The sequence below is a fragment of the Aythya marila genome (genome assembly GCF_965140915.1).
Source record: "Aythya marila genome assembly, chromosome: 23".
NCBI classification, from domain to species: domain Eukaryota; kingdom Metazoa; phylum Chordata; class Aves; order Anseriformes; family Anatidae; genus Aythya; species Aythya marila.
The window spans coordinates 5,783,295-6,332,819 of record NC_139064.1 but is presented as its reverse complement, the minus strand read 5'-3'; the positions used below and the strand labels follow the sequence as shown (position 1 = coordinate 6,332,819).

Here is a 549,525-nt window from a genome sequence, read left to right as displayed (position 1 = left end):
GGTGGGGCACTTCCCAGGCACGTTTTAGCATTTTCATAAGATCTTAATAGTTTGCATTCCTCAGGTGAAGAACAAGTGATAGATAACGCATAAAGTGGAGCAGCCCATCGGTATCCCCAGAAGCAGGCTAACTTTGCAATGCTGGAAGCCCTAGGGATGATAATGGGGGATGTCCCCTCCCAACACAAGTTTCTGGGACAAACCGAGAGAAAATAAACAAGGAATGTGATGGTACTAAAGCTACTTTTTGCTTTTCCCAGGAGGACAAGGCAGATGGAATTCAAGTATTTCAAGCTTAAATCAGAAAGTTTACAAAACAGATGGTTGGAATCATGTGATTGTGAGCCATGAGGCAACTGGAATAGCAGAAAATCATCTCTGCATTGAAGTTCAGAACTCAGACCTCACCAGGAAGCCCTGCTCCCATTGAAATGAGTGGTAATTTAGCTATTATTTTCTAGCGGTGTAGTGTTCACCCAGTACTTCTGTTCTGCTCCCCAAGTTCAAACATTTAATGGGATGTAGATTAAATATGCAAAACTAGAATTAGCTTTATATGTCACCGTCTCTAAGTGTTGCAGCTTATAGAGTAAGTAGAAGCTGTGATGGCCTCACAGTCTCAGAGCTCCTTTGGCTGGGTTCTATCCCACAGGTTTTTATATTTGAGATGTACCTGCCTCAGTGTCTGCATATCAGAGGAACCTGGAATGGGAGAACAAAAAGTTATTCTTACTGCTTAATTACAGATATCAGGTTTAGAACCTGCTTTCAGTTATATTTTGGAGAAGCCTTTTTATTCCCACTCAGTCACTCCTTAGTCCAGAGGATGAAGGCCCTTCCTTAAGCACTTGTTAGATGCTTTAAGTTAGGAGACGCCAAATTCTTCCTGTGTCAAGCATCTGAGATGCTATCTACAATGCTCATAGGCCAGCTGTGAATGAGAATAAAGGCCCACAGAAGCCATCGTCTATACACATACGTGGCAGACTTTCCTTGAAAGCACCTGGCATTATCTGAAACTGCTTACTGATTTCCTACACCTAAGAATTATATTTGAACCCTGAAGGTCAATTTCTAAACAACCATGGGTTTCTAACAGGCATCTTTGCAATGGAGAGGGATTTCCCCATTCTAAGACGTTCCCTTTAGTAAAGAGGAAGTGTTTATATAAATTATTTATATGTATGTATTATTCATATATATATTACAGTATGAAAATTGTTGTCATTAGGAAAGGAAGGATTTGTCATTCTTCTGCCCAGCAAGCGTCTCTGATTTCCAGTCTTAATGAGACATTAACTACATGGGAAATCTGCTATAACTTCTGTTGGTGCAAATATTTAATAGGAAGCTGGATTTATCTGATAATATTTCATACACGTTCTTAATGTTCACAGTGACAGTAAATGACTATGCCTGAAGCTTTGTATTAAAAGCACTGATGAACCCAGCTGCTGTTTTCCACCCCTACTATCCCAAGCAAAGGGCCATTGGTCTGCAGATTCTGGGTTAAATGAGCCAGCTTCACTTTATTATACTATTACAATAACAGATTTTTACAAGCTGCCTTGTTATGCTGATATAGTATTTTTAATGACATCTGTGAAATTAGTTTGTTAGACTTCAGCCCGCTTCCTAACAATGTAGGTTCTCCCACATCAAACTGAGTGTTGCTGCATTTGGTGCTAATTAGAGCTGTAGTCTAGAGGCACATCTGAGACTGTGGTTTATAAATTCACTTCAAAGACCTTATTTGTATACTTTTGCACAATACCTAGCATAACATATATTATGATTTTCATCTGTAAAAGCAGAACTTGCAAATAAAGCTCACGCTTTTCTAACATATTAGAAAAGAAATGAGACTAAGGTCACACAAAGAACTAATTTAACCTACATATTAATATTTTCATCTGTAGAAGTAGAAATCCATGCACATAAAATTCACACTTTTCTGTCAGATAAGGAACATCTCAGAGATCTTTGACAAAATTCTACTCTTCAGGCTCCTAGATTAGCAAACAGACCCCAATATTAAACCTACTATAAAGAATCTCAGGTAAGAAGGAAAGGCAACTTTCTGAGGCCATCGTAACATCCCTCATCAGCTCTTCACCTCACATTCATCAGCAGCAGGGAAGGAGCTGCCCCCACCAAGGCCTCGGGTGAGCAGGTGTGTCAGTGAGGGCCAGGTGTGCTTGCAGCTGAGCAGCCACTTCAACCAGTATGAATGGCCACAGCAAACACACCGAAAGGTCTGCTGGGCAGGGCAAGTGTTCTTGGTGAGGGGACTTACCTGCTCCTTATCCCCATAGCTAGGGAGCAGGCCAAAAAGGAGCTGTGTTTCTTACATTCGGTTGTAACTGCTAAAGGAGAAGGAGCACAGGGACTCTGGCAGTTCAATGCACAGCTACTTCAACACAAGAGGTTTCTTCTTCCTTTCCAGGAACTGCTGCAAACTTGTTATTTGCTTTGGCTTTTTGTTAGCTTTCTGTCTCCTGGAGCTGGACCTACTTTACCACCCTCCCTGCTGCTGCAAAGCCCTGTGCGCCAGAGCCAAGGAGCCCACCCAGCAGCCCTGGGTGCTGAGCCCCACGGGGAGGGCGGTGCTGCCCAGCCCTGGAGTGCCAGCTCTGGGGTCCTGGTGCCCCCACACAGAGGTAGCAGCTGGTGCTGGAAATAACCCAGCCCCTGCTTGGGTTCTGGGGGCCAAAATACCACAGCCATGAGCTAAAACAGACTGGAGGGTGTTTCTGTTTCAGGCAGCTGTTCCTCGTGGAGGGGTTGAACCTTAAAGCTCTTGTGCCTCAAGTCTGGGGCCACCACAAAACCCACAGGCTGGGGGTACCCCAAACACTGGGGTATCAGCACCACGACCCTGGTGAGGATAATCTGGGGTGCTGGGACCTGCCTTAAACCACCCCAAACCCTGGCAGAGTGTAGGGGGCACTGAGGGACCAGTCAATGGATGCTCATCTTCCAAGTGAAGGGGAGATGAGCCCCAAACTGCCCAGTGTGGTGGTTGGTAGCTACCCCATTCCAATGAGCCTCTCCTTGCCTGTCCCACAGCCCCAGCTGCTTGTGCCTGCTCCCCTCCGGGCAAGGGGCATGTGGTGGTCAGCAGGGGGCACTGGGCAGTGACCTCCCCTCTGGGTGCTGGTGAGGAGTTTTCGGTTGTGTTGGTAAAGCTCCCAGCACAGGAGCACGAAAGTTCATAATTCGGACTTCTGGAGACACCATCCAGTAACATAATGGTTTATGAACATTGCTATGGTGGCAGCAAGTCCTCTGTGCAAGTTTCTGTAGGCTCTGCAGCGCACCAGAAACACTCCCAAATCAGAGGGTGGCTGCAGCTGAGCAGGCACTTGTGGGCACTGTTGCAAAACTAACACAGACCTAGAACTCAAGGCTTTCCCAAGGTGGCCTGTTTTGCTGCCTTTTTTTTTCTTCTTCTTCTTCTTCTCTTTTTTCTCTCCAGCTGGGGAAACTGAGGCTCTAAGCAGGGAATGCAACTTGCTTGGAGTTGCAGAACAGTCACAAAAGGAATATAAGTCTCCCCAGACCCAGCCTCGCCATTACTAACCTGCCTCACCTACCGTAAGATCTGCTAAGGGTGCTTTAGGTGCCACTGCGGACGTGATGTTTACAGCCCCCAGCCCTCCACTTACACATCACCTCTGAATTCATTGCAGTGAATTAAGTCTCCCAACACTTCTGTGAAGTGGCTAAATATATCCAGCGAGCAGAGCTCATGCCAAAAATAAGTCACTAAATGCATTAAACTTTGTGTAATAAAATAAGGAACAGTTCCAATAAATTCTTGCTTTGCTCTTTCAAGATTGCCACGGTTCACACTGTTAACTTAGCTGCGCTGCCAACGTGAAGCTCAGGACTGCCTCCTGCTCAGTCTCCCGGTCGGCTGCGGAGCTGATCCGGAGGGAAGGGGTGCCATCCAGCGGCCGAAGGACAGAAGACAGATCCTCGTGGATCGCTCAGCTCGGTCTGACAGCTCCCCTGCGTGGGCTTTAGCATCCTAGCCTGGCCCGGGGGCTGGTTTTCTTACCAGTAACTTTTCTGCAGTAACTTCGTCTCTGAGCTGCAGACCTTACGTGGGATGTGGCCACCCGGGAGAGCGAGGGCTTTAATGCTTTCTGTGCTTAAAGCTGGCTAGCAGTTTGCAGATGGGAAGTGGAAAAAGGTTGTCTCATTTGTAGCCTTCCCTTGCCTGTCCAGCTCCCTGGAATGGGGAGAATTTGTCTTTCTCGTGCAGCAGAGAGTTTATTCAAGTCATGAGCTTTACCAGGCAGATGTTTCCACCACAGGAATGTCAGCTTGGCCTCGGGAAACATGTTGTGTATTCTCACAGCTGCAGAGAGAGGGCTTTAGCCTTCCTCATTCTTGTCGCAGTGAAATCGTCACAGGGTTATACTTGATTTAGGACCAGTGACAGTGCTGTCACTGAGAGGTTCCCCAGGCTGCAGCAGCAAGCTGTGGGCACAGATTCACTGGAGGGTTTAGGATCTTTCTCTGTTTCCCACATCCCTGCTACAGCAGGGGCTCTGCTCACATTCCTTCCATTGTGCTGTGGTTTCCCTCTGCTTGTGTGGGGAACAAGCATTGGGCCTACACCATGACAGTTCAAGGCAGGGGTGAATTGAAGGGGGCAAAATAAAAGGGAGAGGGAAATAAAGGCTCTCCCCAGCTGAATTCACTTGTGTCTAACCACATCAGTTTGGTGCCTGGGGAGAGGAAGGAGGCTGTGACACCTCAGCTGCTCTCATTTGTGTTGGGGCTTTGCACACTGCTGACTCGTTTATGGGTGAGTAGTTGAGTTTACAAGAAGCACATACATGCAGAAGTCATCTAGGCAGTTGCTGTGAGCTGGTTAGCACTGGTGTGCCACATTCCCACGATGCAAGTCAGTATGAGTATCTAAACAGTTTGTCAGGGTTTGTTTTATTGTTATTATTTAGGGGGTCTCTTCACCCATTACTACCAAAGGGTGTGTGGAGACAGCTAACTAGCACATGTCAGTTTACTAAAAGCAGTTATTTTAATTCATGGCCCTTTCTCCAGCAGTCAGCGGGATGCCATATTCATTTGCCAGCAGGAGGGTAAATCTATTTCAAAATGATTGAAATATTATGCACAGCTTGAATGAATGTTTAAAATAAATACAGTAGAAGAAACATGTTGTTTGTGAAATGAGAAGATAAATTAAGTTTAGTGTAGACACATTATTCCCAAGCTTAGCTGCTTGGCTAGCACTTTCACAGCTAAACCCTTTAGGCCTTAATCCAGCAGTAAGTACATGGTCTGGTTTCCTCTCCTGAAGAGAAAGAGACTTTCTTTGCTTTATACCAACCCAGCTGTTAGCCCCTGCATCATACTCCACTGTGTGGAAAGGACTAGTTGTGGAAAGGGCTAATTGTTTCTGCTACAGTATGGACAGATTGCAGACTGGATGGACAGGCAAGGAGGGAGAAGAGAACCATAAGGCTTTAGAAAAGAGTGCTGTGGAGAGGCAAAATGAAACGCTGTCATGGGTAAAGAAACCAGTCTTTGTTTTCCAGTATCGGATCTGTGGTTCCCTCCAGCCACTTCTGCTTAGCAAGATTAAATTTATTTTCATCCTCTTAACTGAACTTTCTTTTAATGGCAGTACGGGTGACAGCCCCCAAAATAGATTTCCTATGGAGTCTGTCCTGAGTGGCACTGTGTGCGGTATGTCTCCCGATAACCTTTTTTCCCTGCCCTGGGACGTTATCTCTCTGGTGACAAACAGCCCTCTCTGGACAGAAAGAGGAAATTCCACTCATTGTTCGCTTGCTGCTGGGCTCTGGCTGCAGGGCTCTATCTCCTACTGTGGGCAGGAGGCAGTGGCAGGCGTTTCCTGAGGTGACAGCAAGAGGGTTTCACTCCTAGATTCCCAGTTCAGTCCCAGTATGATTCCTCTCCAAGTAAGCTTGATAGCTCAGCCATGGTCCTGTCAACCTGGAGTCTGTCCCCATGGTGCTGTCCCTGTTCATGCAGCAGCCAGTTCCACCTTTGTGGTGCTAAAAAGTGAAAGAACACAATCGCCTTTTGGATACTGTAGGCAGCAAGGCAGTTGTTGAGCAAGGCACAACCAAACCGTCAGAAGGTGTGAACATCAGAACATCAGATGGCATTAAGACTAATCAATTGCTAACAGCAATCAGCTGCGATTCAGACTGAACAATCCTTGCAGTGAGATCAACTGTCTTCTGTTTAAGTTGTGGTAGCTCTACATATTTCTAGGCACAGAATAACATCTCACACGCGTCGTATAGAGGCCTAGGGGAAAAGGCTAGGAAAGCTGTCTCAAGAAGAACTTAGAGACTTAGGATTGTGAGATAGCTTTCCAAGGGAGGTGCCCAAGTGCATTGCTTAGAGATCCTTTAAGATTTAGAGGATGTGCACTGCCCTTGGACAGGCACTAGAGTAGTCTATGATTACTTTTTTTTCCCTAGCACTAGCATTGCAGACCGTCTTTCATTAAAGAAAACAGGATTCATCCCTGTCACCTCACTGTCAAAGTGGATTGGACCATTTAAATGGATTTATGATAGACTTGCTTTTTCTGTGCAGTAAAGACAAGCTCCTTCAGTTAGGGGCATGTTGGTGTGTCTCTTCCCCCAGGGGTGAGGGGTGTGACTTGTAAGCCTTGAGTGCTGACAGTACTGCTTTCCAGGGAAGTTACACACAGGCAACTATGCAGGAAGTCTGCAAAGGAAATGTAGCAGCAGTTATGGAAGGGCTGAGAAGCACTGAAGTAGCCTTTTGGTTCAGACAAGCCTGGCACTCCTGAGACTTCATTCCACTTCCCTGTTCCCTCCTAGATTTCTGTGGATAGCCACTAATCACTCCCTGCTTGTGCTTTGCCGTGCCACTCCATGTGGGGGATAATTACTGGCCTTCCAAACAGACGGTCTGCGAGGCACTACTGGTTGGGGGGCTCAGATGCTGTGGTGATTGGGGCTGTAAAAGTAGTTTTACAGTTGGCAGTGCTTGAAAGACTGCAAAATCAGTACACTTGAGATATTGGGCAATGTCTGTGAATTACCTCAAAGATTTCTGCTGGCAGTCGCAGCATGCCCTGCAGCCAGCCGTCAGGCAGCCGTATTTAGTGGTTGTGACCCATGCTGGTAACAGAGCTTTGTGCTGGCCTTTCCACCTAGAAGTGAATATGGGTGTAACAGCCGTGCCTTGAAGAGAGGAAAGACTGAGACAGTTGAGAATTGGCTTTTAAAGTGCTTTAGTGACATACTTGTTCTTAACATTGTTCTTTGTACAGCCAAAGTACTTTGTCCCACGTTACAGATGGCAAATAGGAAACACAGTGATTTGTTCTGAACCAACAAAGGGGTTGATGCTACACGGGGGCTGAGACCTGAACAGTCTTGGTTTCCAGATGTTTATATTTCTACTCTCACAGTCCATTTATTTACAGAATTGTCTTATCATTTGACTGCTTAATTCTCCCTTTCTTTAAAAAACACTCAGTCCAACAGCATTTAAAAAGGCCTTTCTATTTTACCACAGTGGTGAAAACAGATGAGATGAATTACATCACTGGAAGAGTTCCCATAAAAACTCCCTCTTTGGTCTGCCACTTGGACTCTCAGCAAAAGAATTAGTTGGGAAAACAAAAGCTGTGAGGATGTGGAAATTCACCAAAAAGCTATTGAAGCATCTTGTTGTATATGAAACTTAAATGTCAAAGATTGTACCAGGAAAATGTTCACCACAACTTAGCTACCACTGAGCAGGACTCATTTGCTACAGAGGTGCACATTTTTCTGCAGTGAGATGAACCATGTGGAACTGAACCTGAAGGTGGGGGACGGGGATGGGATGGGACCTGTGAATCTTTCCTGTGTTCTTGTTTTAAGAAGACTCATTCTTCAAAGAAAGAGATCATTGGTATTTGTTTTATGTTGTTGTTATTGTTGTTGTTGTTGTTTGTTTGTTTGTTTGTTGTTGTTTGTTTGTGTTTTTTGTTTGTTTGTTTGTTTTGAAGGATACATCTATTGCTGGGAGTTTCCTGTCTTTTCCCAGAGAATTGCTTTTCTGCCAGATATGAAGTAATCAATGTATTCATCTCCCCACTGTGGCTCACCTTCTTTCTGGACAGTTGTCTTCAGACATTTCCAATATATCACAAGTAGTCACCTCCTGGGGGAAATGGAGAGAAGAGTATCTGAAGGATGATGCATGAATAAGCTTCAAGATTCCTCTTCTCTCGTTGTGGTTGTCTCTGCTTCTGCTTGTTTTTCACCTTTTACTTCTTCTACATTTAGTTATTTTCCTGAAAGGAATCAGAGGCTTTCACAGAAGAGAAGCTTTTTTTTTTTTTTAACTAAGTTGTAGATGCAACAGGATGGTCCAAGCCAAGCTTTGTTGTTTCAACTACCTTCCCAAGCATGCCCCATCCCTTAGTGCTCCATTTCTGTAGATGTACCAGCCTCAAAGAAAGCAGGGATTGTTTGAAAATATTTGAAAGTGCTCAAGTAGTTTGGAGCCAAAGAGTCTGCTTTTACAGAGGACTTTGGCAACCAGAAACATACCTTTTTTTTGGAGATTTTGGCTCCTAAGTCCCTTTGTATTTTTTTCGTATTTACCTTCTGTCTCTCCTTTTCATGTTCTCATTCTGACTTCTGTGCATCTTTAGCATTATTTAAAGTTTCTCTCCATCTTTTCAGGCTTTTTAAGACTTGCATGCCTCTGAGAACTTAGGTGAGTTAGACACTCCAACTTAGCAGCTTCATAAAATGTCCCATAGGTATAAAAATAAAATTAAAAATTCTATTAAATATATAGCATAGTTAAATAGTGTTCTGGAGATCACTGTGTGCTGGTCCTCTTTGATTTGAGGCTTATGAGAAGATAAATGCTGTTTTAGAGTTAAAACAAATCTGTGTTTCTTTTTTGTTTTACTAAGTTATTAATCTTCTCAAGATTGAATTCATTATGAAAAGAGGTGCAATCTGGTAAATATTTGGAGCTACATTTTTGTGTCACTGGTTTCACTGCTTTCTGACAAGACAAAACCAGGATTGTCATAACCTTTCTTCTCTTTGGCTTTAGCTTCTTTCTCATTGTAGAGACAGAAGGCACAGTGTGGAGTCTCCACAGCCACAGTCTTGCTGAAGTTCTGGAAGTCTACTCTGTATTTCCCTTCTTTGGTCTTGGACACAATGGGAGCAAAGCGATAACCCCAGAGCACCTCTTCTGGGATGTAAGACGTCCTTACTTGACAGGTAGCACTGGTGGCTTCAACAGTGCCATCTAAAAACACCACCAATTCAAAATCTTGCTGCAGAATGGTTTCTGCTGCCGTGTGGAAGAATGGACTGTTCTTGTCTATGATATGATAAATAGTTAATGGGGAAATGAAGAAGAGATTCTCATTGCCGGCATCAACTATAAATTCTATGTTGACCTGGTCCAAAATGATTGTCTCACCTTCTGGGGTGATGGTGGTCTTCAGGAGTTTTCCATAGATGTGGCTCCCAATTAGCAGACTCTTCCTGAGGTTTGCTACCCTTATTAGCAGGCAGAGCTTCCCACCACGTTTGCTGATTACAGCATTCTTACTGAAGGTGATGGTCTTAGCCCGGTTTTTGGACCTTGATATCTTGGCCAAGATGGCACCACACATAAAGGAATTGATGATTACCCCCAGGATAGACTGGAAGATGAGCAGGAAAATGGCGGTGACACATTGTTCTGTGACACATCTGAAGCCATAGCCAATGGTTACCTGGGTCTCCAAGGAAAACAGGAAGGCTGAAGTCAGACCATTGATATTCTCAACACAGGGGGTGTGATTTATGGAAGGGTTGAATTCTGGAAGATCTTTGTGTATGTAGGCCACAACATACCAGAGGAGACCAAAAAGAAACCAGCTGCCTAAGAATGCTGAAATGAAGATAGTCATTTTGTATCTCCACCTCAGATCCAGAATAGTTGTCCATATATCAACCAAAAAGACAAACCTTGACTGCTCTACATTGCCAAACTCTATGTTGCACCTTCCATCTTTAGAAACAAGCCTTGCTCTTCGCCGGCTTCGCTCTGTGATGTGACTGGTAAAGCGTTTCCGGAGGTAGTTGAACATTCCCTCTGCTGATAGGGCTCTGGAGAATAAGAAGTAATAAACATTATGGGTAATGCAGGTCTCATTTACCTGCGGGCAAGAAGTAAAGCCTGCCGAAGTCTCAAGACACTTGCTTAGGAAAAAGTTACATCATTTGCATATTTTCCCTTTGCTACTGGGGAAAAGTTCCAGTAAGTATATGAGGAAACTAACAGATTCTTGCCTAAGGAGCATTCCAGAAAAAAAAAAAAAAATAAGAATCATTTTGGCTTGCTCAGTAAACTCGCAAAACTTTGAATCAGTCAACTGTTAACATACTCCACTGCTCAGCTGAATAAGCGGAGGCATAGAGAAGCAGCTGACTTCATTGTGGACATGAATTGGGAGAGCAGGTGGGAAGTGGCTGAGTTTTGAGGTTTTTCTGCCTTCTAGAAGATGAAGTGGGGACTAAGAAGTACTTGTGTGCATACATCGGCATTAGGAGACCCTGAATGTGACACAGACAGTGAATTTAGGAAGAAATAATAGAGGGTGCAGAAGGTGTAATCAAGACAGGCAGATGCAGTTATTTTTAGCATATTTACAGACTGGGTTTGAGGGCATGAATTTCAAATTCTGGAAACACAAAAGCTGGGACTATTAGGTCAGAATAAAGTAAATAATTATATTCCAGCAACAGAAGTGTTGGATGTTTCCTCACCACAAAGGTAATGCTAAGACTAAAAGGGTCAGATTCTGAAATCCACCCTTAAAGGAAAATGTAGCTCTGTGTCCCTCTTAATTTTGTCCTTTGACTGACCATGTTAACAAGAGACCCAGACAATATGAGTCATTGATGGGGAAAATAATACAGATGTGTTCAGACTGGAATTTGGATCAGCCTACATTTGGGAAGTTCCCAGATTTGGAGTTATTCAGACATGCAGGTGTGGGGTGAGGTTGATCCACTGTAGAGTTAGCGATTGCTGTGTTCGGAGGCTGATCTAGGGTCAGATTTTGACCCATATCTTAGGAATGTTCTTAGAAGAAATAATTCATTTCAGAGTTGATCACCCTTCAAGCATAAAATGTGTTCCTTTGCCAGAGAAGATGTGTTAGATTAGCTAAGCCACCCTGGAAATGTACCCTGTATGCCTATTTATTTAGCCTTTTGTTAAACAAAATTCTTCTTGTGTAGCTGAATTTCACTATGTACAGTAATCACATTTCTTGGGGGCAAAATGCTTCAGCTTAAACAAAAATCAAATTAAAAACGTGAGGGGAAACTATTCTTCTTGGTGACTCACACAAAGGATGCCTTGAGTTTACCGCATCTCTAAGGGCATAAAGTCCCCAGCCATGCAGAGACTTGAACGTTTCAGGGACCTGCAGCTACTGCTTGCTTCAGAATGAGGTGGCAATTAGTAGTGCATCTCAGATAAGGTGGTGCTGGGGACTTTGTAACTGTTTGCTATTGTTTTGTTGTTGTTTTGCTGCCATTTTACCCTTCCCAATAAAAGGTGGCATTGAACACTTACCAATAATTTTTGAGATGCAAGCTAAAGATGCTACATTACTAACCCTGTCCTACCCTGGCTTCCATTTTTGCTAGGTGCAAAATACTTGAACACAAACCATAGTAAAACCGATTGCCCAATTTTCACTTGGTTTCAGTGGGAAATATGTGCTTAAATACCTGCGGGAAGAGCTGCTGAGCTGCCTCAAGCCTTGATATCCTCTATCCAGAATGGGAGTAATCCATAGAAATATGCAGTTGATTACATATATTGACATGAGTTGTTTACTGTGAAATTTGTCTTATTTAGATTAAGCAATTTAAATGTTAGGTAATTGCCTATGCCAGTTGTACAGCTGACTCCTAATTGCCAGTAAAGGAAGAGTATGAACCCTCTGAGGAGCCACTTGTCTTGTCTCCACACTTACGAAGTAATAAGCTGTTCTTTGGCAAATCTTTCTTTCATTTACTCTGGAGGCATCTAGATTGACTTGGAGAAGCTGCCTATTGTTTTAGCTGGCTAAAACAAGTCTTTCCATTCGACGTTATGCTTATGGGGACCACAGATTACCTTTTGATACAGTAATCAGTAGCAAAGGGAAAATATCAGTAAGTAAAAATTAATTACATTTTGTAAAGCCAGAAGTAAATTCTGTGATTTGATGTCCTTGCTTGTATTTGTTTCTCTCCTATATAGCTACCTTTTTCTGCACTTACAGTGAAACCACCTTTCTCTGCTTATTAAACTTAGGATGACAAAAATGAAGGTCATTTGTAATGTAGCTTTTCACTGTTTAAAACTTTTGCTGTTAATTTATTGGTTGTGACTGTAGCTGACAAAGGTTAAACTTTAAGCAGGTACATGAGGAAGGGGGAGAATGAGGTCAGTTTCTAAACAATCCTCAAGTTTTATTTTCTTGACGCACTATTAATGTGTTCATGTTAATGCATACTTTGGGGAGGGGGGGGGGGAAACACCATTAATGTGCAACACACCATTACCAGAAACGTTCCAGTGTTTAACTCCCCTGTGTATGGAAATGTGCAGCTTCAGCTGTCATTGCTATTAATTTCATCCTTTTTGGCAGCAATGTGGACACTGTCAGTATCTGAACAGAGGCGGTGCAAAATGCCCAGATGCCACACCCTGTGCATCTTACGCTGCATGTGTGTGCTTTTGGCATAGGTCAGCTCCTAATCCTACTGAACAAGTGTGGAGGAGAGAAATCTGAGGGAAAAAATGGGTTTCTAATCTAGCCATCTTTCCATGTAGGGTTGTGACAAATCGTTACCACAATTCTGGTAGGTCTGATTCATCCCTCACTAGAAATCTTTCAAAATTTGACAAGGATCTGGACATACAAATCAACAGATAATAATCACAGAAGAGATGATGACAGCAAGCTAATCAGCATGGTCCAGACTGCAACCTTGAAAACAGATCCCCAACTATACCATTCTTTTCCTGCCTCTTTAAATCTTACACTGTCCTCAGACTGTTCTACAAGCCCTGATTTAGCTATCCTCAAGAAGATCAAAGTCTGAAGAATTACACACTTCTTCAGGCAGGATGACAAAGGGATTGTCCCTTCATCAGATCTTTCTTGCTCCCCCACACAACTGAAGTGTGTTGATTCTCTTCAGCAAGACAAAAATTCCCCCCTGTATAAGCATGCTGCAAGTGTATCACAGACTGTCTAGAGGAGATTATATAAAGCACGTTATATAATATAGCACTTGGTCCTTTCAGTTAAAATCAGCAAAGGTAACCCAACTATGTCTTAGCTAATATTTACCAGAATATGTTTCCTGCTGGGCCCAAATAAATGTGGTATTGCAGTCTGTCTGCATGTGAAATGTCTTGCTGCAGGAGTCAGCAACATTGCTGCTGTCCCCCGGCATATTATGTTCATAGAAGGTGCACTGCACCGCTTCTATTAAGTGATAGGACTTTTACCAGTAGAACCACTCTGACTACAGATTACAGGTCAAGGTTAGCTACAAAAACAAGGAGTCTCTACTTTCCTGTTCCAGTCTCATATTTCACAGCGATCACTGGTATAAGCAGAAACTTTTAGATTTCCATGCTCAAATTCCTGATCTTTCCTAACTAACCTATTCCCTCTACCCAGAATAATTTATAAATGCTAAGAAAGGTAGTTCTTTAGAGATGCATTTCTATTTTTCCTCCCTCTATATTCCTGCAAGTAGGTAACCAGAACCATAGAGTTCCTGATTGTTACATACCAACTGGAGTTCCTCCGCTCACCCAGAAATGTAACTGAATGGTCCTCTTCAATCCTACTTGTTTTCAATTGTTTTGTTTTGAAAAATTTTGAATGCTGGGGATAATGACCAGGAGCTTTAACTGATCTTTGGGTAAGTCCTGAGTGCAATGCTGGAAATCCGGGGAAATGGCTTTAATCTCAGTCACGTGCAGCACTGGTGGAGATCAGTGAGTGAAGGAAAGGGAAGGTTTTTGAGGCTTGATGGAGGTCGGACAAGAACAATGCTTTGTCACTTATTATTTCACTGAAGTTTTGATACCCATAGCTTCAAACATATTTCTTCCCTCAGCAATGGATGTATGAGCAAAGTTGACAGAGACTAATCATTAGCGGGAGACAGCATAAATGAAAAGCAGCCCACAGAACTTGCAACTTTTGACAGAAATACATTTTTATTAGGGATTCAGATGAAGTTCTATTGAGCTTCAGCAGAAGAAAGGGGGATACAGAGTTAAAGGGTTGTTTTTTCAGTCCCATTTTAGTCTTTTCAAAAATCAGGTCTTCTTTCAGTCCTTTCCATAGTTTCTTTATGTTGAACTTTCTCTGAACAAAGTATGTGAAATATCCAATTCCTAATACATCATAAAATCCCTTTCTTTTACTAGAAAAGCCAACTACAACACTTAGTCTCATTGTGTATGTTCTGCTGGCTGCTTTACTACTGAGAATTTTAGAGATTACAGCTCATTTGCTTTTCAGTAGATGCCCTGGCCAGAGCAGGAATTTGCCTGCTGGGATGGGAAGGCAGTAGCAGTATCCCAACTCCCTGTCTCACTGCTTTTATCAAAATTATATCAGAATCAAGGACTGCCAAAGACAGCTGGCCTTGAATTAAATCGATTGTAAGTATAACAAGAATATAACCTTGCCTACAGCAGCCAGTTACAGTTAGCCCTAGGGATTTTTCTAAAAAGAATCTGATTTACACCATCCTCTATGCCCACTTGATCTATGACAGACATGTTAACATAGGGAACAGAAATGCTGGTACTGTCAAAATGACACAGGCAAGCTTTCTTCTTGGACTTGGCAATGTCATTGTTAGGTATTTATTCCTGATATCAGATCTGAACGCTGAACACTGTGGCTGTACTTCCAAAGCATTGACTGAAATCCCAGTTACACCTGGGAGATGTGATCCTTCAGTCTGGTGCGGCATGCTAGCTGGGAGTCTTGGAACAGCCTCACTCCAAGTGACTATATTTTGCTAACCTAAAGTCCAACTGGAATTTCTAGTGGGTACACCAAAGGATTTTATCCACTGCTTTGTCCCCTCTCCTGCAAAGTAGAATTACTACAACATTCCCATTCCCATTCCAGTGATGGCTGTTTTCAAGCAAGAGAGGCAAGGTGGTACCTTCCTCTTCCTACCTGTGGGCTTTGCATTTTCTGTAATCATTGTGAATATGAAATATCTTTAGAACATGACCTTTTGTCTCAGATTGCTGTAAACACATAGGTATGATCTATCCAGCTTTATGTGAGTCCAATTTACGTGAGTGCCCAACTTATCCTCTGTAGTAAGAGGGGAAGAAGGTTTCATCCTTCTGTCATTCAAACTGTGTGAATCAGGAGTGTTCCAGCCACCCCTGGCAGTGATAGCACAAGTACATGTAACGTCTCCTGCCTTGCTTGCCCCATGCCCTGGTTTTTAAAGGAAGGAAACCCGTATGCTCTGATGTATGGGGTGTATGGACTCTCCAGGAACCATCATTATGTAAGAGACTAAGACTTCAGGAAGATGTCTGTAATGCCTTGTCATCCAGTTACTGTAGGGGTTTCTAACCCACTACCTTAATTGGATCTTCCTTCTCATTGTACTTTGTGCGTGCTTTATGGAGTTTGCTCTCTGCTTTGTTCTGCTGAGCACCCCTAGTGCCACTCACTTGAATGTGCCTTGGAGCCGTACCTTTCACAGAGGTGTCTGATAACTCACAGTAGCTGCTTGCATCCAGAAATGTTGCTCACACTATGCCTGCTGCACATAGCTTGAAAAGATAGGCTGCAGTTTCCTCTCACAAAGCTGACTTGAAAGAATAATTCACAGATGAGAACACAGGCAAATGAGTAAATGAAAGAACGTGCACCACAACAACGGGCACTTGAGAAATCATATTTCCTTGGAGGCTGGGACTCTTTGGGGTCCTCAAAGGTTAAAACACTTCAGGTGTACAAAGGTTTACAGCAGTAAAGCCAGTGCTGTCATTGTTAGCAATTAATATTATGGCACTTAGTGCTGCACACAAAGTTAATCCATGGCTGCATTTACTGAGGGAGAAGAGGTCAGCTGCGTAGAGAGCATATGTCTCATATGCAAACACGATCAAGGCTTTGGTAAACATACAAAAGCAGCATTTCTTCCTGCCTTAGGAGCCACGGAGGCAAGAGGCCAGCCCAGATACTCCCTTTCTGCCACTTACTGGAAACGTGGCACTTGTAAAACAGCTGTCTAGACAAAAACATTTGCCAGCACTCTCTAGCAATGATCACTTCATAGGGACTAAAGGAAACTTCATTATTTGATTATATATTTTTGCAGTGCCAGACTAATTTCTCAGCTAGACTGCATCTCCCATAGCACCTTCTACTATGACAGAGAATTCCCATGTTGCAGATGATCCACTTCACCCTCAGGATATGTCATGAGATATGCACTCATGCTGGGTATCTTGCCTCTGGAGAAGAGAGAACTGGGAGCTAAGCTGTCTTTACCATGTAGCGGGATTTCCCAGCAGAACTATTTCTATTTTCAGACAATTAGGTTTTCACTGAAAACATTAATTTTTCAGTAGGAAGTGGCTCTCTGGGAGAAATTATTTCTCGAGCAAATTATATCTTTTGGGATTTCTCTTTGGTCAAAAGAAAAAGATTCTCCTTGCAGTGTTTTTGTGTGTGATGTGTCATTGCAGTTGCAAAAGAAAAATCTGGGGCTTTAATATACCCAAAGTGTTATGCTAGTTGAGTATTCCACTTACTGATTTACTGAGAAATCTTGAAAATAAAATAATCTGCTTTCTGTTAAATTTTTCAAAGGAGAAAGGCAAGTTTTGTCAAGTCACTTTTCTTTTTGGTTGCCAGAAAAAGGCATTACACTCCAAAGCTGTGGGGATGGAGGCTGTAATAAGTCTCACCTGTGTGACTGAGCAGAAGCAATGTGTAACCACAGAGCTTATTGCAGTAATGTGTGTGCTGGGAAGGCTGTACAGCATAAACACCACCTATAAAAGTCACGGTGAAAATGGACACAGTCATGTGAGCCAATTCTGCACACACTCTCATTTTGTTATTCTTTGCTGAATTATTAAAGGGGATGAATCATTAACTTACAATTTGTTTCTGCAGATTGGCAATGTCAAGTCTCAGTCATCAGCTCGGTGCACTGAAAGGGCTTTCTGCAAACGCCCTGAAGGCTGAGAGGCAGCTGACTCAGGCATCAGCCACAAAGCTAGAAGACAGCCGCTACCCAAGGCGAGACCACCTTTGAACACTGTGACAGTTCTGACACCGATTTGGCATCTAATCTCAAGGTGTCTCAGCTTTACCCTGTCATTTCAGAGCTTCCATTCACGTACGCTCTTTCTGTCCAACCTGTTGGTGAGTTTAAATTGATAGTGGCTCTGTACCACCCCAAAAAAATACCTAGCAATGGGTATGACAGAAAATAATGACAGAAGGACCTAGAACCAACAGAAAATATTTGGCATGGTTACAACAGCTCCCAGCATGGTTGGAAGAAGGCTCAATGCACAAGAAAAGCATGAAGTTGCTCTCTTTGCACTCTGCACAGCACTAAAGAAAAGGAAGAAATTAAATGTTGCCATGATACCAAGTTTTCTCACAGTAGTTCACATCACAGGGTATAGCTAATTTGAGTAGAGCTGCAGTAAGAGAATACTCAGAACAGGCTGCAACAGCCTTGCATGCCCTGCTGTGTGGTCACACATGGCATGCTCAGTCAGCCTTAAAGACAGGATTGGATTTACTATTTGACAGACCTGTAACACTCCTTCTGTGTGAAGCTGAGGAACATAAGAGAAAGGCAAATGAGCACCTAACCTGGATTATACTGCAGTAGGAAGAGTTGAATTCTGCCACTGTGTTTTGATGACAAAGACTGCACACAGCTTAGCAGTACTTCAAACAAATGTTTGCAACTCATGGTATGAACTGCGTGCTGCAGTGTTATTGCTCTGCTGCAATCTTTCAGCTGCTTATAGAAACGGGGTAAACAGTGCAGTGGGTGGCTGTCCCAGTCAGCAACTGGGAATAGTTTCATGTAGCGTTAAGAATGCTGTCCTACTGCAGTCCTTACCTTAGCTAGGCTGTAAACTTAGCTTCCCAATCGTTTGTGGTTAGCAAGGTGACTTTAACATTGCTAAACCATCAAGTCAACCACATCAGAAAAGCTGGAACCTTGATCTTGATAAACCAAATTCAAATCCCTGCTTTGCAAGGTTGCCATTGGGAGCCTCAGCCTCAGGCATTTCTCAGATAGCGAGATTGTGAGGAAAAAAAGAAATTGGAGATGTACCAGATGATCTGATATATGGTAGCTGCATTCTGCAGCAGTAGCCTGCAGTTCCACCTAAACGGTTAAGGATGTGAAGAGAATAAAGTTGGATTCACTGGTCTGGAAATAAGCAGTTTTTAATCTGTAGTCCTGAATGTGTGGTCTCAGACTGTTTCCATTGCTTTCTAACTCATTTTCCTTGGCTGCAAAGGAAATAACAGTAATTCCACTACTTTATATGCAACTGCAAGGCTATTTTAGTACCGATACTGTTGTGGGTTTTTTTTTTTTTTTTTTTTTTTTTTTCATGCTGTAGAATGTTATGTTATTACAAAGCAACTTTCGGATTTCCTGCACTGAGTAGCATGTTGCTTTAGTAGTAACTGAAATGATCCCTGAACACAGCTGTCATTTATAAAGTTTTTTTGGATCTTTCAGGAGCAATGGTGCACTATGAATACAAATTATTGCTATTTTTTCCATAGAGAGGGCAGCTCTTTCATATTTATTTCTATTGCTTTCTTAAGATAAAGAACAAAGTGAGGAAGGTCTTTTCTCAAGATGAAAGTGTGTGTTCATGTGTATCTTTCTCCTTGGAAAATTTATATCACTGAACCGTGTGTATAGTAGTTTCCAGTCTGCACAAATCAGTTGCCAGACATTAAAGACTTGCTACATTGCAGCACAAATTCTATAAGGCTTAATACTTAGAACCTCTCATTTCCCTTCCTTTGGTAACTAGTACTCTCATAAGTGAAACCCATGTATATTTTATGAGAGTTTTTTTCTACTATTAGTTCTTTTACTACTTTTCCATCTATTTGTTGCTTTTCTCTGCTAATTGCTTTTATTTGGCTTTGTTTTGTAATCCAGTTCTCCTGGTTTCTTGAGTCTCTGTACCAAGGATTATAGTTTCTCTTTGTAAGAAATATTAGCAGACTACTTCCTTCATGAGCATGTGTTAGGATCCTCTGAAGGACTGTGGCCTGTCTGACATTCAGAAGTGATGTTCAGAAGTTTTCCAGTAGATTTATCAAAGGAGTATCATTCCAGATTTGCTCTCCATTAATAGGAATTCTGGCCTTATTTCCTTGAACTTCCTGTTTTACTCCAGAAGGATAAAGAGAGACCCTGATTCCTGTAATCAGTGAGGTGGGCTACAGCTGGTAAAAGGGAATGGGAGCATCTAGGAGGGACAATGTAGCATCTCATTTCTTACTGTGTGTCTAAAAAGCAAAGAAGCAAACAGTGAGATCATAAAATTGTTAAAAATTGAAATGGCTCTTTGCATTTCTGAAGAGATGCACATTCAGTTGTACCTGTTTGGATAGTTTAGACTCTCTCATAAAGGAGGTAATCAGTCATGCATTTGACTACAACCCTCAAATATTCTGTGGGACACCTGTTGTTTTTGTTGTTGTTGTTGTTGTTTTGTTTTTTTTTTCCCCTTATCTACCAGAATGTGTCCCTCAAGCAGTCAAAAAAAAAAAAAAAAAAAAAAAAAAGGCATAGGGTACTGAAGTTCATGGCAAAGTCATAAAGTAATCTGCCCATCTGACATTCTGCGCTTACTGAAACACATGATCACCTACCTGCTGATCTGCCATACTCCTTTTTCTGCTTTTTCTGCTCACTGCGCCTGCAAGTCTGTCACACAGCAGCTGCAAGGTAGATTGGCATTTGCTGGCTGATGCTGCATGCTTAATCAGTTGAGGTTCAACAGTAAGAGTATCAGACATCAGTAGTTTGAAAGATTTCTTTCTGTCATTCAGTGCTCTGATCACAAGCGCTGACAGCACTGCAAACTTTGAATGACAGATTATGTCCTACCTCTGGTTCCTGATGTCTGATTTCTATGATGTTCAACCAAGCTGTCTAGATGCATTTTGTCCCCTTACAGTCTCATCTCAATAGTTTTTCCCTCATCTCTACTTGGCTGCTGCATCTTGAGGTGGGTGTCAGCAGTTATTCCAGTGCCTTTTGAAGGGACGTATAGCATGTCCTGCAGCCAATACCACGGCTTTTAAAATGAGTTTGTGGTCACAAGTTCTGGACTGTGAAAAAGTCTGACTTATGAGGTTTTCAGCTGAAGTCAAAGGTATCAAAGACATTTTGTGCTCTTTAATATGAGGTTTGCTGAAGCAACTTTTGTCTGTCTGAATTAGAGAGACAGAGCCCACCTGTGCCTAACAGATTGGTTAAAATGTTCTTGTGACTTACTACAATTGAATGCCATTAAAGCTAAACATTTCAGGAGCAAGTTTTGAGAATCAAATCTCAGATGTCAGCTATTTGTCTAATATTCTCCTTTTTCTTTTTTTTTTTCTTTCCCACGTCTCCTGCAGAAAGAAACCTGATTATTCTCTGAAATACTAAAACCCCGAACTGCCCCTTTCAAGGTAATTTCTGCTTTCAGGGGTATGCACAGTGCCTTTTGTAGGTATTGGGGTACACCAGCTGCAAATCTAAAGACAGTCTTCTGTCCCTGCGGTATGCAGTGTTTCACCAGTACAGCTTTTTCTGTTCCAATCCTTCAGTTACTTTTGTGTTCCTAATTATTTATATAAGTGTAATTGACTTGCAAGACATTTCTGGCTTTCAGTGCACACTGAGTGAATTATTGACCCATCACATGGGTCATTGATGTGAAGAGACATATGAACAAACTGGATACAAAATAGCTACTTCGCATTCTTTATAGCAAATGTAAGCCATTAATAACTTTGCTTGATGCACTCAGAGTCTGCACAATTTTAGTTTAACATGCATATGGCTGAGTTCATCCTCAATGTAATTTGAAATTCATTGGGCATGGACTTCATCTCCTTATGCTACTTTAAAATCTCTCCTGTGTTGAGATGTGATATGCTAATTCCAGAGTTTATGGCTGACTTAAGATGCTACATTTGAAAAATCAAATCCAATTAAATCAACTTATTACCAAGGTCAGAGACTAGTATTCAGCACATTCTATTCTTTGTTATTTCACAGTAAAGAGTAAACTTAGCGAATATATTGTGTTTCAACCCATAAAGCAAGCTGATCTGTCCTAATAAGAAGGCTTCTGGCTGCAGCACCTAGGAAGCATAATCAAGTGTTAAAATATTCCCTAGAGAGTCCAAATATTTGAACCTAGTTCCCAGTTTTTCCCTTCTTTTTGTGTACTATGGGACAAGTGCTCTCTCCTCTTAGTGTTTGTTTCCCCATCTACTCATAATATGGAAGTAAAACTAGGATGTCATGTGGATGAATTCAGTGACTGCAAAGAGCATCAGTTTACTGTAGACAGTATTTTAATGGAGCTCTGGTTTTAGGAGAATACATAGATAGAAGATGCCCAACTGCCATATTGGTAGAAATTTATTTATTATCATCTAAGAAGAAGAAAAGCTTCTGTGTGCCTAATATCTTAATATTCTCAGTAAGGAGTGAAAAGAGGGGCATATACAATGTTTTTCTGAGATGGACAAATATTAAGCTGATTAGTAGGTACTAAGCAGATCAAAGTCTTTAGTTTGAGTGCTCACACTGGGCAAGTCTTGTATTTAAATTATCCTATCAACAAAGTGCCCGGTGGCTCTTTGTGCCTCATAATGTTCAACACCTATTGCATTTCCAGCAGAAGGTCACTGTATTCCAGACAAGGCCATACAGACATGAGATTACTGTTGCATTCTTAGATACCCTTTAAAAATAACCCACTGCCTCTTTTCCAGTGAAAAGCATAGCTTAATTTGCATAGACATCTTGCATCAGTCCTGCTTGCGTTTAGGAGCTTAAATCTCACTGAAAATCTTTTCTACAGTGTGGATTCATTCCACCAACCTGAGGGAATTCATCGAAGAGCCTACATTAGTAGCTCAGGTTCTTCAGAGTTCCTCTCCAGTCATCAAAAACTGGCACCTCAAGGTAAATTTCTTTCATCTGATCACTCCTGTCAAACTTAGATAGCTGACTCTCCAGCTACACAAGCTTTAGGTACCAAGATTCCTATTTTAAGTATTTCTGTTAAGTGCCTAATTTGAACACAAGTCTAAGTTACTTCCAAAAGCAAGGCTCTTATTTCAGTTACTAACAATCATTAAGAAATCTTGTGTCAGTTGTCCTAGTTCATACAGAATTCAAAGCAGACTTTGGGATGTGATTTGAGATTTCCATAGTCCTAGCAAAGTGGTATAAATCTGATGAAGGATTCATTTCTCCTCACTTTACCCCTCAGAGTTTTAGGAAAGCCCAGGCAGCTGATCTGGGATACCAGAGCTAGAGTGTAAGAGGACTGGAAGAGCTGTTCTATACAGCATCTCATCTCACCTGCCCACCACCAGGTTGTGTGGACATCCTGAGTGACAAGTTTAGATATAATATCCAAATTTCAGGTGAATGAAGTCAGATCAACTCCCTTATCTCTTGACCTTACACACACAGTAGCTGTTCAGATTGTAGTAGCTGTATCTATGTTGTGAACGTTGCTTCTATAATTCCCTGTTTTTCTCTTTGGGACAGAAAGCTCTAGGGCTTCAAACAGGAAATATTTTGCTGTTTGTTATCTGCTTCATGGTTACTCTGTGAACACTTCTCCCTACACAGAAGCACAGAAGGCAGTTGAGAGAGTTTATTAAAGTATGAGCCAATTTAAGTTATCTTGTATTTATTGTGGGATACTGCAGAGAAGGCATGTTTGCATATCAAAACTCTGTGTTGTGAAATCAAGAAACAAATAAAATCTTATCTCTGTGAGCACTCAGTATGGCATGTGCAAACTTATCAGCCACCCACAGGCTGAATGTGGTCCAAGTTACCTGTTCTGTAGAAAAGGCTTGTGAAGATATTCAGGGTGAGCTAACAAAAGAGTGTGAATCTCAGCTGCTAAGCTCCTTCTCCAATATGCCCACCAAACCACAAGTCTGTTTTGCAGACAAGAAATAGAGCCTCAGACTACACAGTGTTAGTGCATCTTTTGTTGGGCTGTGCTGCTGAAGGAAGAGATGCCTGGCACTTCTGTAGCACCTTTGCTTTGTCTTGTGATTGTATGTAAAGGAGGGTAAAGCTGCATCCTTCTGCCAAACTCCCTCATTCCCACTGTAGTCCAGAGATGTAAGGATGTACCTTAGTGTTACGGTGAGCTGCTGATTACATTTGAAGCACAAGAGGACATTAGTAGCTTTCAGGTACAGGATGCTCAAACTGCATGGCTGGAAAGTGCTTCCCACTATCACGCTCCTTCAAGGACCACCCATTTACCCCAGAATATCACTGCTTACCAGCCATCGAGGGGGGGAGGGGGAGGTGTCCACAGAACTTCTGCCAAGAAATGTGAATTCCCAGAGCTGTTCTCTGTTACATTTCTCCTGGAACAGTCAAGGGCAGACAGATCTGGATGGAGCTGGAAACCAGCAAGAAACTTGGTGAAAGGAAATGAGGCATGTGAGCCTCTTTCTACTACCTGTCTCCTTCCCCCCTGCCAAAGGGTGGCTGAAGGTTGAGGGGGGGGGTGTCCCTGCTGCTCCTGCACATGTTAAAACTCACTTAAATGCCTTGGAAGTTCTGAAATCAAAAGTAGCCTGTGGTTGGTAGCAATGCAATTTGCCTGTTGTTACTAGGGCTGGTGGTTAAGCCAGATGAACGGATGCCAACATAAACGTCACTGGGGCGTAAGACATCAAGCGTGAGTGTGATAATGGAAAGCAATCTAGAGAAACCTGTAGCATCAACAAGTGCTTTTCAGGAAAGGTCAAAGAAGGTTCTTAGGAACTTTTATTGCAAGCCACCTCCTGCATTTATGGTGCACTGTCTGCAGGGTGAGCATGGGGTGGAAGCTTCTGGTTTCTGAAAATAGTATATTGACACAGAAGGTCTTGGGGTAGACAGGTCTGAGAGGCAAGAGAGTAGGAGCCAATACAGGAAATCCCACCCATTGCTTCTACCATACTGGTAGAGAGCTTGGAGAGCTTGGGGAGATCAAAAACAAAATCTGGCTGGTTGCTTCCCCTTTGAAGAGGAAAGTAATAAGCAGGAAGCTTTAGTGTCCCTTGAGGGGATCTGGATTTGACACCAGTGGGAATTTTAGGCTGCTGAATTGGTTTAAGGTAAGCACTACTTTAAAAGTCACATTAGTGATCTGAACCAAAAGAAACTGAATTGTAGGTGTTTTGAAGCAGGCTAAAAGATTAGTGGCACAAAGAACACTGGCACGACATCACCAGAACAAAAAGAAAGGCCTAAAAAATGAGAAGGGAAAGAATTAAGTGCTTCATTGGTCCTGATTCACAGCTTTGAGCCAATTTTACACTGGACTGATTCTGTTGAAATTAGATGAATTATACCTGTATTCACTTTTAGTAATTGTCCCTTTTGTTCATATTTAGCTAGCCTAGTGGGTAAGTGTTTAGGAAAAGCTTTGAAGAACCTAATCTCACATGACAAGTCAGGTACTGGAGCCTGTCTTCTCTGTCCCAGATACTCTGAAAGATTCCTGGGAAAAACAGGGAAGGTGAGAATACATATTTTGAAGGTGAATAGAGTATTAAAAGAAATGCTTAAGATAACAAAAGTAATTAAGGCCAGAGAGTCTCTCATCTTGGCTCTCATCTTGAGACCAACCCAAGAGGGGAAGAGATGCCCGCTGTTGGTCCATTTCAAGCGCACCCCTCCTCACCCGTATGTTCTGTGCCTTGTTCAGCTCCCCTGTCCTCAATCAGGAGCACTGCAAAGCAGGGTCAGGATCCAGCAGCTTGAACTCTGCTGGTATGCACAACAGCAAATTATGGTTAATCAGACATATTGGCATGCGCTGAGGCTCTTATGCAAAATCACCTATAAGACTCTGTATGCAAGGAGAGAGAACTTGCTGCCACTGTCCAGCACAAGTGGGCTATTTTGACATTTGTGTAATGCACGTATCGCTGTTTGGAAGCCTCTGCTGTGCCTGGGTATTAGATGAAAAGGACCAGTCCCTGGGCATTGCTGTATTTGTGTTAAAACTGAGCTGGTTAGTCACTATGGTACCTATGTATAGTGCTTATTAACAGTTAGCAGCTGATGACCTAAACTTCTGCTGCACTTTAATAAGTTTTTTAACAGAATTTAAGGAAACAGTGGTAAATATTAGATAAGCACCTATCGAAAAAGTTTGTGGTGGAGGACATAGTGGCGATCAGAACAGAAGGGGCACCTGTTACTTCCTGATCATTCAAACCATTACTGGGTTATTTTCTAGTTTGATTCTGTAATGGAGATTTTTCCCCTCTTGTGCAGTAAAATTGCATCATGCAGAAAATTGGTTTGTCTAAGTAAGAACTTTGGTGTCTTTCATCAAATGTTCTCAGAGAACATAACTAATAATTCATTAAAGGGGCACTGTCAGCTGGAACACTTTAATTACCATTTTCTGACAAGTCAACCCTTAAGTGGTATGTCCTGATTTTTAAATTTATTACTAACACATATGCAGATTTTTCTTTTTCCCTGTTGATGTTTATATGAGTTGAGAAAAGTAATTGACTAAGAGGCTGGGGAAGTCAACCATGCACTACATGTTGTCATGCACCAAATGGGAGAGAATTTAAGGGTGGTTACTTTTTTTTTAACAGTACTTTTGAGAAACTCATTACTGTAGCATCTGAGCATCTCACAGTGCATCTGAATGCACTTCTGGTATGCGTAAGTTACTGCTTGAAACTGAAACACAGTGAAGTTACGGTCTAGCTGTAAAGATCGTTAGCTATTTCTTGTTAACTGTTCTGGTGCACATACTTAGCCTTTCAGTAACTATGAGGTCAAGACAGACTGTCTGGTACTAATACAGGGTTAAAACAACAATACTGGCAATAACCACAATAGCTAATTTGCTGCTAACTCGTATCAGCTTATCCCACTGTATTCTGTTGCATAGCCATATTTCAAGGCCCTTCCAGCCTGGTGTCACTGGCAGCCTCCAAGAAAATACTGTGGCACTGAGCCTCTTACCTTGGGTGTTGGGCAGTAAAGGTGACTGCAGAAGGGAGGTGGGAGAAAAAGCTGCCCAGCTTCCTGTATCCCCTAGACCATGTAATTCCCACAGGACTTTGGTCCAACAGCTTCTGTACCAACGGAAGCCAGCCCAAGGCCCTCCTTGGCTTTTATGTGCGGCCGTGTCAGCTCAGACTGGTTGCCAGCTCATCTATATGCAATGGCTCATTAACATTGTGGCTCAGTTTATGTATTCTGTGTGAAAGGCAGAGGAGTGGCTGCTAGGGGGATTCAAAAAATACAGCAGAAGGGTTAAGCTGCTGAATTTAGGGAAAGCAGTGTAATATTACCCAAAGAAGCTGATGTTACTATCAGCAACATCTCCCAGTCTCTTGCCCCATCCCAGCAGTATAAGGCCAACAGAAGTGCCTTGACTACTTGAGGATCATGCCTTTGTTTTATATGGGCTTTGTGGTCTTGGAACCACACTGGAGGAGGTCTTTCATACCTTCTTTATTCTGCAGAACCCTTTGCAATTTGATTTATTTGGTCTGAATTGTATTAGATGTATGTACCCTTGTTTAGGGTTTCCTTCCTAGATCTGAGCTGGAACCAGGAGTCCATCTGAAATCTTTGCAGAGGGACTGCAGGAGTTAACTATTTGCAGTAAAGATGCTGCTACTCTCTCTGCATTGCTGTGATCTAGGAGCTTGAAAAAATGTGTATCTCTAGTATTTCTCAGTCCTTTGGTAGAGCCTTTATATCTTATTGTTAAGGGATTAAGTGATTTAAGCCCAGAATCATCCAATTTACCTATATGCACATAAAAAATGGCATATCTAAGTTAATTCTTCTGGTTCCCTCAAGTTAGAAAGGCATTTCTTCTCAATCTAATACAGGTATCTAAGAATGTCTTTTCTTCTAGAGGTGCACATTCTTCTCCATCAATAGAGAGAGAACTTAGGTGGATAAAGCAGTTTATATCTTTTCATGCCTGCCATAAATAATTGAGTTCTACCCTCAACATTAAAAACCTCAGATAGGAGGTTGGTCTTCCCTGGTTTATACAGCAATAGGAACCCAGTGCTTCCAGCTACCCACCAAAGGTGGGTGGAGGACATCCTGTAGGCAGGACCTCCTCAGTTTCTCAGAGGCTTAGAAGAGGCTGGAAATAGGATTTGTACATTAAAAAGTTATTTAACACTCGGGCAGAAACAGAGTTGTTCAAACAATTAAAAAACAGGAGCTTTGTGACTCAGTGACAGAGCATTTGCCCCAGAGTGTTCTGAAGACAAAAAGCACTGATACAAGGAGTTGAGTTTGGTTATTAGCCATTGCATTGTTTCAATAGCTCAGTCATTAATAATAAAACTGATAATTTAATTTTAATTTAATTTTAATTAAACAGCACTTTTCATCTCCCAAGTATTTTAATCCATCTATCTCTTAACACTCCTGTGAGGCAGGTATGCTGTTAGTAATACTAACATATACAGGCTATTATAGCACCAGAAACACTGATGATGGAATTGCTGCAGATAACTTTACATTTTAAGTAATTGATGTGGTATACTCAGAAATAATAAATCTGGTTATTATTATACTATACCAGTACCTGCAGGAATCCTGTCCTGGTCACTTTATTGGCAGCTCATAACGGCACAAATTAAATTTCTTGCCTCAAATAACATATTACAGATTGTTTAACACATTTTTTTTGAAGAAAGAAGCTAATTCTTCTGCAATGAAATTCAATGGTGTTTTTTTTTTTTTTACCCCACTAGCTTCAAAGAGCACGTTGAGCCCTTCAAGGGTTTTACTTCTGTTAAATATTATCCTCAAAACTGAGAAATTAAAAGTGAATGGGCTTTCTTCTTTCTTCCACTAAGACATGTCAAAAGAGTATTATAAAAAAGAATAGCTTTCCCTAGCTTTCAGAAGCTCATGGAATGAATTTCAATTGCAGGTTTTTAGGAAAGAGTGTAATTAACAACTTTATTCAGTCTGAGGCCAGAAAATTATTCCTATATTTGGCATGAAAAAGGCAGAGCAGGAGGGGAGTAAAGGACCTAGATTTTCACAAGTGACAAATGAGATCCCCTAAATGGCAGTAATCCCCATGAAGTGCTGAGAACTTAAACTCCAAAATGATTCCTCTGTATTGTTTCTCATGTTGGACCTTCGAACTTATCCAAGACACTCTTGGAAATTTAGGATATTATGTGTGTTCAGCTGATTTATTTTCCTAGGATAGCACTTCCAAAGATGTGTCCATAACCAAGGAATTAAATCGCATTTTCAGAAGTGACCTTGGTATGCCAGTAGCCAAGAGCTCTCCTCATTCATAACCATCTCCCCTTTTCTGAGCTTGCTTTATTGTTTTATCCAAAATGTATTCTCAGGGAGACTGTCCTATAAAGAATAAATAGGAAACAAGGTGTGACTGAGCTAATGTTCTCAGAATGTCCCCTGCTATATTTGCAAGTCATTTTTTGTTTGTTTTCTAGCATTCTGTTTTTCACAGTAAGTCAAAATTTTCTGTTAAAAGCAAGTATTCTGCGAAAAGTCAGCTCACCTAGTAGCAGTTTTTCTATATAAATATTGATAATCTCTATGTGTTTTGTCAATGAAAAACACACAGATTTAATGCCTTTATCTTCAGAAATGATTATTTATGGAAGAAGCAGTCTCCCTAAGATGTAATCAAAGATGCATATTTTAAGTGTGGTGGGGAAGTCAGTACTGCAGGCAGATGTTTATTCATTAACCTCAGTGTAACTAGGCTGGCAGCCTCCCAGTACTGGTTTACTTTGTGCTTACCATGGGGAGGGATTTGAAATCCATTACAGTTTCATTCTGGGTCCCTGGAGAGGTGATTCCATCCTTCCAATTACGTCTCATTTTCTATCTGTAAAATGCTGAGCATATTCTAGATAGTAGTGTAGCAGCACATATAGAAATAACAAGAGACTGAATGTTCATTCTGATGTATGTACTGTTGTGATTCATTCCTAAAACTTTCTTTTCTGTGAACCAGCACCATCATACACTGAGAGAAATATGAGAACTGGCTTTTTGTTTCTCTTAGCAGGGTGTGTGTCACTGACACCCTTCCTTAAATAAATAGCCATGCATGCCAGCACACAGATAAGCTTGAAGAAAGTGTAAATCTCTAGGAGGGCAAGTGTCTGAAATGGAAGAATGGTATAACGGCTGAAAATGATTGTACCCATCGTCCCTTCCAGCTGCTTCTGGCATTGCTACTAATGAAAGGAAAAGGTTCATAATCACTTCAGCCTTCCTTATTCTTAGACAGCAGGTAGCTGAAGCCCTTGGCCTGCTTTGCTAACTGTAACGACAGAATATAAATGCATAGGCTCTTTAACTTCAAGAACAAAGCTAGCTGCAGTGCTGGCTGTGCCAGTGCACATGGAAATCCAGAAAGGCGGAGACCTGTGTTATTTAACTCCTTCAAGTCATTAGAGTCGCACAGCAACAGAGGCCTCATTTGTGGGAAGGTGTTACCTGACCTGTTCATTACAGAGCAGTGCAGGGGAGCTTGGGAGAGGGGAAAAAAGTAGTCATGAATTCGTAGGCTGAGAGAGAGACTTGGCTGCCCACTGATTGTTTTGTGCATGTTAGAGACACGCTCACATACTTAATTTTTCTGTGACTTGTCACAATTTCTCTGTGCTTTCTGAAAAGAATTTAGCACTCTCTTTAAGCTGTTATGCTAGAAGAACATAGCTGCAAGAAAGATTTTGTGGAACAATGCGGCCTAAAATCCCCCCCAGACCCCTGTCAAGCCTGCAAGGTAGAACACCTCTGCTGATAAGGTTGCATGGGGAAAGCAGTTTTTATGCAACATGGTTCATAGAGGAAATTATGCCAGCTTCTCGCTGGAAGTACTAAAGCTCATTACCTGCATTTACTTGTAATTCAGCTTCTTGGCAGAGGTTAGTGCCAGAGAGGTCCTTACTTCCCCTGAAAATGTAGGCCATGGGTGGACTGCAACAAAGGCACTTCTTTCCTTCCTGCTCATGCTAAGCTGGGTGTTCGGCAGAAGCTGTTCAGCTGCTGGACAGCCTGCCAGGACAGCAGCTGAACACCCAGCAGTTCAGCACCCAGCAGTTCAGCAGCTCAGCACCCAGCAGTGCATCTGGATCAGCACCTCAGCCTCAGCTGGGTAAGGGTTTGTAATAGCCATGCAGAATAGTGACAGATGTTAGCAGTTATGTGTTGCTTCTACCTTCTAGTCACTGAATGCTTCATTTAAAAAGTTAAACTAAGCATACAGAGGAGAAAACCAGACTTTTATTGATAGGGAGCACCATATTCTTATACTGGCAGCTGTGTCCTTGTCGGCTTTCCCCTTCTCTTCTGCACTCTTAAACAGGACAGTTTGAGATGAAAATATGAGTGCACAGTTTTAGCAATCTAGTGGTGGCTCTGAACAGTGACTTTGGGATCTGACTCAGGGTTGTCTGAAATCTTTTTTCAAGATGCCAGGAAAACAAAAGGCTAAAATGCTATGTAGGAAAGTGTACATCTCATGTTGCTGAACAGCTGGTGTCACCAGTTAACACCGGTTGAAGTTTTGTTTCTACATTTTCGTTTCGGGTTGCCTGCTAGTATCAGGCTTCTGCATTAGACATTAGAGCTCTCATGCCTGTTATTTATGATAGTATTAAAATTAGTAAATAGTTGCAATTCAGTGACAATGCTTATTAATTTTGTAGAACAAGCACAGATGTCTCAGGTACACACTGTGCTCTAGCAAGTTTTTTTGAACTAAGGTTGATCAAATGCTATGAAGCCTTGAAATGGGAGCACGCTTCGTTTCATCCTCTGTGTGCTTTTTCTCTCATTTTTCCAAATAGATATGCTTCTGTAAGTTACAGAAACGTATTCATGGAAGTCTAAGTTCTCAAGGGCATGAGATGTTTCTAAAATGCTGGTCTCGAGGGGTTGTCCCTACATCAACCTTTGAGAGCCCCTGAGGCTGTCAGGTCCAGGTCTGCTGTGAGCACAGCTAGCCAAAGGCGTTATATGAAACATGTCAGACCCTGCTTGCCTGAGCAAACGTGATAGCTTGATAAGGAGGGGGGTGGCACAGTGCACAGCCAGGCATACCTACATGGACATCTGCCTGAAAGCAGGTACATGAACAGGAATAAGCAGATTAAGATATATTATCCTTGCCTGCAAGTTGCCTTTCTTGGCTGTGTATCACCAGCAAAATTCATTTTCTGGAGAACAGAATATGAACTTTAGATATGGAGAACAGGGTTCTGGAGAACAGAGCATAAACTGTAGGTAAGGCTGTGGTCTGTGCCTCAGTTTTTTTACCCACTGTACTTTGCAAATGAAGAAATGAAGAGTTCTGTGTAGACATAACACTACCTTATTCTTTGTGCAACAGTGACCATTCCTTGTACTGCCACAGTATAAAATCTCTTTGAAAATCCAGTAAGTTGATCTTGCTGCTGCTCAGCAGTTCCAAAATTTTACCATGGTAAAAGGACCTGGTGTCCTCTGTGGCAGGACCTTCTGGATGGTGGTTGTGTCCCTCTTAGAATGCATCTATAACTTTACTCTTTGGGCAACCCACAACTGATCATTTTGACCTTCACTTTCTTCCAACTTTAGGAATTAATTCCATCCATTGTCTATTTTCCTGACAGACCTCAGCTGCATTGTATAGACTGTTAGAGTCAGAATTTGTTCGTTTCTTTCCTTATTATAGCTGTTTTTATTTTGGACAATGTCCCAGTTGCCTAGCAATGTCAGTAGGTGCTTTGAAAATAAATAGTAAAGCATAAGCTTCCTGCAAGATAGAACATTATATTCTGCTGCAAACTGAGTCTTTTATCTACAAGTCTCAGTGTACTCTATCAGCATTAATAAATGAAATTTACCCTCTTTTTTGGAATGCAGGGAAGGGAGAGAGAAGTAAAGGAAGTAGTCATCATCCTATTTTTCACTGATGGCAACCAAGGCAGAGAAAGGCAAAACAAGGTAGAAAGCCTGGTCTGATATTCTGACATACTCAAGTCAGGTACTGATCTCTCATGGGAGTCATGAAGAAAGCTGAGAGCATATCACTTGAAAGAATTAGGACTCTGTTGAATTCCCTTTGCAAAAAATAGGTTGGATGGAACCACAGTGTCAGGCAGAGTAAAGATGCAAACAAGTTGTGTGGAGTAATTTCTTGTTTAGTTATTTCCCAAGAGTAAGAATGTGGTCCCAGAGGCAACACAGACATAGGACAGGGTGGTGAAGAAATCAGCACGTTCTCTTTACATGTATTATGCTTTTTGTTCTTCCACTGGGAAAAAGGTTATTCCTGATTATTGTTTGAGTTTGGTTCACAGTCCCATGGAACCTGGCCTTGTGAGATCTGGGCAATGCCTCTACAAGGAGAGCTGGATTCAGGATGCAAGTTTGTACATCTGAGCAGCTGCAAGCATGGCTGAGGAGTACCTAATGCCATGCGGGCAGTGCTAGTGGGAACTATAGCCCCTGTAGCACCTGCTCTCCTTCTGGTAGACCTACCTCAGACTGTTTAATGACTAGTAATAACAGAACTGGGTGGTAACTTTGTCTTGGTTTCTAAGAGCAGCAGAAAGGGCTGATAGTCTTGCATTGTACCCATAAAAGTTGTGTGTGGTTACTATTATCAAAAGGAAAAAAAAAATATGGAGCATCCTATTTTTCCCAAGCAAAGAACTGCAGGTACTTCTCCTCCACACTGTCTTTTCAGAAGTACATTTGCTGGGTGATTATTCAAAACCCTGGGCCTTGCTTTTGAAGGTCAGGACTTTAGAAATAGCCATGTAAAGAATGACTGTTTTACAAATGAGTGAACCCATCAAAACGAGTCACTTGGGAGAGCTGTAAGAACAGGCTGGATAGCAGAGAGCTGTAACCACGTTTGGTAATAGAGGCTGACGCATCAGCTGTGGCCTGCTGGTTTTGCATGAGTGATGAAAATGGTCAGCGATGTGTCTTTGTGTATGCAAGGCTTAAAATGCAGGCTGGAACAAACATGGTCTATGAGGGGCAGTGACACATAGCACAGCTCTGCTTGGACTGTGCCTAGTTAGGTTTTGGACAAGTTGCTGGAGGTGATACCCAGCTGCTTCAAGAGGCAGCTGGCATTAGAGCCTCTACCTTTGTGCAGGACTTGGTTAGGTAACTGGAGACAGTCGTCTGCCCTTTGTCTCACAGTGTGTTCATAGATCGAAATCTCTCTGTGCTGAAGTTTCCCTTTTGCAGTGAGTGTGTGCCATGTCTAGCTCCACAGAGCTATGAGGTGCTTTCTGAAGAGGAGCTTGATTTATGCCCAGGCAGGCACCTTCATCCGTTGTAGCAAGATTTTCTCTAGGTCTCCATCACCCACACTCAGATAAACCTCAGAGAGTGTGGCTTTACCCCGGGAAATGGTCAGGGTAGTAAAAGCAACGTGGTTGTCCATCACCCTCTACTGGCCTCTGCAGGGACTGCTTGAATTAACAGCTGGCTCTGTAGGTGATTGGAAAATCTCTTTAAAAAATGGAAGAAAAAAATAATTCGTGGTACTCATGACATATATATATATATATATATGTCATGAGTACTACGAATTTCAATCTTCCATTTTTGGATTAGGGCCAGAGTCTTCACTTAAAAAAAGAAAAAAAAAATATTGTTCAAGCTTTTCTTAAATGCCAAAATCTTTTTGCACAGCAACCAGGTGGAATCGGAGGTTGAACTTTTGTCCAGCAGTGGTTTTTTGGCTGATTTGGGATGTGCCTGTGGAGGCACAGAAGGGAGAGTAGTTCTGAGTTGAAACAAGGGTTATAGTAGCACCACAAGTCTGTTGGCTTTAGTTTTGTTTCAGATTTAACATAGTTCAGATGAGAACATCTGGTCTAGGTACATGAGGGAATTTTCTTGGCATTGGCTCAGTGCTGAATAAGTCCCTGATAAATCACCTGAAGCAATGATCATAGCGCTTCTAGCAATTCAGTTTCAATAACTTTATCGTATGACAAGGTGTATGCAAGCTGTCAGCACAAATGAATCAATTCCTGTGAATGGGATAGTACTGAGTCTGCAACTTCTGATGGTATTGTTAGTGTGAAAACACCACAGCCCAAGGCAATTTAAGTGCTGAGATGACATAACCCAGTCATCTTTCTAGAAAATGTTATGATATTGCAAAGCCTGGGGAACTGAAAGAAACTTCACCAGAACAAAGCTTTAGGATTTACCATGTCCATATGGCATCATATTTTCCTGGGAAAACTTCCTTATACTTCTTTTGACATGTCTACAATTCTGGTGTTATGCCTCATTTACACTGGTACATTCTGGGAAATCTAGTCAATAATTCCTTACGTCTGCTCTTACAACAGAGCACAGCATGACTTGTAGAGTCATCTGAGCTATTTCTGTGGTTGTTCTGCACTCTGAAATAGTTTTATAATGGCCTAAGATTCCGCTGATCTCCTTAATCTTGGTCTCAGATGTATCAAACAGTGGATGAATTTCATGACTAAAAGAAAAATAAAGTAAATTTCATCCATTTGGATGAAGCATCATTTCTTGTACAATTTTAGCACTAGTCAGATCTGAAATTTAGAGTTGGTACACTGTGTGGAAAAGCAATAAGCCCCAGGCAAATCTGACCTGAAAGGAGACCTTCACTGAATAACTTCAGGGTAAATCCAACAGATTTGCCACAACTTTAGTGAGCTGTTGCTGCACAAATTACAGTGAATAAGGGAGCAATCTAGTGAGTATGATAACATAACTGTAGTCAGCACGCTTCCAGAGCAATTTGGCTCTGAAGACTCTGGAGGACCCAGTTTGTTTCTCAGCATCCCAGTCTCTTTCTCAGGACTTGCCAGGAAGGTTGACACTGACCTGTGTGGTGGTTTCATACAGTCAGGAAGCAGGTCGCAGCAAAACTCATTGAGTGACTCTTCAGGAGGAGGGAAAATGCTTTAAGGAAGAAGGGTCCCCAGATTAAGGATCCGCCAGAAGTCATTGTGCAGTCTGTGCTCCAGGCACAGCAGCCGGCATGCAGTCCGTGTAAGGGGGCAGAGTCTGGCTCAGTTTTCTTGAGCCTTCAGACCCCAGGGGCTGTAGCACCATCAGGACGAGGCGCACAAGGATGCTCCCTATGTGTGTCCCATCAGGCGCTGAACCACTGCCTGAGGGAAAGAAGTGGCTCTCAGAGCACTCTGGAAGAGGTGTATTTTTAGAGATGCCTGCAAAGCCTTTCTGTCACAGAAGCAGTGTACTATGGCAAGTTAGTCCCACAGCAAATGCATCATCCTCTCTCTGTTTTATGTGAATATGCAGTGATAATGAGTGGTAGGGAACATCTTTCCCTATCTCCTTGTGGAACAGGGAGCATGGGGGAGACAAGAACAGAGGGACCCAAGTCAAAGTGTTTTAGCACATTTTGTCCTTAGTGTCTTAGCCAGTCACTGCCTGCAGTTTTATATTTATGAACCTGTATCAGGGGATTGCTTGATAGGTCTTTAATTTCCTTTGGTTTTACTCTGAACAGGCCTCTCTAGGGACAGTAAGAACATTTTCAGTGTTATTGAGTATCATCTCTGTGCAAACCAAACAGAGGAAAAATACTCTGATAATAACAATGAAATATGTGTGGGGTGGTAGGCTTTCTGTCTGCTGCTATTTTTTTTTTTTTTTTTTTTTTCTGTGGTGAGAGTTTCAAGGTCAGCTGGCTCCATAGATACAAATATGCCAAGAACAAAATGTACAGATGCGCCAGGAGTCAGGGACACAGACATGCTGGCACTGTAAACAGACCTGGATCATGTCCAGTACTGTCAGGCAGTCAGCACACGGGAATGTTCATAAAAAAGGCACTTTATTGCAGTGATACCAAGATTTATCTTTTCTCTCCCTTGCATCATTAAACATGAGTTATTTGTATTTTTGTGGAAAAGCCTAGATTCAGCACAATCTCAAAATTTTATTTGGAAGATGGAAGGGTTTTATTCATGTACTACAGAATCCTACAGCAATATCTGAGCACATAACAGACAGTGTGGTTCCATGAATAAGTGGCTGGAGTAGAAACCAGAAGACTGGTTTGATTTTTATTTTTTTTTCTTTCCTTGATTCTGCTGCTGATTTATTGTGTAAATATAGAAAAACTTTTTACTGTAGCTGTTGCAAGTTCCCATACACCCCCTCATTTTCCTCCCGTATATGTTTTCTTTTGTCAGTTATTTGCTTGAACTAAATATCAACCAGTCAGGCAAAAGCTGGAAATATCTTTGTCTAGCAGTCTTTGGCAGATTTAAAATATTAATGCATTTTATAGTGTACTTATTTTTCGTAACTGTCAGTTGGTGCTACCAAGGCAGGGAATTCCTTATAAATATTGAATGCTGCTGCAAGGCCTGGGGAAAAAAAAAAAAAAAAAAAAAAAAAAAAGTTCTAGAAATGTTTCTCTTAAGCTCCAAAATGACTGAAAAACTGCTGAAAATCTTCCTAATGTTAGCAAATTATGTGTAAATCCAAGAGCTCAGAAGTTACCTGATTCTACTGGCATTTTCTAATAAACACAGTTCTTGAATTTAACAGGTCCATGCAGATTGCTTCCTGGATGTAGATGCTTTAGGGAAGGATTGAACAAATGGTTTGATTTTAAAGGCTCCCTAGTAGTTGTCATAGTAAGATGCATCTCAGAAATTGGCTCGACAATCTGTTGTATGTAAAAGAATAAAACTTACTTGCAGAGTTGCTCTACAGCCCAGCTTAGCTGCTGGAATTTGACCAAGCAATAAAATCCCCTGGCAGAGCACTTGCAGTCCTCTCAGGGGAAGAGAGTGTGCAGACGGTCCGCGGTACTCGCGTATGGTCAGCAACTGCTATGCTACTTGATTGTGACAGCAGGAATTTATGCTTTGCTTCTTTTATGGACCCTTCCACTACTTTTCTGTCTCCAAAAAATCCTACTGTAAGAAGCAGTTTAGTGTCTCAGTAAAATTCAGAGCCACGTATATTGTAAATTTAAAATGGAGTTAGAAGATTTTTACCTATATGTTTCTAGTTCAAGTCTTGCCCAGGTTAACCACGACTGAAAATGTAAATGCTGGGTGACCTCAGCCAGGTCCTAAGGGACAAGTCTCTGAGCTCTAGCATGACTGACAGTACTTGAAACAAAACAAAACAAAATAAAACAAAACAAAACAAAACAAAACAAAACAAAAAAAGCCAGGAATTAATAGCCCAGCTTATCTGTCTACCACGGTGGTTAGCCTAACAGACCACTTCTGGCTCCAGAGCTGCTCTGTCCAGTCACCTGAATATGTTTGGAGAATGATGAAAGGGCAACACTGGGGACATGCTGTCCATACAGAACCTGTTTTGTGGCTAAATAGAGGCCTTTTGTCCCCTGGGCTGCTAGGCTCTTGATTTTTCTGGTGCCAGGCACACACACATGAGATTAAACAGTAATAAAAAGACCTCACTAGAGTCAGTGGGGGTCACGGTTTCTGCAGACAGAAAAGAGATGAAAAGAATCCCGAAATGAACTCAGAGCAATGCTGTGTGGGACCTGCTGTAACAAATGCTGAGTCGCTTTTAATTACGGAGTAGATTGTAAATAGCATTAAAACACACCAGCTAAATAAACTAGACATGCTGATATTCCATGCCTTAAATCTCTCTTTGGGATGTTATTTTTGCACCCTAGATTTTGCCTCCTGGAACATAACCATGAGATATGCTGGCAATGACTTTGTTGCACCGATCTCTGATGTTCAGTGTATGGTTGTTTCATAGAAGGTGACAATCCTGGACATCAAGGGTGCACGGTGGGCCTTGTTTGTGCTCCCAGTGGTGCCCCAAAGCACAATTTAGTCTATTATAGTTTCATGCAAAAATGTTTGTGGACTTCCCTGGAATCAACTAAATACCCTGTTATATTCCTTATGGTTAAATGAAGGAGCTGCTGGCTCTGTCTCTTATCATTGCCAGGCAAAGCACAAGCTAGAGTTGATATTCATTGTAAATGAAGGGGCTGGTTACTGGCTGAGATTGAGAAATTGAGTGTACCTTGCTTGTTACATCCTGTACGTGCCCATCCTTCTCTGCAAAGCAAAGGCTGTACAGTTCGAGAAAGGAAGTTAATGCAACAAGATTCCCATTTGAATGAACCAAGACTTTTGCTTTTGTCAGAAATCTTTTTGAATTCTGGAAAGAGAAATTCTGGAATTCTGTTGGTTTTTTGTTTGTTTGTTTGTTTGTTTTCCTAAATTTGGCACTATTGGCAGTGTGTTGCAGCTACTGCATTTTTTCGTTTGTTTGAGCTCTCAGTGAACAGCCCTGCAGGCTGGCACAGTGGCTCATTCACAGAATAGATGTGTCCCAAGGGCGCGAGTTCATGAGCTCAAGCAGTGCCCTCGCTGGTCTTCCCTTGCCCCACGGCTGCAATGGGAAGTTTGGTCTCTGGGTGCTCCTCAGCCTTAGGTTCTGCTGCTGTGCCTGCAAAATAAGGGCTTAATTACTGTTAATTATAATGGCTGTTCACTAAGAATTGGCCTAACACACTTGCGGGTGATCCAGAAGTTAAAAGATAGCAACAATTTGGGATGTGATCAGTGCTAGGCAATAGCCCCACGTAACTGTAAGAAGAGCTGTCTCTTTCCCCAGGTTAGCATTAGCTCCTCATTATCATATCAAAGGAAATGGCAAGCAGACTCCTCCACACATGCTTAGCAGAGGCGGGGGAGTTTGGGTTTATTGCAGAAACTTTTCCTTCCCCTTGTCTGCCTCTGTTCCTATTTCCCAAGTTTCGTTTTGAGCTTGGGGTTTGAATAAGCCCCAAAACACAAAAGGAACTCAAGACAGAGTGGGTGAGCATCACTTAATTTTGATCTGGATTCTCAAAGCCTTACTTGAAAGTCTTGCTCTTGTTCAGTACACCAGGGAAGAGTGGAGGAGGATGAGATGATCTTAGAAGCTGTTTTCTAGCACTGGCTCCTACAACTGTTTTCTTCTAGTGGGATAGTAGGCTAATGGTTGACAAACAGGAGGAGACATCTCTTGTTGCAGAGATCAAATTGCACAGCAAATTAAAATGCTCCCTGAAGGTCCTGTTGCTCCCTCTTCTTTCAATGCATGTAAAGCCATAAACAGACACCACTCATTTTAGAGCAAGCTTTAGATTCTGTCACTGGTGTTCAGAATGAAGACAGTCCCTTTGGGTGATAAATGTCATGGCCCAGTCTGTGCTCATCAGTGTGAATGGCTCATTTATGTGCAGCGAAACCTCAAGGAAATGGAGCTTACTCCTCATTTGGTTCGTGAAAGCTCAAAAAATTGGACTGCCCTGCTGAATTCTACAGGAACAAGAAAAAATCCAAACTGATGTTTGCTTTATGAAAGCTTTTTATATACATAATGTCCTTGGAGAGCTATTTTGTTATACCAAAATGAGATTAAAGTTTGCTCTTCCACATCCTGTTCTGTTTGCAAATCCAGGAATTGAGCATTCCAGTTGCCATCATTTCATCCCCTTGAATAGCCCTAGAGGTCCTGTGGAGCACAGCTGTTAGAGCTTGTGAGCACCCCCAGATTAATCAAGATGTTGCACTGAAGTGAAATTTGCGTCCATGCACTCCAGGAATTAGAGCGCTCATCCCATTCTAAACTAGGGGTCTAATTCAGATGCATCCTGGTACTACCCGTCCCCTGCATTGGTTAGAAAAGAAAGAGCATGACTATTTAGACTTGGACCTGTGTATCCTAAATGGCATTAGCTGAGATGAATCCCATCCCAAACATGGAGAGAACTTTGCCTTGTTGATTCAGAAGCATTCCCTCTGCATTTCCTTGTTTACATTCTAGCCTGAGAATAATTCCAAACTGTACTGCCATTTTGTGTTAAATCCTCCTCTTCTGCAGTGAGCTGATACCCAGAATTCTTTAATATATTTCAAACTTGTGAGGCCATTAACAACTTTTAAACGACATTAGCAAGGGCACATTGATGTCACCGACTCAATGAAGCGTAGCTTCCAGCTGAAAAACTGTTCTCAGATGTGTCTGGTCTTTAATCAGTGCAAACTGGAAGACGTCGGTTGAAATCATAGGTACAACAGTGCTGTAATTTAGAGTGTAAGAATAAGGAAGCAAAAGTCAAGTAATGAAACTTGTCAAGCTGCGTGCACTTACATGGGCCCACGCAAAAAGCACCGTGTCTCCAGAGACAGCTCCCAAAAGTCCTTTTTTATGTCGGTGGAAGTACAAACCTCTTGAGCATCTGCTGTTCTGTGATCTTTGCTGTGCTTTGCAACGTGCCTGGTGTATCATGTCCTGTGACAGGCGGCCTCCTCAGCACACAAATGCACTTAGGGTATGCACTGGGCAGCATCCACAGATCAGTGCGGCCATCCCACCTCTTGTCAGGAGAGAGGTCTCTGTTCCAGCTGGTTAATGCATGTGGAGATGTTGGGGAAACATGGCTTTCTGCAACCTAATCACAGGTTAGCGGGAGCTGCACTTTTAAGACCTTTTTCCCTTTTGTAGGGATATCGGTGAAGGGATATCTATGCCAGCAGATGGCAGTGCCTGTTAGCAGAGTTTCAAATCCTGGCAGGAAAAAACGGGAATCAGTTCAAAATGTGAGAGTTTTTATTTACATTGGATAAAACAGTGCAATTTCTTACCTGTAAATGAAACAATGCTGTAGCTCAAGGTGGGAAAATTGTCACTGCAGAAATGATCATGCTGTGAGCCCACCCTTCTGCATGTCTGGGAGACCCCTGTCCTCTTAGAGGCTACTGGGTTTGTAGATGAGATGCACTGGATGAGTGTGTGCATGGGATGTGGGAAGAAAGGCTCTTCCTGACGTAGCCCATGTCATATTAGCTTTGCAGACTTGCAGAGGCTCTCTTCCTCTAGGGCTGCTGGCTGGGCTGCTTTTCCTAGCACAAAAATTCATTCTAAATCTTATTACAAGAGATTAAATAAAAGAAGAAGCGGAGCTGATGCCTATATGAAGGTGACACTGTCCTTAGTGCTGGCATGGAAGCCTCATCGAGCAACTTAACCTGTCCTGAAAGCTAATGTTATAATTCTAGTTGGGACTGACTCTTCTGCTGTATGAGTTGCTGTTTAGTACTTTTGGGGTAAGTTTAACTGTGTATTTAAAAAAAAAAAAAAAGCAGACAAAACCCATAACTGTTATTGTACTCTCCAAGCCATAATTTTAAAAGGATATTTCATATATTGTAGACGTAGTCCTAAAAAAAAATATATATATATATATATATATTGCTGGAAAAACAAGGAGCATTCCTAATGGTTGTGAGCAGGCAGAAGATCTAACATAACAGGATTTCATCAACAGTATATTATACCATGTCTTACTTCATTGGAAATAGTTCCAGTGCTGAGCTGAGCCCTCTGTGCTGTTTGCATCCTAGCCAGGGTAGCACCATTCAAATTCATGAGAAGCAGAAGCCAAACTGGCTAGTCAGATTTAATTGTCCAAACTGTGCAGTGGGAAATATAAACTGACAACAAGTGGAAAAGTGATATTACATCCACAAAACTTGTGTTTAGTAGCCAAAGTCCTTGGTCTGGCTCCAGATTCATATCCCATCTGTTTAGATCCAAATTGCATATACAGATCAAAGAACAAGAACACTGGTAAAAAGTACATCTATAGAGATGTATTTTCCTAACCCAGTCCTCTGCATAACAGGACTATTAATGAATAGTCAAAGGTGAGTTTATTTCTTTAGTGCATGTCTTTTTCAAATTCTCAACAGCTATTTTTCTGCTTTAGCTCTCCTAACAAGGTGTTATGTATCCTAGATTTAAAATGGTAAGAAATCAAAATTTCTATCACATTTCTTTTCTTTCTTTTCAAATGCTACAAGTTCTCTGGTTCATTTTTTCCCTTTGTTCCAAAACAAGAATGCAAATAAAAAGATGCAAAATACCCATACAGTAATATAAAAGTAAAAATGTCATTCCAATGCTGATTTATTTCATTAGTGATAGTGTAACTTTAAAAGAAAAAAAAAATCAATTGAAAATAATTTTGCAGTAGAAAATGGAACAAATTGCTGTCAGATTCCAGCGCTACTGACATGTTCCTATATCATGTTTTGATTTTGACAAGTTCTCTCTTCCTGCCCAGAAAATCTCCTGTGAAAGCATTTCTGATGGGCTGTAATGTGTGGGGCTCCTGGAACAGAAAACTGGGGAGGAGTGGGGGTGTCAAGTTTAGGGAACAGGGCAACAAAGCCTGAAGGTAACCTGCAGTCACCAGGCAGCTCTATCTCATATCTGCTGCTGGCCTGACATTTGCTTTTCAGAAAAGGAAATATTTTATGAAGCTAGGGAGACAGTGTGGTATTATCAATGACTTTTTTTTTTTTTTTTTTTTTAAAGGGGGGGGGGGGGGGGCAGGGAAGCAAACCACCAAAGAGCTTTTTCCTGGGACTAGCTGGATCACAGGCAAACAATGCACCTGAACAAACATCATTTCAGCAGTTTGGTGGTTGACAGGCAAAGGAGCGTCAGAGGAATCACGCTCTCCCTCCTTCCCCCCACTTTTCCCAAATTCCTTGGTTCAGCCTGGATAAAAGGATTTCCACAGTGCTGATGAATGCATACACATGTGCCTCCTGATAAATGTACAGCTTCTGCATTCTCCCTGTTCTCCGTTTTTAGGCACTGTTTTCAGTTTGTGTGATTTCAAGCAAGAATGCAGTCCCCACCCCTTAACACACACACACACACACACACACACACACACACACAAAAAAAAAAAAAAAAAAAAAGCGCCTCTCCAGGAAAGGAGAACCCAGGAACCCAGTCAAGAGGAGAGCTGAGAAGCAGCCCTGGGAGGAAAAGTAAGCACACAGAGCTCGTGGAGGTGGCACAGACCCTGTGGTGGCAGGGAGCACCGTCCCCTGCCTCTCCTCTCCCCCCTCCCCAGCCAGCCCTTGCTGTGCAAAGCAGCGCCTTAAACCCCTCCCCTCTGCTTTCACTCTGCCACCTTTCCCTTTCCTGCTCATTCAGAACAGATGATGCTCCCTCTCACATACAGACCTCTCCTCTCCCTTCCCTCTTCCCCAGCCCTTTAACAAGCTGCACACCAGATATTCATCGGGATGGGAGAGAGCAGGGGCAAGGGACGGCTGGCATCTGACAGGCAGAAGTAGTGCTGCAGTGGTTTGGGGAACCCCTCCTCAGCCCTGACAGAGTGAAAAAAATCAGGAATACCTAGGGACAGGGGTGTGTGCGTTTAAATTACTGTGCTACGTAAATGTTTTGTAATAACAGGCAGAAGGAAGAAAGGAGGAGACAACCCAAGAAGCAGAAGACGACCCCAGCTTTCTGGTGATGGCATGGACCGGACACTTTTCCAGCAGCTGTTCTACCTACCTCTCAGTCCTGTCATCGTCCAGCATCCCCAAAGTGCCAAGGCACAAGACTGATGCAGAGTCACTCTTAGCAAGTAAGTTACCTGATTTTGTTTGCTTTTCCAGCGTACTTGCTTTTGTCTCTGGCTGCTAACAATCGATAACCAGGAGGAGGAGAAGTAGCTGAGGCATCAGATCAGCTGAACACCGTGTTTCTGTGCCTGGCCCTGCCAGGGTGACAGCTAGAGATGTGCGGTTGTCTAACTTGCTAGCTGCTAGGAAACTCTTTGGGAAGCCAGGGATTAGATGTTGATCTTATACAAAGGCACTGTCAAATCTAGTAAAGGTGCTATGTAGGAAAAAACGTTAAAAATAATGAAATTCTCAGATACCAGATTAGTGGAGGTCTCTGAAATACAATGGATAGGAAGAGGCTGATCGGTGAGCAATGCTGAGATGCATGGAGTGATTGTGTGATCCTCACCTGGAGTCAAAGATTAAATTATTTTATAATTAGGATGCTTACTTGTCAGCTTAGGTTCAAGGAGCCGTTGTATTGTAGTCTTCAGACAGTGAATGTTCAGCCTTTGAGGGGGACAGATGAATAAATGCATTGGGAGCCCCAGGGGTGTTTATGGCCCGTGAAGTAAAAACGTGACTCATTTTTGTACCGAGTCCTGCTGCATTGGGCAAATAGCGCTCAGACTCCTTTTTGTGGTAGTGGCTGCTGGTTGAGAGTAACAGGCTAACTTTTACACAGCATCTCTGCCATTTGGTTTTGTCCTGAGAGTTTCAGGAAATCAATCAAGAATTGGCAGAAACTGTCCCAAAAAGCTTACCACCTGACTTTCTGGGGTTCTTTAATCAAGCAGTCAAGCAGGTTCTTCCTCCTGTTCTTTTCCTTTGGAGTAGGCTCGTTACCTTATACCTCAACTACCTTATAGTTGGGTGGCATGGGAGGAAACAAAACTGACTTCTCTTACCAGTTCTCTAACCAGTCCAAGCAAACCTTATCTTCTATAGCAGGTGTCTGGCTGTGTTTGTGCTGCGGGAGTTGTTTGACTTCTGGGGTCTGATTCGTTCCCCCACTGTTTCTCCTCAGATGGAGATAAAGGATTAGGATCATTTTTGGTTTCTATTAGAGAAAACCCTCCATCTCTGGAAGGTTCCAGCCTGATTAGTTACGGACTCTGAAAAAGGCAAGCAGAGCTTTAGCATCATGTTCTGAGACAAATCTCTGGACTTTTGTCACACTCTATTCAGTTAGCAGGAGGGAGAGGCACTCAGACATCAGGTGAGCACTGGCACTTTACCAGCAGTATGGTCCTGGTAGGTCTCTTTGTCTCACTGTGACTTGTCTTTTCCTGCCTGCACAGTGGGTTCAATAGCACTGTTACACTTCTTGGGCAGAAAGAGCCTGTATTTGGTCAGTTCATATTTGAGCTGTTTGGATGCAAGGTGCTGCAGAAGTGTGAAGTGGTATTAACATAGTTCAATTTTATTTTATTTTTCAAGCCAGCTCCAGGATTATATAGAAACTCTCAGTTGCAATAAAGGTGCAACATTTGAACAATTGACGAACCAGAACATAAGTACCTTTGGGGCCAAATTTTCTCATAGAATTGAGGTTCTGCTTATCCCAATATTCCATGTGCCATGTGTAAACAGCCAGTAGCAGGAGAAACAGGAGTGTCTTATCAGGACAAGAGTGGCTGTCTTTCTTTGTTCAGTTGTGTTTGTTGAAAGATAACAGTCACTTTTTCAATGACGCCATAAGGTCTCCCTAAAAATAGAGTCTGGGATGAAAGGACAGAGAGGCTGCAGAGTGCCTCAGGCAGAGTCACTTCCTTGGAGAAGGAGAGATCAAATTGGTTTATTTTCAGGATTTATTTGTTGGTAAAGAAAATATTGCTTGACTATACAAAAATGATTAAGAGCACCAAAGAGCATAATGTGATTGCATCCTTTGCACATGGACTTCTCATGCTCAACTTCTATAACTCAAGGAAGTATAAAGTAATTGACTGCAGGTTACGCTGATTATATTCCATCCACACACTATCTCAAGTAGTACGTACCCCTTAGGTTGTGAAAACTCTGCTCTCTGGTCTTTGTTCTGTAACAAATTGTTGCAGCCTGTACACCGGGGTCATTATGATGTCTCATGAGGCATTTCCTAGTCTTCATCTTTTGTCTGAAAAAACAATAACCAGCCTTCCATTCTCATGGCAATTTTATTTTTTCACTCTTTTCTGCATCAGTCTGAAGTTGAAATATTTAATGAATCTGCAAACTTGCTTTATGTGGGGGATTTTTTTATACTTTAATCAATACTGTGGGAAAAATCTATTTAAAATCTGTAGCTACTCAAGAGAACATTGTAAGAATATTTTTTTTTATGGAACTCACTCTTCTGGTTTTGAAAAAAAAATCACAGTAATGGCAGCAGTATTATTTCTTGGCATTAGAAATAATCTGGCTAGGTTATTCATGCCAAAAGATTAGACTGTATAGGATTTTCAGGGTAATATCTAGGCACACTGAAACACAGGGCCTGCTGTTGGATTGGTGGAAGGGAAGAAGAGCAGTGCAGTGAATCCAGGCTCTTGTTTAGGATTTTGGAAACTCTCACTTTAATTCTCTGCCCTGCCACAGATTTTCTATGTGAGTGTGGGACAAGCAAGTGTCTGTGATTCGCTTCCTCATCTTGAAAAATGGGAACTAGAGCACTTCTGTATTGCACAGATCTTAAAAAATAAATAAATAAATTTAAAGCATGTTACTTGTCTTGAGCACTGTGAAACATGATACTCTGGAAATGGGGGAGCACCGCTCAACTGGCAATGAAAGGGCTGAGGAATATTAGAACTGTGATTATCCAGCATTACATGGGAAGATAGACTGGGAAATAATGAGCAGCTAAAAGTAAATCACAAATGTCCACACGCACTGTCTGTCTCTGTGTCATATTGACTTCCTACCCAGAGAGATTTTCTTAGAAAGAATGTTGTTTTGAAAGGCTGAACACCTTCTGTTTCAGTACTTCTGAGCCTAATGAACTCTAAGCAGACAGGCCGTCATTAGCTCAGCTCTGTAACAAGCACAAAGTCATCTTGCTTCCTTTGGTAGCTGCCTAGTTAATCATCACTCACCCATTTTTGTGTACTGGTGGGTGGGTGTCTCCTCAAGCCCCAGAGGAGCTCCATTGTGATACCGTGCCTGTCACCACATTCGGAAAGCAGTGCTGCAACTTAATGAAAACTCGGAGGAAATGAAAGGCATCTCCCTACTTCAGTGCCGAATGAGATTACACTTTAAAAAGCAATTACTTGGATGAGGGAGCTTTTGAACCACCAATCTCATCTTGTGCAGTCTCCTGAAGTGTTTTGCCTTGTTTTTAAATAGCAAACTCTTATATCATTCCCCTCACCTGTGGATCCCCAAGCACTTTCCAAACAGTCAGCCTTCCTAGTCTCTGTAAATCAGAAAGCTGAAAGGTGACATGGTTTGCACAAAATCTACCTGCCTTTCTTTTTCTCATGTATACCTTGAAAGGTAATCTTGTGTTTGCACTGTTTACTGTGGAGTCTGTTGTATACACACAGTAAATAAAAGGATAGCAGGAAAGATGCCGTTCTCAGGGAAATCAGAGCCCATCTGTCAGTCAGCAGCTACCTATAGCCGTCTATCTTCATCTGTGGAAGGCCATCCTTCCCTAGCATGTCCTGTTCCTCTGCCTTTCCATGGCACTCACTGTTCAGCAGTCATTGTTTTTATTTGTATTTGTATTTTATTTTGGACTCAATGATCTTGAGGTCTCTTCCAACCTCGAAATTCTGTGATTCTGTGATTCTCCTTGGGTGCTATTGCTTTAATATGCTGCTTTCCTCTACTGGCTTTCCCATGGTGCTAGTGTCTGCCAGTCATGCATTTCACTCCTGTTTTACAGTGTGACCCAAAGAGGTTGTGTGCTGCAGAGGAATCTGGGGACAGTGAGCTAGGCTCCCTTTTATATGGCGTGTGCAAACAGGCAGCAAAAGAACCAGGTCGAGTTTTTCAGTAATGATCTGTTTAGCATTTACTGCTATATTGATTGCTTGTTTAGTAGTACAGGACTCTTCATTTGGAAAGCAGATGATACAGTCAAGTAAAATCCCGACTTGAGGAGATGTTGCTCATTTATTCTCATAATGCGAGAAAGCATGAGCTTCAGGTTTGAAACAGAAGGAAATAATTTTTTGCACAAACTTAATGGCAAATTCATGCCTCTGAACTCCTCTTGCCTACAGTTTAGACACCTCCAGAAGTAAATCCTACCCACACTGAAACCTACATTTACCTAAGTGAGACCAGCAGTTACCTAAATGGAAAAAGTCACCATGGTAAGCAGGGGAAAAAGGCTTCTCTTGTTGTACCTTCTGCAACATCTTCAGCAAATTTCTATCTTGAACACTTGGAGCTATCAGGAGGTACATCAGCACTGCCAGGCAGGGCTTGTAGACAGCTCTGCAAAACAATGCCTTCAGAAGATATTTAGCCAACCCCAGCTTGACTCTGCGTTAGCAAAGCTAAGAGCCCTAAATGTCAATGACTGCCCCTGAGTCTGTCGTCTGGGCAAAAGCAGAGCCACAGCAAGTCTGATAAAAAGCCTCTTTGCAAGGTTGATAATGCAGTGACTCACATTTCGTTTTGCAGCTGCCTGTCCAAAAGGAAAGCAGCTCTATACAAAAGTGACATTTTTATTATCCTGGCACCATTTAACCAAAGATGGTAAATGCCAATGAAACAGGATGGTATGTGTGACTCTAAGAGGCAATTTCATGTCACAGAGCTTTGTTGGATGGAGCAGTGGTTTACAAACTGAAGTCTAAGTCTCTGTGAGATGCTTGCACATAATTACTATTATCCAGAAAAGATGTGTATGCTTGGTAGTGGTGGCAGTATATTATACAGTAAAGGAGTAAACCAGATCTTTACATAGGTACAGTGCTTTTCTTTTGGTATCTTGCCATTTGTGATAAAGTTTTTCAGAGCAGTTAAACCAATAAGGGCAAATTTCCTAGAAGATTCTTGTGCCTAGGATCTCACAGACTGTTTGTATCTGTATCACAGATTTTACAGCTGGGGAATTAAGGAAGAAGGAGAGGCACTGATTTACCCAGAATTAGAGAAAAAAAAAATAAAAAAAAATAATTGAAAGCACTTGGAACAGAAAGCTGGATAGTCTGTGCTCTAGCCTGTGCTCAAACTCCTAACCAGTATTTCTCCTTTAAAAAAAAAAAATAATAATGCAAAGTTTAATTATTTTCAATAACCACATACTGAGGTCATGTTCTCGCTGTGATGGAAGAGTTTAAGATTAAATATTGGCAGAAGTTGTAATGCTACTGAAGCTATCAGTAAAGTTCATTTAAAGCAGGAATTTTGAAGGAGCACTTGTAAGATGTTCCTAAAGATTTCCAGAAAGATTTCACTTGACCTATTGCTAAAGATCAGTAGCATTAGAAAGGTGGTGTTGCCAGTCCCTTGAGTGTTTTAGTTAAAGCAGGTTTCCCTGCATTTTCATTAATGGACAGTCCCTCTAGCCTGCTTCACCAGAGTGATATTTCTAGAGATTTAGTCTTTTTGATTATTTTTATTCTATTCTGATCTTTTTAATATGTTTCAAGATCCTTTTGGTCTCTTTGGTATGAATGTAAAATGTGGAACCTTATGCTATAGATGAATGTCTTGAAATTGATTGTTCTCTCTTACATACTGTTAGTGTAAGTGAAATTCAGTTTCATGTATAACTTCTATAAAAAATATTAACAAAATTATTTTTTTTAATTGAAAACATGCAACATTTGCCTGTTTTTACATTTGTGGACACACATAGATAGATCAAAAGCCTGAGTCCAAACAGAGTAATATTAGATTCATCAAACAATGCAAACAAAGATCAAAAGTAATACTGATAAGAAGCAAGCAAAGAGGTTCTCCTTTGTACCTTATTCTCTTGTAGTCAGTAGATGGGATGTTTTTTTCCCTATTAAAGAAAAAAAAACACAGTGTGATTGTTCTGACTTGCACTTGGCATATGCTTTCACGTGTTGTGAAGTGAGAGTATAATTTGACATCAAGCAGCCACTTTGCATGCATGTAAATAGACACACTATAAGGCGGCGGAGGGCCACACCAATGGTCAAGGAGATTTGAATTTTCGACAAATGGTAGAAAACGGCTGAAGATACATCTAAATATACTATCAGCCATCTCTCAGGAGTCTTGTGTGAGAAAAAGAAGACAAAGACGTAGAGGTAGGGATTAATAATTCTGCCAAAATCCTTGATGATGCTGTTGGAGGAAGGGACCAGCATAGTCCCGGGGTTACCTATCCCATATCCAGGATCATAGGCATTGGGAGAAGCAGCCCTGATTCCCCCTGGCTGACCATCCCAGAAACATTAATCCCTGCTACTTCCTGTGACTGCACTGCCTCAGCCCTGGCCCAAACCCTTAAACCAGGCAAATTTGCCAGCACAAAGAAGCTTTGGGACTGCGCTGTGGACAGATGGCTGGGCTCCCTAGTGAATGGAGCCAGCGGGTATGGTTCCAGCAACAGGCTTTGGCTGCTTCATTGGAGTAATGATTGATGGTGACTTATACAAGGGCTACGAGTAATTCTTTGCTGTTAACCAGACTTGGCTACAGCAAAATGGAAGTGGAAATTTGTTGCTTCATTTATTCATCCTGCCTCTGCTTCCTTCCCGCCCACCCCTTGTGCTTTTTAATACTGAAAAGATGAAGCTACTTTGCTTGATCTTAAAATTGCCTTTCCCAAGATACTCTTAATTGTATCTCTACACCTTTTCTCATTCACAGGCACACAAGAAGATTAAAGATAGAGGGAGCAGTAATAGATTTAGTTGGATTTTAATAGGATTTGCAGAGGACAATGCAGAGAATGAACGCCATAGAGAATATTGCTGCTCTATCTTTGATATCCCTAAGGCTTCCTAGGTAGTCTTTCACTGAGATTTTGTCTGCGTCCTGCATTCAGAGTGAAGACTCTAATTTTTCTGTAGAGCATGTGTGTTTTTTTTCAGTAGTATCAAATCATCTCAATAAACAGGTTGCTACATTATTACCTGCAAAAATCATTACAGCCATCATTTTGTATTATTTATTTGTACCTTGTTGAGCATAGTGCTGCATGTGGACAGTGGGTTCTTAATAACTGTTGGGTTTCTGAAAGTGTCCAGTGCTTTTGTTTAGTGTCAGATGAAGTAGAAGGGTTCTGATATATATGATTACCAGTAGGCTTGAAATCATCAAGCCTGCAGAAATGTAGTTATAGATGCTAAATTAAAAGGTTATTTTACCTTTGGAACTCAGGCTTCCAGAATAATTTGTGGAGAGGGGTGAGTATATCCAGAAGGTGATTCAGCACACGTGAAATTTGAATTATCACTGGGAGTGCTTTTCTATGCTGACTGTAAGGGAAACCTTCATGAATAATTTAGACTTGTCTGAGATTCAGGTAGGCAGTAGTGTTCAGCATTTTATATTCACTTCTAAGGTTTCTCTTGGTATGCACCCAAAAGGTAAGGCACCAAAAAGCTCCAGTCCCTTTTGAAAATATACATTGATGCACCTTTACTTTGCTTCTAGTTGTGATCTCAGGTAAATTTCAGGTCTAAAAAAAAAATCTGAGCACCACTGAAAAAAAAAAAAAAAAGAAAAAAGAAAAACAAGGTTTACCTACTTTACCCAGACCATCCTCATAACCATATTTTCTGATGTTCCAGTAGTGCATTAAGCAAAGTGACTGGCAGGTGGTTCATGTTTAAAGAGACTGTACTATGAATCAGTATTTAACATCCAGACATCCAGTTCAATGCAGCATTATATTTAGCAAGTGGCTGTTGTGAGAAAAGTGCTGAAGCCTTTCAAAGTATTTCCCAGAACAATACTAGGAAGAATGACATGGCTCTAGCAAAAAGCTTTCCTAATGTAAAATCAGCCTGTAACCTGCCTTGTACCAACATGGGGCAAAGTTTATCAGTGTAGCATTAATATTTGCAGTGTTTGTGGACCTGCTCTGTCATGTAATGGTTCACACAGAGTACAGTAGTGAAATGGCTTTTGTCTCAGCTCTTTTTCTCCTGTCTTAAACTTTACTTCTCTGTTCTCCCTCAGCCCAGCCATGGCCGGAGATTCTCGAATCTTCATGAACCAGGACATGGACATCGGAGTTGTATCCAGAGAACCTAAGAAGATTCCCAAACAGGCTCGAGATGACGTCCCCATTGCCACTGACCGAACCCGCCTCATATCAGCAGAAGGTAAGAAGCCACGCCAGCGTTACATGGAGAAAAGTGGCAAGTGCAATGTACACCATGGAAATGTCCAAGAAACCTATCGATACCTTAGTGACCTCTTCACTACTCTGGTGGACCTCAAATGGCGTTTTAATCTTCTTGTCTTCACTATGGTCTATACCATCACTTGGTTGTTTTTTGGGTTCATATGGTGGCTCATTGCCTATATCCGGGGAGACCTGGACCATCTTGAAGATGAAAACTGGATCCCCTGTGTTGAAAATCTCAGTGGATTTGTTTCTGCATTTCTGTTTTCTATTGAGACTGAGACAACAATAGGGTATGGCTATAGGGTCATAACGGAGAAGTGCCCAGAGGGCATTGTACTGCTCCTGATCCAGGCTATTCTGGGCTCCATTGTCAATGCGTTCATGGTGGGATGCATGTTTGTCAAGATCAGTCAACCAAAGAAGAGAGCTGAAACCCTCATGTTTTCTAACAATGCGGTGATTTCCATGAGGGATGAGAAGCTCTGTCTCATGTTCCGTGTTGGAGACCTCCGCAATTCCCACATTGTTGAGGCTTCCATTAGAGCCAAACTGATTAAGTCCAAACAGACCAAAGAGGGAGAGTTCATCCCCTTGAATCAAACAGACATCAATGTGGGATTTGACACTGGAGACGACAGGTTGTTCCTGGTGTCACCTCTTATCATCTCACATGAAATCAACGAGAAAAGCCCCTTCTGGGAGATGTCTCGCACCCAACTGGAGAAGGAAGAATTTGAAATTGTGGTCATCCTGGAAGGAATGGTGGAAGCAACAGGTAAGCACTTGTCTAAATCAGTCACAATTTTGAGGGAGAAAAGGGAAAAAAAGAGTGCAGTTTGGCATTAAGATGTCACTGTCAGTGTCACCTGAGAAGATGTTGGGATTTATCCTGTTGTGACTCATTCAGGTGGGATATAAGTCCTGGATTCATACAAAGGGATTACATGAAGATCTGTCCATAATCACTTAGGACTGATCCATGGGAAAAAAGGAATGGACTGAAGCAACTTATGAGTTCTCTTATTTTCTGTGATCAAAATGCACGGTGCAAATCCTTTTCCATTTCTCCTCAGTATTAAAAATTGGCTGTAACTCTGATATTTTAGGTACTGCTGTGGTGTTGCTATTTAAATGGAGACTATGAAGGAAGTGCCCAAGTATTACTATATCCCATAAAACAGCATGTGCTGAAACGGAATGACTTGCACATGATGTAAGACATAGATTTTCAAAAAGAGCTCGAAGAAGAAAAACACAGAAAATGCTTTTGTGACTCTAGGAACGCGGCAGCTGTTTAACAGCATAAAACAATCCTGTGTAATGGGTAGATAAGGAGATATACTCAGCTGGTTCCCACTTTCCTCCTATGGGTGTATTTGTGGCAGGCAGTGAAAGGAGTTTGCATCTGTATATAATAAATCTGGAAAAGTTTTGTGCCTCAGCTTTTCAAGGTACGTAAAAGGGAGGTGACAGTGTGCTTCTCAAGATGAGTGAACGGGTGACCACAAAGGTCCCCAGGCTCCTTTCCACAGCTGGGATGCTGTGTATCTGCTGGGTGTCTGGCTGGTGAGGAAGATGCTTTTACTCTGGAACCTAAAAGATATGGCACCATGGGGTCATTTTAGGGGTCATTTTACCACTTGCAGCTAATTCATTTATGCTATGCGCTGAGGAGGAGTGCAAGTGCATTTAAGCAGCCTGAGATGCTGGTGCTCCCTTCAGGCGAGTTTTCTCAGCCTGGGGTTAGCAGCATGCCTCTGTCAAATCAGGGTCTTCGAGGGAAATGGGACTACAGGCAGCAGGAGGAAAGAATTACTATCTAGAGATGTAGGAACCTAGAAAGACTCAGAAATGCGAAAATGCGATAAATAATTTTTCCCTTTGGTGTTTAAGGACTCTAGTTATGAGGCAGTGCTGTGAACCCAAGGTTTTTTTCTGGTGGGGTTGGGACGTGTCCATCTTGTTGAAGCACGAGCGCTCTCTGAAACACTTGCAAGGGGTTTGTGCTTGGTATGAGTCCTTGGTGGTAGCAGCATCCTGACTTACAGATTCTGGGCCTTTGCTTACTGTTAATATTGTCCCTTTCTTCTGGTTTGTCCTTGTTAGTCTCCTAACAGTCAAACATAAGGGGAAATAGTCTCAAATCCCTGCACTCCAGACCTTCACACTTGAAGACAGCTCTCTAGAGACCTAATTCAGTTTCCCAGTATTTCCCTCTAGTCATTAGGTGAATAGCAATAGCTGAGTTTTTCAAACAGCTAATGGGTGGTTATGTATAGATTACACTGCACTTAAGTTGGAGTACTGTATTGTACGAGTGGAATTCATGTGGCATTGCTAGGCAAATATTCTTTCCCAGCAGAATATTGTAGAAATGTGGCAAAAGAAGGGGTGGGTGGAAAAGAATATCGAAGGGGAGGATTTGTAATGGAAGCTTATTTTGTAGCCTAAACAATTACCAGAAACTAGAACCTCTTAATCTGAGCGTGGAATGCAGTTCATTGCACGTCCAAAGCTTCTTTCCTCTCTGCACTGTGACACTATCAAATTCTGTTTGAAAAGCTACTGCACTGCCATCCTCTTATGAAAGCTCAGCCCCTGCTAGATATGTGTGAGAGGAAGTCATTATCAATAACAACCTCAAAATTAAAAGCATGGCATAGGAATAATATTGCTTTACAAATGGGCTCCTCTCCCAGACGGATTGTACAGGCCAGTGTGTAATGATATTAAGGAGCATACATCTGTGGAAATGATTTGTTCTGGTCTCAGAAGGCAGGCTGTGAAACTTCAAAAACAGAGCTAGAAGAGCCAGTTTGCATTGAACTTAGAGCACAGCGGACCTCAGATGCTGCTGTTATCAGACTCAGAGGCTGAGATGATTTTCTGAATGACACATGGTAGCCAGGCGAGTGATATTTTGCCACAACAAAAGTGGCTTGCAGAACTTTCTGATTTCCTGCTTTGTCCTTGCACTTCATAATATTGATAAGCCCATTCATGGGTCTTTAATCCATACCTCCATACTTTAACCTTTGCTCCCAGCAAATTCTCTTGGTTCTTTCCTCCCTATCACACTGTTCAAGCTTTATCTGCTTTCAGGAATGGTATAATTTACTTGCAGTGTGACTTCTATTAAATCATGACGCTGTGACAACCTGGTCAGGTTCAGGACAGTATGAAAATACAACAGGCCATTTGTTCCCTTAGAAACTCCTATGAAAAAATCAGCAGCCATGCAGGGGTATAACTGCATGTATATGCAGTCAGCATATATAGCACTGCTCATGGCACACAAGAGGGAAGCAAGTCCCATGTGCTCTCCCAGAGGCAGCTCAGCTCTGTAGTTGGCAGGAGGAAAAATTAATGGAAAGTTACCCGGTCTTTGCAGACAGCAACAAATCATACCCTGAATAGATCCTGCACTGGTGGGGAAAATAGCTATATTTTTCATAAGGTTTTTGGAAAGCAGGTCAGACCTGACTACGCTTTGGTAATTGTCAACATATAAATAACTGAAGAAATTTTAAGCATAATTTCTGAGTAGAAGTGTGAATACTATTCACTGAAACATTTGGGACAGCAATTTTATAACCATTTCCAGTAGTTCTAACCAACGACATACATTACAAATGAAATGCATTGTCCTCCTCTCAAACAAGTAACTCTTCTCATTGATATTTAAGTTTAATTCCTATCCAGTGGAAGGCAAAGATAGTAAATAGTTTCAAATAAGAAGTGTAGAAGAAATTCTAATGAGTTCAAACACTGTGAGTCACTGTGTTGTTTTTTTTTTGTGTGTTTTGTTTTTGTGTTGTTGTTGGTTTGTTGCTTTTTTTTTTTTTTTTTTTTTTTTACAAAATGAAACGTTATTTAAAACAATCTTTTTGTTTCAAGTTGACTCGAATTTCTAAAATGCTTCAAGTTGTTTGTTTGTTTTAACAAAGACAAACATTGTGGTTTAAGACAATATTTTTGTTTTTCAGCAGATTTGAATTTTTTGAAAGGGTAAATAACAACAAACTGAAGAACACCAACACACAAGAAACACATCAACCAGCCTAAAATGCAGTGGTTCTATTTTCCTGAAGAAGAAAATAAACATTTTATTACTCAAGTGAGAGCTCTCCAGGGACCCACAACTATTTTACGTCCTAACCCATGAAGCCAGCTGCAGCAGAAAGCCCACTGGCAGGGGTGTTTCCAATCAATATTTTAGTACAGTTGTGGCACTGTGACTTGACAACAGGTTAAAAACACCAAAGGGAGACTGGGTTTCTGGACAGATCCGTGGTGATCATTGCTGAGTGAAATAACCGCTGTAAAGGCAAAATCAATATAGATGACAAGTGTTCTGACTTCCAGTGCTGCTTTGTGGGCATCTTGAAAGCACCAGCATCACTCACAGTGCTTACTTAATGAATTGGTCACAGAGATTAGTTTAGGGAATTAATTCTCTTGTGCCATATCTTAAAGGGACACTTGTCGAGATCAGCTGGCCCAAATTTGATCTACAATAAAAGGAAAGAAACTGAAGGTGAAAAATCTGTTTGCTAAGTGAATACATTTTTTCTTGCCACTGTGAAAAAGCAGAAATGCAGTGAAAACAAAAATCAGAGCCAACCTGTCGACAGAGCAGGGCTAGGCTGTTGTTGGGCCAAGCCTCTTGCCTTTATCCTCCTGTTGCCTAATTCAACTTACTATATCAAGCAAGGCAGCCAGAATGCAGAAAAGCAGTGGAGATTTGCACACCTCCTCCATGTGCTTGCAGAGTAAACTGGGTTATGTGGTGAAGAAATGGCTGACTCAATTAAAGAACATTGGAGGCTCCTTTTTTTTTTTTTTTTGCCCTCACTGTCATTCCATGTGATGAAGCAGTCTACATAGACTTTCTGGAAAATAATTTGAAGACACTCTCTTCCCTTCCAACTTTCCCCTTTTGCTGCTATTTACTGACAATTAAACAAAACTTAATCTATCAGTAGCTGTCCTGTTATCCTCATTCTGAATCTACACTGTCCAGTGTTGCAATTGTCTGGGCAGAGATACTGGTGCTTTTTACTTCATCCTTGGTCCTCACTGGCTCTCTCTGCCTCTTTTTCCAACCTATATTAAATAACCCATAGGAGACAGTCCAAAGGCCTGATTAGTCCCACGGCTAAACAAAGTTTCAATAAACTCTTAAGAAAGCATAGGGATATACACTTCTGGCTTACCATGGTTTCATGATTGCAAGCAGTTTACTCAGTCAGGATCCCGCATCTCCATTCCTCATGCTGTCCCTAAGAGAATGTAACAATGTAACCTTTTTGCACCTCAAATTATCCATCTTTACAGAAGATACAATAAAATTTTGTGGCTGAAAAAAAAAAAAAAAAAAAGAAAAAAAAAAAAGGTCATAGTCATAACATAAGAAATCCTGAAATTAGTCATGATTTTCTTGGGAGAACAAAGGAAGTTAATTAATGAGTGGATTTTTCATGCATTCATCATCTGGTTTGGGTTGTCTTGTTTTGCTTTGCATTTTGCATATAAATAAGTTTTCTTTTCTGCACGAAGGACCTTGCAGAACTGTCACAGAAACTGCCTATATAATTAAAGGGAAGAGCTAGACACCTCCAGTCATTCTTTTCACAAACTGAGTTGTCTTCCAGAGGTGGATAGTAGCAGGCTAGTCATCTTAGGTGCCTCTGCAGTCCCTATAAATACCTTTGTGAGGGGCCTAAACTTATACAGTGTGAGCCTCAGGTTCTGCCTGGTAGAGACAGGGGAATTGAACCCAAGATTTTTAAATCTTAAGGTCCTTACTTTTTTTTTTTTTTTTTTCAGTGCCTGGAAGCTTTTACATTCCTGAAGAGCATTTAGAAAAGTTAAAATCCTATTACTCTCCTCTGGCATAAAAATAAAAGTGAATCAAGGGCAGACTCTTCTTGTAAAAGAGACAAGCATAAATAATTGGAGGACCACGCTCCTACCTTCTGAAATTCCTTCTGAAGTTGGAGGAATTTTGACTTTTTGGAGGTTACAGTGTTCTTTTGTCTGATTAATGTAAAGGGACTAATAAATGTTATGACTATCCAAACGCTGGTGCTAATCTAAAGGCATGTATTGCTTAATTAGAGTCATAGAATTAAATTTTTTATAACTACTGCTTGCCATCAGTCTGTTACTATACCTCTGAGTCCATCAGTTCTCCTCTACTTTTGCAGTGTAGGTGGAGCTCAGCTCAAGAAGCAGAGTATACTTTATGCAGCTTTAGTGTACCTGGTACAGAGGAAAACGTCACCCTGCATACAATAGTGTATAAAAACAAGGACACAGAAGTGAAATCACTTCCAGCAATATCTATGTCTAAACTGCAGGGAGAGCCCAGCAAATATGGCAAACATACAGTCAGCATCCATATGACGTGCTGCCAGCAGATAATCACTGAGCTCTGTGGCATTTAAATGAGGAGAGTTAATTTTAGGCTGATGAAAAATGTTGTCTTGACAGCCCCAGGGGTTGGGATATCTCTACCCACTGAGAAAGTCCAGGCTGTAACAGTACTGAAAGATTCAGCTATGCTGCTGATGTGATCAGATTGAAGCCTGTGGCAATTTCTTGAGTCTTGGTCATGCTTTGTGGCCCTCTTGCCCTTGCCCCCTCCTGTAAAACTGCCAAGAAGGGTACTGGCTGTGCTGGTACATTAAAAAAATGTGCATCCTCCAACAGTCAGAGGGAGACTGCTGGCTCCTCTACAGATAACCAAACAGCTGCAAGATGCAGTTAGATCTGGCCTACGATGATGAAGTTTGATTTAACGGGTAACCTAAGGGTACACAAGGCCTGGAAATCAGGAGCAATCTCCTGCAGAATTTCCCCTTTTCTTAGCAGTGTGGCAGAGCCAGAAGCGTCTGCTCCAGTTGCATAATCAGCGGCACTGCAAGCAGAGAAACATTCTGAAATCTGCAACTCCCATTGAGTACATTGCAGAAAAAAAATAGGCTCCTTACTGAGTGAGCCATCAAATAACTGCTTTTTATCAGCATGTATTAACATTCTTTTGTCTTTGATAAAATGTAAGCTGCTTGATCCCAACTGATTTTGATGACAGAAAAGTGCCTTTTGGTAGAGTTCCCTGACACCTATTTTACCCACTAATCTTTCCTCACTGACTCTCTCTGTTCTTGAATGTAATGAAACACCTGGTTTAATACACGTAGCAATATATTTTGCATCTTTTCATCTTCTGGAAACCCAAAACAAGCAGTTTAAGAAGGCATCTACAGCTGCCTTAAACAGGAACATGCACAAGCTCTATTATTGAGTCTGTGATGTAGTGACTCCAGCCAACAGACCAAAAATCCGCTTCTTAGGGTTCTGCTGTAATGAAATTATCATTAAAACTCTATGAATTGTTTATTGCAGAACCTGAAACCAGGGGACAGTCTCCAGCTTTCTAAAAAGCTTGGAACTGGTTCTAGCTTTATTGAAAATTTGGTGCATCTGCTTATAACTTTTTTTTTTTTTTTCTGGTTTCAATTAAAATTGATTTTTTTTTTCAACTGAAAGCAAAGCTATGAATTTATGAGATGAAAAAGCTGTAGCTAAAAGTTGAAAGTTGAAGATTTTACATATTTTACATGTTATACAATTGACAATTTGTACAAATTTATATTAAGAATACTTTTTCATTTTTAAACCAGATCGTTAAGGAGAAAATTAAACTTTTAATGGTCTCTCTGTCTGGAAAAATCAATATGCTTGACAAATAAAAATCTTGGTGACTTTTATTTGGAAATAAGGTTTGAAACACATCTGCTTGTACTGACAAAGGGGAAATGAGGATATTCTTTTGGTGTGAAGCATATTTAAATGAAAAGCCCAAGTCACCAAATGCCACTTACTTCCTTTTCTGTAACTATACCAAATAACCACGCTGCTTAAACCCCAAATATGTAGTTATATCTATTTTAAGAAAGGATTAGCAATATTTGTCAAGACCAAAAAAGTTACGATTATTTTTGCAAGAAATCTCCCCCAGCTTCTTGCACATGCATTCTGAGATGTCAGTGCTTGGGGCAGGGCTGGGCAGGACAGTGCTCCTGCACTGCAGGAAAACAGCAGTGGCAAGGTTGGTGTGGCTCTTGATGGATGTCAGCATATGACATGACAATTCACTACACCTAAGATGTCCCCTGGACTTGGATAGGCAAGGCTTGTGAAATGAAACCACTTATTTGTGTGGAGACCCCAGAGCAATGTCTGAAAGATGAGAGTTTGGTGAATTACTCAGCCTCAGTGCAAGCCAAAACTTTGATGTTCAGCGCACGTTGTATGCAAGTTGAAAGTGGCTGCATCCATGTGCTGTTAATAAAAGTAAGGTTTATTGTTTCCACACCTCCTCTGTCATCTTTTTGCAGTTATAGAGGCAATAATTAGCCAGGGACATTACAGATGCATTAATTAACCAGGCTGGAGAGCACAGGGCAGCCTGCAAAGCAGGCACTTAATGGAATTTGAAGCAGAGACAATGCTGTTGTTTACTGGGTAATGTAGGAGTTGCCAAGCAGTATGTCCCCACGCAATTAAAATACCACTGCACATGTGCTAAAAAGGAATATTTGAATGGGATTATGAAGCAATTACAAGTTGTCTTATTGTGCTGGCTCTGTGTACCCCTGGGGTTACAGAAAGCAGCTCCTGCAGGAAGCTGGCAGTGTGCAGTATTTGGTTGATGAAAGCTTTCTATTGTTCCTTCCTTAATTGAATACTTACAGCAGGAGATAACTGTGATTGTGTCTCTGGAGTTCAGGTTCACTGTCAGGTACTGCCCCCAGCGAAGGAGCTATTTCAGGCCCTTGTAACAAGGCAGGAGTTCCCCTTGAGTGCCTCAGGCCCCCACATTTATCAGGGACACCCCATCTCGGCCCTGGGGTCCACAGCACAACACCTTCAGGCAGCACCTGGAAAGCCACAGTACGAATCAACCTGTTTGTTTACAGGACCTAATCCCATGAGTATGAGCAGCCTCCTCTCCTGCTCTCATCTCTGGGCTTTGAAATTGCTCAGAGCTTGGAGGAAGCACCTGAAGGCCTTTGTGAATTTTGGTACAAAACCAGCTGTTCTAAAGGAAAAAAGGGGTAGTTTATTTTAACTGTCTCCCTACCATATGTGCACATGTTACTGGTTATCCACCATGAGATTAGCCCTGCAACCCTGTATTATTGACCCTTTAAACAGTCTGTGACAAAAGCTTTTGCACTTGGGGATGAATGGTATGATAAACATCAGTGACACGGGTCTGAGAAAAAACATAAAGTTGACAGGACTCCACAAGCTGCCTGCATGTTGAGCTGCTCTTTACAAGCTGATAGAAAGGAGTGAAGATTAAAATGTCTTCACCTCAAGGACTGAGGAACCCAGGGCAGGCGATGCTGCATGTAGTAGCGTCACCTGAAGCATATAGTCAGGAGTGATCTCCACACAGATTTTTACTAATAAAGCAAAGTCTGAGTTTTCTGAAAAGGTTCTGAAAAGTTGAGTTTCTGCATAAGGTAAAAACACTTGGGGTAATTTTCCTCTTCCATTATTGTATTTTTCATGCAGCCTCTGCATTTCCTGGTTCCTGCTGGTCCAGGAAGCAGACACGCTACAACACTATGACTAACTCTGTACTTGTTGTTCCTGCCCAGAAGCAAGTACTCCTGCAGCTCTCTTTGGGGGAAAAAAATTGGCTTTTCTGTCTGAGAAGTTTCCAGTTCTGTTTTGCTAAGTGTCAGGTGTGTCATTGTCCCTCTTTTCCCCTTTCAAGAACCAAAAGGAGCTATACATTCCCATCCTGGTAGTTTTAAGCTAAGGAAAGCAATAAAAGACAGGTAAAACCATCAGGGTAACTTGCTTGTGTGGGTGTCTTTTAATGAACTATAGCAATTATGACAGGGAAAAAAAGAAAAAAAAACTTTTCAAGGGTGCCCTTTTTCAAAGGAAAAGTTTTCTGATTATTCTGAGTTTTCAGACACTTAGTTAAGCTCACATGGTGACAATACATATGATCTTTCCTGAAGCACCTAATGCTGATATTTTTCCCCTGTGCATTGTTTTAGATTTTTATTTGTGTACTTCGGGCTATGGGAGGTGGACTTGGAAGTGTTGGTTGGGAACTGGATTAAGTGCATATTTTGAATGTATTCCAAGCAGGCCTATCTCTCACCCTCCAAAAGAGAGCAGTGGGATAATTTTGTGAAGTCAGGTTTTCTACATTTCACCAAAATTAAGTCCATAAATCTAACATATTTAGGACAAGCAGAAGACAAATATTCAGAAGAGAAGTCAACCTTGACTTGTCAATCAGCAGGTGACTCCAAAGGAAGTTGTTATTTGCAGTTTTGCCAAAGCCAAATGCTTACACCTGCTCTGCAAACCTTCTCTTCAAAATTTATCAAAGTACATAAAAAAACCTGATCCTTGTGAGAAGAAGCTGGACAAAATTGGTTTCATATTGCCCACTGTTCATTCAATATCAAATCCATGAATATTTTGATTTCAATATGCTTATGAGCTTGACTGTGTAATGTGGATTTTGGGTCAGCAAAACTGTTGGATACAGTTGGATGGAACCCTCCAAAGGTATTTATAAGCCAGTGTGCCATATAAATCACTAGGAGCTGGGGCCTTCTTCACCTTTCAGGCTATATCACTTGCCTTAACCTGAGTGCAGAAGGGAATAGGGGAATAGTTGGTAGGGCTGTAGCTCAAGTGGGACAGCATCAGACCCAGCAGGAGTGCAGGCAGCTAGGTGTTTTGGCAGGGCAGTGCTTCACTCTACTGTGTGAGTTAGGATTTGAGGTGCATTGGCAGGGTCGCATGTCATTTTAGCACATGGTTCACCAGAAGTGCTGCTAGTAGCAGCCGCACAAGCAAGCAGCATCTCAGCACAGCAATGTGAGGACAGAGAGAAGCTGCTTAGAGATACCAGACTTCAAACCCTTCAGTGCGGGGTTTAGGATACAATCTGAAGATGTGGTGACAAATCCACCCCTTTTTCCTCTGAGGGCTCTTTTTCATGATAGAGCCTTCTGTGAGACTTAATAAGCAAAGGTTTTTTCTACGTCCCAGATCAATCCGGTATGGAGATAACATGAAAGTGCTTTTAAATGAAAGAAGTGGTTGGGTAAGCATGTAAGGAAGCTTTGCATTTAACATCCCTCTCTTTCCATCCAGGGATGACTTGCCAGGCTCGCAGCTCCTACATGGACACTGAGGTGCTGTGGGGACATCGCTTCACTCCTGTCCTCACCCTGGAGAAGGATTTTTACGAAGTTGACTACAACAGCTTCCATAGTACTTACGAGACCAACACTCCTGTGTGCTGTGCCAAAGAGCTGGCTGAGTCTCGCCGGGAAGGCCAGCTCCTCAGCCACCTCTCCAGTGCCACCCTCCTGAGCGGGGGCAGAGAAGCAGAGACAGCAAGAGGGGAAGAAGAGGAAGAGGAAGAAGACAGGGAGCCTGCAGGAATGAATGGAGCCAATGGGACAGCAGGAGAGGTGAAAGAAAATCTGCCTGTATAACACAAGAACTGCTGGACAGTAGATAACCACGTACACTTACTGGGAGACTGTGGCCCAGCAAGTCAGGAACCGGCTGAGAGTCAGGGACCTGAGATTTGTGTCCAGATCTCTACTGCCTGTCTGTTCCTGGCGAGTCACTGCACAGCACTGTGCCTCAGTTTCACTTCTCTTTTACCTGTACAGTGAGGTTCTGAGCTTTGCACTCTTTCGCAAAGTATTTTGATCTCTATGGACAAGGCTCACTAAATACAATCATGATTAAAATTGAAATTCCCACCACTGACTGTTACAAAAGACATTCATTGGACATTCAAAACTTATTCTCCCTCACAAGGGTATTTAAAAAGTAAAACTCTAGAATCTCCCATCTCAGTATGAAGAATGTGATTTCATACCTTCACTTAACTTGTGAGTCAATGTGTTGTAGACATTGTTACTGCTTAATTAAAAGAAGATGAAAAAAACTCTCTGGTATGTAGTGGAGTGTTTTGTTTTCAGCATTTTTGCAAACAGAGTTTAGTTTAGTTAGTTTAGTGTTTAGTTTGTTTAGTGTTTTCCTCCAAAATCACAGTCATTGTCATTTATTTCCCACAAAAATGTGTGACATTAACAGGATAGTTTTCACTGTAAACCTATAACATGTTTATCCAATGTTTTTGACTATCCTCTCAAACTGAAATACCATCTTTGTGCACTCTTTTCATGGAAACTCTGATAAGTTTCATAGGCTGCCCATGATCAGAGAAAGGTTAGATCTTCCTCCAGTAAAGATTTTGTTTCGTTTCATTTTGTTTTGTTTTTCCCCTGTCTTGGGTGTCCCATTTCCAATTGATTTAGAACATAACTTGTAGCCATCTGGGAGCTTGAAATGATCTGGAATTTCACAGTGAGTCCCTGGAGTAGGTAGACTGGGTAAGTGACAGTTTGCTAAATTGTCTGCTCTTCCATAAAATACATACTTAAAATAAGGGTTTAGATGACGATGTTCTTATAGCTAATGGGAACATGCACTGACATAACTGAAGCCATCTGGCCACACTAGTGCAAGCATGCTGGTTGGCATTTGGCCCTGCAACATTCACTTTTTTGAGCTGGAAGACACAATAGTGCAGAACAGGATTAACATGATTGAAGTTTTGTTCTGTAAATTGTACTAAATGAGCTGATGCAGTGTATCTGCTTTGGGTGGCTTTTCTAATGCATCTGCATCAGATTATTTGCATAAGTTTCCTTCCTATAAATAAGTCCGAAACAGGATCAGCTCTCCATGTCCTGTCAATGGCAAGCAATAACATCTCAGTGGGTCTAATGCTAACCTGCCAGTAACTTCTGCAAGTGTTTCAGACACGTTTTGTCCTGCAGGTCAATTAAGATTGCTATTCCTGTGAAGAACCAAATTAAGTTAGCAATTTTGGTCTTTACAAGAGATAGGAATAAAACCATAGCTCCACAAAGAAGAATTTACATACAGAAAAGGGATTTTGCCTGTAAAGTGGGAAAAATTGCTGGAAATGTGAACAGCATGGGAAAAAAATAGACTTATTAGAGAAAATCTTTTGTTACCCACCCAAAATCTATTGGAAAACTAAGATTCCTGCAAGATTACTTCTTTATCAAAATGGAGTTTTATTTCTTGAAGAAAATATACTATGCAAGCATTACATTGCATATAAGTAGTGTATGTATATTCATGAAATAAATATACATCTTAGTAGGGATGGACTGAACAGCATGCTAGGATTTTTTTCTCTTGATATTTGAAGATGATAAAAAAAGGCAATAGAAAGCTATTCAGGATTAATAGAATGGTGCTACTGACATGTAAACAAAGAGGAAAATAATATATATAGGGGTCAGTGGTAGTATTTTTAAGAGACCTAGTGTTATAATGCAAATAAAAGGGAAATGTGTATTTCTTTCTAAGGGGGTTGGAAAATAAGCATGACATGGCTGTGTTGTACTTAAAACTGTGTTGAGTCAACATTCAGCTTGGCCTCCAGGATATAGGAATTACCATCATCTTATGCAGTAAGTTTGGAAATGCATTTGAAGTGCTCATCAGTTCTAGAAAGCATCCTGTAGACATGAAGAGTGTAGTATTTTTCAAATAAATTCATTTTAGTTTTTCTGCTTAGCTTCCTTGTTTTCCATACTAAGCCTCAGAAGAATAGAAGGGAAAGAAAGATGAAAAGATGGAGAAAAATGGGAGCGGTATCCTAGAAAAGTATTCTTTTTCTCAGCCTCTCATTCCTCACCCTGCCTCTACAAAATAATTATGTGTCAGAGCTTTTTTTTTTTTTTTTCTTTTTTTTTTTTTTTCCCAGAATGTTTCATTCTGTAGCTGAAGTGAACTCCTAATGTAGGGGAGAGTACTGGAAAGTAAAACTGTAACTGATCCAGGCACCACAGAGGCAGTTCCAGCCCCTCCGAGAGAGGCTTTGTACGCTGTACCCAACAAGCCAACTTGCCCAGTTCAATTGAACAGAAGAGGGCCTGCTGGGCCCCTTGTGTCACTGCAGACAGAGAGAGCTTGCAAAATGCCACTAGACTGCAGTCGTATCTTTCTTCTCCTACCTGATTTTTACCCTTCAGAGAGAAACTAGACATCTTCAAATAGCCAAAAAGTTATTTTGCCTGCTTATTGCCCTTGAAATTTCATCACATAAAATTGCTCTTTCCTAATACTGTCAAGTCTGTGACATCATATAGCCTACATGTTAGGAACGCTTGTTGTTGCATGTCGAGTATTAGGAGCGGAATAATTGCTGAATAGTGTGGAGTTGGGGAGGAGGTGTGCACATCTATTACACTGCATGGGATTAAGGCAAGAAGTGTACTGCTCTCCTTTTGAGCAAAGCTCTTATGCAGCTGTGTACTCTGTTGGCTTCCATGGACTACTTACGTGTTCAAAATTTGCACATATTCCTAAGTGCCTTGCTGAATACATGCTTCAAATGGTGTCAGTGTGAGCAATAGCAAATAACTTCCCTGAGTGCTGGAGAACAGGCAAAACATCCTCCTGTGGTTTTTTAATAAGCTGAGCAGATCTGGAGGAGGATCACCTCCGGAGCTGAATGAACCTTGTATTTGATACATGAAAGGTGGGGAACTGTACTTTCAGGTTGCGTGGCAGTCAGTTACATGGGTTTTGGTGATACAGTCAAGTCGTACCCTTCACAAAGCATTTCAGGCAGGCCTCAGGATTGTCCTATCTTCTCCTTCTCCTGAAATGCATCCCAAAGAGAGATTTACTTCATTCAGCATGTAGAACCATTCTGAAGGTAAAAGGGTGCCCCTTTTCCTCTTCCAGGAATGTCATCTCTGAAATGTGTATCAGTTCCCCTGCTGTTCCCTGAGCATGTGTAGGACAGTAAACCATGGGAATAAAGCATGGCAAACCTACTCATTGGTGTGAAGGTTTCAGTACAGGTCTGTATCTCTTATGTGAGTCGAAATAGCTCACATGGATGTATCCACCCACATAAATAACCAATATATACTGTACACTCATCAGCCTCTGTACTTTCAGAAATATTAATAACTAATACTCCACAAGAAATATTTATAGCCTGTACACACGCTATTCATCCACAAATAACCATTCACATTTATATAATGCACCCAGTAAACAAGCTAAAAATACATATCCAAAACGTTGAATAATTATATCTGTGATAAGCAGAATTTACAACAGTAGCCATCTACAATAGCATACACTTTCAGAAGTCTGTGTACATAACACAGCTAGCACTCCTGCCACACACACGACAGGAGCTATCCCTATTGTGTGTGTACACAAAGCGTACACAGTTATTCACAAACACCCACCCACACACAAATGTGCATACCTGAATCCTGCATATTAGAACACCACCTGAGGACTCTATTATTCATCCTGAGTACAGGTGCCTTCATACAGACGGAAACGTACACGCCGTCTCTCCAGCAGGCAAACCTACATGTTCAAACGCTTTTCCATCGTACAGCTAAATACTGCACTGCACAGCACAAACACACCACGCAGCCCTCAGCAGCATGAAAGTAATTTGATTTCAGGTATACATTTCTGTCCTGCGATCATTAATGAGAGTTTTTGAGCACACAAAAGCTGTATTTTTTTTTTCTTTTGTTCTTTTTTTTGTTCTTTTTTTTTTTTCTTTTGGCAGAATAGTTGGGGAACACCTTTCTAATGCAGGAGAGTTAATGAGCTGTGAATGGAGGCAGAAAAGGAGAATTGCTTGCAGTAAAGGCTTTGTCATTCAGCTTGATTTTGTTTGAGGGTTTGGGGACTGGAGTGGGAGGGAGGCCTGCAATACAAGACATTTTATTTTATCAGCTCCTCTCTTGGGCCCGGTTTTTTAACTGTTGTGTTCTTGTGCGTTGTTAGCAGTGCTTATATACAGCCCGGCTGACCTGTGTTGCTCATACACTTTTTTCCCCTGTATGATTTTCCATACTTATGCTCATTAAGACTATTAGTTTTGACTAAACTACATTTCTTAGATTGATCTGAAGGTATCTAGAGACCAAAAATACAGCTCTTTCCTTGGCATGTGATTCCAGGGGATAATCAACACAACTGTTAGAAATGTACCTTTATTTTTCATTAGAGCTTGCCTGGCTTTAATTTTCAGTCATTGCAAGAACTGTCACTCATTTTTAGGCTTAGATTTACCCCTTTTATTGTTTTTTTTTTTTCTAATTTGTAGTTATGGATATATTACCATTAGAAGTAGCGGATCTTGAAGTGGAGATAAGAGGGAATGTTATTTATGCTCAAGTAATTAATGCCCCGTCATAAGCTCCACACATTGCCAGCCATATCCGCTGCGATACAGGAGGGCGTGTTGCCAGAACGTGTTAAGCAGCAGTTAGGGGGATGATGGAGAGGAAACTTAATGAAGTTGCAGGGAAACTAGGCAAGCTTTAAGGCCATGCATTAAAGTGCCAGTATTTCAGGGCCAGGGAAACAGCAATAACTACTGAAAGTCTGATTCTGATATTTTCGCTGACACTGGGCAGGACTTCATTTCCAGAGATGCCCGGTCACTTAGATAGGTGTTAGAAAGAGGAGAATCTAGCTCTTGGCATTTTGTTACATGAAGAAGTCAAGGCCAAATTCTGATCTAATTTATGCTAGGGAAATGAGAAGACGCTCCAGTGGAGCCCAGTGGGTCCCTCTGCTTTGCCAACATCTAGCAGACCAGAACCCAGCCTTTGAGTACTACTGATTGTGCTTTCAGGGAACGGAGGGGAGGGTTGCATTTTCAGACTTTATTGTGCATAAGAAAATGCATATGGAAGTGGTTTGTGTTGAACAGCTGGTGCTGGTGGAATCGCTTTTGCTGAAAAGCAAAGCCTAATTCTGCAGTTTTGCTGGAAGAGGTTTGTTATCTGCATTACAGGACTGTCAAGGCATCCTGTTTAAGCTAGAATGAGATAGCACAAACATGCAACTACTTTCCCAAGGAACATGAAATCTAACTAAAGTCACAATGAAGTCTGAGTTTCACGTGTTGATAGGAATGCAATTCGAGAGCAACTTCAGTGATGTACCCAGTTTGCAAGCACTGGAGGTCACTTGTGTGGGCAAATACAGAATTTAGCTCAGTGGGGTGAGCTGAATGAGTGAAAAATAACCTGGTTTAATTAACATCAGTAAAATCAGGAATAACTCCTCAGAATTAATGCTAAATTTTGGTTGCTTCGATGAGATCAGAACCAGGACATGAAGTGGTAAAAAAGGCTCTGCTTTTATTTACAAGGTATTTGAATCATAGTCCATTGAAGTCTGTGCAGGGACAGAGAAGAAAATCAATGACCTTTCCTATCCTGGGAGTAGAAATGAGCTGATCAGTGCAGCACAGTATTATTTGCTGCTCTCTAACTCTCTCTTTAGTCCTGCAGAAACAAGACTGGCTTTGTGCATGTCAGATGTAGAGTCGCTGTTATTTCTTCTGTACAGAGAGGGGGCAGGTGTAGCACTGCACAGCGCAAAGCTGAGCCTTTAAATTAACATTAAACAAATATTGTAAATATCAGTGGGCAAGGAGGAGGGGAAGGATGTTGGCCGAGCCATCTAAATACATTTCTTCTTGCCAAAGGAGATGGCAAGAGCTCAATGTCTCCTGAATCAAACTGCCCTAGGTCTATTCAAAGCAAGAGCAGGAGGGACAGGGAGGTGGTTCTATCTGCAGAGACCCCGTCACCCCCGGTACACATGGCGGGGATGTGGGATTTAATTCAGTTTCATTTAATACCAAATAGGACAAGTTATGTGAGGAAGGGTGATTCAAAATTGAAACTACTCTGTTCTTTCAAGCCTCATCTTGTAATTGAAATATTCATAAAGATCCTCATTCAGCATAAGACTATTGTAGGAATATTTAAAGAATTTAATGATTTTGCTGTTACAGCGTGCAAATTCAGCAACACTAGCCTGCATTTTCTGAGTGCAAATAAATCTTATTTTTGATCCATCGCTCTTTCAATATACCTTTGCTTAAGGGAATTTTTTTCAGATTGAACAAAATGGTGTTTCTGTAGCATACACAAACAGCAGCTGTGGGCTAGGCTGAGGAAGCACCAAACTAATCATTCTGGTTGATGAAGGTTGCTGGGGTTCATGTCACAAAAAACTAATCTTCAAAATTTTTAAATTGAGCTTTGGTCCCCAAATCCTGCACGGATTTACAATTCAGAAAGCTAAATGTGGTTAAAGCCAAAGGTTAATAAAAAATTCTATGAACCTGTGTTTCTATTCCATAGAGGAAGCAAATGCCTTCCCCCTTCCACTCCTGTTACCCAGACTTCCAGTACTGCTCATGGATGCCTGTGTGGAGCTAACTAAGCAGTGAAACTGAACTGTCTATTCCCATTGCTCGAAAGTGAAAGAAATGCACCATAGGAAATCGTAGAAATAGGACAGCCTGTCAGATAAAATACCTGACGAGAATCAGGATGGCAACTCTAGCCCTCCGTGTTTATGCAGATTTATCACTGAACGAGAAGAAAAACTCACAGTAACAGGAAAAGTAATGACAGTAAATGCTGTTCAGTATTCATACCCCCCCACCCCCCATGTTTGTTCCGGGTTGTTCTATCATGTGTCCGTCATTTTCATGCCAAACAAATGAGCAGTACAATCACTACTGAATTCACGCCCCATCTGCCTCCCTCGCATACGGTAGCAGAGCTCAGCTGTTTCTCTTCCTCCCAGAATAGAAAGAGGAGAGACAGATGCCAGGTGCAGGCAGAGAGAGTCATTGCCTGATGGACCCTTGAAGGAAGGCCATGAGGGGCTTGTCCTTCCCCGAGTGAAACTTCTCTTGGCTGCCAAGCTGCATAAAGAGACAGACCACATGGCTGAAACAGCAATCAGGAGAGGAGAGGGAGTAGGACCCCAGATCCTGCGGGGCAGTTGGAACAACGCTCCAAGTAGCTTTCAATAGCAGAGGAAAGACATTTTTTTCACATTTAATTTCACAATGTCAGGTTTTATTGAATCATAGTTGTCTCACAGCCTTGTGCTTCCCCTGCCTGTTTTCTCTGCCCATCTGCTTTCAGCCTTCTTGCAACGAGCTTGGAGCTCCTGGGTGCGGGCCTGCCTCTGTTGTGTCTGCAGAGCAGCCAGCGCAGCAGGGCTGAGCCTTGCAGTTATTCCTGCAATACACATGATAGACAGTCATAATAATGAACTGAGTGAATATCTGGTCCTAGCTGGTATAAATGAACAGCTAGCCTAGAACAAAGTGCTGTGCTTCATTACATACAATATTGAAGAACACAGCATAATTGATGGCTGAGGCAATGGGCTGGGACTCAGAACTTGTGCTTTATCCCTGACTTCCACTGACCCCCGGTACAATTCTGAGCGAGTCGGTGCTTACACATGGTGCTTTGTTTGTCATATCTCTTTAGGCTCCAGTTTAGGAAGACCCACGAGCATGTTCTGAATATTAAGCTGGCTGATTTTCTGAGTTGGGATTGATGACTGCAATTTCACTGAGGCAGGAGTAATTTTTTATTCTGGGTTCATACAGCAGAGAAGTGGGATACTGTCACAGGGCATCAGGGAGCCCTTTAGAGAAGGGTAGGTCATCTTGCAGGTGATTTCTTTCTGATCAGCATGGTCACTGATGTGGGTAGGAACCAGGCTTGTCTGGGAAAACCTTTGGGGGGACCAGATTGGGTGGCAGACTCGGACACAGGCAAGTGAAGTAGTGACCAGGTCTGTGTCCCACCAGGCAGCCAGACAACCCTTAGGATGGGGCTGTTTGATGGTTGCACAGATGGGAATGCAGCGCCTTGCTGGGGGCTGCTCACTGAGCCCTCTGGCCCTGCTGGTTCTCACCATCCTGAGCACTAATTTGTGTCTTTGTCAGCCAAAATCAGTTGATGCTTTTCACTTTTTTTTTTTTTTTTTTTTTATTGCACTATGCCCATAGCCAGAGAGCCCTAAGGAGAATTCACTCTGATGTACAACCCTTGAACTAACGTTGTTTTTCCATTGCATTTTGGATAGTAATGCACCTTTTCCGTCATGTCTGTCCTGTATGCACCTCCTATTCCACATCTGACCTACAGACTCTGCAGGCTGATATGCTTTTACATGGAGAAGGTGGGGGCTACAAGCCAAATCCCCAAGAAAACCAGGAATTCCCTTGGGTTACCCTGACAGAATGAGAATTGCTCTTCTTCTCCATTTCTGAGCTATGTCCCTGCACTGTGCAGTCCCTCCAAGGCATGTGATCAGTTTGTGCCTTGTTTTGATTATTAACAGGTGGTTATGTACTGTTCAGAATAAAGACAGTTTCTGTACCTGGAATGGTAGTTGTTCCATTTACATAAAACATGTTCATTAAATTGCCTGAGCTGTTACACTCTTCAGATGAGCTTTCTCCCTCCCTAGATCTTGGCCGTTTCAGGCTTTATTTATGGCTCTCCTGACCTTTTCATTACTCAGTCTCTCATGGATCCTGTCCTCTGTATGTTACCACATCAGTTTTTCTTGTCCTGCTTGACATTTAATTTTTATTAACTGTAGATAAAGCTGTTTTTCTTTGTTTTCCACACACTCTTCTTTCACTGCTGTTTAGGTGGTAGAAGCTGTCATTCCACAAACACATGGGAGAATTTCCTTTCTTCAAATTCTGAGATTTCCCAGCAGGAAACAGAAAATTAAAGCTGGGTATAAGGTTAATAATGTTATTCCCTGCTGGGAATTACAGAGTGGGTACACGAAAATGAGCCTCACTGGTGACCTGCAGGGTCTAAGTGTATTCCTCGGTACCTTGTGACACACAGAAACTATCCACTGGTCACTGGAAAACCCTTCTGTGCCTCCTGTAGTGCGGCTGGCACTCCTTCCTATTTGGGCAAAAAGTGGGATCACATGATTATCCTTTGGGTATTCTGAAGAGACACATGTTGAGGTTTCCATGCCTTGGTCAACGTATTTGCCATGCCTTTAGACAAGGAATCCCTTATTGTTACTCATTTAACTGAAAAATCACAGTCAGTCAAAGTATATTAAACAGAAAACAAGTAAAGGCACTTACTGGTAAAAACATCCCGAACAGGAGTACTCGTGAGAGACCTAGGTGGAGAAACACTTCCATTAGTTCCTCTTTATCTGGGACCTATGTTGACCATTCCTAGTACGTAACAGAAGCCTCCCTTTGTTCGAAGATCACATGTTGTCTTATGTACTTTACTGGCTAATTAGCAAATCCTTGCCTCAAAAAGACAAAATTCTCTCAATTTTTTGGTGACTTTTGGATGTTTCACTGTGAAGTGTCCTCCATTGAATATATAATCTATTTTAATCTGCATACAAGCTTATTTATACAAACATGTAATTGAAATAGATGTATAGCTCATTTCTGACACTAATGGATGGTACAAAAGCATAAGCTAATGCCAGATCTCACTAAAATTAAATACTTGAGTTCTGCTCAACAGAGCAACTCTAATTTGCAAATGCCACCTCAACTAAAAAGTTCTCTGTCTGAATATGAATATTATGTTCTATATTCCAAAATAGTTGAACATTTCACCTTGCTGTGAGGTGAAAAGTCAAAAATGGATCTCCAGATTTCCCACTGGGCATTGGTATTGTTTACTGACCAATAGTATTTGCTACGCTGTGTACAAGGGAATATCAGATGTCTGGAAGAATTAATGAATATTCAAGAATCTCCAGCTGATGGCAGCGCTCATTCATACGCATTTAAGTAAAGCTTAGATCTGATCATTTGTCATAGGACTTCTTTAGCACGGGGAAAAACAATCAGGCTGTACTTTTATAGAGTGAATTTGAAATTAAAATTAGACATTTAGGTGTCATTTCAGTTGTAAGTAGCCCATAGTTCTGATGGGGGGTAGGGCAGGAATTCCAGTTGTGTTTAATTTGCATGCAAAAGGCTTGGTTAGACAAGAGTATGAAGAATTCTTAGATGCACATCATATTTCTGTAGTGTGCAGGGCTTTTCAACACCATCATCAGATTAGTTCTTGGAAGCAGTTGTTCTCTATATTAACATAATATGTTCCACACACAGTAAAACAAACTGTTTGGCCTTTCAAATGAGAGGACCCCCAATCTTCATAAATATTGAATTGTAAAATCCCTGTATTGGGAATACAGCTAATTCTTTTCTTTTTTCACCAGCTGTGAACTGCTATGTGTGATGTATGGTACAAACTCGCCAGGAAAGAGGAGCAAATTGAAAACACTACCCCTGTGGGTTCCCTTATTAGACTTGAAGTGACTGTGAAATTCACAGGACACAGCTCATTAAAACAAGGCTGGCAATCTGTGACCTCTTGAGTAGGAAGATAAGATCCATGCTGAAAAACAGTCTGTTGCCTTGATTGTGGGGTAACTAAGCTACAGAGGAGAAAAATGTGAAAAGCTGCTTATTAACCCACTTGTTACCAAAGCACACAGGTGCATCTTCCAGAGGATGGGTAAGCAGAGGCCAGGTCACTCCGTCCCAGCTCCAAATGAAGTGGTGGGACCCCTGGGCACTCGCCATTTCCCAGCACAGCTCCCACTCTCTCGTACACAGTGCATAACACAACGAAAATTTCCGTGCCTGTGTATTTCATCCAATAAAACAGAAATTCAGCACACTGCAGGGCCATGAGGTAGTTGCTTTATTCGTGTTACCAAAACTTTTAAGCTGTATTTGAGAATAGGGTCTAATGCTTGCAGTGGACTCCCTGAGCCAGGGGAAGTGTATCAGCAGGAGGAAAGTTTCAGGGATGCCCAGAGCCCCCCCACGGAACAGCAGTCTCCTTGGGGAGCGTGGAGCTGAACTCCAGCTGTTCAGTAACTGGTATTTAGCAGCACCACGCTTTGGATGTAGAAAATGTAACTTACAGGAAGAAATGTCCTGACTATTGTAAATCAACATAGCTTTATAGAACTGTCTGAAGCCAGACAAGACTGCAGTCTGCTGCAGACAATCTCACTTGCCCTCAGGCATAAGTCCTTTAAATTCCTGTGTGAGTACACACTATCTAGGGTGCTTTATGTTAGTACCAAGTCTGGTATAGTACAGTTTGGTACTGAGTATTCAGCTACGGGTTGTTTTCACTGAAGAAGAGAGCAGGATGATTTTTCCATGAACTTACTACAGGTTCTAATAAATCCCGTTCTCATACCACTTCTCATTGCCACCAGGTGAAAAAAAAAAATGTTTAAAAAAAAACGTTAACATTTGCTGCTTGAAAAAGCAGCTATCCTAGTAGTTAGGTTCAATCCATAAAGTGATCATCCAATTCTAGTCTGACATTTTCTGTAAGTGAATAAACCTGCATCTTAATTCTATGCCTGTCAAAGCTTAAATAATGCAACATCAGCTTTTAACATGATTGATCCAAATAAAGGCCATGAAAAATGTAGCCTGGTTGGAAACATTCAATGAAATAATACATCTCAAAGAGGGTTCCCCCCATCCCTGCTAATATGAAAGAATTGAATTGTGGGAAAAGAAAAAATGAGATGAGAACACTTAAGCTGCTGTCGCTCTGCATGAGGGAGAGTAGAAGCTGAATACAAAATGGGCTCAATAATTATGAGCGAGATTCATGCTCTAGTGAACTAGGAAAGACTGCTCTGATGCCTTATGAAAATCGGGTTCTCTTGAGGCGTGCCAAATTAGATTTCCAAAATGACCAGTCAGTCACATCTGAAAATCTTGGCTCCATTCGCCACGGAAGAGGAAAGAATTAGCAACCCTTATTTTCGACATGTGGAGGATTGGTACCCTATTTGTAACATTCCCTTAGGAAGAATGAGAAGTGGGAGTTCAAGAAACAGTAGTCTTATAAATTTCTCATGCCTTTTTTGCCAATCTTACCGCTCTTTTCAGGGAGATTGAGTGATGTAAAAGTGTCTGATGCAGTAACAGTAAGGAAAGCACTTTATGCTGTTATGGTAGTTGTCCATCATGCATGTGAAAGTATCTGTAGTCTCTGGGCCATAGTTTTTTATTATTATTATTTTTTGTTTATTTGGTTTTCAACTTAAAATAAGTACTAAATTCATCCTGCGGTAATTCTGACATAAAGAACAACCCTTTTTCTTATTCAAGTCAATTCAATAATTCACTTCTTACATAGTCTACTGATTGTCTCAAGATTGAAATTATTGTCTTAGTAAAATGATTATGAAACAGAGGGCTGGCTCCTAAATGTTTTATTCTTGTATCAGTAGTTTTAGTGAGTGAACTTAACTTTACTGCAGGTAATCATGTGTGCAGGGAAGCCTCTAGCTCGATAATGCTGAAATGGAGAAGTCTTTTCAAATGTCCAGACTGCACAAAGCACAGAAAAAAAGATAGCTAGGTAGTAATGTAGAAGGAAAGATAGAAAAAAGCAACCAGAGAAAGAAAACAAAGAAAGGAAGAAAATTAGGAAATTACAGGTTTATTTTTAGGAAGTATTTATTCTTAGACATAGTAAGTTGCAGCCAGGCTGGGACAGTAAGGCATTTGTACGCAATGTTCCAATACACAGGCATCCAAATACCCTTCAAGAGCCCAACACAGAGGGTGCAGGTTGGCCAACCCTCCTTTAGCATGGTTCATCCCAGGAAAAGTGTTTGATTTCTTTTGCACCTATGTTATTAATAACCAATGTGGAAGAGAAAAACCAATAGGTTTTAAACACTAGGATCATTCTTTAAAGTCATATTATATCTGGCACACACATTTATTTCCATCCTAATTAAATATATGACCTCTTTCTTTAAATAGTGTACATTCCAAAGATGAAGTAGGAAGTTACTGGAAAGACACTAAACTGATATCAAGAGGATTCATATTTCATGTCTAATTGTCACTGAGATGGATGCTCTGGGGATATTTCCAAGACTACGTTTGGGTTAGTAGCCACTCTGAACACATCTGACTAAAGTCATAGCAGCTGGTGAAGGATGGGATTGACAATGTGTCCTGCAAGGCAGTCCTAAAGCCTGTAGGATAAGCTGGCACAGCCTGACCTTGTGATTATACAAGGAATCTTTAGCACTCCTGGCAATGTGGGAAAAGATGTTCAGCGATTAAATTACAGGTGTAGGGCTGTTTGTCTTAAATTTGGTTCCTCAGATGGGTTGGTCATGATTCCATGTCTAACCACTTTGCCCCCTTGCTGGATGTTTGTGCTCCCAATATTGCTGGACACAGAAAATTGCAGGAAATTTTCAGCTTGGGTGAAATATACACAAAAAATCGAGGCCCTTGCTGAGAGGATGCTCTTCTTACGTAGCTTCAATTCCAAAGTGTTTGCAAAGAGAGAAGGAATAAACTGGGTAGCAATTGTGAAGGGCTGGAGTGAATATACACTCCCTTGCTGTTTGTAAGTCAGGCCAGAACAAACGGGGCCTCTCCTCTCCACCCTTGATAGCCCTAAGTGCTGACAGCAACTCTGGTTCGTATTTGTTTTCCCTCTTCCTATCAGAGCACATGGCTGTCCAAAGGAGGAATCCTTTCACGCCTATCTGCAAGGTCCTTGAGAGGTGTTAAGAGTAAACTAGGTGTGAACAATGGATGAAGTGGGCACACACATGGAAGCTGAGGTGTGAAAGCATTTGCTCAGTAAAAATAGAACTAGGTTGTTGGCAGAAAGAGGTGTCTCTAACAGATAAACCTGGCAGTGATTGACAGGAAGTGGGTTTGGGTTTTATTAATGCTTCCTCTTGACCTTATGAGGATGAACAGAGAGTGTAGCAGGACAGGTGAGTTGGTAATTTGTTCCTTAACACTGATGGAAAGGAACCTCTCCTGATTCTGTACAGAACAGAACCACAGAATGGCTGAGCTTGGAAAAGACCTCTGAAGATCATCTAGTCCAACTGCCCTGCCGAGCAAGATCAAACAACCTATAACAGAACAATCAGAACAATCAGTACATGCTTGTAACCCGTGCCTATCACATAATGTGCTTAAATGGAATAGAGAATAAATGAGGGATCACCAGCTATTACTGATCCAAAGAAAAATCACGGGCTCTACTCCTATTTGATTTTGGTGGGCTTTATTGTGGAGAAGCTGCAGCCTTTACGTCCTTAGCCTGCATCTTGATGATCCTCTTTGATCATCCTTTGGCACTGGAAAGCTTGTCTGTGTGCATAGTTTTAAAGAGTGAAGGTGAAATATTTATAAATCAAGCTGGTTGAATAAGCAATAAATTGCAGTGTGGTTTTGATATGAACATCCCTCATGTATAACCATCATACTACGGATTGCAATACTGCCTTCAATCCACAGATCTCATACATCCACATCCCACAGAGATCAGCATATTACAAGCAGAAAGCAATTTACCAGGCAAGTCACAGTTCCTGTCTGTATTACTATATGATATATGGCACATCTGATGTAAATGTAGCTGGAGTGCCATAGAGAAACCTGTTTTGCAACACAAACAAAGAGCATTAGACTAACAGATGTGCTATTCAAGAGATAGATATCTCCTTTGGATTTACACTCTTTGGCCTGCTGTTTATTTTGCTGCCTCACTCAACAAGCTACTGTGCAAGGTTTAACCTCTCTTCTTTGCTGCCAAAAAGGCTACAGCATAACATGGAATTACAAATATCAACAACTGTGGACTGTCCTGTGTAGGCATACAGAACAATCTCCCAAATGGGCAACCAAATAGGGGCAGGGAGAGGAAATGTGAGCCAAGCGGTGGATCTATTAAAATCGATGGGATTTTTGCCACCGGCTTCAGTGGGTTTCAGATGGGCTTGATGGGAGCAAACACTGTGAATGAAATTTCAGACACCCCATGGCTATAGATGCACTTACTTTTAAAAGCATTAATAGTGCATCTAAATTTAGAGTGCTGCACTTTTGTTTCATTAAGAATTCTGCTTTGGTTCCAGATAGACTGCATTGAATCTGTCCCCAAAATGGCCCACGCTCCATTCTGCCTGATGCACAGTATAGCAGGATCCTTTATTTTTAAAATGGCCTCATCTAACCTGCAGCTGCTAGGAACTTGGTGTCTTTTCTGCATTCATTCTCATTCTTGGAATTTGAAACTCTGCTATACTCGGCATGTAATGGGGCAAGTGTTGCTCAGCTGAAATCACTAAAAAGAGCTGATTTCAGCCTAAAGCAGAATAATGAAGCCTCCTATGGATGCCTACATAGAAAAAAACAAAAACAAAAACATAAAAAAAAAAAACATACTAGTTTGCAAACATTACTCATGTTTGAATTTCCCTTCTCTATCATCTGTGAGCAAGCAGTTAGATGCATTCACATGTTTCTCCTACATGGGCAAGCTGATAGACAGAGTTGCTGAAAATCACAGTCTTCAAATAAACAGCACTGCTGCAAATGCAAATCAAGCATCCTAATTCTCAGCTACCTCACCCCTTCTTTAGGCACTGAGCATCCAACTTCCAGGACTTCAGATGATCTCAAGAGTCATTCTGATGGGCCATACGCTGTATGAAAGCCAGCAGAAGCCTCTGGAAGAAGCAAGAGTAGACATTACAGAAGTCAGGGACCCTGGCCCAAACCTTGGAAATCATGGACAATGATGCATAGAATTATCGACAGTACATGCAAGGAAACACTGCAGTGTTCAAGTGGAACCCATGATTTCTGGTACCAAAAAGGCAAGGTACCTGTTCAGAGGAAGAAGGTGTACTTCCTTTAACTGTAGAGGAGTTTTAGGACTTGTCATTCTAGGATTTGCACCAGAGAGAAAAAAGATCAAATGCTTTAAATCACAATATATTATACTTCCTCAACGCATTCTGGTAATGCCTCTTTTTGCCCTTTTTGTGAAAGTATACCTCAGTGTGGACCTATTTGTATATCTCGGAAATTGTATTATTTTAAAAAGCTGAGAGCTTGTGTCACTTCAGCAGATGGACTTGAAATCCCTATTTTGCATTTTGATCATTTTCCTTGCTGGCCTCATTTGTTAAGGGCCAGTAGGACTGTTAGACCAAAGGCACTTTTTATGATCTCATTGGATTCAGTAAATCTGACTTTCTGTTTTCCATGGAAACCAGAGTAGGAAATAGTTAATGAAAAGCTCTCCAGCTCTACAGTGCAAGGGATTAGGTGAAGAGATTTTATTCGTTTGTTCGTTTGTTTTTAAAGAAAGGTAAATAAGAGCACCATGCTCATAAGCAGACCAGGACAGTGTTCTCCAGATCTTCAGGCAGACTGTGTTCCTGGATTTCACTGTCTACTCTCCAAACCTTTCTGCTTTGTGACAGGATCCACCAAGCTGCTGGTGCTTGAGCTTGAAAAGTAGCAGAGAGGCCACAGACCTAGGCTGCAGCCAGAAGGATGAATTAATGTGGAGCTGTGTCCCGGCAGATGGGTGTCCACTTGGGGTGTCTGAGGGGAAAGGTTTTCATGTGTACTGACCTTCATCCTCTCATGCCTCAGTTTCTCCTTTCCTATGAAACGTGATATCTCCCTCTCGACTGTTCTGGGGCTTTACTGATTAAATGTTAATGCATGTAAGGGAGGCATTAACGGAGTTTTGTTGTTGGTTAAGCTTTCTCCTGTGTATCTGGACTGTGGAGAAAAATCTCCCTGCTGCTCTCCCTTGGTATTTTTTCACAGCCAGTCACGTCCCCGACAGCTCGACAGCTTTTCCTTGGGGAACCACCGTCTCCTGCTTTTTCCCTGGGAGGCCATGCAGGAAAGAAGAGCTATGATTTAACAGCAGAGCAAAATGCTCAAAGCCCCACAAACACGTAGAGATTAAATGCCTCCCCCCACCTGGATTCCCCAGTAACTTGCAGAGTCTCAGTATGCTGTTTCTGGAACACAATTGTGTCTGGAAAGAACCTATCTGGGTATTATATAGCACAGGGTATATTCTTAAGTCCTTTCTTCTTCCTATTATCCCCCTTTTCGAGGTCTTTCTCTCTTTGATTTATGGATTTGGAGACCATCTTTAATTATGTCCCTTGAACAGCTGCCTGAAGCTATGCTCACCAGGAGTTAGATGCAGTGTGCAGCCCCCCCGGGTCTGCACAGCAACATGCTGTGTGGATGACCATTAATACACAGTGTGAAGGGCATAGTTGCCTGTAGCTGTGCTATTTGGCATATGAACATGTTCAGATCTGCTTGTGCATGCACACAGACCCCGTCATGCACACACACTTGCACTCATTTTCTCTCTGCTCCATAGCCAGTACACCAGAGTGATTCCTGCAAGGTGCATATTAGGCACAAAATCTTCCAGTGAGGGAAATCATCCTGGATGTAATGCCTAAAGGCACTTTCAGTGCTGGGAAATAAAGCCTCACTTATTTCCTTTAACATTTATGCTCAAAGATGAACGACAATGATAAAAACCTATCACAGTACAGAGAGGTCTGCACACATTCTCGCTTGGCACTGTGCTGTAAGCACCAAGTCCAGTTTGGGTCTGGACACTCAGCTTTCTCTCCATAAGCTGCTTTGTAAGGCTCTGTCAAAATTGCAGCCAAAGGTGGGACATCCGAGTGTGAGGCCAGGAGGGCATACCCAGCAGCCTATAGGAACATCTTCTGGGAGCCAGGTCCTGAGGCTTAAAGTGCTGACTCGTGCAGGCCTTCTCTTCCCCATTGACTGAGGGATTGTCTTCTACTGTGCATGGGAGGGTGCAAAATTGGAGCTTCTACCTTTTTCCATCTATGAGGAAATCCTATTTCAGCTCCCATAAATAATTTCATACAAAAAAGCTTGCAACAGCTTTCCCTTGGAAGTAGGGAGATTGTTGTCAAAGCCTCAGGAAACCCCTTTGATGTGGGGCAGGCAACTGGGAGAGACGGTAATGAGATGCTGGGACAACTTCAATCACTAGTGAGGAAGATCAGCATTTCTGAAGCTGACAGAGCAGCACATTACAAGGACTATCATGCTGTCAGCTCTACACTGACAGACCAAAGGGGTAAGGAAATGGCTGATAAAAAGCTTACAGATGCCCCAGACTTTACTGCTTTAGAGATGTGGCTCTGAAGGAAGTTCTGAGCTTGCAGATTTCTGGAAAGGCTTTTTCTGGTTAGCAACTGAGGGAACAAACATTCATTCAGGTAGCAGATCATATTGTTATGTCCACTTGACTGATGCAGGACTCCGCAGAGTCCCTTTCTTCCCATGCTGTAGCCTGTTTAAGTTGTAAATCATTTGGGACAGGAAATCTGTCCTTCTCTTCTTACACAGCTCAAAATAGAAAGGGATTTCAGTCCTGTGTGGAGCATATTGATATCACAGTTATAAATACAATGCTAGTGACAGAACTCTCTGGTAAAATGGCTTTGTGCCCAACCACATTAAGGCCTTTAATTTAAGCAAAAGAAGTAATGAAGTAGACCTGAAGTCTGCAGATAGAGATAGTTTCTAGGTCCTGCTTATTAACATTCAGCTTCACCTCCCTTGTGTTGCCAATCTCAGGCCACTTTTGTGGCTATTATTGCAAGAACGTACATGGAAATGCTGTTTTAGGGACCTGTTCTAAGCCATTTCCCAGCTGGAGACAAGCAGGGGCAGCCCACACTTGCCCCCCGGATACATCACCCACTGCAGCTCCAGAACAGATGTATTAGCCACTTCCTGATATTTAACCTGACCTTTCCCATCCTTCATCTCTTGCATAAATACTCCTACTGATATTTTTTTCCGGGGCCAATGGGTACAGTAAAATATCCTGCCACTTGCAAATCCTGCAGTCTGGAGGCAATTTGACCTAGCTGTAATGGCATGAGCTTGTCTCAGGAATTCTGCTAACGTTACGTGATGGTAAATGGGTTGCTTACCTTCCCTTAGCATCTGTCTAGACAAGAAACTTTCCCAGATAGTGGCTGCCTTCTGCACAGCTCCCATAAAAATAGCAAAGATGCTAAATAAAGTCCCCAAGCCAAATTCCTTGTGGCATAGTTCTGCTGGAATCACGAGAGGCAGGATCACAGTTCAGCATCCTTTGCTAAATAAGGCAGAAAGGTGCAGCGGAGTTTTGAGCTGGACTAAATCTTGAAAGTCCGACTGTAAATTGGAAATACAGATTATATGCCAGGCTTTTTTTTTTTTTTTTCTTAACAAATGTACTACTGGTAACTTGAAAGTACCATTGAGAATCTTGCCTGTTGCAAGCACGGCACTGGTGAGAATAACAAAGAAATTACATTTCTGTGCCTGGGATTGTTACTCAAAATTTTAGAAGAGACTATCTTCTCGCTAGAATGCACCATTTTTGCTTTTTTATTTTTTTGTAATGAAATTATTTCTTCAGGAAAGAGAAGGGAATTGCTTTTTTCCTAAGTGGACATTTTCATGAAAAAATAATTTCCAAGTTTTCATTATGTTTTTGAACAAGGACTCAAAAGTGAAACATTTGTTTCCTCCCCTGGCATCCTGCAAAAGGGAAAAAATAGGAGAAAAATAGAGAACAAAAAATAGAGAAAAATAAATTCCCAACACATTTTTGTGGACAAACAGAAAATACATTAAAGCTTGCTTACTTTGAGGCACCAGGAATTAGACTGGTGTTTTAATAGCTCCTCAAAAAAAAAAAAAAAAACACAAACCAAAAAACAAAACCAATTAATTATTTTTCGTGGATTTCAGCTGTAACTCCCCAGCAACACAGACTGACCAGGAAGAGGCAAGAAGGAGCAATGGGGCTTTGCTGACAGGCAGACCTTGTTACCCCTCCCAAGCACTCAGGGGGACTCTATTAAGTTGCTGATTGCTGCTGAGGGAGTAGGGTTTGGAGAGGAAGGTGTAGGGTTTGTTGTTATTTTGTTTATTTTCTTTCTCTCTCTCTCTCTTTTTTTTTTTTTTTTTTTCCTTTTCTTTTCCTGTGATGAACAATATGGGTGGAATTTGGTTTTGCTCAGGGAGAAAAAAATAAAAAAAAAGTAGCTTTAGTTTTGCTGGAGCTCTGTGGCAGTGAAATGTGCGGTTGCACATGGTATGCTCCTGCTCCTTGACCTCTCTGCTGCTCAGTTTGCTGCTTTGAGCTTTCTGTGCACTCATGAAGTGTGTTCAGTGCCTTCTGCCTTGCTTCCTCAAGGAAAAGAGCAACAGTCATGGAGGAGAAGGGAGGTAAGGAAAACCAGACATAAATTGCTGGTTGCCCTTGTAGTGTTGTGCAGGAAGACAGCTTTTTCCCGATGTCTCAAGCCTTTGAGGCAAGGTTATTTGGTCCTCAGTGTACTGAGCGATGGTGCCCTTCTCGGGGCAGGATTTTTCCATGCCCTCTTCTGTGGGACAGGTAACCATCAGGTCACAAACCTGTTGTGGTTGCTTAAAATCGCTTGCTGTGTTTTAGAATCTAGTTGTGCTACCTGTTGTTTGGGCGATTGATGTTTGCATTAGCATCAGGCAGTGATCAAACACACACTGCATCTCTGCTAATACATGTAGCTGCTTTGCCAAGTGGTACCAGTTCTTTACACTAACAGAGGTAGTGCATGGGAGTCTGGACATTATGCTGCTCCACATGCCTGGCTCTTGCTAACAGTACCGACTTGCTTGCCCCAAAGCCCCTTTCACTCCTGCCTCTCCTTTGGTAGGCTGTACGTTCTTCAAAGCGTGCCTCGGCCACAGCACGCGGCAGTCCCACAACCCACGTCAAGTGTAGCACATCGTATGGTTCTGTGTTTCAAAATATTTCACGTGGCTGATGTCACTCTCCCCTTTTGTAAAGATGGTGAAACTGAAGCACAGAGCAGAAAAATAGTTTAATGGTCTTAATGTAAGATCTCAAAACAATTCTGTATGGAAACTTATAGTGTAATATCCCTGCTCTGCATCCTGTGCCCACTCTAATAATAACCTCACTGACCTCCTCCTCAACTCCTGACCAGGACTGTACCTTTCACAGTCCCTGTCTGTACCTTTCACAGGCCCTGTCTCTGCAGTATATTTCCTGTGTCCATCTGTCCCATTGTCCTTCTCTAGGTGCTCAGAAGCACTCATCTTTTTCTTCTCAAATTCAGTATGAAGCTGTCTTTCATGCTGCTGAAATCCCTGACACAGGACAATTTCCATCCCGCTGAGATAATTAACCTTTCTGCTTTTCCAGTATTTGTAGTTAGTAGGTAGGGTTGTTCTTTTTTTTTTTTTTTTAATTAAGGCTCTGATTGTCACCTGACTGTCCTGGTCCACAGGTACCCCTTTCATTGCAGCCTCAGCAGGGGTCTAATGATAGTTTCAGACATCAGCACAACAGTGATGCTGAATGCTCCTGGTTAGTAACCTCACATTAGTAACACACAGTTCATGATGGCCTAGAGGAGAGCAGGGAATGAAGAGGTTGCCCACTCACCTTTGTTCCAGCCAAAGGTCCTGGGGGGCTCGTAGGTGCTGCCGTAGTCAGATGCTTCTTCAGCTTAGGTGTAAGGGAGCTCAGGATTTAGGAGGATTGACCCAGGCTCTGCCCCTGGCTGGTCACTTACACAGTATCACAAAGTGATTTCTAAGTAGGTCAAACACCCACTTCTTGAGAATGTCATAAATATATCTGTGCCAGAAAGAGGAAGAGCCGCTTTACTGGGTTGATATATGCTTTCTTTTTATGATTCAGTGGGATAAGTGCCTTTTCTTCTGTCCCCAGCGTGTGGTCCTTCCTGTATGTTCAGGAAGCACCAACCACCTCTTCTGAAAACAGCAACGCTCAAAATCACCAAGAACAGGCAATCTAACCTGCCCTTTTCAGTCCCTTGATCTTTAGCAAGGAGTTAATAGTGGAGTCAGCTCTGCCGTGAGGTTTGATTTTATGAAATTATTTCAGGTTGATCACAGCGCATTATGAAGGGTTCCTAGTCATTAATAGGAACTGAGTTACTACTGTATGAAGATTAATTTGCTGTATCAGCCATCTATTGGGTGAATAAGCCATGTGAAGATGCAGGCAGTCCAGCTATTAGCATGTTTATCAGGACAAATAGCATGCTGGAAGAACGCCTGCACAGAGCAGCGGCTTCTATTTCTTTCCAGATGGTACCAGCAGGATCTAAGAATACAAAGTGTTTGGCCAGGAGCTAGACCAAGCAACAGGGTCTCTAAACCCATGTCTTGGGATTGCTCAACATGATGTGGGTTTCTGCTGTGTAAATACATGATTTTACAAGGCCGAGCTGCTGGGTGGTGCTGTGAGGCACTGAGCTCCTCTTGTCCTATGCTCAGTCCTGCCTCTGCCTTGCCTCTGGCTCCTTACCTATTTTTAGTTTTCAATTTTCTCATTGCTGTCCAAGTTTCTACCTCTAAACTTATATTTCCCTTTCCAGAGGGAGATGGATATGTCTGTCTTCCAGTTTCCTTTGCTTATCCTGCCTACCTTCACCCTAGTCTGACTGTCTCTTTGGGGAGCATACTCCATGCTCCCATTTCCTTCTCCTTGACTCTTTGCTCAGTTATTTCACATTTTCTCCTTTTCTCTACACATTCTGCAGGTTCCCATCAGGTCTCATTATTCCTGGGCCCACCCCCAGTGCTTCTCCTGCCTTCCCTTTGGTGCATCTCTTTGCCTTTGTCTGGACAGATCTATGCTGAGGGGCCCAGCCAGGAGACTGCAGACATGGGGATGCTCTGGTGTCTTCTCAAGGATTTTGTTCTGATGGAGACGGGTGTGCTCACACTGCTGTTCTGAAGGGGAAGAAACTGATGCTATTTTGGAAGCTAATGAAAGCTTAAAGACAAATCCTACTTCAGGATGCACTGCTTTGTATGGGCACGGCAGACAAGCTGGCGTGTCTGGGTGCAGATCAGAAGCCAGTGGACATTGCTTCAGCGCCTAACAGCCATGATCGATCTCTGGCTGATGGTCAAGGCTTTGTTAGGGAACCCTGTTGTACTTTTTGGGTGAGTTAGGCAATATTTTCTGTGCATCACCACAGTTAAGGTTTTATGGAAGCCTTGTTCTGTTTAATGTAGCTGTAGTTGAGTTATAAATTAATAATCCCTGCTGCTGGGACTGCTGTGTAGCAAGATGGCTTTCTTGAATGTATGTGTAAATAATTCATGCTATTAAATTAGTTGCGTTCCCTGTCCACAGCTCGTTTACCTGCTGTGACTACAAATATTCCTCTATACAGTTGGAATAGGTGTCAGAATATGCCAAGCGTGAGAGTTTCATGCCTGTCAGAAAGAGCCTTTACCCCTTGTTAAATGGATTGGGAAACTCTTTTGACGGAGTGCACCAGAAAAGTTTGGCTTGTTAAACGTGACGCTCTTTACAGAAATATACCATAGGAAGATTCAAGTTTCATGAGATGGGTTTTCCTTGTAAACCGCAGTTTTGTGGTTTTTTTTTGTTGTTGTTTTTTTTTTTTTTTTCAAGCTCTCTTTTTAAGAGCTGTACTGGAATGATTTCACTAGTCTGTGCCTCATTTTCCCTTCTTGTAAAATCTTTTTCTGCTTCACATGCAAATTCTGTAGGTTTTCCAGCTTACCATTTTTATTAAAATTCCCCCTATGTTTCTTTGGGAAGCAGCTACCACAGAAATAGAAAATAGTTCTCTTCAATCTCAGGTTTGAGTCAGCTGCACAGGCATCAGCCATTCTGTGCTGCAGCAAACAGAGCATGCTTATAACACAAATCCTACACAGATAAAATAACGGGTACAAAGAAAAGTAAAGGGAGAAAAATAACCTTCAGCCCAAAAGCTGTTGTTTGAAGTTTTACTGCATAGCCTCTAAAGTGTTTGCATCTTTTTGGCACTACCTGATGTTGTTCCTAAGAGCTTTGATGCTGTATTGCTTCTGTGTTAGCAAATGGTCTTAGACTACGCTAGCATTGCCTTTGTTGGTTGAATGTTGTCAATTCTTATTTGTTTTTTCCTCAGAATTGCTGCTCTTGTCTATATGTGATGATCCAGAGCAAGACTTGAGGGAATCTGGGGAAGACTGTATTGCAGTATCTTCCATCTTCTCCTGACATACCAGAAACTTGATCATCTGACTGTAAGTAAGATAAATATGCTTTTATATGGCATACATAGCCTGTAAATTTGTTTTATTGCCAGGTTACCATCATATAGGATCTGGAAGCAATTGAAGAATTTTATTTTAACTGTATTTTATAAGTATTGATGAGATCTCTGAAACCAGTTTTTCTGTAGAAAATACCCACATTTATGTTGGACACAAATACATGTGAAGAAGGTGATATTACTTAAACTCCTGCTGAAGTCTGTTTAGAAGACATTTGAAGCCAGGACACCTCTGTGTATAAATAACAAGTACTATTAGTCTGGGACCAATTATTCACTGGGAAAGCTTCTGAAGAAACATATCAGCATATTGGAAATCACTAATGGGAGATGTAAAGGTTTTTGCTGTAATGTTTAATGGGACTCTAGATAAATGTTTGCAGTGGTAGGAAAACAAGAAAGAAGTAATCATATAGTTGCCTGAGCTGAAGAAATGAGAAGTGCTCTGAAAGAACTTAGAGCTCTTAAGCTTTGTTTTTAGGGAAGTTTGATGGCTGATTTTTTTTTTTTTTTTTTTTTTTTTTTCTAAAGAGAGGTTTCTGTTAGTCTTAAGAAAAAAAAAAAATCCTAAATATTGAAGGAACTGATTATGTTGTGGTTCTAAATTAGGCACCTTTCTAGCCCCAGTTTTCCTAGCAATTAATCTGTTTGTTCTGGTTGAGCTTTATTCCGGGATTTGCAATTGGTGTCTAGGAAATGCCCATTCTGCCTAAAAATGTTACTGGAAACAGAGAGGAGTGGCCACTCCAGATTGCAGGGGCTGCGCTGGTAAAACATGTTTTGTCCCAGTCGGTCAATTGGATGCAGAGACAGAAGGAGGCAAATGGACAGAGCGGTTGCTCACAAGCAAGAAAATGGCTTTTAATTTCTCCTTTTAAAGGTGTTGCAAACAAGCTCGGGAATGGTTTGTTCAGACCCCACAGACAGACACAAGGAATTTCTCAAATATCCAGTCCCTCCCTCCTTGCTCTGAATGGCAGATTGTTGTGTTGCTTTGGTTTCGGTGCTGCATTTTAGGGGACTTCCTCTAGCTGTATTTCTAGCAGTTGTGTAATGCTGTTTCCACAAAACATGCAGTATAATGAAACATGAAATATTATCTTTTCCCCTAACCTATTTAAATGACTTGATTAACATTGAATTTTACTGAGCATGTCAGGATTGGAGATGCACCATAAGAGAGAAATATAATTTAATAGGGAGGAATACACCGCTCTGGAGTAGTCCAGCTAAGCTGTTAAGCTGTGGTTTAAAACAGACGAATGGATGCGCTGGAAAAAGAAGTTATTGCACCCTTCTCTGTCACCCACCTTGCCCCCCAAAATAGGAAAATAGAAAATTCTTCTCACAACTTGAAATGTTATGTCAGTATTCAAATGTCATAGCCAGTGTGCATCTTTTGCATAGATTAAAAGGAATAATAAAGTTAAAGGTGATGGTAACAGATGGATGATGCTGTGGGGCAGTGTGGAAGGGGAGCGTCAGTTGAGATTAAGATGCACGTAACCCTAAAACATATTTTGATCAAATGTATGAATGTGTCGTGGTATCCTCTGGGCTGTGGGAGTTCCCAGACTGTTTGACTTGAAATGGAAGCAATTTAATCTTTAAAAATAATAATGAAAGAGCAAACTGTAAATGAGACCTTCTGGCAGACTGGCGGGGCTGCAGTCCCAGAGGTAGACACACATGCTAAGATGACAAATGAGGTCATTAAAGTAAATAGTGTAAATTGAGTTTTGGCAGTGGGTAGGAATCCTTATTATGATGGAGGGCATTAATATGGAAAAAAAAGGGGGGGTGGGGGTGGAAGAATTCGCTGGTGACAAGCTTATCTGGGGCAGAGAAGCAGTGTAATTTTGTAGCAGTTCCAGCTATCTACTTTATTGCACAGTGAGCCCATTTAATTTAGCAGGGACTTCAGCAGGGCTTGTTTTAGAAATGTATTAAAGATTATAAAGTGTCACCTCACTAAATAGCATCTGGGATGCTACTTAGCTTAGTCTGAGATGTTCCTTACTCCTTTATTTTTTTCTGTGACTTTGTGGCAAAGCATTGCTTTGCATACATATTTTTTTTCCCAAAAAAGTTTTTTATGTATGTTTCAAACCTGATCTCTTGATGTCATTCTTTTGCTATGGGAAGTAAAAACACTGTTAAAGGCTGTGCTAGTCATGGAGTGACCATGTAGGGACCTCTGGATCCGTACATTTAGTTTTCTGACCTGCTCTGTTGGGTGCTGGTGACAGACAGTGACATCTTGCTCAGCACAAGAGCTTCTAACAGGTAGCTGTCATGGGTGCTTAAGGTCATCATGACTTTTAAAAGTTACTGGGCTTTTCTTACACCTATAATGAGAATTACTGAGTAATTTATAATCCTCTGTAGACAATAGTTTCTCCCCTTTCCTTTCCTCCCCTTTCCTTTCCTCCCCATCAATTGATACTGGAATAAAGCATTATTCTGGTAAGATCAGATGTAGCTCACAGGTTAGGGCATTGCCTGGGGAATCTTGAGCCCTGAGTAGTAGTATTTCCCTGTGCTACCAGCCTTTTCGTGGCCTTGGGAACATCTGTGTCCCAGTTTCCCCACCTGTATAATGGAACTAGTAGTACTTCATTTTGTAAGGTGCCTTTACATAAATGTTACTAATTATGTGGAAGTTCATATGTTCCTTTTAATACACTAGTTCTATATTTCCAGTTTTCTGAAGTTCCGTTTCTGTGCTCATCCTAATGCAAGAATAAATTATTTGTGAAATGCAATTGGGACTTGTGCAATACAAATTTCAGTGTCATGCTATCTATCTCAAAGCCTGTATGCTTAGAGAAAGGCTTTTCTACATACTCGTAAAACATCCAGCGTAGATAAGAGCCTTTTGGGGCTGGGTTAGCTATGAACATACTTGTAAGTGATGATGTATCCACCCTGATAGTAAGCAAAGGCACAAAGCATTAACGACTCAGCCAAGGGCAAGCAGCAGGTAGTGAGAGAGGCATGCAAGAAAGGCCAGAGCTGTGCCGTGACTGCTGGTTAGCAAACACACAGCCTGGGGGCTGTTGTGCCCTAACACTGAGCCAAGTGTGAGTGCTGCTGGTGACCAACTGGCAAGCAGATTCCCTTATGGTTAGCATTGTAAGGCAAGGCCAGAACTGAAGGAACAAATCCCACAGTGTTAATCTGGATAGTAATGAGGATGGAAGCTAATAGTGTTAACTAATAATACAGGATGGGATTAATAGAGATGGCTGTTGTGCATTGAAAATACTTTTTCTACTGGGCTTGCAGAGGAAGATGTTCCTTTAAAGCCATATTTACATGTATCTCTTACCTCTCCAAAAGCAGCCGCTTTTATTATATTTTACAACATGCCTTTTAAAAAAAAAAAAAAAAGACAGAACTTTACTTCCTTTGCCCAGGAAATGCAGATTCCTTTTGAACCCACCATCGCATGATAATACTGATTTGCATGGAGTGTTAGAAGGAATAAGCACCAAAGCTGCTTGATGCTGAGAATGGCACTGCTGATGTGGGAAGGAGGGAAGTTGAAGGCTTAAGGACAGTTCAAGGCATTTGCATTAACAAGCACTAGTGGTTTTGGATTTGGTAATCCCCCAAAATGCATTTCACACTAGCATCTCTCATGAGTGCAGGGGGATGAAGTAATACTTCTAGAGGTTTTTGTTGCATACAATTTGAAGAAATTCTGTAGGAGAGGTGGGGGATGAGCAGGGAAATTGGATGTGAAGGAGCTCAAGTAGCACTTAAATCATGAGAGTCCAGGCAGTCAGGAGCGAGCTGTACCAGGTAGCAATATGTGGTCTCTAAAATCAGTATTCACTTAAGCACTGGAAGGACTGGCAGCATGGCCACACTGGTCTGTCTGCTGCTGCTTGTAGGACACACATCCAGAGGCTTTTTACATTGCATATGCAGTGTGGAAAGCTTTGCAACACCATTATCACAGAGAGTATGGGGCAGGCTGTGGTCTGGCTTTCATGTCTCTTGTCACAGAGCTCATTGCTGTTAAAATGTCACACAGAGCAAGGTGCTTGTCCCCTGCCAGCCTGGGTTTCTTGCCTTTATCAGATCAGGGTGGGACTGCTGCACAGTGTTAACCCCTTGTGCAGCTGATGGTTGATGCAAAGCACAGAAAGCTGCAAAATTGTTTTGTTCCTTGTACAAGCAAAAAGCCCTCGGAACAATAAATGTTTGCAGCAGGTGCAGAGCTCTAGTTTTCCCCCCTTTTTACCCACTGCAGGCCCAGCACGGATGCTTGCAGGGCAACAGGAGGATGCTAAGAGCCTGCTTGGGATTTTTCCTTTTTTTTTTTTTTTTTTTCAACGTCAGGAGAGACCTGCCCACTGGCCTTGTGTTGGGCTGCGTGTGCTCCCGTGCCAGTGTGGTGCTGAGGGTCTCAGAGGGCAGGGCGTAATGTTTCCTGACTTCTAGTATCAGCAGCTCTGTCAGTCCTGGTTGGTTTCCCTGGTTACTCCTTGCAACCCTTCACTGGTGTGTGCTTAGCCAGTGTGCACATGCAAGCACAAGCTTGCTCCATGTGTGCACACAGATGTGGAGCAGCCTCAGTGAGGCAGCCGTCAGGTCTGCCTCCTCCCCATACACACTTCCTTCCATAAACCCTCCAGTATCAGGCACCAGCAGCCTGTTTCAGCAAAACTCCAGTTGAACACCAACCGTAGCCTCTGAAGTTTGACAGATAATTTTATGTAGTTCTTCCTTTTTAATTACTGCAGAGGGAATGTCTGCTTTGCTTTGCTGGGAGTGGCTACATACAACCTGAACTAAAATCAGAGGGCAGTAAATGCTCTGGAAAATGGGAAAAATACTGACTTTGGGAGACTTGGCTGGCCTCCTGTTCGACTTGTGGCAAAAATCCCCACACAAAGTGTGGGAGGCCCTCATGCTGGGGGAAGATGTTATTGCATGATTGCATGAGATTTGTGTGGCTTTGTAGCAAAAGTGTGATGGGTGGGTGTTTTTGGTGATCAGAGCTTTGTCTGTCATGATGAGAAGTGGGAAACTGAGCTGAAATTGAAGATCAGCCCCCAGCTGTGAGCATCTGAAGCTGTCTCCACACTCTGTGGGTTCATGAGGAATTCAAAGTCTGTCTTCATGCCATTGTTATTAGCTAGAGACAACTCAGTGCTGGGAAAATGTTTCTAGAATATTGATAAAATAGCTATATTTTCTTTTGCTAAGAAATGTTCAAAACCTTTTATACTGGAGAAAAACAGTCATTGGAAGAAAAAAATGTTTGACTCTTCTGTAAGTGGACCTTGAGCCACCTCCCCCCCCCTGCAGAAGCCTGCGGTTGTGTTCAGTCAGTAGTAGACCAAAAAAGTGTTTCCAGCGACACGAATCCCCAAACAGCAAATGTCGCTTGAATAATAGATTGATTTGCTTATGAGTGCTTTTCCCTAAGTACTATACATCAATAACTAATTATTTGCAGGAATAATTTTGCAGATTTCCCATCCTAAATAAATTAAAGAAAATTGCAAGGTGCTCCAACCCATTTATGAATAGAAAGAGGTAAAACTAATTATTCTCTTAGCTCAGATACTAATAGGCACATTACTTTTTTTTTTTTTTTTTTTTCTCCTCCCTGCTTGTACTTTATAGAATAGCTGTTCTTAACGCATGGCCTTGCTTATGCTGGGGGAGGGGGGGGGGGGGAGGGGCTGGGGTGGAGGATCATTTAACTAAATTGGTCCAGAAGTTGAACTAGTTCATTAACTGTAAGTTTGTGGTGTAGTTTCAAACTTAATCACTGTTTATAAACCAATTGCATCTGTAATAAGGATTTGTACATGATGAATGACAGTAACTTCTAAACAAGCCGTTCTGTGAGTAGAAGAGCAGTGAAGCCTGGTTTCTTGTGGTTTTCTGCTTCAAGGCATTTTCTCCAAAGCCTAATGAAACTTGCCTCCTGTAAAAGCCTATCATGCCACAAGGATGCTACTAGGGATTCTTTCCTTATGCCCAGCTGCTATTTTCACGAAACTGATCAGAACCTAATTATCTTCATGGCTTCTGCCCTCCAAAATCATGCCCTCCAACTAACTTTTAGATCTGGCTTTCTCACTAAATGTATCCTTTTTTTTCCACTCTGTTCTTTTTTTTTTTTTTTTTCCCCCCTAACAGTGCATGGTGGAATACATCAAAACTTAAAACTTGTTAGCTTCTAAGGAGTTACTTTCCAGGAGGTGTGTGTTGCCTTTTAGAGGAAAGGACAACATCTGTCTTGGATATTTATGTGTTTGTATTTGGTGACAAGACAAATACAAGTTTTCTCAGAGGGGCATAACAAGTAATACATTTGGATCAGTTTCTGTCTCTGCAGCTAAGTCGCTGCTTATCTTATCTTGATAAAATCCTCTCCATAACGTCTCTTTCCAGCTCGATGAATTGCTTCCTAATATGTTCAATATTTGCTATTGTTGCTGCAATAGCCTGGTACTGAAAACAGACCTGGTGAAACAACCTTCAGTGTGAAACAACATGGATGTTTTGCCTATGCGAGGGGAAAGTTTGGTGGCTTTGCATATCAAAAAACACCCTCTGCTTGAGAGGTTCCCTCTGATCAGTCATAGTGCTGGAGGGGATCTGTATCCAGCCGCGAGCTGCCGCTGCCTGTCCAGTCATGCATGAAGTCTTCCCTTCTACCTGCTCGTGTCCCTTTGCTCTCCCATTCATCGTTTCACCAGCACAGCAGTGTCTGTTCAGCTCTTTCATTTTTCAAATGTCAGCCCGTAACTCCATCCAGGTTTGCTCCTGCGATGCTGATAACACAATTCCTATGGCTTAGTCTCTCGTCAAGCACTTTCTCTCCAGGGTATTCTGTTTTGCTCGTTGTCAGCAGCTTTCTCTGGAGAAGCTAAATCCATCCTTCCCTCCCCATTTTCTCCTGTCCTTCTGTTAAATAATCTGTCTGCACAGCTCAGCCAAAAATGTCTCTTGTAGAAAACTGGGCTGAAATCCCAAGTGTTGCCTGGTCACTAACCTGGAGTAGCAAATCCAGGGCAATTGTTTTTGCCAGCTCGGCTCTGCCATGGCTCCAGTTCACCTCAAAGGACTGAGGCAGATCATTGACACTTCATCACAGGAGGAGCTAAAATCATTCCCCACTCTCCTGATCCTGCTGCTTGGTGAGGTTGGGTCTGTGTTGGCTGTCTTCAAGTCACCTGGCTGAGCTGTTCCTCCAGCTTTCCTTCAAGCTTCTTTAAATGGGGACACTTGGATAAAAATTAGTCCAAGTAAGCCAGCAGCATGAATTTTAAGTGGATTCCTTAAACTACATTGGCCAGTAGCATGTCTGCTCTTCTTCAGATTTAAAATAGCTTTGAAGTGAATGACCAAATTAGGCTAAATTCAGTGAAGCCTGCTTTTGATTCTGGGTGAAAGTGCCCACACATGGGTTTAGTCCAGTTTCCCTGTGCAAATCTTACTCAGGTTAGCTGCCTTGGTCCTCCACTTGCCAATAAATCCCCAGGGCAGGATATTCCAGGGAATATGCAAACTTTGTCCGTGCATCACTGCTGGTGGTGGGGCATTTACGCTGCCTTTGCACCAAGGCTTGTTCCCTGACCTTGCAGTTTGTGACAAGCTTGTGGCTGTGGCAGGACGAAAAGGAGTCCTGTTGAAGAACACCCTCCATCCCCTTGAGACCAAGCAGTGACCCTCAACTGTCCTCTCCTTTGCTGGTATCTTTGCCAAGTCCTCACAGGGGCTGGATAAGCACCAATGTCCTTGTCTAGAAAAGCTGGAGGAGGAAAGGAAATAAACCTCATTTGTGTAAGTATAGGGAAAACATGAGAACACTGCTAGTGTTAGTGTTGCTTTTGTATTAATAAGTCTCTAATAAGTTCCAATTTTTTTTTTCTCCAGTCTAAAAATATCCCTCCAACTTGGCAGCCTCTTGTAGCTGTGATAATGAATGTGTAGCAGCATGTGCATGCCATAGCTCCTGCCCTTTCCTCCTTGGACTGGCTGCAGCTCTGCTCTTCTCTTAGGAGAGACCAGAGGGCACACAGCTGAGCTGTAGGAAAGCTAGTTCTGACTCCCACCTCCTGAAAGGCCACAGCCTGGAAAACATCTCGATTTCAGTGGGACTAAGTATATTATGGAAATGCCACATCCCCGAGCCAGAGAGAGCAGTAGAAAACAAAACAAGAATGGCACAAAATTTAAAAACAAAAAGCTAATTTTAAAATGATCAAACTAATATATACTTGTATGTCTGTATTTATGTTTTCTTTACCCCCGGAAGTCTGTGGAACTCCCTGCTGAAAGGCAGTTATGGAGCTTGGAGCGAAGAAGGCACTCTGCGCACATTTGGGTTTATGAATTTGCCACACGATGGTTCTTTGGGGTCTTAGCTGTGAGAGGGCCTTGTTACTGGTGCTGTGTAAATGTGCCCTTGTGTTGTGAAAACTTTTAGTCTAGCCTGATAATAAACGCCAAACTGTAGCACAGGCTTAGCCATGGACCAGCTTCCTGGCAGGTGACACTGGGGAAGGCTGCAAGGCAGCAAGGCCAGTGCTTAAACAGTATTTTTTGGGGGTAGCTCTGAAAGGTATGAGGCCAGATTGGAGATAGGAGGTTTTGGGAAAGTGGCATGCTCTATCGGAGCTCTTTGCTGCGAACTTGAGCTGGTAGAAAGAAGAAATTTTTCTGAATTTCGATGTTAGTGCTGTTCATTTCATCACTGTACACATTTTGTGTTCTTTGTGGTGCTTGTTTTGGTGATGTTTGTACCCGTGTGGTGGGCTGATTGTGCCAGCGTTGTTCTTCTCTATTAGCACCTGTGAAGGGATTTTAATTATTGATTGTATATGTGATGAGGAAATAACCCAATGTGCTGAAGGAAAGGAATCCGCTTGTTTTCTGTGACAAGGGAGGAAGAACTTTTTAGCTTGATAGGGCCATCCCAACCAGAAATTACAAATCCCTTCTGAAGATTTTATTTCTGCATTCTTTCCTTTGTCTCAGATGAAAAAAAGTTCTCCAGATAATTTTCATGTTGTCATCATTCAGGCTTCTCTTTTTGGCATTCAGTTTAGTCTTAGACTTCCCTCTGCCTCTATGAGTAGCCAGAAATAGATGTGAAGAGCAAGGAAACTGGTGTCAAGCTGCAGACACTCTTGGCCCATGTGTTTAGCAAGTACGTGAAGGCTTCCTCAGTGGGTAGTGAAGGGATATCTCATTGATTGTGTCCAACAGGATGATCCTGCAGAGAGCCTAGGGAGAGAAGGGCTTGGAGGGAGAAATTAAACACTTAGCTTGTGTCATTTATTATTTAAATTATTTTCTGTATCACTTGGCGGGAAAATGCCTGCTGTGATGAGCCCTGTTATTTCTGCTTGGTTTTCTCCCTTTTCCTCTTTATTTTCTTCCTTGACTCTGCTGCTCTTCTTCTGCAGCAATTCTCAGCCCTCTGCAACGAGCCTCCATGTTGAGCTACGGAGACAGTGGTGTTATTCGTGGTGGTGTCCACATGCATTGAAAGGTGAATGAAAGCAGTGATCACAGCTCGACTGTTCTTTGTCTGCAGACTTTGGACACACGTTCCTACAGCTGACCTGCTGATTTCCCATTGCAATTGAACACACAGTTCTCAGCAAGCCCTAGCGATACACTGACAGCTGAATTTGGCCAAGCATACGCCCCTCCTGTTGACATACATTGCAAGTTTAATCTGTGTTTTCCCATCTTATGCAGCTGGAAGATTTATTGCTGCTAGAGGAGCCTCTGAAAAAGTGTCGTTTTCATGCAGTTTTACCTTGAAGTTTCAGTAGTGGAATAACACGTGCAATGCACAGTGCACTTATTTCTTCCTAACTCCGTTTTGGAAGGCTGTTCATAACTTGCAACGAGGCAGTGAGGCTCAGCAGAAAAAAGAAGAGCTACAGCAGTGCTCAGATGTGGCCAGAACAGCTGAGGCAAAGGAAAGTGAAAAGGCTGCAGAAAGGCAGAGTCTGCCATTGCCTTGCACAGTCTCTTTCCTGTTCCTTTTCATGAGGACGGTGAGCTGGTTTGCACTGCTTGTATCCTGGGAAATGCTCATAATGGATTTCCTTTGGCAGAAAACATTTACCACTGACTTTGTCTCTGAAAGAACAGAGCAGAAAATGTAATTGAACCAGCAAATCATCAATAGCTTGGTCTACAGGGTAGAGCAGAAGACTTGAGAGGCAGGACTCGACTCCTGAGCTGTTTTCCAGCATGGTTGCTGACTGGGTGGTGGCGGGGGGCCAAATGACTCTGGTTTGATGTTTGCTTGCTTGCTTGCTCACCCAAGCCTTGGTGCTCAGTAATTTGACTTCTTGCTACTTGTTTTAGGCCATACATGAAAGGTATGCACAGCAGCAGGCAGGTGGTTTCCAGGCACCTTGCAGAAGTTCATTTGCAAAAGGGAAGAGCGTTACCTCATCTGTTGATTATGGTTCAGAGAAAAAGCCTTAATGATTGTTTAAATGGAAAATGTTTTGTGTACACAGGAGACAATTCACAGCTGTCACGTGAAGCCTGTTGCTGAACAGCGAACAGGCTGCTGCATAGTCCTTGTCATTTTGAAGTGCTTGGCAGGTCTGTGCCATTATCTCTGTCTTACAGCTGGCAAAACTGGGGCGCAAGCAGGTAAAGGGATTGGCAGAAGTAACTCGGCAGCTGTTTTTACAATGCTTTTTCATTCTTTTTTTTTTTTTTTTTTTTTAATAAAACTTCTGTCACTCCAATAGAAAATGCCAGAAGAAACAAGACTGCCTACTACAAAGAAAGGCAACATTTCAATTTGGAGTGGAAAATTTGGCAGTTTGGATGGAGGCTCTTCTGTCCCATATCTCTGATTTCTTGCTTTCAGTTTTCCCTTTCCCTGTTCTTTAGAAGAAAACAAGACTTTTATACTGACAGTTTACTACAGAAAAGCCTAAGTTGGGAAATGTTCTACAGGATTTTAATGGATAGAGAATAAAAGAACCTCTTCAAAATTAATTACTTTGACATTTCTCTTCCTCAAGTGCTGATGCAATTGTGGAATATCAAAGCCTATGTTCAGGATGCTTTAGTGCACATGCCCTAGGAGTGTACAAAAGCAGACCCTCAAAGTAAGAAAGGCTGGGCATGCATCCATCACAGGTCATTACAGCTCTCTGTCCTACTCTTCTGCCTGCTAAAGTGAAGAAGAAGTAAGTCTGCTTTGTATTTCTGAGTAGCGATTGGAGGCTCAGCTTCTCAAAACTGATTAGCTGCTGAAGATCCTGCCTTAGTTGTTGATGCCTGAGCTAAGCTAATGTTCAGCCCCCTGAAACGGGCTTTGCTGAGTGCTGAGGAACTTGTGAAGGGTCTGTGGATTTGACCGTTTCACATAAGCATGCAAAAATGAAATATGAGACTACTTTGAAGTCAGGAATATAAAGTCACTCATGGCATATCCATGGAGACACCACCGTCTTGTGGAGTCCTGTTGTCATGGCTGGCTTGCCATTTGACCCCTGGCAAGTTCAGCAGGCTTGGTCCCCTCTTTTTCCCTTCAGTGAAGTGGGGATGATGCCAGCTTCCCAAGAAGGCCTGGTTAATTACAAACTGAAGTATGCCCTCAAAGAGACTGCTTATTGTGTTATTGATGCTTAACCTTGGCAGACATTTGTCTGACTCCCAGTTAGGGTAGGCTTTGGGAGGAAGGCTAAATGTAAGCATTGCCAGCAGCAGGGTGAGGGTGGGAAGAAGGGATGCTGCAGATACCAAGGATCCCCTGCTGCTCACTGTCTTGGTGTAGGCTCAGTAGTGCTGCAGAGCTGCTTAATCAGGGAGCAGTCTCAAGAAAAATTGCAAGGTGAGGTGCCCCGCTGTCGTATGATGTATGCCACAAGAACAGATCGAGCAGATGTTGTGCACAAGAGTGCTAATCTAATACGCATTAACGGAACTGGGGAGTATTGGTTTATTCAGCTCAAGATGGCGAGCAATAAATCGTTCCTTGATGGAGCCAATTAGTTTATTCTGAAACCTCCAACATCTATACCATGATATGCAGCTCTGTGGCTCCCATAGTCTGAACATGATGTAGGAGGGGAAGCAGGCTGATCGGGAGCGTTCAGCTCCTGATGGTGATGGCACATCTGCTGTTCGGGCTGCCTTACCCTGGGCACTGTCCTCTGATCCCTGCTCACGGCTCTGGCAGAGTGGGCATGATGTGGTGACAGGACCTGACTGCTCCTGTGTACCAGACCTAAGGTGGTGCTGCTCCCATCGGCGTGCGGTCTGAAAGGGATAAGGAGGCAGAAGGAGGCCTGTGGGATGTGTAGGAGGCAGTGCTGGACCCCCTTGTTTATAAACGATAAATGTTGTGAGCATGGTTTGCTGTTTGTAAGTAATCAGTGTGTGGTAAGGCACGTCCTGATGGGGGCAGTCATGATACGCTCCTGAGGCTCCCAGGGGTGAGTGAGGATCATCTCCAGAGAGCTCTGCCTGCCCTGGGGATCCCACGGGGCTGCTGCAGCCGGTGCAGCTGCGGAGACTTGGCTGAGTGCTTGGCTCTGTGCAAAGCAACCATCCAGCTCGCCCAGAGGTGTGTGCTGGGCTGAAAGCACTGCCCTGCCTCTCTCCTGGCACTAACACCTCACCTGCACTTTGCCTGTCTCCAGCCGTGTGTGTAAATGTGTGCAGCTCGAGTCTGCCCTTTGTGAAATGGGCAGGCCTTCATCCCGAGCTCTGGATCTGAGTGTCTCTGTGATACAACCAGGAAACCACAAGATCAGTAGGGAAAAAAACAGAATGGGATCCTAATTCCTTGTTTTTTTTTTTTGTTTTTTTTTTTTTTTGTTGTTGTTGTTTGTTTTTTTTTTTTGTTTTGTTTTGTTTTTTTTTTGTTTTCTCTTCCCTTTCATGATGCCTTTAAATTAGCCTCTGACCGAGCCTCTTTCCCAGTGGTGTTCTTTGTGGCAGATGCAAATCAACAGAGCTTCCTCCCAATTTGGCCAGTTCAGGGTTTAAGCTTTCCTCTGTCTGGTCTGAAGCTCCAAACAGGCATGTCTGCTGCCTTCTCTTCCTTACCACTACTCCATTATTCATCCTGCAGGAGATGAGATGAAAGAAAGCCGGAACAAGGACACTTAGGCTGCTCTATTTGAGGGTGGGAGCTGAGCCATGCTCTGTGGAAAAATGCTAATGTGTGTGCAGGAGCAGAGAGCAGAGGTTGCATCTATAATAAAAACCCACAAAAAGCACAGTCCTAAGGTTAAAAAATGATGTCCTAAAAAGCCAGGAACTGCCAGAAAAGAGGTTTCTGGTGAATCTCAATTTGCACCTTTGCGTGTAGGCATTATGATGGTCTGTAGCTACCCTGCTCCAAAGCTCCCACCCTGTGTGCAGGAAGGATGGTGCTCACTTGCTCAGCCCCTGCTCAGTAATTTGTTTTCTGTGGTGTACTGTCTGCCCCTGTACTACTTACTCAAATTCTGCTCTGGAAAACAGACTGGTGAATTCAAAGCCTTATTTATGTGATGGTATGGCTACAATTGCTCTTATATCAATACGCTTCACAAGCAATAAATAACCCCTTTGGCCCTTAAGAAGGGACATTTCCTGTTTGGGAATGTGGTGTGCCTGTGCCTCAAAACCTGATGTGAAAATAAGTTACCTTTTGTATGACAAGGATCTGAGATGACCAAGCACCCAGCCACGGCCCTTCAGGGGCTCAGGGCATGGCTCTTGCAGCATTGGGTTGCAACTGGGAGCACTTGGCTGTTCTGCAGACCACTGAATCTCCTGTCTGGTGTCCATCTGAGCAAATGCCTGCTCGGTGCATTGCTGGGCTGAGGGATGCCCAGTTCTTGTGGAAGCTGGCTCGGAGCTGGGGGCAGCCTCAAAGGGGATGCCTGGCTCCCCTGTGGGTGGCAGAGCTCAGAGCTGAGTGGGGATCCCAGCCACTGTGCCCATCCTGCAGCTTAAACCAGTCCCAGAGGTTGAAGGGAAAGGCTGGGAGTCTGGGGGTTGTTAAAGGGTTTGGGTTTTGCCTTTGATGTTGTGTCGCTGATTGAGGAAAAAGAGTTTTCCATTTTAAAAAGTGCTCCTTCTTGAATGGTGTTTTCTTTTCCAAAATAGTCTTTTGTGTAGGGGAAATATGAGAAAGTTTAGACCAGTTTCTTTCTCTTGCTGTATTACAGATGTCAGTGACTGCTCTGTAGCACGTTAACATACCTCCTGTACCCGACTGCACACCTCAGCACGTGTGCATTATGTGCTGTTATCAACAAACCTCCCCTTTTTCTGTCTGGGGACATGCGGATGCCTGACACACTGCCACGTTCATGTCTGTGGGGGGGCATTCCCATCCCTCACCTGCATCCCATCTCCTGCAGAAGACAAGAGGGATCCTGCTCCAGTTCCCCTCCTTTCAGGGCTAGGTGAAGGCAGAAAGGCATGCAGAGGTTGAAGTGGATTCAGAGGAAAGAAATCAAAGGTGCAAACCAAAGAAAAAATCCTTTACATGAGGTGACTTGGTAAGATCCCAATCAGGAAAGAAAATAAGGGAAGCCTGAAGAAAACACAAGGATCTTAATGAAATAAATGAAACCCGTGAAAAGCGAGCATGTGTTAGAAGGGAGAGGGGCAAGGCAGATGTCCTCCCATCCTCGGGAGCAAGCCTGGGTCTGTGGATGCATTTCTGCTGGCTGCCTGCCTGCCTGTCTGAGAACCTGGCCCTGTCTGGTGCCTTTTTTTTTTTTTTTTTTTTAATTTTTTTTCCAAATCTTCTTGTGTTTGAATTTACAACTCAAAATGCAGCAGAGAGAGGTTCTCCTGGAATATTGCTGCTGATGAGATTGTCTGCCCACAAGGGTGAGTGCTGATTCGGAGGAGGGAGAGACTTGATTTTTACTTGCATGCCTTTTGTGAACGTGTTGTATTGCCCTGGTTATTGCTCTTAGTTCCTCTGAATTTCTGTGTGTTGGTTAGTTTTTAGATATATTTGACACTTGTGGGTCAGGAAGAGTTTCTCCCTGGATAGATCCCAGTGGATCTCATTGGGATTTTCTGCGTAACCAGGGAATGGAGGGGAGGTGGCTGCTGTGTGGTGCTGAGGTGCAGAGTGTAAATAGAAGCCATGAAACCCATCGCAGCCGTCTCCTTGGTCCGATGACACAGCTCACCCATACTTCCTACCTGGGAATGTGCCAGGTGACTTGTTCTCTTCGAGGCTTCTCAGGTCTCCAGTCTTCAAATGTTCAAACAGATTGAATAATGCGTAAAGTTCCAGCACTTGCTAGAGTCAAAAATTCTTCTCCAGCCCCTTAGATCTTTAAAAAATGAATATCTTTTTGCTTTAAAACCTTCCCCTTGCCCTCTGTGCAACCTGTTTCCCTTTCTAAACTGTCACACTTTCTGCAAACCTTGCATCTTTCTAAATACACAATTGCCACTAGGGTTAACAGCCCTTTTGTACAAGAATCTCGTTCTTTCCTGTTGCCTTTGATAGTTAGGGTGACCTTTTTGATAGAAGGGTGACTTTTCTTTGTTCGGAAGTGCAGCAGCCTCAGTGATTACATTCTATCAAGCCGTAACGGGATGCTGTGCATCTGGGGAGATTCACCTTTCTCTTCCCTTTGCCCCCCATTAATGAGACTGGATTTTTTTTTTTTTTTTCTCTGTAGTGCTGGGGAGGCAGTGGGTGGTGTAACAGGGAAGATATTGGGTCACTATGAGCAGAGCAATCACATACACAGGGCTGAGACCACTCAGGAACTTCTCCCCTCTTTCCTGAGTGCAGGTGGCCTCTCTCTGCTCTGCGGCCTGCAAAAGGGAACTGGGGTGCTGGGCCGTGTGTGTCTGAGACAAGCACTGAGGTGTTATGTGGTAAAGCAGGAGCTGCTGGCATGATTCTGCTGCTCGATGGGCATCTCTTGGCACAGACTGGGGAGAACTCTGGTCCCTTTGTAGCAAAACAACCTCCCCAGACCAGGAGTCACAGTCACTGTATTGCTGGCAGAGGCCTTGAGCCAGCAGGGAGGGAAATCCACAGCGAGATGTAAGGACAGGACAGATCAGACACAAGCTCTGCCACGAGGCTGGAGGAGGCCTGTGCTGGCAGAGAGGGGTTTCCAGCCAGGTGATAAGGCAGATACTGTAAGTGAAGCCAAATCTTGGCTGCCAGTTAGGATCAAGAAGTGCAGACGGGATGTCTGAAGTGAAGGGTGTCTGCCTGGGGGCCGAGGGCTGGCTTCCATCCCCTGGGACAAGGAGGGATCAGTGGCTCTGGTCTTTGAGGGTCAAGATGCTTGTGACAGAGTTAAGTAAATTTTAACTGAACTGTGCATTGCAGCAAGTCTCCCCCTACTTGCCACGGGATGGCTTGCTCCCTACTTACTGGATGCTGTTTGCAGGTCACACAGCAAACAACCCTTTCGTGCTCTGGAGCTTGGTGGTTTGAGGGTGGAGTGGGAAGGACGAGAGGCCAAAGCTGCCTCCCTGCAGTGCTGCTGTGTGCTGGAGCTTGCAGCGCCCCAGGTTTGTGTGGGGACTCTGTGACGAGGCTCCCTCAGGACACCCCAGCCCTGCAGCATTAAGCCAGGACAGGTTTCATTTCTGGTTCCCGTTCCTCCCGGCTTTTGGGATCTGGGGGCTGCCCACACAGCAGATATCTATCAGCAGGGTGCATCGCTGTGTTGTGTCTGTGCCAGAGATCTGCAGCGCAAAAAGCCTGAGGGGTCCCCTGCTGCAGCTGGGCTGGGAGCTACATGTATAACCTGTGTCTGGGTGGGCAGACAGGGCTGGTGGGTAGCAGGGGAAGCTGAAATATTTGGGGTGGTTGCGAGGCTTCAAAAGCCAAAGTCACAGCTTGGATCGAGAGCCCTGCTGCAGGCTGAAGAACTTTGTTTTAAGAGGTAGCCGTGGTGCCAGCTGTGTCCCTGCACTGACCTGAGGGCTTTGTTCCACTGTGTGTGTGCACCCAACTGCACAGAGAGGACAAATACACGTGTGTGTGTATGTATTTATATATATATTTAAAATGTATTTTTGGGGGGGAAAGGAGAGTGATTGTGGAGGGGTAGGCTGGAGATCTCTGGGGCAGGGAGCGTGCTCCTGCTGTCCCTAGGCAGATGGGAGCAGCATAGGACAGCTTTTCCCCATCCCTTTTGGTTGGTGCCATTTTCCCCATCCCTTTTGTTGTTGCTGTTGGCCCCCACAGCTGGGTGCTCCCTCAGATCTGGCCTCTCTGGGCTGAGACCCAGGCATTGCACAGGGTGCGTTGCCATCCCTGAGGCAGTGGTAGGCTGTTCTCACACCAACCCTGCCTTTTGCAGCAGGAATGTTATTCCTGGGGGACTTGTGTGTCCCTCCCTCATCAAGCCCTGCTGGCGAGGGGCAGGAGCAGCCTCCCTGTTTGGAGGCTTCCTGCCTCCTGAGCTCATGTTTTGGGGTTTTCCTGCCACTCTGTGTGGACCCAGTGGATTGATGTTGTCTGCAGCAGGTGCTCAGCCCTCATTAATGTGGGATGAGAGGCCGAGGCCTGGCTTGTGCCCAGTCTGGTGCTGGGAAGTGAAGCTCAACAAGCGGCATCCTGTGTGCTGCCATCTGCACATGTGGCTGCAGAGCCTCTTGCAGCCGTACAAGCGCTGCTCTGGCAGCTGCTGGACTTGGTGCTTGTGGCTGGGGGTCTTCTGGGTGCATAATCTGAATTGTAACAGGGCATCCTTGCCAGATGGAGGATGATGAGGGAGGAACTAAGCAGCACTGCATCTTCCCTGCCTCTCCAGCCTCAGCTGCTGCTTCTGGATGTCTCTTCGAGCATTGAATTCCTCTTTTAACCAGCACATCTGATGATAAGCAAATGCACTGCAGTGTTCCTCTGGGGACAGAGTCCTTGAACAGCTGATGGCTTCTCTGAAAAGCAGCAGTGAACTGCCTAGGTCTGCAGTTTGCCTTTCAGCTTGGCAAGCGGGCTCTAAGCACAGCTCCTGAGCAGCAACAGCTCAGCCCTCCCGGCTGGGCGCTGGGTCTGCAGCGAGCATGGTGCTGGGGAGCTGGGCGGTCAGAGCAGCTATGGTGGGGAAACAAACAAAAAAAAATCCAGCCCAGGTACCAGGAATTGGGGACCCGGACAGAAACTACTAGAACGGAACCCAATCCTTTCAAACGGTCTAAAAAGTTGGCTTTTAGCGGTAAATGCGGTTTCACAGTGCCGCCTGGTGGAAGCACCTGGGGAAAATCAGCCTGGTGCCCTCTTCCCCCCCACCTGCGTGTGCATCTCAGCCACGGGGCTGCTGCTCGAGAGCGGCTCTGAAGAGCCGAGAGCCTCCAGCTTTTGTTTTGTTCTTGTGGTGGTGCCAAGAGGGCGGCGGGTGTGCAGCTGGGAAATGCTCCTACACACCGAGTGCTTGTACACACCGAGTCCTCCCTGGACGTGAGCTGAAACACCCAGCTCATGACTACTTTCCTCGCTGTGCTGGTGGGAGGATTGCTCCAGGCAATGTCCTTGTTGGCTGGGCAAGCACAGCCTTGTTTTTCATGCGCTTCAGGCCAAAACAAGGAGGGAGGCCGTGCTCCTGGGGTATTGGGGTCAGACCTGCTGTGCCCTTACTCACCAAACTGAGATCTTCTGGCATGGATTTGATGCTCGACCTGATCTTTTTGATCATCGGTGTAGCGTGCAGCAGAGCTGTTGTGCTGCCACAAACACCTTAGCTGAAAATGAGAATTTGTGTAGTGGCCTTCAGAAGCCTTGAGGTGTTTGTTTGCTAGCTCCCCCGGTTTTGTGTTCTGCCTTCGCTGACCTGAAGGACAACATCAGAGTTAGGGGCATTAACCAACAGCTGGCCCTTCACCAGGCATCTATGGGGTTGCTGGAAATCAAGCCTGCGGTTGCATGGTGGTGTGTGAAAACAGCCTGGCTCTGTAACCCCGAGGCTGGATGTGGCAGCAGTGGCTCTGATGGAGCCTAGCACAGGAAAAGCTCGATGCCTGCTGCTTTCAGCGCGGCTGTGCAGTGTAGGTATGGCTCGCACTGAAGCACAGCATGGTACTGCTTTGGGTGGCCACCTTTCCAAGACTCCCTAGGCCAGATGTTAAAAACCAGAGGTGGTGGCTTGCCCGTGGGACCTTTCCTGCAAGGACACCGGTGGTCAGCTGAAGGATGGGGCTGAGTGCGCTATGTGTAAACCTGGGCTGTGAGGCGAGGCTTCAGGTGTGGATGAGGCTAAAAGAGGGGGCTCAGCAGACAGCTCACAGGAGCCGTAATACCCCTCTGTGCTCCCACAGAACAATTCTGGGCCTGCTGCTCCCAAATCACTGCCTGTGCACCAGGACAGGCACACACAGCAGCTCCCGGTGATGGTGTCCCACCGGCTCCAGCCTGCGGCAGGGGGTTCGGCCTGCTGCCCCCAGAGAGGACGGTTAGGTTGGGTTTTATTGCCTGCAGCACTTCTAAATTACATAGCATGTACTGGCTGAAAATACTCCTAAAAGTCCTTTCCTCAATGTTAAAAGCATAGCTCCCTCTAATCATCTTTTGCTGCTAATTAACTGTGCACAAAATTAGTGTGGCACCTCACATCCCCCAGCGGGCTCTGAAGGCTACTGTGGCCAGTGCCATCTGTCAGTGCCAGCTCCACCAGCCCTGCTGGGCAAGGGCCGAGCTATTTCTGCCTGCTCTGGCAGGTAGGGTGAGAAGAAAGGGAGACAAAAAAAGCCCAGGCTGGTTTATTTTTTGTTAGGAGCAGTCATGGCCACAGGTGGAGATGGGGCAGATAAGCAGTGGCAGGACCTACAGTGAGCAATTTCTGGGATAGACTTTGCAAATGAATACAAATCACCTTGTCCTTTGTCTTCAGAGATCCTTGCCCTGTCCCTCCAAAGCATGGCTCTTCATTTTTTTTCATGCTTTTCCATTATTAATAATTAACAATATAGTATAAAAATAATAATGAGGCAGAGGTACAAATACACAAACACAAAGCAATAGTTTTTAACCTGGCTTGATTAATGCTGTCAAGTTGTACATCTGAGTGTGAGCTCAGTGGGACTGTTGCTTTTGTTTAATACCACAAGACACTTCAGTCTGGATTGTTGCATTACAGTACAAATAAAAAACAGAAACAAAACCACATCTGCATCATACAAGGTGAGAAGAATATGAGAATTATAAATATTTACAGAGGAGGGCAGTGGGGAAACCACAAAAAATATTTACATAAAAATACATGAGCTCGTCGGCATATACATTTTACACCAGTTCACAAAAAAAAAGACACTATATAAATTAAACTGGAGGGATCTCCAAAGGTAACCCAAGACTTTCTGGGACGTTTCTCTCATGCGGCTCAGGGAAAGAAAAACCAAGTCTTCTACAGCAGGAAAATGAACTGCAAAACAACCCTTTTCTCCCCCCACCCCCCCCACCCTCCCAACAAACTGGACGAGGCAAGACTGCACACACAGGTATTCTGGCGTACATTTGTTTAAACCAGACCATGCCTGCCTTTCAACATCGGGTTTCCGTAGCACGAGGTTCTGGGAAAAGAGGTGCATGCCTAAGCCGCCTTTAACAAAAGAAAGTAAAACTACTTCTCATCCAGATTTCCTAACACGTAACACATCACTTCGGTCAATGCCCTGTCGACATACTGAGGAATGGCATAGTACACGTGAGGTTCTGTCCCTTTCTGGGGTTAAAGAGGAACAGCATGTTTTCTGGTTGGTTTTGGTTTTGTGTAGCATCTTACTACCACTGTGCAATCCTTGCTGACCCCTTTCAAATGATGAGCATAAAATGAGGATCTCTGGAAAGACAGGCACAACATTGTGGGTCTTTTGTCATATCTGCATATAGATTTCACCTGATAAGTTTTGTTAAAAAATTAGAAATTAATGCTTTACTTAAGACTTTATAGGGGCTAGGTCCTCATTACTCACCTAACGTCTGCACTCTCCCTTCACCAAGAAAGGTCTCCTGTGGGTCACACGTTCTGCTCTGAGGTGGAGGTGGAAAACCAGAGCTGGAGTACATTATTGGACCCTAACTCTTTCATGCACTAGGCAGAAATTCAGCTGAAAACTTAGGAAGTGGCAAGTTAAGATGTAGCTAGCTTGTGGCAAGTGTAAGGGAAATATTTAAAAGCATAGCTGCTTGTCATCTTGCTGAAGATAAAGCTAGGCAATAAATTAATCTGAGAAGAACTGGCCTTGCAATTAGTTTTATTTATTTGCCTTGCCATCCCCTTGCTCTCTCCCTTTTCTCTGCTAGGATGCCAAGAACTGAGCTACCAACTCACCTCCAGATCATCCACCTTATTTAGACATGTGGTGTAACCTCCCATCCTTGCACTGAAGCAAAGTGCCCTTTTGTATAGTTCAGCTGTGATTTTGGAAAGATGTAGCTGTTTTGACTTATCATCAATCAATTAATGGGGATGGAAAAACTCCTTCTAAGGACCATCCGATTAACCACGGTGCAAGAGCAGAACTGCATAGTTCGCTATATGGCTTCGTGTGGGATGGGCGCAGGCTGACTGCTGCATTGCTGCAGATGTTGGAGCTGTGATGTTTGGTGGTGACACCAAAAGAAAGGCGCTCATCTGTCGGACTGTCTGGGAAAAGCTGGTACCTGAACCTTGCCTTGTACCTGTGGCCTACTCCTGGCATAGAGAGGTTGGCTTGGGTTCTCTGAGAGCTTGCAGCCCTGGAAATACGCCCCGATGTGGCTGTGCACAGGGCGGGGAGGACGCTGGGTTAAGTTTTCTGCTGTGTGCCTTTTTAAAATGCTTTTTGCTCTTGAGGGAAGGCTGCGTGGAGCACCCCTCTAGGAGTACAGATGTGTACTTCCAGGAGCTCTTTCTGAAAGGTGCTGAAAGCTTTTGTTCCCATGGGGGAGAAAGGGTGCTTAGCACCCAGCACTTTGCACAATGCTGTGCCTGGAAGAGCCCAGGCTCGGGCAGGTTTCTGGGGAGCAGAAAGTGTCCAGGGATGGCACTTGGTATCTAAAGGGAGATGGTGGCTTTCAGCAGGAACATCCAGAGAGGCATTTACAATAGTGGGGGCCGAGTTCAGCCCCCTGGTAGCAGAAGGACAGTCCTGACTAACATAAGGCCAAAACGGAAGTTAGGAGAGTTGCTGGGGGGCAGGAGCGGGGGTTAAGGCTTTCATGGAGAGAGAGGTTTGACCTACAGCTCTCGGTACCTGAATCCCAAATAGCCTGAACCAAACGCGTTGTCCCTGCTTCAACTGGAGACCTCGGCAGGTACCTGGCAGCTGGGGGGGGGCTGTGCTGCAGCGCTTGAGGACTGGTACCAGTCCTGGTGAAGTACGCACCTCGCTGGAGAGCGCACATCCTGAACATCCTGAACTCAGCCTCCCTTAGCTCACTTGTGGCAAGGAAGCGGGATGGGTCAGCCTCTGCTGGGGAGCTAACACTGGAGCGGGATGGCCCACAGCTTGGCTCACCTAAGGGCCCCTTTCTGTGCATCTTTTTTTTCCCTCATAAAAGAAAACATTACAAAAAGCATTCCCCCACCAAGAAACAAGCCCCTCTACCTGGTAATTACTCACAAGGAGGTGACGGTAACCTGAATCACAGTGCATTTTTTTTCTTTTTTTCTGACTGCCAGATTTATTTCTGTAACATGTAACAACTCTGCTGAACAAAACGCTTAAAACAACAACATTGCACAATAAAATAGGACCATAAGGTACTGTTACTGAAACAGCCCTGGACAAGGCTACAAGAGTAAAAGAAGCAAACAGCTAAAGACTGGTTAGCTACTAGCAGCACATTTCCTTTAAGATTTAAAAAACCCCGAAATAGCTATGAAACTTTTGTTCAAAAAACAAACAAACAAAACAACAACCAACCATCTTATAAATCTAATAAAATTTCCCTTTAACTTTCACAGCTGTGTGCTAACTGCAGGACCTCCAGATTTTTAATAAAAACATCAGAGATTTGAAATGGGTAGAAAAGTTCTTCAACCACATGGAACAGGAATGGCCTTGGTATTTCTCAGTGAGCATTTAAAAAGTCCTAAACCTCAAGTATTTTGTGCAAGCCCTGCCTAATATGAAATGGATGTGCTTTGTAAGGTGGGGCTGTAGTTAGGCCTGGGAAGTCTAGGAGGCTGCACACCAGTGGGTGCCTGGCTTCTTTCACAATATGGAAAGCTTTTAAATACCTAGGACAATGTTATTAGTGTATTATAGAGTGCACTGGCCTTCTGTCCCTACTGCTAACTGAATACTGGTGTGCTCTACGCTTGCAATACGGGAGGCAAAACTATTTCACAGCGCACAGCCAGCATGTAACTACTCTGCATGTGCCACGACTTCACAGGGATTCCCTTGCCAACGCAGAACTGAAAGGTTACAGAAAGCTGTGTCCTGCAGGGCCTTCAGTTTGGGGTCACTAGGAGCATTCCCTGATCTAAGAGCTGCAGGGTCTTGTGGAGGAATGGTTAAGTGAAGTAGGACATGTTGATGTTGGGCAGTTAGGAGGCAATGGGCTAGTAAAGTACTGTACTCAACTCACATGAGTCTGGCACGTACGCAGCTGGCTGAGAGCCGATCAGGCTCAAGGACACGATGCCCTTGGGCGACTGGGAAGGCCCCTAAGGCGGGACGGTGGCTAAAAGAAGGAGGAACAAACTGAAAAGAGCGGGAAATGTTAGCCAATCCTGAACTTAGTTTTTGCAATATGTATGAGTTGATTATGTTCGAACTAGATAAAAGGCGACTGAGCTATCCTTTAAGTTCACTGATCACTCATACTGAGCCCCTGTGTCTTCCGGCCGTTGGCAACAAATGGCGCCCGAACAGGGACCGATCTGAACGGGAACAGGGACTCCGCTGGAGTTGAATCTGCGAGCCACGGTTGGACGGAATACGGGAACCGGTCCTGCAACGCAGCTCAGGTGAAAAGGATTAAAAATTGCTGAATCCCCGCACCCGAGGCCTGAAAGGTGAAAGGGACGAAAACTTGGAATCCCTGCACCCGCAGCTCGGAAAGGGAGTCCTCGCACCCGGGATGAGCCTATAGAGGGTCCCGCCGGAAAGCGCCGCCGAGGTCTTTGCAAAGGCTGCAACGGTACCGACGCACATAAAGGTATGGAGAGACAAGCGGCGTATGATTTGCTCAAATGCTTTTTAGAAAAGCGGAGCATTTTAGATATAGATTGTAAAAAAGATTTGCCAGGGTTATTAGCATATGGAGTAGCGCAGGGTTGTTTTATCAATCCTGATACAGTTTTTGAACAAACAGAGTGGCGTAAATTTGGGGACAAATTGTTTGATGAAGTTATTAATGAAAATAAGGCTGCTAAAAAGTTATTGAAGCCTTGGAGAACAGTCACTAACGCTTTTTAAACGCAGTTATACATCAGGCTGAGCAGAGAGTCGCTGCTGCCGCTACAGAGCGACTGGGATTGCCGGGAAGTGCTGGAGCTGGGGATTGCCCACTGCTGCCTTCAGTGAGAACGATAACGCTGCCTCAGGGGGCTACGGGGCAATGGGAGCCTCCCCCCCCCCTCAGTCCGCGGAATCGAACGGCAGCCGACCCTCACCGTGTGGCGAGTCGGCACAGAGAGAGGGACGGACATCAGGGCCCTGCAGCCTGTCTGACATAACCATGGAAGCAGCGGCGGCTGTGCTGTTTCTCTCTGGCATTCTTTGTATAAGAGGTTTACCTTGCAATGCAAAAGGGATACTAACTGGAGTGTTAATAATTGTATGTGTTATTCTTAAACGTCCAGGTATTTTGTGTTGAAAGTATTTGTGTAAGGGTAAGGTTTTAAAACAAAGTGTTACAATTAACTTCACGAGGAACACAATGAGACAATACTTGTTTGTTTGCTTATCATTCTAAATTATATTCTTGTGGTATGATTGAGGTTGTGGTATGATTGAGAGTGAGATGTGTCAGAGGCCTCTGGGTGTGCAAGTGTGGTGTGTACTGTGTTAGTGAGAGCACGTTTATTGTCATAGTGCAGGCTGAAATCATAGGAAATTAGTGCTGGTCGAGCAAAATCATGTTTCACAAGTATGGGGTCATTGTGTGAAGTAGCCTCTTGGAGAAACTTAAGGGAATGTACCGTTTAAACCTTTTTGATCATAATGAGTCAATTCACAAATTCATTGCTTTCTTGAAGGAGTGCATGAGAAGGAGTCAATATGGTATCAATCCTTTCAGTCAATGGTTCACTGATTTGTTTGAACCAATGCATAGATGGTTACTGAGATTAGTCAAAGAGGGATTAAGGATTCTGTTCACTGTGGTGTCAATCATTGCATGTAGTATTGTGATGGATGTGGTTAAGGGGTTACTTGCAAAAATATTATAAAATGTTATAGAGATTTTGAAGTGGTGCCGGAAGCGGGTACCCAGTGGATCACTGCAAAGCAGACTGGGGCAGCTTTAGAATCTGCACACGCCGAAGACGACCAGGAAGAGGTTCCTGATAATTATTCTGACAATGACGTGGGCTGTGACACCTCGACGACTATCAAGAACAGCCTTCGATCACCATCGAGTGATTAGGTTTAAGTGTGTTACTATTAAGTTGTGTTACTTACTATTAATTGTGTTACCATTAAGTGCTTACAGTAATTGTAGTGTTATTAGGGTTAAGTTGTATGGTTGTGTTATGTTATGTATTTGACATCTGATGTAAAAGATTTTTCTTCTTTTTTTGAAGAAAAGTCACCAAAAAAGGGTAACAGCAACCATGGCTGAATTAACGAAGCAAGGGTCTTTGATTATGTTGATTATGTTGTCAATGATAATGATGGTTGGACATGGTAATGCCATCGTAGGGAAGATTGACCCTCAGATGAATATATGGGTCACCTGGGCTGTTAAACAGTCAAATGTTACCATACAAGTTATTTCTGAAATGTCACAAGATATGGAGAGTCTAAGACATGCTGTACTACAAAATAGAGCCGCAATTGATTTCTTGTTGTTGGCTCAGGGACATGGGTGTGAAGATGTGGGAGGAAGTGTTGCTTTAACCTTTCCGACCGTGGTCAGTCAATTCACGACCAGTTGAAATGGTTAAGGGATCATACGCAAAAAATTGTAGTACAAATGGGCTAGTAAAGTACCGTACTCAATTCACATGAGTCTGGCACGTACGCAGCTGGCTGAGAGCCAATCAGGCTCAAGGACACGATGCCCTTGGGCGACTGGGAAGGCCCCTAAGGTGGGACAGTGGCTAAAAGAAGGAGGAACTAACTGAAAAGAGCGGGAAATGTTAGCCAAACATGAGCTTAGTTTTGGAATATGTATGAGTTGATTATGTTCGAACTAGATAAAAGGCGACTGAGCTATCCCTTAAAGTTGAAGTTCACTGATCACTCATACTGAGCGCCTGTGTCTTCCAGCCATCGACAACAGGGTCTGGCCCTGGGCAAATAGCTGGGCATGCAGGTAACTCAGCACTTACACAGTCATTCCCAGCTAGAAACTTGTGCTCCAATTTACAAGCTGGACACAACGCTACTAGAAGTGGTTTTCTTAGTATGGTTTTTTTTTTTTTTTTTTTTTTTTTTTTTGGAATGAGAGGATACTGTCTGGCCAGCCTCAACATGGTATTAAATCATCTGGACTGTAGATAGCCTAGCAGTATAGGGGGAATTGGCATGAAATGGGTGTGCTGCTCCCTTTTTGCATGTGTTTTTGTGTTTTTTGTATTGTTTTTTTCTTTTGCTGTGAGAAATGTAGACCTGTGCCCTACTTGGCTTCTATAGCTCGCCTCCACTTATACTAGAGAAACTTTGACTTCTTGTAGCCAGAAGCAACTTGTGAAGCAAGCAATTTAAGAAGTGTGCTGTATCGTGAGCTTGCTTCAGAGCCTCTTCCACAGGCTGAAGTCAAAACAGGCTCCCACCCACTTCCAAACAGTTAAAGCAGTGAAGATCCACTATACCTAAGCACTAATTTTCAAGGGAGAGGCACACCTTGGCATTTATCAAGAAGAAAATACTTCGGAAGCCGCCCCCCACCCCCTCGTGCTGCATAACCTCAGCGGGAGTAGAAGAGTGGCTCCTCCGAGGCGTGTCACGGAGACCCTTTCTTGGAAGCTAACAGTGGGAAGGGCGACACACGGGGCTCACAAGAACAGCAGCATGCACAGTCCATCATGCACAGGACTACGGAGGCATGGTGAGGAAGCGGTGGTAACTGCCAACATCAAATCCAGCGAAGGAAAAACTTCTTTTCCCTTCCTCCTACAGCATCTCTTTCAGCTCTGCCTGTCCTCTCTGGCAACATCTGGGCGCCAACAGCCTGCCTAACCATTCCAGTTATCTCAAACAACATGAAAAAGCTGTATCTCTACTACATAAAAACAGTGAGTGGTGGGCTGGTGGGAGAGGAGGGGGGGTTGAAGGAGTTTTGCTTTGCTCATTGGGGCAACATTTATTTATTTTTTTTTCTATCACTGAAAAAATAAAACAGTCCACTGTCCAGCAGAGGCTGCTTACACTCTATTCCTTCTTCGCCTCATATCAGCTCACTCGACATGGACTTCTGTTTCGGGCCTCTGCAAACACAGCTCCGTTGGGAGGAAGGCCCCCTGGCCAAGGGCGGTGGCGTATGTCCTGCTGTGCATGTGGGTAAAAGTGGGGGGCATGAACCCCCCTCCTCCAACGTAGCTCCCTCTTTGGTGCTGAGGCATGGTATGGTAATCCTCCAAATTGTCGTAGTGGGACATCACAGTCATAGTGCTTTGGCGTTTTCCGAGGGTTTGGTACGGGTAGAGGAAGGCAGAATCCTTCTCCATGGATTCAGGGTGCTGCATCCTGAGGCTGTGGCTCCGTTCAGGCTTGGGTGGTGGTGCAATGGGTGAGGCAGCGTGCTCCTCTTCCTTATAGTTGTCTCTGGTCTGTTTCTCCATGGACATGGTCGGTTTGGCTCGAGGTCTTTCTAAATCTTGTCTGTCATCCGCTAACTTCACTTCCTTGTGGTTCAGTCTCAGGGTATCGTGGTTCATCGTCATGTACTTCCCGCCAGAGTGCTGGTAACCGACGGGCTCGGAAGGCTCTGGGCCGCCTTTAGGCCTGTAGTCACAATAAGGGGGTCCATTTTTGGATTCGGAAGGCTGCCTATGGCTTCCCTCCTGCTGGAAGTGCGTCCCGTGTTCGTTTGTGCTGCATCCAGGCTCGTGCAGCTTCCTGCTCCGGATGCTGCTCTGCTTCTGGGGCAGGGATGGCTTCTCCAAAGGGCCGTTCCCATAGGCCCCGTGGTAGTGGGCTCTGTCCAGTTCTGGTTCAGGGTGCTGCATGTAGTAGCGTTCATCTCCCTCGGGTGTAGCTGCTTTGGCTGGGTACCTCCCCTCCTTACCTTCTGCCACGGTGAGGAGCCCAGTTTTCCCAGGATCAGATTTACTGCGCAGATGAATGACATCCAGTTCTCCCAGATCATCCGGCAGCAGCGGGGTCACGTTGTCATACTGGGACATCACCGGCCCTTTCATTTTTTGGCGTGTGCGGCTCTCTCGGCGAATTGACTGCATGCGGTACTTCTCCATGTCCTCGAGGTCCCACGACATGTACGTGTGCTTGATGTCTGGGGCAGGAGGCACGTCTCTGCTAATAAAGCTGTGCTCTTTGCCAGCCAGGTGGCCAATGAGGCCACCCTGCGGGTAGGCGGACAAACCAGGGTTGCGGTACAGACCTTTGCTTTGCAGCCGCGAGGCGCAGGAGGCAAACTCTCGGCTGGGCATGGGGTGGAAGGGCTTGGCCCGTACGGTATTGTAGGGGTCCAGGTCGTAGAAGTTCCCATCGTCAGTAGTGTAATAAGAAGATCCGGAAGAGCTGGAATAAGGACTGTAGCGGTAATGGACTCGTCCGTTCTCAAAGTAAGGCTGCAGCTGAGTTACGTGGTAGTCAGAGTGGGGTTGATATGGCTTGTACTGGTAGAGAGGCCGTGTGCAATACACGGGCTCGTCGTCTGGAGGCACCTCGGTGCGCGAAATGGGAACGGAGCGGATAGCAGCGGCAGCCGGGGTGGGGACATGCAGCGACTGAACCCGACGGATGGTGGGGTAGGGTGGGGCGTCCTCACCGTAGCTGGTGTTACGCAGACCCATTGGGCTCACAGAGGACACAAACTCCATCCGGCTGCGAGGCTTGGAGTGGACAGTTGAGGTGCTTTTTCCTTGGTTTGTGTAGGTGTTGTAGCGAGTGCTTGCAGAAGTTGGTGTCTCAGAGCGAGGAGGATAGGCTTGGTGCTGGTCAGGTTTGGTGTGGTAGGAGATGTGAGGAGGAACACTCTCAGGCCTGTACGTGTGGCTGGAGGTCAGCTTGTGGTGCAGGTAGTTGTCTGGTCCAGAGGGCTCTGGGATGCTCTCCGGCTTGGGATGCGGCACGTAGATGGACTGCAGAGAAGCGTGCTTGGGGGGCGGTGGCGGTGGCGGCGCTGGCGGCGGCAGCAGGGCTTCCTCCACAAAGGAGGCCAGCATGGAGGAAGCCAGGAAGGCATGATAGTTGGAGTTGTTGATAGCATCCGTATTGTTTGAGTGCATGGCAGCAGCAATTTTGCTCTCCAGTGTTCTCACAGGTGGGACAGGAGGTGTAAAGCTGTAGGATGAATGAGTAGGGACGGATTCGGAACGCAGGTGCAGCGGGGGAGCCCTTGTACTCTCCCGAGGCTTTTCCACATGGCTCTGGTGCCCTGCGGGCACAGAAGATGAGCAGCGTGTAGTAGAACTATTTTCTGAGGCAAAAACAGGAGCAGGATCAGGTAGCTTTTCTGGTGCAGTTGCACCCCAAACCTATAAGGAAGAGACCAGTAGAAGTTAGAGGCAAGCATCCTTCCCCCATTCTGTACTTACGCTATCACAGATGCTTGTATGGATTAGTACAGTGTCAGTTATTTTGTGCCTGACTGTGGAGGAATGGTTAAGTGAAATAGGACACGTGGATGTTGGGCAGTTAGGAGGCAATGGGCTAGTAAAGTACTGTACTCAACTCACATGAGTCTGGGCACTGTACGCAGCTGGCTGAGAGCCAATCAGGCTCAAGGACACGATGCCCTTGGGCCACGGGGAAAGTCCCTAAGGCGGGACGGTGGCTAAAAGAAGGAGGAACTACCTGAAAAGAGTGGGAAATGTTAGCCAATCCTGAACTTAGTTTTTGCAATATGTATGAGTTGATTATGTTCGAACTAGATAAAAGGCGACTGAGCTATCCATTAAAGTTGAAGTTCACTGTACACTCATATTGAGCGTCTGTGTCTTAGAATCATAGAATATCCTGAGTTGGAAGGGACCCTCAAGGATCATCAAGTCCAACTCTTGACACCTCACAGGTCTACCCAAAAGTTCAGACCCTGTGACTAAGTGCACAGTCCAATCGCTTCTTAAATTCAGACAGGCTTGGTGCAGTGACCACTTCCCTGGGGAGCCTGTTCCAGTGTGCAACCACCCTCTCTGTGAAGAACTCCCTCCTGACATCAAGCCTAAATTTCCCCTGCCTCAGCTTAACCCCGTTCCCGCGGGTCCTGTCACTGGTGTTAATGGAGAAAAGGTCTCCTGCCTCTCGACACCCCCTTACGAGGAAGTTGTAGACTGTGATGAGGTCTCCCCTCAGCCTCCTCTTCTCCAGGCTGAACAGGCCCAGTGACCTCAGCCGTTCTTCATACGTCTTCCCCTCCAGGCCTTTCACCATCTTCGTAGCCCTCCTCTGGACACTCTCCAACAGTTTCATGTCCTTTTTATACTGTGGTGCCCAGAACTGCACACAGTACTCGAGGTGAGGCCGCACCAGCGCAGAGTAGAGCGGGACAATCACCTCCCTTGACCTACTAGCGATGCCGTGCTTGATGCACCCCAGGACACGGTTGTGCTCCTGGCTGCCAGGGCACACTGCTGGCTCATATTCAACTTGCTGTCAACCACGACCCCCAGATCCCTCTCTTCTAGGCTGCTCTCCAGCGTCTCATCGCCCAGTCTGTACGTGCAGCCAGGGTTTCCCCGTCCCAGGTGCAGGACCCGGCACTTGCTCTTATTGAACTTCATGTGGTTGGTGATCGCCCAGCTCTCCAACCTATCCAGATCCCTCTGCAAGGCCTTTACGCCCTCATTCGAGTCCACAACTCCTCCAAGTTTGGTGTCATCAGCAAACTTGCTCAAAATACCCTCTATTCCTACATCCAGATCATTTATAAAAATATTGAAAAGTACCGGCCCTAAAATGGAGCCTTGAGGGACCCCACTGGTGACCGCCCGCCAGCCTGACGCAGCCCCATTTACCATAACCCTTTGGGCCCTGCCCGTTAGCCAATTGCTCACCCATCGTATGATGTTTTTATTTAGCTGTATGGTGGACATTTTGTCCAGTAGGATCCTATGGGAAACCGTGTCAAAAGCCTTGCTGAAGTCCAAAAAAATCACATCAGCTGGTTTCCCTTGGTCCACCATACGGGTGATCTTATCATAAAAGGAAATCAGGTTAGTTAGGCAGGACCTACCCTTCACAAACCCATGCTGGCTGGGACCAATGACTGCTTTGTCCCTCAGGTGCGCCTCAATAAGTTTGAGAACCATCTTCTCCATGATTTTACCAGGCACTGACGTGAGACTGACAGGCCTGTAATTGCTAGGGTCTTCTTTCTGACCCTTCTTGAAAATCGGCACAACATTTGCCAGCTTCCAGTCTACCGGGACCTCTCCAAATTCCCAGGATCGTTGAAAAATAATTGAGAGAGGTTCCGCGATGACGTCCGCCAGCTCTTTCAACACCCGGGGATGAATCCCATCCGGACCCATGGACTTGTAGGGATCCAGGTGGAGTAGCAAATCCCACACACGTTCAGGGTCGGTCGGGAGTTTGTCGTCCCCACCGTCCCGGTCCTCCAGCTCAGGGCACCCTGGGTCCCGAAGCCCATCATCGGCATTGAAGACAGAGGCAAAGAAGGCGTTAAGCGTCTCTGCTTTGCCTATGTCATTGTCTGTGAGGAGACCTTCCCTGTCAAGGAGCGGCCCTATGTATTCTTTAGTTCTCCTTTTTCCATTCACATATCTAAAAAAACCCTTTTTATTTTCTCTCACAGACACAGCCAGCTTCAACTCTAGGTGTGCTTTGGCCACACGAATTTTCTCCCTACAAACACGAACAGCATCCCTGTATTCTTTCCATGACGCCTGGCCCTCCTTCCAGTAGCGAAACACCCTCTGTTTCCGCCTAATCTCCATTAGAACGTTCCTGGTCAGCCACGCCGGCCTCGTGCCCCGCCTACCTGACTTGCGATATTTTGGAATTGCCTGATCTTGTGCTTCTAGGAGGCATCGCTTAAAGAATGACCAGCACTGGTGGACATCGAGGCCTTCAAGAGCAGTTTCCCAGGGGACCTTGCTGACTAGTTCCCTGAGCAGCCTGAAGTCCGCTTTCCCCATATCTAGGGGTGAGGTTTTGGTCTTCCTTCCGTCAACAACAAATTGGCACCCGAACAGGGACCGGTCTGAACGAGATTTGGACGATGCTGGCAGTGATCCTGGGCCACGGTTGGGCGGACTAAGGGAAAGCCGGTCCTGCAATGCAGCCCAGGAGGTGGAAGGGACAAGAATCCCCGCACCCGTGTCGGGAAGGTGAAAGGGACGTGGAGTCCCCGCACCCGGGAGAGGATCCCGCAGGTCACGCGTCACCGAGGTCTGAAAGGTGAAAGGGACAGGAATCCCCGCACCCGCAGCTCAGAAGGTGGAAGGGAGTCCCCGCACCCAGGATGAGCCTATAAAGGGTCCCGCCAGAAAAGCGCCGCCGAGGTCTTTGCAAAGGCTGCAACTGTATATATAAAGGTATGAGAGACAAGCAGCGTATTATTTGCTCAGATGCTTTTTATAAAAGCGGAGCATTTTAAATATAGATTGTAGAAAAAGATTTGCCAGGGTTGTTAGCATATGGGGTAGCTAAGGGTTGTTTTACAAATCCTGATACAGTTTTTTTGAACAAACAGAGTGGTGTAAATTTGGAGATAAATTGTTTGATGATGTTATTAGTGATGTTGGGTCTGCTGAAGAAAATTTAATGAAGCCATGGAGAGCAGTGTCTAATGCATTGGCCATGCATGGAGCTGAACAAAGAGTTGCAGCTGCTGCAACAGAGCGGTTAGGACCATCAGGGTTAATAATGTTAATCCACAGCAAATAAATATGGAAGGAACAGATTGCCCGTTGCCACCTTCCGTTAGAACTTTTACTATTACACAGGGGGTCTCGGGAAATTCGGAGGTGCCTGTGACAATGTCCTCTGTAGCAGAGGAGGAGCTTTCACTATAGTATGAAAGAACAGGCACAGGTATTAAGAGAGACTGCGCAGCAAACGCAGAATCAAGCACTCGCTGCCCTTGCTCCTTTGCAAACGCCCGGAGGCCGTCCTACTGGCCGAGGGTCTTCACCGCGACCGCATTGTTTTCGCTGTGGGATCACGGGACATATGAGACAAGGGTGCAAAACGAAATCAGTGTGGTGTCAGAACTGCCAATCCAATACGCATAACACAGCGACCTGTCGACATGGTGCATCGGGAAACGGCCGGAGCAGCGGGAAGGACCGCCCCGCGCCCTTTACCTCCGACCAGCCACCAGAGAGAGCCTCGGCTTGGACTTGGCAACAGCAGTAGATGTAATGCTATTGCACTCCAAACCCACCAGGGTAAAGACAGGAGTTATGGGACCAGTTACTATTAATGGTGATCCTGTGGGAGCTTTATTGATCGGAAGATCGTCTGCTACCTTGAATGGATTACAAATATTGGTTGGACTTCTAAAGACTATTTTGGGGAAATACAGATTATGGTTTCTGCAATGTTTCCTCCAATGCATGTACCACCGATGGTCAATAAGGACCAAGGACTCGGAGCATTTGGCTCCACAGGAAAAGTAGCGTTATTAACGCTTGGCATGCAGCAGAGACCATGACAGAAAATCACAGTATGTTTAAAGGATGAGAAACTGCAAATTGAGGCATTGTTGGACACTGTCGTGGTTCCGCTCGAGTGGGCAGTCGAGCTCCACCACAGCCGCTCTCTCACTCCCCCTCCTCAAAGAGGAATGGGGAGAAAATATGTGAAAAGGGGCTCAAGGGTTGAGATAAGGATGAGAAAATCACGCAATAATTATTGTAACGTGCAAAACAGACTCGGCAGAAGGAGATAGTAAGATTTATTGCCTATTACTAGCAAGCGAGAGAAATGAGAAACAAAGGAAAAAAAAAAAAAACAAAAGCACCTTCCCCCCCATCCACCCTTTTCCACCTCCTCCCCCCGAGTGGCGCAGGGGAACGGGGGAATGGGGGTTATGGTCAGTCTACAGCACTTCTTCTCTGCCTCTCCTTCTCGGTCACTCTCGTCCCCTGTGCTGTGGGGTCCCACCCACAGGATGCAGTCCTTGATGGACTGATCCGGCGTGGGCTTCCCACAGGCAGCAGCTCTTCCAGAACTGCTCCAGATATGGGTCTGTACCACGGGGTCCATCCCTCAGGAGAAAACTGCTCCAACCTGGCTCCCCTACGGGCAGCAGCTCCTGCCAGATCACCTGCTCCTGCGTGGGCTCCTCTCCGCGGGCTACAGGTCTGGCCTGAAATCTGCTCTGGCAGGGGTCTTCCACAGGCGGCAGCCTCCGTCGGTGCAGGGCCACCTGCTCCACCGTGGGCTCCTCCACGGGCTGCAGCGTGGAACCCTGCTCCACCGTGGTACTCCATGGGCTGCAGGAGGACATCCTGCTTCACCATGGTCCTCACCACAGGCCGCAGGGGACTTCTGCTCCGGCGCCTCTCCCCCTCCTTCTAAACTGACCTTGGCACCTGCAGGCTGTTTCTCACTCACTCCCGTGACTCTCCCGGCTGCTGTGTGGCGCAGCGTTTTTTTCCGTCTTAAATATGCTCTCACAGAGGCGCAAAACAACATCGCTTATTGGCTCAGCTCTGGAAAACAATGGGGCCCTTCCCAAACATGGGGCAGCTTCTAGATCTTTCTCACAGAAACCACCCCTATGGCCCCCTGCTACCAAAACCTTGCCACGTAAACCCACTACAGACACTGGCGCAGATGTGACAATAATCAGTGCGCAAACTTGGCCACCGCATTGGCATACATTCGAATCCAGTGCCACTGTAGCAGCAGTAGGAGGTATGACTATTGCTCATCGATCACCAGTACTGCAATGGACAATAGGTGACAAAGTTGTAAAATGCAGTGTATCTGTCTCACCGTTGCCAGATGGAGTACAAGCACTGACAGGGAGAGACATTCTTGCTCAGATGGGAATGGTTCTTACGTCAGATCACCATTTATAGGTATGGCCATTGATTGGACTTTCCCAATCCCACTAAAATGGAAAACTGATGAACCTATGTGGGTTGAGCAGTGGCCGCTAAAACGGGAAAGTCCTAGTACAAGAGCAGTGTCAACAAGGGCACCTAAGACTGTCAAAATGTGTGCCATGGGAGCACTGCAACCTGGTCTACCTAATCCTGCTATGATCCATAAAAATGACAGAGGTTTGCCTTTACTCTCCCGGCAATAAATCGTGAAGGTCCGGATCAAAGATTTGAATGGACTGTATTCCATAACACATGTCTTGGTTTCAGTTAGAACAGAATTAATTTTCTTCCTAGTAGCTGGTGGAATGCTGTGTTTTGGCTTAGGATGATGATAACACCCCGATGTTTTAATTGTTGCAGAGCAGTGCTTATACCAAGCCAAGGACATCTCAGCCTTTTGCTCTGTCCTGCCAACAGGCAGGCTGGGGGTGCAGTAAGAGCTGGGAGGGGACAGACCCAGGACAGGTGACCCGAACTAGCCAAAGGGGTATTCCATACCATCTGACGGCATGCTAAACAATATATAGGGGTGGCTAGCCAGGGGGAGGCTGCCGGACTGCTCGGGGTTAAGCTGGGCATCGGTCAGCGGGTGGTGAGCAATTGCATTGTGCATCACTTGTTTGTACATATTATTAGTAGTAGTACTATTATCATCATTGTATTATTATTATTATTATTTTCCTGTCTTATTAAACTGTCTTTATCTCAACTCACGGGCTTCACTTTCCATTTCTCTCCCCCGTCCCAGAGAGGGAGGGGGGAGGGTGAGCGAACGGCTGCGTGGTGTTTAGCTGCCAGCCGGGTTAAACCACGACAACACAGCAACAAATAAAAACGGGGGAGAAGGGAGGAGAAACTGTGGTATTAGAATGGATAGCTCCTCCATTACAACCTCGACAAACAATTCAAGAAAAAATTGCAACATTAGCAGAATTAGTAAAGAAGGGGAGGAATCGAACATTGCAGGTGGATGGGGTTCCTCCAAATATGATCTGGTTACCCATGAAGCCAGGCGATTTGGAATGGTATACACAAAACTCTGAAGAGTTACAAGCTGCACTACTCTGGGCTACACCGCAGCCTGGGGAAAAAGTTTGGGATGTACGACGTCATCTTGCCAGTTGTTTTGCAGTAATGGGAGTACCACAAACTATAAAGACTGATAATGGTCCAGCCTATGGTAGTGGGCCACTTAAGCGATTTATGGAACTGTGGGACATTAAGCATATAACTGGTATTCCACATTCACCAACTGGTCAAGCTATAGTAGAAAGGGCTAATGGAACAGTTAAGCAGTACTTGGAAAAGTTTAAAGACATTACAGATGTTAGAGAGAGAGTGAATAAAACTTTATTTGTTCTTAACAATTTGTGTATATTTGAAGATCATGAGGAACCATCCGCTGCAGGTCATTACATTAAGTCTGAAAATGAAAATAAATGCATTATGAGAGTACTGTACTGAGATATGAAAACGGGACAATGGTTGGGGCCTGCTGACGTGATTTATATGGGGCGAGGTTATGTGTGTATCCCTTCCCCTACAGGTCCAACCTGGGTACCTAGTCGATGTGTTAAACCAGCCATTGAAGAAAAGTCATCAAGTACGAATAACAGCAACCATGGCTGATCTAACGGTGCAAGGGATTCTGGTTGCGTTATCTTTGACAATGACGGTTGGACGTAATAGTGCCATCCTAAGCAAAATCGATCCTAAAACCAATATGTGGATCACTTGGGCAATTCACGACCAGTTGAAATGGTTAAGGGATCATACGCAAAAAATTGTAGTACAAGATAGTTGGTTTGAAAGTTGGCTTAAATCTGTTTTTGGGAACATGGGTGGATGGGTTTTGTTAGTTCTTTCTACTTACATTGATTATAGTTGCTGCACGTATAATCTTTAACTGCCTAACTAAGCAAAATAAAAACGGGGGAATTGTGGAGGAATGGTTAAGTGAAATAGGACACATGGATGTTGGGCAGTTAAGAGGCAATGGGCTAGTAAAGTACCGTACTCAACTCACATGAGTCTGGGCACATACGCAGCTGGCTGAGAGCCAATCAGGCTCAAGGACACGATGCCCTTGAGCCATGGGGAAAGTCCCTAAGGCGGGACGGTGGCTAAAAGAAGGAGGAACTACCTGAAAAGAGCGGGAAATGTTAGCCAATCCTGAACTTAGTTTTTGCAATATGTATGAGTTGATTATGTTCGAACTAGATAAAAGGTGACTGAGCTATCCATTAAAGTTGAAGTTCACTGATCACTCATATTGAGCGTCTGTGTCTTCCTTCTGTCGACAACACCTGACTTTCGTTTGCTGTGGAGAGCCAGCATTGCTCACTGTCAAAGGAAAAGATGTGTATGTTCCCTTTCACAGCAAGGGCAGCATGCTGCCTCTGGGGGATGGCAGGTGGCTTCCAGGACCTGCCACAAATGGCAGCCGAGGAGCCTGTAAGTGCTCTTATTGCAAAAGTCATACTGCTGAAGGGGGAGGAAGTAGCTGTCTCTACTTTATGGCCTTTATACAGTGGCCAAAGCATTTTCTTAGGTGGTCTACTTGTTAATGTACTTATGTTAACGGAAATACACCTGTGTGTAGGACTTAGCAGCTCAAGTAGTGTCATACAGCTGAAATCCCTTCCATATTACAGTGGAGTGGCTAAGACAGCCAGCAAGCTGCAGGTGTTCGTATTTCATGGGCAGCAGATAGCTTGGATTTCTGAATGCACACTTCTATGACTAACCCCCTCACCAGGAATCTGACCTGCTTTATTAAAGGCTGCCGGAAGAGGACATTGTCAGTTACTTGCATCTGAGCACTTCTGAGCCACCATTCCCTGGATCAGTCACCCCACAAAATACTCTTTTTTTCCTTAAACTTATGAGTAGATACACTGCTATGTTCCCATGTATTCACTTAAGAAATACTGCGCTGCATTCCTGTAAGGCTGTGCCTCTGTCCTACACATTCAATTCCCAGTAAGTAACCCGTGAGGAACCCCCTGCCTCTTGCCACTCAGATTTGGACCAATTCTCCCTGAGCTCAGTCCCCTACAAACACAGAGCAGCTGTGCACACACACGGCACTTGCAGATACGTGCACGTACCTGGCTGGAACCAGTGGTTGCTTTTGCAGAGGCGGCTGGCACTTGTCCCATTGCTGATTGGTGATCTTGTCTCTGCGACATAGCGGGCTGGATGGCTGCGAGCATGCGCTGAGTCGCTGTAACAATGCTGTCTGTCTGAGTTGAGGCTGGGCCAGTGGCATGTTGGCTCGCTGGTCCGTGGCTAGGCTCGGTTGCAGTTGTCTGGATGGTTGTCAGATACGGCACTGAAGCCAGGGTGCTTTTCTCCCCGGCTGTCACAACAGGAGGTGTCTGAAGTTTGTCGTCGGCTGTGCAGGCGGGCGCGAGGTGCTTGTCCCCGGGCATGCATGCACGGAGTTGGGGCTTATCTACTGGCATGTCAGGTGTGGGAGGCTCCAGGTCAGGCAGTGCACCCAGGGTGTGGTGCTCCTTGTCCCCAGCGTGGGACGGGAAGTGATCTTTGTCTCCAGATTTACGAGGATGGAAGCTGGACTGCTCTTGTTCTTCATCTCGGCTAGCGGGCGTGTCCCCAGGCATGCCACTGCGGACAGGCGGGGGGTCTCGGGCTCCAGGTGCGCCAGACAGGTGGTTCTGCTTCCCGGCTGTGCTGCTACCTTGAAAATCCTTCTCTACTGGAGCACCAGGCTGGAAGTGAAGGCGGTTCTCAGGCAGACTGGTATACAGGTGGAGCTTGTCTGGAGCACCAGCAGAGACATGGAGCTTTTCTAGAGCTGTACCAGCTTCGGTCTCGCCATAATTTGTGCTTTCAGAATGAGTATCTCCTGGCTTTTTCTGAGACTGAGCAGACGCTTGCTGTGCGGACTCAGCTAACACTAGGGCTAGCATGCGCGCTGCATTTTTTGGAGGAGGAGGAGGGATAAGAGACACGGAACTGACAGGAACAGGATCCTGGGGGGAGTCGAGGGCAACGGCTCCTAATTGGGGGAAAATTGAGAGAGAGAGTGATTTTATGTTACCCAATAAGGAGAGTGACCTAACCTTAATGACTACTATAAAAAAATAGATGCTTTCCACACTTTCACAGTGGCAATTCCTTCTGGTGCGAAATACTGTATCTTCAGTCTTACATGCAAACGCTGCTCAATAGCACAGCAGTTCATCACAAAAAGGAAAAAAAACACAAGAAATTGTCTAAAGGCTCCTCTTGCATTTCTAGAGAGGTAGGAAGTAGGTAGCAGAGAATGAGACACCCTTACACAATTTTGATCATAAGGTTTTGGGCAAGAAGGTCCCTTCTTCAAGTGTTGGCAGATTTAAAAATTTAAAAAAGAAGTTTAGATGGTCTATCGGCTGAAATGATTTGAAGTACATGCTATAGATTTTCATGTATGGCATGATGGGAAAAAAAAGTGGTATACAAAGTCTTATGAAAAAATATCCGAGATTTGTGTGATGTAGGGAGAAGACAGAGGTTAAGACCTTACTGATTTGCACAGCCCTGCAAGAACACTTGTGATCAGAACTGATGGGCAATCCCCTCTCCTAAAAGGCACGCAGAGAAGGACTTTTTTGAGAGCAGGTCCCCTTTGGAACTTAAAGAAAGAATGGAGGAAAATGCACTGTACCTGGCTGTGTGTTTCCAGTGGGTACACTCTTATTCTGACTGCTTGACATTGGTCTCTCCCCTTCTTCTGGGGACTCTGGTTTGCCAGCAGCCGCTGGCTGGGCATGCTGAAGCTCTTGTTGGGCTCCTTCCCCTGCTCCTGTTTCATTGCTCTCCAGGGGCAAGGACATCTCGGTTGGGGACTTGTTTGTCATTTCAGTGAGGTCGATCTCTTTGCTCCAGTTGGAAGCAGAAGAGCTTCTGGTCATGATGGTCACTCCTCCAGTTGGTTCTGACATGCGGCTGGGCAGTGCAGAGGAGACAGGTTCTGATGTAGTCGGTGGTGGAGATTTGATGGGCTTTTGCTCCGTCTTGGGTGAGAAGACATGGGGTTTGCAGGCCTTCTCTTCAGTTGGGCTTTGATCCATAGTAAAGGTTGGATTCATCTTCTCTTGGAAAGGAGAGACTGGCTCAGAGCTTGTGGCGCTGCCTGGTGTGTGGGACTGGCTGCCTGATTCTACATCCTTCTTCAATAGGCTCGGCTTCTCCTTATTTATGTCGACTGACTCAATCAGGGAGGTACTGGTCTCCAGGCACTCAGACTCTGCCTGGGGTGGGCTGCACTGAAAAGACATCGGGTCGAAATCCAGGCTGGCAACTCCAATATCTGGTGGGCTCAGGTCAACGTCTTCAGAAGAGCGAGGAGAAATAAGGGCAGGAACACGGATGATCCCCTCATTCCCATCGCTGTTTTGATGTGGAAGGTTGTCATAAGAATTGCAGCGATTCATGTTTCCTAAGAGCTCGCCATTGAAAGAAGCAGACAATGCATCACTACTGGATCTAGGTCTTCTGGGTCGAAGTAGTTTAGTTTCACCTAGGAATGAGTAGATACACAGGAGTTAGTGTAAAAAAAAAAAAATACTGTCCAGGAGACAATGGCTTGGTGTTGTTTTTAACGTTGTTTTAAAGCAATGTGCAAGATGCTCGTGTGGCAAACCCTAAACAGAAAAATAATGTAGTTAGTGGTAATTGTTAATTAAATGTGCTCAAACTCTTTTAAAGCAGTTGTCAGGTCCGATTTGGTATGAAACTACGCTGTTTGCAAAAGCAAAACTAGGTTAAGTGTGCTGTAGGCCTCCCTCAGAAAGCATTTTCCTTCCTGATGGTGTCTTTTCCACCTTAGAATAGAAAGGAGATGGTGAGGAATGAAAGGTAAGTAATGCCAGCTATACAATAGCAAGAGCTTTGCTTTTTTACCTTCGAAGGAAAAAGATTTGAAGAGCATTTCTCAGATGATAATACTGCCCAACACAGAGCGATAAGCTGCTCCATTAATTAGTAAGTCCAGCTTTTGCTGGAGAGGGGGAGGGAGGGGAGGAGGAGGATCTGCCCTATTGAATATCTGCAGTCAGTAATATCCTATTGCCTTTTTTTTTTTTTTTTTTTTAATCCACACACATTGAAAGTGAAGGTACAGTTTTGTCTTACCATCAACAGCATGCAGAGAGGTAAGTGATTCTTCGCTTTTAGCTGAGCGAAGAGTTCCGCTGTCTCCTCGTCCACCTATGAAAATGCAACCAAGACAGGGAAAAGTTGAATTACAAACATGGCTTACATTTGGTTACGTAGTGTTGGCAGGAAGAAGCTGAATGGGCTTCTAGCATCAGTACCGCTGTTTTTAAAGTAACAGTTGTGCTTTTATTTTTTTTCTGTTTTCTTTTTATTCCGAAGTCCTTAAAGAAAGCCTTTACCCTGGTTGAGTGTTAATACGTTTTACTGTCTAAGATAGAAGTAGTCCTGTTTTGTGTGGGAGATTGGCCTGGATGACCTACAGAGGTTCCTTTCAGCCAATGATTGCATACTACTGGGCAAGAAGCGATTACAAAGACTGGGTTGATTTTTGACACTCATTTTACAGACTGGTGAAGAGTAACCTATGCAAATTAACCTACTGCAGGTGACAGGTTGGAAAACTGCTGCCTCCCATGCATGTCATGCCACTACAGACTGTCTGGATGTACCTGTGGTAGCTGGTTGGTTCCTGACAGCAAATCCCTTAGAATGGGGAAGAAAGTAACATTTACACAGCTGGTTTTACAAGCACTAAGCAAGTACAACTAAAATGCTCCAGGAAGACAGTCATATAATGTGTTTATTATCCTTAAGACTGAAGGTTATAATTTGAAAATGGTACCAGAGAAAAGATGGGACAGAAGTCCTCACTGGTCCATATTTAGGAATTTGTGGTATGTTTCACTGCAAAAATATATAGTTGCTATTTTTAAAGAGACAGAAAATTATATATATAAGGGTTGAGAAGTCAGAGACTACACAGAGGAGGGTACGAAAAGTTGTTGGATGTCTTCTTTCGCTTTCTGGGAGAATACATCTGTGGTAACGTGCCTTTAAGCCTAGTTTAAATGTATCATCCGAGAATAGCAAATGGAGACAGAAATGTATTCTTATTTCATGATATGAGTGTCAGAAGGAAATATTCTGAGACTTTTTATAGTGGTGCCCATATAATGTCCTTCAAAAGCTATTCTGATAAACACATTTAAGGGGTGTGCTCTAGTGTGTCAAATTCATGAGCTAATGCGAGATCCCTTTAGGAAAGACAGCAGTTAACTCAGGATGTTATGCATGGCTTGAACACTAGAAGGAGATAAAAGCACACTGTAAACATGAATTCTGCATTGCCGAAAAATCTTGTTTTCTGAAGAATGGATTTACAACCTTACCTGCACGGGCTGTGGCTTTCATTTCTGAGGGCTCACTGGGATTGCGCTGTAGTTTGCGTTTGGACACGGAGGACGATTTTCCCAAGTTGAAGAAAGAACGCCAACTGCCAACTGGCGATTTCTTCATCTTATTGGGTGGTCTTTTTCTGAAGTGAGAACAGAGCAAATCGTGTATGTCAGGGTGATGGGGAATTGCATTTGGCTCTTGCTAACAGTTGTTTGTTATTAACAATACCTTGTTTCTGCTGAAAGACAGCTTAGAAACGTGGTCTCTTTTAAATGGTTGAGGATGTTTTCATTTTTATAGCTCAGCCCTAAAGTTTGGGTGCTGGGTAAATTCCACCAAACTATGCAAAGCAGATGCAATGCAGGTGAGCAAAGGCTCCATACTTGTACAACATGGCATCTAAGGAATGTTTTTTATTTAGCTGGTTGGTATAGCTGTTCTCTGAGGAACTGTGTAGTCACAAAAGGTATTAAAGAGCCTCTTTTATGCTGTAAAATCATGCTTGCCTCCTCCCACTGCCATGTTTAATTTCTAGCACCATCAAGTCTGTCCAACAACTCCACTTTGAGGACAACCAAAGTTTGTTTCAGGCATGTGGTCCTGAAATATGGAAAACCCCGGTGTTTCTAGGTATTCACCCTGTTCACATTTCTGTGTCTGTGGCGAGTACGGGCATGGATATGCATCAGTATGGCTCTTACATTTAGTGATAGCCCTGTGAAAAGTAAGAAATGGCACAGAAGTTGCAGGGCTAACCTAAGCCCATCAGACATTTGTATGTTAGTTGAATCCTCATGAAGTCCAAAGCGGGTGGAAAATTGGCTACAATACTTTATGCGTGATTACTATAAGTCAGTTTCAACAAGTTTTTGATGTAATCAAAATAAATCAGTTATGACACATGCTGGAAAGGAAACTCCTCTTTACCTTTCAGATGGAAAGTCTATGACCGTGTGGAATTTCCCCTGTAGAGCTGCTGGGCCTTCTTCCACTTCAACGTATCTGCTGTTTGCCACGACGGGAGAGTTGGTCTGGGTTTGTGTCCGTGCCTGTGCCTCCTTCAGTGTGAGCAGCTTTGTGGAAGGAGAGGACACCAGCAGAGACTTGGGCCGTGATAAAGAACTGTGCCCTGAAAGGGAAAACCAGGGACAAGAGGGGGAATCAGAAAACAGCAGTACAGACATCAAAGTTCTGGGGGAACTGTTGTGTTTTTCTAAGATCTTGTTGTTCTAGCCCCTGAAAGATGTGGTCAAAATAACCATTTTGTCAGAGGTATGTTTATGAGAAAGGAAATACTTTTAATTGAGAGCAGCTTACCGTATTTAAGCAAACAAAAAACAAAACAAGAATGGGGATGGGCAGGGAAGCAAGCAGGTTAGAAACCTTCAGTGTTGACATACTTTAATGAAGCTTCATCTGCATGCTGAACTCCATAACGATAGTGACAGCTTTCTTCTTACAAAGTTTGTTTTTAGTTATTCCCAGATATTTTTTTTATTTTTTTATTATTTTTATTTATTTATTTATTTATTTTTATTCCCAGATATTTTCTTTTTTTTTTTTTAGTTACTCCCTTGCTGTGGCACAGTATTCCTGAGCATAGCTGGTACGCTGTGAAACAGCCTGACCCTTTCCCCCCCTAGTTTTGTGGCAAAGTACACAATGTGAATGCCCAAGTCATTAAACAATTAGCCGAATTTATATGCTCTGTTCTAAGCCTGGATAATCATTTGGCTCGGATTCTTAGCATGTTCATCTTCCCCTGGCAGAGCTCAGCCTGCTATGGGCTGTTAGCCAAGCTAAGCTCTGGATCCTACTGACGTAACAATTGTCTTCCAGTAGGAATAAAAGCTGGACTTACAAAAACTGTGTTGTCCTAAGTAGAATCACAGAATCATAGAACGGTTTGGGTTGGAAGGGACCTTAAAGTTCCTCTAATTCCAACCCCCTGCCATGGGCAGGGACACCTTCCACCAGATCAGGTTGACTTTCTGGGCTGCCAAGTAGAGGTAGGGCTTGTACAAAAATGGGGAGCAGCAACCATTCTGGAACAGCAGCTACCTGTACTGGTGGTAAAGTAACTGCACTGACTGTACAAATTTAATTGGAAGGGCAGGTTATCAAAGCAGATGGAACAGACCTAATGCTGCTTTGGAATAGTAATAGGTTGTGCTCTCATTTATTCTTCTAACACACAGAATGGTACAACTCAATTTGTTTCCAATGGAACAGGTACACTTAAGGTCTTAGCAGTTACTTGAGCAAATTTGTACACTCCAGGGATAAATGACGCTTCAGATGCTCCAGGGTTGGGCACAAACATGTCACAGTTCATTCCTCATCCTAAAGCCACAAATCTGCAATGTAATTAGGAAACTGGGCAACAGTTGTAGGGCCAATGCAGTCTTTGCCATGTAGCTGGACAGCCCTACTAATTAACCTATATAGACTATACTAATTAACCTATAGAGACTATGCAGAAGAAATAACCAGGATAGCAGGTGTCAAAATATTTCACATTAAGAACAAGACTTTTGTTTCTTAATGTCAATGCTAATGAATACCAAGAACTTTCTTTAAATCTGCTGATTGATCCTTTAAATCAGCTGATTGAAGAGCATCCTTGGCTTCTAGGAAAGGTACTGATAGCAATTTCAAAAACTAGGCCATATTTGCCAGGTTCTAATATCATAACCCTGTAAATCTGTCCTCTCACTGATAGTAAAAACATATTTCAAAAGTCCTGGAGGAGGCTCAGATTTTCATTAAGCGTCTATTACTGTTTTTGATCAAGGTAAAGCTAACAGAGGAAGTCACGCACCTGCTCCATCTCGTATGATTGAGCTGAATTTGGAACTGAAGAGGATGTCCACATTATTCAAGATGAATTCCACAACTATTGACTGGATTCGCACCTCCATGAAAGCAGCTGTTCCATTGAAGCAGGAAGACTCGACCTGCTTTGATCTGAAGAAAAGGAAGATTAAATAAAATGCAAACAGCCAAAAGACTGTGAAAGATATGATCCCCTTGGTAAGGCTTCGTCACATGTTGAACTACTGTGCCACACTGCTTGGGCAGACAGGACTTTAGGGGCAGTTACGAGATAAATCTCATCAAAGCATTATATGAATGGTCATATTGACTGCAGTCATTTACATCCAGCTTTTGGTTTCAGGCTGGAGTCCTACTGAAACAGGCAAGAGGAACAATGGGTCAAGAAGGAAAGTAAGCACGTGGCAGGTCCAGATTGAGGTAAACACTGCATATACGAAGTGGGGAACTTTCCTTTAACTTCTTTCTAGAAACAGTGTATGGCAGCAGTTTAATGCTGTGACACTGTAGAAAGCTCAGCATGGTCTTCTGCATCATTTTTCCTCTAGCAGGGAATGTCTCCAACTCGTCCTGCCCAGCAAGTACCCCAATATTCACAACAGCAAACTCAAACAAGAAATCTTTTGACTGCTTGTGGGTGAATTGCCATAAAGGAGAAAATAGCTTTCCCTCATTAACTGCACACAGGGGAATCTCTGACTCGGATTTCTCAGGTTGGTAGCAAAGCAGTCCAGAAATCAATACAATAGAAGCCAGGGTGATTTTTTTGTCTTTGTTTTAAAGCACAATTTTTAAATTACACCATTAATTTTAAAATACCCTATTAGGCACATTCAAAACAAGTTTTAGGAGACATTTATCCAAGATCATTTCCGTAAGTCTGAATTTTTGCAGCCAAAAGCTGTCAAATTAGACTCCGGTGATTTCTGCAGTGGGAAATCAGTGATGCCACTAAACACATTTTCCTGGATGACCAAGGACACACTAGTCTCATCTAACCAGGAGAGGAGAAATTATCATCTAGAAAGAGTTCTGGGGGTGAGAACACACTAGGCTCATTCCTTGCCACTGCTGAACTGTGGTCAGTGGAGCTGCAGTGCAGAGAGAGAGAGCAATACTGGGGTATTCTCTCACAGTGTGTCAACGCAGTTCCACTGACAACAGCAGAGCTATTAACATCACTTTCAGAAGCTTGCCAGCTGGTCTCAACCCCCTGCTCAGAATAATTTCCTATTAGAAATTTTACAGGAGAAGAACACATTGGATGGAAAAAAAGGAAAATCTTTTTCTAGGCTGCTGAAAGTTATGATTTTCTGGGCAACTGATATCTATCTTTTATTTTTGTAAATACAAAAACTTACATAAGCCTTGTATTTGAATGGGAAAAAAAAAAAAGTTACCTTAAGAGGTTTGGAGCCCAGACAATTGCCAAGTTCTTAGCGTGCATATTTGTAACAGAGCAGTAATCAGCTAGACGAGCTAAGTGTCTCATTAAGAACTCCAGTGTCCTGGAAAACAAGAGATAGGCAAATGTTCAGCACCAATGAGCAAGCCATGCTGCAAGTTACAAAACAAACCCCAGTTCATTATCTTCTTTCGCTTTGGGTGCTCACAAAAAAAAAAAAGTTGAAGTGTATGGCAAGAAGGATGGTAAAGTTGTCTTTAGCAAATAATTACATAGGGGTGGGGTAAGAAGGAGTCACTCCTGATTTGTTCTGAGTAAAGGAAAAGACTGCCCAAGCACCTGTTCTCAGCCAAGTGACTGGACCCAGCAAAGACCGACATGGATGGGAATATGCTAAATGCCACCAGCACAGCAGGATCTAGAAGCAGAGCACCCTAGAGCTTCATAGCTCTTGGTGGTTTTATTATAGCATTGTCAAACAGAAATACAGCCCTTACGCTGTATTTGGGTCATAGCACAATGCTCATCTGAGAGTTAGAAGAAAGGACTTTGAATATAAACCTCCTGGTAAACAGAAGACTACTTATTTACACAGCCCAGGATTTTGAAAACCAGCAAATTTTATCTGAATTCTACTTAGGAATTGAGTGCCTCCAGCATTGTTATACACATATAAGAGGTACACAGCAGATACAAGGTTAAGCTTCACAGGACTTCTGATCAGGTAAAAATAAAAGATTGTGTTTTAGATTAAACGCTGCTGCTACCATGACATGGGGAAGAGGAGGAAGGGCCCAGCTCCACTCCTTTTAGCCAGTGCAGGGGGCGGCAATGTGAACGCTGCTGCCACCTCCTCGATGCTGGCGCTCAGCGGCAGCCTGGCTGGCACCCGTCTCTCTGTGCCCCCTTCACCATATGGCAGCAGGGGCCCAAAACTTCTCAGGCAAGAAGGGCGTGAAGCTCAGATGGGTGTTTCTGGGTGGACACAAAGCAGGCATCTCCACCAACCTGCACAGCCCTGCTGCACCTCAAACACTGCCTACCCGCATGGAAATTCTCACGGAACGGAGCAGAACAACAAGGTGTCTTTCTGTCCTTCTTCAAGCAACCCTGAGGAACTGAGGTGAGCCAAGGCAGAGCCCAGCAGTGCAGCAGCAGTGGGGGAGTGAGAGCCACACAGCTGCTGGCTGGGTTGCTGTGCTGCTGCCTGTCCCGGGCACAGGCATCCCTAAGGGATGTGCACTGGGATCCCCTGAGAGCCGTTTCAGGGAAAAGGTGGAATGCACCACAGAAAACTTGACAAAGGAGTTTTTGTTTTTGATACAGTCTTCTTCAAGGCCCTGCTCCCTTATTATTATAATTAGTTTTAAATGCTAATTAATTACCAGACCTCATACTTAGTATTAAGTCCCATAAGTTAGTCAATGCTGTTTAATTACCTATGACCGTACATTATAATCAAAGCTAAGTACAATATTTATATTTATTAATGGATATTGATTAATGGTTATTGATATTTAATAATGGATAGCATAAATTATATAGTCCCATTATAATCAAATGATAATCACCATACACAATAATAATTCTTTTAATATTGGTTGATATGCATTATAATTAGTTGTCAATACCAATCACCATATACTGTTATATTTATTTAAGAATGCCATACAAAAGTTATTAATATTTAAATAGTAATGTATTATTTTATTTATACCAATCAATACATTGTCATTGGTCCAGGCTAATTGCAGTCATTATTAATATCATTTAAATAGTCATTAATATTATTTCTGGTATTAATACCAATCACCATACTTTGTAGTATGAAGACATTTACCATACACTGCAATAGTTACTAATACTGGTTAAATGAACATTAATATATATAATATGATGATTAAAGACTAACTGTTGTGCACAACAAAATAGTTATGAATACTAATTAGTGTGTCTTAATATAATGCATATCATTTAGCATGTACTATTCTAATAAGCTTGTATTGTTTAAATAATCAACACAGTATAGTTATTATTTCCCAAAGATCACTGTTAGCATTTGCTAGTTACTATTATTGCTATTATAGTTAAATATTAAATAGATAAAACGTTACTAAGCATTGCCTTGCAATAATGCAAGCAACCACTCCAGAATACAACACGATGCCATCCATCATCCAAGCTGCCCCACCACGCTCGTATGTCTTGCTGCTGCTCCTTATGTATTGACATATTCAGCACTGGCCTGCAGCTAAAAGCTATTTGGGGCAGGGGGAGGATGCTTACAGCCAAAATACATTTGAACAACTTAAACCACAGTCCTGAAGCAATTTTTTGGTGTTCACATTTCACTGTCTTTACTGCTATTCCTAGAGAGGGTATTGTGCCCCCTCAGTAAGAACATTTCCTTAATGATATCAGCCACTTGTGCCATAACGAGCTTGTATTTGCTTCCTATACATACTTTCCAGAGGAAGTCAAATAAGACGATATAAAGTATATGGTGTTTGTCTGGTAATGATCTAATTATAATATAAATCAACTTTATGTAGCCATAAACCATTTTAATATATACAGGCACAATGCAGCTATCTTAAGAGGAATCACACCATTACACTCTTGAAATGCCAGCAATGCCAAGCTATAAACAGACTGAAGGCTGTACTAACCTGTAGTGAGGTGGGGGGAGCTGCTGGATGACATCATGGATTTTAACCAACCGTTCGTCATCTGTAGCAGCGGAGACAGCATCCTGGAATAGCACAGTAAATGACTGAGATACGAACAAGGCCAGATACCTGACACAGGGTCTTGAACTAAGTGGACAGTGCACTGTTCTCTAGTGCTGATACAGAATTTGTTGAGCCTCTCAATCTTCCAAGAGGCATCCGTCTCTGGGGACAGACTGACACACAGCTCAATGCAACAAAGGGCAAGTAATTCAAGCTCTGGGCCAGTTCATAGCTTGATTGTACAGCGCGATTCCTTGCAGTGGGCATTCAGTTCCAAGTAGCATTTGCTTCTAATCCCATTCCTGTTAGATAAGTCACCAGGGAATGGCAGAAGATAGGGGAATTCTTGCAAGCACTGTTAATACCCTAATAACCTTCACTGGGGCCCCCGGAGTGGCATCAATAGGGCGCAGGAGGTGACACAAAGGCACAAGTGAGTAAACCTAATGGGGCAACAAGAAAAAGGCTCCCAAACCTGGGGCCTTGTTGCACCCACCTTTTGAAGGGGCAGGATGTTAACAGCAGGTGGGCATTTGGTGTGCAGCATGAGCTGTATTGGTGTTAGGCTGGTGGTTTTACAGACACACACTTTGGGCCTCTATAAAAACACCAGCCTAAAACAGAATTAAGGCAAAGGAAGGTGTGTACATGTGCAGATAACAGGTCATGCTGTGAGGTAAGTGGAAGACGTTGCTTTGTACTCACAGAGAACTTGTCGTAGAGGTGGTATGTCAGCAGGGGGTTCGGGAGCTCCCGGAAGTACAGTTTGCAGAGAGAACTCACAGAGTGAATGTCATGGACGTATGTTTCCTTAGTTAGGTCAGGAATCTGTTCAGAGTCAAACTCATGGCTGGAGATGAATACACAAAAGTGGGTAGAGGGAGGTTGGCAAAGAAGAAAGAAAATAAAAAACAACACAAATTACAGTTAAGCAAAGCAAGGGTTTCCTGATTTACGGGATAAAACAATTACTTAGTCACCAAAGCCCCCCGAGCCATGCTGGTGCTGCTACTAGATTGTTTTTTTTTCTAAAATGAGACTTTTTTTTGGTATGGCCTTTTTCAGTTAGTTTATAATCTAAGCCTACAATTTAATCTACAATCACTTTTCCTGTAACAGAGCCCTTCACAAAATCTCCAGAGCATGTTTTCAAAGACCACGGAGGCAATCTGACTGTTCAACTCCCGAGGACTGTGACAGGGAGCTGCCTGGAGGAAGAGTCCCCACAGGTCAGAATGAAAGCTGCTGTCCCTTTGCATTTCAGAGGCCTGGAAACTGAAATGATAAAGCAATGCTGAACGGCAGCACCGCTGGCACTGCTGCACATGGAAACTACTGTGTGCAGAAATTCCTTGGGTCCAAGCTGGTGAGCTGAGCACGCCTCTGCTATGGGGTGAAGAGAGCCAGCAACCACATAAAGACAAACCCTGAGCATTCCCTTGGTTTTCAGAGAGAGGAAAACCAAAAGCACAAACATCTATGAAATAAAAGCTGAGCTTAGAAGGCCAAGAGCTGGCTCGCTGCTCGGATATGCGCATGGAGATTGCTGTTTCAAATTAGCAGGCCAGATCTGCAGGGGCTGGCATGGCCACAGGGAGCTGCGAGAACATGGCTGCTTTAGCTGGAGCTCAGTTTCCCTGCCATCGTCGTTAAGCTGTAAACCCAGCAACTTATCATCAATGCGGGGAGTCACCCTGTCTGCACTACAACCACAGCAATGGCAGGGACTTAGTGGCAACAGCTCCGGCCTCCCTCCAGTCCAAGCCAGACAATTTGTAACACAGAAGATAAAACACGACTTAGGCACAGGTCAAACGCCAAGCTTGCCCCTCTCTGCTACAGGATGGAACCAGTCTGAATCCATGTCCAAGGAACCAGGCATATTTGTAACCTCAGTGATCAAGTGTTCGTCCCTTACGATACAAGGAAGGAGCTCCTTTCACCTAGACATGAAGCTGTGTGAGGGAAGCCAGTTCACTGTGCCAGTGAGAAGGGGAAGAGGGGTTGACTTCTTCAGACAAGAAGGTGAACATCTGCCCCAGCTCCTCATCCCAAAGGCAGCACAGAGGAGGAAATAAAGGTTTCTGTTTTCCCCAACCGATGGATTCCCTGTAGCCACACTCCTCAGCGCTCAGTGTACGCAGCTCCCACAGGCACGTTCTGACTCATCCCTTACTCACATTTGGAAGACAAACTTGTTTCCTGCACTTGGCTCCGCAGAAGAAGAGAGCTCAGAAGAACAATCACGGAAAGACACCAACCCGCCCAAACAAACAAACCGAGCCTTGGTGGACACTCTCTGACCATCTCCTGCCCTACCCCAGCACTCCTGCTGCTCCAGCACACCTTCCCAAGGAAGAAATCCCATGCCATGTTAGAGACCTACCCCTGCAGAAGCAGAATATGGAGTGAAGAAAGGGAAACCTTACAGGCAGTCTTCTTTCTCTGACTATATAGAGAACAACTTATTTCTTTTGACCCCCAAAGGTAGATTTTTTAGCGGAAGAACACAACTTCACAGCATCTCAAAAAAAGCCAGAGCCAAGTACAGGGATGCCCATGCCAACCTGACACTCACTCCAGTTCATCTACCGTCCAAATAAAGGCAGCTACTGTGCTACTAAAGAGCCAGCCTCTGTCCTGGAGTGAATCTCTCACGTGGAATAAAATTCTCTTAACTTTCTGTCCAACCAAAAGAAAAAAAACAACCACCTTTAAAAACGGGAAATTCAATTCTTCTATTAGAAACTTAACAACAATTGCTCATTTATAAGGGCACTGCAGAGCTAATTTTGAAATAAGCTTAATGATCTGTTTATATAGCTGGAAACTCCAGCAATGCAACATGTCCTACATTAATCAAACACTTATGAAAAATCTGTCATGAAATTTGACAGGGATAGTGTCTACAAGTTATACCATGTACTTTCAGAAAATTGAAAAGTAGGCTATCGTTTTGTTCTCTGTACTGTACCAGGGTATTATGCAACTGAAGTTTTAGAAAAACATTTTAAAGCACCTTTGGAATACATCAAAAGACAATATGGTTATAAAAGATGAACTAGGGCAGTGATTAGAAACATGGTCCAGCACATGTCAGAATGGGGAATTAAAGGGATATAACTGAAGTAAGGGCAAACATTTTATTCAGCCGACTCTGCTCTGGACAGCAGCTACAATCAGAGTCTTTGGAGCCTGCATATCAAAGGCTCAGGAAGTAGATTTTTGAAATTGAACTTGCTGTGATGAAAAACAGGATTAAGCTGAACCAGAATAAGCCCATCCATACAAGGGTTTGTGCAGTAACTGTACTGGCTCAAACCCGTCCATTTAACTTGGGAATAGCTGGTACAAAAAGGATATCCTTCATATGGAAAATACCCCTTTGCTGCCTCTGTGAAGCAGCGGGCCTACGATCAAAACTGGAATTAGTGACATCCCAGTAGGTTCTCTCAGACCCTTCACAAGAGAAGAATGCATACCAAATGATGGGAGGAAGAAACGGGGCCTCACAAAAGGATAAAGGGCACTCAGAGTGATTTGAACAGCTCTTGAGTGGGGACAACACACACCTAGCCTTCCTTCTCACAGCCACGCAGCAGGGCCATGCCACCCACCATGAATTATGCAAGTACTTATTCACATGTCGCTAATTAATTGCTAATATGCCAGAACTCCAAAGCAGCAAGGAGAAGTATCAGCTGCTCCAAAGGGCTCCAGGAACAAGAGGAAACAGGAATGAAATTTGACAGCAGTGACACCACAATCCCCGAGCCTTCCAATACCCATCCTGAAGGAAAACTTCCTACAGAACGAAGTCTACTGAACAACCCTGCACACCTGTGAAAGAGAACTCCAAGGCAGTGGCAATCCCAGCACACCATCCTTGGAGTGCACACTGCACACACAGAGCTGCTGAGCAGCCAGCCCCATAGCTGGCACGGGGCAGGCTCCTGAAAACACAGCCCTTGAATCTGGCACACACCTCATTCCGCCTCTACAAGCAGGTTTGTCAGACACGGTGCTCTTACCGTAGTTTCTGGATGTTGGACGCAACTCCAGACACACGATATATTCCATCCACAATGCCATATTTCTCAATGAATTCAGTGCAGCTCTTGAGAACCTGGGGAACTAAAGAACAAGTGTCATTGGTTAGTTGAGCATGTTATTAAAGTCCTCGTTCAGGCTGTGGTCTTGTCAGATCCCATAAACTAAACCCAGCTGGGCTAGTGCTTTACATCTTCCTTAGAGGAGAAAGCCTGTAAGAGTTTTAAGTGCAGGATTTGGGAAAGAAGCTCGACAGAAGTGCATTCTTTGCTTTAAAGAATGCCAGGATATATGAATCACGTTGGAAAAAGTCAATTCTGGTCAAGCAGAGACAGTGCAGGTCCCATCACAGTTCCCACAAGAGCTGTGGTGTTAAATCTCATGTTCAGAAGAGTTATAAAACTGAGTCGATACGCTCTCTTTGGCCAAAAGGCTTTGTTGCTTTCAGATCTATATGGGAATCGCCTGCATAGCTTGGTTTAAGCAAACACAAATGTTAAAGAGATGCTACTTTCTGCACCAGGGACAGCAGAGTTTTTACAGCTGATAATTTCCTCCCCAAAGCCTACCAGAGCGTGACTGGATTTAGATAGCTACACAACATACCACACTCACAGAGATGGCAGATAGACCAGGTTATGACAGAATGGAAAAATAAGCCCAGAAGATATAATTAGGTGTCAAGTTAATATTCAAGCCACTTCACCAACCAATTCTTTCCAGTTGACTTCTCAGCCCCATGCAGCATCCACTGCCTGAGCTATCTGTCCATCCTTGTAGGCTTAAGGAACAGCAAATCATTGTATTTATCGTAGGGAGATAAAACTGCTCTGAGCACAGAAAGAAAATCAGGACTGAGCTCTTGTGAACATCAGCAAATCAGCATGGAAAAGCTCACATCCTTGTGCACTCCTCTGCAAACCACCTTTTTTCCACAGCTCCTTTGATGATCGAGATTTAGTCTTACATTAGATGCCATGTCTGATCAATTTGCCACGTGGCACAGATTCTGAATAGGTCATGTGGCAAATCCCCTTACATCAAGCAGCAGATGCCATCTGCCAGTCAGTTTGATTAAGTGCTACCCAACTTGGATGCTCTGTGCTCTCCCCTCCCAGTCACTTCACTGCTTTTCTTTGGGCTTGCAGCACACAGCCAAACACACAGCTAGAGAAGAGACTAATTTCAAATGGTTCCTGGGAGTCGGCATCATCCTGGGTTAAGCACGCATCTGCTCCACACTCGAGCACAGGCCAGAACAGGCCAGAAGCTGCATGGCACATCAGTTGAGCAAGAGCAGCTATACTAGATGAGACCCTGCAGCTGGGATGCCCAAATATACCAAGAGGCAGTCAATACTCAGCCAGTCAGACTCCAGTTTCTCTAGCACTAGGCATTTACAGCATCTCACACGGTTTTCCAAAGCACGGTGCAGACTCTGGGGCACACAAAACCCTTGTACACCAAGCAATGGCATAGAAAAAGTGTTGGAAACCAAGCGCTGCTTTTTGGGGGAAGGAAATCCATCAGAGGTGATTACCTTCTTTTGCTCTCCCCTGTAGATGGAATGGAAATTTTAACTTCCACTAATGCAGCCAAAGGCTTTTACAGAAGGAAACCTCAGCATCTGCTCTGAAGAAAGGCACCTCTCGCAGCCTTGGGAGCTCGGAGCCGCAGCATACTGCTGGCATTAGGAATCGGCCAGACAGCATGCACAGCTAGGCATCTGAGCCAGGATAAGCAACAACTTCTTGCTGCTGAGTGAATACACATTTGGAGAGCATGTTGGTAAAATGTGCATCAGTCATCCACAACACCGTAAGCTAAATGTCTTGAGAACAGAGCAGGCGGAACAGATGGCCCTAAATCCTAATATGGTTTCAAAAAACATTTTTAGAGGACAACACTTACCCCTTTACGCAAAAAGATTCAACACCTCTTCAAGAAGAAAGTTTTAATGCTTGAATTGGATAGGGTGGAAATTACATCATACTCAAGCAGTTGCCAAAAGGGGCTGCCTACGTATTGCACCGCTCCACCGTGTTAGGAGCAAGTGCGACCCAGGTATAAATGGATGCAGACAACCGGAGGTGAGAACAGCACCACCCCTTGCAGTGAACACAAAGGACAGCCTTCAGGTGCAGACACAGTTGGTGCTTTCTTTTCTTGCATGAGGAAAGAGAGCACCCTAGATGGCAAGACACACTACAGCAATGCACCTTTTGGTTTCTCTGAGAAATGGGCAGGACTACATGAGATGCCCACGTGTATCTCTCTTCCCACCACCACCCATTAAGAAAGGTGAGAGGTCACAAATCTGTGATCAAAGAGCTAAGTGAGGATGCTGGGCTCAGCACCGAATCAGCTCGACTGCCAGGGTCACAAAGGACTAGGCAAGGAGGTAAGGTTTTAAAGTGTCGTGGCGAGACCTGCTGATGTGTGACTGCAAAGCCCAAAGATTTCAGTGGTCGATACTGGAGTCTGAATGGGCACCCCATGAAATCAGCTGCACCTGCTGAAATAAATAAATAAATAAGCAAGTAATAGCACATTCCCTGCCCACCTAATTCCTACCAGGGAGGCTGCTAATGTCTGAGAGGGATGATGCACATGTGGCATGGGGGAACCCCCCCGTTTCTCTGCACACCCTGAGCACGGCCAGGACACCTGCCTGCGTGCCCTAATTGAAGGCTGTGCCACAGGGAACAAACCTGCGTGTTTCCAAGGCCTTATCCTGCTGGGGTTTATCTAGCTGTGTCAACAAACAGCACGGTAAGAATGGTATTTGTGCACCAGTTCTTCTGAGCAGCAACCTGTTGTGACAACGTGAATCAGGTCAAGGGAGCACGGAGGGGAGCAGTGGGCTGCAGCAACAGCAGCGTGCTTCCTAAACCATTCCTCTGTCATGGACGGGCCCGGGCACAGTTAGAAAAATTAATATACATTGAAAAAAAAATCTAGCAGGCTTGTTCTATGCATTTCCTAATCTGGTTGCCAGGACGATCTGTTCTTTAAGCTAAATATATCATGCCAGCGCCACAGATATTTTTGGGGGAATGCTGCATGGTTGGAGAAGTGACTGAAATACAAGAAGGGCCATAATTACCCTTGAAGGCCCTTTGCTGGAACGGTGATTTGATTTTACTCATTTTTGAACAAAGATGACGCCTGACAAATGTGTTTAATCTCCCTCGCCCCTTTGAATCCTAAGCCCCTTAGCTACACATCCATTAGCACACATTTCCATGTACGCATGCAGGGCACAGCGCCTGTTAGCACCAGCGCGGAACAGCAGGGTGACAGCACAGGCTAAAGCTTGGGATCGTGATTGTGAAGTGCACCAAGACCACCACCTACGGTTGTGACTTTTCCAGGTACCTACAGCTACCTTTACATAAACCTGTGTCCCCTGCCATGGAGGTGAACTTACTGGTGTTCAGGTCCTGACTTTGGCTTCTGGATCCCAAACCAGTCACCAGATTTGAATCAGAAAGCTATGTCACAGCCGCATCCCAGGGGGAAACCAGCAGGGATTTCTTCTCATACGCTGTAGCATCTACACTATAATCCTATTAATATTAGTCAATTTCTAGATTTTCCTGCAATTCTAACGACCAGAGTTGGTGACCCAGGTGGTTTGTAGTAACAGCTGTGAAGGTCCACTATGCTCAGCACCCCATTTCTGACAACTGCTACAAGCAGGCCACTTGAGGAAAGACCAGCACAAGGGCAGGGCACCTTGCATGTTATTATATTCCTCCAGTCACCAATAACCCACTGCTCAGAAAACTTGTGGGCCCAGAACTGGTGTCTGTCGTTATTAAACCCAGCACAGCCCCTTCCAGATCCACATTCCCAGGCAAATAACAGAAGTACTAACACTGGATGTTGGGTTTATTCCTGTTCTGAGCAACACCATGTTCATCCACTGGCACCAGGTAACTTCTCTGCAGTAAAGTCACAGACTCAGCTGCAGCCTGCTAAAATCCACTGGCAGCTGCCACTTTTGAACACCTACCTCTTCATGAGAATCCGAGCACCGTACACATCTCCCATTCCAAAATCCATCACCTCCTTCCCATCTCTCACCCCCTCCCCTTCCCCATCTCAGACAGCAGGTAGTGCCAGGCTGGAGATGTGGATGCGTCAACAAAGTGGACCCTGGCACATCTGATCACCATTGCAGCTAAAGCAATTTTTTCAACTTGCTCCTGAGTATCTCTCAGCTGGTTTGAAAGGTTTATTGCATCTCCTAGGGCTCGTTAACTGGTTAATTCTTTCCCATTAAGAGGAAGCAGAAGTTTTATGGTTTTCATTCTGAAGACCATTTTGCTTCATCTTGAAATCAGTCACATTTCCTCTCCTATCATCTTGCTTTTATTTTTTTTCCCTTTTAATCTTTTGTAATGGTCCCTCCCTGGGTTTTGGGAGGCTTTTTTTATTTTTTTTTTTTATTTTTTAATTTTTTTAAAGTACGTTACTGGAATCAGCACTATTTGTTCAGGCTGGGGAATGAGGCCTCCCATCAAGCTCCCCTCTAGCAGCATCGTTTTCACAATATTACAGTAATAAGGTGAACTGCCACATAAGCCAGGCCTTTCGACTGGTTAATGGACCACAGCATGCTGAAATGCAGCTGCTCAGCTGAATTCCACACATAGCAAACAAATGCGGAAAGCTGAACCTGCTGCCCAACAGGAGTACAAAATAAACTGTCCTGAGCGCCACACCAAACCACCTAAGCAAAAGAAATAGCCATGAATATCAAGTACCCGTAATGATAATTAGGAAGAATATGAGAAAGAATAGAACCGAGAGCAGAAATGCAACAGTAGGTTACAGGCTACATTTCGAGCCACACGAATATAAATTTAAAGAATCAGCTACAAAGATGAAGCTGAGGTGGGAGACAGCTTACGTCCAGGCTGCCTCTATAAACAGTGAGGAAAATCAGGTACCTAAAGAAGACAGCGTGCCCCAGGAACGTGTGGTGCAATAACAGGATGGTGTGGATTGTTTTAGGGATGTGCCCATTTCTTAGAACTTTGTGACTAGCTGAGACTTGGACAACTTCTAGACACCTGGAATTAGCCAAACAAATCCTGTCTCCCTTACCATATAAACACAGTTACGTAAGAACCTAACAATGAATATCCTCATCCAAGGAAGTACTGTTGCTTTTACCCCAATCATTCTTCCTCCTATTCTTAGCTCAATTTTTCAAAGAAACTTCCAAGAATTTCCTTAAAAAAATACAGTAAAAAAACTCTTCAGACTGTAACTTTTCTCAGAACCTCACTTCAAACTGCTCCGTTCTGGAACTCCTCCCTCCGCCTTACAGTGAAAGCTACGCAGGAAATTCTTGTAAAACAGCACGAGACAGAGAGGTTACGGACTTTGTTTTCTTGCCCTGTCCTGTAAGGAACACCCTCTGCAGGAAGGCTCTCTGCCACCCAGGGAATCACCTGCACGTGCCATTTTATAAGCACGCGGACCCCACCATGCCCTGCATGTTCAGAAAAACAACAACTGGCTTGGAAAGATTCTCTTCTCAGGACTTTTGGCTCCTTCCTAAATCTGTGTCCTTAAATTTGAATCAGCAGGATTAAGAGAGAAGAACAAGACCAAAGAGTGAACTTCCTGTGAGATGCTCTCTTCCTGATTTTCAAGAAGTGTGACCCACATTAAAATGATTTATACTGTTGAAGAGCTGGGTAAAGTCCAAACCAGCTACCACAAGCTGCACTATTTCCTGATAATGTGCAGTGCTCTTATTTGAAATTATGACTTTTGTACTGTAACTCATGATAACAGAAGAGGCAGCCATAAAGCATGAGTCAGTTTCCATGCAGGTACCGTGCAGCGCCCAACTGTGTAATCAGCCTCCAGTGCTGGACTCTGCTTTATAAGACTGGACTCTTTTTATTTATGGTAGCTTAGCCAGGAACTGTGTACAAACAAAGTGCAAGGTTCAAGCCTAAGAAAATAAATCCCGTGGTGCTGCATCAGGCTAGGAAGGCAGTTCACCACGCTTTTTAAGTCCTGTAACATCAGCAACACTCTCAGTGCTGCGGGTATGTCTGTGCCAGGGCATTTTTGCACTTGAGCACTGCAGTGGCATAAACCATGCTTACTCTTAGTGCTTTTGTATCAAAGAGAAGAACCTTTATATTGTACGTCCATCTCCCAGGTTGTATCCACCCAAGTGGGGATAACAACTGGGGTTGTATTTTTGTTTTTAATACAGAAATGCATCACATCCATTAAATGGAATAAATATACTACTAATACATTCATATGTAGGCTGTGCTAGTGCTTTCCGTATAGCTCAATTACATGTACCACAGTAAGTTAAGACTGAAAAAGGTATCCACCTTGGTAAGAGCAGAGAGGGCTAAGAGCACAAGCAATTCCTGCATGTAGTGCAACATTTTTTCTCATGTTTGTTCTCCCTACAGCTGTAGTGTTTCGAAATGCAAATTAATTTTCAACTCCCTGCTGTCCTCTGGGTCACTCAGGCATAAAGAATTTCTCCTCTCACAGCTGCGGGCAGGGTAAAAAGGGAGGGGACTGAGAGATTGTCTCTTTTCTTTACTGCAAAAGCTTGTATTGCCTTCTCAGTTCTCCCTTTTTGCAACTACTTCCCCCCAAACAAGTCATTCTCCATGGGGACCCCACATACCTCTTTGTAATGCTAACCCCATACCCAATAATCTTCAGTTCCAGCAATTCAGAGGGCAGATGGTGAAGCAATAACACTGCCTGTTATGTTTGGACATTTGCCCAAAATATCTTAGAACTACTGGCACTCATCCGCAGTTTGGGATAATTATTGCTGTTTGTCCAGGCTGCTGGACCCGTCCTTTACGTTACAGGGGTTTCTCGCAGAGGCACAGCCTGCAAGGTCTGAAGAAATGCTGAGGCACCTGAACCACACAGGCTTTTCGTGATTTACAGAAGGGCTCGAGTCACTTCGGCACCTTTTGGTTTCCAAAACACCTAACATGTTTAGATCTGAGAAATTATGCAAACCCAACTAAGGAACAAAATAAATCTAGGAGATACCTGGAGAACAATGGAGTTATTTCCTCCAGGCACTCACCAGGCTGTGGGTCTCACGTGCTGACCTGTGGTAACACCTGAATAACCACTGTTTAATGTTTATATGCCCTTAACCTTCCAAGTACCTCACAAACATTACAAGTTTACCCTTGTGGCACCTCGGGGCAGATCCGGACTGTTAAGTTTAATTTCACAACATGGAGATGGAAGCAGACACCCAGCAAGATCGCCAAGGCCATGAACTGTGCATGAGAGATAGGGTTTGAGCTCAGGAGCACCCTGCTCCCATCACAGAATCATAAGGTTGGAAAAGCCCTCCAAGACCATCTGGTCCAACCATCCCCCTATGATCAATATCACCCACTAGACCATGTCCCTAAGCTCTCACAGCTCTGACTACAGCTTAGCTCTTCAAGTTGAATGCCCAAGGCCTTTGGAGATGGATTTTGATTTAAAAAAAAAAAAAAAACAAAAAAAAACAAAACACTATAAATTGTGAAACACTGAAAGGAAACTGGTTTTGGCATGTCTGAGGCTAACAGGTTTCAATATATAGCTAATCACCTGAAAACAGGGTAGCAAAACGAAGTAGTCGCCAGCAGGATAAATTGAAGGGTATGGCTGATATTACCAGTAAGCTCGAAGGGGCTGTCAAGTCACAACAGCCCCACTGAATTACTGCCCCAGAATGCAATTTCACAACCATTTTTTTCAAGTTCATACATCGACTGTGTGCAGAGCTGAAACAAACATGGGCTCAGATGCAAGAGACAGGACAGTATTTTGGTATGTCACTGCATAACATAAAACAAGCAGAAAACAAAAAAGGTTCATAAGAAACAGATATGGCCAGTTTGGGATCTAACATACAAGTCAAATCACTAAGAGTATGCATCTAATGATTCCTCAAGCACAAAAGGAATCATCTGGGGAGGAGAAAAAGTTTACTATATCCCTACGGCATGAAGCATATAACCAATTTTTAAAGTTTCAAGTACTGAAAAAAGTTCACTGATGGAAACTCACGGCCTCCCTATCTATGAATTGCTGTCTTCTGAGTTCATTCACAGCCACTGGCAGAGCTGCTACAATTTCATGTTAACTAAAGACATATCTTCAAGAATCTGCTCTTTTCTGAGCAGCTGTGTACTCTACAATTACCTTCAGTTTTCTCAATAGGATTGTACTGTACAAATACTATTTAACTAGGTAGAACAGGAAGATTTCCAGATTCATCAATACTTGCATTATTAGGTAGGTTTGTCAGGAAACACAAGATGCAACCAACTGCATGGTTGGACTAGTTGATCTTGGAGGTCTTTTCCAACATTAATGATTCTATTTCTGAGCTGTAGCTCTGGATAGCAATTCTGCATATGGCACGTGCTTTACTTATGGCTCTTTTCTCCCCCAGATATCTGAGGGCATTACAAAATGTATCAGGTAAGTAAGCATGCATTATTTTTCCTGCTGTGCCAACAAGGAACTCAGGATCCGCTATTTTCTTCTTACACGTATTTTAGGGTAAAGGAAGGAGATGGATCCTATTTGAAGGAACTTGCCCAAAGTCACACAAGAACTATCTTGGCAGAAAAGGACATGAATACAAATCCTTCAAATCAGATTTATGTCCTAAGCATGAAAACTCCTTCGGACATGTAAATGCTTAAAAACTGAGAGAGTAAAAAGGTGTAACTGAGGAGTAAAAGCATGATGCCATAGAACCTACCTGGAGGTCTGAAACTTTTAGTTCACATTCAAACTTTTCAGCTTGGATACTCTACCTATTAAGAGTACAAAAATGCCCAAGGGTTCATTCACAGAATTTATGTATCTAATATAAACCTTCAGCCTCAGTCACAGCCAACATTCTCCTCAGCCTGTTGTAATGACTGTGGCCAATTTAATAATTCTGATCTAAATGTTATGTTTAACACACACAACCTACCTTTTTTGTGCAGCACTTCAATTAATCTTTGTGTAAGAACAAGAAGTTATTGCTTAAACAAACCTATTGATGTGGTTGCCAGCATTCAAGTCCTAACAGTTCCAAGCAGCCCTGGGGAACTGCACTCCAAGATCTCTCTGCTGCCCCACGACTATTTGCTATTTGAATTGCAGCGAGCCCACGTCAAGCTTGAGTATCTATTTCTGATGGGAACCCGACAAATGCTAAGAAGGCTTTGTGAAGCTAAAATCTTGAAGGAAAACAATTCTCTACAAATGACATCATGAGCAGACATTCATCTGAGCCTTGCGAGCATAAACTGGAAGTTCCTGGATTTCAGGGGCTGTCTTGTGTTTATGTTTAAAAACAGTACTTCGAGAGAGGAAGGAAAAAGAATAATACATTTATAAATATTTATAGCTTTCTACCTTTTAGCAAAGTTTTACTTCTTGTTGTTAATATTCAATTTCATCCTCAAACAGCAAGAGAGTGGGCACCAGCTAATTTACCCCCAAAGAGTTAAAACATCAAGAAAAAATTAATAAATATGTAAGACTCAGCTGTCCTGAATTCCAAATCAAGACTTCCTTCACAGATGGCAAAGATCCAAATCCATCCAGCCAGACTTTTATTATAATTAAGATTATTAGCTAGTAAAAGGGACTCCTCACATTAATATGAGGAACCAAAAGAGATGACATATAGATTACAAAGCTTATCCTGGAGCTAAGGGGAACCAGACTTTTACAGATCCCTGCCAAGATGCTGCCCAAGATCTCATTCCTTGGGTTACTCTGTTCTGGTAACACTGTTCTTCCTATACTCAAATCTGCAATAAATTAGTATCAAAGGCAAATGTATCACCCAGTGGCAGCCAGGGGATTACTTGAAGGTAAGACCAGAGGACCCAGAACAAACTGTGATGTCACCTCAAGTCCCAAGGTGCTCTTAAGAAGCTTATCTGAGGAGCGCAATGACCAGCATAAGGGAATAAAGCCATCCCCTCTATGCAGTTGTTGCCAGTGCTCAGTACATAACAGGACTGTGTCTCTGCTTTAATTTGATCTTGCATACTATTTTGAAAAGTCTTGGTTTTCATTGTATTCTTCCTTTAATCCTACCCAACTTGTCATACATAACTGATAACAATTTTGGAGAATTGGGGAGTAATAGGAGGAATAGAAAGCAAGAATCAGCTATGTTAGGAAACCTTGTCTTTTGAAGACATTCACTTTTTCAGCAAGAACAGCAGTACTGTATCTCCCCGTTGATCACCAGTCAGTATTTTCCAGAAGAGTTCTGACTAACTCAAAGGGGAGCTACAGATCCTTTGATATGGGGAACTCATTGAATAAAAATTACTGCCATTTCTAAATCCACCTTTTCCAGTTATGGAAACTGATGAAGTATCAAGACAACAAATGCATAAAGATGTATCAACACAACACATACATGAAGAGGTACAAAAAATACCATTTGCTTTTAGTCTACAAAACCCTCTGTTAATACAGCTGGCCATGTTATATGACTTATGCCATGAGGAACACCTCTACGCTGTTTTAGGGCACACCAGGGTTAGCCTGTACTCCACTCTAACCACCAAGAGAGAAACACTCATATTTTATCAAGTGCCAGGTACAGGTACATTTTCAGCACAGAATAGCTGCCAGTATTTGCACCTCATCTCCTGCAGTCCAAGCAATTCCAGCACTTATCCCCAGCAGCATTTGGATATAAAGCACACTGGAAAGTAATTCCTCAGCTACTGCAACTCATGGCTCACATAGCCAAAAGAGCAATGAAACTCTCCTCTGGTTCACTGACCTCGACTCACCATCCCCTACCTCTCTGCAATCTCCCGAAGGCAGAGGAACCGACACCACCGCAGTGCCAGATCTGCACAGCTTCCCTGCTCCCAGCACTGCTGAATCCAGCCCAATCCCTCGCGTGAAACAATCCATCACTCCAACGAACCTAAGGGGCTTGCAGAGGACTGGCACCGAAAGATGGATTTATCAACTGTACATTGTGGGCAACCTCCAGGCAGGTTTCCTGCCCCCTTTTGTCTGTGCAAGAGGCTAAAGCACAGGAGACAGAAGGCTGAAAGGGAACAGTCTGGGTGAAACACGTGGCTTTAGCACCAATCTACTATAAAATGATGTAACAAGACAGCACTTGACTTGATTCTAATCAGACATTTACACAAGGACTTCCTAGCCATGTATTTCAAAATGCTGGGTGTTATTTTTACTTTTCACCTGGATAAAAACGAGGGAAGGAGCTGAATGCCATAACCTTGGTGACATGCTGTCAGTGACAGCCAGGAACCCGCACAGCCTCCTAATCCACCGGCCTCTCCGGGCAGCTGTGCACAAAGTTTGTGCTAACCACCTTGCTGCCGACTCCTACGTTGGTCTTAAATTCAGGAGTTGTGGAGAGCCACGTTTTGAAACGTTCTGAGGCACAAATGAGGACATGGTACAGATGCTGCAATGCAGCATTTAACCAGCTCCCACACTAAACAAACACATCCTCTGCATGCACAATTCTGTCTAATTGGGGTCAGGCTAAATTCAAGTTCTATTTGGTTTCCTTTAAGAGAAAACATTAGGGGGAAAAAAGTCTACCTACCGACAAAGGGAACAGGGCCTCTCTACTCGTCAGGGATTATGTTGAACTGGCTGCATCTTGCAGCTCCGCAAAGCCAACCAGCATGGCAGGTGTCAGCGGCACCAACCCACCTGGGAACTTCGCAGGATCATGAAGAAACAGCTACTCCCTGTTGAGCTTGGTTCACTTCCAAACTACGCTTCATTGGCAGATGAGTATTCATAACCCAGAAGGAGCCAACAAATGAATAACGCACTAAAATTAAATGGAGACAGGCCTCTGAAGGCAGGCTGCGTTGGGCGACTGCTAGGTGTTGTGCAAACCAACATGCCTGACGGCTGTATCACCACAGCCTTTGCTAGATTTAGACCCAACGGAGAAGTCAGAAATCCCTCACATCAAAACTGGTTTTACTCCTCCACGTACCAGCCCCAAATGTGTTACTTACACGTGGCAGGAAGAGGGCAGCTGGCTGTTACGCTCGGTGAGAACAACGCACCGACACACAGCCGGGCCGGTGACCAGAGCACGGGGCTGTGTGCGCCCAGCCCGGATTCCAGCTCTGAACACTTTGTCCACTCTCTATAAAACCTGAGACTGCTTGATTCCCTGACTTGGTGAAGGCTGGGGTTATCCAATCTCCAGCAACCAGAACAACAGTCTTAAGTCAGAGAGGTCTGGTACGTGCACTGCTCGGGGTGCCCTGAGTAATCACATCCAACGACAACGAGCCAACCTTCCTCCTTCACTCTTGGCAAAGTAGGGCCCCAAATCCCATCACCTTCCAGTGTGACTTACTGGGGCTCCTAATGGCCATTCTCAAAAGCAGCTTAGAACACAAATGATTTTGAAAGATCATCCTGTGATGTGCCCATGACTCAAATCCTCATCTAAGAAACAGGACAATGATTCTTCCTTCCCATCACTGCTGTCGGGTCTACAAGGGCCTCTGGAAAAGGCCTGTTCCACACCATATGGAGGTGCAACTCCTACAGAAGGGCCCCGTCATTGTGCGGAGGGCTCAAAGTGTCGGCACACTACAAACTGCCATTGAAAAAAGCAACCAAACCCCAAACCCAGGACACTGCCTGTCGACAGCTGCCAGCTCAATAATCACTGCAATCCCCACCATGAATCACCCATCATACAGAAAGATCTTCAGGTGCAGTACTCATCCCTACTGTTGTTATTGTAAACACTTGTTAAAATCCTTTCCTCCCTCCCTATACCTGTTTATAGCGTTACTTCTCAGGTCTGTATACCACAATTAAAAAATGACAAATTGCACCCTCATCAAAAATGAAGAGGCAGTAGCAGCAACAGCCTGCTTGCTCCACTCATCCCATCATACCTAGACACCCTCCCCTAAGGAGAAACTCCAGTAAACAGAGGTATTATGTCCTGAAGTTCAGCAGACGCAAGTTCTGTCACGCCAGCCTGACAGGCATCTTGCAGAAAAGACAGCGCTCGGCCCCAGTGCAAGACTGATCTCAAAAAATCAGGTAAACGAAGATAAATGCTTTGCTGGTTTGGATCCAAGAGCATGCTGAATGTACAGCATGCATATGGAGCTCTGCAAGATGGCATCACCTGGGCTCTTGGTCTCATTTCTACATCTCTTTCCTCCTGTACATCTCACACCTTGGTACTCCCCTTCTGACGGGAGCACAACTGGTGCAGAATGAGAGTGATACTTGCTGAGCTCACAGAAAGACAATGTGCTGCAGGAGGTAAAACCTTTCCTTGTGTTTGTACATTCCCTTCTGGGTACACAGACATGCGACCAACTCTATGCTCTCCTAGCTAAGCCATCTGAGCCCGCTGCCTCAGCTCAGTGTTTATTAAAAAATGTTAAACCCACTTCAGTTTTCATGCTTCCATATTCCTTTTATTTTCTGTCTTTTCCTCTCTCATCATTGCCTACCTGAAGGACAAGCCCAGTTCAGCAAAGTTTCAGATGGTCATGATTTCAAAACGGGGATGGCTCCTGTTGTTTCACAGGGAATTCTTGGGAAGTTAGGTTTTGTCAACTTCCCAACAATGATAACTAATAAAATAATTAACATAACTCCAGTTTGGCTCAGTGGTGCATTAATGCAGAGCACACAAATGCCTAGCCACCCATTTCAAACACTGTGGACAGTGTTATTTTCTCCTTCAGTCCTGCTAAATCTTTTGGATGCTGGGCAGCAACACACCAAAACTACCATTAATCTAAATCCATCTATAAATGCCTTGGGTTCTTTCTGTATTTCTGAACTGAGATCTTTTATAGTTGTAATCCCAAAGCATTACCAGTAGGTATCACGCACAGACTTCAGCAAAAGTACTATGTGCTCCTATAAAAATACTTGTTTATGAGGTGAAGAAACAGGACTGCATCGCTGCTCTCTCTCACTTAACGTGCAGCATTGCACTTGGCTCCGTGACTGAGGAACCTTAATGCTACAGAATGAGGGAATCTTAAAGTGCTGTGCATGCACAGAGCTTGGTTCACAGGAACCCAGAAACGTCTCCACAAAACCAATCCCGGGGATTACATCACTTGGAATACAGGTCAGAGAGCTGAATCACACAGAAAAAAACAATCCTGCTGTGTGAAATGGAGACATGCCCCTGTTAGCAACATTCAAATTGGATCTGCTTCACTCCGGGGAGTTAGGAAAGAGTTATTAAATCGAGGTTGAAAGCAACTGCTAACTTCTCAGATGAAGAGACCTCATTAGCACAGCTCAGTCACAATCACTCAGCTGCACGTGATGGCAGAGGAGGGACCAGGACAAGGAATGACCTCCTAGAGACTGCCACACAGGAGCCTCTAGTGTCATTAGGACAGTTTAGTTCAGCTCAGGGTGAGTCTTTTACTGCTAAATAAAATGCATACCCCTTAAAACCAGGCAAAAAAGTCAGTGCAGAGAGCAAAGAAGAGCTTTAATTATTGCTGACTTATGTCTAACTAAAATGGACAGGAGGAGGGCTAAGGATCAAAAAGAACTCTCTCCTTCCCATTAATGAGCTCACTGCTGGCATGTCTCGTGCCCTCCAAGATTGCTCCCACAGCATGAATATAAAACCAGCTCTATTGCTACCCAGTGGTGTAAATTACCCACTCCTGATGCAGTTCTTACATGGTTTACTGTACGTTTCTGCCTTCAAACCATGCAGTTTCTGGCTCTCTGATGCTTTTCAAGCCCCAGCAATAAAGATCTCTACTGGTTCCAATTAACAAGCCAATGAGCCTTGCCACAGTCGTGATTTCTTAAGAACAAGCTCATATTATTCACCAACCGGTAGTAAAATACTTCATGTCAGGCAAGGGAGTACACATTGCTGTTACCAATTGAATCCATTGGAAAGAAGTGCACAGAACAGCTCCTCACCCTTTACCATCCCTTTTCCGAAAGGCACTCATATGAACAAGGAACCTAAAGTACCTCTGGTAACAAATTTAACAGAGAAATTTCTTTCCTACCCTACATGTCACTTTACTTCTCCTTGAGCTCCACACAAAAGCTGGGAGACATCAGGTTCAGAATGCTGGCAGATGAGGTCTATGCAGATATGAGAAATGGCCCAATATCTACTGCATTAGGCAAGAAGCAAAAATATGAAACAGATCAACAAACTGACATAGCCAGACAGTGATGCTATACCCATCACTGATTTCCTGATGGCTCTAACTCCTGGGCAAACTGGCTGTGGCCCGTTGCTGCTCCACGCTGCCTTCCTAAAAAACCCTCAGCACGAGCCATCTGTGGGAACGACCTCAGCGAGTGAACTGTGGAAGAATTTGTGTCCTCTGTTTGATACTCAACAGTGCAGGTACCTCCCTGATTTCACAGCCTAGATTGGAGATGTCCCAGTGAGATGGTAGGAAAGAACACATGAAACAAGTTCATCAAAGGAAGAGTAGTAAAAATTGTGTAATTTTTTCTTGGAATGGAGAGCTCATCTTTGCTGCATCCCTAAAGTGCTGATGGGAAGGTGGAAGTGGCAGAGAAGACCTGTAGGGAAGTCACCGTAAAAGACAGAGAAAATACAGCTATGACAAATAATATCCAGTTAACTCCTGTACATTTTCTGAAACCAAGAGGAAGGGTAGGTAAACAATCTACACTGTGGACTGTGATAGAATCAAACAAAAACAGTGAGCTGGAGAGAAATGTATGGATTTAACATAGCAGTTACTTATTTACTGACACAATAATGAAGTTTATTTCCCTGTCAACAAATATTTAGTATTTATTTGAAGACTCCAAGAGGTTTAGAACTCACCTTCAGTGCTCCCATGTCAAACCCTGATGCTTGCTTCTTTTTAGCATCAGTCTCAGTTCATCTTTCAGCCACAGATTCTCATTACACATTTCTCTGCTGGCATCAACTACTCTTTTGCTAGATATGATCCCTCTTTAGTAAGATTCCCAACAGAGGAAGAACTCAAAAATGGGTTGTTCCTTACCATCATGTCCAGAGTTGAGAAGATGCTCTCCCAAGTCACATCCAAACACCCTTTCCTTCAGGATCCCGCGCTGCCTCAGTTTATGCTTGGTTGGTCGTGACTTCATGAAGGAACGAAGGAAGGTGATGAGCTTGCCGTGTTTTTTTGACACTGCACAACAAAATAAAGAAACCACTTCAGGCCAAGCAGAACGCATTTTACAGAGCATGTAAAAAACAGTAGCAACATTAATATAAATTATTTACAGAAACAGATTTTCCAAGGTCTGATACTAAATTGAGAGTTTGCTTTTGTTCTAATACCTGTCCAGTGCAGAAATGACACAACAGCTGAAATGGAAGAATTTAGCACAAAGATACATTTACCAAAAATGCAGCTTCAGGTGGCACTTCACTAAAGCACTGTCACTGTACACAGGCTGCTGGGCAGCACCTGTAATGTGCATCTGTGCAAAAGGAACGAGGCTAAGCTAGCAAAACCTGTCATCTCTTCCACGTTGACAAACACGGTCTGTAGTCTCTAAGCAGAAAGAAGTGCTTTGTTACTGGCTTCCATTCTAGTAGCCTCAGGCTCCTCCGGAGCAAATGAGTGACTGACAGTATCTGAACTTAGAGGATGCCCAGCTCCGGGTGCCGCAGCCTGCCCTTCCAGCACACCTTCCATCACTCCTGCCCTTCCTGCAGCCCTGCTGCACGTGGGGCAGCCCAGCCCAGAGCAGCGTTACCTCCCTCGGTCTTTCCAAGTTATTGCAAGATAACCGAATTGCTGTCTTGGTTTTATTTCATAGAAAAACAAGGTGGCTGATCTGAAGAGCTGCAGTTTCCCTCCTGCAGAAAGAATACATGAAGTCTACAAAGGGACAAGAACGCAGCTCTGCAGCCGCCCCTCTACACCTTCAGCTCCGTTTCCCACTCAACGTTGCGTGGTCTCAGCTCTGCTGGTGAAACAAGTCACCGTGTCCAAGCCAGCTGATGCCACTAAGGAGTGAAAACCAGAGCAGCCCAGGCAGCTGCCCCTCTGCTAAGGGCAGGAGGGGTGGCACGGCTGGGCTGCAGGCACCTGGGAGCAGAGGCTGAGCAGGGGCTGGGTTGGGAAGGAAAGCGAAGCCCGACAGACAGCTCTTCTTGAGGCCCACTGAAAGCACAAGGGTGAAACAAAAAAGCTCCAGCCTCCCCAACAGAAGTGCCGTTGTTGTAGACGTGATTTCAGAGCAGTTTAACTAACACAGAGGAGCTCTGCTGGTAAGAGCACACTGCTCGGCTCATAGGGCCACGCTCTGCGAGGCAGCCTGGGCCGCTCCAGGCAGAGGGGAAGGTTCCTGCAGCCCTGAGAGGCTGCACTGATCACTCCCCAGGGCTGCTGTCTTGGAAAACAGGGAGGAAAGCCCACCACCCAGCCCATCTGCATGAAACTGTGACTACTGGAAGCAAATTCCAGCTGAGCAACGCTGCGTCCAGCGAGCAGCAGAACCAGCCCCTGCTGACAAAAATGCGTTTCTTCTGGGTCACCGCTGCTCAGGCGCACATACAACTTGAAATTTCGTGAGCAGCTTTGGGTCTTGGGGCTCAGCAAAAGAGAGATTCATGCAGCAATGCTTCATATGGGCAGACAGGATATTCTTCAGCCAGACAATATGGGAAACCTTGTCCAAGGACAAGGTTGTATCACGCTGTACTTTGCGATGTTTGAATCCCTTTATACAGCTGTATTGTGCCCTCTATTTCGCCAGGTATGGACAGAATCCCTCTGTTTACAATAAGCCTAATATAAAAGACCTTAAAATATTTCTATCTGTTTGAACAGAGCAGGGTTCTGCTCTTGGGTGAAGTCCCTTTTAGCAGCATGGCACTACATTGATCTGCAGCAGCCAAACACATCTGAATATCTGAAATCCTAAAATCTCAAACAAAACCCAGGTCTGCATTTGCACCAATCAAACCCAAATCATTTAAGAGAATGCAGAAGCATTGAGGAGGACAAACTGCCTACAGGGTTTTAATTAAAGGAATTTTGTCAGTTTGCTGTGGCTTTTTAATTACATACCACAAATGAACAGATTGTGCCGACACGCCAAACGAAGTTAGAACGGATTTTGGTTGTATCCATCCTCATAGTAAAGTAATGGCTCATTTCTCATCTCCTACCAACCCTGCTCAAAACCAAATGGAGGCAGAGTCTCTGCCTGACTTTTGTGGAGTTTCAGAGGGTTAACAACCCCCGGGCTCCTGTGATGGTGTCACTGGAGCTGATGGACCCCAGACAGACACTTTAACCAGTCTGACAAATAAAGCAATTACTAACACCCATGGATTCATCTGAATCACTTCACAGATTGCACACAGCTCTTCGTGAAGTGTCTTGCTTGACTGAATGAAAAATGAATCCATCAGGTAACGGATGTGAAAACGTAGGGAAATGCAGCCAGTGCCAGCATTGCAGGTCCCCCAAAGCTGGGGACCAGGTCAGCTGGTGACCTCTGGTGTGAAAAACAAGGGTGCAGTGGATGCGCTGCCCTGCTCCAAGGACGTGCTTGGCTTGGTGCTGAAACACGCTTGCATCTCTAACCAGAATGGAGACCTGAGTTTTTAAAACAGAATAAATCTGTCCTGCCTTTAAGGTGCTCAGTACAGTTTAAAATAATTGTCTTGTTTTCTGTATCATTAAGCAGGCTCCTCCAAACGCACTCCCCTAGAGTACCTGCGCAACAGTCCGTGACACTGTCAGGGCGATGCCTGAGCAGATTAGGGAACCAGAAAATCACTTATCGATAGCCTGTTGAGACACCTGCATAGTTCCTTGGTTAAGCAGAGTTTCCTGCCCAGTCTGCTCTGAATCACTGCCTACTCCGTGCGAGTGTTTCCCAGGCTAAGCTGGCTGCAGGGGCTTCTACCTGCGTGAGAATGATTCACTGATAAGGTGAGTTGGGCTTCTTGGGGCAGGGGGTGGGAAAGTGAGGAAACTCGAGCAGTCATCTCTCTGCTGACAGGTTATAAAAAAGAACAAAAAAAGCACATAGGTGTCTGATACGGATAAGCTATCACGAGAACACAGGAGGCTGTCAGGTTCGCTGTCTGTGTGCCGAAAGCAATAAAGGGGGAAATGCTTTCAGTCCTGCTTCCAAGTCCCCTGGCATCAACTGACCGTCAAACCAGCAATGCATATCCTTAGAGATTTCATTTCTGATTCATTTCTGCTCAGATCAAGCTAGCGCAGCAGTCACAGTTTCTGCATAAACACTGACGCTAAGGTTGCTCCCAGGACTCATGCAGAATAAATGTTTTCTGCTCCGAAACCGTTGCAGCCCCGCTGGTGATGGTATCAGCAACAGCAAGTGGTGCTCTCCTGCTGCAGCCCAAGTGCTTGTCCTGGGCTCCTGTACCCACCTGCCTGCGCTGAAAAACCCAGAATTTGCAAGTAGAAGGAAGTCAGGGAACCCAGGGAGAGGGTTTATACCAGAAACGAATCTTAAATTGTTACAGGCTGTGGAAATCTGGACAAACTAGTTAGCCCTTTTCTACCCTGCTTTATTGTCCCATCAGTAAAGTGGGGACATGACAGATTTGCAGTTGGTGTCTCCCTGTGGGGTGTTCAGGTGACGGGCGACACAGAAGTAAACCCAAAGGCTAAAGCAGGGTTACTGCCAGGCAATTCTGTATGTCGGGATATGCTACAGACAGAGATGCTGCTGAATTACCCATGCAGCTGAATTGCCAACACAAAGGCAAATAAAACTAAACAAAAATCCTAGTATTTAGGCATATCACTTTCCATCTTAGATTTTAGCACTGTAAAACAAATTGTTCAAAAAACTGTGTTCCTAGAAGGAGCCGGGGCTGATTTTCCTCATAGAGGTTTGGCCAAGCATCCTGGCCCGAGCAAGCATCTCCATCTGCCATAGTGAGACTGGCTGCAGAAATAATAATAATAAAAAAATATCCTGAGGTTGCACTACTTTTGAAGTTTTGTTGGCACAAATATGTCAATTAGGAGTGCGAAAAAATATCACACCCTTAGCTGACATAACTGCGCTGGCCAAAGCCTTTGTACAGTGGGAGGGGAGGGAGATAAAAGGGCTCCTTGTGCCAGGTAGCTTATTGTGGTTTTGGGAGACTGCCACGCACTGTGCTCCCCGAGGAACGTTTATCAATCAATCTGTGCCATTGTTGCTATTCCACCAAGCTTTTGTAGTGTCAGTGAGGCCCCAAATTCCCCCGACATTGATGCAAACTATTAAATAACAATTACTTCATTAAAAGCAGGGCCTGTTTGCCCGAATGCCGCAGACTAAAAAGGCACTTCAGGATATGCTTCACGCAGCGTGTTCGCTGGAGAAACGTGTCAGCCCTCAGCTGATTCCAAGCAGTTCCACGGCTGCTGCTCAGCACAAGGCGCTCTTCCTGGGTTACTTTGGGAACCATTGGAAGCTCACGGGGACGTGCCTCATCCGTCTTCCTCTGACCTCTGCCCCGGGGGACCTCCTGTCGTGCTCCTGCATCTTTCTGTGGGGCTTCACCATCAGCTGAGCCACCGAGTTACCCGGATTACAGTAATCTGCAGGGCGGTGGGGGTGGCGAAGCAGAGCACACAGGCCGGGCCTTCTTACGCTGATCTGCCAAGGCCACCGCGCTGCACAGCCGAGCCTTCAGCCTGCTGGCCCATGTGCCGGGCTGGCTGCAGCTCAGCAGCTCAGGTCTCGTTTTGCCCACGCAGGTTGGACAGGGATGCAATGACTCTGGATTTCCCCCCGTAAGAAGCAGTGATACCGAGAGTCTCAGCCCGAAGTGCAGCAGCATCACATCTGGGCACAAAACCCTTTGTGACACCACTGCTAAAATGTATTTCACTACAACAATTGCCCAAACTGCTGGCAAGAAAAGCACAAGTAGAATGGAAAAGAGCAGTGGCTCCTGACTCCTCACCTTTGAATCACAGGGACCAAACAGAAATCTTTTCATAAACGCGGCTTGACTGTGCACCCAATTTTTTGTGCACACATTTTCCTTCCCTTTTCAGTAAGAAACCCCCATGCAATGGCTCTGAGAACAAAATAAAACACAGCCAACAGCACACCATGAGACACTGGCATCCTGGGATGGCATCTCCCACCTTACACACCCTGCCTCTCCTCAGGCACCAGGGAAACCCAGAAAGAGAAGCAAAAATTAGTGGGTTTCAAGACCTACACATCTACATACACAAAAGAGGTAGGTGCTTGCTCAGTGCGTGCCCAGGTATATGGTTACCCAGCGCTGTGTTTTGAGCAGGATACTGGCAGCTCCCTATAGGACATCTTCATAACTCTACTCCCTGTCCTCTTCCAACCCCATTACACTTTGGCTGGGGAAAACAAGACCACGCTAAACAAATAAAAACCACCTGCTTTATCTCCTGTGCTATCGCTAATATTTTGGTTTTGAACCCATGCCTAGAAAAAATCCTTTCCGTGGGATTGTTGACAGCAGCATGTTTTCCAATGCAGCATTAGTAAACTTGGACTCTGAGGGAAAATCTTGGAGCGTGTTTGCTGACCCACATTGCCAGCACACGGCCAGTGTGTTTGTTTCTCTTCTTCTCCCCAGCGACTTTCCACGCTACAGAGCCCAGCTGGCCCCTGCTGTGACAAGACCGCGGTGCTAAGGTCGAAAGCAAGAACACGTGTGGCTGTGGAGTTTATAATACATAAACAAACTGCAATATCCAGTCGCAAAATCAAAGATGGAAAGAGGTGTGGGAATGTCATAAAAAAGCCCAGCTAGGCATTACGAAACAGAAGTGAAATCCATCCTCTCTGAAGAGAGATTTACAGTAAGTCAAACTAAAATTGTTCCAGGCTATTAGCCCCTGAAGACCTATTCTCCTCTAAAATTAAACTCTACTGTGGGGAGAGAAAGAGCAGCACCAGCAATCAGGAGATGAGAAGCTGGCTTTGGCTTTGCCACGTATTTTATAAGTTCCTGATTCTGCATACTCCTTGTGAATACATTTACCTGTGCAACCACTGTTCTGCAGAGTCAGTTCCGCTGGCTGCCTACAGAGCAGCAGTTCCTTCGACCTCTTAAAACCTCAGTATTTTAATACTCATCCCTTCACACTTAGCAAGACGTGCTCTGCGGACCCACATCGTACTGGAGAGAAATTATACAAAGCCAAGAATTGAGTCACATCTCCCAGTTCTCTGTCATGTTCCTTAGCAACAAGACATTTTACCACTTTCCTCCTGCCACAACAGATTCTATTTTGGAAGCTAATTTATACAGCCCTAAAAACCCAACCAGAATCTGGAACCACGCACCACCAAACACCCTCCTTTAGTTCCTGAATAGGCCACCGGTTCTGAAGAAGGACAAGCCAACATGAATCAGTAATTTCAGTGATCTCTACACAGGGCTCCCTCATTGGCCATAAAGATTTTTAGAAAGATTTTAGAATTACAGGGATTTGAGAGTTTAAAAATATCCTTTTGTCTTCAATAACCTTCATAAATGTGTTCTCGCTCATTTGTTCAGTAAAAGCGAACAGCACCAACAAACTGCTGCGTGCTCTCAGATGCTGCTGCACCTACCTTGTGCCATGCTGCCATCAGTTACGGCTGGCCTCTGTTTTGTAAGAGGTCATGAAACGTGTTAAAGGTGATTCATTTCAGTGTCAGCAGATAAAAATCATCAAAATTAACTATGATGACCACGAACAAGCATGTATTTCCAGCTATTATTGGAGCACAATACCCATGGAGAGTAACACAGTAAAGGTATGGAGAATAACAGTAAAACCAACAAGCAGCGTTGCTCTTATTTACAGAGCCCAATAACACAGAAGCTGCTCCTATTCTTGCACCTGCCCAAGATTCTGGAGCTGTCCTTTGGGCAGTGTCCGTAAACAACAACCTCAACAAAACTGCAGCTCTTTGTGCTTGCCTTTGGCTCAAATTTAAGTGCCGGCTTATTTTGGTTAGCACAGGAACAGCCGGCATCAGAGATCCTGGTAACTAACTCGGTGCATTTTCATTCCCAGATTATACAACAACCTCCGTCATCTTCTGCTGCATTTAGGTCTAATTTGTTTCCTTACAGAAGAGAAGACTGCAAAAGCTAATGGCACACCTGAGCAGCAGCACCGTTTGTAGCTTTATTTATTTAATATGACACACGCAGGCACACGTCTGTAATAATGCACACAGGGAGAAGGTTTCTGTACCTCAGTGAGAAAATGCATACAAGAACCACAATCTCTATTATTTACAATGACAAAAACTGCCAAATTTGTTGAGTATTTATAAGGGGATAGGAACACAAAGCGCAAGGACAGCTAGATGAGGATGTCACCTGCCCACAGATAGGGAAGTTTGGTACGAAGAAATTTGTAGTACCTTCCAGGCTAAAGATATGTCTGATCTTCTCAGAAACTCCAAGGGAGCATTAAGATAACAGGACCTGACCTCCTGAACAAACAGATCAGGGGACAGCTCTGAATTCCTTGAAGCAGAGCGTACCTACCCTGAGGGAAGCAGTGTATGGTTAGGAGATACAAATCACAGCTGAAGGCTAACTGAGAAAGGAGAGCGGTTTCAAAGGTACAGGGCTGACAAGGTCAATCTATTAATTCTATTAGCATGTTTCAATTGTGTTTGGAAAAAAAGCAGCGCTGACTAATAGCATAGTGACAAAGCCGCAGGAACGGGCTTCAGTTAAGTAACACAAGGTCCTCAAGGCTTTCAATGGGAGGTGAGGAAATAATAGCAGATGGGGCTGTAGTTCAAAGGAAACAAGTTATCAGAGGCCCAAACTGGAAAACATTTGAGAACTGAAAGCAAAACTATAAAAATGAGACCATTTAGCATGCAAGGCAATAGCATCAGCAGCTCAGGTGATGGGAAAGAGGTCACAAGGCCAGCAGTGGGACCAGGAGACAAGGGGAGCAAAGTGGAAAATGCAGAGCTAGAAGAAAGACAGCAAGAGAGACACCTGCAATAGCTTTTTGCTGTCTTCTTGGTTCATACTACATTTTTGCTAAATCTCTATGTATCCTAGCAGAGCTTAATGCGGTCCTCTCGCTTATCTTGCTCACCTTGGAGATTAACAAACCTCTTGAAAAGTAACGTTCAGCCTCAGGTAAGTGTATTACTAGCACAACTAAACCTCTGATCTGTCCATCAGGGAGACGGGTTGTCCTCAAACCTTACTTACCTGAAGGCAAATTGCCTTTGCCCTCCCTTACATGTATTCTCACTGTCTGTAAGACACCAGTCGTATGCTCCACGCAGCTCATCAAAAATGCTCCATCCCTCATCAAAAGGCTTCAAAAACACCCTAAATGAAGTTACTGCTTGAGCCCACGCTATTTCCACTTCTGATACAAATAGCAACAGTGCTGCAGGAGATTTTCCAAAAACTCGACAGCAACTAAAGCCGACCCTGAATAACATCGAGTTCTTTGGACACATGCACGCAGCCCAGAGTTTTCGCTACTCACTCAAACACAAATCTTTCTTCAGCCCAGCTCTGACAGCAGCTAAACCAGGACAAACCGGAGTGACTGCAGTCAAGTTCCTCCAGTTCTGCATGGCAGCACGCTTCAGCTTGGGTGGTGGGCGGAGGCGGGCAATGAAAAAAGATCTGACGTGAACCAACAAACTGCACAAGTTGAACAATGAGGAGTTTGGCAGATGAAGCCCAATCCTGGACTCAGAGAGCATCTGCCCTTATGCAAGGCACTGGGAAGACACTGGGAAAGGAGGTATTATTCCTTCAGGAAGGGATATGTGCAATCCATCCGGAATAAGGAGGAGACTTGGGTCAGGGCACAAACCTCCCCTTTCCGCAACCACTTGGCGTAGCCGTTACTCGAGCCCTGCAAACCTCAGCACACAGGCTCCTCTGAGGTATGTGGTACTCCCAGTATGACAAGTGCCATTATTGCAGCTCTCCCAATCCCGTCACAAGAGATTCCTATCTCCGTTTTCACTAGCCAGAGGGCAGCTGTTTACAACCCACACTAGCTACTTTCAAACTACAGGGTCCTGCTCTTCCAAGATTGATATCGTTATGGTTCTTTGCCTATTCATAACCCTGACTTTTTAAATTGTTTATACTTGAGCTGTTAACACCAGCACCAAGCCCTGAGATAAGTCTGGCATCGGAAACAAAATTCGCACTCACCTGGAGTGGAAACGACATTGAATACAAGGGACATGAGCCTCGTTCATGTCACACTCACTATATACAGCACTGGCAGGGCAGAACGGCTTTGAAAATGAAAATTACATCTTCACATCCTCCCTATAAAGTTGAAGAAGCGCACAACAGCTTTAACAAAAATGAAAATCGGGCCCAATACATTTGGGGATTTGCAGCAAACTAAACCGACTTTTGAAGACTTAGGAATGCAGATATTGTATTGTTTTGCGTGCTTTGTTCTTTTCCTTTATCTTACCAGTCCTGAGCTTTGACTTCAAAAGAGCCTCTTTTATTGCGCCTGTGTGGTGCCCAGAACAAAAGAGGTCAGGGAAGAGTGAAAAGAGGAGGCCTGCTGTCTTCTCTGCCATAAATAATAAGATCCCGCAGGGCATTTAGTCCTTAAAACGGCCAATAGCTTCTGGGAGACTTTCTGAACAAATACGAACAGACGAGCCACGGCTACTTGCAAAGTGCCTCCTGTGATCACAGTAACTGCTCTCCCTGGGAATTTTATTTTCCAGAGTGTGCATTCGCTGCCCTGGGGCTTCAGCGAACAATGAAGTAGCATTTTAAACAGGAAGCCCCCTTTCCTGAACAACAGCATCAACAACACTTAGGAACGCATCCTATGTCCTCCGAGTGCCAGTCTGGGGAGGGAGGGATAAGGAAAGCATAAAGCGATATGCCAAACCCTCCTGACATTCAAAGCTCGGCATTCCCGTCCCTCAGCTGCTGCTTCCCAGCTCGCTCCGGACCCGCACGGGGCTCTCATCCCTGCAGCCCCGGGACCGCTGCGGGCACAGCACCGGCCTGGGAGCTCCGGCTGCTGGGACCCCTTCTCCATGGGGCCCGGGGGCCTCCTCACGCCCACCCTGCCCGCCACGAAAGCTCCACCAGCTCCGGCCTCGCACGACGCATGGGTGCAGCGCAGCAGCGCAGGACCGGGGAGCTCCGGGGCAGAAAGGCGCAGGAGAAGCCGGCAGGAGAGGCCGGCAGGTGCCCGGCTGTTAAAAAATAAACACCTTGCAGCGAGGACACCGGTCCTGAACGGCAGAGCCAAGACAGAGCAACAAGTGGGCGGGGGTAGGGGGGGGGGGGGGGGTGAGGAGCAGAGCGCTGCCTTACCTCCCTGTCGCTTGTCGCCGGCCGGGGGTGGCCCTGGCAGCCTCCCGGGGCTCTGGCAGCTCCCGGCCCCGCACCGCCGCGCTCGCCGCCCCTGCAGCCGCCGCCGCCGCCAGGCCCCTCCCCGGCTCCCGCAGCCCCGCCGGCCCGGCCCGGCCCCACCTCCCGCAGGTGCCTCCCTCCTCCTCCTCCTCCTCCTCCTCCTCCTCCTCCTCCTCCTCCCCGGCCTCCCCCGGGCCCTGGGGGCGGAGGTCAGGCGGCAAGGCTGGGGCAGGCAGCTCGGGGTGCCCCGCGGCAGCAGGCCCGGCCCCTGGCTGGGCCTCGCAGCCCGGACACTCGGCCCCGGGGTTGTGTTGGTGGAGCTGCGGGTACGATCGTGAAAAACAAGCGATCCGGGGCCCGCTGGCAAAAGCCAAGCGACACGGGGCGTTTCACAATGACCCAGGTCACAGCCCAGCCCCAAAACCTTCTCAGCATCCCCCTGCCAGAGCACAAAGCGCACCTCGCTGTGACTTGGCCACAGCAGGGCACGGCAGGGACAAAACCAGCACGCAGTGACCTGAGCCCAGCAGCCCGGCCTTTTGCAAGTGCCAGGGGACCTGGTGGGGTCCCTGCATTGATCTGGTGCTTGAGGACTACATATTGCTGCTGTTCTCTTTCACCACGCTGACCCCAAGCTCCTCAGTCCGTACAGGGCTGCAATGCACTTCATCAATCTCACTAATTGCTGTCACACACGTTAAAATGTGGGATCACTAGGTAAGTTGGGCAACCTCAGGGTCAGAAGGATTAAAGAGGAATCTGCCTGTATTCATGCAGGCATCCTGGTCATCAGGAGGGTAAAACATTTCTTTTGGTGTTCGTAGTTTCTCCTCAAGCAAACGTGTTGTTTTCAAAATTGTTTGCTGACTTGTATCTCCAAATAATGCTTGTTCTCCAGCTACTTATTATACTTGTATTTACGACAGGAGCTGCTTTGCTTGGACAATGATCACAGCACCACATTACTTTTTTCCTTAGCAGCTGAGAGTGACTCCTAGAATCTAGATCTATACATGTGTATGTACAATTTGCATACAAAATCTGCTTCCTGGTACCAGCTGAATATTTCAGGAACTTTCTCCCTGTCAAGCCCATTAATAAAAATTGGTACAATCCCAACACAAATAGGGAACAAACACAACAGAAGCAATGCTATCCGAAATTCACATGCAGAATGCACACACAATAATTCAGAACAGAAAAACAAGCTATACAGGATTGCAAAGTAGTACTGCTTGCAGCTACTCAAAACTGCCACGATCATGATCAGGTTCTTCTTTTTTTTTTTTTTTTTTGTAAAATTCTACAAAGCCGACTGACTGTGCTGTGACAAACTGTTCCAGTTTGCACAAGTTTGCTCGCACACCATTTCAAGCTGAGGCCAGAGGTCACAATCCTGTTTTTGCTAATCAGAGCAGGAGTATAACAGCCACATTGCAAATAACAGAGCTCTGTAGATGTGCATATTACCTTTGGAGATCACCATCAACAGTACTTGAGATATTTTATTATGTGGTCCATAATGTCTGTTTTAAAGGGACAACTATCTGCTCTGAGGAAACAAGCCATCAAGAGGTAGGAAGCTGTACATATGTCACACACAACACCAAAAAGAATCGTACAACAGAGCTCATAGTTGCAGAGATCTTTGTAAATCTGACTTAGCCATCCTGATACTTCATATTTTTATGATGATATTTAAACATCCACAGGGTAATGCTGTTTTCCTAATGGTACACTTCCCCACACACACACCTGCAGTTTGTTGTTTGTGAAGAGAATTACTTAATGCTTGCTACAAAATGCCCTTCTTTCAGGAATGAAACCTGAGCAATGTGGGATGTGGCTTTTCTGAACCCGGAAACAAAAGTTTGCTTTTGGCACAGCACTCACTGCATGAGAGCGAAAGGACTCGGTCCCACCACCACAGACACGACTTCTCTGCCTCTGCCACTTATGGGTTCTGCCCTAGACTGGGAATCTTTGACCTCGACAGTCCTGAATGGCACTGGGATGCCCTCTTTCTTCTGAATCTCTTGATTGAAAGAAAAATATATATCTTCACATGAATCTCGTTTTCTGTTCTTAACTTATTTTGCTGGACTATTTTAAGCAACAAAAACAAGTGGAAGAGAGGAATTCTCCACTGCTTATGTGTTCATCAGCTTGCAGTGGAGCAGAAGAGGCAGGTAATAAACATCTCTCTCTTAAACACAGCTAACAAGAACAAGCATTTGAAACCACAGATGAAAAGGCTCCATCCACACACTTGTCACAAATTCAATCCTTAAAGCGTTCTTAAATTTAACCTATCTTCCAAAAGTTATTTCAGACATAAGTACTGGGGAGGCAGAATAACCTAGAAAACATTATTAATATACTCTGTAGTTTTTTCCACTTTCTGGTTTTGCAGATCTGACCACTGAAGGAAGCTTCAAGCCATTATTAGAAGTTAGGCAGCCAGTATTTTTCAATGCTGTTTCTTACTCAGCTACACTTATCCTGCAATCAAATACTCTCAAAACATGCAAAAAAGAACCCCCAAACAACCAACCTTCCTTTTCTGGGGAGAAACTAAGATTGAAGATGGGAGATCAAAAAGCAAAAACCAAACCGAACAGCAAACCATTCAATGGGCATGGGATAACCTCAAAACTTGGCTTCACAGAGCTCACAGAAGTCAGTTTTGACATAGAGGCATTTTCCAACTATTTCCTTCACAAAGGTAAAAAAAAAAAAAAAAAAAAAAAAAAAAAAGCAGTTAAAATGATATCACACACAGCCAAGTGGGTAACAGATGACTTTCCCTTGCCCTTCCTTCCCTTTAGCAAAAGCAAGTTCCCATGAGAACAAATCAAAGAATTTGATGCAAGCTTTCTGATGCAGTCACAGGATTAAATGCTGAAGGAGAATGAGCACGACACCAACACAAGTTCTTAAATGAAATCCTGTAGATGAAACTTCAGATCAGCCAAGTCTCCTGAATTAATCAGACGCAAGCTGATTCGTGAGCTAGAGAAGCAAACCATAAAGGCCTGAGCAATGTTAGGATCTGAACTTTGCAGCAGTTTAAATTCACTGCTGGCGGAGGAATAGCAAAGAAGCAAAAGCAGGATGGCAAGACAGAGAGGGACAGAGTAGTATTCTTGCCTTGGCTGCTAGCACAGGATTTCTGATGCAAACATTCTGCAGATCTTCTCCAAGCAGTGGACAATACATCCTTTTATGTGTTCGCTTCAGGATTGCCCCGCACATACACCATGGCCATGCCCAAACCAATTCGTTCTTATAAAGCGAAACAAATGGTATGGATTTGCCAGCAAATACTCTCCAGGTCCACTCATATCTAACAGTAGAGTTTCACACAGATACACATCTCTAAAGGCATCAGGGCAAAAGCCAGATGGAGCCAGAGCCCAAGCTCCACTCCTGTGCATGCAGAGAGGTGATGGTGGAGCTGCTCAGCCTGCGTGAATGACCATCAGGCTTTCAGCAGAGATCTGATCTATGCTCCAGCATGACCCTTGATAAACCCATTTGCCAATGCAAGAAGGGGTCAGCGCTATGGGCTGTCATCTAAGGTTAAAGTTGCCTGGAAATATTTGTGAGCCACAACTTGGCTCCCACAGTAATTGACAGAATTATTCAGGAAAAAGAAGAAGAAAAGCAGAGCGGAACAAACTACCTTTTTTCCATGATTTCAAAGCTCTTACCACAATTGTGGAATTTTGCTCAAGCCAACTATTATTAGAGTTAAGTCCCACTTTGACAGAGCTTGTGAGAAAGAAAAAAATATCTAGTTTAAAAATAACAACAACAAAACAAAACAAAACTAAGTGGAGAGCAGTGAGAAACAAGCACAGAAGAAGTGAAAAGAAAGCTGGCCTTATTATTACCATGGTGGTGCCTCCAACACCCCTGTGCTCAGCCAAGTTTTACCGCTGTACTTCACAAGCAGCCATCCTATTTTGGTGGATTCTGCCTCTCAAAAGAGGTTAAGCATGCCTGCCACAAACGCCACGATTATTTCCATAACAAAACCACTAATACATTTCTTTCTTACCTACACAATACACAGATCTACATAATTATTTCTGAACTGATGCATACAGATTGTGCACAGATACACACACCACCATTATTCCTTTTCTTTTCCAGTTAAAATTCCCTAAGAAACACACAAGTCTTGCCACAAAATCGCTCATCAGACTCTGGGGAGCCTGAAGCTGCTGTCTCTGGGTTCAGCTTCTTCAGAAAGCCCCAGAGGCTATGGGTGACCACAGACATGGAAGAAATTGCCCAGGAGGGATTGCAGAAATGAATCTGCCTCTTCCTTCCACCTGTGTTTCATGCATGTCCCCGAGGACTTGAGGGGACTCGAGGTCGGTTCCCAGTGCTGTGCCTACACCAGGAGTGCCTCCCAGTGGAGATGCAGAATATGCTGACCCAAAACATTTCTCAGCTGGCAGAGCTGCTGCTTCCTTGACATAACCCCAGCCGACAACAGGGCTCTTCTGCCAGGACAGCTGTGCCCACACCCGACTGGGTGTGCAGGGCTTTTTGTGGTGGTGTGTTCTTTTTTTGGCAGATAAGCTGTGTCAGCTCTGGCTGCTATCTCTTCCTTACTTACAGCAGGATCAGCTGTGCCAGGAAAAACATGAGTGCAAATCTGGCCTGAGGTTGGACACAGAGGCCTCATTCAGTGATGCCCTGCACCTGTGCTGTTACTGATATTGTGCAAGGCAGCCAAGTTGCCAGAGCAATCACCTTTTTCGCTCATTTTGCACTTGTGCACGTGATTGCACAGGGTACAAGGCAATGCTCATGTGAAATGGCTTATCCCTGTAAATTGCTTACTTTGCACACATGGCAGTTGTTTCTGCAGGCACAACGCTACCTTCTTCTGGGCTATGGGGAGAGAGACAGGCAGGTCTTGTAGCTGACTTGAAAACACCCTTTTTATTTCAGGTAAAGAAAAAACAAACTATTAAACGGCAAAACCAAACTCTATCCATCTCCTCATCTCAGGTCCCCAGAGCCTATAGATGCCCTTTTGGTTTAGTCCAGACTTCTCCTCTTCTCCATGCAGCTCTTTTCCCAAACCACAGAGCCTCCTGCCCAGCCTCCTTCCTCTGCTTCTGACCCCGCCTGCCAGGGGTTGTTCAGCCAGGGCAGCGATGCCTAGCTCTCTTCTTCTAAAGGGAAAGCTCCATTCTTTCAAAGCCAGACCTCCTGAAGAAAAAAACTTCAACCAATTTACCCACAAATAACTGATAACCATCAAAGTACGTTTCCATAGCACCTACAACATGCTACAAAAATATCTGTTTTTCCCGACTGCAAATACTGCATCAACTGCGAACATTACCTAAGACTCCACAGTCTGTGGGTATGAAACAGTCATGGGTGCTTAAAAAACCCTGCCAAAATGCATGCTTTCTTCTTACTGCCAGAAAACATCTGCACTGTTAAAGGATTAAAGGATTAAGAAGAAAAAATACACTGCCTTCCTAATGCTATGTATCCCTAGGAATTTATTTGAAACTCTTAAAATTCTTGCTCATCCCTCACTTATGAGGGAGCCAGAATTCATGGATTTTATTTATGTGGTCAGAAAAAGTATTTCAGATTTGCCACTGAAGGCTGTATTCAAAAACAAGTTATAGACAGAAGTATGTTCTCATAGTCAGAAGCACAATGCAGTCTGCAGAAAAAAAAAAAATTACAGTTTTTAACTTTTAGGACTTCTTTTTTTTTTTTTTTTTCCTTGAGTTCCATGAAAATCTATCATTTGTCCCAGTTTGGAAGAGGACCCCCAGAACTGCTATTCACTGGCATCTACATCCTTATGTGCCTGCAACCCACTGGATACCCCCGGCTTCCTGAAATGCTGAACAACCTCAGAAATCTTCAGGTATCTTTTCATGGAGCTCTATAGGAAAACGTATCAAAAACTTGCCCTACTGCAAAGGGAAAGGGGGCATTTTGAAGATAGCTCTCAGTTTCAGCTGTGCAAATCGTACTGGAAATCCTCTGCCTCGGTGGCTGGCTCTGGGGAAAGCTGGGGGGGTTGCTGTGCTCCTACACACTGGGATGGAAAAAGGGAAGAAGACCCCAGAGCCCTGGAGCTCATACAGAGGCCTCCCTGGCGCCTTCTCCCAAACTAACACTGAGAAAGCAAAACTAAACACACAGCTCAGTGCTGCTTGACTTGCTGAAGCAAAATGCAACTATTGCAAAATTCGCTCCCTAAAATGGGGTTGAAGAGAGACGCTTTAGTAGCTGGGGCAGGACATCATCAGGCTGCTGCTCTTGGGATGCACCAGCTGGGGAGGGAGGGAAATGGAGCTTGGGGCTGGTGGAGGCTGGATTAAGCCCACAGGTGCTTTGCTCCTGTAGTTCCTCTGCTAAACACCACATCTAGCAGAATTTGGACACCGAACTGCTACACGTTCCTTGCAGCAGCCTTCTAAAGGGAAAAAACTGTCAGAATGTGCGTGCTACAAAAACAGCCTAAAAGCTGTATCCAGGCCCAAGTGGAAGAGTTTTTCATTCTAGGCCAAGATCAACTTCAGATTACTTACTGACGCTTACTTTTCCAATGAACACAGAATATGTAATTTAGAGTTTCTGTCAGTATCTGTTCCTAGAATACAGGCTCTAGGAAGCTGTTCTCTCTAACTCATACTTTCCGGCAGAATCACAGATTTTATGGTGCGACTTGCATAGGAGGCCAGATGAATCCTGTATATAGCAGCATTTCCACAGATCAGCCCACAGTTCTGATTCCTTTCTATTTCTGCCAAAAAAATGAGAAGGGAAAAAAAAAAAGGGGGGGAAGTAGCGGGAGGAGGAGAATCACTTTGAACAAGGGAGGGAGAGCAAAGAGAAAGGGAGACTGCGGAAATGAAAAACTAACAGGAAAACACTGCTGCAGTTCTGATCCGTACTTCAATTCTGCACACGAATTTAAAGAACTAAAAAGACTGACAACTGCAATAGCATGTCTTATAGCTATGTGCAGTCCTGAGCAGTAATGGCGATAAATCCCCTTCTCTTAAAAACAGGTAATTACTGGCACAATTCAGAAAAATGAGCACTGAAAGCAAGCAATTCAACATAATAATGGAAGCCCAAGTTTGGCATTCCTGACATATCCAAGATGCAAACTACCAGTAAAATAACACTGCTAAGAAAAATTCTTTGTTTTTAATGCAAGCATCCAACAAACCACTTATTACTGGAGTAAAATGAAGTCTTAAAGCCTAGTTAAAAAATAAATCCTCCTTTGGTGACTTTAGAAGGCAGCCATGGAAGGAGAGACAAGGACTTCAGCACTGGGAGAGCCGAGGGAGCTTTACACATAGGGAACCACAAGAAGATTCGCAATCGTTTGAAATACAATTAGGAAAAATGCCTGGCACTTACCAGGCACTTAAAATCACCATGTTGCAGAAACATTAGCCTCCTTAATAAACTTAAATACAATACCAGCATTGTGGAGAGCTGAACCCAAGAGAGCTCTGACTGGCTGTACTTATTAGTATCATTTCAATATCAAATACCCATTAACCAATTCATTATACTCTATACACTGGGACCATCTACATGAGATTACAGTTACCACATGAATTCATTTCAACCTCAAAACAAAGGGATGTAAGAGGACAACATGTTGCCTTAATGCTTTGCAAGAAATATGTCTTATCGCCAACCTTACTGTAAAGCCCCGATCTAACCTGCTGGAAACAAAAAGTTTGCTACTCAGTCTATCCTAAAATGCCATTTCCATTTTCTTCTGATGCACTTGGGAAATCCAGGAAAACAAAAGTCCAAATACAATTTATTGAAACAACAAAGAAGGAATGTCTGCTATCAAGTACCTCTACAAAATCAGCGATCAAATTGTTTAAATACATACAATCTACCAGAGAGGCATCTCAATTCCTTAGTTTCACTTGAACACTTCAATTTTACCTAATGTTAGTTCTGAAAAATCTGTAGCGACGTTGTCATGACAATGCCAACACAACACAGTTGTTTTCTGCTATCACCGCGCAAGTGGGCAGACATTAGGGTCATTTACATTGCCATAAAACTACAGCATGTAACCACATTTCTTTTCTCTCTTATTCGAGCAAGTTCTTTCCTCCGGAACATCGTCAAAGAGGGTTTGGCACACTCTTTGGATATAGCATTCTGAGGCCCAAATTTAAAGCCTAGGAAAAAAAGAACACTTTACATTTAAAAAATCATCAGTCACGAAAAAAATAAGCTAATTTATGATACAGACTCACAGCCACTGATACTACAGAGCATCCACATGGCAAGACCCAGACCTGTTAAGCAGTACTCTTAAGATTTGGACTCACCGACCTGAACGAAATCACTTGCAGAAAATCAGTTTGTGAGTCACACATTGGCTTTTTCAGCCATCAGATAGTAAAATAATCACAAAATCTTAATAATAAACTATTTCAGCTACATCTACCTTCTGTAAGCAAAGCTAGGGTGTTAGCAAATAGTTACTGCTATCACATACAGGGTTAGACTTGGTTAGGACACCAAGAGACTAATTGTACTTAACGGGCTCTACCTGAGCTCAGCTGGGACTGGTTCAGAGCCTCTGTAACACATGCAGAACCTGGCTTTACACTATCCATCTCCAAATCTGCACATAATTAAGGTTGCGTGGGAAGGGGGCAGAGGGACAGACAGAAGGCAAGAGAAAGGACAAAGTTAAATTAAAATATCTCCTGGAACAAACTGCAGGAGAGTAGCAGTTTGATTTGTAGAGACAGCAGTTAGAGAAACAGTGCTACAGAAACGCAGACTTCAGTGTCCTGCATTCTAAGGTGTTGCTTTTCTGGCATGTTCTAGACCTGAACTACTCCTAACTAGCAATGGCTCTGTGCAAAAGTGAAGTGATATACCAAGCTCACAGGATGAACAGCAAAAAAACATGAGGTGAGCTGAAATAAGCTGACCGAGCACCCAAATTCCAAGGAAACTTGAGCTGCTGAGGATGCAGGTGGACCCTACTGGTACCCGAGCATCTGGCTTAAGGCTGGCTCAGGTCTGAGCACAGCAGATGCAGTCTAATTCTCAATTCCAGTGCTAACAAACACACAGTATGTAAACACATCACTGCAAACACTTTTCACTTTAAAAAAGTTTTGAAAAATTCTGTAAAATAGATCCCAATTTAGTTTGGCAAATGCTTGTTGAAGAATCACAGATGTTTAAACTTAGCCGCAACTTGCACAATAGTGGGCTTTGCTAGGGCTGGGAGACTGCCGATTTTGAGCTCATTTTCAGAGGCACTCTGTCCCAGTTTCAAAACCATACTTTGCCCCAAGCCTCCCTATTTAGATCTCAGTTTGTTTTATATGGGGAAGCCAAGGGCCAAAAAAGAACCTCAGGGTCTAAAAACTGCTTCCTGAACACAGAAAGTAACTTCCCCCAACACCAGCAGAGCCTGAACAGGACCCAGAAGCTTTCATACTTAAAAAAAATAATACATCAAGTATCTTCCTAAATTGCTAGTAACAGAAGACATGCAACCATGATCTTTGGAACACAGAAACATCATAAACAAGAGCTGCCGGTGCAGACCACAGAGCAGAACTTAGGCAAAGGGGGAAGTGGCACACGATCTCTGGTGGCGCTCTGTGCAGAGCGATAGCCAAGTCTCTAATCTCTGTTGCAATTCCATGACTCACAAAGGGACACGGCTGTCAAAGGAAATTAATTTCACATGAAAAACAAGCAGAACCACTAACAAGCCCTATAGCTTTGAGTAGAAGTATTATAGCTGTTCTAGTGGTGAACTCCTCCTTCTCACAAACTGCTTAAAAAAGGGTGGCTGAATGCTAACCTTTCAGGTTCAGTAAGCTGAAATGTGGCTGCTCTTTGTTTTCAAAATAAAAAGGGGGAAAAAAAGGCCACCAAAAACAACAACAACAAAAAACACCCTACTTTTATTATCTGAAGTTAACTATTACTGAACCCTAGTGGGAATGGCATCTCTGAAGGACCCATACGTTCAAGGAGCTGCACCAGTCCCTAATGCATGTTTCAAGGGAACTCCTCAGTCCTTACCAGTGCCCACTATTCTAACCTCCCAAACTTTTTGGCAGGCTATACACCACTGGATATAGTCAGTCATAGCAATTTTGCCCTCAATCTTAAAAACCCAACCCCAGATTAAATACCCCTGTCTCTTGTTGTTTGGCATACTTGCAGTGGAAGAAGCCACACACAGGCTCCGTGACCCCATCTGAAACACAAACCCTGCTCTCCCTTTCCTCTTTGAAGTCTCCTCCTTTCTGTTTGGAGAGCATCTGATGATCTGGGCTCATGCTCTGCAAGGTGCTCGGGACGTGAAGTCTGCACCCCAGAAACACGGTGCTTGCTGTCAAACCACACTCCTCTCTGGAGGAGCCTGTTTCCATGTCACTGGGCTATCACAGCTCCTCCTCGGGGCCAACAGGCTGCAGGTGTGCATGGGCGTGGGGCAAGTATGTGTACATCTATACACGTACACACATATTTCATATTTATATAAAAATATATACACAATATTTGCATAGCCAATATTAAGACTGATGTATGAAATCCAAACAACATCCCTTTGGGAGCTGATATGTGTAAATGAGACCTTTATCATAAAACATACTAAGTCTATGCTTTCAAATTTACTGGCAATAGCCTATTGTTATGAGGTTTAGGTTAGCACTAGCTGGACCTAAATACAAGACCACAGCAGCATGAAGCTCTGCTTCTGAATATTTTCAAGTTGTAATGTACTTTCAGACCCATGTCAAAAATGGGTGATGGAGAGAAATTAAACTTCTCTTTCTTTCAAATTGGCATTCTCACTTGATTGCCCAGCACTTTAGAGGGCAATTTCTTGCCGTTATGGTATTATTGACTCAGAATGATTCTATCAGCTCTCACAGAAAAAAGTTAGAATCGTTTTTTTTGTTTCCCTGCTGTATTATGTTTTTTGTCCGAAGAGCTTTTACAAAGGCACAATGTTAGACTAAAGTTTTGGTTTTGGATCCCTGAATATCCTTCAAAGCAACAGTGCTACTGAATGGCAGGTACAGAAGGAAAAAAGAGAGAGAGACAGAGAGAAAGAAGAAACAAGGAATAAATGAAAACGTACAAGGGGGGAAGTAGCTCCAGGACGCTGGACGGGCTCCGTGGGCAGGGGAGACTGGGAAGGTATCATTAAAAAAAGAAAAAACAAACAAAACAGTTGGTTAAAACATGCACCCATTCCAAATGGGTTAATTTCACACAAAGCTCAGCTAGGCTGTACACAGTGCAACACATAACCAACGACTCAATCCTTCATGTTGGTGCTTTATTCCCTGAACACTTTGGAAATACATTAGGATCCAAGAATTCCCCAACCAGTGTGTCCCAGCTCAAAAAAAAAAAAAAAAAAAAAAAAGGCATTTAGTACGTTTGAACTTTTAGCATAAGGCCCAACCCTCCTCAGCAACAGAGAACCGTAGGATTTGTTTGCATTACTCCCAATGCCTGTTAAGCATGTGTCTACAGTTAAGCCTATGTGTAAGTACTTTGTTGAGTCAGGAAGATGCAGTATGTCTTTATATAAACGGACAATGCCAACCTCTTAAAAACAAACAAACAAAAAAAACCTCCCAAATTTGTAAATTTACATTTTGTGAAAATGGGTTCCTAGCACATTCGGCTTTCCTCCATTTCTAGTGGTGCTAAAGCAGACAGCTGCTTTATCTTACATTTTATTCTGTACAAAAAGGAAAACAAAATTGTCTAAGATATATATTTTCCTCTTGACAAAAGGTTTTCTCCCTGAAAATCACCAATTGCAGACACAGCAGAGACTTTGTTCTTAATGCCTCAGCCCCAAGTGTTAGTTTTTTGTTTGGATGAAATTAAGAAAAACTCCAGAAATGACTTCTCCACAGATTAGACCAGTTCTAACCTGGAGTTTAAGCAACTTGGCATTGTCCTGCTTAAAGCAGCAGCTTCTTCCCAAAGAAGCAGCTTTTACACTCACATCGATGGCCTTCATACCCAAATCTTTGTCCCCTCACTTGACAGGAGCTGAGAGAACGTGATTTCTTGAAGGAGAGGCCCTTAGTCCTGTCAATACTGAAGGCACATCTTCTGTCTTCCCTATCAAGAACTCCTGGCTGCCCTGAGCGTGTTAGTACATCTGCTCCCACACTGAAAACAGTACCTGTCTTGGCTCAGTGAAAGTCTCATTTAATTTAGCTTTGCTGAAACAGTTGCATGCTAAGTGCCAAAAAACTGGTTTGTTTACTTAAGATTAATGAGAATGGTACTAATTACATACATTGTATCTTTCCATATTTTCCTTATAAAAGCACTAATTAAGACATTACGCACTCAGTGTCAAACAACTGCTCAGCCCAGGCATCTGTGGGATGTAAATGCTATTTGCACTTTATCCTTCCTGATTTAAAAAGCAAATCAAACCCAACCAACAACAAAAAAACACAAAACCACGCCGTCTTCTTCATCCAGGGATTAGCAACTAGCCTGTTTCAAACCAGGCATTACCTCGTTAAGAGTCTGTTATGACTGTAATAGCTCTAACATAATCAATGTAACTCAATTTGCATTTTTTTCCTGTGAAAATTAATTCATTCTGTACCATTCTGCATTCAGGACTGTACTAGAGTCTTCAGGAGGTCAGAACAGATAGCCACATGGGTCCCTGGAGAGTCTGTTGCCTGATCCAGACCTAAATTTTAATCCTTCTGAAGTTCAGTGGATTGTACTTGAGTGTTGCCCCATATTAATCTGTTATTTTTGTTTAAAATGTATTTATTTATAATAGCTTGTAATACTAACAAGTACCCTGTAATGTATCCTGGATTTCATGCAAGATTACATTTACCCATTAAGTCCAAATTGCATGAATGGATGAGACAAGAATTTGAAAAACCCCTCCATAAATTTGGGCTCAGCTGCTGAACCCACTCATTCTTTTGTCCCGAGCAAGACTGAAGAATGGGTGAGAAAGACCCCTGAAGTTTTGAAAATGTTTGTTTGGAAAAAAAAGAAAACATTACCTTCCTATACCCCATTTCTTCACCCAGGTTCACTGTCACACTGTAAATTGCATCTGTGTTCTTTGTTTCCCCACTGACACAAGATGCTCCCGAAACCTTCAGACCAATCACCACGCCAAGGCACAGGGCAGCGAAGATTTGGTACGCAGTAAGAACTACTTGTTAGCAGTAGACACGAAACAAATAGCGTGTATGAAGTGAAGCATGGTATGTGATTTTAAATACTGTTAAACTACAAATATCCAGAATCATGAGAATGGACGGAAACAGATAGCTGAGACATGCTGCCTGTGACTTAATTACACCAAAGCAATGAGCACGGACTGTACGAGCACACAGACATAAACACTGTTTCCAGAAAAGACCAACCAGAGATGGAAGAAGTGGATGAGAAAAGTAAACACAGCCACAGTCTATGGGCAATTCCCAAACGTTCACTTACAAGGAAAAAAACACAACAGCTATTCACTTTTTTTCTTCTAAGCACCACAATGAATATTTAAAAGCTTACCTTCTCACCAACTATCTGAAATTCAAATGCAACCTTTCATCCCATCTATTTAAAAATTGTAATAAATACAAGCTGATTCAATCTATTGCAGTACTGAAATTTGGCTAAATTGTCACCAAATGATATGAACTGCAACATATTAGATATCAACTCAGTATAATAGTTTAGGACAAGAAGTAAACCTTAGAATCCTATATGTGAATAAGAATTCAGGAAGAATTCAGACAGGAGAAGTCAAGTACTCAAGAAAACAGATTTGTTGAGCCTGCTTCCCTTCCCGGACCTTTATGGTGTTTTTTACACACATTGAAACAAGCAGGATATTGGTTTACATCTTACCTGAAAGAATGGGGGCACAGGCTTAGCACAACCCTGAAGGGAAATCACCACTCAACAGGTAACTTCCTGAGCACTCCATCTTCTTCTCATATGGCTTTCTCATGTGTCCAAAGTTTGAAAAACTCCAAACCACTTTCTTAAGCAATAATGAAACCTACCTTAATTGTATGTACCTATATAGGTATCTGCAAGTATACCTACCGTTGCAGCATTCTGGGAGATAATTTTGACAATCCAAACTTCATTTTCAAATGAATTTCAGAGGTGATTGAAGCAAAACCAATATTCTTTCTTACTACCTTGAATTTTCAAAATTGAATAAAATGGACAGCTTTCCCCCGTGGTCCATTTTCCTTCTCTTTATCTCAGGCACTGGCTGCATTATCACTGCTGTGAGCCTTCTACTTCCACAGTCAATGAAAATGTTGTTTCTAAAAGCAGAGTTTGAACTCAGCTCCGCTCCCACTGCCTGCCTTTCATTTCTATTTGAGCTTCAGTCATTATTTGTACTGTATTTAAGGCTGTTGCAATATTTTATGGTTCTATTAAAATGTTGTCCTCATCACTTCAGCAAATCAAAACCTCTAATTATAAATACTAATAAAAACAGAGGGCAGGAAGTTCTTCGCTTTCCATCTGCTTTTCATTAGATTACTCAATGCAGCCAAATCTATGGACAATTAAACAACACAACCAGTTTTACGTTTGTGAATTCCTTCATGGCAAAGAGCTTTATGCTGCAGGTACACAATGTCCTAGATGCTCTACACACCACATTTTGATTAAATAAAATAAAGCTTGCATGTTGATAAGTATTTGTTATCCATGCCAAATCTAAAACTTCACATTAGTTCTGGATGAAATACTCTGATAATATTGAATAAGGACAAAATCTCCAAGAGGTTCCTTAAAGGAAAGTCTCTATTCCTTGGAAAAAGCCAATCTAATGTTTAAAATATAGCTACCAGGGGGAAATTAGTTTATGTAGTTAGTTTACAGGGAAATACCCCACATGTGTCAGCAACAGGTCAAAATGCATTAAATGCACAGAATATGGGTGAGCAAAAAGCAAGTTCTTCTGCATGACCCCAGCAGTGCAATTCCTGGCAAGGCTTTGAAGGAACTGCTTGGAAGAATCCAATTTCACATTTTGCAGCAGTGCTTCTTAAGGCACTCCGAGTGCTCTAGCAACTCATTTCTGCTCCATGCCACCTGCCTGAGCTGTATTAACAAGGCAAGGCAGCTTGGGCACCTGTGTGGTAACCCAGACTAGGAAACTGGAACTCCTTCCTCGCCCTTTATTTTCTCACCCCTCCTGTATTTCACACATCATTTTTTTTTCCTCCAGGCAGATGAGTGCCTTGAGTTCTCCACCATAGCATTTGACATGCCTTAACCATGGGAGTCTCCTCCTAGTCCTTTCAGCTGCCTCCATGCCCCAACTTCTGTACCAACCAAGGAAATCTCCGGACATCGGCCTCCAGCATGCAAGTGCTGTAGCCTCCAAAGGTGGAAAAAATAGAAGCAGAATGCCGCAGTGAAATGGTATAAATTCTGTGTGCACAGGAAGGGCAGGGAAGGATTACACAAACAGCTGCAACTGTTGTAGCAGTCCTTGCATCTGAGCCCTTATTAGTGTTCTTCTAGAGCAGTCTTTTGCCTTTAATTGTTCGCCTGAACAACTATCAGGGAAGGTCAACAGGGACAGCCTCATGACTTGGCAATATCTTTCAACACATTAGTTTTAATAGGACTTGGGCTTTTGGTATCAACTTTATAACAAACATTTCCCAGGACTGAAAGGGGAAATCCACCCCCTAGTGTGTTGTTAAAGACAAATAGAATCTATTAATCTATGCTGCTTCATTATCTCTCATTAAAGCATAGCAAGAAACTACTCACTAGCAGTTCATGACATTTAATTGCCTGAGCCATATTTAATAGTAAACACTTGCTTATGATTGCATCTAGCAGCCCAGCCTGTATTTAGATTTAAAGTTCCCTTGTCTACATGCTTCAGCTGATAGAGTACAGAGCAGTGAGTGATCACGGTATTTAGAGATCAACTTCAAACAACAAAAGGCAGATACTGGATTTATGGAATGACCACCTGCTGCAGGGCTTTGAATTGCTAGTGATCTCTGTGACACTAATTCTAACAAATACATTTGCATGTTCCCAAGAATAACAAGGGCTAGAGATACCAATAGCTGCGAAAACTATTTCCCTGAATTGTCAGCTCTTTGAAGCACGCAGATTAATGCAGTACACTGATAGCTTAGGGTGTTTGTGACTTTTTACCACTAAACCAAAAGTCCCAAGCCCTAACATAAGATCGATAAAATTGATTTCCCTTAGTAAAAATCAGACTTTGGAAATGCATCTTTTTGTTTTTGATGGATCAAATCAGTAATCTTGTGAAGATAAGGATCATCATTAAAACAGAGAAAACAGATGAAAAGAACACCAGTTAACCAGCTATCCAACTCACCTTGTCTGCTGCCTAGTGTTTTAAGAAAGATCAGCAATTTTAGATTGTTTCTCTTGATACACAAGATACACACATATAAACATGAATGAATAAACATGAATGTATAAACATGAATGTATAAAAAATATGAAGAATAAAACAAAACCTTAAGTACCAGTAAATTCTATAGAGATCTTAGTTTTACCAGCACATATACCTGAAATTACGTCCAATATATACTAGGATGACAACAGGATGAGATCCAAGATCTTATCTCCTGTTTATTTTTCCTTTCATCAGCAGAGCCTGGCAGTAATTTGCCTGTATTTCATACAACACTGAACTGGCCAGAAGGGCTGTAGGAAGTGGGTAGAGTTATACGCCCAGCACAGAGGCAATTAGGATTCCAAGTTCTGCTATAATCTGACTTTCTTCATCAATCCCCAAACAGAAAGCAGCTTGCAGTACCTTATTAATCTATTCCATCTATGTCAGCAAAAACATTTTTTGGACCACCTGTGTGTTCTTTATAAAAAACAAAACACTAATGTGAAACATTCTCTGGACACCATGAACTGGGATATTGCATGGAATTGCTAGTTACAGATTACTGAAGGAATCTTAAATTCTTACATGCCTGAAATCTTTCAAGTCATGCAGGAGATGAACATTGATACTGGCTACACCACTGATATACCATAGATGAAAGACATTTAACAGTGGCGAATATTCAGAGAGGTAATGTGTAGATGATCAACACATAGAAAATAACATGGTACACATAAAGGATGATCAACACAGAGTATAACATAGTGTATAAAGGAGGTATTAAACAAACATGGAACTTGAAAAAAACAACCCTCTGCATTTAATTTCACCACACTATAAAATCTAACAAACATACCTGGCTTTGGCACTGAATTACCAAAATTGGGACTGGTCACAGACTGAGGGACTTTGTCGTTAATTAGTTCAACACATTCGCTAGGGAAAAATCCAACCTATAGGAAGGAAAAAAAAGAAAGGAATACTATTGAATGCAGTGTTTTTAAGATTTGAACAGTTAAACCAGCAACCGCAAGCATATTTCAAGGAAAATGTTATGCCTGATGCTCCATAACATTATCCAACATAAAATGACCTGCATAAAAGTAGTAATTTTTCAAAATGTTGCAGCCAAAAAGTCTACAAACCGAGTGATTAGTTCTGTAAAATACAGTTCTGTTTCCTAAGCTTAGTGCACAGGACAGAGAGAGTCAACTTGCAACCATGTGCATGGAGCAGGGAGAGGACAAGTATGTTACACACCCCTGAATCTCAAAGATGGCCTGGAACTTGAGAAAGACTTTAGCTGGGTTTCCTTTTAGCTGTTTTTGGACTGAGCCCGTCCAAAACCAAGGCAATGCAAGGCTTCAATCTGCCCCTTGCTACCTGAGCGTGCCAGCTTTGCAAGGAAATGACGCAGCACAGCAGAGATCTGTGTGCAGGGTACAGACAGAAACACGCTGATTAACACAAGGCAACCAGCACGAATGCTAGCAGGGCACGCAGGGACCCCTCATCGGGCAGCTCAAAGCACAAGGGTGCTTCTCTGCTAGGTGCTGGGAAACATGCTGATTGTACATACACAGCAAGTATTGGTATTCAAACAAAATACATTATGTATATTTCTAAATACTTTGCTAGAGCTAAAAGTCTTCTTTGGACATTTTCCATGCAAGAGATGCAGGAGACAATTTTTAAGTTAGGAAGAAAGCACACATCTGGTGAAAGTCTCAGTCCCATCACAAAAAACGATAGATTTGGGACACTCTATAGCTGCAGTGAATTAGTTTCTTGCATTCTCAGTGCTTTAAGAACTTTTTTTTTTTTTTTTTCAAATTGCCCACAAGTCTATGCCTGCGAAGAAACAAAATATTTGGACACCAAGCTTCCATTAATTGTAATGAAAAATGGTGGATCTAAACTCAACCCCAAATCCCATACTGTAATTAAAAGCTTATTTGCCTTTGATTCTTAATATGGTGTTTTTCCTTTTTCTCGATGCAATATACAATGCTAACCATGAATTTGGAAATGAAACAAGGTGCCAAATGGTTATGTCACTGCTTCTGGGTACCTCAAAACCTTTCCCAAATAAAACATGGCACCTGCTCTCAACATGTCAGTTTTGCCATGTTTAGAATGAATAATTGTAATGAACTGTTAAGGGAAAGGGAATTTTTACTTTATTAGTGTTTACAAACTCTCTGACGTTAACTTACCGGTAGCAGTTCTGTTGGCTTACATTTTTTGACATATTTATTCTGACTTTTCTTGCAAGATCCTCAGGAGATCATCTTCAGGGTCATAACCTATGACTTGTGCCTCATTCCCACCCACTTAAAAGATGCCGCTTTTACTTCCACAGAAAGTTTTCCACGATTTTGTATAAATACATGAGTTTAGTCCAAGAGTTAATCTCAACAGATGTAGCAAGGCACTGTTAGTGCTTGAGCCAGGATTAAAGGATTTGGTAACATACAAAAATTAATAGCACAGATAATATACATTTAGATAAATATAAGGTCACCTGAAGGTTAAAAAATCACTACACACCTCAATGGAAGGAGGAGAGCACACACTACTATAACATACAAACATTCCTGAAACAGCTACTGTGTCTTTTTTTCCCCACAGAGACTGCTAAAGCCTGGAGCATCTTCTAGTTTTATGGAAAGTCAAAATAACAGTAATCATTTTCTGTGGGAGGAGGGAATTCAAAGAAGTGAGAATGTATCAGTAACACAAATGGCAAATGAAACATTGCTTGAGACATTTGGATTGCTTTTTGGTCTTGACATCAGCTACAGTATGGCTTAAATTTCTTTCTTTTTTTTTCTTTTTTTCCCCTCTTTTAGTTTTAAATTGTGACAGGCTAGCAAGACCTAACACCAAAACATCTTTTTATGGCTTATTTGGCTTTCATGAGCAGAATTTTCACTGTACTGTTTTCCAGGAAACAATACTAGTGGCTGGGGCAGAAATAAAACAGATGCACCCTGTGCAGGTAGAGCAAGGAAGAATTTAATTCCTGCTTCGATCCAGCCTCCACCTCACACACATTGTGTTCGTTTCTCACTGCTGGATGGGAGCATGAGCACTCGTCTCCCATCTTGCTCTCTCTCTCTCCTTCTCTTCTCCATCATACCTTCCCCCTAGATCCACTTTCTTACATTTAAGCCACACCAAACAAACAAACAAACAAACAACACATTAATAAATCCTTGGCTACAGAGGAGAATTAGAGTAAAATTTAGGAGAAGCCTTTATATCTAACATGATAAGGCCTACAATTTTCTTGAAAGAATCAACACGAAGATAAATCCGTGTACTAATGACCTACAGCAGTTATTCCCTTGCTTCTCTATGTACCAAAGGCCTGTATTTCTTTGGGAACCTGCTTTATATCATGGAATGGAGGAATAATATATAATGTCCTACAGGGAAATCCTTTCTGCGAATAAAAGGAATTAAAAGAGTTTTGTGGCCGAGGTATTCAGCTCTCCTTTACCAGACTTGAGGATGTTCCCCCTCCACTGGCACACCCCCACACCAGGTGAGGCCGTCAAAGGCTGCCACCCTTCAGCATCCCCACCTGCCGGGGTGGCAGAGCTGGCAGGCAGCTCAATGCTGCAACCAAAGGTCACACACGCCCCAACAGTGAGGTGTGAGAAATCCCTGCTGCTCCTGATGAGAAGTGCATCCACTCCGGCCATGCTCGCTGGCTGGGGGTGCCAAGGGGGACGCCAGCTCCTGTCCGAGTGCCCCTTCAAACTCCTGCTGCGCGCCTCCAGGAATAGCACAGTGGATGCATGTGGAGGAGGAAACGTTTTGTCGTGGCAAATCAGTTCAGGCATTGTTTTGCCCGACCTGTCGCTGCAGTTGGCATCCTTCTATGAATGGTGGGGGCCATCTGGCTGGGAAGGGACGTCACTGGTGACATGGCCACGGGGCTCTCGCACGCCGCCTGTTCCGCAGGTGATATCATCCCCCAACCAGATGGCTGCTGCTAGCACCGAGCTCCCAGACCAAAGCACGTGAGCCAGAAATCCAACTTTGCCTTTGCATGTCTTAATTTAAGGACTGGTCCTTCCAAAGTGACACTTGCCACAAAAATGTGCTCTGCTTTCCCAGGCCATTTTTACTAATTGGTACCCTATGTTCCCATCACGTACATGGTATTTATTATAAAATTATGCACAAGGAAAAGAAAAAAAAGCTCTCGATTAACAGCCTCTCTCACTCCTGACCAGTCCAAGACAAAAAGTGTTCCTTTTTGGGAAACCTATTCAGTCCTAAATCCCATGGTGAGGTCCAGCATGGAATATGCTTGGAAGGATGGGCCTGCAGATTCACAACCAGTTCCAGCTCTTGTAAGAGGCTGATTCCAAAGAAGTCCAGCCCACCCCTGGTTGCACACACTTGTGCATTGCTTTGTGCCAACTCCAGCAGCTGTGCAGCTCGCTGTTGTGCAGCGGTGCAATTAATGAAGCCGTTCCCAAAAGACAGAATTATTAAGAACATCAAAAGGCAGTTGTGCATCAGAAAAGGGCCTGTCCCTAGTGATTCAGCTGTCTGACACAGAGTTACTGATTTTAAAGACAAAGCATGAAGGAAAAGAAGAAGAGAACAAAGAAGGCTGGGAGGCTGTTAACATGGAGGTGGCTGTAATTTAGGTAACAATCTTACACTGAAAGCAGTGACTCACTGAGGACATTTGAAAAGAAAAAAAAAAAAAAAAAGCTTGAGGAAGAACATCTTAAAAATCATTTTACTTTAACCAGAGAAAACGATAAGAAGCCTAATGGGTTGTTTTGTTCTGCCCAGGATTAAACGTTTTGCAATGCCGCCATTAGGCCAGGTATTGGGAGAAAGCCGCCTGCAACTGCAACCCAGAACCCAAAGGATGAAGCTGCTGATGGACAGCAGATCCTCAAAGACCACTGCACTCTCAGGCAGCTGCGTGCTCGGTGGGTGTCCTGCATTCCCAGTCCTGCAGCATGAATTTACCATGCACAGGCAATCAGCTGAAAGACTTCCCAAAGGCTTCCGCCATAAAGGCCAGACTATTAAAGGATATTTCAAAAAATGAAGCCCACCCAGTATATCTTGTTCTACATCTCACCCTTGGGACACCACTGCCAGAAGCACAGGTGTCTATCCTAACGGTGATTTGCTTTGAGGTAAGAGACGAGGCTCAAAGCCCTGTCTGAAGCTTTGTATACTATCAGCAACACACTACTATGGATTTCACAGACTGTGTAATGTTACAAGCAAGTCTTTGCTCCCTGCAGGACAGCTGATCTCAGAATCCCAACAATCTGGCAAGACAGTCTTCATTGATTTATTAATTAAAACAACTGGCTCAGCAGATTGCTATCACTTTTACAATGGCTGTTGTTCCCAAATGGGAACAGAATTGTTTCCCTATAATTAACTGAAAAGGCTGCACAGTTCTCGCATGTATTACTAGAACAACGTCCTTCACCTGTACGCTCTTTTTAAGTATTAATTGATGACACTAAGCTGCAACACATCTCTAGGTCTGGTGTATTAATATCAAAGAAAAATTTCCTTTTTCCAAATTCTCCTTTTGCTGCAGTAGTTAGTGTGACCGAAAAACCACATTACATCAGGAAATGGACTTTTTGTATACACTCACAGCTTTCGGGCCTTAAACTTGAAACAGGGGTTAAAAAACCCTCTCCCTCTTTGTACAACCCTAGAATTTGCATCTCCTGATAGCTGATGATGTTTCATGAAAATAAAAAGCTCTGATAAGTGCATTTCAAAGAAATGACAAAAACTGTCGACTCAGAGGAAAAATGCACTCCTCTGCAAATCAGATCCATGGTTGTGTGAAGAGATATGTTTATGCAGTTATAACTGAGTTAGCATAGCTTATGAAATTACTGCCTGTCGACTGAGATACAGCTGTTGAACCCCACCTCTGAGCTAACCAGCTTTACTCCGCAGTCAGCAGGAGCAAAAAGCGTACAGATGGTCTGTCACCCTATCTCAGCTGACAGGCAGTACCTTCTTAAAGGACGCTAACTTCATTTTCTGCATTTGTGCAAACACAAATACGGAAATACTGAAACACACGTTATAGCTGCAGTATTTTCAGTCTTTCAGTTCAGTGGCCATGACCTGATTCGCATTGTGAAGACTCCTGCTTACAAGTTAACATGCAGGATTATTCCACCCCAAATTTTCTGTTAAATAAAAATACAGCACCTTATTTCTGCAGCTGTTCAGAACTGTTGTGTCAGGATACTGACTGCACGGATACAGACAACTGCTTTTCAAGTGCTTTGCTCATCAACAAATCTTTATGCTGGGAAAGCACAACAGCATTGCTCTGATCTGAGACAGACGGCAGCAACAAACTGCAAAATAGCTCCCTTGCCTCTTGTGTCTTTAATCACTGGTGGTGCTCTTCACATCTAGTCACAATTGCAACCAGCCTGATGGCGAGCAGGGAGGCTGCACTGAGTAACAGAACCCATGTCCTACAGGGGACACAATCAGCTTTGTACAAAGTGTCTGCACTCACACACACATCACCACATATTTTTGTTTGGTTTTACTGATTCCCTTGAGAGCTGCACACAGTCTGATCATTCTGAGTAGTACCAAAGCACTGCACTCATTTTTCGTAGTACAGAAAGTACAGCTTTAGGGATTCTAAGTTCAGAACAAAAGTCCTGCAAAGATATAACACAGTTCAAAGCTAGAAGAACAGTCAAGTCTATTTAAGAAATACTGGTGTGCTAACACCAGAAACCAGATTAATTTCAGAGCCCATACCGTATGTCCACGCTGCTCTCATTTTACAAATGAGACATTATCAGAACTCCCACACCTGATATAAAACCAACAAAAGCTGTATCTCATGCTCTGGCTCATCGGACAGAAATGCAATCATATAACTAACACTCCATTCAGATGGGATTTGTACTGTACACAGCCCTGGTATTAATGACAGCAGAACCATACCCTGGATCTGGCACAGGAAGGTCTGTCAGGGAAAATCTGAGATACTTTGAGAAGACTTTCTAGGCCAAAACATACAACTGTTTGGTCAGTTCTGACCCCCTCCAGAGCAAACTCAAAATTCCACCTACTTACAGAGAACAAAAGCAGTATGAAAATTCCTCCTGCTTGAAAGGAGCTGAAACAGCACGATACTGCAGTGTGAGGAGGTAGAAAGACAGTTACCCCACCCATCAGTAGCTCTGGGGCTTTGTTTTGTAAACACTTTTAGTTTAATTTTAATTTCCTAATGAGAAGATCCAAGGGACAGAATAACAACTGTTTTGGAAGGAAAGTGCACTCAACTCAAAGGTTTTGGTACTTAAGTCAAACATCAGTTTAGGATCTTTTGCAAATTCAGTCTAAATTTCTCTGCTGTAACATTTACAGTACTAGTAATGTTAACACATTCTAATAAATGTAGACATGAAAGCACAGATTAGTTGAGTGGTTTGTCCAAGTCAGTGGCAGAGTCTTACCAACTTTCTGTGAATCCTCCATGTTCTGCTTGACTTAGTAGTGGAAAGAACAGCATGTCAGCTGTCTCACGGGGGTGGAGTATAAGCTTCTGCTAGCATCAGTCCAGTTGTTGATCAACATCAAAGGGTACCAGCTATCCTTACCCCGCACAGTTAAGTAAGGAGATAACTGCCTATGAAGACCACACTTCTGCTCTAGCCCAAGGTCCAGAGCAAAAGGGAAAGTCCTCTTACACCAGTGCAGGTTCACTGGTTATATCCATAAGCAATCCTGCACAGGCATAGCAGTTCTAAACTGAGTATCCTGACTTTATTTGAGTTGCATTATCAAGTCTGAAACTTGTGCCTACCTGAAATCCATGCTTGCCTCTCCACCAGGTGGTCAACTCCTTTGGGGGCATATCAATAACAGACACAATGTCTCCCACCTGTAAGAGAACAGCAACATCAGTCACAGCTTGCAGTGCAGCTGGGAGGCGAACACAGTTCAAATGACTGCATTCTGCAGCACTGCAAAAAATCATAACGCTTGTGAGCAATTGCACCAGTGCAAATCTTGAGAGAGCTGCCTTTGTAAAATTGAACTGTAAGGTAGAGGAGTTACTGCATTATACAACATACAGGATAAGCTGTTCATAAGGAAACAATTCTCAAAAGCCACAGGCTCTCTGCCAAAAGGTACAGAAGTGTTCTGATTAAACTGCACACGTAAGTTTGCAGGAATAGCATAAAACACTTTGGAAAATATTCTCAAGTAGCTGAACTAATTTTTAGTACAAGCCTTACATTATGCATACGTAGGCATCAACATGTATCTGCTTGTTTCTGTTCATGGCAAAAACTTAAACGCTCCCTTTAGTATTCACAAACTGACCAAGACATATTTTACATATTTTTCTTAATTAGAAAATGAACAGAGAAGAAGATGGTACTGCAACCATCACTAACGACCATTATTAACAAAACGAGCATTATTAAGGGAGACAAAACAGGTTATCTGAAGTTTTACTAAACCCCATAAAAATGTAATACTGCAAGAGCTGAAATGAAAATCAGTATAATCAGTACTAAAATCAGCTTGGTGAGAATCTGCGGGGCCTCTATACCAAAAAATGAGACAGGCCAGAGCAGACAAGGCAGAACCTAAGCAAACACTGTAGCTGGGTATAGCAAACTGTTAACACTAATGCCCATTTTTCACCTGATATTTTGCATTGATGGATCCCCATTTTTTTCAGATAGGGCTAGCAGGGACACAGGGAGGCGAAGTGATTTGCTCAAGGAATAGCAAACCAACAACAGAGCAGACTCCCTTCAAGGAAACTATGCTGTCACCACAATGAGCAGGGAAACCAGACATTTTCCTTACTACTGAGGAGCAAATACCAGTCAGCTACTTTCACAACTGCTTATTAGAAATTAACAATAGCTTAAATATAAAACTGTAGTGTGGGTTAGAGAACAGAGCACAACATTGTGAAACTACTGAACCCGTTCCATTTCTGTTCTGCCAAGGTTTCTCACTGCACAAACTTGGAAAGAAACACATGCCTTGGGTTCCCTGCTTGCTTACTACGCCTCATAACAACTTGCCCAACTGCATGACAGTTGTTAGGCCAACATAGCCTGCTGGCTCTGAGTTGCAAGATTTACAAGCAGGGACTGCCATCCTAATGCTTTTATTAATACTGAGAGACTGACAAACAGCCTGTACCCTGTTCTGCATGCATTTTAACTTGGAAGATGACATACCCATATGTCTTTCTGATTAGCTCAGTTCTTTGGTGTACACTAATAATTGCCTCGATTTTGAATATGAGCAAAGCCCTGGCAGCAACAGACTATCACTATTAGTTTTACTTCCTGTGTTGCATGTTAAGAATGTGATCACGGAAACTGCTTTGGGCACTAACTGTTTTCCTTTACACTTTCTTTATATAACACTACGCACATTCCATTGATATTGCCACTGCACACTATCAGAGCATAAAATGTTGCTTTCTGGATAGAAAGGACAAGGAGAACCAGATACCCAAAGGATACCAGGGCCTGATCTGCAAGAACTTTGCCTCACAGCAACTCCTGCTCTGCATCAAGTAAGATTTTCAGAACAGATTTGGATTATCACTTGCCCCTTAAGTACTACATTCTTTAACGATCTGGTTCTTTACACTCCATAGGAACAGAAGTTCTTAAAAATGGTTTTAGACATGGACTTGCTATTAGTAACACAGGTTGTACAGAACTGGCCAATGAATAATTAAATTGGCACGTGTCCACAAACACACATATGTGGACAGCCTTCCTGAACAGATTTAACATACTTTTAATACACTGTGCAGGACAAGCTATGCAGGATCTGCTGCTGCTCTGAGACCAGGCTAGAATACTTGGCAGTATCTGTTTAATCAGAAGACTCTAATGCCAAGTAAAGCTATATTTTATAGATGACTGAACTCCTCCCTGTAGCCAACCAAGTGCAAGTCTAATATTTCACTGAATCTTCTAAGCTTCACCTCAAAAAACATTCTGAAGGTGCCTGAGTGTATTCCTGATGTACACACACGTAACACTCTCCTGTATATGACAACAAAGAACGCAAGCTTCTTTAATTACTCACCTCAAAGGAGAGCTCATCTCCTGCCTGGGCAATATACCTTTTGATAACATGGGCAGCGGCAATAGCAGGAATATTGATGGGTGACTCTTCATGGATTAGCAGGTGATTTCCCTTATTATCAAGCTGAAACAAAGAGCACAGGGGACTGTGAGGCAGCTGAGGACAAGTGAGCAGGCATTTTATTGGTGTTCATACACGGCAGAGATTTCAAGCTGATTCACAGAGACAGCACAGCTTGGGGGCCCCCTGAGGAGAGCAGCACGAAGAGACATTGTAGGGCACAACACACACAGAAATGAAGAGGAAGAACAATTCATAAAGCATATTTCAGAAGGTCGTATGTCCCCTGACATCCATTTAATGGCAAAAATGTTGTATTTAAACATCTCTACATACAAACAACAGCATGATAGTGAGCATTGGCACCTCCCTTTATCACTGAATTGTATTGGTTTTCCTGAAGTATTTAAAAGGACAACACAAAGACGACAACAATAATTCTCTCAAAATAACTCTGTGAAGTGGAACTAATGTTCAAGGAGAGGTATTGAGGTACGGGGGAAATGCTGTTAAATTGTAAACTTGTGGCACTTTCAGCTTTCTCCTGCCTTTGTATTTCTTTTTATTTTAAGAAAACATGGCTGCACCCCTTTGGGGCAATCATCGGCCTGCTTTCAAAATTTCTAGATTTTTGTGCCCATGTAAAATTTTGCAAGGATCTCAGTTAATTGAAAAGGTTATTCTAGAGAATTCAAATTGCATTGCAGCAAGTGCAGTATGTAAAGTAGACTTGCTGCAATCTGTATTTCACTGTGTTGCTATAAAGACGGTAGTTTCATTTTTCTCTCTAACTTCCTTTCTCCCTTCATTCTGAGGTTTCCAGGATTTGTCTCATCCCAAGGGATTTCCGGGTGAGGAGCATATCCACAGGGAAACCTGCAGGAAATGCATTCAGTCCTTATCACAAGCATTTATGAAAAAGAATTGCAAGTCTAGTTGTTTGTGCTCCTGGTGTGCAGCATCATCATCAGGCAATGCAAAGACACACACATCTCCTCCCAGACTAATCAGCAATGGCATCGCTGACACAGACAGGTGGCCTCAATCATTTAGCCCCATTCTTTTCTGCGCTCTTTGCCCAAGAAGGTCTATTGTTTCAGATGGTAGAAGACCATTAACAGAGAAACCAAAGCTACAGCTGCACTCCACAATACACAAACCGTGCCACTGCAAGCACAAAGCAGGCTCTGTTGAGCCATTCAGCCAACAGTGATGGCAAACAGGAGCAGATAATATTTATTGTTTCTGCAGCTATTACAGGGGAAAAGGGGGAGGGGGGAGAGGACAGACAAACAGCATAACTTAGACAGCTCCAACAGTTTTAAATTTAGTGTGCTTGCACTATTGTCTTGCCAAAAAAAATGCTAAGAATGCATTCGCTTCCTGCAACCTATCACTTGGAGACTCCAGCCACGGGCTGGACTTGCCTAGGTGGTCTGCTGGCTTAATCCCTGCTGCACTAGAATTGCCACTTTATGCTACTTTGTGATATCAGAAGAATGACACGTCTTTGAGAGACAAAATCCAAGCGGAAGGCAAAAAAAGCTCCTGTATTTCTGTAACACAGGATCCGATTCTGTTTGTACTATACCTTTCTTGTGGCCACCTACATGCCTATAGCAAGGAAATCAAGCTTTTAGGATATTTCTTCAGTGACACCAATAGATCTGGAAGGATTATACCTCTCTGGAAAGGCAGAAGAGCATATCTGTGTCTTGCTCTGCTCGTTAATGTCACAAAACAAAGAACTTCATACTATACCTCCATCCATGTTAGAGCCGGCCCGCAGTTGATCTTATTGCCTGCGATGGCCGATAATCGGGTCACGTAAGCCATCAGAATATGGCTGACAAGCTGGAAGAGAAAAGGAATACGCATACTGGTTTTCTGTTCATGCAGTTTAGTTTTGAGAGACCTCTTCAGAACTACCAGAATTTATTCCCTGGAACAGGCAAGTATTACAGAAACATAGGAGATCTGTCATTTGGAGAGGGGCAAGCTATACATGGTGTATAGCAATGATTGCACAGAAAAAAACTATCTAAAGAAGCAGCTCCCTGTGAAAGTAATAATGTGTTTTTGTTTGTTTGTTTGTTTGTTTGTTTTTAGGATAGTAGATTTTTAGTAATTTCCCCTGTCAGGATATTTAAATTTAAAGCCCTCCTCTTATTGTGAATTTCATACACAATCAAATCATTTGTATTATGGTCATCAAACACATCTGAGAACCATTTAGAAAAAACAAACAAACAAAAAACACCACGGGCTGCCATTTCCACCCACTTGCAAACCCTTAAGAATGTGGCAACTCAGACTGACCCCTTGGTGAGAGTAATATTTCAAATAGAACAAGAGGGTTTTAAAAATACACTTAGCAAGGTCCCTTATGTAGCAATAAATTTGCTTTCATAAAAGAGAAGCTGGTGAAGTCTTTCCGCAGCTTCACCAACAGTGTTATAAAGCAATACTGTAGCCCAGAGTTTGTAAGACTGTTTAAAACAGTTCCTCAAACATCTGTTCAAATGTAGCCAATTCAAAATAAAATTACAGCACGAGACACACAGCTGCAGAATTCCATTCCACAGAGCAGTAGAGCTGCTCGACATCTTTACATCTTCTGTGCTTACGGACACAATGCAGATCTTCAGCCTCCAGATATAAAGTACGTATTAAATGTATTTGATCAGCTGTACAAATGAAGATTTAAGAAATAGGAATGTTTAAAATATATTTTCAAAAAATGAATGCAGGAATTTATTATCCTGGATATTGCTTCTTATGTTGAATTTAAGAGACTAATGACCTCAAATTCTCTTTAGAAATAACCTGCATGAAATCAAAGCAACTAATAAATCACATTCTCTGATGAGAAATGGAAAAGCATTATCAATCTTCCATATCCAATGGCGAAAGCCCTGTAGACTTCAGTGGGGTACTGATTTCAGCCATTGTGTGTAGCTCTAAAGCAATCAATCCTCACCCAGTTGGCACTGAGAGCACAGACTCTGATTTATACATCCTGGATAGATTCTGCTTTGAATGCTTGGAATGGCTTCAATTTTCTGATCTCCCTTTTCAGTTACACATCTTGTGGGCAGGCAACATTAGCCTTCCAACACAGCACGTCAGGATTTTTTCATACTTGTGCTTGATGGCAGGGGGCAAACACACAAGCACAGGTCCCCGAGACCAGTGACCTGTGAAACGCAGCAATGGGCACTGTCTGTGGCTGTGATGCACACTCTTCCCACAGACAGACTGAGGCCCAACAGAGGCTGTTTTGTCATGCTCTGCTGGCTCAAATAACCTTCTGTGGCCACACATTGCATTGTCTCCCTGTCCCCATCTTTCTAAATGATGCAGTCAAGATGCACCTGCTACTTCCCAGAAAATTATTTTGGACATGAATAAATCCCCAGGTTATCAACAGCAAAGACTCATCGTTTTCTGAGCAAAGGTGGTAAGACAAGAAATGAAAGATACCTCTTACGTAGGAAAAAGCACTCTATAATATTTTTAAATACAATTTAAATATTACACTAATGTCAATGCTCTTAAAAGCCAACTTCAGTAATTTGCAGTTTATAAATACAATCTAGCATTCCAAGTGGTATTACTCTTGCAGTGCTGTAGTCCCAGAACAGCATGATTTCCAAGGAATGTTGATAGTGTTAAGTCAGTAAATATCTGCATGACTGAAAAAATTCCCAAAGGCATACCAAAACTCTTATCTAAGGTGCTAATGGTGCAGCCTCCTTCCTGATTCTCTTCACAATCACCCCACACTTAGAGGCACAGTAATTCCTATGAACTTGCAGGCCATTTCCCTTTAAACCACGGAAATCAAAGTGTAGAAAACACACACTGGTCATATTACTTCAATTAATTTCCAAATCTAACTCAGGCCACATTAAAACCACTGTGTCCTTACTCATAAATATCTGTCATCCCCTTGCTGGTGACTTTAAATATCTGCAGAGCTGATAACTTACTTCGGGATTGTCTTTGACGACATCGGAGCGAGGTAGCTCTGAGAGCTGGGAGAAGCGACGGTCGTAAATACACAGATGAAGATGTTTATCGAGGACTCTGAAGTCTTCGTAACTCCGCTTCACAATCCAGCTCCTTCCCTGCGCAAACAGAGGACAGTAGCACAGCGTTACACACTCACCCATGCTGGTTAGATGAGGAAAAGGACAACTCTTCCACAAGTAACCAACAGATCCAGCAATCCCATTCTGCAAATCATTTGGAAGTGATGAAAACGTCTTAGCAATATCTTTGTGTTTTGATTTGTAGACAGCCACTCATGCTCAACGCTGCTGTTTGTGCTCCTGTTTTAATCCCATACCAGTGGGTCTGGATGTGGCCCAGCAGTTATGGGACCCATCCAAAGCTTTTAACTTGCACCTGTCTAACGAGGACTTTGTAGCATTTTTGTAAACCAGATGTCTTTGCACAAATGTAAATCACAAAATGACTGTATAAAGAGCTTGAAATTACATTCTACATAGGTAGAACACCACGCAAACAAGGATCTGAAGGCAGCATTGGAGCTTGCAATATTTCTGCCAGATACCCCAGTCAAATCTTCTGTTGAATTAGAAAAAAAAAATCTATAATGAATAACAACACTAGCTGAAGATTTACTCCTAAGTGCAGATCATTTCCCCAATTAAAAACATGGACAAGATACATATATATTCCTTGGGGGGACGAGGAAGAGACCACAGCAGCACAGCATAATTTACTTTGTGAAGCTTTTAATACCTAATGACTACTTCTAAATGCTTCAATGGCCTATTATGATCAATAAAAAAATCTTGTAGTAATGCAGCAGTTTACAGGTCAAAGCATTTTATGCACAGTCATTTATCCTCTCAGCACTCCCATACAGCCCTGGAGAAGACATGTTGCTGTTCTACAGCTGTGGATGCTGAACCAGTGACCACAGACCTCCACAAAGCCTCCCCACCCTCTGTTTTGGTGGGGAACATGACTGCACGGCATGTACCCAGACCTGCTGCTGTGACGGAGACATGGACACGGGGCCTCTTCCCCTGCGTGACCACAAAGCACAGCCAGCTTCCCCACCACAACCTGCTACACTCTGAAATTACTTACATATATGGAAGTGTCGCTCTTCTGCTAATATCCAAAGCTTGTAACAATTGTAAAAGTAAATCCGATAATCCAAAATACTAGCTATTTTCTTACAAATTAATGTACTATACCAAGAAACTTCGCTATCACACACAACCTCGTCTGGGGTTCAGAACCCTAGTGAGGTATCTACGTGACATAAGCGCTGTACCATTGTGACGTGTTTTGTCATTTGAATACTGGTCGCTAGGAGAAAAACAAAAGCAGGACTGCAAGTCCAAGCATCTCCCCAAAGATGACAGCTTTTCCAATTTTCTCAGTTTTTTGCTCTAAAGCAGCTCTTGCTCTCTTGGTAAGCTGCCAGTATGGCCTTCAGCTGAGCCAGGTTTAGTCACCAGTGTCAGAAATAACAGACTGAGAAATCGCCACAATCCCTTATTTGCTTCTGCATGCTGTACTTCAGAGGACATTTCACAGAATCACAGAATTTCTAGGTTGGAAGAGACCTCAAGATCATCGAGTCCAACCTCTGACCTAACGCTAACAGTCCCCACTAAACCATATCCCTAAGCTCTACATCTAAACGTCTTTTGAAGACTTCCAGGGATGGTGACTCCACCACTTCCCTGGGCAGCCTGTTCCAGTGCCTCACAACCCTTTTGGTAAAGAAGTTCTTCCTAACATTCAACCTAAAACTCCCCTGGCACAACTTAAGCCCATTCCCCCTCGTCCTGTCACCAAGCACGTGGGAGAACAGACCAACCCCCACCTCTCTACAGCCTCCTTTAAGGTATCTGTAGAGAGCGATAAGGTGGCCCCTGAACCTCCTCTTCTCCAGGCTGAACAAGCCCAGCTCCCTCAGCCGCTCCTCGTAGGACTTGTTCTCCAGGCCCCTCACCAGCTTCGTCGCCCTTCTCTGGACTCGCTCAAGCACCTCCATGTCCTTCTTGTAGCGAGGGGCCCAAAACTGAACACAGTACTCGAGGTGCGGCCTCACCAGAGCCGAGTACAGGGGGACGATCACCTCCCTAGCCCTGCTGGTCACACTGTTTCTGATACAAGCCAGGATGCTGTTGGCCTTCTTGGCCACCTGAGCACACTGCTGGCTCATATTCAGCCAACTGTCCACCAATACTCCTAGGTCCTCCACCAGGCAGCTCTCCAACCACTCCTCTCCCAGCCTGTAGCTCTGCTTGGGGTTATTGCGCCCCAGGTGCAGGACCCGGCACTTGGCCTTGCTGAACTTCATGCAGTTGACCTCAGCCCATCGGTGCAGCCTATCCAGATCCTCCTGCAGAGCCTTCCTACCCTCAAGCAGATCGACACACGCACCTAACTTGGTGTCATCTGCAAACTTACTGAGGGTGCACTCGATGCCCTCGTCCAGATCATCGATGAAGATATTAAAGAGGACCGGCCCCAGCACCGAGCCCTGGGGGACGCCACTAGTGACTGGCCTCCAACTGGACTTGGCTCCATTTACCACGACTCTTTGGGCCCGGCTATCCAGCCAGTTTCTAACCCAACGAAGCGTGCGCCAGTCCAAGCCAAGAGCAGCCAGTTTCTTGAGGAGAATGCTGTGGGAGACGGTGTCAAAAGCCTTGCTGAAGTCAAGGTAGACCACATCCACAGCCTTTCCCTCATCCCCCCAGCGCGTCACTTGGTCATAGAAGGAGATCAGGTTCGTCAGGCATGACCTGCCTTTCATAAAGCCATGCTGACTGGGCCTGATCGCCTGCTTGCCCTGCAAGTGCCATGTGATGACTCTCAGGAGGATCTGCTCCATGAGCTTTCCTGGCACTGAGGTCAAACTGACAGGCCTGTAGTTTCCCGGGTCTGCCCTCCGGCCCTTCTTGTAGATGGGCGTCACGTTTGCTAGCCGCCAGTCAACTGGGACCTCCCCCGATAGCCAGGACTGCTGATAAATGATGGACAGTGGCTTGGCCAGCTCCTCTGCCAGTTCTCTCAGTACCCTCGGGTGGATCCCATCCGGCCCCATCGACTTGTGCACATCCAAGTGCCGTAGCAGGTCACCAACCAGTTCTTCATGGATAATGAGGGCCACATCCTGCTCCCCATCCCCTTCCACCAGCTCAGGGTACTGGGTATCCAGAGAACATCCGGTATTGCCGCTAAAGACTGAGGCAAAGAAGGCATTGAGCACCTCCGCCTTTTCCTCATCTCTTGTAACTAAGTTTCCCCCCGCATCCAGTAAAGGATGGAGATTCTCCTTAGTCCTCCTTTTTGTGTTGATGTATTTATAGAAACGTTTTTTGTTATCTTTAACGGCAGTAGCCAGATTGAGCTCCAGATGAGCTTTGGCCTTTCTAATTTTGTCCCTAAATTCAATGCGATCTCGCGTGCTGCCCATGCAAAGAACAAACCTATTTGCCAAATGACCGCAACCCTGCCCTTAGGAACACTTCCTCCCCACTATTTTAACATTAGATGTTCTACCATAGATGTGCAGTCTTTCTGTCATAAATGAAGACAGCAAGAGTTAAATTTCCTGGGGTCAGCCTGCTCCTGCTCCTGCAGCAGGGTGTGTAGGGAGGAATCAGACCAAGCAGACCACGCCAGCACCATTCCCCCCGCAGAGCCGCATCCTGCACAGCACAGAGTGGAACTGCCGGCAGCTAGCAGGGGGCCGAGCACCGAGCAGGGGCAGCTTACCTGGCCGTGGCAGTGGTCCTGGCCCCGCCATCCCTCCCGGAGGTCCCTCGTGAGGCCGGCACTGCCCCGGCCCAGCCCCAGGCTGGTGCAGAAGGGGCAGCCCCGGCCCACAGAAGCTTTACCTTGGCACTGCAGCAGCTCTGCAGCTGCTAAGCAACCAGCCGAGCTCGCCTGCGAAGCAGCAGCCTCCAGCCCGGGGTGCTGCATGAGATGCAGGCCGAGGCAGCAGCACCAGACACAGGCTGTGGCCGTCGCTGTCCCTGGGCGAGAGAGCCCCATGTCCCGGGCTCTCTGCAAATGAGGTGCGAGGTCCTGCAAGGAACAGGGCTGCCCCTTCTCGAACCACATATGTGTGGCAGTGTGCATGGTGTGCTAGCAGAGGGCATGGTTTCAGGAGCCAAAATACAAATTTCTATCCAGCAGAAAGTTATTCCGGTATTTCCCAGTGCCCTACAATTTAAAGCCTGGCATAAATAAATAAAAAAGCTCTAGACCATTCCAACAGTTCTGTGAAACAAAGTTTTTGCAGATTTGGAGCCCCAGCAATAAAATTTTTAAGCAAAACTAAGACAGCCACATTTCAAAGGTGCAGAGGAAGGAATCGGTGCAGGTAGTGGGGAGGAACTGGGCACCCCAACCTACCAGTGCAAAGCCCAGGCGAAAGAAACACCTCTCAGCAAGGCTTCCTGAGCTCTGTAGCCAAAGCAGCACAAACAACACAGACCTTGTGTGATATCAAAACTACCGCGATGTTTCTGTGTATCAATACAAAAATTGTACATCTTGCTCCCATTTCCTGAAAACTCTCAAGTGTCAGAAGGGTTTCTTTTTTAATTTAGAGAGTTAATAAAATAGCAGAAACAAGAAAGTAACTGCTAAGTCAGCCTCGTGTTGTCAGCATCGTGTTTGCAGCAGTGTTTTATAGCAAAGCTAAACATTATGGATGCCCCAGGCACAGAATACCCATAAAACAAAAATGCCTTCTTCATACTGTTAATGATTTCCACAAAGAGTTACCCAAACTAATTTTTGATTGCCATTTGATTTCCAATCGCCAGTTTCAATAATTATTTTTTGGAGTATTTTAAATTATTGATGGCCCAGATGTAGGCAAGCACATTAGATCCCATTGATTTCCATGGGACATAAAAATAGTTGTGAAGTTAAGCACACAGTGAAGTGAATTCCTGGGTTCGGGCCTTCAATTACAAACCTGGGCAGGACAAATTTCATAAAGACAAAAAGTCAAATCCTGGATGAAGATTTCAACAATGCCAGAAAAAAAATAGAGTATCAGTATGTTTAAAAGGACAAATTGACCACTGATTTAAAAAACAAAACCTCTTGAACAAAATCAAAGCATATTTTGGAATTTCATTTTACAGAAATGTTTACAACAAAAAACATCATGACAATTATGGATTTTCCCAGAAAACTGAAAGTTTAGGCTCTTTCCCTCTCTTATTACAGTCTGATCTTCCCTTCTCTCTTACTCTTGCATGCTGTGTAGGATTAAATGCATCATGAAAGACTGGTGAGACTTCAGAACATTACACAGAGCTTCTTATTTTTTCCCATTATCAAAGCAAGAAGAAGTGTCATGCTAAAAAAATATTAGAGTTTATTGAACTGATGATTTAATTTCCACTGAGCCAAAGACTGGAACCTCCCATTAGTGAAATGATTATACTGAGATCACAGATCATAAAAAGCTACACTGCCTGCGCATCAGATGAGACAGATTCAGAGGGACAAGGACTCAGAGCCACGGCTCCTCGAGCAGTATTTTTAGCTCTACTGCTCAAACATCCTAAGGAGGACAATGTACAGCCATAGTAAAGAGAAGCTCGCATATTCCCTTCAATGAAGCTCATTTGGTGATGCTTCAAGAGAGCAGCGGTATCACTCCCTGTTCCCCTTCTCCCAAAGCCCAGCACATGGCTTTTGGATTGCAGCTGAGCAATGGTTTCTCTCCTAACAGAGAGACATTCCTTACTTCAGTGCTGTTTGCTTACTGCTGGATTGGGAAAAGCAAACTGAAGAGGAGGGTATTTTAAAACATCCTCTGTACTTTCCTTCCCATAGCTGAAAACAAGCAACTTTGCTCCACTATCTCTTCTACCATTCAACTGACCACTACAAAAACCTTACTCATTTCCAAGGGGGAGTCCCATAAGCTCAAGACCACTTCCATGTAGCAATATTCTTCTGCAGACTTCATTCTTTTCACTCAGGATCTGGCAAGAAGCAATTGCCCCCTGGTAGCATACTGAATGGCTTACTCGGAGGCACCCAGCTAACACAGAGAAGTGATTAGGTTTGTCTCTTGTCAATATTTGTGATACGGTTCATTTAGCAAACAGATATGCCCAAGTTTTATAATAAGGATTTACAAAACTCCTCTCTCCACTATGTAAGAAAAAGGCTGTTTCCAGCTGAATCTACCTAAATCTGCCCAGATAGGGCTTCTTTTTGTCCATCAATGCATCTTCAAGCCCGAGTGCTACTGACCTCCAGCATGCACAACTTTCCTGTCCCACGCTCTGAGTATGTTTTCTTTGTTGCACCTATGATTTATTTACTTTAAGACAGGGATAGACCTTTCTTTTCTGGTTCAAATGCTCAGTTCCTGAGAGAAATCACATGGACGCTCTCACGAACCTTACCAGTCCACATGGAGATCGAGACCAGAAAATGAGATGAAAGTATATGGCAAAAGTCACTTCAGTTTGACCCTGCAGTAAGAAAACACCACGTATTAAACAGCTGGAAGCATGCCAGCATCCACCCGCGGAGTTCAACTCTGCCATGTGGGTGACTTTTACAACTGTCTGGGTCTTGGGTTCTGTATGTTATTTCAGCCTGACCCTTAAGCCCCCTTTTTATTTTTTAAATACAAGTCACACTGGAAAACGGCTTAGAAATTTAGTCAAAACAGAAAACAAGACTGATAAAATCCACCACTTGGAGCTTACACAGGAAGGGTGTTTAGCTGGTGCTGTAGGTGGCTTTATCTAAGCTTAAGTCTGTTTACCAAAATGCCTTGGATGATTTCACACCTTCTAGTGTTATTATTACAACTTTAGGGAAATTGTAGAACTTTAAAACTTAAAGCAGGTTTGCACTACGGCAGCATAAAGCTACTTTACTTCTGAATGAAAGTACTCACACAGCAGTTTAAGGCTTTTTGGCTACCACACTTCCAGGTCTCACCTTGAGGCTGTGGATGGATTCTCACTCTCGCTTCTGGGGGGACCTGGGCTGTTCAGGTAGCATGGACAGTTTGCAGCATGACAGCCATTCTGCTGTCAGGCAGCTGCACATACTTATGTTTAGAAGAAAATAAAATGTGGAGAGGAGGGAGCTTTAAATAAGGTGAGGATGATAGCAAGAGGAAAACCTCTAGGCTCCACCTGGAGTCATGGACACAAGAGACCAAAGCTATCACAAGATGAAGGGAGGGACCGTCAGACTGCAAGCAGAAAGTCTGGTATATTTATGTCATGAATCCTGAAAAAAACTTATTCCACAAAATAAATTAATCTCTTTCAGCACTAATTATCAGTTTGTTATCAATTAATTGCAATCAGTAGAGAAAAAGACATTTTGGTGGAAATCACTGCCGCTGAATGCTGTCCTCCCTTGTGCTCCCTGATTCCAATTACAGATAGGAACACTACAACCATGGGGAACACGAGGCTGCCCAGGAGCTGGTCTGAATGACAGCAGTATTATTCCTGCTTGCTCTGACCAGTTTTGGAAACTCACCATGATCAGACCTGTGCATGTTTCTGGGTGCAGATGGAGTGAGCCCTGACCTTCCAGCGGTTTCTCCATCACTCTGGAGGAAGCTTTGCCCAAAGCATCCAGACAGCCCGCAAGCACCTGGCTCAGGCTTTGGTGGCAGCTGCTTTTGTACAGGTACAGGGGAGTAAGGGCATGCTGAGACGACCTAACACAAACACACTGTGTGTACAGCATTTGAAATCTTAACAACCTGCTTCCTCTATAGCAAGCCCATTTCTAAATGGCAGCCTAGCAGAGACCTAATGAACTTGAAACAGGATTTACAGCTCTCAGCATCTCAGTGAAACTCCCTGCTCTCCTGACATGTTATAATTCAAACAATTCAGTATCAATCATCTCTTTAGTTAAATTACACTGCAGGAGTAAAGGGTCACAGAGGGACACAGGGGTGAAAGGGAGGGCGCCCACGGTGTGGGGGACGGCGCTTCTGCACTCCAGAAAATTAAAGTACTAACCCAACATGAGCTTACAGCCACAAAGGAAATACTTCAAAGCTGCTAACAAGAACAACTGCTAAGTAACAGGAACAAAACTTCTGCTGTCTTACAGGTAGCAAGGCAAGGAATGAATGCATCTGAATTATAGGGACACCAAGCATACTGCCAGCACTGACTTCTCCCTGTCCCAGACGTGTTATTAGCTACTGGGCACTTAACCACAGAGGAGAAACAACTTTTCATCAAAGCAAGCAAGCACTGCACAAAGCAAAACAAAACAAAAAACCCTTTGAAAATGACTTGCCTGAGGTTAGTAAACCAAACTGAACCAGAGGAAAACCTTTCAGAATGACTTGCCTGAGGTTAGCTGCAGTGACAGCAGCTCAGGTGGATACAGAGCTCGATTTTCTTACGTCTCGTTTCTTGGGCACATTGCTGAAGCGAAGGGCAGATTTGTTTTTTAAGTGATCAAAAGACAGAAGCATGTTTCCGTTAAAACTAATTGCCAGAGAAAAGATTTTGTAGGTCCAAAACCAACAAACTTTTTTTTGGGAAAAAAACAAACCAAAAGCAAACAAGAAAAACCAAGGCAAGGCAGCCCAGTTGCGGTTGCCATGCAACAGAACGCACATCCATCACATCTCTTACAAAACAGCAGCAACTCCGAAGCAAGAAAATAATTAAAACCATGCTGTATCTGACACGGCTTCCCTTAGAAACCCGTTTACCTTAACACCACAGAAGGAGGCAGCCACTGCTAGCAGGATCTGCCCGCAGGCACGGTGGGAGCAGCAGCAGAGGCTCTCTGGGGGCATGTGGCAGCTCCTGCCCCCCGCTGCCCTCTGCTCCCCAGGATTTGGCAGAGGATCCAGAGGGAACCTCTCTGCCTACCCCTGCTGCTTTGGGTAGGGCTATAGGAATAACACACATTAACATTTTAAGGAGAAAGGTAGGCAAATATGCCATGTGGCTGAACTACGCTTTTCGGAAGACAGTCTGTAAGCATATACAACACCAAAAATTAGGTAGGAGCAAACAGCAACATGTTGTAGGCACAAGTGAGATCACGTATCTGCCTGGAGAGCTGAGGATCAGCAGAACGGACAGCCTGCTACCCGGCACAGCTGTGGGACCGGCACTTTCTTCTCTCTGCCTAAGCCTGCGCCTCCTGGTCTCATCGCTGCAGTTTGTGCCTGAGCCCAGGGCCTGCTTCCAGCCGACCTCCCTGGGGGCTGTTCCAGAGGAGGGCAGTGGGCTCATGAGGAGCAGGAGGCTCCTGGCAGGGCACAGAAGGAGCGCTGAAATCCTACAATTAAAAGGGAAGCTCCTCAGGATGAAAACTGGCTATATCCTGTGCCCTGAACTGCACCCAACATGCTTGGAGGTAAAACAAACAAACAAAAACCAGTGCAGCAACGCATCCAGCTGCCTCTGATACAAATGCTGTGAAGAATTGGAAGCTGGAGTTATTGCACAGGCCAGAAAGCCCCAAGCCCCCCCAGCAAGCAGGTGGGTTAAAGATGCAGCTGACCAAAACTTGAGGAAAGCAGGTAGGAAGGAGAAACATTATTTAGAAATTTAGAAACTTCTCTTTCACAAGAAAGAGGAGCAGCTTTGGAGAAGTTTTCTTAACAGAACTGGAGCTGAAGCCAAATTGGAAACAGAGCTGCTTTTTTGGCAGCTGCCTGTACCAGCCTCAAGAAGAAACACTGAAGATCGGTGCCAAGACCTAGGAGACAAAATGTTTAAGACAGGCCATCTTTAATTCTCTAATATCTATGATGTGGTCTTTTAAAAAGGTAGACCACAAAGTTCAAGGTAAACACAGGACTTTTAAAAACCACAGATCAGTTAAAAAGGCATCATTAGACAAAAAGGAAGTCCGTCCCCTCATCTTCATCTGTCAAAGCCTGAGCTCTTGATTGCAAACTTGCTCCACAGCACCTAACAATATCAGCTGGCAACTGTGCTTAATGCCACATCCCCCAGCCTGTCTGCACATTCGCAGCTTTTGAAGCCTGGAGGCTCTCAGCCCTGCCAAGGAAGTGGAGAACTCAGGAATCTGCAGCAGGCCTGCGATGAACTGAGAGTTGGTTCACGCTGCAAGTGGTCGCTCAACTAGGTCAATAAACTGCACAGCCCAGCGACAAGGAGCACCTGTCCGGACTGTAGCTGAGGGAAAGCCCCAGTGGGTGCAAAGATTTAAGGACTGACCTTGATCACGTTCCCTCTGAGAATTCTGATGCTGATTCCTGGACAAGTTTTCTCCAGAACAAAAACCTGCCTATTTTGTGGCACCGCACTGGGAGACCTAACCACTGGGGCAGAGGTCCTGCCTCAAAAGCCAGTTGGCATGTGTGATGAAGCCGTTTCCCCTGACAAGCACATCTGCATAAAAGAGCAGGCAAGCATCTGGGTTATTTGATAGCACTGTACCTGCTGTAATCAGAAGATAAGCATTTATTAACTTAATATTAATTTTATGTTCCATCAAACTAGAACAAAAGAGATGCAATTATGAAGGATTTACTTCATTCAAAGGAAAACCCTTTTTCTTTCTTTTTTTTTTTTAAACAAATCTTACTGCACCTCTAGTTATTGAAGAAGACAATATCGGGGTTTTATTACCAAGCCAACTCAATTATAGATTTTCTCTACGCCATCAGGCTTCAGCTCATCAAGGTGCAGTCAGAGTGACTGGTAGGACAGAGCTTTTCCAAACATCCCAGACTGAGAATTTTGCCCCTTTGTTCAGTGATGTCAAAGACCCGCTACAAACAATGAAAACGCTGCACCCCCTCCACCTTATGTCCAAGGAAGCTGCTGCCTGGAAGTTAAGGGAGGCTCTTCCAAGGCATATGAAGTCTATCAACATGCAAGTCCTTTGGGTCTGAGGCGTTGTAACCAGGCTCACCTCGCCTTTTTTCTATGCTCGCTCAGCTGTTATTAGAGCTAAGAGCTCACATCTCTGTCCCTGCTCAGAAAGGACACAGCACGAAGCTCTCGGGAGCCCCAGCCCCGCTATGGCAGCAGCCCGGTGCCTCCGGCTGGGAGCTCTGCAGACCTGCCGGGGCTGGCGGTGAGCAGGACCGAGGGACACCCCTTGCTTGCACCAACCTCGGGTTATTCTGCTTCTACGCTCCCTTTGCCAGCTCATCTACTGCAGCCCAGCCACACTGCTAAGACATGCACGTGTCCTCAGTCTCTCCAGGGCTTTCTTTAAAGGATTATCACCAACAAAATAAAACAAAACACCATGGAGGTGTCTTCTCTGTCCTTTTTCAATGTCTCTCTCCCAGACAGGCTGATCAGCTTTGGAAAGCTGTAAAATGCATAATAATTTTATTGTCAAGTCTCAAAATTTAAGCTGTGACATCCAAAGGGATTTTCTTCATTTCCTGCATATACAGTCTTCACAGTAACACCTTCAAGGCTAGCTACAAAACTTCCTTAAAGTGCAGATATTGACATTTCCTTGAGAGAAAACCAGTTACAGTGTTAAAGGCTCTTGCTGACCTTACAGCCAGAAAACAAGGACCAAGCTGCCAAGTACAGCATCTCCTCTTTATAATGCTGAAATAGGTCTCGGTTGGCCCAGCTGCTAATGAAGTCCTCCTTCATTTTCAAATGCAACGAGTCAAAGCACTCTGTAAAGTCAGAGGGAGCACGGGGTTGAACTGGCTGTGCTCAGCCCATTTCACTGCTCTGCTGGCTGATCAAAGGATTCAACTGCACAAACGGCTTTGTTACCTGTCCCAAATGGCTGTTGACTCTCCCAAAGACACAGACACTGTCATATTGCTGTTACAAGTGCACGTGTTCAACCTCCACAAGGAATAAACATCAGCGCAGCTAAGAAAACCAGGGGCATCCACCACAGTCCTCCTCTCAGTTTGGATCTGAACCAAATGTGGCTCTTGGAGAAGTTGTAAAAGAAGTCAAATCGCAGACATGCTGCTCCTCGGCCACGCATTTCCACGTGCCTAGCTATGGGGCAGGAATCGACGTCTCTGCAGAGCACTTTGAGCCAAGTGCTCTCTGCAATCTGCGGCCGGGCCCTGCCTCGTCCACAAAGCGCCCCGTGACAGCAGAGCCTGCCAAAAGGCAGCGCTGGCAGAAAGAAACCATAATCGCTACCCTGTCCTCTTAAATTTCAACACTGATTTTCACTCTTGTTTCAGAGCTAAATAGAATGCAATTTAGATACAACAAGATGGATCTTTCTAATTCAGAGCTTTCTCTCTAAAGGCAAAACGCCCAAAGGACATGCCGTTAACAAACCACCACATCATCCTAAAAGCCTCTCCTGCTTCAGAAACCTTCATGGCAGCACATTCATGCCATTTGGTGTTTCATTCCAAGAAGTAATTCTCCCTCTTGCTCTGCTTCCCTTTCTAGAGCAGGACTACACTGAAGCCTCACTCCGCTGGGTTTCCATCGCAGAGAAGCACCTGAAGCACACACGGGGCTGCTGCTGCCCTGCAGCACCCACCGGCTCCTTCACAGATACCAGACAGCAGCTCAGTCCGATGCAAGCCTGAGGAACTGCCAGGCTGTTATCTTACAGTGACCATTTTTAGATATCCTCCTTCCCCAGTAAAAAACACCATCAAATAAATTCACCAGACCTCTTCTCTGCTAGAGCTGGAAGCTGAAGCCGTTAACAGAGCAGAGCAAGCCTCTGCCTTTGGCATACCGAAGGGACAGCTTGAAATGCATCTACACGTGCACCTGCTGAAGGGATTTGCCATAGCATAAGCAGTTCCATGATAATATTTATCTCTGCACTGTCACGCAAGAAATAAATCATTCAATCCAAAACCCATGCACAGCTAGAACCCTGTTACTGCATCTGAAGCATAGAGAGTCAAGAACAAGAAAGGCCCACACTGACCTCGCTTCCTTCAAAACACACATTTAAATAGGGAAAAATCCAAGTGCCAGAATGGAGAAATGAAATACCGACCCCCAGCTGTCTTTCACCTCCTGTTATCAGTGGACAGACTCACACACACAGGAGCACTGACTGCTCTGTGGCTGGGACAGGAGCGACCCTGCGGTGGGACAACGAGACCCCAGAGCTGCGGTGCTGCCACAGGTCAGTGCTGTGCTGCTCCCGGACCCATCACAGCCCACCCAGCACTGCACACAGCGGCTGGCTTCCACGTGTCCACTCCAGAGTCCTGAGGAGCACAAATACACTGCAACTGATGAAAGCGAGCAAGCAGTGTGAGCCTTGGAAGCCGTCCTGCCAGCACCCCTCGGTCCCCACACAGCCATCCCGCCAAGTGCCTCCTGTAAGCTTCAGACTAAAAGGCAGTGCCACACGGTGCAGAGAGCTCCTCTTCGCCTCAGAACTGCTACCTCTGTTGTCACACATGTCCAAACCACTCTGGTTAATGGGAGCTGTATATAAATGCCATGGCGAGCAGAGCAAGAACAGTGCAGGGTGTGTTTTTACAAAAGGGAAGGAGGCAGCACAGCACAGCGTTAATCCTGGCTGATGGGAGTGCTGCCCTACCCAAATCAGTGTCGGGTGGCAAAACTCCAAAGAACAGTCAGTCAGATCCTTGTCCTTAATGATTATTATCCTAATTATTGAATGAATTTATCCTTTAGTATTATACTAACAGCTACACAGTAATAGATGTTAATTATGCAGTTTTAAAGGCTTCCGATGCAATTCAGTACTTTCTCTCTCTTCCCTACAGATGCTACTTCACTTTCAAAAAGCCTGGAACAGACCCAAGTTTCTCAAAAATGCTACCTTGCCAGTGTTTTGGCATTTCCCAAGCTTTGAACATAGCCCAGCAGCTCTTTTCAGTCTGCTTGCCAGCCTCATACATTCCTTATTAACCCCAGCTACTATTGTCCTTCACTTTTATTTAGTGCTATTGAGAGCAGAAGGCATATACAGCCTACGAGCAAGCACTCAAGCACAGCACATCAAGTGATGGATTAGCACTGTGGGAACAAGGATTTTAGTTGCTTTATTTTGACTAGCATAAACCCTTCTCCCCCTAGAAATGCTTAAGGCAGAGGTTTCCATGTCTGAGAGCATCTGGAGGGACAGCCTAGAAATACTTGATCCATAAAGGCCTGTGGTCAGGATTTTAAAAGTTTTGGGGGACTTAGAAGTAAATACTTGGTATCACAACAGGGCTTTTCAAACACATGCAAGCACGTGAGGTACCCATAGGCAAACTTGGTGGTGGAAGTTAGATTTGTTCAGGCATTTTGTTGCTGTTATCTTTAGGCAAGTGGTAGCAGCATCAGAAAAGAAGCACAGAAAACAAGCCAGGGGGAAAGGCCACGACTGTGACCTGTGTTTTAAACCAGCGTACCTTTCCTGAACCCTCCTGAACAGACGAAGCTTTAGCACATATTGTGGGTCCCTATGCACTGCCTGTACAAAGCAGCTAATAAATACACTATGAAACCAGGGCACACCCTCGTAGTTCAGTGCATGTCCGTTTTGCACCTACTTCAGTTTGGTTGTACCACCACTGCCACGAGCCACAGGGGGGAATTTGGTTTTCACCCCTGGCAGGACTCATCCAGCAGCTCTATCATCACTGGAAGGAGTGAGGATACACCGCTGGGGGCAGCAAGCTGCAGCCTGACTGCAACAGGCATGGTGTGAAGCATCACCTGAATTTAATACACAATAAAACGACAGGGGAACTGCTTTTGTTTAGCAAAATCTTCCTGAAACAACAAAGGCAGCATATTCTACGTTAAGAAAGCAGAAGCAGGTAACACGTACTCTGAGGAACAGACTCTGCACTGAGTAGGACACAGTTGGGATGCTCCAACATAGATCTATCCCATTAACACAGATGAGACTAGCTTTTCTCTTTGTATATATATATATATGTGTATATATATATATATATACACACACACACAAAATCATGTATATGTGTGTTAGAATTTGGCCCTTAGAGCCCCATCTGTTTAAAGAATTGTAGCTTTTCACAGGAGCAAATTTTGCAGTACTTACTCAGTGACTCTTCTCTAGGTGTTTGAGCCTCAGTCGCACAAAACAAACCTATTATATATTGAAGAATAAGCCCTTCAGAGAAAAAACAATCACACAAAAAGTTTTTGAATGCTAGATTCAAAAATCCTACTGCAAGCAGTTTGTGGTTTTTAGCACGGACTATCACAGGCAGATGGAATCAGCAAACCATACTTTAGACATTAGTAGTCTGAGTAAGACATTTGCTTCTGTGAAACTATATTCCACTCTTCTCTCCCCACAAACCACCCAGGATGGGGAGTCCTGACTGTTCTTCCTACTTGGATCCCATTTCTTCCTGGCATTCTCCCTGCTGCCCCTGAAACACTTATTATTGCGACCATGCTTCCAGCCATGGAACGCTGGATGGGGTTGCCTTCAGGGTTTTGCAAATACAGTGCTTCAGAGAGAAGATACCGAGCTTGTATCTCCTGCAAGGCAGAGCTGGGAGATACAAGGGGCGTAGATTTGCGTAAATGCCTTCACCCAGTACATCAGAGACCTTATTCTATCAATCAAATTGAATGCAGCACAGACAGCAATGGCTGCCCCGAACAAATAACAGGAACAGCGCAAAGCACTGTGCATCCTATACAACAAAGCTGTGTGGCTCAACTTACTGCCAGCGCGAGGTCTGCAAATGAGAGCAGAAAAATGGAAAAAAAACCCGCTTGGACCATGAGAGCTTCCTGCCTTCAGAACAGCCTTAGAAATCCACCTAGGTTGCAGCAAAAAGTCTGCCTTTGCAGGAAGTTGGCATTATCCCATGAAAAGTACCCAGGAAACAGAGGATGTAGTGTGGCTTTGTTCTGGGATCACAGCAGTCAAGCTGTGTTTCAGGGACTATCATGAGATCTAGGCCTAAGATTTTTTAAACATCACCCAGGCCTGCACGGTCTGTCTTCTCTGGTTTCTAGTGCCTGTCATTTCTGTTTCAACAATGATAATCAGTGATAAGGAAAATGAAGGATAAAAAGCATAAGTGATATCTAGAATTTAAGGTCTACCTTAGAATATTTTCACAATTTCTCTCTTGTTCTCTCCTTGCCATTCCAAATTTCACAAAAATGGTGTTTGTGGCATTGAAACACCACAGACCTCACACTGCAATGAGTAGCACATGCTTTTTATGTTTCTGTTGTTCTTCAGAATAACAGCTTAGACTAGCCATTCTTACGTTATAATACTTAAGCGTGTATGCAGGGAGTTGCTGCTGTAATGTCACACAGGCAAATCTAAAAACATTAAAAAGGCAGATTTTCAGCCTGCTTTACAACTCAACAAAACATGTTGGATGGATTAGCCTATTTCAACCTTTTTGCAGGCTCTTACTCTTGTTGATTTATTCTCAACACACATAGTAACCCCTTTTAAATGTGTTGCAGACCTTGTAAATTCTTTGCTTATCCCTGTGGAACTCAGCAAGAATTGCAGATGCTGTCAGTGGACCTTCACAGTCTACAGGTACAGCACAAACTCAGCAAGGCCTCAGACATCCTCTGTGGTCCTTTAATGTCCGTGGTTAAAGCTCACAGTTACTGCCTGCAGAGTTCTGAAGGTTCACAGGTACAGTCCTCACATCCTCCATCCCAGCATTTTATGCTTCTCCATTTCCTACACAAAAAAAAAATCTCTACCATTCCTAAAAGGCGTTTTCCTTCCTAGCCAAAATGCACGTGGCATACTGTCTGTGCTCTGGGAAAGAGCAACCTCAAAACACGATTCCTTTTCCCAGAAACCTTTCCTCAGATTTCAAGCATTTGTAGATTGCTTACGAGTCTTTTTTTTTTTTTTTTTCCCAACCACCCTTCTTTCATCATAGAAAGGGATTTTATTCATATTCACTTCAGTAATAGCAATCTGTCAACAGCAGGAACTGTGCATGTCCTGAAAGCAATCTCCTGGAAACGAGTGAAAGTTAAACAGTGAAATCTTCCTTGGAAAAAAAAGCTAAATCCACCTTCATTGCTCTAAGAAACAAAACAAAAATTGGATCTTTCAAACAAAATTTAAAAACCTACCTTAGTCATCTGTTAGTCTTCATGAGTGAATTTGTTCCAAGCAATCAAAAGAAGAATCCCGTCTTTCCACTTTTAAAAACCCTTGGAACAGCTTTCTATATATTCCCACTTCTTCTTAAGAGCTAATAACCTGGATTAATTTTTTGAGATCTCTAAGTAGAAGAAAAGCTCAATAGAGACTTTAAAAAACCCCTCTGAACCTCACACAAAGCTTGTATTTCACAAGCTGACTTGCAGCAGAAATGTGTCACAAACACATCTCAACATTTTTTTTAAACTTTATTTGGGAAGGTTTTGCAAAAGAGTCATCAAACAATAATTCTCTTTACACCACTAAAATTATACTTACAGATGGGAAAGAGTGGGATAGAATTTCCTTAGTGTAAATGCCGAATTGTAGTCTGCCAAACACAGCTAAAGCTGAGCTGGATACTTTAAAAGTCTAATGTTCAAAAGCTTTGGGTTTGTTGTCTGCTACAGAGCAAAATAACAAAATAAATGTCTTTTTATGGACCACACAGCACACAGATTGTATCTGCATACAGTCCAAATTGGGCAAGGCACAGTAGTACAACGTGATCGATCCCAGAGCCAGGCTTTTCAGCTTATTTCTCTAAAGTTTGTAATCTAAAGTTGCCAGGATGGCCACATGCCATTGCTCTTCACCACACTCTTGTTTTTGCAACAAATCATAACTATCTTAAAGCTTTGAAATTTATACAGATTTAGCCCTAATTAACAGAATCACTTTTCTCTGTGCCCATGAGAGAAATCAAGGAGACTTGCAAGCTGTTGCAGTAGGCTGAACACCAATGCTAGTAGCATATCCGAAGGGCAAGCAAAGTAAAATTTGTTTTATAGGCTTTTTTTTTCTCCCTCCTTCAGTATTTTTGGCCTGATACAAACGCGTCTTGCCAAAATTTCTCCCCACTGCACTATCATTCCATGAGCTATTTCACACCTCCCATTTGATTCGAATGTGGAGCCAAATCCATCCAGACACCACTGGTATCCAGTGTGTGACAGCATGGAATCTTTCCCTGGACATTAGGAGAGGCCACGAGATGTCAGGGGTGAAGTATCTTCACGGTAGAAATGATACTCAGCTGTGCAGCTCCTTCCATGCCTTTCCTTTCATTGAATCCAGATGCCACAAGTTTCTCAGCTTTGTAAGCATCTGAGAGGCAGGGACAGACTAACACCAGAGATGTTAGTCTGACTAACACCAGAGATGTTAGCCTCCACACCACTTGGGGTGTGGAGAAACCCTAGATAGTTGGATTACTAAATGAAAAGGTGGCTGGTTCTGTGCCCATCCTTTAAAGTGAAAAGGCCAACTCCCAGTGCTTTCATTTTAGTTTAGTAAAACACTGAAAAAGAAAGTAACAACTCAGCAGCTGGGCATGATTCGCAGCCTCTGGATCTACTGGGCAGCAGCTCAGTTAAGTCTGCCTGCAAAGTAGCACCTGCCTTGGGCAAGGCACAAAACTCACCACACTGTCCCCGGAGAAATCAGATCTCCTCTGTAGTCTCAGAAACATCCCTGAGAAGCACCTGAGGGTCTGCCAGAAGTGTCAGCCCAACTGCTGGACAGCTGGGCTCACTTCCATCACGGCACCATCTGTGCCTCACGCTGGCTCTCTGCAACTCCGGGGGCTTGCTCCTGTGCTTACGCGTTCTGCAAGATTTAAAAACATAACTATACCTGAGGGTGTCCTGGTAATCTTTAAAGAGATCAGTAAGGTAGGCAGGAAGATCAGAAGTGCTGTGCTCCAAGGCTAGAGTACAACTGCTCTAAAGCAACGGACGGTTTTGAAGTGCCAGTACATTCTAGAGGCCCACCTGAAACGGTCAGTCAGAAACGAATTTGAAGTTTAACTCTAAACAGCACTTTGAATGAAGTCCCAAACATGTGAGGACCCAAAATATATGGAAATTTCAATTTCCTTAAGTCCCTAGAAAAATCCCATTGTATGTCACCACGCTGCTCTTGGCTGGGACACAGACACGTGTCCACCGTTACACTTTGCAGTGCTGCCTGTTGGCCTGGACTCCTTTTCTAAAAAAAAACAATTATTTTTTTTATTAAACTGGCTACAGCTCGGTCAGAGCAGTACTAGCAAATTGGCCAACCACAGGCAATTTTAGGAGATGTTCACTCTCAGCCTCTCTTTCCTCTCTGAAAAGCAGCACTTGTATATGCACGTATAGACACACGTGTCTGCGAGTGCTCTTGCACTGTAAGCCCTGCCAACAGAGAAGAATTATTCCGCGTGTTTCTATCACGTTACCTACACACTGCTGCAGCTGTCAAGCTCCACCTTCAAACCAGAGCAAGATGCTTTGCTCCTCAGCTGTCTTTGAACACACCACAGCAGTATGCACCCAGAGTAATGCAGAGGAGCAATTTCGCTGCAAATTCGCAGCCTGTCTGTGCAGTAATGGCACTGTGGTGGCACGGTGTGGCAGCAAGCAATCCCTTACCTCACGCACCTCAGTGCAGACAACGCAGGCATGCCTGCTCTGTCCACTTCATTTTAGTACCTGAGAAGTGTCTGTCTCTGTCATTGAAGCTATTGCTATGGTTTGGATAACATCACTGTGATGAAAAGGACTTGCTATGCTGAGACCAGGAAAACAGCCTCACAGGCATTAACTCCCAATTGAGTTTACCAGTGCAATAGGTCTCCTACAAACAACAATTTTCTTTGGTATATTAAAACATGATAACCCGGTATGTAGCATTTTACAACGTCACTATCCCTGCACTAGCAGATGGGATCTGAGGTACAAGGCAGCAGAATATTTGCTCACAACGTTTTGGTACCACAGTAGCAAAAGCAGCGAAAGAATTTCATATCAGCCGTCTGGAGACATTTCTGGGAACGGATCCGGAGTCCCCAGTTCCTGGCTCCCAGCAGCATGCCTTAATCGACAGGAATAGTGGCGGGCAGTCTTGCTCACTTATTTCATCTGTTTACATCCCTGGTGTGTCGGCGTGTGCTCCCCCACGACTGGCAGGCACACACACACTGCCTGAGCACGCCTGCTTGTGTCCCTGGGTTAATCGTGTGGCTCTGCACAAACTGTAGCCGGGATTATTTGCTTAACTGATTCATTTTCTCCTCTTGATGCTCCCTTTGTTTCCTTAAAATTAGCTGGTCACAGTACCACAGACAGCACCCTTCTGAGGACTGAGCTAGTGAAGAAGTGGGAAAAAATCCACACACGCTGCAGAGAAGTGCCATATCAAAATATTATGAGGCTGTCACTAAACATACTGCAACACAGGCTGCAAAACGAGGTGGGGGGAGAAAAAGTGGCGTTTACCTGGCACGAGATCTGTACAAGGTAGACCAGCTCCTTGGATTCGCAGCCATTCCTCATCACTTCATTCTGTTCCTCTGGGAGCGAGAGCTACACCAAGGCAGGGGGTGGGGAGAAGAGGGAGAGAGAAAGACCAGGTCAGTGAGCAGGGATAAGCCAGCCATGTAATAATGCACGAAGCACAACAGTCACATCAACTTGCTGCAAGACATGCTGAGTATCAGGGAACCAGGGAAATGCTCGTCTGTCTGGAGTCGTCAGGTAGAAACCATTCAGCATTCATGCCTTGCACAGACCCTCTAATGTCATTGGGTTTTGGCATCTCCCCTGATAGTTTAAAAATAAAAAATATGGTACAAAAATAAAACAATCAGAGGAAGGCAAACTGTTCAAGGCAGGGATTAAACATCTTGCTTAGAAGTCTGCAAATTAATTGTTCACTGAAAATATCTCCATAAATATTCATGCATCAGATAACAGTGATCCCCTTCAATTTTACTCATTTTTTATTTTGTATGTTCAGGCAGACGTTAGATAATAAAACATACATCCTAATTCCAGTGCTGTCAAGCAATTTACCACAATAGCGAGTTTTATGGTGCCATTCATCAGATGCAAAGAGTCATTAAATACAACACCAAGACGTGCTCTTCTTAGAGAGGTGAGAGAAGATTTAACCGTGTCCTTCCTGCACGCAGAGCCACAACAAGTCCTCGGCTGGCCCTGCTGCTCCCAGGGGTCTTCATTTCCTGCACTTCCAGGGGCTTAAGTTCACCCAAAACTGAAGTTACAAATTGATCCTATGCAAATTAAGAGCATTTGCAAAAGAAATCAACAAAACAAATGTCTTCCGAAAAGGTGTTTTAGGGAGAGAAGATCCTTCAGCAGGGCAGAAAGAGCAGAGGCACACGAGCAGGATGAGGCCTCAGCCCCTCAGCACCCAGCTGTCGCTGCTCTCCTGACTCCCACCGGGATGGGCATTTCTGGAAGTGTTTTTTGGTGAGCAAATAAAAACTTTCCATCAAAGGATTTGTAACAGAAGCACAGTTTGCACTTTTAGTCTAAACTGGACCTAACTGCTGTCCTTTAGGAACGTTTAAGCTCACTGAAGCTGCTCTTTACGCAGTAGGATATAGGAAGTTTTAAAACACTGTGCAAGTTCTTCAAGACGAATCCACTCAGTGTCACCTCCGTTAGGACACTAATTTGCTCTGTCACAAATCACCTCTCCAGAACACACATGAAGCATCTCCCTCAACCACTCTTGCAGTTCTTCTTGTACCACTTCCTTAGCACACTCTTTTGTTTTCAGCTTCTGGGCAGCCTTTTGGTTCCACCCAAGGAGAATTTATTTCCCCCTTTGAAGAGAACTTTCTTCTCTAAAGCCTTTCAATGAGAACTTTGAGATTTTTACACACGCTCACATCCCCATGAGCAGGTGTGCAGCACAGCCCTGGATATAAACCTTTCAAACTGCTTCAGAGGATCTGTGACACGGTGAGCGAGCTTACCCTAAAAAATCGCATTCCAGAAGGAGACAATTTTAAAGATTTGTAAGACTGACTTTTCTATGTGTGTAGCAGTACGTGGCCCACTGCCATAAATGTGATTAAATACAATTATTTATTTCTGCATTGCACGTTCCCCACCACTTCATCACCATTCTTTGCTATCAAATTTCATATTTCAAGTGCTACTATATTTTCAAACTAACAGTCAAAGAAAAACAAAAAAACAAAGCATGCAGTTAAAGGAAAGCTAATACATGGCTGGAAATATTTTCCACGTGTGTCAGGTTCCAGGGAGCTCCAGTTCAATTAAAAGCGGGTTTCCTACTCAAGGAGAAAAGTTTCCATCCTTTAATCTCCTCACTGCTTATTTAGGGTACATACACCTACTCTGTCCGCCCACAATGAAATTTCAGGCCTTGCCTTCCTTAAAGTTCACCAGTGCTAAAGCGCATCCCAAGGGCTGCACATCACTTCTCGGCCTCTGCCTACCTGCACAGCCAGGCCATGAAATCGGCCACACACAACTGCAGCAGCTCCCTGGGCACACACAAGGCACACATAAGGCCTGATTTTGTGCAACAAGAGACGGGGTAGAAAAAGGTACAGGTCGAGTTAAGACAAAGGTTGAATTGCATCACCTTTCCTCTCGCATCTTGCTGCCATTCACACCAGTTTGGACTCATGTCAAGCCAAGTCCACACACGATCTCTCCAGAAATAGAAAGTGAATCATCCGTAGGCGTGAGGTCCCTGTGTGTAGGAGGACTAGGTTACAGCAAACTCAGATCATTTTCCATTTGAAAGAGCATACCTACCTGAGGATTAACCGGCTGATTTATATTCATTGACTTTACACCCACGCAGTTAGCTTTCATGTTAATGCTTCTGAAAGTCCCCATTTAGACAGACTCCCGGCCTAAGGTGTGCTGCTTGTGCTACGGCACAGAATGGCTCCACTCACTTGGAGGCCTCAGCAGCTCGGCAGCTCTCCTCTGAACTTCTCTGGTCTATTGGGATTGTGCTGCTTCCTGTGGCAGTAAAATGCCAGGGAAGGAGCCAGGCACCGTGGTAAACTGCCACTGATTCCTACTGCCCCAAGGGTCCCCTGCTAGCATGCAGCTTCATCTTGGGCCGCTTGTCAAGGGCCCTCCCCTGCAGCATCGCACCCACCTGCAGACACCTCCCCGGGGTGTCTGGCTGTAGGGAGGATGCTCTGACACTGGGCAGGTGCCAGCCCAAAAGCACAGCTCCCTGGATTCCAAGGAGAGGGAGCAAGTTATTACCTCAAGCCATTTACGTGACATCCCGGCACACGTCTCGCAAAACCAACTCCTAAGCTGTTTTACATGTCCTGTAAAACAAACAAAAAACGCCCACACAGGGGCTGCAGTAATCTGCATAACATTATCAACCAGTACAGTATTTTTGTTCCAAGTCCTAGTGTGACACGATGGGTCAATTCCTTAGTAATTTCTCTCTCTAATCTGCCAGTGGTGAGAAGTGGTATTTTAAACCCATTGTACTGCCCTACATATATGGAAGTGTCTTATTTCAGAGAAAAGCTGTAGAAGCTCAGTGACTGCCCCTCTTCCTGCAGCCAGTCTCATGACTGCTGAGGGACAGTGAGCAGAATTGTGTACACAGGGAAATCTGTTGGGTTTGTCTTGTAACGTAACTATCCTTGCAGCAAAACACCCTGGAAGATTCACTTATGCTCCCTGCTCCGATGTGGCCTAATCTTTATTTTGATAGACATTAATGCTGTTCAAAAATCATTGCTTCCACAATATTTAAAAGCCTTTCCTCCTGATGTGTACCTTACAAACAAGACATCCTACAAAGGACAGGTGCATCTGGTGCAGTAAAATTTATGTCAAAGTATCATTGAAATTTTCCTTTATATGGCTAAAGACAACCTGTGAGTCTCCACTCTGCCTTTCGGCACAGACCACCAAAGAACTGATGTGCTAAACCCTGGAGCAGGTGAGGGATTCTTCCTGCAAAAGCACACGGTGTCGCTTTGTGCTGCTGACCAGTAGAGCTGTAGTGATGCCTGATGCAATGAACAACGGGTAACTGCCCAACAATGGGAACGATAATAAACCAAAGAGCAGCAAAGATTTACAAGAGCAGGACACAGCTGAAGAAGTGATCACAACCTCACTGTACCCACTCTGAAATAGCAAGCTTCACCTTCTTAAGTTGGAAGACAAAATTAAGTTACATACCTTGTTCATATATAATTTTGCCAAAAATAAAAAAAAAAGAGCAGTGCTTGCTAACCAAGACTTTACTGATAGTATTTACAGGCAGGACTAACTTCAAAATGCTTCTAGTTCATGCTGTCTTCCCACTGTCTGAGAAAAAGCAGCTCATCTCCAGTAAGCCAGCAGATAAAGACAGCGATTACAGGAGTCTCCTGCAGGGATGATTTATTGGTCACTCCTCTCACAGAGATAAACAACACCACAGCAACCAGGAGGGAAAGCTAGTTATGACATGGCACATGCAGACATCTCACTGAAAAGCTTGGTAGTTTTACCGAGCACAGCACTGTGCTCGTGTGTTTACCTCCCAGAGCAGGGGCTAGCAGGAGCAAAACAAACACTCTCATCCGTCCTCTCCAAAGTGGCTTTGGAGCTCCCTTCTGCTCTCCCTCCAAGAATAATCCTCGCATCAAACTCCGGCAGATCTGTGCTCGGAGCAAAGCAGCAAAGTTTTAAAGTCTCATTTGTTTGTCTGCAGCTCCACAACTTCAAACCTGCTGTGAACCTGTGCGGGACCTGCCATGCTCCCCACACAGGGACTGAAAAAGGAAGGACTAGTGACTGCGGTCAGGACGTCAATTAGAACAGAGGCAGCTTTTGAGCAGCCCTGTTTCATGAGCATGTGTTACCACAGACAGAAAAGTAGTGAAAATACAGCTTTGAGATTCATGCAATCATTTTTATGCTTTGTACCACAATTGTGGGCTCTTCTCAGACTACAAAAACTTTAAAAAATGATATTAAGGAAGAGCACTACATAAATCTGCTGCTGAGGCTAGGGTTATTGGTAGTAAATTCAAGTGCCAAATCCTGCCCAGGTAAGAGCTGGCTTTGCTTTGCAAGGTGAATGGGGCTGTGTCTGTTCCTCCCAGCCACCCCCTGACCCCCAGATGTCACAGGAAGCTCATTGAGGTAGCTTTAGCTTTAATTTCCCTGTTTTCCAAGGGATGCTAACTCCATCCAGCTCTCCCGATGAAAGGATAATTTGTGCAAGGCTTGGGAAACAGACCTGGTTCATCTATGAAGCTTATTTATTTCAGCTTCTACTTCTTAACGCCACGAACACTTGCTCTTGATCTCCCTCACACACATCTCAACAAGTGAACAGCGCGCGGCTGCTGGCAGAGTGCCCGTGTGCAGAACAGCACATACTTACAGAAAAGGTTACAAGGGCTCTGGCAAAGCTGTCCACGCCTGTGGTAACTAACACCATGAACTTGCCTCGCTTCCAGTCCCATAAATCATTTTGCACAGTGCTGTTGTCTGAAGCTTAAAATCTTACTTGAAGCTAAGGCAAAACTTAAAAACTAAGCAGAAAGAGAGTTACAGTTAGCATTCAATGTTGGAGGCATTAAATACTTAACAATTAATTACTGAATTAAGATCATAGGCTGGGAAAATATGGTTCCTCCTCCCTTCACGTCTTCTCCCTCCTTGCAAATAGAAGGAGCAGGGCCTTCCCTGCCATGCTCCAGCCCTGCCACCCCACCACGCTTTGGGCAGGGCAGCCCTCTGGGGCCGGCCACGTGTCAGAGGTGTGAGCCCACTGACCCTCGGAAGGCCACTACAGCGAGCAGCAAAGGCCTGTGGATAACTCTCACATCCTCTTGGAGTCGACCTCAGTACTCCACACAGCATCTTGCAAGTTCTTGTCTAAATTCCTGAGAAAATGCTGTGCTGACTGGGAGCCAGCAGGCAGCCCCAAACCCTCCAGCTCCTGCCTTGCCCTATTTGCACACCAGTGACTGGCTCCTGCAAAAACTTTTAGTGACACTGCTGGTACAGAATGAATGCACTATCACGCCTCATGGAGCAAGTACCAGGTTTTCGAGCAAAATGTAAGCACTACCATGCATATCCATTACCAGGCCTGAGACAGCAGATACATTTCTGGCATCTCAGAGCGAGATGCTGACAGAAACATGCCTGTCCCTGACCCCAAGCAGCAGGTGCAGCTCCTGACACATTCCTGAACGTGCAGTGCTGCCTCTCTTCTGCTTGGATCTGCATGCACGAAGTGCACTACATCCTTTATTGCCATACAACCTGCAGTGAAGCCACGGACAAAGCATACCTACCTGCACACAACATACTGCAAATAAATGCATGTTCTCATCATGTGAAAAATGCATTTCATGGCCAATCAAAGTAACTCCATACATAAACTGAATACAACTGCTCTCTCCAAACGCAGGAAAATCTGCACAACTTCGTAACATTAAAGTTACTAGAAGTTTGCAAACCTCCTTAGCAGACCCAGCCCTCACACTGCCTGCAGTACGCGACCTGCCCGGCTGTGCTCCCTGAGCAGCGCCCAGTGCAGCGGTCCAAGGGCGAGGGAGAGGTCCCAGCGAGCTGAGCTGCCTGGCACGGGGTGCTGTGATGGGGCGGATGGCCATGAATCAGCCTCACAGGCAAGAGAAACTTCAGCAGGTTTCATCTCAAACACGGCGCACATCTGTAGGAATGTCGAGGAGAGATGGCAAGGATGATGAGGAGCTGTCTGTCGCCAGGAGCTTGAAGTCAGTGGAAAGGCTGATGCTTTTCCTGGCAGAGGATGTGTCATTGTTCCAAGGAAACCCGGTAATCTTTTCACGTTTTTCCAAGATGGAATTTAAGGTTAACTCCCTGGCAAAAGCAGCCAGACACATGCAACTGAAATTGCTGCTGCTCAAACTCAGCCATAGCAAAAGCTCATTACATTTGCAAACTCCTGTTACATCTGATGACTTTTTATGACAATATTAGCAATGGATTTTTTTTTCTTTCTAAACCACCACACTTTTAATGTCTCCTTGATGCCTGTCCTCTTGTTAATTTACAATGTTTGTGCAATTAAGCAAATCAGACGAGGGAAAAACCACAGGTCATCTTGCCACCTTTATGCATCGCTTTGGAATGTATGTACTGGGTGAAAAGTATGTCTGATGGCCAAGAGCAAGAAATATGAGGCTGATTTTCCTGTGAAATATTTCTCCATTTTATTTAAAATAAAAATAAAAATAAAAAATCTAAGACCCAAATATCCTTGGGGCAAATTCTTGGGAAGCTGAATGCCTTAACACTGTTCAAACCTCGAGCTGCAGACTCATCACAGGAAAAGCCTTTTACTATCTGCCTCAGCTCTAGTCTCTTACCAGACAATACTTTCACTACCTTTCAAATTGCCCTAGCGATTCAAACACCACTTAATTTTCATTTAGCAGAACCCATTACTTACATCAGTTTATCTTGCAATGGGGCACTTTCAAAACCTATTTTTGATATATTTGAAGGTATTGTTTTACCGTATTTGAAAATGTAGGTTGGCGAATCTTTTTGCACAGGGAAACATTCTCTAATTTCTCTGACAGCAAAAATGTAGTTATCTGGCCATTTTCCTCCCGCTCTCCAGAATTTATCTTGATAAATGTACTAATTTTACCCCCACACGGTTCCCTATCTTCTCCTGCTTTATCTTTTTCACACCAAATTGCGGCTTCAGAGCAGCAAAGAACATTTCCAACAGAGCAGCTTCTCAAAACTAATGATGAAAGTAAAGACAAAGAAGAAATGCTTAAAGAATATCTCTGTATCTGAAACTCCATTTATTTACTGCTCTTTGAAATCATCCCTTTGAAATCTTAGAAGAGGCAACCGAGAGCAACAAAAATCAAACAGAGCTCAACAAGACAAAAACAAGAGGCATCTCCTGTAATGCCACAGGTTACTACTCCGAGCTAAGAGCAGTGTGACAAAAACACCCACAGCATGTCTGATGTGCACGGAGCACGGCGTATTGCACACCTCCTCCAGACAATCCCCAAATTGCTGCAGGCCTGCCAGAACTGTGATGTGTGCCCAGGTGAAAGGCATGCAGCCAAGCTCTGCCAGGGTGGCTGAATTTCCACATCACGTTCAAAAAGCACGTATGATCAAACTGTGTATAACCATTGCACAGATTAATTCTGGCCACCTAAATGTGCTAATATTGGCATTGAGGTTCACTGACTAATTCAGCTTGGTGTTTGTATGCAGAATTAAACTCAAATGCTTCTCTGCAATAAAAAGGCAAAACGTTCCCATGAACATATCCTATTTTTTCCCCATGGATCGAGCAGAGTACAAGAGAAAACATCATTGGAACGTGTCAGGAGGACTCTAGCAATAAAAGTGGTATTAAATGCTGGCTTAAATTCTCCTAGCAGACAAGTTCCCATCAACTCACAGGTGTACTCAGAAGGACTAATTTTACATAAATACAAGCACCAAGTAAATTAAAAAGGTTATGGGAAGTGTATTTTGCCCGTAGTTACTTTGAGAACTATTTTAAGCTTGCAAATTACATGAGACAATTTTTCCTTTGGAAGCATGATTATTCAACAGTCAGCACCCCTTCAACTGAGCCTCACCTTCAAGACTAATAAATCCTACTGTCGCTTATAAATATGCACAGCTAGAGAAAAGGGCAGCTACTTACCCCACAGCAGGATCTCTGAGGTGCTTTAATCATGCTGGATGTCATAACAGCTCCATATGTGCCATGCATGCACCAGATCCAGTCTCTTTTGGGGTTATTTTGTTATTTCATTTTCAATATCAGCTTCCAGTGAGGTCATGCGTGAGCACTGTGTATCTCGCTGTGTTTCGGAGAGAGGCTGTGACGCCCCTTGAGTTGCTTTGCAAATCAAAGACTATTGTGGAGGATAACTTTAAAGATAGAGGGGAGCACGCAGGGGATGCCTGCTGTCTAGGACATGTGAAAAACAGAGCTCCTTTGGCGTTTTTAGCTGCTGCAACTTTTTAAATACGCTCTCACCTGAACTCTCTTGCAAGTGGCTGGCAAGTGGCAGCATCTTAACATGGCAGAGAAGACGAGCATCTCATGAAAACTAATTGTTCTCAGATTTGGCATCTTAGAGGCTGACTCCAGAATGTAATGCTGGTAAAGGTTATTAAGGCCCTTCAAACACTGCAGCTTGCAGATTTTTGCTAGTGCCATGTCTTTGGAGAAGGAAAGTGCACTTAATCAGGCAAAGCAGAGGAATAGCCCCAGTAGATGTTGGATAGAAAAACACAGGGTGCCTATGTGCAAGCAGTAGCCAGCTTCAGACTGAAATTTAACTGCTTTTAGCACTGACTAAAGTTACCAGCATCAGTCTGACAGGTGTTGATTTCCATTATGTTACTCGAGCTGAGAAGGAAGAATTTGTTTTCTTGGTGATGAGAACCTCCTTGGGTTACAGCACGCTGCTCACTAGGTGCATGTCCAGAAGCAGCCCCTTGTCAGGAAGAATTTGCAGAGCTGCAACAATGTACAGTACAGGGGATGTAGTGCTCTTGTAACTTCATGCCACGAAAGACAGCGCTGCAAATACAGCAGCTTCAGACCTGATATTTTTAAGTTTACCACAGCAACCAGTGCAAGACAGTTCGACCCTGAGAACTAAAGGCAGACAATTAGACGGAAAGTAAAAGATAAAGCAGATTAAGAACTACTAATGAACTAAGCCAGCAACATAAAATAAAAATGAAACCAGACAAAAAACTTGCCCTGAGCCTCATTTCTGTTACACGCAGCAAGAGGAGATGGTAGGCAGTTCCTGGCTACTTCCACGCTCCCCAGTCCTGTGTGCAGTTTTGGGGAGGGGGGCTTCTCCGTTCCGTGCTAGAGTGCTACTGTAGTGCTGCTCTCAGACACCAAGCACAGTGGGATCCAGTTTGTGCTTCTGTGAAGAACTCAAGACTAACCTTGACAGAATTCCACTCCTACTGCAATTAGAAACGTGTGACTTGGAAAGAGTTTCCTTTCAGTTCCTGATCGCAGGTTGAGCCGCCAGTGCAGGCAGCTTAGGTGTATGCTGCTGGAGTTTGTTGTTTTAATTCTCACACCAAATATATCTGATGCCTGAGCTTCTTGAGACAAACAATCTCATAGAATTGTATCAGAGATACTTTTCCCAGATTTTCCTGTATTAAGTTGCAAATGCTTTCTCCTGTGGTCTCACCCGTTTATTTCTTCCAAGTGTGTAAGAAGGTCAATCTTCATAAGCAATGAAATATTCATAAAAACTTCAGAGATGCAACCATTAGGGAGTCCATTAGGCAAAAAACAACTTCTTAGGGTCTGAAAACAGAATGTTTTCATGAAGTTAAAATATCAGACACTATTAAAAACAAACCAACAAACATCCTCCTCGATGCAGCTGCATGCAGAGAAGTGCTTCAGGAACTCAGTGATTGGCAAAGAGGCACAACATCCTGCAATGCTATATAAGTTGGATTTGCCACCTGTGGGTTTTCTGGCTGCAATTTGGTAGGTTTGGGTTTTGTCTTTAATGCTTTATAGGAACTGACCATTAAGAATTTTCTTTACTCCATGTATTCTAAGTAATAGCGATAATGGTCATCGGAGAAACTAGACCCAAAACATGGTTAGAGAGAGAACTTTCTACATTACAGTCACCAGACTGAAAACTGCTTTTCACCTTACTTGGTTGAAATCTGGATATTCTGGCTCCTTAGTATGAAGCAGAATCTCACTGGTAATACAATTTGGGAAGAGATGGGAGAAAAACAGAGCTACTACCAGATTTGTTTCACAGTTGTTTTTTTTCCCTGTGTGAGTATTTGGTTTTTCACTTCCATGCTAACCTCATTTTCTCCGCGTTTCTTGTGGGGGCACTACTCCAAGTGCCTGGGGTTCCAGAAAACACAACAAAAATGCCACTAAAGCAGTGGCTCTCAAACAAACATTTGCATGGGCGCAGGGTTCCTGTACTCTGCCAGACTTATAACAGGGTAATAAGCTACACGTGGCAGCCACATGCAAAGTCCCTCAGTAACTGTGGCCACAGCTGGGGAATCACTGCCAGAATGTATCAGAGGACGGAAGGGCACAGGCAATCATGTTCCTTCTGCAAACTCATCCTCAAGAGAGCTTATTAGGTGCTACTCAATACTCCAAACACTGTGGTGAGAGCAGCCGAGGAGCACAGGAATAAACACACAGGTAACTCTTCTGCACAGCCGCGTGCTTCAGGGATCAGGCACTAGAAGATAAATGAGCAGAATCTGTCACTGACCCCATCTACTCCTTCTGACCACCAACAGATACACCATAGGATAAGACACAAGGGAAGAAGAAGTTTGCTAAGTGCACCTACGATGGAAACCAAAACCATTGCTACTCCAAGGACAGCTTGCCAGGCAAGCCCAGCCTCAGAAACACGAGCGCATCTGGTTCCAGTAAATACAGAGCCTCCATTATAGCATGTTGTTGATTAAACGGTTGTTTTGTTGCTCGGAGAAAGCAGCACACGCCACTTTGACAGGAACAGGAGGAGGGAGTGATGTCTTGCGGCACGGCCTGAGCTGAGCATTTTCATTGAGCGGCTGAAGCACTGAGCTCTCCAGGCACCCCTGCTCCAGCCAGGTGGAGAAAAGGCATTATCAGGATAATGCCTACGGGCCCTGCACAACTTCCTGCACAGACGTCAGGGCTTACAAGGAAAGGAGAGAGAGCAACAAGTGCAGTGTGGCCAAAAGGAAATTAAAATAATCTGGAGGTACACGAGTCATCTCTTTCAATTTTCCATAAAACAATGTATCGTGTAAGTGAAGCGTTTCCTTAGCAAAAGCAATCGCAAGGGCGTGTTAAATGGCTAAGGGTACAGGTTCCTGTTAATATTACGCTGCTGACAAAATGTAATTCCAAACATTGCAGCAATTCCTGGCACAGATACCTCCAGGTATGATAAACCAGGGCCAAGCAGAGGGGGTTGGTTTGGTTTTGGTGTAAGAAGAGTTTGAACACATCTTTGAGCATCTTTATGGAAAGGCCTTTTCAGAGTGCATCGTGCAAACATTTCTGGTCCAGGCAGAGGACTGTGAATTCCTCATCAATTTCAGACTTCTGAGGTTTGATGAGCTGCATGATATTTGTTAGGAGTTCGTCTCCTAGAGCTCCAGAGCATATCAGGTTGTTCCCTGTCAATTCACAGTTTTTAAAATGTGAAACATTAGAAAGAAGGAGAGAAAGGAAGGGAAGGGATGGAAAGAAGGGAAGGAGGAAGGAAAAAAACACAGCTACTCACAGAATTGTGTTGTAAGGGATCAGCAGGAGTAAAAAAACCTGCACAAGTCAAATAGATAGACTCCAAATAATGAATTTAAATCTCACAGTTACTGCATTTTGCATACAGGAAGCACTGCCATGCAAACAGTCCAGCATTTTGAAAGCAGCTAGTCCAAATATCTCTCTACCCTACTCTGACTGCCCCATACACATAAATAAAACACAGAAAAGCTCTCAATTTCTTTGACTTATGGCAGCTACGAAGCTCACATTTTTTGGAACATAAATGCTTCATCACCAGCTCTTACTTGTCACACTAACCACAAGCTCAAGTGAAAGGTGTCAGTCAGCCTGACAGCTAACGGAGATGCCCTTAGTCACGTATGCAAATTGGGAAGCAAGCAATGAAAGGCTCATTGGGCCATGTGAAAAGCAACGAGCAAAGATAGGCAGGAAATAGGAAGAGGGTTAAGTCCAACTCTCCCACACAAGGCAGGAGAACTGAGCCAGCACAAAGGGAGAAGTTACGACACATCCCAAGGGCTCACAGCCACTTGCCTTTTCCAAGGGGAGGCGTGAGGGTAACTCAGAGTTATTTTGCAGGGGTCTTGAAGATGCTTTGCACTGATGTACACCGCCTGTCTAGAGCCTGGAGTAGCACTGAGCCGCCTGTGGCAGGAATTGTAGAGGTAGGCATGTGGACAAAGTCATTCCTAGAGAGTCTGGATAGCAAATAGTGATTTTGTCTATTTAATAATTTACTGGCTATGAATGAAAAATAATGCATGTATTCTTCTAAAAAGTTACCCGTCTACTGTACACTTCACTATGGCTCCTGTCAGCACAGCTCTAAGATGAGTATTAAGTGTCCCTGCACCTGATTTAAGATTCATCCAAATCTATGTTTCATATAGGTACATATCAGTGTCAGGAAGAAACACCTAAATAAAGGGTTATAAAATTCCTTGTGCAGATAAACATTCGGGGCAGATATGCATCCTCTTTACCAGTAAACATTACTTGATATTCCAAAGATTATCTTTCAAGGACACATGAAAGATAAAAAGCAAACATATTATAAAATATTTTCATTTTAAAAAGAAATCTTTGGTGAACCTAGCCCCATAAAAAAGGAAGTGTTCTAGGTGTTATTAGCAATACATCTAGCACCATAAAATGCAACTTTTTTTTTTTTTTTCACTGGCTCTTCATTTCTCTAATTGGTATAAGATTCACTAGAAATAATAAATAAATAAATAAAGGATCTGAACAGCCATTCACTTCGACTGAGGTCGGAAACCACTACTGGGATGTTTCCCAGCCCCATTCCCAGTTAATTCCTTGTCTCTCATTAATACATCTTTCAGACTGACTTGCTCAGCACAAAAATCTTCCAAAAGGCCACAGGTTAATCTCTGGAGGGAGGGCCACAGGTTACATTTTCCTCATCTTTAAAATCAGTAATGCAAGACAGTCTACACAAAAATGCAAGAAATGCCCCCTTTAAGTGACATCTGATAATTCTGCAAAGCAAACACTGCCTGTGAAGTTGTAATCTGACTCACTCTTTATTGCCACATTAGCATTTGGTGTCATCCTTGAGGCTTTCTTTCAGCTGGTTTTATTTTAGCATTGCTATTACATTGTGCCAGTAAACAAAAAGGATCTTATATCAAGCACAGAGGATCTCTGAAAGGCTGTGTACTACTTACCCCTGCTACAATGATCTATTCTTTCCATGGATGGGATCCCTAGCCAAGGCCTAACAGTTCCAGGTCTCTCCTTCGTTTCCCAGCAGTTAATTGAAAAAACCTTCCAGGCATCGGCTCCGAAATGCAGGAACTCCAGGCTAGCAAAATCAAATTAAACTCCCCACATTCGGTTCACTCGCTCTCCTCTCTTCCTGGTGCCGCTGCTTCTTCATCTGAATGTGCCTATGAATAGTATTCGAGAGCTGCCTCCATAGCCCCGTTAGCCGCTTCCACACTGCCCATTTCATGCTCAATTTGCACTGTAGAGAAATCGGCGCTGCTCCTTTCTCTCCCGCTCGCTCTCTCATTGGAAAGGTCCCACAAGACAAGCCGTGGAGTTTAACAAGAGCCAAGAGAAACAGAGAGGGAGGGAATGCATGCAGGGATTGTGTTCAGGCGCAGCGCACAAGTCTGCTGCTACGGCTCGGAAGAAAAAAAAATGACAGCAAACTGCCATCACATGCCTGAAACACGGCACAGTTCAGGGCAAGCCGATTCCTCATCCTCCTTTCGTTTCCACTGGTATCAAACTGCTCAGAGCTAAAGCTCCATGAAATTCCTCTCAAGTCCCTGGTGCTGTGCAAGCTGCAGATCAATGCAGGATGTGTGCCCTAGTGCCTAGGTACAACAGCTCTCTGTTCGCTGCACATATTCCCTACAGAAAACAAGTATTCAAACGATGAAAAGTTTGCTATCAAAATCTTCCCAGTTCAGTTAACAGCCTAAATACGTTAGCTTGTCCAATAGGTCTATACTACGACCGTCGGATGAATGACACTGAAGCATTTGCCAATCAAATTTTGCAGATCATTATCCACTGGCAGGATTTTAGCACTCAGCAACTGAGCACTGATAACCCCAGCATGGAGATCACCCCCTCTGCTCAGCCCCAGCGCCGGGCGTGATGCTAAGTGTGCGTGGCAATTTCAGCACTCCAGTTCAGCCACCAGTTCTGCTGAATACCACACCACGTAACACTGCTCCTGCCACTTCACAGCACTTTGGCTAGCCCAGGATATTGAGGTCTAGTCCCTTCTGCTCAGAAAGAGGCGTTTGCAACTTACTGACCACGTCAGGGGTTCTTATTTTAGCCAGCCTGCCCTTGCCTGGCATTTATCTCCCCACTGAAGGGAGGGAACACAACCAGCTCTCTCACATCTGTATTTTTGAACTCCCTTATTAAAACAGAAGTGTTAATATCTGATAATTTCTTAGCACAACCTCATGCCTTTATTACTGTGTTTGGCCAAATTCTCGTTTACCTTTGCAGCCCAGCTCAGGGAAGTTGCACCACTTCCACGACAGGGCTAAGTCGGTCCTTGGAAGCTGGTGGGGTACTGCGAGTGCCTTCATCTTCCAGGAGGCAGCAGCAGGTCTTACCCTGAATAGCCAGAAGTCTATTTCAGTGCTGTATTGCAGTACTTGATTTTTTTACTCTAGATGGTGCTGTGTTTGAAAGAGCTACTTTGATGGGACGTTATAGCCAGTCTCAGGGTTGGGCTGGCCGGCACAAAAATGACAGAAAATCGTCACGTAAGCATCTAGCGGTGTTGACACAGCGATGTTCCGTTACCTTCATGCATTAGGAATTTCCAAAAGTTCATATTTTAAGTGTAACACCACAGAGTGCAGATTTTAAACAAACTCTCTTCTTGCACACTTTTCGTATTTATTTCTCCAACAAGTAGAGTCTATGATGCAGGAAGATGACAGAATTGCCTCACTCCAGTGCTGATACCTGTCCTGCTGCCTGTGTGAAGTTCTCCCATTTTTTCTTGTTTGTTGCCCGTGGTGGCAACAAACGTTAATCCATTTTCCATGCTTGCTTGCCCACATGGAAATATAACCATTACACTGGAAAACTTAGCGGAAGGTGCTGCTGGTGGCTGTATTTTTAAGTATGACAAGTTGGCAGAATTGACAAGATTGCTTCTCATACACCTAAATACATGACACCATGGTGTATTTTAATGGCACCAAGAAAACACATTAGGGAATGAGGGAAGTCAGTGCCTTTAAATTCTAAAGCCTAAGTCACCTCACAGAAGCCCTGTTTTGTGCAAAACTGGGTAGTAGTAACCAGCAAGCAGCAGCCTTCCAGTTTTGTACTCTCTTCATTGCCCCTCAGCCCATCTGAAAGCTGAGACCCAATTCCCTCTTGCATCTAGTCTTCTCTGATAAAATCAGACAGCAATTCTTGATACAGAATCGGTGGCTCCAATGATGTGCAGACTTGTCTGCCACTGGCACAAAGAGGTTATAGAAAGTGACAATGAAGAAAATCTCTTCTGAGGTGAGAAGTGTATTTGCTAAGGCAAAGAGCATCCTGAAATGACCTTTAAAATGCAACAGAGGAATGTGTGAACTGTTGTCTGTACTGCTCATTTGCTTGTATTTCCCTAACTAGTAGCATATATCATTCATAAGTACAAGGAGCTGAAAAGGATGCTACTAGTATAATACAAGGCCAATTACAAACTTTGTTTCCCTTTTAAAACCATCTAAGTTCCTTGTTTGCAAGTACCAGATAGCAGGAAAAAGAAACACCAGTAAATAACCAAAATGTTCTTTTTTCCCCTCAACTGACAAAGCCTATTTCATCCAGCTGTAAGTTCAACTGTTCCCTAAACTGACTTTGTTAAATGAGATCACTGCTCACATCCTTACAAACAACATGCAGTTCTCAACTGTGCAAGACGAGTATGTAGGTTACAAGCCCAACTGTATCTCAGATGCTGAAATATAGATACTGTTTTGTAAGAAACAACAGCATGATTTCACATGCTGTTGTGCAGTAAATCTGTGTTTTTGACTGAGAGTGCTGATGCTAAAAGGAACCCAACTATGCACTAGGTCTACACCCATCTCTGTACAGCAACTCCCACGTGGATGTCCTGCGGTACCGAGGCATGTGCACCCAGGTGTATGCACACAGCCCTACACCATGTAGCCAGAACTCTCCTTGTCCCGTCTTCTGCTCCTTCTGACAGGTTGTGGGTTATGAGTGAGGGAAACTGTAAAGGAAAGATGGGGTAAATCTCATGAACTGAAGCTAAGGAGGCTGTTTCTTCCTCTCCAGATGAATAATGAAAAAGTTTCTTTGAACCTGCCTCAGCTCTTTCCTGCAGAAATCGCCTTCCTCATTCCAACAAAACCAGTCCCCAAGCAACACCATCAAAACCGCTAAGTTTCCCAGGAACCCAAATCAAATTGCCATCGAACAACAGAGGGAATTAGCCAGAAGTGACATAATGGATTTTGCCAAGACATCTCCTACTACCAACTACAGCACAACCCAAATCTGTATTTGCTCTCCCCACTGCCCTAAAGCTGCACTAAAGAGTTAACTGAGAATCTCCCTGGTTGCAGACCGAGCTCTGCTTCCGACACAAATTCCCATAAAATTGTGGTGCCCACCATTTACGAACTAGGAGCCAAAAAGAAAAACCCAGTCTGTCTCCAAAGGAAACCACCTTTAGTCACTGGTTAATTGACCCTGGTGACTGTAATAGCAGACATTTGGAAATAGGCACTTTGATACACAAAGCACACATGCCCGCTCTTGTGTTATTCGTTACACCGCAGGCTATACGCAAAAAGGGAAAAGTAAATATTTTCCACATTACTGTTCAAAGCAAAACTAATTCAATGTAATGATGGGTTTCCATAGCCACTTTTGGTATTTCTGAAATACAGTAACTTCAGGGTTCGGATAGGATGCTGGCATGTTTGGGATGTTTTTTTAAAAACGCCACTGACCTTCCACCTATCTGCAAAGGAGCATTTTTCCAAGTTCACAGCCAAACTGAAGCATTTCAAACACTATGAATGGCGCCAGTTTTGTTGTTGTTGTTTGGCTCTATGCTGATTAACACATGTAAATAAAGGCAGCTGGTGTTACCTCTCTCTATTTCCATTTCACACCCTATTAAAGTCTGATTTCACAATTAATTGAAACCAAAATGAGATTATTCAGAAATTAATCCTCTCTGGCAGCCTTTACCGTGCTGAGGTTTAGTCATTCATTACCTGGGGAGGCACAGACCCCCTCCCGGCAGTATTTAGAATTAAACATTTTGGATATCACACAGCGATACCAAAACTGGTGCTGGAACAGGACGCGTCTGCAAGCGCATTGCTGCTGTTACACACTTGTTGGAACAAGAGAGGGAAGGATTGCTCCATCTCGCTGACAGAAAAGCCACGTTTTAATACGAGCAGAATTTAAAAGAGCCAACTAAGGGATCAAAATGTAAAGGAAGAACAACAGCACAAGGGATGAAGTCACATCAACAACAGGCCCAAAGACCAGAGAAGTCAGATCCAAACGGCTTCCAGGTGGGTAGGGTTTGGGGTTCGAACTCAAGCACGGATTCGTAATGACATTTCTTGAGTAATGAAGGTGCAACGGTAAAACACGCTGGATATACACACCTACCGACCACTGGACATGTTCTAAATGACAAAAAATAATTCCTGATGTGATTTAAGAAACACACACAAACGATACAAAATCAGCTTATGACCACAGAATGAGCTGACGGATGAACAGATGATGAGGATCAAAGAATCACAGAATCATCTAGGTTGGAAGAGACCTCCAAGATCACCGAGTCCAACCTCTAACCTAACACTAACCAGTCCTCCACTAAACCATATCACTAAGCTCTACATCTAAACATCTTTTAAACACCTCCAGGGATGGTGGATGTGCAAATTACCACCGTTTCTCCTGCCCTTTCGCACTCCTCAGCCTCACCTCACTCCAAAAATGACCAACAATTGTAAAGATGAGACTTTTGAAAAGCAGCAGCTCATGGCACACAAGTACTGCTCCAGGCATCTCTCTGCACACACAGCTGCAGCTGTTTGGAGCCGCCTGGAGCTGGAAGTGAGGAGAAGACGACCACTGCCACCGGCCTGCGGAGCAGGAGAAGCCTGAACGCCCTCTGCACGCTAGGTGGCACCGCACTACAAATTATGGTGGGATTCGGCAATGATTCGGGTTCCTAAGAAAAATGAGTAAAATCATCTCCCGGCTCACGAGCCCCGTCCTTTGGAAGGCCGGCTCGGCACGGCCGCTGCGTTTCCAGGGCCAAGACAATGGGGACGGCTCCGTGTGAGGAACCAGCCGCTTGGCGGGGCCAGGCAAAAACAAGGAGACCCTTCAATTGAAGGGGCTCACTTATTTCTTTATTTATTCCAAAGAGAAGTGGCTTTACCACAGAACAAAGCCTCCTTTACGTTCGCTGGCTACTGCTGGACAGAACGGGGCCCTTACTTTGGCCGCTGCCCGTCGCTGTGCCCAAACCCAGCGCTGCCTCAGCGCCCGGGGCTGCCAGCACGGAAAAGCCTCTGGAAGGGGCCAGGAGTGGGATTGCTTCACACTCTTCGCCCATCATTTTTAAGCAGGCTCATTTTATATGCTGGCAACACATGTTAAGGGTAGAAACCATGTAGAACCTCTAACGTGGGCTTGTTAAAGTTATTGAGAAACGCCTTCATCCGTGGTCAAAAAAAGAGTAAGCCAATGAATATAATTTTTTTTTACAGCTCTGTAAGATACATGTACGTTTTATCTTCCTGCATATGGCATTTCATAAAACTGCTGACTTTCAAGGAAAGTGCATTAAAATCCCGGAGTTAGTTATGACTGCCTCTTCTGCTCGGAGCTCCAGAATCCATTAAATGCTGTGGGAGGTCAGTGACAGTTTTAGTCAGAATCTACTTTTCCATTTGCTGGAAACAAGCATATTATTCCTCTGAGAGAACTGAAAATTGATACAGTCCTGTCATTGCAGGCTATTAGTCTCTTGCTCAGTTGCTTTTTTTTTTCTCCCCCACTAAATCAATATTCACTTTTTTTTCCCACACTGATAATAATCAGTCACTGGAAAAAATGCTTTAAATACCTGCAATCTCCTCAGGAGTTCTGGGAGAGGAGAAAGAACAATAAAAGCAGCCCCAAAAGCAATCATTTTGATGGGAGGAAGAGCGCTGTGGCAATGAGAAGCCCAATTTGTTAATCTAGCCATTGATCCTGTCTCACTGCCACAGCTTTTTCCCTTACTCAGAGTGCAGAGAGGTTTCTACTATGATTTCTCACCTTCCTGTCATCCAAACAGAGTATTCATTTTGTTTTTAATACACAGGCCAAATGGAGAAGTGGGCTGGGCTGAGTAACATCACTTATTTACATTTACAGAGCAGCAGTAAGAAATGCATAAATAAGCCCAATTGCACAAAAATACTTCCACTGCAATTTCGTCATCAGAAACTTACTCAAAAGGATGAACAGACATGTCAGTGGGTAATAAGGCACCATCAAAACTTCTCTAAAAGCTTGGGAAACAGACTGTAAGCAAAACCAAACAAGTTTTGCACATCACTTTTACGCAAACCACATCTTTCCAAGCACAGGTCTGCAGGACTAGGCTCAAGACAGAAAAGCTAAGAAGGGGAGAAATCAGTGTTAACTACAACCACATCTGAGAACTGCTTCCCCAGGAAAAGCATTATTTATTATCTGGCTAAATACCAACCTCTCTTGCTGACAAGACGAGCAGCAAATGAAAGAAAATAATCTCCCCTTAGCTGGAGGAGGAAGCGATAAAAGCTGAGGGGAAGCTTATTCTATTTCCTCCCATGACCCCAGAAGTGGGAAAGATCAACAACCACTCATCTTTACCAACCCGGCCGTGTGAAACCCGGTGCGTTTGGCATTTACTGTGCCTCCGCCCCCAGTTTTACATAAAGGTTACTCTACAACTACAGGACTCCCAGAGCTTTCAAACTAAGCCCATGACCTTTAGCTAGTTGCTCATTTCTTTGCTTCACTTCAGTTTGGGGGCGTGAGGGTGCGCACACAATTTTTGTGCACACATGCATGTGTGTACATCTGTGACAAAGGATGTTTAAAATTTTCACATCTTAAATCCTCCTCTCTCCTTTTTTTTTTAAACAAAGAAAACGAAAGTCCATGTTCCACAGCTGGATGCAGAGGCGCAGTGCACAACTCCCATATGTTTTAGATCACCACAGGCATTTCTATACAAAAACTTGAGCGAGTGCTAAAGCGTGGAATAGACTAGATGGAAGTATTTCCTCTCGACTACTCCTTTCTGGGAAAGGGGAGCTGGAAAATGACCAGAAGAGATACATGGACTAATTGATTTTCTGAAAAAGGAAAATTTTGCTAGGAGAAAAAACAAAAACTTCCCCCATTAGCCAGATGTTGCATAAAAAACTTCAGTCAGACTAAAAATATCTGGCTTTAACATGAAACTCCAAGGGGAATCACGATGCCTGTATTTATTGCACCTCTTCTTCTCTTCAAGTGCAAACACAACCACGTGCATGGTTCTTATTTTCTGCTGCTCACACACCTGCCCTGGGTTGCTACCGCTCCAGCGAGCGCCTTCCCACATCGCGGTCATCAGGAGTACACTGAGGGACTGAGGGACACACTGCACCCTCTACAAATTCCCTGATATCCCCAACTCCTTGTCTTTTGCAGAATGGGGTGTCCCAAGGTATCTGCAGGCTTTAGGCAATGTACAACTCAGACTAGCACACAGAATTCAAAATACAGCTGCCAAGTAACTAAGCAGTTGTATGAGGTCTAAGGCACCTCATATACTGGGGGAAAAAAAAAGTTTACTATATTGCACCTTACCTACTCTGAAAAATAAATATTGCCCAAATTCAAACATTTATACTAGTTGTAGAATGAGAACACGTAAGTTAAGACAAGGCACTGAAAAAGCCCTCCCTCCCACACTCCTACCGCATTTTAAATAAGATTTTATAGTATGCTGCAATTACACGGTTAATGACACAGTCAGACCTTGTGTAGGAGGCACTGTATTTCTGATGAAAACAATCAATGACATTTACAGGAGCTAGGTGACTTGAAGAACTTATCCTCAGCCCCTGGAAGAAGTTTTCCAGAGTACAACCATGAGGTCACTCTCATGGCCATCAGCACTTGCACAGCATCATGACAATGTTGGGAAGGACAAAGGAGAGAGGCAAGGCCAGTCTCTGTCCTCTGCCACATCTGGTAAACATGAAGGCTCTATTAACTCTGATAGGGAAAGCTGTGTTAGTATCTTTATCATCAGTATTACCACCCTTCCTACCAAAATGGAAATGCTAAAACCTTGATAGAGGTCCACATAGGTACAGATCTGTAGGTACCATTATTCCAACAAGACACACGAATGCCCTAAAACCAGTGGGTTGTTTTACTGTTATCTCAGCCAAATCAATGAGGAAAATCTCTAAGAAGTCTGAAAATTAGATGTTTCATCTCAGGTTAACATAACCGGCTCTCAGAAAGTGCCTACCACTTCATCTATAAGGTTTCAGCCTCAATAATTCTAGCCAAAGGCACTACTCAGCAGACAGAAAGCTGGTGTAATGCAGTCATTAAAATGAAATAGGTGACACTACTGTCATCCATTTTCAGTTCTGAAAATAATGAGTTGGAAAAAAGATCAAGATAATCATGTTAAAGTCTTAAGCAATTATGTGAGAAACTCAAGTTTCTTTAAACAAACAGATTTCTTCGCTCTCTTTGAGAAAGGCTTGAAGATACGTGTGTACCCTTATGGCAGACAAACACCTAGCTAATAATGAGACCTACTTTGAAATTACCACAACTTTTAATCTAATTATATGATTGGGTTTGATATTATTTCTGGGAGATGCTGTTTTAGAAGGACTAGAGCTTTCAGCCCAGGAAAAGCAAACACATTATGCCGCACTGAAAAGCAGCCCATCCTCTTAAATATTAATTGCAACCTTATGGCTAACAAAAAGAAAGAGGAGTATTTTATTCTATATATTTTCTGGGTCTTGTAGCTGAAGAAGAATTCCTGCTAAACAGACAAGCTTCACTAGGATGTGAAGCTCTTAGTTCACTACATAAGCCCTGCCCAGTATGGTCTTACTTGCATTGAGGTCAAACGGACTGTCCTCGTGAGTAAAGGACTGACCGCAGTAGAGAGATGCCAGGCAAGTAAGAGAAATCCTTTCCTGCTATCCTGAGGCTGTCCCCAGAGCTGCTGAGGCACCTCAGAGATCTGCCAGGTGGGGAGGAACCGCACAGTCCAGTCCCAACTGAAAACCAGCGTGTGATCACAGAAATACAGACGGCATCGTGAAGCACAACAGCGGAGTGCAAGCCAGCCTTCGACATTTCATGTCACTCGAGACCATGACCACTTCAATGCTGTTTTTTTTCCAGTGCTTCTATGAAATGGATTGCAAACTCACAGTGGCCAACTGGAAATCGTGAGGCTGTATTTTCCAGACTGCAAGCACACACGGGAATTACCCCATTACTTGCCTGCCACGGATTATTTATGTCATGGGGCAAAGCAGTATATCACATGCATTTCCAAAATCCCAGGGGAGGAAGAAAAATGCTTTTGCAGATAAAAGAATGCACCTTCTGTATGTTGACTTGGTAAAGGGCAGCAAGGACAGTAAAGCAAAATGCCTTCTATCCATGGTATTACAGAAATAATCTTGGAAAAGCTCTATAAATAGGATTATTTTTATTTTTATGAAATGTTTCATAAAACTTATCTTGTGGGCATTTTTTGTTTATTTGTTTGTTTTTGATCCATGTCTCAAAACCTTAATCGGCTGTCTCCAATAGAGTAAACTTCAAAAGTTACAAATACAGGAAAACTCCATAAAAGTTCATGGATCTAAAAACCACAGATTTTCACTCTAGAAAACACTACTAAAATGCCAGAGGCAGAAGATAAGGCAACAAAGATTTGAAAAGAAAATTTTAACCTTTAAATTTCCCAGATGACAGATCAGGGAAGGCGGTTTTTGAACAACTTGGGTCACACTGGAACCAGGTGTACACCTTGCAGGCTCCACCTGAGATCTCCCCACTCGAATCGCGAAGCTGAGCTTCCAGTTCTGCATTCTCCAAAGAGAAAAGCTTTTGGTTTAACTTTGCCACTGTGTACTCTTTGAAAGCTCCTAAGAAGTTTGCTCTTCTGACACACTTGTTCTCTGGATTTCTGCAGACCTCCAGGAGATGGGCTGTTATGATTCAGCTCTGCCTGACGTTGATGAAGACAACCACGAGGATAAGAATAATAGCATCAACCACTCTGATATGGCACCCCTGAGGCCACCCAGCATTGCAGGGTACTTGGTTCCTCCAAGCGGGTGACATGATGCTCATCGCCCTGGGCCCAACTGCCCGGCCCCACAGCCGGAGGCGAATGGTTTGTGGTGGCAGTGACAGACTCGCATGGGAAGCACTTCCATGTGCAGGAGAGCAAGGAGCAGAGCAATTCCAGCAGACAGCCCCCCACAGCTCCAAATTGTGGACAAACAAAGAATTCAAAGTCTTATTTCACTGTATTATCCTGGCAGTTCTGTTAAGCTTTGTATGAAGAACTTCTTAGTTTCCAAAAGAAAACAGTGAATTGTCAGCAACTGGGAGTAGAACAAACACTCACCGACAGAAAGCTCTGATGCAATAGCTTGTCTAAATGAGCACACACAAGATGTAAAATGCTACAGGCCTTCCAATAACTCAGACTGTCTACAGCCACTGAAGTGAGTGTATTTAAATGAACGGATTTCTGTCTGGGGAACACTGGAGTGTGCACATGCAGCACACCTGACAGCGCAGGGCTTATATGTAATCCATGCTGTAGTCCTTTTGGAATTCAAGGACACATTATGGTAGCAATGAGATTTAGTATTACCGATGCAGATATAGTTTGTTTTACAGTGGTGGTTTTAGCCTTAATCTGATCACAGCAACTTGCAAGACAAACACACCCCTAACTGTAGCAGAAAGTACAGTACATCACCACATCCAAGGTGATTTTCAAAGGAAATCTAAAAAGTGTATCCATTTGATACACAAGAACTGGCAGAGTACATCGGTACTTTGTTGTTAAAAATGGAAGTTAGCCCCCTCTCCTTTTTATTTTTATTTTTATTTTTTTTTTTAATCTAATAGAAAAGTGAAACATTATTTTTTTCAGGACTGTCTCTAGAAGAGTCAATGTATGACCCAAGTTCTCGTCTTAATGACATTAGGCACACGTCAAACCAAGCTGAGAGGGGAAAGCAACACTTGACTCTTGAAAAAAAACACACCAGCAAATACTTGAGGTTTGGTTTTAAATCAAAACATCCTACACAAACCTGGCAGAGATGACAACCTCACTGCTTTCTTTCAGTTAAAGGATAATAAAAAAAAGTTTAACAAACTCTGACAGCACCACTGAAACTTCTGTTAAAATCAGTTCGGAACACACTTTGCATCTCAGCTATTCCTAAGCAACCAAAGAAATGACAGATGGATTCAGAAAATTAATATACAATAGACTTGGGGGAAAGGGGAGAAACAAGCAAAGGAACACCTATTTTAACATAATTCACATTTCACTGCTTGTAGGAATTGTTTCATCTGCATCTTACAAAGCATCCAAATCAAAGGAGACTCAAAATATGAAAATACCAGGTAAACTAACCCTGAAAAACAGCCCAACAAAAAAGTTTTAGAGGAGAAGTGCAGCAGCATATTTACTGAGTGCAGCCTGACCCCAGGAAGTGCAACTTCCGTTACACAACGTGGATTTATTCTTGATCACAGCTCCCCTTTGGAATATCCCGGCAGTTCAAAAGCACCTCAGAGCAGTACAGATTTAATTGCAGAGTAAACTTAATGCACACAAGAGGAAACACTGTGAGCACAAATGCCTCTGACATCTGACTTTCACCCTTTTTCATGGGACAAGACTTGCACAGGCAGAAGGTGATTCTGATTTTGTCTAAGACCCGAAAGGGAAGCAATGTGAAGATCGTGCTCATCTTTTTCCTAAAGAATGACACCACAGCTAAGTGCCCCCCATTGGTTACACCAGGACCTGGGGCACTTCTGAATTCCTTGGCCATCGTGCCCACGGCACAACTGGCGCTGGAGTACTACAGAAGAAATACTTTAGAAGGAAGAGCATCGTTTACTGAAATTGCCAAGATCAAGGCCAAAACAAGAAATTTCCAGGTCAAAATACTGACCAACCCCAGCATGGTTTTACCTGACTTTTGAAGAGATCACAGCCAAAGCTGTGGCCATAATTAGGTAAGTTCCTAACTAGCAGACTTCAAAAATCAGTTGCAATTACAAGCTTCTATTATTTTTTGGTCTCTCTGGGCGTGAATAGTAATTATGGGTAATTAATCTTAAAAATATCTCACTGCTCATGAAGAGCTCCCAGCAGCACAGCAGGCAACGAAGGACAAGGCACCATCTTTGAGGTAAGAAAGGCTTAGTCCTCTCTTGTTAAAAAACGAATGGGGCAGTATGAGACCTGCTTTTAATTGAAGGTTTCCTGTTAAAAAGTTCCTACTTAACTTACTCCTGAGAAATCTTCAAGTCTGATGCAACCTTCCTCTTCTCTAAAAAAGCAGAAATCAAGCAGCCAAACCCCTTCAAGTAGTACACAAATATTCATACAATGAGAAGTTACCAACCTGTGTCTTCTCCCACAGCAACCAAATTCAGATTAAAATCCTCTATTTTCCCTTCAGAACGCAAAGCAACAACAAAGACCCCGCAGCACAGACTTTGGTGCTTGCTTGCAGTGAGAGTTTATCTTCCTTTTTTAATGTAGAACTCTAGGATTTGTTTTTTTCTTTAAAACCTGAAAATAACCTAATGTTTTACCTGTTTTTTTTTAATGGCAGGCTTGAAGGCCTCAGCCATGTCTGGCCCGATCTTTAACTGCTGCCTGAGAGGAGACGCCAGAAGGAGAAGCGCGGTATGGCAGAGATGATCCTTTTGTTAATTGTTCGTTGGTTTTAGGGGGCAGCAGGCAGGGAGGTGGGCAGCAGCACGTGTGCTCTTCACAGCATGAACATGACCAGAGGCATTTGTGCTCAGAGCTCTCCCTTCCTATGACATGTCTGAGCGGGAAGTGACTTTACACGTGAAAAGCTACACCTAATGGCAAGCAAACCACAGCACGGATACAGAAATAATGATAATATTGCAGATCAGTAACAGGAAAAATACAATAATAATAATTCAAAACCAAAAAGGTATCCTCGTAATCTGAGACCTCGGACATAAAACTCCTTTTCATCTTTGCAGATAATTTTTAAACCTTTTAAAAAACAAAAGATGTCTTTGTCCTTGATGGCTTCTCACTGACGTTATTCCGAACAGTGCAGGTATGTATTTCATCCTCTGCACATCTTCAGTTGAGGTGATGTCTTTATAACCAATGCAATATTCGGACACCTCTAAGAGGCTGGATGTGCTTTCCCACTTCCCGCCACCCAACCAGAACTTGTGTTTGGGTCTTTATTAGCAGCCTGCAAATCCTTTAGACAGGAGAGGCAGAAGGAAAATATTCACAGCTCAGTGAAGGACAAAAACTTCTCTGTGCCCTCTGATTCAGCAGCAACACAAACCAGCTCTAAAAAGATCTTCTGCTTAGTTTGAACTCTACTTAGTTTAAAGTAACTAGGAAGTGATGGATAAAGGGAGGCTTGGCAGAGCTGGAAGAAATGCAGACCATGTACTGGGGGAAATAAAAACCAGCAGAGCTTGTCCCGGGTGTTCTCAAAGTGCGTATCACAGCTCTGGTGCTACTGCTAAAATGCATTAATAATTCAAAACGCATGCACTAGAGTAAGAGGTCACTTCTCCGAGAAGAGTTTCCAAACCCAATCTAACTTTTATTTCATTTTAAAACAGATGGCAAGGCCTGGCGTTAAAACAAACCTTGAGCCACAAGAGAAGTCGCATGGAAGTGGGCTCTGAACCCGGATCTGATGCTTCTTGAGCCTTACACTTAGGGCTAAAGAAGCCTGAGTTCCCCTCACCTGAACAAGGCAGCACCCTTGTCCCAATATGACGCTTCTTCTTTCATGCAAATCCTTCCTAACCCAAGGCTCCAGCTCCCACTGGCATCTGTGTTCATTCCAGGATTGCTGCACCTATAATTACTGTGGGACTCAGCACATACACAGTTTGTCAATAATTTACTAGCTTTTAAAAGTAAAATCCTGGATTCACACTGTAAAAATAACAGAAGTTGTTTTGGTTGTTTGAATACTTCAAGCTGGTAAATGGGAACTTGGTCCAAAATCTGTCACTTTAAAGACTGAATGTTTTGACATGTCGTATTTGCAATAAATAAGTTTAACACCCAAGCTCTGTAAAGAGCAATTACACAGCTGCACTGAATTTCAAGGTAACTCACGAGAATTTTTGTTAGTATCTAAACATAAATTGGCAGGACCAGACAACATCACCTACCCCAAGAATGAGATTTTCTAGAAGGCAACTTGTTTTATAACCACATTTATAAGCTTCATCATTCTTCCAATAGAACCGGATTAATTTTAGGGCAGGTTCACGGATCCTGAGCATACATAAAGCATACAGCACTATACATCTTCATTTCCAACTTGCTATAATACTGGGTTTGCTGCTATCTATTAAGAAACAGTCTTTCCTCTGAATTATTACTGACATAATTCTGAGCATGATGGTGCCAAAAGCTCGCTCTGCAGTTAGAGGTGTGAGCTCTGACTGCAACTCACAAACCAGTCCCCAGTCATTCAGAAAAACACTTGATGGGGCTTTAAACATTTGCATGCAGGCCTAAACAAGCTTCTCATAAAAGCTCCTGGGAAATATAGGAGAGGTCTTGCACCTTAAAAATATGTCCCATAGCAAGTTATTTAGTTACTATTAATGGTTCTTTAATTCATATGGTAGAAGGATGGAAAGAAGAAAAAACAGATACTAAAATCAAAGTTTCTTCAGTTATTTTAAAGAGAAATTTTTAAAAACTACACTTTAGGAGAATGAATCTTGAAGAGGATGTGCAAGCATCATGAGCTTCTTCCTTCAAGTATTTTATAAATCAAATAAAATAAAAACAAACAAACCCAAACCACAAGTGCACTGCTAAACTGCTTCAACATGATGTTTAATGGTAGCATTCAATTTTATACTGCTTTGCCAGGAAAACAACCTGAATTTGCAGGTTTTGTTGACACAATAGCCAGAAATGAAAAGGCAGAGGAAATAAGGAATTGATATCTCTGGAATACTCACCAGAGATCAAAGAGCTTTTTGGTATGGATGCCCAGGAGGAAACAGAAGCCTCCATTTTCCACACACACACCACAGCAAGGGATAAAATAACAGAACTATCAAAGTCTACAAACATGTTTAAATGCCTCCTAGACATTATAATGGAACGCGTGGGTGAGAATATGTGCCTGTGTGCACGCTTACCCATTTAAAACGAAAAATCTGTCTGAACCCAGACCCTTGGGAAAGTTTAGGTTCACGGGAAATCTTCTGCACAAATCTGTCTCTGTTGCAAGTAAAACAAACAAGAAAACTTGGGTCTCAGCGTAGCAGATCTAGAAACATCCTCTGTGGTACACGTACAGCTATGTGTGTTGCATTAAGAGTCCTGTCACAGTACAGCAAACATTTTCACGTGTAGTATGCAAACACCATTAGTTCAAGTGCTTTCTTCTACATTTTCTTGCCGTTCAGGGTAGACCATCAAAGTTTGAGAGCAGCAACAAGCTTTTCCTTGAGCACTCAAAGACAACTCTTCTCTGATTTTATAACGAGAGAACAAGCTTGATTTTGCCATGCCGCATGCTACATTACTGAGAGAAGCAGGTGGGGAAGCAGCGCTGATTTTCCAGGTCTGGAACCCAGCTGGAAAGCAGATCGCACAAGGAGCTCCACAGAGCTCCTGGACACACGGTGTGTCTGGCAACACAGCCACAGCACGCCTGGGATGCTCAGATGAATGGGGCAAGGGATCTCCTCACAAGCAGCCCTCGCCTCCTTCCACCCACACATCTCAGCCAGGACACGAAGACAAACACTTATAGCTACAGCTCACAGGCACCCACATTCCACTGGGATGCTGATTAATGAATAAATGAACAAACAGCTTCCTAATTCGCAGCCCAACTTCCTACCCCTGAGCTGCCAACACTGCCATCAAACAATCTCAAGATGTGGCCCCCAAGCACAAACGAAACAAATTTCCCTTTTTGTAAGCAGGCACAGTGAACACAACACGTAGATGGTCCAAATGGTATTTGGTACTGGCATGACAAACCTCCACATATAAAACCACACCTCTACTTCTAGAAATCCCAGGGATTGTACTGATACCAAGTTTCTAGCTGTTAAAACCACACAGGCTCAGCATGCTTGCAGATCTGTGAGCACAACACAAGGTTCATTTAAACATTTCTCTTGTTAGCAGCACGGCTTATTGTGTATAAAACAAAGAGGTTTAATCCTCTTTCAGCCTATGAAACACTAGTGAAATAGGGATTACTTTTCTGGAGCACATGGATTCCTTTTAAATTTTTAATATATTTTAATTATACGTATAATACATCTGTGTTTTTTTCAGGTCATTAAACCTGAGGGAAGAAAAATTTTCCAACAACTCTGCTCCAGTTACTAATTAAAACAATTTTTTTTACAGTTCTGTGACATGCTGCTAAAGATGATTTATGATGGTGGCAAACGGCAAGGGGTCAACGCCAGAGCTAACAGCTGGGCTTATTATGGTCACTTTTAAGACTTACTCATGTCATCAAATAGCCACTATGCACCAGTAAAGACAAAAATCCACAAACAAGTTTGCTATATTTTCAGCGTTAAATGCAGGGGGAGTAAAAAGTAACCTGGGTTCCTGCAGGAGGTCACCGTTTTCAAATGTGAGTGCTAGAAATCCTCAGCTGCAAAGAACAGCCAAGGGCACAGAGACTTCCCTGAAACCACCCTGGCCTGCCGGTCCTCAGCACATCGCCTGCCTCAAGGTATTTAAGTCAAAGAAAATGCTTATCCAAATTTGCACGGTTATTTTCTAATGTTACAATAAGACAGAGCAGAAACACACCAGGTGAGCAATGCTCAGACCCTCCGAGTGCCCTCGCTTTGCCATTTGACACAGCTGGGCTCTGCTCTGGTGAAGCACACCCAGAGGAGACATGAGTCGTCCCAACAAATGTTCAAAAGCACCCAGAGGCAAAAGGAGAAAAAAGTAACAACAATACTAATTCAACGGAATTAACAGGTACAATCTCATTTGCTTTTAACAATAATTTGCAGGTTATAGTCTATCCTTCTATTTATATACTTTGATGATGATGAGCTTGAAATAAAAGACGTAAAAATAAATTCCTTTCAATTTCCTTAGAATAAAGGAAATCTGACAGAGCTCATCTAAAGAAAGACCGAGAGGAAAAAAACCTTTCCTCCCTATGAAAGGCAATTCAATAACCAGCCAGCTGAGCAATGGCAGACAAATTAGCTTTTGCTTTTTAAAAAAGATAAAACAGATTTATAAAGTCATCGTTCCGGTAACCGCCAGCCAAGGGGAGGAAGGAGTGCAACAAGATGCTGATCCCCTCGTTAGCCTTGAAATTACCTCCTGACAGTTTTTTTTTAGCAGGTTTTACAGAGTGGTAGACAATTTATGTGAACCCTGCCTGTTGAAGAGAGCTCACTAACAAGGCTGTTAGCTTGCTCTACAGCCAGCAACAACCGTAAAACAAGTACTGAGCGTGCCAGCAGCTGTAGTGAGGCATCGTGGAGAGAGATCAACGCTTCCACACGTGAAGTCATCCTCCCACTTTAAAATCCATGCTGGAAGAAAACCAAACAAGCTGGAATTTCACAGGTGTGTTCTTGTTCCAGGGAGGAATTTTTCTGAGTGGCAAGCTGGATGCAGAACCGGGAAGCAGAAGATTCCAAAAACTGAGGTGAACTTACTTGAATATTTTCCTCACTTTTTTGGCATTGAGAAGCTTCGCCTAGAGACTCCAAATTTTAGAAATCTGTTGGTCTTGGCTGTAGACTGTGCCAATTTTAAGGGAGTTGTGGCTGGAGTTATTAAGTTAATAGAAGCAGTTTCCACATTATGAACATCGTTGTTTTTCTATACCCATGTCCTTAAGAGCAGCCCTTGCAACATCTCCCCCTTCCACTTAGAAGGTGATGGTAAAGAAACCATACGGAAAAGGCAGTCAGAAGGAGGGGCCCTTGCTCAGCAGAAGGGGACACAACTTGCCAGAACAAGGGAACAGGCACAGGGAGAGAGTGACAGCACCCACAGATGGAAGGCAGGCTAAAATGGAGCACCATGTAGTATTCAGTGTGGTATACCATGCCATAACCACTCAGATGTTTTTAAAGACCAAGCAAAACCAAGCAAAATTATTTTTCACAGCATGAACACACAGCAAAAATCAGGTCAGTTTGGGGGATTTTATTATGCACTTCCATCTTTTCAAGGGAACGAGTCAGGCAGGGAGGACTGCTATTTAATGTTTCACTTTTTTAAATAAATACTTTTTCCCTCTTTAAACACTTCACAAATGGGTGGAATAAATGAAGACATTCTAGCCTGCAGCTGGTCATGACAGCCAAGATGCTGAAATTGCCATGCCCACAGGAGAGCTGAGGCTTCCTCCACCGGCGGCAGGGCGCAGGCTTCGTTTCCAATCATGGCTGGAAGGAGATGGGAGCTGTCTGACCCCACACAGACACAGGTCAGGGAGCACTGACATTCCTGTTGCTTCTGGTTGATCTGTGCAAAGATGTTTCGGCCTTTAGTCATTGACAAAACATGTTAAAGCACCCCAGTTAGCTCCAGAGGAGGGCATCTGGGCAGGCTTTCCCAGTTTTGTTTCCTTTACAATCCATCACAGGAAAGAAAATAAATTTGTATGATTAATAGAGGGAGACCTTCACAAGCACACTTCCCCTCCCCACCCTCTTCCCCACAGAATTATTAAATAGAAGAAAAAAAAAGACAAATCACCAGAAGAGGAAGACCCCCCAAAACATCTTCTCAACAGACTTTGTTGATAAAAGGCATCAGAAAATTGAACTGCTCTTTGCAATGCTTCTAACTCTTAAGACACGACAGGAAAATGCAATTACAGATGCAAACCACAGCCACCATTGAAATGCAGCCCAGCGTCTTGGCTGGAAGGCTGCTGCTTGCCAAAGGCATTCAAACAGCAAACAATGTGCTGAGCTGCAGCAGGAATTCCTGGCAGCTGATGCCTCCACCAGCGGAAGTGATTCTGCTTCAAATACTTCCTTTACCACTGATAACACGCTCCTATCACTTGCAATGCCAGGGCTTAACAGATAAGGAGGAGAGGATCTTCCATGCGCCGTAATCCAGTCCTGTTCTGACGGGGTTTTATTTTTAGAAGGCAGCTACACAAACACAACCACAGCGAGACAGAGACCATGCTGTGCGAAGGGGTAAATCCGTGCCAAAGGCAAGATAGCTGAAGCGATATGAATGTGCATTACAGCACTTTCTCTGCTTTACTGATTATTTGCTCCCTGAAAAACCCCTATCACCTGGGAAGCGGAGAATTCATCAGCTCTCATATTCCATTACTAAAATCTTCTCAACTGAAGATAATTCCTTAATTGTTTCACGTGAAGACAAAGTCTTTATTTCTGGCAGACAGTAAAGACACTTGGCGAATACCTGGCCACTGTTTCTCCTGTTCGTATTAATGGCCCAGAGAGGGGCTTGAGGGGCAGGATGTTTGGTGCACCAGGAACTGGCCGGACGGCTGCATCTGGAGAGCTGTGGTCGACAGCCCGATGTCCAGGAGATCAGCAACGAGTGGTGTCCCTCAGCGGTCCATGCTGGGACCGGTGCTCTTCAATATCTTTATTATTGACAAAAACAGCACATTTGTGGATGACACCAGGCTTAGTGGTGCAGCTGATGCAACAGAAGGAAGGGATGCCATCCAGATGGACCCAGATGGGCATGAGAAACAGGTCCACATGAACCTCATGAAGTTCAACAGGGCAAGGGCAAGGTCCTGCACCTGGGTCAGGGCGTCCCAAGCACCAGAACAGGCTGGGGGATGACTGGATTGAGAGCAGCCCTGAGGAGAAGGACTTGGGCACACTGGTGGATGAGAAGTTGGACAGGAGCTGTCAATGCGCGCTCACAGCCCAGAGCGCACACTGACATACCCTGGGATGCACCAAAAGCAGTGAGGCCAGAAGTACAAGGGAGGGGATTCTCCCCCTCTAGCACACTGAAATCACGTTTAAATTTAAGAGGCTACCTGTGAAACTGCTTCTGAGCATGCTATGTCACATTGGGATGATTTAGGCACTTCTGAAGTTAAGCACGCAGTGAGGTTTCCTGCCTACCTGTACTCTGAAATGTCAGTGTAAGAAGACCTGAAAGAGGCACTGAGGACTTCCAACCCTGTATTTTAGTGCTTAACTGAACATTAGGATACTCTGTACAGCAATACCTGCATAAGCAATGTCTACTTTGTATATTAATTGGTTGGATTTGGATGTTCTACAGACAGGAGAGGCATCACAGATGGACGTTAGCCAAGAGCTGTGGAAAGGCAGAGCAGACCTTAAGAGTGAAGGCAGGCAGCAGAACCGAACTAACCAACGCTGAGTAATCACAGCCTAGCTGTGGCCTAATAACATCTAATTTGGGGGACACAGACCACAGAGGGCTGAACCACAGTTCTGTTCCTGCAACAAAGCTCTTAAATACTCACCCGGTATCAGACCAAAACAAACGGTCTGTGCAGAACCTGGCTTTTCGTCATAAAGTTAAAAATGATACGTGCATGAAAAATAAATGCAGTAATAAATGTGAAGTATTTCAGCAGAATACCAGTGGATTTCTGGCACTGATGCAATTTGTAAAGCCCATCCTGTAACTGCAGCTTTGACAGCAGCTACCTTTGTCATGAATACAGCTTTTGCCTGGTAAACCAGAAATTTCCTGCCCATGCAACACGCGTCTTGCTGGCCAGACACAGATAAGGGTAAAATATGTGGCTGTTGAAAGCAGTGTACCACAACATCTCTGAAGAGAAAAGCCTCCCAAAATGCACCTAGTTTTGTTAGCACAGTGCTAGGAGGAGAACAAACCCCTTTTTATACGTCTCGAAGTTAATTTAAAACGATCTCATGAGGTGAAATGCCAAGATATTAATACCAATTGCAGCATGAGACCATATTACAAGTGACATAAACGTTACAAAACAATCTGAAATTTGGCCAGGCTGTTAATAGACAGCATTACACAATTACTGACACAGCCAGATAATGCTGCATTTCTACTATGCAAATTTTTAACAGTGAATAGATTTTGAAAGGAGTTTACACCCACTACCCCCTCAGATGCAACTTGGTAATTCGCTATTAGGTGCCAAGCTGTCAATTACAAGTCACTTCATCCTACTGCTATTCTCTAGTCTACTTTGTTATCACAAAGGAGCCACCAATGAAAGCCACTCGATTAAAATGTATGAGCCCTATATGAACCTATTTTTAAGACTGTAAACTAATACTGCTGTTGTATTAATAGCTTGCATTTATTTTGCCATTAATACTGGTCTTCTCCTCCTAAGGAAATACTGTAATGCTCTGTTCTTCCCTATGTCAGGAGCAGAGCTCTGTTCTTATGATATTTTTATCCCTATTAAAAAGAAACCACACCGTGGGAATCTATCAGGAATCTTGCTTAGAAAAGGGGAAGAACAAGAGGCACGGAGCTGGTATTTAGGGCCTGATTCACCTTGTTTAAGCACTTATTTGGCTTTAGGCACACAAACAGCAAAGAGCACATTTGGGTGAGTAAGGCTTCAGTTCTGTGTAGGGCTTCTCAGAGGCAGCAGAAAAGACACAACTGGCTGCCCCCAACACATCCCATCACCAGTGCCTCCCGCGCGGCTGTTGACCATCCTTCTGACTCTGTGGCACAGACACTGAGATAGAGCTGAACACCCAGGACTGCTTTTTCTTCCCCTGCTATCCCTCCCCAGGTATTTCAGCCAGACACTGCTCTGGTTACAGCCGCTGGTGTCCTGCCTTGTGCCAGGGGTAACGCAGAGCACACCTGAGCAGGGCCACAGGAAGCTGCAGACAGCACCAGACTGCACCAGCTCTTGCTTGTGCAAACTGCCCACCAGCACATGCTTTGCACAGCAACGTGAAGAAAATCTGTAAAGAACATATTCTGGGATTTTATTTCTGCAATTGGTTTCTCCCTCTTGAGAACACACAACTCAGCACATCAACCATACAGGTACCCACTGCCCTCCTTAAAAGATGCCAAGAAATGCTTAACACCACAAAATAAATGATTTGTCTTCAAAATCCTTTAAATACTAGCAACAGGCAAAGGTTGTAATCTCTCTGCAGCATGCACATGGCACTGGAGGTCTGCTAATGCACCCACCTCTCTGACTGATGGAGAGGAGAACTCAGGATCGCAGAATGCCAAAACCATCCCCGTGTGTACAGAAACCTGCTCAACACCTACTCCACATAAAACCTCTCCCTGAAATGACTGAAAGATCTGTGATGTCAACTCAGAAAATTACCAGGAGACAAAAATAGGGATGGAGATTAGTCACACTATTCCTATAGACAGGAACTGAAAGAAGCAGAGCTTTGCTTCAGAAGCCCGAGGATTGCTGTGAGTCAGCAGCCCCTTCCCAGAGACCTGACAAAGCACTGAGCTCTTTGCTCTGGTGTTCTCCTGAGGCCACTGCTTTGTCTAACTCACCGAGCCTTGGGGACATCTGGGGATAGTACCTCTCTCCTCCTTTTTTGTTTCAGCCACAATCATTACCTTAACTGCGAAAGAACAGGGTTTTGTGCTTCTCAGGTAAGACTGGAAAGCTTTTGGGGGGTGGAACAGAATGTATCACAGCTGAAATGGTTCTTTTGAGTCAGCAATGTGAATTTCTACGTAACTACTGTATGTGCACGTGTCTTGCAACATATGTGCAGCCCCTGCTCAGTATAGTGGATCTACTTAGAGCCATGAAGTGTGAGTAACAGTACATAGGAATCCTGAACAGGACCTGAATTCCAGAGCACACCTTCTCAGTCAGAATTTAAGGACAGAAAAAAAAGGGTGCATAATTCTGTTTGCAAAACTGTCAGGTGCAGAAACATGAAAAGCTGTAAATAATTCACTGTATTACAGGAAATGTTTTACAAATGAAAAGGTTGTAACCTCTTTTCGGCTACAAGGCTGGCAGATGCTGGAGGCATTCCTGTTTCTGAAAGTGCAGCACAAGATGTGCCCTATTTATGAGAAACTAGCAGTGACTCTTGGTTTTCAACCCTCCCCGGTACTCCTCAATGAAAAATGCATCTGCCTATGTTTCTGATGGATGGCTCACAAAGGAATAAAGCCTGCACACTTCTAGAAATGCAACTCAGGCTGACTAGCAGTTTCTTGCATTCTGATGACACAGCTGCTGCAGTGCACAATGCAGAGCTCGGATAACACGAAGAGAATCAGTAAATTTGAATTAACATTTTATATTTACATAAATACATGCACAACACAGTTGTTTAAAAATACACACACAAGCTAAAAAATATGCATGCAGTTACTACAGACAGCTCAATAATGCATGTTTAATGGAGTCTTAAAACCGTGACATCAGCCAAATCCTGTGGAAATAAAATCCTCTCCAGCCTCAAAGGGGTGGCCACACAGCTGAGGACAGCTTCTGGCCCTGAACACAGAAGCAACTGCAAAGAAAGAGATGCTATTGCTTTAACTTCCTATTACTAACATTTCACAATAAACTGAATAAACCTCAGTGGAGCTTCCCCCAGCAGGTTAGTTGGTAGCCAGACAAACATAATGATGTTTTGTATGTAAAAGAAATCTGAAACTCACCTGTATGTTGCCAAAGTCCACATTTTCATAATGGAAATGCGCACATTCAGCCATCTTCGGAAAATGACCTTTTGTAAAGGATAACCTGAAGCACATCAAAAGCACACCATAAGATGCAAATCACTGACACCATGCTCAGCATCAAGCACTGTTATAAAATGCAGTTACTCGTATAAAATAATAAGGAGCTTCTCAACCCAAAGCCGAGGGAACAGAGGGGTTTGGTGATGTGATGCACCGAAACAGTGGAGAAAGGAACTGAGTGAGGAAGGAAAACTAAATTGCAAAGTGGCTTTTATCATTGCATCCTTAAAGAACTGTGTGGCAATTTATCAACACCAAGGCCCACATCTTTAAGAAATGGTGCAGGGACAAGCCGCTCTACCTTTACAGATGCATTTTTGCAGTGCAAATAAACAGCCTTACACGAGACACATAGGAAAGTAGAACTTTACCTGTGAAAGGCATCACAGCCCATCAGTCCCGGGTTGATGTATCTGAGGGTGCAGAACAAACGCTATTTATCCTTTGCCTTTTTAAAATTCAAAAGTGAGGCATAATTATTCCCAAGTGTCTCCAGCTACAGTGATGGCTGACGGGGAGATCCTCTGGCTCTGCAACATGCTCTCGTTTCTGCTGAAGCTATTATAGACTCCTATAGATATTTCTGGTGGTGAGCCAATGAGATTGTCATTATCTAGCTCTCTCTTCCCACGGGAATACAAGTGGGAAGTGAGATACAGCATCTGGCTGCTCAACACTAGAACAAAGAGCCATTTCCCTTGCAGCATCAGAGCACTACAGAGGGGTGATCTGAATGCACAGATCAATCAATATTAGGGAGTTCTGGTCCTCAAGTCAGCACTCTTAGCAAAGACAAGTCAAGTAATATCGATTAATTTTGAACCTCTTTACAGGTTAGGGGTTTGAAACCTTAGCTACAAACATAGTAAGCTGGTTTACATTATCCAGGAGAGTGTGAAAGAGAGAGAAAAAGAGCCTAAGCTTGCAGAAAAAAAAAAAAATCTGGGAAACCAGAGAAGTAAAAAATACCCCTAAAAAAGAAAAATTGTGCAAAACCCACTCAGTGAAGAGGAACAGGGCAGAATGTAAAAAAAAAAGGAAAAGAGTAAAACACAAATAAAAATATATATAGGCCACCCTACATATATATATTTAAATGAATTGGTTTTGGGAGAAATTACAAAAGTTTAAAAATACAGTAACTGTGAGGTTCAGAACTTAAACAGGCTTTGCTCATATGGCACAAAATGGGCAAGAGACCTAACAAAACCTCTGATGTCCCCAGTTTTAGACCACACTAACTATAATTTACTTTGTTTGGATGGATTAATGGTTGGACTAGATGATCTTAGAGGTCTTTCCAACCTAAGTGATTCTATAATTTTGGTTGCTCTGATGAAGACATTAACAAAAATGGTTGCCAAATGCCCTAGCTGTATTCCAGCACAACAGCTAAAATCCAGGATATCAAAACTAGAAGCCCAGCAAATACAGGAAAATGAAAGAACAGTGCTCTTACTTTTTCACATTCTTCACTTTCATACTTGCTGTGCTGCCACAAGTCCTAAGTGGCAACTCCCCTGAAATGTCAGGGATATCTGCACCTCTTGCCTGCAAAACAAATAAACAAATCAATCAATAAAAAGAACTTAGAAATTGATTGCATACTGTGGCCATAGCTCAAACCTCATTTGTGGTAGAAGCTATACTTCTGCCTCTTAAACATGGGAGAAAAAGAAAACTGAAATTAGGGTTCTAACTTAGTATATGATTATCTCTTCCTCAGCTGTTTTGTAGAGCCTTGCTAATAACTCCAGAGATCCAGCATTTTATTAATTACTTTTTCTGGTTTCTAAAGAAGAGATTTTCAGACGTAGGTGTGTAACATGTTCCTAAACTCCATCCTTGGACTCCTCCTTAAGTACCCGATTTTTCCAAACATCTGTGCAGCGTTCAGGCAGGGGAAGAAGCTGGATAGCTCATGCGGCAGAAAATCAAGTTAATAACAGAGCTGCTCATATGTGGGAGGTGAGCTTTCAAAAAAGGTATTTGAAACTACTGGAACAAGTGCATGAACATATTAAAATTCATCAGAATTCATTTACTTTGGTGAGGCCACAACTCCACACTCTCTTTTTTCATTTGTTTTGTCACGCTTTTGCATCCTCTCCCTCCTCCAGCTGCTTCTCCATAAGCCGTGAGCCGTGCTGGGCAGGCATTCAGCACCCCAGGTGGAACATGAGCACCATGCGCTCCTCTCGCTGTGCTGCTGCAGGCCCTAAGCTCTAGGGAATAAGGGGTTTTAGGCAAGGTTTTCATGAAGGGAACCAGTGATCAAACCAGGAGATCAGCACAGGCTTTACAGTGCAAGAGGAGTAAAATATGGTCCTTGATGTTGGCTCATTTGTGGCACGGGTGAGACCAGCTGAACGAGCACAGGACAGATCACAGAAGGATGTTTTTCTGCTTTATACAATGCAGTGCGAAACATGAATAATGTCCAGAATAATGAATGCTCAAGCAAGAAGAAGAGAGTCACTTCAGAACTCCTTCTCTTGGGGGCCCAGTACAAGTAGGTATTACATGAAACTCATTTCCTAATGACAGGAGTGAACAGACTTCTCTGATCCAGAATATCAGTGCCAATGCCTCTCACCCTGCCTACCAAAGGATCTGTGAATGGAGACGATCAGTGGGCAGGCTGTTGGACAGCACAACACAGCCAGCTGCACGCCGCAGTGTCAGCTATGGGCACAACTCGGTCCTCACCCCCCAGACTTCAGAGTCAGACAACCACAGTTCAGGCTGGCTGCCCTCCTACAGGGCGAACAATGGCAGAACCTCTCATTGCCCTCCCTGAAGCTCTCCTTTTAGCTTGACCTGGGTCAAATTTACATGTGCTTCACCACATCACAAAGAGCTGAAGTAAGTCAAAGCCATTCCCATATTCATTAACTAACAACAACAGAGCTAGAGGGAGTGATTCATCTCATTTAACTTCAAAAATGTACGAGGAGCACAGCTACAACTGTCTATCTTCCCAAGGCTACCTTTATAGTCACTAGAGATACACAGGCACTTTGGGTCAGGAATTGATTTTTCTTCTTCTCCTAGATTAGGGAAAAGCAACTAGGAGCTGCAGGAGTATCTGCTTCTGCCTTGACAGAGGGAATCCAGGGTGGCCCTGGCTCAGGTGCAGGCATGCACTGCAGACACCTGCACTCGTCAGCCAGCATCACTGTGCCTGGGCAGGACTTGAGTAGAGCACAAGTTCTCCCTTCTGAGCCAAATTCCTCAGAAAAGGGATGCTGCAGCAGTGCCGGCCGTGCTCTCCCCTTCTGACAGCTCAGACGAGTTCGAGGTGAGGATGCTCACTCTCCCACTTGTGCCTGTCACAGCCTTGAAGAGAAGCAATGTTTCAGCTCCGCTGTCCCACAGCTGTACAGAACATGCTCGCCCACGCACTGAAGGAAAACAAGGACAATATTTACATCCTTAAATAAACCCTTCCTGGGCTGACTGACTGTTATAAGCACACAATTACTTCAGTGTGTAATAGGACACTTGAGAGTCTCATTGCGAATTTCAGCATTAAGAGGATCACCATTTTAATAAACCTTACAGGTCCTTTACATAAGAAAATAAGTAATTACAATAATAAATGTGCCATTCCTGTAAGCTGCTTTTTGGCAAAGCTGGATGCGCTTGCCTTAGTTTTCTAAGGAACAGAATTTTTGTAGGATGAAAAATAATTTTTCTTCTCCATCAGCAGTAGAAGCTGGTGGGATATAAAAATGGTTAAACAAATCTGACAGAAAAACGTGGGCTGCAAGCCAGTTTGCAGCAGTGGGCAGAGACTACCCTGGATCTGACTCAAAGCAGCGTAGGCAAAACTCACACCTCCAGGAGACTTAAATGCCAGCATTTCTTTTAAAAAGTTGTATTCTACTCTCCTTCCCGATTGAGTTATGTCCAATCCTGCTGGAAGGAGATATCCGCCTCTCCCGCTTCCAGCAGCACGCGTCCATTGACATGGACTACAATGAGATGCGGTACACTCATTAACTGCGGGTGCTTTTCCAATTAGATTTGAGCTCTCAGGACTGTCGCAGAACATCATCTCCCAGAACTCACAGCTGAGGAAAACAGGCAGAACGGTGATCTTGTGTAAGCCAAAATCTTTAGTATGAGGTGCGAACACAGGAAAAAACTTGGTGATTAGATAATGAAGAAGGAAATTTAGTGCGATTTTATAAACCATATTGCTCCAAAATGAAACGCAGCTACTTTCTGTTTAAACCACAGATACAGAGCTACAGAAAAGCACGCTGTATTCACCACTAGTTTGTACTTGTTTCTATCCAAAACCTGGCAAGCAAAATGTCACCCTAGATTACCTTTCTCTCAAAATACAAACAAAACACTCCAAAATGAGATTTGTCGTCTTTTGTGTTTTGTGTCACAGTCATTTAATTTTTAAAATCATTTTGAAACAGCTGAATTACTAACATCTGAAAATTAGCTAGCTAACATCATCAGTTGCTTCTCACTTCCTTATTTTCCATGCATCACTCTTCTGTGGAAACCTAGTAATTGCAGAGCAAATCTGTTCATGCAAATTATTCAGTCCAATTTTCACAGCTTAATGTCACTGCTGCATCAATCAATCTGCTTTGGTCCAAACTTGGTAAACAAATTAGGACGTGATCCAGAACGCAGCCTGTTGACTCTATCCACACTCCTCTTACGCTTGAAGGCTTCTCAGCCCCACCGTGCTCCACCAGCTTCCCCTAAACCCACATATCCTCCTACCGCAGGCTTGCTCAAAGACTGCACCACTTCAGTAACACCTGGGACAACATTTGAGATCTTCAGTATTTTGTAACAGGCACCAACATCAACTGTGAGGCAAGCAGGCACCACTAATGAGTTTAAGCAGTTTCAGGAGGACGTCTGTCTGTCTGTCCATCCCACCCTTCTAATGGACAGCCATTCCAGTTTCAGGTCACCCCAGCTGTTTGCTGGGGGATTGCAGGAGGGTCCCCGAAGCACCTGTGGCACTCGGGGCAGTTCCAAGCATCGCTGTTAAACTTCCTGGGAATGCGAGATCTGTCACAAACCAGGGTGATGAGCTGTAAGCATCCAAGTCTGAAATTATTGGTCTTTTATAGGCATGATTTGGAAAACTTCAGCTTTGCGCTCTCTAGCACAAAACTTTAAGTCTCAAATAATTTATACCTGACAACTGCACAGTGTAACGTTAAGGGATTTTCTCCTAAAAGTCTGATTGAATTTATCAGAAAGCATGTCAACCCTTATTCCCTCACTTCCATAAACATAACACAATTTGAATAAACACAAAAAATTGAAGAAAGCAGTCCATCAAACAAGATGCGACACAGGTTCTACCTTGGTACAAATGGGGAAACACTGAACCTAGGCAAAGCCCATTGCCTCAGACCTGCACTGGGAGGTACAAGAAGAGAAGGAAGGGTGGGATCCCACCAAGCTCCAAGGATCCTGTATAACTGGTAAAATGGTTTTCCACAGCACTATGATTTCCACAATCCCCCTCTCCCCACCTGCCTCTCTCTCATGTCCCCCATTTATCTCGGTCTTCAAAGAGCTTTGCTTTTAATTTCACAGAACCACTGAATCCAGCACGGCATGGACAACACGCTTCAATAACCACACACCTGTATCCTCAACAGCTCTGCTCAGAGCTTGCAGGGGCAGCCCCAGGCCATGATCCTACAGCAGAAGGACATGAGAGCAGACCCCCAAGCAGAGACACACCGGGTGGGCTGTGGCCCTGGGCAACCTGAGGGCAGGGGGTGGGAGCCCTCCTGCAGGGACTGCAGACCCCAAACACCCGGCACTGCCCTGACGCGCCTCACGCAGCGACCGATACAACTCGAGGCCTAAGCCAGGCTACGGGATCCAAGTGGGATTTCTGAGGGGGGAAATTTGCTCGTAGCCAAGGTTAACACAAAGTAAGGATAAATATTAGGCAGGCAGGAACATTTATGTGTCTTCCTATCATTAGTCTCTCACCCAAACCAGCTTAAGGAGACCAGATTGTTCTGGATTCCTTCAGCACACGGCCTTGTTGCTAAAAACGGCAGAGCGGATTCAAAACGCTGCCTGGTTTCCATGACAGTCTTTCCTTTATATCATTCCCATTTCCCCTTGATTTTCTTTCTAAACCTAACCCAAACCAACAAGCCATCACCGGAGCTTTCCAAGAAGACAAGCTGTGTAGGAGCTTCACGTCACCGAAGAACAGCAGGAAGCAGAAAGGTTCCTTCAGGAAGCCATTGCTCTGTGGGGAGCAGGGGGTGCTCCTCATGCGCGATGAAGGCCGCTGGGGTCCCACTCGGTGCCTGGTGGGCCACTGACCCCCAGGGGCATCGCCAGCTGTTCTCAACCTCGGATGCTGGTTAGCTGCACACAGGCATCAACTCTTCTGCAGAGCTTACTTTGCAGCATTAAAACGAAGCTGTCCTACACACATCTCCCGTCACGAGAAGGTTAAAGGATGATGGCTCCATGAGCATTGCCCTGCCCTTACCAATCACTGTTCAAGAGCGAGGCCGAAGCAGGATGGAAGAAGAAAGACAGTTTGTCTTGGCCTCTGCAGCCACTAACACAGTCCAGGGAGAGAAGGTTTCCTTACTTACAGGATTATCAAATCACACCAATATCCCAAAGAGGAAGGGACCTGCCAGGGTCATCCAGTCCAGCTCCGGCCTTCACACAGGACTAGCCAAAAATAACAACAACCTTGGTTCTGCACAGCAAACAAATCAACAAAGCAAAGGCAAAATACTTTCACTATACATAAAATCCCCATGTCCGAGCTGTTAGAAGTAATGCCAAATGAAAGGTCCCAATTCTGCAGCTTTCATCTGCCTGAGCATTATCCCTAAAAGGATTAAAATGTACCTGAGCCCAGGAAGCCTGTAACTGGGTCGCTTTTTTGGATGGAAGAAACGTACAGCAATTGAAGAAGATACAACATTCATCAAAAAATGTCAGAGGTACAGTGGCAGTATGATGAAAATACAAGTACTTGCCAAGCTCTCATATAAAAAATCATCTCTGATGATTCATTTAGTGGATGCAGGTACCGAGCTTCTGAAGTGATTTCATGCAGGACGTTTGTGTCACTGCAAGCAGCTTTAACACACTGCAGCTAAGGCTTCCAGAACTGCATAAGATATTTGGACACATTTGAAGTGAATAAGCACCTGATTTGTGTGCACAGGTCTGACAAGCTCATCTTAAACAAAAATATCTGCCCATTATACTAAAGCAGTTTTACTGAAGAAGCAAAAAAAAAGACAAGACCCTCCAGACGCTACACTTCCCAGCTGACCTTAAGAATTAGCATCCGTGCTATTCACAGTCTGATCAACAGAGCGCAGCACTGGCGCATTTAATAACTGCCTGGAGCCTGTACACAGCTGAAAACCAAGGGCAGCCCCTGTTCCCATAGCCAAGGGGGCCACCTACCCACCTGTGTCCTCGTGCAGCATCACAAACCGGGCCCAGCGTGCTGGGATGGATGGCAGCAACCTGAGTGCCAACAAAAGGGCACAGAAGTGGTTTTCAGAATGAGAAAGTTGACGTTTTTACATTTTCTATATTTTTTTTGTTTTTATTTTTTTGATTAACATCATCACTTAGCTCCTTACCTAGTGCAAGTTTCTATATTCTGGCTGCAAGGATAAATGAAAAACCCTTTCTGCCGTGCCAGAGGGGAGCTGCAGGACTGGCTTCTGTGCAGGCATAGCTCAAGGCCAGAGCTGCTGGAGTAATTAGAGGTAGCACAGAGATTTTAATTTAGCTCTCAGCTTGGGGACTATAGTGCGTGGAGAAACAGTTACCCTGCCTTTAAAGTCTCCTGGCAAACAAGGAAATGTGATAGAGGAAAGTCAGTGAAGGAATGACAAGTGTTACCAGTAGGGAAACTCTGAATACCGACTGGGCACATTCTGAATCCCACATTTAAGAAAGCTGCATTCAATCAAGAAGATACTTTAATTTTTTTTTTTTTTTTTTTTTTTTTTTGAGTTTAGGACATTTAATTCCATTTTCCACATTCCCTGTCAATGCTGAATTGTTCTAGCCAGCACTTATTGCATGGCACAGTTAACAGTGAATTATTCTCTTTCACAAGACCACACAGGATGTGTTTTTTCTGCTCCCAACATTTTCCCTCCAAAGGGAAAAAAATAAGAAAAAACTTTTAAGCATTGCCATGAGCTGGCAAATTAAGGGAAACCTCTCATTCCTGAGCTTTAGCATTACAGTGGAGTTAGTCCAGGGCATCCATTTACCATAGTTTAAAGGATCAGCCTGGACTGAACAAAGCACAGATTCTTAACCATTCATCTACTGGTTTTTCACATCAAGTGTGCTAGCTCACAGATACGTGGGTCCAACCCTCCCCAGCTCACATGTAAAGCAGCTAATTTGGTAAATGGAATCCAAGACACCGAGTAAGCGACTTGGCAGCAGCACCAACCTCCTTGGGCAGGACTATTGCCACTGCGAACAAAACTCACCTCTGCAAAGCAGGCAGATTTTATGTCACACCAGGATTTCCTAAGTGGACCTTAAAAAGATGCATGGACGGGCACAGACTCTGCGGATGAATGATGTGCACCCAAGGGGCAGTTAGTGCCAGCAAAGCAGCCCTACACTGGTGTGTTTTCTTTCATAGCTACTGTTTGTTTCAGAAAATGGCATGCACCAAGCAAAAATGGATGCACCAAGCAAAAATGAATGGTTAGCCACTGAGGACAGCATTAGCATGATAACTACCTGTGAGCTGTAAGTTTGGCCTTGACACTCTATAGCGAGCAGCAGTGAGCCCCTTATTACCATTCACAAAGGTTTCAGCCTGGGGAGCTGCAGTGGTACAGTACAGAGCCCCACATAATGGTATACTGGCTAAGGAATGTACTTTCTTTAAGAACAAAAATCCCACATACAATATGCGTGGGAAAGGCAGCCAGGGTTAGAGTCCTTCTTCTGTACAGCTTACAAAATAAATTTTAGAAGAAAGCCAGAGAAAACAGAACATCCAACGAGCACAATACTTTGATTCCAGTTCCTTGTTGGCTAAAAAAAAACAACCCCCAAATCCCTCACCCTGCTTGGTACACAATTTCTGCAGTCTATTGTTTCACAAGGGGAGGAAGGATCCTAATCATGGCTTAGTTACACAAGGACCAGCGGGGCTTTGGGTTGTTATGCCAGAATGCAATTTCTCATAGCACAAAAAACTACAGAAATTAAGTCAGGCACAAACTAGCAAATGCCACTCCAGCAAGTCCCCTGACCATATTCAGTGATTGTGCAAATAACAACACTACATTACATTATGCTATAGGTATAAATCGGCTTAGGAACCAAAGAACTTACCACTGCAGTGGGAGAAAGACTGGGAAGGCAGAAAAAACCAGCAGCCTGACATTTAACCCCAATGTATCACCAGGTCCATAGAGTTAACATGAATTTATGTTTATGCTTGTAAACCAAGCCAACTTGGGCTCGGTTTATAAGAAGAGCTGGTTCCAACAGCATAAAACACACGACTGGTATACGACATGTTCATTCTGCAAACCCTTCTAATAACACAGTAACATGAGGAATGGGCCTATTTGTAGTGTGCCATTTATCCCCTAAAGCCATCCCTATCAGCCATCAACTTCTGGGCAGCAGAGCAGAAGTCAGCTCATCAGCCATGCTCGAGTGCCACCAGGGAAGGTGGCCCTGCTGTGGCCGCTTCTCCAGCGGGGTGAGGGTGCCGAGGGACGATGCTGGCAGACCCCAGGTGACAGTGGGCTCCAGCAAGGCCCCGTGTCACCTGGGGAGGTCAGACCGGGACACGGCATCACCTACAAGAGGGCTGCACGTGCTTCTGGTCAGGAAAGCCTGGAAGGTGAACGGTGACATCCTGCTCACAGCACCAAGGAGATCTTCAGCAGGAGGTGCTGGTGGGAATCCTCGCCGCCAAGGATGTCAGACTGCATTCATCAAATTATTAGCTAAAAAGGAGGGATTTCCTCCCTAAGGGTCAATGCTTAAGACAAAAACAAGAGGCAGGTATAGGAACACATGCCCAGAGACAAGAAGCGTGACGAAGCTGGCAGACATCCCTACAGGAGCACACAGCTGGAGCACACCGCTGCCCTTCAGCCTGGGGAACTGACGGCAGCCCCTTCACCACACACAAATACCAGGAAAAAGGTTGTGCCACAAAGCAAGAAGCAACAGTTAACATTTCGGGTTCTGAAACCACGCCAAAGAGCAACTTCAGATGCTTTCAAGCTGAAACTACTTGCTGGCAGTACAGGCCGCAGAGCAAATCAAGAACACGCAGACCCTGAAGCTCCCCTTCTCTTACACTGCCCAGAGGAGAAGGCACACCAGGAGCACTGCCACCAAGGGCAGAGTTTCCTGGTAGCCTGGCTTGAAGAGGTAAAGCCACATTTTTAAACTCCATTCCCAATCCTTCAGCTCCTGGCTATTCTCTCCCACTTCCTTGCACTGCAGCAGCTATTTTAGTGGTTACAATCCCAAACAATACGGACTGAAAAGAAAGAGAAAAACTAACCTTCTTGGAGGGGGATTATTTTTAAACGAGATTATCGCAGTGATCCCCTTCCCAGCACTTCATCCCAGAAACTCACTCACCACAACTGTCCCAAGGCAGACCCCTGCAGCCTGGCAGGGAGCTGCCTCCAAAGAGAGGCCTTGGGACTCTTTGAGGCCACTGAGCATCATCATCCAGTCCCAAAAGGACACCCTGGAGTTGATAACTGGCTGCTGCTATCCAGAACCACGGTGAATTTCAGTCTGCAGCTACACAAGCCAGCCCTGGCGCCGGCTGCTGGGAGGCTGCGCATCCTCACACAACCCGGTCACAGCCACAAGCTTCTGGATCCCACAACACCAGCTGAGGAAAATTAACTGAACGAGACACACTCACTTCTAGGGAGACAAAATCTTTAAAGCCACACTCAATGGAAAAAGCAAGGCCTACAGCAGCTATCACAAACCTTCTTGCAATGACCTCAAAGCAAAGAAAGCAAGGAATGAGTTCAAAAATCAGGCTAAGGATTACCAATTTTTAGGGAGTAATTCATCGCCATATAACGAAGAAGGCTGAATCGTAGGGTTGCCCACAGCCTTTAGCAAGAGCAGCTACGTGCTGACAGGTTTTTCTCAGTCTCTTGGAGCTAAGCCGGGGCTGGGGAACGGAGGGGGGCTGCTGAACGATCTGCTGACAGCAGCTCAAACCTGGTCCGTCTTTTTTCACGTTATGGTAACTGAGAGGCAATGAATACTGACTTTAAAAAAAAACACAAGTATAAATAAGAAACTCCTTTCCCTTCCTGCATGTTCCATCTCATTTTAGAGCAGAAAAAAAAGACAGGGCAAAGTGATTGACAGGTAAATAAATTATAAGTTTTATCCCCCTAAATAAGTACATTTCAAACAAATGTGGCATTTCTTACATTGCAACAACAAAATGTGTAAAAAGAGATCATCTTTGGAATTGGGTGGGAGGAAAGGAGGCGGAGGGTCATGACAGCATAACCCAGCCTTCGGAGCTCACCTCGTGCTTCCTCCCAGCACCGAAATGGGGATGCACAGGCTGATTGCAGGGCTAATTACATCGGCGTCACCACAGCAACCTGCAGAGCATCACCAGCACGCAGCCACCACCAGGCAAACCAGCCGAGCCCGATCCAACAGAAAACTGGTGATAATTATAAAAGATATGGGGATGTGAAACCATCTGAAACTGAAATTCAATTACCTAAAACCCAGGAAATTCAAGCCAGTCATTCACAGACCAAGCAAAGCCGGCCTCCACTGCCACACAGCCACTATTGATACCAGACATGCCACTGAGCACGGCCGTCTACACGGGGCATGATTAACGGGGGTGCTGGGGCTCCCCGATGCCTTAATAAACCCAGACGTAAGTGCTTAACGTGCATTAATGCATTTTAGCCCTTCCTACACATATGCAATTTGGCAGAGGGCTGCTGGGAGCATTCAAAAAATTAGCTAGTACACCCCAGTGCCACCTTTGTCTTCTTCACTGCCATTATCCTCCACGACTAAGAGGAAGTACAGGTGGTAGTGTGTAAATACACGACCCAAATGTTTCACTTAGCAAGACTCTACTTACTGATGCGCATTGGATTAACTTTGAAATAAACAGACGTGCAAAATGCAAAAGCAGGGTGCATTCAAACTGGTGGACACGGTGATCAGTACACTTTACTCATCCAGCCTTAAAAATTTTATATCTTTTTTTTTTCCTCTAAATGCTGCATACACAAAACTCTAAAACAGAAATTTAGAAATTACATTTTTTTCTCCCAGACTGACACTGTACTGCAAGACTGTACACACTGTAAACCGGAGTAAACATAACTGGAAACAATTGCTTCTATAGCATCGCCAACAAAAATTAAATGATTGCTATAAATTAATACTTACTGCCAAAACTACAGTATCCATTCTGGTTTAATTGAACTCATTTAATTGGCAAACTCAAATGGAAGCCAATGTGCCAATTAAGCGATTGTCCCAATTCTTAAAGATTCCCAGGGAGCCTCACGCTGGGAGCTAGCCCGTGGAAGGGAAACAGCTCTCTAACCAAGACGGAGGGAGGGAAAGGACCATATGCAACAAGGGGATACCTTGCCAAAAGCTTCCTAAGGCAAAAAACATTCGATTCATGCAGCAATAATAAGGGAAACGAGTTATGTGAATTGAAAACGAAATGTAGGCTGTTGGTCCGATGCCAGACCAGAACTGTTTGGACCAAAATATTATTACAGCCCGGTGGCCGCTTGATGTGCTGCATGGAACATTTGTCTCCTGTCGAGGCCTGTGCTGGTGATAGTCCCACACTGTCTGAAACCCCATTTCTGCCCCATCGTTACCCTGGTCCAAAGGGCTGCCTGTGCCCCCGCTGCTACACATGATGAGCACCGCAATCCACATCAAAGTGCTGCAGATTATCGGAGTGCTGAGTACGAAAGGTGCTGCTGCATCAGCACACAGCTAACGTCTGAACCTCAAGGTAACATTTTCCATTACATGTAAGTAATGCAATGACTCCTAAGACTGAGGGCCAGAAGCCAGGTGTTGGAGCATCTAGGTGAATAAGTATCTAAAGCCCAATCCCAGCGAAATGTCCACGCCATTAAAAAAAAAAAAAAAAAAGAGCCTACAGGTTGGCAGAGTTCAACAGCGCTCTTCTTTTTTTCAAAAGAAGTACACAGCATTCATCCCACGTGAAAACAGGATCAGGCTAAGGCAACTGCCTGCACACCACTGAACAGCTCACAGTCAGATACCCAGCTGTGAAATTCTGGTGCTGGTTCGTATGTATACAGAGCACAAATGGCTGCAAGCCACTGGAATAGAAAATCCCAAATGTCAGCTCTGACATGTCGCAGGGTACTGTATCCATGCATCTCAGTTGCAGAAATGACAGCATTTCAGTAAACCACCTTTTTGGAAACCACCATAGCTGATGGTGCCAAACAAGTGGGTTTACCACACTGCCTTGTTCTTCAGAGTTTTACACAGTTCCTGGAAGTATTCATCTTGGCTTGGTCACGACTGACATCCTCAGAAACATGCCTGATGTCTTCAATTAAAAGTAAAATAAAACAAAACAAAAATGAAGAGAAAAAAATTAAAAAAGGAACACTAGCTACTCCTATTCTGTGCATGTATTCTTGCAGAAGTCACAGACGAGATCTGGGGCAGCACCGGGCTAAGCACTCTACAAAGAATGAGAAACAAACCCGGCTCTACAAGAGAGTGAAATCTTTCTTTACAATCTACTAATCTCTACACACTTTTATAAATTGTATTTAAAATTAGTTTTCTTGTCACTCCTGTCCCAGATTTAAGACAGTGATATATTGAGGTCTCATTAAAAAGTCTTTGTTACCCTCACAAACCATGGCATGTTACCTTACCTAGTATCAAACACTGGAACCACTACAGGCCTCAGAATCCATCTGAACAGATGTAAGAGATCACTGCAGGGACTTCATAAAGACAGGGTCTAACCCCTGTACCTTTCTAAAACATTTGCAGGAAAATAAGAAAATTCCACCAGCATAAGGCAAAAAGGATGCTGCGTACCACCTGCCAACTGTCCTTCTTCTTATTCATTAACTCATTTGCCAAATTCAAGGATTCTCAATGGCTTCTTATCAGTAATTTAGAGGTTTCTACGTCAGCCCATTTCTAGGCAACCTGATTATAAATTAGTACCACTGGGGGACACGGAGGTTATCTTCTCAATAACTCCATTATTAACTGTACCTCTAGATCCCAAAAGCGATGGCTTAGAGGTGCACCAGGGCGGAAAGGCTGGCATCCTCTGGGTGAGGAACGCGTGCACACCATCAGCAGCGATCTACTGGCGAGCGAAGCCCTGCAGACATTCACTGCAGGACGTGAGCAGGCGGAGGAGCAATCGATCACCTGGATCCTGCTCGGGGCACTATGGAAAGAGATCTCCCAGGAAATAAACCTACCACAGCTTTAGGGCCTTTGAAAGCTTCCAGAGCTGAAAGAAGTGCACACTCTGCAGAAAAAAACAGCCTTGTTCAGAAGACTGTCGTGGTTTAACCCGGCTGGCAGCTAAACACCACGCAGCCGTTCGCTCACCCTCCCCCCTCCCTCTCTGGGACGGGGGAGAGAAATGGAAAGTGAAGCCCGTGAGTTGAGATAAAGACAGTTTAATAAGACAGGAAAATAATAATAATAATAATAATAATGATGATACAATGGTGATAATACGAAAGTAATAATAGTATGTACAAACAAGTGATGCACAATGCAATTGCTCACCACCCGCTGACCGATGCCCAGCCTAACCCCGAGCAGTCCGGCCCCCTCCCCCCGGCTAGCCACCCCTATATATTGTTTAGCATGACGTCAGATGGTATGGAATACCCCTTTGGCTAGTTTGGGTCACCTGTCCTGGGTCTGTCCCCTCCCAGCTCTTACTGCACCCCCCAGCCTGCCCGTTGGCAGGACAGAGCAAAGGCTGAGATGTCCTTGGCTTAGTATAAGCACTGCTCTGCAACAATTAAAGCATCGGGGTGTTATCAGCACTCTTCTCATTCTAAGCCAAAACACAGCATTCCACCAGCTACTAGGAAGAAAATTAATTCTGTGCTAACTGAAACCAGGACACACACATATAAAAAAGAAATCCCATTTCTAGCTGTGGAGTCAGTACATTCACCTTATCTCTCACAGTTCTGCCTGCCAGCTTAAGGCAGCTTCAGGTGGTATCTTCCCAGGACAGCACGGTTTTAAAAGGGTGTGTGAGTAATGAGTTTTATATTTAAAATATTTTATATTTATTTTCACTCCTGTAACCCTGCTTCCCCGCAAAATTTAGACAAAAGGCAATGGTATCGAGCGTGCGTTCATGGCTGTAAGCACAGAGGGCTGCCGAGGGGCGAGGCTGGAGCAGATTGTGCCGAGTGCTGCAACCTCCAGGATCATAAAGAGATGCTGAGAGGAAATCAGAAACATAAGGTAAACGCAATATTAAGTAAAAATACCAAAATATGCTAAAGTTAATGACAGGCTGAGGACAGCTGTTTTGTAGGTTTGTGTGAGAAACCTTATTTAAAGTTTTTTTTCACAACTTCATTTCTCCTAGCACAGAAACAGCACTTTTCAGTGCCCTACAAGGAAAGATGCTCCTTTCCTCGACAGTAACATAACTAGCTCAGAGAAACATTAGGAAATCCATATGCTGCAATATTACTTGGCTCAAATATGGCTTTTCATCCCTACAACTCACAAGTATCTAACAAAGTCACTGTCATCGACTGCATTTTCCAAACTGAGAAAACCGGCGTGTGAAGGTTACGCGGCAGGCCAGCAGCGCGGTGGGACTTGGAGGCTGAGACATGAGAAAAACAGCGGGGCTAATATTAATATAGTCTGAAAGTACAGAACATAACTGGGGGTTGACACAAAACATAGCAGTCCTTGAGGACTGGTCAAGCAGCTGTCTTATTATTTAACTCCTACAAAGTCTGTCTGCCCAGTGTTGCATCTCAGTCTGGTTCTCAGATTTGACAGCATGAGATTTTGTAACTACTATGAAGTTTCAAGAACCACCAAAAGTACCCAGAAAAACTAAATCTCCAACAGAAAATTACTTGCCTTTCTGCAAAACCCCAAACAAGAAAAACAGATGAAAGTACAGATGATAAACGTAGAAAAAAAACAATCAAAGAAGTACAAAGGACTGAAGTTACTCAAGTGCCCAGAATTAACTGACAATGACAGAACTATTAAAAATAGAGTTTCTGTCCTACCTAATATTCATGTTATGGGAGGACGTTCAACCTCTATATATTTAGAAAGACCTTTAGTTTATTTCTTGTTAAAAAGTGGCTTTGGAAACAAAGCAGTTATATAAATTAATAATAAGCACTTCCAAGCATATTGCAGATAAAAGGGGGGAGAGGGAGGGCAGGGACGACTTGGGTATGTTCATCTAACCGTGAATGCATAAATCACCTTTTCCCAAAGTACAAAAACATGTACAAAGGCAAAGTTCAGGAGAGAAATGAACGAGCATCACAGGTCTGTCTGTCGTGTCAGACGTTTCCAGGCTCTCCGTATTGCTGCTGGTCTCAGCATTACTCACCTGGCAGAACACGAAAGTCACTGCACGCGACAAAGCCTGGCACCCAGTTGGGTCTCCAGCTGTCTACAACAGGAAGCAAAGGAGACCAGAGACCAACACAGCAATGTCCAACTCCCCCAGCTTTTACAGCCTCCATTACCCAGAACAAGCAACAAGAAAACCCGAAATGTGCAACGTGAACAACTACCAACCAGAAATTAAGTTTTTTGTGCAGCTCTGAGAAACTCACATAGCATGTGAGCAGCATACTCTGGGAAAAGATCAAACCTGAGGCTGTTAAGAATGCACAATGAAGAATGGAAAGGGAAAGAAGTTTCAGGATTAACATGGTCAGGAGAAAGGCAAATATAGTATATGCACTGGTTAAACAAAACGCAGGGTGTGACGGCGTTGAACCCCTAGAACGAGAGCATTCTGTCAATATTTCCTTCTGACTGGACACAAGGCAGAAGATGAAAATGTAAATTTGATTCATTTAACACAGTAAACATGAGCAAGTGAGGGTTTTTCACCCATCTGAAATGTATTCAGAGGACCACAAAGTAAAAGGAACACCGTAAGAACAAACCCTAAGTACAAGTACCTTTATTACCTACCCCTATGCCTCATTGTACCAAATCACTGTGCAGCAAATCTTAGACCTGAATTTTCTTGTTTATCCTCTTCTAAATCTCTTTTATGCAGGTACCTGGACGGTTAAATTTTTATATTGCTGGCATAGAGCTGTGCAACAGGACACATTCTAAAAAATGAATCAATGGTTAGCAGAATGAAAGGAACAGCCTCTTGTTCCAGCACAGTGTAATGGCCCCAGTCCTTCTGGCCGGGTTTAACAGCTTCTCTTCAGGACAAAGACGTACCCTGACAGAACATCCTGCAAAAGCAGGGCCATTGCAGTATCTTCCCTAACATCTTATGAAATACTACACTGTACACACGCACACACACGCACACATATCCTTTAACAGTCATTTGCTTTCTGTATGGATTCCATTTATTGAAATTCTTTTTTTTCTTTTTAACGCAAATATTTAGTTTGACTCTCCTATGCTCAGAATTTGTGCTAACAGCTATTGAAAATGCACAACTGGAAACATGAAGGAAATGTTCTTCCCTCGTCACTATGAGAACATGGAGTTTCCTAACTTCTTCACTGCTGGCAGCTGGTACTTTTGCCAGATGTTCCGTAAAGCCACTCATTTTCTTCCCCTATAATGAAAGATCCCACCAGAAGGAAAAAAAGTCGAGGGTACATATCTTGTTTCCCACAGTTTTTTGTTTGTTTGTTTTTTTCCCCAGAATGCAGATAAATACACGTATACAGAAAGAGAATTTAGTGCAACACTCCCAGGTGATTTGCAACCACATTCTACTATTTTCTCAGCGACAGGTACTTACTGCCTCACAGTTTTATTGTCTTAACCATCAGCCAGTCAATAAAACTACCAAAAAATGTTAATCTGTACCTCTTAACAAAAATTAGCAAAAACCCACAACCAACAAAAAAAAAAACAACAACACGAAACATCCAACCAAAGGGGTTTTTTTTAAGAATCTCCCCCTCACCAATAATGCTACAAGAGTAAATTGTGTATAAGTAGGGGGCGAAGGGCAGGCTGGGCTAGCCCTTTGTCATAGCTGCAAGCAAGCATTTTATAACATTAAAAGAAATTCTCATTTGTTTGCCAGACACAAATGCAACTTGCAAGACTGCAATGACCGTTTTCTAATGATTACTGAGCTCTCAATGAACAAAAGTGAGACTAAATTTCCATCTTAATTTAAAAAAAAATTCCCCCCTAATGCAAATATAGTAGCACAAGTTCTCCAGGACTGCAGTGCTGAAGAGGAACAGGAAAACATTTGGAATGCCACCTCCTACGCGAACAAATCTTCCTGTCAGAAATTTAAGTTACCTAACTGCTAGCAGTCAACAGGGAGTTTGCCAGGGATTGAAATTCTGCTCAGCTCCTCAGTTCAGCTCTCCATGAGCTGAACTCAACGATCCTTGTGGGTGCCTTCCAGCTCAGGGTGTGCTGACTCCACCGGAGCTGTGTGTTTCCCCAGGATGCCTCCTGCAGCTAGCTGGCTGCCGTTCGGGTCTGCAGCCACCCTCCTTTGCAGGCTGGCACTGACAGCAGTTGCAGGGTCTCGCAGAAAGTTGCAGGAGCACCGCACAACCTGAGCATGCACCTGTCCAGCAGTCAGCGGGCACAGAAGTTTCTAAGCGTTGTGCACCTATGGGGGTTGAACACTGAACAGTGTACGTGAGGACAACAGTCCTGATGAGATGAGGGAAGGTATCGAGCCAGAGCTGGTGAACCTGTCTTCCATTATAAACCATCGGTAGGGAAAAAAAAAAGGAAAAGAAAAACACAAACAAACGCTAGAATAAATGAGGTATGCCAGCTAACTTGTGTTACAGGTGGAGACTGAATTGGAGAGCCGCATTCCTGAGACACACCTCGAAGTTACAGACACCGGTGTCAAGCAGTGATCTGCACAGGAGGCTTGGCTTTAGGGCGCTTTGGAGCACCATGCTCTGAGGTTGATGCCTGAATAACGCTGATTAGAACAGACAGGGCTCCCGACCAGGCAGCACCAATGTGAACTGCTGGCCAAGGCAGAAAGAAGGAAAAATGTACCTGCATATAGAGGAAAAAGATACCTAGGAGGTGACAATTGCAAGAAGTCTACATTAGCTATGGATAAGCACAGGGTCAAGCAGAACAACAAGCGCAGAAAATACCAGCAGAGAAAAAACACTAGTGAGGCCTGAGTTCTCTTTTTTTTTTTTTCGGTCTAAAAATAAAGTTTGAAACAAAATATTTTAATTGTATTATGTGGGGTTTAGAACAGTAAACCACAGAACTGAACTTTGTTGTCTCATTTAAAATTAAAATAAATACCTGGCTTGTAGGGAGGGTACACATTTCCTGAATGCTGTGTAATGAACATTTAACCCCACATCTATTTTATGTGACCCAGCCAAATATTAATGATGATTTAAACTTTAAATAATCCATCAAGATGAATGCTCATGTTTCAGTGGGTTTTGAATGTCCTGCTTGCTTCCTTTGTCTTGTTGGATTCTCCTGTGGCTTCGTGAATAGCATTGATTTCACTTGAACCACATCCTTGGAAGGCTTGTTCAGCCGCTGAAGGAAAGTGAGGTTGAAATGTGTGCTCTCTCACTGTCGGGCACTGTGTAAGCTCAGGGTACCTTGCATCCTTCCTTTTAAAGGTTGTTCACAAAGGTGGTGCTACAGAAGGCACAAGTGCATATGTGACAAGGTCAACGCTCCTAGACAAAGAAAAACTTGCTACTCAGATCTTCTACAGGAGTATCGGTCTTTATGTTACAGCCTGAAATTTCTAAGACAAACCAGAGGAATGTGTCTGCTGCCACGTTTCAAGATAAGCAAGATGGAGTTACTGCCCTTTGTTTCACTGTTCTGTTAACATTAAACCACGATAAAACAACTTATACCTCCAAATTAAGTGTTGCTGGTAATAACAGTAGTCATTAAGATTCATTAAGTACTACCGAATGTCATCACAGGTCTGTATAAAAGTCCTAGGGACACTGGCCATGTACAGTAACACAGCAGTGAAACAACCCAAATGTTTTTCATCAGCCCTGCAATTCCAAAGGGAAAAGGAAAACGCATCAAATGTTTACTGACCAACAGTGAAAATTCCTTCTCCCCCCATATCCTCCCCCAAAGTTGGGGTTTTATCCACAAAGGCCTCTGATCTCACCCTAGTAACCGAGCTTAAAAGCCAACCAGGCAGCCCAGCACCTGGGCTTCTCTGCAGCCCCAGCCCCACCCCTCAGATGGCCGTGGCCGTGCTGCAGTGCAGCGGAGCCCAGCCCATCTCTCACACTGCTGCTGCACTGCTGGGAGCCCGGGAGCAGCGTACATATGGCTTTTCCAGGCTGATGCCCTGCCACTGCCACATGATCTGATGCAAGGGAAAACCTGTCACTGGTCTCCCATCTCAGTAAGTAATTTTAGCCGTGCAGCTGGACTGTCCCCATGAGAGCAGCGATCCCACCCTGAAATATTCAGACCTTCTCCCTGTCCAAGGTCTGTCGCAGAATGCAATTTCCTCATCAGCTTATTATGCTAATGAGGCAATTTAAAAAATCTGAGAATAACAAGCAAGATATAACTTCCAGATGCTCCTATACCAAACAAGGTAGGTCAAGCTTCTGTGAGGTAAGATAACTTCACAAAACCAACTTATTTGACCACTAAGAAAATAACAACCGACTGTCCAGGCTCAGCAAATTCTAGAGGATTTGGGAAAAGTGGAACTGCGGGTACTCTGCTCATTCATTTAAAAAGAAAACAAATCAGGGTGCTACAGTTTTCTGTGGCCCACTGCCACTTGTTCCGTTTTCATTAGGCATGAGAACCCCACTTTTGTGGCTGCTTTTCTGTAATTCCTTTCCATGTGATGGCAGGTAAGCTTTTAGGCTGACATTTTTTATTTCTGTAGACTTAGCCAGCATTTTGCTAAAACCATATTTTTCCACAACGATGCATGCTTCAAAGAGCATATTCTTACAAGAAGTTCCCTTCATGCTCAAAAATCTTACTGAAAAAGAGGTTAATGCAGACTGAAAATCGTTGTGACATTATGGACCTTTTAATTGGTTACTAGACCTGCTTTGGGGCACATATTAATAGGGCAGAAGCGTTATGCATGCTCCTTCTCTCTCTCCTTGACAAAGTGCCAGAGGAAGGAAAGTATTTTGGTCTTATTGAAACTACTGTGCAATCCATTTAAAAATCTGAAATTCAGGGAATAAGAGTCAAAGCAGAACTAGAAAGTACAAGAGCCAGCAGTGTAGATTATTCAGAACCGAAAATAATGCACACAGGAAAGGCAACAAGGTGTTTTACCATAGTGCTGAGAGTCTCCTCCCAGTCCGGCCTCTCCCGGGGATGGATGCTTCTCTGAAGCTCTGGCACAAAGTCATCTTCTTCTCCATGTACAGAGGACTTCATCATTCTGAAAAGGAGGACAGAGAGGTTTGATACTTGGTGAAAATTGCTCATTAATCTTACATAGGTCTGCTCTGGTACTCAGTTCAGTTATGTTGCTTATGTGACAATATAAATGCTTTTATAAAACCAGAAACCCTGCAGACTTCTCAAGTTTCTCTTACTTCCTCTTTCTACAAAGAAGATAAGAGTATAAATCTGGTGAAGAGAAATCTGCACTTCCTAGCCAATCAACAGATAATTTTGTTTAATCACTGCACGATTCACAAATCTTAAAACACTGAAAAATACTGAGGAGTAATTTTCAGTCCTTTTCAACAAACTGCTTATACTGCCCAGGCAAACTCCATTAGCCTAGACAGAGATATACACACTTGATTTCTTAGTTGTCGCTGGATGGTTTGGCCTGAAACAGAGCCTGCTGTTCCCGTATCTTAGCCTGAATGCGTGACCCAAGCCTGAGCCAGCAGCTCTCATCCTTCTTACTGATCCCATCTGCAAGGGTGAGCGCCTTCAGCTGCCCCAGCTCTGCAGGGATGGGCTCAAATCAATCTCGTTTGATCAAGGTAAACTTTTCTCCAGATAAGGAGCTGTATATTGAACACCCTGTGAAGTGTATTTCAAGCCTGTAAAGAGATCAGAGGCTAAGAATTAAAATTCAGAAAGTATCCATAAAAGCTGCCCAGCTTATCCTTATGGCAGCTCTGCTGTTGCAGCCAAGAGCCATTTTACATTGCATTTCAGGGCACAGACCTGAAGTACCGAAGGCCTATGGAAGGTCTAGTGGTATCTATTGTGGTTTCATTACAATACAAGATTCAAGCAGATTTTTACTTTATTAGTAGATCACTATTTATTTATTCAGAGTAACCATATCAATAATCAGCACTACACATACATGGATGGAAAAGCAGGGCTGGTTTAGCTGATCAGCATACACTGTTATGCACCATTTGACTAAAACAAGCATGGTGAATGCCTTGTAAGAAATTTCTTTTGCTTTAGAAAAAAATCTGAAGTTTTGCAACTCCTGAACGCAGTGTGCTGAGGCTCTGGTCTCAGGCTGACACTGCTGGGCCCCACGTGCCCTTCGCACCACGAGCATCCCCCACTGATAGCAGGGCACCCCAACGAGATAAGAGTACGCCTAAACGGTGGAAGTGTACATATACGAAAAGAAAATGTGCACGAAGGTGCCGTGATTCAGGACGTAAAACTGCAATGCTGGCTCAGATGGGAGACTTGCACCTTTACAACACACCTCTTGAAAAGAACTCAATTTTTGTGAACGTGAAGATGTGCTGCTTCCAGAGCACGGCTCTTTCACCTCTCCTTTGTGTAGCAAGAGCGAGCTTGGTGTGTTTCTCACAGCCCCAGCTCCAGCACACGAGACGTTTGCCACGTATTTTAACTGGAAGTTGAAACCTGCTGGGTGCCGAGAAAAGTTTTGGAAACCAGATTGTGCAACACAGAAACAAGAGATAAGCTAAAAAATCCTTATTTTTTTGTATCAACACTGTGATTTTGAAACAGGCACAGGAAGGCTTCCCCCGGGATCTCTGGATGTTGGGGTTTGGCAATGCTGCAATTGTGCCAAATGAATCCAAGCAATTTGAACCAGAGCAGCTTGAGCCCAAAGCAATCAGACAGCACGATGGGATGAAAAGCAGGGGCACATGATTAAGACCCAGCTTTCTAGACCAGCATTAAAACAAACAGCCTACAAAATGCCTGCTTTCTCAGCTTAAAGACTTGAAAATAACAGAACTGAATTTACAACTTTATGATCGCTTTGGATTACAAATGAGTTTACTACACACTCCTCAGGCTTATGCCATTTCCTCCTGGATTTCTCATCAGAAATCTAGTTTTTAATAGCATTTTCCACCAAAGAAAACACTTTCCTTTTGACAAACAAATTTTCTGAATTTCTGATGTTGTCAGAACACAGGGCTGCCCAAAGACACCATGCAAGTAACACAAAAAACCTGGCCAGGCGCCCCTCAACACTCCTGACCCTTACTGAGAGAAGAATCCACGATGGGAAGGAGCCGAAGGAGGCACCGAAACAGGTCTCAGCTCCAAGCTTTCACCCTGTGACGAATGTACTCATGCGCTGATTGCCACGTGTGGCCAGTCAATAACTGGAGGAGCACAGGGATGACCTTTGAGCCCACAGGCGTGTTACCGTACGGCCGGCCCTGTGCTTCCAGCAGCAAGTTATCCTGCAGCAGTTCCAGGTGGGCAGAAGGGAACGAGCTCTCCCGGGAGACTCGGGACCTGCAGGAGACCCAGCTCCCCCCGTAACAAGAACCATAACCCTGCCGGGCCAGGTGGCTTCAACATAAGGCACACAGGGCTCTACAGCAAGTTTATCACGCAGAAGCTGCAAATCAGGAGGGCAGAGATCAGCAATTAAGATTTTAAAACACGTGAACACAAACACGACACGTGTATTGCACAGGCTCTGTGCTTAGGCCGGCTTACGCTGAATTTGCTGGGAAGTGTGAACATGGTGTCAAGATGAGAACGCGGTTTGTGTACAACTGAATTCCTGTAATACAATGTGTAACACGCTCTTGCAAGCTTTCCCCTGTCATAGAAAGGGAAATTTCTTCAAGATAGTAAAATACAAAAAACAAAAAAGTGTCTCAGTGTTTGCCAATTTCCCTGCACACACAAAGCATCTCTTGTATGATTTCTTTTTACCAATAAATACGTAACAGCTTCAAAACAGAGAAAAACACGTTACCAAAAGGATAGGCTGGACTAGACTAGCCTAGCACAGCGTATTTCAGTTGGGAGGGAACTGAAAAGCAGAGTCCAAGTGCCTGACTGCAGGGCTGCCAGAAGTCCAGGCACACTACTGAGAGTGTTCTCCAGCTGCCTCTTGAACGGGGCACCAGGCACCTCACTGGGAAGCCTGTGCCAGTGTTTGGCCACCCTCACAGCAGAGAAACTTCCCCTAATGCCTGGTCTGAGCCTCCCCAGGCGCAGCTCTGTGCTGACCCACACATCCCATCGGCAGCCAGCAGCAGAGGCTGGTGCCTCCCTCTCCACTCCCATCCTCAGGAAGCCGCAGAGGTCGCCTCTCGGCCTCCTTCTCTCCAGGAGACAACCCAGGTGCCCTCAGCTCTCCGCCCTCACAGTGGAGAACCAGGGATGTCAGAGCCCCGAGTCCTTTTTCTGGCTGCAGGCACCGAAGGATCACCAAAGATGTCCCCTGGGCATGGGGAACGCAGAGCCGCGCAGCTCTTCCCAGCAGCCAGATGCTGCTCTGTGTCCTGGACCCCTTCCAGACGTGCTTGGAAAATGACAGATATGGACACTCATACGCACATTGTTATAGACACGTATGCATTATGTGTATCTGACATTATTTTAATTTATGGGGGAAATAAATAGCACTGCATGCGTGTATCTGAGTCACCACCCACGTCAGGCTGCACCAGCACTAATTACCTTGCTTCTGCCACGGATTCTTTTCCATGGGAAGGTAGAACCCCCCGAGTCCCACCAGCACCTACATTTGACACTTATTTTATAAACATTAATGGACAAAATATTAAAGAACCTGCTTTGCTCCGCAAGGCGTATGTTTGGCTATTTTCAGCTGCAAATGACTGAAAATTCACCACAGAATGTAACGCCAGCCCTAACACCACAAATACCATTTTATTTAGAGTGCCATTTCTTCACGTGCTTAGCAGCTCTGAATGCCCTTCAAACGAACTCTGACACCAGGATATTAATAAGGTTCTGTCTGTACAGAGGCCATTAAGCAATCGCTCTGCAGATGAATGAATCCCTCTTCATTGTAAATTGAGAATCAAATGTACTGGAACAAATGTTTACAGGACGTTGCACAAAAGGCACGGCCCGCATTCACACCCACCCGTCGAAGTTCTCCAGTAGGTCAAGTTTATGAATTTCAAGCCAGAGCTCGTACATTTGTACACCGTGCGGCCGTATCAGGGAAGCATCCACTGCCCTTTCTCATGCTCTCAAACCTAATTTGCTGGTTCCAGTACTTGTGGCATGTTGCTTAGGAGGAACTGAGACACCTGGGTACTGACCTCCTGGCCGGGAGGTGCTGAGCACCGGGTGCTGCTGAGGAGCCGTGCCCCATGGGGCAAGGGGCACTGGAAATACAGGTGGGCATGGGAGCTCTGTAGGAAAAGTAATAATAAGTAGGTGTCCATAAAATCGAGTTGCTCTGTGTGTATAATATTGTTTAGCATCACTATTTCCACTAGGCAGCAACTTTCCGTATGAGTTTGGAGGAGTCCCACGTCCACAAACACCAAGTGATTGCATGCTTGTTTTTGTGCAGGAAGAAAAGAACCACAACAAGCGTGTTTCTGAAAGAACTTGGATTAAACCGGGGAGAAAGGGGCAGAAACTTCAAAACCTGGTGAGACTCCTACAAGAATTTTTGTCCCCGTTACTCAGGTTCTTTACCACGCACCACGTCCCACTGCCAGCCCTCAGCGGTGGCAGTAACGGGGCTGCCGTGGACTTGGCTGTCAGCGGGATGCTGCTGACACGCGGACCAACAGCTCTCCTCTGGGTGCTGACAAATCGCTCCCAGAGACGCCTGATGGTTCGAAAGCCACGTGTAGCATGGAGGCATGAGGCTCTCTGAATGCCAGGCTCCTCAGATCAGACAGTTAATTGTCTGCTTGACAGACACTCATTTCGGCCCGGCTGTGTATTTTTTAAATTAAATGCCAAGCCTGGTCTTCGGGTTGTGCTCCCCCAATGGGACAACGGGCATTTCAGCTTTCCCTGCTGCTTCTCCCTCAAGTGACTTTTCTTCCTGACCTCAATTTAGGAGGTGAGAGCAGATGATGACTGATTTATTACTTTATTTATTATTTATACAGCGCTGTTGTTGTGCCTGGAGATTTCTCAGCCAACAGAGAAGCACAGCTCTGCCCTGTGGAAGTGATGATTCAAGAGGATTTAGAGATCCACAGAAAGCGATGTTTTCTGAGATATAAATTCTACCCCAAAAAGCCAAATTTAAATAAGGCTTTTGCTGACAAAAAACTATACTGAAAATTAATGAGCTTTAAACACTATCTGATAAAAATAGGTATTTATGCCACTCGAATAATTTGCATTAAAAAAAATAAAAATAAGATAGGCTTTATCGGGGTGCTAATAACGCTCTGCGGATTAATCTTTGTGCTGCTTGCAGGGAACTGTACATCCACGTGGCTCGTCCTCCTTGCTGCTGGCAGCCATGCACATCTCCAGTAAGCTCCTCGGCTCTGACACCGCCACCGGGTGCTGCTCAGGAAAGGGGAGAGCAGCAGACACAGATGGCAGGGAGCAACCGAAATGGGATCGTGATGCACCGCTGCACGTCCAAGGGTCAGCAGCAGCAAACAGCACGTGTCGGCACCACCACAAGAATCTGCCAGCTGTTCTGTAGATGAATGAGATTTGGGTTTACTTCAGGCTTCAAGAATTCAGTGCAGGTGAGCTACAGCGCAAAAATCCTCAACCCAGTGCTGAGCACGTAAGGCTCAAGGCTTAGCGTAACAGCCTGGATGCAGCATCCCTGTCTCTCCCAGTGCCACCCAGTAGCTTTCAGGCTTCAATCCCCTAACTCCCAGTCACAGCAAAGAAAGGAATGCCAATGGCGAGTCAGTGGAAAGATACCTTGAGAATTTCTGCCTAAGGGCTTAAAAATAACTTGATCAAGACAATGCTAATATATATATATATATATATATATATATAAAATAAAAATATAAAATAACATATATTTTATTTATTATCATCATGAGGAAAGGCAGAAAAACTAGGAAACAAGAACCAAGACCTGACCTAAAGCATATAAACACTGGGGTAAGAAGTTGCAACACAGTGAGAAACTTTGATGTCTTTATTTCTGGCCTCAAACTTATACTACAAAGAAAGATATGTACTGACATCCAAGACATGGGAAAAAAAAGAAAAAAAAAAAAAAACAAACAACAAACAGAAAACATACACCCTCTGCCAACCCAGTTTTCCAAGCAAACTCTGTATCCATGAAATTAAAACTAATACAGTGGAAAGGAAGAAAATAATCATGCAATATGGAAAGCAGTGATAGCTCAAGAGCCCCAGGGACAATGAAACGAGAGATGGGAATTGAAGGCTGACAGGGCTGACCTGAAGAGAATTTAATTTCCCATGTTTTAAATCAGCATTGTCAACACCTTGCTGATTACATTACGTCTATCTGCATTATACTAAATAAAATTTCTGAAGTGTGTCTCAAGGTTCACATAGAGTGAAGACGGAAAAAACCTACAAGGTCAGCTTAAAACACACCTCATAAATAAACAAATGGTAAATGGGACTGTATGTAATCCTTGACCACAAAATGAAAACCTGGCATAACTGTATCGTTTACTGGGATTGATTCTATAAAGTTGAAAGCTGTAACCGCCACTTTTGATGGAACTTCATCATTGGAAGTCAAAATTCATTTGGTTGGGAAGTCACTGGGTAAGAAAAACTAATAGAAAACCAGGATATTACAACAGAAGGATGTTTTCAAAATCCTTTGCTATCATTCAAATATTAGGCAGCAGAAACCAACCTCACTTTCCCTGAACTACTCTGTGTACTTACTACCTGTGCTAATAAAGACGCCCCCGTTGCCTAGTTTTAAACGTTCAGGTCAGTGGCTTTCAGCTTGTGATCGGTGAAGTGTGAGAACAGTCAGTGCGGGTGAGCAGAAGTTGACTAAGAAAAACTCGTTCAATTGTGCTGTGAAACTAGTGAGTAAATACGGACCCTTCCAGGAATGGCTGCTTTGCAGGAAAATTTGTGCACGTGCCCAAATAAAGAAGGCTGGAAATCACCCAGCTATGGGAATACAGGTCTGAACAGGAGCACCACTATTACAAAGACGGAGTATTTCAATTTGAAAAAGACAGAGTAATTCAATTGCAATTTTTTTTTTCAAAAACAAAATCACATAAACCACATCTAGAGAGATAATTTCAAAATGCTTTACAGTAGCAGAATTTCTAGCTTTTCCAATTCACAGATTGCAAATTCAGACTGGCCAAACTGTACCTATGCCCAGGGAAGCTGAGTTAGAAATGATCGATGTACTTCCTATGCTAGAGTTGAATGAAGTACATGATCACTAACAACTGTTACTCAGCTCCTTATAGAAAAGGGGATTTGGAAGGCCACAATTCAAGAATATTTTTAGTTCTGGAGTTTCTGTTTCTACCTTTTTTTTTTTTTTTTTTTTTTTTGAGAAAAAAATCACTTTCTCACTTGGTGTGCACCAGAATTAGATTCTCAGCTGTCTGTCAGAAGAGACTTGCTCTGAAGAAAAAAATTAAAACTTTTTTTTTGCATTAACTTTTAAGAATATATATATTTTTTTAAAAAATGAAATAATGGCCATTTTAATCCAGTATCTTCAGCATTGTCTGATTAATTTTTTAGAAAAGCAAGACCAGACATGTTAGCTTTTCCACCATTGATGCATCTCTACAGCATGAAGCAGAGGCCAGCAGTTGGCCAGCACTTAACAAACAAGCTGGTTTCCTGCCCTGCTTTAAATCTCTGGACACGCTTTTAATACAAGCTCCAAGAGAGTCAGCCAGTTAAGGTCTCTTTGTGCAATGGTTTAAATGAGTTTTCAGATTTCAAAATACCTGCCTAGTTCATTAATTTGCATGGGCATTTAAACCACGGCTTCTGAGCTGCCAAAGAAACAAACCAGATCAGATCGCCTGGAACCTAAAACTTGTGGGCAAAGGGGCAAGCCTGGGTAGGACAGCTCCCAGCTCAGCAAAAAGACATCTGAAGGTACAACAGGCAGCCTGCTTTGTCTCTGCAGCTCTTCCTAATTTATTCAGCACCCCCGAAACGTGTACACACACACAGACGCTGTGCTTCACTTGATGCACCCAGGGCCCCCCACACTTTGTCACCCACACCCCCAGGGGCTGGCAAGGTGACCGAGGTGGAGGAGCCAGCAACAGTGGCTCTCCCAGCAGCACTTCAGCATCCCCCTTTAGGGTGCACGTGTCAAATAGCTGGGCACTGCAGAGATGCTTTTAACATCTCATAAGGTGAGATGCTGGGACAGGAGAAGCCAACACCGTACTATAAACCAAAACCTGTTGCTGTCATATTTTTTTCCTGAAAACAAGATAATTCTGTAGGCATATTGTAAGATCAACCCTAAATCACCTTCAGTAAGTGAGGGTCAGCAGGCCCACCTTCCCTTCCTTCTGCTCCTCTGCCATACTATTTCTTGGCAGCGTCGTTCACTGCTTCCTGGCTCTCCTGCTTGTGCGTCAGGTCCCAGCTCAGCAGCACCCACCTCAAGGCACTAGGTAAGAGCAGAGACACTTTGTGCTCTGGAAGGGTCTGGAATGTGCACCTAAGAACTTTGTTGAGTTGGGCTTTATTAATTTATTAATTTTAAATTAATTTATTAATTTATTAGGTTTTGCATAACTGGAATTTCTTTAAACAATGTATGAAAAGAGTAAGTTCTGGGGATGTTCAGCTTTTACCTGCTTTTAGTAATAGTCTTAGTTATTAAAAAGCTTTATAAAAATAATCTCAGAATCCTTATGCTTTTGCATACATATTTTACTGAACAAACCCACTCTTTTATTTGGCAACGCTTAAAAGACATTGTTTTAGTAGGTGCTTGGCATTTTCTTTCAGAAGAACACAGAGATAGTCAACGAAAAAAAAATCTTTAAGAATAGCTTTCTCTTATCACTTTTGCCCAGTCTAAGAAAAGGAATTGGGAAATCACCAAGCTCTGGCTTGGCTTCCTTTTGTTCAATTCAGGAACAAATATAAAGATATTAAAGAAACTGTCTCTAGGGAAAAGAAGTACTAACCTCTCATTTACAATTAATAAATCACTAAAAGCAGCTCTAAAATTTCAGCAAAGAAGAGAGATGGCAAAGGACAGCTGCTCCTGCCCTTCCTGTTCCTCCAAGACATCTGAACGCGGGTGCTGCGAACAAAAAACTGCTGGGTGCAGTGGCAGAGCAGGATGTCCTGCCTCGTTTCTCCCTCCCTCCCAGGTCCAAGTGATTGAGCCCTGGCACAGCAGGGCTCAGAGCGCAGCCCCTCACCTCCCTCATCCAAATGGCAGCAAGACACGTGCCACCTCACCGAGCTTCGTCAACGCCTGCCACGTCAACGGAGTGGTCCCTGCGCTTCCTCTGCCATCTCTTGTTTCTGTTTGTCGCTGTTAAGATGATGCTTTCTCCTGAGCAAGGCCTTCCTCTCATGTCTTCACTTCCCAGCAAAAGCAGTCCCAATTTTTGCTAGTCTTTAAATACCACAGCGCCAATCAGTAACAAAACCCAGCTGCTTACAGGTAGTCCAAATACAGAAAAGTTTACCTCAAGATTACAAAGCATGACCTAAACCTAGATCCAAGGACATTTGCCTGGGCTGATCTTTCATTCATTTGTAGTGCATTGGTAATGCAAAGCCACAGTAAATTTAATCCTTCCTAATACAAGCATCTATTAGAAAAGTGATGCTTTCAGTACGTGAAATGAGGAACAAGTGCAATCAACTAATCAGTTACAATTAGCCTCGCATGCTATTAACATGACAACTGTTCATAACATGGAACAACACTTAAAAATTGTCTAGTCAGCTAGCTGCTCAGCGGGGAAATCTTGTCCCTAACCAAGCATTCAGACGGAGCCGTCACCTACCCGGAGCTGCCTTTCCATCTCCGCAGCAGTCTGCAGAACCTGCAGAACCTGTGGCTGTTTGTGCAGCACGCTTACAGCACGCTTTGTGTGAGAAGTCAGGGGAAAAAACATCCAGAGAAGACTTGCTAGTGAATACTCACACGGAAAAGAATGGACATGAATTTTGGGGCACCAGAAGCTGATCAGCCAAACAATGAATGAAAGATAAGCATAAGCAAATAACCGAGGAGCAGTTCCAGCTGTTCTGCCTTTAGTGACTCGCCTCAACTGACTGGTGGCCCTGGCATCGTGTTTACAGCCATACTTCTCCTACTGTCACTCCACGTCAGTGGGATCAACAGCAAAAAAGAGGAAAATGCTCACTCCTTTCCATGTCTAGAGATCACTGCTAACATGCTGCACCATTATTATTTCTATTGGATTGTTCTTGACCAGCTAAATGGACTGAAATGGAGGCCTGCAACTACAATAAGCTATCAAGGGCAGATCTGACCAGTTGGGGGTCATCATATGGGTGTAGTATGTGCAAAGCCATACTGTAATTATTTCTGCTGTAGCAAAGAGATGTGTATCATAAGCAGGTCATTCTGAAGCTAACATGAGTGGAAAAGAAAAGCTCCAACCAGGACAAACCTGCCTGGACCACCCATCTGCTACCCGCATTTCTGATGCGCAGGAGGAGGAAACGCCGGTGGCAGCAGCGCAGTAAGATGGGGGGAGCCGAGGGGACGTGGTACCTGCAGGCCATCAGATCAAAGTGCTGTAGGCATCAAAATGCCTCGCAGTAGTTCAGAGAACCCTTCCCACTCCTACCTTGTGCAGAACCAATGTCAGCACCACAAACAGACCCAGGGCTGATGCAGTCTTTGATTATCAAAAAACATTTCCTTTGCCTTTTTGGAATGATTTGCAATTGTTAAGTATCTTTTTCAGTGAGGAAAAAAGACATGCAGGAAAGAGATCATTGATCTCCCTTGCCTGGAGTTCTCAAGGATACAGCTGCAACCACTACTACCCAATCATTTTTACCTTCAACACCCACATATGCAATTTTGGGACAAAAGCATTTGAGCTGGCACACATGTCTGCTGTGAATGGAAACCCTGCTGCTAGGTTTCCTGCTGCCACAGAGATGAATAGAGAAAGAACAATTAGCCAAGGCTTCAGTCTAATTTAGATTTATTTTACTTTTTGGAGGAGAGACTGAGAGATGATGCATCATAAAACAAAAACATTAACTCTAAAGGCTACTCAGAAGAACATAAAGCTGAAATACCATGTTTAGCCTGTATTATGAAGACTTCTGATCATAAACACTATTGTCTAGTGCCCAGTGACCCCAATTATGCTCAGAGCTGTACTTGACTGTGCTGGGAGACTATAAAATGTCACAGCAAAGACTAACTACATCAAAGCAGACAAGAGGTGAGTAAAGAGAATACCTCCATTTTCCAAAAACCCACAGTAGCTGACAGCTCAAATAACTTGTCCAATATTTCAGAGGAAGACTGAGGCTAAAGTAGGAAATAACTTCAGTTTTGCAGCTCCTAGCCACAAAGCCCCTAAATATAAAACTCCCTATCAGGCCCTAGGGGAAAATAATCAGGGCACAGGAAGAACACCCTCCTGAGCAGACAAGGATCGCACATGCTCTACCCTCATCCATTCCTTGCCACGTGATGCTGTAGCCTGGTGAAGAAGTGATGGAGAGCCTCCCCCAGTCCGGTCCCACTCAGCAACAGATAAATAGGGCACTCTCTCAGGGAATTCATTGCAGAGGCTCAGGACAGCGTTGAAGTCTGCTGTTTCCCAACCGATGGCTCTAACCACTAAGGTCTGATGCAACACCTCCGCCTCGCCTTGCCCCATTACCTTCTTACAAAAAGCAGAGGAAGAAAAAGCAATAACCCATGTAAAAGAAAGACTAGGATGACTAAACCCTGAAGCACTGGGCTGCAGATACCAGTATTATCAAAGCACCCATCTGGCACGGCTTCAAGACAGCTCTTCTATCCAGCCATGAGGTTTCCACAGCAGCCTAAGAAGTCATGCAAGGGCTCTGCAAAAGGAGCAGCTCCCCATCGCTCCCAGCTGCCTGCTGCCATACCTGCCCCATGCCAGCAGAGCTGCTCGCCCATCTCTACTGACACTGCCCTGGAGGAAAAATAAATGCATTTTGAGAAGGACTAGCTTTCCACTGGGCCACAACAAAGCAAACAGCTAAAAGAACTATTGTTGGCCTAATAAAAGTGTCAGGGGTGGAAATGGCTCAATTAGCAACAGGACCATTTTGATTCACCTTCACTGGGATGTAGCTTCAGAAAGAGTGGATGACCTCCTCCTGTCCTGTGAAGCCTGGCTGAGCTTTTGCAGATCCCATCCTGATGCATATGTGCATCTCTTCACATTGAGTAAAGAGAATTTGGACATTTATCTTAGCTTTGCAAACACTGGAGCTGGGGACCTGAGTTGTCAGTGTGCTGCAATGCTTCATCATGCAGCATCACCCTAAGGTCTCTGTGAATGCTAGAGCTCAGGAAAAAAAACAGTTTTGTTGTTTGTTGTGATTTAAAAAAAAAATTAAAAAAAAAAAAAAAAAAAAAGCACCTGAAACACTCTGGGGGAAAAAGATGTCAAACTTCTGTTTCTTTTTTTTTAATTTGAAAAACTAACTATGAACAAAATATAGGTGTTACAGAAACAACCTGTGTCTAATAACATTTTAAAAGTGAAAAAACCATCATCTGTGATTTTTCAGCCTTAGAACAAAAAAGCTTTAGCTGTACCACTTTCTAATTCTGTGGTTTTAGGTAACCTCTTTAATTTTATATCAGGCAGGCCAAGAAAGTCCCTGAAATGCCAACCCAATTTTGAAGGAATAAAGGGGGGGAGGAAGTGAACTACATATTTGTAGATGACCTAAGCCTGAAAAGACATTCAAAGAACAAAAAGAGTACCCCCTTTCTAATATATTACAGGGATGAAAAATATGAGCGGCGTTAAACTGCCTCAGCAGATGCCAGCAGCGGAATGTATGAAAAAGCAAAAGCAAACAAGGAGTTTTGTTCCCTCAGCTACAAGATGAAGTGTCTGCATTTGCCTGCTAACTCCGTGTAAGGCAGAGTCTTAAGGAATCTTTAAATGTTAACATTATCACAGGAATAACAACTTACTGAGCACAGGTCACATTCTGCCATTAGGACAGCCTCACTCACCCCGATCACAGAGAGGAACCATGGGACCATCAGAAAGGGGTTCCGCTGCGCAGAAGTGCTTGAAATGAGTGCAGTTACATTAAACGTAGGAGAAAAGAAGAAAGGTACGTGACAATCCGATTCACGGCTCCAGGAAGCATGCCACACAAATGACTGTTGAGTTGTGCAATGACTCAGCAGGAAAAAATAAAATAAAATAAGAGAGAGAAAAAGAAAAAGGAAAGAAGAAAACACTACAGCAGCAGATAGGTCAGTCTTTTCTGTAAGAAATAGCATCTATTGTGGAAAACTAAGTGAATAAATAAATAGAAACAAGAAGAGCTCCCGCCTGGAATTCCGCCTGCCTGCCTCCCTCCTCAGCCTCACCCGCTGCACACCTGAGGCAGGCGGCAGGGATCGGGCTGCCCTTAACCCCTGCTGCACCTCCGCCTCAGGAGGCTGGTACCGCGCCTCTACAGAGGCTGCTTTGCTTTGTGAGCAGTACAGAAGGAAACTAAAGCCTCGCAGTAAGTCAGAGAAGCACGAAGCTGAAAGAAGACGCGAGCCTGGGGAAGCTGGCACAACCCCAAAAGGAACTGGGGTGGTGCAAGACAGGAGATGGTCACCCCCTGCCCCGCGCCTGCCGAGCCAGCGAGGACGGACAGGACAGCCACGACATGATGCTTCTGCACCTCCTCGGTCATTCTCCTGAGAAACTGGCATGAAATGTAAGCTCCCGTTCTACTTGCATAGCTTTACAGGACAGCTCTCCCGTGTCTGCTGAGGCTGAACAGCTCTCACGTATCTCCCTGAAAGGGAGAGATTAAACGTTACCTGTTAAACACACATGGCACAGGCCAAGCAGACAGATGAGGCGAGTCAAGGTGTGCAGATTGCGCTGCTCAGTTTGAACAGCCTTGCACTCATTCCCTCCTTTGCAAAGCTCTATGCAAATAGCTTTTCAAGAACATTTAATCCTCCACCCTCCTGAATTGCCACTGAAGCCTTCGTGTCCCTTCAGTTTGTAAGCTGCCTGCAGGAGACACTCCTGGCACTAAGTCCGGCAGCCTCGAGCCATGAGCTGAAGGGCAGCGAAACTTGAGCAGGTGCTGCCACGCTCTCCAAGGCTGGGGTAGAAAAAGCAGACGGATCAGGTAACCCTAATTCCTTCCACCATTCTTCACTTACAAACACAATCACTTGAAAAATACCATGAGCTTCCTCCTCCTCTGCCTTTAAATCTCTCCTGGCACAATTGCACCAGTATAAATTCTATGGGATATCTGTGCTACCATTTCGCTTGTGCGTGGGGGTAATAAAAGATGGGAGGATACCAGCACCTTCCCTAAGCAACAAAATTTATCTGTATAACTGTGTTGGCTAGGGCAGAGAACTGCAACATCAGAGGAGAGGTGGGGAGAGAAAAGGACTCAGGCATACATTAGCACGTAGAATGATTTTCTACATGCTTTCCTTTGCCAATACCATGCAACCCTTAGCGTAAGGTGCTGTCCCTTCCCACTGCTGGGAAAATTAATCCCTGCTGTCCTGGGACAAGGAAAACTGGGGCTTTATGGACAGCAAAGGAAAATACATGTGTTTGTGTAGATGAATGGCTGGCAAAATGGACTGTGGACCTTTGCATCAAAATAAATTACAGTTAAAAACAGGAAGTCGTAGTGAGGAGCGCAGCGTCTGCAACATCCTGCTTACACCTGTGTCAACACAACCCTCCCCGGTGCCTTGGGCAGAATTCTTACAATTTAAAGGGTCGGGAGGGAAGCTTAAAACACAGGGACAATCCTGCTGAAAATTACACTCAGCCACTAAATCCACTTTCCAATCCTGTTTCAAAAGACCAAGAGGAATAAGATAAAGTTTTGCCCTGAAGTAATTTTTATACTTAAGCCATATAGCTCTTCATAGTTAACTCAAAATCTTCCCGTAAAAAAGCTTCATTTTGTTACCCTGCTTAAAAAAGTGTAAATAATGCACAAGAAGAATGGACCCGCTGGCTGAGCCACCGAAGCCTGGAATAAGACCCAGGAGCGCTGGCTGCCTTCTTTCCTTCCCACAGAAGGTGAGCCTGGACAAACTTCTATCTCCACGCTGACAAACCCAATGCCCACAGGAGGCCCCAAAACACAGAAGCACATCATTTCTCCTTCCCAGCCACTGCCCACACACTCAGGTTGATGGGGAAGAAGTTATGGGACAAAGATAACTGGTAGGCTTCTGCCTTACAGGTTACGCAGCACACAGCGTGTTAATTTTAAGGTAACATTCATTACAATTCCTATTGCATCACAGAAGCTGGCATATTTCACCATAGCCTTTAAGTGTTCTGACTCATGCTATCAGTAATAAAATGCCCTCTTGGGAAAATAAATAAATAGACAAAGCCTTAACTGATTCAGTGACGTACCTTCCAGTGAAAGCACACTGTCTGATTATTTTAAGACGTTAAAATGGGCTGCAGGTGCAACATGTTAACCTAAATGGACAGGTGATGAACAGATTTATAGCTTTTCCTGTACAACAGGAAAAAAAAAAAAAAAGAAAAAAAAAAAAGAAGCGTTGGTTAGCTTTTGAAAGCATTTGTCTCAAGCACTCAAGGGTAGTCTGGAAAATGAAAGCATTTCCATTACCTCGGCACTTGTGCAAAAAGTCAGGACGATGAAGTGACCAGGTTATTATCCTTCACAAAGAAATTAGATATTGTTGAAACCAGTGCACATTCATTTTAGTGCCCAGGAAAGATGACAGTCAACAGTGCTCTTCAGACTTCCCCCCGTTCTCTTAGGAATCTTGATGGTTTTAGAACCAAAACACTGAAAGGAGACTTTTTAGCGCGTAATGAGTAACTCAGCAAAAAGGGAAGGCTTGGAGACAGCAGTTTTTTTTTTTTTAAAAAGGTAAGAATATAGTGGAAAAAGCAGTAAGTGTAAGCTCCTTCTCTGCTCTCCCCTGGATGGGGCCGGTGGAGTCCCGGGGCTGTGGCCACGTTACCAGCACCAGCCCATGGCCCCAGTACAGCCCCCCAGAGCTCTTCACGTCTCTGGGGCTGGCTCCATCCCAGGCACAAAGAGGCTCACCGAAAGTCTTCTCAAACTTGGTCCTGATTTATTTATTTATTTATTTATTTATTTATTAATATTCTGTCCTTGTTTGAAAATACATTTGAGGTTGCTGTGCTACCCAAGTTCTTCCTTATGTCAAACTGAACACAAAGGACTCAGCTGCTCTGTTCTTTTCCCTGAAATACATCAAATTAATCAGGTAATTAGTCAAAGAGTTTTAAATTTAATGTAAGATTCATAAATGTGCTTTGCAAGGAAACTCTTGGCACTCATTTCTATGAATTTCTCAAGATCCTCATAATTAATTATAAATGTTTTTCAAGCAAAATCTAAATGATCGCTAAACTATATTAGTATCCTCTTCTAGTTTGTTATGCTTAATTTTTCATGTAGTAAATGAATAGGCAATACCTTTCTGCCCTACTGCCTCCTCATTATGTTTTGGAAAATGTGCAGAAAGAAGCAGAGTTAGTAAAAAAAAAAAACAACAAAATTTTCTATTATTGGAAAGAGATTGATATCATTTCGTATTCCCATTACATAATTACGCCTTTCAACAAAATCTTTATTGTAAATGCAGCAGTAATTAAACATATTCTCTAAAAATGACCTCATTTTATTTTCCCAGCATACGCAAACATTGGTAGCACATTAGAAAAGACAGATTTCCTACCAACAAAACACGTTTGCACCTGAAGCCTTCTGCTATACCACACTCATGCCAGGGCAACTCTTCCCACGTCATCAGTCGCCACAGACATTTGCACATAAAGCAATGTTGAACCAACCCCTTGCTCAGGTTTCAGTGTTATTTTCTACCAGCATGCTGCCATACACCTGCTATTGTACTGATAGCCGGTCAGGTTCAATTAATTTCTTTTAACCCACTCAAAAGTGCCTCTGTAGGTAGTGAAAAGTATCATTAAGCTCTTAAGTTTGTAATAATAGCAAAATGTATTATTTGATGTGCACGTTTCCTTTCTGTTTTGCCTGGGCTGTACCTAGCATCAGCAAACATCCAACATTAATGGGTATTGTTTGTCTGATAGCCAACTTAAAGAGTGTATTAGGAGGGCCAGGGAAGGGGATTGCTTGGGCCAGGTTTGGGAAAGGAGCTTGAAAAGAGACAAGGCTTGATATCAGTAAGCATATGAATAACATATTTACGGAATCAGCAAAAGCAGGTGTATTCAATCTAATCAGAAGTTCAATCTGTATGTATGCTAATGCACCTATATTAAATTCATTGGCTTTACTTCCTTTGAATTACTAATAAATATTTTTCCAAAGGGTTTTATTACAGTTTTTATGAAATGCATATGCAAAAGCAAAGTCATTATCACGAGTGGGCATATAACAAGGAAGAAGTACCTGTAGTTTCTATTTCCATATTTTCCCTCTTTAAACAGCACTGAAGATGATGAAAGTTATTTCCCAAACCTGTATTTCTTGTTCGCTGCACGCATGACTGTACTCCCTACTGATCAGCATTTCCGTGAGCTGATGAGTGATAACAAAACACCTTGAAAACCCTAAACAAAGCCAGTCCTCTGAGCACGCAACTGCCAGCAATCTCAGCGCTCTGGCTCAAGCTCCCCATGCATGACCGAAGAGTCTGAAGCACCAGCTGAGAGTTCAGCAGCGCTCCACAAAGCAGCAACATCAACTGGTCACACTCAGCGCTGATACGGTGCACGGCGCTCATGCTCGCCCGCTGTTCTGGAGTTTGCAACACAGCGACCCTGCTGGTGCCTTTTTCCTCTCCTGCACTCGCACTCCTCCCCCTGGTGCAGTTAGCCATGTGCGAAGCACGGCATTATTGCAACCTCTTGCCCTTCATCAACACGGCAGGGCCTAAATAAATCTATTCTCCAGAAAGTCACATCTGGTGCATTAACCTGGGGCCCCCTGAGTACCTCACAGCTCAGAGCCAGTAATATTTAGTAACTAGCCTGTTTTCTTCAACTTTTTGACTCATTTAAAAAAAAATAAATCACATACTGGAACACGGTGTATCCTGCAGTCAGTCCTGCTGCATGCTGCTTTCAGCAAATACCATTGTCTTACACAGGTCCCAGTGTGTTTAAACGGGCAGGCTGAGACGTTAGTACCTGTGAGAATGAAATGTTTGTTTTCTCTTTTCAGCCAAATAGCCAAGTGACAATCAGATTTTTCCAGTAGGTAACACCAGGTAAGTTGCCCAGAGATGTATTGTCCACAAAACTCCAGGCAATACCACATTGTACATTCCATCTATAACTGCACAAGTATTTTGTTTCAATAAACTGCAGTCTGAAGTTCTTTTGTAGGAGTCTTTCGATTTCTGGGCATCTTACTCCCTAGTAATATATATATATATATTTTTTTTTTCTTTAGCAGGCACCAAGAAAACTTTGCACATGCACAACAGAGAAAAGGCCAAAAAGAAAATTACCTTCTGTTCTTTCATGAGCCACTGGGGATTTATCAAAAATTTTCCCTACGGAGAGGTACATCTAGATTCAGAAAGAGGCCAGGTACTAATTAAAAAGCCCACATGGGCATCAGCTGGTGTTTAACACCATTTTAACGTATCAGCGGCTGTGTGTTCCCACTGCCGTATCCTATGTCGGCATATTGCTAGCTGTAACCAGATACAAAGGCTCATTTGCCAAGTCTCACATCAGTGAGATGAACACCTCGTCTTCCCCTTGCTGCTATGGAGCTGGAGCTCATGAAATGTAAGACATAGTCAGAAATCAAAGCAGTATTTCATGGCACTTCAGCACGGTATGCAAAAGTGATTACAAAAATAAAAACATTGCTGTCTTTTCCCTGTGGGAGATAACGAACAACCCTCCAGGGCAGACAGCATTACCTGGGTGCTCTCCACATGGCCAAGGCTCCGCCATGCCCCAGAAAGAAGCTGGAGCTCGCTGCTTACCTGGCCCTGCCTGCTGGTACAGCCCTGCACAGGGCTGCAGGTGCTGCCACTGCGTGATGCGATTCTACGTGGAGCTGTACCTCAAATCCCCTTCAGAGGAAACAGAAAGCGTGTGCGTATTTCTACATATGCATCCAGAAAAAATACCTTGTCAGGTGTTTTTCAAGGAGCTGATGAGAAACGTGGAAATAGTTTTGTTGGCAGAGCAACCATTAGGACTTGCATGACCTGCATAAATACCACTGGACCTGTATTATAATAACATCAAAATACAAAAATGAGCAAGACGGTATGAAATTTTTTTGTTCATTCACTGCAAGTCTCTCCACATTCTGTATTTTCAAAGTTCCAGTCACGGAGTCAAACAGTTAAGAAATACTTTCTGCTTTCACTATAATTATGAAATCATCTTGCAGAGGAAAGCTGAACAACATGACCCATCTTGCACTTAAAAACTTAAACTGGAGGGCAAATTTAAAAAAAAAAAAAAAAAATCGAAGTGCACCTTAAAAGGCATACTTTTAAAAGTCAACCTTCTGATTTTTCAGAAACTTGACTGCTGCTTTTTAAATGCTTGAGGGGTCAGTTGTACTAAGGATAAGAAGTCACTCGAGTAGATCAGCATTTCTTTAAATGAGCCTTTCAGTCTCTGGTGTGACTGCATATACGCAGCCCAATTTAGGCAGAGATTCCCAGATGACACTTGTCCTTTCAGTCGGTGGTCTTCTCCACATTACAGAGCTTTCACCACTACAGCTCTACCCATGCAATTATGTCAGCAGAGCCTCCCTGCTAGGCACACAGACCTTGCCACAAACAGCAATCTTCCTGCAGGGGAGAGGCATACATCAGCTGTAGTAGCAGGACCGAAGTACTTGATGCCCACAGGTTCTCACCTCTGCTGGTGAGCAGAGGGAGCATCTCCAAAGCAGACACGGTGAAATTAAGGTAAGAGGTCTGATTTTGTTCAGAAGTAGATGAGAAACCCTTGAATTCTTCAATAGTTATGCTACAGGAAAAGCCTACAGGCGGTAACATCTTGGACTGCTGTAGTAATTTGCAGAGTACATGCCAACAACCACTCTTGTGCTGTATCTCAGCTGACCCTATACAAGGAGACTGATCACTGCATCAGCCAGAGAACACCCTTTTTCTTTTTTATATTTATTATTTTTTGCATGTTCCCAGCTGACACAGCAGTGCTATAAAAACCTGTGCAAAACTGGCCAATGCATGACTGCTGCAGAGGACCTTTAGAGAACTCTCATTTTGAATTAACTGCTTCCAGAGTATGTGACAAAACTTTACCTGAAATCATCAACAGGAAGGTAAACTGTAGAGAAGACATTAGCACTATCAGATTGATGCTGCTGGAAAACAAACCAAAAATAAAAACAAGAAAGCCCCCCCCCCAAGGTATGCAGGCACACATTGCCTGACTTCCACCCAAAATGTCGCACAAAACAACAAATGGGAAAACTCACCACCTTTAGTATAACACAGGCCAGCACTAGGACAAGGTATTATCATATAATGGAGGAGATGAATGGCTAGAGGAAGCTATTAGAGAGAGTATAGGATTAAATAAATGGAGAAATCCTTCTGGGAGCCCTGGTAATTTTACTCTGATCTCCCTAAATTAAGTGTTACACTCACAGTGCAGAAAGCGCAGTGCTACGAGTCAGCACCAGGCCAGACCCTACAGAAGGGCGCTGCACCCAAGCTCACCGCATGCCTTGGGCAGCCTCCAGCACAGGCAGAAGAAACGTGGTATCAACAGGCAGAGGAGAAGACAAAACCCTCTGTGTGTGACAACAGTGAGATGCTTTAACCAAACAAATGTCAAAAACATATTGCAAACTTATAAAATGTCAGTTTTTCCCATTAGGACACCAAATAAGTATATAAAAAAAGGTTTCTATACTATTCCAGTTATAAGCTTGTTTTCCACTCCCTTGAACAGGAAGGAAGAAGTGTAACATATGCAAGCATGTGTTACCTTTTTCACTCTGCCCTTGTGTATACACATGATTGTAATAACACTGCTATCTCCCAAAGGTGCTGAATGCTCCTAACAGCTGCGTGACAGCTTTCAGACAGGCCTTCACTTTCACACACCTTCATCTCATTCATCAATCTAACATGTACTCTTAAAAGAGTCAGATGTGACAGTTAAGCAGTTGTGAGGGAAGAAAAATAAAAAATACATGGTTATTTATTCTGCAGTATCACAGGTACTTTTCTTCTGCTTTAACCTGTGATGGAAGCCCGCTAGCACGATTTGCCAGGATGTTAAATGCATCAGTTACATGGATGCAGACTGCTTCATCAAACTGAACACAAAAGGAAACCGTGCCATGGTAATTTACAAGGTATGAAAGACTCAAATACATATATATATATATATAAACATATATATATAGCTTATTAGGTTTAGCTTTTTTCTCTTCTGATGTTTTCCAGAAATTTAACATGACAACTATGATATGTTAGCACCCAAATACATCAAGCTTTTTTAACATCTTTACTACTGATCAAAGAGGCAGAAAGCACTGAAAATGCCTAGAGGGAGGTTTCTGCACCATGCACTAGCATCACGTGCTTACAGCATTGTTGTCGATGACGCTGAAGTTTGCATTTACATCGCACTTTTCAGTAATGTCACACGTGTCACTAAACCTATCACCACAGAATCCAGAGAAAAAAATCATAGCAAAACAACTAAGTGATATCAAATTCTCTCCGAGGACTGTACTCCAGACACTATGAGTCATTTTGGAGAGCAGCAGACTGCTGATGGAGCACAGACTTAAATGGTTGTAGCCACCGATAATCTGTGGAACAACCAGATATCTACATGAATACCTACTTTTTTTTTTTTTTTTTTTTTGGCCCTGAATTAACCCAGAAGGGCTTTTTGAACCCACACAAATTCCATCTTCAACGTACCTAGTCTGAAAGACTTGCATATGAAGATGTGGTGGGGCTTTCCTCCACCTCTGCAATCAAGCCTTCACCCATACTTTTCTGCCTGCAAACAAACTGATCAGCATTCTCCAACGTTATGTACTTTGACAGGGCTCACCATTAGGTGCCAGATTTAAGGAGCAGCTGCATTCCAGCTGGCGTAGCTACACATGCTCTTCCTTGTGCAGGGAGCAGCCAAGAAGGTTCAAGCAATTCCAGACCTACTCTTTCTGGTGGTTTGCTTGGCTGTTTTCTGAGCAAATGCGGTGAAGTACACATTCCATTGTTCGACTGACTGCACGTTGACTCATCTGAAAACAATTTAGAGGATTTATAATGATCTTTGCTCTGACATTTCCTCAACAAAAAGAAATAAGGAAAGTCAAAATCAATAAACTGAATTCAATGCTCTTTAAAGGAAAAAACTTTATCACCACACAATCTTATGGCCACAAAGCTTATGTTTACCTTTGCTAAATCATGCTAGCATTTCTGACCTGAGCATCTAACTGAGGAACTACTTCTCAGGGGGCCTAAGGGTCTCTTCTCCTGAAGTACATAAGCACCAAAGCAAAGCCTGGTATTCACTGCTTGTGTGGCTCTGCAGATGGAAGAAACGCTACAGCTCTTGTTAAGGACAGTTACAACAGCAGCAAATTACCTCCAGTGTTGACAGCTACAGCTGGACAAGAGAGCAGAACAATGAATAAAAGTAGTTTCACCACTTAAATGTTAAAATTCACATGTATAGATATGTAGAACTTATATTTTAAATAAGCAAGAGGTAATCCTGGGCTTAAAAAACAATAGCGGGGTTGGAAAAGGTCAGCACGAACAGGTCCGATACGGAACAGAACATCGCATTCAGGGGCTGCCTGCATCTGGAGTTATTTGTGTGCAGCTGTTCCTGAAAAGTTCCATGTGTGATCAAGCCTTGGAAGGGGGAGAGTATTCAAAATCAGAGACACTCGGTGGAGTAAATATTTTTGAAGGATTCTGATGTTTGTTAACATACACTGACGCATGGAGAAAAGAGGAATTATTCTGACAAGTAAGCACAGTCCTTCACAAGCCAACAGCAACATCTTCACAATCTTCACCAAGCTAACTTCTGCTCAAGGATTGCAGAGGAGCCGTTTTTGGCAAATACATGGACACCACTGGGAAACTGGGGAAACTAATTAAAAATCAGAATGCACCTTACACAGAAGAGGCTGGAAGTTATGGATGTGCACACGAAGAAGAGGCTGGTGGAGATCTCCATGAAATACATACTGCAGCTGTTAGCATCTCAACAATACTGAAGGAGGGATAAAAAAACACAACAGTGCTTCAAAATCAATACTGAGCTTTTTTTTCCCTTTTTTCTTAATAATACACAGTTCACCCTCATTTTGGTTTTGCTTTTAAGAAAAAGCTTCTAATTTTGCACTCAATCAATCAGTCCGGGATGTTTTTATAAGCAGGGGGAAACGTAATTTAGGTATCAATCTGTTTTCATAAATTAGGCTGCAGGCACCTGTCAAACTACAGGCTCACTGCCTGTTAGCCTGAAGCAGGCACAGACAGCGAGGGCAAGGAGGTAAGCGGCAAGTGCTTTGGGACAACACCACGCATATGCACCATAGCTAGCTGGTAGCAAAAGGCAAGAAATTGGTATTTCTAACACGGGTTTTCCCTCCCAGGAGCTCCACTCGTGGTGCTGTGAGCTCTTGCAGAATCGTCTCCCTCTGAAAGTTGCTTTCCTCATCAGAGCATCAGCGCCGGGGTGCAGGGTGGAGATGTTTGTCTCTTCTTTCCAATAATGAACTCCCTGGCTGGCAGCCTCAGCATCTTTTCTCTGTTTCTTAAATCATGCTGGCTACAAGAACACAGCCTGAAGCTTAGCTACTCCATTTTCCCAGCAACCAAATCTTCATCATCTTACATAAAGAGTAACTCTTTACTTTGCCAGCACAGCCCCCACACAAGAGCAGCAGAGCTCTGACACTTTCACAGCTTCCCATGGGGATTTAAGTATCAGATATGGAGTGATCAGAGGCTTGTTAATCTCATTATGTTGTTCCTGCGAAAAGCTATGAGCAACCATGGCAGTATTAGACAAATTAGTTTGTAGACAAAAAAAAAAAAAGCCAACACAGCTCTGGTTAACCTTCTGGGCATGAATTTAATAGCTCTCTGCAACCACAAACATTAGAATTCAAGAAAAACACTCTTCAGAAAGTGCTATCTTGTACTGGCCTTGTTCAACCATTAACAGGGAGTGGAGAGTTTCAGTCTATGACAGGCTAAGTATTTTCATGTGTGCTCATGAGCAGATCCCCTGGTAGTGTAAGAAGCTGGGAAAGTCGCAGGGAAGCTGTCAACACTGTGCATCAGATGAAACTGTGCAAAATTAAGAAATCGTTACCATTTCTTCCTCTTTTTTTTTTTTTTTTTTTCAATCCATGCTTTCTTTGTTTTCTCTTGGCATACTAGATGAAATCAATTTATCTTCAGAAAAATCTTCAAATGGCTCCTGTGCTGTGGATGTTCCCCCACACTGATGCTAACAGTAGCTGCTTTTGTACCTGCTTTTGTACCAGTAGCTGGTTTTGAAGCAGGCTTTGCTTATGCAAAAGCTTTCTGAAGGCAGGTTTTGGAGGCTGGGACCGCCACAGGCTTGCTTGCATTTTCAAAGAAGAACATCCGAGTATCACACACCTGAAGAAATGTGTTAGGGCACACGCCCAGAACTGAAACTCTTATCTCAAGCATTGCAAGGGGCTTGCTGTGTGTTTCATGCCATACAAACATTTGGCCTCATTGTTATATCACTACTGGAAAACATTAAGATGTTGAGTCAGGGCCCCTCTTCCCATCACTCCAAATTACAAGATTTGCTCAGAAACCATGGAAAAAAATGTAATTAAGTAGCTTATTGCTTTTTTAATTTACCTTCTGACTCTTGGTTTCATGGCACTTATTGATATGGATCTCACATCTTGCATCAAAAATCTTTACTTAAAAAAAAATCATATTCACTGTAGGAATATGCACTTCTTTGGCGGGGGTGAAGAATTAGAAAAAGGCATGACAAACATTGGTCCTGCCCACTTCCACTCCCCAACCAGCTTGCAGCACAGTGACACTGAACAAGCTGCAGTCATACACTGTGTATTTACACGTTACGTTTGTCTAACAGCAAGTAAGCTATTCCATTAAAACATTAGTACAAGAAAACATACAGAGATGAAAAAAAGATTCAAAAGCTTTGGATGTTTTGGAAAAAAAGTGTAATGTTATGGTTCAGTTTTAAGAAGGACAAAACCCTCTGAAATACACAAATGAAGAACTGTGGCCAGAAATTAAAGCATATTTGCATGGTTCAAGCACTCCTTTAGGGCTGAAATCTCATCTGCTACATTCCAATCCTGAACAACGTTTGGAGCACTAATTTATAAACCCTGGGGAAAAAATGTTGAGAAATCCTTGACTACTCAATGGCACTGTGAATAGGAAAATTGCTATATAATACATAATGAAAAGAAGAAAATACACATTGCTGGAGTTCATTAGTTTGTCACATTTGGTTTACAGCAACGAGCTGCACCCAGAGACTCAGTTCAAGTGGAGAGTCATAAAAACAGAACTGCCCCCTCTAAGAGCAGTTAAATCCCATCAGGACTACACACTGCATTAAATTCATTTGCAGAGAAAGCAAACCATTCCCACCGCCTGCGTATCAGCTCATTGTCCAGAGAAGCCGACATCTTATTTCAGCAAAAGCAATAGGATGCTTGTGATCACCCAGTTAAAATTGCCCCTGGCTTGAACTGTCTGAATTAAAAACCAAAGAGCTATGTTAAACTCTTGGCATGCTAATGTAACAAGGGCTTTCTAGTCTTCACCATTATGAGAAGTGTCAGGTTAAAAGTCCTTCCCCACGTCCGATTAACCAGAGATTTCAGACCTCCCAAAGAAGCTTTCAAATGAACCTAGAGTAACTGTAAATATGTAATCCACCAAGCAGTAATGCACTGTCATCTTCTGGATGCTTCAGAGGTTTATTCAGCCATGGAACTTACTGAAAGGGAATGAAAGGCTAGGCAACCCTTTACGAACTGCAGTGGAAGCCATGAGGATAATCTAACACGGATGATCCAGCACAGACACGCTGTTCCTGGCTGGGAGTTGAGCAGAGGTCAGGCCTGGCTCTGCCGATCGCCGTGCTGCTGTTACAGCCTCCTCCTGTACCCGAGCATCTCTGACCAGACACGGGTTCCCACGGCTTTGAAAGGGAGCTGGGCCAAGTCTTTTGGTAAGCGTTGCACTGCTACTGCTGCCTTTATGCAAGGGGGGAAGAAAACCAGATTGGATTTGGGGTTCCATGAGAAAAGGCAGCAGACCTGCAAACTGGAATCAGATCACCTCCGAGGTGTCTCCAGAGGTGCTGGGATAACGAATTTTGCATTCAGTTTCAGAAAGCACAAGCAGAAGGAGCACATGGCACAAGAGAAGCCAGAACATAAGCAAGACCCTTCAAAGCAAGGGTGCCAAGCTCCAGTTCTTCCTCCTGCCATCCTCGCTCTGACTCATGCTCTGGTCCTCACCATCAGGCCAGAGCAAAAGAGCAGCCACGAGCCACCCACACGTGTAAGCGCAGAGGTTATATTGGAATTTGCTTTGGGGACACACACTTCAAACACATTTGCAAGCTCTTCCCTGTGAACAGGACGCAGGAAGCTCCTTCCACAACCAAGGAGAACAGAGAGCTAACAGCACCGTGTGCCTGTGCAAAGAAACTCGATGAAACCAAGGAGCTGCCTACTCCACCCCGCAGCCCTCGCTGCTGCAGCCAGTTCCCGTTCCCGAGGTACAGCAAGTTTGGAGGCGCACACATCCCAAGGTGCACATCGGACACTACACCTGCCTTGCTTCGTTTTCAATGCATGCACGGTGAAACCTGCCCTGTTCTGACCCAGCAGCTCGATCCCCACCTGCCTCACTCAGCATCCCCGCGCCTGGAAGGCTCAGACCCCAGCCCAATTCCTCTGCTTTTTCCTTCACACCCCCCACTCCAAACTCACTGCTTCCTCCTGTCCTCTCACTCTGCCACCTCTCGGCCTCCACTTCACACTTTGCCTCTCCTTTCTTCTTGCATCTCTCTTTTCTTTGCTCTCAGTCTTGCTCAATTATTTCTCGTCGGTCATCTCCAGCTCACCTTCAAGCACGAAAAGCATCTGAAAACAAATCTCTTAAAAATTCCTGAGCACTACATTTTCCCAACTTCCAGTCAAAATGGGAATGTCCTCAGTATACACAAGGCTGAGAAACAAATGGGCATTACTTAAAGATTTTTAAAGTGTCGCCCCCCTTAAAAAAAATACTAATAAAAAAAACACGTATTTAACCAAGTGAGAAGTTTTTATCATGGCAGTGTTTTTTTTTGTTTGTTTTTAAGACCAACATGTCCAGCTGAAAGCTTTCAGTTCTGGAAGAGAAACTTGCTTTAAAAAACTATTCTCTCTGTGTCCTCTACCTCTACACACAGGATCGCACCCTCCTGGTACTCTAAGCTCTGTACCAAGAGAACATAGGACTTTCAGTTTTGAAGCACACTGTCAATAGCTATAAATTGTTCAAGAATAATCAGATACGTTAATTGGGAGATGTTAGAGCAAGCAAGTGGGAATGGTGCCCAGACAAATTCTAATAGCGCAGGAACCACTGGTTACTTGATCCTGTACGGACGGAGGGACGGGTCACCGAGGGCCACCTGCGGAGAAGATGCCCCCAGTGCCAACAACGCCGGCTGCTCCGTGCCGTGCTGTGCCTGCCCCTGGGATGACCGCTGGGTGACAAGCTCTGGAGCTGCTGTTTCATTCCCCTTTCCCCTCCAGCCACGGAGCTACTGCTATGCACCAGGCCAGGAGACTGCAATCCGTCCACGTACCGCCCAGAAGACAACCTGGTTTCCCCAGCAGAAGAAATGTTTCAGCTCGGTTCTTGCTGCCTGGATTTACCTTTACACCAACAGCCAAACTCCCCACGCTCCCGGTATCAGTGCCAGGAGCAGCGGGCTGAGTACAGAGTTTAAAATACTTCTGTAATCCTATTAAGGGCAAGTCTTGCTTGTAAGAGACGATGCTAATTTTCATCTCTGCTTCGAAAAGCAGGACACAGGACGCACAGGGGTAAGAGATCTCCCCTTCGGAGACTCAGCCCCAGTGAGCCCGTACCAGTGGCACGCTCTGGACTCTGCGCAAGTGGCAGGAGGGAAAAAAAGGGGGATTCTCACTCAAATACATTTAATCCACAGGCTTCCCTGAAATACAAGATCTGCTTGGATGAAACTGGCATAGGTTGCATCAAATCATTGCTAAACTTTACCTTTCCTTAGCCCTGGACCCGGAATCCTGTGCTGCTGGTGCCGGCCACTCGCAATGTCGGAGGTCTCGCCCTGCAGGAGCTGCGCGCCCCAACACTCACATTCCCAAGGGAATTCACAGGGAACAGAAATCCTCTGGAGATCCTATTTACGGAGCTCTATACAGCGTTTGTGCATGCGTATACATGAATGCTAATGTATTGTGCATTGTGCTTTTTCTGTCACAAAGGAGGCTGGGGAGTGTGAGGGCTCCAGCATCAGCACGCTATACACATTTAATTTTTAAATACAGTTTTCTTTTTGAGAAAGGGGAACCAAAACCACCAAACTGGCTTTCTCACAGCACCTCAGTCACTGGTAGAACAATACAAAGATACCCAGTAGCAGCTCTCCTATGGCAAAATACTTGAAGACGAGAAAGCAGACTCAGAGGAATTTTGCAGTGCTGCTATGAGCCTTTCTCCTTCAGCTTCTGGCAGTGTAAACTGAAGTGGGTGGAGTTAGCATAAATTATCAAGACTTTGTTGATAATGTATTCTACAGTGAAATAAGAACCTGTGTCTTCAGCTTCTGGCAGCTATGTCCATAAATAACTTTTCGTTTGGTAGAAATGCTCTTGATCTTTAAACCAGGTAGGTGGTAACAGCATGCCCAGGGAGGCAAGTTTTAAATTATGCTGGTTCCCCACCTCCCTCCCTTTTTTCCACCAGGAAATATTTATGCACTCTCAGCCTTAAAGTAGAAAATCCCAACTGAAGTGTAACAGCAATAGGCTTATTTCATATCAGCCACAGAATAAATCTAAGCCTAGGGTGAAGGAGACGATTTGCCATGAAGATAATCAGCCCTGGCTCATTCCACAAGAATTTAAGCTACACAATAACCTGGCCCCTCCACAACTACTGCTCCTAAATCCACGCCGTATCAGCAGCACTTAGTTACCAGTTAAAAAGGAAAAGTACACGTAGATGCTCAGCACAGAACCTTTTGCTCAGTGCTGTTTTCACACAGCATGAGTGCAAAGCGTGTGCTTCACTCCACCACAGACAGGAGGGATTTCACTGCTGGTAAAAAGCAGGCAGGTTTCACTCACACTAACAACAACATTCTACACACACAGAAAATGCCTCAAAGACCACGCCACACGAAGGAAAAGGGATGCCAAATTATACTTCGTCTGCTTTCTACATGCTAGCGTTAAGCCATGCAACGTAATCTGATCGAAGGGTGTAATTAACCCTTCTCCATTCAAATACTCAACCACTTAAAAGATAGTCATATACATACGCTGAAAAATACACTAAAAATTGAAATGAAGTTGCATTAGCTCAGTGAAAATGACACGCTTGCCTTCTGAACATCACGCTCCGCATTCTTATGAGGCATTGCTGCCTAGAGCCAGCTGCGAAACGATCCCAGTCCTCGGCGATCCGCACCCACAAGCGCTCCGTTGGTGAGCCAACAGGGTTAACAGCACAGCGAGCATCTCCGCCGCGCTCACGTGCGGGGATGTAGCAGCAGCACTGACCTTTGGGGCTCACCCGCTGCCGCCCCTGCGTCCCGGTGAAGCTCCGCACGCCCGGGGAAGCTGAGCGAGACGCGGAGCACCCGCGACGCCGGGCTCCCGTTCCGCCTTCCCTCGGCAGCACCGCTCCGCGTTGTTCTCCCGAGGCTGCCACAGGCACTGCAGCTGAAAGCCTGCCCCAGCTGCACGAGGCGGGTGTCCTTGCCCGAGCTGGATGTTTTCACCCCAAAATTCAACTTCTGCGAGCAACCAAAACGGAGGCTATTCCCAGCTGTGCCAGCTGCTGCGACCTCATTTCCTCAGGGTTCTGCTTCCTGCTTTTTGGAAATTGGCTAGGATCTGCAGGGTTCCCAGAGGAGACCCATGCGGCTGGATTGATTTCTGCCTTTACGCAGCCTGCTTTAAAAGTTCTGCAAAGCTGATATTGTGCTTCCCACTTTCCAGTTTACACACTGAACCGTAAACAAGGAATAAGCGTTATTAGCCAACTTTCAGATCCCATGAAAGGACTGAAGTGTTTCATCAGCCCCCCCCTGCAGCAGGCTAGAAGATTAAATATCCCTAAGAGGCAGCGAGGACCAGCAAATAAAGGGGAGAACCAGGATGATGGATGAGTGCTTTTCAGTCCTGGCTTTGCCATTAGCTTGCTGCGTGACCTTGATCAAGTCGTTTTAATCTTTCCGTACCGGTACAAAATGCAGAGCTATTCCCACCTCCGAGAAATGGTGCAAGTTCTTTGTATTACTGCCGCTATTTGCTGAAGGTCTAGCTCAAAAACACAAGCTGTAATTTGTAACAAATAACATCAGCTGCTGCCTATACGCAGGAATAGAGCCCAGGGAAACCCAACATGTAATCTGTGCTCTCTCGGTGTAACACAAGGCCTAAAAGACAGAAGATTTACTAAATAGAAACGCTTTCTTGCTTAAAGTTCCAGGGAAAAGGCTACCCAGTCCCCAATTATGCAAAACAGTCAATATAACTATTGATTTTTTTCTTTTTAAATGGTCAGATCAGTGTTGTTGGCTAAGTGCTGTGTAACTGAGCAGTACCACCTCGTTAGACCCAGTGCGTGAGGACTCGGCTCACCTTGGTTCAGCGGCTGCGGCAGGGAAAGCTGCGAGCCTGGCAAAGCGGGCAGAGCAAACAGGTTCTCCCTGTTCCGTGCCTAGAAAGCCTGAACGACTGTTTCTAAATCCCTTTCTCCCAATGCTAATTTTTCTTTGTTTCACCAAAACAGACCTGCCCCAGTAGGACAAGCTAAAAATAAAGAGAACTGAATATGAAATAATACGCTCATTTAAAAACAACTCTTCTCACTTTGCACCAGGATAAAACAGAGCTCTGAGAGCCCAGATGTGTAAAGTGCATTCGTAAGGGTGCATCCTATAGCAATGCAGCACGGAGCAAGAGCAGACCCGTTTAATAAAGGGATAAAGCACAGGAACTCAACAGCTCCTGCCCATACCGCATCGGTTAGAGCCCAAGGTGTGCCGCTGGGCGTATTGGTGGACCAGAAGCTGTGGGGAGAAGCACAAGGAGATGCCGTCAGGGTACAGCTCCGGCAGGTGCCGTGCCTGCTGAGGACCTGGGCAGGAGCCACGTTCACCCCTGCACAGGGGTTCAGCAGGGCCACTGCCGCTGAGGGTGCCGTGCTGCTGCTGCACTTGGGGCTGCAGCGCTGCCAGCCGCGCTCGCGCATCGTCTCAGCGCCTCTTGGCTCGGCTGTCTGCATCAGATACTACCTGTCGGCTCATGCTCTGACTGCCAACTCCCCAAGGCTAGAGAGAGACACCCTGGATTTTTATTTGTGCCTTTTTCTGTACAGGCCTTTACTCGAGACCAGAGCTCTGGATTCTATACTTAAACAACAAAAAAATAAGTATTTTCTTCGAGAGCCTACAGGAATTCACCGGTTATTAGGAAACAAAGCTGTGAACATTTCTACGCCACATTTTAAAAAGGGTCTTAAGACATCCTGTGGAAGCTCAGGCCCAAAACTGTGCTACAGTGTGATGTAAACGGACAGCCTTACCGCACATGAGCTTGATTATTTCTGCTGAAGGCGAGTTTTGACAGTAATGGATCATTTCTCTTACAGATGAGGTCTGCTCCCCAGTCAGCTACATTTGTACTGATTTGGGACCTAAATTATCACAACAATAGAAACATAAAAATTTGGTCCCAACTGTGGTGAGGACTGAGTGTGTTTGTGTTTGTTTGTTTTTTTTTTTTCCTTTTTTTTTTTTTTTTTTTTACTTTTTAATGAAGAGAACAGAGCAGAACAGCATCAGTAACTGCAAGCTCCAATTTGCTGGGAACATTTTCTCCTAATCCTCAGGGGAACAGGGAGCCAGGCAGGATCAGCTCTCCAGCCCAGAGCTTCTTTCTGACACAGCCACCCTCCTGACCAACTCACTAACTTCCATGGTGACAGCTTACAAGAATGATAATTAGCTTTACACAATGATTCAACCTTCTACTACTTAAATGGGGAAACTGCATTGAGAACGCCTTTTCAGACAGTTCTCTAACAGAAACTTCTGCCAACCACAAAGAATGAGATTATACAACCTGAATACCACTTGTCACCTCCGCGGATGCATTCGTTCCTCCTTTGATAGTTTCCTGAATGTAAACACTGCTCCATTTAAGGAGAAAAATTCTGACCAAGAATGGATTTTAAATCTAACCTCTTTGACTGCTTGAGGTTATCTAGGCAAAGAAAGAGCAAGGATGCTACAAGACAGCTTCCTCCCTTGCTCTAGCATAATTTTTCATTAAATTAAAAATGAATTCAATTAATAATGTATGCATGACAAGATAATGTAGGACTACTTTTGCTTCCAAAAGCAAATGAAATTTAATGGAAAAATATCTCTGTGTTTACATATATATATATATATATATATATATATATATATATATATAAAATTGCCTAAATGACTTTAAGCACCTCCATCTTAATACTGTATATTACAACCAAAATTTTCGGTAAGGCATTGCTCAACATGCCCTGGCGCAAGTTCAAGAAACATGAAGACCAACTGGCCAGCTGGAACCAAGAAGCTAAAATATTTAAAAGAAAATCTTGCGGCTAGCCCGAGACAAGAACTATTTCATTGCTAATTGATGACCGAGGTCACAAAGTGCTCTCCGCTGAAGCATATGACAGGACATTTGCCTTCTCTGAATGACTGCGCTCCGTGGCTCACTCTGTTCGATCCCATGTTACACGACCAAGTTTTTATACCGGAAAGACTTGGTGAATCACAGCACGAGAAGGAGAAAAACAGGCTGCAATTTCTGACTGACAAAACTTATGTCAAAGCCTTTCAACCCCTCCTCACCACATCAGACGCTCCTTCTGTACGGCTGAGTTAAAGGAGTCTCCGAGGGCTGGCCCAAGCCGTGCCTTCCCCGGGAAGAAAACCAACGCTGAGCAGGCTGCAGCAGCCGCCTTCTAATCCCTGTCCAAAGGGGAGTTTGCATTCCTGCACATGCTCCCATACGAGAACTGTGCTCAAGGCTGTATTTAAAAGACAAGGCTACCGCCAGGACCGCACACCTCCGCAATTAATCATCTTCAAAGGCCCTTTATACAGCTCTGCATTGGTACATCTCCGTGACAGTTACTGCTTGCTGGATTCCTTGGTATGGACCTCGTTCTTCTGATGATCAGCTGAAGATAATTTATGGATTCCTCTATAAACACACTCCAGAGTATCCGTATATGCAGTATCAGGGGAAGGACAAGGAAAGAAAGTTTAGGATCTCACTGAAAAGGACCAGCCCTGCCGATACCTCAGGTCGGAGGAGGGGGGGTGCTGAGATGCAGAAGAAAACCTCCTCGTCACGCCGGGCACGTAACACGGAACATCCTCAACTCCCAGCCAAGTCCTTCTTTAAAGGTATCAGGTGCATTTTTTCTTTATTGTTTTTTAAACAACATGGGTCATTAAAGGGACATCCATCAGTAAAGCTATTGCCAGAGCTGCCCACCAAGAAAGCAGAGCCAGCAGTGCACGACCCTGCCCTAGCCCCGAGGCCAGACCGACCCTCCGGGTACTGTGTGGGCGCTGTGCCCGTGCAAAACCTTGTGGCACCCACACTGCACGACGAGGTGGGTGACCTCCGGCACGACACCGCTGCAGGGAAGACATGGCCTAACCTACTTTATATCCATTCTGATCTGAATTTGGTACTGTGAAAATGACAAGTGCAAAATTAAAACAGGATGCCTGTACTTCAGCTGGACTAGAAACCAGAGAGAGAAGGGAAGCTACAGAGCAGCCACCCAGCTCTGTACCCAGCACGGGACGTGTTGCAGGTATTTTTAAGTCAGGAACCATGACCTTCTCCGGTGCAACCCCTGCCAGGAGAAACAGGCACTTCCTGCAACACAGTTAGTGCAACCTCATTGCGAGGTGAGGAGGAATCCAGCCTCATGGAGCAGACTCCAAGCTAGGTGACTCATTTCAGTGCTCCCACAGTGCCTTTCTTCCTTCATCAAGCAGCCTCAACAAGCTGCCTCTCGGTACAAGTTCGTGCCTGCACAAGTGCCCTGCGATGCTCAAGGTGTGTCTGCGCAATCCACCTGCTTGCACTCAGCACCATCAACACCTCAGCCACCTGCCTTCTAGGGAGAGAGACATGAAGGGGTAGGGGGAAAGCATGGGTTTGAAATGTATCCCTCAAATGGGTTAGACATGGAAAAAGAGAGCTTTGTGTTACAAAAGAAAAGGGAAGCTTTATTTAACATTTACACGTTCAGAAGTCACCTTTGTAGAAATGGATCATCAGCCTCATTTGAAAACCTACCCACCTGAGCCTAGCAAAAATGCAAGATAAACTGCCAGGACAAGAAAGGTCCTGAGGGACACTGAACGGAGACATGAGAGAGAAAAGCAAACACAGCAGTTACCCCACACGTTTTGTTTTCCTCCGGACGTGCAGAAAATGTAGAGCAGGCTCAGTAGCAGAGAGCAAGCAGAGGCAGGCTCAGGGAAAACAGAAGGTGGCCGGGCACCTGATGCTGCTCTGAAGAGCTCTGCCACCTGTAAGACTCGTGGGGAAGAGAGCAGCGCTGTCTTTTCATGACAGTTTGATGATGCAAGAGGACTGCCTCGCCTGCAAAAGGAGTGTCTGAGTGGAAGGTGGCCAAGTCTGGAGTCAGAGTTTGAGTAATAGGGGAACGGGTCGAATGGCAATTGACACAGGCACATGTCGCTGCGACCAGGTCAAAGTCCTCAGAGATAACAGCTTTTTGGCCCCGAAGGACAGCACTTAAGGGAGCAATTCCTCTCCCGTACAAGAGGCTAGCAATAACGAAGAAACAGAACATCCTGAGAGGGATTTGAGCATCTGGGTATCTATCACTGAAACAGGCTGCACAGTAGTTGAACGTTTTTGAATGCTTCCCCCATCTGTCCGTCCCTCTCATTTCTGAGCATCATTCCACAGTTACTCAAGTCCCTTTCCACCAGCTGCTCTTCACATATAAGCTGATCCTCTCCAAACACCTTGGTAATGGCAATTTTGTCCCAGGAGCTGAAAACTGTGCGCCAGGCCAGCTGTTAGCGCCATCAGACTAGCTCACCTAGAGGACACGTAAAAATATCTGATGGGATTACACAGTCAGTCTTCTGCAGCAGCAATGATTCAGCTCCATGCCTGTGTACCAGCACGAATCCCACCCCTGAGGAAGAATTTCCTTTAAGCACCTATCGGGTAGCTGTCACATACCCCATCAGGCACCCAGTGCCTAAATATGCAGTCATACAAAGGACTCCCTCCCACATAAGGCCAGCAACAGGCTGCTCTGTTTCTTATATTAGCCAACTCTAATTTGACTTGCAGGAATACACTGTAGACGAGTGGTAATAATTCTGTCCCTATAGTCACCTTAGTATCCTCTTGGATAAAAGCTCTCCTTTTTCCCCAAGACAGTTGCAAGGAAAGAGGAAGGACAATTTTTGTCTTCTGTCATTGTCTGTTCTTTTCACATTCTCCTTTCATTCTGAATAACCCTCTCTGAAATGGTCCCATAGTTTTGCTTGTTTGGACATTAAAGTTTGAAATGGTACAGTTTAGGTATTCCTGTCTGTATATTGTCTTGGTTTTACGCTTCCTGCCACCTAAACGGAGTTACATCTCTGTTTTTCACATTCACCATCCAAGCACTTCATAGCACCTTGCTATGAAGGGATATTGCCAATGTTCTCATTGGGAACAACAGGGAACTGCGAAAGAGCATACGAACGATAACTCAAAAATTACCAAAGACGTGCGTGCGATCTCCCAGAGCGTGGATTAATAGAGTCAGGCCAGGTTTTTCACACTTACCCAGAAAAGAACGTGTGCTTCTTCAGAGATTAGCGATTAAGGACTGAGCCTTCCTGAATGGCTAACAAAGCCAGGCCACCACACCTCACCAAGGTGAGCCTTGGTGCCTGCATGAAGCTTCATTAACTGAAGCTGGATTCCACAGGAACACTATTACAGCAAGAAGGTATCTTTAAATAACTTCTCACCACCTCTCCCTTTGCTTTCATAGTGCAAAAAGGCTTCCAGAATCTGTCCCCCTCCACTGGTGTTAAAAAGAAAAAAAAAGGTCTGTCTTAAGCCCCAGATGAACTAAACCATGAAGCTCACCAGAACTTTCACTTTGCTGTTCCCATCTTTTTTTCACTGCTTTCCTCTACCAGGTTCTTACACAACTATGCTCTTTTTCAGGTTCTCATCCTTTCAAATTTCCTGCTCTCTGCCTTATCGCCCCCTGCTTCCCCACTTGCATCTCTCACCATCCTGCTGTTACTTTATTCACTTCCCATTTTCCTTTTCCTGAAAATCAGCTCTTCCCCCACCTCTTATCCACACTCATATTCACCCATGGATGAACATATTTTCCTTCCCCTTTCCCAAACGCTGCTTTGTAAGAAACTCCTTTACTCCAACAGAGTAAAATCAGTCACTTTTCAAGTGAATCTTGCAATTGTTAAACTTACGGAGACAGGTTGGAGGAGTTTAGCAATGTCCTTCAGCTGTCCCTAATCAACGTTTTATGCCTAATGTTTTACAGACAAAAGAAATGCCAAAGTTAAATCAAGTATCCAGTGTGCTCAGCACAAGTCTTTCTTCCTTAATACCACAATCAAGAATGCTTGAAAAGCACAGGATGATCTCCCACCGGGCTCGCTGCTTAGAACAGGGAAAACACAGCAGGATGGATAGAGGTGTTCACAATCATTTGGAAGAGGCTCTGCTCTGCTCCTAGAGCTGGCAGGTCTCAATTGCTTGCAAATATAACTGGCTGGAACCCTCCAAATAAATTAGGTGTGGGATTGGCTGTGATGGTAAGGGCTGAATAAACGGGCTGACGCCATACTTCAGCCTGTGCTTTGCAGAAGGTGCCTGCTCAACAGAAAGGACACAAATAAACAAACAACATGAAAGAAACACAATATGCATAATCCCTCTAAACAGGGCTGAAACTTCTCAGTGCATGGGGGTAGCATATTATCTTCGCCTGCAGGGAGATTACTTCAGTCCCAGTTCTGTATCTGCAACTTCTCCTACATTCCCACATCATAAACACATGAATATTCTGTTTTGTGAGGTCTCAAGTAATATTCCAAGAAACTGTCATTCAATGTCTTATTAACTACATCGGTTCTACAGCTAGAGAACTGTATTAATTGCAGACCTCAGTGACAGAGCAACTTCTTCCTGGTACTGGGGTTGTTTGTTTTTTTTTAAATATTGCAGAAGCGGATAACGAATGGAAACGTAGCTCACAGACATTACATAATACAAATGTTGCATGGCGAGAAATGCTGCTCCTACTCCTGCCTCCAAGGACAGCCACTGGAGCTCCAAGCTTTCACCAACCTTCAAGGGGAAGGAGCGATTCCAACTACCACTGACACCAGCACAAAGTACATGAAGACAAAACACAGCACACATCTTTACGATAATCTCTGCATGAAAAAGCATTGATTTCGTTAAAAACTGGACATAAATATTTTCTGCTTAAAAATATATTCTGAATTTTCTCCAAGTACAGCTTCTGTTTTTGTTGTTGTTGTTGTTGTTGTTTTTTTTAATGTACCACTGAAAGCTTTTTTTTAAAAAAAAGAAAAAAGAAAGAACAGAGTTAAATGAGAATAAAATGGCTGTTTTGAACATAGAGAAGAGATGACACTTCCTTTTCCTCAAATGAAAAAAAGGAGATGAAAGACATCTAATTTTCTGTCATCACAATCCATTTTTATACACAGATTCTTGTTAATTGCTTTTCTTATGTGTATAATCTAATCTTTTAAAACTATAATAAAGCTGAGAAGCACCAGAAGAAAATAAGACTGAGACAGAGCTTGGGGAATTTCTTTAGCAAAATTTTCATTAGTTTTGCACAGAGAACAACATTCAAGAACCTTGGGTGCATGTTGCAGTGAGAGATCTTAAAAGGGGGAAAAGGACACACAGAGAAATGTATTAGTGTCCTGCCCCAGGCTCAACATCTACAACACCTAACACACCAAGGGTACCGGTTTGATGGGAAAAGGAACGTGAGTTGTTAAACGTGTCAGAAAACAAGAAGTAAGATATGCTGAAAGCTTCCCTTAAAAGCAGCGTGGCTTGGAAGCAGCTTGGGGTAACTCATCCCCAGGCCACAAGAGCCCAGCACTGAGGTGCGGCACGTCAAGGCTTTAACACCACGGCTTCCGAACCATCACCACGGAAAAGAAAACAGTAAGATTTAGACAGATGAACTGGAAACAGCCCCTGGTAGGATAAAAAGATGCTTCCTCATTAAATTTAAACAAGTTAACTTCAGGTGTGATACAACTTTCAAGTGATACTTAACAACACCAGAAAAGAATACAGAAGATTCTAGTAGTTGGGTTCTTACCATCATTAAGAAACCCTTAATTCAACAATTTAATGAGCACTCAAGGTGTAAAGCCAGCAGTTAAAAAGCAGACAGTCTCCACAAATAGATATCCACAAATCCACAGATAACTAAAATTAAACACAAACTGAAGAAATAGATTTAAGCAGTTTCACGGTAATTGGAACTAACAGGAGATTTTACAACTCCAAGAAGTTAATTTTGCCTTTGTGCTCAAAGTTCTGCAGCAGAGCTGGTTTTCACTCCAAGTACAATGTTTTGCAGTAGATATTCACACAACGCAGTAGGTTATTTGGTTATGGGTAAGAACAGGATTTTGCATACACGCAATGCTTACTACTCATTTTAGCATATACTGGATTTACCTCCCTCAGCAAAAAGCTGGGATGTGTACAATTATTGCCTCTCCTTTCCCCGTGATGTTTATTATCATTGCATATAACTTAAGAGGTGACATCTTAAACCACTAAGACTGGGTTCAAAAACCTGAAGTTCATAAGCAACTTTTTGGGACAAGACCCTCAGATAATCACAAAACAGAGGAGACACCAGGATGCTGCGCTCTTGTCTACTCTCCTGTTGCCTACCTTGCTCCAGCATAAGAGAACTCATCTTGCACCATGTTTTCGAAAACACATCCCACTCACTGTTCGAAACTATGGTCTCCTGAACACAGCTTGAAAGGATGCCACTATTTGAGGGGGTGGGGAAAAAGAAGAAGAAAATAAACAAAAAAAGCCAAATAAAACAAACAAAAACAACCTACAAATTCAGCTAAATTCAGCTGGAAGAGCAAGAAGTATTAGTTCCTTTGCAACTTCCTTCATATGAGAGAGCAGAATTCTCCCTAAAGCCAACTCACTGGTTAGACTGAACTCTCTTTTTGGTTCACAAACTTGCTTTCATTATTTCCCAAAGAACTGCTGTTGGCATAAATCAGGTTCTTTGCCAATTAAAGAGTAGGAACCTAGCATAACTTGCTAAACACAGCATATGCCTGAAAAACACTCTACCTGTGCAACCTTGGGTCAAGGCTTAGACCCTGGTCTTTTGGGGTGACAGGAACAGGATTCCTCAAGACATTCAATGCAAGGTGTTTTGAGCATATCTTTGGTCTTTCAGTATCTATTTCATGCATGAGTGCTCAACAGGTACAAAACTTCAGGTATGATACAGCTTTCAAATGATTTTTTTAGAAAACGAAAAAAGAATACAGAAGATTCTAATAGCTGGGTTCCTACCATCATTTAAAAAATGCTTTAAAAAAAATTATATTTTTCCCTCAAGGAAAGCTAGCTCCAATAGTGCCTAGGCATCCCAGTCAGATCACACTCTGCAGTGCCAGCAGAAACATTCAAAATACAGAAGAATTTGCACAGAAAAGCTGGAAAAGAAACAAAAGGACGGGACATTAAATAACTTGTCTGAGCACACACAACCAATTACTGTGGGATTACAGTACAGGGCTCCCGACTCCCAGGTCTGCTTCCCAATCCCTTACAGTCCACGAAGGCTTAACAGTACAGATTTTTCTCTCTCAATAAAACAGGAAGAAAATCCACATTGCGCCATAAAGATGTGATCTCAATGCAGTTACCTGCACTTCTTGTTAAGCTAAAACAAGCCCTTTAAGGTCACTTCTGAAAACTAAACATAAAACAAGCAAGTATTAAGTAAATTTCTTCATAGAATACAATAGGACATGAAAGTCTAACTCAAACCTAACCTAACTTCAAGCAGTCTAGCAGGACAGAACGTAATGCATCACCAGAGAAACATGTGGCCTTCTGCTGTAAGCCCAGGGCAGCCGAAGAGCAGATCCCTGTATTGACATCAACCACAGCTGCCTGGCACCAAGCCTCAGCCCACCTCTTTAAGTCCATTTTAAAGCAGGATAATGGCAAAAGAATCTGTCAGTAAATCAATGCACCACCCCTTCAGTGTAAGGGTGGGAAGTTTGCTGGAGACGTGAGGTGGCTGTACTGCAAAACAGCTTTGGGAGGGGGAAAAAAACGGGAGAGGTTGCTGCATGCCTCCTGTGCCCAACAGCTGCACTCACTGCACACAGGACACGATTCCCCTAGTGCCTGCAAACCCAGATGTGCTCCCAGGGGAACAGAGAGGGCACCAATAATTCAGAGTGGCTTGTTCAGCCTATTTGTCCCATCACACAGGTGAACAGTCAGATGCAACGTCTGGGCTTTCTTTCAAGGAGGGCCAGGCCGCCACTTTTAAGTCTCACCGATCCACACATGGCTTTAGGATGTCTCAAAGCTAACTTGCTGTAAGACAAAGGAGGAAGAAATTCACTATGTTCAAGTCACAGCTATAAAAAGAAACAAGAGTGCCAGACTCCTGGGTGACAACTGCCATGCAGCAGGAGGTGAATCATGCCCTGGCACAGGCAGGCTGTAATTTGGTGCACAGAAGTTATCATAATCAATATTTATAGATGAGTATTTTTATAAAAAGGATGTACATTTGCCACAATAACGATTTGGAGACTGCTCTTCAAATATAAATAAAAAGAGCTAGCTGAAAATTGTCCCTATCCCATCCCCTGCTCCCCAGAATAAATCTACCTTAAAGCCTGAGCGTGCAGATAGTTCACCGTAGGAAACTGAACGGCTGGGCAACAAAATCTCAGAGCAGGAGTCACATGCTCCTTTTGTGCTTGTTGTAGGACAAACTGAGGAAACAAACTTAGAGAACCAAGTGCAATTATTTTACAATACTACTACAGAACTGGCTGGAAGCTCCTACCGAGCAAAGTGCTGCACCAACACAAAGACCGCCTCTGTTTCATAGAGCTGCGTATCAAAAATAATCACCAGAATATAACCACTGTCGCCAACAGCACTGTAAGCAAGAGGTGGCTGCTCAATCAGGGAAGCATTACGAAACTTGTTTATAAATATCTTTAAAGATGTGCTGCACTGTTGTGCAACTGTTAAATGTGTTCATATTTCCAGCATGAAAACAAGCGCTGTGAAGAACTCCTGAGGGATGAATCTCTGGGAGGCAATGGATAAATTTCAACCGCGCAAGTTTATTACTGGGATGTTTCTGACAATTTCATGCTGTAATGGCTGTTAGAGTAAGCCATCACTGGTGCTAAAGCTGGTGCCTCTGCAAAGGCTCTCCAATTTGCAGCAACAGCAATATTCTGCTCTCTGCGTCTTGTGGTCTATTACCTATTTGGTGAGGAACACCTCACCAAAGGGTTTAAAAAAAAATATTTTACAATAAACTTCCTAGAAATCAAGATATTCAAAAATAAAGAAAATCTAAGCTCTATTGATGCAGTTGACAGTTACACAGGTAGCTAGTTTTCAGGCTTCTGATGCTCACTACAAGTTCTACAGGTTCATGGATTTGCTTCAAAAATATAACCTAGGTTTATACTAAGAAGGCCTGATATTTCCAAATCAAATCAAGCCCATTCCCATAACTTAAAACACTGAGCAAAACTCAGAAACATGTCTTTTACAGATCAAACAGGAGAACTCATGGCTGATTTGATTCACATTCTGGTGGTGCCAAACACCAGCGTTCCAGAAGCAGTAAACTGTGCATCCAATTACCAGGTGTGTAGTTCAAGGGACTGCATTTAAATGAAGATTATGAAAGTGAAAGGGACATTAAATGCCTTTTTGATTAGAAAAATGAGTGCTTGAAGTGACAAGTGCTCAGGGAAAAAGTGCTTCCCAGGTACGGGGGAAGGTACAGCAGGTCTCAGAGACGTGAGACGAAGCTCGTCGCTAAACTCAGAGCAAGAAAAACTTCAGCAAGAAAAGTTGGGGCATGCCGAACACCGTGAGTTATGGAAAAAATGCAACCAGGCAGGTTCACTTAGCACAAAACCCGCACTACTTTATGAGCCTTTACATCCAAACACCTTTTTCTCCCCCCCACGTCTGCCGTGAGCTGCCCCTCCCTGAGCACACGGGCCCACACACTGACTGCGTGTGACAGCGGCTGCGCTGCTGCCTCTTCCATGGCGCCCCTCCTCGTAACAGAGCAGAAACCTTGTGGCATTTCCAGGGTTCACCCAGCAGAAGCCTGCTCTCCGTAAACAAATCTAAATGAATTTAGCTTTACAGCTTCCACAGTCTGAAGCAATACGGTCACTAGGAAGGATTTCAGCATCCCCAAGGCCTCTGCTTTAGTGCAGCACAGCACTAGACCTGATATTACAATGTTAATTCAAAACGGATGACATGCTTACCAAGCTAGCACATTGAAACACTGTGTAGTAACATAGTAACTTATATTTAAAACATAGGATATGATTTTGAAAGGGTGAGGTCCATTAAAAATATATATATAAATCTTTAAGGCCAAATAGGGGCAAAAATGAAGTTTTCACCTAACCCTTCAGGCAGAGGTTTTGCAGGAGCAGCAGCCATGTTCCCCTGCAATCTCGATTTCAGTGCCTGATACCAAATGTTTTTCCAATATATTGCTTCCAATGCAGAGAAAGCACTAAAGTATTTAATAAAAAGATGGTCAAATAAAACTACTTGGAATAATTTTACTAGCGGGAAGGGAAGGGATTGCAACTGATCCTGATCTAAGTTACCACACAACAGACAGCCCCCATAGATTTGGTGCTTTCAGGAATATAACCTGTCCGTGGAGCTGACATCGTGATAGACACTGCCAGGGCATCCGATACCACATTTGATACCACCTTGGAGAATGAAAGAGAGTTCTTTAACATGGAAGTCAATACAAAATGTTTATTCACGCTTTGGTTTTCGTGCCACACTCCACGCAGTGCACAGAAGCCCACTTGGGATCCCAGTGGAAGCTCGGCGTTCTGGGAGCTGGCAAGGAAACCTTCTCCCTCAAACGCATGCCAGGCAGTGCTTTTTTTTGGGATGAAGACACGTGAAGAAACGCAGCGAGTTCTCTACTAGCAAGCTGAAGCGAGGAACACGCAGGCAGAGGACCCTCTGTACTAGCAAGGTGCACAACTGCCCTCCTTTCTGAGCAGCATTCAGCACAGGGCCTCGCCCCAGGGGACCAGGCTAACTTCAGATGAGCAGCCAGCCGTGGCGCAGCCCCTCCTGCCTCACGCTGATCTTCTGCCCCAGCTGACTGACCTCCACCTCGTCTGCGAGCCGTGCCGCCAACACATCAGGCTCAGATCAGATCCGAGCCATGAGCTGCTTCTCATCTGAGCACCATGCTGCCCTATCTCTAGACACGAGAGCTGCTTTAACATCCCACAAGCCGCAACCACTGGAGATTTTTATCTCCCAAGAGCCTCTCTAACCAGCGGACAATCTGGGTACTCCACCCCGGTGCATGGGTGAAGTCCCCGTGGATGTAGGGCTGGCAGCACCATCACCCCATTTACTGATGGAAGGACAGAGTGACCAGGACACCGTGGCAAGGACTGCTTGCAGTTCTCCAGCTCCCACACACAGAAACATTCCCTGCTTGCCTCCTGGGCAGCAGTGCTGCTCCCCACTCACAACCGAAAGGCATCGCTTACTGCAGAGCTGTGTTCTCATGTTCAAGAGAGGTTCACGTAATGCAAGCTAACAAGTAATAACAGGAAAAAATGGTCTTAATTACAAGCTAGGGGTTTGGGGTTGGTTTCGCACCTGAGAAGAGCTCAGGATCTGTTTTAAGTGGAATATATTAATTTCCTATGAATATTTCCATTCTTCAAATGTCACAGGACCAGCAGAGAAGCTTACGATGCAATTACACTTTCAATAGGCAGGCTGCAGAGCTCACCCTCACCAGGGGCTTCCCACGAGATACGCCACACACAGCCGACCAGGCACAGAGGAGGCAACAAACTCGAGAGTCACGAAAATCACCCGCTGGGGCGGACACCCAGGTGCAGAGCTGGCTGCAGGCGAGGCAGCTTGGCGGCGATTCATTCGGCCGGCACCAGTCTGCTTCCACCCGCAGAGCTGGCCAGATGTGAAGTCTCACCTTGAGGATGGCTTGGGAACAGAATAGCCAGTCATGAGGCAGAGGACATTTAACATCCTCTGCATTTATCTCTACGGATAAAGCTGGAAAGAAACCTAGTAAAAGGAGAGGGAAAAAAAGAAAAGGAAAAAAAGGAGGGGAAAGGGAAGAAAAGACGAAAATCAGGGAAAAAAAAAAGAGGTCCTGGAGCTTCTGTCCCATATCCCGTGGTACTTGTGATTTAGATACTTCTCATTTATATATATATTTTTTTTATTATTATTTTTTTAAACCCTTGATCTCCTGTAAAGATCTAATTGCCTCTAACTATCTTGCCAGATTTATTCTGTTAATTTTAGAAAGGGATAAGTTTCAACACAAGCACGTTATGTTTCTGAGAAACTAGAAATAATAAATCAGTAGCCATGAGATGAAATCTAAGTTTCTGAACATAAAGAAGTTTTCTACAGCTAAAGATAAAAAGGACAGCATTGCCAGAAAAAAACCTTGCAACAGTTAAGTAGAATGGAGAAGTTATTGCTACCATGAAAACCAAAGAGGTCAAGTTCATATGCCAAACTTACTCACTCATGTTCACAATGAAAGCAAAACCCATATTTGATGTTGAAAGGGTTCCATTTTTCTTGCAGCTTCATCCAATCATAATAAATATAAACCACACAAGGGGGGTGGATTTTTTAAGAAAGGCATCCTATAGAATTTATAAGCCAGAAATGTTCTCCTTAAAAATTTATCCTGGGTGCATCACAATGCATGTAAGAGACTTGAACAAATGCTACACATTTCCAAACTGGTTTCAGTAAAATTCCATGCATTTTTGCTATTGTTGAGGATCATAACACTCCAACAGGAAAAAAAGTAAATGGGATGAAGGAATAAGGATAGGAACGTTCTTACTGCAAAAATTCTTCAAGAATTTCCCAAAAAGGAGAAAACATTGTTCTTCTCCCAATACTTCTTTACCGAGAAGACTGTGAGAATATATAACAACCATCTTCAAACAGAAGCTTGAAATGTATTTTTTTAAACACGAGTTTCATTAACTATGAGCCAAGCAAAAAAAAAAAAAAACCAATAAAATTACACAGAAAAAATACACTGCATATTATTGAGAGACTGTAATTTCATTTTTATATGTGCCCTTGGAGTCGCAGGTTCTTGCATTATGTGGCCTCAGAGTACACAGACATATTATTTCAGTGTCTACAGAGTCCTCAGCAGTATATGTTCCCCCACTTTCTCCTTTGCACATAGTTCTACAAATTTGCAGCTAATCAAAAGAAATTTCTGGGATCTTAATTTGTGTTTTAGTGCTGGCCTACTTAAAATAAACCAACAAACCGAACACAACAAAATGAAAAACCACCACCAAAAAACAATCAGCAATCATAAGATATGCTTCTCCATTTTGAAAATGAGTAAAAGGAAAGAATCTCTCTGTTCCTCCCTGGATCAGGCTGTTGAGGCAAAGACAAACAGGCTTACAGACTCTCTGGAGCTGTAAACAATTCGTCCAGCCCAGTGTAATGTAGGCAGCTGGGAAAAACAGAGGCAGCCTGCATCTAGCATAGATTTGGTGCAACATCAGACCACAGGTATAGCCATGGCACGCTGGGGTAGTAGTGGTGGGACACTTCACTTTTGACTAAACTTCTGGACTTGTACCCAATTCAGTTTCATTGAATTCAGTTAAATTCTTTGTGTGTGACTTCCTGAACAAGCACTTATCTGTCAATTCCCATACTTCATTCCTTAAAGCCACAAACAGCAATTTGCAAAGGCAAGAGTGGGATTTTTCAGAGCCCTCAGTCACTCACATCACACCAATCAACTTTTCCGGTGACCAGGGATGAATGGCTGATAACAAAACCTTGACAGATCACATGGAAGCAGCTGACTCTGAGCAAGTAAAGCCTCTGAGAAGAGGAACTGTGTGTGTATCAGCAGGAAGCACTGAGCATTTCTACAAAACCTACCCTAGGAACTAAGTTAGGATGGGCAACACGTAAGTTTCAATTCTGGAGAAGCAACTAGCAGTTAGTCATCAGGTTTACTTGGACAGTTTTATCTCCACAAACACAGAAAATATTTAAAAAATGAAAAACCTCAAGTATTTCTGAATTATTAGTCACAATATCATATTCTGAACACTAAATGCTGTATTTAAGCTCTTAGCAGAAATACATGGATCTAGCTCTGGCATCAAATTTCCACTGTCCTCAACCTTCCTTACTTTTTCCATAAGAACTGGCTTTCTTCATGCCAAGGTATATATTCAGGATGACTGAAATAAAGAAATTCAGAGAGAACACAAAAGCTCAGAGCTGCATCAAGAATGACACAGATCCCATCACCACAGAATAGCTGGATACCACAGCGGGCTGACCCGCGCTGCATCAGAACTATGCCTGTCCACCAGACCGCATCTGTGGCTTGGGGCAAACTCGGCTTCACAGTGACGACTGGGGGCTCCCTGTGCTTTTGGAAAGTCCAAACTGAGGTCTGCAGACAGCTGATTTGCTGAGCTCTTTCCATTACCCTGAACTTAAGCACAAGAGGAAAGCCTCTCTCTTCTCAAATAAGGCCAAACAGAGCTAGCACTAAACGCTTCCCAGGGGTTTGCAGACAGCGTTCCCAATGAAGTCAAGCACTGTCATGTTCTACCTATGCTGAAAAAGCTTGGAAACTGCAGAGAAAAGATGGAGTGTAGAATGTATGAAGGAAGAGGTGATAATGAAGTAATAGTCCTGACAAGGAAAGGACATGCTTTCACTCACAGCACAGAAAGCACACGTGCAGCACCCACGGTCGTATTGCAGCTGTCTCCACCCTGTATGCTTTCTGCTGAAACTTCAGTGATCTAACAAGTGCAGTAATTACAATTTAAAATGAACCTGCACTTGAAGGAGGGGTAAGGAGGAAAGGAAAAAGAATATGATGTGGCAGGTACCCTTGGCAGCAGTCTTGGAGGACAGGCATTTACAATTATGTGATCATTTTAAGGAGGAGGCTTTCCTTCCTCTGAAGCATTTTTGTCCTCTGCACAGTGCAGCTTATCCGATGTGCTCAGCAGTTCTATTTATATAGATGTGACTCACCTTAGAGCTGCCTCTGAGACAATGTACCTCTTCCACTTTCTATTAAATAAAATAATAGAGGAAAAACAGTGCAAATAAAATCCCTTTATAAAGTTCATCCTGAAACTTTAACAAGACTGTTCAAGTCTGACAAGTTGATGTGATATTCAAGGTTCAGGATGCTCAAACACTACGTGGGGATCTCCATGCGACACTGCTGTATGCGTAGCACTGCAACAGCATCAGGAATAAGAAAATCCAAGATCTCATCTGCATGCAGAACATCATTTGAAAAGGTATCTTCAAAGGCCAGAGAAGGTTTTTTTGTTTTGTTTTGTTTTTTTACTGTAATCCCTTAAGTGAATTGCTATGTTGCTTTTATTGTTATATTAAGGACATTTCTTTAAAAAAAAAAAAAAAAAAAAAAAAAAAACGCACAGTAAAAAAGCAGCGAAGCTTGGCTGGAAAGTTAGGTAGACATGTCCCTAGAGATCCCCTGTCTAAAGTCAGGGAAAAACAGGCTCTAATCTGCTCTCATACTCCACAGACTGCAGAAGAGAAATGTTTTGCAGGTGGTGTTCCTGAGGGGTGAAGGCGAAACCAACCTCTCCACATTCAGCCTTCCTATGGTGCCTAAAGGTAAAAAGGAATCAGATTTCTCTCACTTCAAACTCTACGTTTTTGCTCTTTAGCCCCCAGAACCCCAGCAACGTGCTTCCTCTCCCCAGCACCCCGTCCCTTCCAGGTGAGCAGAAGGGTTCCAAGGCTGCAGCTACCCCATCCCCAAAGGCCTTCGGTTCCCAACAGCTCTCACCTCATAAAAGCTCCTTAATTATACAGCAAAGAGCAAATTTTAATCTCTTCTCACCTGTCTAAGAGTCAGAACAGCCAGGCAGGCTCAAAGCCACGGCAGTGGACGTTCCAGTGATGATGATCTACGCTTCTTGGGCGTACGCCCTCCCTTCCCCGAGGAGGCTGCCCGCCAGCTGCGAGTCAAGGCCCAGCACCGAAGCTGGGAGCCATAAAAGTCTCAGCGGCTTAGGAACAATGCACTGATTCATTTCCAATACCAGCAATAAGACTGACTCCACGCACAACATCACTTCCCGCTAGAAAGCAGCAAGCAGCTCTGACAGAATACGGCAGAAAATTCTCTTATCCCATCCTCTGTCATGTCCCAGCTATTTCAGTTAATTGCAGATGGTATCTACAGCAGTCTTTGTTTAAAATTATATACTGTCAGCAGCATGCTCGTAAAAAACCCTCCTTCTAATCAGAAAATGAGGTTTTGCTTTTTTTCTTGTTTGTTTTAAAGCCCCATACAAAAAGACCAATTTCTCCTTCATGCAGACCTAACGCCCCAACTGGCAAAACTTTAGAGCAACCACCTCTGCTCAGAAACAACCGAGTTGTTCTTCCCAAATTCCTCAGCTGCAAGCGATCAAATCTCCCAGACCACTAACTCGTAAAAGCCGTTTCCCTCCCCAAACAGCGCCCGCAGGAGCAGGGTCCTCGCCCCGCCTGCCCGGGCAGGGAGCCGCTCACCTCGGGAGACCTTCCTGCTGCGGCAGAGCCTGGCGGGGATGGAGAGGCAGCACGGCGATGCCAGCGAAAGGCCCGGCCGGTGTCAGCTTTCCCAGCCAGAGCCGTCCTCTGGGACAGCTTCGTCCCTGTGGTTAGCGAGGTGAGCGTCCCACCCCGGCACCGCGCTTCAGCCTCTGCAGGCACCTGAGGCTGGGTCCTCTCCTGCCTCAGCACCCCAAGGGCAGGGCATGGCGGCTCGTTGGTCTAGGGGTATGATTCTCGCTTAGGGTGCGAGAGGTCCCGGGTTCAAATCCCGGACGAGCCCTCATTTTAGACCATGAAGGCCAGCAGCCTTCTGGCTTGTGTCAGGTACAGTGCAGCCAGCAGGATCGGGGAGGTGATCGTCCCCCTGTACTCTGCCCTGGTGAGGCCGCCCCTCGAGTGCTGTGTTCAGTTTTGGGCCCCTCACTACAAGAAGGGCATCAAGGGCCTGGAGCGTGTCCAGAGCAGGGCTATGAAGCTGGTGAAGGGCCTGGGACACAAGTCCTGTGAGGAGCGGCTGAGGGAACTGGGGGTGTTTAGACTGGAGCAGAGGAGGCTCAGAGCAGACCTCATTGCTCTCTGCAACTGCCTGAAAGGAAGGGGTGGGGAGCTGGGGGTCGCCTCTTCTCACAGGTAACCAGTGACAGGACCAGAGGGACCTCAAGTTGCGGCAGGGGAGATTCAGGTTGGAAATGAGGAGACATTTCTGCTCAGAAAGAGCAGTCAGGTGTTGGGACGGGTTGCCCAGGGAGGTGGTGGAGTCACCATCGCTGGGGGTGTTTAAGGAATGGTTGGATGTGATCCTTGGTGACATGGTTTAGTGGGTGATATGGGTGGTAGGGGGTGGTTGGACCAGATGATCTTGGAGGGCTTTTCCAACCTGAAGGACTCTGTGATTCTGTGAACTGCTGTGAACGAAGTCAAACCCAGCTTGTCCTCATGCAACCAGGAACTGAATTGTCAAAATTCCTCAGGGAGGTCCAAAGCCAGAGAAAGCAGTTCAGCACACGACACAGAGGTCCACTGGCAGTTAAGCACGTGCTGAAGTGCTTTTATGCAATTAAGGGGCATGACAAACCTCCTGACAGAAGCCCCTTCTCCCAGTCTCTGCGTGTCATACTGCAAAGTACAGGTTTCTTGGAGGCTGAGACTCCACCAGCCTGCCCTGGAGGCCACCAAGATGTGCTCTCCCAAGAGGGCAGCCACGTAGCAATGCCAATGGCAGCCAGCTCAGCCCCACGGTCACTGGGAACTACTTCTAATGGGGTGGCTGAACGCCTGAAGATCACCAAACAGTGCCATATGGATACCAAAGCAACACAGCCTTGCAGGAGTGGGAAGGAAAGGTTCTCCAGCAACTCTTTTATTCGCATCCTTCTCAGGATAGAGCAGAATTAAAGCTATTAAGAAACCAGGATGGTCTCCAGCTACCCACAGACCCGCTCACAGCACAAGGAAGACTGTTTGGGTATAAAAGCTGCATAGGATGACCCTGAAAATTTCCTCCTCAGGTGCAGAGCTCATTCAAGTATGCCACACCTCATGCGCCCTCTGACATCTCAAATGGCATCAATAATGTTCTCATTGCATTTGGTTTCAATGGGCAAATCCAGTGAATGGAAACTAAATCAGGGCAGAGTCAGCTAAAGGAAATTTTTGCTTTGCTGCCGCCTAATTAGATGATGCTGACTAATCCTCTACATTACTTCACAGTGAAAGGGACCCAGCAGGAGTATTAGGACGGGTTTTAAAAGAGCTAAAAGCCATGAATGGTTTCTTTTTACACAGAGTATTTCTCTTGCACAAGTTGCTTCATCAAATGTTCTTTTCTAAGATTATATTCTCCACAAAATGTGTCTCTGTGGTCTACAGGGTTGGAAGGACAAAGAGCAGCACAAGAAAACAGAAGAGATGGAGATGCAAAAGCTGGACACAACCTACTACAAAACTTTTCTCACAGAAGTGACTACGATGAGAAACAACTTGCAGGACTGGCCTCTTGGCTTACCATTAAATAAACAAGGAGCATCAAGGAACATCTCCTCTTGCAAAAAAGTAGACATATGGCTAAATGAAATAGTGCAGGTCCTTGTCGAGGTCACTGAGAACTGCTCACGGCTTTACAGTCAAGCACATGCAAGCAGCCCTTGCAAAGCTCAACCCCCCACTGGTATAGACCTGCTGGACTAAAAGAGCCTTAACACAGCCAGCAATTTAAACCTAAGATGCCCTATCTTGCTTTTGTTTCCTCAGAGATCCTGCTAAACCACAGCTGCCAAATACACAAGTTAAAAATAAAAGGACCTTGGAATTTGAACTATTCAAGGACAGGAAACCATGATCAGTCTTTTTTGAAGCTTTAAGAGAATGGCATCAACCATCTCGTTATGGTAACCGGTTCCTACAGCAAGAAAACTTCAGCTGCTCAAGCGTTCTTGTTCTCCAATTTTTGCTTGTTAAAGTTTTGATCAGTTAGGAAACAGAACGGCCCTACAGGAAAAGTAAGGCAAAGTAAAATGGAAGCCCAACAGCAGGGGTCAGGGAACTGAAAGGTGGCACCTCTTTGAAACTAAGGCTCCGCAGCTATGTTGAGTATGTAAAGAGCTCTCCGGTGATGTCAGCCAAGGGAAAGCAAGTGCAGTTTGTAGTTGATGCATGTTCTACAAAATTTGGCCAGTCTGCAGTAAAATAAGCTCAGTTCTCCAATGCCTTACCTTTCATGATGCAAATTTCCCAAAATCATTTAAAGATAAACAGCTCAGTTCATTTAACATACAGACTAACCTCTCCTGTGACTTGAGACAGATCAAAATCTCCTAACTAATGCTGCAAATTTACAGAACCCTAAGAACATACCTAGAGAAACAACAGAGAAATTCAACCCTCTACAGTCAAGACGCACAAGGCCTCACGCACCGTACCAGATTCATGTCAGCTGCAAGTTAAGGACCCACTGCTGCACAGGGTGTCTTCTTCGGGTTCCTCTATGTGCACCTTGAACTTTATTACTAAGTACTGCTTAGGAAAGAACAGTTTTTAAAGCACAGCTTTATCTTTAAAATTAACAGTTTCCTACATAACAGAGTGGCTCCCCAAAGCTGCACAAGGTCAGATATGCCTCCCCACTTTGATGGTAGAGCCGGGTAAACAGAGCTGCCTGCACACTTCACTGACTTGCCAACAGCTGATCCTCTGGGAGCAATAGGAGGGCTGCAGCACACTGAGGACAAATGTTAAAGTCTCAGGCTTACCTGAACATGGAGGCTGGTCTGATGATTACCAATGATCATGCAGAAGCTGGAGTTAGTGACCAGGGGGAGACAGCTGGGTTTACAGAGCTCCGAGGCTTGTGCAAGGAAAAAATAAAAAAAATAAAAACACTTTCTACTTATACTGCAGATATATTTAGTATGGAAACAAGACCAGGTTTTTTGATCTGGTATGTTTATTGGCAGACAATTTCACAAGTACCTACTGCAATAAAGCTCCAAAAAAATGGAGATGCATGCATATTCTTGCATCCAATTGAAATAACAATCAGTTCCCATAAAGGACAAACACGAGGAAGTGCGCAGGCATTCATCAAGTCGGCACATATATGCAGATGATATGCTGCTGGAAATGATTTTTGCTCAAGGTCACTGGTGAAGTTGTTTCAGTGTAATTAATTCCATAGTATGCAGAACCATTATTCCTATTACGTACAACAAGAAGCCGAGGACTACACATCACCTGTAAACAAAAGCAATGCCTGCCTAATGGCGTGAATCGTGCTGGGAGAGGGTTAATGGGATCCTGCTGACTCACTGAGGCAGCTCCCTCCCTGTCCCCTCCAAACAGGATGGAGAAGGAATGTCCTTAGGAAGTCCTTGGAACCCAAGGCACAACTCCAGGTAAAAAATGAAAGGAATGAAGTTTAAAGGTAGCTATTTTCTGTGGTAGTAAACAGGTGCGTTAAACGATACAGGCTAACAAAGGTTCCATATGATATGGATTATTTTTTTCAGTTGTAAAGATTTCTGAAGTAACCAATTGAACTGTTTTTAAAATCATTTAAATATCTTCAATACGTAGGTAATGGACTTGTCTCCACACAGTGTAAGGGCCCACTTCCCTCTGAAGCACATGTATTTCCCTTTGGTATTCAGGCACTGTGACAAAATTTAGGAAGAACTTCAGCTGGGTTCGAACAAACAGATGGAGTGAAAAAAGATTTCTGACCCTAGTGTTAAAAACAGAAGACTCCACAATTAAATGCATGTTTTCTTTCCTTTAGAAAGGGCACATCTCCCTTTACTGACCAGAGAGCAGACTCCCCGTGGCATACAAGAAAAAAATGGAATAGCAGCAGCTCGGGAAGGATGCAACACCTCTGAATATATGTCAGGTCCAACCAAGCAGATTTAATGATTTTCTGTGCATTTTATTCCAAATGGCATGTGACCTATTTTAGGCCTCTCTCTGATTTGACTATAATTAACTGCAATTTGTACAGATTCCAATTTAATACATGAACTGACTTGATTAAAAAGAAAAAAAAAATAAAAGCAGGACAATTTCTAAAGTTAAAACAAAAAAAAATCCCAAACCCATTTTAAGCTAAAACATCAGACAAAAATACATTGTCTATCAGGTCAATGTATTCTCCTCTGTCACAGGAGCATCTTCCCACAGAACTCCGAGGTAAGCATGCAAGGTTCTTTAAAATGGTACCTCTAACTTTAGCACAAGGACAAAATGGGATTTTGTAGTCTGAAAAAAATATTTCCCCTTTAATAAAAATGTGATTTTATTTAAAAATTTAAATATGTTTTCTTAGCGTGAAGGCAGATTGTGTTGATATTCTAGAATTTGCTGTTGCTTTGCAGTGCATCTTTAACCCTTTTGCAGACAACTTTATAAGAACGCATCCTAAGGAAGAGAACCATAAAGGAGAAACAAAATCAAAAACCAATTACCAAAACCCTACACACAGCTACACAACTGTGCAGTTCCTTTAAGCTTCTCTCACCTCCAGAGGCTTTTGATGTGTTTCTCCCCATCTTCCCAAGCCCCCTGCACACTCCCTCCCCTCCCAGCCTGTCCCTCACCCTGGTGGTTCTCCAGCACACCGGTCCCATTCTGCCTCACACTTCAGCCCATGGCTCCCCCTGCTCCCCCCCTGCTCAGAGTGATTCAAACAAGAACATTGGGGTTATAAAGAAAAACAACGTTGTTCAGGATCCAGTGAGATCCCCACCCCTGGTGGGGCATGTTTTTATCATCTCCCGGTCTGTTCTCTCCTGCTTCCTTACTCAAAGCAACAAAATCCAGACAAACACATTTCCAGCTTCCACTTCCACCGCCATCCCCTAGTATCACAAAGTCCCAGGAGTGAAGATAAGTAGAAGAAAGTTCTGTTTCAGAGACTCATAAAGGCATTCCTCTAAGAAATGGAGGAAAAAAAAAAAAAAGACCAGAATAACTTCTTACTTATTTATATCTAGGCTTTCCTTTTATTCCACTCTCAGTCACCTATATCTATGCTACAGCGTTTTCCTCTGTTCATGAAGGTGAGTTATCACAAAATCCCCTTTATAGTCAACATGACAAAGAAAAACAGAAGAAACCAACAAGGACTTTAATTAGAACTCGGCATACTGCACATTTCCAAATGGATAAATGTTTGTCCCACACCTCCGATCTGTTACTTCAATGACAGTTCTGTGCTTTGTGTCCTTCCTTTGTCAGGATTTTTTATTTCTCTGGTAACTTTTTAAAGAGAGCGACAGCAGTTTAAGGAGTAAAGAATGAGCACATGAAATCTTTCAAAAGAAAGGCAAAGTAAGAACACCTTCCTGTGCCCTTATCTGTATCAGCACCTGCATAAAACCACCTGCCAGATTTCACTCCGACACATCCCTCCAATGAAGACGGCCACATCTGCTTCAAAATTCAGTGTCAGACTTCTGCCAAAGGTTTTCCTGACTAATACTGCAAAGCCTGGCAGGGAACCGAGCTGCAATGGCTTCAAATGGAAAGCCAGTCTGATAGCTTTGCGGTGCCGTCTGGCAAGCCAAGAAAGAGGCGAAGGATAGAAAGAGGGTTACAAATGGAATGAAGCAGCAGTAAATTGAGGCAACATTCGAATAGGGAAGATATGATAAAAACAGAAGAACACCACTCTGATGTAACAAACTTGAGATAAAATAACTTCAAGTTGACAAAGCAGAAATAGCTGCTGATAATGTAAATACAGAGGTAGGAGTACTTGCAAGTATGAACTTTCCCTGCATAGCTGTCATTCCTACAGCCCAGACAACCTTTTTGCCTCCCTGCGATTTCTACTGCACCCGTTTTGCGCGTAGCTTCCAAGAAAAGTCTGTTCTAACTGAGAATAGTTTTATTCATAGGAAAGTTAATTCCCAGCATCACAGAGAATGAATAGCAAAGGTTCGTGCAACTTCCAGCTTGCAGGGTGTAAGAGATGGGCTTTGAAACCATTCCAGCACTTAAACTAGCAGGAGGAATAAAAAGGGCAACATCCAGCCAAACTAATCACGAAGCTAAGGAGAGCACACGAGGACACAACCACAAGCCAGGTATCACAAGCAGAAGAGCACTGCAGAACAAGAGGTTTGGGCTCAAAGCATCCACACCTCCTTAGCTCTGAGCTGAACTGCGTGCCAGCAAAACTACTGGGACATGCTATGCGGTGAGAGGAGGCGTACCGAAGGGCACAAAGCTCTGTGAATTTACAGAGTAAGAGAACTTCCCACACGCTGCAAGAGCAGACAAGCTGAAAGAGAAGAGCGAGGTGAGAGGCAATGCAAGATGGGAACAGCGGTACGACCCCAGGTGTGCCCTGCTTCTCACCTGACACCTCCTTTGCCCCCTTCCCTTGCAGGGACGTGTAACGCAGCCAGACTGCGAGAGCAGACCTTCCCTGCAGCGCCGAGAGCCCCTGCAGCTCACCATCTGCTTCTGCTCTTTGCTCCCACATCACCCCACCTAGACGCGGCAGTGAGCGTGGTCTGGCTGAACGGCGTCACTGAAACATCCACTTCTATCACAAGTTTTGTTCCAGAGAAATAAGGAATGCATGGAAATAAGGGGAGCAGGGAGTGGAAACACAAAGCTATCAGCAGAAATACAGCAGTGGAACAAGAAAAAACCTGTGAAAGAAAACAGAAATAGGAACAGACAGGAACCAAGGAAAAATACTCAGAATAATGGGAGCAAAGGCAGTTCCCTGCTCACTCTAAGAACTGTGCATCGTAACGAATTTAAATGCCTCCACGAGCAAGCACAGTCTAACAGGTGGTAGGCTAGAACCACCTCTTCTGGAAAATGCTGCTGATTGGGTTTTATCTGAAATAGTGTTAGCTGCTTACCAGCATTAGGAGCAGCAGCAGCAATCACTGTCATTGCCGCTTTCTGCTACTCCTCCCTCTCTGGTTTTCAATTTTCACTGCTTTGGCGGCAGCTATTCCTTATCACCAGCACCATTAAATCACAGAGAATTATGTTTCTGACTGCTTATTTTGTGCACTTGCACTGCACGAAATGGAAGTGGTTTGGGAGCGATGACTACCAAACACCAGACTTGTCGCAGGGTTTATTTCGTAAAGAAATAATGACGCTCAAACAGAACCCCCATTAACAACAGAACGAGGGTCTCAGCCCTCCAGCAGCATCTACATCAGGATGCAGGCTTCTAATAAGGCCAGTAGCAATTTAAAAAACAATCTTCCTTCACATTCAGACTCAGCTAGAAACACCATGTAGTTCTGCCTTTGACAGATGACCAAAACAGCACTGCCTGTTTTGAACTATCACAACCCCCTTATCTCAACCAAGATAAGATTTTTATCTTGCTAACTTGGAAAAAAAACAAAACACCTCTCAACTGACAATCACATTACTGCCCTTTCACTGAAGTCAAATCAGATTTTCAGCTATTTCTCTATGCTATAGAGATTTGCATGTCACGCAGCAGCCAAGGCACTGCAGCACTAATGCAGAAGAGCAGGCACCACTACCTCTTAAACATGGGGGGCATCTGGAGGCTTCCTTCGTGGCCATCTCCGAAAACGAGGGTGTTCTCTCCTACTGATCAGGCGGTTTTCAGCAAACATCATCCTTTCTATTTTGCCCAACCAAAATGCAAACCACGCTGACCACATAACTCAACTTGTGGCTGGAAAGGAGAAAACACTCACCTTTGTGACGGTACTCGTAGGAAATAAAAACTCATCCGTCACACACACACACAGCGATATTGCACTGCTCACAACTGTTTGGGCTTGTCACAGCTGAAGAGCTTCTTCGTGAAATGGACCAGCTGAACCCTCACATAGCTGGTTCCCTGTTACGAGGCGGTTGTAGCACCCCTGACTACCTGATAAATAAAAGGGCTGATGCTCTTTGATGTGCTCCTTTGAGTGAAGGAAGCTGCTTCAATGAAGGCTGCAAAACTGAAGGAAAACGTGACTTCCCAATTGTAGAGCAGGCATTTTAAAGCAATGGTGCCAAACGCAGCAGAGATGCATTGCTCCCAGCAGTACGAGCATCGCTTCAGTCCTAGAGAATTCAGCTCTTCCAGCTTAAAACAGTAATAAACAAGCCAAGTCCCCGATCCCAAATGCCCTACTTTTTTGTACCCCAAATTCAAGATAAATACTGATGTCACAAGAACATCCCACCCTGACACAAAAAATCAATACCAAGTAAATTCAATCCTGTCATTATTCTTTGTTATATTTGCCCAGCACCAACCACTGAACTGCAAGATAATTATAAGATCACCTCCAGTGAACTTAGGTCCCTCCAATAAAGTAACACACGTTGGAAATTACTGAACGCTCATAATCCATTAACTGCCTTTCATCTTCAGCTCCAGCTGAGCTCCAGATTAGGTTTCAAGGCAAAACAAGTTCCTGCTCCGACAGGCCCAGCAGATTTGGAGAAAGCTCCACGGTATTTCTCTGTGACAGCTTCTTCTTGAGTATCTGAGCTCCCCGAAAAGGGCAAAGCACCAAGCACTGCCATTTGAGGGGCACGGTGTCTGTTCCACTGACAGAGAGCCAGTTTCAGCCCAGCACAGAGCCCGCCTGCCCCCGCATAACCAGAGGGGACCGAACACGGAGCCGCAGCTCCCAGCCTGCTGCACCCCGCAGCACGCTTCAGCCGGGCAAGGGATGCTCCCAGACCCGACACCCAGCAGGCACACCACACACGGGGCCAGGAACAAAAACCAGCGTCTGCATTCGCTACTTTTGTCGCCAGGCTTCACCTCCTCCCTAAATCAGGACCACAATCTCAGATTACACCAGAGCAGTCACACCACCAATGTCAACCCAACCCCAGCCCCTGCAGCCTCACCAAATCGTCACACGAGGGGCAGAAGAGACTTTCAGAGCTCACCGTGAGTAAAAGGGACACAGGAGAAAACCAGCCACTGATGAGATGTGAAGTCCTGGGGACTTTCTGGAACTCAATTTTAGTGCTCAATGAATTTGAAAATATATATTTCATTTGAAAACGGTGTTCAGAGATACAGGCTTGACTTTCTTTCCATCTCCTTTTGGAAACACATTTATTACCATTTGTGTCAGAAATCTAAGTGCAAACTACTCAACCCTGGATCACATTTATAGTCGATGGGAAAAAAAAATCTGACACCACTGCTCGGGGGGAATTAATCTTATCCTAAGGCAAGCATTAAAGACAGGTCAGATTTATCATCACCCTCGGGAGGAGCTTATTCGTCTGCACCAGCTGCAGAGGAAGCCCAGAGACAAGCAGCCACCTTTCCAGGCAGTTAGGGCAGATGAATCCTGCCCAAGGAGGTGGTCTCTAACCCCACTGGGCTGGGCAGCGACTGGAACATTGTTAGGAAGAGCTTCAGGGCTCAATACAAGAGAAAGGTTGCTTAAGTTCTTTGGGAAGATCCGGCTGAAGCAAAGGTGTCAGTTTTACCTAAAACTAGCATAGCAAAAGAGCCCAACAGTTCTCATTTTAAGTAGTGCTATCAAGTCACAACATCTCGGAGCCACATTTCAAAGGGGGTTTTGTTGTTGTTGTCACAGTCACTTTGGCTTTACAAAAAGCAAGCAAGCTTAAAAAGCTTCACATATAGGCTCTGAACATCTGAATCCAGTGGCTTCCAAACACAGTAGCCTTAGAGATAAAGAAAAACAAAGCTTTGCAGAAGAACTTGTCTGCGTGAAGTTATTTCCAGCACAGCTGCTATGCTGTCAAATCTGGTTATCAAGGGACAAAACCACAACTCATTCTTTGCCTTGAAATGCCGTCCTTTACCCTAACTCGGAAATCAAACCACTCTCTGCTAACCAGCGAGGTCTGCTGTTAGAGAGCCTGCTTACATTTCACAACGCCTGTCCATCAAACGTCTCTGAAGTTGCAGCAAAGAACCAGTAATTGTTGTAATTTGTGTCTCTTGCTTTATATTCCAATCCTTACTTTCATGCTAAAAATATTGATTAGTTTTGCTCTCACCTGACTAAAGGGCAAATAATAAAAGTATACACCAATGCCACTTTTCTCAGGAGTCAAACTAATGTGGTGCTAGCCCTCTAGAAGCCTCTCCTCCAGCAGCTGCCAACTACTCTATGAGACCAACTTACACAGAGGCTTCTTAAAAAACATCAGACAACTGTCTCTGTGAATTTGAGTAAAATAATTAAGCCACAGAACAGCATTTTACGGTGACTCATGGTGACGATGAAATCCTTGCCCCTGGTGACACGCAGACATTCACCAAGGCAGCTACGAGACCCGGCAGTCTCACCAGGTGAGTTGGCAGGCACAGAAGCAAGGCACGCAGCAGCAACTGATGCCTCTGAGGAAGCGTTTCTTCATTCTCCTCCCTCGCATTCACTGACAGGTGGAATGATGATAGAAAAATCCACACTATTCATAAAACACAGCAGGCAGATGAACACGGCACACAGCTCAGAAAGAGCAGGGGGCAGAGGGACCTCGCTGTACTTCAGCAGGTATTTTTCACGACAGCTTCCCCAGCCCAGCTTCCTCCCCCTGCTGAAGAGCAAGAGAAGGCATTTCCAGAGCCAGTCCTCATTCTGCTCTTTAGCTGGGAGATTCTTCTGGTCTCCTTTAGCAGGCTAGATAGAACTGCAATGAGCGTGCTTTGAGCTGCTCATTTAGATGGTCTAAGAAAAAAAAAAAATCTTTGAGGGAGAACTAAAACAACAGGAAAACACAGCCCTGCACGTTGCATAAAGAAGCTTGTTTTCCACATGCCATGGTCCACAACCACGGCTACTGCACTCACATCAGCCATTTGCAGTTCACCACCGAGACCATTAAGGCCTTTTCTCACCAGCGTTACACCAGGACCAGCCCATTTTAGGGCCAGCAGAAGATCCGCACAAAAGGATCAAACCTCCAAGCCCCGCATGAGCGCAAAGAGAAGACACCAGGTGATTTTTAGCTGTTGGTGGGACACAATCACCTCCTACGCTTTAACTGTGCCCCATGAGCTCAGAAGGGTGCTGTGCGAGTGCACTTCCATCGTGGCTGAAGGAGGTGACAGCCCCTGCTGGCAGGGCAAGCTGAGGAAAGCACCCAGAGAGTCAGACAGAAGAACTCGGCAGCCAGCATTAATCCTCATTAAATCCTCATCAGATCATATCCATACTGGATTTGAACTCCAGCACCAGCGCATTCTTTTCTGAAGGAACACAAAACAACCCCCCCAAACAACACCAATGTACTAGCAGGTGGGAAAAAAACACACAGACCATCTCAGAGAAAAAGCATTTTAGGGCACCTTAGAAATACAGAGATGCTTTTTAAAGCACACAGGGGCCACAGAGGTTTCCTCTTCAGCTCTCCCCCACACCTAATCTCTCTCAGTTGTACACGCTGGAAACATCTGAGCCTCAGAATATAATGAAACAATTGTGTTGGGGCACAAATTCATTCTTTTGCTTTTATTAAAATAAAGGGAGGAGAGGGGGGTTGAAACCAATTCTGAGACAGGAAAGCAAACCACTGTTTGGCCCCAGCGAGTCCTCCGGGCAGCACACGCGTGCTGCAACATGCAGCCAGCTCCTTGTTTCTCCACACACTCTCAGTGCTGCCACACAGCTGGGCAGAAGAAATGCCCACGCTCAACCCTTGCCCAGCTGAACTTGTGTTGTCAACGTTCCCATTTACATGCAGCTGGAGAAGGGGCAGAAGCGCTATGATTTCCCAAGAGTGGTATTACACCATGGGTGTGGAACTTACAGCAGCACTAAAAAACCTCTGACAGCCTTCCAGAGGATAAATGATCTCAGCAGCAGCCAACCCAAAATGCCAGACATCAAAGCCGTTGGACTGACGATACCCAGTGGAAGAACTGCTCCAAGAGCTCACCGTAGATGCATTTGTGCCACTCCTGACAGAAGGCAAAACCCAACAGCTACAGCAAGAAAATGGGCTTGGGAGTCTGACGAAAGGAGATACCCAGAGACTGGCACAGCTCACAAAAACACAAATGGTTAAAGGAAAAACTGGTCTCCTAAAACACAACGTTGTTGGCAAAAGCAGGAGAATAGGAAGAAATGGAAGAAAAGGTCATCCTGTGTATTACCTGCAGGCACAGAAGACTTCAAAAGAAAAGCAATTTCATTAATATTTTAAGGTACTCAAACTTGTATAATCTGTTAGAATAGTTTAGTGTAGTCTGAAATTACTGACAGGAACAATTCATTATTAATTGATAAAGCGCCCTGACTAGGACAGCAGTGAGGAGTTTTGATACACAAGGTTTTCCCCAGAGCTTACGTACATGCACCTTACACCCATCCCCTCCTCTAAACCCAAAGTCAGAAAACAGAGCAACTCAATTTTTTGATCACAGTGGCAACAACACCTAAATAAAACAAAGCACATAAGAGTCTCTTCCTGACGAACATACAATATATTCAGTCATAAGTTGCTTTTGTTTTTCAGACCCCTGAATACAGGTCTTTGGTGTAATTTTGGTTCTCAGTACACACTCAAACTAAACTGCTATACAAATGAAGGGATTTCTTGAAGTATATCATATAAACACATTGAAGAAACAGCCACCTGAGGAGGAGGAGCTTCCTTGTGGCCCTTCCTGAAGATGAGGCACTCATTCACAGCAACAGCAGCAGCTGAAAGTATGCGTGCCCAGAATGTAGTCTTGCCATTCACATCCACATTTCTGTTTGCACATGCGTGCTCAGCGATTACTTTTCATCAATATATAAATATAAACACAATGTAGGATTCAGTGTGGGCACAAACAACATTTATAGAAATTAGAGCCGTGTTTAGAAAACCCTGTTCTGCAATTACCACATTCTACTGTCCTCCACAGAGACCACATTCACACAGAGTACACAAACCTGTTCTCAAACTCGTCCGTAATTAAATCAAATTGCTGTATTTCAGAATTCTAACTTGCAGGTTTCATTTTTTTGAATTTAAAGCTAAGCTAAAGTAAGACTTAAAACAAAAACACAAACCAAAAATCAACAGAAGTGTTTACCATACAGAACTGTGTTTATTGCTCAGATGTAGGGCACGGAGTTTGAGAACATCCTACCTATGAAACAGCAGAAGTAAAAATGGATCCAGAACGAAATAAGATGTTCAAAATATCTCCTAGGAAAAAGGGAGGGAAAGAAAAAAAAAAAAAACAAGCATACAAATACTACTTCATTGATTCACCCAAGAATCAGATCTTATTTCATCTCCAGCCACCCACATTCACGCCATGATTCACCGTGCTCTGGCGGGGAGCCAGCGCTGCAGTTCTAGTTACTATGACGATATTGATGCCTCAGTGCTCTTGCATACAAAGGCATTCATTCAAAAATAAACAAACAATCGGGGGGGGGGGGGCAAAGAGAGGCTAGGGAAGATGGTGTTTAAAGAAACCTCCTCAAGGAATACTAATACAAAATTCAAAACCCGCTGGAAGCACGATGAGGAAGCAGGCAGTCCACCACGGGCACTGTTGGTGCAGCAGGACACCTGTGAACTTCCTGAGCGCCCATCTCAGAAGCGAAGCGCAGAGAAACTTCTGTTGGCTTCCACCCCAAAGGTTCACCTCTTCTACCAGCAGCTAGAGCAGAGGAAAGGGCTTGGGGTGTTGGTTGGTTGGTTTGGGGTTTTTAATCACAGAATCACAGAATTTCTAGGTTGGAAGAGACCTCAAGATCATTGAGTCCAACCTCTGAGCTAACGCTAGCAGTCCCCACTAAACCATATCCCTAAGCTCTACATCTAAACGTCTTCTGAAGACTTCCAGAGATGGTGACTCCACCACTTCCCTGGGCAGCCTGTTCCAGTGCCTCACAACCCTTTCGGTAAAGAAGTTCTTCCTAAAGAAGTTTGCTTCTTTCTGAATTGTTACACTGTAGAGCCACTTACATCCTGACCCCACTGCCAATCTTCGCTCCAGGTTAAACTGTTTCCAAAGTGAAAATCCTCGGCATCACAGGAAGACAACAGAGCAACTCCTGGACATTCTGATGAAAGTATTTTAATAAAGCATCATGCCCATTGCAGTACGCTGGCTGTTTCTCCCTTGATTTTACAAGGACTAGAATAAGCTTAATGCACAACGACAAGCCACAAGCGATGGTTAGGGCCGTCTGCAGCAAGTGTCGGTACAACATTTCAATCCCCAGATGTGATCTATCAAGCCAGACCCCTGAGGAGACAGAAAGCTGTCTTCTCAGAGATAATTTCAGCTGGTATTAAAGGGCTTACATATAGCCATGCACCAGAGCAGTTTTATAAGGAGTTTGTTCACCTCAGTAACATTAACTCAAACCTACGATCGCTTATGATGAATCTCACTCAGAGGAGAACTCTGACTTCTTCACACTCGGCAAACAGGCCAAGAGGCTCTTTATCACTCCCCAAAGCAGACTGTGGAGGATTTACATTCTGTATAAAAGTAACGCTGATCTTGCACAGGAGCAGGGATGCTCCCTTTAATCTCCAGCCTTCAGGCTCATTGTGCAGCCTGGGGAAGTTTTCCATAACTATGTCTCAGACTGCAGGGCAGCAGCAGAAGAAACAGGTGTGCCAGGAGTAGAGCATGGCAGCAGGCAAACAGCACGTGTAAACCATCAGTGAGAACAAGAGAAACGAAAGAAGTCTAGCAGTTTGCATCCCAGCCTGTGTCACCATACTGCATGGGAGTACCGGCCTCCTAAATGCACTTATCCCCGTCGGTCAGCCATTCACCATACCCCTGCTTTATAGAAGTGTCCATAGAGGTGCACTTTCTTATCTTAGCAAGAAAGATAATCAGGGCAATGGAATAAACCAGGTTGAAATGTAAGGGCTCCCACCCTCCCCAGTGGTTATTTTTACCGCCCACTGAACCAGTTCATTGAAAATTTCCAGAAATAGTTGTGCTGCCTTAACTGGGAGCAGACAGCTAGATGCACAAACAGCTGGAAGAGGGGAGTTAGAACAGGAACTGCTTGAACTAAGGGAAGTCCAAAGAGTCTCATCCAGATCAGGCAGTTCACCTCAATCTGCTTTTGTCTACAGCTTTAAAACGATCACACCAGCATAACTGCAAGGACAACAGCAAGAAGCACGAGCTGTTTAGACTCGCTGCTGCCGGAACAAGCATTTGCCCAATTACAGACTAGTTTCAACCATCAGAAGGTCAACTGATACCAGAAATTCCTGCAGAATTAATTAATATTTTAAATAAATAAATAAATAATAAAAAATAAAAACCCAAAGCTTCTACGCTGTTTGCTTTGCAGACCTGGGTTCCCACGTTATCCATCAGCGTCCTTACCGTCCACACACAGCAGTGCCTGCACGGTCCATGTCACCCTGCAGCACACGGCTTAGTAATTATAAAATATTTCTGTCTCCTTTGGGGTATTTTTAACCTGCCACTGAACAAAGCACAACAACACTAAGGCTAATGGATCAAAATTACCTGTTTGTGTGTCGCCGACCTGATGGAGGAAAAGCACGCCACTCATTTCCATGAGAGCAAACTGGCCGGGAGCTGGAGGAGGAACACCTCGCGGTGGTATGTGCCGCACAGCAGCGCTGCTTTCGCTTTGCCTGAAGCTTTTGAAATTAATTTCCATTATGACAATAAACACCTCTTAGATGGCACAGATTGTTTATTTGCAGTGTAATTGTTTCGAGGCAGTTGCACTATCATTTCTGCTAATTACAAAGGAACCAGCAGTTGCCTCATCGGGACTGTACAGATCAGCATTAGCGGCATCTCTCACCAATCTCCACACTTCGTTTCCACCACCACCACGCCCTGCAAATTATTATTACAAGTTAATATCTTGACCTGAAAAGATCTTCTGCTCTTCTGTCTGGACAAGACACTTTTCCTGTGTTGCAAAGGGCTCCACTGCAGAGTCTCTTTTTGCATTACTGCCCCAGTTTTGTAGCTAAGAAACATCTACTTCTGATGAGGGACAAAGATAAGAAACTGGTGAACGTGTTTTATCCAAGAAATGCATAAAATTTGCATTTAATAATGAAATTGCCTTTTGAAAACAAAGTTAGGTCCTCCTCCTCCCCCTTCCTGTACCAAAAAAATAATAAATAAATAAATAAGAAAGAAAAGGAAAGGAAAAAGTAAAAGCTCACTACCTCATTCTGGAGCCCTGCTACAATCTTCTGAGTGTTCCTGAACACCCCCAAGTGCTCCCCAGGAAAGCCACGCTTGTAAGAAAGCAACAGTCAGCACCAGCAGGTCTGGCCTTTTTGTTAAGCTTCAAAACTTAAGAACTATTCTGGCTAGAATTCATCTCCTATCAAAAAGAGCCAAGGATATGAGGGACAGACACCTCTTGGGGCCCGGTAACTACGAAAGCACCAGATGTACATGAGTGTATGTGCTGCCAGAAAAGCCTAATCTTCCCAACGACTTCGTATCCCTGCTAGACTTGAAGATCAATACTTCATATAATTTGCTATGTGGTATTTTAGAGTTTCAGCAGTGCTTTCTCACAGCTAAAATTACATTAGAAGAACAAAGCAAAGGAGTTAACACAAAAACAATCTCATAGCTTCATGTCTTATTACCAGCAAAAGTTAGAAATAATTGGTCGGCTGGTGCAATGCCTTTCAGGATTTGCAAGGGGTTTTTGTTTGTTTGTTGGTGGTGGTTTGTTGGTTTTTTTCCCCAGATATTTGATTTTTGTATTTTCTTTTTTCCCCCCAAAGACATGTTCTAAACTTGTGTATGGAAATAAAGAGAATTTTTGCCCTCTATACCTTCCTATTGGATGGCACTGAGACAGTTAACAGCTCCATAGAAGACTTTAGTTTTATGCTGAGAGTAACGTCAAATCTCGAGGGCATCGCAACTGTAATCCCACGCCAACCATGTGAATACATCTGAAAACAATCACATGATTTGCTAAGAAAAATAAATAAATACAGAAGCCGTGTGCCTCACATATCATGTACACCTCAATATTACAGCCGGAGTTTACTACCTGTGGACTCTGAACACACACAAAATAAAAATAAGGCATTCTTACTGGCAACATAAAATATTCCTGAGAGCTACAAAGCCCAGCTGGAAACACCGGCTGATTGAAAGCGGTGAAGGATGCAGGAACACTGAAGAGTTTCTTGAGAGCAACATATATACGCATTCTCTTCAGGAGGGAATTTGAAACATGTTCAGGCAAAATTGTTTTTGCCATGTTTCATCTTGCCCAATTTTTTTTTATATTTAAGGCTTTCCAGGTGTACTTCTATACCTGTATGTTAGGCAATTGCCAGGTAAAAGGGAGCTCTTTGTACTTAGTGAACAATGTTTATGCTATGGTGCTCAATTTCTTTGTCCTATAGTTTTTCGTTTGTAGGATTAGAGGTCAATGACAACAAGGAGCCAAAAATAGTTGTTCCCCTTCTGTAGGGAGCAAACAGCTATTAAAGGCACCGAGTTGTCCACCCCCATTTCAGACGGTTTGAAAAGATCTGGACTGTTACTTAGCGCTGATCTTGTCAAACCTCCCCGGAGCTGTCAGGACACAGCAGCCGCCTGCCCAAGCCCCACGCAGCGCTCCAGAAACGCACGGGGCAGCCGCCAGCTCCCGAAGGAGCAGCAGGCAGCCGGTCCTCCTCCACCTCTGTTACGCACTGGTCTGTTCTGCTTCACAAGCTGCATCTCCTCCCCAGCACTGGGGCAAGAAGCCTGCCTCTCGGCAGCACAGCCAACCCTCCTGGCCTCCAAGGTCCAATTCCTTTGCCTCCTTCACGCCTGGCCCTTCCCACCGCCAGCTGCTGGGCTGCGATCTGACCTCACCTTGCCTATGCTCCCTGCCAGCCCCCAGCAGGGAGCTGATGAAGCGGTAAAGCCCTCTGGAAGCACAAGCCCGAGAGCCTGGCCATGCAACAATCAAACAAATCGCAGTGCCGGCACAGATCCGAATGCAGGAAAGCTAAGGTAACTGCAGATCTCTTAGTCAGAAGAATTGGAAGTCAAAATTAATAAACTCCAAAACAAGAGAATCAGGATCCGTCAGGACAGCTCCTGATGCACTGTCCCTTCATTCCAGTAATGAACAAAACAGCCAAAGCCCCAAATCCCGAAGTGCTGTATTAAGTGTCCAAACCTGAACTTCCCAACAGAGGCAGCCTTAAAGAGGCAGCAAGCTCTGCTTGCAATAGTTGCTCAGAACTGCCGAAATTCTGGGGGAATCACCACAAAGTGGGAAGCGAACATTTTCTGTTCCAACTCATTACCAGCATTACAATGACAACAGAGGGATTCTTGCTAGTAAATGAGAGTAGCTTCAGCACAGCACAGCCTACAAGCAGAGCAGCCCTGTTCTATTCCAGGTGCTAGACTCTTTTTTTTCATTTGCTTTTTGTTTGACACAGGAAAGACTTTACTGAGCATCTCCCAGCAAATGGCAGTGCTTACACTTTTAACTCCTCTATGCTTTTGCCCTTCCGTGTCCAGAACAGAGACAACTCCTTGATCTCACAACTCGGTCATCATAAAACACCAGGTTCAAAGAATTAAACATATACACCTGCTAGAAGTAACACCGCATGCCACAAGTGCAATCCTTCCGTAACGCTTAAGCTCTCTCAATACCTGGCTTCACTCCTTTGCCCGGCATCCAAAACTAGCATGTGACTGAGGCCCACCAAGAGAATAGCAAAACTTTGGGCATCCTACATCCACTCCATGCAAAAGCTGAGCAGTCACCAGCTGTAACAAAACGAGTGTAGAATACAAAAGACTCCATTTTAAAAATCTTACCTGAAATGTGGTTCAGTTTAAATTTTTTTGGAGGCAAAAGTCTCAACACTTCAGAAATAATTTTCCTTTACAATTCTCAGGGAATAAAGCCAACCTTAGTAGAAATTGTATAACCACCTCAGGAACAACAGGGACCACTTTGTCAGAGGCAAGGAAATTACCCTGACTTTACCTTCATTTTACCATCACCTTTAACAAGGTGCTTCTTGCTCAAATCAACTATTCAGCATTATGTTAGTTTATGGAGCAGAAAATAAAAAAGTGTCTAGGGATGAAATATAGTTCGTACTAGTGAAATTGAGAAAGGAAACAGCAAAATGGTTGCAATATTCTAAAGTATTACTATTAATCACTCGATGCTTGAAAAGCATCATTTAATAGGACTTTCCTTTAAACAATGACAAGAGTTTATTTCTAAGACTAACAAGGATGCTGCAGGCAAGACGCTGGCTTGGCTTCCTCAGCTCAGGCAGGACTAACGCTACAATGACGCCTTTCAGCTTTATCCTTCAGGACACCTCTCAAACCAGAAGCCTGCAAAATAAGGCTATTCTCTCAACCAGAACTGGGCTGCAAAGGACCCAAGAGTATTTCCTTTGCAAGGCCTGTCCTGAAATGGAAATCGACACAACCGCTCCCTCTCTCCCCAGAGGGTGGGATAACCACGCAGGACAGACAAGGTCCCACAGAGCTTCTCACTTCGTAAAAGTTCACGTCTTTCACAAACTGCTGAGGATGGCAAGGACACACTCCCTGCATGCCAGTGACACAGTATTAATTTTAAGAAGTTCACAGAACGTACTAAAAGCCCAAATTTAACATAGTAGTATTTATGACCGTTTTGGAGAATACATAACAATTGTGGGGATTTGTTTTGTTGTTTTTTTCTCCCATCGCAGTTCATTATTTTTCCCCTGTTCCAATCACCATCCATTTCTACCCTCATCAAGCAGGCCTAGATGTTGTGCTTTTGGTTACAGGCAGGAAGTGCAGTACCAAAACAAACCAGAAAAGCCCATACCAAGCTTCGACATAGTCACATCATGTTGTTCTGTCTTTTTAATTAAAGAAACCAATCTCTGAAAACAGACGATATAGATGCAAGCTTTTGAAAGTGCTGATGCCATCTCCAGAAGCATGTCGTAGTAGGATACCCTTTCAGGGTACACAAAGGCACTTCCCTCTGTACAGCTGGTATCTGCAGTAAACAAGGCATTTTTCTGCTTACATATCTTGTTCACTTCTTCCCTAGCACTTTAAAGAGGGAAGCACCACTCACAGTATCAATGATTTCCCCTCTTAACAGTGCAGCTGTTGAATGCCAGTTTGTTTCTTTGTCCTTTAGTCTGGACAAAATGCTCTTCACACAAGATCCTTCATCCACCTCTAACTTTGCTAGTGAAAGGTCTTCCTCCTGTGTTCTCATATCTCCTCTAAACTAAAGTCCTATTGTCCCTTCTCTAACTCTTCCTCTGACAGCCTTCTCAACATCCTCCACTCCAAACTCATCCCACATTTCACTTGTTTTCGCACCTCCCCTTCCTTTGCCTTCCCTGTCATGTTCTACTCCATCCCCCAAGCACTTCTGAAAGCCCTGCACCATTAAACTTCACGGCTGTAAGATTCATATGGTCTAGCAGCGTTTACTGACAGTCAAGAACCTGTTTACGAACTTTCAGAACCACTTCCATTGCATCACATCCACAAAACTAAAGCTTCAGGTGAAGTTTCTACAGAAAAGATTCTGTGCTCCGGAACTGTCTGCTTGACACAAAGCCTCCCACTGAAGCAGTAATTATAATGCTCTCTTGATGTTTCACCAAGAAAAACTTGAGATGACAAGTACTTTCCCCAAGAGCTCAAAGAAATCGCTCTCTGTACTTCAGCATGGTAGTAATCATGCCAGAATATACGTGGGGAAAAAGAAAAAACATCGCTCCACAGAAGTTTTCGAGTTTAAAAGCTCTACTAACCAACTACGCACAGAATCAGGTTCATCACATTTATCAAGTTCAAAGTATTACCTAAAGCCAGGCATGGCACAAGATGACATTCTGCGGTCTTTCCCATAAAATCCTCCCTTCATAACTCAATCCAGATATATGACTTGGCCTGCTATTCTGGCAAAGCTTTGAAGTGTGCAAGAGATGCTTTATACTAATAAAGCATAGAAGAAAAAGGAAAGTCAAAACAGTCACCATTTATCCTCTTAAGAAAGAGAGGGTTAAAAACCTTCCCTTTCAGCCTAACAGGATAGAATAGGAAAATTCACCTCGACAGATGTAAATCTTTAAAAAAGTGGCAGGGGGAATGCCCACTGACTTTTCTTGGCAAGGTCCACAGTCACAAAAGTCATTCAGGACTGCACTTAAACAGTCACAACAACAATACCACCTAATTTACTGCTCCCCTACGTTCCAGACTGTCCTTCTTCCTGCTCTAAATATAATCAACAAAACACGGTTTAAATCATTTGTAAATAAATGTGGAAGTCCTCCCCCATCTGTGGCTTAATTGGTGACTCATTTCGCAGCATTGCTAAAGGATTTGTGCTCTCTTCCCTTCTTCCTCCTGCTAAATTCATCGCTACATTCTGCTGCTTTGCCATTAAGCTTTACCATGCAAGCATGTCTCTCCCTCATCTGTTACCATAGCAGCCACAAGTAACAGAATGCACCGTTAACAAAAGATTATTCCCCCCTCCTTTAATTTATTTATATGCAAGTAACCCACTGAGAGTTGACAATAGCAATGACTTCACGTTCACACTAGAGGAAGAGAGATTTTTACTTCATTTTTTTCCACATATGTGCTACCAAAAATAATTAAGATTCCTCTGGAGGAGGAAAAAAAAAAAAAAAAAAAACACACTCAGCTTCTTAGGATTAACAAAATGCAGTAGCAGATTTGGAGAGGATGCTGATTTGGAATTAAAGCTGCGGGGGGGCGGGGGAAGCGAGAGGCTTAACACAAACACTGCTGGAGTAGCGCTCTCTGGAAAGATTGCCACTTCTGCCAACACAACTATTAGAAGCAATCAGTGGCTGAACCCGGTTCTATGCACTCAGAGGTAACACAAGTTAAGAAAAATGGAGAGCAGGCTAACTAGAGATAGGCTTTTAAATAAGGCCTTTTGAAAGTAAAAGGTCACCGCTTCTGATGAGTTGGTTACACACACAGGCCCAATTCAACTGTTGAAATGTTAAAATCCATTACAAACTACTCGAGCAAAATAAGTTTGCATATTGCTTCTGAAAGACAGCCCGCTAAAATAAATTATATCCTAGGTCAGGCATTCGGCACTGCGTGAGAGCAGCAAGGCCGCTTGGGGGAGCCCTGTGAGGTGAGGGGCACGGCCCCTAAGATGGCGGTCACGGCCAGCCCAGACCTGGGCCCCAGCTGGGCTGCTTGGGGCTCAGCAGTGCCTCAAGGCCCGGACAGGTGGACATCTGACTTTCTGAGGCTAAAAACCGCTTTTTCTATTCACTCCTCCCACCCCCCTTGCTCTTACTGAACAGACGGGCCCAGTAGCCCTTCCCACATCACAGTCACATTTGATCTCTCTCAATGCTTTGCAGAGATAGATGTGGATTTTAACCACAGCAAACTCGGTTAGAAAATTCTCTTCACTCTGCCACAGTCAAAATGAACAAACTGCAGAATTTTCAAGAGTTCTGGTCAACATGCCTTAACCTCCTATGCCCAGAAGATCTGGGATCTCACAAACTGCTCCAAAGCATCTGCAGGATTTTCCAACACTTGGAGTCCAAAGCTGAAATAAGAATTCATTGTACTTTCCAGGCATGCCAGCCGCTTAAGACAAAACTTCTACTCAATAGAAATATCTTGTGCAGCCTTTAATTCAGTCATTTTTGCAACTCGTGACATATTAAACAATTTATAAATTCACCAACACTATCACAACAGAACATTTAGCAATGTTTAATACAAACGTATTCATTGTTTGTGGTTCTTCTAAGACTGCTATGTAGTCCTAGACACCATTATCCAGACACACGAAGAATTAAGTCTTCAACTGGTTTAGCTCCACCAAAAATCCACCAAAAAGGAATAATAGGACCAACCTGTGAAATTCATTGGTTCAGTTATCTTTACAGACTGGAAGGAGGAGCACACCTTCACAGACATTTAGTTTACATTAAATAATAACCTAGCTATGCTTTTTGGACTGACAAGGCATGTGAATGCAGTGACTGGGAGATACTAATTCACAATGCTCTGGTTTGGGAGCATGTTTGCTTGTTTCCTTCAGGTGTCCCATCTACTGTGCTGTTATTCAGTATAAATTGAGGATAAGGGAAGAGCACCACAGTCAGCTGAACTCCGTGTCATCCCCTGCCCCTCTTACTACCTTTTAGTCATACTGCATCCCACTGCTACTGTGCTTCTCTTCAGTGGAAAGAAAGATGGGATTTAACCACTGGGAAACAATAAAGAAAGAAAAATTACACAAGAAAACAGTTAATCTGGATTGTAAATAAAAAACAGGCTCAATTAATACCCATATCTTTATGAAATGTGCCAGCATGCTTGCAGCCTGACTCTACGTAGTACCTCCTTCAAACGGTCTCAGCTGCCGTGAAACTGGGAACAAATTGCATCAATGTTCTGAATACGTAATATTTCTTGAAACATGGTACAATAAATGCTGATTATTCTCAATGCAATCTGTATTTCTTACTGCATAATTGCACTACGTCCCAAAACAACAGATAATGGCACAAGGGTAAGGAAATACATGGAAGCTTCATTAGAATTAAAGACGTAGCAAAACATCAGAGTGCGGAGACCTTGCATGCCATTGCCGGCACGTTTTTACCAATGTACCTAGCATCACCAAAGAGCAGCAGCTTCAACTTCCAATTAAGGATGTGATCTTCAACCCAACGAATTACAGGCAGGCCTCAAAGCTATGTGAAAAAGTCATTTTGAAATGCTTGGTTTCCAAAATCCAAGCATCATATTTCTACCTAAGGATCTTTTGACATTACACAAATGAACCTTATAATTCCTTTCCTTGCCTTCCTGGTTTTGATTTTTTTTTTTCTGGCCAATCCCCCCCATTACCCCATCCTTTTTTACAGGTCAAGATATCAACTCACAAAAAGGCTGCCCAAAACCAAATAGCCATTCAACAGTATGTTCAGGACTATAACACACAACTGACTCCCAGCCTCAAGTTTTAATTGACAGAAATATACTTTTTGGAGACTATGTTTTGTTGGCGTATTTTGTAGATTAAGTTTCTGAGGCACACAGCACTTTTAGTCATTTCTGTGTTTAAAAACAGATGGCCTTCATGAGAGGAATACACATCTTGCATACAAAAGCATTTAGGGCTGTTACCCTTTATTAGTACTGTTTAACTGAAGTTTAACAGCATGTTCAGGACCTTACAATTTAAGCTTCAGGGGGAAACAAGCCACACTGGTGATGACCTTTCCACCTTAGTCCCCACAGATTTCTGATACTACTTGTTCTATTTATTTTCCAGCTACTGCATACAAGATGGTTACTTCCAGAAGTCTGAGTTAACAGAGAGCAATGGATTGAGACTTCATTAGGGAGAGCCTTTCTATGAGAGTAGAAAACACATTCCAATCCCTGCGCTAAGGTCATAACTGCAGTTTTACAAATTACGTACTTTGCAGAAGACCAAGATAAAACATAGATGAAAGTCAGAATCTCAAGCACAAGGAAAGACGCAATTTAAAAACAAATACAATGAAAAGACTTTGGAAAGAAGAGATTACGTACACCTGTCTTCTGCAGCTTAACCAACATAGATTTTTGTTGCTGTTAAATCACCTTAAAATTTGGAGCTGCATCACCCAGCTAAGCAGCATTCAAACGATTATAATCTATTTTACAATTAAGTAGGTTTTCTCGAGCTTCTTATACAGGCAGCACACAGATAGCACAGCGTTAGTTGAAAGCATTATCTAATGAAGAATGGCAGGGACGGCTTGCACACAAAGACACAGCCTGCAGGGTGTCCATCACTGGGACCAGTACAACCGAAGTGTAAGGCCATGGTGCAGAGGGAGAGCACTACTGAGAAAAAGGGAGCAGCTTACCAAATTACTTTCCTTCCCCAGCCTAACCATTTTTCTTCTCTTTCATACCACGCATCTGACTTTCCAAAACTCTGGCAATTTGGCCCACAAACCTCAGCAACGATTTCTCCATCCAAAGCTGGCACACACGTCGCTGCAGCTGCTCTAGCATCAGGTGCACCCAGCGCAGGAGTGCCCAGCCTGTGGCTTGCAGGACACAGGCACCTTACTGCACATACACTGTTTTCAAAACATGACTGGTAACAGTGTAGAGAGTGACACTGACAGAGACTCAAAAATAAAGTACTAGTAAGATTATTATATATTATCCATATGTTCATGTAAAGTCATTTATAGACATCACTTAATACAAAAGCAAAGTTCTTCCAATCCCATGAGGTAATTTCCAAGCTTTAATTGCAAGCTGACATCTGAATGTACGTATCCCGACTTGCAAAAGCCTTGCACATCCAACAGAACTGAAAGCACTAAGCATGGTAACTGCTGTTTCACACATCAGACGATTTTCACAAAAACACCAAATGCAAGCATCCAACTGGAACAGTTTAGGCAGTATGTCCAGGCCCTTTAAATTATATTACTTGTTAGCGTGTAACTTTGTGTTGGATACAGCAGCTAATCAGGCACAAATCACATTTTACTTCTAAATGCCCTACTTGGACCGTTTCCCTGCTTTGAACACCATCACTCATGTGGTTTCAGTTACAGCGTGCATCAGTGCACTGAACTAAATGAGTATTAATAAGCAATGAAACACAGAACACTGTCCCACTAGAGTAATGCTTTGGTTGTTTCTCTGGTTTGGACTCCAGTTGATTTTCTCTATTTTCATCACTGCACTCAATATGAACGAGTTAAAATGTATGTTAGCAGCAATCAATCTGAGAAGGATCTTTCCAATCACCAAACATTCAAGTTACCACATTGGTAATTTCATCAAAACTAAAATAACCACCCATAACAAACTTATCTGTGATTAGTTCTGGAGCTTCATTTTCCTTGCCCCTATTTTTCCATGTGGATGCATTGTCCTATCTGCAGGGCACAGGTATGAAAGACTAGTATTTAAATTCAGTACTAAAACTAAAGAACAAGATGCTGAGAGAGAGCAAAGAACCGACTTACGCTGGGGAGCAAATCTCTAACCTTTCTTTGGTAAAAGTTCACTGAAGCAAGTCAAGTACTCAAAATTACAGAGACCTCGATTAAATTTCAATGTTTCAGTTGAAAGTCACTGCCAAGATAACTTAACTCCAGGATAGCACTTGGCAGACAATGTCTGAAAACAAAGATGCTGCTGCAAAGTTGAATAAATTTTAAATATCAACCTGGGACTAAAAAAAGGACTGATTTGCAAGCCTAGAAATTTATTTTTCAGGAGGGAAATTCCTATCCTTTGTTTAGATTTCCCTTTGGAACTGTCTGCAGTTACTACTGTCCCCATTATTTAATTCTGAGTATCAAATATACAACATATGAATTAAAAATACTCCCCGAAGAAAACTGGTTTTATTATTTCCTGTTGTGTATCTTCTGGATAACCAATTTCTCTAACAGCTCAATTAGAGAAAGCCTTTGAAAGGACAAATAAATTTGGCATGATTAGTTTGCCAGTAATGACAATGCTTTCATATTTGCTGTAGCTTTTAAACACAGAAAGTGTGCCATATAGAAATCATAAAAGCTGTGCTGCTCAGACTTTCTATTTGAACTAAAGCAGGGAAACATCTTATTTCTAAGCCTCCAGGCCCCACTTGCCAAGATACGCTTGCTTTTATGAGCAGATGAAAGTCTGTATATTTCCATGCATTACCCATTGAATTGAACACAGAGAGGGGGTTCGTTATACGCATGTGTGCGCCCAACAAAAAGGAGGCAAGGTGCGAAGATCTCATCTGCAGCAAGTGATAGAGGTCAGTGAAAGAAAAGGAATTCTGTGCAATAAACCAAAATGACTGCAAGTCCCTGAACAAATATATTTGCAGCTGGAATAATCATGTGATCAAACTCGTAATTCCTTCTCTGCCCAAACAGCGGAGTTTATCTTGCTATTACCAACAGCAGCTGGAGGACAGCCAGGAAAGAAAGGAAATGTACATATTTTCTTTTTCCAGGCAATAATTTGAAATTATTTTCTATTAGTTCTGTGTGCCTGGTGCTTCTTTATGGTCTATTAAGTTAAGTTTTCCTAAAGCCTTCAATGGAAGCATAAATGAATGCTCAATTGTATAGCAATACTGAGAATTCTCCCCTCAATATATGTTCTTCTTCTCTTTTTTCTGTAATTGAGGCAATCACTTCATGCTGACATACCATAAAGTGCCACCCTTGTTTTGATCTAGCATCCCCACTGCAATATTTATGGAACGTGGATCACAATTACAATGTGCTAAACAAAAGTATGTCTCCAGTGGGATCAGAAAGTTCACATTTCTAATGTATTTGCTTCAGGGCATATATTAATTCTACCTTACCAAAAACTTTTCGATGCCAGGATTTGTTCAACGTGAATATAAGGTGAAAAATTCTAAACCATCAAAAACACTGACATAAAATGGACTATAACAGCTACTTCCACACAGTCACATATTTGGTAAATTTAATATGATATGATGCAACTGCAGTGAAACCTAAAGACACAGCAGCCTTCAGGATCCAGCTCTAAGGAGAGCTAGTGCAATGTGCTGGCTCTGCTACCCACTTCCATTTGTGCTTGCCAAATGCATGGGGCCAATTCAGAACAGCATTACACGTAAGGTAGGGCTGTTCTCAAAGGAATTCAAAGAGACAAGCATGCTCTTTTGCAATTCAATAAACCACTTTTTCTCACGCTCAAGTAGTGACCTCTTAGATACACAAGTTGCTGAAGAGAAGGTGCAGCCAAAATCCAGGGTTTGTCAGATAAAATAATCTACATTTAAAGAGGCATGGCCAGACAATGTAGGCTTCAAAATTTGGCTTGTTTAAAGGGGTACAGGGGAACTACTGCTGTGGCCTAGACTTCAGCATAACTAAAGCACAGGGACAGACCAGCCTCCAAGGCTCAACAAAACCTCCAACAGTTTTTCAGCACCTACTGAGTGTACTTACACATAATGCTGCACGGCGACGTATCAGGGTCATACCATACAGATAAGGCATTTGCACCACTATATGGCTGTATCTACTCCTGGTCACCTACCAGATGAATTCTTGAATAACTGGAATTGGGCCTCAGATCAAAAGTATTTGCCCAGATCTAATGCTGAATTACAAGTGCCTTTAGGGAAATTCATTCTGCCTGTCTGTGAAGTGGGACTATCTGTATTTGTCACATCTGCAAAGAGCTTCACAATCCATGTCTGAGCAGCACAATGTGAGACTCAAGCGCTCTTCACTACAGGTGTCATAACAGCAGACAGCACAGCTTGCGGCTTTGCTGGGGAGGAAGGAGCGAGCTTTGACTTCCCTAGGAAAGCGAAAGTTTGCAGAAGAGAGAACAATGTTCAAGGATATGTGCAGCAGGAGGGGATAACCTTGAATGCTTGCTATTGCAAAAGATGGGAGGAGAAAGCCATCTTCAATTTGCAGGCAAAGAGCAAGGGTCACAGAAAGCAGCAAAAGGTCCGCACGGTGGAGTCACCAACACAGCATGGTTGTAATCTAAATTGTCTCAACTCCGTACACTAGGTATGGATGGTCCTCTGAAAGATGTGCCTGCTCAGCTTGCTTCCCAAACAAAAATAAATGTTGATTTTTTTTTTTGTTTGTTTTTAAATAACTATCTTCGTAAAGTCTTTTCTATGTAGTTAAGCTAAAAACAGAAAAGGGGAAGAACTACCAGGTTTTTGTTGTTGTTTTGTTTGTTTTTACTTTTTTTTTTTTAAAGAAAGAAATTTAAATCTCAAAACACTGACAAAAATGAATAACCAAGCTGCAAAGCAAGCATGGAAAGAGATGCCCTTTACTTCTAGAAGTGCAGAGGAACAGGTTAAAATTCACAAAATTCATTGATATTCTGTATCACATGTTATTTCAGCTCAGCACATGCTTTACGTTAAATCCAGTAGTTCCCGTGACATCAGTGGGGCTGCTTGTGTTGAGAGCTCAGCAAGTGTCAGAACACTGTCCTAAATCAAGTGCATCTGCAATTTCAATGAACAGTGTGTATGAAACAAATTGTTGCTGAAACATTTGGTTTTCGGCACCTTCAGAAGTGCGAAGGCTTGTAAATAAAGCTGTACCAAAACCCACTAAGTGCCCTTCAGAGCCCTCCCTGTCTGGTGTCACCGCTGTAGCTCAGAAGAACCCAACCTCACATGCAGTGGCTGGCTAGCTTCTCTTTGGCTGCAGATGTGCTACACAAAGGATCTATAAAAATGTATTTTAAAAACTAGATGATCAAATAATTTTACCTAGACACAGCAAAGTCGTTTATTAGTAAAGGAAAGAAAACAGGAAAAAGAAAAAAAATGGTTAAATAAACCTATGTCACCAAGTGTGCTGCTTAACAGGCTCGGGAGCAAAGCAAGTGTCTCATCAAAACATCCAAGGGATTTAAGTCTTTTCTTCTGCTTTTTCCTCCCTGTAAGTGCAATTGAAAACAACTTGTAAGAGAACATTTAATTTTCACAGTGCAAGAAGGAAAAGGGACTTGGAACGAACCTGTCTCACCTCCTCTGCCCCTGCACTTGATTTTGCTGAAAATATCAGCAATCTTCAGTCCCAGTCTTTCATGGTTTTAATGTGATGGAGACCATCTCTTAAAACTATTTATTTGAAAATGTTACAAAATTCTTTAAGTTTCTGAGCAACTTCTGCCCTGCTAAAGTAGAGAAAAACGTTACTTAAATCAGAGTAACTGTCTGTATCCACTTGCTAACATTGGGAAGGAGATGGAGAGGGGGTTTTTCTTACTAACCTGCGATAAAATGCAAGTTAATCAAAAAAGCTTTACAATAAGCACACATTGGTTTTTAGAGACAACATATTGCTTGAACACCCGCAGTCACAAAACCATTCATTCAGCCAGTTCATTACAAAACTCCCTCCTTGATCAGGTTCTGAGAGATGTTATTTAGGACATTCCAGCTCAAATGAAAGCACTGTCTTTCTAAGGTCACAGGTTAACTGGTACTTCCTTGAAAAACACAATCAAAGCTAACTACCTTTCCAAAGCACCACATTAACATCAGTCGCTGGCACAGAGATGAATTCATTTGTTTCATCAACAACCTTCAGCCAGGGAACTTCTTCCACCGTTTCATTTCAAGCCCTGCCATGCTCATTCCATTAAGTTCCCAAAACTGCACATCACAAGCTGTAAGGTGAAAGATGTTCTTCAAACGAAAGAAAAAATGTATTTAAAAGCAGTGTGAAAGAGCGGTGCTTTATCAGTTCAAAAAGGAAACACAGCCAGCTATCATCAACAATCAACTTCAGTCATCCACCCAAACGAAAATTTATTTTTTAAAAATACCACCAAAAGGCAGAGAGCTGTAACCCCCTGGGGAATAAATAAATAAATTACTATTTACATTGTCTTACTTAGCATACCAAAGACCTAGCTGTTAGCAAATCCCCGTTTGTAAGGGGAGCATTCCTCTCTAAAACTACAGGGGGGTGGAATTCCCTCTCAAGGTTTTCCTGTGTTGACCCCAATTACAGCACTGGGGAAATCCTTTAACTACCACATGGTTGCTGACTTCAGTGTTGGTTTTTGCGAGATAATGCCTGCTTCATCAGAAACATTGAACAATTTTAAGTCAGCAGGAGCCCAGCTACCACTGCTGCAGGAAGATACACGCAAAATGAAACACAATCCTCCCTGAAGCTAACATTAATGCTCCTGATACCACTGCTGGTTCCGTTCTTAATGCTGCGGCTTTGGCTGCAACTCCATCGTGGGACTTCTCAACACAGCCTGGCTGCACTGAGCACCTCTGTGGCCACGCTCCTCACCTGGAGCACAGCTGGGGTAAGGAGGGACAGCGCGTGCGAAGGGTCTGGCAGGCCTGAGGGACAGCAAGAGGCATTGAGAAGATGATAATCTCTTGCTGCAGCTGAACGAGCTTGGTGGCTCACAGCTTAATGCGCTAACTAAACCCTGTGCGAGAGGAGGAGTTTGTTGCGTGACAGGAGAGCTGGGTGCCGGCTATGCCCGAGTGCAGTTACCGTCACAGCCCCGTGCTGCAGCAAACCTGCAGGAGGAAAAGTTCAGAATTCCCTCTGCTGGCAATGAGAGCCCAACGCCCGGTGAGCCTACTGAAGGCACAGATGCAAGGCCAGGCCTCGCGGCACCAAGTGGCTTTACGCTGTACTTGTACGGAGTGCTGCGGTGCCACAGCGGTATGGAAGGAACCGGTGAGAGGTATTTGGTAAAACAAAACAAAAAAACTATTAATCATCTACTACAGGTTTTTAAAATAAGAGTAAGGCTACCCAGAAGTATAAAATAAATAAATAAATAAATAAAATACAAATTTTCACAGATGCAGAAGAAATGAAACAGATGGTAACTCTTAGGGAAGAGTGTACTCGTGCTGAACAAGCATAAACGTGGGCTCGGTCAGAAACTTTTCAGCTGTCAGGAACAGCAGGGATAAGAACGACTTACTCAAAGACTCAGTCCTCTAACCCTATCCCTAAAGATCTATAATCCCAATCTATTATTGGCAAAATAAGAATTACAGGTACCCACTATTGCCAAAACACAATTAAACACCAGTTACCTTGGTAGGAGACAGCTCAGCAGCAAAAGTCCTGGCACCTCCCTTCACCCTCCGTGAAATCACTGGCATATTTCTGCTCAGTGGTAGATACACTGAGATTTATTTCCATTATGCAAAGTGGCAAAAACACATTAACAAGTGTTGCAATTAGACATACTAATTTTAAAAGAAAAAAAAAAAAAAAGCAATGCAAGTAGAAAGCCTGGAACAGAGAGAGAAAGAGAGAGGAAAGAGGAAGACAAAGTCTAAGATGTGACTGTACTCATCATCCATAAAACCATGTCTCCCTTTAACTCTTCTAAAATGAACTCTGGACTGTTGCACTGTGCTCTTAGAGCAAGTGCTCTAAGTCCTATACTCACCTTTCAATCACTGATGAAAAGACATAGGACAGCTCTTCAAAGGACTGCAGCTACTACTCAGTGGCAGTCCCACCAAATAAAGCTTCTGAGACTTCCACAAAAAAAAAAAAAGCAAAAACTAAGCATTTGATTGTAAAATTAGCTTTTGAAACAAAGGAAAGAGGAACAATAAAAAAATACCTAATTTAAAAAAAAAAATAAAATCAGTGTTTCTTCTTTCCAGTTTATGTAATCTCTACCACTTCAACAAAAAGGGTTATTGCCACACCAAGGAAGGCATATCCAAAGTACGTATGGAATCAAGGAAGAAACCAGCACATTATAGTTATTTGCAAGAACTGAACTAGAGCTGTGGTTAGCTTGAAATACAAGAGAACACCATGCACTCACAGAAATACAGAAAGGAGTCAGGTGACAACACTGTCCTATCTTCAAGATCTCCTCCAAGCACCTTAAAGTTAAAAGGAGCAAACATCCCCTTATGGACTGTACAGAGAACTGATACTATATAGTTACAGCCCCCTATTTTTTAATTGGTATAAAATAAAATTCTTTCAACAAACGTGCATTACAGATTTGCACCAATAGCTTTATTTTAAAAAAAAAAAAAAGAAAGAAAAAAAGAAAAGAAAAACACAACTACAACCATGTGATTTATTTCACTCGATCAGAAGCTGACAAGGGGCACATGTGCAGACACATCTGCGTTGGTCTTCCATTGATCCATCTTCCTACAAAATAGGAATGCGAGATGAAAACCTCTTTTCTCTTTTGGCTGAATGGGAAGTTCTTGAGGAAATTTGTCTCAGCAGTCATTTGCTTTTCCTGCTCTACTTGTTTCAAAGTAATATTTGAGGCTATTCAAAGTAAAAGTGATTTTTAAGAGATCTCAAATGTTCATACATCAAAAGAGATAAAACCTTCAACTGCTTTGTCAACAATTCCTCCAAAGGATGGACATCAAAAACGAAGCAAGGCTTACTAAAGACACTTCAGAGAGATTAATTTCCATTTCCAAAACACGGCCATTTCATCTCCCCCTTCTACATTTACGGGAGAAAAAAAAAAAAAAAAAAAAAAAAAAAAAAAAAAAACTTTAAAAGCTTCTAATAACACAGGCTAAATAATTAGATTTATTTATATTTATTTATTTATTTTTTAGAGAAGCAATTTGAGAATTTGAAGTTTTGAACGATACGGGTTGTTTTCAGAGCATCACACAAGACAAAAGTTCAAATCCAACCTTCAGGTTCTGCCAAAGCAAATTAGCATACTCTGAAATGCACTTTGCAGAGTCTGACAAAGAATTATCTTGCCTGAAATCAGTGAGACACCTCAGCCACATCTTATTTAGATACACTGCTAAGACAAATACTTTGAAAAAATGTAACAGCAATAACTGAAAGACAGCGCCATGCACCGGAGCGGGTCGGGGCTGCGCTGCCACATCCCAGCAGCGACGTGGGACACAGGTGGGCAGCAGGGCCAACAGCTCCCGCACGGCCAGGAGAGCTCCAGCAGGAACCTCAGCTGCCCTAAGTTTGGGTTTGCAATAAAATACCAGGTAGCTGATGGGATGAAGCTCTAATATATTTCCTCTGCTGACTCCTGCGTTATGAGTGACGCCTCAAATGGGCAACTCAGTTTGTCTGAGGACAGCCAGTGCCTTGGCAGATCCACCTCCTCCTCCTGGGCGTGCACCGTGCACTGCAAGTGATGGGATTTTAGGCACTCACAGCTCTGCACCTGGGTGCTTTACTGACCGGGCTGCTGAAGTCCACAGAAAGCAGGGAGGGTGTGGGTGCAGTTCTGAAGGGGGTTAGCAGTGTCCTAGCACTATTTACATCGCAAAGAAGCAAAACAATCATTCACCAGAATTCCCACAGGCCTGATGGTACCAGCAGATGGTTACACTTTGCTTGGTGAACACCAGGCACCTCAGGAAGTCTCTCTCCCACTTGGCGGAGAGTTTTTCACCTCCACTAAATTCCGAGACCCTGTGTAAAGAGCATCTTCTATCCCACTACACATAGGAAAAAGAAGGAGTAGCAGACCAATTTCCTAATAGTGTCTTCCAGGCAGTAAACCCCTAGGTTTATGCGCTATTTATTTTACTATTGCACTAGGTTTTTAATCGCACAACGTTCCCTGTGCAAGATCACACACATATAAAAACTTACTGACATATTTCAAAACACTAACTATCCTTCTGAATACAATCAGAGAAATCCCATTTGGCAAACCTAGGCCAGAACCAAGTTGTGGTGCGGGAGAAGACAAATAAGCGGTGTTTGGTGTGTCCCACAGAAGGCGAGCACTTGTGTTTGCATTGTAAGCTTACCTACATGTGTGAGCCCTCACTGGAGCACTTCTGTGAGGACAATTTATACAGTGAAGAAAGCCTCTTAACATCTTTATCTGCGTGGAGCTCTGTATTACATTTTCCAGATGCTTTAACAAAATTTTAGAGGGTTTCTTAACACATTTTACAGTAAAGAGCTCAATCTTTCACTTCAGAAACACTGAAATTGAATGACAGGGCCCAAGACTGAGAAAAAAAACAAACCAAACAAGTGCTTCACACAGGTAACAGGTTCTCTAGTTTATCCCCCAGCTAGAAAGGTAAAAAGGTTTTAAACCAAAACCAATCCAACCACCCTCCACCCCCAAAAACCCCAGGCTCCAGAACAAAACACAGGCCCTGTTAAGCGATGCCTGTTAAGTCCTGCAGCTGAAAAAATAACAAAATGCCTACAAAGGGGTTTGTAAGGTGAGGCAGTGGGCTAATGCAATAACCTGCTGGAGCCCCTTCAGCCCCTGTCACGAGCCGTGCTGTCTCTGTGTCCCTGCTGCATTGCTCTCGTTTTCCCTGGCGTTACCAGCACAGACAGCGTGCAGCCCCGGGGCAGGAGGAAAGCTACAGCCACTTGCTCGCAGTTTGGCATATTTTCTTGCTGTACTTCGTTAAAGCCTCTCTCAGTGCTGAAGTTCCATTGTCAACCCATAGATGAAAGTGTTTACGGTGGGGCTAATCAGTTCTCTTACGAATTGTCTCTTTCAATGTCAGGAGAAATCTGCTTCTACTATTTGCGTTAGTATCTTTAGCATACCACATCACCAATCATTGCATCATCCTGCCTTGCATTACCCTGTAGTCCTCACATACTTGACAACTTTTCCATTAAAAATCATTGTAAGAAACAATTTTGTAAACAAAAAATCCACGCAGATTTTTCAGTTTTGAACTTTTAATCTTCACAAAGCTTCATATAAGTAGAAAATATTTGGAAAGAGTTGAAATAGGTGGAAGCTAGAAGTTATTTGCTTCAGATTTATCTACCAACTATACATTTAAGCATGAAACACAGCAGTTTAAACAAGTTTATAACACATTTATTGGTTAAAACTGTTTATTGGTTAAAACCTTAGAAGCTGAAGAGGAAAAAAAAAGACAAAACAAGGAAGTCCAGCATTGCTTTCTATCAATGTGAACATTCGTGAGGTGACTGATTACTCAAAGTGACATGGGACAGATAGGGAAAAAATCTGATAGAAATGTGGATATATATTTCCATTAAAACTATCAGACTGTTCCCAATGAGAACAGGGAAGACAAAAAGTAAAACCAGAATAGAAGAAAACTTCTCAAACTGTTTGTATACATTTCCCCCAGAAATTTCAAGCCCTTTCTTCATCTCTCTCTGGTATAAATCCATGCTTGAGCATTTGCTTCATTTGTCCTCATGTTTTTAAGAAATGCAGCTACGCATATGCTTAAGGGGACTACACTTAAAGCAGTTGTTGAAAAAGTAGTAATAAAACAAATGAACAAATGAGTAGCCTCATTGCAAGTCCTGTACAGGTCCATCTGGAAGAGAACTCTGACAGCAGCTTCTGTGGTACCAGGAGTCATCCTGCAAGCATCCAAAGAAAAGCTTTTCCATTTCAGCATCTTCCAGTGCTGAAAGCTGCAATGTATTCTTCCAGAAGCTCCACTGGCCACAGATACTTTTGCCTAGGCTTTAAGGTACCTGGTTTCATGTCATTTTTCCCCTCTTCCATCCTAGAACAGATTTTCAGCAAAAACAAACACCTCTGACATCATCCTCCCTCCCCCATTACTGTTTCTTTTTTTTTTTTTTTTTTTTTTATTCTTGGACAGAACTAGGATGACTTTGAAAGAGGTAACACCAGACTTCATACTACCGAGCAATTTTTAGCCTGGCATACATTTCCATCTCATAGGAAGGTGACAAACCTAACACTTCCAAGGCTGCAGGTAAAAGTTGAGCAATTTGCAAGTGTTAGCCATTCCTGAGACCCTCAGCCTCTGAAATACTGAAATCTATTTATAACACAAAAAGAAGAAAAAAGAAACAGTCACAAACAGATGGGACAAACAGAAGAAAAATAAACTGTAAATTGATTTGGCCAGGATACTGTTGGAAGATGTCTACAAATACTTAATAGAGTTAGATGTAAAATAAATAAATAAATAAATAACCATTTCCCTGTAAGTTCAGACACTGAGGTGGTAAATAGCACCGTATGTCAGACCATATGTCAGTCAGCAAACAACCCTACCAAATCATCATTCAAAAAGCATTCTCTAGAACTACACGTTATCCCTATTCCCCTCACACACAGGGAGTAGCTTGCTCTAAGCCGTGATGAAAGCACGACAGCCCTTTCAAAGAGGCGAGCGAGCCCACAGCATGCAGGTTCAGCTGCTAGAAGGCACCCAGATATTCTGGAAAAGAAAGAAAAAAAAAAAAAGGTGCCGTTACACATCAAACTAGTTACTGAACCCACACACTACCCCCACTTTAAAAAAAAAAAATGTTTTTGCCACTATCTTAAGTGACAAGAACCTCACTGTGTCCTTCTGCGTTACTGGAAGATTGATCAATTCCAGTTATTGATTGGCACACTCGCTGACCTCAGGCCTTCCGAAGCAACTCCAAAAATCCATGCATCTCTTTTATGTGCTTTGCAAGATCTTCTGTGAAGTGTTGGAAGCGTTAGCCTTTGAAAACTAGACAGATTTGTTCCATTTGAAATATGCAGCACTTGTTCTTCCCAAGTTGCCCGTGACGATATTTTGGGACGTTAACTATAATTTCAAGATCTTTGTCTCTTTCATACACAGTCCAGCCTCTCATACATTACCATTGTCTAGCAAAATTCAAGCAAGAATTAGAAGATTTAAGAACTAATGCTTTGCTTACTTCATCTACACGTGCCTGGGCATTAAGGTGTCGAATACTTCCACCTTCATTTGTAAAAGTTCTGGGTAGGTGAAGCATTAGTAACACTCACTATGTTAATCAGAAATGGGATTTTATTTTAAGGACATACCCCAGTCTCTCCACTCTCAAAGAAGTTTGCTATGAGGCAGCATCAAGAACTCATTCCAGGAAGATAAAAAAAAAAAAAAAAAAAAAAGACCTTTGTCAGAAGTATGCAGGACACATGTGCGCACACACTAAACACCTGGAACTAATTTCTGGGCCCCAAAAACAACAAAAATCACAACAACCACCACCAAAAACACTATTATTATCTTACTGAAGCTACTGAAATTGTAGAAATGGCTGTAAAAACTTTTGAAAGGTGTTCAAGTTCATACCCCAGAAGTTATTTCAAACCAGGAGCATTTTTGTAGCGTATTTTTCAGAAAGGCATCAGATGTGGGCTCTTTTGAAAGCTTAACCCACCAAATTTCATTTATCAGTCATCAGATACAGATGGTCCAGAATAACGTGGTTATTCAGTTACCAATAACTTTCCTCTTCGCCACAGTGCCTAAGAAACTCCAACACACGTTATTTTCTGACTCATTTGCTGATGCCCAATTTATCAGTCTGTGCACGCTTCAGCAGCTTCCAGACGCCTAGAAAGCCATTCCCTAGACAGCAGACCTAGAGAAGATTTGGGGTTACGCATTTTGTAGATTATGGGCCTCCAGTTTCCTAACTTACTAGTTTTCTGCCCTCCATCAAAACAAGATTTGCTGCTCTCATGTACCAGAGAACAGAACTCCTAAGCCCAACAAGGAAAACATGTTATTTGCATTTTTTCCCTAATAAAAGTCTCTATGTAACTTACAAAATAACACAAGACTAGATAGCTCAGAACTCTGAAAACGTAACAGCTTTCCCAAACACACATTTTATTTTGCATTTTCTACTCCAAACAAATCACAGTATTCATATTTACCCTTGAGCCAGCTGAAATCATTACCTCTTTTATTCTCTAGAAATGCAATGTAAATAATTTCACAGATTCCTCCTCAGAAGGCTTGTACCAAATAATTAGGAACTCCTGAACCACAGCGGGGAATGCTGAGAGGACCTTCACCCAAACAAAGCTGAAAGCACCACGCTGTCAGCAAGCTCCTCCGAGATGACAAGGTCACCAGGTTAAGTATAACAGGGCTTTCTGGCATTACTTAAAGGATTCTGCTGACATAGCTGTTCGTACTTAAGATTTCTTCAAGCCTGTTTAACGGGTTGTCAACGTTCTGCTCTGCTACACAGGTCCACGTTCATTCCTCATGCAAACTGGCGCAACCTCCAGCAGAAATTACAATGCTTTATGTCAAAGCTGGAGTTCATTATAAAAACACCAGTCAGGGGTTACTTGGTATTTTGCATATCCCAATATATGCAAAACTATCCCGAGTTTAGAAAAGATTATAAATCATTCTGACCTTGGGTCTAATACGTCAGAATCTCACAGACAGGAATATTTAAGGTCATATTTAAGCATTTCTCATGGCAGCTAGGGTTCTGAGACCTTCATCTTCACTAGAGGCAAGCCCACCCAGTTACGTAGGCAACAGGTTTTCAAACAGGAGTGTATTCTTTAAATCTGTTTTAGAAGGCAAATTAACAGCTACCTGAGGAAAAAAAAAAAAAAAAAAAAAAAACTTGAAAATGGAGTATCTTTATTAATTCCTCTTCTACTTGTGCTAAACCTGATAAAGAACTAGAAAGATTAGACAAGGGAGGCTGAGACACGCTTTCTCCCTGTGATATATCATATACCCCACAGATTCCAGGGCCATATATCCTTTTATTTGCCACTCCTGTAACAAAAAAGATGTGACCCGGGTTTTCTGAGGTGCAGTTTTACATACCTGCTCTCATCCCTGCTCCCAGCAGCACACATGCATGCAGACACACACCTTTGGCACTTCGTGCCTATAGGAATATTCAAAAGGGAAATTCCAACATGCATATGCATAAGCACTAGCACTCAGATGGAAATCCGAAACTACACAAAGAATTCAGAACTGTATTTCTTCACGCATATTCAAATTTTTTGAAATTGTAACACTTCAATAAGAGAAGCAAGAAGGAGGCGAAGCACCCAGTGCCAGGAATTTCCGAGCAACTGTCCCAGCACTCGCTGACAATATGGCCCCTAGAGAATCCTCTCCCAACTCCAGGTTAAGGAGTTCCTTGTCCAAAAGGGTAGGGAGCATTTTTAATTCTCTCAAAGGACTATTATGAAGATTAATTAAGGTCTGAGCAGTGCTTTGAAGATCAAAACTGCTATGCTGTTATTTATTATTAAGGAACAACAAAGTGCATTTTTGTTGCCTATAATTCAACTTCATAGAGCAAAGAGTGAAAGAACACATGTGCTCAAGTGCATAAATGAATTCTCCCTGCCCCAACAAGCTGTGATTTGCATAACTGCATTTTTAGTCACCAAAACCCCATCAGTAAATCTATACTCATCCCTTTGAAATATTTTAAAGGCCTTAAGGAATACAACCAATATAGTTTCTCTTCTGATTCTTTTCCAGGATAAGCTTTTCCTATCAGATATTTCTGCCTCAATTCAGCAATGCCTTTTATCCCATATGCAGCCCTACAATTACTCACGTCAACATTAGACATATTCTAAAGTGCTTTGCTAAATCAGAAATTCAATGCCTATTTTGGATGTTTCCACTCAAAAATTTTTAACTCTTAACTTGAACTGTCAAAGCCTGTTCAGAATAACGTGCCCTTAGTCGTTACATTATACACAGCTTATGTTACACGAAGCAGGAATGCCTAGCATAAAGCTTCAGAAGAGAGCAGGCAGGGTGTCAGCATAGGGAGGAGATAAATAAATCACAATTATTTTGGAGCTCTGCTTTCTTCACAGACTTTTTTCCCATTGGGACATGACTGACCTCTACAGCAAAATACGTCTCAAAAATGCTCACAGCTGCAATCTAAGCAGACATCGCGTTACTGAGCGTGTACTGCTACTTTTCCCTTGCTTCAAACAGATACATGCATACACACCGTAAATCATTTACGACAAATGTTACCAGGTTTTAATTACATTTATATTCTTAGATACTGTACTTTGACAGCATCACAATAAAAACATGAAAGCTGAGTAGAAATAACACAAACTTTAAAAAAAAAAAAAAAAAAAAAAAACAGCACACCTATCCTCAAGTCTTGCCACCACAACCACATCTTCCTGGTTCCAACAGCAACTGCAAGAGACCAAGCTCCCCAGCACCTCAGTGGTGGGATGTAACAGTGCAAAAAAGGAAAGCACGAACACCGGCTCTTGCACCTGGAGGGTAGGGAGCGCTGACAACTGATGTAACCTGCACAGCTACTAACAAACACCCTGCAATTAAAGAAATTGCTAACAAAGGGTCAGGTATCTGCAAGACGCAGAGCATCTCACCGGATTGTCAGCCAACATCACCTCTTCACAGGAAACACTTAAAATTTATTGGATTACCTTTTGGCTCTACTCCCATTACCTTAGTTTGCACCCACAAGATCCTTAAAATCTGAGGCACTTTCTTATTAAAAACACAGATCCCAGATTGCGAACTTCTGTACTTTTTAGACTGCTCTCAGGAGAAAGTTGTGTTATATTTAGCAGCCATATGGCAGCCCTCCTCCACGCACATGTTTTGTACCGATAAGAACTGACAAATTAAGTTTTCTAAAACACTGATCTCTATGTTTTCATTTCCTTTTTTAATCTTCGAAGTTAACTGTGGTTTAATTTTTACAATTGGCATTTGACAAACAGGAAATGCAAGGAGTACCTATGCTGAATGATGCAAGCCTGAGAAGTTTTGTAATCTAGGTGAAAATGTTGAGAGAACAGCTAAGCACTATTCTAGGCAGCCAAGTTCTCCCCAGTTTAATACAATACATCTACATAACTAAGTAGCCAAGGATCTATTGGCTTCACTATGCAACTTGTAATTGCTGTGTATGGCTGACTTGAAAATATGAGCTAAAGAACACTCCCCATAGTAAAATGCTTTTAAAAAACGAGAGGTTACTTGGGCATTTCAAGCTGCCGTACACCAACAGGGGAAGCAGCAGAAGGTACAGTGACAACAACTGTAACGCCATGAAGAACTTCAAAGATAAAAGGACAAGGACCGTACAGTTTTCCCATGCCCATGGGAGGCAGGCTTTCCATACTGCCTGGCAGACAGGAGCAGGAATCTCCCTGTAGCACAGCTGATATTACGCAAACCACAGGCAAAGGCTAGGAGGAGGGCAAGTTACCCTGAGATCCCCTGCCACGTGGGACAGCTCAGAAGGCAGGGTGAACATACGACATAAAAAGCGACAAAAGCTTCAGTGCAACCATGCACACACACCTTCAAAGAAAAACACACACACATACACAAGACAAATAAACTACAAAAAGAGAAGGAAAAAAGGAAAAGAAAAGAATTTAACACTCCAGAAAAATAAGCGGGCTGTGTTCCTCTCTAGCAGCAAGCAGAATCAATGCCTGAAATGCTCATCTACTAGCTAAAACATGCCTGCTTGTTAATCCTCTTTTGGGTATTTATAACTTCTCCAATTCTTTCTGTGCTCTTCCGGGGAACAGGAGGCTGGAGAGCACCCTGTGCGATGCTCCAGCAGGCCGGGCTGGCCACAGCCACCAGCAGCATCCCAGCACAGCAGGGCTCAGGCCGTGCTGACCTCCTAGCACCTTCCTTACTAGTCACAGGTTGCAGGGCAGAGCTGGCTCCGTTTCCAAAACTGCATGGGGTAACCCCAGCCCTTCCCTTCTGCCTGAACAGTCCCAGGACAGCACAGCATGAAAAAGAGGCGGACATGAAACCTGACATGCCTAAGCACACTCAGAAGCTGCGTGTGCAGACTGAGAAACACAAATGAACAACCGTGTTTTTTTCCAGCTGCTGTGTTATGTTCATTACTAAAAGAAAAACTAATAAATACTCAATACTGTGGTTTCTCTCCCTCTGCGTGAAGCTATTTAGGGAAAATATTGTTTCAGTACTGCCCGTCCTACCTTCAAGCCTTGTAAAAATCATGAAGGTGAATGACATGGCCCAAATTGCTGCCTGAAGCTCCCTTTATGCTGGACAACCCTCTGGATGCTGCAACCCTCAAGGCGCCAGTCAACTCGTTGTGCAGAGAAGTAGCAATTTCTTCCAAACACTGACTACTCCTTCCTGTCTTCCTTGGGGAAACAGCCATTGCAGAATGTAACGCAATTGTGCAATTAGACCACCACCAGTAAGCAGGGAAACAAATTGCTTCCTAGGCCAGAATTATTTGCACAAAACACACACACAAATGGGGGAGGGGGCAGAGGGGGAGAAAAACAACAAAAAACATTTAAAGATGCTATCAATCACCAAGATTTCTTCAAAAAACAACAACAACAAAAAAGGCCCACAGAAACATCTTTTTAAAACTTGCCTCAATAAAAATAAACACAAACAAAGTGATAGAATTACCATTCCCACATACCTAATTATCAAACCAGAGCTTGGTGGGAAGAACGAGTAAGGAAGTCTTCCAATTAACTAATTTTTATTTTTTTTCTTCCTTAAATGTGGTCATTAAACCCTGCTGTAGAAAGATGTAGGAGAAAGCAGATCTCTGGTCTTCTGGCAGTTTTTCCCATTCTTGAACAATTCCTCCTTCAGATGCACAGCCACAAAGGTTCAAAGGTCCTCCCAGCCTTTGTTCTCAGTTCCAGCATAGTTACAAACAAACTTTTGTTCCTGTTTCTTCAATGAAATAAGCTGCAGCAGTTACCAATGGCTGAACTTCACATCTGAAGCTTGCCTTATGCATCATTCAACTGAAGGACTATGGAATCTCATTTACACTTCGAGAATAAATTATCAGAACTTTTTGTGAAATAAGACTATTGATTCAGTAAACCATTGAATCAACCAACCTCCAGCAAACATTTTACACTTCTGCATATACATACAAGTGAGGAAGGATCAATGCACTTTGGTTTACTTATTATATCAAAGATTTTTTTTTTTTTAATCTGAACTCTTTTGTGTATTTTCTAAGACTCTACACATTTTAGTGCAAAAGTGATGCCTGTCAGCAACTTTAAAATAACACACACATGTATGCATACACATTGAAAACAAACAATAACACCCCAACCCTGAAATTTTCACAGCTTGTATCACAGCCAGAGAGCAAGGGATGAGATGATAACTGTAAGGACAAGTACTAGAAGTAGCTACTAAAGTACAGATTGATGGTTCCTAGCAGGTGGGAGTTGACTCTCTAGAGATGGTCCTTGTAAACCTCTAAACACAAAAGATATCAAAGCCTTTTGTTTTCTCTTTTTTATTTTTTTAAATAAATCATGCCTTCAGACTCGAACACATGGGTTGGCTATTATTAAATCTAATGAAGACATTCATGAATCACAACAAAAAGTAAAAGATTAAACCACAGCAAATGTTCAAAGGCTCTTGCAACAAGAAAAATGAAGCTCCAAGAGGGTTCTCCAGCTACATCCTTCCATAATAACATATATAACACAAGCTGGATTCAGTGATCCCCATGGCTCCCCTCCAACTCAGGGTATCCTGTGCTAGCTTTGTGTAGAACCCCAGAAGTCACCATGAAATTGTAACACTGGAGCACCCTGATCAGTCACAAACCCAGTTACGCAGGAACAGCTTTTGCCAATATAGAAAGTTCTACTTGGTCACGTCACAGCTGATTAATCCTTTGATTATAACAATAGCGTACAGCAGAGTTCTCCACTAGCATTACCTGGCCTTACATCTTCAGTATAAAACTCATGCCTTCTAAAAATCTCTCATTCACGTTATGTAGAAAGAGCTGTATGCTTCATATGTCACAATTGAAGGTCTGAAAGAAACTAAAAATGTAGGTGGAATCAAACATTCCCAAAAGCAACCTAGTGCCAAGTTGTAAATATTGAGTTTCTGCATCGTATACCCTCGTAAACTCTGACCTAAACCAGCTGAAGTCTCTTTCCTGCAAGCTACTATCTTCATAATTACACATTTTTTTTCCAAGTTTCCTAGAAATCTACCTTCCAAACCCCTTCTGTTTCTTCTTTTCCTACTTGCACAGGATTTTTTGCTTTTTTCTTCTTCCCTTGAGTGAGGGTCAACCTGCAATGCTATTGCTTTCTCCAGCTGCAAGGAAATCAAGCCAGTTCCCCTAGCTCTCCAAATCCTGCTGCCACTTTTGTTTTCACAATGGCATGAAAAGACATCAACCTGCTTTCAAATCACCAAGGACAGTATCACTTATTTTCGCCCTGAGCACTCACCTTGAGCATTGTGAGTATTGAGACCAGAAAGTTCATCTACCAATTGCTAGGAAACATTGTTACTTAAAAATAAACAAACAAAAAACCCAAAGCTTTAACATTTTAATAGACACTTGTTTAGCTGGTGATAAATATATCTCAGATAATGAGATACAAAAAAGATTTAAGATGGTTTTCTGTAAGAAGCAAGAATTTTCAAATCACTTCTAAGAACCTAACACCTTCCTGTCAAAGTTATTTTTAGCAAAACTGATTATCTCAATCTGCCAGTAAGTGATGACAGAGCTTTTAGAATACCATCTTTCGTCCCTGTATCTTAAAAGCAAGCTGCCCGGAGTAATTCAATCATTGTCACCCTTCTCTACAACCAGGTTCTGGGGCCGTAGGACCACCACTGTACCTGCACTCCACTCGACTGCTGCTGCCATGAGTCTGACCCACTGCATGGGATGTCACCCGAACGTGCTTTTGCTGTAAGAATTTTCACTCGCTTTGTGTCTTTACACTTGCTGTAAGGCATGGCTCCGGTACGGGACCAAATCAAAACTAACAGAGGACTGACAGCTTGTTGATCTAGCATATAGCCTGCTTACAAAGTAAACAAACACCCACAAGATAAATTGGCACCATCGCAGTCAGTTTATCCAAGCACAGTGCTTGGTATTGTGTGACCACGACAGATCCACCATCAGGAATACAAGGCTAGAGCCCAGGCTGACCAAGCGTCCCTCCATCCAGCGACACCCTCAGGCACATTTAAGCACTTAATCTGAACCCTGAAACCCACGGTAAGGCAGGCTCCAAACTCCTTGTCACCCTGGTTTAACAAATTAAAGGTGGAAAAGGAAGAAACCCCGGTTCCTCTAATTCTTAAAGAGCTATCATGCAAACACTAAGTCAATGCTTTCCACCCACAAACATGAAAGGCTGACCTGTGGAAAGGCAAGGGAAGAGAACGGAGGGGCAGCAACTGCAGCTTCCAGAGAGGACCTGGTGAAACCAAAGCAGCAGTGGGGCACAGAAAGGAGAGGAGGCAGTGAGCCCCACCTGAAGAAACCATTAAACCCGCAGCTCTGATGTCTCAACTTCTTACCATATTATAGTATGGACTCAGAATAATGTCCCTCCCATTTAGATCAATTCATCTTTCTATTCTTCATCAGAGAGAACAATTAAGATGACAGGAGGATGAATGAATCATTGATCAGTAGCGCATGCTGAGCTATTGCTTCAGCTAGTGACTTCACCTGCAGCAAGAGGACTTGCTCAAAATGCTGCAATTAAGCTACGGAAAACAAACTGAAATAACACATGGGATCCTAAAACAATGATTTTAGGAGTGGGGATTATGGGGTGGAAAAGGAGCTGCAGAGCCCGATTTTCATCTAACATCCACAGGTGATGTTACAAACTCCAGCCTTACATGTGTCCAGATACAGCAACACAACAGCCAGTGAATGTAATAACCATCACCTGAAAAACAAATCTAACCATATTCAAATTGTGAGAATGATGGTAGTTAATGTTGTATTTAATCAAAAAGCAAGACAACATAAGGAAGCACATACATGGCACGTTTACCAAACTGATTACAGTAAACCTGGTAGCATTGGTTTATCAGCTTAAACAATCAGCACCTAATTAACTGTGCATTTAACAACTAGGTAATAAAAGTTTCTTCTCAGGGAAAATCAGATTGCAAAAGTCAACATCAGCTTAGACACGATTAACTTCCTGTCCACTGCTAGGAAAGCAAATCCAATTTACTAAATACTTCAAAGGGCAGTTTTTAATTATTTTGCCCGCTTCCAAATAATGTAACACTACACACACACAAATACAGTAAGCTGGTCTAGATGGGTATTTGTAGAGACTCTACGAACAGAAAATACCAAATAAGCAAAGCATGTTATGAAGCCTTTGTGTGTTTAGGAACAGCCCCAGCCTAGCAGCTCCTAGGGCAGAAGGCCCAGCAGAGAGGCCAGCAGGAATCCTTACAGAAGGGAAACCCTGTGCAGTTGCAGCCTGTGTAATCTGCGGCAATATATTAACTTGGAACACTTCTTTCAGGCTTTCCATTACTGTGTATTTCTAAAACAACTTCTAGGAAATAAATACACATTCTGAGTAAGATTTACCTAGTTTACCCGGCTTCAAGCAGCACACGGACACATAGGAACGTATATAGATGGTATGGTACTCCGTGTGCGTATCTCCATAGTTTTACTCAGGAGAAATGGAGGCAATGCAGAAAAACTGTTCAGAGAAACACAGCAAGTCACCAATAAAAGCAGAAGTAGGATTCAAATGACCATTGCATAGCTGTATTGACGGAAAACAACAGCTTCTCTGCCATCCTACCCTTTTTACCCAACACAACAATTAAAAATTGAAAATTCCTTTAAGTTTTCCAGTTTTAATTGTTCAACACCAAAGTTGGTGATATATTCTGAGCTATGATACAGGTTAAAAAACAAACACAAAACCCACAAACACAAAATTAATGTTTAAAAGAAATGCTTTCGGCCCAATAGGCTCACAATTAGTGATGGCTGCTGACCTGCAGCTGGACCATTATATCCGCAAGTTATGGGATTCTCCAAATTCTGGTTGGCTGGAAGGCCTAATTTACATAACAATAGCTATAAATAAAACAGCCTCTCTTTAGTGTCCATGGTATGCACATCCCTTCTCTCACTTTGGCTAAGAGAGCACAGCCAACCACTTCAAAAGATTAGCATTACAATAGAAATCACTATGAAAATCAACATGCTCAGACTGGCCAGACTTGTGGACCTGCTTCACACCAGATACCAAATTGACTTATTTTTTCCAGTGAAAATTGTTGTTGATTTTAAAAGTTGATAAACACTTTAATTCATTAATTTCACATCATGGTATTAGACCTCTCCAGGGCAGCTAGCATAGCCAAACAGTGAAGCTGAAGCTGAAACACTGAAGCATTCCTTCTTGTAGGCATGGACACTTAAGACATCAAATGTGCTTGCCTTTCAGTTCAAATTCTTGCCTACGTCTGGTGGAGGAGAATGAGTCTGCCAGGAACCCTCTGAGCTCGGATGTTCATAAAATCCCTCCATCAGAAAGCTCTCAGCCTCTGCTGGAACAAGCTGCTGCTGCAGGCCACCAAGGGCTGAAAGCAGGAATCGGAGCTGCAGCTCAAGAGCACAGCTGCGTGAAGGAACCGGCCCCACACACGCTACACCTGACCGAACACACGCAGCCCCAAGAGAGCAATCAGTCCAGGTTTTTGCAAGTAAAATGTACAAATTTACCTACATCTCTCTATAGCTTCTTCTTTTTCTGCCTGTACTCTGGAATCACCCAAAATGCTATCGAGGCAACGACTGTGAGACAATAGCTTCTTTCTGCCATGCTCACAGCCACTGGAGTCAGATCGGAACTATGACTTTGATAAGAATATTTTGAGAGGAAGCACAAACAAAAATAATCACCCAGTTCATGAAGAGGCCAACATCTTCCTCTTATTTGTGGAAAGGAGGAAACAAAGGACAAGGGAACCCTCTGCAATTTTTCTGCCTTATACAAACTCCTCTAGCCACAATAAAGTACGAAAAACATCATTTATTTTTGGAAATACGTATATTGGGCTCCTGAAAAACACATTGAATCTTTGTATAAATATATTACTGTGCTTGACCTGTTTGTTTTGAAATGGGGAGAAGTTCACTGGAATCATCCCCATAACATGGCCTGACACTGCATGGAAAACAATGCCTTCAAATGGCAAAATAACATTTCCTCTACAGAAGTTCACAAAAGAAACAAAAGCCCAGGGGAAAATAGCCATATTTATAGCCACTGTTCCCCTTTTTGCCAGTCAGATTTCCTCCACTCCCCCTGGGACCCCCACTGCCGCAATCCCACCCCCTGAAGTTTACTGACATCATTGTATTTCCCTTCACTTGCTCTACAGAAAAGCAGAATGTTAAGAACTGGGATACAGATATTTCACAACCCATCAGCAAGAGGTACAAAAACCATTGCAACATTCAGCTACATACAGGAAAAATCTAAGAAGTAAAACAATTCCTTAATAATAGTTCTGCTGACCTGCCTCAGATGTTCTTTGCTTATTCAAAAACTTGATAAATATACTTTAAATATACAAATCCCATGTTAAGATTAGAAGCTGAACTATTGAACAATAATTTGCTTCTGGCAATGAACTACTATTTCTGTACATTATGCACGGTATTAATACTGCATTAATACTTTCAGTTCCGTTGTTTCCCCAAATAATAGGTTTTACAAAACATATTGCCAGACTCTCATCCCATTTTCTGTCCTTTCATTGCCTCAATCACTATACGTCCTCACAGGAATAAGATTTTGAATCTTCCAGATGGCTTCAATACGTTTAAACTTCACAAAATCGTCAGACATACAAAGGTACACACTCTGGTATGGTGCTGGCAACCTTCAATACATTTCACGAAAACAGATCAGTGCAACCACCAGAACTATTTGCTTGCTCTCTATCATAAAGAATATATAATGTTTTACTTGCCAGTCAAAATAAATTGCTCAGTCAAGGCTAACCTAATTTTGCAAAACTGGAATGAAGAGACATCTGTGCAGTGGGAAATGAATTGCATGGTATTTAATACGCATACGTAGGACATTTGTCCCTATTCTGTGGAAAAGGTATCTGCACCCTGCTCAGAACTCACGCACTTGACGGAGATATTCTCGTAACGGTCTCAAAAGCCTAACCATCCTGCTCCATACCGAAAGAGGGGTGTCTTGTCAGTTTTGGATCTCTTTCTTCAAGATTGTATCTTTCTTGAAATGAAATTGCATATTTTAAGCTTCTAACTTCTTGCCTTTTCACTTATTCCTCTGAATTTCATTCTTCCCAGTGACAGTATTGGCCAACACAACAAACTGGACTCCCATCCACAGTGAAGGCTGTCCAAGTCCCTGTCCAAAGTGCTGTTTTCTGCACTATCTCATGTAGAAAGTACAGAAGAAGTGCAACAAAAAATGACTTCTTCCCTTCACCTTCTTAGAATTCAGAAGCCACCAGTGCAGTCTGGAACAGGAGACTGACTTGAGAGGGGTTCTCTGGGGAGAAAGACCGTGGGGACGAGAAGAAAACGGTGATCTACATGGGCACAAGCTTGCCAGTTTCAAAGGCTCATTTACCTTTTTTCACAAACTGACACGACTGTTCGCCCAGAGCCCAAAAGAGAGATTACATATCTCTCCTTACAAGACCCTACGCTGCTCTCCCCGCTCACGTCCCTGCCTCAGGTTGGCGTGAAGGCCAACCAAGACTAAACTCCAGACCAAGCCGCACAGCTCCCGCGGCTCTCCTCATGGCGCTGCGACGGCATCGTACGGACGTGGTCTGCTGAGCACCCTCACGGGTCTTTGCTGCACCTGAAAGGGTCTAACGAGGCATTACGCAGCCCCAGCAAATGTCACCGAGGACACCTCGCACAAAGGAGGACGAGGCTGGGACGGCGTCTGGGAGCGCTGTGAGGCACCACACGGACCCCAACCCCAATTATCCCTCATTTCTCCACAAAGTATCCCTCATTTCTCCACGAACAGCCGCCTGGCGATGGCGGGGCTCGCCGCGATACCCCCCTTCCCTCCCCTCAGAGTCGGCGACACGGGACGGCGACACACCGGCTGCCTGGCTAAAACGCAGCAGACGGGAAGAAAAACGAGAGCCAAAACCAGCAAAAAAACGGCGAAAACCCCCAAAACCACCACCGCGAGACAGAGTCCCGGGCGCCTTGATTTATTTAATTATTTTTTATTCATTTTCTCGCCCTCCCTCGCGGGGGGGAACCGGCCGCTAACGGCCGGAGCCGCTGACAAAGCTCCCGCGCGCCCCCTCCCCTCGCCCCCGCCCCCACCCCAGCACCGCCCCCGCGACATGCGCGGCGCTATCGCGACACGAGGCGCCCCCCTCCCCTTCCTCAGGGAGCCCCCCCCTCCATCACAGAGCCCCCTTCCCCCCTCCCCAATATCACGGAGCCCCCCGCCACACACACACACACACACACACTCACCTCGCTCCGCCGCCGCGGGGGAAGCGAGCCCGGGAGCCCTCACCGCCGCCTACCAGCCGCGTCGCGACATGGCCGCTGTCGTCGTCGTCGCCGCCGCAGGTGAGGGGGCGCCGCGCCCCGAGCCGCGGGGAAGAGCCCCGGGGCCGCTCCGTGGACGGGGGAGCCGCGGCCGGCACACGCCCCCCTCACACACGCTCCGCGGCGCAGAGAAAGGCTCCGGCCGCCAGCGGGGCCCATGCGCGCTGCTGCCGCCTGCCCGGCTCCGCCCCGCCGCGGGGAAAGGGCGGGCGCTGAGCGGGGCGGTGGAGGGTGGGCAAGGGGCGGGAGATGGCGGCCCGGGGGGGGTTGGCTGGGGTTGTGGGCTCCGTGTGGTGCTGGGGGCTCTACAGGGAGGCTGGGGGGGTCGTGTGGCTGCTGAGGGTGGGCGCAGACAGCGGGCGGTGTGGAAGTGGGGGGCGCCTGGGGCAAGCACCAGGGGCTTCTGTGGGGGGTTGTGGAGGGGGTGGGTGCTTCGTGGGGGTCCCCCCAGCCTCCAATTTGCCCCCCGAACCCCAGCCTCCAGTTTGGGGAGGAAGGGTTTGACCCCCAGTGAGGGGCGAGCAGGGTCACGAAGGCAGTGGGGTTGCTTGGGGCTGTCCCTGCAGAGGCAACGAGAGGGATGGAGGTGAGGGCTTGCTGAGCCTGCTGCTGGGACTGCAACTGCTGTTCGACTAGTTGTGTTGGCAGGAGAGCACCCAAAATCTTGCCAACGAGGTGCTGAAGTTTGCATGTTCTTTAGTGTTCATGCGGCCAGGCTGGCTCCCTGCCTGAGGACAGAGGTAAAGGAGGTGCCTCCTGCACCTGGCCCTCACACCTCCCATGATGGTGCAAGACCAAGGAGGGGCCACAGGACTCACCTGCGGCTGGACTACTTGCACTGTGCACAGTACACAATTTTTCCCTGTGATATAGCTTCAAGTGTATTAAGTCTAGCCCCCAGACTGCAGCTTTATCAGGAAAGGTTAACTCACTTCAAAATTGAAGTGAGGTTTAGGTATTAACCACAAATTCTTTCCTCCAAAGGAGTGAAGCGTGTTCTTAAATGAAAGAGCCTGCAGTGCTGTAACTGAGGAGCTCATAGGTGGAGATACTGCTCTTATGTGCTGTGTTTTGGGAAGCTGACCCCAGGCACTTCGTAATGCCCACACACTTCATAGATGCTTTACTGTATCATCAGCGTCTTCAGAAACACGTAACTTTATTTTGCTGGCAGTAGGCAATGTCGAAAATCCTTCCCTGATAATTATCTCTGCCATTTGGTGACCGCAGAGGCTAGATATCCAATGGCTGGTGTGTATTTATTCCTTCAGTCATGGCATTGAGGCGGCTATGCCAGAGGCACAGTGGTGAACACCCCCGAGCTGTGTTGGGATGATGTACACCATGCACCTGCGGACTCACTGTGGTTTGTGCTGTGACTCACCCTCCCGCTGACAGCTACATGGTCAATGCAAAACCAAATACCGAATAGCCCACTTGGTATGCTCTTAGGAATCTTTTATATGCGAGTCATGGTGTGCTCTACTCCATGAGCTGGATTTGGTGGGTTTTGGTTTTTGCTTTCAGCTGGGAAACACTGTAAATATAATATGTCATCTATGTTAAGACTACATGTGATACCAGCTATCCAGCACATTTGGATAAATGATACCGCTGTTTGCTAATTGGGAAGCTAGGGGTAACAAGCCATAAGCACGTAGTAGTTCTGAGTTGTGAGCTTTAATTTAAGAGATTTGAAGAATTTTTTGTTGTTAAAGTTGTGAAGAAAATTTTCCAAGCTTGTCATGGGTAACTGATGATAGCTATAAATGTGCAGAGTCTGGAACAATAGCTCTGAGACATGTGTACTGCTTCATGCCAGCGTATGCTGTGCCAGATGCCACAGACAAAATTGTAGTTAAGAACATTGGTGGGTTTGGGCTCCCTGTGTAAGGAGACAGCAAATAGCAAAGATACTGAACAGCATCCCCTAACGTGGGGAACAGTGTAGCTGTGTGGGCTAATAAACAAAAGAGGACACAAAAAGTGCATAAATTAAGATGATGACAAGGCAAAATCATGTGATTTAGTGTGCTGGTGCCTACAACTCTGATCCTGTCAAACCTGACAAGTTAATTAGGATGAGCCAGGACCATGCCCACATGGCTCACTGCTGATAAAACCTGGGGGCACCGGCAGCGGCTCTGTTGACTCCGTATGTAGGAGGCTGAAGTTTTAGTAATGTGTGAGACGATCCCTATCTCTCCACTGCTGATCTGAGTGACTTTTAAATCCCTGGATGAAAAATACCCAGAGCATCCTGAAGTAGTGGAGCCTATCCCTCTTTATTACATGCCACCATCTCTCTTGCGGTTTCAGTTCTTCCTTATTTTGACTGGCTGTCACTGGGTGATTTTTGAAAGGCTTGTTTGTTGCTCTTCCCAAGCAGAGTATTTTTCATTATGTCTGTCTAACTCAAAACAAATGGTGGGCTGCACATGGGAATGCAGCTTGAGAAAACTGGAGATCAAAGAGAGGTCTTGACTCTGTGCTGAGGATCCCTGCTGCATTTCCCCTTTAACTGCCTCCCACCAAGCTCGTGGCTTGCGATTTGAAGCTTGCTGTCTTTCTTTTCTTTTGTCTGAACATCTTTGCTTGAAAACAACAATAGTAATAAAGTGAGAATGTTTTCCCATTGCAAACTTTCTCTCTGTTTCTTGTTCCTTCAGTCCTTCATCTTGCTAATTTTCTGGAAAACTTCAATGGCTCTTCAGGATGCCAGGAAATGCTTCAGCTTGAATGAAAAGTAAAGCACAGAGCCCTTGTATCCAGTTCACCCAAACAGGAAAGGACTGATCTGAACTGCTTCAGCCCTTGCCAGTTAGAGGTTGCTGTTGTGTGTCTGGAGGGCTTGTCTGCCCTTTGCATGTTGGATCTGAAGGTCACTCTGCCCTGATCACCACATCAGCAAGTTAGCCAGCACTTTCAGGGGAAAAAAAATAATTCTACCCAAAGGATGGTACGGAGAAATATGGCCAGGTGTCAGTTCCTGACACATCTCAATTTTTACTTTCTCCTGCTAAAATTTGTGGTTTGGTATCAAGAGTATTGTTTTGGTTTTCTCCTTCCCTAGTGAGAACTTCCCTGAGCCATGTAGTTTGTTACGTTATGTACATTTTTTCCCCCCACTGAGATGCAAGATTAAGGAAACTAAAGAAGGGGATTTTTTCCTGACTTAGAACTATTGGTTTTTAGGAGGGCTTTTTTATCTGGCAGTGTCAGTGAAATGATGCCTCGCTGTCAGCTGAGAGAAGCTGTAGAGAGCAGCTATGCTGCTGGCTGGTTCAGAGTGTTTTGTTGTTTCATATAAGCCAGCCTTCAGAAGATGCTTTTATGAGATAACACTGTATCTTTCCTTCCTTTACTTCACAATCTGCTTTTCTTAAATATTTTTCTTGGAATCAAATATTTATGAAAATAATCAGTTACATTCACAGATTTCTTCTGAGCTTTATTTATTTTGAGAAGATGCTGATGCTATTGCCAAGCAGTATGAGACTGTTTACAAAGTAAACTGGGACCACAACAAAGAAGCGTGAAAGTAAAAAGGTGGGAGAAAGGAAGAGTGAGAGACAATGTATTGCTGTTCCTGAAAGCTGCTTTGCATTTCTATAGCACCTTTCCTCCCAGTGTTTCAGGGCACATTGCAAGCATTAGTCATACCTCATGCTAGATTTGAGAGATGAGTGAGGCAGTTCCTGCCCCCATTTAGAGGAAAAATTCTGGATATCTGGAACCCAGGGAGAATGTCTTTTCTGGACCTTTCTGTGGAAGCTGAACAGATCACTTCTCTGTACTTCAGTATGTAAAAGTTAGGACATTTCAATATAGCTTGCTAATTCTGTACAGCGCCTTGTGTTTCTCCCAGAGGAAGTACAAAGGACATTGAAATACAAAAAGAACATGTGCATTAGGTGATCTGCAGTCTGCAGACCTCGCAGAGCAGCTCTGCATCTCTTACATGAGTTTAGATGCCATAAAATTGTGTATAACTTTGTAAACACTTAGAAATGTGAAGCCTACACTGTTTTATAAAGAAGTGGTGAGAGTAGGACAATACAGCGCTGCAGGGAGTTAATACATCAAGCTCAGTAGCCAGTGAATGAGCCAACTCGTGGCAAAACTGACAAAAGTGTAAACCTATGCAAGTTTGAGTATGTTTGGCATGCTACTGGTGTCCTAGTTAATTTTTATATTCTTTTTATGTGTTTAGAGAACTTGCCATATAGAGGTGCTGAATTTGTTTTGGGGCTTCTGGTTGATTACTGCAGAGAGATGTTGTTGAATTTACCAGAATCCTTATGAAGCTTTAAAAAGTGACTAGTTTGATTAACTGCAGTTTTAAGCTAGCCTTCATTTCAGTTGGTACAGCTTTTAATTCAGTTAGGATTGCAGAAACCTGTTGTGAAATCTTGACTGTTGAAGCCAGTAAGAGCATTGCTATTGACTTCAGTGATGAAGCCAGGCTTTTTTTTTTGCTTTTTTTTTTTTTTTTCCAAAAAATGTCGATGCTAATGATAAGAGTAAGAGACTTCATCCAAATAACTTCCCTGGCAGATTTGGTGTGTTTGAGAGGATACTGGGGGAGGATAGACAAAGATTTCTTGTCTTTACCAATATTCCTAGTCATGTTTTCAAAGAACAAACGTATCTTTTTTTTCCTGGCAATGGATATGTTGATGGTCGGTCAGATTGCACAACTGGTCTCTGAGCTGATGACGCACTGCTCCGTTCTCAATGTTTCATATTCAGACATCTTAGCTCCTATTCTTTAGAGATAGGAGGGATTTTTTCTTACAGTGTTGTATGTCTAGACATTTTTTTTAGCATTCTTATGTATCATAATCCTACTAACTCATATAGGACAACCCCAAAATATATCTATCTTACTTAATCTCCACTCTTTGGAGGAGAGGATGTGGTGTACACAAAATGAGAGACCTTCCTGTGAACACAATACCCCTGCATGGTGCTTACACCCAGGAACAGAGCCTTGGCTCTTGAGCACTTGTGACTGGTGATGCCACAGCTTGTTGCTGATGCATGGTGTATTCCAGTGGAACCGATAAACAGGAGATAGCTAATTAACGTGGTGATGTCAGGTGTGATGCTGGCACGTGCGTTGCACATGATTAGCATGGGAGGTAAACTCTGATATTTTACTGAGGGTTTAAGAAGTTCTGTTGGGAATGAACCCTGCCACCCCAAGGTAGCACAATCCCCAGTTTCTTAGTATGGTTGATTTGGGTCCTTCAGTTGGGTGCATTTCTGTACACATGCACTTTGTAAATCCAAGTGAATTCTAGGCTTACAAAGAAACACATTCAGAATAACTGAGATCAGATTTTTAATGAACCATTCATTTAGACTTTCAAAAAAAATGACCATCCTCTGAAATGGCTTGGCTGAAAGTCATTGAATACTCGAAATGCTTGCAAACAATGATATAGATTTCTAATATTCTCTAGCATTTAGCTAAAGAATTGAACATTTTTCTACCTCTTTAAAATTATTACTATTCTGTCACCTTTGTGGAGAACAGTGCATTTGGTTACACAAAGCAATAAGGAAGATTAGGAGTGTAACTAAATAAATTGATTTTTAAGGCGACAAACCTCTTCATATTTACAAGATGTTCTCAGTGTACATGAGCAGGCCCTGGGACTATGCATATGTAAAGGTCAGGTAAGTATAAACACAAGTAGAGCAGAATATAACTTTATGTTCAAGCCTGTCTCTTTGATGGTCAAATCCACACAGATGAGCACGCGGCATGCTGAATGGGATTCTTCCAGTTATTGGGCTTACTTCTCCTTGTGTGCAAGTGTGGTGCTATGCTTAGGATAGAGTAAAATTGCTCCTTTGACTGCTTGTTCTTTAATTCCCCCTTCATAGTCTCACAAATTCTCCTGGAGCTACATCGCCATGAATTGTCTGTGAAATCAAGTGACTGGTTGAGTCAATCACGGGGATGTTTCTCTGAGAAAGCAAACTTCGGGCATGCACATCCCTTCTCACCAGGTCACGGCAGCTGGAAAGAGGGATTGTATTGCAGCTGCTGATCTGTTTATGCTAGTTCTCTCTCTAGGACACTTGTCCACCATTTTCTCTGTGCTTGCAGACTTGCAATTTTTTTGGTAGGATCTTATACAGATACCCCAGCTATTGCGTGGGTATTGCACCACCAGCTTTCCAAGCAGGTATGGGCACTGGCATGGGTGGAGAACTGGCTCAGCTCGCTCTGGTAGTGAGACCAGAGATCAAGATGAGCCAAGGAGCATGTAAGAGGGGCCCTGCAAGACTGGGGAGACTCAGTGCTTGTGCACTTCTGCGGCTTACTAAGCAAGTAGTGAAGATCTGTATTTTGTCGATTGGCACTTGTATATTTTTCCTATGGAGAAATAGCACTGGGTTTTGGAAGTTTGTGGGAGTTCAGACATGTTAGTACTGTACCCACCCAGCGTGGAAAGAGCAGTGTAGGATGTAGAGTTCAAATACCATAGTACACCATCAAGTGTGTAAAGATAAGGGAGTATTGCTCAGGGAAACCTGGCAATGTCCTGGAATCCAGCACTGCCACATGTTTGGCATCTGGTAGCTGTGGCCTAACTGAGTGTGCTGTCTTAGTTCAGCAATTTCTTACCTGGGAAGGAGTATCTGAGGCACTGTGTGATGGGGATCAGATGTGCAGGATAGACCAGATCCTGGCTTGTTTTTGTAGTTACTGACTTAGTGCTTCTCCCCGTAATATGTAATATTTAATGCAAATTATGTTGTGTAATAATTTGTATATTTATGACTTAACTGTATGTGGCTGGAGCTGCCTGTTCCTGTTCATGTCTCTCCGTTGCCTGAAGGGAGTGAACATAGCAGATTGGATTAGGCCTCAGGTCTTAATACACAAGCTGGGCAAGAATCCTGCAAGAAACACGCAGTATTTTTCATTTTTAATCTTAGATTTTCTTCACCTCTTCTAGAGAGTGGCTTAAAGCCTATCACATGAGCCATAATATCCAGCTGTACCAATGACAGCTGTGGCAGTTGCTAATATCCAAATGTTGGACATGGATTGGTGTGGAGGTAGGTGGGCTGCGGTAACCCTCAGTAGGTGGAATGGAGTTCAGAAGCTCTTTAGGTTGGAGAATAAGAAATTGAGGGGTGGCTGCTAGATGGGTGTCTGAAAGCACCAGGGAGAGGGTGTTTGGAGGTGAACTGATGATCTGGGGAGAGCCTAAAACAAAGTGACTGGCTGTCAGCCTGGAAACAGGGATGCGCCCTGGGCTCTGCCTTTCCAGTCACACCCACTGATTGCAATCCTGCAAGAAGAGCAAGTGAGAGGGGGGAAAGTGAGGTGCTGCATAGCACAGGTGCTAGAAATGCCCTCTGGTACATGCTAGCAGATGCAGGGCTTCTTTCTGTAGCTGGGGTGGATGGATGGCATTTTAGGGGCCTCCAGGAGAGCCTGGCAGAGCTGTCAAGTACTAGCACGTCACACGCAATGCAGACACTTGGTAGGCTGCTGCTTACGGAAACCTGTGGGTGTTTTTCCCCCACATGCACTCCAGAGAGAGCATAATACAAGAAAGCTGTGTTTTGTGGATATGCTAATAAAATTCATAACAACAGTCAAGGCTGATGGTAACATCAGGGCTGGGCTGTCAAGGGGTTATGGGAGCAAGTGGGACAGCTCAAGACCTCATTATTTTGCTGTGTCTCGTATTAATCTTCCATTTATTCCTTTCTTGCACTGGAGTACTTCATCTGATCATTGTGTAATTCCAGTATGTCTGGAGTTCACCCCCAGCATTGATAACTGTGCTGTGTTTTGGTTGCATTGATCAGCATGGGGAGAATCTGAAATTTTTGGTGAAATCTTCATCTACCCTTAAGCTTGAGGGATGAGGCAGCTTTTTTTGCTGTTTGGAATTGATTCCACATCTAAGGATAGAGGGCAGTTTTTCACCCATTTGTTAAATGAAATTTCTTCCCTGTTAACAAATGTACCATGAAATTCAGGGATGGGTAAAACTTCCCAGCAGCTGGCTGCAGCAAGAGCCAAGACTGAACTAAGGTCTTTTATTTGGCTATGAACTTTCCAAAAGCCCAGGGTGGCTACTTACATCAAATATGCGTGCTGAGAGCTCCTCTGTCTTTATAGACTTACACCTGAATGCAGAATTCTTATTTTCATACATCTGTCTCAGATCTGGGGGAAGCCAGAGTTGATGCTGACTTCTGGGAGATATATAATTGCAATCAGCAGCAGTTGCTGCCATAAGATCCTGTAGCTTGGTTCTAAACAGGAATTAGTGCTGCAGACTTATTTGGAGGATTAAGAATATATAAAAATCTATATAAATATGTTCAGTTATTATTAGAAAAGGTATTTAAATATTCCAGTGGTTGGGTGTCCCAGATATAAACTGATGGAAGCAGGAAAAACCTCCTCTTGCAAATGAGTTATTTGGTAATGTTTCATCCTAGATTTTGCTGCTGTAGATAAATTTTCTTGGGCTGGGCATGCAGCTAAGCTCCACCATTCAAAGCCAACCATTTATCTGATCTTCTGCAGAAATTAAAAAAATTGTTATTTCACAACTGTAAATACACGTGGCAAGGTGGCTATGTTGTTACAGTTTACAACATGACAGGAAAGCTCTGCAAGATTTTTGATATTTCAGGGTGCAGCCTTTAGTAAGAATAATTAATAATTAACAAAACAAGTGCTCAACCAATAGTTAACTGCATTTTTTGGCAAAACTTCCTTTGTTAACCTAAGATACTGCATGGGGTTTTGTTTAAGTAAATAAATGATTTTGTAGGAATTTGGTAATCTTTTAAATGTAGGAGTATTTTAAAATAAAGTATCTCCTACTTCAAGCCCTCATAGATTGCTGTGGCTAGATTGAGTCACATGAAATTAAGATGGGCTACAGAACTATAAAGCTGAAGACTGTAGAGAAAATCAAAGCTCAAGTACTTATTTTCACAGAACTTAGGATAAAAATTTACTGCGCTGTGTTGTAACCACTTAAAACTTCACCCTGACTTGCTGTACTGCGGGCCATTTTCTAATCTTGCCGCAGTTAAAACCAGAAATCACAGTAATTTTTAAGGGGAGAAAAGGGAATGGCCTTTGCTGCATAATGCTTTTAGGCTTGTTTAGATGTTATTTCACTTAAAGTATTGTATAAAAAGGCCCAATCTGTAGATATTTTTCTAAAGGGTGTGTGTGTTAAAACTGCAAAGCTTAACCTAAATGGGATGGAAGACAGAAAGGAAGCTCAGGGTACGAACACTGGCCCTAACAGCAGTGCAGTTCATGGCTGGTGTCTAGTTGCAGAGCTCTGGAGACACAAGGACTACATTCTAGCAGTGACTGGAGGTAAAATGTGGTTATTGCTGATGCATGTCAGATTTCTGCCTGTTGGCATTAGCTACCCACAAAAGACTGGGATAGGAGAGGGCAAAATCTTAATTGGAAGAAGTTCTGTGCACCAAGCTAGATAAAGTCTTGAGCGAGTTAGGAAAGATTATAAAAAAGTGATTAGAACTGTGCACGAGAGATGTGGCAAGTTCAACACCAGGCATGCTGAACTCTGTTCTGGCTTTTAATTTCTACAGGGCATAGCAATAAAGGGGTGAGTAAACTTCCCATCTGCCTGCTAGGCTTTGTCAGAAATGCCTGATGGACCTGAGCTGGTGCTGGGCTCAGCCTGGAAGTCAGCAGATCCGCCTGACTGCTTCAGGCTTGCTCTGCAGCCAGCCCTTGGACACTGAACAAGATAAGGAAAGGTAACAACACAGAGAGCTGTGAAGGGCAGCTTGTGGGGATTTGGGAGTAGGAACAAGCTAGAGAGAAAAGTCTGGAAGGAAGGGAAAGAATGAGGGTGGCTTTGGGCGATGGAAAGTTTGAGAAATATGCAGAGAATCTAGCTGAAAGGTTTCTTCGCTGATTGATTTAACTTACAGTGGAGTGAAATTGGCCTCGGGTCAAGTCTCCGATGCTTTTATATGACTGCTCTGCCTCTGAGCATCCTAGAATGACAGTTGGGCCAAGCGTTTTGGCCTGTGGGCAGATAAACAGGGGAGGCATGAATGTCCCCTTCAAGGACAGCTCCCTGTTATATGCTTTACATGCCAGTTGTAGGTCTGTTTTACCCTCCGGGTTGCTCTGCCAGGAGGTGGATAGGAAGTGTACCTCCTTGCACCTGGAAATCTGTTGAAAAATGCTGCATTGTCAGTTGTGACAATTCTGGAGCTCACTTGTGCTTTGGAAGCTCTCAGGATGTCCTTGGAGCAGACCCATGTGCTATCAGTCCCCTGGAAATACAAGTTGATTTAATATGTAGGTCAGAAAGCACATCCCAATTTATTTAATAGATGAGAGTTGCCTAATTTTGTGTCACTGGAGCTGCTGACCATTTTTTTTTAAGGTAATATAATAATAGCTCGAAGGTAATGTAATAGCTCTGCTCTCAATGCAGGGTTTAAGGAGGGTCACCAGGTACTGCTACCCAACGGGCGGGTGCAGGTCTCACTTTCAGTGGCATTAATAAATAAAAGCATCTGCCAGAGAGTCAGGTCATGTGTGAGGACTGCTGTGCTAGAAGAAAAACCAAAGAACAAAGCTTCAGAGTAGCATTTACCTGTTGTCTGTAAATGTGCTGAACATAAACAACACATGCATCTCCACGGTGACTCCAAACTGAAAAGTAGGCCAGGAATCCCACTGGGAGCTGTTGCCCCATGCCTGCATTATGGCCTTCTTTCTTCCCTCGTCTTCCAGCCCCCGAGGAATCAGACAGGGAGCTCCTGCTGTCTGGCAGTCTGGGCTGCATCAGCCTGTCTTACGCCGTGCGTGTTTGTCCCCCACGCTTCCTTTGCTGCTGTCTGTAGCAGCCTCACACAGCGCTGAGCAGTTTTGCATCTGAAATTAAAAAGATGTCTGGATCTGACTAAATCATACTTCATTATCTCAACGGGCAGCAGATTTCGGAGCTAGATCTGCAGTGAACATTTATTAGGTTGTGTGTCTTCTGGGGATAGCTATTTTTTTTATCATCAGATTCCATGACTTAGCATCATAATTAGCTATTAGACATACATACTCCAGTTAAGTGCTGCCTTTTTATTTTTTTTTAAGCCTGCTTATTGTAAGAGTCTCTGTTCTCATTTGTAGGGGAGTTTTGCACAGTTCTTCAAGTGCAAGATAGCCAATGGGAATGAGACCTGTAATTAATCCGTCCCATGCACAATGCAAGCAGAAGAAACTCTTCTGTCTCTGCAAGGTATCTGATAAGACTGCAACACTGCTAGTTAGCATGGTGAGTTTTGTGATGTTGCTGCTGGGGTTGGCACCCAGCAAATGCATTCCTTATGAAGCATGAGGAGCAACAAGAGCTGATTCAGAGGGTTTCCTTTAGACAACAGAAATATAAATTGAGTTCAGTTTCCCATCCCTTCTTGCAGATACGAAGCAGTGGTGGGGGAAGCATTAAAAGGGAGCCAGCCCAGCAGTGAGAGCAGTGGCCTGAACTGTGGGACATCCAAATTCATCTCTTGCTTTGTCTGTGCAACTTTAGTCACATCCTCACTGTACTTTGGCTTGGTATCCATAAAATAACCTCATATATTTTGTGATAAAGTGAGCTCCCCTTGAATGCTGCAACATTAGGTTATCTTGTTTTTTGGTCACAAAGGTGTTAAAAACAGTGGAAAGCACAGGGTGAGGATTGTTGTCCCTTTAAATGAAGTTCTTTTTATGTAATGCTACTTGGTTTATTGCACAGGAAATATCTTTGTTCCTTAGCTCTCCAGCTACTGTGGTACCTGCCATTTATTGCAATTTACTTCTGAGAATGTTTTTCTAACTGCCTTGTGTTCTTGGATCGGATACAACACCCTTTGATTCCTGTTGTCCTTTTGTCTTTGTTTGTTTGGCTCTAAACATTTTGTTCCCTGAACATGGGCCCAGGTTCTCTTCTCCCCCATGCTACAGCAGAGCAGGAGTACTGCGTCTGAAGCAATTAGCTAACAAGCATTGGCACATGCCAGGGAAATTAGGACTGTTGATTATTTTTCAGTCTTGTCAAGGATTCTGTACTGCTCTTCCCAAATCTTCCAGTCTTGGTTCCAACATGCAGACCAGTTCCAAGACCAAATACACTTTGCGTGGTGTTAATCTACACCACATTTCCAGTTACATTGTTCTCTTTCACTGCTTTGTGAAGTCCCAGCACCAAGGGAAATTGTACATACCGCTGCCTGGCTCCTGCCAAACTCAGCTGGATGGAGATCTCAAAAGCTAGGCCTGTCTAGACCGTCATGTTCGCAAGATAGTGAACTTACATGGTCACAAGTCCACTCAGAACATCAAGTGAAGACTGGGGCATCACTGATGCAAGATGGTCCAAAGCCTGCAGGAGCGCTGACCCTTCAAATGAGAATCTGCAGGCAAGATCTCTGCTGGTGATTTCCTAGTAGGGCATGCCAGAAATGGAGGAAGGAATGACGTTCTTGATGCAAAAACTGTTTTTCTATTACCCCTCCTGATCTCCAGGGAAGAGTGGAGTAGTTCAAAAATGGAAAACAATTAAGGGCTGAGCAGAAATAGTAACTGTCCTCAAGTCTTCTGTGTTCTTCTGTCACAGCTGACTTCAGACTCCGTCCTCATCCCATCTCCTTGCAAAGTGTTGCTAGCCAGAGCCCCACAGACAGATCTGGCCTCAGCCTCCCTGTGCTGCTGTCATGTTCCTCTGTGCTGTGGTTGTGTGGTCCACATCTGCCCTGCCTGTGTTTGGATGTGTTTTGCACGCAACCAGGTGCTCTTACCTTGGTTTTCTGGCACCTATTGCTCTACCGTCTAAGAGTCAGGTTAAAAACAAACAAAAAATATGTAAAATAGAAACTAGGATGACTGGAGAGCTTAACAGAGGCATAAAAAGTCATTGCTCTTCCTTTCTGTGTTACAGTGGAGTTTACACAGTGTATTTCTGCTCAGATCAGGGCCTGTTTAGGTCTGTGCAGAGCTACAGCTACCTTAAAGTCAGTAAGAGTCTGAAATTAGCGTGCTTCCAGCGATACGCAGGTACCAGGCACCGGGGTTGTGCCTTTCAGTTTAAATGCCTATGAAGCTCCCATTTTAGGTACTCAAGATCCCATCGAAGAATTATTTATTTTAAATTGTATTTAGCCTAAAATTCCTGACAGTATTCAGTGCTGGGAGGAGGAAAACTGTTAACCCTGTTTTGTAAATGGCCAAACTGTACAGACTGGCCGTAGTGGAGCAAGGACTGTAATCCCCAATTCTAAATTTTCTGTTAAAACCCTAATCCCTGGGCTATCCTTCTGTTTCAGACAGCATTCTGGATGGTGTATAACTTGTCTGAAGTGATGCACTTGCCACTATAGTTAGTTATTTTCTTTCTATTGCTGTATCAAAAATGTTTTTTTAATTGACAAGTTCTTTTTCTTTTCTTTTTTTTTTTTTTTTTTTTTTTTTTTTCCCCCCCTGGAGTGATTAAAAATTGGATGCTACTGCTTCCAGTTTGTAGGTCTCTGTCAGAGCCCTCTGGTTCAAATACTTCAACAAATTGCATGTAGACAAGCAGTGTCTTGGGACTTGTAAAGGTTGTTGCCTGGGCTGAATGGGGAAGAATCCTCCCAGTGTGAGGTTTCCAGCATTCACTAGGTGGTAAGAATCAAAACATCTGATTTGCCTGATGATCTTAATTTTTTTTTTGAACAAAATTTCATTGATTATTTTTTAATGGAAAAAAGGGAAGAAAAATATAGATGCTTACAGAGAATACAGACGGGAAAGAACAGCAGGATAGAGGGAATGTGGAAGTAGGTCAAATGCATTGCAGGCTAAAAAAAAAATCATTATTATGATTAGGAGAGATTAAGGAAGACAAGAGCAAAACAGCATCAAAAGAATCCAATTTATCAAGCCATTTAAACAAGAACATTCCTTGCAAAGCAAGCTCTTCATGCCATATACCACTTTGGAGCAAAATGAGAGGAGAACGTCCCATGCTACTTATTTATTTTAATATCTAGTCTTCTGTATAATAATCCATGAATCCTTGAAGAAACCTGCTTTTAACTGTCGTGAGGAACTAATGCTGCAGAAACTGTTACCCACCTTTCAGTGCTGGAGTTTTTTCTTTTAAATTTTTCATTTTTGAAGCTGTAATTATCCAGTTAGGTCCCTAGGTGAAGAAAGGGCCTAATGTAGTAGTAGCACTTGCTGACAGCAGTTAATCCATTATTTCTTCAGTGTGTTAGGTACTTTACATAAAATAAGGAGATTCTGATCTTAAAAATTCCACACAAAGACAATTTGCAAGTGTGAATTTATTTAATGTGAGGACACTCAGAAACTTTGCAATAACATGTAGATCCTGTCATTTTTCTTAACTTTGGGGCAGCTAGAATTCCCTGAGATCTGACCAGCATGGTCTGACTTACTCTGTCTCCCTTTGTCCCCTTTTTCTTTCTAGTTTTGACTAACTCAGAGTCCCACTTGCCATAACCGCAAGGCATTTTGATGGGTTTTCCTTGGTCTGGTTTTATCTAGGCAGAAATGAATGCTGAAGTCCCAGCTTTAGCTCTGTAAATCAGAACATTCTTCTCCTCCAGCATGTTTTTATTGATGTCTCAAACAGTGGACCTTAATGATAAACACGAGCAATGCCACCTGATTTGCAAGAGACGCACTTCTTTTTGTAATGCACACCCTGTGCTCTATGACTTCTGTTATGACCTGAGAATTTGGGGCCTGTTTCTGCTCAGCACCGCAGGCATCTTTTTGTTGAGGGTAAATTAGCTGCATTTTCTTTGACTTCACGCCAAGCTGGAGTGTTCCCTGCATGTTTTTAATGTTGGATTGGGTCCTCTGGACAGAAACAGCAACCTGTGAGCTGTTTGACAGAGGTCTGCCATGTCAAATATTTCTTAGCAGGAGCAAGCTGTCTGATAAATTTAAATAAGCTGTGGATGTCTCTTAGCAGTTGGTTAAGAGCTGGCTGAACATCCTTCTAAATAGCTGAGTGCTGCTGCCAGAGCCTGCGGACCAGTTTGCAGCCTACATCAAGCCCCGCAGATCCACTGACTTGAGATGAAGCATGTGAAAGATTTGGCATTTTAGAAGCTTTTAATTAACAGCGTGTTTGATGCCACTCATTAGTTTCCTGCTCCTATTCAGGAGGAATTGGTGTATGAAGCACACTAAAACTTTAAAGCAGTGGCTGCCCATACTGCTGAAGTTACAGCTGGTGCATTCCCAACCTTCCAAGCCAGAAGTCAGATTCTTGTCTGCTGCCTTTGCAACGATCTGGGGCAATACAAACCCTGACTTGAGTTAACGCTTTTGTTGCTGGCTGGCTGTCACATTGTCACTCTAACAATGCTGCCTTTCAGGTCCAAGCACTGCCAGAACTGCCTCCACTCTGTACACCACAAGGCAGACTTAGATGGAAATAACCTGACTCTCCTTTGTTTAGGTAATAGGGTGAGTGTGTGGGGAAAATCTTACCCCCAGTCTTGTTTTGGATCTCTTCCAAAGATTAGTTTAAATGTTGAAGCAAGATGCTTATCTTTCTATTTTGTTGAAACTCCAGATCTTAATGGTTTTATGCATGCTAAATACTTCCTTTGAGTCTTACTACCACAGCTTCAACTTGTTCAAGTTGGTATAGAGTTTCTGGGTTCAATAAAGCTATGCCAAATAATACCTGGTGAGATTTTGGTCTCTTATTGCTATGTGTTTTTTTGTTTGTTTGTTTTGTTTTAGCTTTTTTTTTTTTTTCTCATAAAAATGCAAAGTAACTTAATATCGGTAGTCTCCTATTGCTGTGGTCCAGTGCCCTGTGAAAATCTTGGTACAACATTGCAAGGTTTAGCATTTCAAGCACTGCTTTAGAGTATCCTTGCAGCGTTAGATATTGATTCAGTCTGATGGTATGTGGGTTTGGAAAGAGAAGTACAAGCTCTTCTTATAAACCAGCACGCTTGAAACACTTTTTAATTGCATATTGGAAAGGCATAAGGAAAAATTGGGGTACTTGGACTGCATTCCTAAATGCATTAGTGACTTACTACAAGCCCTGAGTGCTTGAGATTTCCCTTAAGTTTAAAACCTGTGCTTAAGGTTTCCCATTTACAAAAATTACTGACAGTAGTTTAAGATTCAGTGTTTATGAAGAACACTGCAATGCTTTGAGAGCTGCTGAATAAATGGCAAGCCTTGCCATTATTATTATTGTTCCACCTTTAAACTGTCAGATTATATAAATCTAGGCAGATGCCTTAAAGCACTGTGTGCAGATGAAAGCTCTCTAAAGGAACAAATTCCCCTTTCCTTCATCTTGGAATAACATGTCATAATTGTATGGGAAGATACTGCAGCTATTACTGAAGAGGAGGTATAAAAGAATAGGAAAGAACCAAATGCAGCACTAGAAAAAGAAGAGAGAGGGTACAGCTATTCATCCAAAATGATAATGAATCGTGAAGTATCCCCAAACCAGCCTGTTGAGTGTGTCTAATAAACACTTTGACGTTAGGGGACCTTTATGACAGTGAGACAATGGCTGTTGTCTGCTAAATGCCCTCCGCTCTGGATGCAAATGTAATACCCAGGAGCTTGAGATAACAGCATTTAACATGCTCATTGATGCTATTTCTTTTTTAACCCGAAAGTCTCAAAGCTATTCTAAAGGCATGTTAGACACTCAAACTCATTTGCCTTGTTTGTGACAGTCTTGCCTAACTGATTTATAAACTTTGTGCTCTGAAATTAGAGTGTTTGCTAAACTCTAGTATTTCTCTGGGAATTATAGATCAAGGCTTCTATGGGAATTCTGTAGGATGCCTTTAAGTTAGCGTGCATGTGGGGAACAAAATTATACTGGTGATTAATACACCCATAAAAGAGAAGTGCGAAAGTGTGTTGCCAGAAATCCCGTAACATTAATGATTTACCTATTTGCATCGTGCTTTCCTAAATTCCTCTCCAGAGCCTAATACAGAACTTCTCAAGATCTTTCTCACGCAGCTGCTGTTTGTTGCATGCACTACAAACTGCTGTGACATACCTGCAGCATTTTGATGAAATCACTGGAACCGGAATCATTGGTGGTGCAATTATGCCTTATATAGATGCCTTAATTACACCAGTGAGATGTTACGAGGTTAATTAATTGTTGTTTATTAAGCGCTTTAAGGCTCTTGAATGAAAGATACTACTTATGTGCAAAGGATGATCATTGGTTATTAACAGCAATGCTTCCAGCTCTTTTCAGGGTAAAAACAATTTATTTTTATTGTGAAATGTTAATTTTGTAGTCTATTTGGATCCAGGGCGTATTTCAGGTTGCAAGCCAAAACTTAGGTGGTGATGCACTCTCTCAAATTTGGCTTGTGGGAGTGGTCCCATCAGTTTCTATCAGAAAAACAGGAAAGAGCTTGAAATGCAGCAGGTTACAGAAACCAGAGGAGGTGATTGCGTGGGAGGAGGTTCCTCAGCTTTCGGTAAAATTAGTAGGAAATGGAAGAACTCAGAGGAATGTTGAGATACTGGCTCTAATTTCATAATTTCAAGCCATGGTCATTGAACAGCATCCTTTTGCGTGTGTGCAGCAGTTGCAGTTCCTTTACCTTCAAAGCTGCCTTCTCCTATTTAGGCTTTTTCCTAAATATTTTCTGTATCAGCAGCAACTGTAGTCTTGCCTGTGGGCATGGCCAATGTATCTGTGCTGAAAACCAGGCTGTGTAAACTCTGGTATTTGTCCTGGCACTCTGTGCTATGTCTAGGGAGATATTTCATCAGTTCTCAGAACTTAATAACTCAGTGTGTCAAAATATGGGCTGTTCAATTACTGGAATTTCTTTACTCATTTCAGAAATCTCTCTGTTCCCTGTGCTGCTTCTTGCCATGCTTGTTCTTTCTTCTATTAAGGAAGAAATTTGTTTACTGATGGGAGGGGAGGAGGAGGAGAGAGACTTCTATCCTCTTGTTGCTTCCTGTGAAAAAACAAAGTGCCTCATACGGCTTGGTTCAATACCTGGATGTTCAGTGTTTGTTTCCGTGCCCGAGACAAACCTGCTTACTGTGGCAGTTTGCATGAAGGTTCTGCAATGCCTGAAAGCAGAAGGGATGCAGCCCAAAGAAAGCTGACCTGTCTTTGCTCTCTGAACCCTGTGCCAAGCCAAAGATGACTAATACCATTAAAATCAGCTGAGAGGACTGGCTCTTTCTGTCTCTGGAAAATAATTACTGAAACGGAAAACTACAGCAGCTCTTCAGGCTGTTGGTAAGGCAAACGAATCGTTGATAACAAAGGAATTTGTTGATAACAAAGGCAGGAATTGAACATGTCTACAGAAACAAGGTGTGACTACAGCTGCTGTAAGCCTGCACTAAAATGAAGACACTGGGCAGTGGGGCTGGCAGGGAGAGCCTGCAGGATGTTCTACAAGGTGGTGAATGCCTCCAGCGCCTGCTGGCTTGCACTGAAGGGGCTGCTCACACTGAAGATCTTTGGATCTGCAAGGGAACAGAAGCGGCTACCAAAGGGTGGACTGGAACCCATGCAGCATATTTCTAAATTGCTGAGGCTTGTCCCAGCGTAAAATAACATGAGCTTCCTTATCAAGACAGCTGGAGGATCCCAGCACTAGAATGGCTGCTAACAGTTGCACAGCTATTGAATGTGGTCTCTATATGTATAGCCTTTTATCAAACTCCCTCTAACAATGATGGTGTTTGTGAGGTGTATGACTGCCATGCTTCTGTTCAGGTGCTCTGTGTACTACATTATGAACACCACGGATTCACTCTGCATATACACATTGTCTGTGAGCTGCGTGCTTCATAGCTCCAAAGCTTCCTGGAGGCATGTCTTGCTCTGCAGGTGCTACAGGGATGAATTTTACATATGCAAAAGATGTGTTCAGGAGCCCTGGACACAGAAATACCTGATCAAAGCTGCTGCTGCACCTCCAGAAACCCACAAAAGCATATGTGCTCTTCAGTTCTGCTTGAATAAAGTTTCCAGAAAGAAAGAAAGAAAAAAAGAAAAGAAGAAAGGAAGAAAATCTGGCTAGGTAATCCTGTATACTTGAAAACTCTAGATAAAAGCATAGAATTTAGCAAGTTGCTTTGTTTTTCTGTTTTTGTTTTGTTTTGGTTATCTTTTGTGGATTTCTTTGTTGGTTTTGTTGCTGTTTTGGTTTGATTTGGGTTGGGTTTTTTGCATCATTGCGCTTGTGCTGTGCAGTGTCCAGTTTGGGAAAGAAGTGCAACATGAAGAATAATCCAAATGACAGACAATTTTATGAAGCATGGAAGGGTGTCTGGAAGGATAACTGGCTTTATCCCCTGGGAAGTTTTCACTAATGGTAATGGGTCTAAACCTTTTCATAATGAGAAAATTCACAGCGAGAAAAGACCTAGGTCTGTTTTACAGATTGATGGTTTGAGGGAGCTTAATTTTGTGCGAACTGGCTTTTTTTCCTGAGAATGAAAAAATGTAAGTTGGATATTCGAAAGCAGAAGTCAGTTCTGAAGGTGCAGGACCTAGTTATGTGTGGGTTATAAGTCAGATACAGCAAGTCTGATCAGGTAAACTTCCTTGGGGAAGGTCAGTTGCCATTCTTCTCTAAGAATAAAGCAGCTGGGACTATGGGGCTGTGGAGTACAACTGGAAAACCTCAATTATTCTGCAAAATAGATTACAATGATGATAAAAATAACCCATTAATCAAATCAAGGAAAACTCCAGCAAGGTTGCTATTTTTTTTTTTAATATTCCGATGTTGCAGTCTGGATCTACAACAATTATTGTCAAGCAGACAGGGAACTCTGGCTTCAGAAGCAGGACTGGGAAGTTAGAGCAAATCTCATTGCAAAGCCTGCATACATTGAACTGCTCAGTCATATGAAACATTGCAAATGCTATGGCTGATAGAGAAGTACGTTTGACATGGCTGATAGAGAAATATGGCTGAGAGAAGTCCATTTGTCTCAGTTACTGCTGCAGCCCAGAAATACAAACGCTTCCTGTGCTGCAGTTGTTTTGACTCAGAATAATCATTTTCCCTTCTGTGCTCCCTCTTCCTTGGACTCCGATCACCTGTCAGCCAAGGTAAGCTGCTAGGCAGAGGCAAAGTGAGAATGGCGAGGTGCCCATCTTTGTAGGTGAAAGACTATTTTATTAAATCTTTCTGGACAGTGTGTTTCAATTTCTGTTGCTCTAGGGGATCTGGAATCTGAGCCAGTCAGTAAAACAGGCCTCCTGCTCTTAGAGATGCCAGAAGCGATCTGCCTGTCTGCTGAGTGGAAATGATACAACCGTGGCCAAGTTTTGTGTTCCAGGCTTCAGCCCACGCAATTAATTTTCCCATTGTGGTGGTGTTTAGAGACACAGCAATCCCACTGGGTGAGATGCTGTGTGGGTCATGTGAGACACCAAAAAAGCACACATTTTCAAAAGGCAAGACAGAAACACAAATTGTTTTTCTATGGATGAGTTTGCACGTAGTAACTTACTAACGCTTATAGATAAAGCCTGCAGTACCTGGTTTACTATCTTACACATGAAATTATTTTCTCCTAATATTCAGCTCCTGCTCATTGGATTGACGTGATGGTAAAACTATCTGCAACATTATTTGCAGTCAGTATAAAACAGAGCCCACAAGGTATTGTGGCAGTCTATTGTCTTGCTCCTGCTTCAGCTGCCTCCCCCCACCCCCCTACCTCATCTCTTTATTTTTCCTGCTTACTCAGCAGGTTCTAAAACAGATTTGAAGCAAGGATGAAAGCAAACAGCCCTAAAAATGCTGACTTCTCCAAGTAGCGCACCCTGCCATTCAGGTACCCAGGGACAACCACCACCTTCCTAATAGCAGACTTTTAATCTCCTTCTAAAGGTAGACAGATGTAAAAAGGAAAATAATTTACAAACAGTAGTGCTAAAAATAAAATGCTTAGAAGAAAGAATACCTTATTTACCATAAAGTAGGCAACATACAGAACGAAGAGGAAAAAAGTGAAAACACGGTCCTTTTTCCCTTCCCTGAATATAGTATTTTTTAAAGCTTTGATAAACAAGCCTTGTATATTAACCTCTCAGTGTGGGGACAAATGTAATATGCAACCAGCTTCTGCCTCCCTCTGTCAGAGAGGTGTTTTTTTTTCCCCTTTTCTCTCAGGTAACTGCAGAGTAGCCCATCACCTCCCTGCTCCCTGGGGCTGTGCAGTGCCAGCCCCAGTCCCCACTGCAGACGGGGCCATCCACTGTGTCGTGGAACAGAAAGGAGCTCTGCTAATCTACTCCACAGAAAAATCCTGCCAACTGCAGAAAAAATGAAAAGATTGAACTTAATGTTCATTTAATGTCCACACTTCTCATGCCTTTTAGACCAACGCTTTCCTTCTCCACAGCACAGATCTCCCAATTCCCATAGTCATTTAATTTTAATTGAGGATTGGGCTTCTGTACAGGTCATCAAATACTCTTCCATGAAAAAGAGCTTATCAAACCAAAACAGAACAACATGGCAAAGGTGGTTTATTTTTTCCCAGCTGGCCGAAGCACCAGGTAGTTCTGATTTTGCCTTTCCCCTGCAGGGTCAGGGCTATCTGTGAATGGCCATCTAAAAGGAGGACTCTAGTCTCACCTGACTTTGTTGTAAACTTGTCTTTGACACATCCTAACTAAATAGGATAAGAGAGCCTGTGTTCATCATGTAACAGGTACAGATGAAAGCAAAAGATGAGCCCCTTAAAAAACAAACAAAAAAAAAAAAAAACAAAACACCAAAACCTCTCCTCCTGCTTTGGAATTCAGTGTTATTCTGACTTTTACAGCTGTCTGAAGGACCGGAGCTTCTAACATCTCAGTTAGAGAAGACACTAATAAAAGCTTATTCACCCAGTAGTGTTTCTTTAAAGTGCTTTCATGTTTTCAACACAAAATCTTGGGGGTTTATACATTGCTACATCAGCATTCTTCCCTGTTTCACATCTGAGGAAACTGAGACACAGGAAAGGCAGATGGCAGATGATTTATTCACAATCATGTAACAAGGGCTGTGCATGTCAAGAACAACAAGAAAATGTCCTGATTTGGGGCCAATTAATGCAATCCTAAAGTCACCATATTTCCCTTAGCCATGTCTGGCAAGTCCAACCTGTATGACTGTAGGTAGAGTGTATGATTTATTCCCTTTCCATGGGGAAGATGAATCTGGGGAAGGTCCTGTAGCCCTCTGTGGCTGCTGGACAGCACTTCTTTAAGAGTAAAAGCTTGCCTTGCTTCTTCCCATTTGTTTGACTGTGACCTGTGAGGGACATTGGTCTGGGGCACCTAAAGAAGAGAGAAGAGAGGACGTGTTGCTGTGACACATGGCTTAGAGTGCTATAAACCAGTCCTTGTTCTGGGCCTCTGAAAAAGGGAAGAAAGACTGTCAGAACTGGAGAGAAGGGTGGTGTGAGTGAGAAAAGAGGGGGCTGAAATGGTGGAAGAGAAAGAGAAGGGAAAAGGGTAAGGAAAATATGTGAGCACAGGAGGTTCAAAGACATTCTTTGGCTTCTTCTGCCTCCTGTGCCTGTGCTGGCTCAGCCAGTGCTGAGGCCATGAAGACCTCTCTTAATCTACATTTCCCTTTCCTCTTTCACTGGGAATGGAAGAGTCGTATGTTAGTGACCCTGCTCTCCCCCTTTCCCTCTCCATTTCCTTTCCCAGCAACGTCTCTCTGGGAGACGCAGCCATCTGGCTGTTTATTGCAGCATGGGCTGAACTCTTAGATGTATCTTTGGAATTTGGTCCTGGTTTTATGATTTCTCTATCATTCCTTTGCATTTTCTGTATGTCTCATTTGCTTCCCTTGAGCTACTGTTGCATCAGTGAACCCTGTCTCCTTGTATCCCATGTACTTTCACGTTTTCTTCTCTCCCCAGAGCTTCTCAACATTCCTGTTTGGTTTCTGCTCCTTTTATTCCATTTTTTTTTCTCACGTTTCTCTGCTTCCTGTTAGCACAGGGAGCACCATCCCACTCTGAAACAGTTGACTGAGCACAGGCATCAGCCTCCCTCTGCTATAATCCCATCCATCCTGGGTCAAGACACTGACCTCAGAGGCATTGCTGGAGGCGGAAAGGGAAGATGCAAACGATTCCAGAGGAAGTTCAGCCTTGAAGTTCAGCACTGGGATAATGAGCTAGAATCCTTAGCCTGTCTCCCTTTGTGCTATGAGTAAAATGCATAGCACAGTCTGCTTAACTCCTTCACTTCCAGGAGCAAGCAACAATGCTGGTAAAGAAATAGGGAAACAAAAATTATCATCTTCTATGGAAGTCTATCTAGTCTATACTTGTAAGATGGCATGATGTCCCAAGAATAAAATGGTGAAGTAGAAATCTGTCCTGGATGCTCTGGACTGTCATACTCCTTTTGCCATCTTAACCGTAAAGCTGCTGCAAGCATATTTATTGATGGACTTCTCATGAAAGAATGGATTGATGCTGTGGAATGAAATCTTCGGTCGTGTCTGGTGGGGAGATAAACTGGGAATATTTTAGGGCCAACGTTCTGTGCTCTTTGAGTAATAAAGGCCTTTTTCTTTTTACTTAATTCCTCCTGCTGTAACAGTGAACTTTCTGCAGTCATTTGTGTGTGCTGGACATGATCAGGAGAGGGTTGAAGATAAAGCTGATGCTCCCTATGCCTTGACAAGTGTTACATGTGATGAGTAGCATGCAGGGGTGCTGTGCTGGGATCTGTGCCAAGGAGGCTGAATGGCCACTGACAGCTTCACAGTGGCAAAGGATGCAGACCCAGAATAATTAAGCAACTGTGTCTCATTGCAGCTCATGACAGTTTCCAGATGCTGCTGTAAGTGATTCCAGATGTGTTCTTCAGAACCTCTGGTTGTTGAAAGCATCCGTGTAGTGGGAGGGCAGGGCGACATCCTCTTCCAGCGATGCATGTGCCATCACTGTCTATCTCCTTTAGACTCGTGTGGTGGGCATGGAGTCAGAAGTGTGCAAAAGTGCACTCAAAGGGCAAAACCTTGTACATGTCCCTCCAGTAACCGTGTCCTTTCTAGAGCTCTCAGATGCTTACTGCTGTGCAGTTGACCAGGGCACAAAAGGTTGTCTCTGTATGTTGCATTTAAAACCCTTTTCTTCCTTATGCACAATTACTTTCAGGGTCCGCTGAGTCCCACAGTGAAAGAGGGGAGCTGGAGACATGCAGACCCAAAGGGACTTTGTGATATTGTGTGTAACGGCAAAGGGCAGGGAATTTCTCTTGGTTATTCTCATGTCTGGCCTGATACCTCCCTCTGCTGTTCCTTGCCTGTTTGGCACTCAGCCTCCAGCTCTCCTCGACTCCTGCTGAATGTTTTATAGCTGAGCTCAGCCCCTTGCGTGGTGCAGGTGGCAACTCTGCAGAAGTGGGGCAGTGAGCTACAGCAGTAGGACTCCACCGACACTGGTGAACAGGAAGGTGACTTCAAATGGAGATGGTGGGCTTGTTGTCCTGTGTTAGTGCTCAACAGGCAGAGGGGTTCAGCTCTGGGAACCTCAAACTCAGGAGTGAGAAAGACTTCCTGGTACTGACTCCAGTCTCTTCTCTCAGTTTCCCTATCTTTAGAATAACAGCACCTGTCAATCTGCCTTCCAGGGCTGCATTTTAAGAGATTGATTTGCTCATCTTTGCACATATATATTTTTTAATTTTATCTTTTTTAAATGATACATCATGCAGTCAGTCCCAAAGTTATTAAAGGTCTTCTGTTGTCCTTCCTGGTATAAACAGGCTGAAAACAGTTTATATCTTAGTGTTTTTAAAGTAACAAATGTAGTGGTGTAATTATGGGAGAAAACGGTAAGGAAAAAGACTAGCAGGAGAAATGCTATATTTTTTCAAGTTCCTTCACCCTTCTGTCCAAACCACCTTGCATGAAACAGGCAGGCAGTTTTGCCAAGGTATGTGCACACCTTCTGACTTCTGCATAGGAGCTGTTTGGGTAGGAAAGGTGTGATAAGGGGTGGGGGTGTCCCCAGAGAAACAGAATAATGCTAGATTGTTAAATTGTAGTGAAACTGACAGTTTTTATTGCATGGTGATTCAGCATCCAACACAAGGGGTGCTCATCCCAGCTGGGTGCCAGCCTATGTGAAGTAACTATTGCATTCCAAAACAAAGATAGCTACAATAATAATAACTGTAGGGTAGAAAAAGCAGGCAAATGAGGGGTGGAAGAGGCCACATAGTGATGGTTTTGCCCATTCTGGTACAGATTTTCAGCTCGAATTCTTCAGCGAAACTCAAGGACGTTTTGCTCTTTTATTTTCTGAGTTTTCCTTGGCTCGAGGTGATGCTCTTGACTCATCCTGCAGCAGGGAGGGTTGTGCTCGTGTGCTGGCGCTGAGGCTCTGCTCTGGAGCATTGCCATCTGGTGGCCGTCCCTTGGAAAGGCAGGGCGAGGGTGGGTGTGGAGCAGTCATTTCCCAGCCAAAGTTTGAATTTCTGTACCCAAAGTGCCGCTTGGCTCCGCCGTGGTCCCTCCGGTACGAGCGCTGGTGTGCGCAGCCCGAGGGACAGAGGCATCTGAGTACACGCAGAGATGGGTGTACTTCTTGAGAGATGAGTAATCCTGCTCGCTGTAAGAGTTTGCAATATTAAAACTTTTTAAATAAACACTCTCATAAATGCACAGAACACTAAATGCCTAAAAAGCAAAATAATTACTAAAACAACAGATTTAAATGATAAATAAAATAAATAACAATGATAAATTTAAATGGTAATTATATTAATAGTAATTAATAAAAGTGTAGCATTAGAAATCAAATGCCAAGCAGTCTTAATCAGCACTTAGAAGCTAAAGCTGAATGCATTAAAATTAGACATTAAACTTTTATTTTGTAGTGGCACACTGTTTCATGATGCCGTCAAATGAAGGCTCTGTGGATGCTTTTCTGAAGATGCTGTTTCACCAGAGTAACCAGAGCAGTTCAAGGACACCTGGGTTGAACCACCTGGATGACTTTATGGTGCGTGCTTTAACTCCACAAATGTGTTGCTGTTGCTTGGTAGGGAGGGTGACCTGAACAACGAGAAGAGAAGGTTGGGCTGGGCTTCAGAATTCTTGGGTTATGCTTTTGTCCATGGAAGAAAGTGGACAGCAATTTTTTAAGACGAGACTGTGCAGCCCTGTCTATGTACATTTGTTTGGAAACATACTGGTGCAACTTGACAATGCAGTAGCTGTTATGATAAAGGTAACTGTGACAGTTTGGTTTTTATACTGTGACAAACTGACTTGGTCCACATAAAGTGTAAATCAGACTGTGCCCAACCACAATTTTACAATGGTTTGAGGAAAATTGTACTTTGACTTAAAGCTGAAAACTGTGCATGGACTGAGTTAGAGTGAAGACTTCTAGGTTCTCTTTCTGGGACACATCTGGGTGTGATTCATGAGCTCATGTCTGCTGATTCCTCTGTCCAGGAATATGGATATGCAGGATATTCCTGATATGCAGGAGCTGAATAGAAGGCTGGTAGTGACTTCAACAGGGACAGAAGAAAAGAGAGAACTAAAATTAGGCAAGATATTTTCTATAACAAGCATGGAACACTCATCCCAGGCTCATTTCCTAGCCTTCTGTTCCCCTATTGTATATGGCAGGCATCAAAGCCTGTATCTAACACAGCACTACTGTGAGCCTATTGCACCTTCTGAGTTTTAATAACTTCTTTGAGCAGAAGGACGCAGACATTGGCTACAATTTCATTTGGTCCAGCTGGTGAACCTGTCCTTGGCTTGTCAGGAGACAAGGAAAAAAGCCCTATTTAGCTGCATGGAGACCCTGCAGGGAAGGACTATGACACAAGACATCTGGTTGCATTTGGATTGTTGCCCTGAAAATCATTTTTATTTCCCTGGACAAATCTCATTCCTCATCTTTGCCTCTAATTCCCCACATGTAAAGAGAATTGTGTGAGTTGTGGATGCTGTGAGAGCAAATGCACAAGTACTTGTAGGGCACCCAAATTCTGTGGTAATATGGTCAAAGAAAAGCCAACCAATAAAGAAAGTGATGAATAACACAGGCCAACATAAATGATTTCTTGAAAGTGTTACAACACAATTTTAATGACTCATGGTCTCGTGCAGTGTAAAATAACACCATAGTTTCTGATAGAACAATAGTTTTATATTGCATCATGCATCGTGCTCACAGACTTAGGCACAAGAAAGACAGTTTTATGTTTTGTACACGTATGCTTTGCAGCCTTCTGCCCCTTTGCTTCATAAAGATTTAAAGGGGGTTATTCCAACTTTGCAGCAAAGCCAGTGTTTCTTCCTGAAGATTAGTAATTAGATCCTGTGGCAGCACTTAGATATTTTGATGATGGGTCCTTTAAAAGCATCTTAGATTAGATAGTCAGATAGGAATGCATGATAATAAACTGAGCAGACAGGGCCATGTGCTGAGTTACTCGTTATCACTTCAATCCATGCTGAGTTGTGTGAACATGCCGACAATAAAAAGGGAAAAAAGTAAAGTGAGCTTCTTAAAAATAATCCTATTTTTTGCTCTCCATAATTGATTATATACATATGTCACTGTAGAACAATTCATAAAAAAAAAAAAAAGGACAAGGAATATATCATTTTATTCTTGCTTCTTTTTGTTTTGTTTTGCTTTGTTTTGTTTTGTTTTTTTCTGACTTAAAAAAGACAACTTTGTATAGGTACAACAATGCTCTGAAAGCCTAAATTGCATCCTATTGAAAATTTTGTTATTAATGGACCCTGCGTGAAATACCAGCTCTGTTTCAGCTGACTTCAACTTGAGCTCTGCTGCCTCCAAACACAGGATTGGGCATTTATAGAGGGGAACCTGATCCCAGAAAAGCACTGCGGGATGCCATTCACAGTTATGATTAGAAATGTCCCAGGAATGTGTGGGGAAGGATGAGTGTATAGTCCGCCTTAGATAGTGGCAGCATGGTCTCTAGCTCTCTCAGAAGTGGCCAGATGGTATTGTCTTTTTTTCCCAGTGATTTTGATTCGATAAGGTCGTCTTTTCCATGTGCTCAATGGTAACAGCTCATTCACTCAGTTTGGCTGCAGAGGACCTGCAAGAGAGGGAATGTCTGGCTTGAATCTTTTCTGTGGGATTCTTTCAGGATTTACTGCCAACACCATTCCCCAGTGCTGGCATGCAACAGCCCATCACAGTGCTCCAGCAAGCAGGGAACAACATGCAGACACCACCCTGTAACTTTGTGCCTGAAGCCCAAATTCCCACTCCCATCTATTCCCAGGCTCTGCAACTGGCCTCTGGCAACTAAAGAACCTCTACAAGAGGCTTGGTGCAGTAATTCTGAAGCTTTGAGATCATGGTACAAAGACCTAACATCACTGCAGGACTAATAAAATCATTACTAGGGTTAAGCTGGCCAACAAGTACTGGCTGAGTTTAATTCCTTCAGCTATTTGTTGGTTATCTGTGGATGGGCTTTGATTTTTTTTTTTCCCCTGGCGTGCAGAGTTTCTGATTTGTCTGATATGCTTAGCTTTGAGCTTTCTTCACATCAAGCCCTAACCCAGCCATGGATTAACTGAATAAATCAGGTCATTTTCAAAAAGGATTTGCAGCTGCAAATTTTGCCAGGAGAGGGAGCTGTAGCTCCATGTGCCAACAGCTGCTGAAGCACAACTGGCAGACTACTTCCTAAAAGCTTTGGGTTCAGTTAGTCCTTTGCTTCTCTCTCGAGGCAGCTGCTGGGAAGAACCCTTGGTAACATTCAGGGTGGAATGATTATTTTATTTGGTCATTTTTTTTTGCCAAAACCCAATGATCTAAAAGTCACATCAAGTCTGAAAAGACTTCAAGTACTCATTTAAAATCAAAAACGTTTTATTATTACAGATAGTGCTTGACAGAAGCATCTTGTACTTTTTTGATCAGTCTTTTGGTGGTTTGATTTCTCAGCAGCCAGGTCAGAGTTTATCTGACAGATGTGTTTGTATTTCTCATAACAACTCAGGAAGCTGGTGCTTTAAGAACAGAGTCAGCACTACAAGTCTTGCAATGAATTATTGAGCCAGTGTGTATTGAGCCAACGGTGCTGAGGTCAGAAGAAGCTACTGGGTGAGGTTCTCTAGACGGTTTTCTCAGGTAATCCTGTTCTGAAAACACACTTGCACAGTCAGAAGTCACACTGCTTCTAATTCCTAGGATTCGCTTGATAAGTCCTGTATCTAATCAATATATAGTGTATTCATTTTGAAGGAAGGGGTAGATGTAACAGCCCACAGGAACAAAGAAGATTTTCCTGACCACAGGACAGGAGAGGTCTGGAGTCAGGGCAAGGGAGCATAGAATTAAGGTCAAGAAAATACACAAGCCAGGCAAAGCCAGGCAGAACCTGGTAGCTTGAGCTTGAAGCGTTAGAAATATGGTACAAATAAATTGGCATGGACTCTTCAGGCAAAAGGAAGAATTGCATGCAGTGGGAAGTGAGACCCTCACTGGGAATTGAGGCCCTGAGGCCTCTGAACACTCCACGTGCAAGGTTGCTTTTTTCAGCTGTACACTCCAAAGAGCCATCTAAGCAGACAAGCAACAAGAAAGGTGAGGGTGTAATGCAGCTTTCTGAGGGTCATAGGGCTGGCAAGTGGCAGAGGCAGGAATTGCACCCATTTCCTGAAAGTTTGCAGACAGCATTGTGCCTTCCTAGGGCACAGCAGTGATCGTTTATTAATTGTTCAGTTTAGCAACAGATCCATTATCTGTCTTTCCTGCTTTCAACTTCTCCACACCCTCCATTCACCCAGGATCTCGAACTACAACAAATTCTCTGCGTTGTTGGAGAAGAAAAGTCTTCAGAGAGACTCACAGTCTTAAATGTAATGGAAACATTTGCTAATGAATGAGCCCTCATTATATGTTACAAGGAAACGCTTAATTGACAGTGGCCACCGGATAACAGGGTTTAATTAATAAATCTAGGTGGCGTCATGTACACCACAGGAAGGGATTACAGGGGTTAATGTGTCTGTCTGTCGGACTTTTATGGAAGAGTCATGTTGCCTGTCTTTTAACATGAATAACCCGCGTGTCTGCGACCCAGCACTTCCAAAAGGGAGGGTCAATCAGTTATGGGAACACAGCAGCCCAGTCTGAATGTTTGAACGTGGGTTGGATGGCACCCGAGGCTGAAGCAGACCCGAGTTAGATTTATTTTTTCAGCTCTTTAGGCAGCATCTGGGTTTCTATGGTGCTATCTATTCTAACCACACACACCACCCAGTATTTGACAAAGTCATCTCAAACTTAGCATTTTAATGACTGGTTCGTTAGTGCCTCAGACAGACTGCCAGCACCCACCACAACAACACGAGCAGCTTTAGCAGCAGGATATAAAGAGCAGGGATTCTCAATGGATGGATATTAATACCTTCATTGAAAAGTTAGGGAAGTTGTGTTGACCTGCCTCTCCTAATAGAGTGACTCCATTTTCGATGGGAAGCAAGACTCTGAAGATCCCATTGCAATCTGCCACAGAAGACAGATTGCTGTGATTCTGACCTGCAAGCTGGTCTTCATGTTTGCAGTGTAGTGTGAAAAGGTCAGAAAGAGTCCAGGACTTCTAAACAGTCTGTCCTCTGATAACATTATCATCCTCTTTTATCTGCATGTATTTGGAACAGTTACAAGTTCTCATTTTAGGGCTGAGATCATTTGTTTGTTTGTAAATTGGAATGGGCAAAATTCACAAATCCCACCCGCCCAGGAGCACTCCATCTTCATCCACTCTGCAGATTGCTTGAGAGCTAGTCACCAGCTCCTCAAAAACCACTGCAGAGGAGACAGAAAGCAACAGCTGACAACACGTACCTTTGCCCAAGAGACCTATATCTCCTTATATAAGTTGGCTAAGCCCTGTGGAAGCAAACTTAACCAGCCCGATTTATACCAGCCCACGATCCGGACTCCGTGTCTGCTATTACTTGTGTACAAAGTGACAACGGGGCACTAGATGAACAAAGCTACCCTCAGCTTGAAGTAGTGCCTCCGTTTCTCTTGAAGAGAGCCCTTTGGAATGTGGGAGAGATGTTTGTGCTCAGACATGGGAGCATTGTGTAGCAATGTAGCCATACCAGTTCTGCTTAGAAAGGAACAGAAAAGCATTTATACTGATCTTCAACTCCCCCAACAATCATTTGTGGCTTACCACTACATCTTAAGTCCCCATCCTTTCACCTGACTGAGGCTGTCATTGGCATACTGTAACTGCATATACAAAAACAAAACAAAAACAAAAACAAAACAAAACAAAAAAACACCGGGAGTTTAAAGGGGAACTTTTTACAAGGATTCTGCTCTAAGTTCAGAGCAGGTCTTGTTAAGAAATTATCTCAATTCACCCAAGAGACAATGGAGATCTAATTAGCTGTAATTAACCTCAAGCTTTACCTCATCTGGATTACAAGACAGATTTTTATCTAGTATCAGGCAGTTTAGTCCCGTTGCAGGCAAGAGAACAGGATTAATCAATGTTAAACTTCAAACTGGATCCTGTTCACAATCCTAGTATTCTGGAAGACCACAAGAGTTTTCCTGCTCTTGTCTGCAGAAAGGTAGCAGCTAAAGCCAAGTGTTAAGTGGAAGGCTGTCTACCTTTGTAGTGAGATAGGATGTCAGACATACCGTTGATTTGGCCAATGCAGGTCAGAGCAGCAACACAAAAGGGAAGGCACGTGCCAGGCACTGGTGGTAGCTCTCTGCCTCCTGGCGTGTCTTCCCCAGCCAGTTCCCTCCATGCAGTGTCATTCAAAACTCCTCTCCATTCTGCTAAGGGCTCTATTTACTTCTCAGCTCTCATACCTCCTTTCACGTTTCCAATGCTTACGTGATTTCAGATCCCCCATCTTGCTTTCTGGCAAGGCGTTCACAAGCTCCTTCAGTCATAGGCAAAGCTAAGACAGGAGACTGTCAAGCTGGAATGGACTGAGAGCAGCTGTAAGCTAGGTGATGCACACAAAGTTGATCATCTACTTTTTTTTCCTACTTAAGTCAGCTCTGCTTATTGTCATCTAGTGCAAAGCAAAGTTTGGAATTAGTTTCACATTAAAAGTAATTCACATTAGCTAATCCACATTAAATGTGAAACTGTCAGGCAGAAGTGCCTGCTAGCTGACTATTGCCCTCTACTGTCAGCTCCTTTGCACTTCAACTGCTCACCGAATCTGCCCCCCCCCCCCTTTAAAAAAAAAAAAAATAATAATAATAATCGAGTCAGAAATACTGTATGTTTCCTTTATATGCTATTTCTTATTCTGTTGTATAGAAGAAAGCACATTCCATCGTTCCATCATTCTCAGAACAGACTTGTCTCACTGTGAAAGAAGAAGCTGAAGTAGGCTGTTTCACTGGTTTCACTAACAGGCTATGAAATGGCAGAAATAAGTTGAAAATGTCACTATTAAAAGTTCTGATACCTTTATTCTTTGGTTCAGCTGAATCGCTTCTTTCTGCTGAGTCCATAGAAAACATTCTATAAAATTTGACTCTTATTTCATGTCATTACACATACCCAGTTTAACATTTCTGTTTTGGTAAGTTCATAGAATAATAGAAATCTATTATTCTTCCCTAAATGTGAGAGCCATGACTTGGGGGAATAACTATTTCCTTCAACAGAAAAAAAAAAAAAAAAAAAAAAAAAACAAAGAATAGAATGTAGAGAAAAAAAAACTAGGGACTATCAGAGTACTTCCTGGCACCATGTTATATTTAGTCAAGAGCTTTCTTATTGACAACAAGGATCCATAGCTGATGAAAGCAAGACTTCATATGAAGTAGTAACACTGCAGAAACCAAGTCTTAAAATACTTTTTCCAATGCTAGAAGATATAACATTTATTTAAAGTCTAGAATTAAAAAAAAAAAAAAAAAGACTTTAAGAAAGCCTGATGTAAAACAGAATGTCCTTACCGTAAGATCTCAGACCTTTTTTCTTTATAGTGTTCTTTTAATCTAGTATTATGCAAACATATTCTATATATATTCTTTTCATATTGACCTTACTTATTTTAGTAACCAAAACACTTTGCTTTTAAATTCTAAAACCAATATTGAGCTGTTACTACAACATAACCAATAACCTCTCCCCTTAGTATAGTGCAGAAGACACTTAGCACAGTGACCCCTGATTAGTACTTACACGTGGGAATGTAGGGCAGTGGGCACACTACCTTTCTACCTTTCTTATAAAAATGGGAAGATGAGGTTATCTTTTTTTTTTTTTTTTTTTTTTTTTTACTTCTTTTTTTTTTTTCAAGGGGAGGATTTTTCAAGCTAACAGGTAAGTGATAGAAAATAAATACCTGCTAATCGATGGTATGCTGGAAGGTTTTTTCCTAAGGAAGAATGATACTGCCCCAGCTCTGGCAAGATAACAACAAAAAACTAATATGAAATTAGAAAACAAGATGGAGCCAGGCTATGAAGAATTTTAAATGTAAAGCACTAGTGTAACAAGCAGAAATGCCTATGGGGTAGGAAGAAATGTTAACAGCAGGTTGGTAGCAAAGCAGTGGACAATGAGAACACAGATAAGGAGTAAGTCTCAAGGCAGAATCTAGAGAGCTTCTTTCTGTATTTAAGAATTTCTTCAATTGCTGTTGTTGCTGTCTACAGCAAGCTGGAGAGTGAAATTTTACCTACCTTAGGATATTTTTGCAATATGTGGAAGGGGGATGAGAACAGTCCTGGCTTGCAGACAAGATCTGCGCAATCTGAGCAAAACACTGAACGAAAGACACTGCGTGATGGTGAGTTAGCACCTACTATCAGGCCTGAGCCTCCCAAAAGGAGACAGGTCCTCAGCAGTAGCCGCCACGTGAAGATGCTGAGGCCTACTGGTATGCCACTGGAAAGCCTGTCAAGAGCACTTTTGAGAGACCTGGGCATGGGAGTGTGTAGAGGGGAGAGGAATGACAGCTCAGTGCTGCTCATAAAGCTGAGATTATGGCTGAGGAGAAAAACAGGAAATCTAAACTTGGAGATTCCCTCTTAAATGCAATGGGATTGGAAATATGACCTAGCCGTTTGATGTATTACTCCCCCAGTTACCCTGATAACACAGTAAAAGCTCTGTGGCTTAACCAATGGCACCAGGGTCTTAACAACTATGTGTATTTTAATGTCCTAATTATACCGAATGGCAATTGAATTATAGTTGATTTCTCACTGTTCCTCAACGAGTACTAGCTGCTTTGTCTGAACCCCAGGCTATGGGCAGGGCTTGTCCCCATGGGGCACATCCAAAAAGCTCCATCTGAAAACATGCTGTGGCAAACAGAAGGGGAGTGAGGCAGAGCCCGTGACTGTGGAGGAGAGTGGTGGCACCACCTGATGGATTGCACATTCCTGCAAGTGCCTTGGCTGCTGTTGAGCAATCCTGAATGTGACAAACTTGCTTCCAGAACTGCACTGGTGCAGACAGGCCAAATCTCTTAGGAACAGTCTCTGAAGGATTCAGAGTAGGCTTGAATGAGCTGGGGCTGATGAACCTAAGCATTCTGCAGGCAGCCCAGTTCTCTGTGCTGAATCCCCTAAATGCAATGCTCCTGAACCCTTTGAGGTGTGTGCTGATTCCTAGCTAACGTTAAAATAGCCAGCTGCTACAAGCCAGGCAACAAATCTTTCTGGGGATGGCATTGTCTTTAAACTATGTCTATGAACCTGATTCCTGACCTGTTCCCCAGGTAGGAGCCTTAAGCAGACTTTACGGTAAGTCCAGAAAGGACACTGAGAATTGTAAATAGCCAAATTAGGCACTTATAACAGGGGGAAAATTGAAGGAATTGCCTCTGTTCCAAGTACCAGCCCCTTTTCTTGCTGGCCTTCCATGCATACAGCAAGCCATTTCCCTGTGAGCAGGCTACCTCAGGAGGGTAAATTTGGCCAGGACCTCTGAAAAGGGTTTTTACTGTAGCTGCGGTTTTGCTCTTTCCTTGTGTAGAAGGAAAAATCTGTAGGCATAGTCAGTTCTTGCTCCTTGAGGATCTTACCATCTCTTAGTGATAGGCAATAAAAGTCCCAGCCTTACCTGTGAACCTTGAGGACCCAGCAGTGCTACAGTAAGTACTGATATCTACTGCTATTTTGTGAGTCCCAGAGCCCCTGTGCCTTCTTGTTTGCCCTCGTATTAACTGAGTGCAAGTTTCTATGTCAGTGGATTGCAACAGCATGCTGCCTAGGTAAGTGAAGAGGGACACCTGGGCTTTTGCACAGCCGGGCTCCTTGCAGCTTCTGGCTCTGTAGCCTGCCTGGGAGGGGAAGCCTGAGCTGTCCGGGTGGGACACACAGCACCTGGGTGCTCTCTGGGGGTGGTGGCCCTGGTTGCTTTTGAATGGTTGTGCTGAGATCCATCTGCAGTTTGGGTTTGGGGTCCCACAGAGCCCAGAACGAAGAAGGTTGTCTAGAAACCATTTATAAAGATCAGCACTCGATGGCATCAATAACTCCCTCTGGGCTTCTTGCAGGCTGAGATAGTGGCAGATTGTCAAAATTACTTAACGTCCTGGAACACCACCCATTCCAGTATGAATAGGCTTCTTGTGTACAACCCACATGATCGTAGTGTTTTTCTGGTGTCTCTATGGAGACTGGAGACATACTTCTGGTCTATTGGTTTGAGATCTCTTTTTCTTCTTTGCTTTCAGGTAAATTGTCTTGTAGGAAAAAGGAAGAAAACAAACAGATATAATCCTTGTGAATAATGAATAAAGCATCAGTCATAGAATGCCAAAACATCCTGGTCGCTTTTATAGGAGTTGGAAATATTTTGATTTTTGAACATACTACCATCCAGCTTGGCAGAGATTTAGCAAGGCTTGTGCAAAAATAATTGGCCTTAAGCAAAGCTGGATGAAGCAGTGAGCATTCAGATGTGTATCATCACCCAAATTAGGCTGGAGTATGGATTAAAGAGTGAAGCAGTGTTAAATTTGGGAAGCCTACCATGCCAAAAACTAGGGGAGTGTTTTAAAGATGTTCCAGTCCCAAACACTGACACTCTCATGAGATCAGATGCTTCCCCTTACTGTTGGTTCTGATTCCTGCAGAAAAGTGGTTTAAATGAAATTTTTGTTACCTTGGCCACATTAAAATAGATGTCTTGGTTTTCACTGGCATCCTGGAAAGGACAGCAATGTAGGTAGGATGATGAAGAGATGGATATGCAGGATAGAGTTCCCTAGAGAAATGTATGCATGGGGAAACCACTATTGTCCCACTAATACCTGATGAATACTATGGGGTACCAGGCACATGTGTCTTGCCTAAACCAGATGCTTAAATATTGTTTAGGACAGTAGCAAGAATGGTTGCCCTGTGTGATATTCTCCAGGATTTTCTCCTTCCTCAGCAGTGAGGGCCTGTCCATGACCAGTATGATCTGCTACCTCTGCTCCACAGAGAGTCCCATCAGTGTTTTACTGCTCAGGGTGGCACAGAAGGCTCCTTTACATTCCTGATTGCCGCTCCCAAACTCCTCAGCTCTAGTTTACAAGTCCGGATTCTAGCCTCTTAGCTATAGCACGAAAAAACAAATCCCCACTTGCTGAAAGATGGCATATGTTTCTTGGCATCAGCGCAGGTGTACGTGGTACCTATACAACACCCGTAAACATCTCTCTAAATGCCTTCAGTTCTGTCAGTGAGTCTGTATCAGGGTTCATAATGATTTATTTTATCCAGTTTGGCATGATCTTTGGTGCCCTGAGTAATGGCAAGGCAATGCCTGTGGTGAGCTCATGGAAACCACTCCAACCACCAATGGCAGAACCTGGTTTGATTTTTGGTAGCAATAGGACCTAGGAAAAGAGAAGCTGCTCAGGTGGTGTGCGTCCCTACAAAGAGGTAACTGGGGAAATATCAGTACTTTCTCACATCCTTCAGTGTTGTTTTTTGGGGAAAAAAAGTGAGGTCATAGGAGGAAAATATTAGGATTTAAACTGTTCTTGACCTGGAGAACATGTGGTGTAGAATGAGAAGGTCTGGCTTCTGTCCTGGGGATTAAAAGAGGGATCCCCTGCCTCAGTTTCTCTACATGTAGATCTGAGACCACATCCATATCTCCTTTCTAAGGAGCAACACAATTTGCGATGAGCTCTTTCCATCTTGTGCATTCTGTGCCTGCTACCAACAGCTATTAGCTGCATTCGTGCTTTAAAGCAGAGCATCTTAACTGACTTGGGGGACTAGTCACTGTCTTCACTCACATGATAAAAGTACCATTATATTTGATTTCTAGATGATTAAAAGTTGGCTCTGAGCAAGGGAGATTAGGCAGAGTGAGATATGAAATGGAGGAGACCCAGCTGATGGTTCAGCTATCATTGTAATTTTACTGAAGAAAGTAACTCAAACCTCAGTTTATTCTGACCAAGTCAACACTGCTACATTGCGGTGTTGTTGCCATAAACCCAGGTCTGTCACATAAGGAACAAAACCTGCTCGTGAAGCCAGGGCTGGTTTGGACCACACAAACACTGCGGCATCACAGCAAGGCAGAGGGACTAGGAGGAGAGTCAGCCTGGCTCTGAGTGTGGTCTGTTGACACTCAAAGAGACACTCAGAGAGGCTGCAGACAGATTTAGAGGTGACAGGCAAAGTAATTGTGAGGATTTGGGACTGGCTCCATAGCTGGAAAAAAACTAATAATTCAATGAAACTGCTGGACTTGGAGCAACCCTAGTCTGCAGTCACTGAGGCCAGGAGTGAAATTTGCTTGTAAAGATAAGCTGGAAGCAACAGCCTCCCCGAAGCCAATGGAGCGCGTGAGCATATGCAATTACCTCTCCGCTTTGCGATTTCTATTACATCGCACACTTCGGTGCCCAGTTGTATCATCTTGCCATCTGCAAAGGGGCCAAGGTAAAGTTCAGAGTCAACAAACACTTCGGTTTCTCTTCCACTCTCTGATACACTCCTGCTTTTACAGAGGCCTTCCAGGAGGGGAGGAGAGACCCTGCTCCATAAACCTATGTGGGTTTACATAATTGTGTGCACATGGGGAGGTTTTACACCCTCCAGGTTTTAAAAAGCTTTCTTGGTGATTCCATATTCTCTGGCATTGGGTAGATTTTAGACACCCTCTTTACTTGTGTTGGGTGGATGCTGAGATCTTCCATGCACTGAAGCACTTCATGCTGAGAGGACAAAGCCTCTGGACACACACTGAAACTGGCCCAAGTGTTCCTCCCTCTTCCTACACATCAAATTTTGCCATTCTGGATCAGGTATCAAGCCCACCACCATGCAGGACAAAGGCATACACTTAAGATCAGAGTGCTGGTATTTAACAGGATTGGATATGTCTGTATGTGTCTGTATTTTCAAAGGTGGTTCAAAGGATTTCACTGGAAAAAAGAATTTTCTAACAATTAAATATGGCAAGGTCAGGGGCCTGAGAAAATAATCTTTGCCCTTTAGACAGGGTAAAAGGGATTTGCAACAAGAAACAACATACTTCAAGGCTTTGACACTTTATTGACAGAAAGGACAGGAAAAAAAAAAAGTTTTGTTTTGTTTTGTTTTGTTTTGTTTTGTTTTGTTTTGTTTGTTTTTAAATTCTTCTTTAAATGGGAAAACTGGTGAACTGAAAATCCATCAGAGAGAATTCCTCTCCTTATACAAATGACCCCAGTGTGCCAGGCAATGTACAAACAGGCAGAAATCACAACTGGCTAACTCCACCCTGAGCAAAGCGACGGGCTTGAGTACTACCTAAATAACAAATTTAGCAGTACTGCAGTTGCTTAGTTCCTGTAGCCATAATCACGTCCTCTGATGATGTTTGTGCTGGGTCAAAACAAGCCCACCCTACAGAGCCTCATCATTTTCCCAAGGTGCACGGCACCAGTGGGGTTTCAGCACTGCACGGTGAGTGCCTGGTAGCACCAGGGCTGGGATTAAAACACGTCTCCAGAAACCCAGGTTCGGAAGGTCTCCTGCTGTATCAGAACAGGCAGTGGGCCTCCTGGAGGTTCTACTTTCAGTTCTCTGCCGGAGGGCCGAACACCCTGCCCGGCATCATGCCCGACCCGCTGCTGGCTGACAAGCTCAGGGCAGTGCTATTTTCCTCCTCGGTTCTGGTACTGGCTTTACACACAAAGAACTGCTTCACTCAGTGACTTGCAGGATCGCTTCCCTTGGATTAACTCCCCCTTCCCTCTTGGAAAAGGGCATGTGCAGCAATCCCCAAAACACGCTCTCACGCTGCCATTTGTGGAGTGCAGGTGCTGGGCTCATGCACACAAACTACGTCAAGTCGTCTGCCCTCCAAACCTTTCCTAACATGCCTTTCACTTTCTACCCTCCCATACGGCCCCATTTCTCAACTGCTAGAGAAACCTTAGGGAGAAGTACTTATCAGCAAGGCTGTCCTACATGGGAAGAGTACTGGGGGCTCCAACAGCTGCTCGGGGTTTGAGTCCCCTTGGCAGATGTTTGCTATTCCAGCCACTTCATTAATGTTGGAAACAAAACCCCTGATTATTCCTGACCAAAGCACCCCCTTTTTGATTGACAGCCAGTGTGTGTTTCATATGATATAACCCATGGTATTGCTCTGGACACTTTTTAAAAATATATAAAATTAAATAATAATAATAATAATAAAAAAACATTAATAAAAATAAGAAAATACTGGGGATGTATCAGGGTGCGCTAATCCCACCTGCCAGTCCCTCTCCATGGGTTCTGGCAAGGGCAGCGGCGTTTCTAGAGCCCAGGCAGAGGTGCCAGCCCCACGTCCCTGGGTGCCCAGCCTTTCAGACAGGAGGAAGAAATGAGCTTTAAAAGACAAGCAGAGACTCTTGTCTTGCGGTCAGTTTTGTGTAAGTGACTTAGGCAAGCCGATGGTTTCTTCCCCATTTCACTTCTGGGCTGGATCGAGTTGGGCTCATGGAAGACTCCTTGATTTGCAGCACTTGTATTCTGCTCTCAGTTTAGGAAACTTCTCTGCTGGGTTTTGTCGGGTTTTGTAAAACCAGTAAATGAGCAGTGAATTTCAAGGGGGGGAAAGGGGCTGCAGCTACTGCCCGCAGACACCGAGGAAGCACAGTGGAGCAAAATGCTGTTTACTGCTGTATTTGGCTGGTTTGGGATTTAAATCATTAGCTTGGTTTGGATATTTTTTCAGAAATATTCTTTGCAATAATTATTAGCAAGCAGTGGTTGCTTAAGTTAATGTTATTGGTAATTATTTTGTTTCCTTGAAAAAATAACTGTCTGAGAAAGTGGAAAAGAAAGTGTGCTCCTAAAATCTGTTTTATGTTTGAATTAAGCGAGGGTTCATAAAACTACATTCATAATGTAGTCAGCAAATCTCTTTAAATATTTGTAGTTTGTTTAGGAATTAAAGCAACAGTTTAAGTAATTTTAAAATAGTTATATCATCGGGGGAGAGGCTTGTACTTGAACTCCTTGGTTGTTGCTAACATTCTTTTTAAATTCCTTTTAGAAAGATTGCCTTAGTTTCTCAAAATAAAAAATAAATTTTTCCAAACAATTTATTTTAAACAAGAGTGCTCTTCTAACGGTTTAATAAGCAAAATGTTTTATCCTTGTTTTAATATAATTTGCTGCACTGTGTTTTTTTTAAAAACCACGTAATGAGTTTTTAAGAAAAAAGTTCAAAGGATATGTCAGAAGTATTGTATTTCCTTGTGTCTGTCTTCCAGTGTTGACAGCGCTTAGACAATGTGAGTGTCTATTTTTGTTTTTGGGGCTCTCCAAATCCACAAATATCTATGAAGTTTAAAGCCAAATGATAATTGTAATGAAAACACTGTCTATGAAAAAAAAAAAAAAAAATAGAGGTAGCTTATAGATTTTTATAAAATATAGATAACCAAAAAAAAAAAAAGAAAAGTTGCTCAAATTATACATGAGAGTGCGAGATGATTTTCTTCCATGAAAGCAGATTCAGTTTTCTAACTTCTCGATGTGAGTTTGCTGCTCACCAAAGCACGAAAACTAACTTGGGGCTGCTGAGGTTTTGTGGCTTATGTTTAAATCCCTGTGTGAAGCCTACAAGCAATGTTTTGGGGGTGGCACGTCTCCATAAGGAGCCTCTTTACCTGCTTAACATTTGCGGCCACGTGTAATTGCGGCCAGGTCCTCCCGATGCACCCTTCCCGAGCAAGGTGCCCGGAGAGGTGGGGGGGACCCGGGGCTGCGACCCCCGCCTGGGCGAATCCTCTCGGCCCGCCGGGGACCTGCAGCGGGCAGCCCACAAGGAGAAAGAAAAAATAAAATAAAATAAAATAAAATAAAATAAAATAAAATAAAATAAAATAAAATAAAATAAAATAAAATAAAATAAAATAAAATAAAATAAAATAAAATAGACGGGGCTCAGCCGGCAAGGGAAAGGCGGCCTTGGTGGAGCGGGGAAACGTCGGAGCGCCGTGCCCAGCAGGAGAGGTCTGTGCCCAGCAGGAGAGGTGCCGGAGCTCGTTTTTGCAGAAATCCCGCTGAGATCAGCGGAGGTCTGCCGGTAAATCACCCCCGGGCTGCCAGAGCGGCCCCGGGACTGAAAACGCCTCTCCGGAGCAGGCAGCGTTTGCTGCAGCGAGGCACCTACGGATCGTGGGGGGTTTGGTTTTGGGTTTTTGTCTTTTTTTCTTTTTTTTTTTTTTTTTTTCTTGCAACTTCGGTGCCGCCGGGGAAGGCTCCGGGCTCGGAAGGGGCCGCGGCCGCTGGCCCTGAGCTTTAGGGTCCGCGCATCCCGGGGGCTGAGCTCCCCCCACCCTGGTGCCCGCACTTTTCCTTTCGTTAAATAATCGCAGGGGAGGGAGAAAGGGGAGGTGGGGGGAGAGAAAAGCCTAACCTGGATGCTTTCCAGGAGCCCAAAAAAAAAAAAAAAAAAAAAAAAAAGGGGAAGAAACACACACACACACACCCCGGTATCTTAAAATAGAGCGCAGGGAGGGGAGAGGAGCGGCGGGATCCTCCCCGCCCGGCGCAGGGTAACAATGGTGCTCGGCGGGGAGCAGCGGGCGCCCTGATTGACAGCCGGAGCGTCCCAAAAAGGCCGCGGCGAGATGCTTATCGGCGCCGGAGCTATATAGCGGGCGGCCGGGCGCGGCGCGGGGCCGGCGGAGCGCAGCGGAGCGGAGCAGCGCGCAGCGGAGCAGGCGGCGGGGGCAGAGCCCGGCAGCCCCCCGCAGCCCCCCGCAGCCGTCCCGGGAGCCCATGAGCGGCCGCCCCCGGCTCTGGCAGCCCCGGCTCTGGCAGCCCCCCGCAGCCCCGGGGCCATGCACTGCCAGCCGCAGCCCCGGCTCGCCGCTCCCGGCCGCGCCAAGGCAGGCAGGAGGCGCTACAAGACCTTCATGATCGACGAGATCCTCTCCAAGGAGACGTGCGACTACTTCGAGAAACTTTCCCTCTATTCCGTCTGTCCGTCCCTCCTGGTCCGGCCCAAGCCGCTGCACTCCTGCGCGGGTAAGGCGGCTCTGCGGGGGGGGTCTGGGGGAGGGACGGGGACCGTGAGGAGCCCGACCCGCTCGTCCCGGGGGGCCAGGAGGCGGCTGGAGGGGGACCCCCACCCCATCCAGCCCCCACCCCGTCCAGTCCCCTGCCCCGCGGGACCCCCACCCCATCCAGCCCCTGGGGACCCCCACCCCATCCAGCCCCTGGGGACTCCCACCCCATCCTGCCCCGTAGGAAGGTTTGCTGCTGCTGCTCTGCTCCTCCAGGGGCGGGGGGTGCCGGCTTTGGGCCGCCAGGGTCCCCCCTCTGCCCGTGCGGGGCTCAGCCGCGATGCCCCGGGGATGGGCGCAGCGGGAGGGCAGCGGCCGAAGCCCCCCGGGTGCGCCCTGAGCGCCGCGGTGCTCGCCCGGGGCTCTTCGCTGCCAGCGCTGCGGCTACAAAGGGAGGGCAGGGAGCTGGCAGCAGGGGAAATGCGACTCCCGTGGCTTTTTTTGAGCCCGAGGTTCTCGCTTCCTTTGAAAGAAGTCGGGCTGTTTCTAGGTGTGGAAGTGCTTCTGTTGGGTTCTGGACCTGGCGCTACAAATAGGTGCCTGCAACCACAGCTCTGCCCTGTACACATCCTGCATATACAATACATCCACAGGAGCCACGGGGGCTTGGCCACAGGCGTTATTAAATTTCACAAATGGATTGGTCTAACATGAGCTTTTAAAATCCGTGTTCAAAATAAAAATGCCATTTCTATAATGCATTCCAGATTTTAAACAAAGAAAAAGAACCAGTTTGTTGGTGAAGCAGGTAGTTTTCCACATTTACATTCTTCCCAGAATGCCACACTTGCAGTGGTGACACCTAATGTCTTCAATGACTTGGGTGATGAAATTGAAATTCACAAATACATTATCCAAGGAATCTTTACTGTGCAAAAATATTTTGAAAAGTCTAGTTTTTAGTTAAGTAATATGTTTCAAGGTCACAATTTTTTAGTCTTCCTGTTACTAGAAGTTTATTTTGCATCTCTGTGATGTTGTGCTTAAAATTGCAAGCCCTACACCACTTTGGCTTTTTTTTTTTTTTTTTTTTTTTTTTTCCTCCTGTGCTTAGGCAAGTATAAATAAGAAGGAACTTTCCAGGTCGTAGTGAAGCTGCACTAATATAAAACCTGCTGGTAGGTTGCTAAGAGTTTGATCAGTAGAGTAATCCCTTGGTCTTTCTCCAACCTCAATATTTATTTTGCAAATGTAACTAATTAAAGAACCAAAATTGATTAGAAAGCCAAATGACAATTAAGTCCCGGGATCGCCAGCTTTTCAAAAGAAGTTACATGAATAGTGTGAGCCTTGTTCAAAATTTATTTCTTCCTATTGATTTGTGCGTGAAGTTCATTGCTTTCTCTGACTAATCGCTGCCGTATTTTTATGTAAGGAGACCTGGTTGTTAATCAAAATATTGCTGACAAGGGAATTTTTGAGCACTGATCCCTCGCTACTGCGTAGACAGTGAAATTCTGGGCTTGGCCAAAATAGGCATGAAAGTCTCAAATGGGTTTAGTGTGTTGCAGCTTGCACTTACGTGTGGAGGGCCCAATTCTGCTTGTATCGGAGTCAGTGATGCCACAGCCTGCCACAGACCTCCATGGCCAGGAAGGGGGAGACTTTCACCTCCTCCTAGTTAGAACAGCCTGCTGTACAGCAAGAGAGAGCATTAGAACAGAAAGCTTCTTGTAGCACCCAGAAGGAACATAACCCAAACATTTACCAACATCCAGAAGCATGTATGATGAACTTAGTATTGAACAATGGTTTGAATGTCACCTTTAGTTTTTTTAAAGAGTGGGGTGCTTCCCAGCAGCTGTTTCAGCTCTCATCACCCTTGGGGTGTGTGTGTGTGAGGGGAGAAATTCTTTGAATATGTGGTTCTGTGTCAGGTATAGCAAGCATTGGATTTTCAAGACTAATATATATTCATTAAATAGTCATTAATAATCCTCAGATAACTTAGCACTGTATTCTGAGTGATGCTAGCATGGCTTTTGTGGTAACTGCTGAATTAAAGCCTTACTTCTCTTTGTGCCTGGGATCTTTAATGAATTTGCCCTCAAGATTGTGTTTCTAGCCCAAGCTCTGGCCTGTCCCTGTGTCAGGGTGGAATGTGAATATCTGCTTCTAATGACATAAGCTTCATGGAGTTGCAGTGATTGAGAAGTGGTATACAGAAAGGGATTTGTTTGTGGGATTAAAACTGTAAAAGAAATGACTACAAAAGTCCATGCTTCCAAATTGTGAGCCTTACAAGGCTGATAGGTACTATTAAATTCCTACATGTATTAGGTAATTGGATTTTATTATTATTAAAGAGAGGAAATTCTGTCATTGTCTAAGAAATAGATATTTTTTGTGCTCTTCTCCAAATATAAAAGAATTTGAAAAATGTCCAACACAGATCTGTTAAAAAGAAAAAAAAACACTACTTAGAAGTAAAGACTGAAGAAATACCATGCTATAGCATTTAACTTACTGCTTGTGTGTCCTTCATCTCTTGAATTAATCGGGAAAGCTGTGAGCTCTTATTCTCTTTGCAGTCTAAAATAAATGAACCTGAATCTAAATCACAGAAATTTATTTTGCCAGTGTGGTCCTAGCAGGGACCTAGGACATGTTTGAAGCAGTAATGAGTAATTAGTTCACTTCAGCTGAACTGCTCTTCAGCAGCATGGCTTTTTCTTGGTTCAGAAGTCAAATTTTTAGGCTTTTTCCTACGCTAAAGAGTTGATAGTTCTTTCATCTAGAATGAAGTCAGAAAAGTCTGACATGCTTTGTAATTTTTTTGAAGCTGAAGGATATAAGATGTTGTACAGCACGTGTGTTTAACAACATCCCCTGTTAAGTGAAGAGATTTGAAAAACGTTGGTAACAAAATGGAAAATATTTTCTCTTGGCTGTGATCAAAGATTAAATATTTAAGCATGTGTAGCTGAATTGGCACAAAGCAAAGCTGTTGAGTAGAGTGGGATGGGGGGTGGAAGAAGTGTTCGGGACTCTTCCCGTGCATTGTCAGGTCGAAGATTGACATTTTAGTTACGAGGAGCGTTCAGGTCTAGTGCAAAGCTCAGCAATCTCGTGGGGAAGAATCCCATTGCGAAGAGCTTGGAACAAGCCCCAGACAAACTTCTCTGGAAAGAAAAATGCAATTCCCTGTAAAAGGGATCCATCATTAGCTTAAATTTGGTCTATGAATAAGTATCGTGGCATTTACTGAGCCAAATAAACAAGAAGGCTGTATTCATACCAAATCTGTTACAAAATGCTTGTCCAGGTTCACAGACATTATGATCAATAAACAGCTCATTAAGTATTTAAGTGGAAGTATTTTCAGATGGTGGTTAGTATCTCTTTGATTTTTGACTCTGACAGTGAAAACATTATTTATTCTGTTTCATGATATTTAATTATTTATTGGCTTTTCATATATCCTATTTAACTTGTCTAAGTAATGGTTACAACATTAATATACACTGTGCCTGGTTCAGTGTAGTGACTTCTTAAGGCTTTAGAAACCTCGGGCTTGCTTTCGGACTAAGTAGAGTCCCGTAGGAATCACTTTTCAAAGAATCTTTATATCATTTCTTAACTTTAAACACTTTACAAATATTTATAGGAGAGCCTATACTGATTCTGTTTTGTTTCCTGGCTTTTTAATATTTTTTTAAAAAAATTATTATTACTATTATTATATTTTACTTTTTAAAATCTTGTCTTAGTGGGAAAAAATCCAATTGTCATATTTGTAGTTGAGGGCACAATATAGAATCAAAGGACACTGTCAGTGCGTGATGTTAGGAGGTCAAACTGGAAAAGTTTCAAATGTGCCAAAGCAACTAAAATTTATTGAAAAAATAAAAGATAGAGTGGTTATAGCCTAGCAGGGGGAAAGTTAAGTGGTGTTCCTGGTGATATTGGAATTGGTGGCATTGTGTATTAATAATGAACAATATTGGTTTTGAATGTCCTTTCTAAACTATCCAAATGAACTGAGATGCTGGATTAAAAAGAATCATATCGCCCTTTTGGAGAGAGCTTGTTATGAAACTTCAGTTTATTTTAGCAAAGTTGGTAGCGTAAATTAGTTGTTGTCTATGTTTTCTGTGAGGACCCATGCTGGAGGACAAGTTCTGGAGCTCATAAGAAAATAAATAAATCTCAAATTTGAAAGTATCTTGGTGATTTACAAGTTAAACCCCAGTGAACATCAGGATAATTTAGATCCACTCTACACCAAGGTTTTTTACTGGTGCGTATCTAAGGTAGGACTGCACCTCTTTTTGTTTGCTACAGTAGCCATGCTAGAACAATACCTTGTATGAACATAGATTTACAAATGAAGCATTCATATTAGCGTGGTTTTACTTCTCTTCTTAGAGAATTAGCTATTTTGATACTTGTACTTACACTTGTGTAAGAGGAGTTGCATTGAAGGGTATTGTACTGCTCCACATATATTTAAAAGTGCCACACCTTCACTGAGTGGACATAACCCTAATTTTCCTGGCTTGTCTACATCTTTTTGAAAATTTACTACTCTGTTTGCTAGTCCATGAAATGAGTTGCTCTTAAAAAAACAAAGTACTAATTGTGTCTTGCTTCTTTGAAGTGATTATTTTGGTGTTTATTTATTTAGGGGTGGTGGAGAATAAGACTTTGTTTTGTATTTGTACAGTCAGGGTTTTAATGGATGTAGATATGTAGTATAGAATTCTTCAAAGCTTGAATTCTTATTTTCCAGTTCCTTTGTTTGTCTTCTGTTGTTTTATCTTAGGATGAAATTAGGAACTGATTATCCCGAAGAGCTGCCGTTATCGTGATATATTTGATTTTTTTTGCTCTCTGGACTGAATTAAGTGATACTGCTAAATACTGGGACCTGTGGGAAATCACTGCTCATGCAGTAAAGTGTGAGCATAGATATTCCTGATCTTTGATCAGTCTTGTCAACCTGTTCAGGAAATCATGGTGAGAAAGTAGCTTTACTGAGTCTTAAAAAAAACTCGGGTTTAATATCAGTGACCTCAAAACAGAGAGAGTCCTTCTGATTCTGTTTGAAAAGGCCTTGATATGGGTAAGGTTTGAATTTGCTCTGGGACATTACTTAAAATTGTGATGGAAGGCATTTCTCTTGCTGAAATACTTTGCTGCACCTTTTTTTTTTTTTTAAATCGAACAGATTTTGTTATGGGGCTCCTGGGAGAGAGCTGGGAAAGGAAAAGGGAATCAATGTAGTATATATCTGAGTGCAGAGAAAAACGAGATGCCAGCCGCTCCAAAGCATATTGTATGAAACCTAACAGCTGGATTAATGCAGCTAAACAAATACAGAGTTGTGGGTGTATCTTCTACCAGGCGATCTCACACCTGAGTGTGCCAAGCCTCCCGGCAGCGCTGCGTCTCCACTGGGGCCATTACAGTGCGGCGTTTCTGCCGGCAGATCTATGTTCATTATTGCAAGGAGTTGGAAAGAGCCTTTATCTTGTTGTATGTGTCGTGGCTGCTCCAAAGAGCATTCTGACCTAGCTGCCTGAAATGGATGCATATGGTGGCAGAAACTGGGATTTGATGACTTAGGAGGTCCCTTAAAGTCCTGTGTCCCAAAATGTGCTTGTCAAGGGAAGCAGACCGCAATGAATATCTTTTTTAATCCACCAGCAAAGAGTAATAGGTGCCGACTTGCAAAGCTGCAAGTATCTATGTGGGAATCTACACTGCTGCAGTACTGTTTGTGTGGATTTTTTTTCTGATTCTTTTGTGCGATCTTATGCAAAAAATATTTTAAAAAATGAATTACTGTGTTTAGTTTACAGAGACAAGTTTAATTCTGTAGTTTAATAGTAAAAAGTAAGGACAAAATAAAAATAAATACTGAGAAGTATGAAGTGGTGTTTCTGTAGGTGCCTCTGATCCAGTATTAGGTAAACTATTGAGTATAACTAGTGAATGTAAGATAATTCAGAGACAATGTTATTGAATACAGATCCTAGAAAACTTGGTTGTGTTTATGCTGGTGTTTAAGAGCACTCCTTGGAAAACCTAGAAAAGTCAGAATTTGTTTTCTCATTCTCTGTGGGACTGTCTCCCTGTTCTGCTAGGAGGTAAGTCCGAGTTTGGTTAAAATTCTCGGCCAGAAAACTTCCCATTGGTTTCAGCCCTACAAAAAAAAAAAAAAAAAAAAAGTCCTTGTGCAGCAAACACGCTGAATGCCAATCTCATACCAGCCTCAGAGCCGAAGTAAACTGACCAAATGCCGTGGACTTGGCAAGTGGATTCATCTGTAATGGCTGAAGCTTAAGCACAAAATTTAATTTTAAAGAGCTTGGCATTTTTCAGGACATCTGCCTTGGTTTTTACATGTTTTGATGTCTTTAGCAGAAAATATAGTTCAGAAATGCCAAAAAAGTGGCATATGAGCTGACTAATAATAACCATATATTTGGAGATGAGTCTGTCAATCCTCTCAGTCAGATTATATCCAATATTAGAGGTGGTATTTCAGAAGTGAAGCAAAACCAGAGCAGAGTCTGAATTTGAACACAGGTCTCACTTAGATTGAACACAGAAATCTGGCTCTAAAATAGTTTAAATGCTGAGTTATTTAAAAATCTGCAATCAAGACAGAATTTCGCTGTCTTTATCTCGGTGGTGTTAATCTTGAATAAAATACATTAATGAAAGGCAAAATTGCAAGGAACAAAACAGAAAATCACACCCCAGTGATTGCAATAAAGCCTACTGTGGAAAGTAATCAGCATTGTGGTTGTGGTTAAGTATGAATAAGCATTGCGGAGGAATGCTCTAATAGAAGGTATTAATGAATGTGGGATTCCACTGGGAAAATTGACACCTACACCTTATTTTCTAAAGCCTCACAGCTTACGCTGAGTGCAGTTTAAATCCATCTGCGCGTTGTTTTAGGTTTAAATGCTGTAGATTTATAAAGAGCCTGCTGACCTCAGTTCGGATCCTGCTCGCAGCAACTGTGCGATGCAAATCTAGTGCCATGGCTCTCAAGTTGTTGTGATTTATTCTTTTTATAACTTATTCAACTTGCTGGTGTTAAGTGCAGGAGAAGGAAGCCTTGTAGAATAAACGTCCCACCTGCATTGCTGCCTTCAGTACCAGATGAGCATGAACAAGGGCAGAATCTTTCTTGGGGAGATTGGGAAAAAAAAAAAGTGGACTTGTACTGAGGCAGCAAGTTGTGTGAAGTTCCCTATCTACTCACTATGGGCAGCAGCACAGTAGCTAAGGAGCTTTATTTCCCTTCTACTTACTTGGGTTGCTAATTAGATTTATCTTCCAGTGAACAGTTTGGTGAAGGGAGAGCTCACGCTATTATAACCTTGGTGGCATGGTGGTTGGGACATAGATACTCCTTCAGAAAGGGTTTGGTGTTTAAATGCTGGTAAGAGCATTCCAAGCAGGTCTGGCTGACCAAAAGAAATCTCTGCCTTTCTGGCTTTAAGTTGCTTCCATGCCCTCAGCACAGACCTGTGAGCAAAGGTTTGCCTGGAACTGCACACGGCAGAGCCGATCATCTGGAACTATCTTTACAGCAGGAACCAGTCCCTGTAGACAGCTTGCTCGATACGCTTGCTAGAGTTGTTTCTTAGCCCAGTGCTGGCATTTACTGTGTTAGGGAGTAAGCTATCCCTGCTCTTGCTCACTGTTGCTTTGATTATCTTCTTTTCTTGACTGTGATGCTCTATTTCTTATGCTCATTCCCTTGATACCTTATCCAGTGAGCAGTGACTGCAGCTCTCAGGCTTTGCAGACCATGTACAAAATTTCTACGCTTTGTAGTGGAAACACAAGGATTAGTGAGAAAAATGGATATTTTGGTTTGTTGGTAGATAGGAAAAATAACAATCACTTGACCTTTTCAGTTCAGAATGAAACAAAATGTTTAAGAGTTTATTTTGGCAAGTTTAAAGCCCAAAAACTGGGGGTGAAAAACAGATCAAATAATTAATCTGGAATAAAATATTGAAAACATACCTTCTAAAGCCTAAAGTGAAACTTCCTAACACTTTTTTTAAGAGATGTTTGGCAAAGCAATGAAGCTGATTTCTGTATTGCAAGATTTTTCTTTCTTTTTTTCTTTAATATATTTTTGATGGGAGGAAGTTATGACTGAACATTTTCAGTCAGTGCTATGTAAGAATTGCTCCAGCTGGACTGCAGAAGCCAGAACACATTAACACAAGCTTTGTTTGCTGTGGAAAAATAGTTCCTTGGAAAGCTTAGGAACCTGTTTTGTGATCTCAGGTATATTTGTGTACTAAGTCAAGAGAAAGTCCATGAGTGATCTGGGTCACAAGAACAAGCTTGTGGGAGCTGAGCAGTGGGTGGCCAATGGATGCTTTGACTTAGCAGGGAGAAGAGCACAGCGTTGCACTGCTCTGGTGAGACAGACAGAGTTAGGTCTCCTGCAGGTGGGCACAACAGTGTCTGCTCACATAGATTTGTAGAGGAAAATGTCCTCTGTTTGCATTGTTTTTTCTTTCTCTGTTAGGAAGAGTTTCTGTGCAATGTCATGTCTGATCACTCCCACCACTGACAGCAGGGACAAGACATATGTGAGAGTTTCAGAGTAGCTTAGCAGCAATAAATTGTGAGGTCATATAAATATTATCATCCAGGGGAATATTGAAAATGGATTTCTCTTCCCCCCAGTTATCAATTAATTCTTGTGTTCTAGTGCTCTGGGAGAATCTGAGACACTGAGAAGCTTCTAGCCCTTGTTGAGTGATGTGAAATTCCCCAAGCTACATTTTAATGACATCTTTAAAAATATGTATAGATTTGGTGTTAGGACCTGGCTAACACAGTAAATACTTAATATTTTCCATCTTTCTCTCATGTAACTTTACATTTTGACTGATTCTTGGCTTCTTTTCTCTCATTTCTCTTGGCCAGAAGACAGCTCGGAAGAACACCAAGTTACCGACTGCAGATATTTCAGGCAGGTGTTTGGATACTCAGCACCGAGACCATTACAGTAACTGAAAGGGAGGGTGAAGAATAGCCTATACCTAAATACTCCTTCCAGCCTCCCTAATGTGGACTCCCCACTGGTTATAAAATCTCCTCCAGCTGCAGCCAGCATATCTGTGGCACTAAGTCCTGCGCTCTGGGTGATGCTGGTAGGACGTGTGCCGTGAGGCTGCTAGGGGCTTGATTCTGCTCTCAGCTGCCTGATGAGAATTATTGAGGGTGCTGGTGTTCCTGGCAACAGCATCAATCTGTTGTCTGTGTAATCTCTCTGAAGTGTACATGGAACGGCAGTCCAGCATCTCTTCCTTTTATTAAAAAACAACAACAAAAAACACAAACTCTTTTATTTCCTTTTTGACCAGTCTGTGCATACCTATCCAGAGTTGCCAATTCTTGTAGAGCATGAACATTTATAGTTCAGTAAGAAAAAACGACTATCAGGAAAAACAAGACACTTTCTAGAAGAATATCCTGGCATACATGATGAGAGCTCGGTAGGTCAAGTCTGTCTTCTCCCAAGTGTAAGACTTCTGATTGAACTTATGTCTTCATCAGTATTTACTTCTGGAAATTATTTGAGCTCTCTAAAACACACAAAGAACAACACCCTTAATCAACAATTCCTAGACAATCTTTGTGTGTGTGTTTTAAAACAGGAAAAAAGAGATCAGTTTTCCAGAAGTTCTTAAATAAAATTCCCGTTAATAATGTGATTATAGAAAATTTGTAAATACATATGCTTTTTTTTTTTTTTTTTTTTTTTTTTTTTTTTTTTTTTCCTGTGATATTCAGAGCAACAACCTTATGATGACCTTAAAATGTGTTTGGATGTGCGCATTCAGGTCTTATCTTGTAAATTCTTAAACATGCCAGTGGTTTTTATTCGTGTAGTTAGTTGGCTGATTTCAACAGGACTACTCATGCAAGGAAGGACTTGAACTAGAAATGTTTGTATTTGCTCTATAACTCAGATAATCTTTCTAGTCATTCTGTGGATTTTTCTTTCAAAACAAGGGAGAGTTTTCAATGTAAGTCATCTTTAAACATTTGCTCACTGTTTGGCTCTGGATATTTCTGCTAATGATTATCTTACAAGTTGCAGGATAGTTAATGGCTAGTTTTCTACCTGATACTTTTTTTTTTAAACTAGGATTTAACCCATGGAAGTTAGATTTCACCTGAAGTAAACTTTAATAGGCATCTTCAGAACAAGCGTTGAAGCAAGAACAGGTCCCCGTAGCTTTGTGTGTGCAGGTGCCTGCTGCCACATCTAGTATCCAGCTGCCTACATGCATACGTTAAAAACCAAAACACTGTTGTGTAAGCACACAAGGGTTGAAGCCTTAATAAAAGCATCTCCTCTTTTACAAGACAGAGAAACGCGTGTGATGTGTTTGTGGTTACTTAAACAGGGTATTCTGTGACAGGTTAATCTGTCATCTTTGAAGCAAAATTAGCAGCGGTGGTACTTCTTACGGTAAGTACTCGCCTGCAGCACGTATCACGGGCACATAATTGCATTGCACTGTACGTATTTAGGAGGGCCTAGTGCTTGGGCTCAATTTTACTCTTGCAGCTCAAATACGAAAAAGAAGAAAAATAAGAACAAATCCCCCTGAAGCAGAAAACAAGTAATGTAATAACTGATACAATATGATGGTGAAAAGTCTGAACCAAATGTTTTTGTGTAGTGTTTTTTGGCCACAAAATGTTTGCATGTGTTTGTGAACACATTTGGTTTTGCCCTTCTGTCTGTTTTCTTCAAAACCTTCTCTTGACAGCTATGGTAGTAGTTCATTTTGTTCCTCTGGTGACTAAATAGTGGAGGAGCTGATATTTGAAGTTTTCTGTAACAGCAGAGGGCAATACCAGGCAGTTCAGATCTCTGCTGTCTGCTCTTTGTTGTGCTCTTTCGCTTTCTGTAAGCAAATTTGTTTTAGGTTATTCGATGGTAGTGAGATTCTCCACTGAGGGACAGGAAACCATGCCAAAAGCTAGAAGGGTTGGTTTTACCTTGTTGCAATAAATTACAGAGCAATCATAAATGATGGGAAGGCGTTTGATGAAGTGGGTGAGGAACAATTGATGTATTATTTTAGTTAAAATGACTTAGAGCCCAATCCAACTCCCACTGAAGTCAATTAAATTGTAGTTGGATCAGGGCCCACATGAGTCAAATTCAATTATGCCTTAACTGTAAACATTTAGAAGCACATTATATTAAAGTAGTTTAAAGCTTAGATTTTGTGAACAGTTTGAGTTTTAATGTGATCCTAGACTGGTAGCTTTTTATTTGTGTGGCTCTAATGAAACCCTTTTTCTTGTGGCTGAGACAGAGACCTCTGCGACGGTGCCCGACAGTGCCTGACCACTCCAGCACCTCTCTGTTGTGAAGAGATGTCACCGTAGTTGATACTGTAGATATATTTCTGTCCATCAGAGACAAGTTGGTTAGCATTTACATGAGAAGAGACAGCAAAGATGATTGAGAAGAGATTTTTAGAAATTGGGGTTGTTTTTATTCCTAATTGTCTGGATTTAGAGAGCTTACTTGTGCAAGTATTAGCTCATAAGCTGCTGAAATGTCTGCATGATCTAATCTCAAAACTGGAGTGGCTATGGAGATTCGTCTTTGTCTCAGCAGAACAAACTACAGCATCCAAAATATTATTTAAAAAGAGAACATAATAAAAAGATGGATTTATAAATACGTTCAAGTTTAACAACATATGGTGTTTTCAGAAACACGGGGAGATCATCTTTTAAATTGTGACTCTTTTAGAGAATGTTTTTGTGTTTTATGAATTCAGGGTTGATCCTTCTCATTCTGTCCTTAGAATTTCTCCCCATCAGCTCTTTTCCAGAAGGGTGAAGGTGTCTCCCTGCTGTTTGGAGCAGCTCAGAGCCGGCAGGTATAGGGTTTCCTGGCTTGCAGCTGTCCGACCCAGCCAAGCAGGCTATCTCTGGACGTTTTAGCACCACATCCCAAGTGCCATCACTAAAGATCTGTCAGAAGCTTTGGACATTGCGAACTGTGTATACAAGAGGGGATAGCTGTTCAATGGGGTCATTAACTAGAGGGAACTAAATTTGTCCCCGCAGTTAAACGATCTCCCAGTTAATGCCAAGTGTTGAAAGGACTTCTGCAGGGTTTGAAGTTGGTCTGTTTCATTTTCTGTCTTTGTTAAACAGCTGTGTTTCAAACGAATGGTAGGGCCTGATCCTTGTTTTAACTAAGGACACAACATTGCTCTGGCTCTGTGAAAGTCTTTGTGGTGGATAGAAATGCTGTATGTTTGCAGAGCAGCTAAAGGACAGAAAATGGGACATAGGTGTGGGATGTTTCTACCATCCCATGGGTAAATATTATGCTGTGACTGGTGCTTCCCCTGCACAGTAACAAGCAGCCTCGGGGACAAGTGAAGCAGATGATTACCTGCTCTGCAGAGGCACTGCCACGGTTCCTATTCCTGGCAAAGCTGCTGGGAGACCTTGGGGTACCTGCATAGGATCATTGGGGGGATCATCTACTTGCTGGCACAGTTGCTTTGGCTTTTTCTGGTGTAGGATGGGAGAGGCTGTGCGTTAGCAAGCGCATTTCAGGCAAGGCTGTTTGGGAGTGAAACTTCTGGATTTCCTTCTACTTCTCCCCCATACCTTCTTCTAGTCTTTCCTTTTCCAGTATTACATTTAGATTACATTCAGAATACATCATACAAGTGGATAATGCTAAAGGAATGGATCTGGGTTTGTTCTGAATCACTTGAGACTTCTCTTAATATTTGGTTTGGTTTTTGTAACAAAGCTCTTCCACTGCAATTAGTGGTGGAAATAAAAGAGATCCACGCGACTGCATGCACAGCTAGCATAGAGGTCTCTTCAGAGCTGTTTAGTTGGCTAAATAGGCTTGTTTTTTAGTGTGGTAAACTTAGTTTGGCAAATTATTTCATTTTCTTTTATGCTGTTGTAGCTTTCATGGTTATTTCACCTTTTCATATACTCTTCTGTTTTACATGCTTTTCTTTTAATACCAGGATCAACTAATAGCTTCCATTAACATTTTCCAAAGAGCTTACAACTATGAAATAGGTATTTCCCTTCAAATAAGAGTAGAAGGTGATACCCAACTGGTAGTGTTAATGGGGGTGAGGAGGTAAAACCACTGTAAACTTTAATGTACAACTCTTATGGCACATACTTCGCTTAAAGAAAAATACTGCCTGTTTTCTTCCCCACGAGTAAACAAAGATGCTACCATGAAAGCAGTGTAGAAAACTAGATAGCTGTAGTTGAATAGCTGTGGCTTTAACATACTTGCAAAAAAGCCTGATTCTCCTTTTGACTTTGTCACTGATTTGTGATCCATGCCTTATTTTCTCCCTTCTTAATATGAGCACAATTAGACATGTCACAACCTGTAAAAATGCATTAAAATCAGTTGACAGCTATTTAAATTCTGAGCATTACTATTATGTATTCACAGATATTGACTGCTTAGTACAGCTTAGGCGTGATTCGTTTGACTCATATTAACTCACCAGTGATCTGAACTTTGATATCTTTATAGCTTTTTGAAATGTTTATAATGTTTTTACCTGGTGATTGTATTTCTCTACCTCCAAGTATATGCCTGCAAAATAAAAATGTTACTTTACTGTAGTAAATTACAGGGTACTGAAAACGCTGCCATTCATTGCAGTGTCTTGATAGCAACTTTGGTTGAAGAAAGACATTTCCTTTAGGGGGAAATATCTTGAGAAAACTGGTATTTCTTAGGAAGCTGCACTGGTGCAGATTTTCTGAGTACCTTTGCAATGTTTGGCACTTCTTGCTGATTTACCAGGACATATCTCAATTACTTTGAAACCAGTCATGCCTACAAGGTATTCACTGAGCAATTTCTACAGATGAAGTTACAGTGAAGTAGTTGCTATTGCCTGTTGCTGCTTTGTTAATTAAAGGAAAAATCTAGCCAGAAGAAACTACGTGTTCATGCCCAGTACCTGGCACAAAGCTTTAGCGTGGTTTAAAATACAGGGCATTTTTTTTAATTTGTTGTCTCAGGATGATTGTTTTCCCCAAAGCCAATCACAGGTCATTTGCCTCTAGTAATTGATACCAACATTGGACAAAATTGCTCAGTTTATGACAAAATTTCTTTAAGTGTGTGAAAAGTTATTGCTCTGGTTGAACTGGGGTCATTTTGCACACTGAGAGCAAATTCAAATTCATCCCTTGTCTAGTTTCTCTCCACAAGAATTTTCTTCTTTCAGATGTCTCACTTTTTACAATGATCAGTGAATAGCGAGGCTTACGTCTTTTAAACTGTGATGTTCAAATGTTGCTTTTCTTAGTACCTCTTGATTTACCCCATCCCCATGTTATTTACTCCTTGAAGTCAGTGGAAGTTTTGGGTGTGTAGGAAAAGAAAAGGAATTGCATAAGACTGTAAATATATGACCGTTTTCTGCTGAGCATTCATTTAGCTGTCAGCTTGAGACATGCTGTTGTGAGCAGGGATAACCAAATGTATTTGATTTTGCAAAGCCCAGGGAATATCAGAGACCTTTGCAGCTCAATGGCTTGGCCAACTTTACTCAACTTTGTACCTCATTCACAGTGTGAAGCCAGTTAAATGCTTATCTTTCCTACTACATACAAGAAAATGGTAGCTCATTACACACTTGTGCAAAATATTATAAAATCTTTTGCTAAGAAATGCAAGAGAAGCCCAAAGTAATATGGACAGTAGGGATTGCAACATTGACATGTATACATATAACCGTGTTCTTTGTGAGGATTAACTAAGCACAAAAAAAAAATCTGTATTTTTTTTTCCCTCCAGAGAGATGTCTGTAGGAGGGAAGAGGCTTCCATGCAAATCACATTTAGATGTTAAGACAAAGTTGCATTTATTACTTTGCAAGGATTTCAAATAATTTATTAGTAGTTTTTATCCATCCATTGACCCTTTTGATTTTTTTTTAAATTCTGTCCATGTTCAGCAGTGCTTTCTGACATGTTCTCTCACTGAGCTCTTTCTTGCTGTCTCCCCTCAGCACAAACTGCTTCTGATAATGTTTGAGTTCAAGTCGAACTTTCGAACCCATGACGTCAAGTTGGTTTGGAATTAGGCAAAACCAGTTTGCCCATCCCTCGTTGTAAAAGGGTTAATCCTCTAAACTATTGAGAGACAAGGGCAGGGAATTATGAAAGGAGCCCCTGTTTTATAAGCATTTGTATTGCCAGTGCTTGAATACTTATAATAAGTAGGTTACTTCGGTGATTAATGACTACATTTTACATGCTGACGATGGATGATATGTCTTATTGTAGAAGCCATTATTTTTTTATTTGGTCTCTTTACCAAAGCAGTACTGGAAATGAGACATTAACATCTTGGTGGGAGTATGTTTTCTTCTCAACAATTTAATGAAAAGTGACCCACAGAGAGGAAAAATAATTGAAATAATGCTTTTTCTTTTTTTTTTTTTCCTCTCCATAATGTGTGCAAAGATACACCAGGTGAATTGTAGATGGATTTGTTCTAATGCAGTACTTTTCATTTTCATTAGAGATTCTCATTTTGTTTCCTCCAAGCTGGAAAGGAGTAGAAATGTGGTGTCAGTCTGAAGTTTTATGAATGTAGAAGGGACATGTTATTTAGCTGTCTTAAATTCAGTCTTTTTTGACTCATTTTAGAACAAAGCACTAAAACCAAAATAGTTTGAGATCTTTAGCTAATTTGAGCTAATTCTTATATCAGATTAAAAAGTTTCTGATTTTGCCTTAGTATTAGTTGCATGTGGGTTTTTTTTTGTTTTTAACTACTTTGATATTTTGTGTGTTTAAATGAGGTGGTGGTGGAGTATTTGTGGTGGTCTGAATATACTGGCTAGGCGCGGGAAATCATTTTAGTAAGCCAGCTGTATGCATTCAACGTTGCATCCATTTAACTTAAAGGTTTCGTTTCTACAGAATGATTTAATAAAGAAAGGAAGAAGAAGACTTAAAATAGCACTCCTGAATTTACTGGAGAGTTTGGAGACAGTAAAATTGGTGTCAATGACCAAGCAAGTCTTTCTAAAGCTCTACATAAACTGAAACACCTTAGCTCTGGCTCCCTGGCAGATCCTCCAGGATGGAAACAGACTAGCTGCAGGTATGGCATTGATACTTTGATGAGGAAAAAAAGACCGGCATGATTTTAATTACTTAGAATTGAAGAGCTTTCTTATGTCATTCACCAAACAAATATTAAAGGCTCATTTAGCAGTCAGAAATTAAGACCCGCTGGAACTATTATGGCATGGCTGGGCAAAGCACAACAGAGTAGTGTGATGGATTAGTAGAGCTGGCTGTCTTTTGTGATAAAGCAGTGCACCTCAAGAATTGTCTAAGTTCTCTGGGTGGAATATCTAATAAAGCTACAGGTGGGATATGGCCACCATTTCATAGCTTAGTGAGAACACTAGCAATGTGAAGACTCTTACCCCATATACAGGAAGAGCATGGGAATACTAAATGTCAGATGAGTTTCACCCCAGTCACATAAAGGAGTCTGACACTGGTAGTATTTGAGAAACATCAGAAATAAATTTCCTGCAAACTTTTTTTCCTTAGATTATTACTATATAAAAATCTGCAGCCACATCTGATCTTTGCCAGAATTTTGTTCTTGGTTCAAAATAACTTTATTTAAAAAAATAATAATGAAATTTATTATTTTGGTTTGAAAAACCATGAACCGCATGTATACCTGTTGTTGGAGGAGTTCCTGTGGAAACATTGCTGGTTGCACAACAATAGGATACATGCATTGCTTCATTATTAACATATATATTAATGGTACATTAAGGAATTTCATAATCATATGACACAAAGTTCTCAGTGCAGTGCTCATGCAATCTATGCAGTCTATTAATGGGAAATGTGTTTAGCAAGGTGTGAGATAATAACACCTCTGCCTCCTCTTTGTGGCTTCCGTTTGAGTACTTTCCAGACCATATAACAGCCTTGTGTGGTAGATGATATCTTTGTTTTCCATGTGGGGAAGACAGAATTCCAGTGAGATTTGGGGATCTGGTTGAGATTGTACATTAAGACTCTGTCAGGAATGGAAATGCTATGTCAGTGTTCCCCTTCCCCAAAATCTACACCTAATTGATCAAAACTTGATTATTCTTGCCCTTTATGAGTCAAGTGAGAGTTAGTAAAGTCAGTGGGAATGACATGATATTCCCATTATCCCGGAGTTGATGCTAGTACTGGTGGGGATTGTACGCCCACATACACATGTGGAGGGAAGAAAGGGCTGCATTGTCCTTTGCTTATTGACTTTTCTGATTGGTGTTTAAATGAGATTATAGAGTCACAGACGTACCTGTGGAACGTGGTGATGCTGCATTCCACAGTGACAAGTGCCGTAGGAAAATCAGAGGTAAACAGATGTGCTGATGAAAACCAGAGATGGGTGATAACCAGAGCTTTGACTCAAACCCCTCCAAACCTCAGAGTGAGGGAGGGTCTCCCATCTAGATCCCTCCTCAGAGCATTTATAGGGAGTGTTCGTAGTTCTAGGTTGGAGATGTCTGAAACAGATGTCCTTCTAAAGTTTGTGTGCGTAATGTCATTAAAGCTAGCAGAATTGGAGCACCTGTAGAAACCTAATTCGAACTCTTATGATTAATTAGGCCCAGTCTCCACCCTAAGTCTAATCTGCATCTGTCTGGAGATGTGAAAACAGTGTCTCCTTGGCTGACTTCCTATCAGAACAAAAAAAAAAAAAAAAAAACAAACAGCACTGTGATGTCTGGCATGAGTGAAGGATCATATTCTCTGGAGACTGGAACTTTTTAGAGCTCACCAACTGGAATTTCTGGCTCATCCTTCTAACAGCACTGGGGTATAGGCAGCCTGGTACCTGAGACACCTTGTCATCGCTTTTCTGACATGTAAATGGTTACATACAGCCAAAGTGCTTTGCAACTTTGTAAGGTTGACATATTTCTCATGGAACTATTGCTCCGGGTGCATCCATTGTGAGACTGCCTATCCTTGAGACATTTTTTGGCTTGCTTTTTGAGAACTGCAATAGGAGCTAAACCAGTTTGTGTTTCCCTTTCCTACCTGTAAAGGGAAGAAAAACCAAACACCCTGAAATGAATGCGCCGGGTCTGTATGTCAGACTGATTTTTGATTTGGGGGGCTATTCCCATTTGTACAGGCTGTAGATCTGGCACAGACAGTACACCCTAGCATGGGGTGGAAAGGGTCAAAGCGTGGGAGGGACTGAGCTGAAGTTTGGAATCCTGGCAAGGCCCCCTCCAGCATGACACCTCTGTGGTGCTATCAGCAGCTGTGACTTTTGCATCCTCTGCGGGCAGAGCATTTTACACCAAGCAATTGGCTATTTTTCTTTTTGTTTAGTTTCCATATCCCCCCTCCTGACCAAGCCCATAACTGCCTCGTTGGCTCTCCTTGTTCTGTCATCCACCAGCTATACTTTGTGGTGAAAATACATGTGTAATGCTGTCGTCTGACATGCTCTTTCCATGATGTCTGTAGTAGTGAATGCAATTTTCCTTGTCCTCACTCACTCCTGGACCGTAGGGCTGGCTAATCAAATACAGATGTTGAAACGAGTACAGTATCAGTCTGCCTGGAGTCTGAGGGAGTAACCGCTGAGAGCATCCTGCCTCCCCATGTCCATTTTGGACAGGTAGAGGCAGTGATGAAGCCATACAACTGAAGGTTCTTGAAATGACTTCAGCTCATGGCTAGCTTCATGTAATGTAGACAGTCCTATAGAAGTTGCTTCTTTGGGAACTGGAAATTCATCTGTATTCCCTCCTCCATCCATAAAGTGAAAGCTTAGCTGTCCTCGATTGATTATGTTTGGGATAGGATTCAATCCACAGAGTGACCTGAGTGAGCTGCTGTTTGAAGTGAGGGAATAAAAATAGCAATGCCCTGTGCTGCTGGAAGCTTTGACATAGTCTTTGTCAGCTTCTTCAACCCAAAAAATCAGGTTTGAATGAAATCCTTATTTGAAGGTGCTCTGGATTCTGACAGTGAGGTTTCAGGGTTCTTAGAGTAACACTGGGATGAGCATTATATGTAGCTTTATTCCGTCGATATTTCTCCTTTCCACTAGCCACAAGAGCTGGGTTAAGATTGCTGATCTAACTCAAACACAAAGGATGGACAGGTTGAACACAGCTTGCTTGTGTATCATTTGCATGCATCTAAATTGCATTGTTTGTGCAGCTGTTCAGCCAAATCGTCCACGGAGTTTATTTTTGTGCATAGAAGCACAGAGATGAGTTTTCTCTCTGTTAAGGCAGATGCAAGATCAAAGAAACATATATGCAGCTCAGTAACACCAACCTCTCTGCTAAATGTGTCCTGATGGGGGCAAGATTATTAATAGGGTGATCCTTGAGATAAGCCATGATTATGAGAGGCAAAGGCTTTGCCAAGAAGTGACAGGTCTCTTTCAGGTTAACGCTGGTACTTGCTCAAGTCCCCCTTTCATTTCAGTGTGGAGGAAAAGAGGAGGGGTCTGTGTGTGGTTTTTAAACACAGATCTACTGTTCTCCTGAGAAGAAAAAAACATTTTCCAAAAGATCAGTCAGACAAAATTTAAGCACTCTGGTGTTTAGAAACAATTGAACTTTCTTTCTTCCCATGTGTCACTCACCAGAGTGTTTTAGAGGCTCGAAGCAGGAAGAGGTGGTGATATTTATGGCAAGCTTTGTGCTGGAGCTCACACAAGGGTGGGCTTGAGAAACCTGAAGAGTGCTTTTGTGTTCTTGGCTAGTCAGCTGACCAAGGCCAGTGTTTGCTTATGGACGTTGTGATAATAATTAACAGAGCAGGAAGTAAAGGACTGATTGATTTATGCATGCATGGCATTATGCATTTGAACTTGGACAGAAACTCTGAAATCCTGAGAGAAGGCAGATTTATTTATCAAATGTGTAAGAACATAAGAATGGTCCTAATGTGTCAGACCAAAGTCCGTATTGACTAGTATGTTGGACAGTGTCCAGTAAGAGATACTTAGGGAGCAGTATGAAGAGCATAACATGACTTATCCTTCCATTAAACTGTACCCTCTCAGCTCCGATGATCTGTTTCTAGACCTAAATCCAAGTGTTGCTCCCTACCCAGTGAGACCATCTGTACGGAGTTCTGGATTTGGCCTCCTACACCTCTCCCTGGTGTCCCGAGGTGTCTAGTCATCTGGCTGTCATCAGCAAAGACAGAAACTTGTTGCGGCTTCAGCTTAGCCACCCTGAGAGTTGGGTCGCCCTGGTGCTGTGTTTCTCTTCCACCCCTGAGACCAGAAACTGCCTATAAATTCATTCTTCTAGCTATTTGATTCTGTAATCTTTTGGCTACCTTGCTTATTAAATCCGGGTCCAGCGAGTGATGAGCTCTAGAGTTGAGTCTTATGCTGCATAATGGAGGAAAATCTTGGCTGAAGTATTCAACATGATTTAGTTAAAAAGAAAGGGATTCAAACTGATGTTGGCTTAATGGAGCCAAAGTGTCCCTCGATACAGATATGGTAAATGAGCCGGTGGCTTGTATCCCGGTAACTTTCCTGCACCATCTAAACACTGTGGTTTATGGAGACATGCTTGTGTTTATTTCGCTGGGACTAATGTGGCCTGGTCTTAAAACTCCCTTGGAGTCCAAACAGTAAGGGTCTGGAATGGAGGTTCACAAACAAACCCGCCCGCCACTTGGAGCTGTTTCCAGTTGTGATGGCCTTGAGCCCATATATCCTAAAGGAGATCTGAGGACTGATCTGTTGGGTTCAGAGTACCTCCTGGGTAGGATTTAAACGGATCATCTGGTAAAGATGAGGAATCTCAAACAGAATCACTTCTTGTAGCCTCAGACAATGAGCAGAACCTCTGAGCCATGCCCAGTTTGCCTGAAGAGGATGGATGTGAATTGAGGGGGACTTTGTTCCAAAAGGCAGCCCCTTGTGTGAGGTGGGATAATTCAGAATAGAAAAGTAGTGCATATTTTTCTGATTCACTCTCCACTAATTAAGGCAGAGTGCTATTACATTTGCTACAAAGGACTTCTTGAGCACTGGCCAAAGAGATTCTTTAAATGCTTCTTAAATAAATAAATCCTTTTCCATATAAATTTTCTTCAGTAAGGATATGACAAGGTCTTGGCACACTCCCTTTTGACAGACAACCTGGAAGAAAGGCCACTGGGCACAGGGAGAACAACCTGTAGTACCCAGGTGGTGCTTGTTGTATTTTTTTTGCACTTAAGAAGAAACTCAGCAGCTAAGCCTTGATATCCCAGGATAGCAGGAAACCACAATGGAGTGACTAGCCCCAGGACAGCAGCACAACCAGGTCTTTTGACTCTGGTTCAATGTGCATTCCTATCTCCTCCCTCACCAGTATGGCTCTCAAACAAAGCTGGCTTGTTATTATGGTTATTGCCATCCCAGCCAGAAGTGCTCTGGTGCCACCCTTCAGGGATCTGGCATTGCTGGAGGCATTGGTGCTGCAGGTGAATTTTTGGATTGTGTTTAAGATAGATAATTGCCCCACATCCAGCCCTGTCCAAGGCAGGGTATTACATATGTGCCCATGGCAGCAGGAGAGAGGAAAGTTCTCATTAAGGGAGGTTCTCAGGCTCATCATTTCCTCAAGACCAATTACTTACTGTGTGTACAGTGCCTTAAAGAAGTCAAAAAGCACAATATAAATATCAAATGTCACTATTAAGTAAGGATTAATTATCTTTCTGGTTAATTTTGTGTGTGTGTGTGTGTGTGCAAAGGCCTCCGGCATGCATGCTTCAGATGCATTCAAACATATTAATTACTGTTATTATGTGAAAGTTATACTGAAACATTACGTTGATAAATTGCTAAAGGTGACAGGCTTGAAACAGAAAACCTGTATCTTGCAACTCCAAATGCTCAGGAAATTTTTCTTGTGGTTTTGAAACTGGGCTAAACTCAACTACAGAACCAAGTGCCCCACTGCTTAGGTGAGGGCAGCTGAAGTTTGAGTCCAGCTCTGCTCACCCCTGGATAGCTGGATGGGCAGTTGCACAGTGAGAGATGCATGGTGGAAGAGCAGTTTCTAGTGACAATACATTATATTCAGTATTATATAAGGTAATATTTACAGGCATCAGGGTTTTTGTTTGCAACTGACTTAGATGAAAATACAACCCCTTCCTCTCCACCCCCCCCCCCCCAAAAAAAAACAACCAACCAACCAACAAACAAACAAACAAACAAAACTAATTGAACAGGGAAGTGACTAGGGAAGGCAAAATAAGACTCCAGGAGAATAAGCCTTAATTTTGTCTTGGCTCATCACAGAAGGTGTAGGTTCCAAGAGAATTGTCCTCTAATCAGAGTGCCCTATGAAGGATCTTTTTTGCTTCACTAAAATTAGCTGCACTCTTTTTTTTTCTTCTGTGGACACATGCAGGTGAAATTCTGGCTCCACTGAAGCTGATGGGCGTTTTGCCATGGACATCAATTGGCTCTGGATTTCTCCCTATGGGAGAGAAACCATTAGCTACCAAGCCAACTTTTTGCTGTGTAGCTGAGTTGCATTTAATTTTGGCAAGACTCACAGCCCTTGTCAGACTAATAGGTTTTACTGAATTGAATTGGAAAGAGAATATTGTGTGAGCTGTACCTGCAACCTCTGATGAGGAGCAGTTAGACTTCATTTTGAGGAATCTCACTGAATGCTCTTTTGGAGCACCACCAGTGTCTCTTCACTCGAGCTCTGCACTTAGATTTCAGGGTTGACTGCTCTTTTTCCCCATAGCCTATGTGACACTCATGATTCCCATGGAAATTTTGGCTCTGTGTGCTTGAGCTGAGTTTTGGGACTATTTATGGAAGCTTTCAAAATGTCCCAGAAGTGCCCTTCACCTCTGTTCATAGCAAAGGCTTTGGCTCCTGTTTAGCTACAACTGGTTCCCCATGCAACCAAAGAAAAAGAGCTAGTAGAAAAAAAAAAACTAACAACAACAAAAAACAATCATTTAAACAAACAAAACCAACAAGAACAAATTAAAGCCTGCTCCCCTAGAGCAGTGCTAACTCTGTTAATCAACCAGGCTCTTAGGTGCTGAGATGTTGGAAAAGAATGATGATAAAGAGCATTATCAAGTGTTCCCTGTTCCAGGATTCCTATTTAATACGTAATAGCCACAGAAAGATCTGATTATAGAGCTGAGTTATGGCCCTTTTAAAGGTCAGAGGATTACATCCAAGTTTTCCAGCCATTTCAATATTCAAAGAGGGGCAGGCTCTGTAGGGGTGTCTTTCAGTAAGCCTGGAAAGAATGAGAAGAAAATGAGTCTTCCCTGGTTGATGCAAAGGATTCCTGGCAGGTTATCTACCCATATCTCTCTGGCCAAGGTTGGTTTGATAGGGATGCTAAAAACAGTCAAGTCCAGAAGTAGCTTTTGCATGTTTGAGGTTCAGTTGACTTGAGCAGGGATCATCTTCAGGAAGATGCTGCGGCTATGCCTGAACACCCAGCCCATCAGCAGAGGACACAAGAGGGGTAGTTATGTCTGAAAGACCATCTGTGTCAATGTGTTGCAAGGGCCACACCATACAAATACACCAACTCATGTCTTGGAAGCTGTCAAGCTGTCAACACAGTATTCACAGTCTAATTAGCCCACCTCTTTTAAGGCCATAATTAGCTCAGGTGCAATCATACCCTGGCATGGCTGTGCTGCTTCCCATTCTAAAGATAGCTGAGAGATCTGTGCATAACACCATGCTGCATAGCACGAACATCACCCAGGTCGTTTCTGAACTGGGGGTTTGAGCATTAGTTAATGATGGCACGCCAATGAGGAGGGCACTTAGAAAAGGGCTGTATATTGAGTTATTGAGTGAAGAGGTTGGCAGACCCGGTTATTTTCCTTCCGTCCTCTCCTAACTACTTGTTTCTACCGGAGAATGAATTTGCCCATTATATGCACAGCTCGTTGCTGTTCTTCTGATGGGCAAGAGGTGCTGCAGGTCTGCACAGTGCATGGTGGCTGAGGAAGCAAGCAGAAGCACAGCCCTTGTGCAAGAGCCGTGTTATGTCCCTAGCCAACCTCTGACAGGCTCTAGCAGCCACAAGGCAAAGGAGCCCACTGGGAGCTGAGAAGACATCCTGTGTCCCAGTGCATGCTGTATGTGTTTGGCTGTTGTCTTTGACCACTTGACTTCTGGGCCAAGTTGAATGGCTGGGTCATACCAGGTCTGTGCTCAGCTCTGGCCTGGCTCCATTCCCATGGAAGCTGGTGGCAAAGTCCAGCCAAGATGTGTGGCAGTGGCATGGCTGGCAAATCTGGTTTTGGGAATCTGGTGCAGAAAGCAGATTTAATGCCCTCTCTGCTAAACAAACTGTGTTTGGTTCCGCTTATTCTGAACATTTCTTCTTTTGCCTTCTTTGCTTTGCTCAGGGCTTGCTTTTTCCTTTCAATAGGCTGTTCATTCTTTTGGCAAAATGAAACTCTCCTAAATGAACCCAACTCCTTCTTGGTACCCTTTTGTTTTGACACTTGGGAGACAGCAGATTTATAGACCTTCCTAAGTCGTAAGTTCATTTTCTTTTTTTATTTACCTTTCACTGCAGCCCATTCGGAGTGAGATTTCATTCTGCCTCCGAGCAGGACTGACCTGCCAAGAGGAGCTGATCCATAAATCTTTCCTTCCTTTCCTTCCAAAACAGAATTAGCTGAGTTTGCCTAGGAGGAAAACTGTTCTGCCATTGCCGGCAGTCAAACAGTGCAATTAATTAGTGCTTTCCCTTTTCTCTTTCCTCTAGTCTCTGTCTGCTGCAGTTGAAAATAAGCCAGCGAGAAGGGGGAGGGGAAAAAGGAGAGAAAAAGATTTGTTTGAAACATTTATTTTTAATTAAAACTTTTGCAATGTGATACAGTTCAATGGTGGTGCACCTATTGCATCATATCTCATGGTCATAAGTTTAATCAAAACATCCCAGCAGATGAGTGGAGCTGGCTGCAGGCTGGGCTGATGAAAAGCAATTGTTCACGTATCTAGACTTGGAGCAGGACGGGGAGTCTGGAGCCTTTGCTACTTTACTCCTTGTTTTCATGTGTGGTAAGTGGAAGTTACAGGCTGATACACTGCAGGTTGATGCCTGGGATATTGATTTGTTTGGCCAGTAAAAATTGACTTTCTTGACTGCGACCTTCTGGGGAAAACAGGACACATTCGCTGTCCTTTTTCTTGGTGCTAGTACTGAAAAGCAAAACACGTGAGAAAAAGATCCTTGTGAATATGTCAGATCATGATAAATTTCTAGGACAAATGTCTTGCATGTAATTAGGAAACAGGAGTCCAGGGGTATTCTAGATGGCTTGAGTAAGCCAATTCATTTCAAGGCTGTGTGGTCAGTGCATTGTGCGAGGGTCAGGTCTGTTCTTCACTGTATGGAGGCTGCCAGCATGGCCTGATTTAAATAGCGAAACAAACTGCTTTCAGATCCTTGGAAAACACTCTGCAGATCCAATGTCCTTTTTATTTTTAGCTCTTTATTAGTTTTAGCAACCAAGTGGCCAGATGTTAGCATTATAAAGATGGACAGAAATAAGAGCTTTCTTGATGCTTAAAATTGAGACTAGTTAAATGCTTAAAATAATTACAGCAAAATGGTTGTATAAGCACCATTTCCTCAGTTGTATATGGCATGAAGTATGGATTATACTAATACTTCCCAAGAACTTGGGAACTATTCAGCAACACAGAGAACATGAAACTATCCTAAAATTAAGAACAGGGTAATGAAGAATATTCAAATACATAAAATTAGGAATTTTCTCTGCAAAACCACATAGTAAGACACCATCCTCTTATGAAGAGTGTTAAGAACTCCTGAATCCTAAACCTGTGGTGTTTTCACAGCACTTCACCAGTGCAGCCTCTTGATTGTATCAGTGGGGAATGTTAAAACACTGTGCTGCCAGGGTAGCAAACTAATTCCTCATTTTCTGGCGTATTTGGACTTCTTTTTGGTTTCTAAGGGCAAAAGGACAGTGGGTCAAAAGTGGAAAAGGTACTCAAAGAATGATATGGGAAAGTACACGTTCAGCTGAAACTGTTCTATAAGGCAGGTATGAAAAGGCAGAGTGCTTCATCTCCATTCCTTCCCGTCTTGAGAGACAGAGCATGTCACAACAGTGCTGAGCAGACAAGAGCTGCTTGCCAGCATTTAATTTGTTGAAGATTAGGAAATTATTCCATTCTTACAATACCATGTCAGTCTAGAAATACCTTTGAACTCTGGGGGATGTGAAAATTTAGATCTAGCCTCAGATTTTGTAGTGTTTGGAAGCCAAGACTTTATCAGGGTAAGAACTGTACAGATGGTTTAAGGGGAAATGTATTAATAGTGTACCTCAATACAGTGGACTAACTCAACTTCAGCTGTCTTTGATCTTTGGGGTAACTATATCCAGAACAGGATGCTGAATTTATGCTTTTTTCTTTGTGATCTAGTAGCAATGTAGAGGTTATCTACTTCTGCTTTTTTTTTTTTTTTTTTTTTTTTTCTTTTTACTAACTGCAGGTGGCTGCTAAAACATTGCCCTCTTTCTGACCTCCAGCTTTCCCTACTGAAAGTCTTGAACCCCTGTTTTTTTGCTAAATGCTGTCCTTACTCTCTCATAGCCATCCTGTGCCCTCATCAGGCCAAGGGCAGAAAGCTGAGAAGTCTTGTATATGTATATGACTGAGCTGAACATCAGCTGATGCTTTTATTATTTACAATCACTTCTAAAAGCACCATCTCAACTGTTGGGGTCATGCTATAAGCAAAGGCTTCTCTTATGATCTCAAATGATAAACAAATAAGGCACTCAGTGTCAACAGCCTCACAAATCTGTTCACCACCTGGAGCTCGAAGCAACTCAGCAGTTGCAAACCACTACTTGTCCAGAAGTAGAGCAGCAGTTTCAGAGGTTCTGTAAGTAAATAAGTGTCCTGACGTGGGCACCAAAAATAAGTGTGTGCTGAGCTTTCGCCACATCTCAGTTGCTGGCTGCTGAACAGTTTGGAAAATGTATCCCCTCTTTCAGGTGCTCAACACTTGAACAACCCCAGTGTCATCTGCTTCTCTAATAACCAGCCACTGTTTTACCCTGCAAAAATAGCCACACTGCAACTGCTGATCCTGGAAGGAGGAAAGTGGTTATCTTATGATCGTCATCCTGATCTTACCTAATTACTAGAAAATTAGTCTGAAGCCGATGTCAAGCTCTGGGACCATCACAGCTAGTCTCCCTCACCCCAAGCAGTCCTGCATGCTGCTATCATGCATACAGGAAAGCAAATATCCCTGATTGCTCTGATACCAGATACCTTTTGCTGACCTCGCTTGAAGAGAGTCCTGTGTAAAAGTGTTATTCTCTATAGGATTTTTCACTTGGAACCTTGCAGCAGTTTCTGGGTTCTGGTGATTTCTTACTCCTCAGAAATCTTGTGGTTTGTAGAGAACCCTGCTGGAAGCACACTAGGGTACAAGTATCAATTTTTTGCCAAAAACCACCCATGTGCAGGGGCAGGAATGGTGTTTCAGGCTGTGTGATAAGGCTCAGGGAATGAACCTGTAGGGGAGCAGGAGCTGCGTTCATTAGGTGGTTTGAACCGAGACCCTCTGGCTGCCTAGAGCATGCCGTAAGGCTAGACGCCCTCCTTTATGCCATGTAAGCTTGAGCACCAGTTGAGGTTACTCTTTCAGGCCAGTTTGGCTGAAACAGAGGAAGAAGTCTATTCCAGTGGTGTGTTGGCATTGCCTTTCCTGTCCCACAGTGGCCTGTCCCAGCAGGTACTGGCTGGGAGGATATAAACTGTGGGAGTAGGATCTGCTGTACCTTCTGCATAGCTGGCTGGTGTCCGAGGGTGCAGAATTAGTGGCATAAGGCAAAGGACAGCTCTCTCCTGATTTATGCTCTTTGAACTGCCACTGAGATGGTAAATCAAGGCAGAATTTCTGCCATTTCACTTGGTGGTAGTAGATCTGCACACAGGCGTCAGCTGAGGGAAAAAAAATCCACAGAGAGAAAACATAGATACACTTTACACAAGCAATTGTTGGCTAAGCAATTCTCATCTCTCATGTACTTCCTGGGTGGTTTAGGTGGAATAACTTACATTTAATGGAAATATTTTGATTTGTGGTGTTGCAAAGGTGTGGAGGAGAAAAGCAAGGCTTAATTTGTATGCAGACTGCTGTGATTTACACTGTATTGACAAAAATTTTCCAAGCTCACTTTGTAAGCGGCTGAATTTTCCATGTGACTGAAGTGGTTGTGGGGAGAAGTGCCAATCAACAAGCTGCAGAATTCTTTATGTACCCTCTGCACGGCTGTTTACTTGATACCTGATGTATGACCCCACAACCCTTCATGCTGGGGATGAGAGTAAGGAATATAGGTCATCAGCAGGCCAGGCTGGTAACACCTTTCCTTTACTGGTGATGAGTTACTCACCAAAATAGACTCATTGAGGCCTATAGATCATTATGTTCATTAGTGTTGATTCATATTAAGAGTTTCACAATCGGGTGTGTTGGTGTAATACGTTCCTTTCCACAGTACCATTTATCTTAAGGATCTCAGAATACTTTATGTACATTAAGCTTTAATCCATGTTTTACCACCAGCAATGTAAGAAGGATTGTTTCCATTTTGCAGATGAGGTAAACTGAGGTACCGAGCAAGAAAGTGACTTGCCCAAGACTGCAGGTTGTTTGCAAAGTTGTATACAGAGCCATCTTGCACATGAATGCACATTTCCCGTACGTGGCCATATTTCACTGCCCAGAGATTTAAAGAAACATTTGATTTCCTGGGGCTAAGGCTGAGGAGAAATCTGTCTATAGCTGTAAATTCAGGCGACCTGAAGTGAATCAGAACTTCCTGTAGTGTCTGGGAGTGTTTAAATTTGCCATCCCAGACTGGCTCTGGCCTGAAAGGATTGGAGCAGAGCTGCTGATTTACTTCTAGGGCTGGTATCCACCAGTTGGTGTAAGATGTAGAAGTACGAGTCAGTGAGGAAATCTGCCTCTTATCTATCTAGCCTCATCTGCCTGAATGGTCAGTGGGGTCAATATGGAAAACGGAGGATAGAAGTGTGATTCACCTGACTTCTTGAGTTACCCGATAGAGAACTAGATGAAATTGTCTGTTGCATATAAAGGAGGCTAGGTAACTATCTCAAATGAACCCTGTCCTAGTGTCCGTAGAGAAGCAGATTTGCATGAGTGGGGACAGATTTTGTCTTGTTTGCTCTGAGTTAGTTTCTTGGGGTACTTAAATGGATGACTTCAACAATGTGTGTTCTAATAGCGCCTGAAAAAAAAAAAAAAAAAGGAAAAAGAAAAAAAAAAAAAAGACAATGAAAATAGACACTCTATGCTAAGGAAAATGAAATGCACATCAAGAGACTAGAATGCCAGCCCAAGAAGGCTAAACATAATGTGGAAGAGCAAACAGGTCCGGAGAGAGGAATTGACTTGGTTGTGGTCATTTAATAGCTGAATGGCAGAGCCAGGGAAGGTGTTCCCCTCTCCCTGTTCTCTCCAATGCTCTTATTTCTTAACCACATTGCCACTCAACTCGCCCTTATCCACGTCTTCTTTTTTCCCTGCCAGGGTCCCCTTCTCTGAGGGCATATCCTCTCATCTCCGTTATCACCAGGCAGCCGTCCGTGGTCCCTCACCTCGTTCCAGCTGCCACCAGCTCCCGTGTGCTGCCTGCCCAGGCCTCCTCAGGGACTGCAAGTTCAGAGACCCCAGCCAGCGAGACCCATGCCAGCAGTGAGTCGGAGGCAGAGCAGCCCACACCTCGGTTAAAAAAGCCACGCCGGAGTAGGACCATCTTCACAGAGCTCCAGCTAATGGGCTTGGAGAAGAAATTCCAGAAGCAGAAGTATCTGTCTACCCCTGACAGGTAGGAGTTTGCTGGGCTGGGCAGTGAAATACAAGCTGCCCATCACAGATCAGACTATGCACCTATGCACTATGCACCACCTCCTAGAGTCATTTTGCCGTGCAGGAAGCTCTTGTCTTCATCTAGGAAACATTCTGGTTCACTGCTTTATCTCAACAGTGCATCTGAATGCTCAGTGTCACCTTTGAGTGTTTTTTCCTTTTCAGGGACAATGCTGACAGTGACTGATCTGAAAGACAGCCAGATCACACCTTGTATTCATCTGTAGCTCACTTCTATTCCTTTTAGATATGGGGACAACCAGGCAGGGTAGAAACTAGCTGAAGGCCTGTGAGTGGCTATAAATACTGCTTAGAAAGGAGCAGGAAAATACTGCTTCCTAAACTAGGAAAAGGAAGGGGAGCAAAAGGGCTACTGCAGCCCTGCTCAGCTGTTCTCATTCCCATACCAGATGCTCCCTGGCTGCAGTGTGCTGCCTTCTAGCTCCACAGAGATGCCTCTGCTGTTGGCCAAGAACATGGGCAGGTGACCAGATTCAATTTCAAGGCTAACTTTTCCTGGGATCAAAGGTGACATGGATAGGCTGTATCAATGGAAATGTCACATGCTGATAAATGTGCTTGCTAGCAGGCACTCAGAGATGCACAAGAAACAGAGCAAAAGCTCTCCCTTTCCTGTTCTTGCTAGACCCTTGGAAAAAAATGCAGCCTGATTTCCTCCTGGGATCCAATGGCCGTGTCTCTATGGAGGCTGGGAGATTGCCTGTTGCTTCAGCTGGCTGCTGAACTAGCTTTCCTCTAGTAAACCTGGTTAGCAGTTCAGTGAGGAGTTAGTGGCCTGTCCATCAGGGAAATAGAGCCAGGGATGCATACGTTAGAAGGCTGCCTTGCTTCTGTCCCGAGTTCTTAGGGACTGCTTGGTAACAAATGGATGAACTAAAATAAGGAAAGGTTCTATCTAGGTTCTATCTATTTTAAAGACCTTGGACACTACTCAGCAAACTTAAATTACAGGAAAAAGATTTTGTCCAATTCCTATTAAGTTTGTAAACCTAGAGAGAGTTTGAAAGGTTGACCAGGCCTTGAGCTCCACAGATGGCAGAATTCCAATATTTAAATTGGTTTTGAAGTCAGCATTCTCTACTTTTACTGTCTGTCACCAAGCCAAGGATCACAGCTAGACCAAATTTCATGGACAAGACTGTAATGTCTTGTACAGCTTCAGAGTTCCTAATGCTCCTGTATTGACTCCTCACAGCTTCACATAAGCAGATTGTTGACACCATTGCTGAAGCACTCAGGGCTGGTAAATTTAATTAATAGTATGACTGTTCCTTGGTTTTGTATGTGCTTGAGGCTGATGAGCAATTCCTGTCCCTGTACCGCTTCCCCCTCTTGGTTTGTTTCCTTGGGTTTCTAGGCAATGCTGGTTACAATGATGTGTGTGGCAAGAGGTGGTAACTGGCTGCAGGTAATCAAAGTGTGATAAGACATGTGCACTGTGGCAAGAGTTAGTCAAGCAGTGTTTCTCTGTGAACTCATGGCTGGAAACGTGATGGTGAAGCAATGGATTGTGCTCTGTGTTGAGTCCTGCAGCTTTTGGCCTGGGTGCAACATTGTACTGCTTGGATGACAACTGGACCACCTGGTTTATTAGTAGTAAAGGAGTGCAGTATGAGGGGATAATGCCTCTGCTAGATTCTGCTACTCACACAACAGTGGTGGCATTTTTAAGTCAATGCAGACACTCTGTAGTGGCATGGGCAATAAGTCAATTTTGCAGACACCCTATAGTGGCATGGGCAGCAGGCAAACCAAACCTGTAGGGAATCTAAAGGGGGGAAAAGAATGAAGCTAGGAGTATGTGTGTGAGCAGAGAGCTGGTGTGGGGTACAGAGGTGTTTATAAATACAAAAGTGTGTCTGACTGCCCCAGGAACCCAGCTGAAATAAAAGTTGTATTATGAAAAACTTGGCCTTGAACCACCAGTGTGTTTCCCCATGCAAAGGTGGGGAAATATTTGCCAAAAAAGCTCACATAATCCAGAACACCTTGGAATGTGACTCTGTTTGAGCTGTCCCACCTGCAGGACTTGCGTGACGCTGGGGCACTTGCCCAGCGTTGCTGAGGATTTCTAACTCCATCCGTTGTGCAACGCCATTACAACACTGCCAGATGCATGCTACTATCACCTGTGGGGAAGGATAAAGAGTTAGTCTGAGCTGTATTTGCTTCATATCCTGAGTTTTAATATAGAAATAATGAATGGTTTCAAATGAACTTGCACAGGTTGGAGATTTGCAGAGGATGAATCAGGATTATGGGCTGTCTGCCACATATACCCTTAAGCTAAACACGCAAATAATAAATTCATTTATATGCCTAAATTGCCTATAATAGCAGAATGCATAAGAAATTAATAGATTTAGATGTACTACTACTCCATGAGAAATGAAAAAGTATCATTATCCCCATTATGTGGGTAGTGAAGATGAAATACGATATAAGGAGCAACGCTTTCAAAGGCAGACTGATGCCGAGTGTCTTTCTTCTTACGTGTTTGCTTCAGACACCATAGACCTGTTTTTCAGGGATGCTGTGTACCAGTAGCTTCATGCACAAATGTGGTGTCAGCAGTCAGAGTACCACAGTCATGTGTTTCAAAAAGGGCAGAAAAACCTCTGATATTTGTAGGTTTGCTTATTCCTTCGTGGTGATGGAGGAGAAAAGAGAACAAATGAGAGAGCTCATTTCTCAAATTAGTGCTGCAAACACCTGAATAGTCTTGCTTCTTTTGTAAGAGCCAGCTATCTTTTTACCCAAACGTGGTTTACCACTTTTGTCTGACTTTTTTTCAAACAACAGATTGAAGGAACAAATAGCAGTATTTTCTGGCAGTCCTCCTGTTATATGCATTTACTGTTGGATTGGCTGTCCCTGGCATCTGGGCTCTTCTCGTCCTCTGTCAACTCATTTCAACGTCTGTCTTGTTTTCCAGGCTCGATTTAGCCCAGTCATTGGGGCTGACTCAGCTCCAGGTGAAGACATGGTACCAGAACCGCAGGATGAAGTGGAAGAAAATGGTAAGTGGTTCATTACCATTTCTCCATAGTCCTTAAAAATGCTTTTAAAAGAATGGATTCTGAAGCTGAGTATAGTGTCAGTGATTTGTCTCTATTTATACCAAATTTTATTTATTCTTGTTGATTTTTTTTAGAAATACACTTTTAAAAAAAACAACAAAACTCACACTACAGCATATGTGGTGGGCTAGATGTACAACAGGCAGTAAGAAGAATATGAAGCCAAGATATGAAAGAAAATAAAACAGCAGAGAAAAGAACCAAAGTATCTACCTCTCCATTTTTGGTGTTCTTGTGATCTTAACACTTGTGGGATTGGTTATCCATGTAGACCAAAAAGATGATATTGCTCAGTGGAAGCCAATTCAGTTTTAAGCACTAATGTTACTAATTCTTGCTTTTCATACCTTCCTTTCACCTCTTGTACTTCCAGCTTCATGGCCCTTTTCCAATTAAAGTGCTTCTAGAAAGGGCAGCTATCCATAAATCCTGCTGGGAACAGATGCTGTGAATTTTCCAGTGGAGATGTTTATGTATTCCCACCCAGCAGAGGAGATTCAGTTCTGCACTGCATCAGAACTGAATTTTTGAGTGTATGTGAGAGCTGCAGAAGTTACTGCCACTTGAAACAAATTTGGGAATAGTTTGGATTCAGATCCTTGGCTGAAAGTGTCTTGAGGCTGCAGCATGTGAGGGGAAATGGAATTAAATACAAGAGCAGACCTATTCTGATGACTCCCTGCCTTTACACAGGTTAGATGGATGTCACATCTTTTAATGCAGGAGTTACAAAAATAATAATATTAATAATAAAGACTATTTCAGAAGTCAAAGTGGAACTAGCAAGAGAATAGGCAGCCAGCAGAAATCCTGGCTAAAGTGTGACTGTTCTTACTTGGGCTCTGATTAAAGCAAATACTCGAAAAAAGGAAGTGAATTGTGCATATTATCTTTCTGTATGTAATCTTGAGGACTCTGTGCTTAGATTGCTTTTGGGCCTGCTGTAGGAACTGGCTTAGACAGCTCCAGAGTTCTAGGTGTCCTTACTGGTATATTTTGCATCTAGTTGAGGTAATGAGTGAACTCACTCCATGAATACAAGGAATTTCTATGAAGCTGCAATAGTAATCAAACCATGGATCCACTCTAAAGTCAAAGCTGAATTTCATCCTACCCTCTAAAGGATGTCTCACAGCAGTGATGTTCAGATTGATCCTGACTGTTAATCTCTTTGCTCCAGGTGTTGAAAGGTGGGCAGGAAGCTCCAACGAAGCCCAAAGGCCGTCCAAAGAAAAACTCCATTCCCACTTCAGAGGAAATCGAAGCAGAAGAGAAAATGAACAGCCAGGCTCAGAGTCAGGAGCTGGAGGGATCTCAAGCCCCTGAGGAACCTAAAGTGACAGAGGAGAAGCCAGAAGGCTCTTCAGAGACAGAGAAGTCTCCAGAACATATACCAGCACCCTCCTCAGAGGAGGCTACGCCATTAAGTTAAAAGGGAAAGAACGAAGGGAAAGGGGGGATAAAAAGAGAAAAGAAAAACCAAAACCAAATATATATATATGTGTGTATATATATATATATTTAAATATGTATGTAATTGTGTGTGTGTACATATATATATAAATATATATATATGTAGACCTTGTGTATAAGTCGAAAGATTTGTCACTTTGTGCCTTTGGGAATCAGCCATCATGGGCCACAGTGGAACAAAGACATCCTGTGTGAGTGGTGATGACCTGTCTCTCTGGTGGCGTGTGTATGCCTTCCCACAGATAGTGACGGAGTTCCAGAGAAACTGGACGTATTTCCAGAGAAATCGCATCTAGAAACCTGAGACAGCTCCTGGCAAATAGTGGAGAAGGCCAGGGCTCCTTTCCTGCTGCGGGAGGCAAATGTGTAGTGATATGACTGTTGGAGGGTTCAGTGTGTTCGCTTGGCTTTATCCTTGCCTTTTAGTAGTGCAAATGGACAGAGGACTTGGTCTGGTCTCAGACCAGGGACAGCTAAGAAATGGGAGCCATGGTAGCACCATTTCATCATGTAACCAGCACTTATTTCTGTTAGGGATGGGCCCAACTTCAACATTTTCTGGAAAGAATTCAGACCCATGGGTTTGTTTTGGCTCTGTATAAAGAGCAAAGCTTCTGAAGAGAGATTGATACCCAGGTCAGTGTTCAGATTTCATATCTCTTGGTTATTTGGGTGCTGTGTCTGTGAATTTGCAGTGATCCAGGATAAAACTTCGAATGAGATGAGGATTTGGATTTGAGTCTGCTCCAAATGCTTTGGGATGCTTGGATCTAGGATTTTTGCTTTGGGCCCACTTCTAATTTTTGTAAGGTTTTTAAAGAACATTTAAATGTTTCCAGGGTTTGGGGAGAAGGATGGATTTAAGAAGTTGTTGCAGAAAGTTCGCGTTTAAGATGTGTGCCAAGAACAGATGTGCATCATGTTTCATAAAGTCTTGTTAAGGGTGCATTTTGCCCAAAGGCTGCAAGAGATGTATTAAGATAACCTTTATTTTTTAATTAAAAATTAAATATATAAATAAAAACATTGCTGTTGTTTCTCTTTCAGAATCCTAGATTTTTATTTTTACTTTTTTTTTTTTTTTTCTTTTCAAAATGTCCAGACACTTCTGGGCTAGGCTTTTAATTCTAACAAACTGGAGAAAATGGGAGTCATCGAACTTTCCATAACACCAAAGCGCAGGAAGCACTGTGCAAACTCCTTGTAGCACCTTGCGAAGGTAGGTGAGGGGTGCTGTTGATGCCACCTTGTCCCTGGGTGCAGATGAATGTGTCAGGGTGGGATCACTGGTGTTCTAGCTTTTTTTTCTGTCACCTTTCCACCTACACTTATATCTGGACAGCCAATAAATGAGGGGATGCGTAACAATTCACACACATAGTTCTTAAGTGACTTATCCAAGGAGTGTTCAGTGGGGAGAAAGGATTTCTTTTCTTTTCCCAGCTTCTTGCTCAATGATATTTGAAAGACTTTAAGTCCACCTCAGCATTTGCTCTGCAATGGCGCATGTATCTGCATCAGGTAATACTTACATGGCAAAGCTCCAGCTGACTTCAATGAAGTGCATTGCTCCACTCACTGTGCTAAGTACTTAAATCTGTAGATTACAATGTATTTAGGTGCACCTACAGGTTTGATGCACCTAAATCTAAAAATAATAATTAAAAAGAAAAAATCACAAGAGTTGGGCAATGCTCTTTTGTTAGAAACTGAAAATCTCAGGCATTTTATGGCATTTAGTTATTTTACATGTAGATGGAAATGGGAAAACAGATTTCCCTCTTGCATGTTGTGTTGGAAAATGCAGGCTGTGAGCCATGAAGTACTTCTTCTGCCATTAAAATATATGGGGATCTGTTTCGTTGAGCCATTGTTTGTTCCACAGTGCCGTAACATACTCATGAGAGGCACAGGGAGAGGTGGCAGGACAGATTTTGGCACTTGTCCGGTTAGCTGGAATTAGGATACAGTATGTTGTTGCAGATTCCTTATCTGTGGAAGTCTTTTTTCCTCTCTCTCTCCTAAAACTGCTTTAGTTCAACCATGTCTATTGGACTTGAAATGGCATTTAATTTAAAAAAGGCCTATAGCCTGTTTATACAGGAATTAGATTAGATGGTCTATGAAATCTATAATTGTCATGTATTGTTCTTGGATAGTAGCAACAGCGCTAATCTCAAAATAAAATGTTTCTACAAGTCTTAAGTGTAGTATTACTCAGTGAGGGTAAAGGGAGCAATTTACTGGAAATAATTTTTCTATTGAGTTTCACCAATTAGTTTGCAAAATAAAAAATAATAATAATAATAATATAATGCCTGCAAGAGTCCACTAGGTTTATTTAGATGCTTAAAGAGGTCATTAAATCAAATTTTCTGTGCAGATCATTCTGTAAACATTTAAAACAAACAAATAAAAAATCCAACCTGACCTTTAGGGAATGCATCAAAGAAATGTAATTTCTCTGGGCTCAAAGTGGAGACATCTTCCAGTCCATTTTTCTAAAACTTCTCAGTGTAAGCACAGCATTTTGTAAACTTTAAAATGTCTATATATACCCTTTATTTCATCCAAAATGTGTTCCATAAAATAGAAAATGCATATTGGACTTTTATTATGTTATTATTACTGACAGCCAGTGCCCTTGTCTGTTTTGGGAGGTTTTGATAGATTTAGATTGGGGTTGGGGAGAAATACAGAAACAAGAAAACTAATGTTCTCCTGAATCAGGAAAAGGCTTGTGGTATTTCTGTGCTACTCAATGAAAAGGAGAAATATGAAAATACAAAATCTCAAACCTTTTGAGGAAGATAAATTTCTAAAACACAAACAAAGCTGGTCATTTTCCAGCAAAGAGTAAAATAAGTTTTGGGAAATGTCATTTCCCACTTCCCAGATGAAAATAATTGTTTCTGACTCAACCCTACTTTACAGTGGGAACCATTCCAGTGACTTTTTTTATTTGCTAATCCCATTCTAATCACTTATGAGTCAATCTGGGTAAAAATGCAATACTCTAGCTGTCTGGGCTAGTTTTTAATGAGTCCATAAGACATTGAAGATGATTCTGTTCCTCATTTAGATGAGTAGTAATCTTAGCGTCTTATTTTTCAGTGTGATTAAGTGCAAAATTAGCTGTCTTTAAATGCTGTCTCATATTTACTTACACTAAATTACTTTCACTGGCTTTCCTGGTAGCCTCTTGAATGTTCATGGAAAGCACGTTCTGAATGTATATGTCTGGATGGGAGGAAAACAGCAGGGGATAAATGGTAAAAACAATTATTTATCTCTTGGATAAATCTTTTTGGTTTTGTTTGTTCTGTGTCACGTCTGCAGCTGGAGAAAAACATCTACAGATTCTAGTAGAGTTGAACACTGACCCTAGTCATTGTAGGCAAGTGATCCTTTTCCTCTTGTTTTGAGACTCTCCTCCATTGGGTTTATTTCTCCTTATTTCTCCTACTTCTTCTATCAATGGTTGGTACGAGGAAGTGCTGTACTCTGTCATGCCTAGCAAGGAGAGGAACTCTTCCTGGATCTTGAGAAGTTTTTGCTGAGCTAAAAGCCTGGCATGTTTGTGAGTTTTGTACCAATCAGTGGTTATTCCTGAACCACCTTTCATTGGTCTAGAGCTGTATGGGCTTTTCAATTTGAGAAAATTAAAAGTGCATGTTGTTCCTCAAAGACCAGACAGGACTGCATCTCTGCAAATACCCACTGCTCCCAAACACCACCATCCCCAGTCCCCTTTCTGTCAGAAACAGTTGTGTTGGTTCTTCCGAACGCTGACATGGCACGTCTCTGAAGGCTTTAGCAACAAGTTTCTAGGAGACGGACATTCAGCAGAAGTGCAGGTTGGGCACTTGTCTCCAGCTAATTCACTGGTGCCTTTTTAATTTTTCTGTCTCTATCAGCAGTGCTCAGCTCATGCCCTGGAGTGGCAATGTTCTCAGACCCCTTGGCAATGAGATGGTCCCTTTAGTGCAAGATTCGATACTTGGAAATACTGCTATGTCCTGGAAAAAGACAGAAACCTTAGAGATGAGGAACCTTTAAATGTCTGCACAAAAAGGCTTCACCTTTACCAATAGAGTGGCATCAAAGGGCTTTCCAAGTGTCTTCACACTGGTCCCGAAGACAGTTTTATCTTTTAAAAGACCAGTATTTCCCTCCCAGGTACTGAGACCTCCTGTCCTAGGTTGGCTTGTCACCTCTCAGGGGAGTCTGATCAGAGATGTGTGCCCTTGGGGTTGAGCCTTGCAAATGTTCAAGGGTGTTTGGCTTCCAGTTCTAACAGCAAGAAACAAGCCCTGATGTTGAAATACGAACTCCCCTACAGGGATGGAAAGTGCTCATATCCGGAGTTCTGGCTGGGACCCACCTTTTATTGTACCCACTGTTTAGATAATTTTGCAAAGCACTGAGCTCATCCTAAAAAATGGTAAGTTCCCCGAGGTCCCAGCAAGGATGAATGGGCTGTCGTCCTGTTTTTTAAAAAAAATAGTTTAGCTCCAGGCCAATACAAAGCAATTGGTGTTTGGGTGAGTTTTCACTTCCACTTTCCATCACTTTCTTCAGAAGCAAAATGGAAAAGGGATGTAAGAAAGGAAGGAGTGAACAAAGAGAGGACAAGGATGTGAAAGAAAAATAAAGCTGAAAACAGCTGAAAATAAAGCTGAAAAATAAAGCTGCATCAAACTATGTGAAAAAAAAAAAAGTTGGAGGAAAAGTCATTTTGTTCAAAAGTGGACTTTAAAAAATTTTGACATAATGCTCTGGCCTTATGTCAAAAGACAGATTTCTCTGGGGTTTTAAAGGCAGATTTTTCTGGGGTTTAACTATATATGTAGGAATGATGATTTTTTTTTTTTTTTTTTTTTTGCCAATTTCCTCTTATGCTATATGGTTAAAACATAGCTGAGTAAAGAAAAAAATATGGTTGAGTAAAGAACAATTGGACTGGAGTTAGGCTACAACACAAGACGTTGGTGCAAGTCCACATCTTGAAAAAGGCATGGGTTTGAAGTCTCATCGAATCTGATGTGTTGGGTGTGAACATCCTGTAAGAACTTTGTTCTTTCTTCTCACGGTGTCATACCACAAGTTGGGATTTATCAAGTTTTACCATAAACTTAGGAATAGTTGTTTGGGGGGGCATAAATCTTTGGAACACAGTAATGTTTCCTGCTTTACATTGCAAACATAGTTGCAACTCACATTGCTTAATTTAGCAATTTTGGTTAAAATGACAAAAACAATCAAACAAACAAAACCTGTTGATTCTTCTTCTCTGGGAATCCATAGCTAGATGCTAGCTTTAGACTTCGAAATCCTGGAGTTTGTGAATATGATTTTCAGTGCTGGGATGTGAACCCTATGAAAATCTAAAGACTTTTCTTCCCTAGCAGAAATTGATTTTATTTTATTTTTTTTAAATTATTTTCTCATAACCAGATACCTTCTGACGTCTAGGCTTTCCCACCATTCTAGTCCCTTCCCATATTGTTAATCTCCCTGAACATACTTTTCCAACGCACTGTAATAGCTATGCCTTAGCATGGCAGTAACAGGAAGGAAACTTCTTATCACTGCTGGGAGCCATAGGTGCCAACAGGGAGATGTGTGCTGCCTGGCTGCTGCCAATGGAGAGAGTTAACCCCTCCAGGCTGTTCTGACACATCCCTTACCTGCTGGAAACACTGAAGCACTTGTTTTGTCAAACAACTGAGAGTCATAGTTACTCACTAAGAGAGGTTCCTGCAGTCATCCCAGTCCTGGGCCGCCTACTTTCCTTCATGCATCTGGGAGGTTTGGTTCCCCAGAAATTAGTGGGAAACACATTTTTCAAAAATAAATTTCACAAGACAAAATTTCCTGGGAAAGAATCCTGCTGAGCATGCCAGAGCACTGTCAAAAGTAGAGGAAGCAACAGCACCCCTTGGGCAAATGTCTGCAGTATTTGCTGAAAACCAAAGTAACCAAACCCTTGTAGATAAAAGAAAAGGAAAATGATTCGGACCTTTTGCACTTTCCCTTTGAGGGCCATTTAATATCTTTCCCAACCAGCAGCTAGCATCCTTGTCAGGTGGGAAATGTTACAGGCTCCTAGACCATTGTCAGAGCCCAGCTCTTACTGTAGCCAGAGCAAAATCTTTGGTTGTAGCAGAGCTGTGGTACCCGGTTCTGATGCTGTGCAGATTCTTACAGCCCGCAGTAAGCTGGTGGGGTTTCCTTACAGTAAAACTACACATGAGAAATCCCACACCGGCTAGGTGTTGGAAAGGCTATTGCAGCAACTGAGTTGAGTTAAAGCAGGGCTGAGAGCTCCTTTAATATGCAGTTCAGTCAGTCACGTCCCGGTATTTATGCAAGAAGCAAGCCCATAAATTGTCAGCAGCATCCTTTCCTGTCACAGCTAGGAGGCATGGGTGGCTGCTCCAGCCGTGCCACCTGGTAATTATGATGATGTGGTAGTAGTCTTTGTGGAAGTCAGAAAAGAGAGGTGTAAACTGTCCTGAAAGCAACAGGGCTCCTTCCTTGAGACTGCTGGATACAGACAAACCCTGCAGATTTCTCTGGCTCTTGAGTGCTGTTTAGCAAGATCGCATTCAGAGGGAAGGTGAATTTTGAAGCCAGGTTGTTCAGCTGCCCTCTGTGGAGGTTTCCTGGTGCCTCAGGAAATACTGACTCTCCTGGACATCTAGTAGCTAAATGAGATATAAACAAGATGAAAGCAGTGTATTAAAGGTATAAATATACAAACAGGTCCTAGACTGGGGATTTCTTGCCCACAGCTGTTCTTCTGGGAGTTTATGGCACCAGCTCAGTGAAAACAGGTTAACTTTTCCTCCCTCACCCATTCCTGTCCCTAGCGTGTGTGTGTTTGTGCACGTACAAGCCTCAGTGCTCTGGGCACCCAAGGTTCTGCCAGGAGAGAAGGGGATTTCACCATGTAGCCAGACCTCGGATTAGCCCTGGTTCCTATCCCTCTCCCCAGCCTCCTGCAGGAGCTCCTTTGGGCTGTGGCAGCAGGGGCACAGCACACCTGAGGATGCCCAGAGCCTGAATCTGCCCCCAAACTGCAAGCTGCCCATCACACCCGCTTTCTGCATGCAGACTGATTGCTCTGGATGTGTCCCTCCCTGGATTGATGTAGAATGGTGGAGCATCCCATCCTGCAGGGACCGATCCCTTGCAGCTCTCTGCAAACCTCAGGGCAATGAGCAGGAGCCCTGGCCCCCCAAGGAGGGAGGGCTGGCTTTCCGTGCTGGCATTTGCACGTAGGAACCTCTTCATGCTGAAAATTAAACACAGCTAATCCATAACGTCATTTGCTTCTCCACACGGAGATATTTCTATTATTTGGGTGGGGAGCATGACTCAGAGAAATTATTTCCTCTCTTGTCCGTGCTTCTCATTACTGGAAATACAATGGTATTTTTTCCCCTGTGCTTCATTTTGAGTTATTGAGGATAATGATGCTGAGGAGGTGTCTGATAATGGGATTAGAAGCCCAGACTGGGAGTTACCTGCCTTATTCTGTGTGCCTGAGTGAATATTTACCCCTGAGGTAATAATTAGATCCATTTGTGCAGTGAGAAGTCACCCATCAGGAGCGGTAATATGAAGATGTCAAAGAGCAGAGGCCAGGTTGACGTTTGCTCTCAGCTCCTGCCAGGAGAGATGGAATAATTATTTGTGAAGTGTCAGCCAAGCATTGTCCCCGCTGAACACAGGCTCTGAGGTTCATTATTTCCCTTTCTGAGCTCTGGCCCCTCATGCCATGCGGTCACCTGGGCACAAGCAAAAGCCCAGCATTTTGCTCTCCTTTCATAAAAGCTCTTCACAGCTGGTGGCACAGCCCAGGTTATCCCCTCCCTGAGGAATGCTCCTCTCCCTGGCTCCCAGCCTGGCCTGAATTAAGCCAGATTTGCTGACCTTTTGGACACAGGATGAAGCCCATCTGTTCGAGCAGGAATTCATGGAGAGCCTGAGGTAGCCGAGCGCGGGGTTTTGGCTGGATCCCCTCGGCACTGTGTGCAGTTTGTATGGGACGCGGGCCTGAAAACAGGGGCCAAGAAAGACTTCAAAGTCTGAATTTAAGACACCCGAGAGAGATCTTGATTTTCAAGAAAGAGATAATCCTGCTTCTGAAGATAAAGCTCCTTTGAGGGTGTCATGAACAGCCTCCTGTAGTGGTGGCTCTCCTAAGTCAGAAGTTACTGCAAGCCCAGCAACTGAGTGCAAGGCAGGATTTCCTTTTTTTTTTTTTTTTTTTCCTTTCAGCAAAGGAAAGTTTTCTACTTTTCGGCTCTTTCTTAATAATTCTTTTTCAAGATCTGCTACCAGCAAAGAAACTGAGCTCTAGTCTTGTAAAATAAATCTGGAGCAGGTAAAGAAGTGAGTGCTGCCAAATCTGGAACCCGAGCACTTCTGAGGGCCGCGCGGGCCTTCGGGGAGGATCCTATTTTTATCAGTTTCATTTCCTGCTTGTTCTTCCTAACAGCTCAGTTTGATTAAACTCAGCACAGTTACAATAACAACAGGTGGAGAAATGAATGCTGGTGAAGTGTGATACAAATATTCCCCTTTCCCTATGCAACAAGACTCTCTGCTGATACTGCTCGGGGTGCTTTGTCAACGTGGGACCCTTTCTGATGGCAGGAGATTAAAGTTCAGGTCTGAAGGGTCCTTCCAGGCTATGAAGCTGCAAATGAACATGTTAGTTTGTACCTTCCCTTTCATAGGTATTTCAGTTGCTGTTAAAATTAAGGGGAATCATACATTTCTGCTTCAACTGGAAAGCTGGATCAGAGGCAAACTCCTGTGACAGTCCTTCATTCGATTGCCTGTCTACGCTTATGTGTGTCCCATTTAGCTGTCTTTTATTTTTGACTTTGACTAGTATTGCCCACTGGTGCAAACCGTTTTCCCTCTCTGCTGCTTCTGCCCCTGGGTATTTATAGATAGGGATCATATCTCAGAGCAGCCTTCGTCCCCTGGGCTCTCGCAGGCTTGTCTCATGAGATAAACTCCTTCCTCTGATCGCTCTGCTGTCCTTCTGCTGCTACTGTTCCAGGCTGAGTTTATCTTTCTTGAATACAGGTGATAAAAACTGCACACATTGATACAGCCAAGCTGTACTGTCTCCATCAGGAATTGGGCTCATTTTGGAGTTTCTTTTTTTTTTTTTTTTTTTTTTTCCCTACGGGCCACCTGACTTCAGTAGCCAGAAACTTCTGTTAATCATTCCCTGATTACCACATGGTGTTTTGCTCCTCCCATGTCTCGTTCCCCTGTTCCAGCCCTCACCCTCCTGCTTTTCCTGCAGGTTATACAATCCTTTTCAGTAACTGCAATCTGACTCAGCTTTTTGTCATCAGCACACTTTGATGGCTCAGCCCTGCTTTTTCTGCCCAGGGTTTTAATTAAAGTCTTGTATAAAATTAGTCTCAGTCTGAATCCTGAACAGCTCGGTTAATAAACTTCCTTGAGCCCACTTGTTTCCCTCTGAAAACACATTTTTCCCTTGACCTCTAGCTGCCTCCATGCCCTCTCATACAAAACCTCATTTTTGTCAGCGAAGTCGTTAATTCCCTATCCAGAATTATGCAGCTTATAAAAATTACTGCTCTACTGCATTTCCTTTGTTTAGAAAGCATTATCTTATTGAAGAGAGAGATTAAACATAGCAAACTTCTTTCCACACCGTCCCATTTCCCTGTATAGCCTTAAGTACTTTTTAGGGTCATTGTTTTTTTTCCCCCCAAGCTATTAAAGTCAATTTTCAGTGTTTTTGCTCATTTCAGATTTTCTTTACAGTTCTTGAATACGTGTGACATTTCTCCAGTGCCACCTCTGCCTAGGTTGATTTATTCAAGCTGTTGCTCCTGGAGTGTGTAGTGCTGTGATAAGTGCCTTGTTTGTAGCATAAGTGTGCTGAGATTTGTTCATTACTGGATCTTTTAGTACCAGCTTTTCTGCCCTAATGTCCACCCAGACCTGATTCCTGCTTTCAGCAATTTGACTATTTGCTTTCCCTTGGCTACATGGAATCAAAGCTTCCATTTCATAGAGGCAAACTTTGCCTTCTGTGAGTGTAGTGATGCCCTTTCCCTAACTGAAGAGGTCCTGGTAAGAAGTGGGTACCTGAGGAGTGACACGGGGCAATGGATCTGCGCTGCCCACAGCAAATTCACGTCTGAAGACAGAGCTCCCCAATGTCAACCCAGGCTGTTTCCTTCTGAGAATTCAAAGGTCAGCCAAAAAGGCGCAGGAAATGGGAGCAATCCTGCACAATACAATTTCAAACAGTTTTAATGACAATATCCCTTCGTACCTGCCAGTTGATTTTTTTTTTTTCTTTTTAGCTCTTTGGCATTGTTAATCTTTTTTTTTTTTTTTTTTTTAATCTTTTTTTCCCCTCTTCCTCTCTGTTTATTTTTGTTGCAGATTTATTAGGTGCACAGTTAAGTGCCATTTAACTTTGCAGAACTGTCATCACCAGCGCTTTATGAATGGGATCATTCACTGACAAACTATTTAAACACTAAAAGGGGGGAAAATTTACTGCTACAGGTCAATGAAGAAGCCAAGATCAACTGAAACTCAGCTGCATTTCTCCTTGAATATAGGAATGTGACGAAGGCGCTCTGAGTTTTCTTTAACGTATCCTCATCCTTAATTTATCCTCACACGTCAAACTGAATGTCACTCTGTTTTGCAGTGGTATTTTACCTAAAATAATGCCTTTCTTTTTGACAGCTTGCAAGAGCCAGCCCGGAGATCTAAAAATGTGGCTAAACAGGCAGTCACACACCTGCTAATTACGGCTATGAATAATCTGTGACCAGTCATGCAGCCACTGACAACCAGTTCCAGGCAGGGAAATTTTTAGAAAAAAAAAAAAGTGAGGAGAGTTTTGTGGATCAAATGCAATCCTAGTTATTCCTCAGGAAAAGAAATTATATATATATACATATATATATAATAAATAAAATCTTGCAATCTTTTCATATTTCTGCCCTGTAGCTGGCAGCAGGGTAGAGTGGGGCTCCCTTCTTTCTACCTATAGTCTCAGAGCTTTTCAGGTCAGCTGTCAGGGCTGAACTTCCCTGTGATCACTTGCTGATGTTTTGTTTTCCCCTCCCTCCATCCACATGCAGCATGGCAGGGCTTGTGTAGTTCAGCACAGGAACCACTGAGGTTATCACAAGCAGTTCTCTCTGCTCCCCTTTGGCTGAAGCATCTCATAGGAAAAGGGAATCTATGTATGAAAGCATGCTTTCTTTATTTTAAATGTTCTCCCCACTTGTTGAAAGAGAACTGTCTCCCTCTTACTTGTAACACATGTAGCCTTCATTGATCGAGGTCATCTGCTTGCTCTTGTTATTTCGTGCATTTAACCAGGTCCTTCACATCCTAACCTCTCATAGTTGTCTTTACCCAGCAGGGAGTGAGTAAATATATATTTTTATCCTTATGGGTGAATATATCTTCGAAGCAGGGCTGGACAAGCTCCAGGAGGGCAGCCAGTGGGGACTGCCTGGTGCGGGGTGAGGGAGCTAGGTGGCCTCAGGTTTCCCGTCTCTGATGCTCTGACCCTGTGAATTCCACTGGTTTTTCCCAAGTGAAAGTTTTCTCTTCACCTGATCCTGGGATATTGCCAGGCTTACTGTTCATTATACACGGGGGATCAAGTTGTATTGTAAAGTTGACAAAAATGACAATTTTATATATTTTTCTCCAGCAATTCCACGTTGCTGTGCAAAGCTTCTTGACTAATCCACTCAGATTTAGAGTTAATCCTCATGTGCTTGGTATATTTGTGTGTAGGTATTTGAGAGATTTAAATGGACACCGCTAACCCCTATGGGGTCTCACTTCTTAACATACCTTTAGAAACATAATCTGATGGAGGAAGATGAGACACAAAGGCTTCTTTTCTGTAGCAATCAGCTTTAATTTTACTCTCTTCACAGGCTGAAATCAAGAAATCAAGAACTCCACAACCACAATTTTAAGTGCTTTGCCAACATTCCAACATTACTTGATGCAGAAATTCTAAATTAGCTGCAGTGCCCATTTTACAGATACGGAAACTAAAGGCACGAAGAGGTGAAGCACATTTCTCAAAATAACAGAAAGAGCTGAAAGAGCTGGCAAGAGTGCAAAACCCAGGAATCCTGTCTGATAGCACTAAGAGCATGAACACGAGTTCAGCTGCTCATAAGAAATGTATTTTAATTCCTTTGAAAGGCTTTGGCTTGTGAACCAGGGTATAAATCTTGCCAGAGTTTCTCGTAAATTCTCCTGAATTCCTATGCTTTTGATGCATGGGGAAATATTACAACAGACTTTCTGGTAGTGTTTTATCACCTGCAACTCCAGCCAAAGTCAGCAGGTGCAGAAGGATGTGAAAGGCAGGGATGGGAGCAAGCTGTAATTTTCAGGTCTGGGGCTGTATTATGAAAGTCGTGGTGGAGCTCACTGTCACGGCTGACTTTGTGGTCACCCAAAGCTGCCTGTTAAGAAACTCAGCCTCGAAAACAACAAACATGCTCCTGTGGGGCTGTTCATCAGCTTCAAAGTGATTCAGGTCAAAGCCACCAGCCCTTAAAATCTGAAATTGGGTCTTCACACCCATTCCTGGTGAAGCGAAGACACTTCAGATCTCTCAGGCCCCATTACTGGTTTGCCTTTTTGTAAAAGTGTGGTTTGAAGACCACTGGAGTCACTGGAAACCTTCATGTTCACTGACTTAAAGCCTCATGGGCCATGTCTGAGCCTACGTGGCTCATTCTGGGATGCCACAGAAGAGAAGTGAAAGCAAGGCGGCTCAATCCCTATTTGTGCTTTCACTTCTGACAATGAAATGCCAACAAATTTAATAAAGGGAGGATTTCCATACCCAGATTTCTATATTCATTCATATTCTTAAGATGAATGAACTAATACCAGTGGATTTCAGATGGATTTAACAGAAATGCTGTCATACCTGCTCAGTGGAAGGGGCTGTGATTTACACTTTTTGCTGGCTCCTTCTCCAGCACTATCCTCCAGCTCAGTTAATGGTTGGATCGCTTTATCAAATTTTTGTTGCTTTTAAGGTATGTAAAAAATGAGGTCTCCCAGGACTGACAATTAAGCTGCAAGAGGTGAGTTAAGAAACTTTGTTATTATTATTGGTTAGGGTAGGCATTTTTATTCTCATGCTGAGAATCCATCGGGCAATACCACACAGCAGCAGCTTGCAGCAGTCCTCCCTTTGGGTAGGATTCATCTCACCTCACTTCAACCATTATTGCTATTCAGTCAGAGCTGCCTGACCCCTTGCCACCTATGGATGGCACAGAGAAAGCCAACTTACCTGCTCCTGGAGATGCCTCTAACTGTAGATAGAAGTTAGGTTGGTTTGCTTAGCCTAGATTGTCACCTTCTAGATAAAACCTAATTTTCATGTCTCTGATACCTTCTGCAAAGCAGATGTCTTACAGTTTGGCTACGTTGTTCTACTTTGCCAAATGCTACCTGCAGCATTGAGTGGAAATGGAGAATACAAATTTAGAAAATCGCTGTCCACACAGGAGGCTCTAATTTGTCCAGCCCATGTCAGCGTTTGGTACCAGATGGCTCCCTCAAATACAAAGAACAGTAGCAGGCAGTTGCAGAGCAATCTCTCTTCCACGACAGCCCTTTTCCTAACCTCTAACAGCTGGCTTCACCCTGCTGAAATGACATTGTATACGCCTTCCAAATGCTTCTTACTACTGGCTATAATGACCCTAGGTATTATTATCCACATAAATTACACTTTGGCTCTTGGGTTTCAGGAGCCCCGGGTGGCAGTGGGTCTTGCAGCCTCATTAAGCTCTCAAGTACACATTTCCTTCTTGCTCCCATGCCAGTCCCTTCTTGCCCATCCTGAATGGGTGCACGGACCTGCCCTGGACATCGGTGGTGCATGGACCTGCCTCCCCTCCCTCAGCCCACTGGCTCCTGTGGTGTCTGTAGGTGAGAGCAAAAACAGGCCATAACCTTTGCAATTGCTGGTGACTCTAATTAATAGAGTTCTATTTTTAACCAGCTTTTTTCAGGAGATATGGGTACTTTGGCATAATAGCAGCTAGCGCATTAAAAATAGGTGAGCTTGCTAAACAGGCTGTGAATAGTTACCTTACCTTCTGTTCTTTGTTTTTGAACTTAGGGGAAGAGGAAAACAATATCTGTGGTTGCTTAATGGAGTATTAATATCTCGCTGCTGCGATTATTCCATCTGTCAAACGTGGAAATGTTCCCCCGTGCTCAGGCACAGTGTTTTTGAATGGAGACAGAATTAACGTGGCTGAGGCTGTACGAAACCTTCTATTCATAGGACACAGTTTCTTGCTGTGCCAAGTCCCTTTCCTTGCATTCTAGTTACATTGTCAACAAGTTCATTAGCTCTTGGTCCAGAGTCAGAAGCAAAAGAGCCGTAATTGCAGCTTCTGGAAAATAATGTCTTTGGGAGGAGCTTTTTTTTTTTTTTTTTTTTTTTTAATTAACATAATTTTACACACATTTAAAAAAAAGAAAAAAAAAAAAAGAAAAAAATATATATAGAGAAGTTGAAATGACATGCATCTCATTTTTAAAACTACTGGATTTTCCCTAATGGACTGAATGGATGATGGAGACGGCAGGAGCAACCTTTTAGCAGTGCAGTTAATTGACCATGGCTCAGTGTGCCTAGGTTACGGTGGATTTTCCATTACTGGAAATACTGATATCCAGACGGAATTTCTCGTCTTAAGAAACTTCCTCTAGATAAAATTAATTCTGTGTTAAAAGGGAAATGAAGATGGGGTATCACGTTGGCCACCCTCACCGTGTTACATTACCTCTGACTCCAGTGCTGTTGGGATCACCACAACTCTTTCGGACAAGGGCTGAATAAAATCCGGCCTGAACACTTGCTGCTGGATTTGTGGCTGGTGCAAACCGTGGGCTGCAGGCAGTGGGGTGGTGGAGTGGGGCACGGGCAGCCCCATGGGGCTGGGGTTGCTCTTTCAGCCCCAGCACACGGTGTGCAGAAGAGCTGGGTTGGCAGCGCCTGGAATTGCTGCAATGCAGTTAGGCTTAATCCTGCCTTGGCATGGTGTGCCTGCCTTTACCCGGCATGCCTGTGTACCCTGCTTTATAAATAGAGGAGCAGAATGCAAAAATTAAAAGAGAGGAGCTTTTAAGGCCCATTACATGGTGTCATCATGCAAGAATTTGCAGTGGTGAGGATGACATTGAGCTGCAGGTGCTGCTCTGCCCTGCCCAGCACTGGGATTTCTCCTCGCTCCCATCCCTGCCAGCAGACATCTTGAGGTGGGCTCTGGGGAAGCAGCTGAATGACAGCAGGAAAAGAGGGGAGGGACAGGTTTCCTCCCTTCTGTAGGCAGGACAGGCTGGAGGGAGGGAAAATGTGGAGAAGAAGACATCTGTTAGTGCATAAGCTTTCTGTATTTCACCCAGTCTACTTCTATAGAGCTCCCCCTTGGCCATAAAGAAATCATCACCGAGATGCCAAGCATACCTTCTCCACAAGTATCTCCCACTGATCGTAAAATGAATTTAGGATGATTAGCTTTCCAGATGATAAGTTTAGGGAAGCTTTAATCCACCCATGGAGCAGATCCTGAACTTCGGGTGTTACAGCTGTGCTCTTGTGCCCTGCTTTGCACCAAATTGAGCAAGTGATGCCTGGACTCTTCAGTCCACAAGCAGCTATTCTGGCAGCGAATGTGTCAAATGCCACATGAAAAACACACCAGCCTGCTCGTGCAGTTGATAGTTCCTGAAAAAACAGAGGTTATTTACAATTTCTTGCAACACCCCATTTTCAGCATTCCCAGCTTCAAAGTCCTGGAGTTTGTAACTAAAATACTGAGGGCTTTTTGTGATGTATTTATACAAACATGAACATTGAATCCAAGTGTAAGCCTCTTCCCTTCAATGCATGCAGTGTTGTCCATGCAATGTGTCCTCTCTTCTGGATAAGCATGGGAGAAAAAAAGAAAAGAAAAGAAAAGAAAAGAAAAGAAAAGAAAAGAAAAGAAAAGAAAAGAAAAGAAAAGAAAAGAAAAGAAAAGAAAAGAAAAGAAAAGAAAAGAAAAGAAAAGAAAAGAAAAGAAAAGAAAAGAAAAGAAAAGAAAAGAAAAGAGAAGAGAAAAGAAAAGAGAAGAAAAGAGAAGAAAAGAGAAGAGAAGAGAAGAAAAGAAAAGAGAAGAGAAGAGAAGAAAAGAAAAGAAAAGAAAAGAAAAGAAAAGAAAAGAAAAGAAAAGAAAAGAAAAGAAAAGAAAAGAAAAGAAAAGAAAAGAAAAGAAAAGAAAAGAAAAGAGAAGAAAAGAAAAGAGAAGAAAAGAAAAGAAAAGAGAAGAAAAGAAAAGAGAAGAGCAGAGAAGAAAAGAAAAGAAAAGAAAAAAGAAAAGAAAAGAAAAGAAAAGAAAAGAAAAGAAAAGAAAAGAAAAGAAAAGAAAAGAAAAGAAAAGAAAAGAAAAGAAAAGAAAAGAAAAGAAAAGAAAAGAAAAGAAAAGAAAGCCAACAGGTGATACTGTGTAAAGAACTTCAAGAACTTCGATAAATAGCTGGTGGGGGTCCCTTCTCTCTCTCTCTCTCTCTTTTTCTTTCTTTCTTTCTTTCTTTCTTTCTTTCTTTCTTTCTTTCTTTCTTTCTTTCTTTCTTTCTTTCTTTTCTTTCTTTCTTTCTTTCTTTCTTTCTTTCTTTCTTAATCTCTCTTTCTCTCTCTCTCTCTCTCTCTCTCTCTTTCTCTCTTTCTCTCTCTCTTTCTCTCTTTCTTTCTCTCTTATTTATTTATTTATTTTTAAGAAGATGGCAATATGTAGCCTGTTGAGGCAGAAAAAGAAAACCCCCTCATTCTTTTCACCTGTTGCAGTAGCTTCAAATATTTTCTTAGCTAAAATTACTGGGTTCAAATGCAGCATAGCATGATGCTATATAGAAACCCAGAGACATAGCAGAGTCATATTTTCGGCTGACATAAATCAGCAGGGAGCCATTTATACCCTCTGAGTATCTGGCAGGGGATTAGCTATTTGCTCTCCTGCCCTCCCTGCCAGAGGCTCACCCCACGAAGAAGGAATGGCTTTGACCCGAAGAAGTTGTAAAGAAAGGTTGGGGTTATGCACGTGTGCTACCGCTGGGTTGATGCGGGTGGGAATTTGCAGCAGGGCAGTGCCCGTGGGAGGTGATTTAGCCCTGCTGTCTGCAGAGGGGACGGCACATTTCCTTAGGCACTGGCATGCCGAGGGATGCCCAGGGCCGGATGGCAAAGGTTTCTGCCTGGGCACCATCCCCAGCAGAAGATCTCTGCAACGAAAGGGCAATGTTGGGAGACAATGGGAGCCTTAATTGCAGATAAACACTGGCAAAGTCACATGAATCATTAGCCAATGCATTAAATTGTTACATAAATTTTGGAGAAGAGAAAGAAGAGACTTAGCTGTTGAAATCTGGCATTGACAAAAAAATCTGTTCCCACCTATTATCCTCTGAGGCAGACAAAGGGTGAAGAAAAAGGAAAGAGGAGATAGAAACCACATATAAACATTAATTAATGCTCTCCAGGCTTCTTCTTCTTGGTCATGTTAAACCTTTGATCCCCAGGATTTAAAACAGTGCCTTTCTATTGGTCTCCAGATAATGAGTTTGGAAAGGAGTGCTGCGGGAAAGCCTTCGCCTTCACATCCTCACCCAGCCGGCTGGAGCAGCAGCACGGGTGCTACCAAGATGTTTCTGTTCACCCTCACCATGATTCTTTGTGTCCACCCTGCTTGCTTTCCACCAGCAGTGCATTAAATGAGCATGTAAGGTCAGTCGTGCCATCACTGCCAAAAGGTGGTAATATCACATGATGTATTACCCCAGCTATTCACAAATATCTGAACACTTTTCCAAAATTCACTAGCAGCCAGCTGTTCCTGCTGGCATAATGGCACAGCCTGGAGGGAACGGGTGCCTCGGCTGCGTCCCTGCCACGTGGGCTCGGTGCTGCTGGCAGGGAGGGCTGGGAGGGATTTCTCCTGCAGCGCTTGCTGCTGCTCTTTGGCAGGGGAAATGCTCCTTCGCGTGAACTCTGAGGTTAAGCCACATCATTCCTGAGTGTCACTCAGCGCTTAAAGGTGCTGTCAAGAAGATGACACAAGAATTTGTTAAGAAACTAATGTTTCCCCTCTTCCCCTGCTCTCCCTAAGGGCTTGCAGGCACCCAGGCTGAGGAAGCGCTGACGAGAGGGGAGGACTGCGCACGGCAGCTGCCCCAGGGCCGAGGCAAAGGGGCTGGCTCCGTGTGCCCGTGCTGGGTCTGTGTGTCCTTCCTGGGACAGAGGAGCAGGATGCACAAGTCCTGGTCACTTTTTTCTGCTGTATCAGTGAACTTTAACCCCATTTATTATTATTTCTGGGATTCCAAGGATCCTTATTCCGAGCAAAGAGTGAGCTTTGCTGTGGGTGACTGTGACCTGGCTGCGCAGCATCATTGTCCAACCTGAGTCTCTCCATCAAGAAATAGATAATATCCAGATAATACCAGTCTCAAGAGGTATCAAATGGCACATCTGCACAGATGTTTCTCAGAGTCAAATCCACAGGCAGCACTCAGCCCATGACAAGTAGGAGTGAGCCTGAAACACAGCCGGAGAGGGGGTGATGCCCAGCCCGAGAGGGGTCTCCTCTTTCAGGAGCTGAGCTCTCTGTCATTTGCAGAGCAAACCATTCATTTTCTCTGGCGAATAATGATAGTTTAAGGTTAAGATTTATGGCATGGCTGTTAGTTCCTTGATGGTAGATACGCAAGGCTATTTAGCTATTGCCGAAGGTGGAAATCCATAAAGATGATGGAAGAGTCTCTCCCCAGACAGCACAAAAGGTCAATTCATTTTTTTTCTGAAGATCTCCCCAAGCTGGTGATGCTGTTGGTTTCCCTCTCCCCTTTCCCTTGGCACACGTAGCTTTGTTCCTCCAGTTTTATGTGCATGCAGGAAAGGAGCCACTCTTCTATATTCTGCCCCCATATATTTGTATTTCTCCCCTAATGTCTTACTCAGGTTCAGACCCTCCAGCCTGAGCACTTTTGCCACCACCCTGCTGCCAGCCCCTTGTCAAACCCTTCCTGGGACTCCTTCCCACCCTGCTTGTTTCACCCCACCCTGAATATTTTTGGTGTGTTTTGCATGGTTACTTGTTTAGTTCCTGATTGCACCCTCAAAATAAACAAACATTTCCCATTGGGAAAACAAAGCAAGAGAAAACCCAAATCCTAGCATGTTTGTTGCTGGGTATTTCAGTAGAAAATAATAACGTGGAAGGGGCAATAGTAGTTGGGACTGCATGGGAAACCAAGTCAAAATCTGTCAAAATGGAGTTCTCTGTCAAAACAAAATTTTGGCTGAATTTTCCCCAGGTCACAAGGGAGCCTCAAGCATGGGGTTTGGTGGGCAGGCAGTGCTGGTGCTGGCATGCCCGGACCCTTCTCCTCATCCCACAGCTCCCCGCTGGTGTGGCCCATCTGCAGCCGCCCGGGAGAAGGGCACAGCACCACAATAAACAACAAACAGGGGCGGTGGAGCCAAGCAAAACAGAGGAGGCGAAAGCACTGGTAATTGTTTTGTTTTGGAAAAAGGATTTGAGAGCAGGCAGCGTGTGAGCAGGATGGATCCGTGCTAACACTTGGCACCCCCTGGCACGGTGACGGGGGCGTGCATAGCTCTGGGCCCCCGGCGAGGGCTGTCCCTGCATGCCAGCTGCAATGTTGCTGCTCATTTCTTTCATCGGTGAGGACGCCTGTTGGCTTCCCCAAAACCTCACCTCCCAAAAGACGGGTGGCCTTGAGGAAAGGGGCTTAGCCCATGCTTCAGGCAAACCTGCCCAACATCCATCCAATTTTAGTGAGAATGGGGAGCGCCATGAGAAAAGCAGGGATCCCTGCTGATCTCTTCCCTGGCAGCAGGCAGATGGTGTGGCCAAGCCCTGGACACCAGCTCCAGCCCGAGTGGTGGGGCCAGAACCTCTGGGTGACCCACCGACTGCACCCCGCTGGGAAACACTCCTTTCCCTGCTACACCAGTGGTTTTTGTGGTTTCAGGCTCAGTTAGTCCATTAAATAATTGGAATTGTGCCATGGATAGGCAAGAGAGAGCAAACTGGGCTTTTTTTTTTTCTTTTTTTTTTTTTTTTTTTTCCCCATAAGCACTGGGTGTGATGTTGACTTATCTGGGCAGGAACACACCAGCCTGGAGAGCAATGCCGTGCCGGGTGTGTGCACTGACAGAGCAGCTGGTGTCTGCACTCTGTCCACCGTCCCGAAACCAAAAATGTCCTGGGCAAAGGGGCCTGGGGACAGCAGCTCAACTTTTCCTGCCCAGTTCTTCGGATATTGCAGTCAGAACATGGCATGGAAGCTGGGAGGGCTTTGAGAAGGTGCAGAAACACTATTGCAACCCCTGGCGAGACCATTTGAAACAGAAATACTTCAGGTTCTGCTCTCAGTTCTCCCATTTTGCAGAGTTCTTTAAAACGAAATGCAAGTCATATGCACTTAGTGAGGGAATTAAAAAAAAATAAAAATAATAATAATAATAAAAAAAAAGAATGGATGGGTAACACCTCATTTGCTTTCAAATCCAAATAATTTGACCTCCCACAGAATACAATCCATAGAATTTTATGTTCAGTGCCTGTGTCAGAAGATGCAATTGTGGCTCTTAACTATTGTACGACTGATGGATCGTTGCAGGCTTCTGGCCCTGCATTGGCAAAGCAGACACAAGCTCACAGCAGCAGTGAAGGTGAAGCAGGGAAAAATGCCTGAAGCCCTGCTCCAAAAGAAGGTTCTAACACATCACCCGCCCCCTGCCCTGGACTTAGCTTGGGTGCCTGAAGCAGTGGTGCAAGAGGAGAGGACACGGCCCCTGCCCAGCTCTCCTTGCTGTGCAGATGGTCTCTCAGCAGACAAGGAATGAGACAAGTAAAGGCAGCAGCTGCCCACACCGTGTCCCTCTTGCTCCTGAGTTCCTGCCAGGAGTGGGATGGGAAGGAGCTCTTGAATGAGACGAGCAGGCTGTCTCCTTTGCCTCACCGCTTAGCTGTCTGGTGTGGTGGAAATTCATTTTCCTCCCAGCCTTTTGGGAGAATCCTGCTCTTCTGTGTTTTTTACCAAGGGCTGCATACCAAGCCTCTGCTCATCAGAGGCCGGGCAAGAGCCAGGAAGAGCTTTGCTTCCCCCGAGGCATGGAAAGCCTGAGTGGAGCGCTAGCCCTGCCTGTTCTTGGATGCTCTCTGATAATGATATTTTAATAAAAGATCTGTCACTCAAATATTTCTGAATCAGTAAAGAAAAAAGGAATGAAACTGGGTAATCGGAACCCTGAGCCCAAAGGGGTAATTAAAAAAAAAAAAAAAAGAAAACACCACAGAGTGGGTAAGAGACCCTAAATATCAACCTGAGAGTCAGAATCCCTCTGGGAAAGATTTTCTTGTCTGAAATCCAGCAAGGTCCGTGATTCATAGCCTGATCCTGCCCTGCAATGGGAGCTGTGGAGGACACAAGGCATATTCAGGTGTTAGGTGCTCTCTCCGTCTTCCACCACCAGGTCCAGTCCCTGCCTTGAACTGGAAGAGACCCAGAAACAAGTGAAACATCTTGAGATGGAGCTGATCACGGACCAGACCTCTTGGTTGTTGCTCAGGCAGTGCTCCACCAACATGAGGGCCTTGCCAGCTCCTGTGATTGTGTGCTGCAGGTTGAGGACAGGTGGCGTTTGCCCCAAAACTGAGGTCCCCTGAGCGTCCCAGTTCTGGGAGAGGTAGAAATGGAACTAAATCATCCCCACCTTTTGGGGTAGCTGGGAAAAGCTTGAAAAAAAGGCCTTCTTCAAGAGAAGAGTTTAGGAGGCAACCTTTATTGTATTCAAAATCTCGTAACTTTAAGGCTGATCTCATTATCTGTGGAGATGAGTCACGGGTTTTTGAACGTGTGTGGGTGGCAACATAAAAATTTCATCTGAGTAAGGAGAGTGGGGTTTGGAGAGTGGGCAGTTGGTACTTTCTCTCATCCTCCCACATGAGACAGTGTCACTTCGAAAGGTGATGGAGTGAATCATTTCTTCTCCTTTCCATGGCAGATCTGGCTGAAGCATGTGTGCACAGCCTGTCCCTGTCGTTTGACACTCATTTAACACAGACCTTCAATGTTTATCTCAGAGGGCTTTCTGCTAAAGGTCTCCCAGCAAGAGGGGCTTGCAGGCTGGGAGTGGGGTCTCTTCATCACCTTCTTGGCCAGGAGCATCTCCACCTGGTGCACACGGTTAATTCAATGACTGCTGGAGAGATAAAACCATACTGTGATAATTAATCAAAATGTACGGGTACGTAGGCACTCCATCGGCACTTGCTGCGCCTTGGGCTTATTTCACTGTCACTTGATAATGCACTTCTCATCCTGTGAAATACAAACTTGGGTGGAGCTTCCCTTTTCACCCCTTTGATTGTTCATCTGGAATCCCAAGGGACTAGAAATGAAATACATTGGCTTAAGTGATGTTCCCCAGATCAGTAACTGGATCCTGGGAGGATTCCCTGGGGCAGTTTTCCACCAGGTGGGAAGAGGGATGTGTCTCGCTGCACTGACCCCTGCTAAGGCAAGCACATGCTTGAGTCACTTACTTATTTTTATTTGTGTGATTTGGCGCAATAAATCACGCTCGTGTTTCCCAGTCTGCCCTGTGCAGCAGTCCAGACGCTTTCCCATCCCATTTTGAAGTGCAGCCTCGAGGCTCTCCATCACCCTGCGCTGCCTGCAGGCACTCAGAGCAAAGCAAGCTCTGCCCAGGATTCACATACCTGTCCTCACCCATCGGCAGCACTGGCCTCTGCATCTGCAGCAGTCACCCTAGCTGGGGAAGGTTGCACAGGCATCCCCTTTCTTGCCAAAAGGTGAAAAGCAGAAAGGACTTGTCCTGTGGAAAGAAATAGGCCTCTACTCAGCTTCCTGAAAAATATTCTCCAGTGAGAAATGGAAACATTAAAGCATGCAAATTATTCCTTGAAGAAAACAGTCTATTTGGAAAGAAAAAAGAAACGAAAAGAAAAGAAGAAAAGAAAAGAAAAGAAAAGAAAAGAAAAGAAAAGAAAAGAAAAGAAAAGAAAAGAAAAGAAAAGAAAAGAAAAGAAAAGAAAAGAAAAGAAAAGAAAAGAAAAAAAAAAAAAGAACAACAAACCCACTTTTCAAAGATTTTTATAGTTATAGATATTTTGGCCTTGTTTTTCTAGCTCATTTTTCTGTGAATGAGAACTTAAATGAATCAATTCCATCTTATCCTAACTGATATTATTTATGTTTCTATCTGGCCAAGGTAGATGGAAGCCCATCATTTTAGGCGCTGTCTGGATAATAGCAAAGCTCTAAATTTAGCACTTGCCAGCAACATGCCTAGAAATAATCCCTAAAAATCATGAAACAGAAGAATATACTCACTTCTTCCAGTACACAGAAGTTGTCTGCTTTTGGATACTTATCAAAATAGCTGTTCTGGAATAATTACTTTGGTAGGAACATTTGTGTTCCAAAATAAGAGTCTCAGTTTGCCATTTACCTTAACACAGCTTGGAAGCTCATTTCCACATATCTCGCGTTAGGCAACTTCTCACCAAGATGGCTACACAAGGCCATGCGTAATAACACTTCCTTCTCACGCTGGATCGTACGCCCCAGGATTTCCAGGTCTTTGACAGTTCACAGCACATTAAGCGAGGTGATTAAGTGCTATTTAATCTCTTTGGTACAGATGGGTAAAACAAGGCAGTAATTGGTGAAGCAACTCAAGGTCTTGCTACAAACTGGGGAAGGACCCAAAACCATCGGATTTGCTTTGTTTTCACCACCCAGCACAGCCCAGTCCATCACGTGTCCACCAGGGCAGTGGGGAACTGTGATTCCCTCGCTCCTCCCCAGCACCTCTGTGCTTTGGTGGGGCAATCGCATGCAAATGCACACCCGTAAACACATGGAGAAGGTTGCTTGATCCGCCTGGCTTGCCTGGCCTAATTGAAAGCGTAGAGGTCTGTTGTGGTGCCTGTTGCTATAAACACACGGGCAATTTGCACAAGTATGTGACATTGTAAAAGTTCCTGAAAGATTTTATCTCGTTGATCTTGGCTGGAAGCCCTTTATTCACAGAGAAATGCCAGGTAGAAAGACAATAAGCATGTATCCATGTGTATATTTTCAACTTCCTAAAGGCCATCAAATTGGAAAGGGAGTGAGTTTACTTTACGCAAACATCTTCTGACTTGAAGACAAGGTAACCCAGGAAAAGCCTTTCCTTTAAAAAAAAATATTGTGCTTGTTGGTGTGACTCTGTGCAGATTGTCTGGCAGATCTTTAACAATCTCTTGTACCTCTGAGTTATTTTGATTTTAAAATATTAGCTCATAACCAATCTTAAGCTGTCAAAACTAAAGGATTGTACAAAATAGCTTCAAGGTTACATAAACAGAGTAGCTGGGAAGTGATTCGGCAATGCGCATTCATCTCAAGAGCACAAGGCATTTATTTTTTAAAGAAATTTTCCACCCGAACACTGGCCCTCTTTATTTTGGGAAGCATGGGTTTGATGGGATTGGAATACTCTGTGTAAGTAGAAGGAAGGTCAGATGGCAGAAGACAAACTGGGCAGAGGAAGGCAAAAAAAAAAAGGAGCTGGGGCAGCAAATGCCAAGCACACGTTCAGTGAGTTTTGTGATGAGAAACAACTGGGGATGGGTGGGAGCTGAGAGAGGCAAGTGGTATAAATTATGGTGTGCTTATACTAATGGGGTAAATAATTGGGCGGTTGGGGTGGGGGAGAGGAGCATGAGCCTTCAAGCAGGCAAAAGCTGGGGGTAAATAGGGGAGGAACTGCTAGAAAGTTCACCTGGTGTAGGGTATCAGGGGAGAGGTGGAGCTAATGGCAGATGGGGTAGGAGATGGTGGAGGGTGGACAGGAAAGAGGGGCTGGTGTTTGGGGTGGGAGTGAGCTTAGTGGCGGAAGAATAGGACTGGAGTGGAGGAGCAGAGGTGGGGAGAGAGCAACTGGGAGAGCACAGAGCTTGTGGTGGGACAGGGAAAGGCGAGGGGCAAGGAGCGTGTTGTGGTGATAGGGCAAAAGCATTAAGGGCACGCATGGTAAAATCCTCCAGCCCTGAGGGCTCATTGCAGTAGTCCTCCTCCCTCCTGGAGCAGGAAATCTTATTGCACAGGGATGTGGGCAAGGGTGAGCTGCCCCTTAGGCCCAGCACACATTATCCCACAAAAATCAGCAGGACTTGGGGTAACAAGCAGTGTTGCTTGTCACAGTGCCCTCCTGAGCCAAGGCTTCAGCTGTTTTCTCTCCTTCCTTCTCCTCATTATTTTTGCTGCATTTTTTTTCAGCCACAAAGTTCTCTGAGCCACTGACTACGTTCATTTAATATTTGTGCAGCTTCCTAGGTGCTTACAAGAGATGTGTGTTTATATTGACCCTAATTCAGCAAAACACTAAGCATGTGCCTAACTTTCAGCAACTGAACGGGCCAGCAGGACTATTGTGTGATTAAAGCCAAACATAACTTGGTGTCTATTCTGTAGAGGGCCTACTCAGCTAATTAGTTAAATCTTCTACAAAAATTCACTAGGACTCTTAATAAAGCAATGGTCTGCAAACAGCTGTTGTGTGACTCTGCCCAGGTCACATTATCTTGTTTGCAGTTTAGATGCCTGAAATATCTGACAACTTCTTCCTTGTCTGGAGTTTAATTGTTCACGATAAACTCTCACTCCTTCCCCAGCAAGGCATACTAAAGCCACCAAACATTAATTGATTTAAATACGCATGGTACCTACCAGGTAGATGCGGTAAATCACAATTGTCAGGTAATTAAATGCTACCCGTAAATCACACTGGAGAATGTGAACCAAGCATTCAGTGTCAATGCTTTTAATTAATGCTGTAAAACAATATTTCAGGCTTAGATCTAGTTGTACAAGGCAGATAACGTATCAAATGATGGCTAATAAAATCTCAGCCGTGGATATGGCACTAATGACCAGTAGCCGCTGTGATCTGGATACCCCGGTGGCACCCCAACAGGTGGCCCGCTGCGAGCGGCGGCATGCAATGTTATTGCAGGGGGATTATGAGTGGTCATTATACTCTCATTGCTCGTGTAATGCTGGATTAATTAACCAGCAAGCAGAATTATCTCCCCCCAGATTCATCACCTGTTAAAATGTAGCAGCAGGTCATGGAGGATTAGGCTTAGGGGCCTGATTCTGCCCGTCCTTTTGGCTCCGGTGCCCGTGTTGGTTGGTTTGCAGCCCTGGAAAGAGCCGTGTGTTAGGGAAGTGTTTTACAAGATGTAGAGAAAGGGTCAGATCTTAAAACAATGCTATGGAGCATGACACAATGTTCACAGAGGAGTTCTGGTGCTTTTGCAAATCTCTTTTTACTAAACCTGTTTACTTTCCTGAAGGTCTCAGAAGGGAAGATGCTGATGGCTCTGAGCACCATTTCTGTTGCAGGAAGAGGAGGCAGCCAAGCTGTTTTGTGCCTGGTGGTGGTGATGCTCGAGGGCTGGGGGTCAGGCAGGCTCCCCAAGCATTGTGGGGCAGGACTGGTGCCCGTGTGTCAAGGGCAAGAGCCCAGAGCTCCCTCGCCGAGTGACACGTCCCAAGTCCTGCATGCCCTTGGCAGGGTTCTGCCCAGCTCACAGCAAATCCCACTCTGTGCAGAGAGATTTGGGGATGGATCAGTGAGTGGAAAACCTTTGCTTACAATGTGGGGAATGGCCCACAGCTGTCCAGGAGCAGGGCTCTGCTCTGGACTTCACATGTGATACAGGGAGGTGAAACCTCCAGGGTAATTGAAATTTGTTGCATTTTAGAAGTAATTTGAGCATTTTATTGAAGAAAAGAAGTGTCCTCTTCAAAAAAAGTATTGCTTGTGCATCTATGTTAACAGACCTTTTTGTTTTTCAACAACAAAAAAAATCATTTTTAAAGCAAAAATCATTGCTGGTAAGTGAATGTTTTGCTGATAAAACCATTAACCATATTTTTTTAACCTAATGAAACACCAAATTTTGAGAAAGGGTCAACGCAGATCACTTCAAAATGCTCACATTTCATAGGAAAGGAATGGAAAAAAAACTTAAACTCTAAACCAGTTCTTTGCTTTCTTCTGTTACCTCCATACTCTCCCGTGCTTTACAAACTGCCCTCATCCCACAGAGCATTTCAATTCCATTAGCACAGTGTTTCCCAAAATAAAGTATTTCAGCATTTCTAGGGGCTGCTAAGCTGGTCTTCTACTTAAATTTATATCTAATCAGTGGTCTTGTTCCTTCTTTTCTCTCAGATACTTAGTTATTAAACATACCAAAATATTCTTTATAACCCACTTACGTGCAAATTATCCGTAATTTATGAAGGATTAAGGCTTACCTAAAACACACTGCTCCAGTCCTTTATCCATTATGACCCGTATCCATTTTGAATTTGTCCTAAAAGTGCTTTTGGCTCGCATAGCTCCCAGTGGGAGGAAGTTTAAGTTCAGACCCAATTTATCGCGTCCTAAATGCATGGTTGGAAGGAGCCAACATCATCACTCAAGATTTCTTGCAGATCCTGGCAACTTTGCAGTGCTCCAAGACCATTGTTTAAAAAAAACAAAAAACAAAAAACAAAAAACAAAAAACACTTGTGCAAGTGAAATCCTGTCTCTATGATGTTCACAGCCAAATTTTAGTTGGTGGTTTGGGAGTGGGCTTTAAATGTGGTGTAGGTCAGGTTGGGTCAGGAGTGGGGGATGTTTCATGGCACTGAAACGGGGGCGAGTGGCATGGAGGTGCTGTGGAGCTGAATTTCAGCACCTTGCCTGAAGACAGAGATGTGTCTAACCCATTCCCGGGAGCAGAGACAAACTCCTTGCCTTCCCAAAGTGAGGACACACAGAGAAACTGCCCCGTTAGTCCCATTCCCAAGGCACAGGCTGAGCCAACAAGGTTCTGGGCTCTTCTAACTCTGAAGCTCTCCTCTTTCCTCCCGTCCTTGCAGGGATTTGGCCACTCGTCCCCCCTCCACAGATCCCTGCTGCTGGGCTTGGCGATAAAACACACAGCAGATGACAAGGCATGGGAACCAGCGAGCATCGCCTGGCAAAGTGGGTAATTTATGGTCGTCTTTGGAAATCACAGAGCCGGGCTGTGTGTAAGCGGCGGCACAGGTGGAAGCGGCTATGCTGGGAGGGGATGAGTAAATCATTTTTTATCAAAAGGGCTATTTTGTCAGCAGGTCTATTGCAGTCTAACCTCAGCAGAGTTTGTTTAGACACTGGGCTCGGAGTGGGCTGGATGAGCAAGGGTATCACTGCATTTCCTCTTCTGCCTGTTTAATGGTGGTGTTGGGACGTTTGTTTTCACCCTCCTTCAGAGCTGCTCCACCGGTCCTCCTGCCTCAGGGGCAAATGGGAACAAATGTGCTTTGTGTGGTTTCTAGATGACTGTCAAAATGCCATGGGATAAATATGAGTTGGCTGAAAGGGAAAAGGGCTCCAGGAAAAAAAAAAAAAAAAAAAAAAAAAAAAAAAAAAAAAAAAAAAAAAACAGATAACTATTTTTTCCCTGATCCGTGATGCCTTTGTTTTGTTTCTTGATGTGTTGGTTGGTACATTGCCTGGTGCTTGCTTACTGCTCGTCTTGCCAAGAGGACATGAACTGTTTTCCTTTTCCCTTGATTTTGTTTTTATTTGCTTATTCCTTTAGTATCCCTGGGTGAGGAAAAGGTGAAACAGTCCTCTGGCTTTCGAGATGGCTCAAGCAAGGCTGGCCAAGAGCATCTTACATTTGAATGGAGCTTTTTTTCTCAGCTTCATTGCTGACCTTAATTTGTGATGCTGGAGTTGGATGCCATAATTAGGATGGGTCGACTAGGACTCAGTAGGTGCACAGAATATAAGGTTTGGGAGAAATAAGTCTTGGGTTCTTTCTTGCATTCCTGCTGATCCACATGCTGTTCCAGATACATTTTCTAACTTTTCTTCTAATTGCCACAAAAAGCTGGAAAATAATTGTGTGCATTAGCTGCCATTTTCCTTTCATCTCTCTGCTCCCAGCCTCTCTCCTTCTTGCACATGTGAAGGCTGTGTGTTCTGCATGTGTGTTCAGCTCTCTGAAGGGAGGATTGTTTGTTTGGGTTTGGGTTTTTCAGTGCTTGGCAGAACCAGAGCTCTGGGTTCCCCAATAAACATAACAAATAGGAGTACTGCTGATGCTCTGTCACTTCAGGAAGTGGGGCATGAGGAAAACCTCTTCCTGCAGTGAGCTGAGCAATTTTAGCATGGGCACTGGCAGCAGCACTGCCAAGCAATGCAGGTAATTTTGTGGCTGCAATGTGACGGTGGGACCTCTCCTCTCATTTGTATTCTCCTCCATTTTCCTGCTCTTTTCCCTTTCTTTTTTCTTGTTTGCTCCAAATCCCCTGACAGCAGAGTAGCAAAATAAAATGAACACAGCCTCAGTGGCTTTCCCCTTGCCTTAGCAAAGCCAACCCCTGCAATGTGCTCAAAGGCAGCTGGAGCAGGGAGGAGATGGGGTGCTGCATGTCACCCCCTAACAGCTCCCAGCCCCTGAAATGCTCAGCAGCAGGCTGGCAATAATCTCCCATACAAGCCAGCAGGATGCTTTCAGTATTTTAACGCAGCCTGCTGTTCTGGAGCTCAGGCAACAACTTGGGGCTGCTGGAGGTGGCAGCCCCACGTCCCCCAGGTCAGGCACTACCCATCCCCTGCGCCTGTGTCACATCTAGTCTGCACTGCAGGGCTTACTCCGCTATAGGGCTGGATAAAATAGCTCACAGAGCTTAATTGTTCTTCCACAGAGCTAAGCATTTACACCCCAGGGCTTAATTGTTCCTTTGTGCTGATTGCCCAGTTGCACTCCAGGGCTTCCTGTGGATTTTGTGGGCACCATTTGTGGAAACAGAGGCACAGGGACAAATGGAGCAGCAGCAAGGGATGAGCTGGCTTTGGCTCCCCCTCTCCTTCCCCATTTCCCGAGCCCTTCTCTCTCCAGGCACGCGTGTTGAGACAACTCGCAGCGAGCTAGGTGAGAAGCTGGCAGAGCAGCAGCTTAAATCTCAATTACCTTCCTCCTCGTTCATTTGCGCAGGATCCTTATCTCTCCCCATGTAACTCTCTGTATTTAATTATATGCAATGATAATGCTTCACACACTAAGTGCATTATTAAGCAATTCTTAAGATAAGTAGTTTTCTGGATCCCCAATTATGATTAGATATTGGCAATCAAGCTGTCTTCCAGTCTCACTCCTGAGCTGCCCTGCCAAAAACAGTCATGTTTGGTAGGTGAGACACGAGACCCGTATGGGAAGCTGCCTTGTGAGGAGAAATCGAGGCAAAAAGTGTTCATGGGTACAAGACAGATGTGGCCACTCACATCCCTGTTTCAGACAATGACCTGGGGGTGGCCTTGCTGTCCCAGCAGACTGGCTGGATGCAGAGGTGCAAGGTGTGTGTCCTCCACCAGGACTATGCAGCCTTGGTCATGACTTGAGTTGTGGAAGCTGTGAAGCTGCCACAGCTCTCAGGTTTTGAGGCTCCCTCTTCAGTCTTCACTGTGACAGCCAGGATGGCAGCAGTCTCCTTTAAAGCCATCCCTCAGGACTTCAAGGTCTGAATCTAGAAATGAGTGGAAGTGAGTTTCTTCCATTTCTTCCCATAGTGTTTGTTCCTTGATCCTCTAGCCATCTTCACTGAGTTCATCTGCTCCCTCCCTTTAAGCCTGTGCACCTCTGGAAACCATACCTGAGCTGGGAAGATGAACTTGGTGCTTTCCAACTTGATAAAGGCTTCCCACCACCTTTCATTTCATCTAGGTTTATCCTTCCTTGCCTTCCTAGTTATCCCTCCCAAATACTGGCTTGCTTTGCAGAGCAGGGATGGATCAACAGAGTGATCTGGTGAGTGCTTCTGGACCCCGATACCCAGCAAGGGGATGCAGGCGGGCTCTAAGGATGGTGGCACCTCTTGCAGTGTTCTTCCTCTTTTGCCCACATGCAGTACAGCATTTCTGGTGCTGTCTGGGGCTGCTTCCTTGAGGTCTCCTTGTCAGAGCAGTGCCTACCCCTGCCCGCGTGAGACCCGCTGTGCTGGCAGCCAGCATATCATTGCTGCACTACAAAGGGCAAGGGATTATGGGGATTCCTCTTAATTCTGTACAGGAAAATGCTGTTTGTAAGTGTAATTGAGAGGATGGCTTTGGAGTCAATGACTATGAGCTTATGTTGTAGATGGATCGTGTTTCACCTCTTTCAAAGCATTTAAGAGCTTACCAGAAAAACAAATGTCATTGCTCAATCTGTGAAGTGTCTATATGCAACTTGCTGTCTCAGTTCCTTCCCTTCAAGATAAATTGGAAACAGATTTATTTCATGTCTCATACTCTCTGAAGGTTACAGTTGCCCCCTCCTTCAGTGTCAATGCATACGTGTGTATTTATGTATGTGTGTAAAGCGATAGCCTATGACTTGACGGTGTAATTGCTAAGGGTGCTTTCATCCACTCTCTGAGTATTCCTGGTGAAAGAAATATTTAATCGTAGTTGTTCATAGGAAATCTTTAATCTTAGCTTTGCAATATATATGCTTCTATTAATTGCAGAAGGACAGATTCTCTGGCGGCATAAAGGAGTAGGTGCTCAGTGCAGTCAGCCAGGCTGATTTACCCTGTCCAGAGAACATATTTTTTTCCCTGCCCAAGTATTCAGTTATTATTAGCTGAATCTTGACTCTTAACCCTTTGACTTTAAAATGCAAATGTATGGGAACAGCTTGGATAGCCCCCAAGAACTTTTCCACCCTGTATTTGAGAATTGTTGGACATCAAGCCTGGTTCTGGGGCTGTCAAAACTATAGAGATCTATATAAAAGACTTTAAATGTTTGCAGCTTGCAAGCATTAATCAGGAATTGGGGGATAGAAGGGCTGCAGGTCTCCAGCCAGGGCGAGCATCGCACTCCCAGTGCCGTTTGCATGTTGCCTGCAGCAGCAGCACCCACCCTGTCCAGTGCCCCAGCAGGGCTCAGCCATCACCGCCCACAGAGAAAGAGCCAGGAGCCCTTGCTGGCAACCAAATCATTGGGTAAAGCACCCCGCTTCCCTTCAGGAGGAGTAAGGATTGAGAAACAGCACAGAGGGTAAGCAGATAGTGAGCAAAGAGCTTCGCTAATGTTCCCCAGTGTGCCAACAATAATATATTTTCTGCAGTAATACTTTGCATTTTGCTAGCACATTTCTTCATGCCTCTCATGGTGTTCTGTGAGCAGTAATTAATTACAGTCTCATTACATCTCTGTTAGATCCATTTATTTATTTATGAAGAACTTTCCATCCCCAAGCACTCTGGAATCTGTTAATCACCGAAAGGCAAACAGCGTTCCCCTGCGCCCAGAGCCACGAGATCTGCTGTGAAAACGCATCCGCTGCTGGGCTGGGGATAAACACAAAGAGGGCTCTTGTGAGCACAGCTCCAGGCTGTGATTTCAGTCAGGGTTTGACTCTTGCCTCTACTCCACATTTCTGCAAACCAGGTCTCTCTAAACTGTCCATGGCAGAAACAAGCTTGTTTTTTTGGGGCTAGTGAAGAGGAAGAAATGTTCTGTCTGAAACACTGTGCTCTGCACTGCAATTGATACTAATTTGCTTCAGAGCAAATTAAAACAGATTACTTAAAACCACAGCTGTGGTTTATGAGGAAGGGGACATTTCTTACACTGTGCTTGCAGAGCTTGGGCAATTGGTTTTGTGTGGCATTGCCCTGCTGCTGCTTGTAGCTCTCACCTACCCGCTTTTACTGAGGGAGGTGAGGAATGCTAGGAGGAGAAGTTTTGGCTGACAGCAAGCAACGAGCCAAACAAAAATAAGAGCAGGATTTCTGGTTTGACTTTATACCATCTCCTTGCCATGAGATTTTAACAGGCATTTCAGTAGATAGGAGCAGGGCTTGGCAGACTGCATGGTGGATGGCATCTCCAGCTGTGAAATACCCTATCAGTGTGGGCATCGCTCCTGGCTTTGGGAACACGTTTAGTTCTCTTTGCTTACCCAGAGCAACCAGGCTTTCCCAGGAGATACCTGACCTCCCTGGTGGTATTCAGAGAACTTTGCTGTCCTCTGACCAGGAGGCAGGAAGCCTGGCCAAACTCCTCTGCTATAGACCAGAATCTCTGCGTAAGTCCCTGGTGAGAAGAGTGAGCTGGGCAATGCTGGGATGAAGCTGGGCCATGATGGGGCTGTCCCAGGACTTGAGCGCAGAAGGTCCAGCCATGCCCCCCAGCCACTCTCACCCCTGGCCGTGGTTCTCCTCTAGCACTAACAGATCTCCTCTGCTCGTCTGAGCGAAAACACGCTAAAAGGCACCACACATAAGCAATTAGCTCCCATGAAACTTTCCACCATTAAGAACAATGGCTGGCTTAGTTCTCATCTGATTGAATTAATGATATTCTAACAAGTGATGGTTTTTTCCTTTTAAATTTTCTCATTTGGAAGGAATTGCTCGTCGTAAATTACACACATAAAAATTAGGCCGGTGTTTTGTATTGTTTACAACAAGCACTTCAGGGTTATGGATGTTACTCATTGATTTATAATGTTTAATTTTTTCCCCGCCGTTCAAGCTCTCCATAAATCAAGTGGAGATGTCAACTCTGTGTCAACATTTCAGTCAGCCTGCAAGTTGCGGGCAAGTTGGGACAGCAGATCTCATGGAGAAGGTTGACTCTTCTCCTCACTGTCTTTCCCATTTTGATGAAACAATAAGAAGGTGAGGCTGGCACTTGTCAGTTATTTCTGAGTCACATTTCATTAGGCCTTTTTCAAACACTCCAGAGAACAATGTTTGAAGCAAGTGATCCAAACAGCTCATGTTCCCGCTTGTGCACTTGTGGGCTAGGGCAGCAGCTGCCGTGGAATTACACTGGGAGGCTCAGCAGGTGTCTGATGGTCCTGGACCGGATCCGGATGATGTCAGGCAGCTCTCATCCTGGCAGGCTCCTCTTCCCCGAACCCCAGCGAGCTCCTGGGGTCATCATTTCGAAAGCCTGAAGAGGCTGGTTGTTTTACCAAGGCACCCCATGAGGTGATGGGACTTCCAGGAGTGTCTAAGGCAAGCTGGGTGCAGCTCTGGATGTGCCAGTGACCCAGAGTAGGTGCTTGGGTGAGCCCCAATAAAGGGAAGATTCAAGGAGTTTCAGCAAACAGCATGTGTCGTCAGTGAAATGAACAGGAATTAGGGAGCTAAGGACCCATGAGAGTCTCTGCAGAAGGTTTCTTCATAGGGTAAGTCTTTGGAAATCTAGGAAGAAAAACATCCTTTCCCCAGAGATATAGCTTAGAAGCACCGCAGGCTTGGTGAAGAATATCCAGAAATGTGGATAACTTGTAAAGTTCCCTACTTCAGGGCAAAACTGAGTACTGCTGGCCTCTCTCTTGGGTCTACTTCCAGGTTTCTGCAGAGCCCTCAGCATTGCTCTGCTGTCACAAGGGCACCTGGTGTCCACCCCAAAACCTCCTGACCAGTGGTCACAAGACTGGCAATGTATCCCACAGAGTCCAAATGAGTTTTTTCTGGAAATGAGGTCTGGGCTTACCGGGTTTGAAGTCAAAGAGAAGGATGGAGTCACCAGGCTCACCGTAGGCCAGGGGATGGCAGTCCCCAATTTCTGCCTCCCACCTGCCCCATACCTACAACAGGCACATTAGGAGGAGCCAGGCCTCATGTTAAAACTAAAGTGCCCAGCAGATGCAGGTATGTGTGTGGGGGGCTATCTCTCATAATTCCTGCCTACTCCATGCCTACACTCGGCAGGCTTATCAGCCTGCCACTTTCCTAAGTGATAGGGCTCGCCCAGTTGTAATAACAAAAGTAAATAAATACATTTTAATGATCCGATGCTGGTAATTAACGAAGCTGAAAAACAGATGTCTCCCTGAAGAGCTCATAAGGCATCCTATTGCATAAGCTCACCCATTATGTGGATATGAGTTGATTATTAAAAGAAAACATTTAGCAAATGCAGAACAGGATATTCATCTGCTATTACATAATGGTAATAAGCAATTGAATTCAAGCAGCGATAGTCTTCCAGCCCTTACCGAATGCCGAGTGAAGTGTATTTATGGCCTCCGATGTGAAATAGTCCTCCTTGTTTTTCCAAGACGAGAAGAGATCTTTCAAGAGATAATAAAGAAAATAGACTCTAGTTGCTTTAACATGAAGCAAGATGAGTCCTCCGGATTAGTTTGGATTAGTCTGTTGCTAGTGGCATGGAGGTTTGGCTCTTGGCCATTTATTCACCTAGAATACGTACAGCTAATTGGAAAAGCACCTGCGATGAGATGTAGCTCACCACCTGCACTTTGCTGAAATAAAATAAGCCTACATAATTGACTACATTACCTATTAATGTTATGAAATCACCCCCAGGCATTTTTATTATTATTATCATCTCCTCCCGCCTTCCCCCTCCCCAAGCTTTTATGAATCAAACTTTTGTCTCTTGCTTTTTCCTTAGAAGCCTCAGGATTGTGCCACTGTATCAAGACCAGGGCTGCTGCGACTGACTTGCTTCTCCCTGCAGGGGAAACCTGGGAAATTAATCCTCCTTAGTAGGGAGAAGAAATAGTTTGACATTTACCTGCTTGTTCTTGTGAGGCAGAGCCTCCTCTTGGTCTCTCTCCTTTCTCTTTCCCCCTGCAAAATCCGGTGGGAGCTTTTGACTGCCCTGTGTGGCTATTGGGATAACCCCGGTTATGATGATATAAAACTTCTTGTTGGTTTTTTTTGGCAAACTGCACAGGGTGGACTTTGCCTACACCCCGTGAGCAGGAGATGTTTGGAGGTTGGTGTGCTCAGTTGGTTTAGAGGCAGGTGGGCTCCATGCCTCTTAGTAATTGCATTTTAAATACATTGGTTGTGTCATCCCTTGCCGGAAGACCTTGTGCTCTGATCTGCAAAGAGGAGATACAAGGAGTGAGTGACAGCAGGCACCAGGAAGGGGAGGAGTCAGACCCAGGTGGGCATGTGGTTCTGGGTCTTGTGTGCTCAGCACAGCACAGCACAGCCTTGCTCCTGGCAGTGGCCAAGGCTTACAAGGATTAAAAACCTCAGACAAAAACCTCTGTTGCTGCTTAATTGCTAGGGAAATGAAGATAGAGATAGGAAGACTCATGGAGAAGAGCCATAGGAAATTCCTCCTGTTTTATCTTCTCCCCCTCCTGGCAACTTTGCCACAAACTTGAACCAAGCTCAAATCAAACCATCTCTGTGCAGCTCTGAAGAACCACATTAAGAGTCTCAGGGTATTTCCTGATTGTAGAGGAGAGCAGCCCCAAACTCCTGTGGTCAGAGACACCATGCCAAAACTTGGGCCTGATTTCCAAGGTGAGTGGCAGAACAGGGAATAAAATGTAGGAGCCAAGTTTGTTCCTGAGGTAGCCTAACTGTTTAGCTTTGCTCCAGTTGCCAAACCTTCATCCTCAGCATGAGCAGCTGGAGATGTTTTGGGCTTCAGCTGGAACAAGCAAACCCAGTTGTTCTTCGCCATTTCAAATCACAAAGGGAAAGTGTATAATTGTTGTTCCTGGTTTATAATTATTGTTGTTCTGTATTGATAATTACCCTCATGACTGCATGTACGATTGCATTGCTTTTGGATTCAATGACCCTACTAAAACTACTGAAGTGCCAAGAATAATCAGGGTCAATGGGAGGACTGGTTAAAACCCCTTTGGGTAGCAAAACAGCGGTAGACAGGGAAAGCTCCTGTCCATGTCGGGTATGTGTGGGAAGGGCTGGAGATAGTGAGTTTGGTGAGCGAGGGCAGATGCAGAGGCTGGGATTTGGGGTTGAAAACATTTGTCCAGATGCAGCAGAGAGATCTGAGCTCTTTTGAGCACTGAGCTTGCTAAAGTGGCCCCTTTGGGTGCCCAAGCAAGGAAAACTGCTGATTTATTTTCCTTTCTTTCATTAGAAAAAACAGTTTTCTGTAACTAGATTATTTATATATAAACAGGCCTGCTCTTAACATTGAATGCAGGTCGTGGAGTATTCTCCCATGCAATGTGGTCATGCGAAGTCCCACCCATTGACTCACTGTTTGGGCCAAAGAGGTAACCTTAGTCTGGCTATTCGAGGCTGTGTGTGCAACGCAGTACAGCTCAGCAAACATTCAAGACCAGGCTGTGCTCCAAAAAGCTCCTAATCCAAGGAGGAACTTGCAGCAAGAAATAATGAACTCTCGCCCGAGGGCTGGGGGTAAAAGCCAGAGCTGCACGGTGCGAAGCTGAAGGGTGTTGGAACTTAGGAATCCAGCTCAGCTGCGGATGGAGCCAGCTGTGAAATACCATTGCCAATCAATCTTCCGGGCTGCACATGTTGCAAGACATCCCCTTTCACTTCCCAGAAGCTGTTTAGACCCAAGGGGTAGGGTCGGGCCCAGCGTTAAGGGACATAGCTGTGATTTCTCGCTGGAGCACAATTTCCTCCTGTCCCACACAGAAATATCTCCAGCGGTGAAGAGCCTTCTCAGCCACCAAGCCACAGGGATAAAAGAAATCTTGCCACATACCCTGGGAGGCCTTAATGGGTGAGGGCCCCTCTGCAGCTGAAACGTGCTTGGGTGCACTCACAGGAGGCCTGTGTGGGCTTGCTGTTGGCGCTCGTTGTGTTCCCATTGCTGTCACGATGGCCCCAGCTCAGATCTGCTGGCCACTTGTGCTCCTCCAGACAAGGTCGTCCGTGGGAAATGCACTACCACCAACGACGCTTGGATGTCCCCTCGTCTCAGAGCATGTGTGCTTGTGCCAAGCTCCTCTTTGGATCTGAAGTAAATTTATTCAGCTTCTCTATATGTTCCTCTGATTTGCAGTTTGAGGATTGCACCCAAATATTTGAGGCAGGGACACCAAAGCCAACAGGATCCCAAAGAGCCCAGGACCCTTGCTGGCAGAGCTAACCTTCCACCCTGGGGACACTTAGGACTCATCCAGTGACCCTGGACCTTATCTACAAAGGCACAAAAGATGGGCTGTTAGCTCAGGATTTGCAAAGCATCATGCAGGGCAGCAGGAGATCCCACTGCTCCTATACCCAGAGCCTTGGTGGCTTCTGCAAATCCATCCCATTCAGTTACAGCACTCAATTCCCAGCCTCTCTGCTTGCTCACAATTATTTATTGTGTTGGGTTTGTTTTCCAGGCAAAACAGGAAACAGTTTTGTCTGAGTTTCCTTGCTTTGAATACCGGTGAAGTGTGTGTGTCTATGGCTGCATGCGAGGGAAATGAGGTACATCTCATAATACTGAAACCACATCCAAGTTTCCCACAGTCAAAGCCTACTAAAAATGCAATTTCTGTCCAGCAATGAGAAGACCTTGAAGACAGTGTGTGTGCCATGAATCAGAGCAGATTTACCTCACTGCAAGCTTCCCAGCACCAGTCTGTGGAAGACAGCTCAGGGTGCTCCCAGCCAGGGAGCCACCAGCAGTACTGAGGTTTAATGCATTACCAGCAGGAAGGTGGCTTCAACAAATACATTTAATCCTGCAATTGCCCAGGGCTAGAGAGGAGCACCCAGGCAGTGCCTGCATTGCAGCTGACCGACAGCTATTTGCCCAGCTGCTCAATGGCCCTTGAGTTTTTCCCCGTTGCTGCCACTGGAACTGCATTTCAGGGCATCTCTGCTGCCAAATCAATTTGCATTGCTCAGGTGCACAGCACTGCAGCAATTCATAGCAGGGAGACCGGAACCAGGCCTCCATGCACCAAGGGCTAAAGGTTTGATAACCCAAACCCTAGCATTGCCATGATAGCTTTTTTCTTCCTGAGGCTCCTAAGTATTATTGCTCTTATTATTTTAATTGACCTCTGAGAAGAGAGCAGTGTCAAAACAGGAGCTCAGATTACCGAAGTTATTATCCTGTTGTGTACAATGAGTGATTATTTTATATATATATATATATATATAAACTCTTTATTTTGCAAAGGCAGCAGTTCAATAAATAATTAATGTTTCTTAATCCTGTAGCTATTTCTCTCGCTGTAAAAAATTAATTGGTTTTCCATCATCTGTTTCCCTCTAACCTGGAGGTATCTGGCAAAGCATTCATGCCCCTGCTTAAACATGCTCCTTGTAATCTTTGTCATGCCCATGGTACAGAATCTGGGGGATAAACAAACTAATCAGAGATATTAGAGGCACCTCCAGGAAGATTTAGTCATCGCAACACTTTGCGCTTATGCAGCATCCATCTGTCTGGGAATAATTAAGCCTCTCAACCCCTGATGAGGTAAATGCTGTGCTCATTGGTGTGCAGACTGGTAAACAGAGTCACAGAGAGGTTACACGGTTTGCCCCAGACCACACAGTAAGTCAATGGCACTGCCAAAAAGGGAAGATTTCCCCAATTTCTGTGTCACTATGAGGCCACATCACCTCTGAGACGTGCTGAAAACTCAGGGGCAAATGTGAAGGGGCTGCAGTTTGTCCACCAGCTCCAGGAAGCACCTGGTGTTAACAGTATTAACACTTAACATCTTGGAAACACCACATGTGGACATAGGCGAAAGGCAGAATGGCTGGCTCTTAGGTTGCAAATGCTTTTACACCCCCAAGTGACAAAAAGTAGCTGAATTATGGAAAGGGGGACTAACTCACAGTTCCTGGCAAGCCCGTACTGGATTAAATGCTTACTTCTGCTCTGTCTGCTGGTCATACACAGACAACCTGGCCCACAACCTGCCTTCTCTTTAGTGGGGATACAGCCAGGGATGGAGGCTCAGTTGCAAACACCACACCAAAACACTCTCTCCAGGTCTACTAAGTCCATACCGGGGTTGTCACATCCACTAATCACCCCCAAAAGCCCCATTTGCCACCTGGGGCTTAACTGCTTCACATGTGCAGCCTGTTGCTGCTTAATCCCCTGCCTCTTAGGCCCTGGCCTGCCTCACAGCAACCTCTGGCACTGCCACATCCACCACCATCAGGGAACAGCAGCAAGAAGGTAATTTTTACGAACAACAGGCACATTTAAGACAAAAGTTTAGAGAAAAAGTTATTTCACAGGAGGGAAATAGGACTTGCTCTCACTGCCTGCCAATTTCTTTCAATGCTCCAGGGCTGCCCTCAATCTCAGTCTGTTCCCCAAAGCATCTCTGGTCCCTGCTCTTCTTCCGTAAATGCTATCATCCTTCTGATCTGCTGTATCTTCTGACTTTCACCCCTTTGGCCTCAAACTTTGCAGGCTGATGAGGGAAATGAGAAGCCCTTAAAGCTTCTCAGCTGCTCCTCTAACAACCTTCAAGCATTTGCTGAAGGGTGGCTTTGAGACATTCAGTTTTCTCCCAGCTTATTTCTTCTCTACAAAGCTTCTCGGCTGCTGGCAGATGCAGTTCACCAGGAGAGCACACGGCATTCATAAATCCTCCCTGAGCACTCCTGCACTGCAAAACGCAGAGCAAAGCTCTGCCTGAAGCTCCTGCCTTCCTCTTGAGTGCATCCTCGCAGGTTGTGAGGCCAGCGTGATGTAGCAATGAGCTACTGCCCCCATTTAGCAGGGAAAAACGTGGAACTGCAGAGAGAGAAACAATAACTGCCAGTGAGCTGGGAAATGTGACTTTTGTACCAAATAGTTGATGTCCTGGCTGTTTTCCATGGACTGCGGAGAGATATGCTTTTGGGTCTGGTGGCTCTCGTGTCTTAGTCACTGTTGTTGGCTGAAATGGCCATTGCTGCTGTCATTTCATCAGTGTCATAGAGCTAAAATGCAGCATGAAAGATGCTATTTCAGGCTCCTGTGGTCTTGCATTAACCATTGCTCTTGCTCCCGTCTCTCATGGGAGAGCAGGGAGAGATGCTACATGCACGGGCTGGGGACAGGAGCTTGCTTTGCTGCCTGGGGGACTCTCAATCACTGTTCATGTACAGAGTGAGCCTGAAAGAGTTAAATGATGGGAAATGAGAGCCAGTTCAGCCTAGGGGAGCTAGCAAGTACAAGCACTTTCCTAATATGAAGCTTTGTTTAATTACGTCTGATGAAGGCTTCGGTGGGAGCCATCACTGCCATTGCATTTTCTGGAGCAAATTCTTTCCCTTTGATTTGTAATCTGCTAACATCCCTACCGGCCAATCTTGTACAAACAGCCCTACAGGCTGTAAAATCAAATGGAAAATGTGGGCTCACATGGCACAGCTAGAGTCTGAGCTGGAAGGGTGTGACAGGGGAGGCCGGGAGGTTAGAAGGTAAAGATTCATGCTTGAAACTATCTCCACACATGTCCAGACTGAGCTCTCACAGATGTCTAGAGATCAGGTCCCAGCACCCTGAAGCAGCTTGCCAGCTTGTCACAAATTCATAGAATCATGGAATGGCTTGGATAGGAAAGGATAAAGGCCATCAAGTTCCAGAGCCCTGCCATGGGCAGCAACAACTCCAGCTAGGTTAGGTTGCCCAGGGCCCCATCCAACCTGGCCTTGAACGACTCCAGAAATGGGGCATCCACAGCTTCTCTGGGCAACCTATAAATGGGGGTGTAAAATTCAGCTGGACGCTCCCGGTGTCCCCAAGCCCCATGGGGACACTGTATTGCAAGCACGGTTTCCTCTTGAGAGATCTCTGGAATGCTGAATAGGGAGGGACTGAGGCTGGTGCATAGCCCATACGTGATGGCAGTAGCACCTATCATGTGGGATGAGCTTGGGCACAGTCCTCATCCTCTAACAGGAATGTATTAGGGAGATGCATGCCCTAAAAGAACACGTACGCAGTTCTGAAGTGTATACAAAGTTCTGAAAGAAAACGTACACAGACGTTTAAAAAAAATCTTTAAGTACATCAACCCCCATCCCCTCTGGTGTAGATAGCTTTGAAACCAGTGTGCAGTAACTGGTTAATACAGACAAATGATTTTATAGTCAGAAGCGAATGTAATGATTGCCTAGGCCAGCTTCTTGCTAAATCCAGTCCAGAAAAGAATAGATATTAATTCCTATATCAAGCCATTACCATTGGGTTCATTTATAATACCACATTTGAAGAGAAGCCTTGTCTGGAAAATACGCAAAAAAAGCCTCATTCTACATGAACTCTTGATCCAGTGGTTAATTACTTTATCTATTATCACTTACATCTTACTGCTAGTCCCACTTCGCTCTGTGTCCTCAAGAGACTCGGATCATGATCCTGCACTATGTAACCTACAGAGATGGCAGCATTTCCCGGTAGGAGCCGAGAGATCACAGCATCATTCCCCATGGGAAAAAAGGTCTAGGAAACCTCACTGAGACACAGACTGCATAGAATCATCCCGGATATATTTATATATTAAAAAGTAACAGAAATGACATATGATAGTATAAATAACTGCATTTACTCATTAGTCATACTTTGCCTTTGGAATTTTCTTCTTTTATTGCTGTTTTACAGTAGTAGCAGTAGCAGTTATAGTAGGAGCAGTAATACTACAGAGCATCTGTCTAATTACACTTCAGTTTAATTATCACCCTTCCTCATGGCTCCATTCTAATGAGGTCTTCGAGTTGTTACTGCTGATGAAGAACTGGCTTTAGAGGTGTTATCTGCTTCTCACCTGAATAAAAGCCATTCCAGGCAGAGACCAGAGAGGGCCCTTGAAAGGGAGGTGTACAGCCTCTCTCTGAATTGCACACAAAACAATCTGGATTGTGAAATGCCTTTTGGAAAGGCATATTAAAAAAATTAAACAGCCACGGGGCACCCAGGTTGGTGGATGGGTTCCAGAAACATTAGGTCATACATTAATTTTTTTTTCCTCTCTCCCAAAATACTCTCCGGCACTTTTCCAGCAATTATCAAAAGTCACTTTTTATAGAGAGGGTGTCTTCTACAGCACGGCTCTCCAGATTCTCTTCCATTGGCTTTGTTCTCCTCTGATTTCAAAGCTTTTCTTTCTTTATTTATTTTACATTAAGGTGGAATGTCTCTAAAGGCAGGAAATCAGTTTTCCCTCCAGATCACCCCAGCTTAAACCAAAATGAACACCCCTAAAGTTCATACGTTACTACCTGAACAAATTATCGTCCCTGGGAGCAGGGCACAGACCTTGCTATGCTTGCTTGGCTTGTACTGTGTCCTCTGCCACTTAGGGCTTGTTTTCCGTTGACATCCTACAGGCTAAATAGCAAGTGGGGAAGAACCTCTTCCTTCTCATCTAAATAATTATTCCCCTGGAAAAACACAGACACAATTAACAGTCATTGTGATGCATTACTACACTGAACAAAAATCTATTACAGATGCAGAGCAATGGCATTGCCTTCAGCCCAGAGAGCGTTGCTGAATGCTGCCTGGCCTGGGAGCCAGTCATGCTGTGCTTTAACATCTGCCTCTAGTCTGGAAATGGAGGGAGGCAAAGTGGCTTAACAAGGACTGTTGGAATCAGTGGCAGAATATGGGGGAAAACCAACAGGGTGGCTGAAGAGCTTAGGCAGCAGGGTCTGCAGTGGGGTAGCGCAGCAGGGTCTGCACTGTGGTAGCACAGCAGGCTCGGTGGTCTTCTCCTGGTGCACGGGAGCAATTCTGTGCAGCAGTCCCACCTTTGGGTTGTTCGTAAAGCATCATGTCCCTGGAGGTGTGATGCAAATGGCAGGGTGACCTCATTCATCCCCAACATGGAACGAAGTTTACAGACCAAACTGTCGCTGTGTGTCTGCTACTTGCATAGTTTGGTTTCAGAACTTCTAAAGTCAACTAAAGAGCAGGGGGCAAAGTCTTGTGCACAGTCTTAATCCAAGTACTCCTGCTGAGTTTTCTTTAAGGACTGATTATAAGAAAGAGGAGGATTGCTCTTACAATGCTCGAGTACTGTGTTCAGTTTTGGGCCCCTCGCTACAAGAAGGACATTGAGGTGCTTGAGCGGGTGCAGAGAAGGGCGACGAAGCTGGTGAGGGGCCTGGAGAACAAGTCCTACGAGGAGCGGCTGAGGGAGCTGGGCTTGTTCAGCCTGGAGAAGAGGAGGCTCAGGGGTGACCTTATCGCTCTCTATAGGTACCTCAAGGGAGGCTGTAGCGAGGTGGGGGTTGGTCTGTTCTCCCACGTGCCTGGTGACAGGACGAGGGGGAATGGGCTAAAGTTGAGCCAGGGGAGGTGTAGGTTGGATGTTAGAAAGAACTTCTTCACTGAAAGGGTTGTGAGGCATTGGAACAGGCTGCCCAGTGAAGTGGTGGAGTCACCATCTCTGGAAGTCTTCAAAAGAAGTTTAGATGTAGAGCTTAGGGATATGGTTTAGTGGGGACTGCTAGCGTTAGGTCAGAGGTTGGACTCAATGATCTTGAGGTCTCTTCCAACCTAGAAATTCTGTGATTCTGTGAATATCTGCCATTGACTCTAGTGCTGCAAGATCTGCAGACTGGCTAAATACATGTCTAACTATAAACATCCACTTCAACCCTAATATTGACAGTGTTGTACCCAAATGTTTTCTAGGAAGTCTGGCAATGACAGAAAGCAGAGATAGAGAGCAACCTTGAATCACCTTCTAACCTACCTGTGCCCTCAATGCAAAGGCAGAGACAACTCTATCTAATCCATGTTTGATACTTGTCTTTCCTATTCTTAAATGGCTCAAATTCCTTATTTCCATAAGGAATGTATTCTGTTTTTTTTAATTATGTTTAGATGTTTCCTAAGGGTCAGCCTGATCCCCTTCACTACAATTCAACTACACTTCTTACTCATCCTATTGAGACTGAAGAGAAGCTATTTCACTGCCTCACTTTAATATTTTGCTTGGCTTTTACGTTTCTCTTTCTCTCTCTCTCTCTCTCTCTCTCTCTCTCCAAGCTCCCTTTTCTCAAATGAACAACCCCGTCTTACTCGGTTTTCCCTCAGATGTCAAGTTTTCTAGGCTGCTCATCAATCCTGCTGCTTATTGTTGCATAAAGCAGATGGATGATTGTCCTCAATCCACAAATTGAAATTCTTTTAAATCTAAGTAGATAATTGAAGCTTGTTGGATCAATAGCCCGCGATGATCTAATATATTGACTATAGATAGCTATCTGAGCAGTGATGGGTTAGTCATCAATGCATAAATATAAGGGCAATCTCTTGTGGCCAGAGTCAACCTGTGCCTACAACACCCACATCCAGGACAGCTACACACGTAATTTGGGCTCCTGCTGACTCTGCAAGCACTTGCCTGATGATGGGGGCTGAATCAAACCCAAGCAAACCCCCATTACTCTCCTTAGCTTTGACTACAGACCAAATATGAATTATGCATTTATATCATCCATCACAGAAGACTGTCATAGGGGGGTGAGACAAAAGCTGTAGATTCTCACATTTTTTATATAAGACTATGCCTCTCCCTTAGCAGGGCATTAAAAAGCTTTTTTCCCCTCACCGTGCAACTGCTGTTGCCTAAAATAACTGAGGTGGTCAGAATTACTGCCTCTCTCTCTGATGCCTACAAAGAGAGCCTAAACCTTGAGGCTGAGCAGGGTAGGATGAATCTGGGTACCACTGGGTGTGGTGGGATTTGGGTATGCTTTCACACCTCCAAATGTCCCTGCTACTTCCATCTTTAGTCCAGGCTACATTACCCATCAAGCACCTTTCCACAAGAGCTGTGTTGCATATTTAAAACATCAAATCCAGAAGCTTACAAGCCATAGGGTATCTTCTGCCACCTTAAGTAGGCGGTGAGACATGGGAATCTGAACACAACCCAAATAGCCTGAGATATATCTTATACCATGATGTGGATTTAAAAGAAAGAAAAAAAATATATATATATTAGCACACAAAATATTAAGTCATTCATATTTTCTGCAATTAATTTATCTGTCATCAATGGACTCATAAACTATTTGACTCTATGACAGCTTGGAAAGAGAAGATGCCAACTTTTCCTGCAGGTGTGCATCTGGTTGGGAAGACATCAGCAATTGTACGTGCAGGGAGGGAGGATGATAGGAGGGAGACAGAGGGGTTGTGAAATAAGATGGGAATGAAAGCGTTGGCAAAAATGCTGGCTAGCTGCATTTGTCCTCCTTAAAGATGGGAAGAAAGGTTTGAGAAGCCCTTGGTTTCTAACAGCCTTCCCAAAAGTAGGTTGAGGGCCCCTTAATGCACAGTTTTATTGATCTGGCTTCAGGCAATGAACCCATAAAAAGAGGCCAGGACACTATAGAAATGGTTTAGCACATTTCCCATATTCAGTGTGATACTTAAAATATGTATTTAGCACCAGAGATCTGGTACTTACATGCCAGTGTGATCATAAATCCTCCTGATTTCACAAGGAGGTAGTTTCCTTTATGTTTTTTTGCATATCTGCTCTTCAGAGCTTCTTCCTTGGCACTTATGTGTGTACCTCCACACTGAGCCTATTTAATGGCCATGAACAAAAAGGCTTTGGGGCTTGGGAGATTTGGAAAATGACACAAGTGAACACAGATTTGATGATTCCTGGTAACGATCAAGTGATGGTGAAGATGGGTGTTACAAAAACCAGGCAGAGTTATGAGTGAGCACCCCATCTCCCACCAGGCTGGGCACAGAAGAAATAACACCGGGATGTCACTAGGTTAGCATATCTCCAGGGTTTTCTCTGAACTGAGGCACCATGGCTTGGAGGAGACATGGAGAGACCTGAGCATCACTTGGGGCTCTGGGAACTGCCCCCCACTAAGCCTTTTGGCTTCATTAACAGAATGAATCTCTGGGTGGGTAAGTCAGAAAGCAGCAGCACTGGCAAGGAAAATGTCCCAAAGCAGGGCTTGGGGCTGGTTTTAAACACAGCATTTTGTATTTGCCCCACATGCACCTCTCTGGAGGATCCAGTATTTCACCCTTGATTTGTTTTTTTAAATAAACTAGTGCCAGCTAATGTTGATCCCCAAGAGACTGAGATACGTTTGCATTCAAATGGTATAAAGGTTTTCTCCTCTCTCCTTGAGCAAAAATAAATAAATAAATAAATAAATAATAAAAAGGTGGGTTGGGGAGGAAAAAGCAAAGCTATTACAGCCACAAAAACAAATAACCTATGTGGAAAAGTTCTGATTTGAAACCTCTGTCAAGAGGAAGAACAGGTAATGGGTCTCAAAGGCTAAAGGAAAACTAGTAGTGAGCCAGAGTCCTGGCTAGCTTTTTGCCCATCTTTTGGCAGAAAATGAAGGAGAAAGGTAAAAGTAGGGGACTACACTGTGGTTTGGGTACCAGAATGGGAAAAAATCTGCAGTGACAAACCAATTAGAGGTTGGACTTATGAAATAATGATTGTGCTTAGTTCCTGTTGAAGCCCAAGCACAGCTGAGGATGCTGCAGGCTGCGAGCTGAGACATTTAAAGTGAATCAGTCTGCCCAACGAGCTGGCTGTACTGTGCATTCAGTATTAAATGTGTTGCTGTATTGCAGATTTGTTGCCCCCTCACACACACACAAAGCTTAATTTTTATGTGTTACATGACTTTCCATCCTTCTGGGCCAGAAAAGAGCAGGGTGTGTGGGCAGCTAGCCTCCTGCTGTGCTCAAGTTCCACCTTTGTCTGTGTTTGTTACCAGGTGCGATGCTGTCCCGGCTCTTATCGCAGCATGCGGAGACATCTAACGGCCCCATAACACACTGCAGACAATTAATCATAGCGCACAGCATCTTGCCAGCATGCCTGAGCAGTGACCTGGAGCTGCCACCTCTGCGGAGCCCAGTCCCACAGACAGCAATGCAAGCAAGGCATGAGCTTCGTACTAGCTGCAGCGATGGACTCTGCAACCGGTAACTTGTCACCAGCACACCCACCTCAAAATTCAAGAAGCAAAAGTGTCCTGAGTTGCAGAGGGTTTGAGTTAAATCCCTGGTAGATGTTGCTCTGTGTCATGATTGCAGTGCTTGTATCCAGCTCATGCAACATGTGGTAGGTTAGAGGGGTGATGGAGCGATGACCGCTGTGGGTATAAAGGTGAATCCTTGATTTTGTGTGGCAAAACCCAGGTGGAATGTGTGAGCATTTCCCACTGAGTGCTGAAATCTGCAGTGAAATGTTTTACTCAGCATGTTCAGCTCTAGTGGCACATCCCACCCCTGGAAAGGAATTAATTAAAAATGGGGGGAAAGGGGAAGAGCAAAAAACCAACGCAAGGAATTTTACTCCACAAATACGGAAACATCTCGAACGTGCCACTGGCATGTTGCAGCAGACAGCTTAAGCTGAGAGAAAATTCTTTGGCAGTGACATCAATTCAGCAGTAAGTAATGCATTTTCTAGGGCTGGATTTCAAGTTAAGGTCTCTTTGGTGAGTGGAATGATTGAAAGGTATTTAAAAAAAAAAAAAGAAACCAACAAATGAGACTCCTTTTGTTAGGTTCTCATCTCCTCGTAATTTAAAAGTTTTTTGTTTTTTTTTTTTTCCCTTTTTTTACTACTTGAACTGTGCGACATGTACTGAAGTCTGCTAGAACTGCCTGGAACTTGGCCTTCTTTAGAGCTTGCCACCTAATCCCACACATCTAGAAGCTGACAATAATGTATTTGGATGCCGACTGACTAATCCAGACTTTGAGGATCTTGAGCCCGTTCATGTTCACCCCTTCCACCAACATGCTGGGACCCAGCAGAAACCACAGGCCCTCTGGATGCTGGGGAAGGGGAGCAAGAAAAGGACAATTCTGAGCTGTGCATCCTGGAGAAATATGGCCCAGAACAACCTTTTTGTCCAGTAAATCGTGAAGCTTTCAGCAGTCAGTGGTTTATAGCCTCACTAAGCCAAAACCTGCCTCTGTTTAATAACCCCTAGCGAACCTCTCCTCCAGAAATTGTTGCATTTTTTCATTCTATAATATATATATATTTATATAGAAATTGCCATATTTTTATGAGGGAGTTCTCACTGCCTATGAATTTAAAACTAGCCTGGATAATGCCCTGGTGAAAAAGCAGTAAAAATAGTTCTGTACCATCAAGGGAAGGGCTTAAAAGTTTATTTTCCTGCTGAGTGACTGGAGTTAGGCAAAACCCATCCCCAAAGGTTTCATTGCTGGTGATGCAGCTGTAGGGATTGCCAAATACATACTCAACAGAAGACTAGTTTTCTAAAAATAGTGATTAGATCGTTAACTCTGTCTCTCTCTTGATCCAAATTAAGTCTGAGGACAGATCTGGAGCTGGTGTGAAGGGAGGGGGTGCTGCTGAACTTCCTCTCTGTCCTCTCATATTCTGTGGACCAGGACTTGGAGGAGAACTACAGTGACAAGTGCAGTGACACCACCAGATCTCCATCTTTAAATAAGGTTTGGTTTAGGCCAGGGCACTGCTACACACTAGGGGAAAATGGGGAGAGCCTCAAACGTGGGCTGTTTCGATGCAAATTCATGCATAGGATACTGTGCTTTTGTACAGTCTGCCATGCCTGGCTGCACAGGAGTGAGCAGAGTCTGCCTCTTGCTGGTAAAAGGGATTTTATCTCATGTAGCTGTTTGCAAATTAGATGTTTAATTGAAGCTGGTTGGAAATGAGATCGTTGCTGGTTGTCTTGACTGCAGCAAAGGGAGATAAAGAGGGAGGTCAAGGCAGCAGCTCATCCCTTCTCTTACAGACACATCTCTCTGGCCAGGGTGAGCTAATCCCTGGTGCTGCTCTCCAGGTTTCACTTCTCTGTGGGTGGCTGCATGTGGATGGAGCTGGTTTCGAAATGGTCTGCAGCTGGACTGATTGGGCTGTGAGGTGGTTGGTGGACTAAGGACTACAGAGGGTGCTGGAGGCTCTTCTTGAGCATCTCCAGTTCCACGTGAACTTGACCTCTGAGAGATGTGAGTGATGGCTACTGAAGTCTTCTGACCTTGCAAACAATGCCAGAAAAATGTGTAATTGTGCCTGAGTGAGAGAGGATGGTTTTGCAGAAAAAAGGGTTGTGGAGGGATGATCCAGACACAGTGCAGCATCTGTCCTTGGGGAAGGGAGGTGCACTGTTGGGATGATCTCTCCCAGACATGATCCTTCAGGTCCAGGTTGGAGCACTCCGTGGGACAAGATGTAGAAGAAGTTTCCATAGCTGAGCTGCAACCCACTCCCGAGGCGCCTTATCTTCATCTCTAATTGTCTCTATTCACATGCAATCAAAAATAGAGGGGTTTGGGATTAGATCTGCTCTGATGTTACCCCAGGCAAAACAGTGGCTGAGCGCAATGTTTATTTTGGGTCTTTATGCCCTGGCAGAGGAAGAGGTTGCAAAGTAAATTGGGTGCAGTGTAAAGCACGTCGCAGTTTCATGTCGTGGCTGAGCTTTGCTTGATGAGTGCAGAAAGCAAGGCACTACAGATGAAGTCTCCTGTCTTGCCTCCCTGCCTTGCTGGTGACCACTACAAATTTAAAGCCCAATAAAATTAAACACTGGGGAAAAAAAGTTACAATAACACTGCCAGGATTAGACCAAAAGAAAACACGTGCCAGAGGAAAACCCCATTTAGAAATCAACCGCCACTAAATAATTCATCTCTTTCCCACAGACCCCATTGTCCTGCCTCGTGCTCCAGTGACTTCACCATTTTGGTTTATAGCATCGTTTGGAAAAAAGGGGGGTGGGGGAAGAAAAGTTGCTTAAAAAGTAAGTCAAAGGCTCCAACATATGTTCTTGGCGGGCTGAATTCAAGATGAGGGTTTTAGACTTCCCGTGGGAGCTCCCTTTCACAGCTCTCCCCTAATCCTCTGGAAATCGCCTGTTCCCTACAGCTGTCGGTGCGCCAGATAAACTATTTGTTCAATTATTCTTGGCTGAGATGGCGCGGGCTGCCTCAAAGCTGCCGGCCCCATCGCTCGGCCCACTTCAATCGCCTTTGGAGGAGCCTGAGCCCGTTTGAAGGCCACCGTCCTCCTCGCAAGACTGTCCCTGCTCCCGCCCCCGCGTCCTTTTTATCTCGCCACGACACCCCCAGGGCAGCCAGCGATGCTCCCGCAGGGGCAGGCAGGGAGGGCGGCTCTGGTGTCGGAGCGCCTGGGCGAGAAAATAATTACAAATGAAAGAGAGATTAGCAGAAGCTGTTGCGACAAATGCTCCCAAAATGGTTTCTGGAGTGCCGGCGGTGGCTTCTAACGGGAGAAGTCAGCTGCAGCTGCCGTCCCTATGGCAATGCAGAGAAACATGGGCCCTGCTGGGACCCCAGCATGAAAGCCTGAGACCCGACAAACCATGGCTCAGGGGACAAGATGACGGACCGAGGCAGCTTCACGTCATGCAAATGGACTGGTAATTAACGCATTTTTTTTCTTCACATTTGTCTCTCTCCCTTCCGCCTCCATCCCCTAGGCTCGGCTTTTGCAGAAATATTCAAACCCATCTAATAAATGGCTTGCAGCTGCTGAAAGATGGCTCTTGCCTGGTGCTGGGAATTGTTCCAGGTTCACCTTGCAAGGGATCCAAGCCTCTCCAAGACAGGCGCACAATCTACCTATGATTTTTCATGGCTCTGTGTAGGGCTTGTATCGGTTTGTCAAAACTTACCCCATTTAATCAACAGATCAGGACAACACACCACCAATATCTGGAGATGTTAGTTGTACGGGACATGTAGGGATGGTCTTTGATGGTCTTTATATGAGATTGTATATAGTTGATTCTTCATGGAGAGAGCTCCTGGCAAGTCATTCTTACTGTGAACAAGGCTAAAAGCATCCTGTATATCGCCCCAAGCATGGCTTGGCCCAGCCAGGTGGGTATATCTGATGGAGTCAAGGTGTGAAATGGGTGGGCATAGCTTGCACTGCAAGAGAGCGAGTGATGAAATAGCACTTTCCTCATCCACGTGGTGGTGGAGGAGCTGCCTCAGTCCTCCTGTGGAACCCCAAAAGAGAAAAAAGAAACACTCTGCCTGTGCCTGCTTCTTTGCAGAGACGAGGTGAGTAATAAATGAGAGCTGTCAAAAGTGTCAATTCCCAACTTTGATCAGCATGTCATTTATATATATATATATATATACACATTTATTTATTTATTTATTTATTTATTGTATTTTCACAAAGAAATACAAGTTCAGGACTAACTGTAGTGCCTAGTACTTCTGGAAAAGGGAGGGAGGTGTTATTTGGGGAGCAGCTCACAGCCAAGTGGGCCTGCTGTACACCAGGCTGTTTGTTACCTGCCTCCTGGGGGGGTTGACTCAGGGAGCCCCTGAAGGCAGAGACAGTGGGGCTGCATAAGGGGACAGGAAAGTCATTGGGATGGTTGCACTGTTGGTAATTGCTGGAAATCTAAATGTGGGAAACGGGCTGGCAGCATGCTTTGGTGGCTTGCAGGGAAATGATGCAAAATAAAGCAGAGAGAGCACAGATCTGGAAGAGTCACCCCAGCTGAGCATCTCTTTCTTGTTCTTGTTGGTAATTTGGAGCCTCGTGACTCGGGCAAAACTCTCTTTGAGTGAGGAGCTGGGAGCAAAGGGTCCTTTTCTCCAGCGGAAAGCAGGTCCCTAAGCTTTGCTAAAGCCTCTTCACCAGGCTCCGAAACAGGGGACCATCGGGATGGAGAGCAATCCTGCCTGTCTGCAGGCAGAGCAGGATCAGAGGGCAAGCAGGAGACCAAGATGAAAACAGCATCCTTGTCTTCCGCTGGCCATCCAGCGTGGCACCTCATGCTGACCAAAGGGAATTAAGGGTTGCATTTTGCTTAGGGCTGATGAACACCGATAACATTTTATCACCAGCCCTAACGCCACAGGCAGCAGGAAGAGTCTTGTCTTTTGGCCTGGAGATACGTGCAAGCCCTTCCTTGATGTTGCATCAAGGCATGGTCAAAGCCTGCTGATCCCACAGGGTTAGGAGATGTTAGCATTGCCCTTTCCCTCCTCTATTTCCAAAGGTGAGCAGGACATGCAGCCTCACCATGTCTTCATCCTTCTCCCTACCGGCTGCAGCCCCGTGCCTTGCACTAAGCACCGCAAGTCCCTTGGCCCAACCACGGCCCCCTGTCACCCCCTACCCACCATCCCCAGCTCCCTTCCAGCTGCTCCCCGTGTCCCCCCAGGCCCCACAGATGGCTCTGGAAGCCCCGCGTCAAAACACCATTAACGTGGCATCTCCCTGCTGTCCATCCCTGGCCCCCTGCCCCAGCCGAAGCGGCAAGGACAGGCCGGCGCTGCGGCATCCCGCCTGGCACTTTGATGCGCTCGCTGGGGACAGCTGGGCCGTGCCACAATCCCCTCAGCCCTTTGGGCTAAGCCAACGTTTTAAAATAGTCTTGTGTGTGTCCCCCTGGCCCGACGGTGACAACTGCACAATTATTTTAGATGCTGTTTACAGACTTGTGGAGTAACCGGAGCCTGCGGGCAGTGTGGAGGAATGGGAGGTGGTGGGCAAAGGGGGCTGGGGGTGAGGGGGGGCAGACCTGAGTGAGTTTCAGCCTAATTAGCAGCCCCCTTGGTTCTCACCGGGGCAGCTGACAGTGGTGGAAAACTCGTTAATGCATGCCAAAGTGGCAGCACTGAAGGTTTTTATCCACCTTGTCTGCTCAGCTGATCTGTGTCTTGGCCCTTAACTTTCAAAAAATTTGATTTCTTTTTTTTCAGTTTTAGAACAAAATTAGAGTTCCATACCACCCTAAAAGTCATCCTTGGTAAAACTCTGAGTAACCCAGAGTCTGCAAGCTGGGACTGACTGTTCACTATCTCCCATCCAAAAAAAATAGGTGATATGATTTGAGATTCACCGTTAGGCAAGTTCAGACCCCAAAAGGGAGTTTGGCATTTGCAGGAGGCAATTTGAGTGCCTTCCCATTGATTTTGGGGCTGAGCAACAGTCCATGATACCTCCTTGCTGGAGAAGTGCTGCGCTGTGTTCCGGAGATGGACTGGGACTGGATGGGGATGAACACTGCTCGGTGCTCCCCTTGTGCCTCAGTTTCCCCATCAGTAAAACTGGGGAGCACTGTTCCCAAATTTCCAGGCTGGCTCCAAGCGCCTGTGACAAAGGGACACGAGGAGCTTCCAGGGGGCGTGGGGCCGGCTCCACGGGTGGAAACACAACGGGGATGTGGCCCCCGGTCCCTCCCCAGCACCCTCAGAGCCCTGAGCATCCCTGGGCGGCAGCGAGGCGATCTGCGGGCCCTCAGCACCACCTAGCGTTCCCAAATGGTGCCGAGGGTCCGTGGCCCCAAATCAGCCCCCTGGGCACGGCTCTGGGGGGCTGCCTGGGATGTATTGCCATCGCCCAGGGTCCCTAAGGGGGAGGTTTTGCTCTTCCCACGCCCCGGGTACGGGTTTGGGTAAGATGCAATTTTGGGGATTGAGCAGAGTGCTGAATATTAGCAGACATTATAAATATTTGCTCAGGACTGCTGGGGAGGAGGAAAATAGCAGGCAAAGAACTGTAGCCCGTGATAAATATTGGGAAGAAGCGAAAGTAAATATCGGTATTACAATGACACTTCCCAGATTTAATTAAAAACAATGAAGAGCCCGGTGTTAAAGTGCCAAAGTGACGTGCTGGAGCTCCCTGTCTTTTCAGATGAAACTGAGAATGCTGCCAGTCCCTCGCAGCTGCAGCTCCCGAAGGACTTCCCCATCAGCCAGCACCGTTTGGGCCAGCCCCAGGTGTTCAGCATCAACAGAACCCCGAGCAAATGCCGCTTTTTCCACTTTATACCACTTTTTCTACGTGATCGGGGAGGTGACATTCCTCCCTCCGCCACCGAGGTGTGCCCTTGCTCCATTCATTGCTGAATGGCAGCTTGACGGAGGGGGGGGGGTGGAACAAAGCCCTCTGGGAGGTTTTGTTTTGTTTTGTTTTGTTTTATTTTATTTTATTTTATTTTGGGGTTTATTTTATTTTGTGGGTTTTATTTTTTATATATTTTTATTGTTTTTTGCTGTGCCCTTCCTCAGCCTGCACCATCTCCCCTGAGCCCTCTGAAAGAGCCTGTAAAAAAAAAAAAAAAAAAATTACAATGTATTTTGCAAAGAAGTGCTGCCACTGTGCGAAGCACAACCTGTGCAGGTGGAACATGGGGCAGCTCTCAGGGCTGTGACATTGGATTTTGCCCTGAGGATCACAGGGTGGCCGTGGCGGTGATGCAGCCCCAAGGTGCCTGGGGCAGGGTTGGACTGAGCCCCCCATGCTGCTGCTGCTCCTGGCTGGCAGGTCTGGAGGTGCTTTTGCCCAGCATCTCTTCACTCCCCTGCTTTTTTTTTTGCTCTATGTCAGCTGTCAGTTATTTTTTCACCTTGCTTGTCCAATGTTAAAATTTCCCATGGAGTTTTGCCTGCTCTGTGCTCCCTTCTCAATGCTATCTCTTACGCCTCTATCACCTCTCTTTGTATTTCCCTTTGTGCTGTCTCTCTCTCTTTTCTTGCTCTCCACCTTCACTTTCTCTTATATTTGTCTGACCACACTATTGTATTTCTAGTGATTTTGCTGTCCCTTATTAATTGCTTAGCATTTTCCAAGCACTGTGCAGTGCTGGCATCCAGCTGGGATGGATGCAGCTGGAATCCCACCGTGGCTGAGCTCTCCCCACTTTTATTTAATCCCAGTCCCCTCTTGCCTGTATTTACCTGGAAAGGGGCTCAGACCTGTTTGGGGTGGGGGCAGTTATAGGAACCTTTGGGGTTTGCTTCACTTGCATCAATTTTCTTGGACAAGTTCTGCCCCAAAGCAGTCCCTTCTCAGCATGTTTTCACTCTGGCCGTGCACAGATCGTATTCGCTGTCCACAGCTGCACTTTGGCGTGCCTTTGTGGGCTGGCCTTGGGAAGCTGCTGCAGATGTGCTGTCTCGGATTTATTCATTCTCTCCTTTTGCCATCTGGCAAACTCCTTCCTAGACATCTTTGCGAGGGAACAGGGTGTTTGTCAGAACCAGGTCACGTTTCACACACAGCCCAAGGAGTCCCTTGCCATCTCCTTCGATAACTCCCAGCCTGCACCTCCTTGGGGCACTTTCCACTCCCCAAATTTCACACCCTGCCTGGGGACTGGAGCCACCCGAGGTGAGGTGTAAATTGTGCTCATGGCAGCTTGGAGGCAGCCGCAGGACTTTGGCATCCCTGCAAAACTGTGCGTGGGCTCAGCACATGAATGGCTCCGAGCTCTGTAGTTTTGAGCAGGAGACAAAACATTGCTTATTCCTTAACGTTATCCATCAGCCTGCTTTCACTGCTGCCCAGAATTTCAAATCCAAAGCTGTCCACCCCTCGCCACGATGTCTGAAATATTGTTCTCGGGTTGTGATGATCAATTTTGGGATTGCTGCTGCAGTACTGGCTTATCCTGCACTGCAGCAGCAGCAAAGAGATTTCCAGACCCTTCCTGCCTGGTGCATAACTCCGCGAACGGCTCAGGGAGAGAAAAACACTTCAAGTAAATGAACTTCTACCAGAGGCAGGATGCCTGAATGAGAACAATGACTTTGGAGTATCGTTTTCCTCCTCAATTTTAATTTGGCTATCAAAGATATTAATGGACCATCTGGATATATTATTAGCGCTTCTACACAAGTTAATGAGATGAGAGGGTGCTCTGAAGGGATGCACACAGCCTATAGGGAAGGCTGATGTGACAGATCTGTTTGATGGTTATATGCAGGATGTGACTCCTTTTTGAGGGGCCAAGTCAGGTTTTGGGGGATTTAAAAGCAGGAGGATGAAGGCATGCAACTATTTTCCAGAGATACCTTGCCCACGGTGGGTGCTACACTGCACAGCACCCACTCATTTAGGTGGGGTTTGTGCACACCCGTAACACTTCTGCACAGGTGAAAGGAGTACAAGATGTAACGATCTTCTTTGGTTGGAACAACATTGATGTCCCAGGGAAGGACCACAAAAGTATCTATGTCTGGACAGGTGTGCCATGCAGCTCTCCAGCTCGCTTTCCAGTTTCCCTGCATCCTAAAGTGGCAGCCAAGCCACGCAGCTCACCTCTGGCTGTGTCCACGTGGTGGGGGGGGTCTTGCACCCATCCCCTGTGCCAGCACATGGGAACGAGGGAACTCATTTCCTGTCTATAACACTCTACACTTCCCCCATTTCTCTGAGCAATTAATTCTGAGCCTTTTCCAAGCTATTTTATACATCCTGGACTAGGAATCATGAATTTGTGCCAGGACTGGTTTCATGTCAAGGTAACAAGATTTGGGCGAGCTGCCGATCAGGACTCAAGCCCTGGCTTGTTTCTGCTGCCCGTGCCATGCAGTGGGGTCACCCTAAGTCCCACCGTGGGTGGGAGCCCCATGTCTGTGGCTGGTGAGAAGCCAAAATCTGGACATAGGCTGGATGAGGTCCAGGCTTTATGTGTGATTTCAAGGTCATTGAAGGAGCTGTGAGGTTTTTAAGGGGTTGCTGAACTCTAGCAGAGGTATAGCTATAAATTAATTGACTTTTTGTCTGTATTTTACTATGAAATGGTTGCTGTGAACCATGGGAAGTTGACAAAGTTGAACACATTCAAATTCAGACTAGCTACCTGCTCAGGGGTGGTGTTTGCTACCATAAATACACATGCAGAGGTTTCCTATTTCCTTATAGTAAAATCCACCCACCCCCCGGGCACCATGGTTTCGTTCTGCAAATATTTTGCAGTGCAAATTTCCTGGTAGACAAGGAACACCAGCAACAGGCAGCAGAGCATTCGCTAAGGGCACATTTCATTTTCAGAGTCAGGTTTCTGCCACAGTAGCTAAACAGCCCTCTGAAATGAGGGCAGCCGTGGGATTTACAAACCCTGTCTAGAAATTGGAGTTTCACTGTCAATGGAAGAGCAACCCAAATTTTTGCACAGCGTTTTTGGTGCTGCATTTACATTTTTTGGACATCCTGTTTGCTCGTTTGTTTGTTTCATAAACTTGCTCAGGAGAGACAGCACCTCCCCAGCTAAATAATTTGATACGTTTCTGGGCCCTCCACATCACACTCATTTTCTTCCCATTTATTGTTCATTCTCCCTTTCAGGTGCAGGGTTTTGGGAGTAAACCTAAAGACCCCTGTGTGTCTGCAGCAGGGATGATGTAAAAGGGTCCTGATCCTTAACCCATTTTATTCTGATTTATTCCAGGCTCACAGGACCAGAGTTAAAACAGCAGCAGGCTCCTAGAGCATCCATGAAGCCATTTAATGGAGGAGCTATGTAGCTGGAGCAGAGAAATGCCTGCAGCTTGGCTTTTCTCTATGGAAAATGTGAATCGCCCACCTGAAGGAACATGCACGGCTCGGGCATCCAACCCCAGTGCCGCAGCAGCTGTCAGGACGAGATGCTGATAAAATCAGCAGGGAGAGGATGCCTGCAGGATGCTTCCTTCCTCCCCTGACTCCAGCAGCACACACCTCTAGAAGAGGGGCGTGAAGATGAATCAACAGGGCATTATTTTTACCAGAAGACACCTGTTTAAACAACAGCACAAGATGGGGTGAGTGAATAGATTTGGTTTTAATAAATGCCCCACTTGAAAAGAAAAAAAAAATGTGCCAGGGGATAGCTAGACAGTGCTTCTAACTGCAAAGTCATTTATGAAATGCAGTGGGTATATTTAAAAATGTGCCCAGACAGTAAGACTCAGCTTTCTCACTACAAATTCCCTGCGGCAGGTGTATTTGCTGCTGGTGATGTAAGTACCTGTGCTGCTCCATAAAAGTGAGTTAAACCGAGGGCTGGCAGGGCTATAGCACAGAAGGCTCTGTCAGTGCTTCTGTTACAAATAGCGATAATAATGCTTACCTCTCTCCCAAGGGTGTCGTGGGGGTTAATTATTTAACATTTGTAAAGCACTTGCAGGGCTGGAGATGAAAGTGGAAAGTATTATTAAGAATAAACTACATTTTATAGGAGGTCTGGTCAGAAAATTGCGTTCGGAGTTGAAATATGGGTTATGATCGCGGATCCCTGGAGGAGCATCTATCACAACCTGGGACTCAGGGAAAATGAAGTATGCAGAAGCAGTGAAGCTGTTTGGTGGCTCCCCCCTCCATGTCCCAGCATTTTGGGGGGCTGCAAAGAGGGAAGGCATGGGGTGGAAGAGGGTGACGCCCTACGCACCCTGCACAGGGAGAGCGATGCAGGGGGAGGGTCTGAAGAAGGATATTTGATACTTGGGATGATTAAAGAAGTAGAGATTTGGGGTTAAAGATTCCAGCTGGAGCGTGGAGCCAGCGGGGCGAGGCGCGGGCAGGGCTGTGGGGCGGAGCACGGCTCACCTGGGTGCAGGTGCGGCTGGAGCGGCCGGCAGGTACCGAGGGGTGGCCGCGGGAAGGGGCTTCGTGGGGGAAAATGCGGTGGGAGATGGGGTGGGCAAACACACCCTGTCTCCTTTTTGGAATGGGGCCTCATGCTGAGTGGCTGGGAAGTCGCATGGATTGGGTTTCCAGGTGGGGTGGGGTGGGGGACCCCCAAATTCGGTGTCTGGACCAAAGCCATGAGGAGGGAGGTGAGGGGTTGGGGTGGGTGAGTCTGGACCCACTCCCCTCGGGTGAGTGATGTGGAAGGGGGGCTCTGCACACTGGGGTGTCCCACTGTAACAGGGTGCAGTGGGGTGGGGGAGGCAGGGACTTGCTTCTGCTGCCTCTGCCAGGATGGGCCGTGGTGGTGGGAGTTGGTAGCAGTGCTGTCTGGGGAGAAAGTTGGAAATTAAACAAGATACCAGGGGGCTGAGGCAGCAGAGGTGAGAGAGGGGCAGCCCAGGGGTCCCCAAAAGGCCCCGTGCACCTCGCTGGGCAGCCTGCATGAAGCCCTCCCTGGCTGCTTGCTCTGCTCCCAGCCAAAAGAAACACAAAGGCTCTGTCCAAGAGCTGGACCGAAATCGCCCTACGTGCGCTGAAGCAGAAAGTCTTCCCCCACCCTCCTCTCCCTGCAGAACTGCCCTGAACAGTCTTTTTTAGTACCTGAAAACGGGGCAGGTGAGGAGGAAATGAGTCCGGGCACTGCCCTTCTCCGCAGCTGGTGCCTCCCTCAGCAGGACGCTGCTGCAGGTTTCTTCCTTCTTCCTAGCAGCACGTCACCAAATCTAACAACGTTTTGGTGTGAGCAGGGCAGTTCCAGAGCAGGCAGCCGCAGGTATCCAATAAACCGAGGCACACCAGCACCGCGCAGCAAGCAGACGTGAGGTGTTTAAGGTGATTAATTGGCTGTGCCTTGAATATATTGAAATTGAAACAGTCTCTTTAATAGTTTTTTTTGGGGAAAGCTTTTTCCTTGAGGGTTGTCAAAGGCAGCTGTCAGCCTGTGTCATATGGCGGGTTTGCCCAAAATATCCCCTGGGGAGTCCAGGCAAGGCAAGGGGGCTCCTTCCTCTGGGCAAGGGATGCTCGTTAGGGCAGGGCTCCCCACGATAAATGGCAGGGGAGGAAGAACAGGGGATGAGGAGTAGGGAGCAGCCACAGATTAGTTGTTAAAGAGACTGCAGCAAACACCAGCTTTGGGACAATTTTAGGATGTGCAATTGTCTTGTCTTCAGAAAATACGGACTTTGCGGCATTTCTGGTGGCAGCAATGCCAGTTTGGGGTCACGGCTGTGTGCTGGTGCCCATGAGGTAATAGGGGCTTGTGGAGTCAGGGCGATTTCATCACCATGCGTCACGGAGCAGGCGAGACCTTGGCAAGGCGAGTCCTGCAGCAACCTCCGCCTTCAGAAAGCACTTTAATCTCTAACGCAGAGGCCAAGAAAAATAGCTTTTAGGATGGTAACACGCATTTCCCAAAAGAGATCATTTTTAAAGTCAGACCCTGTTTCCTTAAAAGCACAAATAAGCAAATGCACATAGTAAAGAGAAGCAAAAGATGACAAAGCGCCTGCTCCGAGCCTGTGTAATTAAGATGGCTTCGGGTAATTTGTTTTATTGCTCAGCTTTTTCTGCTGGGCTGTAGCTGAGCTGGAGGGAGGTCGCTGCTCTGGGGTCCTGGGCTCACACCCCTCACCGCAGCCACTCTGGTGGGGTAAAATTGAGCACACCCAAACCAGACAGTGGCACAGAAGAAGGTCAGCAGAGGCAGGGCAGCAACAGGGAGCACAACATCCTCCTCTCCTTTTGGTCTCTCTCTCCCCGTGTCTCTTTTCATTAAGGTCTGTTTTGTCTGTTACACAGACCACTCCGGAAGCTTTCATCAGTTTGAACTTCCAGGTTTAATTTTCCCACTGCAAACCTAATGGCAAGCCAATGTGTTAGGATGAGCTTGATCTATCTCATGCCTCCATCCAATGCTTCTGTGCAAGCTCCAGCAATGGAAGGTCCTTCAGCTGTTCCCCCGCAATTGGGCCCATCAGGTTCCAATGCTGCTGCTGATTTTTAACCTAAGACAAAACCCCAAAAATATCTTTTATAGGCAGAAAAGTTGCTTTCTTAGTTTTGCGGAAGCAGCTGGGCTTGGGAATATTAGTAACAAAAAATAAGTTGGTTCAACGTCACCAACACTGCCCAATGTGGATAGAGGCAGAAATACAAGAAAACTCAGTGATAATGGGATAAAATGGCTCAGAGTGGGGTTTCAGGCTGACATTACTGCATTAGGGATCTAGCTCCTAGGGGAGCTAATGGAAGTGCTGCTCTCGTTAGAAGTGCCCCTGGGTCTGTACAAACAGGACTGAGCTGGTAACAGCATGGGGCAGAGCACAGACAGCAGGTGGCCAGGACATGAGATAGGGGAACTTCCATTTGTACATATACCTGACATCTCCTGGGTGTCATCTTTGCAATTTTTCTGTCTGCAATGGTATAGCTATATCACTGCCACAGCTGCTTCTCCAGGTTCCTCATTGCTGGACCATTTCTTTCCCGCCCAGCCTTTTGTTTGTTTGGTTGGTTGTTTTTTTGTTTGTTTGTTTGTTTGTTTTTTTCTTTCTTTTTCTTTTTTTCTGGTAGATCAGGATGTGGGGTTATGTTGAATCCAACACAAACCAATGTGATGCACAGGGAGAATGTGGGGGTGGGAACTGAGCTGACAGAGGATGGTTTTTGGCCAAAGCACTTCAGCTGCTGTTGGTCTCTAGGTCTGGGCTCAATGCCCTCCTGCACTCTCAGATTCAGTACAAGGAGGCCAAAACCACCTCAAGAGGGTCAGAAATAGCTGCATTACTTCCAGACATGCACCTCAGTGGCATTTCCCAGCTGGGATCCAGACCGAGCTCAGCCTTTTTGTGAGCGAGGACATTTCTCTTCTTTACTGAGTCAGCATTTCCCCCGGGAATGCCCCTGTCACACGAACACGCTCTGAAAGCCATGCAGCAGGTCCCCCAGAGAGCCAAACAGCTCTGCTGGCTCTGAACTGTCTGATTTGTGGAGGTTGAAGGGCAGAGTTAATTGCATGGGTGATGGCTGTGAGCTGTTTCCAATCGCGAACTTCAGACTGTAATTTCCAAGCTGGGGACATGGAAGCAGTGCCCTGAGCAAGTTGTTATCAATGCAGTAATAAAACCTTTGCAAAACAACAACAAGGAGAGGAGAGGAGAGGAGAGGAGAGGAGAGGAGAGGAGAGGAGAGGAGAGGAGAGGAGAGGAGAGGAGAGGAGAGGAGAGGAGAGGAGAGGAGAGGAGAGGAGAGGAGAGGAGAGGAGAGGAGAGGAGAGGAGAGGAAGAGAAGAGAAGAGAAGAGAAGAGAAGAGAAGAGAAGAGAAGAGAAGAGAAGAGAAGAGAAGAGAAGAGAAGAGAAGAGAAGAGAAGAGAAGAGAAGAGAAGAGAAGAGAAGAGAAGAGAAGAGAAGAGAAGAGAAGAGAAGAGAAGAGAAGAGAAGAGAAGAGAAGAGAAGAGAAGAGAAGAGAAGAGAAGAGAAGCACACTCAAAATGTTAGAGCAAACAAGGCAAACCCTAGAGGTCCTGGGGCTGGCTGAAAAGAGACTGTCTGGGGCTGTCACAGGGAGGTGGAAGGAGGAGACAAAAGTCTGCCCCAGCTCCTCACTATCCTCCAGACTGCACCAAATGCCTTCCTGGGTGATTTGGTGCATTAGCTCTAAAACAAAAAGAAACCAACTCCTTTGGGAGGTGATAAGAGCAGATGAAAGAGTAAATCATTAAGCCAGCTCAGTGCACGGCATTGTAATAAACAGGCAGTGGGGCAAAGAGCATTAATTACATGGGAGCAGGGACGCGGGTGCGCTATCAAGTGTACAGATCAGATGAGTAGGAAACATGGCAAAGTCACGCCTTGCAGTGATGCCCTGTGGCAGCAGTTGCTGGTACCAGCCCTGGAACCAGCTGTGTCTTCGGCTTTTTGATTTTTTCCCTAACACAGGGGATCACAGGCACAGCCTCACTACATTTGGAGTGAGGATAAACAGGAGCCGCTTTCTCTGGGGTGCTCAGGGTTGAAATCAGAGCTGTTGGGTTTTTCTCATGCTTTTCTTCATCCTACAAATGGGTTGTGTGTTTAACACCTAAAAGTAACCTTTAAGCTTCCCTGCTTTGACTGATCACTGTATCTTTTAGGTAATCACATTCTGACTGCATTGGACTCATGTGGGAAACCCTCAGGTCCTATTAAACACCGACCTTTAAAATATAACTGCTGGAGCTGGCTCATGGAGTTAAATATTTGACATGTAGGGTAGCATTGTAACATGGTAATTATAGCATTACTGCAGTACGGCTGTAGGACTGTCTTGTCATGGTATTCTGCTAGGGGTTTAGTTATGTTAGGGGTTTAGTTATATTATTCTGATATAATACCTTTGCATGTACGTGATGTGTCTCGCTGCTCACCCAGAAAATACAGACTGTTCAGCCACCTCCCCTGCTCAGGCATGTCACTCCCTTTGTCAGAGGGATACAGGTAGATGTTCTGATTCCTCCTTCAAAGGTCAAAAGAGGCTATTGTATTAAGCTACTGGACTGTGCCAGCAGTGCTGGTAAACAGCGCCTTGCTTTGATTTCATGTTTAATTACCCAATGCACCCATTGTCAATAAATCCTTGCTTTTAAGTCATGAAATAAGGCAGAGCCTTGCAGTGCTCCTACAAGCTGCCTGCAAAGCTGCTCTCAAATGCAGTAGGAAATCATGTTTTCATGCACAGCATTTCCACCCAAGCACTAAGTCCCCTCCTCATTTTTATTTTATTTTTTTCAGGAAAAGGTTGTAGGCATTTGGTGAAGGTAGGACCGTGGCACAAGGTGCAGTCACGGTTGTGCAGGCAGCTGCACACACCAGGGTGGTGTTTGTGCCAGAAGGCGACGTTTGCTTGCCTCAAGGTGATGCATCAGCTGATTTGTTTAAAGCAGCTCTCACCTGGCAGCAGCAGGTCTGACCCAGCCTGGCAGATTTTCCTGCCCCAGGACAACTGCCTGCAGGAGATACTATCTGCACATGGCCAGGACCCAGCAGCTTGGGCTCAACAGAGCAAAACAGGGTGTCTTCAGGACAAACTGACCCCAAAATGGGGATGAAAAAAGCCTAAGCAACAACTTGTGCCTCTCAAAGGCCAACAGCAGCAAGCTGTTTTCAACCTCATCCCCAAATTGTCCTTTATGGCAGGAAACAGCAGGAGAAGGGTGGGTTTTGCTTTATCATACCAACAGGGGGGGGAATGAAGCCCAAATGCAGCCGGGGGAAGCAAACCAAGGTGGTGGGTGTATGGGCAGGTTCAGCACGAAGATACGCAGCCCCTCGCTGTTCCAATGGGTTGCATCTGTGCCACGAGTGAGCCGGTGTTGCTGCAGCTCGGCATGGGTGGGAGCACTACTGAGCAGAGGAGGAGCTGCTCAGCACCGCCAGACACAGCTTTTGCTATCAATTAAAAACTCCTAATTGACCAGCCCGACACAACCGACCTATAGCCGTGCCAAGGCAGGCCCCTGAACATATGCTCGAGCCCACATCAAAGAGCTAATCGTTTCTGCACCTAATTAAGCAAAGCAGCAAATGGTAAACAGGAGCTGGCTGAGTTTTAATTGCTGCAATTCTCCTAGGAAACGGATCCCCCGACTCTCCTGCAACCCCTGCACGTGTGTGCCAGCACCAAGGGGTGCGGAGGTTCAAGCAGAGGTGCTGAGCAGCTCGGGTGGGATCCCCGCTGCAAATCCCAGCTTGGTGATGCTCTGGGAGGAAGCAGTGATGCAGAGAGAAAGTTGTTTGGGGTTTGGGAGCATTTCTGAAGTTGTTTTTAACAAAATCCTTTGGCTTTGCAAAATCAATGCATTTGGGCTGAAACAATTCCAGGAATTTTAAACATTTTTGCTTAGAGCACACCGCTCCTGTGGCTGTTCAAATTCTTCTGTAGGAGCTGAACAATCCCACTGGTGGTTCCCTTGCCCCCAGCTATAGCTTTCCCAGTGTGTTATCTCTCCTGCCTGGTCCTATAAACCTGACCCTGTCCAGGTCTGCAGGGGATGCTCTTGCTCAAACCCCCTGAGGGTTAGAAAGAGCAGGAGCTGCTGCTGGGAGGGATGAAGCCCACTTTGGGCCCTCTGGGAGCTGCAAGATTCAGGCTGCTGGGATGCCAGATTGCAGCAGACATGGGGCTCTGCTAAATGAGTCTGGGCTCCGGCTCTTCCAGTCCTCTCCAAAAGGCAAAGGGAAAAAATCCTCCATTTTTTTCCGTAGTGTTACATCAAACCCTGGTGTGATTTGTGTAATGATATTGTTTTTCTTTGCCTTTTAGTTGGAGGACATTGTCAGGATGGCAAACTTCAAGGGTCATGCGCTTCCAGGCAGTTTCTTCCTGCTCTTTGGGCTCTGGTGGTCTGTGAAATACCCACTGAGGCATCTCAGCCAGAAAGCAAGCAAGAAGTCCCAAAGGAATTACTGCTTCCAGCGTGTGGATGCCATCGAAGGAGCAGTCAAAATCATCTTTGCTCTAATAGGTAAGGGTTATATCAGAGTAGCTGTGTTGGTAGCTTGCCAGCCTGTGGTGATGGCTGTGCTCTTACTCCATAAGAGATGGCCCTTACTCCAGAGAAACTGGCCCAGATGTGGAAGGATGCATCTCCTTAATGGTCTTGGTCTCTAATAGAGTTTGATGAAAAAAAAGAAAAAAGAAAAAGACAAACAAATCTCACACTGCTTCCCAAGGACCAACTACCATTAATCCAGGGAGTCCTGATTTTTATATCCAGTCCTTTCTCCCTACCCCTAAATCTTCAGCTCTTGCCTTCAGAGAGCCCCCGCAGCAGTGAGTGGCATCAATCATCAGAAGCACAATGGTGTGATCTTGTGTGTCTGAGCAGGGATGCTGGCAGAGCAGTTTGTCCCGGACGGTCCTCACATGTACCTCTACAGTGGGGAGAAACGCGACTGGGTGAAATTGATGAACTGGCAGCACACCACCATGTACCTCTTCTACGGGCTCTCTGGGGCAGTGGATGTCCTCACCTACCTGTTCAACACCGTGCCGCGGGGTCTGGACCGCCTCATGCTCTCTGTGGCTGTGTTCGTCGAAGGTCGGTAGCAGACGGCACTGAATTTGGGGAGGGGTCTTGGAGGGTGAGTCTGAGCAGGACCAAAATTTGCCAGACTGAGATATTGCTCTGGACACCCCCAGAGAGGACACATTTTAGGTCTGATATATTATTGAAGGATTGTCTGTATCAGGATGGGAAACACAGGCATCAATAGGTCCTGGCTTTGCCTGGCTTGGGGTTTCTGGGGTGAGAGCGGTACAAAGCAGAAGGCTGAGTTCCCTTGTTATGATGAATGGCTGGTGGATGCAGCATCTATCTGACATCCACAGAGCTGTTTGTGTGCCCTGCATTCCCCCGAGAGCCATTAATTGTGCTGCAGGCATCGTCATTCTCATCTGCTTGCGCTGCACGTGGCAAATTCAAGTGACTTATTCTGGCTTCAGCACATCATGAATATCATTTTATCTTCAGACTGTCTTGCAAGTTGTGAGCCAGGATTTCAGACCTCTTGACTCACACAGGGCAGGAAGAAGGCACTAGGAAATGAAGTCCTTGCTTTTATTGAAAACCCCTTAACCAAAGCATGTCTCCTGGTATTTTCTTTTCCCTTGTCCAAGTGGTCTTTGAAATAGCAGCACGGACAGTTCAATGGGTAAAGTCTGGCATGTAAGAAAAGGAAATAGATCTTGGAGGGGGCCTGGGTGCTGTCTGTGTCATGCCACTCATTTCCATGTGACATTAAGAAATTATTTCACTTCCTTGTCCTTCAAGCTTGCTAATTGCTCACATTTCCCATCTGATAAAGCTCACCAAAATCTAAGTGGGACATGATTTGCTCTACCAGGGCTCTGTGATCTCGGTCATTGTGCTAAATGCTGCTCTAAGTGGGATACGTATTTTGGCAGGTTGTCTCTTCTATTACCACGTCCTTCACCGCCCCATGCTGGATCAGCATATCCATTCCCTCCTGCTCATCGCCATATTTTCAGGGGCCTGCAGCACCATGCTGGAGGTCTTCCTCTATGACAACATTGTCCTGGAGATGTTCAGAGCTGGTGTCACCATCATCCAGGGAACGTGGTTCTGGCAGGTCAGTTCTGGCTTCTATTGCAGAGCTGAGCACCGAGGTAGGAGAGCAATGGCAGAGAGGAAAAGCAGCTGTACATCATGTATCAATCACGTGTCTCTGAAGAATAATTTTGCAAGGCTCACTTCATAAATAGATCATAACCCAGAATGAGAATTTACTCAGCACAGGTCATCTCTGATGGCTGCTCCGGCTGAAATAGCTGTTTGTCTCGGCTTATTGCTTCTCTGGGGGAAAGAGAAGAGGCGAGTGCTCAGAGTAAGCAAGCAACATTTTGCAGTACCTAACAACCAAGTACTAATTGCTTAATGTGTCTAATGCACCCGGCAGCACTCCCTCTGGTTTAGTGGAAAGACACAATCCTCACCAAGCAATCAAATGGCTGAGTAAAAATTAGGCCACCTGATTGCCTTGGTAGGAGCTGGAAAGGCAAAGAAATCGAGTAGAGATAACCGTTCCCAGAACTAAATTGCCAAAATAAGTGGGAGTTCTCCTCCTGCTCACTCCCAGGGCTGCTCCACTGACTCAAACCACCCTTCTTCCAGAGGTTAAAAACCATGCTAAGCTTGTAAAACACTAAATTTGGAGTTTTTAAAGGTTGGGTAGGAGTCTGTGATCCAGATGGACAAACGTATTCAGATTTTGTGCAGAAGAAGAGATTCTGAAGGTGCAGGCTTGCTTGGTGTGGCTACAAAACTCCTGCAGAAGTTTCTCAAGCCCAGTTTGCTTCCAGAACATCTCTCTGAGATTGGAAAGCCCCATTTTCAGACCAGCTTGGGGTCATGCACCAAACTCATAGCCAGGCTGGACTTCAAGGCCAGGCAGAAAGATTTTTCCCCATGGTAATGAACTGCTTCTTCCACCTAGATCGGGGTCGTGCTGTTCCAGCCATGGGGAGGTCCCATGTGGGATGAGAGCGACCACGACAACATCATGTTCCTCACCATGTGCTTCTTCTGGCACTGGGCAGCCGCTGTGGTCATCCTGGCCATAAACTACACTGTTGCGTACTGGTATGGCTGGGGCTCGGGGCTGGGCAGGAGCGGGGATGGGGACATCAGGAGAGGGATGTGCAATGAGCAGCCTGTCCTGGAGTACAAAGTCACAGCTGAATAAGCATCCTGTGGCTCCCGCAAGTTTTAGAGCGTGGCGACAAGCGTGCGTTTTGTTTGATGAGTGTACAGAATGCAAAATAGGGGCAGCAAGAGGCACGGGCATTAAAGACAGAGAAGGCAAATAAGTGAGTCCCTGAGCTGCTCCTGCAAGTCATGCACTGCTTCTGCTCTGCACTGACAGCTGAAAGACGGCTTTTAATTCGATAGAGAAATCAAATCATTACCAGGATGCCCGACACTTGGCCCATCTTTGTCCTTTCCCTTGCAAGGATTTCCAAGCATTTGACACTCATTAAGTTATTAGCAGTACAAAAAAGAAAAACAGCTTTTTGGGACCTCTGCAACAGCTTATCTCCCTCTGTGTGCTCATACAAGTACACTTTGCTGCCCTGAGCAGTCTGGGAGTTTGGCTAATGGTGATTTCTCACTCATGTGTTCCAGCTGCATCCAGAGGTGCAGGAGAGACTGCAGCGAGCCCTACATTGGCCTTGGACTCCGGAAGCAAAAGTGTGACACGAGCTCCCAGGCTGCTTTCTTAAACGGATCAGATGAAGAGTGAGGAGGGTGCACTCTCCTTCTCCAAATATTCTCCAAATATGTGAAGAATCAGTTTTTCAGAAGAAAGACAAAACCAAAATCTAATGAAATATTTATGTTTGGGGAGAGTGGAGAGGTGCCACCATTCTGCTCTTGGAAAGCCTGTTGTATGCGTGGGTGGTAGCTGTCCCAACCTGTACCCAAATGTCACCATCACTGTCCACAGTGACTTTTAGCTACAAAATGAAGTGCAGAAGTTCAACATTATGAGATCATTTTGTCCTGTGGGTTCCCATGCGTGTCTCCATAGTGAAGGATGGCATCCTTTGGCCGGGTGACTCTTCTAAGCTCATGCTGGCCTGACCTGCTGTGACTGAAGGCAGGGAAGGTCCAGGCTGGGGTCAGGTCTTCCAACACCTCGTCACCAAAATGTCATCCCAAGGAAGAAGAGCAAAGGAGTGATGAATGCGGGATTATGTCAAATTTGCAACATCACAGCTGGATTGAACACAATACAAATTTTATTACCAAAGCTTTGAACTAAAGACACATTTTAAATAGTTTTATATTCACTTAAAATCTTAAAGAGTGAATAAACGTGAATTAAAAACCCTCGTTGAGCTGATATCCTTAAGTTTAAGTCTTATAAATTATAGAGTGTGCAATAATGGCTTAGACAAATCCAGCTCTCAGACCTGCAAAGCCTGGAGGCCTGCAAGACACATGGCTGAGCAGCCAGGATTCATGAGACGTCCCACTTTTCCACTGAACAAAACCCCCTCGGCTGGGAAAGTGAGATGGAACAGGCACACTTTTCATTTTCAGCCTGCCTTTGCCAGATAATTACTTGCAAAAACATCACTTTGTAGATAAGAGGAAGATGTGCCAATAGTGAGTATAAAGATTAAGAAATATATATAAAATAAACACCAGTAGAAGCTGAGTTACAGCTGTTCGGGTCTCAAACCCTGGGGCTAGGAGGATGCTCTGCATTGAAGTCTTCTCAGTGTCAGGGGAATGGCAGCGGGGTTTGTGCTCCTGCACGTGGCTGAACCAAAAAGCAGCTGCCCCACTGCCCGCAGGTCCCAGCCCCTTTACTCTTGTGCACAGAGGTTGCTGCAGACAAAGGGGGCTACAGTCAGGATTTTATTGCTTTATAGCAGTGCTGTAAAGACTAGCTTTTCTTGAATGTCAGCTTCCCTGTATTTCCACCACTTTGGAGCAGGTTTATTTTGCAGCATTGGATATCGGGAGGTGCCAATAGGCTCAGTGCAAAGGGAATTAAGCGGCAGAGTAATCCGCCACTGTAAATCCATCTGATAAACACCATGCAATTAAGTCTCATGAATTGTAACTGATGAAGACAACAAGCATTTTGCAGATACTTATTCTGCTAAGAGGTGATTGGAATATTTTTTTTTTCTAAACTGTGCCAATTCCTCTTGCTGCTCTGATGAGACGTAACCCGGGGAGAGCATTTTGCAGCTGCTGACTCCTAGTGCACAGAGCAAGCCTTATTTGCAGGGTGACAAACTGAGCACCTAGAGTGCTCCAGGACAGAAAACAACCTTAATTGAAGAAATAAAATATAAATGATAATAAAAATAAAAAAAAAAAGTAGTGCTCTGAATTATTTTCTTAAAAAAAAAAAAAAAAAAGACAATTAGAAAAAACATCATTCTTCCCATTAAATAGCCACATGAGGGCAGCACCAGGTGGCAGAGCTGGTGTTGGGCGTGCAGAAGCTGCTCCAGGCTGGCCGAGGTCACCCTCACCTTGCAGGCACCCTCCTCCTTTCCTCCTTGCCGTCCCCAAAAGCCGGAGGTTATTTCCATCAGAGGGGATGCAGCTGAAAGCTGACCTTGTGTTTTTTTTCAAAGCACTCGTTGCTTTTAAGCATGAAGGTGGGAAAGGGTTTATTGAATTCTTCACAGCTCTGTTTGTTTGTCTTAATCAAGTTGCAGTCTCCTTTCCCTCTGAGATCTCCTCCAGCATTTTCTTGTCCCCTTGTCACCATGTGGCCACAAAACACTTTTCCCCTCTGTAGCACTGAGAGTCTGGAATAGCTTCTGTCTGCCTCATTAACTCCTGGTCCTACAAACATCCTAGGACTGTCAGTATAGTGCTTGCTAATTTGTTTTCTTTCTCTGGAGCACATTCTTTTCCAAGGTATGAAGGTCAGCAAAGGAGGAGAGATACAGCCTGTGGTTAAGTTAGAAAAAAATACAGGTGATGTTTGCTTTTTGAGGAACTTGTTTTTGGGTGAGAATTAACAATTTGTGTTTTAGCTAAGAAACATGTTTGTAAATAGCTTTGGAACCCAAAGAAGGGCATGAAGTTTGCTGGGCACCGAGGGCACAGTAAGTGGTCCAGAGGTGGCTTATTATATAGTGAAGTGCAACCAAAAGCCATCCTCACATTCATTTCTTACATGACAGACACGCCAGGATAGTCCTAAATGGAGTACTACTTTTAACACAGCTTTACTACCAACCAGCATGTTTTTCACTATATAAATTGAATTACCAGCTAGCATCTTGAAACTATGTATGGGCAGGCTGGACCGAATGGCCATGCAGCTGGCGTGGACCTGGGCTATGTTTGTAGCCATATCAGTCTTTAAAAGGGCTGTAATGCCCTGGGAGATGTTTGGGGTGGTTTGGTTTTAGCCCTGTGTCACCACAGCCTGGTGCTGGTGGATGGTGTTGATCAGTGCAGGGCTCTGCCAGTGTTGCAGAAATAAGGAACCTGCCTGTTCAAGGCAGGAAGGTGCTGCTGGTTATCCCAAAGTGATACCTAGCCCTGTTTCTTCTGTGTTTCTCAGTTGTTCAGTTTCTCAGCACTGAGAGCCCCAGCACAGCCTGTCCATGAGCTGCTCATTTCATGGTTCTGACCAGAGATAGGATCTACCGCTGCCACCCTTCACGGCCACGTTTATGTAAGGCCAGAATGATAGCGTAGGAAGCAGAACAAGCCCTGCCTATGCTTTTACCACCTGCTTCACCTCCCCTGTTGCCTGTTTATGAAAGCCTGTCTTAGCATTCGTCATAATAATAATAATACTTTGCAATTCCCTAACAACCATCCATCTGCAGAGCCTGAGCTGCTGGCAAACCTTTAATTAGATTGTGCCTCCCACCACCCCCAGGAAGTAGGCAAACATTATCACATTTTTTCATTAGCACCAAGGCCGATGATGAACCTTCAGGGAGAGGATGTTGCAGTTACAGCCAAGAAAAAATAAAAAATGAAGTCAAATTCAGCTTGGTGTTGAGCTTGGGAACATCAGGGCAGCTGTGCGATTACTGGGACTATCCCATAATGTTCCCCCATATCCCAGTGGATTGTAGCTCAGCACAGTTCATTGGAGTGCATCTGTTCATGATAGCTGTGATAGCTGTGATAGCACCCATGCTGTGTGGCTGACCCTTTCTGTGGTCTGGGGGGGCTGCCATCATTTTGTCCCCTGTTCCCAAGCACTTCTCACAGCCTCATCCTCACCTTTTGTTGTGGGCATGCCTTAAAAGTCTGGAAACCCTTTTTCCCCAAGCATTTCATGCACTGCCAGCTTTTCCCAAAGTCTGCTTTGCTAACAGACTGGCAGGTACTTTATTTTGAGTTACCCTTTCACAGAAACCTTTCTCTGCTGGTTTTGCTCCTGGCTGGCTCTTTAACCTCCATGGCAAGGGACAGGCATGGTGCGGCTGGGCCTCATTTCTTCCCCTCTTCCCCCAGCTGCTGGCTCCCAGCTCCTGTTCTGCAGTCCTGGGGGGCTTTGCTCCTGCTTGGTGACTGGCTTTGAGCTCAGCTGCTTTTTGGGATCCTGTTGTGTGGAGCTGGCTGTTAGCAGAAGGGAAAACCCAGACACAAACGGTGCTGCTGTGCTCTTCCAGTAACCTGCACGCTCCAGGTAAGCTCGCCTTGCTGTATTATTTTTGGGTGGATCCATAGGGAGGGCTGCTATGGGGGCTTAGGGAAAATGGCTGCATTTCTCTTAGTGCTCAGTCTTAGTGGACCCTGCAAGCTCCTGAAAGCTTGGCTTGGTGCTTGTACTTTGGCAGCCCCTCTGCTGCTGCAGGCTTCCCTGGGAATTAGGGATCCCCTTCCACATACACTTGGCTCCCACCGTGCATCTGTAGGACAAGCAGCTCCTGCAGGTGAGCGCAGTGTCTGTTGCCCTGTCCCTGTTTGCATTTCTCCATCCTGCGAGCACTGAGTTGCCTCCTGTTGGAGGTGAGCAAGCCCTGGAGCTGCGTGCAGGAAGGGCTGGTGGCAGCGGTGCAGCACGGCAGCACACCAGCGGCTGCTTGCTTTTCTTCCTTCCTCCTGCTTGCTGCCACTGATAGGGAGATAATGCGTGTAAACAAGCTTCTGGCTATGGCTCGGTGGCCTTTCTGGCTGCGCTGGAGAACAGCCCATCACCCTGGGGTAGGCTGGTTTGCCTCTTGCTCTTCCAGCCTCAGGGCTTCCCCGGGGTGCTGGCTCACGTGCGTGGCTCTTGCAGGGCTGAGCATTGGGCATGGCTCCTCCTGTACCCTGCTGGGGAGGTTTTTGGGTTCACAGGGGGTTACGTAAATGTTTGCAGCTTAGAGAATTACCAGAATGCAAATGCAGTGAGTGGCTGTAGATACCCAGGTCTGCTCCTTGAGCAGCGCTGCTCCTGCACCATAAACCCAGTGCTTCGAAGGGAGCTGGGGGCAGTGGGGGGATCGTTCGCCTCGAGGCACCTGCATTGCTCATCTGTGCGGCTGGTGAGGTGCTAAGGCTGGGCATGCAGGAATTTGAGGCATGCTTTGCAGGTCAGTAATGGTTTGTGGCTGCAGCTGCTTGGTGTTGGGCAGTGTTGTGTCAAGTAGGGGAAAAAAAAAAAAAAAAAAAAGGAGTAAAATCAGGCTACTGTGTTCTGCCAACGCTTCTTTTGGGGGAAAGGGGCAATACTCCTCCTCCTCATCTGGAGATTGGAGAGATGGAGATTGAGCTCGCAAGGGCTCAGCTCTGGTTTGGGAACCCCTGACCCCAAACTTCTGCCTACAGGCATCTTACATAAGGCCAGACCCCATAAAGGGGTTACTGAGTCCAGTTCTGGGACCTCAGAACCCTTCCAGCAGGGCCTGGCCATGTCAGGCGATGCTGCATCCTTGTCTTTCCTTGGCTCTTTCCCCAGCCATCCAAAAAAAAATAGCATGATAAGTGAATATATGTGGTTGCCATGGGAACAGGAATTGGCTGCTCTTCCTGATTTTGTGGCAAACTCCAGGAGAACTTCTTGTTAATAGCAGGCTGAGGTGCTTCTGGTTGTGAAAGCCGGTTGACTCAGTGCGCTTTGAGCTGTCCTGCAGGATGCTCGGCTCTAAACATCCTGTCTGAGGGCCACCTCCCCGCCGCTTCTCCCTTTATCTGCCACTTCTGAGTAATAACCGCTCCTTGGTGCCCGCATCTGGCAAGGGAGAAGGACAGGCAGAAGTCACAGGTAAACTTCTCTCATTCCCTGTAAAGAGAAATGGGTGGCTGAGCTGTGCGTGGGATGGACATGGCTTATTGAGCCCACTTCTTCAAGAAGTCTTATGTGACGGCAGGCACTGCAGTGTCTGAGTTTCTGTGGCTTTAGCACTTCTGGGGGTCATCAGCTTTTGGAGCTGTGCCGTGGTGGAGGATTTGCAGGACAGGAGACAAGCTGGGTGCCTCTGCTGCTGGGCAAGGGCTGTTGGCACAAGAGAGGTGTGCCCAGCAGGGGTGGAGGAGGATCCACAAAGACATATATCTGGGACAAGACTCTCCAAATGTCCCTGGCTAGGCTGGTTGTCCTGGGGTGCTGCCTCTCCCTGCTGGGCTGATTGTTGCACCCACAGATACTCGTGCATCCGTGTGGACAGCATCCTCCCAGCAGCAGCTTTGTCCCTGCACCAGCAGGAACGATCCCCTGTGTGGGACAAAAATCATCAGTGCCATTTGGCTGGACACATGCTGGAGCTGTGATGGCTCTGGGGGAGAGCCTGGAAATTGGGCAGAAATGCCGTCCTGCCCAAATGTGCAGTGCTGTAAGGAGAGAAGGCAGCTCCCGTGCGGCTGCTAAAGGAAAAGCGTCACAGGCTGGGAGCTGCGGGGGGAGAAAGGCAGCTCAGGTAATAACTTCTGACTGCAGCCGTATTTCACATCCTCTGACAGACATAGTAGCTTGCAGGAAAAATAAATAACCCGAGTGCCTCTCCTCAGCCAGCACTGCGTTCTGGGGCTGCGACTCTCCTGGAGCTCAATCAGCGTGCGTGTGAGCCTGGCCTGGGTGCTGGGGGAGCTGGTGGGTGAGGTGGGCTGGGTTTGGCCTCGGTGGGATGGATTTGGGGATGGGGGGGTATTTTGCTGCACCTCAAGTATGTGAGCTGTGCAAGTGGTTTGTTGCTTGGAAACACGTTGGTTTATCTGAAAAATAGTGGCTGTTTCTTAAAATAAACTTTTTCTTTTTGAGAGGGTTATAGACAAATTCTGCTTGACCAAACGGTGGGCTTGGGGCCCATTTCTGATGCTTGCGTGTGGGATGTTTCTGCTTTCCTACTCCTCTCCTCCAATTAAGCATGTAAAATTAATGCTCCAGCTATGTATCTTGATCAGGGTATGTTCCTGACTCCAGCTTCAGGCTGTTGTCCTTGCAGTTACAGTTCCTGCAGGACAATGGTCAAATTTGGTTATAGATCGTGCAATTACACGCTGTTTAAATGTGATTTAAGAGCATATGTTCTTAGTCACTTCTTCAAGTGGATGCAGGTGCTAGGAAGATATGTGCCCTAGCCTTGGTGTTCAAGCTATAATCAGCAAAGACATGGGCTCTCCTGGGGCACGATCCACTTCACACTCCCGTAGGCACCCAAAAAGCAGAAAGCTACTACCAGCTCCTGAACCAGCTGCTGGGACAGGGCCGATCTCATCAGCCCGAAGGGCTGTTGAGCAACTTCCCTCCTGAAAGGAAACCCTAGCATGGTGTGAAGAGCTGCGAGCCTTCCCCACATCATCTGTGTCCTGGAGATGCGATGGGTGACACAGCCTGGAAATCAAAATCCCGTCCTTGCCCACGCTGAACCAGTTCGAATGACTCCAGTACTAGAGCCAAAACCTGGCTGGGGACACCTTGTAGAGCTCTCCCTCACCTCAGGTGCTTGCCCCGCCACATCCTACCCTAATTTCACAGCACCTAATTACTTTCTCGTGTGGGAGGACTTGGAGAACGTGCTGGAGTTGTTTATCCAGCCTCTGCAATTTCCTTTGGTATTTATAAACACGAGGATGTGATTTGTGATGCAAGGCCCTCCTGATGCAAGGCGGTGTGGTAGCTCTTCCGCGGGTGAGTAACGCTTGCTTCCGCACAAGTGCGAGTGGAAGGGAAGGAGCAGAGAGCCCGAGAGGAGGGAAGGAGCAAGATCTCCTCGAGCGATACATGTATACAGAGAGCAAGGAGAGGGGTCTTGCTGGAGGAGACAAGACCATCCCAAGGTAACATCAGCGTGCCCTGATAACAGCTGGAAGCACTCGGATAACTCCTTATTCCTTCTGTTCTTGCTGCTCTTTCTTAAAGTTTCTCCTTGCCTTCCTTGCTGCTACTCGGTGCCTGGTGGTGTTGGCGCGGTGGCATGCCCTCGGTGTCTGAGTTCTTCCTTCTGGAGATGAAATGCCTTTTCCTGAAGTCCTGTCACTCCTCACGTGCAACACAGAGGTTGCAGGGAAGATGCACAAGGCTCCTTTTGGGAGCGGTGCTGGTGCTGGCCTTGCCTTCTGCTGTGGAGCCCAGCAGAGCCGCGGCTGGCTGGAGCTGCTGAAGGCGCCGGCTGGATTCACGCCCTGGTAATTATCTGGTTTGGAAGGAGCTCGTGTTCCAAGGAAATAATTGTGCTGTTGCTTTTTATTAGCAAAAAACTTTGTTACGGTGCCTCTTCTAAAAGCTGCTTTGTTTTCTTGGGTGTTAATGCATTTTTCTTCAGCACGATGAAGTCCTGATGCTTGTACGCATCCAACCCCATACATATATACATATACAGTGGTGCATGGTGGCAGCTTCTCCCTGGTGACTTCACGTCTCTGGCATTCCCTGTTTGCACCCAATGGTGCAGTGGCTTGGTTGGGTGCAGCTCCCCAGGGAAGCCAAGCAAACGAGCAGCCTGACCTCCCTTGGGGATAATTTGAGTTTCTCCCCAGGCACTGTTTGTCCTTGCAGGCCCTGTGAGTGAGCCCAATGACATCGAGTTTCCTCGGCAGTGCCCTCCGGGGCACCTTCTTCCTCGTTTTTGGTCTCTGGTGGTCTGTGCGATATCCCCTGAAGTATCTCAGACGAAAAGTAAATGCCGAGAACCAGCCAAGCTATGGAGTCCAGCGTGCGGAAGTCTTTGAAGGGGCGGTCAAAGCTTTCTTTGCTCTGGCAGGTAAGGGATGAAGATTCTCTGCCCTGCAAGGCAGCAGGACCATGCTGCAGTCACTCTCCCCCATGAAACCGGGCTTGTTGGGGTGGGATGCTGCTGTGGGAGGGCTTAGGGACAACCTGGTGGCACTATCTGTGGTGGGATCCTGCTGGCATTCCTACAGATGATGCTGGGCAAATACAGTTATGAATTCCCCATCTCAAGGAAACATTTCCAAGTTTGTCTTTTCCTCCATGTAAAAGGAAAAGTGTGACTTTCCGCTCTCTGCCTAGGGATACTGGTGGAGCAGTTTGTTCCCTCTGGTCCCCACATGACGCTGTACAGCCCCAAGACACACAGCTGGACAGACCTTGCCCACTGGCACTACACCACCATGTACCTCTTCTTCCTCCTCTCTGGCATCGTGGACGTCGTCTCGCACTCACCACTGAAGCTGCCGCTTGGCTTGGATCGTCTCTCGCTGTCTGTGGCTCTCTTCATGGAAGGTGAATGACATGGGGTGTCTGGCGGGGTTTACCAGCTGCCAAAAGTCCCCCAGCTGTGCTGTGGCTGGTGATAGGGTGCAGAATGTGCTCCCTGTTCCTCTCCAAACATGAGCCCAGCCACGGCTGGCTGCTCATTGTGCCCAGAGATTTCTGCTTCTCCTGGTGACAAGTAGCTGGCTCTCTCTGGAGTCACAAAAATGTGCTGTGCCCACCCAACACAGAGAAGGAAACCCTGAGGCAAAGCTCCCTAATCCCTCCAGAGCTGAAGCTGCCCATTGCTGTGCTCCTGACAGCTCTGGCTGGGTCACAGGGATGCCCGCGGCTCTAGGGGCTACTCTGTGTGCAGAGCTCACAGGTGGCTCTTCCCATCAGGCAGATCACAGCAAGACCTGGAGCATAGTCACAATATTCAAATGTGTTTTTTTGTTGGTTTTTTTTTTTGTTTTGTTTTGTTTTAAAAAAAAAAAAAACAAAACAAAACAAAACAAAAAAAAAAAAAACAGACAAATCCCTAATGCAGTGTGAATCTTGGCAGGCTTGCTCTTCTGTTTCCATGACTACAGCAATGCTGCGCTGGACCAGCACCTCCACTCCCTGCTGGCCATGGCTATCTTTGCTGGAGCCCTCTGTGCCCTCCTGGAGGTGTTCCTTCGAGACCACGTCATCCTGGAGGCCTTCAGGACCAGCACCTTCCTTCTGCAGGGCTCCTGGCTCTGGCAGGTCAGTGGGACCCAGTGCTCTCCTCTGAGCAGTGGGCTTTACCCCAGGAAGGGGGCAAACTGGATGGGGTTAAACTGGATGGGACATCTTGGTAAGAAACTGGGGGAGACAAGGGTTAGTGCTAGAGCTGTCATGGAGATATGAGCACATAATGCATGCAGGATGGACAAGTCTGCATGCTAAAGAGAAATTAGACTGCAGAAGGGTGGGAAACAACAAACATGAGTTTTCATTCTTTTTTATTAGGTCCAGTTTCTTCCTTTTTGTTTTAAGTAACTGGAAATATTTAGATGTGTAAACAGCTTAAATCATCGCAAATAGTCACCCAGCTTGGGGCCTAGGGAGTTACACAGAGCCTGGCGTTTGGGTTGTCAGCTTTCTGCGGGGATGCTGGGCTCTTCTGGGAGCCCTGAGACTTGCCTGCAGAGCATCGCTCTCCTCCTGGAGCTCACCCCTGGGTCCCTGTCCATGTGGGGAGGTGATGGTGCTGAGGGCAGTGGTCTGGGTGTTACTGGGATTATTTTGCCTCCAGCCCATGGTCAGCTGAAGCAGCTTGGCCACAGAGATAAAAACAGGAGGGAAAGCAAAGAGCGACGTGCTAAAGCCTGATGTGTACTGATGCCTAACACCTCCTCTGTCTGTGACCAGATTGGGTTTGTGCTGACCCCTCCGTGGGGAGGACCAGGCTGGGATCAGACTGACCGCAGCAACATCACGTTCCTCACCATGTGCTTCTGCTGGCACTACGCGGGTGCCCTCGCCGTCCTGGCAGCCAACGCAGCCGCGTCTCGCTGGTACGTGGGTGAGAGGGGCACAGAGGGCCAAGAGCACCTCCAAAACCCTGTCCTGCCCTGGAAACCTCAACACCTGTGTCATGTGTCAGGAAAACCATGTGTCCATGGGGAGCATGGGCTGTTCCATGGCTTGGCTGGAAGGGATGGGGAGGGCTGGGTGCTGCTGCAGAGCTGACAACTTTGCTGCCTGTAAGCACCTGAGCTGTGTTTCTGTCTCTCCCTGCAGCTGCAATGAGTCCTGCCAGCTGAAATTTGGGGACATCGACGTGGAGCTGGACTGCGGCATGTGCATCCGCAAAAGCAAGGGCTCCAGCGGCGCCCTGCTGCCAGAGAGCGGCTTGGATGACAAGTGATGCTGTCGAGTGTTTCCCTTGTGGAAACTCCTTCCTGCTGGTCTAGAGCTACTGAAATGAGGTTTTGAGTTTTGCCTTGTTGACCTGCACCGACGCTTGATGGGGGAGCACCAGAAGTGGGAGGCAGCGCCCTGAAGGCAGAGCACAGCAGCAGGCACTGAGCTGCTCCTGCATGCTGCCGGCATCCTGCTGGCAGCAGCACGCCCAAACCAAGCTCCTCAGGGAAGATTTTCTTAATTTTCTCAGGCTGCTATCTGCGGGGCTGGTTTACTGGTGGAGTCTGCCTGGTGTAGCTGATTTGGCTCTTATTGAACCCGGCCCTCGCTGCTGGAGGCAAACTGCCCTGTGAGCCCGCTCCGGCATCTGTCGCTTGCTCTGGTGTTAATGGGGGGGGTTTTGTACAAAGCTTAATGTGCACAGCGTATACGTGGTCACCAATAAAGTCCTTTAACAAACCATGATGATGGATCACTTCAATGTCATGCCTTCAGGATGAAAGCATGGGGAAGGTGATATCCGGATTCCAAGCTGTTTGGGGAGTGAATGAAAATCAAAGGGACCGGGCTGTGGGGGACGATGTCACTCCATGTCCCCAGAGAAAGGGGCAAGGATGGAGAGGATGGGGTTGCATGATCGCAGGGGCACATCGCTGCAATTCTGCATGTTTTCAACTAAAATTTAAGAGGGTGAAGGAGGTAATTGGAGCAGCCTCTTTGCCAGGGATTTTGGTGTACCTGGGAGATGGGGCATTTGCCTGGCGGGGTTCAGTGTGGAGAGAGAGCCTTTGGAACAAGATGAAAGCTTCTGCAGGACTGGGTTGGACATACAGATACTGCTGGTAGGTCTCTGAGACCTGGGCTGTGCAGCAACCTCAGCTCAGGTATGGCTTTTCTTCTCAGCCAGCTGTATTCCCTCCCCAGAGCTGGTCGCTTCCACTGCGGACAGCAACAAAACCTCAGTGCCTGCTTTGGACTTGGTGCCCATGTTGGTTTTTTGTTTTCTCTTACATCCTTCACTTGTTTAGCAGTTGAACAGCATAGGGAGAAGCTACCTGTCATCAAGATCAAAACCTAATTTAGAAGTTGTCATTAAACAGGATTAGTGAAAACAGCAAGTTCATCAGAAAGTGGAGACGTTTAAAGTGGTTGTGCCATGTCCCTTTTTAAGGGCTGGGCAAACAGCTTTGCTGTTGTTTTTAATACCTTTGCTGAGCTTCTCCCCAAACACACACAGAAACTGCTTAGCCCAAACTCTACTGCTGGTCTGCAAAGTTTCAAAAACACAGCCAAGCCTTGGGAGGAAAGAAAAACCCACCCTGGCTTGAAACAGTCACAGTTCCCAGCCCTGCACAGTCCCTGGAATTGATCACTTCAAATTTCATTTAATTGCATTTTCTCCCTTTGGAGCAGGGCTGGAAGAAGACCAACATGTGCTGTTGGCAGTGTTGTGCCCATTGAGGAAAGGATCTTGAGGAGCAAAGGAACCAAGGTGAGTACAGCTTTTGGCCTCCCACATTTGACATGGACACACGTGGCTCTGACTTGTATTTGGGGCTGTAAAGCTGGCTGGCACGCGTGAGCCGTGATTTCCCCAGGAAATCTGATGTCGTTAGCTGGTGCTGATGTACATCTTCTGCGCCTGAGTGAGAGCTTCAAATGTGCTACGTGGAGGTGATGTGCTCTGGTTATTAATAACTCTCATGGGACTAGAAGCAGGGTCATTCGGTCAACTTGTTATAGACTAGCTGCCATTAACGGGAAGCTTAGTGCATAGGTCGTAACCCTATGTACTGTACTTTGATTGAAAAGAAAGGGAAAAAAATCCTCTTTTCCCCTTTGATCAACTAATGTCACTTTTTTCCCATTTTTTCTTGTCTTGCTATTATGTAGGGAATTTGGATCCTCTCTCTTACTGACGGAATTTTGCTATTTAAAGCTTAGATCTTTAGCAGAGATGTTTTTTCTTTCCTTGAAGAAACACAAATAAGGGCAAATACTTAATGATCATTTTGACGAGCTTAGCAGAACCACGTTCTGAGCCTATAGTGAATACCCAAAGGTTTCTTTGAATAGCGTGCACAAAATTACCTGCCATCTAGCTGGGTGATAGAGGTCCCATATTTGAGATATGACTTATGTTTATTGGGTCAATAGAGTAGAAAGAAATAAGCAGATTGTTGTCACTGTAATTGCATTGTAGAGCAGTTCCTAGCTAGCCTCCATATGGAATTTATATCCTCTATAACAAACCTTTAACCCAAAGCACTCCTTCCCTTTGAAGCTGGAAGGCGATAAAACTCATCGACTAGACAGTGGTATTGGTTAGGAAAGTCTGCACTGTCTGCCCCAAATCTGGCCATACTGGTCACAAACTGAGGACAGAGATGGGTGATCCTGAAATCAGGTGGGTGTATAGACCTGTGACATCTCCCTCCATGTGATCCCTGCCCCTTAGAGGTGGGTTATGATGTGTGTCTGGGTGGGTTTAATTACCAGGGACCTGATAATTACACACAGCCCCAGCTTCTGCTGTTCCCCTGCTGGTGTAGTAGCACCATTTTGTGCAAGAACATCCAATTCCTTCTGGGGCTGTCATGGCCCATCTGTGCTTTAGGTCCCCAGAGAGGCAGCAGCGATGTGGATGTGGACGTGCTGCTCCGGGGCTGAAATTTTTTTCTCATGGTCTGAGGCTTCTGGAATTACCTTGGCCAGAAAACAAAGCCTCGATCTGCACGTTTGCAAGTCATTAATGCTTAACTAAATGGCACCGCCAGAGCCAGGAACTAAGGTAATGCTTACCTGCTTTTTATCACCATTTCCTGTCCATTAGCATACCGAGACCAGTGTTTTTAGTGGCAAATATTCTCTGTTGCACAATTACAGCAGGGAATTAATTCAGCTACTCACAGAGCATGCGTGCTGAAGAACCAGACCATCCAAACAGCATTTGGTTAAGGATTGCAAGAAAACCAGGGAAAGGGGGAGGGAAGTTTTTCCATTTCCACAAGTGCTCTGCTAAGGTCAGGTGTCAAGGACAGGATTTTTCCCTGTGTGAACATGGGGAATTGGCTGTGAAAGCCTTCAGAAGAGATGCCAGTAAATGCAAGGTGTGATTTGAGATACCCCCTCGAGCTGGCAGGAAGGAGGAGAAACTCCTCGAGACTCCATGGAGGGGGGCTGCTAGAGGACTTGAAGAGCTTTGCTGGCTCTCAGTACCTGGCATCCTCATGCAAAACTTTATTGTTGTTGCTGAGAGACTTGCTGGAGGTTCATGGTTAAAGAAGAGTTGAAATTAGCACTTTATGCACCACTAAAATCTACAGTTTCAGTTTAATTAAAAAGTTTCCAAACTTAGTGTAATTGCTGTTGAGAGGATAACTTTTCTAGGTCACTTTACTCATCTAGAACAAGCATATTTTATTTTATTTTAATAAGTCTTAATGTATTTCTTGCCTTTCAACTCAACTGATTTAAATAAGAACAAAAACCAGCACATGCTTACACATACTCTTTAAGGATGCAGAACTTGAATCTCCTCTAAAACTTATGGGCAGGTAATATATGATAAAAACCAAGTGCTAAACTGCTTATTGCAGCTATTAATGCATTGGCTGGGCCCTAGCTATGCCGACTGCCTATACGTGGCACTACTGCAGAAGGGGTCCCCCAGCTACTGCCAGCCCACCTATGTTTGTGCAGGGTGTGCGTGGGCACCTCTGTCATGAGCAAATGCAATGTGCTGGAAATCCACCAGAGCAACTGTAGGCTGACAAAACTACATTTAGCATGCACATGTGCCCAGGCAAACAGCCCCTTTGCTAGGGGCTTGAATGGGGGGATGCGTTGAGAGCATAAGGCGTGAATTATAATTCAGAGAAAAGCAATTGGTAAGGCTTGCTGCAAGCAGCACCAAAATATCTGGCTGTTTTCACTGCTGCTAGGTGCAACCCAGCTGGGGTCTCACACACACCAGCCACTCACAGCAGAGAAAGGTTGGCTCAGGGAGGCAGCCCCAACCACAAAAAGGCTGCTTTCGTTGGTGCCTGCTGAGGTGTGCAGTCACATGAGATGGGAGAGGGTGGATGGAGACTGAAAACCTGAAGGCAGATGCATGCATCTCTCAGTGGCTCAGAGGAATAAGGTGCAGGAAGCATCTCAGCTGCTCCCCTGCTTAAGGAATAAGTGGTATTTTAAAAAGATGTAATTTGGGTTTGGGGTTTAGTGAAGTATCTGTAGGGGAAGCCTGATATTTGTCCCAGGACAGGCAGAGTCAGAATGTGGGAGGCCTCCTTTATTAATTGTATTGGAGCCATGCAAGGCAAGTGTAAATCCTTCTCACTGTTAACAAACATACTGAGAATGTGGCTGAAAGAAGAGGGTCCAAGTTTTCATGGGAAAACCAAAGCATACAGATAAGCGCTGTCACCGTGCCAGGCAGTGGCGAGCTCTCCAGCTTTGGCCAGGGTGGCTTTACTGTTGAGACAGATTTTGGGGTGCTTGGTGTTGATGTGATTGCTCACACATGGTGCTGACATCGGTGAACCCAGCAGTGGGGTTCTGGCTGTAACAGGGTAGAGCAAGGTGAGGCTCTGGCTCTAACCAGCTGAATGATGGCTGGTGATTGCTGTTGCTTCTGTAGTCCTGAAAAGAGCAGATGATTTTTTTTTTTTTTTCTCTGGGCTTTTTTTCACTTGCTAGCACTACTCGCACAGTTTACCTTCTGGAAGGCTGATATTTTGGAGGCTGCCCCTGTTGGTGCAGCTTCTGATTTGAGGGTGGGATGCCTGAAGGCTTGGGCTTTGGAAGGTTTGGTTTTGAGGACGTGCATGGAGATCTGCTGGCTGGCCTGCTGTGCTGGATGCAGCCTCTCCCTTTCCACCAAGGGCTGAGCACCCTGCCCAGCTAAATGGGCGGTCCTGTAGTTCTCGTGGGGCTGTTGCATTTTACTTTGGTCTTAAAACTTGGGCTTCAGCATTTCCCTTGTTCAGGCTGAAGAGCTTAGCACCACGGTGGGCCGGGTTCTTGGCTGATGGGGGTTCAGCAGCGCAGCTGCTGGGGCTGCGTGTGGATGGTGTGAGGCTGGTCTCGTTGTGGTGCTCTGGCTGTTCTGCTGCTGCGTAATTCTGGGCTTCAGCAGCAGTTACACAACATGATGGAGACAAGAAACTAATCATTAATGTCTTTGTACTAAAATTCATGAGACTCAAGACCAGCGAACGCTTTGCCGAATGTGTGTGTGTAAGACGATGCTCATAAATCATGCTGTGTGAGAGTCTCAGTGACACTTACATTAGAGTGGCTTTATTGAAATAATGTTCAATTTTCCCCTTGAAGTATCGTCTGTGGAATTTAACCTGTCTGGGGCTGCTGGGATCACTCATGTCTTGCCTGACATGTGGATAGGTATATGAATTTTTGGCCGATGGTTTTTCCAGTGCTGCTTTGAAAATAGATAGGAACAACTGCAGTTTGGGGGGGGGGGGAACGTAGTAAAAACTAAGTGTGCTGATGTGTTTCACGAAATAAATTGCTGTGTTCATAAGGTGTCCTTCAGTATCAAACAGCAGCACAGTAGCTTTATGGCCGCTCAGCAAACAAGCAAGATGTAATGTGAATATTGCTTCAGGTGAGAGCAGCTGCCTCCTAAGGCATAGAAGCACATGGGCAACTTCAGGTGAGCCCAACACTCTGGATATAGTGGTGATATTTCAAATCAAACTCAAAAAATAATTCCAGTCTGGATTTTAAGCTAAAGCCTGGTAGTAGCTCTTTGTTTTACAGGATGTGATGCGGTTCGTGCAGGTAGGGTTTTGTAACACTGCTCTTGGGTTAGCTGTCTGTGCTGGGTGCTTGTCTGAGAAACACCTGGGATATAAATCCATAAAAACGTGGTGAACATAGATGGTTCTGTCCTGCTTCCAGCTAAGCCTCCTTCCTGAGTGCTCATAGACAAATCCATGCTAGTACCTGAGAAGGTGAAATAGATGCTTAGGCTGCGCTGTGCAACGTACCAGGAGCAAGGAGGGTGCTGGGCATGTTAGCTTCAGAGGCAGCACGGCTGATGAGAAGTGCTCTCTCAGGACAGGGATTTTAACCATAATGGACAGAATAGAACTGGCAAAATGCCAGAAGATTACTTTTTTTTTTTTTTTTTAAAGGGAGTTCTGAGGCAGTCAGTCTTCCACTGTGATGGTCAGACTTGAAGCACCAGAAGGGACTGGAAAGCAGAGGAAATATTAGTCAAGGCAGTGCCATAGGCAGAACAGGAGTTGCTTTCTTCATATGTTCTTCCTCAACATGCTTAAATAGTTTTTTTGTCTCCTGTGTGTGGTAAGGAAAAGCAGGACAGGTGATTTTGTCCCAAGCAAGTTGGGAGACTGAGATACACCTGTCCTCTTCCAACTGCCAAATCAAAGGGAACAAAATGAATTTCTCTGGGAAGAAAAAAACAAACAGCAGGGGAAACTTGACATCATAACCTGCTGTTTGTTCTGGTTTTGTTTTCTCTCCCCTTTCTTTTCTAGGTCACCTGTGGGGAGGGAAGGAAGGGTGCTCCTGAAGGAACAACGCAGGCTGAGCAGGGTTGGTATGGGCACTTCCTGGGGAGCCCAGCCCAGCCCAGCCCAGCCGCTCTGATCTAGCAAATCTTTAGTCTTCTTTATGTCCAGCACACCCAAGGCAGCAGGCTGGTTCATGGCTGCAGCTCTTGCTCTGGGTACCTGTGGCTTATTGCATGCGCCAAGGTGTAAGAGGGTGGGTTTGAATGCCACAAAAGCTTTCTTTAAATGCTTAACGCTGTTACAGGACTATCATTCTCCAAATGTTTTCAGCGTGTGTGCCATGTTGTGGTGGGGACATAAGTGCGAAACAGCTAGATCAAATAAAAAGCTGCCAGCACTGACTGGTAACACAGCTCGAGCCAGTAGCACATCCCCATCTGGGGAACTGGGATCGCTTTTATTAGCTATTCACCACAAATGGTCATGAAGAAAGAACAGCAGTTGCCTCTTATTCCTGACCTCGCTTTCTTTCCCTGGTGAATTCCATCATTTCTTTTGGCTGAGGGTGATGGTTTTACTTGTGAATCTATCTGATAACATATATATATATAAACACTGTATTTGTGATGCATTGTTTTTGCTGGTCTGACAGCTTATGATGTGCCACTGCCCTCAGTGCACCACACAAGGTCCCTGTGTCACTTCAACAGCTCCATCACCTGGTGAGGACCATAACTGAGATAGGAGGGCGAAAAAAGTCTGTTCCTTGCATTTTCTTCCTGGGGGCTAGTGGCATACGCTGGGTATGGTACAGGTCCTTTCCATCTTCAGGGGGAGACTATTTACAAGATGAAGACAAAACAAAACCTCGTTCCTGAATTTGTCAGGCAGGACCTACCTGGAGAAGCTGTGACATGGCTCAGGGAAATGGCTTTCAAGAGCTGCCTGGGTTTTAACTACAATTTGGACCCCAGAGGTGTCACCTTGTAAACTCTGCATTTAAGAAGAGAACCTTCATTACAATGAAACTTGTTTAGGCTGCCTTTAAATGCAAAATACTTATCTTAGATAAAATTGTTCCTTGTCCTACATGTGGTTAGTAAAAAAGTTTGTTTAAATAAGGATTTGTTTGCTTGTTTCTATGCCCCTGTTGTGGTTTAGTTGAGCTGTTAATTAACATTGCATCTGATCTATTTGTTACAGAAGTCTTTGGGAGGAGCAAGCTGAGAAGAGTCAGCCTAATCATGTGTCTACCTTGTCTTTCCAAGAGGGTCTGATGAAGAATGATTTTTTTTAATGAGGTATATATGCGTGTATCTAAAATTAGCTATAACTTAATATTTTAAATCATGAAACTGGTGATTGGAGCTGCACTTTCCATCACCTGTAGTGATGCTGTTGTCATCTGATCACTTGAGCTGTTGGGCCAGGCTTAAATGCAATGATGGAGACTGTCCTGTCTAACAGACAGACAGGGACGTGTAAACATGGCTGTAAAGCCAACTTGTTAGCTCCGCAGGGATGATGAAGAGTGAGCAGACAACCATATCTATTTGTGTTTTGATGGCAAGCTTTTATTGTGTGTTAGGTTTTATCCTGTGTGCTGCCTGACTTCTCTTGGTGCTACGATGTACCTGTTACCTACAAGATGCTTGTAAAAGCTTCAGAATAAATGATAACTCACAAGAATGGCATAAATAACTCAGTCCAGCTCATGTCCTCTACTTTAACTCTACTCAAGTAAAACACAAGCCTATCCATCAAAATAGATTTATTACTTAAAATAAAAACATTTTGGTTGAACCCTTCTTGTATTGGCATCAGGAACCCTGCAGAACTCCTTGCCATAGCCAAAACAAAACCAAAAAACTAATGAGATGAGCAATAAAAAACATCAGGCTGGAGCCTTAAAAAAAAAAAATAAAATAAAATAAAAATCAGAGCCCCCTTCTCCTAAAGATTTTTCATTTAAAGAAAAAAAAAAAAAAAAAGCTTCCCCGCAAAATAAAATTATAAAGTTAAGCATTTTTATTCAGATATACATGGGGGAAAGAAAAAAAAAAAAAAAAAAGAAAACAACAACAACAAAAAAAGAACAAAGAACACCCACCATCTGTATAATAGCTTTTTTACACACAAAAACATCATTATGCATACATAGTAAAAAAGTGAAATATCTTCTGTGTGAGCAGAAATTGAAGCTTCAGCACAAAAGAATAAACATTTAAAAGAAAAGACAGATGTAGAGCTTTGCTGGACAGGCTTAGTCCTTTCCCCCTTGCTGTATTAGCTATACAGAGCTGTAAAAGAATACTAAAATCTCTTCAAAGTGAGCCAATTTCTAAAGAAAAAGTGCACTGTCCAAAACATCTAAACCAAGAGCTAATGATTAATGATATGTCATGATACCTAATGATACTTGATTGTGTCCAGAACAGCACTACTGCTGTGCTGGACAGAAAACTGATTTCTGAGGAAGACTTAATGCCACTAATAGTTTTGGTTCACAAGAAATTCAAGTGTTATCTATTTTTACAAAGAAACTTAAGCAAACAGGCTTGTAAGTAAAATATAAGGACCTTTCAGTTTCTTCTCTGGCCAATAGTTCTTGGCACATCACCTTGGAAAACGAAGAATGCCTCACCAACCACAGCAGGAACACCTTTGCAGGGCCCTGATGTTCTTGATCCTCACCCTTAAAACAAGCAGACACGTAAGAAAAACCTCCCAGAATTATGGGGAGGGGGACACCATCTTTTCACAAGGGATTATCACGTTAAATAAATGGCATTGCTGCAGCTAGGCTGCATGACCCTGCAGCTGCCGTACCACTCTGGAGAAGCACCATGGGCTGGAGCTGATGCTCAGTTCCATGGGAGCAGCAAGTATTAGCTGCAAAATTCAGCCTAGAAGCAAAAACCCACCAATTTTCCCCCATCATAAACACATCCTGGCAGAAAACAGCTGGACCCTTGCCTTGCCCACAGCTTTCCAGCATGGAAATACTTGTGTTGCAATGAGCTGTTCCCCAAAGAAGCTGCATGATGAACACCTGCTTCCTCTGGACCTCAGCACCTGCTGAAAGCTCACATCCATAATCACTTCTTCCCAGGGCAAGACCAAGTCTTGAGGCCTGTAAACCAGATTAGAGAGAACAGGTAGCAAGAATTGACAGCCGGGACCCTTCACTAAACTCAGCTTCCCCAAATGACACTGAAATCAGGTCTAGCATCACAAGGATGACATCCCTAGGATGCACACAAATAAGTGCATCTGCCCAGAGGAAGAAAAAGGTTTCGCTTAATATGGCAAGGGAATTCTCCTTCAGACTCTACTGACCCAACATAATAATGCAGCTAATTTTTTGTGCCCCCAAACCCACAGACAGGGTAGGGAGCAGCTGCAAGAACAAGCAGCATTATACTCAGTGCCCTGAGCTCCCAGTCTGACTCTGGAGCCATCCCTTTCCACAACAGTCTGTGAGATGCCCTCCAGACGTCCCCTCCAACCTACATTTCTCCATGAGCCTGCACCAGCTGCAGGATTATTCCCTGCCAAGGCACCGTGCTGGAGGAACCGATTGTCGCTCACCTTGTGCTGGCTGACACAGCGCCAGCCCGGGGAGATTCGGCTTTGCTCTGTTCTTGTGCCAGGCTGCGCTGCGTAAACCACAGGCCCAAATCCACCCAACACAGCCGCTGTCTGAGCCACCCAGCAACAAAAAAAGCCTGAATAATAATGCCTCTTTTTAACCAGATCGGCTCTGCTGCTGCTTGCAGGACTGCTCGCTGTTCACAGACGAGGCCTGGGGGCACTGGGCACAGCTCCACAGAAGAAGCCGGCCCACCATGGGCCCACCTCAGCCTGTAGGCCCTGATCCCTGCCTCCCTCTGCTCAGAAAACCTTTACACCCCTTACTATTACTTACTGCAGGCCCTTGCTCCAAAGCTTAAAAAAAAATAAAAAAGAAAAAGAAATAAATTTTAAAAATCCACCCTAGCTCCATCTCACAGGTCATTCAGCTGGGTTTTGGGCTTCCCCGACTAGCCAAACCCCTTCAGGAAATCCTCCTCCACAGGAGGGGGCTGGATAGTGGCTCGGATGCAACCCTAACACCAATCTGATCTACACTGTCCACACAGGCCAGTATGAGCAGAACAAGCAGGCACCCCTCAACCTCTTTAACGTTAGCACCATAGTACATGTATACAAAGGAGGGAATTTCAAAACAATTTAAGCTCATACTTGTTTCTGCCAGTACAAGGGGACTGTGTTGCCAGCCAGCCCACAAGCAAATGGCTACCGAAGGGCACCCAGGCTCCTTCCTGACATCACCTTCCCAAAAATTCCTCAGCCCAGAGGGGAGAGCAGGTGAAGAGGCCCTGCTAAAGGCAGGGCTTGCTATCACGTGGCAGCACTGAAGCAGGCACTGCCAAGCACAGGCTGGCTTGCATGGACATCATCCCAGCAGGCAGCGTCGCTAGATGGCACGATCTTGGGCTCAGCAATTTGTGCCAAGTGCCAAGGGTCTCAAGGCCACAGCACCAAAGACACCTCTCAGCTTTACAGCTATGTGTAGATCCCTGCAATCACCACGGCTGACAGGTGAAATAAAATATCTTTTTGTTTTGTGATTAACTTAATTTCTTGCAGGAAATGTGTCCTCTTCTTCCTCGGATGGAAGAAAACCCGGAGCTCCTGGCAAAGCCCACGGTGTGCTGCAGTCTTGGAAGCAAGGAGGCTGTGCACCAGGGGCAGCCTTAGCGGTACAGGCAGAAATCACATCCTCCTGCTCCCCTGGAGCATGGCCTCCTGGAAGGAGCAGCAAGGCACAGCCCACGTGAGCAGTGGTCTTAAACCAGAGCAAAGCCTCCACTTATTGCTGTGCAGGCAGGCAGGAAAAAGCCACAGTTGTGCAGGCAGGGGCTTGGAAGAGGCCTGCGAGGCTTTTGCATGTCCGTGCTGTCCCCAGCTGGAGGACACAAGTGCTCCCTGATGCTCACAGGGGGCAGGTGAGGAGGCCGAGGGGCTGAGGGCACCTTCCTGGGGAATCCTTGCTCCCAGATGAAAGCAGGGCACGGTGAGAAAATCAGGGTATGGTGAGAAAAGCAGGGCACGGTGAGATCCCGGGGCTGGGCTGCCTGCAGGGTGGCCAGGAGCCCAGGCACAGGAGGGAGGATTTGGACCAGTTTCTGTTGCCGTGGAGACAACGGGGACTTGGAGGATGCTACAGAGAAAATTCACAGGTAAAACTGGCTGCCCCTGCCCCTTCTGGTCTCAGATCAAGAACAAAAGGACCATCTGGGAAAGGCAAAGGCATGGCAAACAAATAGGCTAAGTCATGTACTTTTCCACAACACTCACAGTCCCACAAAGCCGAGGGAGGGAGGACAGGGAAGCACAAGAGTCTGGAAAACAGGAACATCCCCAAGCTGTTCCTGGTACAGCTAGCAATTTTGGAAGAGGATATTAAGCTTCCTGGACCATGTTCAGTTATCTCCTCAGCTCTTAACTCTGCTACTGCAGAGTCTTTACCCACTCCCACTGCCGTGCATCATGGCAACCTTTTCAGAGATGGGACTGCTCACCTTAGGCCCCAGCCTTTCCCGTCACCCTCAGTCCAACATAACTGAGCACTGGGTTTGCTCAGTGTGCTGCTGGCAATAGGCAAGGCAGCCTCTCGGAGAACCTCCCAGATGCCATCCAGAGGCTGGTTGATGCTATTTAATGAGAGCCTCATTCGGTCCCCCGCCTGCTCCCAGCTTGCTCTCAGGAAAGAAGAGCTGCTCGAAACAAAACAATCAGAATTAAATTGTCCTGGCAGACCGCACAGATAGCCCACAGGCCAGAGGTTAAGTACTCCTGCAGCAAAGCACAGGCCCCCCATGGGTCACTGGTAAATACAGCAGAACTCTTGTTATTTTTAACCTGCTCCTTCCTGCAGGATCGAATCACAGGTACATACAGTAACGCCTCGTCTCCGCTGTTTGCTGCACTCAGCAGAGCCTCCCCACCACATCTGCAGCAGTGCTGCTGCTTGGTGCCTGCTCCACAGCGGGGATCACCAGCTGAGCTCAAGAGGAGACATCGCAGGCACTGCACGGGTTAAGGATGTCCTAACTTCATGCGCTGGAGAAACGGCTTTCAAGCCTGCTGCCTTACAGCTCCCCTGGGCTTCCATCCCATGCTGTTGCCAAGGCTCGCAGCCAGGTGATTTGCACGTGGTCCCACGGGGGCTTGAGGCTCGAGAGCACAGGCGGCTTTTTGTGGCGGCTGAGAAATCGCTGCCGAGCCAGCACGACGTGGATAGAGCAGGGCAGGGGGCTGTGGGGTCAGGATTACCGCTCTGCCTAGTTGCCATCCTGCATACAGCTCCGAGATCAATGCTCACCTCCAGCAGCCAACCGTTTCTCAAAAGCTTAACTATTTTCACACTTTCCAAAATACCTAACTTCAGCATTAAGCTCCACTTGCCCTCAATTTCTCTGTCTTACTCTTTATTACTCGACTTGCCAGCTACGTGTTATTATGTCCTATAAAAATGGGCTTTCTCCCAGCTCATCTGCTTTCAATGTCTGACCCTTGCTGTGCACGTATAAAAGCCTCTGCCATCTCAGTAGAGTACTGATGCCAAATAATGAGTTACGACTGCTCTGGAGAAGCCCAGACACAAAGAGTTCCCTGCCTGCTGACACCAACTTTAAGCACTGCGTTAATCTTGAGATCTACAGCTTGCTCCCAGGAACAGCAATGCTCAGTGCTAGGCCATCACAGCTGTAAAGGGGGAAAGCGGAGGCTTTATGTGCTCCAGGTTAATGTTTCTTTTTGATGGAGCAGCACAGGGGAAGGCACCACATCACCATGTGCTTGGGCCTCTCCCGTCAAAAACACCTTCAATCTCTTCGGCTGACCGGGGCTAAGAATGGAAAACATGCTCTGTGTGCATCT

The 549,525-nt window shown here is 44.0% G+C and overlaps 6 protein-coding genes across 21 annotated transcripts; 4 read left to right on the top strand and 2 right to left on the bottom strand.

Annotated features, from left to right (window-relative positions):
- Window positions 1-6,894: 6,894 nt before the first annotated feature.
- Window positions 6,895-26,502, bottom strand: KCNJ1 (potassium inwardly rectifying channel subfamily J member 1). 3 transcript variants are annotated; one of them, XM_082778126.1, is made up of 3 exons: window positions 25,069-25,421; window positions 23,675-23,796; window positions 6,895-10,160 (listed from the first exon to the last, which is right to left on the bottom strand). In XM_082778126.1, the coding sequence occupies exon 3, from the start codon at window positions 10,139-10,141 to the stop codon at window positions 9,026-9,028; it is 1,116 nt and encodes a 371-aa protein (XP_082634252.1). In that variant the 5' UTR covers window positions 10,142-10,160; window positions 23,675-23,796; window positions 25,069-25,421; the 3' UTR covers window positions 6,895-9,025. The 3 variants fall into 3 exon arrangements, with proteins under 3 accessions (XP_082634252.1, XP_082634253.1, XP_082634251.1); XM_082778127.1 differs by lacking the exon at window positions 25,069-25,421 and adding an exon at window positions 24,830-24,876; XM_082778125.1 differs by lacking the exons at window positions 23,675-23,796; window positions 25,069-25,421 and adding an exon at window positions 26,379-26,502.
- Window positions 26,503-43,426: 16,924 nt separating this feature from the next.
- KCNJ5 (potassium inwardly rectifying channel subfamily J member 5) lies at window positions 43,427-64,161 on the top strand. Its single transcript, XM_082778150.1, has 3 exons — window positions 43,427-43,869; window positions 51,956-52,902; window positions 63,333-64,161. Exons 2-3 carry the CDS (start codon window positions 51,963-51,965, stop codon window positions 63,677-63,679), a joined length of 1,287 nt encoding a protein of 428 aa, XP_082634276.1. The 5' UTR covers window positions 43,427-43,869; window positions 51,956-51,962; the 3' UTR covers window positions 63,680-64,161.
- A 48,366-nt stretch (window positions 64,162-112,527) lies between these two features.
- On the bottom strand, window positions 112,528-379,096 carry ARHGAP32 (Rho GTPase activating protein 32). 10 transcript variants are annotated; one of them, XM_082777983.1, is made up of 24 exons: window positions 378,896-379,096; window positions 331,045-331,139; window positions 278,396-278,504; window positions 258,264-258,355; window positions 257,176-257,217; window positions 256,721-256,805; window positions 219,357-219,443; window positions 198,957-199,094; window positions 196,726-196,818; window positions 194,905-195,027; window positions 192,635-192,712; window positions 185,633-185,729; window positions 157,975-158,124; window positions 141,877-141,979; window positions 138,551-138,695; window positions 137,783-137,865; window positions 135,109-135,216; window positions 133,695-133,840; window positions 131,801-132,002; window positions 130,867-131,012; window positions 129,614-129,688; window positions 128,145-128,999; window positions 126,580-127,493; window positions 112,528-117,925 (listed from the first exon to the last, which is right to left on the bottom strand). In XM_082777983.1, the coding sequence occupies exons 2-24, from the start codon at window positions 331,050-331,052 to the stop codon at window positions 115,664-115,666; spliced, it is 6,141 nt and encodes a 2,046-aa protein (XP_082634109.1). In that variant the 5' UTR covers window positions 331,053-331,139; window positions 378,896-379,096; the 3' UTR covers window positions 112,528-115,663. The 10 variants fall into 10 exon arrangements, with proteins under 10 accessions (XP_082634109.1, XP_082634117.1, XP_082634116.1 ...); XM_082777991.1 differs by lacking the exon at window positions 219,357-219,443; XM_082777990.1 differs by lacking the exon at window positions 257,176-257,217.
- Window positions 379,097-421,249: 42,153 nt separating this feature from the next.
- Window positions 421,250-456,313, top strand: BARX2 (BARX homeobox 2). The gene is made up of 4 exons (XM_082777956.1): window positions 421,250-421,535; window positions 451,264-451,561; window positions 454,559-454,643; window positions 455,884-456,313. The coding sequence occupies exons 1-4, from the start codon at window positions 421,349-421,351 to the stop codon at window positions 456,133-456,135; spliced, it is 822 nt and encodes a 273-aa protein (XP_082634082.1). The 5' UTR covers window positions 421,250-421,348; the 3' UTR covers window positions 456,136-456,313.
- A 59,118-nt stretch (window positions 456,314-515,431) lies between these two features.
- On the top strand, window positions 515,432-525,368 carry LOC309886850 (transmembrane protein 45B-like). The gene is made up of 6 exons (XM_082778124.1): window positions 515,432-515,493; window positions 521,847-522,048; window positions 522,412-522,624; window positions 523,491-523,675; window positions 524,540-524,685; window positions 525,229-525,368. The coding sequence occupies exons 2-6, from the start codon at window positions 521,865-521,867 to the stop codon at window positions 525,344-525,346; spliced, it is 846 nt and encodes a 281-aa protein (XP_082634250.1). The 5' UTR covers window positions 515,432-515,493; window positions 521,847-521,864; the 3' UTR covers window positions 525,347-525,368.
- A 6,172-nt stretch (window positions 525,369-531,540) lies between these two features.
- Window positions 531,541-536,528, top strand: LOC309886848 (transmembrane protein 45B-like). 5 transcript variants are annotated; one of them, XM_082778120.1, is made up of 6 exons: window positions 531,541-531,589; window positions 533,525-533,729; window positions 533,999-534,211; window positions 534,747-534,931; window positions 535,580-535,725; window positions 535,952-536,528. In XM_082778120.1, the coding sequence occupies exons 2-6, from the start codon at window positions 533,543-533,545 to the stop codon at window positions 536,076-536,078; spliced, it is 858 nt and encodes a 285-aa protein (XP_082634246.1). In that variant the 5' UTR covers window positions 531,541-531,589; window positions 533,525-533,542; the 3' UTR covers window positions 536,079-536,528. The 5 variants fall into 5 exon arrangements, with proteins under 5 accessions (XP_082634246.1, XP_082634244.1, XP_082634245.1 ...); XM_082778118.1 differs by having other exon boundaries at window positions 531,560-531,619; XM_082778119.1 differs by lacking the exon at window positions 531,541-531,589 and adding an exon at window positions 531,591-531,628.
- The last annotated feature ends 12,997 nt before the right edge of the window (window positions 536,529-549,525 follow it).

Excerpts from the sequence above, each read along its gene's own strand:
- KCNJ1 (XM_082778125.1), bottom strand. The coding sequence starts at position 10,141 with ATGTTCAACTACCTCCGGAAACGCTTTACCAGTCACATCACAGAGCGA.
- KCNJ5 (XM_082778150.1), top strand. The coding sequence starts at position 51,963 with ATGGCCGGAGATTCTCGAATCTTCATGAACCAGGACATGGACATCGGA. Across the intron at positions 52,903-63,332 it reads AGGAATGGTGGAAGCAACAG|GGATGACTTGCCAGGCTCGC; the intron begins GTAAGCACTTGT and ends CTTTCCATCCAG.
- ARHGAP32 (XM_082777983.1), bottom strand. Across the intron at positions 192,713-194,904 it reads GAGATGAGCTCTCCTTTGAG|GTGGGAGACATTGTGTCTGT; the intron begins GTGAGTAATTAA and ends GTTCTCTTACAG. Across the intron at positions 135,217-137,782 it reads CTCCCCCCACCTCACTACAG|GACACTGGAGTTCTTAATGA; the intron begins GTTAGTACAGCC and ends CTTGTTTTCCAG.
- BARX2 (XM_082777956.1), top strand. The coding sequence starts at position 421,349 with ATGCACTGCCAGCCGCAGCCCCGGCTCGCCGCTCCCGGCCGCGCCAAG. Across the intron at positions 421,536-451,263 it reads GCCGCTGCACTCCTGCGCGG|GGTCCCCTTCTCTGAGGGCA; the intron begins GTAAGGCGGCTC and ends TTTCCCTGCCAG. Across the intron at positions 454,644-455,883 it reads GGATGAAGTGGAAGAAAATG|GTGTTGAAAGGTGGGCAGGA; the intron begins GTAAGTGGTTCA and ends TCTTTGCTCCAG.
- LOC309886850 (XM_082778124.1), top strand. The coding sequence starts at position 521,865 with ATGGCAAACTTCAAGGGTCATGCGCTTCCAGGCAGTTTCTTCCTGCTC. Across the intron at positions 522,049-522,411 it reads AATCATCTTTGCTCTAATAG|GGATGCTGGCAGAGCAGTTT; the intron begins GTAAGGGTTATA and ends GTGTCTGAGCAG. Across the intron at positions 522,625-523,490 it reads TGTGGCTGTGTTCGTCGAAG|GTTGTCTCTTCTATTACCAC; the intron begins GTCGGTAGCAGA and ends GTATTTTGGCAG.
- LOC309886848 (XM_082778120.1), top strand. The coding sequence starts at position 533,543 with ATGACATCGAGTTTCCTCGGCAGTGCCCTCCGGGGCACCTTCTTCCTC. Across the intron at positions 534,212-534,746 it reads TGTGGCTCTCTTCATGGAAG|GCTTGCTCTTCTGTTTCCAT; the intron begins GTGAATGACATG and ends GAATCTTGGCAG. Across the intron at positions 534,932-535,579 it reads AGGGCTCCTGGCTCTGGCAG|ATTGGGTTTGTGCTGACCCC; the intron begins GTCAGTGGGACC and ends GTCTGTGACCAG.